Genomic DNA, 576716 nt, shown 5'->3' on the forward strand with positions numbered 1-576716 from the left:
CGCCCCCCCCTCCCCGGCAAATGACCTGGGGTGGTATGGAATAATCTCTGGGTCCTGGATATGTCCCCTCCTGGATATGGCAAAAATTAACTCTGTTCTGCCCAGAATCAAGACAGTAACATCCTTTGTTCACAGCGATTGAATAAATAAAATTTCCCTGTATCTATTCTACATAATTTTGGACAGAGACATAAATTAATAAGAAGGCTATAAATCTTTATAAATCTTTATTACTAACTGCAAAGATTATTCTTTGCTTTCATTTTGATCACATTTGTGATAATTTAGTTGGAGGATGGAACACTTTGATGGTGGTTACCTGGGAAGAACAAGAGACATTTTTACTTCAGTGCATGTGAATTGTCTCATAGCTTTATCATTTTACATAGTTCTAACTCTTAACATAATTGTATTTTCAAGATTCTTAGACCAATAATGAAAATAACTAATTTCCAAGTATTTAAATTAATATCTCAGTCCCTTCTGTGTGGAATCTTCTGAAAATTCATAATAAATTCTCATATGGTTTAATAGGACTTATTCAACAGTTGTGGATACTAATACAGTTATTATTCAGATTTAATTTTAACCATGCCAATGAAACTTTATGGAAAATAATGAGTCAAAATTGTTAACTGTTAGCATCCATGGATTCATTTTATGCCAGTTTTACAGCTTTCTTTGTTTTAAATAAATTAAACAGTATCAGAATACAAAGAACTACAGTACTTTTAACTGTTTTGAAGAAGAGATCAAAATCTGGATTTGGCTTGATTATGGCTGAGGACTGTGATTTCTGTATTCGTACTAACATCCTTTTTCTCTGGTTCCTCTGCCCATGGAGGAGGCTGCAGCAGGCAGTGGAAGTGATTCTGTAATACCATGATGGTTTCCTGTTCTTATGAGATAGAACACCCTCCCTTGCCCTCACTGGCCATCCCCAGGAAATGTTGCCTCCAAGACTGGCTTCTGCACTTGGCCCAAAGGAGAGGCAGGAGTACTATCAGCAAGGGGATTCCAAGTAGCCAGTGACCCCCTGGCGCTGCATTCCCATTGTATGGCTCCCTGAGCTCCTTGCTCTAGTCATGTTGGACCAGGTTGGGATTGCAGCACACAGGGGAGGCAAGCAGGAAAAAGGCAGTGTTGCAGTGCTAGACTGAACTAGCAGCAGGAGTGCAGAAAAACGGCCATAACTGATCAGAAAAACGGAAATACATTTATATGACAAAAGATCCTTCCCCACCTCCCTGCCCAAGTGGCCCAGAATTTGTGAGAAGGGATGTAGATGTAAGAGCCCTGTTTTTCATGTGCATCCCAAATAGCAAAAGCAAATATATATTTAAGTATGTCTTAACTAGTACATTTGAAGTTTCAGCAACATCCTTTCAGGTTTATAGATTCCTTAACAAAACAGTTTAACATTTGAAAATAAATCATGAGAGCACTGAATATACAGATATTTTTCTATGCTGTCTATAAGAAGATACTGGAAAACAAATGGGAATTAAAAAGAGCTTTCTTTGGTTTTTCAACCTTTCCTTTGAAGTGTCATTATTGATTATTTGCTACTGGAATTATTCAGGCAGTGTTTTTTATTGTGCCTCAGGTACACACATGTTTAATTGTTTCAATTACATTTACAAATTACCATTCAGATTTTTTTTCCAGGATTCACCCCTCTTTTTTCAGATGCTTGTCTTACATACCTCTGATGACATAGTTGTTTTCTTTGAACTGTTCTTGCCCCCAATAAACCAAAATTATGTTTTGTCTATTAAAAGTCAACAGTAAAAAGACTAAAATAAAAATGCTAATAAGAATTTAACTCTCAGTTGGTACACCCTTCATTTTATCCAGAATCCTTAATGCCTTAATGCACATTTATTTGAAAAATTGCTCTTCTATGAACTATCTTTGCTCAAAGCAAGTGTTTTTCACCACTGAAAAGTTGTTTTAATAGTGCTGAGACTGCCCTTTCCTAAGTAGTCAGTAAAATGACATGAGCTGGTAAAGTACCTCTCAGCAGCAGATTCCCTAAAATCTATTTAAATTAACCCCAGTGCAACTTTCAAAGTTCTTGATAATTCTATGTTTTAAGGCAAGTCTATTCTACAGTTAGGATAGTTCTGCTAATTAATGGTGTGAATTTAAAGACAATTAAATTCTTGTATGGAAGTCTCCTCCCTTCCCCCAAAAGCAGATTAACACTACCTGTCTTTTGAATGAGATAATCAAGGAGGTGTTTAGTACATTTTATATTCACATCTTTAGTTACCACAGTTTAATTTTCTTTAGAACAGAAAAAAATGTACTTGTAAATTCTAAACTTTTAATCACATTATGACTTCCATAACTAACCATTTCTCTATTACTTTTAATTAGAAAGTGTTCCTAAACTGCATTCTCTATTTCATCGGTTTCGTTGCCAAGGGATATCAGGATGCTACCAGCAATCTTACTTTATGTGAACAATGAACTATTCTATTCTGCTTTCCTGAACTCATTTACTTGTTCCTAAAATGCTTCGAATCAAAAAGAAATAAAACTCAGACAGTGATGAAATTGGAGAAATATAGATGAAGAGTGAAGTATAATGGCACAAAGAAAAATTGCAGCAGCCCAAAGGGTGAATGGAATCAGTATTACAAATAAAAGGAAAAAAAAATGAGGCAATTTTAGTTAAAGTCAAAAGTAGAGACAATGCCAAGACAAAGATTATATTCAATGTCTCTTTTATTATGTTATCGTTGTAATGTAGGATTTTAATGTAGAATAATGCATTTAACATAGGATGTATATAATGTCACTTTGGTCTAAAAACAAACTGACAGAAAATATTATAGTGATGCATTAAATTAAAAAAAAAATCTTCCTTATTTCTTTAAAAATTGTTCGGTCTCTCAGACATATTTCTCACTGGTGGCAGGAGACAAAAAGTACAACAAAAACGGTAGATGAAGATGCAAACACCTTTTGCAATGAAAATGGAAGAATGGTAGTAGGCATAGAGATAGGATAGAGAAAGGACAAAAAGAAAGCTGCAACACCAACATGATTTCTTTGATGTATCTTTTATTGGACAGAAAGTTCTAGAGATGCGTTGCCTCATATTAGCTTTGGAAATAGGTTTAGAATAAAGAATAAATTATTATGCGTTTAAACTGACACTTCTGTTTCTTCTGTTTTTAAAATTTCTTTTTTTTTCTCTCTTGTTCCTTTAATTCCTTAATCATCCATGAAAGAAATGATTTAATTTAAATGTTGCTCTCTAAAAAATAGATTATTAAATTTTGTGTATATTTTAGAAGTTAAAACACCTTTAGGAGAACATATAAAATGTGATTAAAACTGCTGTTTTAAACTTTTTCTGGTCAGGCTCCAAAGTAAATGGAATATTTGGATTAATGAATACGTTGGTAATTGTCCTCAAAGTAATCTCATAGACCCCTTTAAAAGGTGAAAGATGATAGATAGACATAGTATCAGAGTGGTTTCAGTTTCCACTGCAATGGCTTTCCTGAAAAGGTAGGACCATGTTTTATGAATTGTTCACATACTGCTGTCTCTGTAGGATTTTTGTGTTCTCACTCTCCTTGTTCTTCCTCTCTAGATGAAACCAGCATTCTTTTTCTAAATTCTCAGTAGGATTTTATGTAATTCAGAGCTGTACATTTATGCAGAGAACTGGGGAAATAATGCTTCCAAGAATCCCTAGCTTTCTCAATCTGATCAAGCATGAACAATTTAAGTTTCATTGAAATTCAAGGGGGAAGGAGAAGTAACAAGATACTACAGAATCAGTTTCCAGGAATGAGAGTAGCATTTTGCACAACTAATAATTTACGTAACCACTTTAATCTTGTGGCTATAATAATAATAATAATTACAAGCAGAAATCTTTAGTTAATTTAATTAAAGTAATACAATATTATATCTGTATAAGACCTATGTCATTTGGTAAAAATAAGTTATCCAGTACTTATAGCTTATTCATACATTGTTGCTACATTTGGAATGTGCTGATTGTGAAAGCTTTAAAGCTGAGTAGAATCAAAGAAACTAATTTTATTTCAAAACTCTTCTATAATTGTTCAGGTTAGAACACTGAGTGAAATCTCTTTCCTTCCCTGTTTATGTATTATTCATAAAGGCCTAAAACTGGCCCTCTGCGTCCATGAAGACTGTTCTTTTTAAATTCTAATGTAGTACTATTCTTATGTACTGAATTATGGAGCCATCAGATCAGCACCCATGGAGTGAGGAATTTAAGATGATTAGAATTCTTAATGATTAGCTCCACAGTGTAAGTCCTACTTTGGCTCATTTGTATGGAAAAATGCTTCTGATGCTCAGCAAATGCCCCACTGTTGTATTTTAATGAACTGAATTTTAACGTCATAAAGTTTTAAAAAGTCTGCCACGCCTCCCCTCCAGAATTTTTAATGGAAAAAAAGAAGGAATGAGGATTAAAATTTTAGCCTTCTTGTCCGAATTAAAGAAGAATCGTTTCTCTAAGGGGGCAAAATATTAAGGATACATTTCGCTGATTTACAGTTGGTAAAAAAAAGGTACATTTCCAAGTGTTTTGAACACTTCCACCAATCTAGTTTTCTATCATAAAATGCATATTGGTGACCTGCTTTATTTAAAAAGCATAGATTTTACACTATTTCATTTTTCTCTTCTTCAAAAAAAAAAAAAAAAAGCAGGGTAATGATTAATTTGAAGAGCAAAAATAGCTTTTATTTATTTATCAATTATCTTTCCATTAAAAATACCTTACATTTGTGTGTATTAAAAGTAAAAAATATAAGGGGATTAGATATATGTAACTAAGGTTTTCTATGTATAAGTGTATAAAATATACTATATATACAAGTAATAGGTATAATTTATTTGAAATTTAATGTGTGTATTATGTAATTATAGTATATAATAGAATATTCAAAGTAGACTAAATGATATAAAATTTTCTTTACTCATCCATTTCAGTTTTCCTATATTAATTATATTATTTTTTTCTCTAGGTTCAGGTTTGTACTAAAAAAAAATCAAAAATAAGTTTTAGTTTAAAGAAAGGTCACTCTCTGAATGCCTGAATCTACTTGCCCTCATTTATGTCACTGCAATCCTAGACTTAGCTGATTTGCATCAGTGAATAGAATAATTGACTAAGGCAATTGAGAACAAAATTTCTTACCCTAACCTTCCTAGAAGTCAGTTTAATTCTCCAGTGTTAGTAATTTAATGCCCCACATATACTTTAACAGTTAAAAATATTCAATTAAGTGTATTTCAGTGACAGTGATTTTACTTAGTTTCATTCAATTATCTTTCCCTTCACTGTTTCACCCCCCGCCCACTCCACTTCAAGATTTAATCTATCCAGAAAGTACTGCTTCACCTATTGACTCACAGATCATGCAGGCTGCCAAATGCTGGGTTCATAACCAAGTTAGGTGTTCAATGCTTGTAGGGGAAGCAATCATTTGCTGCTATAAATAAATGCTGAATTAGGCATTCCTTTCTGCCCATGAGCCTTATGCTTTTGTCCAGACTATACACTGTTTTCAGTGATCAGATCATGCAATAACAGCATTAGGAGTGTGTAAAAATAAATGTGATGTGTTTTGTGTAACTTGTGCTGTTTGGCACTGTGTTGCAGTTGGGAAGCTAAATATTCAATAGGAAGAAGTGAACTAGCAATGCTAACAAGTGAAATACAGGAAAATTACAACCTTCAGAAAATCAGTCAAGCCTTTGGAGTTCTTGAACTAACTAATTTTTCTATGCAGAAAGTCCAGTATCACCTCTGAAAGTAAAGAATATGGTATAAAACATTGGTTTGGTTTTGTGTGGGTGTTTTTGTATGAACAAAGGGCTGTATTCAGTTTTTTATTGTGGGGGGTTGACCAGCACCTATGCAACTACCCAGTCACTCCCCACTTGTGCCCCAGCAGGATGGAGGGGAGGATGAGAAGGCGAAAAGCTGAAAACTTGTGGGTTGCAATAAGGACAGTTTAACAGGTGAAGCAAAGCTGTGAATGCAAGCAAAACAAAACAGGAATTTCCTCCCTCCTCCCCACCAGCAGGCAGATATTTAGACATTTTCTGGAGACCATGGCCTCAGCATGGGCCAGTGTTAGTTGGGAAGAATATGCCGTGCTTACTACTGTGCACTTCATTGGGTTTTGTTGAAATACCTACTTATAAATCCACCTACTGCAGCATGAGACTAAAGAGTTGATTCACACAGAGCTAAAATCTGGACACACAGATTTTGGATTTTTAACCGAGATGTGAGTCCTCTAAAAGAAATTTAATACCTGCTTCTAGAAATTGTATCAGTGAGAAATTATATTGACCATAAAAAGAATATGACACTGCATAATTTATAGAAGAAAAGAGCAGAAATAAAAGAAGATTGTACTTGAACAAACTAAATCTCTAAAAAGTTTAAGCATGTAAACAAAAAGATTAGACATATATTTTCCTCATTTTATTTGCAAGATGTAAAATGGGTCTCATAAGAGTTATTGGGTTTTTTCCCCCATTTTCTCAAATATTTTCCAGTTACTTGACCACTTCAAACGCAGTTCAGAATCAAAAATGCCATGAATTAGTGGGATTTTTTTTTAAAACTGCCTATTTTTAGAGGAATGGGTTATGTAAGCCACACAATTGAAAATTTTAGATGTCCACATGCAGAAAAAACCCTAAAATAATAACCTCAAGTTATTACTAATCTATATTTTTTAAAAAATTATTCACTAGTGTGGATTTATTTTACCTTTTTCATAGTGTCTTCCTTTTTTAATTCACATAATATCTTTTTCCTTCTGTTTCGTAAACACCTCTCATTACAAATAGTTTGCTGTCTCTGTCCATTTATTTTTTTATTCTTTTTTTGTTTCTGTTAAGTGTATATTATTTTCCTGTATCTATTTTTTTTCACCTTTAATAAAATTGTTTCTAATACTCTTTTCCAATTTAAACAGTCTCTAGTTATTTTTTCTTTTAATCTCTTCTCCCTCCAATACCTTTAATTGTATTTCTTCATTTCTCTGTCTTTCATTCTTCTTTCCACGTACAGTTCACATACACATTTACCCAGATAATATATCTTTTTTTTCTCCCAGGTACTGTCTCTGTTTTTCCCATTCTGTTTTACTTCAGATGTGTTTTCCTGTGATTGCTCTTTTCACAAATGAATAGATCATGAGGCTGTGTGTTGAAAGTATTCAAATTCCGGTAACCTTTTTTCAGTCTTGCACACACCGAATACTAAATTGATTCAGGTCTTGCTCCCAAATTCAAGCTCCAGTGGGATTCTTCAGCTGCAAAATAAAGAACAGAACCTGATGGAACAGCTAGCTGAGATCTGAAGGAGGTAACATTTGTAGACAGTCTATTTTAATGGATATTTTGAAATATTTTTATGTGATTTTTTAAAGGAATGGCATGCTCATCACAGTTCTACAGCTTAATATCTTCTTGATGCAGTAAGAGAAAAAGAGACAGAGGATAGCCAGTTATCTATTTCTTTGTCAAAGGGAACTTTTCAAAAAGATGAAATGCCTGAACTCTGTGGAAGTCTACTTTCAGTTTTACTTTTAAAAGATAAGATCAAGCATCTGCCAAAATACATTATTCACAGTGAAACATTTCGCTGGTTCTGCACTGGAGATACCTTGAGGCCTATATCTTCTGGCAGTATTACTGCAGCAGCAGAACTGACAAGAGGGAAGGGTTATTTACAGTCATTGAGAGCAGCTCTTCCCTGACGATGGGCAAGCTTTTGAAGCTGAACTTGTATATTGGAAAATGGAGAGAATTTCCTATGTATGTTTTATCTCAAAGGACAGCAGGGAGCTGCAGTGGATATTTTTCTTTCTCTGATTTTGTTTTCTGGTGACATGACCTATTTAGTTAATTTTTCTTTCTTAAAAAAAAAAAAAAGCAAATCTCAAAAATCCTATCTAAAAACAAAGCCCAATTCCCACCAAAATTAAAAAATTAAAATAATTTAAAAAATTTAAATCTCTCTCTTCTGCATCTTATAATCTCTTCAATAAGCTTAAATATACCTTTTTGCTTTTCAGTGTAGCAAAAATTCAGTGAGATGGAATAGACCTCCAACTGTGTCTAAAATTGAATTTAACTCCTGGCTGTGGTAGATTTTCAAAATTTAAGAAACAGGTAATATCTAGACATACTATTAAAAAATAAAATTTCCTCCTGCTCTTATCACCTGTATGAGGTGTCATCCAAGACCCTAAATTTATCAGGAACTTGTAGAGAAACCTAGAGACTGAACAGAACTAACTACCCCAAATCCTTAACCATTTGGGGAAGAGTTAGTCATTGAATCCTGCCCAGGTTCTTCTTGGCAGGTCTGGCAGTTCTAGAATGGTCAGTCCTAGGCTGGTCAGAGAGCTGGGATCATGCCCCTTAAATTTTAATTCTCTGAAATTTGTTTTCTGCTACTTTGTTCTCACTTTCTATCATCAGATTTTTTTTTTTTTTTCAAGAAGCAGAGCCTCTGTGAACTTGTTATTTCAACTTGGGCTACAGAGAGGCCAGAATACTTGATGTTTCTTAGAAGCACCACTTAGAGCTCATATGAAAATGAGAGGCTCTGAATGAAAAATAAGTTCTATTTTTCCAACTAAAAATTACCCAAGGAGTTGTTTTAGATGGGGGAAGTGAAAATTTGAAAGGAATTTATATAAGATAGACAAGTTCATAAATGCCAATTGCTTCCAGCTAATTAACAAAATAATTATATTTTCAGTCATAAATACTAATTAAATTATGTAGTGCTTATTATCCTTGTTTGCATAAGTAACAAAGCTATAGAATATTTATAAGTCTTACCTGAGATAAAATATGAAATTTTGTTGTGCCAAATTTGAACTGGTCTTCCTTGTTCTCTTCATAGCCACAGGAAATAAACAAGCATGCAGTGAATTATTCCAGCCTAAAACAACAATCTAAGGAAAGAAAAGCTACTTTAAGTGATTATTTTTTAAAGGTTTATGCCTATATTATAGAGGAGTCTAAAGAGATTAGATTATGGCCAAATGAAGTCCTTACATTTTAAATAGCTGGAGTTAAGTGGGGTCTCATTATTAGAAAAAAATGAGTGATGCATTCAAAGAATGAAAATTTAAATGGATTGTTTAATATCTTTTGGTTATGATATAGTTTTATAAATGTAAAAGATGTGGCATTAAATTCTGCTGTTCAAGTGGATTTACAGAAAGCAAAAAGAAGAATTTAAAGCATCTCTCCTGCTCCTATTTTGTTACAACTAGTCATAAAGGAAGAACTGATTCCTTTCTAACAAATCACAAAAAAATTCTTGGTGTTAGCCAGCATAACAAAGGGATATCTTATTGCTACACTGATCTATCTAACAAGTCTGAGGTCACATTGCTTGTCTCATTCAATTTCTATAAATGGATGACAAAGTGATTCAGAGGAATTGACAAATTTCATCTAGCATTGAATATGCAAATTATCAAAGTTTAATTGCGAAGATTTTAAATATCTAACAAATGGAATATAAATATCTCCATTCTTATGTGATCACAAAATGTGTTTCACAAGTCTGTTACACATAAAAATTGATATTTTGGGAAATTTTCAGAATTATTGTTATTACTTAATGGTTTCTTACGCACATGACAGTTGTAGGCTCAATTTAGGCTCAATTCAAAATATTCTCTCACAGAAAGCACTACAGTCAGTATTTTATTGATCCGTTTAAAACGAAAATTAGCATTTAGTGACAAAGTGTTTTGATAGTTATATTTTTTCTTAATCATGATGGAATAGCATGATTAATAGAAAATACTGCTTGAATATTGTTGCTTTGTGTTGAATAGACATCCGCTGTAGTGTTGAATTTGGTAATAGGTAATCTCTATATGTTGATTATACTAGAGGACAAAGTCAACTTTTGTGCTGCTTTCTATGCCAAGATTCTTCAAAATACGGACAATTTCTATCCTAATTATTTTTATCTGAAATTAAATAGAAGATGAAACAAGCCTTCACACAGTGCGAGCACAGTTAGCATTCTAACGGAGACATTCTGTGGATATATTAAACTGGGTAGGATGGCAAATTCAACCAATAAATAACATTAATATTACTGAAACATATACACATCAGGTTTTTTCCACACAATGATGCACTTCTTATACTTTAAAAAAATAATCTCTTTCTTTAAGATAGTAACATTTGTCATTACTTAGAAAAATATCCCAAGCACCATGGCATAGGTTTTGGAATAAGAACTCAGTGTTAATGATGGACTTGAGTGTGTTTTCCCTAGTGACTAATGATGTGATTATTTGCATTCTTTTTCCATATTAATTAGTATTTACATTGATTTTCTTTTTTTTTGGTAAACAAATAATACTATTAGTAAGAATTGAAGTTGACAGCTTATATGTTATATAATGCAGTGTTCATTTTATAGAAGTAACGTTTAAGCTTTCAGCATTTTATAGGTATCCTAGAATCATATATTACAGTGTAAATTGTCCTCAGGAATATAATTTTCCTCACATGAAGGTTGCTAGGCAACAGCACTCGCAATATTTTTGTTGACCACAAACTTAGCTCAGTGTGGTCTCTGAAAGAAGAATGCATTTTCATTTTTCTCTGTAAGGGAAGGTAAATATTAACTTTAATCTGCCTAGAAGCAGATACAATAATAATAATAAGATAAAACTAACAGATATTTATTAAAATCTCTACACTTAAGATACACTGCCTTTACTGCATAACGATGTTACAAGACCATTATTAACGCAGGAAGGGCTTGGTATCAGGAAAATGCACCTAAAGGTTATGGTAAAAAATTTATATGTTTGGCTGTACAATTTGATGTTTCTAAAATACTTTGGTTATCTAGTGTGTTGGAAGAGAAAAAGCAATTTGGGGCTAGAGTATGGCTATCTGTTATAGAAAAACATGTTGAAAAATGTGTAGGTAAAATCACGCAGACACACACAGTGTTTACAATTACCTCCACCCAGTCCCCCTGAACTTGAAAGCTTTGTGGATCACTAAATCCAGAAATGACCCCAGACTCTACCCTGGCCCTGCATGTGATCTTTAACAAGAGCGAGATCTGGCCTCAGCCTGGAACCTTCACCTTCATCAACATCTCACTGCTCCTTGCAGATACCTTATTACAGCACATTGCAGGACAGGATATTTAGAGACTGGCTGACACTATAGATATACTTTAAGATACATCATTTAATGTACAAAATATAATCTTTTTAGGATATCAAATGATTTTGAGTAAGTAACAATAGAAGTAACTACCTATAATAGCTGCTTTTTTGGTATTTTTGGTTTGTTTTTTTTTTTTAAGTATACCTTGAAAACACTGCAGTTTAGCCATTATGAAGCACAATTTTGTTTGATACTTTCTGGATATATAGTTTCAGACTAACACGCGTGGGAGTACTATGATATTTTGTTAGTAGATGATTTACAAGTAGATATGTTAATATACTGTTCATACCATGAAATATTCATACACTGAGTTACTAAATATAAAATAAAGGAGTAAAATATACTAAAATATATTAATATTGTAGAGAACTTAAATACAACTAGTACTCCTTAGGTTATAAGAAACTACTAATTTAAGCAAATAGAGTGAATTCTTTATATATTGTTATCTAAGTACAGCATGAAAACATTTTTCACCAGTTTAGTTTTATAATAACTAAAATATTTTTAATTTTTAGGGGTTTTTGTTGGATATATGGAATATTAGATACTTGTGTATACCAAGTTTAATTGTTCTTCAATAAAGCATTTATGCTTAATGTGTATGTAATTAATAGACTGTATAATTTCAGAATGTTTACTTGCATGCCATAATACATAAGTTTTATGGCATGGGTGAAGCCATGCAAAAAACCATATGCAAAGTCCTATGAGAAGTGTAGAATGAAGCAAGCATATTCAGCTTTACTGAAATTTCCAGAAAGACAGTTATGTTTTGTAAAAAGTTCACACTCAGCATCTCATGAGTAAAGAGGTATTTCAATTTACTTTGAAAAAGATTAGCTTGAATGAGGCATAAGAATAAAGCAGGTAATTGAGGCATATTTACAATGGGTAGAATTAAGAAATTAATACAAATATTTTTGGAAATGCACAGAAATTATATTAAAGTTACTGTTTGTTATTGGAGATGAAAATAAAACAAGTATGATAAATAGCAGGCAAACTTTTGCATCTGGATAGATAAAAATAATTCTTAATGCATTAGAGCCACAGATGGCTTGCAAGAGTAAATTTTACATTTCTGTGTGGGTATTTCAAAGGTTGCATGAAATGAAGTTTCTCTTCTGATCCATATCAATTTGTAAAGGTAGGTAATTCAGCTCGCTTTATGAAAAATATTCTTATGAAGCATGACAAAATCCAATTTACCAGTAAAATCCATTTAAATTAAAATCAAAGTGTAATCTTCGTATGATTCACTACTTGTACCATAATGATGAAGTGAGATCAGATACCTATAATCATTTTTGTACCCTGATTATTTTCAGCCATATTCAGCAGAAATTATCCTCAATGCAAAAATGACAAGAAGGTCACAGTTCTTGATTTTTAACTCTGCCAAATTGTTCAAGCACAAAACTATACTAGTGGCCATATGACAGATTTGTATGAAAACTGCTGGTGTTTGTGTATCTGACCAGTGATATGACTATACCTACCTCCCTCAGAGAGGGAATTCACCTTTCTTTCTTCTCTCAAATTTCACTCTAAAATAATTTTAGAAAAAGTTCACATTACTATAAGAAGATGTTCTGGGATGCTTTAAAATAGTCTCTTCTTTTTTAAAAAAATATCATCTTATCGAATCATGGAAAGATTGGAAGGTACCTTAAAGATCATCTAGTTCTAACCCTGCGCCATGGGTAGAGATACCTTACACAGATTGCTCTGAGTCCCATTCAGCTTGGCCTTGAACACTGACATGGTTGCATCATCCACAGCTTTTCTGGAAAACCTGTTCCAGTGACTTGCTAACCTCAGTAAGGAATTTCTTCCTTATATCTAATCTAAACCTACTGTCTTTAAGTCTAAAGGCACTTACCCTTGTCCTGTCACTATGAGCCCCTGTAAAAAGTTCCTCTCCATCTCTCTTGGAGGTCCGCTTTAGGTACTGGAAGGTGTTATTATTTCCCCAGAGCCTCCACTTCTCCAGTTGGAGCAATGCCAACTCTCAGTTTTTCTTCATAGAGGAAGTGCTCCAGCCCCCTGATCATCCTCGCGGCCATTCTCTGGACTTGGTCCAGCAGGTTCATATGCTTCTTATGTTGATCCCAGAGCTGGACACAATAGTCCAGGTGGGATCTCATGAGAGTGGAGTATGGGTGGAGAATCACCTCCAAAAGCACGTGCTGGCTGCTTTTGATGCAGTGCAGGATATGATTGGCTTTCTGGGCTTCAAGAACACATGGCCATGCCACATAGAGCTTCTTGTCAGCCAACACCACCAAGTCCTTCTTGGCAAGGCTGCTCTCAATCCATTGTTTTCCCAGCCTGTATTTGTGCTTTGGGTTTCCCCAAACCACTTTCTAGACCTTACACTTGGCCTTGTTGCAACTCATGAGGTTCATACAGGTCCACATCCCAAGGCTGTGAAGGTCCCTCTGGATGGCATCCCTTCCCTCCAGTGTGTCAACTGCACCACACAGCTTGGTGTCATCAACAACTAGCTGAGGATGCACCCAATCAAGCTGTTCGTGCTGCCAGCAAAGAAGTTAAACACTGCTGGCCCCAATTTTGACCTCTGAAAAACACCTTTATATTACGTATTTGATGTAGTATCATCCAGTAGAAATAATTTCATCCTGTAGTATGACCTGATTTTTTTGAGGATTTGGGGACAGACAATTTCAAGTAAAATAGGAGGAGCTGAAAATCCTTCTGAAAACCAACACAGGTCCACCATGCATCTGGTCAGTTATTGGTTTATGATGTGATATTTTCTTCAAAGGCTCATATTATGTTAAAATTTTAACAAAAATTCAGTTCTGATTCACCAAAATGTTTAACTTAGTATTGAAATCTGTAGTCAAGGAAAACATTTAAGTTTGGTTTTATATGTGTACTCAAGTTTTTTGTAAGATATTTTAACTAGTGTTTGAAGCTATCATCATTTGCCTACTCAAAATGAAGCAAGAAAAGAACAAATTGCTTTCATTTAAGTAGGGTATTTCTTGACTACCAAGCACATATTGAAATACAAAACTATTCATGCTTAGAATGGACCTTTGAAACTTCTACCTAAATCTAGTTCAATGTTGGAGATTTCAAAAGGTTTTCAAAACCACTAATTCCCATCAGACACTCATTACTGAATTCTTATGTGCAACTTTAAAAATTTGCTCTGATCATGGTCAATCAGAAAGAGGGATTTACAGTAATTATCTACAGTAATACTTAGTTACTTAAGACATCAAAAACTTTCTGAATAAAGCTGTTAGAAACGTTAGATTTAAGTGTGTATATTTTTTTTAAAGAAGACAGAAGTGCTCATTCTGCTTTATAAGACAGTAAAAACAGTATAAAGAACTTGGTAAGGTAATGCTTGAAACTGTAAGATATTGAGGTTTGTTAGATGAAAAATGTGGGGGTGGGTGTTTCCCCACAGTAAAATGTCTTTATGAAATTTTAAAACTCCTATAGTGTTTAAGACAGGATTTAAAAAAATAAAAACAAAAAAACAGAACAAAAAAAACCAGGCAAGCAGAAGTTACCATATTTATTGTGGTGTAAGTTATAAAGAGCAATGATGCTTTCTTTTCTAAATTTCAATATTTTTAAAAAATTGCAAAGGAAAGAAAAATCATGCCAGTTGTCAAAACCATAGTATGGCACTGTAAACACATTAACATAATAGTTCCCTAATAATTCCCTTTTTTTGGAATTGCTAAGCAGTTTAAAATTTGAATCTGCATGTCAACTAAATTCAGGAGGAAAAAATACCTGAAAAAAGAAGTAAAAGAAAGGAACTCTGATTGATTTTCGTATGCCTGTCCTTTGATATAGATTTCTTGTTGGGTACATCACTAAAAAGGATCTTAATTGTTTATTGATATAATTTAGGAAGTCAATTACCTGTTTTGATAGAATCAAATTAAGGAGTTCTATCAACAACTGGTCTAGATCTAGTTATTCAGTTAGAGTGTCTCGTAAGCATTAGAGAGTTTCTGACAAGGGTTAATCCATCATGAGATAACTTTCCAGTAGTAAAAGTTCTCTTTAAACTGAAAGTTTAAAAAAAGCTCGCTTTTCATCTTGGGCTCTGCTCACTAAATAAATTCTTAAGAGATTGGACTGAATTGGTAGCTCTTCTTGTGGAAGTACTAGTTTAGCATTGTTCTTTAAATCATCTCACTGATTTCAATACTAGGAAAAATAGCAGAATTTAGATCTTGAAAAGTCACAAGAATGGAACAAAAAAAAAGAGTTTTTTGAGTCTCAAAATAGACTCACTTTGAATTTTCACTGATTTTTTACCTAAATTGTGAAAGTTTTTAGCTCTGCATTAACTAATATGCTGTTTGCAGTATAATCCCGGCTAAGTTAATCCTTTTGGTAGGTTATGTATTGGTTTGGGAGTTTGTTTTTAAACATTGTTTTAGGTGGACAAGTGGGTTGTCCATCTCCAAAAAATGTATTTCTCCTTAGGGTACATCTACTTGCACAGGGTTGAGAAATAAGTTCTTTGTATCTACAGCTATCAGATTGAGTATCATTGGAGTCATATCATAATTGAAAATAATGGGACTGGAGACATAAATTTTCTCCAACTCAGTTCATCATTAGCAAAAAAATAACTGGTTTGGTGATTTAATTATGTTTTCTCGTAGGCAGAGACTACATTTTTAATAATCATATAGTGAGCAAGCATCTGATTACCCAGCCACTACCTGAGGAAAAGCAGAGCTGGTGGGGACAGCCAAGGTCAGCCACAGCTTGGTGTGAGCCAGACAAGAGCACAGTCGCAGCAGACAGCATTCAAAGCCAGGCCAGTTCATTCGGCCAGGCCAGGGACAGGGATGGGCATGGGCATGCCTGCAGCACAGCTCCAGCCAGGGCAAAGGGAAAGTGCTTGGTACCCAAGGCAAAGGACAAAGTTCCCTAACTCAGCTTCCTCACAGGAGTTTCTTCCAGCAGTCTGATTCATGGCACCTCAGCTGCACTGTCAGCAAAGCTGGCCTTGAGCACAAGCAGCCATAGCCCAGGTTGGTAAAGGCTGCAGAGACGTGGTCTGCTCAAGGCCCTAAAAATAACAGTGTTTCAAGTACTTTTCTTCACTGCCATGACTTTCTTTTTTTGCTGATGAATCTATTACTCAAAGAAAGAGGAAAATATGTGTTTTGTTGAGTGACATGCAGTGTGTGGAATGCCTCACTGGTTGTTCCACTGATATTTTGTGTACACTGAGGTGCAGATTATGTACACTTCTCTTACAAAAAATTCTGCACTGGAGAAAATTGTATTCATTTACGTTTGAAAACTTAAGGAGAAAATCAATTTTGTTCATTGTGCTTTCTCTGAATGGGCTCACATAACTGCAATTGTTAAGTAGCCAGATATAATTTTAACAAAGAACATTTAATTACTCTTAAATGAATGCTGAATTGTATTTTGAGGATTCTAAACAAGACTAATTTAAATCACCTCTCAGCAGTTTGTGTCAGAAGAATAACAAACTATGTTTTTTCAACGAATGCTAAATCAAAGGATCTGGTAAGGTTTTTCATTTAATGCCCCATCCAATACTTGTTTCCATCAGTCAACAAAGAATAAATCCTCTTTCTCAATTTACTAGCATTTAAAATCTATTACTTGTCCTAGCAAAGAGTGGTAACCTGCAAAAAGGGAATACACAGTTTGTATTGATGCCTTTTCCTGGTCTTAAAATCAGGAGTCAAACATGTTTAGAAGGGGAAAAGGGATTTTACATTGGTATTTATTTTAAGGATCCTTAGGTGCACACATCCAGTCTTAGCTATTTTTTTGTTCTAACCTTGTTTTATTTCATGGGTGTTAAATTATTCAAAAAACATGCAAAACAAGAACATTTAACTCTACTCTGTATGATAACATAAATACAATCTCACTTGTTTTAATGGCAAGATTATTTTATTTTGAAGTTTATTTAGGAAGGGGGAAAACCCAAAAATACTTAGATTTTACAAACCAATTCTTATTGTTTCACATTGAATATGAATTTAAAGTTAAAAGTTCTGAAAGATGAGTAAATCCTATGGATGTTTATCTATCTATCTATCTATCTATCTATCTGCATTTTCTTAGCATACCTGTAGGCGGGAGTTATTTGACTAATGATTTAATCCTAGATAGGAAGAATTACAGTTTTTGTTCTCCCTCTAGAGGTAATTTTTATGTAAAATTTAATGCTGGTTCTAGAATTAATATTGTCAGACTATGTTGTATTTTGAAAAACTGATTATGAAATTTAAAGTAAATGCAAGAGAAAAACTCTTCCTCTCTTATTATGTTCACATTGGCAACCAATTTCCTTCTGCGGATTATTTAGATTAGAAATTTGTTTAATTTTGGTAAGTCCTGGTTAAAGAGCAAAAGTTGTCTTCTTGTCATCAGTATAATGCTTCAACCAGGGTGAAGGCCAAAAAAATACATATAATACAGTCAATGTAATTAAATGAATTATAAAAATGAGCATGATGACTAATTACGTGTTGTGGTTTAGCACCAGCCAGCAACCGAATCCCACACAACCTCTTACCCACTCCTCTACTAGCAAGATCAAGGAGAGAATCAGAAGGGTAAAAGATGGAAAAGTCCTGGGTTGAGATAAAGAGAGTTTATAAGGCAGAACAAAAGCTGCACATGCAAGCAAAGCAAGACAAAGAATTTCTTTACCTCTTCCCGTGTCTTACCTTCCCACAGCTCTTCAGCCATCGCCAGGAGACCAGGGCCCCACCACGTCTAACTGTTGCTTGGGAAGACAAACTTTGTCACTCCCATTTTCTGCCTTTCTTCCTTCTTCTTCCATCCACTTATATGTTGAGCATGATGTCACATGGTCTGGAATATCCCTTTGGTCAGTTGGGGCCACCTGTCCCACTTGTGCTCCCTCTCAACCCCCTGCTCAGACCCAGCCTCTTCTCTGGTGAGGAAGAATAAGGGGCAGATCATCTACAAATATATTAAAGAGAGCTGGCCCCAGTAGTGAGCTTTCAGGAATCCCATCAGTGACTGTCCACTAACTGGATGCACAACAATTCACTGCCACTCTCTGGGCCTGGTCATCCAGCCAATTTTTAAACCAGCAAGGGTTTCACCTGCCCAAGCCATGGGCTGCCAGCTTTTCCAGGATAATGCTATGGGAAACTTCATCAAAGTCTTTACTGTCCTGGTAGACAACATCCACAGACTTATCCTCATCCACCAGGTGGGTCACTTGGTCATAGACGGAGATCAGGTTTGTCAAGCAGGACCTGCCTTTCCTAAAGCCATGCTGGCTGGGCCTGATCCCCTGGTTCCCTGTACATGCCATATAATGGCTGTCAAGATGATTTTTTTCATAATGTTCCTTGGTGCTGAAGTCAGACTTGACAGGCTTGTCGTTGTACAGATCCTCCTTGTAGCCGTCCTTGTGGACAGATGTCACATTGGCCAATATCCAGTCATTTGGGACCTCCTCAGTTAACCAGGACTGATGATAAATGATAGAGAGTGTCTTGGCAAGCTATTCCTCCACCTCCTTCAGTACCCTCACTGAATCCCATCCAACTCCCTAGGTTTGTAAGCGTATATGTGGGTCAGGAGGTCACTAACTACTTTCTCCTGGATTACAGGGGAGGTCCCTGTCTACAGGCTCAGGGTCAGGTTTCCCTAAGGATAATCATTCTTTAAAGACTGAGGCGAAGAAGGCATTAAGGTATTGATACAAAAAAGGGTACATGGGTGTTTTAAAAAACTAAATTATGAGATATTTTTCCCATAGAGAATATTTTTAAAATTGTAGAGTTCTTGAAGAAGAGACTTCACATTTCTTTTCTTTTCTAGTATATTCTTGCAGCAGTCAAGCAGCCATAGTAGGTGGTTATAGCTCTTAATTAGAAGCAGTGAGAGAGATGACATACCTGAAGGTTTTATTAGAGCTTTAGGGAACATGATTCATTCAAAAGGACGAAAAAACTTGACACCTTCCTATCCTCCAAAGTCCCCACACAGGTACCCAGAGTTGTAGGCTCACTACCACCTCTTAACAATGAAAGATTGAACACCACATGATGAGATAAGCTTAAATAGCTTGAATAAAAGGGACATGAAAAACCTTAGATAACAGGCAAATGTGAAAGAAATAGGGGTGTAAATATTTTGGAAACTAAAACTTCAGTTTGTGTAGAGAATAAATGTTTCCAGGAAAAAAAGACCCTGCCACACTGCCTCAAGGGAAAAGTTCTGTAGCCAAGAGATTTTATATAAAGAAGCCTGGGAGTAGAATAGTTGTTGATGAGGTGAGATTAGAACTGTATTTACCTAGCTGTGTCTTTAAGTCATTGAACTCACATTCCTAGTCAGGCAAGCAAATCAGCATCTAAAGCATGTTGTCTGAAATGAATTAAGTTAATCTAACCAGCAGGAAATAATTCTGGAGTTAACCTAATTCTTTCATCCTTCTTACACAAACTGAATTGCTGACTTTAGAAATGTAAGAAAAGAAATGCATGCAGAGAATTTTAAAATATTTACTCATTATAGAAGCATGATAATCTACAGTCCTCTTCCAGACACGGAATTTTTCAGTTTCTAAACAGCTCTTCCCTCCAAAGGCTCACCAGGGTGACATTGGCTTTTCAGCATTTTTATTATTTCAAGTGAAAAAAACCTCTTACTGTCCTGTTTCTTTTAAACACTGCCATACATCTGTCCATCTGTGAGTTGTGTCAACTATGCTTACACAAATTTTAGCCAAAATTTCACTGATGCATTGAAAAGCAGGTGTAGTGAAATAAAATACATCAAAGCTTTGAAGGCTTTGCAGATTTGAGGAAAATAGGTCATCTTGGGGAAAGAAGAAATGTTGAAGCTATTACGCCCATTGGGATTTATTCTTTATCATATTTTAGAATGACAGAATAATATAAGTTAGACTGGACGTCTGGTGTTCTTTGACAATCAGAAGAATTCTAAATTCCTTATTCATTGTCGGAAGCCTTCTCACACCTTTCAACATTTGCATTGATGCTGTCTAGGTCTTTTTGAGTGTCATTTCTGAAATAAAGTACCTTTTTGATATAAAGGGACCAGAACCGCACACAGTGTGTAAACCATAGACTGATAACAGTTATCTTCTGTATTTATTTTATTCTTCATTCCTTTCCTGCTAATTCATTACACTTGTTTTGTTGTAAATGGTCCCCACTTAATACTAAGATGATGTAATCCCAGAGATATCTTCCCTACCAAAACTCCAGGTAGTGGTAAATTAGAGAAGACTATTAGTAGAAGACTGTAGATCTACAGAAATCAAGGGTTCATTAGTTCTGCTTGTGCACTCGATGTCTAAAGCTAGGCAGAACTTCTGCAACTCCATGAAAATAGACTATGCTGACTATTTAGACGAGAAACACATATTTTTAAAGGGCTAATGTTTTAGAGATGGTTGTTTAACACTGGATTGCTGGTTTCTTCGTACCTTTCTCTATAGAGTAGAATTCAATTGGTGAACTATAATTCATACAGAAAAAAAACCAAAAAACAGCAAAGCCTGCAGATGTTTTACTTATGTAAAGGGACAGCATGTGACAATTTTAGTCACTTTCTTTAAAACTTTCTGGAAGGAAGAAATGGATCCACTATTTTACATTTGAAATATTCTGAAAAAAATAATTTGAAATCACATTTTCTGCACAACCACAGAAGTGGAAGATCAATATTTGAAAAACATCTTTTGAAGGCTTAGGACTAAGGTAGTACTTCATAGGCAGTTCCAGCTTTTATGCACACATTTGCATCGTCGACCAAAAAAATCCCAGATGAATTATGTCAGGCAAATCCTGCTGTTCAAACTCCTTTTCATTAATCCTAACCCGCAGATAAATATACAGGGAGGCTGAGATTTGGAGACTGCATAAAAGATTACCTTTGAAAGTTGCCCTCATCTTTTGAGGTGTTTACATATGCTGTAAAGGGCTTTTCACTCTGCTCTTAAACAGACAACTTTCCTGAGAATTCATTTCTCAATCTCCTAGATTCCATCAGAAGCAAAATGTATTGAAGGGAAATAAGTGTATTCTAGAATACTTTTAAAGCAAATAGCAGAAAATGAGACAGAGGGGAACACAGAGATACTACAGCAATTTTGCAAAGAAAAAAAGACTAGTGTAAAAATCTTAAATGAAAAAAAACCCCTTTTTATTAGATTAACAACATTTTATGAATTTCAAATTTCCAACAGACATCTACATCCACAGTCTTCAGCATCTCATCTGCTCAGACTTGGGGCTGAAAATGAACTATACTGACTCATAACTTCTGCCCATCAGAACAGCAGACAAGTTTCTGTAATTTGGTTTTATACAGAGTTGCTCAGGTCAAATGAAAATGTCTTCAATAGACTCCCTAATGAAGTGAATTGCATATTTCCTGAGTAATGATAAAGAACTCCAAAGTGCAGTCCTTTCCTCCTTCAGCCAGGTACCAGCTGCAAACTGATTTTCACAAGTGTGTCTTCTTTGAGTTTGATGTTAGGTCTGATTTTTTTCCAAGCTCAAGAAATCTAAAAAAGGTAGAAAGAAAATTTTTGGATCATGAAATATGTGATTTTGAATAATTTTTCACTTGAAGAAAGCTATGAGTTGTTTTTTTTTGTACTGCATAAATAAGTTTCTTTCTTCCCCCCTGACTTTTCTGTGCTTTAGTATTACTTGCTTATAACATATTTGCAGTAATCAGGGGTTCTTTTAGTCATTAATCATTGATATTTTTATTGATGTTTCAGGTAGGTTTTCTATATTTGTTTATTTCACATATGACATTTTCACCTCTTCATAGAAGGTTATAGCTATAATTAAGGGATTAACTAAGGGATAACCTAGACTAAGCATAGGTTTAAAGATATTTTATGTCATTTCAGCTACTTATTTAAAGTCTGAGTTTAGATTTCTCTTAATTTTTTTGGAACTAACCATATGAGCTCCTGGCTATGAGTAACCAAAACTGGAAAAGTTTCATATTTCCATGAATGCAACTACTGTATACTCAGTATCTTCTCCATTACTGTGGGATAACAGAAGAGCATAAAGTGTACCACAAAAGTTATCTGTACATTTATTTTAAAATTAATCTTGTCCAACATTTCACTTAACAGAAAAAGGAAAAAATAAGTTTGACTCTTCTGGTAAAAAATAAATAAAATAAATTAATTTCTGAACAAAATATTTGTTAGTTTTCTTTTGATTTCTTCTTTCACTTAAACACATGACAATGTAAAATAATATTTTACCAATTTGAAGAAATCAACATGAAGAGCTCACAACCTTCTCATTTATTTGTATAGAACTGCATTTTTATAATGTTTAATACTTATTCAGTGAGCATTCCATTATTTTAATTGCAGATATAAAAATTAACTGATATCAGACTATAACGGTTATTTTTGATAGATTCTTGCTGAGCTCTGTGCTTGTGTGAATCTGTGTGTTTTGTACACAGGAAGCTTCTGGGCTTCCTGAAGCTGTGAGGAACACTACCTAACATTAGTGAAGCCCATGAAACAGTCGTATGGTCCTGGGGTACTGATATCTGTGCTTCATAAAAGGCCAAATTTTGAAGGCATGCTGTTTCTTTAGATCTTTTTCCTATTTGTTTCTTTGACAGGCTGATATTTCTGACATTTTTGTCTTCCAGCAAAGGCCTGGAAAACAAGAATTGTCACCAAAACCCCCCTATTTTACTTTTGGTAGTCTTACTCCATTTTTTCACATTACCACGTAATATAATATTTCGTCTTATCCGCCTAGGATGTGCACTCCAGCCCATGGTTGTGTGGGATGCTATTCTAATATGTTACAATCCAGCAGCAGGAGGAGGATGATAACTTTTGGTTACAGATCAGAATAGGATGGCAGATTTCCAGAAAGAAGATGCAGGTTTGACTGCATTTCAACTCTATGTCATGGCCTTCATCTTGGAGAGATAGAAAATCACCTCAACTGAACCAGTTTCCCATTCTGGAAGTGGAGAGCCGGAATTATTCATGTGCTAGACATCAGAGAGTTAGCTAGGCTGCCAAATGGTAATTAAATGCAAATATAATCATTCAAATCCTTTTGCCTGTTTTTATCCAGTGTCTGTGACTATGTTGGAAAGCAATTTTATTGACCCTGGTCCTTACTTAGAGAAAATAAATTAGATTTTCATTTTGACTGTGGTTGGAGGACATGAAAAGCTTTGAGCTGAAGAAACCTGGTCATGGTTTATTCTGGCATACTCAATTCTAGTGAAACAAATTTTAAACTACTTACACATAATCATGAAGCAGTTCCATTCCATCCCAAGAAAACAGAGTAGGGGAATCTTCTATAATTACATGATAAGATCAATATTGATACAGTATTAAAAAGAAGCTTATAAAATAATAATCCTTTTATATAGATTTAAAGGTGTTTGGAAGATTAAAACCAATATATTTTGCCATGCTTACTCAGGAATTTTTCTACGTTAGGCAGCCTTAAATAGATAACAGTCCCTGAGGATAAAACTGAATGATTTTTCTCTTTTGCTTTGCAGTGTCAGTACTGGGAGGAAAGCTTCCAATAAAATAAAATTTTCCAAGTGATATACATTTCTTCTAACAAAAATTTCAAATACATATGTAGTTTTCTGTATGTATCTTTGCTTGTGGTTATCTTTTAATAAGTAAATAAATATATAAATGTATAAATATAAAAATATATAAATGTATAAATATAAAAATATAAAAAATATTTATATTTATATATAAATATATAAATATATAAGCTGCAAAGTAGAAATATTAGTAATTTGGAGATTTCATAAGGAAAATCTAAAATATCATACCCCCTTCACAAAACCATTATAGGCTATTTATAGAACTCTAAGTGGCATTTTCTCAAATGCCATGATTTATGATCAGCTTCCATATGTATTTAAGCAAGGTACAAAACTTAGACTTACAGTAGGAAAAACCCGTGAGGTAACACTGGTTATATTTATAGATTTCAGAGGTGCTATGGGATTGGGATATAATTCAGAAATTCAATATGGTTTATAAATAGCTCCTAAATTCTTGTCAAGCATATTCTTTCCTCCTTTACTCAAAAAGTAGTAGAATAAAAAGAATAGTATTATATAAGCATCTTTAAAATGAAACCTACATGTACAAAGTTTGATGCTAGACTTGCATTTTGACCCTATTGACTATGAAAGATTATACAATCTCTAATAGCTCCCACATGCCTAATTCAGCTACAGTAATTTTAAAATCTTCAAAAGCATTCACCTCATTTATAGTTGACCCAGATTCTAGTCATACTACTGAGCGCGTTACTGATACAGGGCATAGAAATATTTTTATAGAAGCAAACCCCCAAAAATTATGAAACAAACAACAGTAAGGTAGTTTAAAAATAGGCCACAAAAAATCACTAGGAATATTTCATTTCAGTAAAATCAGTATTTTATCTCTGAAAAACCTGATACATTCAATAATATTTGGGTTTGTTGGTAGTCTTCTGAGAAAAGCTTAACATTAGGAAACTTGTTTGGATTTAGAATTAAATATTTCATAAATTCCAGCTCTATGTATATTATTTCTCCATGGAGTAAGCATCACCTTCTTGTCAATATTAAAGAATATTCTAAATGCTGAAATTCCTTCGACATTTGTCATATTCTTTTGTGGATGCCACTGAAGCTGTGCAGATTCATGATAGCCATAATTTCTTATTTAAAAAAGTTGCACATGTAATTAAAACACAGAAATGGTGAATAGGACATTGAATTCAAGACTAGCTGAATTTGGTTAGTAAGAATGTTGTCTCATCACTGATAGCAAGGCTATATTCGTTAACTAAAACATGAAAGTAATCCACTTCTCTTCTTTGGTCTGTACTCTTTAATTGTCCTGTGTTCTTACATCATCTGTTTGTACTTAGGGAATGCAGCCAGTTTATACATCTTTTTATACATTGGAGAAAAATGGCATGGTCAAGATGTATGAATACTGGTCACAGAACTCATGAAATTTAGTAACTTCAATTCTTTTGGGCCAATCAATTTTTTACTTCTCAATTTTTCAATGAAGTGCACATGGAAATAGAAGTAACATTGAAGTTTTCTTCAAAATTTTCCCTTTCATATCACAAGCCATTTTAAATGTTGCATATTTAAATTATTTTCCTTTAAAAATCCCTTTATGATCATGATTTAAAGTTTCTTGCAAATTTTCCAAGAAATCTGCAGCTGAAAACTGCATGCAACAGAGTAAAAGAGTTGGGGATCCATGATCAAAATAGTAACATTTAAGATGGCTGAATAAAAGTGAATTTTTACTATATTAAATTAGTTCTCTTCCATGAAGAAACACTCTCAGAGAGCAGCAGGAATTTTTCTTTAATAAGAAAGACAAATGAAGACAAATTAATATTAAATAGTATAAATTTCTATACAATTAAAAGTACAAAACTGAGCATATTTAAACAAGGAATGTGTTCTTAGGATGCTGCTGTTAGTATCCCTGAAAGGATAGAGCTCAAGTGTATCTGGGGTTTGTGCATAAGTAGTCTGCTTATATTACATGCTCAGAATTTACAGGAATGTAAATTCCTAAGGAATGTAGGAGTTTATTGGTAGAATAATTTTATTTGTGGCATCTTTCCCAGATTTAGAAATAAAGTAGAACTTTTATGATAATTTGGTTTGATCTATTGCACACTGTGACAAGGAATTCCAGTTGAAGAAAAAATTACATAAGGCTGTGTTCTCTGCAAAAAATGACCATGTTCTTTCAAACAACATTTAATTCCTCTCAGGAACTGCAGTAACAGAAAATTCATTACATTCCTTCGTAAATTATTCCACTTCTGTGATTAGTCCCACTCTTTATAAGTTGGCACATTATTGTTAACCTGAGTAAATTTTTCCAGTGTAAAGTTTAAATGTTATTTTTCTGATGCTCCTTTTCCTAGGTAAAAAACCTGCATAGTTTCATAAACAAAGATCATAAATTATCTCTACATTTTAACTTCTCTACTGTGAGGGAAGATTTTGACAATTTCATTCCATTTTCACCCTGATCAAAGAAGATTAAGAGACAGTACATTCCAGGTAATACACAAAAAGAAGAAAGTGGTATTTTTCTTTCATGTCTAAGATTTTTAGATGTGTCTAAATTTTCTCAGATTAATTCCTTAGGGGAAAAAGTAAAGAATTAAAAAAAAAACAAGCGATGTCATTTATATGCATCAATTCCATTGAGAAAAAGAGTCTAATTGCTTGTAGGCTGCTACAGAATTACACTGGCCCAGGTCTGTGATTGGTTTCATTGCCTTTTACACACCAAAATTTTGCTGTGCTATATTCTAAACACAGACCTAAAACTCCTGGTTGTTTTCAGAGGAATTGGGGAAAATTAAACAAAACCAGGCTTAGATATTTGCTGTACAATCACATGCATGATAGCAATGGCCAAAATTAGACATTTTTAGAAAAAGAAGGAAAAGATTCATAGACTTTATGTATTTATGTGTTATATATATTTGCATGGAAAGATGAAGTTAGGAAGAAAAAGGAAACAAAAAAATTGATGATTTAAGCTCAAATGTGAGAACATATTTCACCAGCAGAAAGAGGAAACATTTATGCTGGAAGTGTACCTTGTGGTGTGTACTGGGGCGGAGCAAAAACCTGTCCCGCTAACTCTTATGGCAAAATTCTTATTAACTTCAGTCTGCGTGTAAAATGGGTACAAATCTTTCCAGAATCCAAAGATCGGAGTCAAGTAACATAAATCACCTTCCCCAAGGTAACCTTACTTTGCATTAATAGCTGCAGAGTAACCTGGAAACAGGTGGTACAAAGCAGTATCTCATAGTTAATAGACGTTTTTATAGAACATATGTGCAGCCACAGCTCTGCGTAGTTGTCATGAGCCATGAATTCCACAAGAACATATCAGTGCTGGTGGAATTGCACCTTTCTTTCAAAAATTTTGTGATGCCTTCAAAATACTTTACTAGTACTAAATCTCATCTCCACATTCCAAAACAGCATTTAGTTTTCAAAATATGACAAAGATGGACTTTCTTTCCCTAGCTACACAAAGGTATGAAAATACGGATACAAATGACAATTAAGAATGACAAAGGTAAAAAAGAGAAACACAGAAAGAATAGAAAATGGAACAGGAAAAAAATTAATGTATCTCTTAATATTTTTCTTTTTGTCTGCTGATACCAAGTGGTTGTTCTTTGTTTAAGTGACGCCCTGCAACTCATAGTCTGACCCTCCTATTTCTTCAAAAGCCATTTCTTAGATAACGTGATTCTTTTCTTTTGTGAAGACAATATTTAATGAAATTGCTGGGCTTGATAGTCAATATACAACCCAAAGCTTAAGCTGAATTGAGTCCAAAAGGTGCAGAATATATGTAAAAGAGTTTGGGCCAAACTCACTAGTTCTGGGGAAGAGATAAAACACCATGCCTCCAGTAAAACCAACCAAATCAAATTTGTAGAACTATATCATCGGAACCAAGGGCGTCTGTTCATTCACAACTTTGAAATGCTGATCTTTTTTCATAATTGTTTAGTTTCCTTTTGTATTATTTTTTCTACAGTACCAGAAGCTTTGGATTATGTGATGCTGATTGTTAGCCACAGTGGCAAACCTCCCTGAATGAGTTTCACTCCTAGTCTTTTAGTTGTGACTCTCTACAGTTCAGAACTTTTTTCAGAATATATTGTGCTTGAGCTGTACTGTGTAATTGAAAGGCCTTCAAAGTTATGATAAAATATAGAAAGATTCTCAGCAATCAAATCCTGGATCTTTTTTTAGAGATAATTAAATAAAAAGAGTCACACATATCTTTAAGGTGTTAATAGTGACATCATTGTGTACAGATGAGAATTTAATGCCTGAAATTATACCCCTTTTCAAAGGAAGGATTTAGTGGATTTCAGTCTACAATATATTGTCAAAATGAAAGCCTTAGAGAGTGCTTCATTAGAATAAGTTTTGGGTTTTAATTTTTGACAGTGTGGATGAACTTAGGTTATTGCTTTTTTTGTTGTTTTAAGGTAAGAGATATATTCCAATTAAGGTCAGAGTAAAGATTTTTTGTAAAAATGTCCTTTCACTATAGCTAACCATATATGAAAGAACAGTGTTAACAGACAGCCTGCACACAAACTGGGTTCAGGCCATATCAGGCAGCTCCTTTCTGAGCCGTGACACTTCACATACCATGGGGTGGATGGGTTTGGAGGGGCAGAACTGAATTAGCTCCCTGTCTAATCTTTCAGCAGAAATGTAGTAATATAGGGACAGCTAGGAAAGTAAATTGCCCCTTACCTGATTTCATACAAGAGATTAGAAATCTTTTTCTTCTAAGTATAGCTAACTGGGCTATATAAAAATATCCAAATATGCAGTTCAGAGTCTTACCATTTGGTCAGTTAAAATGTAAAAAAAAATTTACATTTCTTACCAGTATGAGGATAACAGTACATAAAGCTAGATAATATTATTTTTATAACGTGACCTCTCTTTTGCAAAAGCAATTTATTTAGTCATCCGCAATTAAACTATGCCAACAGATGGAGAAGACAAAACCTGCTAAGTCTGTAGACTTTTATAAACTTTTATCTACTAAGAGACTAATTTCTCAGCATTGTCTTTATGTGATTGAAAAAATTGAGACTATGACTGGCAAATAAAGTTAGAAACGTGAAAATATAGACCCTACAGTTAAAAAACTAGTTAAAATAATCTAACAATCCAAGCTCACTTCCCTTTTTTTTATAATACCTCTCCCTAAAGAAAAAGATGTTAAGCAGGTGCATGGAAGGGTGTAAATATATTACCGTAAAATTTGTTTAAAATGGTTAACACAGATCTTTGAGGATGTTTTCTGCTGGTTTTTGTATTCCCCCTGACAAGCAGGTATTTTTTTCAGTTTGGATGAAATGTTCAAAGAAACCAACTAGCTGCATTAAAACACTAGCTATCAGACTTTTAGTCCCAGGGTGATCATCTGTGTCACCTGTAATGAAAAGAGTGAGGTTTATTAGATTGGAAATTATATACTTTACAGGAACTTTTTTTCCTCCTTAGCTTTTCTTTTCTCCTTTTAGAAATTCATAGTACATTAACAAATGCTCACGTTTTTTTTTCATTTATGTGGTTAAATATATTGCATGAGTACATTAGGAAAGTATTTGCCAAGAAAAGGTGTAAACCTGATGACATTAAAGGAAAAATACAGTTATTTACAATTAGTAATATTTTTTTTGTTGTTTTTGGACATATGCTTAAAATACTCCATAGAATTATCATGCAATTTGATTTTTTGCCAGTTTGTCTTTACTGATCAGGAACCAACTTCTCCATTCTTGCTCTTATCTTGATGACTCTTTTTAAGGCAATGGAGCTGTAATGTACAAAACTAGGAACCAAAAGCATGCTGGTAAACCAGTTGAGAATATATTTAAAATCAAAAAAATCTTGAAAAAACGCACTACTTAATACTTCTCTGCTCTCTGTGACTTAAGAAAATGATGAAATGATGTGAATTAGTTTTTGTATTGCTATAAAAAGTGGGAAATGTAGATATGAATTGTCAATTAAAAGAAAAAAAATTAGGCAATTTCCAGGAATCTTGTAAAGCTAACAAAAAAATATTCTCTGAGTTCTAAGAAATTTCTTTGTGTGCTATGGAAAACTTATGAAACAAATTGCCTCTCTGTACTAAAATGCTACTTTAGAAAGCTTAATTTGTTGCAAATCAGACTAAATCACAACTTAAAATGAGAACATTGCTACCTTGCACTTGACGTTACAATGCTGCATCCTAACAGCATGTAAGCCATCACAAGATTTAGAGCTCTGCTCAATCAGGGACAACAAAATTAGAAATAAATAGAGACAGATCAATACAAAGTGTTGTCTGGCATAATGAAACAGCCTCTAGGTAGAAAATCTATTTTATTTCTCTCTCAGTAGCTGTACTCTTTGACAATCTCTGACCCAGTCCAGTAAACAGTCAGGTTATTTATTTTATTGAGAAAAAACATGGAGTTACATGTCTTATATTACACAAATACTATTATGTTGATCAATAAAGTGGTTAAACAATTTAGGTTTTATTGCTAAAGATACTTGTGTTAACACTGCTTTTATTTAATACAAGATTAAGAATTACCTTGTATTTTATGCTGTTATGGCAATCAATGCTTAGTAGGTAATGTCATCCACCGTGCTTTTATGCAACATCAGACTTGGTGGCAGATGTTGTTGAATAAGGACAGAAATAAAAATATTCCTTATATGACTGAACAGTCAGCATTTAGTGTGGAATGCTCAGAGCTTTGATATTGATGTCAAGGTCTAAGGAAATACTTGTCTGTATACATTGAGATTTTTAATATAGACCATTATGCCCCTCATGCCTCCGTGTGTCTTTTTTTTTCAAAGCCTCCCTGGATGCAGAAAATTCTGCTTCTGCACATGCTCATGGGTAGTTCAGTCAATAGGGATACAGACCATGATTTCAAATTTATTTGTTGGGAATTAAGATGTTCTTAACACTTTCAGCTATTCTTAAGTGGATGATCTTGGCAGTCTTTTCAGATTGCTATTGACTGGCCCTGTTACTGCACTATCAACAACAAAAACAAAAGCAAAACCAAACAAAAAAAGGATGTGAGGTATATGTGTCCAAGTACACAAAAGCACTTTATGTTTATAATGAAGGCATAATGACACTGAGTTCAGAGTTTGAAATATGCTCCATCTCCTTTTGACAAGCTTAAGAAACTTCACAGTGTCTTCTATACCTTGTTCCAAGTGTGAACTAATTTAGATTCTGTTCAAAGCTGTCACAACTCCAGAGATTTGATTGCTCATTTATGCAGATAATACCAAGTAAATAATAATGTTTTAAATGAAATACCAAGGGCAAGATAAAAAAGGGAAAAAAATAGTATGTTGTACCACTACCACATTGATCCATTACATTTTTTCTTAGAATTACTACGTAGAACTTAAATAAATCATTAAATTCTTGATGTTTATAGCACAGAGCTGCCATAGTATCCATACTATGAAATGTGCTTGCACAGGGAAAAGGCCTTCTTTATTTTTAATTCTTTGTTCCAGTAAAGTCATGAATGTTTTGAGCCATCCACAAAAAACATTGGTCAGTCAAAATCCCCTTCCTAACACTAATATCTGAAGCAGAAGCAAGGAATTATATCTTGGTAAAATTTTGTAAGGTTTTGATAGTAAAAAAACCTTTCTCCTGATGGAGAAGTTTGAATATTTTATTTCTTCAACTGTGTCTATTTTTGTATTCAGAAGTCTGAATATGGTAAAGTTACATGTATGTGTTAGACTAGCAGCACTAAAGAGTCTATCTAGAAAATCAGAAAATGGGAACTTTCTTAAAGAGAACTGAGGGTGATTGTCTGAATGCTATAGGTGCTCATTACTTAGCATTCAACAGTGTTATTCTGAACTTCGTAAGTATGAACTTTTAGAGCTTAAACTACCAAAATAGATGATAAATTTGCATCCAAGAGTAGAAAAGGCAGTTTTCATATGCGTGTTCTAACTTTTTAACCTGTGTTTCAGTAACAGTGATTGGTTTACGTAGTTCATATCAATAACAACTAAAAAATTGAATTTTAGAAAATGTACTTGCCAAAAAAATTCACAATCATGGTCAGTTAAAGTTCTAATTTGGTCTAATAGTTGACAATGGTTTTTCGGTTTTTTTTTACTTCTCTGTAAGTTCTATATCTTTCACTGTGCAGTCTAATACAGGGAATGAGAGGCTGAAGAGCAGCATTGTGGAGAGGAACCTGGGGGTCCTGGTTGACCGAAATTTGAATGGGAGTCAGCAGTGCCCTGGCAGCCAGGAGGGCCAACCTGAGGTGTCCTGGGGTGCATCAGGCACAGCATCGCCAGCTGGGCAAGGGAGGGGATTGGCCTGCTCTGCTCTGCGGCGAGGCAACCTCACCTCGAGTGCTGGGAGCAGTTTTGGGTGCCACAATATAAAACAGATTATTATTATATAAAATAATAATATTAGATTATTAGAGAGTGTCCAAAGGAGAGCAACAAAGATGATGAAGGGTCTGGAAGGGCAACCTTATAAGGATTGGCTGAGGCCACTTGTTCTGTTCAGCCTGGAGAAGACTGAGGGGACACCTCATTGCAGTCTGCAATTTCCTCATGAGGGGAAGAGGAGGGGTAGGTACTGATCTCTTCTCTCTCATGACCAGTGACAGGATCCAAAGAAAAGGCATGAAGCTGAGTCAGGGGAGGTTTAGATTAAATATCAGGAAAAGGTTCTTCACCCAGAGAGTGTTTGGGCACTGGAACAGGCTCCCAAGGGAAGTGGTCACAGCACCAGCCTGACAGAGCTCAAGAAGGGTTTGAAAAATGCTCTCAGGCACCTGGTGTGACTCTTGGGGTGTCCTGTGCAGGGCCAGGAGTTGAACTTCAGGATCCTTATGGGTCTCTCCTGACTCAGCATGTTCTATGATTGTAACAAATACGGATGAATTTTAATACTTACTGCAAATATGAAGATTAGAAAGCAGCAATATCTGATACTTCTAGTGTCAGATATTAAGAGCAAAAAATAATATGGCCAGACACACTGAGTTTATGTTATTCTACTCTTCACAGAATCACTAAAAAAGAGTAGAGAAGGTGCATAACTGCTGTTTCAGCTATAAATTTGTGATGATGTAATACTGCTGTAATACCTCAGCCGTGGGTGAGAATGGACACCCTCTGCCTAGTTTTAATCCTCTTAAAAGAAGCCTCTTGAGATATCACCTCTTCCTCAGCTGTTTAGAAACAGGTCATTACTTTATCTGACATCTCAGCCACTATCTGCTAAGAAATTTTATCTCTTTGTGTGTCTGCTTATTTATATGTCTTTCCATAGAAATGGAAAGAGAAGAAAAAACGGCACAAAACATTTTTAGAGGTATCTCAAAAATCTCTTAACAGCAATTAGAAATCTAAATTGCTAAGACACTGCATTTTTTCTTTATAGCTCAAAAATGTGTCTCTGGATTTAATATTAATTCTGTATGATTAAAATTTATTATTGAAACAGTATATTTCTACCATATTCTATTTGATCCCCTTATTGTTCACGTTCATTGATCAAATTCATTGTTCATCTCTCCCACCTCAAAATTTGAGTTTTCTATTCTATGACAATAACAAGGTTTTTGGGTAAACTTAGAGTTCTTTTGTCTTTAATTTGAGGAGGTTTTAACACACAGTTTTAATTTTTTATTGTTGAACATTTACTCATTTTGATTTCTGTGTAAATTTTCTTTTAATGTAAGTATTTGATAGGAATGGAGCCCTGTATATTCCACTTGAATCAGAATTTACATCTATTCAGTTGGGGAGTGTTACTTAGTATTCTCTTGCTATGAAATGTCAAAGTTTTTTCCCCCAGTAAGTTTTCACATGAAAAGTTTTTCAGAAATGGAGTAACCGAAGAAGGTCAATGAAGTGTGTTCTGAATATGCAAAAACATTTGGGAGAAAAGAACCCAAAACAATCCCCAAACTAAAATCCAATAAAAGGACTGAAAAGGAATTATTTTGAAAAGCTACATAGTAAATTACTGTTCTGTCATCAAGTGCTATATTGCATTATTTTCTCTCAAGTTGAAAAGAATATCAACTAAATTGAAAGGTAGCTGACAAAAGCAAAAAATGAAAAATTAGTTGAGTAATCACCAGAACTTGCTTGTGGAAAAAACACTTTTCATTGGTAAGTACCTAAATATCTTTGAAAGCTGATTTCACAAAGAGATAGTAGTTCATGCATTCATAGACATAACCCAGAGTAGTTAAAAACAGTGTCCAACTAAGCAGACATTGAAAAAAATATATATGAAACTAACATGAATTCTGCTTGTTCTAAGTACTAGTGACCTTTAAATGAATGGAAACCTTCTTTAGACGAGACCTTTAATAAGCATTTTCTGGAATATTTTTCACATGCTCTCCTAATAAAGTTGGCACAAGCTCTTGATGGAGACTAATAACTGGACTAGACAGATGGGTAACCTAGCCCTGCATCACTAATTATACATTCCTCACCAGGACAGTTTTCTATATTAACACACATTTTTCAAAGCATTTCTTTTCCTTCTGAAATTTTTATTTACCCCTTCATTCAATACAAAATGACAATGCTTCTCGTAGACCAGTTCTCTAGCTCTGTTGTGCTATTTTTCTTTATTTTTTAACCTTTAATGATAGAAATGGCTAAGTCATCTACAGACATTATTTTGCACTTTTCTCTCTTTCTTCTTGATTTTTAATATTAACAGAAGAAAAATTTTAGTCTATAAAAAAGATAATACTAATATGTACAGATTAGTCTCTCAGATTCATCTTCCCCTGTTTGCCTCTCCATCAATTTCTATGTATTTTCCACTCTGAGTGTACATATTTTCACCACGTGAAATCTGTGGAAATCTGTGGAAATCTGTGAGAATTTGTCTTTTTATAGAGGGCAAAATGATATTTAATGTATATGTGCACACTCTGTAATAACCTGTAGTCTTAATACCTTTATGGACATTTGCGTTATCCTTCAAAATTCAAACTATCTTGGTACTTCTTTTGGGATTTTTAATTCTCAAGTGAATTATATTTGTATATCTTTTTTAGAAGAACAGGACCTTCCTGGGATAGTAATTCATAAGAAAGAAAGTTCATAGAAAGTTCATAACTTCTTTCTCCTTTGGTGACATTTGTGTTATGTCACATTCTAAATTAAATGCTTTGCTTAGTCCTGGCTCTCCCTAAGTATTTTTAAAACTCTTAGTAATTTTCTTTTTCAATACAATGGTTCAACATTATTAATTACAATATCTTTTTCTTATTTTTAAAAATAACCTTGTTGTTATTTAGAGATGTCTAGAGCTGTCTTGACCCTGCAGGTCACTTTCTTTCTGTTTTGTGCAAACTTCATCTGTCTTTCATAACAGGCAGGCAAGTATTATAAATCTTTTTTTAAATTATTATTTTTCATAGTTTTGCTTAGTTTGAAATTTCAATATGCTATATTTTCTAATTTTTTTTAACCTTCAGTGTGTCAGAACTATTGCCATAAATTAATGCTGTTTACAAAAGCTGCAATTCTATTAATTTCTTATTTTATTTTCAAGGTGAACACATACCTGCCTTAGCAAAGTTCTTGAATAAGGTATTTACGATATGCTTTCAGTGACATCACTGAGATCATCACGTTTTTTTCAGCTGGTTCACTAGAGTGAAAAAACCCTAGAGCAGAATTTTTTTCATGATAGTGTGAAGTTAATTTCATCCTCATTCTATGATAATTTTTGATTAAAATCTTCTGCCAGAAAATTCATAAGCCAGGTGTGAATATTTGTAAAGAGATAACATGTTGTTTATCACTTCCTATCTTTCCATCAAGGATAGATTATTTTCTATAGCTGATAAATGAGGCTGAAGATTCATGCATAAATTGTTATGTAAGGTTTTTGCTTTTGATACCAATCAGTATTGGTAGAAAAAGAAAGTCTTGCTGAATAGATTCTGGCTTTATAATCCATCTAATTTAATAGTGAAAGTAGGATTCTGGACAAGACAGCTAAGCCACAAGATTTTACATACCCAAAACACATGTCATCCTGTGGGAATGTAATCCAGTTGTGTAAAGGAAAGGTGGCGCTTGGTGTTTGGAAACTGAAAGTAGTTTTGAAGAGTACATGTTCTTTGATTTACAATGTTTTCATTGTTGAACTGTGCAACTTGGTTTGTACTGATGAATAAAACAAGAAATTACCATTTTGTTTACAATTTGAATGCCATATGGAGATAGGACAGCAGTAGTTGAAAATTGGGTACTGTCCACTCAGCTTTCAACATTGTCACAGTAGATTGCATTTGCAAGTTTTATAACTATAATAATGTTGTGCCTCTCTGACCACAACTTAATGCCTGCATCCATACCTTTGGATACTTGACAGTTACAAAAATACTTGTCCTTCACATTTCAAATGTACTTCATGGAAAACTACTTTATTTTTTCTTTCTGAATGAATACATTAAATTTTTGCTCATTGCTCACATTTATAGGTGTTCCAGTGAAGGACGGAACAATGGAAGTTATCAAATTAATGATGTGTTATCACCAGGTAACATAGGAAAGGTGTAACGTTTTTAATAGGAGAGACTAGATTAATGTCATTTCAGCCACCAGGAGCTGGGAATCAATTTCAATGCTAATCAGTGGTTTAAAGAATAGATTAGCAATGCAGTAACTGCCATTAACCTTTCAAGCACTGCCTCTACATTAAGCTGCCTGCAGAGGTATAAAGCAGTGTGCAGCTGTGACATAAACAGAGCAAATACAATACAAAAAGGTATTGAAGATTTTCTTGGTCTATTTTACGACAAAACTGTGCTCCAAACAAGTCTTGCTTAAGAAATAGAAAAGCCTTACCCTGTAGAAAAAAACCAAAACAAATCAAACCAAACTAAACAAAAGAAAACCCCAAAAAAACCAACCCAAGCTCCAACCAACTTTTTAAAATAAAATACTTATTTTTGAGCTGGAGCTTCCTGAAATATGAAGCACCACCTGTGTGAAGTGAATATATGCAGGTAACACCAAGACAGCCACCATCTGCAGCTAAAGTGTGAATTAAAAGATTTATTCCATTATTTCACTGGAAGAGAGGCACATAACACTGCTAAGCTAACCCAAAATGATCAGGGACAAAAAACACGTGTGACAGGCCCATTCCCTGCTTTGATATAACATTGGGTCTGGGACATGCACATTCCTTTGCAAGGCTGTGATTTTAGATTCCCTGAGCTTCTCATCTCTCTTTTCTTTTCCTCTCACACCAGGAGACCTAGGCCTATGGAGAGTGGTTTTTTAGTTGTTTTGTAGCATTCTATTATCTTCTATGGAAATTCCACTTCTCAAGACAGAAAGAAAACAATAAGAAATTTTCCAGGCTAAATATTCTTAGCAACTCCCACATGCAAAGTCATCTTGAGTGAAAACAATTCTAAAAAAAACCTCTTTCTCCTCATCGATCTTCCATTTTTAACCCTTTAATCCCAAAACCACCTGAACTAAAATTTTTGTGCAGATTATATAATATTCACTAGTATGAAGCTTGATTTCCAAAACATGATGGGTTTTTCACAACTTCATATTAAAATGGTGTACAAGAAAATGTATAAGTGGCTTTTTAAACTGCTGCACACACATGATCATTGTGAGATATTCTAATATTATTTACAAGTTTTCTCATCTGATTTAATGGAGATCATGAATTTGGCAGTGACACGCACCATGATCACAGTGTTCCCCTTAATGATCTCAGCAAGAAGGAAAACCACATTATTTAACTTTATGATGGTCAAGAAAAAATAATTTCCTCTTGCATGAGACCACAAAATCCACTGGTACTGGAAGAATTTGGTTTCTAAACTCTAAGACTGATATGAATGATATCTGAACTTGGCAGTACAATAGACAATAATTCATGAAGTATTTTTCTGTTATGCTCATTAAACATTGTTCTCTAAGTAGTTAAAATGTTATACTGGTATCAACATTTTAACTATCATCTTATTTCTAATCCCCAAGGGTTAAAATTACAAAGTATTTTGCAACAACACACATTCTATGTGTAAGAAAGTTCTGTGACCTTGTAGAATAAAATAGAAACTAATTCCCCTTGTATAAGAGTAAAGACCTTGGAAATCTAAACTTTAATATCTGCTATTCTCTTTTTCACTTTTTAATGTTCAATCAGAATGGTGAGATGATGATACATGTTCCCCAAGCTTTCTAGTACTGGTGTTCCATCATTTTGAAAGCATTGTTGATACAATCGATGAAGATAAATGATTCATCTCACTTAATTAGGCTGAAAAAAAAGTGAGATATTTCAAACAAAACTGTCTTTAAAAGATTTAGCTGTTAGAATTTCCTAGCCTCCTTCATTTTTATATATGTTAGCATTTTTTCTACCCCCATTAAGATAGACATATCAATATTTCATATTTCTTAGATTAAGACAAAATTAAATTAATTTCTCAAGTGCAGAATGTTTCCAGCCACAGTCTGTCTTTTTTTGGTTGGGTTTTTGTGTGGTTTTTTTTTTTTCTTCCTCCTGTGATGTAACTGAGAAAATGTTATTTGGTTGATCTGTTTTACTGCTCCAACCAAATCATTATCATAAATACTGACTTCAACAAGCAGTCTATATATTTGTTTGGGGAAGATTACAAGTCAGCACCATTAAACAACAAAAAAAGTTGGTTAATGATGAACTGACAACTAAAATTAGGTTTATAAAATGTAGGTAACACCTTTGGTGGACAAAGGCTACCTTGTATGATTATATTAATTATTAGTCTTTAAAAGACAGGAATAAAAATCAGTCATAAAAAACAACTCTTGTGAAAAAAGAGCCTAGAAATTGGAATGGAAAACATAGTACTCTAAGCCATTGCTAAAACCTTTCTTATCTCCATTTCCAATGCTAGAACAGGCTATGTTTAGTCAAGAAAGACTGGAAAATATTGAATTGTGAAAGAATAGTAATGAAAAGGAGAAAGAAGAATAAAAGCCAAGAGAAAAAATTTATGCACAATTTATGCTCACTGGCCACTGACAGATGCAGTGATCAGTCCCTCCTGGCCAACTCCCCACAGTTTATATACTGAGCATGCCATACTATGATATGGAATATCCCTTTGTATAGTTTGGGTCAGCTCTCCTGGCCATGCTCCCTCCCAGCTTCTTGTGCATCTCCTCAGTGACACCATGTTAGGTGATGTTATTTATATTATGTGAGGTTCTCCTAGAGAATAGTACATACTGCAAAGAGCAGTTCCATCAGTACAAGTCGAAGTCTTAATGGATGGTGTTTACCTTCTGACCCTTCATTGTTGCAATGCAAACCATTTCATTCACTTCTCATGTTTATCAACAAAAAATAATGAAGTTTAACATTAAAAATTAAATTAAGGGACACTGGTATAAAAAATACTTGAATGTTTTGAGGATGACTCAAAGAGATGACTTACGAGTTGATGCATATTAAATGAAATACATCTCCCCCAAACTCTCCCATCTTCCTATCTCCCTGTAAACTGAGTCTCTAGAAATTTAGAAATATGAGAAGGGATTTGACAAAATTAATTTAGAATCTAAGTCCCAAAGGGCATTTCTTCAAAATGTCAGTGCCTGGCAATAGAGAAAGGATGATCTTGTTTTGATGGCACTAAGCTGGACTTTGAGGGGATTGTGTTTCATTTTGTCCTTACCATAAACTTCCCTAAAGAGTAACTGTCTTCATCTGAGCTTGTGGGATCTTGGCTCACTTGAACTAAATATGTGAAGTAATCAAAAACTAACATAAATACAGTTCACAGGAAAAAGTAAAATACTCATTATTCTTTGTAAAACTCATTACTCATTTTGTAAAACTGTGTGTTTTACATCACATATTTCAATGCATATAATCACGTACAGTGAGGATTTCATTCAAAGTCTGTCTTACATCATTTAGCAGTGTTAGTGAATTTTGGATTATATTCTGGAATATTGTTTTACCAGGAGCAGCATCAAAGAGAAGCTCCTCACTGAATTCTCAGTTCTAACTTTAAATAAAACAGAAGGATATTGTAATGCTGGCAAGAAAAAAAAAAAAAAAAAAGGATTCTAAAATTCCATTGATATAAAAATATGAGGTGCAAAATATAGAGAAACACTTCATATTCCAGTGGCAAGAGTGACTGAAAGTGAAAGGCAATTTGCACCAGATGAAGCTCTGTCCCTTTTAACTTTTAAAGGTGATTACCAGACACTGAGATCTGTGTAACATTGAGCATGTACATTCTAAGTTTAGTATTAGTTTTTAATAAGAATCTTGTAATAGTTCTGCTAAACTAAGAGTAGAACATCAGAACATTTATATTCTAGTATTCTCCTATGCAGTGTTTGTAGCCTTTTCATGAGTCTGATTATTTTTACACTTTTAATGCACTCTTAATCAGGAACATTGAAATTATTCTTGTCATTTCTATTGATGAAAACAAGTTTCCCAGAAAATATTCCATGAAAAATTGTGAATGATTGATTTTAAGCAAAACCTTTTCAAACTTTTACAGTTTAACTTGATAGCTGCATGAAGGAAAAGCTTTATTAAACATGCTGTCAATGATCCTATTGTTATGTATAGTCAGTGTTGAACACTACTTATATTCTGCAAGTATAGGCTTATCACTATCATATCTTGAACTTTTCTGAACATGAAATGGGAAAAAATGTTTCATATTAAAAATTCTTTACTTCATGGTTTCCAGCTATACCTGTTACCCATTTCTTCCCTATATATTTGTACAAATGTGACAATCTGTCTGGAAAGAGAAAACAAACAAACAAAACTACCATAAGTTTAGATAATTCCTCAACTGGAGAAAGTTTTACAAAAGAGTAAAAATATTCTGTTTCAGCTTCACCTGATCTTCATACTCTTTTCTCACTATCCAGTTTGTTCCTCAAAATAAAACAACTAAAAAATAAAAAGAAATATTTTGTAATACTCTAAGTTGCCAGGGAAAAAAATAAAAAGCGAAATAGTTATTTTTATATTAATTCAACTCTGGGTAAATGATCTTTTTGTTTATGAATATTGATACCTATTTCAGTAAGAGACCTTTCCATAGAACAGACAACTTTTAACTCTTCATTTTGTCACAGTGATACTTGCTTAGGTTCTTCTAATAAAACCCAACAGAATCACACATGGAGATCTTTTTAAACAGTGACAAAAGCTTCTAATCAGTTGATACCTCCATCAAAATCATCAGCTTGATTATTGTATAAGTCTCTATGACATATCTCAAAGGATTTTTACATTTCACTCATCCTTTATGGAAGCTATTCATTATTTCTAGAAGACCTGAAAAACTTTAACAATGATAGAAGAGCCATAAAAAGAACATTTTGTTCACTTCCAAAATATCTCTTACCTCTGGTAACCTTTTCTGCTTCTGAACAGAGATTCTTTTCATGAGAGCTTATTTCAACAGTATTTTGGATCCTATTAACATTCATAGTACTAGAAAAAAGTTCTTGTATGGTTTCAGAAGAAAGGATTTAACTCCTGACACTTTGATCCCACAGAAACTATGTCATGGGCTTTCAGTGAGAGATCTCAGAAAATCAAATTCTTTCATTTTACTAGTGCAAAGTTTATAAAATAATTCTATTTTTTCCTTGCATGTTTCAAAAGGAAAGACATAGAATAAGGAAAGTATGCAGATAAGTCTTCATGTACACTGAACAATATGTAAAACTGCATTTAAATTACAGAAAGTTCACATGGCTCACAGCTTCCATTCACAAGTGTCTGGCCAAATTAGTGTTATGTCTCAGACAACTGGACCATCTTATACTCAGTAGAAATGCCTGCCGTTTCTTACTCAGGGGAGGAGGCTGATGGCTCTCCTTCACAGCTGAGGTGAGACAGGGATAGAAGGGGTTAATGTCACCGTGAGTAGTTGCAAATGGCAGTAAATCTTCCTTGACTTTTAAACCTTAGGAAAATGTAGCACACCATGGGTTTTTACAATACCTTTGACATTCAGGTCAAAGGTATTATAAGCAAACATTAAGACCACCACCACTGTATTTGTTAACACAGTAAAGGGATTCAAGATCTGTCCATGGTAGATGAACAGGTAATTTGTCTGTGGAACTGATAACAGTGGTCAGATAAGATTTAAGTAAGATAGGACCAAATAAGATAGTTCTTGTAGTTCTGTTTCAACCAACAGCCTCAGACACAACTACAAGACATCACAGTTTTATAACAACAAAAATCCAGCATTTGTTAATGTGCACAACCCCTCGGTGTCTGCCTTTTATGTCCTTGTCCACTCTCTAGTTTCTAGTCATTGGGAATCACTTTCATATTTTCAGGTTGCTAGCATATAAGGTAACTAGTGCTTATAAGTTATTTAAATTATTAAATTTCATTATGTCAAATTATCAGCACTTATCATATTATCATAATTATAGAATTGTGCTGTCTTCCTTAGTAAAGAAAATCTTTTCTTTCTGATTGTTGAGATGTCCCAACTTCAGACAAATGACTTCTGCTTTTCTTCCATAATCAATAGGAAAAAGTCCCCACAGCCTCTGATTCAGTAAAATCTATCTTATGTGTGAGGATACTTAGAAGCAATTTTCTAATGCTATGCTGAGGTATTAGACCTAATTTTTGTGTGCATTTTTTTCTAATGGTTAAACAAGAATAGAAGCATAAAAGCTTCTCACTCTTGGTTCTCATACAGATGCATATTAACATTTGCTTTCAAAATGTATTCCCAGGCCAGCTTCCATAGATAATTCTCTCAAATCAAGAAGGTGTTATAAAATTGTAACAGGAACATTATATTGACTTGGTAGAGAAACTTTATCTTTTCACAACAGAACAAGAAATGGAATGTTCTTTTTCTTAAAAGATAAAATCTGCATTATTTTTCATAAAGCTTTTTAATTTCTTGGTTTTACAGTTTATTTTATTCTGTTTTCCTAATCCATTTGTATTTTATTGTTTTAAAGAATACTAAGCAACCAAAAGTCAGGAATAATTCTGAAATGAAACAGTTGGAAATCTTAAAAAACCTCTTTTTTTTCCTCTACTTGATCATTTAGACTTTGTTCTTTCTTCCCCAGATCCTCACACAGTTAAAATATACAGGAAGAAAACTGACTATTAAGAAGTAGATTTAGTGTATAAAGAATTTATTTCACATGCTTGGTGACTATGTTCATGTCACAAAGTAGACCACAGTTTTGAATTTCTAGTAGGCTACAGAAAAGAGATTTCTCTTCTATGGTCATCACTATAATTTTCTCATAATTTCAAAACTAAAACTCCCAATTTAATAGAAGTTGATATTTTTTATTAATGTATTAAATTAAATACATATCCCCTTGAGTCTTCTTGCATTTCCTCTCTTGCTACAAGAATAAAAGCATAAATAATTTTCTAGTATTTGAGTTTCTAAATAGATTTAGAAGAAACATTTTATGAGACAGCAACTACACTGTTATGAGTTCTGACAAGAAGGTTATTCTTCCAAAGTCAGGCAACCTCTCTGGTTTATGAAAGCAGCTACTTCAGTTCCGCAAGATGGTAATTTAGTGGTCCTTGTGATAGAAACTTTTGGGTTGGGTTCTTGACTTTCATTTACAGATGATAAACCTGTTTGGAATTGCTGCACTTAATCCAGTTAGTAAATTGCACCCAATCTGACTTTGCAATGAAGTGTCCACACTTGAATATTCTAGAAATTCAAGTCCTATGTGAATGTCTATGACATTCAGGTTCCTTCTGGTAGTTCTGTTAAGAATATGTTCTTAGATTATGTATGTACTGAATTAAACACAAAGCTTTGTGTTGGAGATCACATATTCAAATATATCACCTAGATTATTATTTTCACTAAGAAGTATTGCAAGATTTTTTACTAGATCCAAATGATTTTCCTCCATTTCTGAATGATACTTGAGAGTAATGAGAATTAGTTATATGTCAGCAAATCTATGTCAGCAAAAGTTAGTTAGTATTAGTATCTCAGGATTTGGGGGTTTTTGGTTTTTTTATTCTGATGTTTTTCACTTAATAGGGATTGAGAATTTAAATATGGAGGTACAACAAAAAGAAAGGAATGATACAGTGAAACAAATTATTCTCTCTTCAACACTCTGGGCTTATAATATTCATACATATAATACATGTTGAAGACTTTCAGTTACAAACAGTCCAGTTAGTATCCCTTTTCCACAGCCTAGTTCCTAAACACAGCAGTCAGCAGTAAAACCTGCAGTGTCATGCATTTCTGAAGTAATGAAAAATCTTTTGTGGTGCACTTTGAATTCATTTTTGACATACACCTACTACAGATTTACAATAATTTATCTTGGGTGCTGAATAAGCCTCCTATTTTTCACACCTCACCACACCACTGTTGTGAGGCTTAATTACAGTGTTGTCTCTTTTCCATTTAAAAATGTCAGAATTTATATTATAACTTTCATACTTAAACCAGTTCAACTTAATCCAAAACCATGTTCCACTGAAGCTGAAAAAATTAATTTTTTTGCAGTTAAGTCCAATCTCCTACTGGTTTCCCTTTCCCCCCAGGAAGGCTATGTTCTATAACTTAACAACCAAATTATTGCTAAAACATGTAGTTCTGAAGGATTGAGATAAATGTATGTTAGTATTTTTTGCCAATTAAACTTAATAAACAGTGCCTTCAGCTTGAAAACACATTCTAAACAGTTTGGGGTGAGCTGACTGGTATCTAGGAATTTTGCAGAAAGAAATCAAACGGTTTCCTTAAAATGTGAAAATGTTTTATGATATTTTTATTAAATTGTGAATTCATACCACTTTTTCTTCACAGTAATTTTAATGTGATGCACTCAAATCAAATGGGTGCTTACTCAGAATCAAAAAGTTGTTCTATATTTACGAACTATGTATCAACCATATTAATTTCTGTACTATATGCTTTATGCCTTCAGAGAATATCAAGTTCGTGAATTCCAGCACCCACTCAGGTCCCTGAAGACACGATGGTTTAGAATGTATTTCTTCATTTTAATTAATTACAGAAAAATTCTGTGGGAAAACAGATCAAAACAACCTTCTTATCAACTCTAAAAAATCTATCCTTAGTGGAATTAACCCACACATTTTTAATGGAGAATTATATCATTTTAGGTAACATTTTTCATGGAACTTGTGATTTTGTGTTAATTTTTTCCATCATGGAATATGCAACGATTTCATTGAAATATAGTTAGTTGTAAAAAAGTTGCTTTTCTCTGATTCTTCCAAGAGAAAAGCATTCCTGTGCATGAATATTTTCTCAATAATGCTAAAGATTTTATCAGCTGAGTTATTGATACACAACACAGCCCAAGATGTTTTCCCCTGCCAATTCTGTGACAATCCTGTGCTATGTGCTGAAGCTGTTATCTCCAAGGGATCAGCAAAGGAGGTTACAGGTACTGAGATCGAAGCTCCTTGGTTTGTTTAACTACTTTAGTCGAGCCACTCAGCATCAAATATGGTGAATTTTTCATATTTATTTGGCAGTATGCATTTTCATTCTAAATAAATCTGAATTTTTCTTAGTAAATTTTGCTATAAGGAGTTCATTTTTATGAAGTAAGGAGAACATGCGCTGCAACTTGCCTGGGAGAGCCCTGGCAGACTCTGTATTTGCGTAATTTAACCTTTAAAACAGACCTTAGGGACATTGAACAAGATTTCATTTTCCAAACTCTATTTCCAGTTTGGTCAACAACCTCACATTTACAATACCTCAGTATCTTGGCAAAGGATTTCACTATGGACATAAGGTATGTTGCATCTCATATAAGGTGAACCTCCTAGTGTCCGTATGAGGATGCTCCAAGGGACAAAGGTAACAGTGATGTGAACTGTAGGTGTGGTGTACACTCTTGCCTGCCCCAGAAACCTGCCACAGACCCACTGTGCAGCCAGCACACAGCTGAAATACCTGTACTGTTCAAACACATCCAAAACACAGGATTCTTCTCTCTTCTGTTCTAACACAGTATTCACCAATGATAAGGTTTAGGTAAGGCCAGTTTGATTTGCTTTCCACCACAATGCAGATGATGTTAGAGACAATCTTTGTATTTTGAGAGACTTGTAAAAGAAAGTTTTATATAAATAAAAAGACTGAAATATTTCCTTACAATACGAAGTGAATGTTTAAAGCAGTATTAGAGAGAAACACTTCTATCTGAAGTGCTCTGACATTACAACCCTTAGAGCATCTCACTAGTCTTCTCAATTGCATCTGCCAAGTTCAACTGACTTAGTACTGAGGACTGTGTTTTAAGTCTCAGGAAATGTTTGATTGTAGATGAAGAATGTTATCAACAACAAAAATATGGAAAATGGACCAATAAACTTTTCAACACTTCAACAATTCTGAAGGTTTTAATTTTTCTGTAAAATGTGGTTTACAAATAGAAGGAAATCATGTGGGATGTTCTAATTGGTTTTATTTGTTTTTATATATATATAGCATATATATACAGAGAGAAATTTTTTAAGGTTGGTAGATCTGAAGAAGAGAATCCAGTTTGGCACTTCCAGATGCCCTGCTGTGCATCTTTGCCAATGTGCAGTTGTCTCTTTCCTTTCAAATAGATTTGAAGTTTGTAGAATAACTGGCAATGATAAATACAAATTCAGTGAAGCAGACAGAAGGTTTGTTTTATTTTCTCTTGCCTCCTGTCCTAAATATGAACACAACAACTACACAGAACACAATGTAGTACACGTCACAATATTATGATTCCAGGCGAACCCACTCATTGATGGATGTGAGAGCAGTAAAAGGTACCAATTCAGAAAAAGGAAAAATTGATTTAAAATATGCAAATGTTTCACATAGAAACATGCTGTTATTTTATACAATATCTATGTTAGATAATTATATTTGCCATCCTGAAAGCTGGAGTTGTAGTCTTTAATGTGTTAGTCTGTTTTCCTGACTATCCACAGAACTTAGTCGGCTTAGTAATTAGTTTGAAAACCTGATACATTTTGTTAAAGAAAAAGCTGTGTTTATTAAAAATTCTGAATAAGTTCTTCCTTGATTTTCTTAATTTTCTTTTTAAAATATAAATTACTAACTCAACTATAACGTGTGTTTGACAGAAATAATTTGAAAGTAATTATACAGAGCCAAGCATTTAAACTCATGGGTAATTTGAATGCAGCTTCTTTCACCCTTTGTAATTATGTACTTCTGGTGTTGTGCTATTGAGTTAACATTACCGTTTAAAAAATGCAAAGATGTAAGTGTTCAAAATTCACTCTGCAGTAGGAGGCTTCAAGATATGGTACAGTAAAATAATGTAGAACAAAGAAAGCCCTTCTGTGAAGTACAGATGTATTTCCAGCAGGGACTTAGTACTCTCAAAACAGGTATGAGACACTTTTTTCCTGTTATGAAAACAAATTCCCTACTTTGAAAAAAGAACTGTACAGACAGTGTCTACGGACAGAGAGCAGCCATCCATAAGCCTAAGATAAATAATCTTATTTTTTCTGATTTTGATTTTGCCTCTGCTTGCTCATCAGTAGGTCAAGTGAGATGGCTATCCACTTTAATGGGTTTTAAACCTACATATATTATTTAAAATGCAGTGATGTTTTCAATAGAATTGTTTTGGACCGATCTCAGTTAAATAACACAATTTTACAGTAGTGGCTCTTCTTCAGTGTGTTTAAATTCTATGATAAAGGTCATGTCTCCTCCCTGATCTTGTTAAGCAGGACAACATAAGCAGGACAACTGTTCATTTTTCAATGATCATCCATTGAAGCAACAGAAAAATCATAAATACCAACATTTCAAGAAGGACATTACTTTACTGGCCTTTAGCTCCATAACATATTGGAAGTTATTGTAACACAGGGATGTTTCCTCATTACCGGTCTGTAGTGTTGACATGGGAAGGCTACATATAGTTTTTTGTTTTATTCTGAAGAGGTTGTGACTTTTTTTCAAGGCTTGACAAGAAATTTGATATGGACAGAGGCAAGTGTTTTATAGGAATTAGGTGGTCAATGAAGAAAAGTAATATAAGTGTGGCCAACAAATGGAGAGTGCTTCATAATTTATGAAACTAAATTTTAGCAGGAGGAGCAAGGTAGAAGCATCATACTGGAATTAGGAAAATTTGGAAAACTGTCTCCTGTGGTTAGAAACAAGACGTGTGTTGATTCATGTTCTTGAGACCACTCATAACTTGCTGATAGTAGAGTTTTCCAGTACATCTTTAAACTCAGAATTTCACAAGAAGAGTTGAATTGTTTGTTCTCACTGAGTTTAAGACCAAACTTGTTTCTTTAAGAAAAGAATAACTTAATTTGTTCAGGTAAATTACAGATTAAACACTGACTTCATGTAAAAATGAAGTTAGAGATATATATTTGAAATGCAGAGGTCTGATAATTTGTTACCTTATTGCCTGTTCTGCATATTTGCTGAGGATGAATCTAACCTTTGGCAAGATACTATTGTTGGATGTCCAACTTCTTGCTGTGGCAAATGTCAATAATTTTGCCAGTTTTTTATTTTCTATTTTACAACTATTTTACTATTACCGTCAATTGACTCCAAGTGAAGTTGAAATTAAATATTTAAACTCTGTGGGTTTTCTTGTTGACTGATTTGAAAACTGTACTATATGTTCATTCCATATTAGTGACTTCCTGTGTTTTCCCATCAAAAAAAAAACTTTTAGACAATGGGGAATTACTAAAGTTTAAATTTGCTTTGGGTTTATGTTCAGTCTTTCAGAATGTAAATAATGACTCTCTCATCTTGGAGAATTTATCCTACACTTATAATTTTACATTGTTTTTCTAAATGATAATGCTTTCTTTGTCCATACTTTCGTGAATTCCATTGTGTTTGCTGCAGTGCCTGTGAGGGCCTCAGACGAGTGTGATCATAAAGTGTTTTGTAGCAAATACTTTTTGAGAAAACTCTGTTTAAAATTAGACAATGTGGGACATTTAGAGTTACTGCTAGAATCCTTATGGTTAATAATACCCTCTAATAGTGAAGGAGAAACTGGACCACTGGAAGTTCATGGGAAAACAAAAACAACTATTCAGAGATTCACAGAATCAACAGAATTCATTGGAGACTGGTATCAGGTACTAAAATATTATGTGAGCAATATATAATAAGTTGTTAAAAAATTGGATGTTGATTGCAAGGTGATTATTATTATATTAGTCCACCTTAGTAACCAAATGATACAATCTAGTAAATATATGTAATTTTGAAGTTAGAAATGGTTAACATTTCCCTCTCTTGCATGGGATATGCCACAGGTCATCCTTCTGCCCATTCAAGTCTATGTTACAATGCTGCGCTACACTGCTTGTGTTGTTCAACAAGTGTGCCATCATAGTTACTATCATAGGGAGTAGAAGGCATTTTTGGTCATACTTGCCAGCTTTCTGCAATAAAAATGGAATGGCCTAGGTATTTATATGTTCGAAAAAAAACCCAGGTCAGAGACATGTAATATATCTAAATTTTTTTCTGGAATGTCCTGGTCATACATTTATCATTCTCCTATAATATAAATTAATATCCTTATCATTACTGTTTCTGAACCTGACAGATGTTCATGGTAAAGTAAAAGTTTAAATTACACTTGTTTTTTTTTTACTGCTGTTTATTCAATTATTTGAAAGCATTCTACCAATTTAAAACGTAGAATTAATTGCCCATAAGGCACATGATGAATTGAATCAATTTTAATAATGATGCCTATGACTGTGTAGCAACCAGAAATCAAGTGGTTTGCTGATGATTCCTATGTCAGTGAAGATATGCAGAACAGATTGTCAGACTCCTACTGTCATTTTTTTCAAAGGAAAAATCCTGTTGCTTCCCAGGAGTTTGTTGTTTTTAGTGAGTACTTACAAGCTGATGGTTTCTTCTTTTCTTTCTTTTTTAGTGCTTCTATTTGAATTGTACTTAGGAGGTGGAGAAACTGCTACATTGAAGGCCTAGAAGAGGAGCATAGAACACTGATAGATCCATCATGCTTTTTGGCTCCAACTAAAAAACAAAATAGGCAAACTCCCAATTCAGTTTATTCTGTAGGTTCCCAAGTACACCAAACATTTATTTACTTCACAGTAACTTTGTCTTTGATCTCATTTAAGACAGTATTAAGGTCTTACTCAGTGATCTGTTCTGAAAATGAGTAATAGGCAAATATAAAATATTTAATTCCACTGTCAATCGCTTTTTAAAGTTGTTTTTCGAGGTTTAAAAAAAATGTTATGTTATTAACAACTATGTCCTAGTACTTGTTTAACACAGAGTTCTCAAAATTTTGGGGAATGAATGGACCAAAATTCCTTTACTGGTCTGTGGTGGCCTTGGCAGACAGTGGCATAACTGTACTGGTAAAAGCATTAAACACCAAAACATTGTCATCATAATTTAAGACAGAATCAGAGATTTATGCAGAATCATTTAGATTAGAAAAGACATTTAAGATCATGGAGTCCAATAGTAAACCTAAAATTGTCTAGTTCACCACTCAACCATGCCCCTAAGTGCCTCATCTACCTTGAGGGATGCTGATTACTCCACTTCCCTGGTCAACCTGTTCCAGTGCTTGGTAGCTCTTTTGGTGAAGATTTTTTCTTCATATCCAATTTGAACCTCCCCTCAAACAATTTGAGGCTGTTTCCTCTTGTCCTATAATTTATTATTTGGGAAAAGAGACCATCCCCACCTGACTACAATCTTCTTTCAGGCAGTTGTAGAGAGGGACAAGGTCTTCCTTCATCAACGTCTTATAAGACTTGTGTTACAGATACTTCACCGGCTTTGTTGCCCTTTGCTGGACTCTCTCCAGCAACACAATGTCTTTCTTGAAGTGAAGGGCCCAAAACTGAACACAGAATTTGAGGGTGTTGCCTCACCTGTACAGGGTGTACAGGGGGGAAATCACTTCTCTACTTCTGCTGCCCACACTATTCTGGTACAGGTCAGGATGCCATTGACTTCTGGACACACTGCTGGCTCACATTCAGTTACATTTATATATAGCAGTGAGAGTCTTTGCATATTCCTTCTTCTAGAGAAAGCTAATACATATGGATCACATAGAACCTGAAATTTCTGCCTCTCTGAAACTTTTGATTTGTGAACATGCACAACAATCAAACAGTTATTTTCTGGCTTCTTTCGTACAAGAGCATTAATGATAATTTCAGAAGTTTTCTAAGAGAATTTCTCAGCTCTGTTGGTGGTGACTGTTTCCTTCTCGTGTGAAATGATCCCTCACCCCTTCAGCAGGAGCTGTACACTGTGCTTGCAGAGACACCTTGATACTGTATGAGCAGCTTTAACTCACAACAAATCCATCTTTGTCTCAGATCCTGTGGTGTCTTTTCCCTTCACTTAGCAGGAAAATCAAACTGAACAGAACACAATGTTCCCTTGTCTCCAGCATTGTACAACATTTGGGGAGTTGCGGATTTTTTCTACTAGGAGGCAAAAGTAAGCATGGTGTTTCTTTGATGCAATCCTGTTTGCAAGGATATAGCACAAAGTGCTACTTCTACAAACACAATGGGAAGCAGAGTAGAAACAGAGGAGTGTCTTAGTGCCAAAGCGTTTCTCAGAGCATTTAGTTCACATGTTCTTTCAGATGATGCCATTCCCTGATCTAATTTTCTTGCAGTTTGTTTCACTGCTTCTCTTCTCTAAGAGTGTAGGTCTTTCATCCTTCCCCTCCGTATGAAATAGGAAATATGCACAGATCAGCACCAAATGAAATTCCCTCTAGCAGCGTTTGTGTGCTACATACATTCTGTTTGGCAAAGGGGAATAAACAATTGTCAGTCTAAGGACACTATTTATTTCAGCTCTTTGATCCCACAAAAGTTTAAATTAACTGATGTTATGTTTTTCAAAAAATAATGGAATTTAAAGGTATGGGATTTAAAATGGACAGAAAATTTAACCTGAATCCTTCAGATTTTTTTTTTTTTCTCTAATCTGTAATGAATTCTTCCCTTGTAATGAAATTTTCTTTCACCTGAAAGATGAACTTTTATGAATATGACATTTTGGAACTTTGTAAAAGAAATTACACCTTTATAAAAAATTAACTTCTATTTCATTTATTTTCAAATTACAATCTAAATAAAGTCACATAATCTTGCACTATGGACAGTTTTCATTATGTCGCTTTTCACTAGAAGCAGTATAATTTCACAGTTTCAGACTACTAATTGTACAGTAACATTTAGACTGTGGTTACAAAAGCCTTTATTCAATTGGTATGTAAATTAATTAGGAGGATTAATGTGTGACTTTATGCCACCAGACATACAATATGACCTTATGCTTTGCCATTAATGACCTTAGAATTTGCAAGTAAAAGGATGCTAATGTAATGATTGTGTTGGCAAAATAACATTGGGTAAAATGAAAGCACATTTCAGATTTCGAAATTTTTTTAAGTTTTCAGGAAAAATGCTGTTCTATAAAAGAATACTGGATGTTTTATACTAAGATTTTTATCAGAGCCTTTAAGAAAGGCTAACTTTTTTTAACTCCTTTGGACTTACTCCAACAGGCCAATTATTTCAGGCCATATTTTCTCATCTGACAAATGAGAATATTGTGGGACTCAGTGCCAGAAGACCAGGAGAGGTCAAGGTACAGACCTTTCAGCCATCTGCTTTATACATATAACCAATCTTTGTGAAAAAAATTACCAGTTCATCCAACACAATTTGCCATTGTTAAGTCTATGTTGACTATTCCTGATTACTCACTTACCTACTCATGCCTGGACATATATTCCAAAGAGACATATTCTCTCCCAAGAAGAAAGAAGAGCTTGGCCAACCCACAGTTGCCCAGGCTCTCCTTCTGGTATGTCTTACTGAAAGGCATAACATGAAGTTTTTTTTCCCAGTCATGGATCCCTCCTCCAGTTGTCACCCTTTTTCACTAAAGTTGTACAGGCACCCTGGAATCATGATCTACCAACTCTTTCAGCACTTTCAAGCTGAAATAGCTTGATGAAATGTTCCTGCTGCTCAAGCTGATGAATTTAAATATATCCAGTTTCTCCAGGTATTTCTAAGGCGTTGCTCCCAGATGTTAGCTGTCTCACTCCTTCTCAGACTGTGCTGTTACACACAGAGGTGTGAAAACAGGCAGTGTCTATGAAGATCAAGTCATAAAGGCACTGAGTTCTTTAGCTCATGCCATCTCTCACTTGTTAGTTCCCCTACTCATCAGCAAACCCACCTTTTCCCTGAACTTCTTTTTGCAATTAGTTTAACTGCAAGAGCCTTTTTTACTTATCTTTGATATTCCTTGCAAGGTTTAGCTCCAGCTGGGCTCTGTTCTTGGATTTTTCCCTAAGTATCTGAGAAATGCTATGCTACTCTTCTGTTGTCTGTCATTTCCATCTCTCGTACACTGCTTTTGCATTTTCATTCAAAAGTTATTAACATATGTGCAAAAAAAGTAGATCATACTCAGGATGAATAAGTATTAGATCAGGATAAAAAGTTACCATGTTTAGAGTTTCAGGGATGTGAATATTCTGGTGAGATAGAAATTCTGGACTACAGAAGAGATATTTTGAAAAGGAAAATGTTACAGATACATTGATGTGTTTTACAGCCCTATATTTTTGGCAGTTTCTAATTAACAGAACAACAAAAGAAATCAACCAACCAACCACACAAAAAACCCCAAACAACAGTCTACAGAAAGATGCGGTCAAAATGTAAACTCTGCATGCAGATGACTTAAATAAAACCAGATCATTAAACTAGTATATCTTCATTAACAAGTTACTTGAACATAATTTTAGGTTTTGATACCATTATTTTAACCTAATTCCTTGTAGTTGAAAAGAATGTCAGGCTCCTAGAGTAAGGTAGGAAGCAGCAGGGATCAAAGAAGATGTTGCATGTCGATTCATCCAGAGGAAATATGCCAACAGAAAAATGGAAAGATCTGTTATGAGATGTTATAGAGGATCATAACTCACTCAATATATGCATTTATTCTGTACCTGTGTCCAAGGGTACAGAATGGACACGACTTTTACTTTCTGCCTGTGATTTCTCCTACATTAATGTGCCATTCTCTGTGGGCTGTATTATATCTGTGGGCAAAACATAAAAACAATTACCACACCAGTCAACTGAAAAAACTGGCAGAGCACAAACTGCTAGAGGTGAGCAAAGCAGTAACAGCAGGTCCTGCAGAAAGAAACTTCATCTTGAGCCAGGTAGTACTTTACACTTTACCCAGTTTATCCACATTAATTTCAAATTGTTTGAACAACAAACGCATCCTTGAAGAAAAGAGTTCTTAAAAAAATTCACATTAATGGGCTATTGATGCAATAGCTGGCAGGCTGTCTGTCTTTACAGAGAAAAGGAACTGATGTAGGGAAAGGACCTGAGGATGGCTTTGGAAAGAACTTGCCATCAGGTAAAATCCAGGCCACTGAATCAAAGCAAAATAAATCATCTCACATGATCAAGAACTGTTTCAAGAATGCTTTTATTTGCCTTCTTTCTTTCTTTTATAACTCTAAATGTCCCAAAAAATAAAATGTAGGCTAGTAAAATTACACTATTAATTTTTAAGTAATGATTTATATTTCCTTTAAATTTAAAAGAAAAAAAAGTTTTGCTTTCTTTATTTTCTCTCAAATTGCCTAATTTATAGAATTAAATTTTAAAAAGAGACTACATTACTGGGGGAAAAAGAAAAAATAAATCAAAATAAAAGCAAACAAACAAAAAAAAATCCAAGAAAAATCCTTTATGGTTCTCACTTAAAGACTCGAATTAGTTTTGATTAACTTATTTTGTGTCACTAAACATCTAAAAAACCAAACCACTTTCAGATGTCTATTCTTTATCCTCTGTGGAGTGGTCTTACACTAGAAGTACTCTGCTTTTGTAAGGGTTTAACTCCCATGAATTGAAGGTATAAATTGGACATCAGTTCTTCAAACAACTACGTATTTCTATAGATAAACAATATTAATGAGCTACTTACCTGTTACAAAACAAATGCTGCACAAAATAACAATGTCCTTTATGCCCAGTTCACCCCACCACTTCAGTCTTTGTGAAATATGGAGGGTTTTGCCTGTGGTGTGGAGAATATGTTTGCTTCCTTTGGGTAAGCTGGCTGTTTCTAATTCTCTCTCTTCTGTGACCCTTGGGGGTGGAGTCTGGACAGATTGACTGATTAGTGAAAATTAGTGCCTAATGTTGAGAATGTTTTATGTATTATGCGTGTGTCTATTTTATCATTCTCTTTGAAAGTCTGCAGTCCAGATTCACCAAAAGTATTTCTGCTTTTTTTCAGTCTGATACAGATTTTGATGATGAATTCTGATTAATAAAATGACAGTTAATTAAATGTCTGTGACTTGTTACAATTTATGTAATTTCAAGGCTGCACGAGGCTCTTATTATAATATTCTTCTGTGAAAACCTGTAGAAGAATAATAAAATTTTTAGTTCTGGTCTGAGAATATCTCTGTTGGTAGAAGGAGGCATAATCTTTTTTAATTAGGGCAAAACTTGCTTAATCTGTCAGTTGATTAATCTGTCCAATGCCTAAGTGGCATTGCTATTTAATAACTGTTCTAGTTTTGCTAAGATCTACCCTGTAGAAGTTTCTAGAGGGGGAATTGGATGAACAACTGCTTTATTTCTGACTCACTAATTTAAATAAATTATAGTCTTCCTAATTAGTCATACCTCTTTTATATCTGCTATGGCCTTGCTCTTCCAGGTGGCAAAGTCTGCAGTACTTAGAAATATTAACACTGAAATTAACATAAAATACTAGCTTGTAGAATTCCACATTATGTCTTCATGCTACTAGACAAAGATTTTAGTCTCAGTTGCTGATGTCAGAAAAAGATGGGAAATCAGTAATACAAGATATTAAAAGAAATGTCTAAAAATCTGTTATGTTTATGTCACTGTGACTCTTCAAATAGGGGAGTTCATTTAAAGGTAGAATACCATGTGCTGGATCAAGTTCTATATGTAACTATCTTGTACAGCTAGCTGGAGAACTTGGAAGAAACTTTCTCATACCAAATTTTCCTATTTGGGAGTAGTGTTAATAGCTTTTTGCTCATGAAAGTATACAAATTATATTATAAACACAAATAAAAAAATTGTAGCAGCTCAGCTCACTTTTACATTACCCCAGGTACAAATTCTTGCTTGTCAGAGCAGCTCTCAGCTGCATTTCTTCAACATTATCTTAACTGCAAGAAGTTCAAAATCAAAATATGTTGAATAGCAACAGCTGGGTTTTACTGCCGAGCCAGATTTCCCCAGGGTTTTAGAAGTACAAACAAATTATTTTTAGTGGTATATTATAGACTAATTAGTTTAACACGCTCAAAGTGGGGTTTTGTGGATACCTCTGTCAGGTTTTTCTCTGTGTAAGACATCATTCAACGTAATAGTATTCCCCAAAGACTGATGTTCCCTCCCCTCAGCTGAAATCCCCAGAGCTCTGGTCAGTTTATCCTTGCAGAAAAACTGGCAGGATTATAACCTTCCCACCTACATGAAAAATAATGTCTGGTATGTGAGATGTCAGCCACTGAATGTTACAACTATTCTCTACTCCCTTTCCCCTCCCCATAAACCAATTTTAATTGTTAGTGGAGGAAGAAATAGAAGAGTTAAGTCCTTGTGAGAAACAGGTAGTGTCTGAAAACCTTGGCTAATTCCACTGATAACACACAAATACAAGCTTTTAAGGTATGTGTACTGTTCTAGCAGCTGATCTCCCAGTCTCTGATAAATGATAGCTCACTTCAGTGAAAATAAACAGAATATATGATATTGATTTTACCACGGCTCATTGAAAGGTCTGTTGTATAGGTAATATTGTGGAATTGCAGTATGATAAAGTGACTACTGGTCAGGAACATTCTTTGTCACTTCTATCTCCTCAGTTTTCTCCTACTACATCTCTGCTTCATGGGAAAATGTAATCACTGAGAAACTATACATATGTACTTCCTAATATTTTTGCAGTCAGGGAAAAAAGTTGAATCAACTTTACGCTTAATCATAAATATGTTCAGCTTATATAATTTCATGATGTTCCTAGAGCTCCTTGTATACATCAATTTAATCATCAGCCTAAATATTTCCATGTTCAAGTCTTGAAATTCCAGGACACCTGAATGTCTTATTTGGGAACGCATTTCAAACACATTGCATTTCAGAGCTGCCTTTAGTATCTTAGTATAATACAGATGTGGAGGCATACCCTGGCATGATTTCAGAGCTTTGACAAATATAAGCTTTGTCATATAGAAACAGGTATATGCCTAGCTTGGTTTAGTGCTGAGAGGAACTACAGAAAATGAAGAATGGGTAGTTACTTGCTGTTATTTTCTGTCACTGGTAGTATTTTTTTTTCTTCTTAAACTTATATTGCAAGGACAGAGCAGAATAATAAACCAGAAATGGTCAGAGCTAAGGAGCAGTGAGCTTAACTGATGGGCTTTATAGCATAAATTTTTGAATAAATCAACAAAACTTGTGCTAAACCTTCATTTGCATTTGCTCCCAATAGAATGTGTGTAGTTATAGGTGAAATTTCTAAACCAAAAATTACTTTACTAGCAGTAATTTCCTGTTGACAGCAGTAGGGAGTCTGGTTGTATATAGAGGATTTTATAATGCCAAAGTCTTGTCAAAGACTGCCTGAATCACATTATCTTCCCCAGCTCAGAACGAGTATAAAATAATTAGTGGTTTACAGTTCTTGATTAATTGGATCCAGCTTTCAGTTAGCATCAGACTTCTTATTATAGAAGATGTGATGGAGCTATGAGAAAAAATGAGAAGAGGAAATTAATATAAAATAAAAATGTCAGAGCAATGGATCAAGTGTGTTTAGAGGAAAAAGGGGAAAAAGAGGACAAATTGTTCACCATAGCGTGTGTTGCCACATGATGCTTGAGCCCTAGAATGATCTCTTGTTTTTATTCACTGTTCTGTATATATTGTTTACATTTCCAAGCAGAAGTTTGAGTGAGATCCCAATCAAAATGTATGCAAGTGCTGGTGTAAATACAGTGTTACTGGTGTTACCTTCTGAGGCACTAAAGCTTCAGTTAGAGCTACACAGGTGGGGGATTTCTTAAATAGATATAGCCATAACAATTAGTGCTCATAAGTCCTTCTGACCCTGTGTGTTTCTAGTATTGCCCTTTTCCTTCAGCCTTGCTTTTCATACAGCAACCTTTGCTGACCTTTTTGGTTGCAGCAAATTCCATGCAGGTACTTCTGGGTATCCAAGAAAAGTCTTTTCAGCCTCCTGAGAAGTCTGGCTGCGTATCTATTCACTGCTCTACTCAGGATCCCCTGATTTCTTCTTCCTACCAATATAATTTTGCACGCTTTTTGTCATCACTTTTTGTGATCAGGAAGCATCCCCAAAATGAGTAATCTTCCCTGATCGTGTGATCATCGAGTTGCACCTTTTTGTACAAACTTCCTTTTTCTTCTCCTCTTTCTTAAAACTGCTTCATAAATATATTGAATTGTTTATGTTTAATAAAAAGATCAGCTTGAAGTAATTTTATTTTGCTACTACTGTGAATTTCATTATTTTTATATTCATAAGTGGGTTTGAGGGAAATACTTTGTGTATGTGGGTTTGTAGATTTAAACCAAAATGTCAAATTTTACAAAAAATTTTGCAAAGCAGATTACTTATGGAAAAAATTTGTAGGCCTCAGAAACCTCAGCAAGAAATGGAAGTACCAAAGTTATAGGAATTCTTATGGTCATGGTATGCTCAGTTGTCATCTGCAACTTGAACGGGTGGATAGAACCTTTCTTTTCTACTTCTCCCTTTGTGGTATTGGGCTTCCAGCGGGCACAGATGTAGTAACAAAGTTAAATGATTCATTTCACTCTATGCACACATTCTTTTGGGGATAATTAATTAGAATCATTTAACTATCTAAGAAATTAGCCACAGGCAAGATCTCTATTCTGAAGTGTCAGATAGCAATGAAATACTTTTTGAATCTGGAAGTTTTGGAAGATGTTTATTTGAATGAACTTTTTTATACAAGTTGTCAGAGCTGTCATAAGTGTCCTCAGTGCATCTGACACCATAGTGGAGCAAAGGATTTAAATAAACATCTGTGTTTTACTATAGATCATTAAGGTCTGGCCGGATCCTGCACAACATAAAATAATCTTAAAATAACTCCAAACACATTAATTAACAATATTTTCAAAAGAACTTATACATTAGGTGAGAATACAATCTTTCAAAAATGCTTCGACCTTGCTTCACAGCCCCAAAACAAGCCTGATGAGATAAAAAGAATAGAATCCCACATTGATCAGTCAGGTAACTATTTTCTCATTCTAGAATTATTTTGTACTTTTAAATGAGGGACTCCTAGCATAGCAAATGCTAAGTTTAGATAATGCACTGGTAGAATTTCTGTGATGTGCAATACAAGGGAAATGTAGGGTTCCATCTTGCAATATGTTTTTTGAATATTTTTCAATAATGTATACATAACTAAAGTACTTTCAAAAAACAATGTGGGATTTTTTTGTTTATTATGCTGAAAGCCTTATACTGACTATAATCTACAGTAAATATTTCTAATTGCTGTTAATCAAATGCCATACAGTATGTATCATAGCTTAAATATGTTGTATTAATAATCTTCTTCTGAGTCATAGTAAAAGGTACCATATGGACTGACAAAAAAGAAATTGAAATTCAGTACCAGTTGAAAACTTATTTCATATTTTTCTCTTCACGAAGTCCATTTCTAAATTTAATGACCTATATGTATGTGTTGGTAATGGAATGTCAAATGTTTTGTGGAGTAAATTAAACCCAAAAATATGTGCTCCAAGGTGATTTTTACCACAAGAAATTTTTGTTGAGTAAATTACTAGGAATAAATTTTGGTAAAGTGAAATGGAAGACTAAAAAAAAATTCCTCAGTGGTCTGTAGAACCTGGTGTAAACTCTGTTGTCCACTATGTTTCCTGCTGGGATGAACCACTTAACAACTGTTAATTACCTGGAGTACTGTATTTTCACTTTCAATCTCAATACATTTTAGCTAATTTAGAAGTTAATTCTAAGGTACCACTGCACTGTAAATTTCCTTCTGCTGAAAAGTATGTGAGCAACAAGAGATGTTTTCAAATGAATATTATCTAGTTAAAAAAATCTGAATATGCAGCTGTTTTTAAGGAAGAATGTGGAATGGAGAAAGCATCTGTAGAATTTTTTTTTCTTTGTGATTACACATGATCCAGTTAGATGCATTTGCACCTAAGTAACAAAATTAATAGGTTATTCAATGTCATATAATTATTGTAGTCCTTTACTGCCCAAAGCAGTCAGTCGCAAAGCATTCAAGTGCAGGAATGCATGCTTATATCTAGCTATAAAAAATGTTTGGTGTAAAATGTTTTGCATTTATGTTTATTTTGGGGACATAATTTCACGATATTATCTGGAATGTGTTATTAAGTGAATAGATTTGGTTAAGAAATATCATGTGGGCTGGAATATGATTAGCAGCTCTAATGGCATTTGATATATCAGATGCATTAGCACTCAGGTGAAAAAAGGAGAAGGTCTCCCACACAAAGCATGCTACTTTAACTATAACTAAATGGGGGGGAAAGTTGCTTTAAAATAATAATAATCTAAGCTATTAAATACATCAAGAATAAAATTACTCCACTTGCTGTGTCTTATTGTATGAAAATGCATTGCATGAAATGTTTCAGAATAATGAAAGCTATTCATAATGAAATGAGTATAATCACATATGTAACTTCATTGAAATTTATGGTAAATACAATGTATTTGCTCTTAAATATTTAAAATACACTATTATAATAAATGTGGCATTAAAAGCTTCGGTTCTTTTGTTTTGTTTCTTTTTATAATACTGATAAGAAGGAACTCCAGAGCTGGAAAAGAAGGGCAATTCTTTTTTGTTTAAAAGGGGATGGTCAGACTTCTTCAGATAAGGTTGCTTAATATTAGTCGTTTTCATTTATACATTCTGGGCAGGTCTTCAAAATTATACTAGAAATTGTCCATGTGGAGACTTAAGGAATAAGACAGGGAAAAGGGAGGCCTGAAAGAAAGAAAGGAAGAGAAAATAGATGCCAAAGAATAGATTTCGCTGTAACGTTTGTTGCTGCCACTAGCCTACTGCCAAATAAAGCAGCTGCCTCCAGGACACAGAAGACATGTGGTGAAGGGAAAAAGCACAGCTTACACAGAACCTTTATCCAGTTTTGCTTCCTACACTGTTGATGGGTGTTAGTGTTGCATATGATTCAGAAAGGTGAAAGCTCTTTGGCTGGAAGACCTATCTATAGTTAGACCCCAGAGGAGAAGTACTTTGGAAAATATGAAAGTGAGCATATTGTTAAGCCTATGATTTGGCTGGACCTTTGTATGCTGGGGTCTGAGAATGCCATGTGGTAGAGTTTGTAAGAGACCACAGTCTCTGGCATTGCTTCTGGATCGACACCCTGGGCTTTGCAACAAAACCCTTGAAAGGGAGTATATATATCAGGAAGACTTTTGCCCAGTTCTCATCATCTCTCTGCCCCACAGACAGCAGCAAGTATGAAAATGATGCTAAAGAGAAGTTTCTGTCACAGTGCTTATAGTTGTTTGCTTGAAAACCACTTTTTTTATAAGAAAAATTGTGTAAAAAAAGTCAAGACCATGATATTAAATTAGTCCAGTAATAAACTTGTGATATTTAGGATGAGGAAGGGCAAGGCAGTGAGTGAGAAGACTTGCAGAGTATATATGGTGGGAAAGTATTTTTAAAAATCTGTGGAAGTACAAACAAAATCTATGCGTAAGGAATTAGCTCCTTAAATATGCAAATAATTTATTTGTGAAAGAACCAATATTGTTTTCACCACAGAGAAGAAAACTGCCACATTAATTTACTTCACAGTAGAAAAAGCACCAGGAGAGTAAAATAAGCTTTACTCTATGTTGGATTTAAATGAATATATGTTCATGTTTCATTGGAGTATGCATACATTTTGTTGTTATTCTCCTTCTCTCATGTTCCCCCAAATATTTCAAAGAGAGTTCCATTAAATTTAATTTGGTACATAAAAAATGTAGTTGGTGTGGAGGAAAAAGTTCTGTAGTTAAGCTGACATTTGAGAGGGAATTAAGTACAATGAAAGTTTAAAGTCAATGTTTAGGCAGAAATTTTTCATTTTACCTCCCAAAGAGGGAGGGAACTTCTCATCAATGAACCCTTTTTATACTGTGTTGTAAATTATTTAAAGTGCAATCACTGAATTCAGTATGTCAAATCTGCAGTTGGATTTACAGGAGGCTTTTTGAGGCTGAGTTCTCTAAGTACTGCCTTTTTCAGATGATGACATACTATAACAGAACAACTAAAACATGCCTGAATTAGACATCTGGGAGAATTTTTGGTGGTACTACAATGGTGAGAGGTCTGCTTTTTATGCAAAACAATCCATCAAAATGAAAAGGATATGAGTGCAACAGTAACCACACCATCAACTGTCAGGATGAGTAAAGGAAGTCTTAGCAGCTGTTTAAACAGAGACGCGCCAGTCTCAGAGGGAGACTGATCAGTAAGTAATTAATTGGTTGCTTTCTAAAATCCATAAAGTACAACTGGAATAATCAAGTTAATTTCCTGCATAAATATGGACAACAGGCCTGCCTAAATTATTACTGTTTGAAATCCTAAATACTTAGCCAAACTTAAAGGACTTGACCACCTCATTTGCTTAAAAGACATAGTCTGTCACCACAAGAAAGGACTTTGCTAGGAATTGACAACAAGAGATAAATCACCTGGATTTATTTTAGGTCTGCCCAATTTTTCAAAGACCCATTTTAGTCTGTGTGCTACAATTCTTAGGAAAAAAAAAAGGAATTAGATTATATTTAATATTTCTATTAAAGAAAATTTTATGCTCCCCCTGCATGCATCCTGTTGAATCACGTACGCTGGGAATCCCTTTTTCCATTAATATCCTGGAATACACAAACTCATTTTAAGGAATACTATTTTTGTTGTTTGTTTGGTGAGTTTGGTTTTCCTTTATCAAAAAATGTATGCCATTGCATTAAAAAAACACAGTCCAGGAGTCAAAGTCGGAGTTCCAGCTGGTTGCTGTTCCAACACAGAGATTATTTTAGGAATCTCATTTATCAGATTTCAGACTAAAATCTCGATTTTATACAATAGGAAGTCTGAGCTGTTTTTGAAGCCTAAATTGATCTCCTAGTAACCATTAATCTTGTTTGGTGTAAATTTTGAAAAGTGAGTGATGGGACCCATACAGTCAATTGCAATGGCTTTGTTTTCTTGAGGTTATCTTTTTTGCTTTTGGGTTTTTTTATATATTCCTTTGGACTGAAATTCTTGTACAGCATGCCACTTACACATATTCTATAGCTGATTATTCTCATCTATAGAATCATATAAGAGGGTTATTTGGGGGCTTTTTTTTCGTTTGATTACAAATAAATTCATTGCAGTCAACATTTATTTCATTTTCCAAATATGCATGTGTTCTTCATGCTAGGAGCATATCTATCACTGTAACTTTGTGCAACATGGTTGGTTGTGCTCACAGAGCTCTCCAATATGAGAGTGGATTAGTGCATTAAATAGAGTTTACTAAAGCACCTTCAAATTCATTACTGGAACAAATTATAACTTTTTTTTACATGACGTGCATAGAAAGCTGTGCTTTTCTCACTCTATAAAGTTGCTTTTTCTAATGAAGACAAAGGCAATGAAACTGAAATAAAGCTTGTTTTGAGGTTTTTTCATTTATTGTGAATTGTCTTAAATTATAGGTCTACTGAGAATTCACACATGTTCTGTATAAATTCAGGCTGGTACTTTGCATTTGAAATGCAAGTCTCTGTAGCATATTTCAGAATCAAATCCAGGTACACAGAACATGAAGAACTATGTTCAATGCTAATAAACATGGTTTATTTGGGAAGATTTCTTTTGAAATACAACCACTTTCATTCCATTTCCTTTTTATGATGTAATCTATTGAAAAATATGTATAATAGGAGATAATTTATATAAGAAATTAGGTTTTATATCCTGAATTCTCGTCCATGAGAGAATCATTAGACACTTCTCAGCACTGGATACATCCAAGGATATCTCATCACCTGTCCAGTATTTTCATCAGAGAGAGTTTCTTGTGTAATAGGATTGTTATTTTCTAGATAAATTTTTAGATAAATAAAAATTCACAATGAGAGCTTTTTTATCAAGATGGACTTTCCTTTTTCTTAGTTTTTAAGATTCATATCTTTCTATGTTCTACATGTGAAATGAAACATGAAGAATAATACCTTGAAATTTTGAATAAAAGCCTGAAATAGTCTCTTTTTATGTATAATATATCTTCCCTTTTTTCATTCTTCTGTTTTGATAAGAGAATTGTAAACAAGTTTTAAACCCTCCTGTGTTTTCCTTATCCTTAAATAATCTGCTTGTAAAGTATGAAGTGATAAAACAAGATAAAATGAGGGTGTTTTACTCCCAATATCTTGTTTGTAAGGTAATGTTAAGATTGAAGACAATTATTCCATTTCAATAGAATAAGTAGCAGCCAATGGTCCTTCTCATCCTTATTGTCATTATATTTATAGATTTATTTATTTATTTACTTATTGGTATTCAGGATATTCAGGGAAGGTTTATCTAGTTTAATCACAGCAAAACCACTCAAAAATACCCCAGAGCTAAGGAAAAGCTTTCTGAACAATCTAAAAGGTGTGGACATGCTTGAATGTGCTCTGAATTCTGCAGTGTACTCCCACAGGGTACATACTGTTTATATTATGGGTTTTTTCCCTCCTTATTTCTTATGATGTTATTTCTCTCATTAACTATTTAATTATATTATAGTAGCTTCTAAATGCTATAGTAGCTTCTACTCCATTTGTCTGGAATTATGTAACAGGGGTTTTGTTTTATTTTCCTCTAGTACCTTAATCTGTTGTTCTCTGAACACATAGAGCTGCTGAGACTTTGGGCTGCATTAACACAAGTTCTGTGGGTTTCAAGAGAGACACATTAAACTTGCCTTGAGTTTTAGAGATGAAAGTTGATGCACGAATTCAAAGTAAGACCCCATTCACTATAATGCAAATAGAGAACAAATGAGGGCAAATGAGAGCTGAAGGAAACAAATATGTAGCTAAAAGATTGATTGCAGGAAATTTGAAGAATCTTTCATTGAGTGTTGAAATTTTAAGAGCACATATGTCACCCTACAGTGCAGCCAGTGGTGGAGAGAGAAGAATGGAGAACAAAACAAGAAATGTTTTGTGTATCACATGAAAACTGTTGGTAGACTTCTTCATGAATAAGACACCTATAATCACACTGAAATAATATCTCTTAATCAGCAAAATTCTATTTATTTTGTAATGTATGTATTTAATTTCTTTCAAGGAAAAATCAGATTGTAGTTTTGCTGTGGTATTTTTTAACACCAAACACTAAAATATATTAATGATATACTTATTTTGTTTCTTTTTAATGTGCAATAAATTAACCGAAGAAACATAAGCAAATAAAAGAAGAAAAAAAAGGAAAAAAAACCCCAACCAAACCAAAACCCTAAAGAGCCAAACAGCTTGGAAATTTATGAAAATTGAAGTATGAAATCATAGAATTATAAAAGTCTTTGGGCTGGAACAGATTTTCCAAGACCATGTAGCCCACCCTCCCCTCCCCTGGGCAGGAATATCTTTCACTAAATCTTTCCCTATAGGAATAATGTTTTTAAATTACACGACTGACTGAAAAACTTCCAAGTAGCAAGAAACCTTAAAAAACAAAAAATAACAGTAGCAAAAGATTTGGATGAATGAGGGGAATGCTTTTTTGGTGGTCTGTTGAAGGTTTTTGGTTTAACAAAGGTAGATCTTTAACCATTTGAATTATAATGGATCACAAATCCTTTTTCTTTTCTCATCTTTATCTTTGTCAGGTGTAGTACAGTGGCATATACATTAGCATTTTGGTGCATGCATCCTATGTATTCCCAGTTTCTATTTTTCTCCAAGGAGGGGTGTCAGAGAGCATGATCTGGTTTCCCTTTGGTTGAAACAAAATAAAACATAAAAAAAGACTCACCCTAGGAGCACACATGATACACTCCAGCTGCATATTCAACAAGTGGAACAAAATTAGATACCAAGGAAATAAACCTCTGGAAAAAAATACATAGTGTGTGATGTCAGGACCCACCAGTGAACTGTTACATTTTACAGATCTTACCTTTCCAGTCCTCACATCTTGCTAATAATAGGTATAGTTGACTTCTCTTACAGTAAGTATAAGAGTGCTTATGTGCTCTTCCATTCATAAAATTGTTCAAAAACTATTTAGTCTGCACATAGGTTCATAAGAAGAACGTGCAGCCTTTAATGGGCATCATGTGGTAAGTTGTGAGCCTAACTTGGAAGTAAAGGGATTGTCTCACTTTTTGTCAGACAATGATTGCTTAACTGTGTATAAGGCATAATTAGGGAAAACACATGCAGAACTTTAAATGAAGAATTCCTGGATTATGCTGATTTTTTTGTCAGATCTTTTACTTATCTGTGGCCAGCCAAATACTTAAATGGGCTCGGAATATACTTGTTCTATTTTCTTCTGTTATTGCACAAATGTAATAAGGAAAGAGAACCAGACAATATACCTACATGCTTATTTTGAGGAGGGTAAAAAAACCCCAAAACAAACCCCTTGCTGTTTAATATATGCTTCCTCATATTATTATTAATTTCCTTTTTATTGTCTTTTTAAAATGCACAATGAAAAAGGCAAGAAAGCAGGAAGTTTACAGTAATCAAAAAGGAGAATGAACATCAGCATATTAAAGTCATAAATTTCCATCCTTCTTCCCCTCACTAAGTATCAGCTACTTTTGGGAACCACATAACATGGCAGACTGAAATTGCAAGGGAGGCTTTAGCAAATTCTCCCACAGGAGTTGATGAGTTGAACCCAAATAGCACACCTAGGTCTCAATTTCCTCTTCAAACTCACATACTTCTATCTTGAATGTCATTTCCCATGTTGTAAGTGTTTACTGTATGAAAACCACTGGCAGAAGGGCATTATGGTCCACTCATAATGGAAGCCAACACTTTCTACTATTAACTTAAGATTAGGCAAAATATTTTTATGTGTGTTTTATTTTCATCCAGACCTAATCCTCTCTGAATCTAAAAGAGGAAAACTAGCAGCAAGCTATGGCCTAAACACATACAAGTACAAACCACACGTATTCCAAGAACAAACAGTGATGAAACATATGAAGCATCTAAAATAAGGCAAGAGCTCATTTCACAATAATGAAAAAGAGACTTCAAAAAGTTAACTAAATGTTTATATGCATACACATTGCAGTTTTTTCAATCATTACGTATGTATGCAAAATACAATATACAGTAGCAAAAATGTCTCACTTTGTGTCACTGAAGTTTTCATCTTTGAATTGCATATCTCTTATCCCGCTGGAGTTCCCCATTAGAAGTTCTTCTCTGCTATGGAAACCTAATGCAAGACAGGCAGGGTAAAGCTAGGAGAATATATTCTGAATTTATTAACCAGTATTTTGTCTCTAGTGAAGAATGACAGAGAAAAAGGAAAGACAAACATTTATCTAAACTGAGATCTTTTACTTATTGAGAATTACCAGTTGCAGGAGATCAGTAGTTCTAAAGATTTAGCCAAATACAATTTTTTAGTGCATTCTATTATATAGGAGGGTTTTTAACATTCTATAGAAATCTGCCTTGTAACTGTGGTATCATGCTACTATTTAAGTTTAAAAATTAAATAGGCCCAGTGTATAACTTTGGTTTATAGAAATCAACTTTCCTAAAGTTTTGAGGTACCCAAGTCAAAGTGCTCTTAAAGCAATTACAACTTCTGTTGCCCAAGCAGGTAACATGCCACAGAGTTATAATGTGCACAACTCCATGCTCACCTTTTTCACCCTCTGCCTATTATGCTATTGCTGTCTTTTGAGGTTTTGAAAGAGGTTTTCATAACTGGATTACAGCACACCAAAAATATCTAGTATGCTATGCCAACAATGTCACCTCTGCTTCCACCTGGGACTCTCTGATTGATTGCAAAATGATATTAAACTGTGCCAGTAGATAACTTGGAAAGGAAAAACAAAGCAAACAACAGGCAAACAAACCCCACCAAAACTAAACCAAACCAGAACAAAAGCCCTATTAATTTTTTCTCCTGGCAATGTCTGAGAATTTCTTGTGAATTTATGTCTTGTTCTACTACTCTGCAAACCAAGTGACTTTGCTTTGCTGGCTGTCTTGGGCCTAATCCCTGACAATCCTCAGGGACTACTAAACCCTTTTTCTGGAAAAAAACAATTGTTGCATTCTTCCTTTCTCCATCTGATACCGAAAAAGAGGCAGCTGAGAAGAATATGTAGTCAAAGGTCAGAACTTTACTACGGCATTTTGGTTACCCAAACTCTGTTTTGGTTTCTAAACTGGTTCTCTATTTCCTTCCATGTCACGCCCCAAAATTTAGTCAGAAACCTTCCTAGAAACTGACATGTCAATGTTACTTATTCAAACCAGTGAATATGAATGAATCATACCTTCTAAAATAATGATACCACTAGAAAGAGTGAATTACAATTATTATATATTTTTAATTTGTTCAAGAGAATAGATTTTTATGAATAGAATCTGAGACACTGATGTAGCTTTTTGGACCCAAGCTGCTGAGGGATCAAGAAAAGCAGCAGCTTGTCATTTGTAGCTCTGGCTGAAGCAGTAGATGTTGAGAGGGGGGAGGTGTGAGTGATTCTTATTCTAAAATTAATAATAGCACACAAACCACACTGTCTTTGAGGCTAGCAGGTGGCTTTCAGCTCTAGAAAGACTTCCATCAAGCCTTTCCTTATTGTGAAGAAGGATAACTTTGGGGTATCCAGGGCTGGGCTGCTGCACAGTGAGGTCTTGGCAGTTTTATCAGTTTCAGCACCAGATGCTGCAATTGTGTGAGAGGAAGAAAAGAGGAATCTAATAATCCAAATTTATTTAAGGAAGATGTTTTGAAAAATAAAGGCTAACAAAATTAGGAAACATTTAAACAGAAAATCATTATGAACTCAGGATTTTGGTGGTTCCTAAACAATAGTGAAAATTGCAGAATTATTGAGGTTGGAACGGATTTCTAGAGGTCACCTAGACAAAACTCCCTGATCAAACAGGCCCACCTAGAGCTGGGGGTTTGGACTAGATGATCTTGAAGGTCTCTTCCAACCAAAACCATTCTGCAATTCTATGACTTACGATATTATGATCTGTTTACATGGAAAATATACAAATATTGATGGCAAGGACTGGCAGCACAGCCAGTGTCACCTAGAAATTTGAGTGTTACAACAGCATAAATTATCCTAGAGCAAGGCAGCATGGGATACTTTTTAATCCCTTTGGAAATACGTGTTATTTTTGGCTATGTTTATGTGTATTGTATGTACGGAACTGTTGTATCTGGTCAAGTGCTTGCATATGCTTCAAGGGGTGGTTGCTGGGGCAAAGGCCAAAGGAGCTTCTGTTTAAAAAATTAGGCTGGACATAAATCCTTCAGCACAAAATAAAGAGGCTCTGTGGAGCTATGGCTTTAGTAAGTTAAGCCCCAAGGAAATCTATTAATGTTGATCATGACTTTTCACTTCACCTGGTAGAGTTCTGCTAATGTGAGTGCATCTTTACCCCAGGGCATGGGGAAGAAAAGAGACTGCTGCAGTCATGTCCTAAAGATTTTCAGTCTCTTCATGCCTGTTTGATGAAAACAGGGTCTATATATCTTTTTTGGCAATATATTTACTTATCATTCTCAAGAGTTCTAGCACTAAGGCTATATTCATATATATTCAGCTGCATCTCTGTTTATTTACAGCATAGGTGGAGAGGCTGAATTTCCATGATATTGAGAAATTTCAATGTAAAAACTTTTTACATAACAGTAGAAATTAGTTACTTTGTCAAATAACTTTGGCACTAAAGTGATATTCAGAAAACTTAAATTCTATCTTTTTTTGTGAAATAGTGTGAGCTGTGGTTCATAATTAAAGACAACTTGTTACACAATATTTTTTAGAGGCATGGCAAAACATCAATCACATTTTTTTTGAGGATTATCTAGGATTATCTACTAAGGCTAAACATGGTGATTGTTCAGAATTTTAGCTGTCACTTCATTTTTTGCCAACAAAGGGAAAATACTGCTCTTTCGTTTCCTAGAATATTGAAAATGAAGATAATTGCAACATGATACTTATTAAAAAAAAAAACAAAACAGAAAGAACAGAGAGTGGAAAAACAAATTGAGTATAAGCAGATAAAGTTTTGGAAACAGTGATAACTCCCAACACAGATTTTTGGGCATAGTTATATTGTGAAATATGTTGCCATTTATCAACTTTAAAAAGTTTGAGTATTTTTTTTTTAATATAGAAAAATCTAGGATGATGCTTTTTTATTTGGTTTGGTTTTTTTTCTCTTGTCCTGTCTCTTTTTTAACCTGTGGCTTGAAAGAAAGCAGCAGTGAGAATGAATTTCATGCTAGTAGACACTTTTAAGACTAGATTTAGCTGCAGTCACATTAGCTTAGATAATGGGAGAATTTTTCTTCATTGAAAATGCTCCCTGTCGCTCAAGAAAAACTCACTGAGGCAGCCTGCCATCTAGCTTTTTCACAGCAAAATAGGCTTGCAGACTGCAGATGAGAGACTCGGGAGCAGAGACAATTTTAACTTAGCCATCCCTAATTTATCTCAAGCTTTTTCAATTCATCTTCACTGCTCTATGCACACTGGAACACCAGATTGTCGACCCCTGGGAAAAGAATGCAGCCAGGGATCTAGAGAGCTGTCACATCCCGAGAAATATTTAAATTGTGCTGATTTTCTTCTGGAGTGCTGAGCAGAGGGAATGAAACTCTCCATCAAGTCATAGCTTTGCGGGCAATAGATCAGAGGATACTGCCAGTTTCTCTAATGGATTATTGTTATCGGGCAGGTTCTTCCTGAAGGTATGTAGTTACTCTCTCAATTCATTACCCACACTATTTATCAGGTAATGATCTAATGAACTAGTAATCCAGATACATTAAGAAAAATGTTAACTAAGTAGTCTGTATTGATTGAATGATGGCACTTTATTGCAGCATGTTTGCAGGTAAAATACTTACTGTAGATGTGTTGTACCTACTGCCAAGTGCTTTGTCAGCAATCCCCCCAAGCAAAAGACAATCCCTAACCTTTAAACAAAAAAGCAAAAATCCATTGTGCTGCATATAACATTGCCATAAGTTGATGCTGACTGTCCAGAGGATGTTGTTTTTTGAAACAATGAATAATCAATAGCAAAATAATTCTTCTGATTTTGAATTGGTTATAGATTAATATTAATTTTACAAAATATTTTCCAAACCTGGATATATGCAGAACTCCCCTTAAAGTACTACAAATTAGTTTTGGAGTTAGATATCTGCTTGTTTACTATGATGTTCTTCCCTTTCACATGGAGAGTTACAATATTTCATTCTGAAAATCTCTGATAGATATGTAACAGAAGTCTGTTGTTGCATCTGTACTGCCACACTCCAGGAGCTGCTTAGTAAAGCATAAGGATTATATACCACAACAGGAGGTTTAAAAATAAAACCTGTAAAGAATTTCTTGCCTTTTAAACTTCTCTGTTTATATAGGAGTTAAAGCATGTTCCTTCTAATCTGAATTGCTTACTGCATGTCTGTAGCTTGTGAGGCAGCCTGACCTAAAAATGAAAGATCTCTAAAATGCAGAAGCAGCCAGACATTTTTTGAACTATTCCAAGCGCGGGAGTTGCTGCAGAGATGGAAAAAGCACTACCACATTAAAGTCCTGGCCTTGTTTCATTTCCTAGTTGGCACTCTATTTGAGTACAAACAAAATTGAGCACGAATTTTCAGGTGCAGGGCTAAGCAAGAGTTAAGCCCTGAGAAAAACAAAAATTCTTATCTGTAGCTTCTTGTTCAGCACACTGGCTAGGCTGCTGTCATGCTACCAAGAGTAAATGATGTATGAGCTTGTCTGTGGTGTACTGGATAGTGCAGTGGATATGCTGAACTGGATTTTTAGTTACAAGTGACAGGCGTTTGTCATATTTTTGGATGTACTGCTGAAAGAAAGCAACTAGATAGAAGTAGGTAACAAAGCTGGAGGAGAAGGGGATCTCAAAAGCCTATATTGGTTAAAAGCAGTAAGTCTGAGATAAGAGCATTTTCTAGTATGTTTATCTTCCTCTATTTAAGGAATACAGTATATTCAAGGCTTTAATAAAAAATTACAGTAGTACATATTGCTCCTGTATGCAACACTTGAAAGTTCCTTTCGTCTAGTGCCTTGGAAAGGCTAAAGAATAAAGAAGAGAGATTGATTCTATCCCACTTCCAGTGAACTCTCTTAAAGCAGTTCCTTTCCTATGGACCTCAGAAAGACTCAGGTAAAGAGGCTTTCATTAAGCTCTCCCTAGGGACTCCTACCATCAGCAAGATATTTTTTAAAGGAAATGTGCACATTAGCTGTGTTTTTCCCAATCTCCTAGGCTTCTCATTTAAATATATAGAGGCATCATAACATGCTTCTAGATATCCATGGATATTTCAGCATTATATGCTATCACTTATGAATGTCACAACCTGAGAGGGTAATACAGCCTTTTCTTATTATATATTGCTCATATGAAAAACTAACTATTCTAGATCACATTCCATATTGTCTCCTTTGGGCCCAATTATATGTTTCCTTTTAAATGTTTGGCTACTGTAACCACTAGCTCTTTAAATATATTTTTTTCTGATATATGGGTTTGGGGAGTAACCAAGAGCAACACAAAATTATCTCAATTTTTTCTCTAAAGTAAGATGAAACAAAACACATTAAAACTAGATTTAAATGGGAGGATGATATTAAATAATAGAAAGTAAATGAAGATTAGTAGCTTTATGTTCTATCTTTACCTTCACGTTGTGGTTTTTTTTTTCTTTTTTGTCTATCATGTTGTGCAGTAATAGCTCTGCCCCATTCTCTTGATAGAGACTTCTGATGTACCCACATATTATGCCATTTTCAGGTGGAATCTTCTGCTGCCTTCTGATATCCTCTTAGGCCACTTGTGAAAAGAACTGTATTACAAAATTTGGTATAGCATAGATAGATGAAAATATTCTGGGAAGAAAGCTGAAGCACAAATTCTTTGTTATGGTGTTAAATTTATAATCTACAGTCTTCTGCCTGTCCTGGTTCCACTACTATCCCTGTTCCACCTTTAGTTTACTTTCTTTCTTCTTTCCTACATTAACAAGTTCCTAAAAAAAAGAAAAAAAAGTTTTGCATAGGAATTTACGGCAATACAACAAATACACCCATTTTATTTACATTCTTCAACAATCCTTCTCCAACACTACTTATCTCCTGTGTCCAATTTTGCTGAAGTAAGTTTAAGTGTTGGCTGTATTCCTTTCTTGATACCTTAGGTTCTACTCCTTCCTGTTCTGCTGTGTACTAGACAAATCATAAAACCAAAAGGACAATTTTGACCTTTGTATGCAATGCCCCTGGTTTTCCCTTGTGCTTATTTATGAGCTGTTTGAGTTTAGAGTTTGCTCTTCTCCCCGAGTGAGCCTCTAGAAGGTAAAGATATTACATTGAATGGATACTAAAAAGACAGCTTTTTACTTGTATCATTCCTCTTCCTTCTTCTTTGAGATTTGTCAATGTGTTTGTGATAACACATAATTCTATGCAGTAGATAAAAATAATATCTCTAGGAATATTTTTTGAAAAAAACTAATTTGTGACTGTTTATCATCTATTCTTTGAACTCTAACAGGTAACTAGTGGGGAAAGCGCTTAGAAGAAGAAAGAGCCAGGGGCATGGATAATGAATGTTCTCAGGGAAAACCTGGATATTTCTAAGATCAGGATGTGCTATGAACTGATTTGTTTCTTCCCTCTATATGTCTTTCTAGGTTTCAGGACTGATTTGTCACTGTTTAAGCATTTATTAAATGAATAACTTTGTTTCATATGTATCGTTTACACAGGCCATTAGCTAGACAACACATATACACTAATTCTGCTAAGATTTAAGTAAGTCTAATGACCTATGTATGTTTTCACACACTTAATTTCACAATTTTGAGTGAACAAGAGTGAAAAGATGGTTTCCCCTGAGAATAATTTCTGATTATTGTAAAGAAATTCAAGAAATAGTGGTGGAAAGAACACACAAAGCTAGTTCACACTTGCAAAGCTGTCTTATTTTGGTTGAAATTCCTCAACACACTCTCAAAATGTGATCCAGCTTCTTAAATTGTGGGATACCTTGCCTAGATACAGGTACAAGTCCAAGGCCTCGCACAAGTTTTGTGTTGTATCTTTTAGCCCATTATTTTAGTAATGCAAAATATCTGAAATTTTAGTAAGCATTAATATTTAAGCAACTGAGTAGATATATTTTCATCACTTAAGAATTAAAAAAAAAAAGAAAAATAAGCACTAGAATTCACTTCTCTTTCTTTACTTTGTCTCCATCTCTTAAGAGAATTCAGGTGAAATAATAACACAATTTTGGTCACTTATATTGTCCTAATAGAAAAAGTGTAAAGCAGATGGTATTTCTGTTGAAAAGGACATACCTCACAAAAATATTGATAAGTCCATGACTAAATGAATTCATATGATCTTCAGGGTAATATCTTTCAGATTATGTATTTTTAAGTTAATTTTATAAAAGTGGATGTTATTTCTCTTGTTCTATGATTATCTTAGTTTGATATATTTTAAGTAAAGCATTTTGTTTTGAAATACTTCCAAAGTTTTGGATTTTTTCTATTTGTGCCCCAAAACCACTCCCCATCCACCAAATGCTATGAAACCACATTTGAAAATCTGTAATAACTACCCGTTACTTTTCTGGAAAGCCCAAATTTTAGAGTAGGAAAACCTGTAAGTATATGGTTCAAAGATAATTTAAAATAAAGTTTTTACTGTAAATTTGATTCTTGTTCTGCCTTGCTATGCAGTACAAAGTAAATATGCCTCAAAAAGTGAGAATATTATATACCCTTAAACTTTTCTTACATTCTTTCTTTCTTTCATATATTGCTGAGCATAGAAGTTATTCTGAAATATCCTGAGCTGGTCTCTTCTTCTTGTCAACAAATCTGCAGAATTTTCTGCAGTAGGTATTTTCAGGTGCAATTAAAAATTTGGTTTGTTCAGGGAGATTCAATATTGCTTTTCCAACTTAATGCTGTCATTACAATTACTGTATGACATAGAGAGATAAATAACATTACTGAAGAAATTACAGTAATTTATCTTGTTCTGAATGTCAATTAATATCCATTTCGCCTCATTCTCACACTGGTGGATGTCACTACATTGAAGCCAATGGAATAAATGAGAGTGGAATCAGATTCAGTATATTTAAGTATACCAGTTTGCCCCTTAACATCCATCAGCATGAAGTTTATATCTTAAATTGTGTCTGTTAATGAGGTTTTGAAAGGTACATTATTTGTTTGCACATAAAACTACTTATGCTTTGCTTTTCTAGCTGCTGCTGAAGACTGGAAACGTTTTTCAACTGTCCATATCTTCTCAAATTTTGAAAACTACTTAATCAGAATTTAAGGCAGATGAAAAAATTCTATCTCAAAAAATTTAAAATAATTCCTTGACTGCTTATTACTTCTGATGCCCCAAATTTTCATTATTTTAAGTGGGTGAAATATGTATTTTGTATGGATCTTATTAGAAAGACACTCCTGAGATGTACTGCCATTAAAAAAACTTCTATTGAAACACTTTTTGGGTTCTAATTTGACTACTTTTGGAGCAGCAATTAACTTTAAAAAACCTTGGCAAGCATGCAAATTTTTCTGTGAGCCAAGAAGCATTTCTAATTCGTGTTTTCAAATGTACCAAACATTATATGGAAGGATAGGAGAGTTCTCTGCAAAATCAAATTACAGTATTAAAAAAGGAGGAGTCCATAAATGTCTCTAGTGAAGCTTTACCTCCTTTCTGCAGTATTTCCTCTAATCCTATTTGATCAACTTTCATTTGTCAGGTTGAAATTTTCTGATATTATATGACAAAAGTTAGAGTAACTCAAATTTAAGAGGTTTTACTTTATAAGACTATTATTTTTGAAGAAATATAGTGGCCAGTAGGCTTTCCCTAGCTGTTTGTTCATATGCATTATAAGAATGAAAGAAGCTAATAAGGTATTTTACCTATCTTCCGCTTGCAAATTCATGAAGAAAACAGAATAGATAAAAGGAACAAAATAAAAACAAAACAAAAACCAAACCAAACCAACCAAACAACAAGAAAACCACAGATACGCAAAATATTTTAATACGCTAGGGAATATATTTTGTTTTATTTTCTGTGTTCTGTACTCCAAAGAGCATTAATGGATCTCTTGAAAATAATGTAGAACAGTCTCTGGAATTTAGGGATGATTTTTAGCACTTTGAAATTACTGAAATATCACTCCCATAGATGGCCTTACACACTCAGCAGTTGAATCACACTCTCCTGTGTTATAATCTATCATATAGATTAACCATCATATGGTATTCTTTACTACTATTCCTTGTAGGAAGTGAGTTTGTGCATCAGTATGATGCAACAGCATGCACTTCAGCATCTTGCCAACACCAAAAGGAATATCATGCTAGGCCTTCCCACTTCTGGAAAGGCTGTGACTGTGAAGCTTGCCGAGCCTCTCCATGAGCCAGTAAGAACAAGTCTGATGAAAAGCTAGCTTCATAGAAGAAAATGAATAGTTTTTCTATAGGTAAGTAATTTCAATCATTTATCTAAGTATCTGATGAATCTGAGACCTGAATCACATCATCAAAATACCAGGGAGACTAAGGCTGTCAGAGTAATGAGGTGGAAGGAGGAATTTTCTCCTTTTTGCAGCTATAAACTGTTAAATTACAACAGCTATGACATTTAACCTCACCTTAAAACTGCCTTGCACTTTTTGCATGTCTTTCCTACCTCCTGTCAAAAAGTGTCAGTGGAGGAAAAATGAGATCTCTGCTCACTTTCAGAAAAGAACTTATTGCTCTGGTGTGTGCCTCCTTGGGGAAAGGCAGACTGGCAGCCAGACAGGGAGGTTTAAATCACCTAGAGCTCTCAAGCTTCCCTTGCCATCAAAACACCTGCTGCAACACTAGTTAAACTGTTAAATCAATAAGGATCTTTAAGAACTATCTGTACAGTTTACCTGATCTTGTTAAACCAATCCCAGATCTGATCAATTTTTTAAAAGTATTTCACTACATACTTGATAGTGAAGTAGTTTTTGGGTTTTGTTGTTTTGGTTTTTTGGGCTTTTTTGAAGCAAGTTTTTCCAAAAACTTATTTTCTTGGTTTTTGTAATTCTGGATCTGTCAGTCCTCTGTGAGACGCAGACCCCCATCCCTCCTGATTCTGTGATTCTGCACCTGGGACAGAGTATTGCAAGGCTCTAATATAAACGGAGACAGGAGTGGCTGGAGAGCAGCCCTTCAGGAAGGGATGTGAGGGTACTCCTCAGCAGCAGGTTCTACATGGGTCAGCAGTGGTCCTTCACAGCCCAGAGGGCAAAACGCATCATAGGATACAACAAACTCTGCATGATCAGGTGGGAAAAAGAGGTTGTTATCCCACTGTACTCAGTGCAGCCTCACCTTGAGCACTGTGTGCAGTTTGGGACCCACAATTTGAGAAGGAATGAGAGTCCTTCCATGCATCTAGAGGAGGCTGATGAAAGGGCTGGAGGGAATGTCTTGTGAGGAGCAGCTGTGGACTTTGGCTTTTTCTGCTTTGCAGTAAGGGAGCTTGAGGGGTGATAATAAAGGTATTAAACAGGACTGACCTTAATTTGAGACATGTGAAACCTCACTAGTGACCATATGCCAACCTGATGTAGCATCATTCACCACTATGAACATACCAAGTGGAACTTAACCATGTACAAATCCATACCATTCTCTTAGTTGCTTTATTTAGTTTGCTATTATTAGAGGGGAAAAAACAAAACAAAACCTCAGGAATGAAAGACAAATTCTTGCTTGAAATTGAAATTACCTGGCCATGTAAAAGCAACACGGGCATATTTTCCAATACTGATTTTGAGTAAATATTGGTAGACAATTACATTAACAGAAAGAGTTCAAATTCCATACTGAAAGCATCTCCACACATATGAAATGAGTGAGTATAAAAGAAGAGATAGATAGAAACCCAGAAAAAACATGTGAGCAGAAATATTGAACACATGGCAACATTCACTATAGTGCATTGCTTCATAATGATCTTGGTAGAGAAAATTGCCCGGGTGTATGGATGGAACCATAAAGAGCAAGCAATTAAGTTTAGAGACAATAAAGATCACTTACTGGATGTGGTGCATTTATTCAAAATAAAAGTACTGCAAACAGTATCTCTAATGCTGTAAGAATGGCAGACTTCCAGATCATTTTGGAGAAATACTTAGTCTCTGTAGGCAATAGCAGTCTTGTAAGTACATGCAGATGAAACCTATTATTTTTTTTCCTAGAAATTAATGTGAAAAAAAAAATCCTGTATTGATAAAGAAGTAGACACACTCAGTGCCCAGGAAAAATTTTAAAAATGCTCAAAAATTTAATCCACAATTCCATGCAGGTAACTGACTTTTCTCCTCAACAAAACCTGCAGGTTATCTTTTCCAATCCAGTATTTTTATAAACATATAAGGGCAGACTATTTATTTCTAATAGCTTGAAACTTCCCAGCCTCAGGGATAATTTAACTGAGGGAATGAATCTTTTCTTGTGAGTATCCCTCCTATCGCCATATGAGATTTGTACAAAAAGATATTCATTAACACTAGATCTTCTTGATATTAGTTTTGTTCCATATCCAGAGACTCCTGTTGAGATTTCCTGTAGGTTGTCTTCCTGCTCTGTGATGAGGATTTAGATTGTTTGGTATTGTCAAACGCTGTAACAGAATCTCAAGAATGCACAGCCCATTCTCAGTCACAGATACAAGATCTGCAAGCAAACATACTTGGTTCAGTGCCATTACTGCATGTCAAAATTCTCATCTTCAAATAAAACCCATCTTACCCAAGTAAAACATACACAAGGGCTCATACAGAGGCTTTCAAAAGCCTTAAAAAGGATTTTAGTTTTCAGTTGTGTGGACTGTTTTGCTTGGTTTTTTGTTTTTAATTTAGATTTAATTATGTGCAATATAAAAGACTATTTCATCTTGAAGTGAAAATCTGTTTGGCGAAGAAATAGAAAAGCATTTCTGAAATTTATTGGTACATCATGCCAAATTGAAATAACTTATCATCCTGAAATTTTAGTCATTGAACTATTAATCCAAAAAAATTGTTTCACCTTTTAGAGAACTATTACAAATTTACCATAGAAGATTGTTGTGTTCAGTACTATGACTCTGACTTTATTTTACAGTGTGTTATTTCCAGTATCTACAACAAAGAATGATGCATCTTTTATAAACTGTTAGTCTGTGTTCTCTGCCTCCTTACTTCAACTAAGACTCCATTGTTATTTAAAAAGCAAACAAACAAAAAAGGGTGGCCAAAATGGACTTGCTTCTAGTGTCAGGTGGGAAGGATTTTGCTGTGTGCATTTTTGTGATAGATATATAGATATGGTGATAATGAAAAATAATATCTTGTGACTTTGAAATGTAAACAGAACATTTTAATTTCTTTTGAAACCTAGTTTCAAGATCCATAACATTCTTACATATACAATTACACAAACCTCTATTTTCTATAATCTTTGCAGATACACATTAAAGAACCTATCTGAAACATAAGAAGCTCTACTTAGCAATTAAAATACTGATTAGCTATGTTCTGATTAGTATACTTAGATTGAGACATAACTGTTTTATGCAATAGATTGTTAAAATACTATTTCTTTTACTTTTCAAAGACTTCTAGTATGCTTTACAAAAAAGTTTAAACAAGACTATTTTGTAAAATAATACTTGTTTGCCCGAATAATGATTTTTCTGAAAAGTGGAAATATATTTCAATGCACACTTTTGGGAGTCAAGAATAAGATCCAGATATAATTTACTGGATAACAATGTTTACTTTTTCCCCAGAAGCCATCTTTTGCAAAGGACAGGATGAAATAATTTCTTACATATAGAAGTATCTATATCTTTTAGTGCAAAATTACTAAAATTCTAACTGTCTGTTTCATGTAATACTTGGCCATTTTCCTTTCTCCTCCATATACCCCCATTTCTTCATTCAACCACCAACATTATGTCTAAGATGCTGGGTTAGGCAGCCTTCTGCCTCTCAAGACTTTCTCCTATTGCTTCTCTTATCAATATGGCAGAAAGGAATGTACAGATGGCTACATGGGTAACTAAACAGGAAAGTATCAAAGAATAAGTGCCTTTCTGAAATATTTTCCCTTCTCATTTAAGCCATCTAATTTGAGAAACTCGTGGGATAACAGCTTTGAAAATAGGCTGCTTTATTAGCATTCTGTCTATTCTTCACGCTTTTCCTTTCACTATGGCAGATGTTTAAAGGGGCACTGACTGAAAGCCCTGTTACCTTTGTAAGGGTCTCTCCTGTTGAGTGCAAGGGTTAGTTGACAGAAACAACTTCAGTTTTTAATGTAGTACAGTGCAACCAGGAGCAGATTCACTTTAGTAGCATGGAGGTTAGTTTGTACACTCTCCAAAAACTAGTCGTAGATTAGTTCAAATTCACATGGAGTCCCACATACCAGCTCAGACTTCTCCCTGTTACCAAAACAAGTTAAAGTACCTGTGTTTTGCATGGCAATCTCACTGTAAACATATATTGCACCTCCTTAATGATGCCATGTTGTTATCGGGCCCTTGCTGTCCAGGTGAATCCTTAGAACATGAGTGGTGAGGCCGTGTAAATGTGACTGGCATCTTGCTTAGTGTTTGCGGTGTGGAGACAGGGACTAGTATCCTGGTCACTTCTGCTGGATATGCTATACAGATTTCTACTACAATTGACTGGCATATCTTTATTGAGAAAAAATAATTTTAAGGTTTTCCTTGAAATGACTGTTCATATCACAATCTTACACAAATATTTAATGTCCAAGAGAAGATTGATTACTGAAATACCAGGTTCAATCACGATTTTAATGAAGACCAGTGCTGCTTAAAACCCAAGCTGTATGTTTCAATAGCACATAAATTTATCAGCTGAGATATGTAATGTTCCCAGACTGTTGACATGTAGAGTGTGAGTTTTAATGAAATGAGTTTGTGCAATATGGAGAGAATGCTACCACAGTACTGCTTAATCGATTAGCAGAGAAGACTACAAAAATATCCCCTTTCTGTAGATACTGGGTCCGATTGCTCCATACACTGCTGTTGAAGCAGATGATGGATATTTAATACTAAATAGGTGCCCTGGTTTGTATGCTGAAATATTTCCCATTACTTAAAGAATGTGCTTATAGAACTGATATATTGCATTACTTTGTCATATCGTGTCAAGTTGAATTGACTTGTAATGTAAACTATGTAACATGATATGACGTCCTGCAATTTGCCATAATTTGATATAACATAATTTAGCAGGTCAGAAATGTAAAACAAACAAAAATTTGTCCGTGAGGAAATTCATGCTGTTCATTTAGGCAAATGTGAAAAGTGTTTTTGCCAGAAAATAAAATAGAAACATATTCCACCTGATGGGTACTTGCCTAGAAATATTCCCTATACAACAGAGTAGAATTGTTTTACCAAAAGAAATCTTGGAGATGATGATTACTTAGTTTTACTCATCATGGGTCGAAGTAATGTCTTGAACAGTTGCCATTTTCCTCAAAAGCCATCAGAATACAACACATTAACCTAGGATCTGGCTTTCTAGTAATATTTTAGTACAGTGAATGACAACTTTTCAAGTCATTAGCATTGACATGTTAACGATCATGTTGAAGCAGAAAAAATATTTTTGCATGTAGGAGTTGATGGACTCATAGCTTTGTGATCATTGAGTCAAGAGATTTATGTTAACATGAAATCCATGTCAACCAGAACTGACAGTGTCAGGCAGGTGTCACCTGTAGCATCAAAGAGTGATTGACAGAAAATTCATTACTTGATTAGGGGCTTAATTATTTTGCTTACTCAAGGCATCTCCTTCTTATCAGCCTCAGGCACTAACCAGGGCATAAAGCTCTGAGGCTACAGAGAAAGAACAAAAACAAGGTGAATAACACGGAAAAAAAGACAAAACTATTCCATTTGTCATGCAGCAATTTATAGTTCTTAGACTGTCCATATAAATGGGAGAAAAACAATGCTTGAAATAAAGCAGAAGACAATCTTTGGCAAAATTACTTTTCTAAGCTACAGCTATGTGAAATAATCTACAATTGAAATTCATGCTGAGCTTTGAGATGCAGCAATCTCCCAGCCTTGCTGCAACACAAATCTTTATAATGGCCAATCAAAGAGTAATATATGAAAAATTCTAAATACTATCAATCCATGGCAAGATTGTTCTTTTAAAGCTGTATTGTAAAATTTATTCTTTATTTAAGATGTAGAAATGAAAAAATCTAACTTTATTTTATAAATATTTTGTATTATACATTGTTAAAAGGTACCAAGATTCTTGATACCCACTATTTTAGCTAAATATCACTGTATTTTGTATGAGAGACTTTCTGGAAGAAGCAAAATGTTTCAGAAACTTTTTTCAAATATCAAATATATTTTGCTTCTTTTATCTGTTCAGTTAAGTAGTTTCTGATATTAATTACTTAATATTAATTAATGACTTAAAAAAAACAAGATAAAGTAAACAAAATGTCTTATCTTTATTATCCCACAGACTTTTTGGAATGAGCTAAAGTGACACTGGGCAAGAACTAGCAAAACAGTTCTCTTCCTAAGAATATCTGTATCCAGGAAGCTAATAATTTTGAAACTTCATACTTGTTATTATATTTTGTATAAAACTGAATCAGTCACATAATGTCTCACAAGAACACCTTCTAATGACATGAGGGAGTACATGGAGGAAATGGGCACCTTGGTTAATTACTATATCGTCTTCCAGACCCTTTTGAAGAACTGGTGACACAATCACTTTGCTTTAGCCATTTAACATCCCTGCTCTGACTGGGGAGGCTAAGTCAAATGTCTTTTGTATATCCTTCCTCCCTAAATTAAACTATAATCCTGTGAGTCTATGTAATAAAATTATTTGAGCATGTATAGGGTTTTAAAAGAGTATATGCACAAAGAAGCAATGTTGCAGAACTACAGAATGGCTGAGGTTGGCAAGGATCTCTGTAGATCATCTGCTTCAATCCATATGCTCAAAGCACAGCCAGCTAGTACAGGTCAAGCAGGTCTGTGTCCAGTTGGGATTTGGTAATCTCTAGGGATGGGGATGCTGCAAAATAAATGGCAAATCTTCTGTGTTTGATCACCCTCATAGTGAAAATGTCTTTACTATATTTTAGAGGAATTTCTTGTATTTCAGTTTTTGCCCATTGCCTCTTGTACAGTCACTAAATAACACTGAGAAGAGCCTGGGTCTGCTTTCTGAGCAGCTCTCTCGAATATGGATGACTTCTCTTCTCCAAGCTGAACAGACCCAGACCTCAGACTCTTTTTTATATGAAAGATTCTTCAAGGCCTTAATTATCTTAGTTATCTTTGTGGTATGTTGATGAACCTGCTCCAGTAAGTCCATGTCTCTCCTGGACGGGGAATCCAGAACAGGATGCTCCAGGTGTGTCTCATCACGGCTGTGAAGGGGAAAAGGATCAGCTAACCTGATGGCAGTACTCTGCGTAATGCATTCCAGGGTCATCTTGGACTTCTTTGCTGCAAGGCCACCTTGGTGTTTCATGGTCAGCTTGTTCACCAGTACCTCCAGGACCTTCTCTGCAAAGCTGATTCTTAACCAGTTGATCACCAGCATGCATTAGTGCCTGATGTTGTTCTTTCCCAGTCACAGGACATGGGCATTTTTCTTTCTGGAAATTCATGATGTTCCAATGTACCCATTTATCCAGAATTTGAGGTCCCTCTGTAACAGAGTGCACCCATCTCATACATTCCTGACACTCTGAACAGTTTTTTAAAATCATCCATGTTATTAATGAAGAAGTAAAAAACCTTTGTCTCTATTATTGGTCAGTAATGATTGAAGGCATATATAACCAGCAAAGACAAAATGATCAAAGCATAGGATACCTCAGCCTTTCCCATGTTCTTTGTCACCAGTTCTCCTTCTCTAATCAGCAAAGATGATGGTGGGCCTTCAGCTTCCTTTTGCTGATGATACATTTGGAGGAGTCCTTCCTCTTTCCCTGCATATATCTCAGCAGGTTCACAAGTCCAGGTGGAATTTTTCTTTCCCTGCAATATCCCTTGCTTTTTAGGATAAATCTCTTTATATTCCTTCTGGTAACCAGGCCCTGGTTTCACTTCTTTTATGTTTCATTTACGTTTAAATTTTGTTAGGTTCTCCTTGTTCGCCTGTAAAGGCCTTCTGTCACCTTTTCTTGGCTGTCATTTTTGGCTTGATATATTTTTAGAGTCTGGAGGAGCTGATCTTTGAGAATCACTGACTGTGTGACTTATTGACTCATTCTCTGTGTTAGATGTTAAATAATAGACAGCTTTCTCAATTTTTTTTTTTTTTTTTCAGAACAGTGATAGTTCGCCTTGACTTAGAATATGCTTAGAATAATATTAAAGGGTCACTAAGTAGGGAAATGGACTATTTGAAAAGATGTTGACTTTCTGGCAAGAGATGAATTATAATCAGCTCACATCACATGCAGAATGGTTACTTTTTAGCTAAATAAAAAGCTTTCTCTAAGGGCTTCCTTTGTCAATGTTAAGCATGTCCTAAAAGTAATATCTTATTCTGGCAAATAGCAGATAAATTGTGTGTAACAGAATCAGAACTGTAAAAGATCCCTGATAAATTTTCTAACAATATAATATATAATTGTTCAATTTTAAGAGTGTGAAGTTACCTTTTTCTAGAAACATCTTCATATCTAATATTCTATTTAAGAAGAAAAAAAAGAGCCACAACAAAATAAAGCATTTTTCAAGCATGAATCATCATTCTATCTTATCACAAGTGTTTACATATATGTATAGAATATATTATGTGTAGTATAAAATATTTATGTAGAATTGTCAATCTTTATTACCGCTTCCCTTATCAAGCAACAAAATAATTTTTACATAGCCTAATATGTCAATATTCCATCTTCTTTGTAGTTACCTTTATCCAAATACCACCAAAATGTCCAGTGTTTTCATAGCAAGTATGAAAACAGGTACAAAATTAGGTGCCAGTGCAAAGAGAACCGCTGTGGACTCTGGCAGAGTTTTGTTCTTTAATGCCCACCTGACTTGTTGCTAGGTGCTCAGACACAGGCAGCCTTACTGAGATACTCAGGCACTTTGGGACAGAGGAGAACCAGAATCTTCTCGGTGCTAAAAATGTGCACATGTACAGTGAGGTTTTTCCTCTGACATTCCCCAAATAGCAAGGGTCGTGTCAATGAGTGTCTCTCTCCATGGCAGCAACTGACAAAGCCTACAGCTGGGGGTTTATGTGCTGATTACCCACCTTTAGCAATTTGTTCTTAGGGAGATCTCATTCTAGTCAAATTCCAGCAGTCACAGTCTTACTAGAGAGCAAATTTCCAAGTTGCTTGTTTAAATTCATTAATATACTTATGTATCAGCTCATAACGATGGGGTGGGAAGTTTTCACACTTAACAAGAAAGACCCTAGGTTTTTCGGGCTTTTTTTATCCTTAACATGATAAAATACTTCTGTGTAGTATTTCAACTTGTACTGAGGGAAAAAAAATGTTTTCCATTTAAAATGATATCCATGGCTGAGAAGCTTTTAAACTCTTTGCTAGAAATGTGCCAGATGAGTACATTTTTTCGGTCTTACTGTACTGCTATGGTGCTAATGTCTATATAAATTAAAAGAGCTTTTCTTCCCAGAATGACTTCTATTAATTTGGATACAGCTCAAAAATCTTCTGAATTTAAATTCTTATCAGCTCCTCATTTCACAATAGGTTTTTTTATTATCATTACTGAACTTTTTGAGAAAATGAGAATCCAATATTAATACTATGGCTAAATTGATGTTATTTGCACAACATTTATCCTAGTTATTTCAATAATAGGAATTTCATTATTTTAAGCAATTTCTGAGATTTTAAGGGACAGTATAGAAGTAAACCTATTGGTTTTGGTGATGGATAACTTTATAGACTCTTTCTGAGCTTTTAAGTGCTAACATGATTCACAAATTCAGTTTTCATTAATTAATTGCATGTTATGATATGAGAAAGAGTCAACGATGAATCAAGGCCTGATCAAGGTAAAAGAAAAATGATAGCATTCCTTCAGCCTGTAATAATTCTATCAGTATTACACAGATCCGTTGTATTTCTATGGTTCAGTTAAGCCTACAGCCAAGTCTACAAGATGGAACTGTACATAAGGGCTCTGTTCTTACTTAGCAGAATGACAATGATAGTAGCACTAAAGGTTTGAAGCATTTTGAATTATTTCTGCTCATTCAATATCCCAAAATGTAAATAATTAGCAAAAGCAAAATGGCCTGTAATCTATTATACTGTGATGCTAAAATATGGTCTAACTGCCTAGCTTGCTCATTCAGTTTCTTGCATCCATGCTTTTTGGTTAAAAAGATGTAGCCAAGTAGCAGAGAGGAAGGTTCCCTGGCTATGTTTTTGCCATTGATTCCACTTTAAAGAGGAGCGATTTTTTTGTAGAGGGGAAAGTTCTCCTTCCCTGAGAATTCACAACACTTAGCTCAGGAGAACTTCTGTACTATTATGTGAAACAGATAGATGTGTAAAATCCAAGAAGAAGAAATCCTGAAAAATCGAAATAGGTGGGAGACTGCTGAAAGAAGCAGAGTACATTTCAGCTAGTAAGTCACAGGCACAAGAAACTTTACTTGGACTCGCAGGAAGGACATGGAAAGTTTTTTCTCTGTAAATCAAAGAAAGTTGCTGAAATGGAATAAAAGAATCAAGAGGATGACATTTCCTCCAACAAACCATTGGGATGGTTAGAATTGCTTATCAGATATTTTATTTACTTTATTTTCTTCAATATCTTATTTTCTGTGCTTTAATAAAACCTAATTTACAAACCTTTTGCTATCTGTTGTCAAACTTACATGAAGAAAAAAGAGGTAGTAGGATGAAAATTCTCTCAAGCTTGTGGCTGACTCATAACCACCTCACAATTGTATGCAAAATTGTCATTTATAGACTATTTGTCCAGTGCTTCTCAGGAAAGATGAAACTGTGGATGCCTCTTTACATGTAATTTTAAACAGTGCGTGAATCGGAAACATTCTGCTGTTCTGTAAAGTTATCTGAAAAATGAAGTAACTGTTTGCTTCTACACTTGAATAAAACAAATATCTTGGTTATGGTAAGAAGACTTGTTCAACTGCCTTTCAGTTGATGTGTCTGTAATCCAAGCCATACAAAGAATGTTCAACCCTTGTTTGTTAGGAAATTTCTTTATTATTTCCAGGATTCACACAGTACTTTGAGAGTAAAGTGACTCTGGTTCAAAGTAAATAAAAATCCCATGTTTTTCCTAAATTTGGTTTCACTCCAAAAACCAATGAGTTTTTAAACATGATGTTGTTATATACATTTAAAAGGTCACATGGATGGATCAGGGAATGTTAAAATGATTGTGTGGCAAGTGTGTGCATATGCTTCAACAAACAACAGCGACAAAACCACTGTCAGTGAAAGAAAATGAGAGCTTTTTGGGATCAAAATGGCACCAAATCTGTATATTTTTTTTTCTTTCAAAAGAGTAATATTTTCCTTTATTTCTTCCAAACTAAAACTACCAGGAGGAGTGCATGTTTATACTGGGCTTATAAGATCCATTTATAAGAGTTGAAAGGGTCAAAGACAGCACTCATGGCCTTTTGCATAATAGAGTTTGATTTCTTCTTTAACATTTTGATTTTTAACTGTTAATGCACAGGTTCTCAATGCAGAAAAGTACCTATTTAAAGAGGGTGATTCAGGTCATGGAATATGGGTGTAGAATTTCAGAAACTTAAACGTCAGACTCGAAAATTCAGCAAAACTCCCCCCAAAACTAGCATGGTGAAGATTCAGTGGAGACAGATTATTACAAAGACTTAATATGACAAATGCAGTAAGTTGTTTGGTCTAACTTTGTAACCACTACTAGTATAAGAGATAAAATTTAAATCTGCAGAACTACTTTCATTTCAAAATATTTTGCTGTTAAGGTAAGAATAAGTTTTAATAAGTAATCTCTAAAGTGATAACTTCACCAAAGGAACTTGCTCAAAAAGAAGGTGTTAGTTTCCAGAAAGAGCTATAGTTCTTCAGTGTGGCTTTTTAAAGTGTGATTTCTTATCTGAAATCTCTTCCTATCAAGATTAGGTGCCAGCACAGTACTGAATTCTTTTAAAAAGATTTTAAACAATTTGTGGTTCACATGGATGCAGATAGCAAATGCTTCTGATATACTTCGATGATCTTGAGAAATATTATTATGACTTTAAAGAAGAATGATGAATTGGTGTGATTTCAGGACTTTTTGAGACTAACTGAATAGACAATTAGGTAAAAGCTTTTGCCCTGTACAAGAAAATGCAGGGTTAGATTTATGTCTCTTTAATCTATAGTTTGAATGATGAGTAGTTTGCATCTAGATTAAGGTCTTGGATCTAAGGTAGTCTTTCTTTCTGTTTTTCTCTTGATATTAAAAATTGAGGAAATTAACCTAAAGAATAATTTTAACAGGAAGCAATTAAAAGACTTTTTAATGTATTCATTTTCTCAGTATTCATTTCCTCAGTAAATGACCCAATTATGTGTTTTGAGATTTTTAAAGTTTTTATCTCCTTTTATTAATATCTCTTACTTTCATTGTTGTAACTAATTTAAACAAGAAATTTTGCAAATTTCTTTGATATATGTTTGTATTGAGCTCTCTCTTAAACAGATATATTTTTTTGTTTCACTGTAAGATTTTTTCCAGTGTTATTGTTTTGTAAGAATGGTACCACTTCCTGTTTGCTAAGTAAATTATTTTTTCATTCAGGTACATATTATTTAATCATTTTCACAATATGTAATTGCTTAATTCCCTTTGTGAATACAATGTAATATGATGTAGAACTGCTGAAATAAACATCTGAAAAAACCTGAGCCTTTCCCTTTCTTTTCACTAGACCTGTTCTCACATTAAATTGTGGATTTTGCACTTTACTCTGTGATGTTATCTATTTCTAATATACTCTGGCAGTAGAAAAGTGCTGAAAAGAAAATTTAAGTTTCAAGCTTTGAAGTATCTGGAATATGTTAACACGAACTCTCCAACTAAATGTGCTGAAGAGAATCCTCCAAAACTAGGATTTCATAGTTTCCCTGACACTTAAAAAGGGTTGAACATCCTATCAGAACTGAAGCTTGGCTTTCCTTACCACTGAAACGTGTGGAGTGATACAAAATTATATCTTATCCTGTCATGGAGTTCAGGCTAGAAAAAGGGATATGGCCAGACATGAGACTTGTAAAGTGCTTCCATTTCCCACACAAGCTAACCATACATCTTTGAAACTAGCACACTGCTAAAGAAACACAGTCAATAATGCTTTCCTAGTTCCTTTTCTGCTGCATTTTAACTTCTGAAGCAATAACTATCATTGATTGTTCTTCTTGGGATACTGTATAAAAGGAATGCATGAAGCAGAGTATTAATTTGGGTCAGATATTAATATCTATCATTAGAAATGCAATAGAACTATCAGTATTTGCAAGAGATGTAGGGTGTTTCTGCTACAGTTTGCTGCTTTCCCATACCTGAATATAATTCATGCAGGAAATGATTGTATAAGTTGTATATCCACCAGTTCTCCCTGGCAATAGCTGATTCTTCATTTTTTAAGAAAATGTGAGTGGGAAAGAGCTTTTCCAAAAAGGAACAGTTAGGAGCAAATGAGATTCTGGCAATAATTTTCTGCATATTTTTTGAAAATATGAAGGAAGTTGCCATGTAATATTTTATCACTACCTCATTATTAAAAAATAAAGCAATTGGTATTGATACCATAATTAATTTTGCAGGCTCCAGAGACAATTTTGAACAATTTAATATTTGCAAACAGAGCTGGAGAAGTAATCAAGATAGATATGGTACCTATGAGGGATGCTTCCTCTTATCCATGTTAAACCTTGTTTGTACTGAAATGGCAATGCCAGACGTAGGTAAAAAACAACTGGATATTTCAGAAGAGATAAACAAGCAGAGTAATGGGAATGAGTACATTGGAGAAATCTTTGAGCCACAGATTTAAATTTTTTTTTATATTCCTAAATCAGTAATACTATTAAAATTAATTCTTCTATTATTATTATAATGCTGACTAGTTAACTTATGTCAGAAAATATACTTAGTAAGTCAAAATTGCTTTTATTGTAGGAGAAAATATCTGCTTCTAGCAAGTGACTTAGAACTAGATTTTCAAGCCCTTGGGAAAAAAAAAATCATGATATATTTATATTCTTTACAGTGAGACACAGGAACGGGTTCCCCAGATAAGTCTTGGATGCTCTCTTCCTGGAAGTGCTCAAGGCCAGGATGGATGAGCAGCCAGGTCTAGTGAAAGGTTTCCCTGCCCACAGTAGAGGAGTGAGAATTACATGATTTTTAAGGTCTCTCCCAACTCAAAGCTTTCTATGTTTCTATGATTCCTGGAAAATTGATTTTCAAAAAATGCTGCTATTTTTTTGTTTGGTTATTACTAAGGATTTATGTGATGTGTAGGGTTCAGAGCAGGAATGTTCAGTTTGTGTAATTTGGTGGGCTTCTAAAGGCATTTATCAAACTCATGCCACACCTCCACTATCTTGCCTCCGTTATATTTCTTCTTGCCCATTGTAATACTGCCAAATTCCCTACTTATCATTGTGTTATTTTTGGCTTTGATAGGATAGTGACGCTCAACGTTACTTAAGAGACTAAAAGTAATTTTATTTACTGAGAAGTACTGAGGTTCCTGTTATCTAAAAATTACTCTCTGTCCATATGTCTTAGTTTTTACGCCTGTCTCTCCTTCTTCTCATAGATCTTTCTTTGAAAATTTGAATTTGAGTGGCAATTCATGAGCCTGATGGAAGGAAGATCACAGTCCCGTACCCTTTAGGATGGTAACCCTATATATATATTAAATGATACTTTTTGATCTAGGAATAGATTCAGATTTACCATTTAGGATCTAAACAGTTATTACAGTATTCAAAATGCAGACCCCCAGAACCGACTCACGCTTCCCTACATGGTCAGTATAGCAAAGAGCAATGTGTGACTGTAAGCAAAAGACAGGCTGTGACAGAGGAAGACAAGAGAAACTGATTTGGTTAGAAATGGGCATGTGGACAGCTATGTAGGGACTAAAAATGAAGCATTGTAGAAAATCTCAGTGTAAGACTTTGAAGAATGGAGAGGTGGTTTTGATTTTAAAGTAAAACTGATTTAATTTCTGTACATTTTCACAGTCAAGTGCACAAATTCACAAGCACCAAAATATGTGTGTCTGTGCAGCAGGCAGCCTGGTAAATTTTTTAACTGCTCTAGAATGCCAAAAAAGTATGAAAACTGGTAAATAAGTCCATTTTTAGATAAAATAAATAAGTCCATTTTTGAAGAATAAGAGGGGAGAAAGCTGATCATATTCAATTTGCTAAACAGTTGATACTTTTATGCTTAAACTCTAACATCATCAGTATTTCTCTTAAAAAGGAAAAAAAAAACAAAAAGAAACTATGAGATGAGCATAATTATAATCCTCAAAGAATCCAGACCCAGCTCTATTGTGAGATAAATAATTTTTTCAAGCAAAATAAGAAATCTGCCCTCATTGGCTTGTTCAATGTTATGTGTATATGCAGTAAAGTGTATCATTTAAGTAAAAATCTGTTCCTGACAAATTGACAAAGTAATTTAGAGGCTGTCTTTGTAATTATCTCAGCCGTGGCAAGCAGAAATTACGCCATATAGTAGTCAGGGGATATGAACACTGTATTAGGCCTTTAAAAATCCATATTAATAATGAGTATTACCAATTTCAATGAACGTCTACAAAAAATTGAAAATATTAGATTATCTGTCTCAAAAGATTCAGCCAAAGCATCCAGATGATCACCTGCTTTGAGAATCTTCTGAAATTGCCAGATCAGGGATCTTGTAAATAGGTGGGGGGAAGAAACTGTCTTCAGGGCAGAGCTCACAATGCTGGTGAAAAAGACACCTTGGAGATCCACTGTTTCCTCACCACGGGAGTTTTCCAGTACTTTGCCATAGATGATAGTCAGTTTTTAGAGTTAATCTTATTTGAGTGAGGTATGGTCTCCCTGCTGTGATCCATCATAGCATGTTCTTGACATGGGCTGGGCATGATCAAGGCTATTGCTTGCAATTGTAAGACACAACGTGATGCTTCTCAAATTACTGGTTCAATGAAGTAAACAAAATGCATTTTTTTAAACAGGTAGATACCAGGTTGCAGCTGTAGAGCTGGTCCTTTACTGTATTTGGTAGATGTGATTCGTGGTAAATGTTTGATAGACTCTGTACTAAAACAGAACACAAACAGCTGTCATGCAGACAGTAGGATTTTCTCTCTGTATGCTGCTAGCAGACTTTACCAAGGGCTCCTCCTGTAAAGAGGGACATGCTTTTTAATGTGTAAGGCTGCATGGTAGCAACTGCCCTGTACCACTTAGGAAAAATGCTTATTAAACAGGCCTTCAGTAAAAAGAGCCTCAGAGATAAATGCTTCATGTCTATGACTCAGTGCAGAACTGGGACTTCATCTCACATTACGCAATGTAATTCTTCTATATGCAAATGTCTAAGAGGGAATTTACTGTATGATAACATGCATGAAATGTGATTATGCTCATGCTTAGCTTGTGTTGTTGATTGTCTTTTAAATAAGCATAATGATCAGATAGTGTACAGAAAATTGCTTTATTATTCATCTAACTGATCACCTGTCCTTTAATTTTTCACATTTATAAACATAAGCTTCTGAAATAAGAATACTTAAGTTTTAGCTTTTCTCCAATTAATGAAAATTATTCTCCTCAACAGAATGTCTTCTGTGTTCTCTGTTTTCTCCTTTCTGTTCTTCCTTCACCTTTTTTCTATCAGTCCTTCGTTTTTAATTGACTCATAAAAGTAAAGAATATTTTTTAAAAAATTTTCTTTTACTGCTTCTGTTCAATATTTATAACAGAGGGAAAGAAAAAATTTTTAACAGTCACAACATCTTAGAAAACTAGATTCCAGAAGGCTAATCTTACCTTTTTCTGTAACTAGTGGTATGAAAGATACTTCTGCTTATAATTGTCATGAAGGCAGTGAATGCCTTCTCTGTTAAGTAGAGAAGTGTCTGCTAAGATCTTTAAAGTATCTGACTAAGTGTCTGGAGTTACATGATGTGCATTCATCCTTCATCTGGATCACAGATCAACCAGTATTCAAAAGTTAAAACATCCTTTGCATATTGTCCAGGTAAGGCTCTCTGGAATAATTTTCTTTGAGGCATTCAGAGGAATGTGGCCTCAAACCACCACTCGCAGGAGTCTGTTTGGAGAAGGTACCTGCATCCTGCTTGACTCTCCCCACCTTAATTCAATCTTTCTCAGCAATCTCAATCTCTCCTTGATAGCATTAAGTCACAAACTTGGACACGCAACACCTTCATTCCACGCAAATCTTATGAAGTTTGACAAGGCCAAGTGCAAGGTTCTGCACGTGGGTCAGGGCAGTTCCCAATTTCTATAAAGTCTGGGGATACAAATGGATGGAAAAATTGGATGTAAGCCAGCACTGTGCTCTTGCAGTCCTTCAAAAGAAATGTGGCCTGCAGGTCAAGGGAATTCATTCTCCTCTGCTCATGTGAGACCCCACGTGTAATCCTGCATCCAGCTCTGGGTTCCCCAGTGCAAGAAAGATATGGGCAGATTAAGGGGAATACAGATGAGTTCTCTGAAAATGGTCAGAGGGATGGAACACCATTGCTATGGAGAAAAGCTGAGGGAGTTAGGGTTGTTTAGTCTGCAGAAGAAAAGGTTCTGAGCAGACCTTATTGTGGCCTTCCAATATATAAAGATGGCTTATAAGGAAGATGGAGAAAGGCATGTAGAGATAGGAAGAGGGGAAATGGTTTTAAACTGAAAGAGGATAGATTTAGAGCGGACATAAGGATGACATTTTTTATGGTGAGAATGATGGGACACTGGAAGGAGGTTCTGCAAAGGCCAGGTTGGATGAGGCTTTGAGCAACTAAATCTAGTGGAATGTATACCTGCCCACAGAAGTGAGGTTGAGCTAGATGATGTTTAAAGGTCCAACCCAAACCACTCTGTGATTGTCCCATTCTATGATCACACTAAGCTCAGAAGAGCCCTCAGAGCAAATGCTAAACAGGGAGGATATGAACAGGCCAAGAAGCCAGGGAATGGTTTATCAGTACAAATGTGGGGGAAAGTCTTCTTTTCTTCCTTCCTCCAAAGATTTGTATTCAAATATCATTTAAGTGAGTTGGGCTTTAAGGGAATCAATTTCCACAGAAAAGTTTGGTACTATTGTGCACAAATTAGACACACTTACACAGTAACAACCTATACTGAAAGGAAATTTTCAGAGTTAACCCCCCACTTAGGTATACCTTATGCCAGAGAATCATCTTGGGCTAGCTCTGTCTTCTGCTTTCACATATACTTTGTATCTAAATTGACTAAGAATGAGCCTTCCAGTAATTGTATTTATGCATAAATAGCACTTTTTCTTTCATTGAGACAATTTTGTGGAATTCCTGATTTTCTAACAAATATTTTATTCTGTTTAAGAGGTAATGAACTTTTTTTCTAATAAGAGTAAAAATACAAGTGAAAAATTTTTTTCAACTGTCTGCAAGAAGGTTTTTTGCCTAAGTAGAAAATTCCATCATGGGAACCATTGAAATGTAGATGAATAAAAGGAACATATTAAGAGTGGAATGACACTTGGTATATGTAAAACAGAATAAAGAATGGAACCATGCTATTGTCTTATAATAAAATAGCCTGTAGACTGCTTATATTAATTTCTTACAAAAACTCCTCTATACTGGCAGAATAATAGACTCCTTAACTTGACTTTTGTGACTATAACATATTGAAATGCTACCAGAATATAATGGCTTTAGAATTAAAAACTTATCAGATGTATAGAAATTTTTATGGATATCAGAATCAGCTGAGAATATTTCATATTTGCACTAAGAGAATCTCACAGTGTAAAGATTCCAGAGAGATGCTGCTTCCAAGTTTTGACTGTAGCTGGGATTTTTTATTTTGAAGGATAACTTAATTATCATGCTATGGAAAAGTATTGCTATAGATGGTGTGTAAAATACATGATCCCTTTGAAGTGGAAAAAGACAAATATATAAAATTATTTACACAAATAAACCATTACAGTAATATTAAAGGGATGAATAAGTCTCTATATAACCTTAAAAAAATTAAATAAGGATCAGGAAAAGATAATACGTTATTTCCTTCACTCTACTTTTTCTAATGGTTAAAAGCAGCTTACCCTGGAGATTTACTGTGTCTGGATAATTTTCTTCAACTTGACACATACCTCCTACTTATTTTCACATAGACTAACAGTGTCCAGTGAGGTTTAACACCATTGCTATCATGATTTATTTCCTGCCAATCCTCTTCTGTATAAATGGTTCTGTTTAAAAACAACAACAACAAAACCAATAAAACCAGAAAACAAGTGCTAAGTTTAGTTCTCAGAAATTACCCATATCAACAATTTCATTGATTTCCTGGATTTAGGACTCTGTAGTTATTACAGGAGACTATCACCACAGAGTATTTGAAAAAGATAGGAAAGAACAATTAATGAGAAAAGGAGATAGTGATTAACCTGACATGAAAAGGTGGAAAACACGTGAAAACATCTGATGGGAAAGATTTTCGCATCATCAGCATCTCTATTTAACTAAATATAGAGACTAGATAGAGATAAGTCAAGGCTTAGGATAGGAAAAAAAGAGGAGAAACTATAGGAAGAATGAATAGTCTCTTTTCGCCTGCAAATAGTACAGGAACTTATTTTTGAGTGCAATGCATTTTGTGTGTTTGGTATTGAAGTCCTAAACAGGGTAAAAAATATAATCTTACAATTTTTATGGTCTTGGGTGGGTTTTTTATTCTACTTTTGTATTGTAATTTCTGTCTCTATGTATAGAACAGATTATAAACCAAAGAAACTAATTAATTTTTTTATGTATACTTACAAAATACCTAATTGCAAAATATTAATCCAGCCATTTCTCACAACAGTAGATCAGTAAAATTTTGTCATTACTATTTATAGAACTGGATAGGTGGCACTTAAGCAACACACAGAGTTTGTATTATGAATTCCTCAAGTTTTCTAACAACTAAATCTAGTACTTCTTCTTCACTTTCAGGGATACATGAAAATTTATCTTAGCTTAAACAGTGCATGTACTGTATCTTTGATACACAGTCGCTGAGTTTATCTTGCTGTTTTCCACTCCAGGTGTCTGTTACCGTGTGAGTGGTCGCTTCTAATTGACTCATGTGTTCCTTCTGAAGAGAGTTTCTTCCTGACAGTATTTTCTCCCTGCTGAATGTTCCACTCTGTTGCCTATTAAATGATATATATTTTTTCAATGTATCTTTGCGTGGTTATCCCTTCTTATATTTGGTTGGGGTTTTTTTGTTTGTTTGTTTTTTTCTATCATTTGTATCTGATTCTAATTTTGGGTTAGAAAGTTATATGTGTTCTAGAATTAAAAAAAGTATTTTCTTATATTGGCTTGAGCAGTGTCTTAAGAGCCCTTTATTTATCTAGGAATGGAACTTCAATTCTAAGTGTCTCTGCTTACACCAGCAGAAATTTTATCTAATATTTGCTGCCTAAAAACAAAAATACTTGAAATAGCTTCTAAATGGAATAAACTATGTTTAACTATTTTTCCTAAAAAGATTGATGAATAATATAAGGATGCCTGGGGGAAGGTCCAATTTGTTCTTTGGTAATTCTCTCATATTTTCCTGACTTTTTGAATCACAAAGTGAATTATTAAACTAAACATGAGCTTGTTCAATGTTACAGGGGGTTTTATGTTTATACCATCCACTAGTGATATGTGAAATTTGCCTGATATCCTTAAACGGCCTTTTTGGCTGATTTCCTAAAATGCGGCTTTATCATCAAAGCTCAGCAAACATTCTACAAGAGGGAACGATCTGTAGACACTTTGATACTTGATAGCATAAAACAAACACAAGTACTTTCTCTGTGCACATAAGCTTGCTTTAGGAGACTCAGAAAAACTTCCCTAGAGAATCCAAAGTTGGTTAAAACTGTAGGAGGAGATCTAGCTTGCCACTTTACTTCAGCATCCTGCATTCAGGTCACAGCAGGTGAAAACAAGTACTGTATCTGTACATCACAATCCCTTACACTAGCAGTGTAAAATTAAAATAAATCTGTAACTAGTAAAGGCATTTGTTACTTTGAAGAGTTAATGGTGTTGCAGGACAAAGGTTTGCTGATACAAAAGCCATTATTCACATTTCATTTTAATATTGCTGGAATTATATCTTTATTAAACATCCATTATCCATTTTTTTTTTTAGGATTCTGAATTTCAAAAGATATCGAATGTTTCCGCTCTGGCGCTCATGAAAGTTTTGCAATATCTGTCTAAGGATTGCCTATGCCTCTGCATAGTGTAAATAATACCACACAATCTTTCATTTGGAGCTCTGATAATATACTCTTCAGAGTGTATTGGCTCTTCCAAGCTTGTCTATCATTACAAGGAGGAAATCTCCCTAAATAAAGGATAATATTTTCCCCACATTGTAGCTGTTTTGCCTTGATGAATTCACCAGTGGACTTATTCAAAGTAAGAAAAAGTTCAAAAGGAAAGAGTACTAGATTTGGCTAGGAAATAAAATTACATTACAAATGTGGAAATGTTTATTTAATCTAACTTAGAAAAAAGAAGAAAAATAATTAGGAAAAATTTTTAAATTTGCTGACTTTAAAGATTAAAAAATAATATTTTGGGCCATAGAATTAAAGACTTCCTGAAAGAATCTTTCATGTAATTTATTCTTTACTGTTACCCTCCAGCAATTTTCTGTTCACTTTTTTCCCCCCTCCATGCTTTACAACTAGAAATTAAGCCAGAATATATGTCTGCTGGGCATTGGCTTTCTTATTTTTCTTCTTAAATCTCAATCTGATTTTCTACAAATTCTAGATTTTTAAAAAAATAATTTTTTAGATATTTTAATCTCAGATATCTTCTTTTTTTGCACTGTGGTTGATTTGCTGGATTCTAAACTTGAGAGAAAAAGGATGACTGTTACATTTGTGCTCACACACACAGATAGAGCATTTATTCAAAAAGACATGTCTGCTGAGTCAACAACACAGCTCTTAAGAACACCTCCATTTCAACTGAAATAAAGTTTCTAAACAGTATTTCCAAAAGGATTCACTTAATCTGAGAATTTTACTTAAATGATAATGTTAATATTTATTTGTAATGCTTACAAGTCACACTCAAGGTCTTTTTATAGAGTTTGGGGTTTTTTGAAGGGTTTTTTTTTAAGGAGTAATGTTTGTACCAGATTCAGGATAGTGACAACTTGTCTTGTTTCCTAACCTTTATTTTTTTGTGTGTATATCTGTCTGTATGTCTACATGTGTTATAGTTTTATAAGTTTTTATAAGTTATAGAAGCCTGAAAATTACTTTTATTTCTGTCAGATTTCTTCAAAGCTTTTAAATTTTGTTTTTATTGAAATCAGATATGCATTATGTTATATGACTTCATTCCCTCTTTCAAGTTTCATTGATAAAAAACCCAGTTTTTAAAAAAATCCCTCAAACCTTTATTAATTCAACATAGCAATATGGAGCCGTAATAACTGTTGACTCAGTACAATATGCAACAAAGGTGTCTATGTATGATTCAAGGAAGTAAAAGCCCTAAAAGTCACAAAATCTCACTGTCAGCAGTGCGATAGTACAGTGCCAGAATTAAGTTTTCAAATGCTATTGTCCAGCACCAAGATTGTCTGTCTGGCTAAGGGCTCTGCAGTTACAAAAGCAGTAAATAGCAAATCAGTCTCTTGTGTGAAGGTAGATGGAAATTTGCTGCTGATGGTTTTTGTGTATTTTGGGTTTAAATTAACTCCAGAAAGATGTCTGTTGGTGGTATCATAGACTCAGTATGCATTATTTTAATAAATAGCTAGTTGATTTCTCACAGGAATGTTAAATATATTTAGGAAATACATATGAAGATGCTTTACAACAGAACATATGTATCAATTGTTCAAGCATGTTAAGAAAGTCAACCTGATGAATGAGACTCAAGTGCTCACTTTCTCAGTTCCTATTGAAAAACAGTGTCTTTTTCCTTTGTGCCTATCATATGGTTCACAGAGAAAAATAAGAATTTCAGAAATGCTTATTACAGAAAACTGAATGTCTCCGTTTCAAAGTGTGTTTAAGAGAAAGAAAAGAGATATTTTATTCGGCAAGTTATTTCTTTATGTATTTTTCTGCGACTCATATCTGTGACCTCTGCAGGGGGAAAAAAAGAAAAATATTATTTTCCTTCCATATATTTCTTATCTTTCAACTTATAAGATAAGTTTGGATGTTGGCTGGGGTGTATGATGCTTGCTGATGACCCCATATGTTCGTTTGCTATTAACAAAATTTTCCACAAGTCTTGGCTAACCTTCTGTTGGTCTATACCCACACAGTATTTCTCTCTGGTTTTGATCCAGAAAACCCGGAGGAACATGGGATTCCTTCAGAAAAGGCAGTGCATGATTTTATGTTTGATTTAAACCTCATGTACTCTTTAACTTTCAAAATATTTCATCTGTACAGTAGAAATTTACTCAGGGTTTTCTCTCTAACTGTTACTACCCTCTGATGTTAAGGAATTACCTAAAATTCTGCAGCCTGGCACTTGAACCAGGTGACTGCACTCTTAGTCCCATATAACATACCGTGTTTGTTTTATCAATCGAAAAAGTAATAGGCAATGCAGAAGGTGAATTCATGCATGGCAGACATCCTCAGAAAGAAAAGGGTAAATTGCGTAATGTCATACAAGAATAAGATTAGTGTTCTGTCTATTTCATCTACTGTGAGTAGCAAAAATACCCACAAACAGCAAGAGGGCTTTGGTATCAACTGTATAATAAAATAATAGGCAAAGTATTGAGGAACATTTTTCTGTCTTCTGTCTTTGAACTAGAAACACACAAAAAAGCTAGGCATATCTATTATGGATGGAAAACCAAGATTTTAGTGGCTTCTTTTGAGTGTTCATCTCTTAATTTTCCAGTGTTTCTTTGATGTCTCCCAAAAGAAAGGAATGTTTAAAGGCATCACTCTTTCAGCAGGGACAAAATTAGTTTCTGCTATTGGATTCTGTAAATGGTCAGAGGTAATTATCCAGTTCAGGTCTTGTTCTGCATATGAAATTTTCCCTTTCCTCTAGTGATCAGAGCCACTTGACTTTTTTATTTTACCCATATCCCACTTAATTTAAAAAGTGCATGCTTTTCTTGAAGCACCTGATATATTAGCTATATAACACAATAGTAAATTCCTTTAAAAATTGGAATCTCTGCATAACGAAGTTAAATGAAAAAAATCCCTATGACAAGTGTAACTTCTACAGCGGTTGCTTTGGTATTTCAACTGTTCTTTAATGGTAACATCATCAAATTGTAAATCTATCTAATAATGATAGCATTATGATCTACCAAGCCCATTAGTTTATGTTTCCACTTACTTATGTCTAGAAAGGAACACGGTTTTAATGTCATGATCCCTCTCTGAGTCCTCTAACCTTGTGACCCACATCTGTGATCTCTTAAATTGAATGCATTACTCATTTATTACTAGGTCTTTTAAAATTTCCTCTCCAGCTAACTCTACAAATAAAAGACTTCTAGCTGTTTTAATTTTCTCTTCTGACAGCAAAAGACATATCTAGATGATTAAAATGCCAGATATCTTTTTAACTGTTATCTATTACCTTAATTAATAGAAAATAGCAGTAGAATTTCCATGGGGAAAAAGCATGGCTCTAAATCTTAGTTAATTCACAGTTATCTGCAAGGTGTCATTTCTCCCAAGCCCCTCTTATTTTTTGCCTTTATGTGTATTCATTGTTAATAAATACTTCCCTAACAAGTATGATGTATAGTTGCTGTTTGCATCAATATGAAGTATGCCCCCATCGTGGTTGTATTTCTCAAGTTGAGAAGAAAAGGAAATTTCTTTCGTAAAACAAAAAGGCCTTATTAAGAGCCTAAATTATATAACAGCAAACAGTCTGTATGACAATTATATATTTTTTAATTAACTGAGACTATAGACTGTAGGTTTATAGTGTAATATATTTTTTCAGTCACAGCTTTCCCTAAAATTAATTTCTATTCTATTCATAGTTCTGAGTGGAAGTTCACATCTTATATTAAATGCGCTACTCTCAAAGTGAGCTCTGTTTGTGTGAGGTGCAGAAGCAGCATGTCATGCTTTCACAGCTTGGCAGCCTGACATGAGTTGGAGTGGAGAAGCAGTTCGCAGTGATGATAAGAGAAAGTATTTCAGACCTAGTATTTGGCTGAGGTTTTTAGGGTATCCTTTAAACTTTCTGTTGTGGGCAAGTAGCCCCATTTATGTTAGTGAAGCTGCTTCCCCCCTACAAAATAGTCCTGTGAAAACATTAATGTTAGGCAAACTTCATGAGCCTTGCTGGAAACATGTTTGTTCAAAAACTGGGAAGTATGGATTCAAAAAACATCCCTGTAGGAACAGGGACTTGTTTTGCCTAAGATGGGACATAAGGATATTTTACATCAGTTCTGAGAATGTAGGTTTCTATCTATATGATTTTTATAGCCACAATCTTCCTCTGGCTCTAGAACTCAGCCGTTTTGGTTCCTCTGGACTCTTATCACAGACCTCAGCCAAATGATCTTTTGGTCTGCAGCCTGGAGGTCTCCAAGAGACCCTGGGATCTTCCTCGGTTTGTCATTTTCTCCCTATATAGAAGGATAGGCACAAATCTTGCAGAGATTTTTGAACTCTTTACTATAAAATAAATCCTCACATTTGTTTAATTCTGTACCATAAGAGCTTGAAAATGTCTGTATAAATTATGGTGGTGATATAACTTTGTAGAAACTGAACCAACCCTGCTGTTTTATTTATTTATTCCTTTGTTTCAGTTTTTTCAGGTGGGTTTCACATTTTTTTTTCTTATTTAATGGGCAGTCATGATCTATGTATATATGCATGTACTGATAGATATCTAGCTATTTTAGGTGTAGTTTAATAGGCAGCTTAGGAGGAACATAGTGATTTTTTAATTTCTTTATTAAAAATGCAGGTCTTTATAAGAATCCTCAAATAAATATTGGCATACTTTTATTTTCTAGCCTCACCTTGTCTTGTAGGAAAACTCTAAAGAAGTGCTTCAGAGAAAGGGACCTGAAGGAAAAAAAAAACCCAACCAATCTCTTTCTCCAGAGAATTCTGTATCTAGAAGCGGGGTTCTTCTCATCTTTAATACCTCTACAATTCACAGAGTAGCTGTTTGTTTCAGATCAAAGCCAAAAGTTGTCAAGGATCAGAAAGAAAACTTAGGACTCTAGCAGGACTTCTTTCTTCTTGTTTCCATACTGCTGCTGCAATAGGTTAATATAAAGATCTTTTCTTCCTTTTTCTTACAGAGGAGAGTGCATGATGCTGCTGTACTTTCCCTGTTTACCTGTACATAAGACAGAAATCAGAGCCTTTCCGACAGTACTGAAGAAGAAAAATACTATAAAGAGCTTGCCAGAGAGACAGTTTTGATTTTTAAGGAAAGTTAATACTTTTAAAGGCAATTTTGAGGTAGATAGTAACTTCTTAAATTTTAAAGATATTGAATGTCTTTTATACTTAGAATTCAAGGAAAAAAAGGTTCACAAAATTATTTCACTTTGTAAACAAAAAGCCTGGCATCTGCAGGTTAATGCATTTACACAATATTTTATGATAATTATATTTACCTTAAAGTGATAATCTGTCATTTGGAACATGCATTCTCTTTAGCAGATTTTAAATGCCAAAGAAATTGAGACCAATGGGGTCCCAGTGACCTCAGAAATATATTGATTATGATGTATTTGAAAAGTGTTTGGAATAATATATTAAAGTAATGGACAAGCAATTTAATTTCAAACTTTGTTGCTCAATGACAGTAAAAAGATGTTTAAATGCCTCTCTAAGTGTATATGTATACTATAAAATATTTTATGATGTTGTAATTTTAAATTTCAGTCGTTAAAAGTCTGGCTCAAGTGATTTTGTAATGTAGAATACCCCAACAGCTTAAAGTATTTTGAAATACTAAGGAGATATTATTTATATGTATGTGTATATATCTCAAAGAAACATAATAAATACCTGAGAGTTTTAAATGGGGTAAAGTCAGGATCCCCAGCTATGATCACACTTTCTCTTTTGTCTTCCTGTTTTATAACCAGGAGCTAATATATCATAATGTTCTTGAAGATGCACTGCAAAAGTGTTGCTATGGACTGATGCCTTAAGAGGCCTCCTAGACACAGAGACTGGACAGGAGTAAAAGACTAAAATAGGTATTTATTTGAAAAGCCTTCAAAGGCATCCCCTGGGAGCCACAAGCTATTGCCAAAATTGGGCCCCAAGATGGACGACAGGTCACGAGTTCTTCACACCTTTATAGGTTTGGTTCATTTGCACATCAGGGCCAACTCTCCAACCAAAGCTTCAGTTCAATGATGTAATTTCCCCTCCGCTGGCCCCCCTCAGAAGCCTCTTGGTTTCTACTTTTTGGGCCTAGGACGGTCTGGGTGACCTTGGAGAGCAGTCCTGGAGGGGCCCCGCCATGCCTACCTAGCACAAGTGAGCAGAAATCAGCAAGCCACAAGAAACCTCAGAGTTACACTCTAAGCAGTACAGAATCAGGAAAATATAAAAGTTAAAACCTAGGCATCAGGACTGTTTATATTGGCTTATTGTCTGAGTAGATTACAGTGCCCATTCAGCCAGGTAAGATTGCATTGTACGTTGCTTTTAAGAAGGAGGTCCAAATAGTTGTAAGTAGTTTTATGTTTCTTTCCTTATTTTCTTCCCCTAATTATGGTTAAGTACGTGTTACCTTCTCCACTATTAGCTGGTAATTTAAAAAAATTTAGAACTTCTTTTTTAAAAATACTTTAAAAATATTTTTAAGTTAAAAATGAATAAAATAATACAAAAATAGTTGCAAAACAATCTATGCCTATCAAACAATACTCTGGGCATCTTTTGAAAACAAGTCAGTCAAGAAATCAGTTCCACTCTCTGGATCATTGTTTTGGTAATGGGGTATTCTTTTCTATTTTGAAACAATGAAGGCACAACTTTGTTCATATGTGTTCAATTCCGAAATGTGAGTGATCTACCAAATACAATTTTGGTGAAATTAATTTTGTATCAAAGTTTATATGCTGGATTTTTAAATCCATGTAAAAAGTTGAAGAGGGGCTAGAAAGTCTTTGAGAGGAAGTCTTTTGCATACCAAGCAATGTTTCAATCTTTTGTGAAAGCACATGAGCAGTTTGCACACTGAAAATCAGGATATCTTGCTATTGAATTTAACTACGTTCTGATTTTAACTACGTTCTAAAATGTCTATATATGTTGTTTTTGACTCTTTATTTTGGTTTTACTCTGAAAATGTTTTCTGAGAGAAGCTTGTAATAAATATCTAAGAACAGCAAAATAGTGTGTCTTGATTTTACAATTGATAGTTTTAATTAACTTCAGTTAAGCAACCTTGATATGACTTAGAACCACCCACTCAAATGGTTTTTGGTAATATTTCAAACAGAAAGAGAAAACTCTAAAAGCATCAGCATTCTGCTTTGAGTTTTTTTCTTCTAACTAAATTTAGGGACATCTACTACACTTTTTACAAAAGTTCAAGGAGCAGCTACATCAAGAAATAGTGAATCTGAGTAGCTAGAGCAGAAACAATTCAGTTCAACCTTAAAATAATTTCTCTGGGTAACTGGGAACCTTTCTTTCACTAGGAAAAAAACATATAGTAAATAGTGTTTTATTCGATATCTATGTTGTCACAGCCAACGTTTGGGCCAATTGGACCTATTATCAAAGTTCTGAAAGGGACCAAAGAGCAGGGTTTTAAATTAATAAGTTCAGAGCTGTTAGAAACTGGAAGGAAAGTTAATTCAAAGCCAATTAAGGGTGATTATTCAATGATTAATCTGTAATGAAGAAAGCATTTTCCTTAACCTTGTGTTTGACTCATTTCATAGCAGTGCAACTAATATGTGACTTTGTAAATGGGAGAATATTTGGCAAGAATTATCAGTCTACTTCTTGGAAGACTGTAAATATAACTTTGGCTTTATTGAAGTTAATTTCAAAAATCATGGTGGAACTTACTAGGATGAATGTTTCATATGCAGCACTTAAATGATTCAGAGACATAAAAGTTGTTATAGGAAATGGATGACATACATCCTGTAAAATGCATTAGAGCCAAGAATCTTTTGAACTTCTACAACCAAATGAGCAGCTTCTTACAGACACTGCTTGACACGACTTAAAAGTCCTGACATAAACTGTGTTTATCCCTAAGTTAACGGTGAAAGAACAATTAAATAAAAATTAGCTATTTTCCTTTCTTAGGATAAGGAATGCTAGACTGATGGGATAAATGGTTGTCACTGCTGCTAGAAAAGGGAACTCTCAGGTTAAAATACATTTATGCTTCCTATTTCATCTCTAGAAGAGGAACCAAGGAATTCCAAGAATTCAAAGCAGCTCATCAGTTCTGCTAATCATCAGTTGCACAGTAAATTGCTTTGACTTTAGTAGACATTGTTGCCAGAATACCTACCATGTCCACTAATCATGTGGCTGCTATAGCTGGGAAGACAGAACAGAAAAGTACAGTTTCAGCACTTTCAGATACGGCAGCTTAGTAATTCTTTTACATACTCGTGTCTCTCGTACCAGGTACCTTTTTTCATTTGGAAACAACTTCACCATATAGCATATAGATGGGTGTAGTGATTATGTTCTGATGTATTTTTTATACGAGCATAATTCTTGACAGATTATTTATTCATTCTTATGTCCCATGTAATTTTCAGTGTAATTTTTATATCTTCCTGCTAACTTATCATTGTATCTTTAGTTTTTAAATTTTACCTACTGAAAAATCATCTTGGACTTTTCCAAGAATTTTTTCTTCCTTTGTGAAATATTTTGTAGAAGAATATTCTTTTATGTGATAAAAAAAATAAATTGCTTTCTACTGTGCAGTACCATGTCAAAACAACAGCTTTGGAGCCCTTAGATCAAGGATCTCTGTATACTGTCCCATCAAGTCTTACACAATTTTGTAGTCAATGCTGTTCAGCCAAGGTTATTCTAGAGCTTGCCGAGAATATAATGGTTCTCTGGACTGTTTCAGTCAATACACCTGACTGTCTGAATACTCTCAAATCATAGCATCAATCTGTTTATTTGATCTGCTTATAGTAGAGAAAACATCCTTCACTTTTAATGAGTTTACTTATTAAAATAATTCAATACTCTAATGTCCTTCATGAAAGTTATAAAGTTTTTTCTTTCCTCCTGAAGCTTTAAATTTTTCTTTTCTTTCATAACTGCCAACAACCATCAGTTAATCACAAACAGGCCAGCAATGATGAATTAAGCATGAAGCTTCTTTCTTTGCCTCTGGCCATCCCTCAAGTATCAACCTTTTGAGAACTAGTAGCTTCACATCCTCATGTTTCTTGAATTGAATCTTGGAACTGTATGCTTTCAGTCAGTTTGCATATGTCATATATTTCAATTTGGGACCCTCAGCATGGAAACAAAACTTATTTTTAAACTGCCATAACTTAATAAAATTATTTTCTGAAAAGATTCTTTCAAGGGCATGAAGAGGTGTTCATCAGAGAGCTCACCACTATTTCACATTGAGCTAATAAACTTCTACTTTTTAAGACTTTCCCTGGGGCATTAAAGTTTGTCTACGAGAAAGATGATGCATTTGATTATTAACAACCTCATTTACATATTGGCTAAATGACAAAGTCTCTGTTTTGGTTCCTGAAACGTAAAAAACTTGAATTTAAGGCACCACTTGCAGACTTTTTTCCTGTTGTTATTTTTCTGAGGTGAGTGTAAATATGACTGTTTAGTTCTAATTAAAATGTTATTGCTTCTTGAATATTCAAAAGTACTTATGTGGTGTACATTGCACCTTGACAATTTTTTTCTGAAGTACCTGCTGTAATTAGGTTTAGGGACTTTATAATTACTTTGATCTTTGGCTAATATGAATATAAACTAACATAAATTAATATTCACCAAACACTTTGCATATTGTCTTTTTCTTTGTAACAACTGGCCTTCTTTTAATTCCAACACTTCTTTTCCCTGACATTTAAATTGGAACAAAAAAACAATGTAGGGAAAAAAAATATGAAGTGCTGTTTATTTTTTCTCATATTTCTAGAGAAAACTCTGGATCAAATACAGCAAGGATACTGGTGGTAAATATGTGATGCATGGCATTCACCTCCTTTTTTTTGCTTGTTTGTTTTTATTTAGGTGAATTTGGTCTATTCACCTAAATCAAAACACAATGCCCTGGAATTTTTCCTAGTTAGGTAAAAAAGAGTGTAAAGTGAATGTACAGTTTTCAAGTATTGAATAACTGCAAAATGTGGGAAGAGTTGGTTTTATGTTATTTTGCATGAAGTCTAACTGGCTAACAGGAGACAGAGATGCATAAATCTACGCTTATGAACGTATAACAGTGAGTAGACTTGACTTTCATCTCAACTTTACATGCTTGCCTTTTTCTTAACCTGTCATTAAGAAATCAAATGAAAAAGTTAGCAAATTTGCTTAAGGGAAAGGTAAAAAAAGACAACTTCACATCAAAAAAAGAATTTTTCAATAGTCTTTACACTGTACTATGCGGTGACAAAATAATAATAAGATGTCTCTTTTCTGACAAGATTTGTTAATCGTACTCCACTGTAATCACACTAATGAGGCACTCCTCTCAGCTGGAATTAAATCGTCCTTTTGCATTAAAAAAGAGTTACTCTGATGTACATTAAAAAATCATTTATATGGTTATTTGAAGTATTGAATCCACATTAAGTTGCCTCAGGACCATAGTATGTTATAGTGAGGGTATAAACATTACACAGTCTACTTTCTACAAGGTTTATGTGAAATAGACCTTGTTAGGTTTTTTTATTGTTATTTCTGTCATGGGCAAACAAAAAGACAAAGGAAGTCAAGCTAATTTGCAGATTTTGTGGTGGTGTTTTTTGGGTTTACATAAAGTATAAGCCTCTTCATGATCCTTCAGCCTCTGGACAAAGTGGAGAAAAAAATCCAAAAATCTGCTCCTGTGTACTTCAGTCAAGTAAATGTTATAGATGTTATATATATATATATATATATGATGGATCAATGGGAGTTACTTCATCACTTATCAATCCTTTGGATAGACTTCCTTCAGTTACTGCTATTAAATTTTTTACTTTTGATCTCCCAAACAAATGAGCAACAAATCAATAGTAAAATTCAGCCTGTTGAAAGGATCTAGAGATTTTTGTACAGAGAAACATGATTCTATTACGTATCTTTGCTTTTGATTGTATCCTGAGATAATGTCCTTTTAAGAAGTGTGAATTAAGTTTTCAGAAACCTTGTGTGACTTAGAAATATTTTTGAAAAGCTTCCAAAGTTCAGAAGACTGTGAGCTAAAGCTGAGTCATTCCATGAGTTGTTGATTTAACATTATATTCTGTTTTGAAAATAAAAATTCTCTAGAAGTGGGAAAATTGACTGTAGATATTTTGAGCTACTGTTAATACTTGCCATTATGTTTGTTAACTGACATAACATTTGATGCATTCCCATCTGAAAATGTTGAAGAAGTGTTATAATTTTATGTCTTCTTCATATTAGAAAATACAATATGCGATGTAGGTAATTTTTTCATCTCTTATACTTTTAACACCTCTGAGACTTGATTTCCAGTTTTGCCTTTTGTTGTGATAATATACTTTTAATTCTTACTTCCTCATTGCCTGTGAAGAAGAAAACCACATATAAATGCAGTATTTATTAAGAGAAGAAAAACTAATTCAAACTGCAGTTAGGTGATGCATTCCTCATTCTTTTACAAGTTTTAAAAATATGTCAAATAACATAAATACAATCTCAAAAAAATCAGTCTAAGCATGACTTTAATACTGCACATCTATACCAGTCATATCATCTAGGATCATAAAAGTGCTGAAAGATAATACATCAAGAACAGATTCTGATATGCACCATCTTTCATTCTACTTTCATGAACTGAATGGATAATATAAAAAAATGTGGAAATAAAATTTTAAAAAGTCTGTATAATTTTGAGATAGAGCTCAGCAGACCAATAAGTCCATAAAAACCTTTTTTCTGGCAGTTGTCAAGAATCTTAAATGAAATGTATTTATTATGATTATAGGGTCTTTTATTTAAGAGTTCTAAGTGACTTGCCCAGTCTTGATAGGAGTCTTGCTATCAATTACAGTGAAAGGTGGATTCAATTCTAGATCAGTTTTGGACCTCGGTCTTAGTAGTGGCTTTCAAGCCTATTGGTGAAGGACAGACAAAACTTATCAAAGTATATTCTTTTGGTATTCCAGAGAAGAAAATATACTTTATCTAGGTTTTTTTTGACCCTTGTTTTTTCAAAGTGATGAATTTCTTTCCTAAAATACCCAATTGAAGTACATTGTACCAACTCTCAGATTATTAAGAACTATATGATAATGTTTTTTTTTGGAAGATAAGTAGTGTGTATCATAGGAGAGCTAGTAAATGCACAAAATGTAAGTTTCAATTATTTTAAAAGTGTTCTCTTCTGCTATATGAGAGAAAGGTACAGCTTTCTGTGAGGATCACACTTATACTTAAAAAATTCTCAATATTCCAAAGAACGGGCTTTGGCTAAGAGGCAGGAAGCACAAATAATGCAAATCTGTATCTCACTAACCATCTCCACCCCTAACACCAAAAACATCATCCTCCTACCCTCCCCACTTCCTTTACCACCACCCCCCCTCAAGCCCCCCTCCAAAAAAATACTTTTCATTTTCTCCTAAAGTGCTTATGGGAGCCTTAATTTCACTCTTATTTCTGTTTGGAAAGTTTTACTTGGAATATGTATTTTACTGAACACTGTACATACAGCATGGATCCATTTAATTTTCTATATCAGATGGTGCAGTTGGTTTGAGTTTTGTCCATTTCCTTCTCTGCATTTGCTCTTTTCAATGTTACTGCACTCAACACCTGCTCTCCAAATCTTTACACTGAAACATAGGCTTTCATTAATAGTAGGTCATATTCAAGGATATGTTTATTAGTTCAATTCCAAATTGTAAATGCTATCCACATGTAACTGTTCAGCTGATTTAGAGTGAAATGTTCCTCATTTGCAAATATTTTTAAAAATAGAAAATCATAAAGCAGTAAATTGGGTATTAACTACCAACTCATTTTAGTATTGTTTAATAAATATCTTTCTGAATAACTCATCCACTGGAGAACTGTTAACTCAGTTGTATTAGAAGATATTAGCACACTTTTCACATAATTTTATATCATTCCATACTGTATTTTTCTGATGTGATGGCACGAAGTTTGAGCTTACCTTATCTGAGTGGATTTTTTATGTCTGAATTTTTTTTCAAAATGATCTTCATACACACTTACATGTAGGAAACCTCAAAACATAAAGCCAAATAAAAGATTTCAAGGCAAGTCTAGGTGTGAAAAGTCAACAAGTTAATTTTCTTGCAGTGGGAAAATTAGAAATATTTGCATTTGTAATTTGATTTCCTCTGCTGCCTTACTTTCTTCCCTCCAAAAGTATTTTTTTTTGTTTTCTCCATCAGACAGGACTAAACACACACACACACACGGATATTAGAAAAAAATATTACGCTAATATGAATACTTATTATGATTTTTTTCCAAAATACCACCTTTGGCAAGAGTATATTCTTTGGTTTCTAATGTGCAAAAGAAAAAAAAATTAAAGTAGAGGCTCCTGGGCAAAGATGAAACACCGAGCTTATGATTCAGAAGGAAATTCTCAATAATTTCCATGGAAATAGGTATTTTATCCAGTTCCACACAATTTTGTGAGTTTTCCTGTGTCTTTTATGTTTTTATAATTGCAACTTAGTTGCCTATCTTGATTATATTTATAATAGCTCTATAAAAAATTATACCTAGATAACATTTCTAGCATTAAATGTAATGGAAATTATGATTTTATTTTCTTGATTTATCCTGTCTTTTTTACAAATTTTGAGTGCAGCAGTGATTTGTAACACTGTGAAGTGGCATGGGCAGATATCATTTGTATGCACGGTCAGTCAAGTGGCAAAGAACCCCGAATTTCTGCAGTGAGCAGCTTCTTTATTTACTTCCTCCTCTTTGAATTTATTTTCATAGATTCTCTCGAGAGTAATAATTTCATAAAGTAACTTTCCCACCCTTGAATCCTGGCAGGGGGCAAAATTGCTGCTAATTATTATAATTGCATGTTTCAATCCATTCTGGAGCACCAGGAATTAATCTTATATGAAATGTGATCCGCAGACAGGTCCCCTAGCTCGTTAATTTGCTGTTAACTAAATCAGTATTTTGTTTTACTCTTGATGCTTGAATAGATTCATTCCATTCTTGGCCTCAATTAGAGTTTGTTTGAACTGTGTCCTACTAATCTGTCAGATTGAAAAATCAATCATATAATTCCATTTTGCAGTGATACTAGTTGAAAAGGTATTTACATACTATCATTTATATAAGAATCGCCATTAATTTAATGCAGATACAGTTTTAACAGAACATGATTAATTGCGAAACAAATTGTATCTCCTTTAGAGACTGAATAAATCAATGCAAACATGAAAATTCTGAGGACTTTCAGAGATAATATGAATTCAAATGTCAGAGAAAGCTTTTTAAAACTGAGAATTCGTACTTGGTGTAAAAGTAGCACTACATTAAAAAGTCTATAATAAAACAGCAATTCTTGTGCTCTGAGCACCTGGATCAATACTTAGGTATTGTCAGATGTACAGTAGAATCAAAAAGATTTCAAGAATACCTTTATTAAGGGCTGTTAAACCAATGAATATGCTGTCTAAAAATGTTCCTTCCATGAATAAGAATTTGTTATTGATGGAGATGTACATTCTTGTCATAATTTTCTGATTTTAAATGTTGGAATTAACATAATAAACTTCAGTACAAAAAGAAGTCAAATTTTCAGCCTGAATTTCTTAACCAGTGATCTAATTTTTCAGTGCATTGTCAAATTGTATGCCCTAAAACACCATGCTAGACAAATCCACTCATAATCATCTAACCTTATTTTTTAATTCCTTCAGGCTCAGTAGACCAGATATTTTCAAATACCAGTCCCTCAGTTTGGAATAAGCTTCCTTAGTCAGTAAATTAATTTTCTTAATCCTAACATTTCTAATTGTAAATTGCAGATGACATGCAGATGCTGAACTTGGGTCAGTGCAGCTCTGAATATAAATTCATCTTTGGGGAAGAAAGGATGGAGAGTACTCCTACTGAGAAGGATATAAAAGCAAACCTGACCTGGCAATGTGCACTCATAGCCCAGAAAGCCAACCATATGCTGGGCTGCATCCAAAGAAGCATGATCAGGCTGAGGGAAAGGATTCTGGCCCTTTGCTCTGGCCTTGTGAGACCCCACCTGGAGCACTGCATCCAACTCTGGGGTCTCCAGTACAGGAAAGACATGGATCTGTTGGAGCAGGTCCAAAAGAGGGCCATGAGGACAATGAGAGGGATGGAGCACCTCTCCTTTGAGGAAAGGCTGAAAGATTTGGGGTTGTTCAGCTTGGAGGAGCAAAGGCCTGGGAGGACCTTACTGCAGCCTTTCAGTACTTCAAGGAGACTAATAAGAAAGAGAGCCTGTAATGATAGGAAAAGGGATAATGGTTTTAAACTAACAGAGGGTAGATTAAGACTAGATATAAGGAAGAAATATTTTAGAGAGAGGGTGATGAAACACTGGAACAGATTGCCCAGAGAGATGGTAGATATACCATCCCTGGAAACATTCAAGGTCAGGTTTGACAGGGCTCTGAGCAACCTGATCTAGTTTACGATGTCCCTATGCATTGCAGAGGGATAGGAATAGATGATCTTTAAAGGCTCCTTCCAAACCAAACTATCTTACGATTTTATGGCACGTGATCTGTGAAGACCTTGTCTTTCTTCACAACAGTTATTTTAATACTCTCATGTTTCTGTCCACGTGAATTGAACGAGTCAATTGGTCATATTTTTTAGTTTACACAGATAATACCATTTGAAGGAGGGTTGACAGAGTAAATCACTGCTATTTTTGTTAGAATTTGAAAGTAAAACATTTTTGCTCATTTAAATTACTAATTAAAAAAAAGTTTAAATACTTTTAACAACAAAACTAACATTTGTTACTATGATTAATATAATAGTTTCAGATGCAGGGCTTTGTGAATTAACATTTTAATAAACTAGCTAAATATTGCATTAGATTTTGTACATCTTTACTGTATATTATTTAATTTATAAGTATAAATAATAAATAGTTAAAAAAAACCTGTTAAGAAACCCGAAACAAATACATAAATATGTCAGCCCCCAAAATTCTAAAATCTTTGAGTATGCATATAAATCCAAAAGCTACAAGAATCATATCTGTTTTCTAACATTAATAACTAGCCATGTGGAAAAGAGACAGGAGAAACTCCATAGGATATTGCTAAAGCAGGAGTGCATATGAATTGTGTATGCATATATGGTACCTGAGTACATAGAATTATTTGCAACAAAGGCCTTGGTCAGGAATGATGTGATATGTATGTATCAGTCTTACTTTTTCACAAGTTCATTAACTCCTGTGACAAGAATACCAGGCACTCAAGCAAAATCACAGAGGTATAAAGTAAATAATTGATTTGATGCGGAAGAAGAGAACTAAACCTTCAGCTAGATAAATATTGCATTAGAGTTTGCAAATTTTTACTGTATATTACTGAAGTTGAAAGTATAAATAAGACATGGATTTGATGGATGTATACTCAGTGGATAAAGAACTGGCTGGATGGCCACACACAAAGAGTTGTGGTCAATGATTCATTGTCCACGGTGAGACCAGTGACAAGTGGAGTCCCTCAGGGGTCAGTACTGGGGACAATATTGCTGAACATCTTTCTTGGCAACATGGACAGCGGGATCAAGCACACCTTCAGCAAGTTCACTGATGACACCAAGCTGTATGGTGCAGTCAACACACTGCGGGGAAGGGATGCCACCCAGAGGGATCTTGTCTGGCTTAAGGGGTGGGCCTGTGTGAACTTCGTGAAGTTCAACAAGGCCAAGTGCCATGTCCTACACCTGGGTTGTGGCAATCCCAGGCATACTGTGGGTTGAGCAGAGAAGTGACTGAAAGCAGCCTTGCAGAGAAAGACTTGGGCGTGATAGTTGACGAAAAACTCAACATGGGCCATTAGCGTGCTCTCACATCCCAGAAAGCCAATGGAGTCCTGGGTTGTATCAAAAGGAGCGTGGCCAGCCGGTCCAAGGCGATGATTCTACCCCTCTACTCTGCTTTTGTGAGACCCCACCTGCAGTACTGCATACAGTTCTGGTGTCCCCAAGGTAAGAAGGATATTCAATTTTGGAGCAAGACCAGAGGAGGGCCATGAAGTTGAACAGAGGGCTGAAGCACCTCCCTTATGAAGACAGGCTGAGAAAGCTGGGGCTACTCAGTCTGGAGAAGAGAAGGTTGAATGGAGACCTCATTTCTTCACTAAAAGAGTTATTGAGCTCTGGAACATGCTGCCCAGGGATAGGTGGAATGTTCCCCCCTAGAAGTGTTAAAAAACTGTCTAGAAGTGTCACTTGAGAACATGGTTATCCATGAGACATGTCACTTGAGGGCAATGCTATGATAATGGTTGACTCAATGATCTTAGATGTCTTTTCTATTCTATAATTCTTAATGATTCTATGATTCTGTGCTTCTCTGATTCCTTTTAGTTAAGGCATTTAGTGTCTTAAGATGAGCTCCAAATAAAATACTGGTTTTGTCTACAGATCCTGTAGCTTCTGTTTCTGTCCTTTATAGCTGTTTTCATTTACCAATGAATTTGTTTCCAGAGAGGATGCATGAGTCAGTCATGACTCAATTCATTACACATGCTTTCAAGTGAAAAAAAGGAAATAAAAGGAAAAAGAACAATTTATTTTCTGATTACAGATTCAATGATGCTACAGGTTCCCTATTTTCAAGTGATAATCACTCTGCACTGAGAGAGCTGCAGATGTGCCCTAATAATAATTTTATCACAATTAATATTTTATAAACACAGAAGTAGGACTTGTGGCATATGCTCATAAATATGGCTGTGAAGGTGCAGAGGACTACTTGTGTGAAGAGAAAGAGTTAGCTCTATGGTTTGATTTAGCAACAGGTGGAGAATATACAAGGAAGAGTATTAGTATGACTAGTAGCCAAAGTCATAACTAGTATCTCATAAAAATATGCCTGTTATGGTATTCTACAAAATGATGGATTAAAGATTGAAAATAGAGGGAATACATGCTGTGAAAAAGAACACTCTTGGAAGCATATTAATGAGTTCTTATTATTCAAGATTTATTTTTTTACTTCATCGTTGAAAAAAACAACCTCTGAGGTAAGTAACTCATTATCTGAAAGATTTTGTTTCTTTCCACTTAACTAGCTGCTATACTCCACTGCTCTTCTGTGATAAGCATACTTTTTGCCACAGTGTTTGGAGGTTTTTATAAAAACATAGTTTTAAAATCGGTTATATCTATAGTTTCATGTCCTTTTCCAAGAGTAATTAATTTAAAAAAATAAATATGAGCAGAAAAAACAATCCAGGACATGTTAAAAAGAACTTTTCAAAGAGAAGATGATAGGAATCCTAAGTACAATCTATTTTGTCAGTAGTGTTTTACTTGTTTTGTCTATTCCTGATATAATTTCAAATAGACTAGCCTACCTGAATAATTCCTTTTTTATTTTGTTTTGGTATATGTAATATATGTTTAAGCAACTAGCAGTTAGCTTTTTACTTATGAAAAAGGAATCATTCTTTGTAAACTGTAAGACTGCTGCTTTTGGGGCTATTAAAGGTTATTTTCACACAGTATGTAAGAAGAGAAATCAATATTTTGAAGGTGACCTGGTATTAATAATTTTTTATTTGTATTTCATGTACTACATATGAATTTCTGTTTGCAACTTTTAGATGAAAATTTAGTCAAGTCATGCTATTGTGATAATAGAAATTTAGATAATGTTCTCACTGCCTTTATGCTATTTTATATATGATTTATGTAAGAGGTATAGTTGAGAATTATTAAATAAAATGGAAAAATGCCAGATTAGTGAATATACATCCTTTCATTAAAATAGAACTGTTTTAATAAAAAAAAAAAAATTGTGGAAGTTGTGGAAGCTTTCCTGAGACGTCTTTTCATATCTGTATGCAGACAATGACAAGAAATCCTTTCTTTATGGGCTCTAGACAAAAATACTGCTCTCTTCTTTCCTCCTTCCCCCTCTGATTTTTAAAGTGAGTTCACTTTGATTTCCTTTGGTCACATTCCTATGCAATAGATAAAAGATTTGTGATGTTTTCGTTTTTCTATCTCCTCTGGAATATTTGAGAACATAAGCAAAATAACATCAAAAAGAAGTAGATACCTTTACAGCATGAACATTGTTTCCTTACATGGTAGGTGACCAGTAATTGAGTCTCTCTCTTAGTAAGATGAGAGAGATCTTGAACTTTCATTCATCCAGAAGAAATCAGCCTGTTCAGTACATCATTAGAGGAATTGTTTTTATTTTCCTTTCCCACAAAAAATTATCAACTTTGTTTATTTGCACTGTAATGGTGGATAAAAACTGATGTCAAAACTTTGGAAATTTTTTGTTCCACAGCCAGTCCTAGGAAAGAGAGATTCCAAAAGATTACAACACCCCATGACACAATATAAGAGGTAAACTGTGAGTTGCCATTAACAATCTAAAATGAACAGTCTAAGCGTAAGATGGAACAGTATAGGTTGATTTACTGTAGAAATTCACTACTAAAATGCAACAAGACCTTAAGGGTAGAATGCATCTGAGAAAAGATATATTTCCAGCAGACCTGGGAGCAGATTGGAAATACTTGCATTCTCTGGGAGGTGGTTCCAAGTCTAAAGATAGGTCTATAAAAGACCATGAAGTTATATGTAATTGAAAAGATGGAAAGAAAGTGGATTAAAAATAGTGAAGGAAGACATCAAATATAGAAAATACAACCCAGTGAAGCCTTTATAAAAGAGATAAGTGTATTCAGTCAATATAAAATATATTAATATGTCCTGAGATATATTAAATAGTAATAATTAAAAAACACCTTGTTTTCCCACACAGTCATTTCAGTTGAAGTAGATTTTTCTCTTTAAAATGTTAGAGTGAAGGTTAAGAATTTCATTTTATAATAAGATTTTAAGAAAGAGATAAGATTGTTGGTTGTGATGATTATATTTCAGATGTTTGCCACAGGCATCAGATGCTTCAGGACTTAATTTACTATCAGGAGAGAGCAATTTTGATTACATGTATGGGGAGCACATGTTTCCAACACACCAATGTCCTTTTAATATCCTGGATCTATTTGTTTTTCAAACATCACTACTGGACAAACTCAATTATTTCCTTAGTAGCCAATCATGCACAAGGCATTGACCATCTCACATGAAATGAACTTCTTTTGCTATCTTTTTCCTAATTTCATTTTCTTCTTTCATCAGTTTCGCCTATAACTACCTATCTGTCACTATTAATTCACAGTTTATAGCCTACAAAGGTTCATTACTGAACTTTCCTATGCAAACATTATTTTTCTCTTATTGGTATTCCTTCTGACATTTTGCCAGGCTTTTGTTTCACTGTTCCTTATCTTTTGCTTCAAGACTTAAATTACAATGTGTCCTGTTCGATTTCCTTCCACTTTAAATGTCAATATTATTTTATCATAAATCCTTGGTTAATTAATAATTTTAATTTATGTCTCTTGATTCTATTATTTCTTTATGTTGTTGAGGTTGCTTCTCTTCAATCCTTAGCTTTGTGAGGGCTAAAATTTAAGATTAATTTTAAACATACACCCATGGCCATTACTGACAGGGTAGCTGCTTAAATTGAAAAATTGTGGATTTGCATGTTTATTTTTAATCCAAATTCTTGTCTATTTTGGCAAATGAGAAGAAAAGTTTGTCTAATCAAATGTCTTCTTCAGAACATAGAAATGTAGGCTTAAGGATTTAATAAATTATTCTTTAGATTTAGAGATAGAACTGCACTAAAAAATATATACAGGTGCATAAGAGTCACGGATGACAAGGCAGCAAATGATAGTTTGGAAATATTTATTAGGAGAATTGTAACTTCTCAAAATCTTGCAATACCAAAATATTTTAGATGTGAAGGATGCAGAAATTTCATCCAGGAAATGTGGAACACTTACAGATGACTATGTATTTTCTTGTTTATAATATTCCACTGTCTTTGTAATCAGCAAGAGACTTGTACATAGCAACATTAATTTTTGGATTGTTTTTGGTTTTCCTTTTATTTATTTTTTTCTGATTCTGATGCATGTTTGTATCACAAAGGTTTTAGAGGCAGAAGTATATTTTAAGATTCAAGCATCCTGTTGTGTACTACTCAGCTTTTCTCAGGAACAGTATCAATACTATTTATTTCAGTTGAAGAGCTGAAACCTCTTCAACATCATCTTATCTTTAAACATGTAATTTAAGGCAAGTAGCTTAACCTTAAACTAATTTGGTTTTTTTCAGTTTTAGAACAGGTCTATGGTGTTCAAACAAGTTTAAAGTCAGTGTGAGAAACTAAAATACATTCCTTGAAAGACTGGGAAAATATATTTTCCCTTTGAAATGTGATTCTAGTTTTTATGTCAAGCTATTTTTTCTTCTTTCCAGTTAATATCCTTGTTAGAAAAAATTTGTTCTGCTGGATTTTTCAGCAAATTCCAGCCTTTAATTACATCATCTAATGTGATTCAGGATTTCCCTTTTTTCCCTTACCATCTTTTTATTTTTCTTTTTGATGTTGATGATCCTGCTCTTAAACATAATTTTCTTTCTTTATATGGTGAAATTAATGAGTATTTGGAATAGATCCTACCCCAATGAGCATAAGCATTAAAGACTGCAGGAGCGTTATGTAAAATTGATTAGTAAGTTTGGATAAGACCAGTGCTCTCCTCAATCAAAACAAACAAACAAACAAACAAAAAAAATTAGAAGAAGCACCATATTTAGACCATATTTAAGTTCTTGGTTAGTATCAGCATGAGAAAGCCCATCTTGAATATCCAGATGGCATTAACAAAGGAAAATAAAATCCAATAAAACCCCAACTCCTGTCTGGTATTTTGAGCATGTCATATAATGCGTAGATAATACAAGTTATAGCCAAAATGAACTTGCCAACTTCAGAATTATTTTGTCTCCTGGCAATAGAATTGCAAGTGCTCTAAATTCTCTTATTATTCAGCAGTCTTAAAATGGTGAGGTAAAAATAAAAACAACTTTTGCATGGAAATTTTAAGCAGCTGGTTGTACATACTGCCAGGTGAGGAGACAGATGACCGAAAGCAACTCAAGTGATGGAACAACTTCACTTTTCTCATTCATTTGATGGAAGAACTGCACTGTTCTCATTCATTTGATGTTTGAAATGCAAGGTGTAAGGACAATGAAAATGTCAACGCTCAGTCAGTTTAACAGCTGCACAATGGAACTGGTTATATCAAAGTTGTTCCTGAGGAATTTAACAGATGGTGCAGAGATAGAAGAGGTATTCTATTATTTGCTGAACAGGAAACAATGTACAAACATATTTCATAAAAAAGCGAGCACTGATTTGATAAACTGATGGTTTTCAACAGGGTGACCAATTTAATTTCTACCTCTGAATTTGCATTTTCTTGAAGTTTTTTTCTGATCTAACAGTTGCCTATCAAACAGTAATGCATTTTTTTTTTTAATTTACTGAGCTTCGCCTACCTGAACCTGGCTTCATTTTTACACTTCTGAGTATTTTATTTTAGAACTAATTTATGTCATTTTGAGAATCTACTTTCAAGTCAATCAGAAACAATCAGAAAAAGTAGTTCTAGGCTGTTTGTATATATATATATATATATATATATATATATATATGTCTAAATCTCTTTAAAAAACAGATCTGGTCCTAACCTTTATTTGTGTAAAACGTGTGATTTACAAAGAATTACATTCTTGTGTAGCATATATTTCTCGTCGACACTTTTCTGAGATGTGACTCATGCAAGTGACAAATTCTGGGAATTGCTTATGCTTACCTCCTTTTTTTAGATCTAGAGATTTTTTACATGCCTACATAGTCATGTAGCTTTTACTCATTCGTAAGAAATTATTTTAATCCTTTTTCACATCTTTATTATTGTCATTCTATCTCAATAATACACTCAACTTTGTTTTCCTCCCCCTACTTTTCCACATATATGCCACTCCTCTCTTTATCTCATTGCTTCCTATGCCTGTTCCACTTCATATCTGATTTCCCATACATTCTGCCCAGTTTTCCCATATTTATCAAAATTCTTGGGTACTTTGAAAAAAAAAAACTAGCCTTTTTCTTAATTTTTTGTTTCAAATGTATTGTCTGTATACTTTTCCTAAATCTGAGTTGTTCCAGTCTGCTATTTAAATCGGTACTGTTCATCACAAATATCTATTCAAAAAAGAAATAATTCTGTGTCATTTAGCAGTATGGTCAATACAAGATCTTGTTCATTTGAGCTGGCAGTGTATGCTTTCCTTGAAACTTGTTCCTGTGAACTAGCCACAAGATTACGTGCAATTCTGTCTTCCAGTTAAAAACTAGAAGTTTAATTAACCATTTATTTTCAAGAGAGAAGACAAGCTGTTTAATTTCCCCTTTGAGATATCAGTAACAGGAGGGGTAGTTTGTTTTTTTTCAGATAAAACAGTTTGATAATTTCAGGAATGTCTTGCTTTTCTCCGTTTTACACAGAAGTTTATCTAATTAATTTTCTCTGGTTTTCTTGTGCTGCTTCAATAGAAGGATTTGCTGGACCCACAAATTTAAATGAGGAAGACACTCTGTTATTTGAGCTTAAAAAATAATAAAAATTTTATTTTTTTTTTCTGGAGCCTAAATAAATATCTGTTAAGAGTTATTGGAGTTGGGATAAAGTTCTTCCTGAGTATGAACATGACCTTATAGCTATAATTGAGATGGAGTAAACCCCTAGCCTTGAACATTCATATGTTGGTTCAAAATCATGACATAGATCCCAATAGTAAAAATTAAATATAGGCTTACAGATAATAAAGCAACATTTAAGTAGAACTCAGTATCTGCAAGTATATTAGCAAGTATAACAGCCTCAGTAACAAAATAAGAGAAAATATTTAAAACCCATGGATTCGAACTGCAGTCTCTCTCTTGTATTGTAATTTTTCTCCTCACTGTAATTTCTGGAAGTGTTTGAAACGTAATATGTAATTAATAAGTGTGTCAAAGGATGTTCTAATTAAAGACAAGATTTAGTATTCCAGTAGGGTTTCAGCTGAATATGTAAATTTTAATTATGCTTTTATAAAGCTAACTTAACCAACCACATTTCTAATACAGATTGACAAGTATATATCCATATTAACAAAACACCTTTAAGCAGAATAACACATTATCTGTGTCTGTCAGTATGTTTATCACTTTTGGAAATGGACAGATTATTTGAGATATTAAGCATTTAAGTAAATATATTAACAGCATTAAAGGTATTATCCAAACTGCCAATGAAAATTAAGGCAGAGAAACATAATTCACATGTTCCAAAAGTGCCCTGGAAAGAGTGCTAAACAAGGCTGCTCGTCCTGGCAGAAAATATATACTCACAGGTGGGTTCACTAAGTGGCTGCTTTGGCCACTAATGATATGTGTGAGTTTGGGCTCAATTCTTATATTCCTCCATAGATACAGTTTGGCACTATCCATAAGTATATATTTTAAAATAACTCATCAGAGAGAAATACTGTACACAATGTCATGACTTTACACAGCCCTGTTTCTGCATTCATTAAGATTTGCATTAATAATCAATTTTAATTTAGATTTATAACCCATCATGTTCATTTGGAATTCTTTGTGCAGGCGGTAACAGCTGTGCTAATGAATTTTGTGCGATACTTTATGAATAAATAATTTTCCTTGCTAGTCTCGCTGAAAGAATTAGCCCTATATTGCTGACGTTTGTTTAAGAGCATATCAAAGTAAAACACAGTTTTTCACAGTATTTAAAAAAAGTGCTGTACTATGTATGATTTATGAAAATGAAATCCAAAGGAAATAGTAATATATATGGGTGATATAAATGACATATAGGGCCAAGGGTACATTATAGAGCAAAGAGATAAATGTGAAACAAATCTTCTCCACATCAAAAACATAATTTTCTACAAAATAATAAAAAGGTGTTTCACAACATGATGGCATTTTGTCTTGACGTGAATTTTGAATATGAATAGGAAAAAGTTTAGCAAGACTTTTATTGCTTGTTTGGATAGAAGCTGAGCCAATTTTTGTTGCCTAAATCTAATCCAGAAGACCTTTGAGAATGTGCCTGAAGGATTTCAGCATCCTGGACAAATTGAACAGCATCTAGTAAAATCTCCATTTTCAGTGAAGGCTCTCTATTTCTATACTGTAGTGCATACTCTTTTGGAACTTCTTTGAATACGGGAAGCTTGAAAAGCTTGAAAAGTAATTTTTATACTTTTAATTGACTGGTTACCATATCCATTTTTGAGTTTTTATTTTTTTGTGTGTGAAAGAAAGACATCATTTAGAAATGGATATAATTGCTGTTGATCTGAGATAATGGTATAGGGGGTATTTCAGGTAAATAAAAATGGTCTTCTTTTCCTTTTTCCTGATAATACATTAACACATTATTATATCAAATGTAGATCAAATTCTAGAGTAACTATTTAAGCTAAAGTCTCACTGGAATACTATTTTCTGATTTACATCAATGCGAATCCGTAATAACAGTACAGCTCAAACCTTACAACGAAAGTAGTAACCAATTCACATTTCAGTATATACTGAAATAGAGTAGGAGTCATTGTGGTTAAGCAGAAAAATAAGATTAGTTATTTTATATAAATATTTATTAAATTGTGTTATTTGATACACTTAAAATTCCATATGTTTAGTGAACATTGCTTTTTAAACATTTTTGCCATGAATGTTAGCTGGATTATTTTATTAAGTATTAGTGCTTTACAAATTCTATTGAATATAACATTATATCTGATGTTAAATCCTGTTAAAGTGAAAGATCTTTTGATTCCCATGGGTAACAGACTGAAGATCTTCAATATTTGAGAAAATCATAAGGAAGATCCTAAAATGCAAAATTCTGGATTAGGAATTAAAATTTAGAGCACCCCTTTACTACTATCATCTGACAGTTTTCTTGGATTTCAGAAATGTGGTTGCATATCAGCAGGTACTGAAAATAGAGTAAAACAATTCTGAAATAATTTTGCGGATGAAGTTTGTGGTTGAAATAATGAAATTCAAAGAGTTGATGGTTTTTCACTTGTGTTATTGTTAAATACCCAAAGAATCAAATGGTAAGTACATACATTTTATTAACATTTTTTAATCAGAAACTTATCATTTCCTTGGATTTTAGCAAGATACATACATCTACTTATAAACATATGCATGCATATGCTGTCGATGTTTTTGTAGCTCTTCTGACTGGCATTTCAAAGGCTATAGACAATGTAATATAGCTATAACAACTCAGACTACAGTCAGTTTCAAGAACATAAATATACAGGTTTTATCTTGGACTTATACCTGGGAAACTGAAGGGTGTTTCTGAAGTGATTTCATAACATGATTAATGCTTCCAAATGGTAGGGAAGGCAATATAAATTCATTAAGATTTGTTTTGAATGATAATGCAGGAGGTTAGTTTTCAATGTCCTCACGCTGTAACTTCAAAAGTTGGGGTTTTTTTGTCTTAATGAACCCAAGTGGTTTGTCGGTGACTTAACATATTTTTTATTAGCTTACTAACAGCATAATGGTTAGAAAGAGGTTGTGTTTTCTAATTTACTAATTGATTTACTTCAGTTAATTGATTTACTTGTTTTACATGGTTGATAGATTTGAAGAAAAGAAAACAACTACAGTAAACAAATTATACTTCTCATCTGTGGTGCTCTTTCCTTATCTCTGTAAAGGGAGTTAATGCTAGAAAAAATTCTGGGAATAGGTGTATTGTGCTCAATCCCAAGAATACTGAAAAACCTTTGAATACGTTCAACTATTTGCAAATGAAAATGCTATTGATTTCCTTACTGCAGTACATATAATTAAAGTTTTTTTAGATCAGTCCTTTTTGCTATGTTAAAATGAATCAATGCTGTCTCTCTCTATACTTTTAGGAGACATTAGAGACTAGTTATGCAGTGTTTGACTTGCTAACAGTTTTCTCCTGAAAATGGTATCAGATATTTTAGGATACCAAAAGTGAAAACTTTTTAAAATGTGACCTGCATGCTAAGAAATTAGTGAGGGAAGTTGTTAATAATAATTTTTCTAAGTTATTAAATATTCTGTCTTCTTGATTTGATTACCTTAATACCCTGATCTGATTAAAGCATCAAAAGAAACAAAGATTTACAAAACTAGAAGAGAAAAATGTGGTGTTTCCCTTATATTCAGTAGCTCAGCAACATAAATTTCAGAAAGGGCAAAATTTTACTTTCCTTTTCCTGAGAGGAATCTTCATCTGTGCCTCTCAAGTAAAAGCTATAATGTACATTCCTGGAATAAAAAATAAAGGAAGGAAGGAGCTGCATAGAATTATGTGATAAGAGCAAGATATTTCAATTAAATGAATTGACTCAGAAAATTCCTTATATGGGTAAATGCGACAAAAGAATGAGTGTGGTTTTTTCTTCATAATTTTTTAAATTAATACACAGTCTTGGTAGGGGGTTGTCTAGGCTTTTGGCTTTTAGTGGACTTCTGGAGGTTTAGTCCATTTGTTGTTGCTCTGCTGGAAAATATCCTTTCCACCAGGTTACAGGAAAGTATGAAATGCAGTCACCTTTCTGAATGTGAGTCATGATGTGAGCAGGATAGGGAGAGAATAAAATATAAAGGCCTTGTATCTGCATTAATCTGTGAAGCTTTCCTCTGAGAATGGAAATTCTTTGATTCCTTCTTGTGTGTGTACACCTCTGTCCTCTAACTGTGGCTTGAAAAACAGTCTGTCCTTGAGTGTAAGAAGAGAAATCATGCTTTCCTTATGCAAAAGAGCTCCCCTGCCTATTAAATGTTAAGAAAAACAGAGGCCCTGTGACAAGCTTGAAAACCTGATAGCTTGAAATTCCTGCTGCTTAGATGAATGTGATAGTTAATTGTCTTAAACAAATCTAAGTCAGAAGCTCTAATTACTACAGGAAAATTTAGGAATAAATATTCTAGGTTTCCTGAAACTAAACCTGAGGTTCCTCTGAGATATACCAGATATCAGTTTCTCAATGCTCCCAAGATTCGGTGACCTAGGGGAAAAAAATCTTCCTTATTTCTGCAAGGAGCTTCACCTACTACTATTTGAAGATTTCTAAGCTTCTAACTAGGAACTCTAGCCCATAAATTTGCTTCTTCTTTTATTCGTGTCCTTCATTTACATCGTCAAAATCCGAAGGTTCAAGAGTATTTGTGCTATATATCTTCTGTTCAATAGTAATGAAGATTTCTAGGTGTGTAGTATAATTGCACTGTTTCCATTTTTCAATATGAACACTAATTAGTTAAGTAGTCAAAAATCACTGTGGTCACAGGATATACATAACTTAGAATTTTGTGTCCCAAGAAAGATGCCATGCACATCTTGAGTCTTGAAGTAATTTAGGCCTTTGCAACTCTCCTATGTCATTCATGATGGTTGGCGTGCAAACAAGTCTTACTTGGAATATAATTGGAAACATGAATAATGTTCACCTTCACATGAATTTCAATAATCATGTTCTTTGCAATGAAAATATTCTTTTTACCATGGGTTGAATTTTCAGCAATACATTTTTTCAGGATAGAACAACTAAACATGTCCTCACTGCTGACTTCTCAGAAGTGCATAACTTAATGAGAATAAGAATGAATAGAAGTAGGTGTCTTAGCACTGTGTTTATCTGCTTACTAATAGCTCATTTTTCATTAAAAGTATCTTTTAAATGGAATAAGGATACCTTTCAACGGGAAAAAAAACCCCACTCTGAATATTAATTTTTACTTTAAATATGAAATATTATTCTAATTAAAAATAGAAAATATGACTTAGTTGTCCAGAGCCTTTCATATATAATGACATCATACCCAGTAACTACAAGTACACTTTCCCCCATCCCCACCCTCCCCCTACTTGTTTTTCTAATCAAGGACATGCTTTCTCCCCTGAGGCATGTGGGAGTTTAACAATTACTTGCAGCTCTAACACCAAGCAATTTCTTCTGGGACTGCAATCTGTTAGAGTTCAATTTTCTCAGCCATAGATGAAATGATCAGAATGAATTTGTTCCTTCAGACTGAAACAGAATGAATAAACTAAATGTGATTGAAATGAACTTCTGCAGCACTTGTATGAGTGCAGGCTTCTTTTGCACGTAAGCATTCTGTCACATACAAATACAAGTGCTGGAGTTCCAAATAGCTGCTTTCCTTATTTCCTTCTCCTGCTTTTCATTTCAGATGTGACTTTTTACCTACAGAGATCATTAAGAACACAATTAGGAATGTTAGAAACAAAGTCATTGCACAAACAAGTGGGTAAAGATTGGGATGTTTTTGTGAAGAAGCAAACCAATATATTTAAGAAGAAATTGATCTACAGAAAAAAACCCCAAAACAACCAAGCAACAATTCACAACAAAGACATGCACAAACACACATCAGAATTAGATCTCTGCATTTACTTGGAAACTAACTATAGTCCCAAACACACTTTCAATAGAACTTCTTTTTATTTCATCACGATTTACAAACCATGCAGGAATCTGTTTGTTGTAGGACAATCCAGCCAGCTTTCTAAGCAGACTTGGGAGTTGAAACTGTGACTGATATTTACATTTTTGATTGAATTTGATTTTATTTAAATTATTTTAGTTGGTCTAACAAACTTCATTTGGAAATTACATGAAATAGAGGAGATATTCACCCTTCCAGTAGAACATAATGTAGGTTTCCTTCCATTCTTTCCAGAACCACATGAAGAAATAAAACTTCTTATGAAGACTTACAAACAAACCAAAGTACGTCTTTAGTTTACTACTTGCTTCTTACTCCTTTGTGCTCAAATGTCACAATTTTATTGTCTCAGATTTCCTTGTAATTCAAGTCTGTGTCTGATGTTGAAGCATTGTAAACAAATCGAAATGGTGTCACTGCAAGTGATTATTCTTTGAAGAAGCTGAAGAGTAATTAATTCAATCATTTGTATTTAACCATGTCTTGCTTTTTCTCTCAAACCAGGCGCAAATTTAGATAATGAAACCTTCAGAGACTTCCTCACAGGCAGTTGTAATACATGACATTACAAACTGCAGAAAACCCCTGAAATTATTACTCTTTTGCAATAGTTTTTGAGATTTAAGCCCTGTGAACTATTGAGTTTTCTACACTAGTTATTTTCAGGGTAAAAACTCAAATAGACAAACAATAATATAAACTTTTCTAGAGCGGGTTCCAGTGTTCCATCTGGCTGTGTGAACGTGGTGTGTATAGGGAGCCAAGGAGGCACCCATCGTCTCACTGTAGCAGCCCTTTTTTGAGGGCACCTTGGTCCTAGTTCAGGTGGTGCAAGTGAGACTGTCAGAGTGGCTCCTGGAGGATCAGACAGGAAAGTTTCCTCAACACAAGGGTGGATGATACTGTAGCAGCAGGGACCTATGCACTGAATAAATCAGTATGAATATAAATATGTGCAAATACTTCTTATTAAATAATGAGCAAATGTTCAAATTGCACCTTATTTTTAATCTTCTTTATAGTATTGTAAAACATTTTTGGTAGGTGATGAGTTACACAGTCTTTTTCTATCTAAGGACCCAAGGTGACATGCACTTAATTCAGTCTGCATGAAAATTCTAATAAAATATAGGGGTTTATGTACTATAAGAGAAGATAAAAAATAATAAATTAGCTACTTTTAATTTTGTGTCAAGTGTTATTAAATATGAATTACTTTTAAAGTGGTTGCTGTTCAGAGGCTGCCTTTTGTAACACGGCCAAGTAGAATATCCTTTGGAACACGTGAACTAGTTAGGCTAGTGCTAATAATTCTCTCTTATGTGTGAAAAATAGACTGACTGACTTTTAAAGTGGCTGTGGTAATCAGCTGTAGTAGGACTTCATAAATTCTATTCAGCACTCTTTCCTTAGGACAGGATATAAGTAATAAGTCCAAATCCCTGAAATCTTTAAAATTAAACCATCAAACATTTGGGGAATGCAGAAAACCAACATGAGTTTAAATGGTGAAAAAGACAGATCTGTCACTAACTATGTTTGTCTCTTTAAGTTGGAGCAATGCTGATGTTAATAGATATGTGAAAATATTTGTTCATAACTCATGACCCTATCTATCTTCTAGATGCTGCCAATATGCTTTCAAGGTAGCTGACCAGCTATGACACTTTCTTAAAGGAGCTATTCTTTGTGTGCTCGTATTTTGATTTCTGGTGTATAAAATGGGTTTTCCTTTAAGATGCCCATGAGGACAACACACAACAGAGCACTTCCCTGCTCTCCCTCTCCTCCTCTCTGCTCTGCTAGAACAAGGTTGTCGTCTTACAGGTCCTTAAAATGTGTCTCTGTAACCCACAACAAATCACATACTGTGGCAAGATTCAGAAGAGCTTCGAAAAGGAAAGAGGGAAAGGCTAAGGTACAAGCTCACAGTTTTTTCTTCTTTGAAAACTACACACATAGAGTAAAAAAGTATGATTTTTATACTCATTCAAATTATTAGCCAAATTCCTGGAAATTTTGCATGGTTTGGCTGATTAGAAATGATATTAAGACCTTTATGCTACAAAGTATATTTCATTTTTTTAAAAGCAAAATTGTTGCTGTCGATCCTTCCAAGTTTCATATGGCGTGCAGTGCTCAACAGTATTAACCTCAGAATTTTGGAAATTATTATAAAACTGCATGCCTTATGCATTTAAAAGAATGACTACTAGGTGCTTGATATTTATATTTTCTGTTTCCGCATTGAAAAAAAAAGTAAGACAGAACACAACTCAAGTATTTTGAAAGGTTTGCATCAACTGCAGGTCTCAAAGGGATCTCTGTAATACTTCCTAAATGTTCTTTAATTTCTAGAAGCTTGAGTGAATCATAGATACCTATGTGTAAATTTGCAGACACTTATAGACCATCTGCTCCAATGCTCACAGGGGCCTAACATGCTGACTGCTATGACAATTTAATATATTGACACAAAATACAAGGGTTAAAAAGAAAGAAGAAATGAACACAAAACTAAGCCAAAAGTCAAAGTACTGAAGTGTTGGCAGAAAGCCAGGTTATGAATAATAACAACTAGAAATACAAAGAGAAGGAATTCTTAATTGCTTATGTACATGTGCAGGGAGTCTGGAGAATATAAGAATTATAGCTGTTTATTTGTGAATCCGGAATTTAAAATTAATTGGTATTCCTAAAATTTTCTGGAAAAATTGTATGACTGGAAAGTTAAATTAATGGATTTAATTAAGGTAGCGAAAAGGTGATGAATGCAATTTAGAAGATGGGAAATGGGGTTTACTGTATATTTTTTCAATAGAGTAAAAAAGGCAAGGTGACTCCTATAAAATCTCATCTGTGTACATATGTTATTATTTCATGTTCTTTTTCATTATACACAGGAAAACCTTCTGTGTTAACAGTGGCACTGGATTTAGGCATTTTTTATAAGACTGTGAATGCAGATAAATGGTACCCAAGAATTTGAAACTCCCAAGTCTTCTTGTGTTAGTGTCCATAAACTGTAGAATAGCAGAGGAAATCAACAGAAACAGAGCAAAAAGAAACTAACTGTTTGCTCCCTGTAAAGAGGGAGAGAAATAACATGCCTGATATCGAAGCTGAGTAATATACTGATGTGAACAAGCAATCATTACCAGATTGAAGAAGAGGGAACAACGAACAGATGTTTAAAATAATTCATTCTGATTAATACAGATCTCAGAAGTATAATTTAATCAACTTTCTTTTTTTATTAATAAATACTTGCTCCAAGTTTAATTATAGAAATTTATTTAAGCTGCTTTAAAGCACAGGAATTCACATGGTAAAGCATTTAAAAAAGCAAAAACATTAAACCCACAATTTGGAGACAATCTGATACATCTTAAAATGCTTTTCTGTGTAGTAGCTGGTGGATGTGTTTCTATCTTACTTCTGCAGAAATCACTGGTATCTTTGGTAGTATTCATCTAGTTTTTATCCCTTTCTTGACAAGGGAACACAGAAGTGTCACTGATGAAATTTGAGTGTGGGATGAAGATAGGGATAGGTGTAGGCAATTAAACATGCCAGTTATCTGAATCCCTAAACAGTCAGGATTAATACAAACAGCAAGTGTATCACTGCATCCTAGTGTAAACTGACTGGTGTAGAAATTAAGAATTCTAAAGATACACACAATGCAGGCATCTTCATCGTAGGAAGCAGTGACTGGGAAGAAACTTAGACCATGGAGAATAACCAACAGACTACAAAAGAACTCCATTACACATATAACATTTGATTCCCAGTGAAGAATATGGCCAAAAATACGCTCTGCATTTGGTTTTTATATGATTTCAGCTGTATTTCTTTGTCCAGCTCTGGCACTCAGAATTCAAAAAGAGGATTAAAAGATTGAGTGTGTTCAGAAGAGCCACAGAAAAGATAAAGGTTTAGAAAGTGTACTGCAGTAAAAGATAGCCAAGCTTTTTTTTAAAGTTACATATAAACTATTACTCTTCAGAAGTTATACCAAAAAAAAGAGAGAAATTTTCTCATAAGCAATTACTGACGAAGTTGTCTTAAGCTAGTGATAGGTAATTTAGAATGAAGGACTGGGCCTAGGTTGAAAAAATAATATTTTAAAATAAAATTAATTTATGAAACTATTCACAACTAAATTCTGAATTATTTTCTGTAGATTCAGTTGCCTGGAGCTTATTCAGTTTTCATGGAAACACATTAATTTGCTGTTTAGGAAGTCCATAACCAAAGAAAATAAACTTGATGAATAGAATCTCTTTACTTTTTCCCAGGGCAGTTTTTTTTAGGGTATTCCCCCACCCAGGGTGCCATGAGGAATGTTGTATCCATAGAGGCATGAGAGGAATGAGTAATTTCATTCCTGTGGGCCTGAGTCATTACACACTTGAGGAAGGAGAGGCAATATCATTGTCAATTTCACCTATTTTGAGTCAGGCATTATTAAGATGTGAAACAGCAAATAGGCATTTCCTACAGTATAGATCAGTAAACAGTTCTTCAGTTTCTCTTAATAAAGTGATCATGGGCAAACACTTTCAGTTATTAACACCATTTGCTGACATGTAAAAGTCATGAAATATAGCTACATAAGAGTTTATGGTTTCTTGTTTTTTTCTTTCAATTTGTAAAACCTAAGTACTATTTCTCAGAATGATTTTGTTGCCAGAAATCACTATATCTTATTGGACATGTTTGGTTAGAGTAGCAGGAGTCTCTTTTAATCAGATGCCTCAATAAATTAAAATGTGTGATTTTATTTTCTCATTGAAATCTTTTGACTAGTCTGGTTTATTTTACCTAGAAAAGCAAAATGTATCCTTTAAATTTAAGAGAGTCAGACTGGAAAATTTATTATTATAATTGCTTTTACTATTGATAAAATTATTTTTAATAATACTAGTTTCATCCCTAGTTTTTGAACATGGGGTGCATTAATTTCATATTTCTTATGGGATGAAAGAATTTGAATGAACAGTTGTTCATGTCTAACATTCTGTAAGAAAAGCTAAATGAAAACTTATGAAAGCTAAAAAATTCTGGCATTATCAAATCAGTATAAATGTCATATTAATTAACTCATTTTCATAAAATAAGTATTGTAGATTTTAGTTATAGATTCTCTTTGAGTGGAGAAAAATGACAAGAATATATCTCTGCCACAGCAAAATTATTTTTATAAGCTTAAATTAAGTGTACCTTTCTTAATCAAATCCAATGACAAATCACTATTAATCCACTACTGTTATTAATATGACTTCCTGTTCTTGAATTGCAAATATCAATTCTTTTGTCAGATTTTCTAAAGAAACAAAGATAACAATTAATAATACAACATCCTCGTCACTCTCACAAGAGGCAGAACATACCTGATGTTCCTAGTAGGGACTTTGGACAGATAGAGCAATGCTTTCTGCAATTAATTCTAGTTTCTAATATTCTATGTTTCATATCCTGACAGATATTTTTTAATGAAAAAGAAGAGGTAAACAGAAGTATGTGCTTTGGCAGTAGACCAAGTGTGAAGCTAAGATTCCAAAGTACCCTGAATTTTGATGCAAATTAAGTGTTAATGTGAGTTGCCTGAAATTTTTCAGCCACTTAACCAAATAATGTAATGACCTCCTTTTCTTTTTTTTAATCTTCTCTAGACAAATCTCTAATGTATGTAAAGTATTTTGTAATTAGAACTGCTTTCAGAAAAATTAATTATTTAGAATCTTTGACAAATAAGGAGAAAAAAAGAATCCACATTTACGCTAAAATTCTTACCTGTGTTCACACAGATACAGTCTAGAAAATATTTCAGTTTTGGAGTTCATGGAATGCCAGCACTATGGAAAGATAATCTGAATTATACTTAAAATTTTAATTTAAAACAATTATAGAATTATTTTAGTTGCCATTTCAAAGAAATGAATTTTGATGTTACCAAAGTAAGCCTGTCCAGTAATCAGCTTTCTCTGTTTTGAAAAGAGCACGGCAGTGACAGTCCTGTAGCTGCTGAGGGAGGCTTCCTAGCTTCTTCAGATATTGTATTTTCTGGGATACGCATCTCTCCATTTAGAATTGAAGGTGGCCACTAAGTTCTATTAGTTGATTAAGAGGAAACTTTTTTGAAACTCCAGTTGTAGGTTCATAAAAGCTTAGAATTCAGATGTGTGATTTGTTGTTGTGATTGTTGGGTTTTGTCTGGGGATTTTTTCTTGATTTTTGGGGATTAGGTTTTGATTTGGTTTGTTGTTGTTTTTTAGGTTTTTTTTTATTTCAGACAAAGTAGTTTAATCTTCAGTGGCATTTACCTGTTTTCCTCTGAGGCAGTCATTCCCAGGAGATACGATATCACTTTTCACTCTAATTCAGGACTTTCAGAACTTCTTGGTTGGAGTCTCAATTTTATCATATAAATAATATTTCATCTGACTGAAGATCTGCCAGCATGAGATGCACAACCATTGTTTATCCAATGATTGCTTTAAAAAGCCTTTTTGATGTTTTGTCTCTCTCTACGTCACCTCTACATGAAGAAAACAGGGCTAGCAGACAGGAAAACAAAGTAGAACTTTAAATTGGGTTTGCAGTCTGGACTTGCAACTGTTGCGAAAAAAGAGAAAAAAAACCCTAGGTGTACACTGTGATTTTTCCGAGAAATCATAAACAGCAGCCAAATATTGTTTTGAATTACTCAATATGCACTTGAAATGTGTGGTTTAATTCCACATCATTTTAGTAATGAACATATGCTTGAAAATAAATTAGATGAGTGCCTTTAAGCTAAATCTGAAATTGATGTTTTAAAGAGTTGCCTGGAGGGTAAAATTATGCTAATAAAAATTATAGATATATCTATATAGTTAGATTAATGCTAATAATTATTAGCTTATGTCTACTTCTGAGATAAAGTGGGAGATGACAGTCTTTATTTCCACCAAGTGAAAATACATATTTTTAACATCAAATGGGATGAAAAATGTCTCATCTAATTTTATATTTGGGCTATAATTAAACAGCAGTAAAATCTGAATGAGATTCTATTGTTACATATTGTGCTTGTATGAAGTGATATCAAATATTGCTGGCATTTATTACGAATTCCTTTAAAAAATCCTGTAGTGTTCAGGGTCCAACAATAGCATGATATTGCTATTGTTCCAAGGTTACCTATTTTGTTTTTAGAAGTATGAGAAATGAGAAAAAATGCAACCTACATTTTCATACTCTTACTCTGCAGATGTCATTCCAATTTTTCGATAAAAAGACATCTAAAAGAAAAAATGTGTTATTAAGGGAATGCCTCAACATGATAAATTTAAATGAACTTCTCAAAGGACTAATATAAGTGAAAATAGAAACATTAAGTCTGAAGACAATTTAGAATCCAGGCAGAGACTGATTGATATATTCTCAGAGTGTGTTTATGTAAGAGATGAACAGAAGTAAAAATGGCAGAAAAGAAATTGGATGTGTAGAAATAGACATGTCAAAATCCTTCCTAAAATGAGGAGGGTTGCTCTGTTATGGGACTTGAGAGAAGGAGTGAAATGCCTACTTTAATTTTTTAAAAAAATAATAGTTAATAGCCACCAGAATTACGCTTAAATGTTGGGTTTATATCTAACAATAAGCAGTGGTGAAATTTTCTGACTGGGCAGAACACTTTTCTAAATGTAAACAAAATTTAAATAAATTTAAATGTGTAGCAACTCCTCAGTCAGTTGTTGCTTGTGAGCATTTCCAATTTTGTGGAAAAAAGTTTATTAAATTAATGTCTAAAAGTTAGCTGTAAAATGACTAGCAAAGTGCTTATAGAATATAGAACTTTTCATTCTTTTTAGAATAGCTGCAAAAATTCACCTTTTCTAAAGAGATAAGGAGTACAGGTAGCAAGCAATGCTTTCTACCACTTCCACCTTAAGGTTACAATATAAAATGCTAGCATGGCTAACGATATTTTTTTTTCTCTTTTCCCTGCTCTCCTATAACATAATTAGGGCTGAAAAGGCACTGATGAGAATAAACTAGCGTTAACGCATAGGAGGGAGAATCTTTCAGTACTGCACTGAACTGTTTCTTCAGTAGCTTTGTCATTTTAGTCATGTTTCCTACTACATATAGAATTGAATCATATGAAAGTCAAGCTTTTAGCAATTTTTTTTTCTCTAATTGGCTAGCAAAATAACTATTCTTATGGTAAAGCAGTACAGAACTAAGACCCTGAGATTAGCTAATCTGGTTAGAGCATGTTGCTAAAAACACCCGGTTTGTGGGTTTGATCGCTGTACAGGCCATTTACTTTGGTGCTGGACTTGATCCTGCAGGATCCCTTCCAACTGAGAACATTCTGTATGCACCTTGCTTAGGGTCTGATATAACAGTTCTGGTTGCATTTAGCATAATTCCTATGAAAGTGTTTTCCTGTTTTCATGTATTGGAAAGTTTGCTGTCTTCTCTGACAAGCAATGCAAGCATACATATATCTACACATTTTCTAAATAATTCTCTTTAAAAATACATAATAAAAATAAAAAAATACAATAGGTAAGGATTATGGTAAAGATGAGATATTATGAAAAAATTACTATAGAGTCTGCATTTGCTAATGCTGGGTTGATGAATCTTCATCTATTTTTGGAATTTATTATTTTTTCTCAGTGGCTTCACAGAGTCAGAAAAGTAAGTTCATGCTGATCATTTAACCTCATTTCCAGCATAATGAGACAAAGACCTTATTATTGTGACATGTTTCATAATGCTTTTGAACTATCTAACAATATCTTGGTTTAAAAGGTTCCAGTCATGAAGAGTTTAGCTCAGCCTTAGTTAATTGTTCCAATGAAAAATGGCCTTCTATTGTTAAAATTTATTTTAAAAACGCAGATCTATAAAAACTTACTTTTATTTGCAGTATATGTAGTTTTACTCCAGCTTGATGCTTTATCATAACCTTATATGCCAGACTGGGAGCTCCCTATTGGGAAATTTCTATTCCCTAGAGACATATTTAAAGACTGCATAAAATTGCTCCTATTAAACTGAGTTGACTGAGTTCCTTGAAATGGGACTTGAACGGGAAACAAATAGATATATATATACACTTTTTAATCCTTCTTATAATTGTGTTTGAACACTCCTCAGTATTTTGCTGAGTTTTTTGCAGTTTTTTTGTGGTCTGGACAGACACACTGGATGCAATAGCTGTGTCACTGGTGAAGAAAGTAATTTCATGTGGTGGATTGACCGTGGCTGGACATCAGGTGCTTACCAAATCTATCCCTCCCCTGCTCAGCTGGGGAGGGGAGAGAAAATACAACCAAAGATTCCTGGTGCACAGCTGCCTCACCAAAGTCTTCACCACAGGCTGCAGGGGAATCTCTGCTCTGGCTCCTGGAGAACATTCTGGCCCTCTGTTTTCACTGATCTTAGCGTCTGCAAGGCTGTTTCTCTCGCATGTTCTCACTCCTCTCTCTGGCTGCTAATGCCCAGGGATTTTTTAATCCCTTCTAAAATCTGTTATCCCAGAGACACTACGGCCATCACTGACGGGCTTGGACTTGGCCAGTGGTGGGTCTACAAATAGTAATACTAAAGTAATATTCATTATGTTTCATGAACTTAATACAAGCTGGACAGGATCCCTTATAGGTAAGAAACCACTGCTTTTAATTTAGCAGTTTTTCAGCTGGAATGAAGTTTAATATAAAATTTATTCTGTTGCACGCTTGAAAATACTTATTTGTTTATATTTGTATTTACTAATTCTTAACAAATTTCAGAGGGGTTTTTAGTGCTGGAGGCATCTTGTCCATCATGTCACCCTTCACTTCCTCTGAAGTCCTACAAAACATCTCACATTTTTTCTTATCCTATACAGAAGTACCTGAAGTGTGCAATCACATGTTCTCTGCTGTGCTTAGGGGGTTTGTAGCTCACAGTGCACAAAAATAATGAATAAGTTGTTTTATGTAAAAGATGTTTTTTTTCTAGCGAAGATAAACAATGTTCTTAGAATTGTATGTTCTTTGAACTGTAGCATGTATTCAATACACCAGATATAAAAGACAATTTCATTGTCATAATTAATGGCTGCTGCTGATTCTATGATATGGCACACACTTATCTTTCTTAAGTAGTGATAGAAGTCCAAGGACAAAGCTGAAACATTTGAATATATTTCTGCTTAGAGTGACACCAGGCACCATCGTAGTCCAGTAACTTGTGCTGAAAGTTAAAAGCTAAATAACACATCTAGTTGCCTCATTTTTTTACAAATTCACCCCAAACAAAAAAACATCTAACCCAATTCTGAAATAATTACATGTAGCCAACAATAACACTCATGTCTCTGCTGCAAGTAAGTTACTTCTTTCCTTTTTACCCTGCATAAATACCCATGAAAAACAATAATTTATAAGGGTTTTTTTAAAGACTAGGTTATGCTTAGTGAAAACTTTGCTTTTCATGACTTGACTCTCCAAAGGAAGCAATTACTTCAAGCAGGAATTCCATGGGCTGTGCAGGAACATTAGACGAGCTGATATCACTCTTTTCCAATAAATCACTTTTCTCTTTGCCTCATCTAGTGCTCTATAACCACAGCTTTCTTGTCTGATTGGATGTTAGCCACCTCAGCAGCTGTCTATCCTTGAACTGAGGAAAACATCCACAGTAAGCTCAAAGGAAAAACAGGTGTCTGTTCTAATGAAGATCAATTTACCTCAGGATTAAGACTGTGAGAAACAACACCAAGTTCACCTTCCTTCACTCAAGACCTTCGGAAATATAACAGACCTTTCATCTGACAGGAAGAGGCTTGAGGAAAACAAAAGATTTGCTTTGCAGACAGAAAGTGTTGTCTCTGTACAAAGCTGAAACGGACTCAGCACTATACACTACACAAGCCTTGTACATCATGATAGCTTTATTTTAAACACAAAGGTTTACGAGAAAAAATTAGGCAAGCTTTTCTTTGGGGAAAGTAATGCATTTGCTACTCCTTCTCTGGATATCAAATTAAAATCCCACAAGAAAACAAACAATAGATCTACTAATTTTTTCTTCTCTTTAATAAAAAAAGGCTTCCTAGGACAAGAGTAAAGAGGGCTTTATATAATTCAGCTTCAGAAATTTCTGATAGATTTAAATTGCTTTGGTTCTGGAGACTTTTATTGTAGATGTAAAACTTTTTATAATGGCAAGTAGATGTTGCAATATTTCCCTTTACTGGGTTTTTTAAAATACAAGCAGGTCAGGGTGTGTAATATATTAATACTGGTTGTCTTCATAGGCTTTGTATTTTCAGTGCCTTATTTAAAATTTCATTGTATTGAAGAGAGAATTACTTGCCTAAAATATAACCCTTGTCACTTTTCACTCAATATGGCCTCTAACTGAGTTTTACTTTTCTGACGCTTAAACCCACAAACTAAATGGAAAATATACCTAATCTACTTTTAGGAAAACATCAAGAGCTGATTCAGTTGCTAATATTATACTTCTAAAAGTTCCTAAATGCCCAGTGCTTCTTGTAACCCTCTTAGCAAAATGCTAGTAATCCACTGAAAATAATTTTGAGAGGTCTTCCGTAGATAGTACAAACTTACAGTGGTGTTAAATCAGCCTTGCTATTCCAAGTGTCATTAAAGTCTGCAGGCTTTGCTGGCATTTTAAGTTTTTTTGGATTCAAGTCTTACAGGGATTTTGTTTGAGCTAAAAGGAAAATCTCAGAGCAGTGTCTGGTATTAGAAATTCAGTCAGCTGCAAGTTTGTAAGGCACTATCAGCCAGGCCATAATTCCATGGAAGTGTCAATTCGTATGCGAGTGGTTCTACACAGCCTAGTAAATTTGAGTCTTGTCTTAGTGGTACTTGTAGGGTTTTTTGCTCCAGAGCTGACAAAGATTATCAATTTAAAAGTTACTTGAAATGTTGCAGAGCGTATTCATGAAAGTCCTACAAATACACTTATACTACCTTTCCTGTTCCCTTTTGCTACCGAAATGCATATTCCCTGGAATTACTAAAAAGTCAGTCTCTGTCTCTTTTTTTTCCAACTGTAAAGTGTAGTTATTTAGTATTTTCTACAGTGTTAGTTCTTGGTGTTGGGAATTCTTGCCTTTGTCATTGTTGAGAAGGTAACTTAAAAATCTGATTTTCATCATATCTATGAACAGACTTCTAAAATGCAAAACACTGGAAGCATATTTTAAAGTTTAAAGCTCAAAAGTATAGTTTAATTAAAATTTTGTCCTCAGATATTGTTCTTATCAGAGCTTGCCTTTTTCAATTTTCCAGTCTGATAACTGAGTAGCAGATGGGCAAATCTTGTGACACCAATTTAAAAATGTTTTTGGTTTTTAATAATATTTCAACAGCTTGTGTGTTTTGTTCTCTTTTAATGTCTTGGAGACCTTCCTCTATAAATTCTGATAAATCTGTGAAAGACACTGGGGTTTGATTTTTGTGACTTGAGTACTTTTACCAGCATTAAGAGTCCGAAGAATTGCTCAGCTTCTTGCAGAAACTTTTGAATAATGTTGAAGAGAGGTTGAGCAAATAATAATACACTCTTGGTTATTTATTTTTTCAGCGATGATTCTGAGTAATGCTGTGGCAATATGAACACAGATTTTCTTGGTACCCTTCAGATTTCATAATTTACACCCAATGAAGTTCTATGGAGGGTAGAAGAAAAGAAACTAAATTATTTCTTTTAGCTTCTTCATTAAGCTTTCCTTGCTACGGATATTCCATGTTATCTACATGAGAAAATACTGAGGGAGCTATGATGAAGACACCTTATAGTGGGGTTTGTTTCGTGTTGGATTTTTTCCCCCTAATTTTCAGGAAGTAGACCAATTTGCATTTCTCAAAGATTTCACTATTGTGACTGGAGTCAATCACTGAATGCAGTGGGGTTCAAAAATCTCAGTGTACATGGTGACTGACCACCACTCTGTTTTCAAGTTACTGAAAACAAACAATATAGATGAATAATCTATTTTATTTTTTTTTACTTTATTTTTTACCACATAGTCTGCAAAACCACATGTTTAAAATAATTCCAAAATCATTCCTAGGAGTGCTGTGATTTTCTTTCTAGATAATTCTGGTACCTCTGGACTGCTGTTTCAGTGGTTTCACACATCAAAAACAATGTGAAAGACATTTAAGGCCATTTAAGACTATGTCTTGGACAATTCTGTAATAAGGTGTGTGTGTTTATTTTTATTTTAAGGGAAAAGGAGCTACAGTTCTGTGAAAAACAGCTCTAGCCTTAACTCAGTCTTTAGAGTAGTCCTCCATATTGTGTTTGCACAGGTTTGGTTCAGGTCTCTGAAAGAACTGTTAAATTCCCCTGGCATTGCCCAGACCATGCTTTCTACAGAGTTGCCTTCTCAGGGCTCACACAGTGATGACTTTCTCCCTCTTTTTTCTTTAATCTTAGCAGCACCTTAAACTAGATCTTCACCATACCTGATGTGAGGTCATTGCTCTACTCTGTATTGAACATCATCATCACTACTCAGTGAATTGTCCTTCAAACACCCTGTCCGAATAGTTCACCTGGGAAATGGTCTGCAGAAGCATGAGGAGTGGGGAGGGGGGAAGATACATGACCCTTTCTTATTGTTAAAAATGGTATTTTTGAATTTCTAATGTCTTATACAGGGGAATTCACATGAACAATATTGCATCATGTTTTGAAATACCTTCAAAGAGTGTCTCTCTCTCTCTCTGCCAGATGCAGTCGATGGAGTAGCTCAGCCCTATCTGCTCTCAAACACCTTCACATGTGGGGATATACACCAAAGTCACATATAGATAACAAGAATTTGATGAAAAATCACATTTTTCACTTGTTTTCCCAATCTTTTAAAACTGGACTCTCTTTATACATTGTTTTTATATGTATATTCTTTTGCATATAAAACTTGAAGATAAATGTATATAATTACACTTAGATAAAACCTACAATCATTTTTTATTTTTTCACTTATCCTCCATGCATATTACTATGTTGAAGAACATATTTTTTTCTTTAGGTTTTTTTTTTCCTCCCTTACCCACTCTTGGAGTAGTTTAAAATGTGAAATATTTCCTGCAACAGGAAAACCTGAAAAATTCAATCCAGCTAAGTCTCGATTTTGAAAAAAACCACGTAGAATTAAGGTTATTACCTTATATATTTATGGGGATTTGACAGACAAGAATTTATCCTTGTCTAGTATGTAACTTTTTCTAAAAACATGAAGACTTGAGATATCATTCAGAGCAAGAAATTCAGTGTTTTTCCAAAGAATTTCAGATTTGTTTTGATTTCTAATAAACAGAAAATTCTGCCTCTCATATAATTTAGGACATGAAGACATGAGTAAACAAATGTGTCATGTGATGAAAACTTAGCTAGTATTGAAATAATTACTGCAGCTTATCTAAGAATTAAGATACAAAACCTCTGTTCTTTAACAACTTGATGTCCTTTTTATTTTCCCTGGAAATGTCACCAAATCTAGTTTTGTTTTGGTATCATTGTTTTTTGTTATGTCCCATTTTCTCTAATTTCACATCTCACAGGCTGCGTAGCACAGTGAATGGCATGGATTCTTTAGTCTTTCCTTGTTAGTTACTGTTTTGTTAAATAGTCTGTGATCTGTAATTGATGTTTACAAAAATAACTGCTTAAGGCTTTGTTTATTTGTTTCATTACACTGCAATATAGATTTCTAGGATAATGGAAATTTTTCAGCATGCTATTTCAGAAATGTATTTTCATTATATGCCAATGTTTATGCATAAAGCATCCTGTTTCCTTGTCGTTGGATGACAAGCAGCTTGTCAAGTATGCATGAGTGGCTTTCTTCTAAGAATATTTAAAAATATTTATATGAAGATCTTTATATGACTAGATCTCCTCAAGTAACTCAGTGAGGGGAAAAAACACTTTTCTGAATATTTATAGTTTTGATGGCCTAAGTACTTCTTTATGGAATTTTGTTTTCCTTTTTTTCTTTTTTTCTGCTCTTTAATTAGTTAGGTCCTTCTTATATAGTAATGGCTTACTGGTAACATCAACCCAATATTTAACTCCTGGAAAAGAGGATTTTGAACTTGGAGAAACAATGAATTAGAGATTAAAATACCTGAAGAATCTGAACTCAAGGTGTTTCCCAGGACTTAATATGGGGAAATTATTTTGGTGAAAAAAGTGTTGTGCTAATGCAACAATGATTGTAATTTATTCAAACTTGTTTCAGGTTATTGCAGATATTTCTCTGTTGTTTTCCTTGCCTTAGTCTGTTCTGCATTAGGGATAGGACCATGAAACACCATTACTAACTATAGAGCTTGATGAAAATATATCTGACACTCTGAATATGTAATCGTAACAAAGCTTTCTGCAGGCTTACTAAGCTCAGTTCCTCAGCAATTGTAGAGCACTAAGAAAGCCTGATTTAGCTGACTAAACTAATTCTGTTTGTGAGATGTTTTGTTTATGCTCCTCTGCTGGTGCCTTTAAGTACCTTTTTTTGTCTGGGCATATATGTCTATTTGTGTCACATGCACTGGCATTAAAGCAAAAATTAAACTGTTGATTTTGACCGTGAGTATAACAGCTATATTTTAGTAATGTCCACTGTATCAAGTGCAAATAATTAAAAGACAGAAAACTCACAATATATTGCTGGTCTTCAGGATTGTCTTTCTTCAGCATGCCCTTGGCAAGGAAGGGATTTTGGTTCTGTTTTTGTGTTACAGTGAAGAGTCATATTGTAAGAACCCTTTTGAATCTTATGCCCAGCTCTAAGAACCCTACAGAGTAATCAGAGTTGGATGTAAGATCAAATTTTGCTGGTGAGGGCCTGCTTACAAAACAGGTTAAGCTGTATTGTAAATGTCAGAATACTAACACAATGAAGGATTCTCATTTATTATCAAATTCACTCTTTTTCTGTCATGGATAATTTTTTCCTAATTAAATTAAACCCCATTTCACTATTTCTTAAATAAATTCCATCCCTTAATTACTCCCTTTCAGTAAAAGATTCTCATATGTTCTTCCTAGGTAAATTTTAAAAGTTTCAAAACACAATGTATACCAAAATAAAATTATTTTTCTATGTGCATAATTTTTGTTTCCTGTTTTGATTTGCATCTTTATATGATATTTTAACACAATGTATTTATCTATACCTATCTCTAGCTAACCAACAGTGTGGATCTAGATAAATGTTTTACTTTTGCTGACTGGCACTTAGTTTGCTGAAAGATATGTTAGCATTGGTGATGCAACATGGACAACCAATTAACAATGAGGTGACCTTTTTCTTTCATTATATGATTATCATTCAGTAGTGCATCTAATGAGCATCCAGAGTTCCTGAGAGCTTCTACTAAAAAAGTATTGTCTCTGATGAACATGCTGGTGGCTGAAGTAGCATTTTTATAAATGTATACCTTTTATCAGCCTTCCTATCTGGGATCCATTAGGAAAGGTTTCGCATTGGGAATCATTTAGGGAGCTCAAGATGTAGAAATATATTGAAATAAAAATGCCATTGAGGTCCAATCTTAAATATAGGGCCACACTTCTACATATAAAAGTAATAAGGTATAAAGATATAAAGGTCATTTAGGCATGCAAATGTATTATAACTACAGCATTTTTATACAGCATTCTTATTTTTGTGAACCATGTTAACATTTTCATACACTTGACATAGTCCATATTAAGAATAGTCAGATTGGTGTTTTGATGCACAAATATCTATCTGCAAGATTTTTTGGGCTACAGCATGATAGGAAGAGATGTAGTTTATAACAAATTCAAAGGAGAATTTTTGCCAATTTTTGTTTGTATGAAATCTGAATGTATTCTCTCAGGATCAGAGAGAAGAACTGCATTTGGGAGGACGCTGTTGCTCAAAATCTTATGAAGGCTGAAGCAACAAAAGTTACATAACTTTCACAATGAGGAATATATGGGTTGATTAGAAATATTCAACAAAAGCAAAAATATTTTGTATAAAGACTTTTTATGAAACACGAGAATTTCTCCAAGATAAGTGAAGGATAGAAGACAAAGCTGACCTGTAACAGAGTTGGGAAAGCAAGTGAATATTTATAAAGATGGTAGGGGTTAGTGGACATGTGACTGACCAATAAAGAGCTCATGCAGTCTATCACCTTTATGGAAGAGTTTTGAGGGAGGAGAGTAAGAAAGAAACTGAGAGGAGAATGATAAAAGACAAGTGATACATATCTTTCCTTAGAGGCCTGACATTAATGAGCCTGTAATGGGCTTATTAGACTAAGTTATCTTTTTGCTGAAATATGTAAAGTTAAGAAGTTATGCTAATAAGAAAAGGAGTAGCAGGACAGATTAAAAAGGGAAGAGTCAAAAGTAAAATATGGAACTGTGTATTGTCAGTCAGTTACATGCAGTTTGACCATGAAATAGATATAATTTAGGATTATAGGACCTTGATAATTTCAGCTATGTAGTTTGAAAACTAAATTATCTCCTACAAGATGATATATTTCTTACACAAACATTACCCCCCAAAATATTGGTTATATATGAACACACACATTCATATAAACTTATGTGAAATATTTCTATTTTTTGTACTGAATATAAAAGGTTAAGATGCTGTTTTCTTTTTAACAGATGTTGCCTGTTAGTTGCCTCTTAATATAGTTGAGAAACTCTTATGCTGGACATTTTTTTTGGCTCTTGAGACAAGCATGATGGCATAAATCAAACAAATCACTGATGTATAGTATAAGATACATTTTACCAAATACTAAAGTACTCTTTAATGGGTAGTGTAGGTGGTTGGAGAAAAAGGTTTTTGGGTTTTTTAAAATATTTTTGAGTTTGACCAGTTTTACACAAAGTATGGTCTAGCTTTATCCCTGCATAGTTGCTATCTGCAAAACCACGCACCACCCTCATTAGCTGAAGTTTAAACTAAAGTGCAGCAGTTTAGGATGTGGTTTAATTTGGTTAGGTTTCATCTTCGAAGAGTTTCACTCAAAATGATTTTCAGAGTACTTGAATCCAGGATAGTATTTTGACAGGCCACTCTCCCTGGACCACTGGATGCCTTGCCACAAATTGAGGACCCTCCCTGTAGGCAATGGAATCCTCATCATGGTACACTACAACTGCCTCTCAGCATAACCCCCTGGGTTACAAGGTCCACAGTTTGGATGCCATTGCATAGTCCAACCCCACTGCTCATACCAGGGTCAGCTTGAGCAGGTTCTTCATGGCTTCAAACAACAGTTTTCCAATATCTCCAAGGAGAGACACCACAGGTTCTCTCAGTAATCTGGTCATGTTTGACCACTCTCACAGTTAAGTCGCTTCTCACACTTACATGGAATTCAGTTCGTGTCCAATGGTTCTTGTCCTGCCACTGGGTGCTACTGAGGAGAGTATGACTCTGTTGTACACCCTCCCATCAAGTGTTCATACCCTACTACTTGGAATGCCTGCTTTTGGGCTGGTGCCAATTTATATAGAAGGAAGAATGATAATCCTTTTAGCGGTTCTTGCTGCAGAGCTATACTTTAACCTGGAAGACCTGTTGTTTTTGAGAAAATCTAGAAGAAATAACAACTAGAAAAACCTAGGATATTTTTTCTCCTGGGAAGTTTGAGAGGAAAATTTTTCATTTCATTTGGACCAAAATCGAATAATTAAAAACAAAGAACTTAATACCTGCAGGTGGCTCATAATCTTTACTCGTGCTCTATCTGCACTGCCTAGACCAATCATATTTATCCATCTTCCCCCCTTTGATGCATAATTCTGCCTGCAACTTTATTAGACTAGTTAACTATATAATTTAAGCACAGCTGAAAATTGTACAAGCATTTCAAATAAAATTGTTTGTTTGGGGAAATTTATTGGTAAAATGAACTCATGCACTGAATGGAAAATGTGGAATGAGATTTGTGAATGGAATAAGTACAGGAGACAACTGAGTTGGTTTTATAACTGCTAGTTCTGGGGTTTTTTCCTGATCAGTAGTACTGCAATCTCTACCATTTTGTTTCTAATACATTCATTCATTAATTTTGGTGTGTTGCTTAAGACCAAGATAAGATTTATAGCTGTATTTGCAAAGCGGCTATGCTAATTCAGAGCTTAGCCACATTCTGTATTTGAATGCTGATCAGCATGATGTTATATTTTACTGCTCTCCTTTCCATTGAATTTTATTGGATATCATTGAAAGTCATAGATATAATATGCTCAACTCCCAAAACTATTGTGAACTCCTAGCATTTAGGAGGTTTTGATTTGGCACTGAAAGCATGTGTGTTTATAGAATAGAATTTATAATAGAACACATTTATTTACATATTTAAATGAATATTTATCAGGGTTTTTTTTTCAAACTTGGAATATGTTCACTGGAATAACTTTGGGTCAGTATTAATAACTGTACCATATGTCTCTGTATTTCCGAACCAGGTGGCTGGCAATCATGTCTCCAGATGAGCAGTGGTTCAGTGACAGCAACAAAAAGCCCTCTTCCATGCACACATTGCCATGAACAATCCCTGCTTTCTTTTTTAACATTTTGTTTATTTCTGAATACTGTTTTAGTATCAAACATTCTGTTGTTTGATGATAATTCAGTACTGGATAACTAGAATTTCTTTCATATGTGATTGAAAGACAAATGTTGCTAAATGAAGAACATCAGTATTAGCATTAGCTTCTCTGGCGTGTTGGTTAAGTTACTAGTACTGTACATCTCTTGCTCGACTACTTGGCCTAGTAGGTGCTGTATCAAGCATTCTCTAAATTTATATGTTTTTTCTATAGTCAGAATAAACAAATTTCTGTAAACCCTACTATTTCCTACCTATTTTGTAGGAATAAAACTTTTTCACATCAATTGATCGGAGTCTGTACTTCACACATATGATTTTTTTTCATTCCAACTTTTCTTTTCTTAGACTCCTAGAAATTATTACAGCCATTAGATAGAGTTGGTCTAATATTTTCGAAGACTTTTCTTCAATGTAATCTCTGACTTTATATGTACTAATACTTCCCTGAAATATTCAGCTACAAAGAAGTGGTAAAGCAGTTTTCAGGGTTTTTTAGTTTGTTTATTGGCTATAACTTTCCAGTTACTTCAAGATATTACTGTGCGCAATTTTTTTTGCATATCTAATAAATATTGTGTATAATGTGAATTTTTAATGCATATGTTTTCCTATGTGTCTTAAAAAAAAAAAAAAAAAAAGCCTAAGTTCTTTCATTGGAAGATTCATACTCAAAGTATATGGAGTTGTTTATTTCCATCAAACTTTGAGAAGTCCAAGTGACACACAAACACTTTACCTAAGGTGGTCTCTTACTTTTTTTTTGTACAGAGAGAGAGAGAGATTTTTAAGAACATGGAGAGTTTTTGTTTTAATACAACTTCATCCAGAAAAAATCATAGTTTTGTTTCGCTCATAAATCTTGAACTTAAATATAATCTGTTGTTTCAGAGGGGAATTTTTTCTTTTATGGATAAACCTGAATTTGTACAGGTACAGGTATAGGCTATTTTTTTGAGAGACTCCCATACTGTTGGTGTTTTGACTTTGTCTTCACTTTGACCAGTTTCCTTTTTTTTTCTGTACTTTACCTAAAAAAGACAAAACCCCAATGCTGCAATTGGCTTACTAATACAACATTGTGTTTATCATATTACCTGGTGATCTTTGTCTGTGCTGTATACTTTGGCAAGAAATGTGTAGTGACTTATATTATTTGATCTTCTCACATAAGCCCATGTCTATTATTTCCAAGGATATTTTCTACATGAAATATGATGTTCAGAACTAACTGGTGAGTGACTGCTGGACAAATCTGACCTGTTCTGTTGAGACAAAAATAGCAAGGTGCTATTCAAAAAAATGTTAGCTGAGCAGGTCAGGAGGAATATAACTTTTATATAATATAACTTATATAACTTTTGTCACAGAAGAAATAAAAGTCTGAAGTTCTTTGTCTCTTCCACAAGTTCAGGAAGCTCTATGTCAGAGAAAGTCTCAGGGATTTTATGCATGTTTAAACATGAAACAACCAACTGAAACAAACAAACAAATTATGCACACATACTCTTAGTGTGTTGCAGTAATAAGTGCTTGCCTTTTATACATCATCTTCATAATCAGTTATTTTGCCCTGTCTTCTACGAATCTGTTCCTATATCGAGTAAGTAACTTTATATATTCCCCACAATCTGCAAAAGAGTATAAGAAAGGGCTAAGCACAGGCATACTTAGACAGTAATGGTTCTTGCTAATTCATCAAGGTATTCAGCAGTGTTTGCTATATCTCTTCTATGAGACAGAATATCAAATACACAGGCTGAGCGAGGGACATAAAGGACTGAAAGCTAACATGTCATCTATGTGTCTTTATTACATATATAGTGAGATTTCTGAGAGTGCTCCTGTCTATTATGTGCATTGTATCAATAGTTAGCTCCAACAGGGAATAAGAGCTTCAAGTTCTCCACCAAAATTCTTCCTCTTGCCTCCTAAGACAACTTGTGAGAAACCCAAATTCAGAATACCTGAGAAACTCTGAATTGATGCATTCTCTCTTACTCATCTTTTACAAGCTTTGAGACATTTTTCCTAAAGGTTTTTCTTGTTAAGCATAACAAAAATCTTAACTAGGCTTTAAATGCCAACCTAGAGCACTCTGTCACAGAGAGTAGGACAGATTGATTTTAGTATGAAGGCATTCAATACATTTTGTTATATCACTTATCTTTATTTAGTTTCTCTTTATTTTAGATTTTTTTTTATTGTTTGAACGATAAATTTTCATGTATATAAGCACAATATAAAGGAATATTTCCTCTAAAACTTCTATTTACAGAAATAGTTTTGATATACATTTAGAAGTACACTTTTAAAACTGTTAAAAATACAAGTTCATCAGCATAAAGAGTTCCCAAAAGGAAAACTAAAACTAGATGTATCCTATCACTGGGGGTAGCAGGCTCAGCTATAATATTTCAGCTAAATATTTTTTCTGAATTTTCTGATAGAAAATAAATCCTTTTCTGCCTGAATTGCCTGTCATCTTATGGAATGAATTTTTTATGCATTATCCCCCCATTTCTTAACAAATTTTTCAAATCCTGCAATTTAGAAAACATTTATTATAGAGAAAGAGGTGGTGCTTCCTGGCTTCTGTATGGCAGTATTTATAGTATGCTTGCATGACATATTTAACTTAAGTAACCTTGTTTTACTGGAAAGGCAACTACTAATAGATGAGAAGTGATTAAGGACAGCTTAGTTCATAACTTTCTGTGATTACTTTGTGATTCCATGATCCAAGTCCTTCCTGGTAATACAGCAGGAATATTTTTTGTCCACAAAACCCATCACAACTTTCATTTCTATTTTTGAAACCCAAACTAAAATTTGGCACATTGCCAAGAAAAAAACTAGAATGTTTTTGAATGTTTCCTCCAACCAACCATTCATAATTTAGAATCCTAATTTTATAATTCTAAATGGACTGTATGCAAGTGGTTTTCCACTAGACTGCTGAAACACTTCATCACACAAACAAAAACCAAAAAATAATATACAGCTATTGTTCTTCGCTATCCTAGTTTGAAAAAAGGCTCATTGAAATTTTGCCTTGCACTTTTGCATATGGAAATGTCACTGCTCCACTGAGACTATGAGACTATGTGTATGAATTCTCCCAGAACAGTCACCACACGTAAGGAATGTGAATTCTCTGGTTCTGTCCCTAGAATATCCATTTACTCTCTGAAAAGTTTTTCTCCTCATGAATTACAGTGTGTGGACCAACCCATGATAGCACCAGGTAAGATATATTATCCTGAAAAAGTTTAGCTATTTTGTACACAATAGGATGATTTTGTAATGTGAACCACTGTGTAAAAAGAAAGAGGAAGAAAAGGTATTCTGAAAGATTTACACAGATTTCTTTTTTCTCTGCAGATTCTTTCAAGTGAAGCAGCTGTAGCTTGGATTTTACTGTGTGACCTTGACACTTAGTGTCAAGCCCTTCAGATAGCTGCTAGATTTGGCAAGGTTAAAAGGTAAGTGAAATATTTAATGTTAAAGCAAATCACTAAGAAAACAGAAACCCCTGTATTTAGTAGGCATTGTTATTATGTATAAAAATGACTGACATCCATAGTGTGAAGTGCTCTTTGCAATCTGTTTCAAATTTTATTGCTTTGTTTAATTTTCTCATGGTAGTTTCTAAGATATAAGTTAAAAATTAAACACCTACATGAAGGAAATAGGAAAATGGAATTGTAAATGAATTGTCTTCTATATAACTTGGTATCATTAAAACAAGAATTCAATTTTTCAAATCTAGGCGTAACAAGAAGGCAAATGAAAAAGGGTATAAAGACCGTGATGTACACATTAGACAAATGTAATTATTTTTTGATTTTTTTTATTAGTGGATTTTAGTTGGGATTTTTTTTGTAAAGCAGAAAACAAAGAACTGGCCAACCTTAACTGAAATAATCAAATGAAAAGGAGAGAGTTTATTTAGCAGAGGGTAAACAAGTATGTCTTGTCAAAACTTGGTCCTTTACATGATGCTGACTGCCTTTTATGAAATAAGCCTCAGTAAAACCAGTGTCATCAAGTATATCTATTTTACTACTCTTCTAGACAGATTAGAGAAAGCATATCTATTTAATCAGTCCTTTATATTAAACATAATATGTAAAATGCTCACTTAAAACTTTAATTTAAATCAAGGGTAATTAAATGAATGCTATATAAATCAGCATTTCTTTTATCTCTAAGAGAGACATTTTTCATCCTTTACATATTTGTGGGTCAGATATTGCCTGAAGGAGAAAGAAAGTTATGAATAATTTAAGAATCACCATTTTTACTTCTGATGAGAGCAGTAAGAAACACTTTCAGGGCTAGTTACTTGCAGCATATTTCAGGGAGTACTGTTTATTAAAAGAAGGCTTTTCTCTTGTATTGGAGTCCCCAGTACAAGAAAGACACGGACCTTTCAGAGAGGGTGCAGAGGAGGGACTCAAAAATAATCAGAGGACAGGAACACCTGTGAAGACAGGCTAAGAGAGTTGCAGTTGTTCAATCAGGAGAAGAAAAACCTTAAGACCTCATCACAGATTTTCAATATATAAAGGGAGAGTTAGAAAACATGGAGAAAGGCTTTTAACCAATTCCTGCACTGATAGGACAAGGGGCAAGGAGTTTTCATTGAAAGAGTCGAGGTTTATGTCGGCGATTGAATCACGGACCCAGATGGGCAGGGAATCTGAATTGTTTATTCAAAGGAATGAGCTGGTTTTATACACTTTTCCAAGGCACAGCATTTCCTTATGTGGCAATCTTCATTATGTGACCTAACCCATATTGCCTCATCAGCAACACACTTCCTCAGTGTCCTTCTATGGGGTGATCACTCGCTGTTCACTGTCTGTCAGGTCCCAGCAGGCTCCTCTCCGTAGGGGTCTGTCTGCTGTGTGACACCTCCTCTCCCCAGGGCCCGGTGGAGACAAGCCCCTGTGTGCTGCCATGTGCTCCTTTGTGCTGCCATGTGCCTCTGCAGGCAGGTTTTACAGCTCACAACCCAATTCTATCTTATAATTCCCCATAGTTTAGATTGGGCACGCTGAATTTTTTATTTTATAACAAGGGTAATGGTACACTGAAGCAGGTTGCTCAGAGAAGTTGTAGATGCCCTATCCCTGGAAGTGTCCAATGTCAAGTTGGAGGAAGCTTTAAGCAATGTGGTCTAATGAAAGATTTCTCTGCCCATTGCAGGTGGGTTGACTAGAAGGTCACTTAAGGTCCCTTCCAACACAAACCATTCTATAATTCTATTGTGTGTCTGGAAATAGAGTTTATACTTGGAACTTCAGGGAATATGACTGAACAAGTTTTTGTCCAAGTCTCATAAGCAGAGTAAAAATCAACATCATGAAATACTAAAACCTAGAATAATAAGAGTACTAATTGTGCATTAATATTATTGTCAAGAAATGGATAGAAGGGAAAAGTCTCTAGAGAAAAAAATTACCCCTACTGTATGAAACTATTAGGAAATTGTAATGACAGATCTAATATGATGATGTTAGTTTTTCCATCCAGATTACTGTGAATTAATTATTGCACTATACCTTTATATCTTTTTGAAGCACATGTTAAAAACTCTGGTCAAAACTGAACGCAGAAGCTAGTAAGACTTTTACGTCATTATGTACATTTGTGGTCCAGAAAAATGGAAAAAGTTAAGATGTGAAAAATAATTTATTGAATTAAGAAAAAGTAAGGATCACTTAGGAAACAAGCATACATTTTGGGTTAATAGGTAGTGCCTGTGGCCACCAATCCAGGTAAATTTTTAATGAGGTGATGGAGACAGGTTTCTGCTCTGTATTACTTTTCCAAAACATTTCCTTTCTATTATTAGTAGCTCATTCTTCAGATAACATTGTTAGAAAATACATTCTTAATAGTGTTTAATTTTTTTTCTTCAATACTTGAATTAAATAAGTCACTTTTAGCAATCTGCTGACATGCAGTTTTTTCTAGTTCATTGAATTTCACTTACATTTGACTTATATTTTTAATGAATAAAAATAGTGTTTATAATTCAACAGAGAAAATAATTTTCTTTAAATAATTGTCAGTGTAAGAATATTTTAGCAATACCTGTTTGGTACTTATTTGTCAGGAACATAAGCCATACTTATTCAGGTGATGAATTTTGCAGTTCAGTCCTTGTGCCTGACAAAACTAATTCCAATTTATGCTCCCTCTGGTCATAAGAAGAAACATGACAAGCCTTTATTCTCTGTACCTTCAAATCATACAGTGTTCCTAGTGTCTGACTATACATGATCTGCTTTATCTAGCTGATTGCATTGCACTGCATTTTGCAGAAAATAAAGTGATGTTTCTAATGTAACCATAAATTCATCTTTTTTTGTTGAGCTCAGGAGCTAAATCCTTAACAAAGAGGATTTGACATATGAAATCACTTTCTGGTTTCTATTTTGATGGGCTTATATATAGTTGCTAATAAAATCATTAACACCTATATCCATGTAATATTGTATACACAAGAGAGGAAGATGTAGTAAAAATGTGCAACTTATTTTACTTGATTGACTATAAACTCTCTGATGCATTTCAGGTGGTGAAAACAGTGTTTCTTGATGTATTTCAGGAATAAATCTTTTATGTCTGATTAAAATGTAGATGAGCATCATAAACTATTGTAATTTGTAAGGGTTGATCTCCTGATGCAATCTTCTTCCATCTGCTTCAGGTGTAGAGTTTACAGAGAATTTGCTACAATTACTGACTGCAATTCAGGTGCAGATGAAATCCCCAACCTACAACTCCCTATACAAATGAAAACTCCTTTATAATACTATTGATAATATCTGCTATTTCAAAAAATTCTGCAACTTTATGATAAAATCATTTTTAGCGATGAGAAATTATGGAAGTGCTATGGAAAATTTGCATGAGAACACATGGAAAATCTGAATGAGTCTGAGGTCATGAGCTAATCTCATATTTCAAATCTTAAAGTACTAGTAATGCTAATTTGGTAATTTTTAGTTCTTAAGTTGTTTACTTAATACATAAGGAGACATATAACAAGCCAGAATTCAGTTTAATTGTCCTAAAGACATTTATTTCTGTGTTTTGCAGATCAACTTTAGATTTTATTGACTGTTTACTACGGTCTTTTATTATAGAATTGCATTACAAGACTAGTTTAGGGAAGGGAAATTATCCCAAAATCTCTTATCTCTGAACATGGTTCTTTGGCTGTAAGAACCTAAGAGTAATTTGTAGAGCCTTCATCACATTAAAACAACTAATAAATGTGAACTTTACCACACCTACACTTACAAATTAGTAGAGGGACACAAATTTCTTGGAGTAATGGTCACTAGACAAGAGAGACTAGGAAGTGAAGAATTATATTCGTCAAATGTGTCAAAGAGAAAGGGAAATGTTGCCCAAAAGGTAATTTTCCATTTAACAGATGTTATATAAATAGAGCACATTGTTACTTTTAAAATATTTTATTTTTTCGTATTTGGTAGGAAGAATAACAAACCTGCGCTTTCAGTAAAATATTGTACACAGCTTCTGCAAAACAAATAGTCTTCTTTGAAAGTTGGCAAGGAATGCAGGTATCAGCAATGATTTGACATTGAGAAATTAAACGGAGTTATTTAGTGGCAGGAAACTGCATTCAATGAGCAGAGAAAAATATATACAACACTTAGCTTGCAAAGAACAGTAATACTCTCTAAAAAGGTTGCCTGTCAACGGGAGCATTCTTTATAACTTTTTTTAATGGAAAAGAATAATTGAATAGTCAATTCACTCTCAGTTGATTTTTTGATAGGCTGGGTGTAATCATATGGTAATTTTTTTAAAAAGTGTTATTTTTAAAGGATATCTGTATAAGTCCAAATCTGCAAGATTTTTTTTCTATATGATACCTGGAATTTTATGACCATGCTTATGTCCTGAGCAAGAACTCTGCTTGCTAGAGTACTACACCCTTGAACACTAGAATGGCATCTCTTAGACTGATGAAACTGAAGAGAGAAGTAACATAGAAGAACCGACAGTAGATAAAGACAGTAACAGAAACATTCTTAAGGGTGAAAGAAATTAAAGAGTAAGTGATCATAAAAATTTGGGGTTTAGAGTGTATTTCTTAGTGGGTATGTGTACTTTTATTGCAGATAGTACCTAAAAGTGAATCTCTCCAAGAGCAGAGAACAGCAACTATGTAGAAGAAAAAAATAAAGATCTTGAAAGTAGATTGTGATTTATTTTTCGCCTTCAAAACTGCAGAGAATAGCATAGCTCTATTAATTTCTATGACTGTGTAGAAAGAACCTGACCTTCCTGGCCTTTAACTCTTACACGAGTGAAAATTGGCAGTGGTTGTTCAATTAGGTTGATGGCTGATACTGTGATGGAAGTTGCAAAGAAAGGGTGAAATGTAATGGGTAAATTGTAAGTGAATAATTTCTGATATATTAGAAAGGCTTTAACCTAAATCAGGCTAAGTTTACCAAATTCTGAATATAGCAAAATAACTGCCAGCATAATTGTCTAATAGCAATTTTTTCAGCTTGCTAGTCTGAGCAAGAAATAGTCTCCCTTCAGTTTGCATCTTCATAACTGTCATAAACTTGGTTTCCTGCTCTGGTTTTTAATATCTTTGTCGCTTTTTATTTTTAATATTCTGTGGCTCTTACTGTTGGCGGTATGCTCTCAGATTCTATAAAACAGACTGGAATTCTGGGGAATTTTCTGTTTCCTAATTCATTGTGTGGAACTGTAAAAAAAAGGAAGAAATGAAGAAGTTTAAGCTCCTCTTAGAAAAGAGATGACTTGTAATCATAAGGTGCTTTTTGCCTACTGAGGAGATGACAGCTTTCCTGGTGGTGCATTGGAGAGGTTTCATAATATGCAAGAATAAAACATTCTTTTTTCTTTCTTAACAAAGAAATTTTCCCTTGAAAAGGATAAAACATTTTTTAAAGTTCTTGGGTTTTTTTTCTATTCTCTTTATCAGTACCAACAGTTGCAGATTAAATACCTCTAAAAGCAACAACATACTAATTCTTTTAAAATGCTTATTTTTTCCTCCCTTGATGTCATATACAATTTCCATTAATATTAAGTATAAAATCAAGCTATGCATATATATATATACACATATATATATATATATACATAGAGAGAGGGAGAGAGAGGTGTATATATATATACATACATATATATATGAAAGACCCCAAAAAAATACCCGATTGAATAGTGGTGATATAGCTGAGCAAATCTAACTGACTGGATATACCAGTCCCTTTTCCATGCTTCCTTTTCTATTCTCAGCTGAATATTACTTCTAGCTCTACTGCTCCATAATGTGCTCATCTGATCCCTTCACAAATTAATTCTGCCTAGTAAGGCTAGATCGTACCATAGAGGGAAAAAGAAATAAAAGATTTCTTGCATATTCAGATCTCAGAGGGGTCACTCTAATGACAGAATTTAGGAGGCAACACTGTGTGGCAGCAGGGGAGGACAAGGAATGGGAAAGATAGGAGAATTGCTCCTTTTGCAACAATCATTAGTACGAAACATATTTAACACTGGAATGCACCACCAATTTGTTTTTCAGGAGAGGGTTTGTTTGGGTATTTTTGGTTGGTTCATTGGTTGGCTGGTTTTCATTTGTTTTTTGTTGGTTTTTTTGTTGATTTTTTTCTGAACTGCTTGTCAAAATTTTTTTTTTTTTAATGTTAGATTAAGCAGCCTTCAGCTTTTCTGAAATTCCAACCATTCTAATATACTACGAACAGCCTACATTTGCACGGTTTTATATCATGAATATTGTTTAAGTCAGGATTGTTTTTACAAAAAAAAAAAAAATCATTTTTTTCCTAGTCATTAGTACGCCTCTTCATGCGCTATGGAAATGTGCTACTGGTTCACAATAGCAAATAATATACTTACTAAGTCACTAGATATACATATTGCTAGAATTTCCTGCCTCAGACAATACTATACTACTGTTCTGTCATGTTGAATGCTTACTGAAAATCTAAAAAAATTGATTTTATAATCAGTTGTTACTTCTTTCAGTTGCCTTCATGATCATTTCTATTATATCAAGATATATCAGTAAAAACTGAATCTGGGAAGTGGAAGGGATATTAATTGTGAAATATACTGTGAAAGTAAATAAGAAATTCAGATGTCAACATGTCTGTAGTTGTATATTTCTCTGATCATTGAAAAAAAAGATCACCAACACACCATCATCATTATCATCCCTTGTCCAAAATTATTTCAAAGTTCTTGAAGGGTTGGCACTGGGGGAGTTCTCATTACTATTTTAATTGAAATAGAAATTACTCGTTCAATAGCAATACTTATGTAGTAAAGTGTTACTATTTCAAATTCTGTAATTTATCTGATCTTTAAAATGTATTATGTTTATATTATGCTTCTGCATTTCAATTTGCCAAAGTTCTTCCTCGGTTATTCTAATTTCTGAAAACTATTTATGCTTAGCTGTGAAAAGGACAAAAAGATTTTATGCAAAAAAGTAGACCATTAAAATCTGCATACATTTTCAATAGTTGCTAAAACTGAATCCCACTTAAGTAGTGAATTTTAATTAATAAATTATAATTTAGCAATGTTATAGCACTAGATAGAACTCCAGCAGAAAGGCAGCATTCGGTTTTTCAGTGTTTTTATATTAATATATTCATAGGATTTTCAGTCTACTTTCCTTGCTGGGAGAAATTTTCTTTTGAAGTCATTGAAATGTCATCTGGTATTTAAAACAATAAGGCGTAGCAAAGTGACATGGGTCTTCCAAGTGACCTGACATCTGAAGTTGCAAAAATTTCATTTTGATTAAAGTATGGAAAAAACCCTGCAAATCAGGAAGAAATACAAAGAAACCCAACCAACCAAGCCAAAGCAAACCAAAAACCCACCAAAACAGGGCAAAAACATGTGTGAAATGTTGGCCTCCAAAAACCCACAATACTTCTACTCTGACCAAAGTCTAAAAACTGGCTGGCCTTGGTGCATTGTGCATTGTGATTGACAAGTTGTCTTAAAGGTAAAGGTGGCAATTTTCTGATATGTTGTGCTGGTTACTAACTAGTAACTGTTGAAGAGCTGGCTAGTACCCATCAACTGTACAGGAGAACATACCTTCAATAACTAATGAATCATTCTAAGATTACAAGAAGATTTTGTCTGCCAGCTTTTGTACTTCTCTGCAGCAGTTTTAAAGAGAAGACCTACTTTGAGTGGGTTTTTTTGAAATAAGAACAACCTCACATTGTCTCACAGAAACAGTAGGTGTCTCAAAAGATAGTTTGGGTGGTAATATAACAGTTTTCCCATCTAAGGCCAGTATTAGCTGTATATCTGGCAGGAATATCCCACTTCTAATCTGTTCTAAGGAACTGACTAGTAGTATGCTTCAATATCCTTGCTCTTGGTTTTGTTTGCTTATTTTGTGGCTTTTATTCATTTTCTGAATCCTTTTTAATCCAGCACATTGGTTTTTGTGCTATTAATCTCAGTTGCAGAGAAAGCTACCTTTCCTTCCTCACTGTCCTATAACGTGCTTGAAAACTATTTTATCTCCTCACAGTTTTTCTATTAAGAGGGTAAACCAGACCAGCTTTTCATGACATATTTGTAGGTGAAGGATTGATTTTCTTCCTACTACTTTTTTCTAACCTCTTTTAATTTAGTTTGTACTCCTTCTGACAGCAATTCTCAAAAACTAGGCTTAATGACGTAATGACTGTTCTTTCCAGTGATAACCAAAGTAAAATACTGGGTTTATGTGTCTTCCTGTCCCTCCTCCCATACAGCTCTATATCATCTTCAGAAATCACTGAAGACAAGTAATTTGACAGCCTGTATTTATACAGCTGATTATTTCTGCTTCAGATATGGAAGTCTACCGACATAATTTCTGTGTAAATGCATGTATTTCTAATAAAAAAACATTCTATTGTTCTGGAACTGTTCTGCAAATTTTTGAGGTAATTGTTATTTCTGGGCTTTTCCTAGAGCATGCTAGTTGACCTCCATTGTTTTGAGTTGGCTGGAAATAAGATATTTCTTATTACATTATACAAGTATTTTATTAAAATATTAACAGAGCTAGAACCACAACAAACTCTGCTTGACCCATCATCCACTTCAGGAGGGCTCCTACCAATGTGGGTTATGCCAGCAAACTCTACCCAACAACAACACCAGTAATAAGTCCAGAGAACTTGCCCCATCCCTGGAACTGTTCAAGGCCAGGTTAAATGAGGCTTTGAGCAACCAGGTCTAGTGGGTGGCATCTCTGCCCATGGCGGGGTGATTGGAACTAGATGAAAGTTCTGGTATTGGAACCGAGACCATTCTATGATTATATAAATATCCCTATGTTTAATTTAGTTACGCTGATTTTTTCTACCTCCTTCTTAGCAACGAGTTTTTTGTGAATGAGATTTGTCTTGTAGAATTAGACACCTGGAGCCTAGGGTGGAACAGTCTTCATGTGGCTGTTCAGAGAAGCAAGGACAATTATCTTGCTTGACTCTTAGGCTAGTCATAAAGTCTTAAAAACAAATGGTTAAGTTATGGTATACATTTAAAATGTGTTCAATCAATTTAGAATATAAATAAGCATGGCATTTACTAGTTCTCTATTGCTAATTACCAATGAGGTACAGAAATTTTGGTATGGGAAACTCAAATATTTGTTTGATTTCTTTTTTTTTTTTTTACTGTTATTTTTACATACCTAATTTAATCTTGCCCCATGGAAATTGGTAGGTTAATCCAGCTAATGAAGCTATTAATTGGTAAATCAGTTAATGGTTGTTAACCCAGTTAATTAGTGGTTTCTTCTTCTGAAATAATCTGACTTCTTAGTTATAAAACATACAAAAAACCCTCAAGGTTTTCCCTTGATGAATAGGATGATTTTGTAAAGAAAATAAATCAAATATTTGATGAAGGGAGAAATTATAATGTTTTCAGATATTGAATGAGAGGGGGGAAATTACTCATTTCTCAGTATAATGCCTTCCTCTAAAACTTCTTCTAATTTTTGAAGGAAAACTTTTTATTCCATTGTTTTAAGATGAAACAGTATTTACCGTTTCTGCTTACATGTAGTTGTGTATATTTGGGAAAAGAATAATGCTAGTATCAAATATGCTGAAGAAATCTGATTTTCAAAAAGCACTATATGAGACTTGTATAAGTGAAAACTCATTTTTAAATAATTTTTAAGAGTGAATTATAAATAGTTTGTCTTTCTGAAGCTGTAGGATAATACAAAAATATGGAATTATGACGACTAATCTTTTATTATTCAGCGAGTGTTAAGTAATGAACATTTTATGCTCCATTACCTTACAATTTAGAGCGCTTTTTCTTTCTTCTCCCATTTTCACATGAAAGAAGACCATTTACTAAGGCTTCAACTGCAGCCAGCTTTAACAGAGAACACAATTTAATATTTTAACAGACCGAATACAATGCTCTAAATTGAGTGATCACTTAAAAAAATGCCAAACTTTTAAACTTGTGTGAGCTTAGAAGCCAGCAAAAGGAAAATGGTTGGATCATACATTGAAAAGGAGAAGTTTATTTCAGATTCTTACACTTTCACAAATAAGGTCAACTCTAATTCAATGGCTATATGTTCATATAAGATCTACAAATAAGAGCAGTCAGTAGGAAAGAAAGGCTAAGTTTATAATGCTTTTGTAAAAAAGAGACTATTATAATTTTTACTAAAGAACTATAACTGTGTTCTAGACACAGAAGACACAGTTTCATAAATTTTTTTTTAATGTCATGAAAAGCAGGTTTAGTGATTTGAACAATTTTAAGTCTTTAATATGTATTTGTTCTGCAATATGAATTAATATTACATGCTTATTTAGTGGTCTGCCAAATAATATAAGAAAACTTTTGATAGCTTTTCTTTCTATTTTATGTTGAATGTTTAAAATTAATGCAGTTTAGATTTTGTGTAACATGCTCCAGGTGTGGTTGCATCACTGTTTAGTGGAGGGGAAAATTTATGCACTTCAGAGAGGCACCTCAACCTGTTGATTTCCCAGGGGCAGTCTGATTGGTCCTTTTTCTATAATGGTGAGTTGTGGGCACTTCCTTGCTTACATGCAAATGCTGCAGGTGACCCCTCTTTATCTCTATTTTGTTGATTTTTTGTTCCCTTTTATTCACATCATTTCAGACCCTCTGCTCATCAACACTGTGTACCTTTCCCACACAGGGCTGTTAGCAGCTGCCTCCCTCTCCCATCATCACTAGTTTAAAGTCCTCCTTACCTTAAAACATTAAATGGTCTCTAAATACTTTATCACAATATATTGAGTTGTAAGAAAAAATGGAAAACAGCCATCAAAACCAGGTGTGGGTCTGCAGGTTACTGAAATTTGTTACTGGGACTATTGGGGTGTTCTAGAGATGTTAGGTCATAGGCTCCTGCTGTAAATTGAAAACATATTCATAAAGACTTCCATTGCTTCCATGACTATTGATTTACCTTAAAGCATCATCTGTTGTCAAAGAAGATTTTAAAACTTGATGTAAAAAAATATAAAATTAAACTCAACCAATGCAAAAAAAAAGATGTATCATCTGCACAAATTCAGGATCTGTAAAAACTTTTCCATATAACAATATTTTATTATCTGTATATAACATATATATATCTCTTTCTCTTTTTTCCCCCCCACCTTTTCCTTCCCTAAAGATCTGATTTATTTCCAGATGTTATCCAAGTAGTGTAGAATAGTTCATTTAGAACCCAAGAATTTATATAGCACCTGAAAATATCTGAAATACTCTTTTTAGCACTTAAGTACAGATTTTTCAAGCTTGACAGCAGGGAATAAGCAGGACAAAATACTCAATTTGTGCTCATTAAAACTGGATTGTGTATGAAGAACAGTCACAAATAATTAAGAGAAGTCATCTAATTGAAGAAAAAAGTGACGTACAGATCAATGCATTTGTTCTTTAGCACAACATCTCAGCCTATATAAAATCAGAGGTTTGAGAAATCCAAGGACTTTAATACAATTATCTAAAAGATAAGATTATTGATTAGAGCTTTGCCAATTCAATTGTTTATAAGACTGTATTAAAAAAACTTTATCAAATTGAAAAATTACTTCTAAGCCAAAAAAACCCCAGTGTAATAGGTTTCAATTCAGTCCTCTGCTTGAAGCTTCACATCTCCTTCAAAGCAGAAAAAGAGAGAATACTTTGACTTTTATATTAAGTACTAAAATTTCCCTTCCCAAACAATTAATTACCTTTGTTTGCTTGATATTTAAATAAAAGAAATAACTGTAAAATATTTTTGTCTTCTAGATTTTGGGTTTATCTACTATTCCTTGAAATTCTGTTTGACTGCCAAAACAGAAATACCAAAAATTTGCACAGCATGAATAAAACCTGTGAAGTTTCCAGGATTCTTTTTCCTTTACACAATCTAAATAATAGCATCACTCACTTAATAAACCCTTCTCATAGGCCACTCTCTTTTCCAATATATGTATGTAATTTTCTACAATTTAAACAAGTATATATGAAACGATAATATGCATGTTTTATATTCCTATAAAGCTTGTGTTTAATAAGACATGTTATATCAAGAGGTTTATAATTACTGTCATATTCTTTTATTCCCAACTACATATAGTTACGTATATATAATGAACATTGTATATATATAGTGAACAGCATGGGTTGCAGTTAATGGCAGGATGTGCACTTTTCACATGGGCACTGCATAATATTTTAAAATTAATTCACACAAATTTTCTCACATACTTTAGCTACACTTTAGTACATTTATTACTGTCTAAATTTTTTGTTCTGGGGCTAAGGGTTAATTTATAATAGGCTTAACACAGACATACATAATAACAATCTATTCCTATAAATGTAATTTTTTTGTACAAAATCTTTGTTTACAGTCTCTGTGAGGGTTAGTACATGACAGAAAGGGAAAATATTGTAAAAATATAGAGTTTCAACATCAAATATAATTGCCAGACTGAATGAAAGCCATTCAACCCACATTAACAACACACTTAGATATAAGAATGAGTTATTATAGTACCACAGGATGTTTACATAATTGCCAGATTTGCCAAGGATTTGCTCTACAGTTAAGACTGCAATGAGAAATCTTTCCTTGATACATTCATATTGTGTCTTTATTTCAGAGTATCTTGAAGTATAAATGCAACACCAACACAAACCCAAAAATATTGGTGCAGGCTTAGTAAAAAGGAACAGTGGTGTTATCACTGACTTCAGAATTACTTTTAAAATAAAATTAAAATGGAATTACCAACTTTTATCCATGTAACAGTAGAGGAATATAAAGTGAACACTAAAAGATCTTGCTAAAGAATAGAACAAAGACAGTTTCACAATGGAACCATGGCAAATTTTCATTCATATATATCGATGTACATGCTTAATTAGATATTTTTGATCAGAATTTGTTCAAGGATGTAATATTTGATTTTCTTTTCTTTTCTACCCACCCATATTAGAAAGAAAATATGTGCTTTTAAATTTGGATGTAGTCTAGTTAGGTAACTCATACAAATGGAATAATGAGAGCAACAAAAATATGATTCAAGATATATTTTCTTCTGTGCATCAAAACTCATTCTAGATCAATTGGAAGGCTATGACTACAGCAGATTGTACAAATTAAATGTTTAATTAAGAACTCCAAATAATACCAGAATTAGTCACAAGATACTGATATTGTTCCTATTCACTTATCAAAAGGCAGAAATGGTATGGCAAAGATGTAGACACAACACCACCCCAAGTGACACCACTGTGACTTACCTTTTCCAACTTAATGAAAATTTGAAAGAGAAAATATAATTGGTAATGTAATTTCTTAAAATAGAGGTTGTCTACCATCCAGTTGTTTTTCCAGCTTAAATCCTGCATTCAGTCATGATCAAGGTCCCTGGGCTTTCAGGAGCGCTTACTGAAGGACAGTAAAAGTCCCTACGGCTTTCCATCTGGAACGTGGAAACTGTGTATGGATATTAAATCTTTCCCCACAGAGAGAGTTTGTCAGATCACAAAGTCTAGAGCTATTTGCAAGATGAGGCACCATTTCAATGCATAAATATTAGGACTCGTTGATAAACATGGGGAATTGTATAAATTCTTAATTTTGTATACAGCATTTGAGCAAGGTAAGCCATGAACACATTTGCAAACAGTATATTTGATTATCTTCACATAATTATCTGAATTCTTGAAGAAATTATATGTCTAATATTTGCTCTTAGACGATCCTTGTTTTTCCTAACTATATTAGTAGGAAAATCCTCAGGATTAGCATGTCCTCCATGGCATAAAAATAACATTAAAATTGACACTGACTTCAGTCAGCTGAGAAAAAATGTAAAGTAGTTCAGCCTCAACCAGACAGAATTTCCAGAAGAGTGTACAGTTGTAAACTTGTCCTCAAGGTTATACATTGGAATGAAAAGGTAATGACTACATTTTGAGTGTATGCTTGCAAAAATGAAAGGAGATGAATACATTCATGCATTCAAAGAAATACTTCAATAAAATGACAATGAAAAGGAATCATGGAGCTTCTTAGAAAATTCATCCAGAGAGATTAGAAATATCTAAATTGATTAAAACCTGTAAAGTAAAATGCACATTTTCACCCAGACTTTTTTTGTACAGTATGTATACTTTTGTATAGTATGTAGACTATTGTCTATACCAATATACAGTGTTTGCTTGTGGGAAGTGCAAATTTGGAGATAAAAAGCATTAATATCCATTAATGTCTTACGCAAAACTTACATCAAAGGTCCAGAGAATCAAATGTTAAATCACTTCTCCAGTTCTGTGTGGAAAATAAAAAGTGTCTGTCTGATTAGGAGGAGTTTCTCTTTACCTTTCATATGATTACTCTTGGTTTATGCTTCAAGAAAAAGAGAACAAGTTAAAATGGTGGCAAACCCGAAGCAGAGAAGGGTAGTAGATCCGTATTTAAAGAAAAAATCCATGTCTTTACTACTCTATATTACCAGAAAACATAAGTCTGCTAAGTAATAGTGACCTAATTACAAGGTCAGCATCAAAATCAGCATCTTTTTCTCCTTCCAGAGACAATGTTAAAAATTAGGAACTTATTTTTGGAAACACCATTCCAGCATCCTAGGTTTATCAATTAGAAGATATTATTTTGCCTTTAAAATTAAATAAAATCAATGATGAAGAATAAATGACTGGTCAAACTTAAAAATATTACCCATATGATGAAACAACTAATAACATTTTCTACATCAAAATCCTTACTACATCAAACAGTGGTAATTTAAATCAGTATTAGGGCAGAGAAGAAGAGGAAAGATAAAGCATCCTATACAGAGTGCTTGAGATAGTTTCCAAGTTCTATAACAAAAACCATGAACTTGTGAAAGTAAATAATAATCTATTTTCTAAAATACCCATCATTGTCTACTTGGAAACTTACTGTTTCAGCAACTCAGTCTGTTTGCTGTCACCATTAACATTCAAATTATAGGATCACAATTTAGGGTTAGAAGGGACCTCTGGAGATCATCTAGTCAAACCCTCCTGCCAAGGCAGGGTCACCTAGAGCAGGTTAAACAGAAACATCCAGGTGGGTTTTGAACGTCTCCAGAGTGGGAGACTCCAAAACCTCCCTTGGCAATCTGTTCAGTGCTCTGCCACCCTCAATGTAAAGAAGATCTTTCACATCTCTTGAGGGGTTTCACATCTCTTGAGGTGGAACTTATTCTGTTTTAGTTTATGGCCACTGCTCCTTGTGCTGTTGCTGCACACCACTGAAAAGAGTCTGGCACCATCCTTTTGAAATCTGCCTTTGAGATATGTATATGCATTAATGAGGCTCCCTCTCAGTCTTCTCCAGACTAAACAGGTCCAGCTCCCTCAGTCTTTCTTGATAAGAGAGCTGCTTGAGACCCCTCACCATCTTTGTGACCTCTGCTGGACCCCCTCCAGTAGCTCCTTTTTAAAAATTGCAAGGCTAGGATTTAAGGGAATGAAAAAAAAAAGTAAAAATTAATTGGCTGGACTCATGACCTTCGATCTTCTTTTGTTCTAAAGATTAAATATTAATTTTGAAGTCTCAGGGAACATGCTGGAAATAAGTCTATTGACATGGTTGATGGAAAGAATAGCACAGTAATAGAAAATCATAGCTTTCAGAGTTTATAATAATGAGTGAGGATGTGCAACAACCACAGTAAAACTTTTTCTTTTTTTTTTTCCAAAGTGATAAATGTTGTGACATGTGGCCCAAATGGTAAACCATGTCTCTTATTCTGCCTAGTAGATTGAATTTCTGTTGCAATCCCCAGCAGATCATCCTTGCCAAAATGAGTCAACCCCTCTAGGTTACTTCTGATATACGAAAACAATAGATTTCGTGCTTTTTTCTTGCTCCCCAAACACAGAATTTCTCACAACAGCCCAAGATGGCTAGTTATCTCATAGATACAATAAAAACTTGAAAGATAGAGTGCCTGAATCAACCCCCACTGAGGGTAAAACTTTTCAGACTGCAGTCTTTTCTCAGCTGTGGTACCTTTATTGGGAGAATACATTTATCATTTAACCAGGTGTTAAAACAGTTTGAGAAAGAAAATACTCCAAATAAATCTGTTTATAGGCAATGAAGAAAAATATTATCTTTTGACAGAAAAAGTATGGTTAAAATAGTTTTGTACATAATCACAATGACTACTAAGTACTTTTCTACATTTACTGTGTAACACATGATTTTATCCAGCCTCATTGGCCCAAAAGACCCACAGATTTCTGGATTTCTTTCAAGAAAAAAGGGTGAAAAGGCTACTCATTACCCCAAACACAAAATTAATTAAAAAAAAAAATAGAAAAAGGAAGAAAAGAGGACAAGAACAACATAGATATTTCATCCTCTTTTTTTTTTGTTCATATTGTGAATCTCCCTCAGCCTCCTCATATAATAATCCTAATTTACTGAATTTAGAATCAGAGAAAAAGTATTTTTCCCCTTCAAATTTAAACACTTTTATTTCCACTGTTTTCTACCTCCCTTCCCCCCCAACACAGCATGGTATATTTCTTTCACAGTAGATTCTGCAAACGCTCAGATTTTATGCTTGTGGCTATGTAGTACAGAACCTGATGAGATGTCTCTTTTGCTTTTGTTCTATTTAACCCACTATTCTTAAATGCAAACATAATATATTACGAGAGATTTAACCACACCAGTACAGCTCCCTGGTTAAAAATAGTTTAATATTATTTACAAGTTTAGTGTGTTAGGAATTTAATTTTGTATGTATCACTCTCTGTAAGAGATGTGTCAGGAAGATTGGTCTCTTAATAAAAACAAAGAGAATAAATATTGACTTTAATAATTATTTGGATAATTAAATGTGTATTAACAGATATTTCATTGAGGGAATACATTATTAATACTCTACACTTAGTGTCTTTCCCTATTCTAGTCTAGCTACACTAAATGAATAATATTTACAGAAAATAACAGCTACGGTTTCCATCTAGGCAGACAGAGGTTGCGTGTTTCACAGCTGCACTTGGCTGACCACATCTTATTATATAGCAGAATCTCAGTCACCACAAGATTCTAATAGAAAACAGTGCAAAAATGGCAATACAAATCTTACATTTGATAAATAAAAAGAGGAAGTGGACCCAGAAATCCTAGTGTCACCAAATTTGTCATAACCCAGTAACATATTTTTTTCTGCAAGGGAGGCTGGCATTATCCTGGACTGCAGAATACTTTAAGAAGAAGCCCTGCCAGTACGTTGAGGGATCCTTCCACTGTACTAAGCACTGGTGAAGAGATATCTGGAGTTCTGTGGCCAGTTCTGAGTTCCCCAGTACAAGAGAGACATGCAGATACTGGACAAAGTGAAACAAAAGAGTCACAAAGATGATTAAGGAACTGGAGCATCTCTCCTATGAGACGAGGCTTAGGAAGCTGGAATAATTTAGTCTGGAGAAGAGAAGGCTCAAGAGAGATCTTGGCCTGAAGTGTCTGAATCACAAAATAAGATGAATTGGAAAGATCATTAAGTCCAACTCCCAGCCCTGCACGGCACCATCTCTGAGTCACATTGTGTGCCAGAGAGCATTGTCCAAACACTTCTTGAACTCTGTGAATAATGGGACCACTTCCCTGGGAAGCCTATTCCAGTGCCCAACCTCCCCTAGCAAAAGAATATTTTTCTAATATCCAACATAAACCTCCCCTGACACAACTTCAGGCCATTCCTTCCAGCCTGGTTACCAGAGAAAGGAGATCAGTGTCTGCCCCTCCTCTTCCTCTCATGAGGAAGTCATAGATTGCAATGAGGTCTCCTATTACAGCTGGTGTGGGGTCAGTAGCTCTGACCGAGGAAGCTGTGACCAGTCCGGAGACATGGTCCCAAAAGAAATCATCTTCCTGAGGCCCGGTGTCTTCCCTCAGCTGCTGGCTAGGAGAGCCCGTGCAGAAGCTGCAGCTCTTTAGTGATTGTCAGCTCATGATTTCAGCTTAGCTCTGCAGGGCAGCCTCCAGGCCAGACCAGGGAGAGACGAGAGGCCCGTGTAGCTGTTCCACACGGGGTAGCTTTATTGGTCCGTACTCCAGCGAAGGGGAGCCAGGGACAAACATCTCTCTGCCCTCGCAGGGGCAGGGGGCTCGCTTTATAGGGATACAGGGGGTGGGTGTCAGAGGGTAAAGGCCAATGGGCTACAAAGGATCTGCATAGGGTCTCCCAGAGGAGTGTGGGTTTGTCTTCTTCTCGCTGTAACTGAAAAGTAGTTGCCTTTCTAGGGGAGTTCTGCTGGGAGATTTGAGCAATCATCCTTATCTCAGCAGACCTCCCTCCAGGGCAGTGGCTGGGCATACCCTACAACTCTCCCTTCTATATTTAAAAGGCATTCCCAGCAGCCTTTCTGCAGCAATGTAGGAGGCATGAGAACATAAGTAACACAATAATAATTACAATGAATACCCACAAAGCTCCCTTAATCAAAGATGCAATCCATCCCGTTAGTGTCCCCTCAGTCTCCTATTTTCCTGGCCAAGTGACCTCAGCTGCCCTTCATATGGCTTCTCCTCAAGGCCCTTCACCATTTTTGTTGCCCTCGTTTGGATGCTCTAGAATACTTTAATGTCTTTTTTACACTGTTATGTCCAACACTGCCCCCAGCACTGGAGGTGAGGCTGCCCCAGTGCAGAGCAGAGCAGGACAATCCCCTCCCTTGCCCGGCTGGCGATGTTGTGCCTGACGTCTCCCAGGACAGAGTTGGCCCTCCTGGCTGCCAAGGCACTGCTGACTCATGCTCAACTTTCTGCTGAATACCTAAAAGAAGGGTGTAAAGAAGACAAAGTGACAAGACAGGAGGCAAAAGACAAATTAAAGCACTTCAGCTTCACCCTGAATATCAGGAAAATTTTACTGTGTAGGTGATGGAACACTGGCAGAGGCTGACCAGAGTGGAGTCGTCTTCTTGTCACAAGCTGCCTGGACATGGTCCTGGGCAACCGGCTCTTGATGGCTATGCTTGAGCACAGGGGCTAGACCAAATGATCTCTAGAGGTGTCTTCCAACCTCAACCAGTCCGCAATATTATGATTTTGTGATTCAATGTTTTCAGCAATTTTCACTGTTATTTTTTCTGCTACAGAATTACTTTATTTGGAGAAAAATAAGTATTCAATGTTCATATTCTCCTTTATCAGTCTTTACAAATACAAGGAAATCCTCCATGCTCTCTTCTAAGTACTTTTACTATGGTTTTGTTACAAGTCTTGCTGCAATATAATAGAATTGATCAATTTATCCATTGCGTTCTTGATGTTTTTAAGAATCTTCCCATGAATTTAATTTGGAAAAACACCAGCTCTAGCATTTCTCTTTATTTGAAAGTTATCTTGCAAATGAAGAAAAGAGTCTAAAACTGCAAGCAGTCATTGATAGGCTACTGATACAATCCATACCTGAAAAGGTGTTTACATTTTAACTTAAAATTGCATTAGTTAGAATAATCTTACAGTTTATTTTGGTAAAAAAGAAAAAACACGAACTGTTTATTATCCATACTTCTTTTATGTTAGACATAGCAAAAATCTTCCATGCTCTATTGTGATACTTAACTTTTGTTATTTTTTTGTTATTTTATGGGATTTATAGTGAAACCAAACATTCAAAGGATTTTCCACACATCTAATAGTAAGACGAAATCTGAACAGTTCTGTGTTTACAGAGTAAACATTGCTAAAACCTTCTTTACTATCTTTTATGCTTCTAGCCAGAGCTCATAATATGAACATGGAATAATTTGATGGACCTATGAAAAAAAATTCCTGAAAACACCAACAAACACCATCCTCTCATGTACTGAGACATTGATCTACTTGGTTGCCTGCACACTGAGAAACTGCTTTACAAGATTGTAACTTGAAATACTGTTTACTGGGAGGATTTTTCCATAACCTTTTGACATTTCACATTTTTTACAAGCTGCAGCATAAATTTTTGCTTACCATTCCCCTTTATTTCCAATGCATTATTAATGCCAGAATATTGCAATCTTCTCTGCAGCAGAAGTAAAAAATACCCTTGCTTCACAAGTAAATAAATTAATATCTATTCTCTGAAAATAAAATGCAATGTCTCTGAACATCTAAAATTCTTACATGATGTTGTGTATTTTTTAACTGATTCTTTCCACTATGAATGACTGTCGGTTGTTCCTTTATTAAAATAAAGACAATATTTGAGTGAATAAGAAATTATATGAAAGAAGTTAACTACAGATGGCTTTGCAAGAAAATGCACTAACCTAAAGTGGAATATTCCCAAAGGATTTGTTTATGTATGTGCTTGCATTGCTTGATGCCTTAATAGCAACTTCAGTGGAAAGCTTCCAAAGGATTAATTGCTTGGTTTTGCACAAGTTCTTTATTTATCATCATTAACAGGCTTGTTTGAAAGAGTTTTTTCATGGTGTAATGTATCATTTACTGAAATTCTCTTTCTGGCCAGCTGACAAAACGACTATATTAGATGTTATGCTGTCTAATTACATGGCTTGATTTTAGCAATCATTTCCAATTTGTTGGTCTCAAGACACAGGAAGATAGAGCAGCAGAATATTGTAGCTCAAAGCTTACAACACTCCCCATCAGAGCTATATCTTAGATAGAATAAAGCTGTTGGGAGAATGTATTTAAGATGAAACTTGTGCCAAAAATAGTTAAGTCATTGGAGAGATTTTCTAGATTGCCCAGAGTGGGTGAGGAAATAATTAAAGAAATGAACATACCACAGAATCTTCGCTTTGAGTAATGGTAGAACTATGTCATAAATTCTAATCTATTCAAAACTGGTATTGAGGGCAATTGAACTGTTCAAAAGCAGATTATTATATTTAGATTATTTTACAGAGAACATTTATTACCAATTTTTACATAAAGATTTCCCTGTAAGTAGTAAAAACATGTTAATGATAAGATAATTAGATCCGGAATTAGTATACAAAACACAATCATTACACTGAATTTTTCTTATAAATTAAGAATGCTATTACTTTCCTTTATATATGGTGAAAATACTGACTTCATACATTAATTAAACATCTGCAATTGTAATAAACTTCTCATGTTGTAATTTATCAAAGTTGCTACTCCATTTAAACCTTTTTGAGGATGTTGCAGCAGCAAAAAAAAGGTTAATTTTTCATTTAATGTGCTTTTCTGTAGAGGTAATTACTTCTCACTACCTGTTTTTTTTAGTGTGAGGAGATTAACAAATTAAATAAAAATAATTCACAAAGGCAGTTGACAAATCATTTGCACTATTGTCACTACAGGTTTTTTAAATCTAAAAAAACATATGGTTACCTATTTCCATAAAAATTTCCATAGAATGTAGTGAAGAAAGTAAGAGAGTTACTTTTTGTCAAAGAGCAGAAGATTAGGCTTCCTCTTTATCATATTTTTTTTCACTCCTCGCCCTCAGAAACAAGTACTTCAGATAAACTAATCTGAAATTAACCCAATCTTTCTCAATCTTATAAGGACTTTCATTCAGACAGATCATGCCTGCACACTTTATGTTGGCCCTACTTGTTTCCAAATCTGTTTTTGATTAATCTCTCCAATTTACACCCGAGTGGGTATATTGGAATTATTCATTTTCCTGTCTTCTCTTGAATCATAGCTACTCAGGATAAAAGAAAAAGGGTGGAATTTTGATATCTGAAAGCCAGCTTTGACAAGACAAAAGGACTATTTAAACTAAAGGACAGAAATCCTGTTATAGGAAGAAATGGCTACTCATTTAGAAGAAAATGGTAAATTCCTTAGAGAAATGGAATTCTCAAAAATCTTTCCAAAATCACTGCTGAAAGCAGCATTTTCCTTGAGGTTATCAAGGCAGTAACTGTATGATGATCTCGAAAGGATCACTATAGGAGGTTAAAACAATCTCATTCTCTCCTCCCTGCAACATTTTTGTATAGTGAGAAGATTAGAAAACATTCTAGATGTGCAGTGATACTTATGTAGACTCCATATATAGCAGCACAGAATTATTTGAGTTGAAAAGGAGCTTCAAAATTATCAAGACAACCCACCTGCCATGGGCAGGAACACTTTCCACTAGAGCACACCTCCCAGTAGACATCTTCAACAATTTTTTGTTAGGCTGTAATTCACTTTTAACTTGAGCTAAATTAAGACAAAAGGTATGTAAGACCACTTATGATATCAAAATATGCATAGCTGATATATTTATAAAATACATGGAACCATAGGAGGAAAAGCACTCCATCTATTTATATTTGATTTAAATCTTTAAGGTCATAGTCTCCTAAGCCAACTAATTAATGATAAATGCTTTTCTGACACACACCTCACCATGGATGCTGTCCTTTTTATGCATCCTGTATATCAGATGATATCAGATGCATTTTTCTTCTATAGGAGGAAGTCCGTTTTCACAGCTTACATACTTGTTGGGGTCCTCTAAAGAAACACAGAAATATATTTCACACTTTGTTGCCAACCTAGTGTACTTTCTTTCTCCCCCAAGCATATCTGCATCTATATCTTTTGGAAGAAAGAACCAAATTACGTCTTGTTTCATGCTTTTAGATATACATATAAAAAAGGTTCCTTTGTCAGATGTCAGCTTCTGATCTTGATTTTAATTCAACAATTCCTAAACTTGACAAGTGGTCCTTCATAAGCAACTGATGCTGTAACTTTCAGTATGAGTCATCTGCATTCACTGAGTGGGAACCCAGAATATAAAGAATACATCTCTGCCTGTTTCGAAGGGTTCTACCCCCCTGGACAACACTGGTTTTGACCTTTGTCCATGGAGAAGATTGCCTACCCTCTGGGAAGAATTAGAATCTACACTGGTGTGAATTAGGTGATAGAATACTATGTAAGATTGTCACAGGGTGAAAAATTTGGAGGTTTTGGGTTTATTAATATAGTAAGTAGATAAAAGCAAAAAACATCAAAATGGAGGATTGTTGTTGTTCTCCAGACCTTCTTTTTCTTCTTCTACTACTCCATACTCTGCAGTAGAAGTAGTTTGGGATGACTGGATAAAGAATTCTGCAGTTCCTGTCTGCGTGACTAGATGATTTATTAGACATTGGTAGAAAAGTGAAAATATCTTGTGTTTTAAGTTTTCATTGGGTGATTTACCTTTAAAAAGGCTGTGTAATCTTGATAATTCAGCTTTTCCTGCATTCTCTGCTTCATGCTATGTCTGGGTCATGTCAGTGGTTTGTAATTTTTTGATAAGACTTAATAAACAACTACAGAAGAAAGGGAAGGCTAAAAGCAATCTCTGACTCCTGGCAAAGACTCCAAAAAGTCTCCCCCATCAGGGGAGACACAATTAAGATGCGGATTGCATCATACTGTATTATATATCAGTTTGTACGTTAAGTGCATTTGAAAAAGTTTTCAAATGGGCTTCATACAAGTAGGTTCCTAATACACAGCACATAATAAAATCAATACTTGGGACATTGGCTATCCTGATCCATATCTCTGTATTTTTAAAAGAATTAAAGTAGAAAACTCACTAAGTTCCTGGAAAAAAGAGTTAAAGTAGGTGTTTTAAAATGTATCTAGTTGTCAATATTGTAGGTGATAGTTTTTACTTTCCGTCTCTTTCGCAGTATGACTGTTGTCTGTTAATGTCTGATTTTTACAAAATCAGAGACTAACAAAGAGAATCTAAAACAAAGGAATCTTACCCTTTGGATATTTTAGAATGTCAAAATATATACCTAGTCAAAATTTAAGGAAACAGATTCTTTTAAAAATTAAATTCGGTATTAAACTTTTAAAAATACTGCTTTAGGTAAAAAAATTGATTAGTCTTTAAGATTTTAAAGGCACAAGTATATTAAATGGACTTTAAACATATATTTCTCGAGTCTTTTGAGTACACATATTAGTTCCTGCTGGAAAAGGGAATGTTTATTCATTTTTCTTAGGTCAGTACTGATATTTCCTTTAAAGATCTTTCTACCTGAACGTATGGAAAAATAATTTGACTTTCTATTTTTATATTTTGTTATTTCTACTTTCTGGAATGGATGAATCAAGGTCTGTTGTAAAGTTACTCTATCAAAAATGACTGGGCAAAATATAATGGATATTGTCTATCTAGGCCTTGAAGACTTCTGTGGAGTATATGATATTTAAAATTTCTGTGAGAAACTGAGACCTGTTTCACACCAGTATTGTATCACTGAGGATTTTAAAATGCCACAGACTAGCCTGGATACTGCACAGATTTAAGTGTGTTATCACAGCCCAAACCACTTAAATTATATACATCTCTAAAATGCTACTACTCCTTTTGCATAACATTGCAGTGCATTCTTTTCAGGGATAATCTTATTCCAAACAGAATAGTACAGGTGAGATGGACTGTGTATAGTGAGCCCTTGGCTTTTCCTGCATTCTCTGCTTCATGCTATGTCTGGATCACGTCAGTGGCTTGTGATTTTTTGATAAGACGTAAAAAACAACTACAGAAGAAAGAGAAGGCTAAAACCAACGGCACTGTATCATGTACCCTCCAACCTTTGCATAATCTTTCATTTTCTGTCTCTGATATTTTTTAGGTAATATTTGAAATCATTCACTACAAATGGTGGCAATGCTACACACAGAATATTACATCCTTTTTTTTCAGGGAAAGATAAATAACCTTGTCAACCTTGTATGTTGAGTGGGGTAAATTACAAGATAGGCTGTCTGATTCTCTCTATTTGGAGAGAAATATCTTTGGAAATGACATATTTAATAAACATGTAAATAAAATATCATTGTACTTCTAAGATAAATCTCTGGGTGTTGTTCTCATAGATAACTCAGTGAAAGAGTGAAGGGCAATTTAACAAAGTGAAGGTATCATTTTATTTAAATCTTTACACGTACTTTCATTCCAAAAACTGTTTAAAATATCAGACTTCTTTCAGAAATTCAGATACCAACGTGTTCTGATTTATTCTTCTTTTTTTTCTGAAACACAGAGGATGTTACAATATGCAGCAATAATGTCTTTCTTAGGTAGTTGCATCATAGTAAATCTCTAGGGTAGAGATCAGACAGGCTTGAGCAGCTAGCACTGCCTCCTGTGTACCTTACTATTTCGCAAACTCATCTGTTTTTCCCAGGCCTTCAGAAACAAAATCTGGACACAGACATAAAAATCACTCAAGCTGGCAAGGAAATGAATTTGCAAGGTTTTTCTCAGGAAAATAAAAAGATTTTGCCAGGCAATGGCAATTTTTTTTCCCTTTCTTCCTCATTTATAATCTAATCCCCTTAGTCTTATTGCGACCATTGTGAAAAGAAAGAATCCACTGGTTTCTTAAATACACAGTGGGAACCCAACATGAGATGGGCTGAAAAATGGTGAGATCAAATCTCGAAAAGAAAACCAGAGATATTTGAAGTTTGATACATTTAACCTTTCTTTTACTCCTTTAGGAAGAAAAAGATATTTTCTTCACCACTACTGTATAATCAGAAATGGGCAAGCTCTAGCTCTAATTTACAGACCAATCACAAAAGAGAAAAGCTAAATATATTAGATGAATGGGGAAACAAAAGCAGCTACTTCATGGGAATCTTATGAAGTTCAACAAGTCCAATTACAAGGTGGTTCACCTGCTTCCAGGCAATCCCAGACATGCACACAGAATGGGAAAAGAACTCACTGAGAGCAGCCCTGCAGAGAAGGATTTGGGTGTTCCGGTAGATGGAAAGCTGAACATAAGCCAACAGTGTGTGCTTGCAGCCCAGGAAGCCAACCACATCCTGGGCAGCAGGTTAAGGGAAGGGATTCTGCCCCTCTACTCTGTTCTCATGAGACCCTGTTTGGGGTGCTGTGTCTTCAGCACAAGAAAGACATGCAACTGTTAATACAGGTCAAGAAAATCTGTGAAGATGTTCAGAGGGATGCAACACCTCTCCTGTGAAAACAGGATGTGAGAATTGGGGTTGTTCAACCTGGAAAACAAAAGGTTTCAAGGTCATCTAATTGGCAGCCTTCCTGAAGGAAACCTACAAGATGGAGAGAGACTTTTTACAATGGTATGTAGTGACAGGACAAGGGGGAATAGCTTCAAACTGAAAGAAAGTAGGCTTAGATTAGATATTAGGAAGAAATTCTTTACCATGAGGCTGATTAAGTACTTGAACAGGTTGCCCAGAGAAGTTGTGGATGCCCCACCCATGGAAATGTTCAGGAGCAGGTTGGATGAGGATCTGAGCAACTAGTGGGTTGTCAGGTTTTTGCATGCTAGCTCAAAGAGAGTCTGGAGGTCGAGCCACAACCCGACTGCACTATGGCAGGCACAGACACACAGAAGCACAGGCAGACGAGGGGGCCGTCCCTAAACAGGATGTGAAGGCACACAGGCAGAGGCAAAGAAGGGAGAGAGAGGGGACTCTCCGTGTAATTTCTGTGCAGAAGGTTTATTGAGGTGAGACAATAGGGGGAGAATATGGAGAGCCAAGGATCTGACAAGGGTCCAGGGATTTTATAGTGGGGATAGGAAAGGTGGGGATGAGGGATACAGCAAATGGGATACTTGACAGGAGGCAGGGTTGAGTGCAAAGGAACCAATGGAAATAACACTAAGGAGGGATTTAGGGAAGGAACCAACGGGGCATCGAGGAACAAAGAACTTTCTAGAACTGATACATATTAAACTTGGGAAATGGATATACACAACCTCATATATAAAGCAAGGAGGGAAAAACATTAACCAATCAGGGGAAAACAAGCAAACAGCAGAATAAAGGAATCACAGGTTATCACCATGACTGCAAAGTTACATGCTAAACTTGGGTTGCTAACCACCACAGCTCATTGTCTAAGTTTTCCTCAGGAGACAGAGTGGCTGGAGCCGCCTGCCCTGCCACAGTGGGTGGCGTCCGTGCCCACAGCACAGGTGTTGGAACTGGGTGATCTTTAAGTTCACTTACAACCCAAATCATTCACTGCTTCTATGATGTGAAAAAAAAAAATATTGTTCTTTCACTGCATATCTCTAAGCCTTAAAATGTTTATATTTGAGCTAGATTTCATAAAACTACCTTTGAATCTCATTCCCCAACCTTTTTTCCACCACTATTACAATTGGACTTTCAAGGATCTCTGTTCAATTTCATGCTATAAGTTGCATAAGTAACAGGAAAAAATATGTTTCAGCTAAACAATATTTTTTAAAGTATGAAGTACTAGCATATGAAGTAATGCAGAAAAAGTGAAATGTGGCTTATATAGAAGTAAATAATAACTTATATTTCATCTAGAAAAAACGCAGATCTTTCTAAGTCATGCACAAATTTCAGTTTCTACACTGTCAATAAACAATTGGCCCCAGCAGAGAAAAAAAAACCAAACAAACAAACCAGCAAACAACACTGGACATAAAACAAAAAGAATAAATTATTTTTTTATTATGATTCATACCTACAGGGTAATTACTATTCCTCTTTGTAAGAAGGAGTTTTTTCTGTATTTTAAACATGTTATTTAGACTGCCCTTGTGCATTTTAAATATATTTTAGTTCATCTGCTTGCATCACTAAATTAAAAACTATTATATAAAGCATTTTTTAAGTACTTCCTTTCAAGGCAAGATTTTTTTGGAAGTTATGCAAAGTTAGTGTTTGTGACAAATCAAACTGTGGAAAATTACATTCACTACTTGTATGCTATATAAGTTCTATCTCAACCAGTATTTCTAAGTCAAATAACTTTTAAACATTGCTTGAATATATTCCTCATCTAGCACTTTAGTTCAGGCTTTACATAAGCATCCTTGGTCTCAAAAGTGAATGAGCATCAGTTGCCACAAGTGTATAACTCAGACCAATGTTAGAGCATCTTAATTATTTGTGTGTTAGAAAGTGAACTTGCCAATATTTCATAAATTTATTTCTCCATTTAGATCTTAAAAGATCAGTTACTTCAATCAACTTCATCTGTAAAAAATGTGCCATTTGACTTTTTTCTATATTTTGCTGTATATCATTTACTTCTATGTAAATGTTTTCCTGATATGAAAATTTTTTTTAAAAAAAATTTTCTAACAGTTATTGTTCTTGGTGTCAATGCAGCCCCAGAGTAGTGTGCTTTTGTAGTGGATCCATTTTCATCTCCACCTACTGGGTTGCTCTTCATGAAGGATGAACTTTGTTCAAGTGAGCAGATTCCCTTTGACTGAAATCAGAGGGTAAGATTTAATGAGGAGTTTCTTTAACAGGAAAAAAATGGATCAATGATTTGGCACAATCTTCCAGAATGTACTAGCATGTATGTGCTAACAAAGTTTTGAAAACATCAGGCTGTCAGCCCACACTTTGGAGTACCTGTTGTTTAATATAAAGCATGTCTCATACATTTTTGAATTTGTTGTTGTACTCAATTTCCTTAGTGACGACTCTTGTTCTTTCCTCATCGATCCCGTCTTCCCCTTGTCTCAGTATTATTTTTTGTCTTTACATGCCTTATGTTCAGTTGCCCCTTCTCAAAAGGATCAGTTGTCCCTGGTCTCCTCTTTTGATGTTTTCAAAGAGACATTCCAGTGTGATGTCACTCAGGACTCCAAGGAAATGGAACAGCTCATCAATCTTTATCAAAAGAGGAACAAAATCCAAAGGCATTGATGTACTGCTACAGTCCTCTCATCCTATTTAATCTCCTGAATACAGATTATTCCTTGTTTTGAAAGCATACACAACTGAGTATTATTCTAGGTGTCCTGACTCCTTGCACATTATGTGGATATCTGACCATATAGCTCCTGAGAAAACTGGGTCCTTACACTTGTGGTCTGAAGAGAAAATTTCACCATGTCTTCACAGAGGCTGTGCAAGACACATCTGGCACCCATAATTAAGAAGACACTGAGAATGCTGGTGTCTGATCTGTTATGTGAAGCCATTTTGCGCTCAAGCAACCAAAATCATGTTTTACAGCCATGTGACATGCAAATAAATGTCACGATATGTTCTATCATCATCTGACAATAGCCAGTGTTTCTGGAGTATAATGTCTCCCATAAATACATTGATATCAGGGTTGAAAATGTTCCTGTCTTGCTGAGAAAGGTGTCAGCATCTCCTTTGATTCTGGGGCACAGTAACAGAACTCAGCTGTTATGCATCCTTTCTGGGAAACCTTTCAAACTGTGCTTTATGCTATCATGAATATCCTGGAGTAGGCACACCAGTGAAATTTGGAGCTTGTCAACACCACCCCCACACCAGGAAAGCACAGAGAAGAAAAGAGATGAGCAATGAGAAGAGATACATTTTCCATATTTGGATGGTGTCATCAATATTTCTCATATACATTATCCAGGAGAAAGCTTCTAGAGGTGTCCTATCCGACTGATCATTCATTAATTGATAGCTAGTGGGGGACTAAGAGCTCCACCTAGTCATTTTTTTCTCTACATTTAAAAGCTCCTTAAAAGCCTTCTATTTAAAATAAAGTTGTGCAAAATTGTATAAACCATCTGTAGCAACAACTACGGCTTCAGCCATGCCCTTCTACATTTGAAGATTCAAGAGCTGGCACAGGCTGTCTCTTTCCAAAGAGAAGGAAATTCAACCAATTTGTTGATGAAGTTGTTTCCAGGGTCACTCTCTGGTCATAAAAGTGCCAAATCTAACAAGGCAAAGACTAAAAAAGTTACTGTCTATTATCTTTCTCTTCACATTAAAGTACCATCAGGAAGTTCAGGCCAAATCATCCAGAGGGCCCGCGTGTAGTAACTGCTGTAACCACAATAACAAAGTCACTGTTTCATGCCCCTCACACAGAAATTCATGCACTCACCATGACTGTTTGCTTTGTCAGTGATGGGTCTCAGAGGTAGGGGTAGGTTCAGGTAGCAGGACTGGTGACATAACAAATTATGTGCCTGTTCTGGTGGTTGTTGCCTTTCCAGTTACTCATTCCAGCTTCACATTTCCATCCTTGTCCTCTCCTCTGCTCTAGTTCAGTCTCATCTGCTTCCCCGTGACTAACCGTCTGGGAAATGGGCGTGTGAGGGAGCATGTGCCTTCATGCACATGGATAAGGGAGGAAGTAGGTTGAGGTGAGACAAACTGCAGTTAGAAATATTTTTCATTGATTTACAATGTGTTTTATAAGCAGAATAGAAAGAAGGAAGCAAAAATATATACACATTTTTCTTTTAGGGTGTTTTTTTATAAAGGTAATGTAAAGGGCAGGAATAAAATTGACGTAACTGACAACCGTTTGGGAACAACTTTCTTTCTACTCAGGGTTAAGAAAACGTACAACTGTGGTGGAGAAAGAGGCAAACGTATGCTGTTAGTCTTGCCAAAATACTTTAATGTAATGATAAAATCTGAATAAGTTCTTCATGAGAGACTTCTCTGAGTATGCACAAAGACCTAATGCAGTTACAGAATGAAGAGCTAATACCTAACTCTAGCATCACTTGGGTGTTTTAGAAACAACTAAGGAGCATAATGAGGAAATGAATGAAAAAATATGCGTATCTAGAGGACATTTCTAGTGCTGTTTCTCTAATTTGTTTGGGTTTAATGCCTTAAATTGCTCTTTCTGGCTTTCACTTAAACTGTGGTCTGCTCCCATTGCCTAGCTCAATGGATTACAACCTGCATGATACAAAAAGCCTTACTGGCAACTTTTCAGGCACCATAGGGCTACAACTAATTTGTATAAGAATTTACGTGAAAATACTTGAAGTTTGCATCAGTTTGTCTTCTTCCTTATTCTGTACAGGGAATAAATAAGGTTTGAATAAATCAAAAGTACCTTAACTTCTCATGGTCAGAAAATCCATCATGACTACATTTTATCAAGTATTATTATTATTATTATTATAAGTCTTCAATTTTAACACTGTACTTCCAATATGTATTCCTCTTCTATTTCACTATAATACTGAAAGTTTTCTTTTCTCTTAGATTAAATCCAGTCCATTCAGTGAAACTAAAGTGAATAATTTAAATGCACTAAATTATTCTCCCTTAAACTAACGTCTTGTAGTCAAGGATATTTGAAAAGAAAAAATTTGGTGTTCTTATGATACCTTTTTATTACTGATGTATTTTGTACTTGAATATGAAAAGTTTGGAAATAAAAAAATCCCTTAACTTCATCTTGTGGCATTTTTGTTGGAAGTTTAAAAAAGTGATATTGCAATGGCTTCTCTTTTATTAATGAGGTAATTTTCTTTTTCTTTTAAAAAAGAAGTCAGCTTAAGGAAAGAGGAGTCAGAGATGTGAATTTTGTATTTGCTTTTTCAATAGAAATGAAAAAACCTGAACAAAAAAAGAACCACTCTTAAGTTTTGAAAATTAAGTATTAAGGGATACCAAAGCCTTCACTGGGTAGCCAAGAACATGATCTTGATTTGCAAAAATAATTTGAACATTTCTCACTCTGTGTGTGTGATAGGATTGCTGACTACTCTTCTTGTCCCACGGCTTTAAAATGGACAAAATATTTTGGCTGGTTTTGCCACTTTCTTTCTTCTGATGTGAGTGCATTTTTGTGTTAAGAAACATTCACATCACAATTGCTTCAGAATACTATACAATAGAAATAAAAATAGAATAGAATAAAAAGAACCCCTGCGAATACCAACAGAGTACTGATATAGGGGCATATGTGACCAGTTATCTTTAAACGAGATTTAACTTCAAGATGTAAACAGCTTAAAGGATAGTCTACACAATTTTAGAAATATATCTGATCTATTCACAGCTTGATAAAGAGAAATAAGCATAACATGTTCTTAGAACACACATCCATGGTACGAAAACCTCCTTAGTTCCAGTCCATTAAAGTTTTTGCTCTTTTCCATCATGTGGGTTGCAGTGGGCAGCAGAGTGCACATTGCACTTTGATGAAGTCATCTTTTGAATGAAGTTCAGCCATGGTCCTTCTATAAATGTATTTGAATAAGCTTTATGATCAGAAAAGGATTCATAGAAAAAGCTGATTTATAAATACAAGACAAAAATATCTACTCTCTTGATTAGTACATGATTAAACACATTCTAGTATATTTTTTCTGTTTATTTCATTACGTTTGGATTACCTGAAGAGACAGTAAAGTCTTGGAACATCATTTCTCTGTGAGGGAAGGTGGGGAAAGTAAGGGAGGCAGAGTAGAAATTCATACTTTTTGAATACTGTAACAGGCAGTCTGAGCCTTTCTCCTTTCATTTTTTAGGCACCCTACGCTGGTATGAATCACAGTGGTTACATTGTTAACAGAAGAGCTGTACCAGATTATGTCGATTGATGTGGGTCAATGCCATTTTATTTTATTGTTGCTGTCATGCATTCCACTATGAAATGCTAAATTTTTTAAGGCAAAGTAAAGTGCCTGAAGCAAAATAAACACCTACTTTCCTTTCAGCTCTGTTTTATACTTATTATTGTTTATTTCTACATGTTTTAGCATTGCTGATCCCTCATCTTTCCTAGACATCCACTTCTTTGACAGAGTTTCTGACTTTCTTTTTTTTCTAATTTTGACCTTTCCTTCACTGTTATCTTCCAGTACTTCACAATTTCTATTAGTAAAATTTTGCTTTTTCCTGTTTTTCAAATGCTTTAATTTCATTGAACTAGTGTCACACCAATAACTGGCTATCTGCCAGTCAGTGACAATGATTTGTGATCCCACTTTATCTCTCTCTCTCTTTCTCCTCAAAATATATCTATAACTATGTTCTGATGTCTCTACTTTAGAATTTTTCTGACCATTCAAATTGAAAGAAAAATCTGTGCTGTCTTGTTCAAAAACCAACATAATAGAAAAGGTACAATATTCTTCTTCTCTTCATTATTAAAAAAAAAAAAACAACAGGTATTTTGAGATATTTTTACCAATAAAGTCTATGATCTCACTGTAATTTTATCCTGATGAAGCTTCCTTTATTCCTGCAGTGTAAAGTTTCTAAAAATAAAATAGAATGATAGCACAGCAGCCTTTAATACTATTACTGTGGAAGGCCAAAGCAATATCTAACACAGATCAATATATTTGCTTTGAAGAGTTATTAAATTTAGGAAGACATGTTTGTGGCATTCAAAAAATTCTTATTCTTGTGCTCTGATCTGGAAACAGATAAGGCAATATATAGTATCTTTACTATATATAGATTATTATATCAAACTCTAATGCAGTATGTTTTTATGGCCTGATATGCCATGATTTACAGACCACCAAGGTCTGACTCCTCTTCCTCTTTTTGTGTAACCAGCTTGGGTTTCCACCATGTTGTACCCATGTTGTTTATGTATATTGTACATGACCATAAAGATAATGCCAGCACATTTTTAATTTTCTACAATATTTGAAAACTGAAGCCTCATTCTGCCTGTAGTACGTTTGAGAAATTGTTTTTCTCAAAGTATTTTCATTGCTGTGAATAAAAAAGGCTCACTTAATATAAGGAATAGGTTCTTCCTGAGTTGTTTTTAGACAACCTTGACTATGATATAGTACTTCTAAATCCATTCATCAAGACCTCTCTTTAAGACCCTGGCATATTTGTTATAATGAATAACTTATAGAATATCCTGAGTTAGAAGGGACCCACAGGGATAATCAAGTCCAGCTCCTGGCCCTGCACAGGACACCCCAAGAATCACACCACGTGCCTGAGAGCATTGTCCAAACACTTCTCAAAGTCTGTCGGGTTGGTGCAGTGACCACTTCCCTGGGGAGCCTGCTCCAGTGCCCGACCACCCTCCGAGTGAAAAACCTTTTTCTGATATGAAGAACCTTTTCCTGGTATCTAACCTAAGCCTCTTCTGGCACAGTTTCTTGCCATTCCCTCAGGTCTTATCACTGGAGATGTGTCAAACCTGTCATAAGGATGTTGTTGCTGCGCTGAAAGGGATAAAACAGATATTCTAAAAGGAAGTACTTATTTAGTGTAAAAGGAATAATGAGCTACATGGGTCTTGGAATCTCTTAGAATGTACATCACCTGTGTGGAAAACCTGGTTTTAGGTGATTCCTCGTTTTGAATAGATGTGGTAGTAACATAACTTATTTTTGCAGCTTTCTCTTTATTGTGTCTGGTTTTTTATCATTATTTGTAGGCCAGGTATTTTCTCTCCTGGCTCCTGATGGAAACATACTTATATTTCACCTGGGTGTCCTTTATTTGATAAAAATCATCCATAATCTCCTACAAAATAGTTAATCCTTTCTCTCTGATATCTTCCAATAAACCTTGAACACCTCTGGAGTGGCTTGAGTACCACATTACTTCAACAATATATAGACTTTTAGCCTTGATTCATGAATAAGAAGTTCCTTATCACAGACTGAAGATAAAATTATTTTATACTTCACACATTGCCCCTGTTATATATTTCCTACAAATTTTTTCTTTGCTTAGCAAATTTTCTTTCTGTAATATAAGAAATCAATTAAAACATTTTGAACATTAAGAATTTAGATTGTATTTCATACTTTTAAAATTCCTTCACTTTTCAAAATGTCATGATCTCAATTAAAAATGCTTAGTTGTAATTTTCATATACTATCTCAGTTTTGTAGGCTATGTGAAATAATTTTGGAAATATCTCAGTAGAGCCAGTTTCTATATAAGATGCATAGAAAGGATAAAAGTTACAATTTATTCCAAGATTTCTGACCTGCAGATTCCTTATGTCTAGCTCTGATTTTACTTGGTTGCAGTTTCCTACTGACAAGGGACAATTTTACTCCCTTGATATTTTACTCTAGTTTTCTCTCTTCTTAATTGTTTTTCTCCTTTTGACCTAAATATAGTCTCCAAAACTGAGCAGGCTGGAGCCTCAGCAGTTCCATGTCTTCCTTCTATTATATCTACAGTTAAAGCCAGCCTCTCCTCCATCTGTTTCTCCACAAGGTCACTTCTGTTACCTTAATGACATGGCTCTCTTGAAGAGATTGCTCTCATGTCACTTATTATATATTCATTTCCTATATAACTGGCTTTTCTTTTACCTCCATATTTCAAGCTACAGACCTTTTGTATGATGTCAGCAAATATATCACGGTTGGTCCCTTTCTGGGGACACATTCTATTGCCTTTCTCTAATTCAACCTTCATGGGCAGTTACCTGTAAGCATCACACATTTTAAATTGCTCTTCCTGCAATTTGAAAAGAATACGAAATATTTGACCTATTTAATATGCTGCCAATTGTGGTGCTCAATAAAAACAACCGCCCTATATTCTCAAGAATTGCTTGCATTTTGCAGAAGGTAGGTTTTATGTCTTTTGGACTGAGTAGCTGTTCAGATGATTGAGGTTATATCTTAGTTTGCTGCTTGTAATGGAACATCACTCCAGTGCTTTATCATTTTAGGAGCAATAGCACTACATGAGCTACTCTGTCTTGGCTGCTATGTGTTCACATATACACATCTGCTAATGTTTTCCTGCTGCTCTTTGAAAGGTTGATTTGGAATCAGGGCTGCTTACGCGTAGTTCCCAGGAGACTAGCAAACCCATTTACCTAAGACTGTTCATTGAAAACACATCGTGCTATTCAAGGTAAAGAAGTAATACTTCTGGCATAGTTGTTACAGAAGTGAAAAAAGCAAAGTACCCCATAAGAAACATATTGAGTGACCCATTGGTTTCAGATTTCTAACTGTGAATAAGAAGCGACTCAAAGATCAAGCAGTGTCCAAATCTCAGCTGAAATGCCTCATCCATCTTTACCTAATACAACACTTAAATGATGAGAGACAGTAGAATTCTGTGTGTGCTCAAGCACTAGATACAGATCAAGAACTATCCAAGATTAAATGACTATTCTGTAGTTTACCTGATGCAAAGACTTACAGCCTAATATTTTAAACCATTATCTTGTTCTAAGTGCCATTCTTAGAATTGTGTAAGAATAACTTTCCAAAATCTTTATGGAGCATTATATGTTTTCTCCTGGGTGCAAAAGTATTACGGGGTTCTTTCACAAAGTAGGATACTGTCTGTCAAAACTGCTGTTACTAAAGGATCCTACCCCTCATTTTTCATATAAGACATTTCAGTGTTCCTCTTCATCATTTGTGTCTGTGTATACCTGCATCATTAATTATATCTGTGGAGCTCTGGGAACAATTCTTGCTAATTAACTTCCTTTCCCTTTGCTGACTAGCTGCCAGTGCAAAATATAGACTACTGAAGAAATTAAGCCCTGACTGTTTTTTTGCTCATGTGCTCATCCTTGTTTTAGTTTGTAAGTGCCTTCGATTTCAGAGAAAGTAAAACTGAAAGTTATATCTACACTCTTTGACATAATTTGATAATTTATTCCACATCTTGAAACTATCTAATAGGTGAACTGAGAATTTTTGTCTCTGATCATCTTAAAATAGTAGGGTGTAAAATAATACTTTTCTTTATATTCCAATATATCATATAAATTATGAAAAGGTATTTTTAAATGAAGGGAAACACTGCTTTTGCTGAAGATCATTCCACAATGTCTCTTCAACTGGGAGAGTTTTTGAATTCAAATTCAGTTTGAAATTATTCTTTTTCCTCAAAGTACTTTCAAGGTGGTCTACTTCAGCCCACTAGAATGACTTTTCAGAAGATGGAGGTGAGATCATCACTGCATGTTGGGTGGTTTTAGTTTATATTGTATTTTGTTTACCGAGTGAGAGGTTGGAGGTCATTATCTGTGCTCTTAGAAAACATTATCTGGTTCTGCATTATCAAAACCAAACTCAAAATCCCGTCTTGATGTCCACATCTGGCATTTGAACCAAAGTGCTATAAGTGAGCATGACTACTTCAAGACCTCACTCCTGGTGTGAACTAAAACACTAATGTAGACTTCACTTGGCTGGCAGAGCAGTTATGATGATCTCTTGTCTAGATTTCTTTCTGAGTGTTTGGGAAGGGAGACAGAATATGACGATTTCAGATTGAAAGGTTTTCAGAAGGTTTTAGTATTTTGAAAGGTCTTATTTTAATGACTACATACAAAACACCCTAAAATACACACAAGTACTCATTAGCCTAGCAGAAAACAGAAGTTAGAAAGGTAAGATGAAGGATGATATAAGAAGGAGCTGGCTCAGAAATTCCTGTGATTCAAGGAACACTGCAATTCTGCCTTAGTTCTAAGGACCATTTAATCTCTTTCTGTGCCTCTTGTCAAAAAATATTCAGCCAGTTTTATATCATCTTTATTTTGCAATCAGTTTCACATTAAGGAGACAATTTGCCCTGCAGCTTGTGAAAGCTCTCAATGGAACACCAGAAAGGCAGTGGTGCAGGGCTGCCAACAAGGGAGGCAATGCAAGTCTAGATGGAGCCATATGGTGATGGATCAACAGGCTCTGATTTATAGGTCTAGATCTCTGAATAGTTCTGAATACTAAGAGAATTATGAATCTCTGAATTCATAGAACAGGGGATTACCTAGTATATGGGGAAAAACTAAATTTATAAACCAGAATATTGCATGTCTCATTTTCCATTCATTGAAGAGAATGATTAAATTATAAAACCTGAGTGCTTTTTAAGTTTAGAAAAACTACACTAGTATGTGCTTTCTATTGCAAACTAGCTGGAAGCAATTTTTTTCATACTTACTTTAATAATTTTCTCAGTAAAGAGACTCTCTGCATTATTTGGACATGAATGAGAGACAAAGTGTAATCACTGATAAATTCAGATCTCAAGCACTGACATGCTTGGTAATTATATCATTTGGAAGATGGATTACCTTTGTTTATGTTGCTGTTTTCATTGTCTCTTCATTAGAAGATCTAATTATTGTTATGTATACATTAACATGGACTTTTAGATTAAGCAGTGAGTTTTAAAAGTTTTAATCATAGTGAGGACTGAAAGTTTCCCACCTTTGGTTCATAGGCTTTTCTCTACAGTTTAGAGTATGTAATTGTCTGCGAACAGTCTAACTTGCAATTATCTAAAGCTAACCCATTTTAAATTTAATATTCTTTATCTGCTAGCCTTTCCGAATTTCCTAGTATTTTTATAAACATTTAAAAAATACTGTTAGTATAAGATTAATCTACATGTCTAAAACTATACTCCCTCTAATGGTCTGGTTTATAAAATGTATGTCACTGAGTTCAAAGAATGTGATAAGTAATTTTGCATTTTCCTTTGCAGAGAATCCATTTCTGGTCCAGGTTAAATAACTATAATAAAATGGTTACTCAGTGCTTTATATAGCACACCAAGTATTGGTTATTTTGTTGCTGTTTGGAAAAAACCAGCACGCTTTATATTCTTCTTTTACAGTAGGATCTATTCTGCATATTGGTTGCATATTGGTAATTCCACTAAAACTCATTAGTACCTTTCCTTCCCATATTTTATTGTTTTCTATATGCAAATTTAGATGTCTCAGCTGACATTCTCTGAATGTCACCAATAATTCTGTAGAAAGCAGTCTGTGCCATGTCTTTAGTATGTCCTAAAATAACTAGAAAAATTTACTTATGTCACAGAAAGAGGAGTCTTGTGAATATTTTTTTAATTAGAAGAATCATTATAAAATAAATTTTTTAAATGAAAAATACTTTGGAAATATTCTGAAAACTTTATAATGTGAAAGTAATGTCAGTATAGAACAGTCTATATGGGATAGTTCTTCAGTTAAACATTATCACTGGATCATTGTATCCTGAAATATAAGGAAAAACCTCATTGAAACTCACAGTTCTATATTTGTTTTTTTTTATCAGTACCATACCTAATAACATATTCCAAATACAGGGAAGAAGACCATTTTTACTGTTTTGAATTACAATCACTAATTTGAATGCAAACTAAATATTTAAATTAAAACTTTTAGAGGACAACTAAAATACCATAGAAGTAACAAATCATATGAAAGGCTGGTGAAAATTGAGAATTTCATGGAAAACCATATATATCTATGATAATTTAATATAATATTAAAGTGTGTCTTATTTTTTCTTTTATCTAGAAAATTTACACATAATTTTATGAATAATATGCAATTTTTCTTTAAAATTACGTATTATTCTACTAAGAATCTATTATTCATTTTTTATAACAAACCCTTTTCCTTCTTTTTCTAATTCCGTTTTAGATATCTTGAATATTTTTGCAAGTTGCCAATGCACATTATTGCATAGAGTTTTGATTGATCTGTAATTCCATTTTAATTAAATACTTTTCTTCCTTTCTCCATTTCTCAGAAGTGGTGTTTGATGCGTTATATTCCGTTTGTCTTTCCATTTGTCTTTCCACATTTATACTGACTATACTATTTCAGTAAGGACACACAAACAATAATTGCTGTCTTTCAAAACATATAGGGTCTGCAAACATAAATTCATTTGTACATTATGAACTGGAAGGTAGCCCACTTGTTGAAGTCATAGTCCCTTAGTTTTCATGATAGTGATAAGCAAATATGGGCTGTCGTGTTTCGCTGTTGCTCTTTTAGCAAAGTAAAATTCTAACGGGAAAAACTGCAAGGAAAATATTGAATTAACTATTTTACTTTGATATTATGATGTATTTGCATTACAGCTTAGGTATCATAGTCTTCCAGCAGGTCAGCTGAGGTTTTTTGCTACAAGTTGTGCAGCTTAGTGGACCAGCAAGATACAGTTTATACTCAAAACAAAGAATTTAGCATCATTAGTTTCAATGAGTTTAGCATTTTTTTCAATGAAATCTAAAAAAAAAACAAAAAACAAAAAACAAAAAAACCAACAAAAATATTATTCCAGATCAATTACGAGAGAAAAAGGAGGTAAAGAAATTATTACATTATTATATACAAAAAAATTATAATTTTTTTATACCCAGTCGACCCTTTATTTTCTGGTGTTACAGGAAATTTTTGTAGATTTTTGCTGCCCTTATTATTCCCAAGGTCAATAATTGTACAACAGCTCATTTAAAAAGATGTTCCTTTAGTTTCAAAGTTCTCTATTCTGGAAGATAGGAATGCTATTCTGCATTACAAAATTTTTATCTTACTTAAGTTCACCTGAAGTTTTTACTTGATTCTGCAGTTTGCAAGTAAGAACAGCTAACATGATAATATTTTGGCTAGTCCATGATTGTCTTTTATTAAGAATAATTTTTTGTGTCTTTAATTAAGAATAAGGGATTAGTTTGGATTTAGGTTTATAATTTTTAAGAGTGACTGACAAACAATCCATGCTGAAATGGTATGGGAAGAGGATTGTTGAATTTTGATCACTTCATAAAGGAAAGAAAGATTAGATCTAGTTTTGTTCCAAAATGAGTTTCTGTGTGTCTTTTTTTCTCCCAGTAGAAATTAGTGAAACATTTCTTTTTCTTAGCATGCCCTCTGATTTTGACTCCTATGAATATTCTTTCAAAGAATTCTTCCTTTTCCTATGTTTTCCTTTACTTGTCTCAATTCTTTACTGGTTTTTTATTAAATTTGATACTAAAGCAGAACAAATCAAAACAAGAAGCAGTATATTAATAGTCTGTCCTTTCTCTTAAATAGTAGCTTTGTGCCAGGGTAATTACAACTTTATTTCTTTTAAGACATGCAGTTGAGAAAAAATATGAAACCTACTATGACATGTGGCATAATAAAACAAGATCCATAGTTGTGTAACCACAATTTACTTGTTTCAGGACAGTGTACCCATCTATTTTCTCTTATAATTAGATTGTAAATTTCAACAGGGAAGGCTCCTTGTCATAAATCTATCAAATACCTAGCAGCATACAGTCCAATTCTGCCTGGAATGTCTTAGAATATCTACCATAAAATAAAAGAATAATAAGTATTGAGGACTTACTTATAAATATTCTGTTCCATTTGTCTCTCAGCATTTCCCTAACACAAACAAGCAAGAGACATTACAGTACATAATGATTTTCTTGCCTGTTCTTTCTCCACGAATGATATAAATTCTCAAATGATGCATGTCTACCTTCCTGTACGTGACAGAGAGAGGACACACTGTAATACACACATTTATACTAAGGATTAAGAACTATGGAATTCTGCATGCTAGTCAGAAGACTCTCTTGAACATGGGAACATGGTCCTATGAAGTAACTTTACTGTCATAATACAGTTTAAGCATTTGCATTTTTCCTAATGGTTCTTAAGTTAAGCTTTCACACATTAGCAAATGTGAGCAGCTGCAGTATTCATCCTCTGAACTAAGATAGAGAACTTTTGTCTTTCATGTCACTTGGAAATCAATTTAAATCTCCCCAGAGAAATGTCTGCGTATCTATAACTTGGATACTTAATTACTTCTATCCAAGAGGGAAATGCCTTTCTATCTCTGTCCTGTCCTGTTTACCAAAGAAACACATCTAATTATTTCAGTCTGCCCTAAAGTGAACAGTATGTGTTAGTAGCTGGCAGGGGCTTTATGAGTTCTTCAGTCAAAAGCACAATTTATAAAAGGAGGAAATAATGATCTTATTTACAGCATTAAGAAAGAAAAATGTGTTTTTCCCACCATGATTCTGTCAATCTTCCACAAGTTAATACTTATGTTTTTTATAGTTTCCTATCTCAGAAATATCCACCAATTCAAACTGAAAATACTGGTTCTTTGCTTCTTTTGTTCTTGTGTATTTCAGATCTGTCTTCCATTAATGTGACTTTTTTCTGGTAAGAAATGGTAAGATGAGACAGTGTTTAATTCTGCTGTTTCTATAAGGTAACATAAGCTATTCTGTAACTTTAATTAGTTTTATGGGGTATTAATATATATTAAAATTAAATCAAGTTAAACAGTATTTTTAAAATAGTGAACATCCCAAAAATCAATCCAGAAACTACTAAAGTCTCTTTGATGAGGATCTCAACAGGCAGGTGCAGCAGATTTTCTCTTTCAGTTAAAGCTTCGTGTTTCAGTGTTGTGGTGAAAGGCTTGGTGCCAATATCTGCTTTAGCTATACTTAGTAGAGGTACAAAATAAGATTCATGTTTGAAGATCTAGTGGGAAGATACCCTACTATTCTCAAATAAAAAGCCACCACTCCCAGAAACTATTATTTTGTTAAAATAAGGTCATTCTGAATTTACTGATACAAGATTCATTCACTTACAGACCAGTTTTTTGTTTCTATTTTTATTCATGTGATGTCTAATACAAAATGCACTAATAATCTTGGAGTTGCCCTTAGAAAGGAACACGAAATCTTATATCTCCTCCACCTCCTCTTGATCCTATCTCCACATTATAATCATAAATAAGGCTAGTATTTTTGGATAGCTTTTTTTTTTTTCATTTGCTCCCATTCAGCCTCATTATTTGCTTTCCTGGCTAGATAGGATTCTTGAGAGGTGAATAGCAAGAATCCTTGTGTGGGAACACAAGTAATTAAGAGTACTTGGGGTTCAGTTTGTCTGGTTTGGGGATTTTCTTTTCCTAGAGAAATAGGCTAGTATTATCTGTGGAATGTCACATTTCTAGGGTTTTTAAGCAAGTACACAACTGTGTTCCCTAAAATGCAGACTGAAAAAAACCTGTGTAGGCAGTGCTTCTCAGACAGGGAGCAGGGGCTCATAATAGAGACCAAGAGAGGGGCAAGAATGCATTAAGCTGGAACTTTGGCCAATCATTTCATAATGTGGAGCCATGCTTCAGGCAACAGAATGCATTAGTGCCTTTTTCTGAATCACTCCCACTAATTTAGATAGCTGAAATCCTCATAATTTTCACTTAAAGAAAAAAACGTACTGAAAATCTTATCTATTGAGAACAGAAATACCTATATCTAGCAATTAATTCAAATGTGTCATAAATTCCCTATCTAGTAAACTAAACTGCTGTTATACTGAGGTCATTTTAAAGCCAAAATAAGATTAATCTCAGCTTTTCACCGTCTGTTCTACTCATTCTGAATGCAAAGGAGCACTGTCATCCAGCAGCCTTAAGGGCTAAGGTATAAATTACATAAATACAGCTGTATGTTAGACACCTTTGGAATGCTACTAAAGAGTCTTGTGTTACATGCGTTAGTCACAGGAAAACATTGTTGCACCCAAAGACAGGAGTGTTTGAAAGACAGCTCGATGGGATCATAAAAGGCTTTTATTCACTTCCCTGACGTTTTGATTAGAAATAAAAATACCTCTCCGTCCCAAAAATATTCATTTTAACAGGGAAATATTTGAAAGTTCATTTTAAAATAAGTGTAACTGCAGTATTTTTTGTTGTATTACTCTCTGTTTGGTTATCCCTTTGGCTGACTGATTGCCATGCAACTGTATGTTTGACTCTTTCATGAATCACCAGTATCCCATCTTCAGTCTCAGACTTCTAGTCAACAGTGTTCCAACAGTGGGCTGATGACAAGATTTAAGACTGTAAACCCCTGACAGTTCACTGTGATGACATTATCAGTTCTGAAATTAAGTTAATATTGCAGCATTTGTTCATTTTCTGAGTAGAAGGGTGTTAATTAATTCATTTACTAATGTAACATTTTTCATAAAACGTACCATTTCAGATAGTAACCTTATTGAGAAAGTGTTGATGATAAAGCAATAAATGTTTTCAACTTGGAAAGGTGTTGTTTGTCTGTAATGTAAATTACACGTGAGACCCTAATTTGGCCAGTCTCAAGTCTGTAATGTCGTTTTTCATTTGCTATTTTGGCAATACTTTCCTGTAAGTTAAAATTGTGTTTTGCCTCTTGAGAAAGACACGAATATCATACACTGTCCTATTACTCCAAATGTACATAAAAATCCTTCCTAATTCCAAGCATACCTTGAAGTCATATTTTTGAAGACATACAGTTTATGCTAGTAATTTACAGTAATATCATCCAGGAAATTAATTTTCTTCAGGAAATACACCATACAACCCCATATTCACAATATTCATATTTTATCATCTTTGAAATTCCCATTCTTCCAAAGGACTATATCTGTGACAGAATGTGCAAACTTGACATTTTAATTTTATCAATTTTTCTAACTTCTCTGATTTACATATATGGATTTTTAATGAAAAGAATAGACAGATTTTGAATGTCATCACTGAAGATTTTTTTTTATATTCCTGCTATTTCCAGTAGATCAACAACAGCCATAGAATATACATGCTAGCTTTAAGGTTTTTGAAAAGCTTCCTAGATGCATTATATAAGTCTGCAAGTTCAGAATATGCTGAGGACAGTCTGCTTCTAAAACCCATATATTACAGTCAGAATCATTCATATCAAAACCATTATTTCCACAGACAACTGCTGAAGTCAAGTATATATTATTATTAATTCAAAGTGATTCCTGTGAAATTCTTAACTTTACAGTGACTTTGACAAACTGCATAATTCATGCTGTAAGTAACTTCATTTAATCCTAACTTCACCATTTATTTTAGATTAGCATTTTAATGACATGCATAACAAGGCCGTTTAAGCTTTGCAGATTTTCTTCATATGCTTATATACTTATGTTTGATTATAGAGTTTTGGTTTTCCTCTGGTGTATTTAAAAAGATGAAGGACACGGTATCTGTAATTATAGGGAATGTTAACAACCGGTTTAGGGGCACTGCAGTATAAAAGGAAGCAAATCAGAATCAGCAGTGGAAAAAAAAATAGAAAAAGGTGTTTTCATTGTTACATACACTTTTTACATGTATATATTGTAATATTACTAATGTTGATGACTTTTTACAGCCTGAGAAAGATACCAGAAAATTCATTATATTTACAGCTAAATATTGGATGCATTCTATTTTCTAAACAGCATGAGAGTAGTTGTGTGGTGTGTGCACATGCTAAACCAGTAGCTGGTTGTGCAAAATAGAGAGCTCACGCCTTTTTATTGTCAGAGGCATGACCAATGAATCAAGTTTTGGTTTTCTTTTTGTTGTTGTGATTTGGGTTTTTATGTTTTGTACTTATTCTGGATTTTGGAAGGTTTTGTTTCTTTTTTTTTCTGTTCTGCCAGTGTTATTGCAGAGCTGTGCTGCTTCCAAGACTTTCTAAATCCACTAAAAGCTAAGAAATAGCTCTAGTATTGAGTTAATTCTGTGATTAGATGTTCAGAGTCAGCTAGGTGCTGGAAAAAACTTATCTTAGATGAAAAGCAATCACTGTTGGCTTTTGTACTGTATTTTTAAAGAACTTGAAGACAGTGATTGGCAGACCTACTTTGCTATTTCCAACTTTTCAAAGCTGGATTATTTTTCCATATCCAATTTGGATTTTCTTTCAATTATTTTGGGACATAATAAATATTCAAACAAATAATTTAATACCTCTCCACAAAGAATGATGAAGTGGAAATTTGACAAAGCACCAAGCCTTTCTGCTTCCTTCGCAAAGTTTATACAGTAAAATATGTTTTGATTTTATCAGAGACATCATCATTCCTTTAGAGGTGAAGAAACTCTAGCAAGTTTTTGACAGCTTCATCACAAGGAAGAACCTCTAGAGTCTGAAACCTCCGTCCAGTATGCCTGTGATAGAATAAATTAACGTATGATTTTTTTTCTCTTTGAAGTTATGGCAGTATTTTGGCTAGATATGATTGAAAAGTACTTAAGTGTTGCAAAATAAGATGTCTATATTCTCCAGAGCATGACCTAAAAATGTAGGTGAAGCAATTAGTCTGGAAGATTTTTCTCCTTCTGTCTAGGACATTTTCAAATTCAATTTATAAAAACAGTAGACAAGTAAGATAAAACTTTTTCTTAAATAGGATTTTAGTCAAAGCAGCTATAGCATTCAACGATGATTTTTTTTATCGCTGAAGCTGTTGCAGGAACATCAGCCATAATTTTTGGGTAGTGCAGTTATCTTTGTGGAAGATTAATAAATATATTCAACAATGTGCTTTGTCTCTGGTATCATTTAGTTTCATGTCTGTTCTATACAGCTGCTAATAAGCTTCTAGGTATGTCCATGACATTTATGAATCTTAAACTAGAGCGTATTAACTGAAGACGTTCCTCTGTATTGGGCAAAGATGTGTGGAATTCTCTTGTTTCAGAGAAATATCTCAGTTCAGCTGAATCATATTTTGGAATGGGAATAGTAGTTGCTTTAAGTTATTGCCTGAAGGTCCTCTTTATGTCCTCACCTTCAGAGCTTAAGACAATCCATCCTTGGTTAGTATGTATAACTCCAAACCTCATGAATTTATGGAAATACTCCAATTCAAATATTAACTTCCAAACAATGGAGAAAGGCAGTGCTCAGAATGAACATTTCCTGATTCCAGGGATGAAAAAAACTTTCAAAGTGATGACTTAAATTTATGGTAAATTGAAACTTTTACTTTGCATCCAAGTTTGGCATTTATCAGGTTTAGTATCTTTAGTGTCAGATTTGAATTCAGTTCTTTACCTAATTTTACATATTTCTTTTCTTCAGTTTAACTTTGCAGGAAAAACACTGAATTTTGACCCTCAAAACCCCAAATTGTAATTCAAAACCAAATCCACATGTATAAAAAATATTTTAGAGGTAATATTCAGTTTTCTGTTCTTCTTTTTTACATTGAAAAGATTTAAAAGGACCCTACTCTCAGAGCAATTACAGACAAACCAGGCTTGAATTTCTCAGACAACAGAAATTCATAAAACTGAATTCTGTCCCCTAGGACTGTTTTGTATGGCTTGAAAGAAGGTATTGCTTATTCAAAGACGATTTAAAAAAACATTTTACAAATTACCTAGGAGTCTGAGTGATGAAGATACTATTTTGAATGTCCAAAAAAGTATGGGTTTTTATATTTTCTTCTCCTTTTTAGCACAATTTCATTAAGAAGAGTTTGTGCAATCACTTATCTATCTGTCATTTCCATTTACCTGCCAGTCAATTTAAACTAAGTTTGACACAGAACTACCAGAACTACTGGTTTTGGCACAGAGCTCAAAACCAGTATATGGTTCTGAGTTTTTAAAATTCGTGGGTAGCTAGAAAGAAAAGTATATACCATATTGAAAGAAAAGCTGCTTCAGGAGCTCAGGAGTTATCTATTCTTTCTGAATTCTAGGATGACTCAGGTTGACTTGAACCCTGGCAATTCCTGTTCACTCCTGCCAAGGTGATAGGTGGGAAAAGGGCATAGAAGGAACCAGAAATAAACACAAGGTAGGCGAGAAGCAAAGCTGTAAACTCAAGATGCCACAAAGCAGATGTGTCGTAGGTAGAAACAACACAAATCCCTGGGAAAATAGTTCAGCTTGTTTCATTGTTCACTAAAAAAAGCGACAAATCAAAGTTGGTTTTTAACTTTACACTCCTGTAAATGCTTTTGAGAAAATACTGAGACAAAAATAGAGTAAACTGCTTAGAACGTGATAAGGAGTAAATGCTGGTAAATTCAAGAGTGATATGATTATATAAGATGTTCAGGTACAATACACTGTGATCCAGGGGCATAATCAAACTTTTATGTATGTTATCGAGAGGTCACATGCCAGCTGAAATTAGTATCTCTATTTCAGGATTGCATTTAAAACCTTGAATCACAGTAGATTTTGTGATTTTAAGAGTTACCTTAAATACTTACATACGCACAGATTTCCTATTTGAAAGATGTTTTCAAATTTTGTACTACACTTTGCATCTCTGAGAACATGTCTGGTTCTGGAAGCAGAAATGAATGAATAGTTAATGCAGTCTTTAGGGTTCTAATTTTTACTACAAATTTTTAATAATCTAGGGACTTTGCATCCTATACCCGCATGACAGTCTTCATCTTTCTTCACCACATGAAGCGTGGTTGGAACCTTTGAAAAAAATTTGGAAATGCAAGCTGCTAAAAAAAAAACTTTGTTACATAGGAGGTACAGGTGAACTAAAGGTCAAAATCTGCTTGATGTGCACTGCATTTTGCTATGATTTGATGTAGATACAAGCAAATACATTTGAGCAGAATCCAGTGTATGATCAAAGTCAAATGCACATGAGTTTATAGGTTTTGAACCTCATATAATCTCTTTTGAAGTTCATAAAATCTTAATAAACTTTTTTCCCCCTTTTGAGAATCTGGTGTTTTCATAGTGCTTATTTTTATTTCTGAAGCCACCTTTTTGATTGCAATTTTTGTTATTCTCAAAAACAACTTCAATAAATAATTGCAGCAAGTTAATAATTTTTGCCAATCTGTCTGACTAATGCATGCATTTTGGCTTTGTTTGGATTTTTTCGGTCAGATGTAATTTGATTAAAATCAGGTTTTATGAAACAGAAAATAGCTTTAAATTTTGAACAAAAATATTACTGAAATAGGATTAACTTCAGCGTTTTAGGCCTAGAAACATAAAAATACTATGGCAGTCTGATACATCCGGCTGCTGTATTTGGGGGATCATCTAGGCCAACCTCTGGCCCAAAGTAGGGCTGAATTCAAAGCTGGAGCCAGATATCCCTTTGTCTTTTTGGGCCAAGCTTTGAGTTTCTTAAGGGCAAGATTTCACTGCATGTCTGAAGAAGCTGGTCCATGTTTAATCTCACAGTGCAAATAGCTTTTCTTTATATTTAATCATAATTTTCATATTGTCAACGTGTGCCTATTGCATCTTGTCTTGTGTATGTCATTGAGGAAACTGGCATCTAACAGTTGATTTTCAAGTTTAAACTCCTGATTCTAACTTTCTCAGGTAAGTAGCTAGAAACAGGTATTTACACATTCAGTGATGGCACTCAGTCATCTCCAGCACTGCCTCGGTGAGCTGAACCTCCTCTGACAGTGCCCATTTCTCTGACTGCCATTGAAATACAGGTTAGTTTTGTATAACTCTTTCCGGTAGCATGGCTTTAAAATAAATTGAATACTAATGCTTCATTGGGATTGGAAAGATATCTGCATTTATTTCTACCTTTATATCTTTTTACATATTTATGCCTTTTATAATTCAATCATCAATGTTATATTAGGATAATGAGTAACACTTTTTTATTTGCATACAGATTCTTTAACTTATTTTATAGATTTTCTCACTTTTGACAGTGAATGTTCTGATTCTATTCAAATATGGTCTGTCAGTGTCTGGTCTTTTGTGTGTGAGAGGTCAAATTAACGACTAAAAATTCTGAAGCTTAGAGGGGAAGTTTTGTCATAAGGCTTATAAAACGTTTAACAAGGCTACTAAATAAATAGCGATATGTCAGTTTTTCCATTTTTGGGTATTAGAAGACTTGAAAGTTTTAATAAAGGACCTTCATGGTTAAGAGGCATGAAAAATTTTGGAATGGATTTGCTTTAGTTGGGAGAACCTAAAAAGACCTGTTTTGATGACGAAGAAGTAGCCATCCAATTCTCATGTCTTCAGTTAGAAAACTGGATTGCCACAGTCACTGTGCCATAGATAAATTATCTGTGATGCACTGACAGTCAGTGAGTGCATTTATGGGATGACAGGTGACTGTACTAATTTAAGCACAATAAGTATCTCTTATTAGCTATAATAAGAAAAAGTGTTAGTTTATATTAACTTGTTTTTTTTCTATTCTCCTATATGTTTTCTTTAAAACTTCTTCTGAAAGTGAAAAGTGTTGGAGAATGGTTAGAGGATCAGGGACATGGATCATTGATAAAACCAGATCAATAAAAGAACTGTACAAGCAAAAGCCTGCAAGCAAAGGCCTGCATGAGAAAAAGCCTCCATGAGAAAATGCCTGCATGAGAAACAGGCCTGAGAACCAAAAGGGAGTTTTAAGGAGGTACAGTCCTGTGCTGATAAGATATACTGACCATGAGAAGGGAGGAAGATCTTTGATCTCTCAAGTCAAAACATGAATAATAGAAGCTTGTCTTTTATCTAACCCAATTATGTAGAAGTAAGAATGCACTTTTGTAAGCTTAAACCAATCAAGAACTGACAAGCATATACACTGATACTATATAAGTGCCTCTGTATTGCTAATAAACGAAGCTTGCTTTATCAATCACATTGATTGTCTGCATGTCTTCCCCCGCCGAAAGTCAGCAGAAAAGTATATTAAAAAGCAGGAAGTACAAAATGTCTGAACTAAATGAAGGTGATTAAAAGAAAAAAGTTACTTTTGATGGTTCTTGTCAGACTATAGGTTCAATTTTCAAATACTTTTATTCAGTATGTCCTAAATATGGCAGATCCAGACAGTTTACTTAAATTTTGTTTTTTCATCTGCTGTTTTCTAGTCTTCCTGGTATATTGGCCAAGATGAACCTAAAATAGGTTATAGGAAACATCTAAAATATGTTATAGGAAAACATCTTCAATATCACTGTGGTTATCACAGGAAATGAAGTGATGGAGGATTCTTTGTCACAGTAAACTAATTGGTCTCTCAACACATAGTGTATTTCTAGGAAACACCAGTAATTTATTTACTTTATTCATCTGCTTTCCCTTGAAGTCATAATTATTTTTTGAAAAAACTCTGCATTGCCATACATCCATGAAAGGTGATGCCTCTGTTGATAGCCTCTGTAAAGATGTTTCATGGTCACAATGCATAATATATATGCCTTCTCCTGAGAAAGGAATTTTACGATTTTTTTTTTTGAGTGAAAGGAATGTGGCATGAGACATAATACTTTAAGTGCACTAGCAATAGCGTTTATGTATCCCAAGAACACTGTGTCTTAGTAAATCACTCATTCTAGGTAAATGATGGGAAACCAAACTTAACATTTTTATAGGGTTTACAGACAGAGGTGTGATGGAAAAGATATACGATTCTTTACAGAATCTGAATTTAAGACAGGATGAAAGTATCTATATGCACTCAGATTATAAATTTGTAATTTTATGTGTGTAAGGGTGGAATAATTTGTGTTTAAAGAATACAAGAAGTATGTTTCAGTATTTAGTTTTAGTTGAACTTTTACATTTTTTATATATTTTTTTAACTCCTTTCCTGAGTTTACCTTATAAAAGAGAATGGAAAAGCTTGATTTTGATTAAAAGAGTAAAATAAATATATCTAGTTCTATTTTCCCTGTCTTCTTATAGGTTTAGTGAAATATCCAAGGTACAACAATATAGGAAATGAGAAATAGAAGAATGGCTAGGAGTGCAATCATTGCTGGTAAAGCCTTTGTCGTCTTCCTTAAAAATTAGTCATCTACATGGGGAAAAACCTGGCTTCAGTTTTCTCTTCCATTGTAGGAAATATGAGTCTTGCACATCTTAAAGACACATTCTCTTTTCTGATGTCACATTTTCCTCCTGGTCTTTCAGTTCAATAATTGTTACTCTTGTAGCCCCTCGGAACAAATGAAATTGATTCCAAGAAGACTATCTGGAGAAAATGATCTGAAGTTGTTAGTAATTTTGATGATACCTAAGCTGCAATGTTACAGAGATAGATTTTCTTCAAAATTTATTTCAAGCTGGTATGTTGGAGTCCTTGAGAAACAATCAAGTAAAAAAAAAAAAATCCCAGCAATGCAACAAAGTTCAGGGAACTTACAAGTGATGAATTTTCCAGATTGTGCTGTCCATATATTCTTCTTCAAAATTCTGTCTGTGCATTGCATTCAGGTTTGGTAACTGATATAAGGAGCAGGGGGAAAACTACACTAAATATCAAATTTTGGCTGTGGTTTCATATTTTCTTTTTCTGTGTTTGCTTTCAGATTTATTCAAAATATAATGGCTAGAAAGAAGCGTTAACAATGCAGAAAACAAATTAATATAGGCTAGAATCTCAGACTGCAGAAGAACATCAGACTAGAGAACAATATCTGATTAGAGAAGCAGTTAATTCTACTAAAGTAATTGAGGCAGAGTTTTTGTTTCTGTTTTTAATCTGACTTTGGATGACATTTCGTAATTTCCAAGAACAGGTTTACCGAAAGTAGTCTCAATCATTCTGATTGACAGGAATGGCATTGATGGGAATAGGTAGATTCATCAGGTCAATGCTTCCTGGAGCTTGGCGGCTCCAAGGCTGCTATCATCAGAAAAATTTTGGGATTTTGACCACGGGATGATCTATTGACATCTGACAGAATGTGCCTTTCTTATAGGGGGAAAAAGTTCTAGCACAGGAGCTAGTGAGGGTCATTGATAGAGCTTTAAACTATCTTGGAAGGGGGAAAGAGACAAAACTGGTTCTGGTAGACAGAAAGTTGAACATGAGCCAACAGTGCCCTGGCAGCCAGGAGGGCCAACCTGGGATGTCCTGGAGTTCATCAGGACCAGCATCACCAGCTGGGCAAGGGAGGAGATTGTCCCACTCTGCTCTGCACTGGGGTGGCCTCACCTTGAGTGCTGTGTCCAGGTTTAGGTGCCACAATATAGGAAAGAAAGTATTCTAGAGCATCCAAAGGAGGACAACAAAAGGGGAAGGTGAAGGGCCTTGAGGCAAAGCCGTATGAGGAGTGTCTGAGGTCACTTGGTCTCAAGCCTTGAGAAGAGGATAGTGAGGGGAGACCTCATTGCAGTCTATAACTTCCTCATGAGGGGAAGAAGAGGGGCAGGCACTCTGGTGACCAGATTGGAAGGAATGGCCTGAAGTTGTGTCAGAGGAAGTTTAGGCTGGATATTAGAAAAAGGCTTTTCACTCAGAGGGTGGCTGGACACTGGAACAGCTCCCTAGAGAAGTGATCGCAGCACCAAGCCTGACAGAGTTCAAGAAGTGTTTGAACAATGCTCTTGGGCACATGGTGTGACTCTTACAGATATCCTGTGCAGGGCCAAGAGTTGGACTTTGATGATCCTTGTGGGTCCCTTCCAACTCAGCATATCCAGTGATCCTGTCTTAGAATTTTTTTGTTGTGCTACAGCTGTCCAAGTAAATCTAACATATCTGGATGCATTTCTTAATAATGGAATTAACATGGCTGTGATTGTGTTTAATATTTTATACAACATTAAAGTGGAAACTCCTACTTCAGAATAAAAGCCTTAAATTGGGATAATTTACGCTCTTTACTGATTAAATTGCAAAGAAATGAAATAAAAAATAAATTCAAATTCATTTGAACACTGATTCTATAATTCTGTGAAAGGCAATTCTTAGATTCTACACCACACAAACCTTTTGAAATGCACAGAAAATCAGCTTTCAGTGTTCAGTTACCCTATTAATTTTGTATACTGGGCAAGTGCAAACAATGGTATTGTCTAGTTCTATTGATACTTTTGTGGGGTTGGTGGGAGAAGTTTTTGTAAATATTTCTAAAATGCCCTGTTATCAATGATCAATGTTCTAAATATAGATTTTGAAACTTCTTAAATGTATTGTTAGTTAGGTCTGCAAATAATTTCTTTAGTACAGAATGGGTTTAAGTTAGCATAAGCAATAAAAAGTTGCAAATAAGAGATTGGAAAGCAATCAGAAATTTAGGTGAATATGTGATTATATTTCTTCTGAAGTTAGTTTATAGATTCCTTTTCCAAAAAAAGCACATGTAAACAGAGCTCTGGATGGAGTTGTTGCAGTAGATATATTACAGTGAATTCTTTAGCAAATTTTTAATCGACATGATTTGTGAAAGTCATCACCTCTGCTAATCTTTCTATACAACGTCAAAACCCAGAATGAAAACCTCTACTACTTAGTGAAGTGAACGGAAAAAAATGTGGCTTCATGCATTAGCAGTTAGTTCCGTGAATAATTCCTTTAGTACAGAGTGAGTTTTAGTTAGCAAAAGCACTAAAAACTTGCAAATAAGAGATTGTTCAGGAATTCTAAAATACTGAGACGCTGCAACTGGATTCTTAGCAGATGACATTATTGCCTTGAACAATTAACAGTCATGCATTATTAATATCTTCCTTTCCTTTGAATAAAATAATTAGGAAAACAACAGAAAGAGCAATATATGCAGTTGTGTATTTTTGGTCTGTCAATAAGGATATTCTTTGAACACATTAACTAAATTAAATGCTGTTTATGTTGATAAGATAACTCTGCTTTCACATATCTAATAAATTTTATACTGTCCACCATCCTTATATTGTCCACCATCGACAAAAACTATGGAAATACAAATCATAATTTTTTTGAAGAACAAGTGACAATTTAAAAGAAAGCTATCTAACAAATTTTGTTAGTACTCATTTGCTATAAGTTATCAGACACACATCTCTGCAGTGTTTTTATGCCACGTATACCTGCTGTTGCTTTTGCTGCGGTGGTGGGTCTTCATTATTAAAACATTTTGTAAGAGTTGTAGTTACTCCTCAAAATCACCTTTAGCTTCCATACCATTTTCCACTACTTGAATGCAGAAATTTGTCAGAATGTTTTTTTTTTTTTCATCATTGAGAACAGCTTGATTCCATGGAAACTGTTAGAGTTTTTATATATTTGTGAAAACTATTTCATATGCCTCCTCTTGCCAGCCATTCAGGTGAGCAGGGGGTTGTCAGAGGGCCGTTTGGAGGCTATTTAAAAGAGCTGATTGAGCAGCTCCCACCCTCTTTCGAGCCATTCAGGTGAGCAAGGGTGGGGGGGGGGGGGGGGAAAAAGGCCATTTGCAGGAGATTTAAAGTGCTCTGGGGAGTGCAAGAGACCTGGAGTGCAGCATGGCTGTTCATGAAGGCAGGGAGAGCAGGAGGGGTGCCGCCACCTTCCTGGAGGTGGGCTGTGTGTCAGATGGGTATTCTGGCTGATTTACCTTCCCCGCACCCCCATCCCGACTTGGCTAGATCCAGCAATGGTCTATGAACCCTCAAAAGTCATTTCTGCTGCTGCAAGTAGGGGTGTGCTACCCCAAAGAGAACCTCCCCCCCAACAAAGGATGCTGCTGTCCAGGTCGCTGGCTGCAGGGAGTGTCTGAGCCTCCTGTGAGTACCAGAGTGCAAAAGATGCCTGTGTGCAGTGTGAGCAAGTGAATTATCTGCTCTGTCTAGTGGCAGAGCTTAAGGAATAAATAAAAAGGCTAGGGAATATTAAGGAGATCAAAAGAGAAACAAGCTGGTGGAGTTGTACCCTTCCAACCCTGAGAGAATCTCAGCAGGAGTCAGAGGAGTCCTGCCCCTCTTGCCATCAGGCAGAGGAAGACTTAGTAGATGGGGGGAACGGAAATGGGCTCCTGCTCAGGGAGGTAAAAGTATCCCCTCGCAACCCCCATTGCCTTCCCAGGTGCCCTTACAGAATAGATACAAGGCCCTGATTCTAGAGGGTCAGGCAGATGACACTACAGAAAAAAATCTGTCTGGAGGGTCTCCCAGTTGCCCATCGTCTGTCATATGGGTTACAGCCCCAAGTATTAAGAAGAAAGGCACTTGTAGTGGGTGACTCCCTTCTGAAGGGAACTGATGTCCCTGTACGTTGACCAGACTCATCCTACAGGGAAGTCTGTTGGCTCCCTGGGGAATGGGTATGGGATCTTACCAGGATGCTCCCTGAGTTAGTTCATCCCTCTGATTATTACTCACTTCTTGTTGTCCAGGTTGGCAGTGATGAGATTTACGAGAAGGGTACCATGGTAATTAAAAAGGACTTCATGGCTTTGTGTTGATTGGCTGATGGGGCAGGAGCACAGGTGGTGCTCTGCTCAGTTCCTTTAGTAGCAGGGATGAATGATGAAAGGAATATCAAAACCCACATTATCAAAAAGTGACCTAAGGGCTGGCACCATTAGCAGAATTTTGGTTTCTCTGATCATGGGGCAATTTTCACAGTGTCAGGACTGCTAGAGTCAAATGGGTTTCATCTGTCTAGTGAGGACAAAAGGATTGAGCCCATGTGTTTGCAGGGCTGATTGAGAAGTCTTAAAACTAGGTTTGAAGGGGGAAAGGGATGAAACCAGGCTCTCCAGAGATGAGCTGAAAAACAAGTTTTATATGGCCATGTGATGTAAATTACATATTTCTCAAAAGTCTGTATGTGATCTAAACTGGTAACACACTAGGCAAGCCCATAAAAATTGGTTTAAAGACAACTAAAATTTTTACTTCTAATGCAATTACCAGCATTTTATTTTCTTTTAACTTGTTTTGGTATACTGTATTTACAAAATATGACAGAATTGAATATATCCAAGTTAAAATGAATAAATGAAAGATCAGACAATAGTGCAAAGAAATGATATTTGGAATGCTACAAATATGCTATATATATTTGTAAACAGACATAAAATGTAATAGAAAAAATGTGATTTATAAACCAAGCAGAATCTTACAGAATTCTTAAGGTGATATTTTGAACAATAGCTGTAAGAGTAATTTTTGTGGTTGATTCAATTAGTTACTGGTGGCACAACCTTTTTCTATTTCACTCCAGTATCACAGCAAAGAATAGGCCTTTGCATGTCTTACAAAGCCATCAGTTGAGCATCCATTACACTGGTGAGCCATAGAGTAGTTTTGGAATTGTTAACGTCTAATGAAATTTCAATATGATGAATTGTCTTTTGAAAGATGTAGCAATGTCAACTTTAGACAGACAAAAAGTTGTACTGTATATTGCACAATTGTATTTGCATAATGTTCTGCCATCAAACAGTACTTTAAATTCAAGCATTAAAAACATGGAGCACAACAAATTTAAGGTTTATTAAAGCTGGAATATATTCTGTGTGAACATCTGAAGTATTGTAATTAGTTTTACATAGTTGTTGCAATCATATAAACTATATGTTTCAGATTATTCTTGACTTGGCAATATCTCCTATGCCTGAAAGTTTCAGTATTAATTACCAGCCAGTTCATTAATTTTATAGATATGATTTCTCAGTGACAGACAAAATTCATTCTCATTATTCTTTAACTGGGAATGAGCCTGCAGTGAAAAAGTTTGGAGTCTCAGCAGCAGAAATCATGCCTAGTCCAGCCAATTGCATCAGGAAGACATTATATGTTCAGTGGCTACAATGGAGGAAAAGGAAATTCCTCGGTTTTTCCATGCTCAAGAATCTGTGATTACTGGGCAGCTGGAAGAGTTCTAATGTGTCTAAGCCTGCTTACTGGCAGTCTGTCTGACAACACAGATTTCCACACCCTCAACAAAGCAGGAAACCTTAACCCTGGAACAGTTCAAAGGAAAATGGGGACAATTACATGGTGGGGTTCAACAACAGATGCCAAAAGTTGTTTTACATTATACAGATATAAACTGTAGAGTTTACCTGTAAAGCATGTTTCAGTGAAGGATTTCTGCCATGTAAGCCTTGATAAGGGGAAAATGAATTCTACTGACATAGGCAGGGGAAATATCGAGTAAACTAAAAGAATATTTAGCTTGCTTATCTTAGTCTATGATCATCAAGTTCCAAACATCCCCTTGGCAATACAGATTTTCCCACAAAGAATCCAGCTGAAGCTCCTCCATATGTTTTATTCCCTAGTAATTGTTGAAGACCAGGTCTTGTGCTCAAAGTGATGTCTTTGAATCCTCCCACTATGCAGTTCATATAATATTAAGGATATGTAGCCCCACCAGCAAACCAGTTGAGAAGAAAGATTGCATCTTTTTCAAGTAGAAGTTTTATCAATAATTTGAGATTAAGCCTTCTCTTCCAATTAAAATAAACAAACATGCAAGCAAGCAAAACCTAATAAAAGGAAGGTAGTTTCAAATATTTGAACTTAGTGTATGGGGTGTCAGACCAATGCTTTCTCCCCAGCCTCAAAATCTTTCTTCAAACTTGCTAAATAACTTAAGAGACACCGTATACTGCAGTGTTAATGACACTGGCATCTGCATGTCTTTGGTCATAACTGAATAGCAAGTTATGTTCTTAGTTGCTGATCTCAATTCCCTTTTTGCTAAAATTCATGGAATGGCTTAACTGCTTTTTTATCCTAATTGGTTCATGTGTCTGCCTCTAAAATTAAATTTTTGTCAATAATTAGGCAATTATAATTGCAACTGTGAAACTGTTACAAAGCTTTTTATTTTCTTGTAGTTCCACTTCGACTGTTTTGGAGCATAAAAGTGGCATTTTTAGGAGGCATGTCTTCCTTTGTCAGGAACACTAATCCTTCTTAAAGTACCATCTAAGAGTTTTTTTCACTTTTCTTTTTCCTTCCAGAAATAGTTCTTGGAAGACTTGAAGAGAAAATGTGTGATTTAATTGCATGGGGGCAAGGAGATATGTTTACAGAAAGGGGAAAGAGTAAAGGGTATAAAATAAACTTCCCATTTCAACTTTCTATAAGAAAAAAAACCTTAAATTTCCTCTAGAAATTGCAAATTATGTTAAAAGTTTCAGTGGCTGAACATCTGTTAAGACCTTACAGATGTACTAAAACCTATTTTATTAAAAATTATTATAACATTATTTATATGCGTAACCATCCAACACTCTTTATAATACCAACAATATTACTTTCTTGGCAATCTCTGATAAACACCTGATACTTTAAATCAAAAAATTAAAGAATTTAATTAATAGTGCAATGGTTATGATAAAATTATGATACTGATGATAGATTTTGTATTTTGGAATATTTATAGCTACTATAATGAGTTAACTTTTAGCAAATTACATGTTAGGCAGAAGGACGAAAAACATTTTTAAAAAATACACAATTATGGATTACATTGCTCCAATACCAATACAATAAATTAAGCATAGTCTTTATGAAAATATTTTATATGGGAAATATTTTTTAAAGTTGCTCTTTTGACTATATATCTACCTTGTTATGGATTTATATGTGCCAGATCTTCTGTTACCCGCAAGGCTGTAGCCTCCAGAGGGCTGTTACCACAAGTGGTAACAGAAATGAAGTGTTTCTTTCACTAAGTCTTTCTCCACAGTACTATTACATTGTTTAACATAACTCTGTCGCCTACTTGCCTCAGCAACGAAAGTGTTAAAAATACCTACTTTTGTATAATTCCTGATGCTATTTTTTACTACAGAAAGAATAAACTTTTTCTGAAGGTACGACTGAAGTCCATCTAAAACCACAAAGCCTTGTTCTAAATTTAAAGATACAGAAGTCTCAGGTTTTCTGCATTTTTTTTCTATGTCATGCTTCAGTGCTTAAATTCTAATGTTATGATGTGCTATAATTCTTGTCAATATTGAAAGCATATGTGAATAGTCCTCTAATATCTGAACTGTATTGAAATATTTAATTAAGCATGAAAACTGTATTTAAAGGACTCTCTAATCACTTCACTTCCAAGTATCTCTTCTTAATTCCTGTTTTACTGGTAAGTTATCCAGGAAAAGAAAGCAGATAGAGCTATTGGTAGATTCTTAAATGATTTGTAATCATTTAAGAATAATTCAAAACCCCTGGCGTTTCATCTTAGTGGTACTCAGTTAAGTTCCAGTAATAATATTGTGAATTTTAACTTTTAATATCTCATTGATTATAAAGGCATATTATAAATAAAAGATTATCATATGATGAAGCCTGCACCCCACTGTGTGAATTTTTTAACAAATTGCATCAGCATACATTATAAGGATAAAGTCAAATGGCTAAGGACAGCTTGAACAAATGAGTATGACCAAGTATGTCTGAGAAAAATGCATTCCTTGTAGGATTTTTTCATTGTATTTTATCCAGTGACCACTTATTACAAAATTTGGACTAAGTTCAGGGTGAGGGGACTTTTGTTTACAGCTGAAAGTAATCTTCACTGGATAAAAGTGTGTGAACCTCTTTGCTATTCAGCTTTGCCCATTTCATATTTTTGCTACATTGAGACGTATTCTCAGGTATGAAAACTGAGATATCGGAAAAGCACTAAATATTCCTTATATCGTCCTCAGCAAAAGGCAACAGAGAATCCTGTCAAAATGTACTTCTTTCCAGTGTGTATAACGGAGTCAAACAAAAGAACTAACCACTTCAGAAGACCCTGTCCCACCAAAGCAAAGAAGCATAAATTTCCTGCATTCACTAGCATGTGGGGAACCAACTCCACATCCATTGCCTTATGTCTCTGAAATACACTTACCAAGCTAAAGATTGACCCCCTGAATATTATTTTTGTCAGGTACTGTATACCTGACACAATCTAAATTTAGTCTCCAAAGCTGATACATATTTTACAGAAAATTGGAATCAGACAACTAAAAAAGATAACATTTGCATTTTAAGCCCTGGGTAACTCCTAAGCAGGGCAGTAAGAATTCTGTTTAAAGGCAGCAGAGGAAGGAAAGAAATACATGCAGCTTGCAGCTTGGGGGAGTCAATACAAGATGCCATGTTTTCCCAGTATTTTCCTTCAGTTCTGATGCTGAATCTGAGCCTGTAGTGGATAAACTTTTCATGGAGTTTCAATGCAATATGTGTGTTATTTGAATAGTTCCAGGTGGAAGGAACCTACAATGTTATTTAGTCTGCCCACCTGACCACTACAAGGCTGACCAAAACTTAAAGCATGTTATAAGGGTGCTGTTCAGCATCACATTGGAGTAAAATGTAGCATAGGAAGTTATAGTTACACTACTAAACAACATTTCAAGCCAGCTGCAATAGAGAAAGAAAAATCACAGAAAAACATAGTGAACCCTATATTTTTCATATTAAAAATGGAAAAAACTTAGCTATTTTAGAGAGCCATATTACCATGTATAGCCTTGGGACTTATGTTACAGGAGGTTCTACATATTCTCCTATCCAGTGTTGGATACAGCATTAAACCAACCTTTGTATAGCGTTTTATTTTGAAAGTGATTATAAACTTTTTAATTGTTCAGTGGCCTAAATGATGACAAGCAATGAATGTAAAAATGAATCAAAAAATAATAATTCTTTGAATGCTTGATCTCAATTTTAGTTTTAATGTTCTTGAAAACAGAACTGCATGTGGTATCATTGCTTGATCTGGAGGCTACTAAATTAGGATCTTCCCAATTATCTATCTCAGCATTAGCTGTGAGGAAAACTGAAAGTCTGACTCTAGGTTGTGTAAAATTAAGAAACGTACCTCATGCATCTTAAGCATGTTGAATATGTATTAAGACTGGCATAGAAGACTGTCTAGAAGACAGTCAGGGCCAGTATCAAAGAACCTGCACTTCTGTATCAAGTACACTGCTGAACTAATTTTAAATTCACTGCATTTGTTATACTATAGTAAGTGTGTTGATGTCTTTCTACAGCTTTATTCTTGTCACCAAGTAGCTATGTGAGAATGCAGGAACAAAGTATATTAAAGTAGTTTCTAAAACAAAGAATCAAAGTGGAATGGAACGCAAAATGACATTTGCTTTTACTGTAAACACTTCATTCTACTTGGAGTGTGCATTAATTGGCGATGTTGTAGCACAACCAAGGAAAAATAAGAGAGCAGGTTCTTAGAGAAATGATTGTTATGGGATGGGTTTCTGAGCTTTACTAAAATATCATTAAGCTCTATACACTTCTCTTAATGGTAATTCAATTTTACCTTGTTAGAAATTAATCTCAATTATGAAGCTTGTACAATACTTATAAATCACCTAGAAAACTTCTATGTAACAAAAACAATCAAAGGCCTACTCTATAATAAGAGAAAGAGGATAAATCAGGAAACAGAAATCTGTCATAAATTGGCTGCATACAGAATAAATGGTGATAGTGCTGAAACCTTTAGTCTTACTGTTTGAACTGAAACAAAATGTGATTTCATCCGCTTACAGAATATCATTGTCACTGTATCAAGAAAAATGCTACCAACAGAAATCCCTAAAGAGAGCATCATTATTCAATTAAAAATTTACAATATAACTTTTTAAAACTGACCAGCAGTGACTGTGCTTTCTTACCTTGTTTTATATCCAAAAGCCATAAAAAAGAGAATATCTTACATTAAAAACGTAGTAAAATTAATTAGTGAATACAGATTTCTTTTTTTTTCTGATACATTACTATGCAGCAGTAATTCAGTGAAAGAGGATACTAGTGTGTGACCCCTCGCCTCTGCATCCCCATCATTTTCTGGCTACATATATAGCAAAATCATCAGAAATGTATGTTTTACATAGGGAGAGAAGTTGATGAGTTGCCTGGCAAAAACATCTGTGTCATTTTCCCTTCGGTATGTACTATGTATCCATGTCTAGAATGCTATTTATCTGCATTAGACCTAAGCAATTTAGGTTGTCTGGTGACCATTAGCTATCTGATAACCATATATTTTGGGGTCGACCAGATGCACTTACAAGCAAAATAGAAACAGCATAAATCCTCTGTCGTCTATTTCCAAATTATGGCATTATTAACATTGGAGTATTGCCTCCCACTCCTTTGGTCCTTATTCTTATTGGTATCCATTAATCTGTGACAAAAGAAAGTGAAGATCAGCCTTTATTATCAATTTTCCTTATGGCAGTGACATTGTTCTAACTATGACTGTCTTATCATAGCTGCATCTCTTGCATTTCAGAAAAAAAATTCTTGATCCTTTTATCAGTGTATCACCCAGTAAGTCTGACAAACTCATTAAAGTCACTAAACACATCTCTGGATCACTATGTACACAATTTCACCTTATTTAAAAAAGAAAATAAATAAATTAACAACGTCAAAAAAACTGACACCAAAAAAAACCACACCCAAAAACATAGACCAAAAAACCCAAAGACTTCAAAACCCATAAAACAACAACAGTAAAACCCTATATATGTCTCTATATGTCTATATTGAAACATGCATATGTATACAAATATATCTACAGATATGTGTACATGCACATATGTATCTGCATATTGACATAAACCCCATTGACATTTCTGCCTCAAAATTGTGCTGCAGTTGCAGTACAGAAATTAGCAACTATGCTACAGTCATCTTACAATGATTATTCCTTTTCAGAAGGAAAACTCCAAACCATTGATTCTGAGGAGATGTAGAGAACAGCAACTCTCATATCCTTAAGATTTAAAAAAATCCTTTCATAAAAGTTTGTATTTTGAGGTGCTTCTTATGCTCTGCTACTTATATCTAGCTTACAAAACCTTGGTGCGTCAGATTCTTAAAAGCAATGCTTTTAACTAGGATGTATGTCAAAGGATATAGAGAAATATTAAGAGAATTACAGCTTCTTGGATGGGGAGGGAAAAAATGTTTTTTTCTAGTTTAACCTGACCCTTTTATCCAAGTTGAACATAATTCTGACAAAAGAGAAAATTTGAAAAAAACATCAATGCTAACCATTTAAATTCTGCTAACACGTGTGAAAATGAGTTATTTTTCTTTATCTCTTCAAAGTGTTATGTGAAGTGTCACAGCAGGTGAAATGGAAACTAGAAGTTCTGTTCTTTCAAATAACCTCATTTTATTTGTACATACTACGCTTATTGAACTCACTGAACAGCATAGTTGTGTGTTTAGATTAAATATATATGTACATATATATATATTTAAATTAATCTCCTGTTTAGACAGGATATTTAATGTATGGATTTCCTTTCTTCTAGTGATTCATCTTCTCTTTCATGACTAGCGAGAATCATTATGCTGATCTGGTAATACAGCACCGTCACCAAATACTGAACTTCTTTTATTATTATTACCCAGTTGTTATCTTAGACAAGCAACTGATGGCTTTTATTAACAATGTCAGGATTGTGGAAGGATTAGCCAAATAGATTTTTACTGCACCTTTCATTGCTGTGATTTCTTTTGTTCATAGATTATTTGTAAATAAAGATCAGAGTATTCTTCCAAATCCTTAAATTGAAAACTTAAAAAATCCCCCAACAACCCAACAAACAACAGTTAATCAGATTACACAGTAACTATTGTTCCTTACAAGATTATGATTCAAATTCCTGATTGAATATGGAAATAGAATATGCAATTTTGGTTCTATAACTTAATATTGTCCTGAATACTAGGGGACCATTTCTCGACATTACAATGGATAGTCTTTAGAAGTACCTTGGTATTGACCTGTGACAGGTCAAGAAAGGGCTTCAACAATTACACACTATTTGTCATATGAAAATCTCTATCCTGAGTTTTGCATTACTATGACTTCTGACTTTGATTTAAAAATATATTCAAGTTACAAAGCAATAAAGAGAGAGATTTACAGTTTTCATTTGGAAATGTGCTTATAGGAAATTGAAGATTTATATTAAAAGTCCATACTATTTATCTTGAACATTGTGCAACACTTAATATAATTTAGAAAACTAGAGTAGTTGATCATGTAATTGCTGCCATAATTTTAGTAGGGAAATAATGATTAGTAACAAAATTGCACATTAATTTTGTCTTCATGTCTCTTTAGTTCACAATTTTGTCAAAATCTTAGACAATACCTGCCAATCAGGTATATGATCATTGACTGAAGTACTGCTGAATATACTCTTTTCAGTGACCTGAGTAACATGTTTCATTGATAAGAATATTTAATTGTGTATGCTGAATAATATTTGTGCACATAAGAATTAGAATATGGAATAAAAAATTATATGTGATCAGAAGGTTCTCTTAGTTTTACTCCTTAACCTCAAAAATTAATATATGTGCAGATCAATTTTTTTTTCCTTAAAGTCCATTTTCAGTTTTTTCTTAAACTCCAATTTTACAGGAACACTCGTGTTCTCACCCATCTGTGACTATGATCTCTGATCCATGAGACACTGAGTGCAATATCCGTGACTGAATGTAGATATCTAGCAACATCTTAAACGCCTTGCCTGGTCTGAACTCCATTAGTTATTGCTGAAGAAAAAAATCTTCTCTGGTTGTCATATGTCCAGCCCAATGTGAATATCTTTGATATTTTAAGATCCTTAAAACAGTATCTTAAAAATACATTTGACTCCCTCAATCTTTTGTCAACAAATATTTTATAACTTTTTGTATTCATAAAAAATTAATGTTAAGGAGAAAAATTTATGAAATTCTATAACATTATTCAGCTAAGGAATTAGAGAATAAAACCCCCAAAACTACCGTCAGCTGCAGGATTTATGATTATTTCTGACTTTCAATAAGTAAATATATGTTGGCTCCCATGCCCACTCCACAACAAGTAAGCTGTAACCATGGTATCCTACTTTTTATACTTGGGATTCCATAGGGAGAGAATTTCGGTATGCTATCCAGATGGGTGTTGGTTTTGATTAACAGAGGGTCTGATGGGATGAATAAGACCAATATTGTAGGAAATAACAGAAAGGATGCAGATGTATAAACATTCTTTCCTTCTCCCAGACCTAGCAATGAGTTAATGTGGCTGTTCCACTGAGCTATCATTTTTATGGTAACTGTTGATGTTAAAAAGAAATAAAACAAGCCCTGGATGTCTCCCTAAGAAAAGATATGAAATTTGGGCATGTCAACAAGAGAAATCATTGTATAGTAACTTAAGATATGAATTTCAAAATGCCTTACTGAGGGACATTTTACAATTACTAATACTAAATGACTTTCATGTTAGCTGTACAGTTACCTCCTTATATTCACACTGTTTCAGTGGTTTTGCTTTTCTTTTACTATTGTTCATTGTGCTGCTTCTACAATGTTATAGCATAAAGAAACTTTTTTCTATTAAACAGAGTAATTAAAAGCATATTTTCAAGACTGATTTGTCAAATCACTGAGGGAAATGGCTTTCCTGTAAAATCAGGGCTGTGTACAGTGTAAAAGACACGATTAACAAAATAAAAAATAGTCTACTGAAAAATAAATCAAGATATCTCTTCTGCAAAGTGTATTTTGTTGCATTAATTCATGGATTGTATATGCTATCCTCTGAAGTTCTTTCTGTTGGAAAGAAAAAAATGAAGGGTAAGATTATTTGAGAGAGTATTGGATAAAAACAATGCAAAGAGTGAAGGACATTTGAAACAGAAGTCTTGGATTCAGAAAGGTGATACAAAGTCTGGGTGAGATAAGGTAAAGAAGAGTTTCATTAAGTGAGCCTATGGTTGATACATATGAAGGGAAAAAGGCACAAAGGAACTGCAGGTGAAATTGTTCTGTCTGACCCTTTGGCATCCAGAAGGTATTAGCTTTTTAATGGGATATGAGAAAATACCTATAGAAATACAGAAAAATGGTGCTGCCTTTGTTTTTTCAAGTTACTTAGCCAATGATAAATGTCAGTGTTTGCATAACAGATTTAAATACTAACAGACTATATGTCTGTATGCTATGAGCATTGAGAAAGCAGTAATAAAATGCGGAGAGGTTATAAACCAGGAACAATAACGGGGTGGATGGTGATAAGGATGCTACCTAGTTATTCATAAAGAGACAGGTGCAACTGTCTCCTCTGCTGAACAAAAATTTATTTTCCTTTGGTGGCTTTGTATTGAGAATTATTGTCAGAGGTGGAAGTCAAAACAGCAGATGGGTAATCTGGAATTCAGTAAATAGAGCAGTAAAATTATGTTAAAGGTGAAAGCATCTGCTTCATCGAGGTTGTCTGATAATCATGGGCTGTTTCAATGCAAAAGGGAGTAATAAGTAAATGGGGCAGTGTTAAATAAGAACACAGGGAGATATAAACGTATTAGACAACAAGGGGTAACAGAAACAATGGCAGAGTGCAAAAATCCATGGTTAACTATTGGTAGACCTTTATGAAATCCCATGTAGAGCTCTAGAGAAGGCCATGTAGTCTTTGCAACTGATAAAAAAGGGAAAATAAGATGAATTTGAGGATTTTGGAATTTTTAGGGGATTTGTGAAGCTCTGCAAAGTGTTTTAGGGCATATTTAGGGAAAGAGAATCAGGGATATAAAAAGTGCCCATTCCATGTAAAATACTGCATGTCAGTACACCTGTGTGACCAAGTCCTGCATCTGATCATCTCTCTAATCTTCTGAAATCCTTTCTTAACTCTGTTTTCGTGTAATCTCATCTGTTTTGTGCAATTGAGTACTGTAAAAGACTAGTGCCAGCTACTGGTGAGGTGGGTGTCACTGTGAGTTGAATTGGTGTCATCAACGAGGGTTCGTCACGGGCGTAGGAGCCCCAGGGGTGTCAACTGCCAGAGGTAGGAGGGGTCTCAGCGGCAACCACTGAGTTGGATGAGGGTTTTGACAATCTATCAGAGGGGAGACAACAATGCATGTCCCATAAAACCAGCCACTGGGAGAGACTGGCCTGACTGGGATGAGTGAGGGCCTGAGCACTGATGATAGAAGTGCAACTGTGGCTCACAGCTCACGTGCCTGGTGCTGGCTGTTGAGGGGCCAAAGTATCTTGCTTTCTCTAAACCTGCATATTGTGCGGTTTGCTAGCAAAGCTCAGGCAGGACAAGCTGGCAGTAGTTCCAAGGTCCAGGCAAGGGTATCAGGCAGGCAGTGGACCTGTCTGTGTAAACCTGCATTTAGGGGAGTCCTGAGAGTGGATTTACATGTTAAGGAAACTTCCCTGACCAGCTGACCTGGAGCCACTCTGGCAGTCACACTGGCACCACCTGAGCTGGGACCAAGGCCCTTTCACAGCTGCACACCACACTCAGACAGTCACACAAGGTTTCCTCACCAGCTCAGCACCAAGTTTCCATAACAGAGTCTCAGACATCTTGATCCTTAAAATACTTTAATCTTGGTGCAATACCTAAATAAGAGAATAAGAGCCTGAGCTGGTGTTTCTGAGAGGGACCCTGAACAAAGGAGTCCCTGTGGTTTTTTTACCCTCACAGCCTAAGCATGGTAAAGCCTTGGGGGCTGCTAGCTCCTTGTCGCTGTTTGGTCACCTGATTTTTCTACCACTTGTCACCTTCCTCCCTGAGAATTGTTTTCAATAATTGGAAGATTTTCCAAAGTTGTTGTTATGTATTATTTCTCTAAGCCATAAGCAATAATTCTATGCCATATTGTAATAATGACCTACACTGAGTTTTTTAGAAGCGATTTATTAATAAATTTCTCGGGAGGCTGGAAGTATGCAAACTTTAGCCTTATGCTCGACAGTACACTTGATGCAGTTGTTAATGAATCAATAAGGCACAGTCTCATGTGTCTTAATTCCAATTAAAATGTTGGAACTATGTGAGATGGAGCTGATGTCTAGATAGATAATTATATTTAATAATCTGTGTCTATATGCATAAATAAATCCACATCATTCTAGCTGGTTGCGAGAGATATGCTATCTTCTCTGCATGTCCAGTAGGATTTGAGATTTAAGAATTTCTTCCCTTCCATCTGGGATTTGAATACAGAATTCAAAAAGCTTATTGTACAGAATTAAAACTAACAAAATTTGCCTTTAAGTAATTTAGAACATTCACAGTTTTAAAGAAAATGCACCAATGATGTACAGAAATACACTCATCATCTCTGAATTACCTGCACATATTTTCTCTTAATAGCTGTAATTCTTGCTTAAATAATTTTTGAGGATTTTGAAAAATTATTTAAAATGTAGATAAGTCTGTATATTCCATCAGTTTGGCTGAAATCCTACAAGCAAATTTGACTGGGATTGAATGTCCATACATCTTTTCTGTATACACTACTTTTGCGGAATAAATTTGATGACTGCGAAAAGATTTTTGATGTTTCTGAAAAGTACCGTCAATTCAATATGAAAATGTTACATTTTCTCAATTTCAAAGATTATAAAGCAAGCTATATTCTATTTCAGGCTTCAAGAGTTGGACATTGGGGAACGATATACTCTCTTAGCAAGCAGATGTTCTTTGTAGGCAGGCAATAACCTTGCTCTGTGAAGAGAAGTAGCCTCCTTTGCAAAACAGTTTGAAGACCAAATACTCTACCCTCACTCTGTTGACTAATGAGAGTCTAGGTACCTAATATTCCCACAGGGTATGCCTGGAGCTAATTAATGAGAAACATTAAGCACAAGAATCTATCTAAAGCATTGGCTAACCTCAGGCTGAAAAGCAGGCATTTCCTTACTTGGAAAGCAGAAGTCATTCTCAAAAAGTGAATATCCCATAAAATTGTTTCAAAGCACCGGCTCTGTAGGTATTTTTCTTGAATTTTTGAGGCTAGTTCTCCTTCTATCTATCAATTTGCTGACAGTTTTGGGGAAGAACAGAAAAAAAGTATATATTTTTTATTTATTTGTGATCTAAATATAACTAACACATTTTGAGTATTACAATTAAATTACAAATGAAAAAAAAATAATTCCAAATATAAGAAAAGGACAGATGTCTAGTTTACTAATGGACAAAGTAAAATACTTAACATCAGAATGTTTGTAGTGTCTCTAAATATATATGTACATATATCTATATAAAGCTGAACATTTTTTACTTGAATTGCAAGTTTTCTTGGTATCTGTACAAGTATTAATATTATTGACTTTTTTGATTCCCCTCCCGCCCCATACAACTGGCTAAGATAATTTGCTCCGTAGTATTTCTAAAATTACCTCCTTCTTGGGCCATTGGAATTCTGAACAGAAAAAATGTATTACTTTAAATAAAAAGGTAACACATAAAGCTGAATATAATCCCCATGTTATAAAAATTCCCTGCATTTTACAGCTAAGCAATAAAGAAAATATTCTTTACATTCAGAAAAATCATATTTTGTTTCAAATTTTACCATGATATGAACAACTCTTTTCCTCAACGTTACATTTTTAAATTACATTCAGTTTTTGTTAGACTTCACAACTAATAAACGAGAGGATCATTAGAAATAATAAGGGATAATGGAGACAGTGATAAAAAAACATGTTCTGCTTTCTTTTTCCTATTGGGAAATACCGTATCTGATTTTCTTGTCTTCCAAAACTCATTTTAGACAATCAGTTGTGTATTATTTCACATGTCCAAAACACTTTTAATTACAAAATATTTTTCAAATGTACATAAAGTGGAATGTTGGTTATTGTTTAATTGAATTCTAAAATGCAGCCATCTCTGGAACATTATATAAAATATACTGTGTGAACTGAATATCTGCAGGTAACCACAATGGCCAAAATCCACACCTGAAGTGCAAAGAGTAGATTTATTCCATCACTACACTGGCAGAATGGGGACACATGCACTGCTAAGTTAACCCCAACTTAGCAGGGGCAAAAAGTGCAAGAACCCTGCCTGGCCTCACATTAAAAAAAAAAGGTCTTGATGCAGGCACAGTCCTTCACAAGGCTGTTTTACAATCTCCAAACTTCTTATCTCCCTTCCTCCCTTACAAGGAGGGCCAAGCCTATAGGAAAAATGCTTATGTCTCTAACAGCATCCTGTTAGCTGATTTGAGAGACTTCCATTTCTTTTCAGCAGACAGAAAACAACCTGAAACAAACACATGTATGTGAATTTCCCACGCTGAGTATTTTTAGCATCTCCCAGATGCAAGGTTGGTATTTCAGCAAAGAAAATTCTAAAACCAGCTTACTTTTCTTTCTTTTCACCAGTCTTCCATTTTCAACCCCTTTCTCCCCACATACTCTTAACTGCTGGGCAGAGGAACAAAATAGAAGGTTTTCAGAGAGGAACTGAAGTAAAGCAACCTCAAAAAATTATATAATCAGTGCATGAATTTTCTACATATAATTTCGCTGAAAGAACTACAGGAATGACATTCAAAAAGCCACAGTATATTATTTATGAGATTTCTCCTAATTTTGCATAAGAATGTATCTATCTGCTTTGGGTCTTGTTTTTTTGAGATCAGAAAATTTAATTTACTGTGAAGGAGTGATATGTGTCTACTTCCTTAGATAGCTGCCTAATTTTTTTCAGGGAAAGAAAAGTGTCTCACATTCAGCTAACTACACATTTTTTCTGAAATAATGTAAAGCATACAGAAGTGCTTTTTTTCATACTGAGTCATTTAAAAAATCATCTGTAGTTCTGTAAGTGCTAGGTTTATAGCTTTGTGGTTCTGGTTTTGCTGATTGATATTTTAAAAAATTACTATCCTGGTAGAAGTCTTGCTTTTTTAACAGAAAGTTGAAAGAAAAGGTAGGGAAAGAGAAACAGTAATTTTTCTTCATTATTTTATTATCTGGCAGTAGAGCTGTGTATGCTGCTTATAATGGCATATTCATAAGTAATACACTGCTGACATTAAACTGAATAGTAGCAAAAGTGGAGAGTAGAAAGAGTAGGAAATATATCTCATTAGGTGGATAGTTTAGCTTAGCTTATTTTAAAATTACTGTGTTTGTTGTGTCAATTTTGCAGCTTTTCTATCTGGTTAATCAATTATTTCTTCTTTAATGTATTTGAGATAATTGATGTCCCTTTGCATTCATCTCATTCTGAACTTAAATGATCTAGTTTTATGGTATGTGATAAGACATTAAGTAGTGCTGATTTTGAATATGCTTTGTTTTATTATGCCCTCCAAAATTCATGACCTTGAGCCAGTATGTGTTCCCAATATTTGAATACAGTGAGGAAATTCCATGCTCTTAGAAGATGAACTGAGTCCATAGTTTCTCTAGGGACTGCCCTACAACAGAAATGCAGGGAAAAGTTATGTTAATGAGAACGTTTGTCTAGTACTAGTTCTGGTTTCCCCCACATTTATATCCGACAGAAGATCAATCTTCATTAGCATTTTAGTTTGGAATAGTAATGTAACAACCCTCCTGAACCTTCTCATTTATTGTGTTTGGTTTTGACTGCCAAGTCAAAGCAAGATTACTTTCAGATTAAAATTAACTGAAAAACCCACTCCAGCAGAGCACCCTGTTTTCCCACATAGTGCAGACAGGAGCATCCAAAATACTGGGGTTGTGCAGCTTACTTCAGTGGTTACCAAGCACTCATGCAAAAACAAAGCTTTCAAACCACAGAACTCTCATCATATTTGAAATGCTCTATATGCAGAAAAAACTAATTTGTCAGTCACCACCCCTCTGGTTTTACAGCTCATTCCTTTGCCTTCCACAGAGGTTCTTTTCTTGTCTTGGTATAATTTCCAGTCCTTGCCTTTTCTTTGGCTACTCTATCTTGTTACTGAACCCCTTTAATTTTAATTTTTTTTATTTTTTTCCTTGCTTCTTTCTTTTCCAGCCTATCTCAGTTGGGCTTACCAAAAGTTCAAGTGTAATTTTATCTGTAGTTGTGAAAAAAGTGTTTCATTTCAGTCCAACCTGTGGGCTGATGTCCTGACCCAGCTTCACCCTGAGTCCATCCCCACAGACCTGTACAGTTACTCCAGGGTTTTATGAGACACTGGTTCCCCTCACCAGGTCAGATCCTTACCCTTGTATTTTAAACCTCTAGGGAGAGACTATCTAGTCTCTATTGTGCAAATTATTAAATAAGATCACTGCATAATCATGAATATTTGAGTGGGTACATACGAGTTATGACTTCCTTTGAGGTCACTGATATTAGTGAAACATTGGGGAGTTCTCTGATGATTTTAATAAATTCTTATTATTTAAAATCGTCAATATTTTAGTTATTCTATTGTTAGAGCATTGCATCAAAGAAAAGAATGCCTTTTTTTACACATAGTTCAAAAAAGAACTGTGCTAACTATCGTGAGCCTGATCACCCACTTTGGAATCTTCAGCCAGAAGTAATCTCTCTCATCTTTTTAAGACTACCAGGTTTCTTGCCATTTGCTTAGACTGTTTTTGAACTATGATTTTTGCAAAAATGACAGTCCATTGTTCTGCTCTATGTCTTTCAAATTCTAACAATGAAATCAGGGGAGGAAGGCCTATATTTCGTCCACTTTCCTGTGTGAGAAATGTTATTCTTCAGTCATTCTTCCCAATCTTATATTCAGATGTGTAAGAATAAAAAAGCAATGTGACAATAAGCTGACCATACAACTTTACCTGAAGATGAAATATCTTTCTTATAATGTAACAGCAGAATACATTACCTGAGAGAGAGTCAAAGTTATGCAGTTTACCTCTTTACTACTTTTTGTTTTGATTTCTTGAAATTGTCTCCTCTATTCTTTGAACCTTGAAGTTGAGATGCTTTAAATTCATTTTAGAATTCATGTGAATGAGAATGCTAGTTATGCTTCTTCATACCTTCAAGACCTCTTTCTGACCTCTTTTAGCACTTTTGACATTTTACAACATAGTTACAAGAGGACATGAAAGAGGACAGTAACCTTTCTTAATGTATACACATGCACAAATTTTTGTTGTTTTTGTTCCCTGAGACACATCATCATAAAATTTGAATAATATCATCATAAAGCTTAAATTTCATCTGTTATCACAACCTTCTAGTATGCTTGTCCGTAAGGTTCAGACCTTTGAAACTGAAATATGAGCGGCTGTTTAGCTGATATTAAGAACAGTTTTGTGAGTTAACTCCCTCTTGCAGGTGGATTCTGAATGTATCATAAAAAAAGTGTTCAGAACATGCATGGTTTATTAGATAATAAACATGGTTTATTAGATAATGAAGCTTACTCAACATGATGTTCTTGGTATCTCCCATATTTTTCCATGAAGAAAGATTAATCCATCCCACTGGCTTTTTTTCCCACAGATAAAGTACTTTTTACTACAGTATTTTTCAAAAACAGAATCTATTCAGTTTCCCTTAACCCTAGAATTGTATTTTCAGGGATATTTTTGTTTCAGTTTTAGTTTTTATTTATGTTTTTCAAAAATAAAATTATGTTTTTATTTTTAAAAAAAAAAGCGAGAAAGATCTTATTCCTAGTTATGGAATGAAGTCCTGTTAGGCAGACTGTTATGTGACTTCCTGGAATACCTTGAATTCATCAAAGTTAGATTTCATCTTGGTTTATATATTGTTATACACATTTCATACAACCTTATCTGAAATTAATTTTTAGCAGCTAGCAGAAAATGGAAAATAACTGTGATAACAGGTACTATTCATTTGTAAATATACCAAACTGAATCTTTATGATTGATGATATTGCCACAAATATAGTTAAAGATTTGACAATTATAAAAATTGTGGTTCCTCTAACAAATTGCCAGAACTTATGTATTTTATGATTCTGTCATCTTTAATTTATTCCAAAAATTGTAGTAAAACTTCTTCAAATAGGGTCAAAGTTTCACCACGAATAGTAGTTCTTCTGATAATTGAGGCTTATTTTTTATTGCACTGTATCAGACATGTTAAAATCACTGGAGAATTACCTCACTATATCTTATTACTTGTTGTCACTTTAATGATGATTTATTCTTTAAGTTTTAATTTTGATCCAAATGATATTTCCTAACTGAATTATAAGTTTGAATTAATCCTTTTCTTCAGTATGTATTACAGTTAGTCATGCTTTTGGTATTAATCGCAAAAGCATAATATTGTAAATACTTCTGACTAGGTTTATTTTTTTTTTTTATAAAAGAAACACCTTTTGTCCTTGAAATCATACTGCTCTACAAACTGTAAATGCTTCTCTATGGCATAGTAATGCTCAAATAGAAATTAAGTAATAAATTCTTAGTTTTACAGTTTTAGGTATGTTTTCCCTTCACTGGGACTGATGAGGTTTGCAGGAATTTTGTTTGTCATTTTTATAATTTTACTTCTGATGGATCTATTGAGAAGGATAATTCATTGTATCACTAATATAAGATATCAGAAATGGTTATCTTCAAGATGTGGAGTCCAGTTCTTCTTGCATTTGCGATGGAGGTAGTCATGAAAAAATTAACTGAAGTTGAGACAAAGCAGGCTGGCAGTATGGAAAACTGCATTGAATATGGAGTTTGGGGAAATATGAAGGAAGAATTCTTTGCAAATTCAGTGAAAAATGGAAAAGATGCTTTTGAAATTAAAATTGCCTTTCTACTGACTTCAACACTTTTGTTGGAAAATGTTTTCCTAGTATGGAAGTAATTGTAGACAAGATACTTGAGGAAGCCTCAGATGAGAGACACTATCCGTGTTACTAATGCCTGAACTCAATTAGTGCTTTTTTACTCAGTTTTATCCTGTATACTGCTGTTTCAGCTCCTCAAATATGTGAAATCAGAAAATCAGCTGTAAAGGAACAATGGGAAATTTGGTATATGAAGTGTGAAAGAAATTATAAAAGTAGAGAGAAGTTAATTGTGCAGCAAGGTGAGAAGCAAAGGTTCCACACTTTTTGACATATTAAAGTTCTTTAGACAGGAAAAATACTTACATTTACTTTATGCAGCACAAGGATGCAACTTTTTTGAAATCTGGTTGCAATTCCCACCTCACTCTGCAGTTTCCAGTGTGTAAGATCTATCTTTGGTGACATGAGCTAAACAAGAAAGATAATATTTTAGGGCATGACCATGACTGACCATGACTGGTGCTGGCAGTGGGGTCTGCAGTGGCCCTCGTGAAGAGAGGCAGGGGCTGCCCCAGGCCGGACACAGACGGATCCAGCCAGCTCCAATGCAGCCCCACAGGGCACAGTGTGCCTGCCCCAGAGGTGGAGGCACCTTTGAGAAAACAGATTTAAGAAAGGGCAAAATGCCACATGGACAGTGGAAAGCATCAAAAATACATGAGAAACTATCCTGCAAACACCAAGGTCAGTGAAGGAGGGACAGGAATTGCTTCAGGTGGCAGAGCAGAGATTCCCAGCAGCCTGAAGAAGAGGGACATGATGGAACAGATATACATGCTGCAGCCTAAGGACGACCCCCTGCCAGAGCAGAGAAAAAGTATAAGGAGGATGGAGAGGAAGAGGGGAGCTGTTGTGGACTGATTGCTCGTTTGCCTTCCCCTTGCACTGCTTGGGGACATGGAGCGGGCAGAGGAGTTGGGAATGACAGAGTGAAGTTGAGCCTGTGGAAAAGCAGAATGGAGGACTGAAGGTATTTTAGCCTTTTGCCCTTGTTTGTCACCATCATATTGTAATTGACAATACATCAAATCAATTTTCCCCAAATCCAGTCTGTTTTTCCCATGATGGTAATGGATAAGTGAGCTGTCAATCTTTTCATCGACTTATGAGCTTTTCCATCTTAATTTTTCCCCATGCCCTGTTGAGAAAGGAGAGTAAGAGACCAGCTGGGTGATCACCTGGCAGCAATATGAGGTCAACCCATCAGGTAAATATTGGACCATATGACTGCTTTGGATATAATTTATATAAATCTTGTAACAATTCTCTAAGTGCCTATAACACACAATTTAAGTATTTTTACTGAACTGGTGATATACATAGAAATTCTAGATTATGCTTATGTTTTGCACCTCCAGTTTTCTAAAGGCATTTTTTTCAAACACTAGGCCTAATTGTTCAATGTTAGGCTACGGTATGCATTGAAAGAGGCTGAATAATTCTGTAGTATTGAGTAGATGAAGCAAAATGGGACAGGTATGGGTGTGGCTTCTGGTCTCAAGCAAATCTGTCACAACAGTCGGTGTGGGTAAGGGTGACTTACATCCCTATTATCAGATTATACTTCTATTGTTAAAAGGCTAGCTGCAAATCAGTTGTGCACTGGTTCTTGAACCAGATAACTGAGAAGTTGATTTTTTAGCCATTGATCACAGTTGCATATCTCTTTTCTTTGTGTTGCAACCTAGGAAAATGTTTTTCAAGAGTCTTGGCAATAACCATGCATTACCTATCTGAAGACATGAATTGATCTGTATGGGGCAAAAAAAGGTTATGATTGAAATATTTATAAGCACATTTAAAATTTTTCAACTATTTTTATATCTGGTTTAATATGAACAACATGAGCAGGTTACCTTGTGTAGGATTTTGTGCCTTTTTTTCCAGTGTTTTTACAGTTTATCAACAAGTTAAGTGTTTTAAGAAATTCCGTGTGTGAAATCTTCTTTGGCAAAAAATGGAACTTCTTTACTTCCTTGATTTTGAATAATGCAAATTATTCTAGAGATAGAAATACTTTCTATTTAATATGTTATGTCTTTTATTTTTACCTCTGGTTATATTTGGTTACTCTGAACATTGTTATTACAGCTTTAGATAATTATCCAACACTTTTTTCTTCAATCTGTAACACTTTAGGTACAACTTATCAAAACTTTCTTTAAAACAGTTTTTGTAAACCTTTACTTTTCTGCCAGTGCTGTATTTCCTTTTTCTTCTGAAGGCTGCTCAGTACACCAGTCTCACTGCTTTCTCTGTGTAAATCTTTTGTTTCTCTTTTCCTCTGTACCTCCATTGAGGGGATCAGGTTCCAGACAGCTCTTCTCCTTGCTGCCTTTTCCAGCACATTCTTTTCCCGAGAGAACCTTCCTTGCTTCTTAGTATTTTGCTTGGCATTGTTTCCATCTTGCTGACTACCTTTGAAAATAATTGTCTTGTCCATTGTTTTCTTGTCTTCTGGTAACCCAAGATTTAAGGGGAAATATTCAAATTCTTGTGTCAGTGATACTGCATGCTACCTATTCCCCACTGATCACATAAAAGAATGACTAGGGCATATTATCTTAATCTAAATAAGTAAGTAGCAGGGTCCAAAGAGATCAGCTTCAGACATTTCCAAAGTGTGTAAAAGTACTTTCAGTGAGTGGGGTAAGTGTGCGTTTACTGCAGACGAGGAAACAGTGTGCCAGACAAAGCCATGTTAATGATGACAGGAAAAGGAGAGGGATAGTACTCCCTTGCTTCTTCCACATCCTGTTGAAGTTAGTTATATGCATACCTATGTTTTCACATATACAAAGATAGATAGAAAAATAAAGGTAGAGCTATTCATAGATACAGAAATGTGTGTAATATATGATATCTGCAGGAGAATTTCCTGCTTTTATTAGTGTGGAATATTCCCAAAATATTTCTTGGCATAGAAGTAAGGATCTTGCCTATATAATATAAGAAGGTGTGTTATGTGACATATTTGGTGAAGTAAAATCTTTTTAAGGAATATATGAATATCTGAATGTATATGTGCAAACACTAAAAAATATAAACATAATCTGTCTAATCTGTCCTTTTTTTAAACACATTTTAGTCTACTCAGCATAAAATGTGCACTGTGAAAATAGATTAATGATACTCAAGGATAAACAAGGCACATGAACAATTTTTAAATTTTAGAATATTGAAATACCTGAAATACATTTCCAGGAATTTCTGAGCATGTGCTATAAATGTGCTTTTTTCAAGTATACTTCTTAGAAAGGATCAGCTCTACAAAAGAAGTAAAGAGGTGAAAAAATTCTCTTAAGGTATTGCAGATAAGATAAAGGCACTGAAAGCAACATGCATTTGTAAGAAGTTTTACAACTGAATAGGACTAATCAATCTGCATATTGCTATCAGTAATTGTAGATTCCAGGGCACCTAATTTGTTGATAAACATTTTTTCAGCAAATTCTAACAGTAATGGTCACTCTGGTTAAATTATTTTTAACTTTTCCAAAAGTTCCATTTAGATTGTACAGATACTGAAGTGTATACATATAAAATTAAGATAACAATTTTGCCAGGCAATGCAGTAGAAATCAATTCTTGCTAATAAAGTTCAAGATAAATTAATTAAATTTCTCTCTGCAAAATCAGCTATTTTTCCTGAAACCGCTTATGACAATATTTCAAATTTAAATTAATTATTAATACTTTACAATTATTATTATTTTTTTCTGAATGCACAATAAATAAAGATAGAATAATGGAATATACTTCCTTAGATGGTCTCCTTAACTAGCAGTCATAACAATACAGAACAATACAGATATATGTTTAAGAGAACATACATAATTTTTCATCCAAGCTTTCCAATGTAGACATCTCACCCAGCTTTGAATAGATGTATGAAATCTAAAACTGAAAATCAGAATAATCACAGGTCTCTAAATATGATGTTACTTGTCTCATCCAGCAATATATTTAGTAGGTATCTATATGGCTGGGGACCAGTTGAAAAAGTTATTCCTATAAAACCAGTTTAAAAAGAAAAACTATTTATCCGTCTGAGCTGAGTCCACTCTTGCTTGAATCATATGTTTTAATATACAATCTGAAGAATGCAAAATGTTGATATAACTACACATATATCTAAAATCATTGGTGTTTGAGCCTAACAATTTTTAATGGATGACTTGCTTTTGAGTATGATTTTATGTGATGTGTGCATTATAATAGGAGCCAGGTATTGACAATAGACACTTTGATCTATTGCCAAACTCATATTTGAATAAATGTGCATGCACAAACTATTTCATACTTGTTAAATTCTTTTATTCCTTGCACACACAGAATATGTGTATGTGTAAAAATTAATATTTGAAGGAATAGGAAGCTAAGATACTGTCTTTGTCTTCTTTGTTTAACAGGAATTTGCCTTGTGACTTTTTCAGTCAGACACCCAACCTGTTCCTTAACCTGATAAGAGTACTACTGGATATTGTGACAGGTAATTCAAATTCACCTTATTACTACCACTGATTGCAAATAATTAAAGACATAGCAAATTTCTTAGCTTTAAACTCAACCACTGTAACATTGTAAACATTGTCTTTATTAAAGGAAGAACATATTTTCAGGTTCTTTTTTAATTAAGCATCATGCTGAAGTAAATGGGTTTTTAATAAAGCACACATTTGTATATGAATTAAGTGATCTAGGTATAAGTAATAAATATTTTATTAATATTTTAAATTAATAGTTTGGAACAGACTACTTATTATTTATGCATGTTTACAATTGTTCCCAACATAAATGATGCTTTCCAATATTTATGTTATAACAGGTATTTTAATATTCCTTAGTTTTACTAGACTTCAGAGAATACGTAAAAGTTCTAAATAATTTTTATGGTTCTTTATGTATTTTTAGAAGTAATGGTAACTACTTAGGTACATTTGTTGAGATGTGAGTTCTCATCTCATTGTCTTGTGCTCAGTAAACTTGTTTGTGTTTGGCAGCTTCTCCCCCTGAAAGAATCTCTTTTTATAGTCCTGCTGTTATGTTCTTGACCTTTGCCACGACCACAACCCTGAGGCGTTTGAGCTGTCAGATAAAAGAGTGGAAAGAGGCTGGTGAAAGTTGTAGAATGCAAAAAGCTTCGTAATGCACTGGTGACTTTCCTGCCAAAACTTCACCTCCATTGCTGTCACATTTCCTTAAATAATAGGGAGACTTTTCCTCTAATGGGCAATGGAGGCTTTGGGTTTGACTAATGAGAACTTGCAGAGGCAGCCTGCCATGTGTCTCTATCGTTTAACTGAGTTGAAACAATCTTGCCTGGCTACAGACAAGGGCTAGAAGCAGTCATATTCAAATGTACCTGTCAGTAATTAATCTGTTTGGGCTTTTTTTTTTCCCCCAAGTATTCATATATACTGTTCTATGTGCAGTAAAGCATTAAATTGCTTTGCACTGGGAGTAAGTCACATTCAGGGGTCGTCAGAACTATGCTACTGGATGGAACATGCTTGATTCAGACAGGTTGTTTATAGCAAGAGCTTGGCATCTGAAATCTCCAACTACTCAGGAGATTTTATACGAGATTATCTTTTCTAATATTTCTAATATTATTTTGGAAAAGCTGATTTTTATTTAGTATCATGTAGATAGAAAAAAGCCATTCATGGATAGTTTATGCCTACCTCTGATGTAGCCACTGAATAGCCACTACTTGTTGTGTCAAGATTCTTAATGAATTTTTCAGTATCTGCTAGCAAAGCTTTTTGTTGAAATTACTATACATTAAAGATAGATGCAATTTTTTCCTTTGTCACTAGATCATCTTTTTTGTTGCAAATTACTTTTTTTCTCCTAGAATGGGTATGAGAAAAATGCTTTATTTTACTGCCATTTCCCAACATGTGATATGAAATTAACGCAATAAAGCACAAATAAAATACAATATAAGACCAATATGGAATTAGCTTCTTTCCATTTTACAAGAACAGTATATTGTAGACCAAATGCAAAACTTTGTACTGCATGGATTAAGAATTATTCCTTCCCCACCACTTCCACTGTAAAATATTTTTTAATATCAGTACTTATAAATGCCTAATGAAAGACAGATTATTAAATCAGTATTTTAAAAATCAAAGTATTTAAATGAAAAAATCTCTAAATTAAACTTGGAAATTTAACTTTGTGTATCTATCTAATAAGCAGTGATGACAAATACAGAATTTAAAAGCATTTATAGAGACATAATTATTTTTAAATTGTTAAATTCATAATTCATTTTCAAGAACAAAAAACTGAATCTCGTGTCTAGTTAAACATTTGCAAGTCAAACATGAGTTTCAAATACTGAACAGGAAATCACATCACATGAAAAACCAACATTTTTTCCCCCTAGAGACATAATATATTCTGTCTTAGTTGACTTTTGAGCATGTAGTGCTAAACTTAATGAATACTAAAAAAACTATACACAGTAATCCATACAGAGTTTTTCCTTTTTAGATGAAAATATTTTTGCCTAACATTTTTATTTGCATTTTTAATCTGGGAAATGTCACCTAAATATCACAGATACTATTTCAATGTTTCTGTCTTTCACTGATGAATTTGGGTTTTTTAATTTTCTTATCCTAGTTGTGTTCATTTCCACGTAATGCATGAAAAATAAAGGAAACTAGTCACAAGGAAAAGGGAGTTATTCTGCTCTAACTACCTTACTACTTAAGGAAAAACGTGTACATGGTTTCCTTAGTTCTCTGGAACATCAGCAGTAGTTTAGGAAATTACTATTTCAGTCCTAGTTGTAGAAATTAATGTTTCACTGACTGATTTCCATTTTCTTCTTGTGCTCCACAAGCCATAAGAAAGATGGGCTGTCTGGTAATTTCACAGCAATGTTTCCATTTTTTTTTTTTTTTTTTTATTTCTTTAAGCCTGATATTTTCATTTTTGTTTAAAGAAAATAATAAATGAAGGTATAAACCTCCTGCTGAATGAAATACAATTCCTCCTCTATAATTCTATATTTGAAAACTGTTTTAATTTTATTTCATTTTTTCAACTTATTTTGTTGGTCTCTGTTGAAAAGAACATATACATCCTGCTGTAAGACTTCTTTAATATTCATTAATATACCTGGCTGTCCTTTCTGAATACATAAAACATTACTGGTTTTTTTTAAATTTGAAACTGAAATGGTCAGCCAATTAAAACAGTATCAAATATTTAAAACGTGGGAAATTGTCCCTGCTCTATCATAGCAGAATATGATTAGAAATTGTCATGTAAATATGTTATTTCAGTGAAAGTCTAAAGTAAGTTCCTTGTCATGATAAGAGAGAGACAATATGAATATCCAAATGAGGTTTATCTACAGATTTTGACTGAAAATGTCCTCCACACTGACTAGAAAGAGAGGAGCTAGTAGTCAGGTGAAATATTTTTTCCATTCATACTTGCAGATACTGAGATTGCTTAGAGAGATGCAGCACTATGAAGACCTTTAAAACTTCCTAGAAAAGTCATGTAGTCACAGGACAAAGATTTGCCATGTGACAGTTTCCTACACATTTTATTTAGTTTTATAATTTTTGAAACTCACTTGCCATTGTAAAAATGTAACTGAATATTATAACTTCATTTTTAGTAGATCTTGCAAGAATTGGTGGTTTTCTGAGAATCTAGTGGCATCCTTATTCATTGTTTTGAATAATAGATGTGCTTTACAAACATTCATCACTCCTCTGCAAAAATATATCCAGATCTTAGCTACCTGGAAATCTACAATAATCTGATAAAATAAGTTTTCTGGGAATCAGAACTTTTAGCAAAATTTAAGGCAGTAAATTCACCTACCTTCAAATCTTTCATCACTCTTTCAGTCTTCTTCCTTTCCCATTTTCCTTCCCTTTTCTGTGATACTCCTGAATGAGAGAGATGTCTTTCAAACAAAAAGACAAAAAGGAAAAAAAACCACCCCCCCCAAAAAAAACCCCACAAAACAAACAAATGAACAAACAAGAAAACCCCCACAAAGCAAACAAACAAAAAACAACAACAAAAACCAAACCAACCAACCAACAACAACAAAAAAAGCCAAGAAACCACAAAACCCCCCAGGTCATGCTAACAAGCATTCATGGATATGAAGAACCTTCCTGCTACCCTCAGTGCATTGCTGCCTTAATTCAACTGCCTGAAAAAACTATTGTGTTCTCTCATTTATTGCATTCTATTTACCTTAATGGATGAATTATCTGAGGGACTTACGTTGCAAAGATTTTAATCTTTAATCTTAATAGTTTTTATTCAGTTTTGGTTTTTCTAGAACTGTGGCCATTTTTTTTTCAACTGTAAGAAAAATGTTATTTGTGAAACAGTAGCTACACCATCCTATATTAATCATATAGAGTCTTAGTGCCTTATGAGATTTATTTCTTAGCACTCCAAAAGAGTAACCCATCAAATGTAAGACTATTGTCGCAGTAATACACAGGTCATTATAAATATTAGAAAGTCAGAGGCATTTTGCGAGATCCTTTTTTTTCTCTAAGTATACCCTGACATTATTATACTGGCTAATTGGTTTGTGCAGCATTATTCCAGCATGAAATAACAGACATAAAACTTCTGTGAACTGTGACTTTTGTGTCATCCTGTTAGTTGAAAATAAGATTGCTGACTATAAAATGCCTTTTCTGTAACGAGTATCACTGCTGTATCCTATAAGATTTAATTACAAATTGACTAGTTCAGCTTTATACAAGTCCTTGGAGGTTAAGGTTTTGGCATGGCAATAAAGGCAGCTTAAAAAAAATGTTCTCCCTTCTGTTTGATCTGAAAATCAGGATTTGTATAGACAAAGATATGCTGTGCAAGCTATATAGCATTTTAAGAATTCTCTGAAGAATTCTTCATGCTCAGTGTTTGTATATTGCATTGTCAGGTGTGTATAAGTAAAGACTCCAATAAGTAAAAGGTAGATTTTTTTACAGGACATTGTTGAACATATTTATTCCATATGTCTCTCTAAATAAGGATTACTGTATTCAGCATCTGAGACCATATTGATTTTTTTGTGTGTACGAGCCTTCTGAAAATTGGCAGAAAACTGGACAGTCTGGGCATAAGGTGAAAACTGCAGAAAATGTCTGTGCCTGAACCCACTAATTATTAACTCTTGCAGACACTCTTAATGTGAACAGCACAGTGCAATGTACATCTCTAGGTGACTGGCTATGGATGTGTTGAAGAGAGAGAATAAAGAAAAAGCACAAAAGTTACACTGTCTGTCTCTTAACAGGGAATTTAGATCCAGAAAAAAATGTATCCAGATCTAATGGGCTACCGTGAATGCCAGAATTAACATTTAATACTCATATAATCTCTAGATTGGAAAAGACCTCCAAGATCATTGAATCCAACCATTATGTAGATGTATCTCGATTCACTGCTGTCTTTTGCGTGACTTACAACCATGCGGTTGTCTTCAAATTATATCCTTTAGTGACTACTTATTCTGTGACTGCCTTTGATCTTTCAATGGCAGTGTAGTTAAGAGCATTTCATTTTATTAGATCAAAGTTACTTTATAAAAATATTCTGAATTGTTATATGTAAAAATATTCTATAATATATTGGTAAATAACTGTTCTATAAATATATGCCACTGTAAAAAGTGCCTTGTTCTATTGCTGCTCTATGCAAACTGAAACACAGAAATCTTCTTATAGAAAACTCTTAAGGTTTTTTGAAAAGTACTTTTCTTGTCTGAGGCACTGGCTACATCTCAAAATCCAGATGTATCAAAGGAAATCTGCAGTAAAATGTATTAAACCAAAATGAAGTTTAACATATTTCTATTGAAGAAAATTTTCATATTCTTGTTACAAAGGAAGATGGGAATAGAATTAATAATTTGAACATGTACAAAGTTCTTTAACCTACAACCTTTCATAAAATTTAACTTTACAGATATGATGTCAACCCTAGAAATCATATGAAAGGCCTGTTTACTGAACACACCACTGCTATTTTACCTTGTAAAGGGACCATTACTATCATTCTCTTATGTGCTGCTGGAGGAAATACTGGTTTATTGATTTGTCTCAGCTAGATCAGGTCCTTGGGAATCAGGAGCTTATATTATCCTGGATGAATTATTTATTTTTATTATATTTTGTCTTGGACTGTTAATAGGAAAAGAGACCCACACAGGACAGACTTCATAATACATGAAACCTACTTTCTCTTGGCAGATAGCACATGAAGAAGAGCAAGGTGCAATAGGCTAGAACCAGTTAGTGTTCTTCAATCTGGGGAAGATATATCAATATGATTGGCATGTATAGATGTAGCAACATAGGCGTCATTTTTTGTTCTTTAGTGCTTTAAAAAACAAAACAAAACATTATCCTTCTGCATCTCTTCAACCAGATTTAATAACAGTAAGATAAATACTGTGGGATCTTAACATAAAATTCAATCTCAGAATCCCTTATGCACAAGGAGTAAAAACAAATATAACATGTTAAAACTCATGCTAAAAGTCTAAGAGTTCAGAAGTATATAAAGACAAAGCATTTTAATTTATTAAAAAAAAAAATCTGTTGCTATTATTTTCCTCCAGAATAGCAATCTGCATGGTTTTGATGAACATGCAAGGAGGGATTTCCAAGAAAAATGTAACTGAAATAATACTTTTAATTCGGGTAATGCTTTTAATATATAGATTAATTTTAAACCATAAAATAGTATTCGCTGTAATACATAGTACATCAACTTATTGCTCAGTCTTTCAAGGCAAAGTAGTCCAATGCCTGAAATACACATCAGGGAACAACCCTGAACTGATGGAATAAATGCCATAGCAAACCTTTAGGTCTTTTACTTCTCTCTTTTCTTACAGAATACCTGAGTCAATACTAGTTTATATTTCTCAGCTACACAGGCTAAAACATTTCAAACATGCAGAAATACTTTGAATGGAATCACAGGAAACTCTGAAGCGGTACTTTGTGTCTCTTCTGCAGGTTTTGGGGAGAAAAAAAATCTGCCACTTCTACAAACTTGAATTTCTCTTAGCTCATGTGTTCAGCTTTTTGACAATCTTAAAATGTAACTCAGAATGCAGTACTTACCATGGCAATGTATACATCTTTTGGATGGCATATATTAAGAAAATCAAGTTTTTTTACTCAGATTGTAACTTTATGTCAAAGGGAAGAATTTTGCTAATTGTTTATGTGGGCCTTGTCTTTCACTCTTGTCTCTATCACTCTCTGTAGCACTATGACTCTTCAGGATTGTCATCCAATTAACAATAGCTAAAAACAAGATACAAGTACTTTGCAGGTCTGCAGATAGAGCCATCCAAATTTCATGGTTTTCAGTTCATTAATTTTACTCATGCACAGGCCCATATCAAAAATGCACAAGTCAAATGCTTAACTTCAAGAAAGGATCAGACTGTGAAATGATCATAAAAGCAACGATAATGGGCAAGATAAAAGACTTCTACTTCAAGATCTTAGACAGTGGTCAATTGTGGATGTGAGAATAAATTAATGCTTCACTCAGTTTAACCTCACAGCTTCTGACATTCTGTAGTTTAGTGCCTTCTGAACTGGAATTTGTCTCTACATCCTTCTGTTTGATATCACTTAATAACTGCAAAAGCAGTTATATTGGCACAGCATGCTGCCAAGAAGTTTCACAATTCATTTGCACATGAGTGAAAAAAATTCCAAATTTCAGTTCAGTTCAAGAAAAGTTCTCGAATATTTCTTTGGATTATTTCGGGTTTCATATTGTGGGAAATAATGAATAACTCTTATCTCTCTCTATTGCAATCATATATTCTTCTCCATTAATTTACTTTTCCAGGTAAAGAATCCCAGTTAATTTAACATCTCTTTATACCTAAGTCTTTTCATACTTCTTTTTTACTTATACCTTTTTCTTTTAGTTGGGGAGACCTGAAAGATCTTCAGCATTCAAAATACATTGAAATTACAAAATTATGAAACATTGCAGTAATGCTTTATGATTTTCTTGTATAGTTTTTTCCTCTTCTCTAATATCTCACAATTTCAATTGCTGCTAGGAACTGTTTTCATAACATTAACCACAATGACTCTAATTCTTTTTGTAGGATATTAGTTTAGAACTCATTTCCATATATATGCACAAATTAACTTTTTCCCATCATTTTTCTTTACACTGTTTATGCTGAATTTCTTCTGCCATTTTATGTTTCGGTTACTTAGTATCATAAGGCAATTCTGCAACTCTTTGCTGTCAACTTTAACCTTTCTAAATAGTTTTGATATAATTATATTTTTGTCATTGCTTAATACCTTTTCCAGATTATACACCTAGGAATGTACTAAAAAGCACAGGTTCCCTAAAAGCTAACCAAGAAATATTTGTTAAAACAACTATTTATTCCTGGTTTTGGTTTGCTGTTCTTTAGCCAGCTGCTAACTCTTCATGGTGGTAGCACATACTTATTGTCTGATTTAGAAGATCTCTATACTGACTGGGCAATTGTACAGCTTACTAGAAGACCACCTCATAGATTAGGTCAGAATGTACTTCCAAAAATACACCTTAACTTGCAAAGATATTAACACCTTTGTTTATCAACATAACTACATCACTATATTTAGATATTTAAATATTTTTGGAAAGCTATAATGAGATAAATTTTAGCTGTCTGGAGTGGCAAAACAGTGAGCTAATGAAGGTGCCGTTGACTTCAAATTTCAGGCTCATTCAGAAAGGGCTTCTTGTATGGATGAATATGCCCCAAAATGTATTGATTGTAAAGTACTCTAATCTCCAAACATATTTTAAGAGTTAAAGTTTGCAAGTGACTAGAAATCAATGTGAAATAGAAATTAATCTGTTTTTTAAATTACTTTTTAAATTATCAGAATGAAGGATTTTACTTTCTACCTACCTGATATAAGAAATTTACAGTCAGTAGACACCCTCATATGAAACCAGTAAGTATAGATTCAACCTAGAAGGTTTTTTTTATTCTAATTTAAGTTGCAATATTTTCAAATATATTTTGGGGGGAATTGTGAAATTAAAAAAAAAAAATAATAATATACATATGTCAGTTTTATACATGGGGAAACCTCATTGTTTTCTATTGTATGGATACATTGACTTAGTGACTCATACTTACAGGTCACTAAGTTACACATATATATATGTATAGTTCATAGAGGTGATGATAAAGATGCTATATGAAAAAGTTAATATAAAGTTGTTGAAACTCTAGAAGAAAATTTAGGAAAAAAATTCAAAAGCATATATTAATTTGATAATACAAAAAAGATACGTTTATCTGCATGAAAGATAAGTAAATATTGCAAATCATTGGTATGCAAATTCTATACTATGCTTATTGCCAAACCAGTGAAATATATAGTGTTGTCCCATCTTTCATCATCACTGATAAACACTATCTTCTCCAGGGAGTCATTTTCAGTACAGGCACTGCAGATATCCATGTAGATTACTAAAATTAGCAACAGTGTTTTGGGCATAGAAAACACTGCTTGACAAAATGCAAAATGCCACAAGGAGTAATCCAAATAATACAGGGAGGAAGCATTACATTAATGCATGGATGATGTGAACTACTAACACATTTTAATGTGTTTGTTAATTCTTTTTGTGATGAACATTTTTTATAATGTGCTAATTCTGCGTTATTTTGCCGTTCCATCCAGTATGACGGTCAGCTGCTGATAGAGGTTAATAAGCAAATATACTGAAGAGAGGAATTGCACTTCTAGTGATTTGGATAACACTTGTTAGAGTTCTGTACCATTCTACTATGTAGAATAACTAGTATGATGTGACTATGTATCTGGTCAGTAAAAATCAGTAATCCATTGTCCTGCTGCTCTGATTATGGATACCAACATGGATTTCTGTGCAACTTCTTCCCAGGCTGCTGCAGGTCTTGTCTAAAAGTGACTATGTTTGGTTGCTATGTGTGAGCAAAGCAATCACACTTCAGCATCAAGCCCAAAGTACCTGAAGTCTCACTGGCTGTGGACTGAGTGTTTAAATGAATATTATAATGGAAAACATGCAAGTTTGCTGTGGTTGTTTTGATTTTGTGTCAAAACCCTTCTTAGTTAATAAGTAGCTTCCCTAAGTAGTTGTTCCTCCCTGCGAATCCTCTGTTGTATATTTACAATTTCCTGATTCTCACTACTGATACCAATCAAATTTCTTATCCATCTCCAGGTTATTGTAATATTGATATGCCTCTAACACACAGTACTGTTGACTATAATTCTTTAAAATAATGTTTCCTGGAAGTTTTTTTCCAAGATATCGGCTTCTTACTAGGAAATAAATTACAGTAATGCTGGCAGGACTTGAAGAAGTGTAGATTGCAATAAAAATGTCTGATTCTTCTACCTAAAACATTCATGAAACTACTCACTAAGCATTGATCTCCTAAGAGTTTATTCCTTTTTAAAATGAATAGGTGACACAATTTTTTGTGTTGCATGCCCTCATCCATCTAAGTTATATGGCAGATTGCTAAAGAATTTAGAAAAAAAAAATGTTGTAAGGGATTAATGCCCATTCTAAAAATTTATTTTATGGGTCTTTTGCTTATCATGAGACTTGCAGAAATTTTACAAAGCTAAAATGAGATAGAAAAGAAAAGGAACATTTGTGGCTAAAGCTACTAAGAGTAATGGATATGTATGAGGGTATAAGTAAATAATAAAGAAATAACCCCATCCTTTCAATTGTTATCTAGCCATCTAAAGGTTTCACTTGATGTTCTCGTAATAAAATTCTCTTTTCTCCTTATAGTTGTAGAAACCATTGTCCTCTACCAAACAGTCACTCTCAGCAATGCACCCATAAAACAAGACATCTTAATCTAAAAAATGCCATAACTCAGCCTGGTTCACATCTTTGCTGACACTAGTATCCATTTATTCTTTCTCTCTCCTTCCTTGTTGCACCACATACATACTGAAGAACAATTCAAAGGAGAATCACAGAGCAAAGGTCTCTGGTTGTAGATGAGCAATTGCCTAAATCTACACTCTGTAATCTAATGGAAAGGGGAACATGGAACAATTTCAGCTATGCACTTTTACCCAACTCATTGGCAGTTTAACGAAAAAGAGACCCAAAGCAGTCTGTTTATGCAGCCCTACAATCAGGGCTATTACATTGAGTTCCATATTTAGTGGAATTATGGTCATCAGCTGAAAGAGACTAAATAAAAAACTTTGGACTCCTTGGTATTCCCACCAGTTACTTTTTAAGTGTCTCAAGAAAATGAAGAAAGCTGGTAAGACAAGCAATGATAATGTCTTGAAGAAAATCCCAGTTGCTCTTTGCTTGGTAGAAACCATGCACGTACATTTCAGTATTGAGCCACATATGCTATATTTTAATGGCCCTTGATGGATTTTGGTTCAACTCAGATCACAGCTGAAATTCAGTGAGTGGAAGAAAAGAGGCTGTTGTGAGTATTTTTAGCTTCTTCCCTAACAGTATCCACTTAAACCATCTAATGTAACATTTAGCATATCTAAACAGTTCTTCATAATTTTTTGGATACCTGTTCATGGAAAAGGTTAATAGAAATGACAGATAGTAGTACTATCACAAAGATTTTGATCAAATACTACCCAATTCTGTAAAATGCTTTTGCTCTTGAAGTCCTGAAGTTTACGAATTATCATAAACAAGATGATCATAAGCACTAGAAGACCTAGGGTCTAATTTACAAATGAGAAACCAAACTTTTCTCATTAATCTCTTGCACTGAAATTTATAGTGTGCGTGTAACTTACAGCTGACAGTACTGCAGAGTGACCCTGGTCAAAGCTATTAAATTTGACAATAATTTTGATTAATGGAGATGTTTGAGTTTACACCTCCTGACAGGGAGGTAAGGTTACACATGTTGTCCAATGGAATGAAGGAAAATTATCTGTATGTTATGATTACATAATTTGTGGCAAATATGACATTGTTGGGAGGAATGTGAATTGAAGAGGGAGTGTGCAAGTGTGCTTTTGATTTTCTTTCAGCTATTTTTGAGCAAATTCATATTATTCCATAGCTGGTTTGAAGTTGTAGAAATAAATGGGATTCTATGTGCATCTATTATTCATTATTGAGATGTATTCATGTCGGAAGTTACACTTAGCAAAGTTATTTGTGCCACCCCTCTTAGTATTTGTTTTCTTATGACATATGAATTTTTTCAAACAGGGGTAATTCTAACCTTACTTAAGTCCATAGTGTTTTTGTTTGGTATAAAGGAGTATATTTTTGTAGTATTCTAAGTTTGATCATGCCTCTCTCTAACTAATAAAAGTAGCCTTCATCTCCTATTTTCTTTACAAAAACATACAGCAAAAGAAAAACGTAGTCTAGAGAAAAAAAAGTAAATAAATATTTTATAGTAAGGCATTAGGAAATACAAATGAAAATGGAATCCTAAACATTAAAATTTCCTGGTTAACTGACCATTAAATTTAACTGCAACAAAAATTCAGGGCATATCAACACTAATTTCATTAAAGAAAACTGTCAAAATAAACAAATCCTTAGAATGGTAGAGCTACTAAAACTGTCTTTTATGATAATTTCTCAGTTCTTTCTGCGGACTCCTAAATACTTTCTGTATGCATGTCAACATATACATGTATATTCAGCCCATGATTCAGAACCGTGACTCTGATTACCTTTACCTTGGGATTTATAAGTCTCTGTGTAAAACGTCTTGTTTCCCTTGGTTATGCCCTCTCACTTTAAACTTTTTTTTTAACCATGTTATAATTGTAAATAAATGAGAGAGTAAGGTTTGTCTTTTTCTCTAGGTTAAGTTCCTTGGCAGACAAGAAGACGCTGGGGAGCCAGAGTTTGTCTCTGTTAGTTAAATCAAGGATCTCGATCATGACCTGAACATAAATTTCATGACTTTTCCCTGGTGATAACTTCCAAGTAGGATTAATGTTCTTTAGACCTAGCTCACAAGAGATTAATAACTATTCTTTTTGGCAACTGTAACTTTTAAGTGAGTTGCCAGATGTAATCCATGGATACCATACAGAAAATCTTACCAGTTTGACTTAAGGGAATAGAATAATCTTTATTGTAACTGTACTTTATCAAAATAATGCACTCAAATTCTGTAGCTATACAGTACATAGTGTATTTTCAAATATGAAATTAACATTTCACAATATATTAGCAAGTAAAAAAGGATATTTAATTTACTCTTAAATTTTTGCTTCTCTTTTAGTGTGATTTAAAAATTTTCTATCAGTCTGACCTTCATAACCTTCATAACCACCTGAGTACGTTATACTGTGCCAGATAATCCATATGTTCATTTAGATTACTCATTCCTTTTCAACTTATTAAGTAGCCCTGGACAGTCAGTTTGGCATTCTGATAGTACATTGCAAAAAGACACGCCCATGTCCTTTCAGCCCTTATTACCATTACCAGCTCTCCCAGTGATGCTATTGCCCTAGTCCAGGAAGATTAAATTGAAATTCTTTTTCAGAAACACTAACAATCCTTTTTCTTCACACTCACAGTGATTCTTATTTCTATGAGATCCTTCGACTTTACATATTTCAAGTTATATAACTTATCATCTGTGAGAAAAACTGGTTTTGTTTTCTTTCTTTTGTGTCATTATAGCTTTATTTTGCTACTTTGTACATACAGAATCAAAATTACTAATATTTTAATCTTCTTTTATCTCCCTAAATTCTCAAACTTTATTTGCAATAACCTCTCCCTGTTCAAGGTACTAGATTCTGTTGTCCAAGTTCTTTTACATGTTATCAATATACAGGTTTACATGGTACTGAATTAAAACCATGGATAATCATGTGCTTTAATGTTGTTTGTATTTTTAACCCAGCTCATACGAACCATAGTAAAACACTGAATTAGATGACTATTGAAAGGCTTCTCCATGCATTTTTCCATGTTTCTATGTATTGTCTGGAACCTTGAAACAATCAGCTGCTCTCATACATAATGTAGTGTTTGATAAATGACTGAGTATGGCAGGTATGACAATCCTTGCTCTATCAATAACTGCGGGTGTTAAAAGTTTCTTGTTTTCAGTAGTAAATCCAACCCTGAAGCAAACATTTCTATTTTTCAAAACTACATGAAAACACTTTAAGACTTCTAGTCTTCAGATCAGTTACCTCCTTATTAAATAACATATCACAGCACCACTGATTTGACTTTAATCCAAAATCACGTGGGTTTCAAATGGCCTGTAACTTTTGTTCAGGTTCCCATAATCAAATTTATCTATGCATAATCTAGAATACTAAAAATGCTTGATTTGTTTTCCACATACATTTTTACTGCATTTTATACTATCAAGATGTTGAAAAATCTTTCAACTATAGACCCAGATTTGCACTTTTCTCCATTCAGTTTGTTTATCTTCATTTCAGATACAGTGGTGATATTTCATGTATTATATTACATGAAATATTAAATGCAAAATCCTATTAGATTACCAATCATTTCCTCTTGTGCACATCATATAATAAACCAAATGCAATACCATATATGACAAAACCAAGTAAGCAGTATTTTGCATTGTTGCTGATTGTTATTCTCCTTTCATTAATTTGCACTGTTAGTTTTCAGATGGATTTCTTCTAAGACTCACAAAATCAACAGGAAATTACTTTATAATTAACTACATTATTTTATTCTTTACATTAGAAAACAATTCTTAAAATATAAGTAATATTTTGTGAGTATAATCACCAAACAATAAAGCCTATCTTTTTTATATTTCTGCATGAACTCATTGAAAATAATAAAAAGTAAGCTTCTACTTTAAACAATTATTTAATCAGAATACAGTTGGTATATGAAAATATAAGAAAATATGGCATTTAGTTTTGTGTATTACACCATTGTGCACATTGCCATGTTTGACTGGGTAGCGGATTGTTAGAGAAAAATGTAGGCGTTGTTTTTCTAAGCTGCTCATTGAAGTGATGTCTAACTTTCTTGACTTTTGAGCATAATATTGAGCAAGTAAATGCTGAAACATGCTTGAGCTATGTATCAAGTGTTCTCAAGTCATAATTAGAAACAGGGTTTTTTTCAAAAGAAACATCTCCCCTATTTTTTCATGAGAATAAATTTTATTTTCTTCATTCATGTTTGAAGGAATTTATGGATAAATAAAACAAATTATTTTTCCATTCTGAGATTTTTGTAAATTCTAAGGAACCCTTTGGGTAGAAATGCAAATCTGCAGATTATGAAAAGTGGTTCCAAGTTTTGAGAGTAGAATGTCTCTATGGAAAAGGCCAATTCTGTAAGCTTCAAAAGAGAAGTAAGATGCACAGAATATTGCATTCATTCCATTTTCAGGAGTGGATGAGAAAAATTGTGATCTGCAGAGACTAGAACTCAAACTACACTGATTTTCCTGACTAAGCAAATAACTTGAATAGCAGTTTCCTCTATTTGATTCATCCCCTTCTTAAGTGCAGCAAACTCTATACTGAACTGACAGTGTATGATGATGAAATGTGACTGTTCGTCCCTGTTAACATTTTTTCTCAATACTTTCTCTCTTTGAAATTATAATACTTTATTTTATAATACAGGCTGACTCTCACAGTTTCTTTCACTCTTGTTTAGAATATAATAGTCTTGAAAACTGCCTCTGTACTCCTCCCAATTATATTAGATCTATAATCACTGGATCAGTTAGACTGCTTTTCTGCGAAACTTCTGATGTAGATTATGTATGTATACATGTGTATTATCCAGTTCTACATAATTTTGTGAAAAAACTTGTCAGGGCTTTATAATTGTTATGATGGGGCTATGTCAGTCATTGCTGCATTCTCTCACCTTTGGAAAGCACTAGTGATACCTATGTGTCAGTGTCTTCTCAGTGAACTGCATAATTTCCTTATTTTATGGAGGCTTTTTTTTTTTTTTTTTGGTATGTGTGTGTATGTACCTACACACCAGTATTATTTAATATCTTTATTGATGACATGGATGAAGGGATTGGGTGCATCATCAGCAAGTTTGCAGATGATACCAAACTGAGTGATGTTGACACACCTGAAGGACTGGATGCCATCCAGAAACTTGAACAGGCTTGAAAAATATGCCCATGGGAATTTCTTGGGGTTTAATAAGAGCAAGTGTAATGTGCTATACCTGGGTCAGGGCAACCATCCATATCAATAAAGGCTGGGGGATGAACAGATGGAGAACAGCCCTGCCTAGAGGTTGGTGGAAGGCTGGACATGACCCAGCCATGTGCACTCACAGCCCAGAAAGCCAAACGTGTCCTGGGCTGCATTCAAAGCAGCGTGGGCAGCAGGGCCAGGGAGGGGATTCTGCCCCTCTGCTCTGCTCCGGTGAGACCCCACCTGCAGTGCTGCATCCAGCTCCGGGGTCCCAGCACAGGCAGAACATGGACCTGTTAGAATGAGTCCAGGTGAGGACACCAAGGTGATCAGAGGGATGGAGCACCTCTCCTACAACGAAAGGCTGAGAGAAATGGGTTGTTCAGCCTGGGAAAGAGAAGGATTCTGGGTGACCTAATGGTTACCTTCCCAGTAGCTGAAGGGAATGTACTGACAGGAAAAGGGGGAATGGCTTCAAACTGAAAGAGAGTAGTTTTAGATTGGATATTGGGAAGAAATTCTTTACTGTGAGGGTGGTGAGGCACTAGAGCAGGTTGCCCAGAGAAGCTGTAGATGCCCCATCCCTGGAAGTTTTCAAGGTTAGGCTGGATGGAATTCTGAGCAACCTGGTGTAGGTACACCTGTGTCTGCCAGGGGGCTAGAACTAGATGGTTTTTGTTGTCTCTACAAACTCAAACCATTCTATGATTCTATGAGATATATATTTAAATAAATTATAGTATTATATATAAAGGTAATATATATCACACAGTTATATGGATGCAGGTAATATATATAAGGTATACTTCAGCATATCAAGATATATATATAAATGCATACATTGGGAACACCAACTATTAGAGTATATATTACATTTAGGTTATGTAAGATGATATACCATTGAATTGTACACACTTTAAACTACAATTGTACATGGTAAATATTACACAAAAAGGAGGTTTTAAAAGTATACAGTTATGTAAGATGATATACCATTGAATTGTACACACTTTAAACTACAATTGTACATGGTAAATATTACACAAAAAGGAGGTTTTAAAAGTATACAGTTATTGTTACTCAAATAAATCCACCTTATCTTCATGTATCCATTAGATTTATAACTTTAAATAATGAATATATTTGCCTAGGTGAGTGTACATGTATAGAGGGTGAAGTGGTGAACAAATTTTGCATCAGAGGAATACATCATCACCACAGAAGTGCAGATTTACCTGAGACACTGTTATTTTTTCCCCTTTTGCTTTCTTTTATTCATAATTCCGTTTGGAGCATATAAAAGTGAGCTCCATGCTTTTATTTTAATATAATCAAAGTCAAATTAGTTGTTTTGTAGAGGGACAACCAGAATTCAATCCCACTTTAGTACTAATTCTGGTAGATATTTTGCTCTGACACCCCATCCAAAAAGAATATTTTTAAATTATATTTTGCAGCTTCAACTTCATAGTATAGTCATTTTTCATGAAATTTAGAAATGATGCTGTTCCCTTGCATTCCTTTGAAGTTAAAAAAGAAAACAATAAAACAGACATCAAAAGTGAAAACCTCTTGACAGAAGTCTGGTGTGATTTGATGAGCAACACTCAATTAGATAACCACCAATTAAACCCAATTCCAGAATTTTCTTCATTAAACTACTGCTCATTTATTGCTGCAATTCCTTATGTGATGGTGCCTCCTTTCCTTGCCGCAACTCTTCAGATTTAGACCAAGACTCTTGGACAGTGGAAAGTCCAGTCCTTATTAGATCATTACTGTACTTAGGCCCATAATAAAAGTCATAGCTCTACTGTTATGAACCAATTATTAAAATTATTAGAAATGCCTCTGCCCAAATTAAGGTGCAAATGGGACCATACACCAGTCAATATTACAGATTTTATCTAACATTAACTTTATTAAATGAAAGAGAAAGGGAGAGAGAGTGGGAGAAAAAGAGAAAGAAATAGAAAAGAGATAGGGGGACAGAAAGATAGTGACAGGACAAATTAAGGAAAATGTCGTCATTCAGCGGATCCCAATGATGTCCTGTTGATCGTCTCCATCTGATCTTCTTGGCAAGGAGGGTGCCCCAAAAAAACCTAGAGTCCAATGGATTAATATATGTTTAATCCAAGTGGGAATGTCCAGAGGGGGGACAAGTTTGACACAGTGCCCTGCAGCAGACTCTGGATCTGTTGCTTCACTTCACATCATGTGCAGTCCTGTGGTGCAAAGCCTCAGGAATGAGTCTGGGGGCACTTTGGGGGTCTTTGATGGATTGTGACACCTCCTCAGCTGCCTCTCACATGAAGTCCCATGGATGTGGCCTTCCCGGGGTGGGGAGGGCTTTACAGATGAGTTTGACAGTTTGTGTGAAGGAGGATGGGTGTTCACTCCCTCTGACCAGAGGTTATGCCACACACCCAAAACTCTCCTCCTCCCCCCTTGGCTTCGGGGGAAGTCTGTGCAAACCTGGCCTGAGCAGATGGGCCTGTGGGCTGTGGTCTCCCCCACACTGAACCCAGCCAGGGATGATTTTCAGTACAGCTGCTGGGTTTGGCTTTCTTGTCCCCCTTTCTCCTCCCTCAGCCTTGTCTGCTTTTTCTTAGACCTGAGATGATGGAACAATAGTGTCACCCTTATCTTATCTTAGGTGTCTTAATTCACAGTCCAAAGTTTCCCTCAGAAGGCATCTTCAGGGACAGGTGGGTTTCGGTGATCACAGCTTCTTTACAAAGATTACAAAAGTCCTTCATAGCAATGTTTAAGCCATGAAACCATAACATTTCAGTCTCTGACATCTACTCAGTGGATATTCTCTACAGGCATTCACTACAAAAATATTCTGACTGTGAATCTTGAACATTATGGAGAAGCAGAAGATTTAAATTTCCAGCGCATACTTATATTTTCTGAAGCATTCCTCCAATTTTGGGCTACCAACATGCAAACACAAAATACTTATATTTCAGGGAATAGTAGGAGTCTTTCTGACTTGGTTTAACTTGTTTTAAAATTTCCAAAGAACTCTTTATGTACAAAAAGTCATTCCAGTTAAAGCTAAAATTAGATATGAAGTTCATTATTTCTTAATTATTTTCTGCACATTAATTCAACTAATTCTAGAATCAAGTTTTGTCTTTTCCAACACTGAATTATGCATAATGCAAATTAATTTAAGAATACTTTGAGCAAGGACTAGTAGAGCTGTCAGTTCAGATGCCATTGTTTTTGTTAAATGGAATTGAGATCAGTAGTCTAAAAGATGTGTAGAGTAGGATCTGTATCACGGAGCAATTTTTCCAGTTGTTTTAAGAACTGACAGGACTTGGTTCCTGGATAAAATGTTTAGCAATGTCCCAAGACACCCATAGTCAAAGCAATTCAATCTGCATTCTTGTTGTGCTGTGAGGGGTCATTTCCCAGTGCTATCAGGCAAGTGTCAGCGGTGACAGCTTTACGAACCGTGAACTCCAGTGGAAAAGTGCAGTTACTTATCTGGTTTCATCACTATACAGAAAACTTACAAAAAAAGTAACTCAGGCATTTCCAAACTCTCTATGTTTATATCAAACTATTCATGGAAAACCTTAGTAGCTTTTTTCCCTCTCTTGCACTCTAAATATCTGTTGTACTGTTCACTATATCAATTAGTGCTCTGCTGTAATTACTAGATCTGAAATATCCAGTAATCCTGGTTTAAGATGCTCCCACTTTTCTTTCCATTCCATACCACGACTGTTCCATCCGTACTGTTTGTGCCTCCTTAACCAGCCACATTTTTTTTGGCAGCAGCTACTGGTGGAGTCATTTGGTGAGTGGGAACAGCAAACTGATTCAAGTTTTAAAATGAGTAATCCCACCTTCTGTCCCCATTGCAAGAAGGACATGGAATATTTTAAGTTGGTATTTCCACCAAACTCTTATTTTGAAATCACCTCTTGACACTCCCAGGTTTTTGTTCTATTCAATAGTCACATTTATTTGGAGAACATGAAGAGGCAATTTTTATTTATTTTTAGCAAAGAAGCTGAAGAAACTAAAAGAAATGCTTAATTGTATAAAATTGTTTCAAATACCTTGAGTGTTGTAAATGAGCAAGTAAAGAAACAAGTCAGATGGAAAGGTGCAGAAATAAGGATGCAGTGACATTTCTGAGTCACATACACTAAAGCTGCTCTCTTCTACACACGACATCTTTTGTTAAGCTCTACTGTAGTTTGCGTAAATTGCTGAATTTGCAGCTAATTATTTGATTGCATACAAAGTGTGAATAATGGGTGGTACTATAAACACACAATGTTTTGATTTTTCCTCCCAGGAGTAAGTGCAGCTAACAATGGAAATAAAATAGTTGTAAAAAGAAAAAAACATGTAGGGCAGATAAAAATATATTTGTGAGTATGATCATGTTTCTATGTTGTATGACATACACATCTTTGGTTTTGTTTACTAGTTGTAAAAATAACTATACTGAACAAAAAATTCCAACAACACATCACTTTCATCACAGATTAAATCCTTTCCAAATAGAAAAGGAAGTAATTATATATAAGTATTCCCATTCTATGAGATGTTTCTCGTTTCACCCATGACAAACAAGCTCGAAGAAATTTCTCTGTGTAGCAATAATTATATTATAAAGTAGCTACCTTTAAAGACAAGATATCTACAAATAGCTCCAATAGCATTGTAAATACAAGAGGAATTTACACACATGCTGCTAATGGAAACCAAATGTAGTATCTCAGAGTGTTTGGATATTAAAATGAAAAAAATTCCCAGTAATCTTCACAAAATCAAAACATTAAAGAATGAAATATGTTTTATAAATTACCTTTATGGCTCACTATAAATGGAGGGTTAATGTTGACTATCACAGTGCTTTTGGAATCAATTTTAGTTTCAGATACAATTCCATTCGATTACAAATATATATAATTTTTTTTTTTTTAAACTTTCCCCCCATTTTACTAAACTAAGTAGCTTAGTAATGTTACTTAATAAGTTATTGCAAAGAGCAGGAGACTATCTTCTGGTACTTAAAAAGCATAAGAGATTCCATCCAAATGAAGGAATAAATCTGAATCTTTAGGTCAATATATTAAATAAGGTATAAATGAAAAAGAAGCTAAATAAGAACAATTGAAAGTCAGTACTGAGGAGCTCAACCCTGGAAATTGTTCTGAAATTGGAACAATTTACTTTTCAATAGCAAAATCATTTACTTCCAGAAACTGAACAAAGTCATAACTTTTGCTCCAAGGAATTTGTGAAGATCAAATCATACCATGAATCACTTACTGGAATTACAAAGTAATTAATAATATGACTCAGACTTCATTTTAATATCTGTTCCCTTGAGGGAATTGTTAGAGTGCTGGACATCTCATCTGTTTGTTCTGTTGGGGGTTTGTTCCCCAGCAATTTTAAAGACATAATTTTTCATGAAAAATTCATGAATTCACTGATATTCATGAATATGGTTTGTCTTGAAAAGTAATTGAAATCTTGCCTTTCATCTTGTTTGACAACTTTTTTTTGTACTTCTATCTGCATATCATGAAAGCAATTTTCACCTGGAATGTGTCTGCAATGTCTACCAATGATTTTTAATCAAAAATCTGATACTACTTGAAATTGTCATTCAGGTGTAAGACACTGCTTTTTTTCCTCATATCCATTTTATGAAGCATAGATTACTGGAAAAATTTAATAGAAGTTAATTATGGTATTTTATACTAGCTAAAGAAAATATTATGAAGCGAAGAGCAATGCAGTGAAAGGACTTTAGACCATAAATATGGATATATGTTGCTTACTTTGCTGGTCCCCTAATATGGAATATGTTCATAAGCTGCATGGTTATTTAGTCTTTGCAGTGACTGGAAATAGTTGCCAATGTGTGCAGTTGTCAAACAGTGCATGATTTTTAGACTAATATGTGATAGGAAAGGGTAGGAAAAGGTAGAGGGAGTTCAGCTGGGCTCTTTGAAACCTTCCAGTTATTTGTGCTTCACAAAGTTACTATAAAAAGAACCAATGACCGCTCCAAGACTACTGTTAGACTTGAGGACTTCTGGATATAATGCAGCTGTCTGGTTACTCTTGGTTCATTTTTGGTGGATACAGTACACATACCATGCTCCTATTAGAGTAAAGGTAACAACCTTTTGCATCTTCAGCACTGCCCTGCTCATCTGCTGGTGTACCACTATGTGTGTGTAGCTATTTATTTCTTAATACATTCTATTCAATACATGGGTATAAAAGATACATTCAAGACATGTGAGATTATTTCTATTTGCAATAAAAGCCATTTTAAATCATTTCATATCATATTTTAAATGCGATCATGTCATTTGTAGTTAAACACATATATAAAGAAGTTTGTTTACTTATTCCTTTAATCTATACCAAATAACTAACATAATATCTAAGTGGTCTATGTTCTGCTTCAAAAGGAGGCAATGTTTATTCAAAAGAGAATATATCGCTCTCAACTCTATAGAACTTAAACTTACATTTATGGTTTTTTACCTTTGTTATTCATAAAGGAAGCTGAAATCTTGAAAGTTTTATATCCCTAATATTCTATATACTTTATAGTCTACACAGCTTTGTGATTGGAGGAAGAAATAGTAATATAAAATATACAACTAAGGTAGACGACCTTTAGATGTATTGGAGAAAAAATCTGTAAAGAATTGTAGAATGGAAATGTATGTCTCCGAAAATGCACCATTTACTGAAAATATCTATTGTAAAAGTTTTATATCACCCTATTTCTGTATATTTCTGTACATTTCTGTATATTTCTATAGTTGTGTTCAGATGGGTTATTTTCAATAGGCTGGGCTAGCATTGGCAGACTCATCTATCAGTTTTGTTTCTTTGCTTGGCCATAAGTGTAGCCCAAGGCTAGTTGTTTTCCATATAGGCGCATGATGATGTCTTAATTACTTTATTTGTCAGAAGTTAAAATAAAGCCTTAATCTATATATGGAAAACTTCATAGCATTTAAATAGAAATCTTGTTAAAATATCTACATGTGAAGTTAAGCAAGCAGTTCTAATTTTATCTTTTGTTGTTTTTCTCTCTTTTCTTGTCTTTTCAAATATTACTCTCTAAAACAGATAACTGTAGAAGAGTTTCTGGAATTGTGGCATGTTGATGGTATTTCAAAAGTAATACAGGTCATCTCCAGGCTGCCTTTATGCAGGCAAACTGTCAGTGCTGACTAACAATCAGTTAATGGTTGGTGCACGTACAGGTTCTCAATGACAATTTTTACCTGCCGAGAAAGACAGATTTGATTTACAGTTCTAACAAACATAGTTCTTTTCTTTTAGCATTTCGCTGTGAATGACTGAATGCAGCTAATATAGAAATATTTTTTTCTTTAAAAATATTACCCTGAATCTACAGCCTAACATTGATAGGATGGCCTGTATGGGGATATTGTCCAAATAGTTTAAGAGCAAACACATTTGTTTGGATGTGACCCACAGAGGTTCTGCAGGCCCAAAAAGGCTCCCATAGCAGGAGGAAAATACATAATTTTCAGAAGCTCAGTACATCAGATTTGTCTGTAAGTAGCAGAAATGTCTGTCTAGGGGAGAAGTCTACCTGCAATCACTCAGAGAAGAACGATTAGATTACATCTGCTCAGTTGTAACTGACAAAATTTATCCTCTTTTATGAGCTGAAAAACAAAGAATCGAGACTTGAACTTTGTAGTGCAACTGATGCAATATAGGCTGTATTTTTCAGCAGCTCCCAGTGGCTAGATCATTCAGATATGCACTGGAAAACCACAGGAGGACTGGTGAACAGTGAAAGACTTCCTTTTAGCACCTTTGGGGCAGGAGGCTAGAAGGTGATATTCAATCAGAAAACAGTGGCTCACTGACTGTATACATGAGGAAAGTTAAAGAGATTAGCCTGGTCATTCCTGATGAGACAAGCTTGCAAAGCAGGCGGAGGAAATGCATGCAATAGTGAGGGACAGTTTTCTTCACAATAGAAAGGATGGATTCCAATTTGTTCCTTGTTGTGTGCTTCTACAGGTGTAAAAGTCTGTTAATCACTATTAAAATAGTGTCTGAAATACCAGTGAAATACAATAGTGGCATCACTGATGTTGCAAAAGATTTCATGTGTTTCTAAAGGTAGATGTTTAGGCATGACAGCAGAAATTTCAGATCTGTGAGTCTTAAAATAGAGAGGCATGCATTTGTTCATTAAGAAGATTCAGAGGACCTAAATCTATAGTTATATCCCAATATAAATACCATGAGAAAATTTAAACTAAACTAAAGAGAATGAGAAAATTTTGTCTTGTGGTTCATAGCTTGTGTACAAAAGCCATCTTTTTCTACAGGCACCTAAATGCTGTTTTATAGACACTCCAGCAGCTGTTTAATGCTGTCTCATAGTATGAAATAATCTAATTTACATATAGATTAAGAATCTATTTATGGCATCTGTGATACTACAAACAAATGTGGGGGTCACAAAATCTTTATTGTATTTGTTCAGTGCTGTTTGATTTCTGTTTTCTTTATAGTCCCATTAATGTTACCACTTTAACATACAGCATATGTCAAACATTTCTTACCAAAATGGGCTGACTTCATGAAAAACTTATCAGTAGTCAAGTGTTAGGTTTAATTACTTAATCTAAATATACTTCAAGACTTAAACAAATTGGGGCATCACATATTGCAATTCTACTGCCTACTGGAGAAAAATCAGACATATGTTCTCTATTATAAAAGCAGTCACAGTGTCACAATATTAAAGCTAATATATAAGCATAGTTATCTGTAAACCAGGAATCCATTTAAATTGTAGGATTTTTTTTTTTTTTTAATGGAGGAAAATACAAGAAGGCTTCAGCTTTGAGATTGCTACATTTTTAAGGCTTATGATCGACACTAAAAACTAAAGTTTTCAGCTGTTAGGATAATTACCTTTGTATCCTGGAGCCATTCTTTTTTAGTAAAATGTTTCTGAAGAGTCCATAAGAATGATGTATATGTGGTCACATATTTCCGTTGCTAGAGAATGAAAAGAAATTACTTGCAGGATTTGTTGGTAATAATAATTTGATTTGACTTGATTTTTTGTTTCTTTTTTAATTTCAATGGTTTAGTACATTTTTAAAATTTTATTTTATTGTTTCTGAAATATAATTGCTTTTCATATAGTTACTTTTTAATTTGATTTCTAGCTTTTATTCCATGTGTTCTATATATTCTCTGTTGGAGATTCCATTCTGCATGCTTCATTTTTATTCCATTTTCTACTAAATATATATTTTATACTGTTTTCAGGAATTGCTGTTAATGTGTGAAACTCTTAACCTTCGAATTGGCTGACTTTGAGATTTAATGGTGCATACTTAATATAGAATTAACATAGGTTTTTGAATTTAATATAGAATTTATAGATAATCCATCAGTTGTGTTATCTCTTCTTGTTTCAACTGTGTGTATGGAAATATTTGTCCTCCTTTTTAATGTTTTTTTTTTGTTTGGTTTGTTTTTTGGGTTTTTTTTGTTGTTCTTGTTTTATTTTTTTTTGTTTTTTATAGGAGCCTGATTTTGCTATGTCTCTAAATTAAGAAAATAAATTAGTACTTAAAAAGTGAACATAAGTTTCTGCAGTTTAGGAGAGTTTTCTCAACAGGGAGAATGAAGCTGACTTATATGGTCAGCCTACATGAGGGACATGGGCAAGATTGCAACAGTAGCTAGGACAGAGGCAGGTCCAGGAGCTAAACTGAATGAAAAACTTCAGCTGAGAAGGCTATGACTTAGACATTGAGTCTGAAGATGGCAAAGGTATACAAGACTGCAATCATGTAGCCCAGGGTCATATTACAATGCGTATATAAAAGACTACTGAAGTAATACTGTGCAATAATACTGTCTTCAAATTGTCTGAACTTCAAACAGGTGAAATGTGTGTTTCTATGATGGTTTATTTATTTATTCAGTAAACAGCATACTTAATAACAGTAAATTCTAATTTTATACAAGTTTTTTTCTTTTTTATAAATTCTAGAAATTTATAGTGTTTTCCAAATTCTTTTGCTTAGAAGATACCATTTGCCCATCTTTCTTCAATTTATTAGGAAATGCAATTGCTTTGTGATGTTTTCTGCCTGCTTGCTCCCAAAAGTAAAATCTGTGTCATGAATTCCACAGACCACTTAATTCACTCTCTACTAACACGTAGCCAAAAGCAAGCATGGAGGATCTGACAAATGATGCCAGCTTTCCAATTCCATGAGGGAGGACCAAGTGGGTTCAAACTGAAGAAAAGTTAGAGAAAAGCATCCATCTATCCTTAACATATTTAGACAGCTAGATCTAGAGCATGAAGAATATGTAGGTTCCTTAGAGTGATGACTAGCTGTCATCATAGTGATGTGAAAAGAAAGAAAAGAGTGCTTTAGAATATTTATGTGGCAATTTAGTTTAAACTCTGATAATCTGGATTGAGCAGACTTCATTTCCTGAGAGAAACTAGAAGTGGATAGAAGAGAGAAAAACATAAAGGAAGTAAAAGAAGGGGGAAAAAAAAAAACCCTAAAACCCAGGAAAACCCCATGCCCAAAACACATCCCCCTTGTAAAACCACCAGCAGGACTTTTTTCATAGAAAGGGAGGCAAAGGTACTTTTTATCTTTCAAAGAACTCTGATTATGATACTTACTAGGATGTACTGCTGTGAATACTAAAAAGCTAGGGGCAGAGGAATTTTCCAGCTGCTGCAGCATCCTTTGAAGTTTTCCTTTCTCATGCAAGCTAGGTGAGAAACAGTTTGAGGTTTTTGTAAACCAAGGCTCTACCTCATACCTGCAACCTTGTTATGCATGGTTGTTATGGTACACTGGAAAAAATATTTTGAATGGGTGTTGTAAAGCTTCTACCAATCACTCGGAGAGGTGGATGGTCAAGTGGCCAATGGAGTCATGCCACCCTTGTGAACAAAGCTATATAAACTGATTTATATAACTAAATATAGCCATTTATTCTGGACTTGAACTGTGTCACTCTTTACACTGTCCCTGGTGCAACAGCGACATACTGCTACCCACAAAAGTTCTTAAGAGTAGTCACTGTAAGTCTCTGTAATCAAAGAGGTACCTTGTTTGATGCTTATGCCTATGATGTACTTCAAAACAAAGCTGTTACACACACAAAATCTAATAGCACCATACTCTGGTCACCAGGAGAAATGCTCTCCCCAATGCACATGCACATACCATGTCTTTTTCAGGAGATGTGCCCTACCACATTCCCTCCAGAAATAAGCTTACTAGAGAATAAAGAGAGGAATGCTTAATGATTAACAATTAAGATCAGAGGAAATCAGAAATGGAATTTTGATGTTTTGCAAAAAAAGTGTTCTTTGAGAAGGGGAAGACTGGATTGCTCTATGAAAGGGTTAAAAGAAACAGCTCCACAAAATGCAGACAGTGCTGAGAAGTGGATCATTTCTTACCACCATCAATAACAATGCAGCAGTCTGGACCTGGCTTGTTTAATATTTCACATGAAGTATCCTCGGAGACTGACTTGACAGACACAGCATTTTTGGAGTAAACCAACAACTTCAAAATAGAGAGTCACTGCTCCAGATGGCATATACACAGAAGTCTAAAAAAGCTTAACTGTGCAGTGGCTGAGCAGACAACAGAAAGATACAGTCTCTTATTCTAAGCAGCCGAATGGCTCAGATGTTTGTTAAGCAGAAATTTTAACTGTGCACTGATTTCACTGAATCACACAGAATTGTTGTGGTTGGAAGGGACCTCTGGAGGCCACCTGGTCCCACCCCAGTGCTCAAGCAGGGCCACATAAGGTCAGTTGCCCAGGACCATGTCCAGATGGTTTGTGAAGATCTCCAAGGATAAAGATTCCACAACTGCTCTGGGCAGCGTGTGTCAGTGTTCAGTCACCCTCAGAGTAAAACAAGAGGGTTTTCCATCTGATTCCATCCATGTTAAGATGGAATCTCCTGTGTTTCAGTTTGTGTCCATTTGCCTCTTGCTCTCTTTTAATTATGAGTTTAGCTACATATTTTATCTGTAAATGTTATAAATGTTCCCTGGGAAACTTTCACTTACATCAGTACATGATAACTTGCTGTTCACAAATAATTAAAAAATGAATCTTGGAATACCATGAAATAATGAAACATGCCCAGTAGGGCGTCTACAAAAAAAAAAAAAAAATCTTTCACTCAGTTCTTCATTTGAATTTTAGATGTCAAAAATGCAATGAATAAAAGAAATTTCGGAACATGCTATATTCAGACTTGCAAAACTGTGTTCATTTGGTTTCGTATGGAATAGCCTATAAAGAAAGCAAAATATTGATGGAAGAGAGGCCATGAAGATATAGATATAACTATATCTATAGAAAGTACATATAAAAGTATGTAAAAATACACATTTTAATCTCTGCTGCTAACTACGTCTCTTAACATGTGCAGGTCTAAATGTAGAATCTTTCTATAACAACCAGGATGAAGAGGTTTTCAGCAACAGTGAGTTTCTATAACTCCTTCTGTGGATTGTTCAGTTTAAAGAGATTATGAGAGGATTTTTAAAAGTGTTGAATCATTCAGTGGACACAAATCTCTGATTCTGAGAAAATGTGTTATTCATATGGCTAATATTGTTTATACCAGATAAAATAATTGGGGGTGGCTTTTTTTTATTTTTGAAGGTAATACTTTTATACTTGGCCAAGCAGCAGCAACTCTTAATTTCTGGTTAACTGGTGTCATAACTTTTATCATAAAAATGTCACCTACAGACTGAAATGTTCTGCTTCCCCTTTTGTTTTAGTAGAAGAAACTGGATTTTCCTTTGGCCAAATACAATCATTATTTTTAGACTCCTAGTGTGAAGCAGTTGTCAATTTCTTATCCTCAATAATAAAGTTAATGATGGTATATATAAAGTTAGCAATTTTTTACATGCAAGATGGAAAAAATGTCATTTCTTGATTGGGTGCCATGTAAATATGAGATATTTTTACAAATCATTTACCATTTGCTAGAGATGGAATCAGGCCAGAAAGAAAAAAAGAAAGATGTCCAAACATAGAAAATTTGTTCAGTAAATTGAAGATTGAAAATGGAAAACTTTGATTTGAATCTATGTCAAAGGGTATCTTTTAGCTTTTTTTTTTCTTTTGATTTTTTTTTTAATAAAAGGCAAGTTTTATGAAATGTTTATCTTTGAAATGGATTATTTGCATACTCCGCTTCTTGTTCACCTTAATCTTCTGATGTAATTACTGCTTAAGAAGGCTGGTTTGAAAATGCAGTATTACACATTTGAGAGCCTTTATCCTCAAATATTACACTCAGGCAAGGTTGAAATACATTTTCAGCAATAGCCACTTAATGTGCTGTGCAAACAACTACTTCATGTGACCTTTCAGAGAAAATATATTCTGTGATTTCTATAGTCATCCAATAAAAAGAAAAGCATATTAAATTCTTTACATACCTTTCAAAACATTTCTCAATGACAAGCTAAAATCCTGTTCATGTTGCCCTGTAGGATGATAAGTCAGTCTCAGACATCTCCAGCTTGCAACTGAATGGTGTATGAGGTGCTATAAAAACAATACCACTGTTGTTATAAAAGACCTCATATATGAAACCTGAAATATGAATCAACCTATTTTATACTTGCAAGCTAAAAATCAGCCTGTATTTCTAAGATTTAATTAATTCAATCATCAAGATGTTCTAAAACCCTAAAGGAGCTTAAGCCCAGGATTTACATGTCTAAAGGGGTTCATGCATATTCCATGATAAAATAGTAAATACCCTGCCACAATCATTTTTGAAAGTCCCTATAAGGTAATTCCATCCTTAACCAGAAGGAGAAAGTAGAGTAATTTGGGGAGTTCGCAGGTGAGTTTACAAACCTGTTCATGCTGAGCAGATTTTGTTGCACAGTTTGATTTATGATTCAGTACACAAAATAGTCAAGAACATAACACATAACTCTATGAATAAACTCACACTATGTCTCATTCAGCAAAACAAAACAGTCTTTCTCCCAAAGAAAGCTACACTATCGTATAAAGCATGGTGTTAACCAAGAGTGTAAAATTAAGAAAATGTGAGGAGAGAAACAAAAAACACCTTTGAAATAAGAGAAATTTCAAACAAGCTATAAAATTAATGCAAATCCTCTTGGGTCTGCTGTTAAAACTAGGCATTTGCAATGAAATCTCCTTATTCAACCTGATGTATCTGAGACAAGTCTTAAAAAGTCGTGTTTAGACAACAAATCCCATTTGTTTGTTATTGTCTGTGGGGGTTTTTTTTCAGCAAATTGTGAATGTGTAAACATTTACAGGTGATGGTTAGGTGTTATACAGATATAAATGCTTGGGGATTTGGGGTGTTGTTGGTTTTATTGATTGGAGGACGATTCCACAATTTCCCCAGTAAATTAAATCATGTAGACTAAAACGAGGCTTTGAAACAAAAAAAGGGTTTTCTATTTTTTTCAGAGAGTGAATGCTGTGCTTTTCACGGATTAATAAGTTGAGTTGAATATCTACAAGAAACTCAGAAAATAAGTTTCAGGTAAATCTCTGAAGTTTGAATTTGTACCTGGACTGAGTGAGTGTACTTGGACTCTTTTTGACAGAGATCAAAAATGCTAATTGTTTTTCATTAATTATATAATTAATTATATAATTGTGAAGGGAAAACCATAATGAAATCTGGGTGCTGTGCCTCATCAGAGTTGCGAACTGGTTTCAAATATCTCCTCTGGGTTCTGCTGTACATTGCCCTCTTATTGAAAGATTTAACTTTCTGAAGTTCATGGCTACATCTAAAGGAATCTTGAGTTAAGCCAGTGGAGAAGAAGATATAGAAAGCAAATAATGTTTGTATGTTTAGTAATTAAGTAAGTAGTGAAAGACTAAATATGTGAACTTAAAATTTTTGGAAAATTTAATATTGCACCAATTTTATATAGCTATATAAAAAAAGCAATTCTTGAACATATTTTTTCATATCAGAGGTAGAATCCTGTGTCTAACCTTGGCTTCATTGTTTTCCTGGATTTTACTGACCCTTATGTATTGACTCCAATATTAAAATATGTCATAACAAAATACACAGAAAAAGAAAGTGTGTCCTTTTTTGCATTGATTGACCTAAAAATAGAACAGTGTCCATCATGTAGCCACAATATACTCTTAATTGGAACAGCAACAGATTTGACAACTATTACAGCATGGAGGTTTTTCCCTTTTCCTAGGTAGTGAAAATTTTAATATCCCTATTATCAAAGTTCATTTTGTTGTGTAAGAATGCAGGAGAGCAGAAACACAAGGAAAAAAGAAAATTAGACTGACAATCATTCTTCAAGACTAGAAAAAAACTGGATGAGAATTTGTTTTAAAAATCTTTAGAAATACTTTTCTTTCTTATCATCTGACTGCTCACGTCTGTAAGACAGTTACATACTCTTGAGTGTGTTTGAATGTAAATGCCATGTAGACTGAAACTTCAAAAATATTTTATGAATAACGTAGTCAGTACCTCGCTTCAGAGGTTTTTGCATTATCTTTGAAATAGGTATGATTCTGCTGAAGTTATAAGAACTATGTTATGTTATTATTTTAATGACCAAGCTGGTCTTCCTTAAGTCGACTAAGTTCTTCGCTACTTACATGTACAGTTAAAAACTAATATATGTCCCCAGATTCTTTCACTTTCCATTCAGCCATCCTTTGCCATATTTTTTTATTAAACTCTGTGTTCATGTTCCCCTTTTCATTTTAAAGAAATTAAAGTTATTCTTAGGTACAAAGTAGAGTAAGTATCTGTAAATGAATTCATCATATACTGTAACTTTTACAAAAGTACGGTGCTAAACTGTAGTGCCAGAGAGGAGCTTAGTGGAATATAGATTTCAATATAATTGGCAGTTAGCTTGACAAGCTTGTTTCTCCCAGTATAGTAGGCCCTAAGTACCACTGGTAGAGGGTTATTTTGTTGTACGCTTTTTTTAACCATATCTGTGAGAAAGAGACAGTAGAAAAAGTTTTCTTTCCTTGTAAAGCCTTCCAGCTTCAGAAACTGAGTGTCGTTAACAGAAATAGGAGAAGCCTTCAAGAAAAAAATTGCCACTTGAAGCTAATGAATGCATCTACTCATTTAGGATGTTTTGCTCATGACTTAGAAACTATCACTTATTGCCTTTTTTTTCATTATACCCTGGTCTTGATTCAAATCCATTCCAAATAATCACATCCCAAAGAAATTTCTGATTTTCCTGTCGTTCTCACTCTAACCTTGTGACCTGCTGTAGCACTGCATGCTTTCCTAGGAAACTTTAAAGCACTCTCTCTGTCACAGTCTGAGCCCATAGTACACAGGCCCAGGTAATCCCATTCATACATGCATGCAGACACATGGTGTGTATTCTCAAGCTTTGACATTTTTACTGGTCTATCTGTATGCCTTTGTAGCCATGTGAATTCCTAATGATATAAAATTTCTAACTCATATTGATCCTACCTCCTACTGCCCTTCATTACATCCTTGGAGATCAGTGTGCTCCTCTTAGAATACATTAGTCATTCATTACTAACGCCATAAAAGCCCCGGAGTCCTAGAAAAGAAGAGCCTTTCCTTTTACCTTTCTATTCTCTCGCTATTAATAGATAACTCCCAACTGCTATTTCATTTTTCTTCTGTCATGAAAGCTGTAACTACATGATTAAAATGGCATGCAGCTCTAAAACTACTATCAATTACACTAATTAAGGTCAAATAGAATGGAACAGCACTCTTTGTGGAAAACAATGAAAGCAATGTAAACCTCTATTAATTTAAGGATATATGTACATATGACAGTTTCTACACATCTTATTATTCATTCTTAGGTAGTCTCTTATAGTGACTTCTCTAGGATGTATTTGTTCTTTTCCTTCTGAGAACAAGAAAACCAGATGGGGAATTTTTTTTTAACCATGTAGGTAGAAATGACCTTTTTTTATTAGAAAAATTATTTTCTTGGGTTTTGTTTGTGCCTAAAGAAAGCTCATTATGAATTTTCAACATTTGCCTTCCCTGCAGCTACAAGGAGGATAACAAGTCAAGGAGGACTTGACATAACTGTAAGAAATATGTTCTAACTAGGTCTAAAATCTAGTTTTACAATGGAAAATGAATGTTTCCTCTCAGTGTCTGTCCCTCAGTACTGTCTATCTGAAAGACACACTGTAGGAAATTACATTTAGTGGAAAATACTATATATATCCTAAGAGAATTTTTGAATAAAATGGATGTTTTGATTTCTATTTTCAATCATGTAAATTCTTTTCATTCTGAATGAGAAAGAAGAGGCTGAAATTTGGCTAAAGGAATTAAAAAAATAAAACAAACCACCAAACCATCTGACCTTAAATATTTCAAATTATTTACTAAAAAAATGATGGCATTTTCATCTCTTTAGTGAGAGATCCTATCTAAACAATAACATCTCTCCTCATGTGCAGTCGTCTTTGAATAAACAGTCATTCTACTTAACCAGTAGGCAACTTCAAGGAAGATATTTTTCATTTTAAAGGATACTCAGAACTGGAACATGTTTCCTCTTTTGGTATCAGCAGTGTCCAGTCCTGACCATCACAGTGAATAGCTGTTTTCCTACATGTATGAGAGTAGGGTTCTTGAAGGCAGCTGAAAGAAATTATTCATCATGGAAAGTTACTATTCACAAAGGATATCATCCTTGAACATAATAATCTTGATGAACAGTTATTTAAATACAAACCATGGCTAGTTCCAAGTACAAAACAGTGTTTCACAATGGAATATAAGATATACCAAGTAGGAATCCCTTCTTGTTAAGCTTTTGAAGCACAATCATTGCCTCTTTATGAGTGTTTCTAGCTAGTGCTTCAAGGTGTTGAATAATGCATACAGAAATAGAAGGTGGGTGAGGGATTTAAAAGAGCTGCTTGAGAGAATAAAGGATCATAGGCAGCAGCAATGACTCATTGTAACACAAAATGCTCTGTAGTTAAATTATTTAGACTAGATGGGTGTTGTAATTAAAAGTAGTTACCATTCCTCCCTGATTACATCCCAAAGAATGTTTTTTAATGAACAGGATCATTTCATTAAAATATTTTTAGTGATCAAAAATTTAGAAATATCTACTTTTAAATTTCTTCTAAATGACCTCAAATTAACCTACAGAGACATTTCACTCATAAGAGATGTTTTGATACATAGTGAAGGCTTCAAATGAAACTTTGACACAGTCTTCTTTAATTTACAAAGACACAACTGAATTTAAACAAATAAAAGCTGCACAAGTTTAAATCTGCTGGGGATTCAGCCTCACCTAACTTGAAGGCAATAACTAACAATTTGTTATTGATTACATGTTCCCTATCAGCTTGAGGCAAAGCTAAATAAAAAGGTTGTGAATTTTTACACTAGTTCTGTAGATTTAGGAGCAGGCCTTCATTCGGTAGACCTTCTTTCTAACTTCTTTTTCACCAACATGCCATTCTGCTTCACACTGGCTTCACCTGGAGTCCTGTGTGTAGTTTTGGGTAACATAGTGAGTAAAAGATATAAAGGTATTAGACAGCATCTAAAGGAGAGCTATGAAGATGATGAAGGGTCTGGAAGGAAAGCCACATGAGGAGTGTCTGAGGTCACTTGGGCTGTTCAGCCTGGAGAAGTCTGAGGGGAGACTTCATCACAGTCTAAACTTCATTGTGAGGGGTAGAGGAAGTCCAGACACTGATCTCTTCTCTGTGGTGACAGTGACAGGACCCGAGGGAATGGCCTGAAGCTGAGTCAAGGGAGGTTTAGGTTGGATATTAGAAAAAGGTTCTTTACCCAGAGGGTGGCTGGGCATTGGAGCAGGCTCCCCAGGGAAATGGTCACAGCACCAGCCTGACAGAGTTCAAGCATTTGGACAATGCTCTCGGGGGCATGGTGTGATTCTTGTGGCTATTCTGTAAAGGGACAGGAATTGGACTTTGATGATCCTTGTGGGTCCCTTCAAGCTCAGGATATTATATGATTCTATGATGCTCACGTAGTATTTTCTATTTTTGAGGCTGGACTAGATGACCCACTGTGGTCCCTACCAACCTTAGCCATTTGTGATCCTTTTAGTCTGTGATTTCTGATTCTTGTCTAGTCAGGAGCCATCTAGGTAATGTAGTCATAGTGTGATTTCTATGAAAAAATATGATTCTTAAATGCAAATTTCAATCGCAGCTTAGTGATCACATGGAAACAAAAATAATGACTGACAAAGAGATCTTAAGCATAGAGGTTGACCAAAGGTCTGAAATGGCATCTTGGAGTTCTGAAATAGGAAGTAAACAAACATTTCAACCAGCTCACAAAACAGACTTAGAACTTACCTTCAGTTTTTGGTGAATCCACAAAGGCCATTTTATTTCAAGAGTCAAGTTCAGTTCATGTTAATAATTTCAAGCCAATTGAACACATAAAGGGAAAAAACCCTCAAACATCCTTCTTGTCAATAAGAATACTGACAAGTAATGTGAAGAGTAATTTTTGATTTTTGTTTTATAAGAGACACAATTTATAGCAACTTTGAAAGTTCATAAAAGTCAGATGGTTTTGATTAGTTTATGTCAGGGTTGGTTTTCTGGTTTATTTTTCCCCAGGGGGCTTTTTTTGGGTTGTACATATCTAACAGTTGCAAACAAATAGACAGGGGAAACTCTATTGACAACTCTCATTTGTATGCAGAGTGATAATATACAGTCTATTTAAAGGCTCCTGTTGGACTTAGACGATTCACAGACTTTCTTCTTACCTTTTGCCACAGGGATGAATTACAGCCACACTGCAAATTTGATTGTGCACAGAGAGCATGTGGGAGGAAAGCTGTGTAGCTAGAGGCTCAGCATGCACTTTACTGAGACAAAAGAGAAACAAAATGACAAAAATACAAATAAAACATAAAATTGTTAAAAACTGAAAACATGTCTGGGATGGGAAGGGAACACAGAGGTGAAAGAAACTCTGTACTAAAGCAATAGATTAATTGTTTAAAATAGTGTTTCTTAATGTGTTATTGTTTCAGACCTTTCATGGAAATGAAGAAATGACGGCAAGAAATTTGTTATAAGGAATTCTCTCATCTAAACAAAAGTTAAGATAAACTGATTGAAGAAAACTGTTAATTTTATTTAATGAGACAAAGCTGGGTTCATCAATTCAAGACACATAAAGCAAAAATAGGTTCGAAGATTAATTTTAAGTCAAAGAAAGGTAGCAAAGGTCATACAGATAATTAATTTCAGAAAAGAAAAGATAAAATAGTATTTGAACTTTATTAATTTCATCCAAAGCAGATGAATTGGAATATATGAGTCATTAACTTCAATAAGGAAACTCAGAATAGATAATATTTATATAATTTTTTAACTTAAAGTAAGGCAGAAAACAATCAAAAAAGGGACTAATTATTAACTGAATCCAAAGCAGGGTTATATCATAAGGTATACTTTAGAATCCATTTTAGGACTTTATTTAGATTAAAACAAGGTTAATTTGGAAAACATGAGTCTATGTTTTGGTTTAGCAGTGGTGGGGGGGAAGGCCTCTACAAATGAAGTCAGCAGAGTCAAACAGTGGTCTGTTTTGACATCATTTCAAGCAGCTCCTCAGTTGTGTAGTTTAAATAGGAAGAAAACACGTCACTGTAGCATAGTTATTATCTCCTCAAAAAACAGAACATTCACTGACCCAGCAATATATTCAGAGGACTGTAGAAAATTTTTATGTGTAGGAAAGATATGTTTTACAGAGTGTATTGGGTTTACACGGCCAAGTTTGGGTAGCGGTGGAGGGGAGCTACAGAGGATGGCTTTCTGTAAGAAGCTGCCAGAAGCTTCCTCCATGTCCCACAGAGCCAATCCCAGCTGGCTCCAAGATGGACCTGCTGCTGGCCAAGGCTGAGCCAATCAGCAATGATGGTAATGACACTGTGATGACATTTTTAAGTTATTGTTCAGACATAATGGTGGCCAGAGGGAAGCGGGGTGCGAACATGTGAGAGGAGCAGCTGCAGACACCAATGTCGGTGGAGAAGGAGGGGCAGGAGGTGCTCCACGCACCAGACCCATGATGCAGACCATGGTGAAACAGCTGTGCCCCTGCAGCCTGCAGAGGTCAATGGAGGGCAGAGATCTCCCTGTAGCACACGGAGGAGACCCATGCTGGAGGAGGTGGATGCATAAATGGAGGCTCTGAAAGCCATGCTGGAACAGGCTCCTGTAAGGAACCTGCAGACCCAGGGAGAGAGGAGCCCACACTGGAGAAGTTTTCCTGGTAGGACTTGTGACCCCATGGGGGACACACATTGCAGTGCCTGAAGAGCTGCACCCTGTACCCAGATTGCAACAGTTTGTGAAGAATTGTTGCCCATGGGATGAATTTATGCTGGGGAAGTTAATGAGGAACTGTCTCCCATGGAAGGGATCTCACACTGGAGCAGGGGAAGGTCTCCTCTGCCTCAGCAGTGGCAGAAACAACTTGTGATGAACTGACCATAACCTCCATTCCCTATGTTCCCATGCCACTGGGGGAGGAAGGCAGAGCCCAAGAAGGAAGAACGGGTGGGGGAAAGGTGTTTTTAAGATTTATTTTACTTCTCATTATTCTGCTCTGATTTTTTTAGTGATGAATTAATTTAATATCCTCAAGTTGAGTCTGTTTTGCCCATGACAGCAACTGGTGAGTGATCTCTCCCTGTCCTTACGCTGACTCATGAACCATTTGTTACATTTTTTCTCCCCTGTCTAGTTGTGGAGGGGAGTGATAGAATGGCTTTGTTGGGTACCGGCATCCAGACAGGGTCAACCCACTACACCCAAGCAAACAAAAAATCTACTTCCTGAAATTAATTACAAGCAAGAGAAACACAATAGAATTAATATAGAAATAGTGGATTACATAATTTCATGTAACCAAAGTGTTACAAATTTGCAAATGCAGCGAGGTATTGTGCTAACAGGTGTTAGTGCACACAAATAATTCCTCAATGTGGCTTTCAGAAGCAAGCAACAAGAGAGAAAATCTTGCAGCAAAGGTCTAACATAGGATGCAAGTCCCACATTTTCATGTTCGTATTTCTCACAGATTTCTCTTCTGAGAACATTGAATTTCAGTTTTATGCAAAAAGAATCAACAAACACTCTGTCCTAGATATCCTAATGTCTACTTCAGCAAATAAAAATATATAATAATATTTGTTTCACAAAATTAAATCTATTAAAATCTCAGCCTCACAATTGAAAAACAAACATCTTATGGAGAAGTCCCACCTCAGAGATCACATGTACTCTCAAAATCCTGCTGATGGAAATAGATATATACTTTTGGTTTTCCTTCCTTGGTGTACTTTAGGTAATACTGAGATAATAAAACATTATATTGATTATCATTCTTCCTATGCTTCACCTTCAAGTGCAAGATCTATATGCAATTTATGCTCACACTCTGTAGAATTACAATAACTGGGTTTACTTTACCTCACAGTTTAGTTTTTAAGTACACATCAAAAGGGAAAAGAGGTACAACATGAATTCTTTGCAAAGTTGGTTTCTGGGTTTTTGTAAATTGCTGTTTGGTTGCCTGGCCTGAAGACCTTAGATGAGGAGGGTGCAGGTCTCCTCTAACTCCAGTGTTCACCTGTCACTTCTCAGAAAGGAGAGTTCAGCTACACTGACAGGTTGATGCTTCAGATACCCTTGGCCATCTCAAATAATATTAAAGATATTATTTAGAACAACTCTTGTATTTAGGTGACTATATCTGTCCAAAGATACCTAGTTTAAAGCAAACTGAACTTATTTCTAGGCTCCAATGATTGCACTGATTAGCTCTGCCTTGATTATAAAGTGAGTTAAGATACCTAACCCACATGCAGATACCTGGACTTGTTGAGTGTTAATTTAAAACTGAACCCCATATATGGCAGAGATTTACCATTTTAAATCATACAGACATATTTAAACCAAGACAGATTTAATCTAGCAGGCTAATAGAAAATTCCCCCGCAAAATTCAACTGACTATCTTGTACAGAAAGGTTTGACCAGCTTTAATTACTAAAACTGTTTTAAAACCTAAGATGTTATCATTTTAATAGATTGTGCTTAATAAAGTAGTAGTTAGTATTGTATCTTGTATATGTGTGCTTTACTGAATAATAATTCCAATTGCATCTCAATGTTGAAACATTCAAAACATTGTCTGTGATGGCAGATGACCCATGCTAACCCATGACACAGATAATTATGATTTTGTCATAAAGTCATAGAATCATAGAATGTTTGGGATTGGAAGGGACTTCAAAGATCACCTAGCCATGGGCAGGGACAACTTTCAACAGATCACATTGATCCAACTATCCAAGTCGACTTTGAATACTTCCAATGATTGGGCATCCACAGCATCTCAGTGTGTGTTGCAGTGTCTCACCACACTCATAGTAAAGAATTTCTTTCTTATACACAATCTAAATCCACCATTTTTTAGTTTAAAATTATTTTTCCTCTCCTGTCACTACTACCATTCCCTGGAGTTTTTACTGAGCCATATTGAATACTTGCATTAATAATATTTTTTGTTATTTTCTTTTACTACCTTCAGAAACTCTACTTTAAAATATGCCTAAATGCACTTTATGACATGCCTCATACACCATATTAAACTTCATATATTAATATGAATATAACAGCAATTCACTATCATTTTTGAATCCATCTCTCCAGTCACTAGCAGAGACCTCTGACAGCAAGCTTTTTCCACTTCTCTTTCTCAAAGCAATGTCAGGATGAAGATAATGTCTTCAAGACTAAATCACTTCATATGTTATCATCCTCAAGGTCTTCATCTTGTATTTATTATTCCCTTAACAATCAACACAGAAGATGAATATCTTGCTTAGTATCTTCCTTAAAAAGTATTTTCTTCCCCGTATTTTCAGTATGCTTTTTTTAATAATGCAATAACTGTATTAGATATTGCTATAGATGTTTTTGGAAGTAACCTTTTTTGTGTACAGACAACAAAAATGTAGTTATTTGTCAGTTCAAATTTAGCTTAACATTTAACACATCAGAAAGGTTGTTTGGTCAGTCAGCACAGAACTGTACCTCAATCAGCCACCTCTGCCTTTTTAGTGTGACATGGTTTTGTACACTGTCATGCTAGCTGCAGAAACAAGCTCTTCATTTCATACTGGCTCAAAACTTCCTAGTAAAACACCAAACACTGACATATTTATTCTGAATAATTTCCTCTTTGATAAAATTTCAACAAAACAGCTGAAAAAGTTGTCATGTAAGGATGACATTCAGGAACAAGTTTAATCCCTGTGTGAATGAGGAAAGGTTGTACACCTTCTACATTATTATATCATATGATGCATTAATGACAATGTATGTCTTTTGTAGATGGTCATTAATATCCAGTACTTTTACTTTCCCTTGCAAATTGGCATTTGGTATGCCCAACACTGGAAAACTTCAAGAGATGAATGCCTGTATCATATTTTGCAGTGATCATGAGAAGTGTTCTCAAAGACCAATATTTCAGACTTGGACCTACAAAAATTGCCTTTGTCTGCTGATTTAAATGTTAACAGAGTTCCCCTCACTACAGTAGTGTCTGAAAATTCTGCTCCAAAATGGTCAACTATCTTACAGGTCAAGATGACGAAATGAACATTAGTATTCAAAACACTGTTTTCAGGAAGTTCTACTCATTCTTTTACCCCCGTGATACTTACTTTGGGTAAACTATGTAACACAGCAATCACAGCTTCCAGCAGTGCCTTTGATCTTTCTGTTTGGGGTTACACTCACAGATAGTGTTATCAAAACAGAAATTTAAATTAAAAAAAAAAATCTGTGAAGTTTATATAATTCAGGTTATGTTCTGATTCCCATGTATGAAGTAATTAAGAGTTTTTTCTTATATTTGTCCTTACCAACTATTATCTCAACTTTGAAATTTTTAATGCCTTATCTAGGCATCAATAATGAAATAATTTAGTATCAAAGTATAATTGATTAATAAAGGCAAGATTTACAAAGCAATTATGGAAAATAGGTGTTAAAGGGATGGTTTGCAAAATTATCCTATTTTATGTAGAACATTTGTGCAACTATGTTCTTACCAGTTTTGTCTCAGAATTTCTTACCCTGAGATCCAATAACTCTGAGATCTAAAAATTCTTCAGAGTTTTTGTATGAATATCATCCAGCTCTGGAATCAGATTGGTAAAATGTTTTTCTGAAAGTTCTAGTTTTGGAAAAATTACAGCCATTTAACAAGCTTGTGACCACCTTGTGACCAGTATTGTGGTGATATGATCATGATCATCAAGGCAGTAGAAAATATTTCCACATTTCAGTAGCTTTCATCCTCTCTTTCACTCTATCCAGATGATGTCTGCGTCATGCTCTAATGAAGGTCAGTCAGCTGACACTGTTCCTGGTTTGCAACAGCAAGCAGTTCAAACAGGCTCTGTTTTGAACAAACATGGTATTGCTCTTAACTGAGCCTACGACAGGCACTTGCTCTCTGTAGCACATCTGAGGCCCAGTGAGTACATCTTCATGGTTGTGCCCTTTCCTGTGAGAAGATTCTGGTGCATTCACAGCCACCTCAGCAATCTCTCAACTTATGCAGTAAGAAAGCTGAGTCTCAGATATGTGCAACTTAGAGCTTAAGTCACTTTTTCAAAAGTGATTTAGCCTCCTATGTAGACACTTTTATCTTAAACTTTTTTTCTGAAAAGTTTTGTATTCAGTGTAAAATTCAATCTTCTCATTCATACTTTCTTATTAAGAATGTTGCAAATTCTTGGCCCAGGTAGCTTTAGTCTATCATTCTAATCCATATAAAATTGCCTGTTTTTTTCTTTAAAAAATGTATTAAAATAGACCCTCACACAGTAGACCCAAAATAACAGCCAACTTATGCTGACACAGAACATCGCCCCCACATATACATGCACAGAAAAGTTGAAAGTCTTTTCTCCTGACACTTTTCACAGTTAGTTTATGGAATGAACATGTAACTTGGTGACATAAATGTATTTTGACACACTCTGATGAAAGACCAGCACTTCTGTTATGACAATACTCTGATGAGTAGTGTGCTGGTGCAGTTGGCTATATGAACTACTCACTCTGGGATTATAATTTGCAACGAATCATCTGCTCTGAGATAACTGAGTTCAGGCTCATGTCATGCATTGGGCAGCTTGCCCAATCTTCATACAAGCCTAAACCATCTTAGACTGCCTTTACCCTTCTATCATATCACCTTTTCTCTTTAGACCCTTTTAATCTACTTTTCTTCTGCTGCACACCTCAACCTAGGCAATGCTGATGTGACCTAGGTTGCCAAACATGATCTTGTCCTCTGGAATTTCACGTCTCAGAGTTGTGCTTTTTCCATTGTGTAAGATGCTGAGAGAGCAGGTATGTGCCTCTAAGCCGTGAATCATGGCCTTGCTGCCTTGTTAACAAGTTACTGCCCATTAGCTGATCCATGATAACCATTCATACAGGTACTGCTGCCCCACATTACTTAAAAACAGTTTATCTCTTTTTCATTAAGATGCAAATCACATTAATCAGTTCTGCATTTGCTACAGTCTATAAGCTCCTGTCCACTGATTTATAATGATATGTGCAAAGGGTGTTGATAAAGGGTGTCAATGATAAATTTTAGGTAACTCAGAATTCCTTTCTCCTCTTAAAGGGATCAGCGATTCCACTCCATAAGTGCACGCAGACAGGTAGCTAGGCCAGATAATTTCCTTTGAAATGGCTGTCCCATGGGCAAACTTTTTCCATGTTGAATTATGCATTGTTTTAGTAAAGCTTCATTTTAATTTACTGGGTTTCATTGACAAGGAAAATGCTTTCACATCTATTTTTGCTAATCATTTCAGCTGTGAGTGAACCCCTTGAAAAGAGCTAGAACCTGCTGTTTATATTTTTCTGAATTTTATTAATTTCACAAGGCACAAATGGTTATTAATTGCCTGTGGTTGATCCATACATATAAACAACTCAGCATTTTTTAACTTAGAAATAAAGATATCTATTATATTTTAGTAATATAAATGAGCATTCTTGATGAGTTTAGGTATAAAGTAAAATAAAATCAATCATTACCTAGAGAGGTAACCTATTAACCTAAGTTTCCTTTAGGCAAATAAGCATTTCCTTTTCTATCAGTAAAACCTTTTGTACTCTTTAAATTGAATCTGTTAAAGGTTATGCTGTGTTTGATGTCTAGAAATTGAAGCATGAAAAACATGGATCTTGATGGAGACTCTTTCAAAACTCAAACCAAAGATTTTGCTGTTAAATATTCTTCCTATAGTTTACTCAACACTTGGCAAATTTTACTTCAATATTGGGGTTAATTAATGGTTATCTCTTGGGATTGTCTGGGCATTTTTTTTTTAATTCCTCAGGAGATAGAAAAACATATCTGCTATAAAATGAAAAAAAAAAAAAAATTACTCTGTTATGATTTTCAAGTTGAACATTACAAAAAGGAGTGACCATGCAAACAGAGCTGCCATCTTGTGGATAAAAATCTCCTAAGAGCAGGTAGCTCATATTGCCTGAATGCAGGAAGAAAAAATATTTATAATAGTCATCAGGTCTACCTGACTTGGCATTCATCTCATATACAGGATTATGAGAGCTGTAATTTTGAGTTTACACAATCAATCTCTAAAAACTCATCACCTGACTGAGTTCTAATTTCCCCAAAAATCTTTAAACCTAGCCCTTCCAATATTAATAATGTATAGGTTAAGCAACACTGAAGAACCGCTTGTGTTTTTCAATTAGTGTTTGGTGCAGAACTATGTTTGTAATATAAATAATTGGTTTAACCGTTAAACTGATGTGACAGAAATAATTGTCAAGCAATTAAATGCAATAATGATTTTGGCTCATGGGAAATATATACTAATAAACCTGAGTTTCACTTTGCTCGAGGACTAAAATATCCCCTCTAGTTAAATTCTTCAACATTATTCATACATTGATTTCTATTAGGTTATAGAAAGAAAACCAGATAGTTATTAAAAATCATTAGTCACTTCTCTTTCATTTTCTTGTTCTTTCCTTCTTTCTTTTTCCGTGTGATTTGAACTTGAAACTAAAACATGCCAAAAAATATCACTGCCAACAGCGCCTTTATTTTCTGTGGTAGGCATGAGAGTTGACAAGCCAATCTCTTCATATATGGAACCCATGGCACAACGATAGGAGCGTATGAATTCTGTGTCCCTGGATTTCACACACAGTCATGCTTTGAGCTCTTGTAACCTATTCAATATGTTTATTTCACTGAAGAGATTTTTCATTTAAAGAAATGGCCTTACAACTTTTTCTTTTTTCTGAAGTGACTTGCTGCTACTGCATATTTAAAAGCTATAATTTAAATATTATCATATATTTTCATTATTTATATTTCAAACTGGTTATAACACATGGGCAACATCATATGGAAGTGTGAAAAATGCTGTGTGACTTGATTACAATCATGGAGTTGTTCTGTTTTTTACAAGTTACTTTGTTTAGCCTAGATCTCCAATTTCTTCCATGTTTTTAAAAGTACTAGTGATAGATAATTTTTGAAATGAGCATGGAAAACCTGATAGTTTATCAGTAAATTCATAAATAGCTCAATTTCAAAGCATTCATTAATCACATATTACTGCAGAAAAATGACTTTTTTTATAAAGAAAATGTCAAATTTTACAGGCCATTTACTAAGAAATATTCTGCACTAATATTCCAAATTAGCATTGGTACTACACTTTCTAAGTAAATTTTCTAATTTACTGCTTGGTTCATAAAGCATAGGTTCTCTATTATCACTGGAGAATAACACTTTATGAACGCTGAGAACTTTTTAAGGATATGGCACTCTACCATTAAAGATGGTCGAGCAGATAATCTGTGAGTGATATGCTCCTTAAAGGTGTAAAGCATACTCTACATAAGAATAAAAAATGCATAGAACTTTAATTCATCATTGTAAGATTAACTGGATATGGGAAATCCAGGTATTTTTCATGCTGAATCAACCAACGTAATAAAATTTTAGCAACATTGTGTCGGTTTGGTCCAGACTATATATAGCATTAAATATTCAGGAGAATATAACTTCTACATATGATATATCTAATCATACTTTACCTCATCAATAGTTCTTTTCCTTATGACTCATGTTACGATGTCTTACCTTTATCATTTCGTAATCATACAAAAGCAAAAGTGACATTCCCATTGTCCAAATTAATCTTTTCTGACCTGAAATTCAGTTTTGTCACTTTGCATAGCAATGAATCTTTTTTTATATACATTTTCATCTGGACTACCATGTTTTCTGAGCAGGAATAAATGAACAATGGCATTCATTTTGACCTAAAGTAGGTTTTGGCTAGTAGGTTAGCCTCCAGATCCCCACACAAAACTGGTGTTTATTAAGTCCCCAGAATTTTATCTTCTGAGTCTCTAAAACTTTGTGAAAGAACCACAAGAAAATGACACAGCTCTTTATCAAGTTTATTCTAGAAATCTTGTCTTAAATGTCTTTTAGATTAAGTTAAACCATGTTTGATTAGATTTCATTTTTCCTGGGTTTTTTCGGCTTGGTGTAGTTGGTTCTTTGGTCTTGTTTTTTCCCCAGAGAACAAACTGAGCAACTTTTTTTTTTTTTTTTTTGAGGGATAACAGACCATAAACAAACTCATGTGTTATATTATTTACTGTAAATACATTTTGGATCAGGTTCCTACCCATTTAAAGAAAGTATTGGTTTCCCAAGATTAAAAAAAAAATTGACACAGAACAAAAGATACAAATACAACATGTGCTAGATCAGATTTTTTGCTTTTTTCTGTCGAATAATAGGATTTTTTTGCCACTTAAAGATGAGAGATCAGACTATTCCTTTATAGAAAAAGCAATTATTTAAGCACTGATTTGGATTCATTTTAAAGTTATCATGATTTATGATGTTGCCTGTAACATAGCTAAATACTTAGTGCCACTATATTTAGGACATCATACATTTGGCAATGTGTTTCATGCCTCATTTACTACAGAATATCTGGGCTACTACTTAGTATTCAAAGAATAACTCTGCATGTACATTTGTGCATCCCTATATTTTTGCTGTTAGTTTTAAATACTTAAAAAGACACAATAATCAACCTAACATTGCAATAGTGCAACATTCTTGAATTTACATCCTTTTCCCAACGTGTGCCTTTATTAATCTCATGCCTCAAGAGGAGGCAATGCAAAATCATTAAAAATGTGAGTTCTCCAGGTGCTGCATGCATTAACCTTTCCTTTAATATCTCTTTTGTACAATATTTTGATCATTACTATCATTTAGTAAACAGATGATGAAAATGCAGTTACCTGAGGGTCTTGTTTAATAATTTAGGCAAATTAGTTTGTAGAATTTATTTAATTGCTACATTCAATAGCTAAGCCACAACAAGCACCTGGTCCCCAAAGCAGGAGCTTCTTGTACGATCTCATTTGCTACAAGGAAAAAAAAATAAAAACAGAAAAAAAGAAAAGGGAAAAAAAAGGTTAAAAAAAAAAAAAAAAGGAAATAAATGAAAGGTGAAAAAAAAATTGGGAGAGAAAAAAAGAAAGAGGAAAAAATAGAAAGCCCCCACCTGTGTGTATGTATATAAGGATTAAAGAGGCACCTTTCAGTGGGCGGCCGGCAGTTTAGGGTTAAGGGCCGGTCCAGGTGAGGGAAGCCAATGAGCGCCCGCCCGGGGCCGTGCCTGACATCATCCCGCCGGGGAGCGCCCAGCCCGGCCGGGGCAGCGCCCGCCGCCGCCCAGCACCGCCGTGATGGATGTTTACAGCTCCTCCGTCAAAGCCAATTATCTCGCTTTTGTGTGAGGCCCAGGGATCGCTCAGGCTGCCTGCTCGCACACGACACTGCTGGATCCAGCTGAAGCAATTGTTTTCCCTGTGTCTGGTAAGAGTCTGGTCTGGTTTGCCTTCTCTTTCAGAATAAAGGTGATGCGCCTAACCTGGGAGGGGAATTGCTTTCGTAGTTCAGAGGCTTATATGCCTATAATATGTAAAAAACAGATTTTTACTGGCAAAAAGGAGATCCTTTAGAAAGGGAATGGTTTTAAAGGAAAAATAAGTCTGTGTCTGGCAAACTCTACTTTGTAATACAGAAATAAATAGCCTGCATGTTTGAGCTGCTCTTCAGGTGCTCTAAAGAGTTATTAGGCTGACAAGACCATCACAGAGACCAGTCATTTAATAGCAGTATTTTTCCTTTCTTTTCCTTTAACACCTGTGTTTTTCCTTTGAAATCCAGCTTTTTTTTTGATGAACAAAGAAATGGGAAGATTTAAGAAGAGGGAATTTAATGTTGAAACAACTTTAAAAATGTTCTGGAATACTTTTGCAAATATCAATCAAAAGAATAATACCATGATTTTAAAGTTTCCAGTTCTGGAATTAGTTATAGTTACTGTGTTCTGCTAATTTCTTTAATCTAAAGTGCTAAGAAACTAAGTCAAAGATAAAAGTGTTCAATATACAATATGCTGGTAGCAAAACACCCAACAGAGTTTTTTGTTTATATGTTTTTCCAATTTACATTCTGTAGCTCGTCTTAAAAAACATCTCATTCTGTAGCTCTAAAAGTGTACATATAGAGGATGAAGAACCAGTGCTTATATCTTTTGCATTGTTGGCAGCTTTGTAGCTTGCACAGAGAGAGGAGGGAGAGGGGAAGGATTCTGTCCATGTAACTTCTTAGTTTTGCAACAGATTTAGTACATTTTAAAGCTTCTGAACCTATGTGGATTTAAGAGATTAGAAGTGACAGTGACACTGACAAATCAGATTCAATAAAGAATTTAATTGACTGAAGGAGTTCAGGGGCTACTGTATGAAGAATCCAATAACCAGTTTAACTAGTCAAGTAGTGTACCTAATAGGAAATTAAATAGCAGGTTCCAGTTAATTTAAAAGCTTGATGACATTTACTTTATAGTGATTAGAATTCACTAGGTCACTTAAGAACTCTCTGTCTTTATTTCAGTAATCCATGATTCTACAATCCATGATTCTACAATACAAAGTTTTAAATAATGACATATGTAGTGAGTATTACAAGTGCCTGCAAAATCGAGATATACATTCAATTTAGCTATGATCATCTCTGCTCCAGACACTGTCAGAAGAATAATAGTTATTTTCATCTCAAACACCACTTAAGACAGTAGGGCTTCTCAGCTGTGTTACACTTTTGTGCTCTTTACTAGTTCAGTCCTGTCTATGCTGTTCCTGGTACTTACCATTGTGAATTCAGCTCTGGATAATAATGTGCCAAACAATCCCAGACTTTTCTTAAATGACATATCTATAATATGGGTGGCATTAGAAGAACATATTTGTTAAGGTGAAACCTTTATTACTCTTTCCTGTCTTTTTACTAGCAAATTTTGCTAGGTGAGATGACCATGGCCTATAAAGGAGAGTAGTATTTAACATTTTACTACGTTACCCTTCTTGCTTAGATCATTATTAAAGTTGAATTTATCATATGCTAGTGTTGCAACTATGCCTTTAATACTTATTAATTTAAAAAAGAAAGTGTTTTCACCTCTCCCTCAGGGTTACATACCTACACATTGCATAGGTCCATGTCATTTATCAATGCATCGTTATTAGGCTTCATGTTAGATCTCCGAATATTTCTGTTCCTACTCAGTTTAGCCAAAATTCAGATATAAACAAATTATCTGTTATTTCTGTTAAAATACAGGATGATGCATATGACATGGATGCAAGGCTGATTTGTTACATGCTCAGTGTTCTGATCCAAAGCATTCAAAGACTGTTTTTAATAAATGTGCCCTTTTATGTAACAATAAATGTTGCTTTATTAGATAGTAATCATGGACTTAAGAAAGCAAAGGAAATTTAATGATATGATAATCCAAACAGATAGCAATCAGCTTCTTGTAGGAAATGAGACTTTCTTCTTTAGTTTAACCTTTCAAAAGGAAGAGAAATAATTTCTAGTACACCATTTTATGGAAAAAAAAATATGGAGGTTTTTTTCTTATTTTCAATCAGAAACTAAGTTTAACAGAAAAAAAAAAGCAGAAAGAAGAAAACCACATTTTTTGGATAAAAAGTGTTGTGGTTTTTTTTTTTTTTTTCTTTGAAATAATAAAGGTAACTGTGGTAATGCTAGCCCAAGAACTGCCTAGCAGATTGACCATTGCTTTGGAAAGGAGTCCCTCTAGTCTTCTACTTTGTTATACTTGGTAAAGTCCATATTACATCAATGGCCTGCTGTATTAAAGGAAGAATTAGCATGAGGTTGCTTGATTGTATGCCTAGGTCATTTTGTTCTTCTGATTCTCTGTGAATGAGTCAATTTGAACATTTTGACAATGACATCAGGTAATAGCCCTTTCAGTGCAGATTTGAGTCATTCCTCCTACACAAGATACTCTCTTCTCTTGTCAGGTAATTTTGAGAAAAGTGACAAAAGGAGTTTTTATTTTTTATTTGCAAAAATTCAATGCATTTAGCATTTCTTAAAGAAAATAAAGGTGCCAGCTAAGCAGAAATATGATAATAACATCAATTTCTCAAAAAGTATCCATACCTCTAGTACTAAAAACACAAATTGAATAGAATCCTTCTTCCTCTATAACTGGCAAAGGAAAATTAGCCCTAGAAAAATACATATTAAAGTCGTTTTGCAATAGCACATTATTTTTGTATCTGATTTCAACAAGTACAGGAGACAGAGGAGTTTTTTCATACTCCAAGCTTTGGTCCATGATTCAGATTTTTGGTTTATCTAAAACAGATTAAAAGGACACTCTTCTAGGATTTTCCAAATTATAAAAACAGTCTTAAATCCCTGTGCTGCAACCATCCTCCTCGTTCATCAGTGAGGTCCTTTATGTATAAGGGTGCCAGATGAGACCTGAGAGTCTATTTTGTTCCCTCTGCTTTTTTATTCTTCTATTCTGTTACTAAAGTTTAAAAAAAAAAAAAAAAAAAAGTCCTTTTCATCTATGTAGTGATGAGGAGATTTTTTTTCTTCTAAATTTTTCTCTTACTAAATTCAAAGGCAACAGAGATTACAGAGAGTATTTCTAAACCAGGAGAAGTGAGATGCAGATCTACATCTGTCCCTCCAAGTCATCATTTTCCTTTGGAAAGAGATCCAGATGTACAGACGTGGAGAACACATCTTGGATGTTCTCCAATAGGACACCTGTCTGGATGATGAAAGGAACAGTGATGTAGATCACAAGTTTGTCACACAATACAGACACAACCTTTTCTTCTTCTGTTTTGAATCTTCAATGAAGTCCAGTGGATGCCCTGATACCTAATAAATATTGTGCTAAAAGGTGATTATGGTCAAGGACTTACAACTCAGATTTTAAAGTGGTTTTGTAATTTTAGTCTAGACCTTTTGCCTATATACAGTATGGTGCTTTTTGTTTCCATAATTTGGGTATTACCACACAGAAGTGTGACATTGTGAATGCATTAAGTCAATCCTACATGGTTAATGGTGTCGGTTTTGGCTCATTTTAGCCAGGAAGTTTCCTCTTCTAATCTGTGGAGAGAAAGGCATCTCCAAAAAAGAATTCATCTCATTATTAAGATATTTATTTCAGATAGATGAGCTGAATCACTCTCTGGAGGGGAAAAGTCACCCCATACAGGCAATCTACTTAAATACTTTCAATTATGTGTCAAATTTCCTGACTTTTAAATATTGTCTAATTAAGATCTCTTAGATTTGAGTAGCATTGAATCCCACAAGTAACATAAATAATAAACAAACAAACAGATAATTATACTCGTTATTTGCTGCACATAGGAATCACAGTTACTGATTTCTGCAATAGATGGACTCTGGACTTCATGTCTGCAGTGGCAGGGGTGTTGAACAGAGCACTTGGTGCAAGACTTTGTGGTTCCACAGGTATTTGCTGGCAGTCTTGTCCACTGGTATTTGCAAGAAATGTAAAGGTTTGAGAAATGCAGATCTACAGCTGGCAGTAGGGGGAAGCATGCTCCATCTCTTACATTCGTTCAAGCATTGTCTCCCATGCTTAAAACTTGTAATTCTTCTCCCTGATGATTTGTTAACCTGCTGTCAGAATCATTGGAGAATCTAGCTATTGCTCACATACACTGTATATTTTCAAAGTATTGCGATTTGGCTAATTTTTTTTCCCCTCTTTCTTCCTAAAAGACAGAACACAATTTTTTTTTTCTGCTGAAGGTCTTCAATTCCCTGCACTAACTCAGGGGACTCCCCAGACATTCACAGTATTGAGCATGGACAAAGAAATATCACTTGTCTAGCCTCATTCTTTGACAACAACATCAGGTGTCTAGAATCTATAATTTCAGGACAAATGGTCACGAGTTTATCCTTTCAGTTGTCAGTCCATCCCATTTGGTTCAGCCTCTATGCAGGGGTTCTTAAGAATCTTCTGAACAGTGTAACAGTTTACTCTGCCCTGATGCAAAAAAAAAAAAAACAAAAAAAAAAAAAAAAAACAGCCCAGAGTATTTAATAAATCCTTCATTGGGGCCATGATTTTGGTTGAAATAGTTTGTTGCAGTTTAAAAATACAGGTATGTAAAATAATAAGATTTCAAACAAACATGTGCCATGCCTTTTAAATCCAGACACGTAGCTGGGAATTTCTGGATACAACTTTGAAATTTTGTTCATTGACTATCACAATCAATCTCTTAGTAAAGTTTGGATTTTAGGATCTTGACTTTCCTAGAATCGTAACTGACTGAGAAGTAAAGGATTATAATGGATAAACAGAAGGTGAAGGGTACTTTCAAGAAAGGAAGAGAGAAGATTTTTACATTGTTTTCTATTCTTTATAAATTTAAAAATTAAACAAAATAATGTGGTCAAAATTTCAAAGAGTTGGAAGAGTGTTTCCTGAATGAAACATAATCTCTTACAATCTATCATCACAGAATAATATTACATTATCACTTTCAAATGAGAAGTACAGCTTTCATAGTTGCCAAGCTGTACTTATCCACGTCTGATGGTCTCCATTAATTTTTAACAATTGTCCTGTCACCAGTCCAGTGAGCTGTAGAAAATTCTGTGGAGATGTCACATTCCTTGATGATTGCAGTTAATGCTGCTGCCCGTCTGAATCAGCATGAAATGTAGACACTTTTATGACTGAATCTGCAATTTGGGATTTGATCATGCTATCTATAGTAATGCTAATGGTCTGTAGCACTGACAAGGGGTGTGTTGAAGTCATTCTCTCAGTTACCCTTGTTTTCAGTTATAAAGGCAGAACAGACATCTGGATTTTATATTTCAGTAACTAGACAGAAAATAACAGCACGAAGCAGTCATGACTTCCACTGGTGGAAGATTTTAATAGGCTTGTTTTGTTGGATTTTTTTTTTAAATATCTGTGGATGCTTTCTAACCAATATTTTGATCTAGGAAAAAGGAGCATATTATTTTGATCTAGTTTCTAGAAAGTCGATTTCAGTCACATAGTAAAATAAAGGAGGATTAGTGACATCGCAGGAAAGTAAAGTTGAACTAAACAAATACAGCTGGACGTGGGTTTTAAACTTACCATGTGTTACTATACTAGCAAAATGCAATTTTCTATTTTTTTAAAAAATACCTTAGAAACACTGCCTCACTTCTGAAAAAGAATGGTTTACTTCCAAGTCCTCATTGTGTTTACAAATCCAATTCCTAAAATGTGTTGTATCTAGTTTGTTTTAATTTTGAACCTAAAAAACCCCGTTATTTGCTCTAGAAAACAATATCTGGGAAAAATCTTTCTCAAGTTAATAACATTAGAATATTTAGGAGATTGCCAGATTTTTATCTCTCTCTGAAAGTCTGAATATTATCATGCCCAATAGCTACAAAATTATCAAGAATCGTATTTAATGCTATAGTTCTCATAACTGCTGCTGTAACCAATGGATAAAGAATAGTAGGAATTATGGCATCTTGCTTCATTATTTCATCTTTTAATTCTCACAGAACCACGGGGAGGAAAATAACAACAGGAACAGCTAAGTACATTAATGATCCCTGGAAACAGTGCTTGATTTCTTATGGGTTTGTGTCCCTTAATTAATTAACTACTTAAGTGATTTATACTAAGATTTCTTTTTATCTCTCCATACGCTTGTAAAAATTAAGCCATTCTTCTCCCTGCAGGACGAACAAGTACTGGCTTGTGCCAACTTGTTAGAATCAAGCACCATCACCAGCTTACCACCAGAGCTGTTTTCTCACTGCCTCTTGGTTTCCCCCAACACAGAGCACAGGGAGTAAGAGATGGGTTAATCTGAACTGCTTTAATTGGCACTAGATAATTGGCCCCCAGATGTCTAACCTTAGTGTCCTCTACTACATTCAAAAGTTGTTCTGTGGGGAAGAGTAGTCCTATTTTTCTCAAGAAAACAATAGGTTTTTTAAATGTATGGACACTAGAACTCTATTACCAAAGCTCTGAGAACTTGCATCAGTTGAGGATATCACTGGAAAATGGATCTGCCCTCTTCCATAGGGGTGCTGGGAAGCAGCTGGAAATTTCAAGGTTTTAGAATAGCCCTATAGGATGAACTATAGAAGTATTACAATTCATGGACATTGTGTTATGAGGACAGAGCCTGTAAAATATGTCCAGAAACATGCTAAACATTTCATCTGTACTCTAGTATATCTTTTGAATTTTTACAGTTAATCTTTCCTATGTACTAATTTAGCTTGCAGGACTATGATATAGTAAGACATTGAAGTAGGCTCTCCATCAAATCCTTTTCTACAGGTTCTCAGAAGTACCAGTAATTCATTGAAATCATTGCAGAACAAGTAAAACTTCTGAAGGCTGTGGTTATCTAAAAAGATATATTTCTTTTTTTGGTTTAGCCAAAAATTTCTAAAATTAAGTGTTTCATTCCCAGTTGGGTAATTATTTCTCCCTGATATCTGATAGAGACCTTTAATTTGCTTCTAAGTTAGAAGCAGAGAAGAGAATAAGCAGACCAAAATCCTCATAAGGCTTGTTAACTTCCTTCCTGTGACAGACAAAGAGAGGAGGGATCTGTTTCTTGCACACCTGCAGTGAGTTCCCTTCTGAGCCTTGCAGTGTTTCACCCTGGCACTGCACTAGGCTCTCTGAGCTCCAGGAGAGCCACACTAAAAGAAATAGCTGCAGTGACTTTGCTAAGAGTTTCAGAAATTCAAGTCACAAAGGATTGTGACAGACAACTGTATTATCATCTATATGGACAACCATACTTAATCATACAGACAAAAGGAACTAATTGACTAGGTTCCACCTGCTCCTGTCTCCAGATGCATTCAGTGACTAAAAATCCGTGCATTTGTACTGGAATCAATCTTCCTCTTGGGACAGCCTTACTCACTTTCAGTTATTTGGTTGCATTAGAAAGCTTACTTTTAATGTGGTTTTTTTTTTTTTTTTTTTTTAATTAAGCATTCCATGAATGAATACATATTTTTCTTTTTTTTTTTTTTTTTTTAAGTCACATAATATGCTCTCTAGTACATCCCAGGGACTATATGCATTTGAAGTAAAAGCTTTTAAGCAGCTCTGTTCTTTTATTTAAACAAGATGACAGGAATCTTGAAATTAAATCACATGTTAAACACCTGAGTTCTTGGCAAACTTCAGTCTGAAGGAGCTGAAACCTATATAGATGTATTTATGGGATCATATCACAAATACTCACCAGCAGACAAAAACCTCTTGTCACCCAGCTAGTTGAATCTGGGATATTGTGCAACCATAGGAATACATGAGTATAGGCATGCTGGTTATGTAGGAAGTCAAGTAGCTTTACAGTTGTAGTACTCTGATTAATGACAAATGCTGCATTATTTTTGAATTTTATCCAGGGACTACTTAGTACAAAACATACAGACAACTCAGAGTTGCCTGCAGAACCAGGACAATTATGTTCCAAAGAACATACAGCGTAACAGATGCCTTCCCTGGTGCACGTCATAGGCTTTGTGTGCACACCATGACTAGGTCCTCTTTCCACTTTGGGATGAGAGATGCCTGCATCCCTTACTCCCCACTGAAGGAAAGTCTGTGTACCACTGTGTACTAATATAGTCATTTGGATCTGGATAACTGGGAACTAGGACAGTGATGCAAAGCACAGACTACCCACAGGTAAGCATGGTACTCTTTGTAGACAGCCTGGTGTGGGTCTGTGGTTAGCATAAAAACTTCCTTAATAATCACTCAAAGACATTTAACTGATACAGATTGGGCATCTAAGATAAGCAATCATTATGGCTCACTAACCACCTGTGTTTTATGTGGTCTAATACTTAAATTTTCTGACTAAAATAAACAGCCTGATTTTGACCTTAAGCACTGCAAGAAGTGCTACTCAGAGAATACATTACTCTTCCTCCTTCTTTCAATATTTCGATATTACTTTTAAAATATTTGCTTAAATCACGAGAAGATAATTTTGGTAGTTTATTTGGTGTAAGTTCTCCTACACTGGTCTGTCTTCCTTAGCTATAGGTCTACTTTACTACTCTTGAAATCTTAAAATTAATGAATAAAATTATTATATGAAGGACAGAATAAATTAAGACAGTTCGAAGATATCTGATGTGGTGTCTTTCCCTTAGTAAAGACTTGTGATTTCACTAGTCATCTGTAGACTGGGACAGGGAAGAGCCTTTGGCACACATTAGGAAAGACTATTAGTTCTCATACATTTCCTTAAGTGACTATTGTCAGAGAAAAACCTGTAAGTTCTAGCTAAATGTAAAATATATTGGTCTTGTCAGAAAGAAATTGGCTGGGGATATACTAATGGGAATGCTTGCTAAAGTGGTCATATTTCTCTGTAGTCAGGTTTTTGGGTACAAACAAATTGGTGCTAGGTTATGAGGGGAAAAATTTTTTTGCACTTTTTGCTTCACCTGATTTCACCTTTTTTAAAGTTATAGACCACAAAAAGCAACATCCTCTTTCTGCAATATGAAACCACTTTTGCCCTCTGACTAATGCTTCTCTGGCCAATGTCAATGTACACATTTCCTTAATGTCTGTATCCTCGCACTGCTGTGGCCAAAATTTGTCAGTATAGAATCTCAGATTCTTGAGAATTATAGAGCTCAAACTGACGTTTTTAATTCCCTGTTGATTTCCTATACAGGTTTTGTATTGACTAAAAGTTTATTTCCAGCCTAGAAAGCCAACTGTTTCCTGCATAAAAAGAAGTGTGGCCAGTGGGTTAAGGGATGTTATTCTCCCCCTCTACTTTGCTCTTGCACCTGGAGTGCTGCATCCAGCCCTGGCCTCCCTAGAAGAAGGAAAGATATGGACCTGTTAGAATGGGTCCAGAAAAAGGGCCACGAAGATGATCAAAGGGCTGGAGCACCACTTCTATGAAGAGAGGCTAGGAGCGCTGGGGTTGCTCAGCTTGAAGAAAAGAAGGCTCTGGGGCAAACTCATTGCAGCCTTCCAGTACATAAAGGGGGCTTGTGAGAAGGATAGCAAGAATTTTACCAGGGTCTGTAGTGATAAAACATGGGGCAACAGAGAAATTTTGGATGCTCCACAGTCCTGAGAGCATTCAAGGTCAAATTGGATGGAGCTTTGATCATCCTGATCTATTGAATGATGTCTCTTCCCATGGCAGCAGGTTTGGACTAAGAGACCTTTAAAGCAGCCTTTCAACCCAAACCATTGTGTGTTTTTTGTAATCTACTGAGTGTTTCTATCTCCATCAGTGAAAGCCCATTGGATTAAGGTCATAAAGTCTGAAATTAATAGCTTTAAAATTACATTTTTTTGTGAGCTAATACACGTGGGTTTTTTGGTTTTTTTCAGGCATTTTTAAAGTAATTTTCTGTTCCACTCATTCCTCAGTATTAACAAAATGTTGCTAGTATTTCTGTAAAATATTAAATTGATTACAAATTTATGGTTAGGATCTTTACCCATCTGCATAGCTATGAGGAGATCCTCAGCCACTGGTAAGGCCATGCCTGAAGTACTGTGTCCAGTTCTGGGCTATCGAATATGAGAGGCATTAACATATTGGAAAGAGGCCAGTGAGGGGCCACAAGAGTGATTAATGGAAAGGGGCATGTCTCCTGTGAAGAAAGACTGAAGAGCTGGAACTGTTCAGCCTGGGAAAGAGAAGGCTTGGGGGGATCTCATCAATATATATAGGTACCAGAAGGGAAGGTGTAAAGAGGACAGAGAAAAAGTCTGCTTTTCAGTAGTGCCCAGTGACAGGACCAGAGGCAATGGGCACAAATCAAAACATGGAAGGTTCCCTCTGAACATCAGGAGACACTTTTGTACTGTGAGGGTGACTGAGCACTGGCACACATTGCCCAGAGCATTTGTGAATCTCCTGTCTTGGATATATTCAAACGCCACCTGGACGTGGTCCTGAGCAACCAGCTTCAAATAGTTTGCATAAACAGGGTGGTTGGGCTTCCAGGTGTCCCTTCCAACCTGAATTCTTATGTGATTTTGTGATCCTTAATCTTTTGAGGACCCTTCAGTAACCCTGTTGCTTTTTGCTTAGGCCAAACAAATTAGAAATATAATGAAAATTATTGAGCATGAAGAATTGAAGTGGAACCAGATCACCCAGTGTGGTGGGTCCAATCTTACCTATTCTGTAATACTTTAGACTGGTAGAATTTCAGGCCAGTGTCTCAAAGCTACACTGCTCCAAGCTCTATGGTTTGCCTCCTGCAGCTGTACAAAGCCCATTGATTTTGTGGGTGTAAAGATTAGGATCTAATAATGGCTAATGTGGATCAGTGGCAACAACACACCAGAAGTGATCTCCTTTCCCTCATCATTTGGAGTAGGGATGTGACCAACACACCCAGTGTGTTTCATGGCCTGGGTTTCCCTCTGTCTAGGTTTCATCACGGAATGTATCCATACGCAGCCTGGAAGTGCTATGTATTACTTACAGTGACTAAATTAGTCAATATAATTTTAGATTCGCTGATACAGAACTGAACATTCTTCTCATGATTAATCACTCAGAGCCAAAAAACTTGACAGACATTTGCTTCATTTAGTACTTGGGCTCTGAGCAGCACTGTGTGACCCAAACCTTTGTCTTGCAAATGACTGACTACAAATCACTCATACCAACTCTTCTTAAATTTATGGTTCACCTACCCTTTTCTCATTTTCTTCACGTTTGCTAAAAACTTGTGGGGTTTGTTTTGATAAAAAGAATCCATTAACATGCAGAAAATAATAAAAAAGAAAAGGACAATGACTGGTAAATATAGTCTAGTTTCTTTACAGAAGTTCAATGTAAGTATTAATGAGACTCTAACAGAAAATAGAATATTGTACATTTTATAATATAGAAATATTATGAATATGAGACCTTGAAAAAAATTGCTTGAAAGAACTTGTTAAAAGAAAAATGAGGATGATGTTGTCATTGTGACTTTTTTTTCATTTTGATTTGGTAAAGATTAATGAGGTAATTCAGGCAGTCTTGAAAGAATTTTGTTGATGTTGCATTACAGTTCAGTACCAGATTGCAGATGTGACAGCTCTCTGGTGGCCCAGTAAGGACCAGCTTCAGTAATACAGATATCTATTTCGGTAGCACTGCACTGTCTACTTTTGCAGCAGCAAGATTTGATAGGATTTATAAGATATTCCAATTTCATCACAAGTATCATTGCAATATAGCTTCAGGTTTACAAAAATAATTTGGTCATTGGAAAATACTGCCTATGTAATGCCAATTTTTGTGCTAATGTGAATTTCCAACTGTGTAAAATAGAAGTGTAGGTAAATTCAATTTAACATGCCCAGAGGCACAGAGTTGCATACTCCTTTCTGAAACTAATCAGGTATTCATTCATGAATCTCATTTTTCTCAGTCATATCTACATAGTTTACACTTCAACCTTACATTGTCTTAATTTCCAAAATTCAGGATTCATCTATGAAAAGTGAAAAACGTTTAATTGATTTCTAAGATACTCCAAATAAGCTATTTGTAGTTCATCTCCTTCCTCAGAGAGAACAAGTATTACTTGGCTTCTTTTTATAGCAAATGCTCACTCTCTTCCCTACCTCCTCACAATTTTAAACTTTTTATCTAGTTTAATATACAAAGCCAAAGTTTAGATAAGAACACTTCAGGTTCTGTTAAAACAAATTGCAGAATGCAGAGATTCTGAAAGAAAGGCAGAAAAACCTCATTGTGCATTGACTGGCAGAAGCCAGATGCACTACTGGGACATGCAAATTGGCTGGTGAGGTGGTGTTCCTAAAACTTCCATCTGCCTCTTGGCTAGTAATGATGTCACAAGTGTCTACTTCATGTGGAGCTGACTTAGGAAAAAAAAGATACACATCTAGAAGAAAGCTTTTCATCAGTTCTGTTCTGAGAACAAGTTTTTCCTGCTAAATATTCCTGCTAGTCTGTGATTATTCTTAGCTTATTTTTCTTCATTTGCATTTCTTGACCAATATCCTCCCTTCTCTTTACTCTCTCTCTCTATTAACTTTGCACTTTACCATTTTATTTCCTACTTAGTCATATTTGTTCCTATTCCTTCTCTTCTGTCTGGTGATCATGTCTTCAAATTATTCTAGTGTTTGTCATCTTGCAGCATGTGTACTACAGGTAGTTCACAGATACCAGAAAATGATATATGAGGTGCTGAGTTGTTTTTTAATTCACACATTTACACACAGATTTAAATAAAGCAGCAAATCAGAGAAGGTCATAAAGGGGGTTGCCAGTATGTAATTTGTTATTATTTTTTTTATTCTTGTAGAATTTTCATTGGGGACCCCATTTGACCTGTAGTTACAGACACTATTTTTTTAATCTCATGTGTTAGCACAGTTTTCCAGTGTGCTAAATAAACAGTCTGCACTCATACTGTTACAAGAGATACGTGTTCTGGATGAGTTTCTAATAGTCTCTCTATGTTCCATCTACCAAAGAATATGTAATATAAAATGGAATCATCTGTGGATCCTCTTCCTGTGTATTAAATTATTAGGGCTCAAGTTTTAATATTTAGATTGAAATTTTTAATGAGATCTGCTCCATCTGTTTTTTTCATTATTATTTTTTATTATTTTAATACTTCAGTTGCATTATGGTTTTTGCAGGCTAGGAGAAATCAGACATGTCTCTGCGAGACTCTTTATATTATGCTACAAGCTAAACAAAAGCCATGTGGCTTTCCTGGTGCTGGGTAATAATTTCTGTCATAAAGTAGTTACAACAGGCAAGATATAGCCATCCCAACATGGTGATTTGGCTTTGCAGTTCAGCTGGTCTTCATCCTGCTCTCTTGTAATGCTGCAAGCAGATCGAACTTGCGTCTTCTTGCAGTGCAACGTGTTAGAGTTGAAAGTAAAAAGCAGTAGACAAGACTAATATCTTCAAGATTATGTGTTTTTCAGATTGTTACATAACCTTTCCTTTTATTCTCAATTAATCTGTTTTGTCGGTGCTGTGGTTTAAGCCCATCTGGAAACTAAGCAACACACAGCCACTTGCTCAACACTTCTCTCTCTCTGCTCCCCGCCACAGTGGAATGGGGAGGGGAGTCAAAGTAAACTTTTACATTAATATAAGAAAAATTTAATAATTTAAAATATAGTAAATACAGTACTAGTGGTGAATGATGATACTACTACTATATAATAAAAGGGAAAAACAAGTGATGCACAATGTAATTGCTCACCACCTGCTGACCAATGTCAGACCCTGCTTTCCAAACCCAGATCAGCACTTCTTCCAGGTAACTCCCCCAGTTTATATCTTGGGCATGATGGCATTTATATACTAGGATGATGACACTTCTCAATAGCCCATCACCTTCCCTGTTTATCTGTTTTGATAAACAATCATACAGATATCATTCCCTCAGTCTATGGAACACTTCTGTCAAATGTTCATAAAATGTCCCCAAAAAATTTTGTTGGATTCATTTAGTCCATGACTTTGGCCTTCATCCTGAGTAACAGTCTTTCAAGCAAGAAAGATAGTGTGAGGTGTTGGATTGTTGCATGCTGCACATTTGAGTCAGTTCCGACCCCAGTACTGCTGCACTTCTTCAGTTTCATCAAAGTTCATTCTTCACTGGTGAGTGTGCTGATCAGAAGAAAGTCAGGCTTGGATCCCCAGAACATCTGTGGTTAAGATCCATCCTGCGAGGTGATGCACATAGAGCCTAGAGCCATCACAGAAGCAGTGTTGAATAGTTATTAACGATAGCTATTAACTACTATTAACTATTAACTATTCACTGGCTATTTTCACCCAAAATCAAATCATCTTGAGGCACACATTGGACTTCCTCATCTTCCTGCATTACCCACAAAGCGCACCCAAGTCCTTGAGCAAAAGTAATCCTATGGATGGTTTTACCTTTGCCTGAGGCAGTAATAACCCATAACTTTTCTCCAGCATGTTTTTAATGTGCACTACAGGAACTTTATCCCTTTCTATGGTATGTAGTATTCTGATTAGGAAGGACCAGCCTTACTGGCAGATCCTCTCGTGTTGACCAGCCAGGTGGCTTTTGCTAAATATGCATCCCAATGTTTGAAGGTCCCACCACCCATTGCTCTCTGTGTAGTCTCCAATAGCCTTACAGAAGTGAGGCTGCTGGTGCTCCATGTGCTATGTCTCAGTTTAGTAAAAATTTTCTCTGTAAAATTAAACTAAGTTTATTCAGCTGTACTGCACTAAATGAATCCTTGAATTTCATATAGCTGAGCCTTTGGGAAGTGAATTTCAGATTTTCACTTGATATAAGGCCAGATGGATACAATAATACTTACAAAATAAGCAATTATTAAATTAAAAATTAATTCCTAATTAATAAATTTAGTTTTGTAGTAGATAAAAAGGTGATGAGGAATAGTGGAAATGTAGCAGCACCATAAAATCAGTGCAGAAAACCAGATTCCCAGCAGCAAACCTAAGGTCCTGATCAAAAGAGTGAACTTAATGCTCAGCATGTGGCATGACAATGCACTGCTCAGAGACAAGCACATGTTCAGCTAAGGACAGGGTTACTTTTTAAAATTTTCTAAAGAAGGATATATTCATATAACTGCTGCTCAAGGGATCAGAAAATTTCTATGGCATGGTTTTGAGCCCACAAAAGTACTCTAGGTTGCCTTTTAGCCACGTACCAAATATTATTTATTTTTCTATATAATGAAGACCAATAACTATAAACAACAAGAAAGAGAGAATATCCAGGGCTGAAGGGTTTGCGGTCTTTTTCCTGTAGTGATTGCAAAGTTTGAAGTCTAGAACACAAGTTCAAAACTTTTTGCCAGTTTTAAATATAGTAATATTACTTATTGAAAATGCGACTACAAACTGAAAAGTAAAAAGCTTAATGTAGAATGCGTGGACATTTTAAGCATATGGTAGACATTGGTAGTTAAGTTAGCATATTGTACCCAAGTTCAGGATGAGAAGATTAATTGTGTATGTGTGAAAAAAGAATATTTTGGAAGATGGGGAATGCCAAATAGATTCAAGGGAAAAAAATCATCCCTCTACCTCAATATATATTTTTATTCTAACATTTTACTAGTAATCAGTTACTCTTCAACCTACAGCAAATTCTTTGAATCTGAAAAGGTAAATCTAATTTCTTTTTTGTTCTAGAATATATACAATATTATAACAATATTATATACCTATATTTTTATTTTAATGTTATTTATATTACTACTAACTGTAAACAGGTTCTGACCAGTTTACTCTTCTAGTCCTGCACAATGTTCTATCCTAAGTAGTGATAAAGCAAAATATTTTTAAAACAAGTGTCAAATTTTGTCTTTATTAAATAACCAGAAATAATTTCACAGGACAGTGACAAATTTTAAGATTGCATTAGCATATCTTGAGGCAGTGGTTAAATCAAGTATTTTTTACTAATTTTATACATTTTTGTGCATTTTATACAATTAATAATAAATTCACATTCTGTACTAAGGAAGGCTTTTTTCCCATTCATTAGGTAAGATGGAAATGCTTGCTTTCTTAAACCTTAACTTTTGTATCGTAACTAGTAGTATACAGCTGCACTGATTTGACAACAGAATTTTAAACTAATCTCTAATTCACTAGAGATTGAAAAACCTGTTTCAGGAAAGCTCAAGCCTTTCAAAATACATTGCTATCACACTTCACAGCTGGGCTGAACTTTAAGACATTTGCAACACGCTGTAAATAGTGAAGGGAAGTCTGATCTTCTGCATTCCAGAGTGAATCTTAAAATTATATGAAGCTGAAAATTTTGTGAGCAAGAGTATACATTTTCCAAGTGTCCCAATGAATGTGAACATTTTTATTTTGAAGGTTTAAGAACTGAGACGTGACTAAACTTTGTGCTAAGAAAGAAACTAAACATATTTCCGTATTTTAAAATTAATACAAAACTCAGTTCTTTTCTGACTCCTGAGTATTAGATTCATTACGTCATCCAAATGAAAGAAGAATACGCATTCAATCAATGTTGCAATATAAATAAGAGGCTATAAACTCTCTTTATTTGAATGGGAAGATTTCATCTCCTTATCAGCACAAGGTGAAAATAAAACAGAATTCTGCTTCCATTGGAAATGAGCTTCAGCACAGGATTTTTTTTTTTTTTTTCTGTAGAAGGCACTTTTCTATATACCAGAGTAGTTCAAGAACATCTTTCTCTGACCTTTTTCACAGATTAAATGCAGTGAAACAAATTGTGGTATACAGGATATTGACTGCAAGCTGAAATTCTTGCATCAATGAATTTTCCATTTAGTAGTATAGTCTACTTTCTTACTGGAGTTGTAACTAGTGTACTTTTGTTATATTTCTGACTCTGAGTGCTGCAAATGTTTTTTTGAGATTAATAATTAAATGTTTAGGGGCTGTAGGATATCCTAATACAAATATTACAGTTTATGTGGATATACGGAGATTTTTCTAAAGAACTTTTAATTTAGACTGTCATTTTGCAAAAAAACCTAATTTCAGGTACATCAGTTAGAGGTTTTCATTGAACGAGGAATATAGAAATGGGCTTCATGTTGCTAGTGTCTCATTAGGTAACATATTTCCATTGACTTAACCTCAATTTAGGAGTTGGGTTGTTGAGTTTCACATTACCAATGAAGCCATTTAATCTAGAATTGAGTTTGAGTGTAGGAATTTTTTATGTTCTTCTTTTCATCTGCTGAGTGTGGATCACTTCGTTATCTGCTTTTGTTTTCACATACTCTTACTGTCACACACAGCATACAAGAAAAAAGAATGCCTCAGAAATGCTTAATGAGGTTTTATGCTCTTTCGCCATCTACACATACATGTAGAGGAACAGTTTCTTTCAGTCTAACTCAATACAAATATCTTAAAATAAATTTGTTCGGCTACTAAGTAACAAAAATAGACATTAGCTGTTTTGAAGACGTGGACATATTCATCTAATATCTGACAAAGAGCAGAGATGGGATTTCTGCCATGGAGGCTTGATCCCATGCAGAACTGACATTTCAAATGGTAATGGCTTCTGTAACATCACCTTTTTTCCTTTCAAAACATAAATATATAGCTGAAGAATAAAACTAACACAGTAATTATTACTTAAAAGAACTTTACACAATGGGAAATTATTTTTAATAATTTGAAACCCAAATGCTATGTCTTAATGAAATTCATTAAATCTAAAATGAACATCAAAAAGTCTTTGTTCTTCTCAAAAAGAAAAATCATTCAAGGCATGAACATGTGTGTGACCTGCTGTAGTAAAAGCACAACTGATATTGTTGGAAGAGATAGATGATTGGCTTTTGCCTTAAAATTTTCTGCTGGTATGTTTCTAAATTTTTTCACATAATAGAGGAAAACAATTGATTGAATGGATCAGTTTTCCTACCTCACTATTCTGTGTAGTATCTACATTAATGAAGACTTTGGTGGGGGTAATACAGGAATCTTCATTCTGTCTTTTGAGACAGAAAAATATCATAATTATTTGTCGCAAGAATTTTGGAGACTGGTTTTCTGAGTTTCATATTTACAGAACCATCTTGGTAATAAAATGTTATAGGAATGCACTTTTTTTTATGAGGTAAAGCAATTATGTCTTCCATGGGTCCCAACACCAGTTCCACTGGACCTTATTCAGGAGAGTTTGAGTTTTCATTCTAATCCTCAGCAGTCCAATAATCAATTACATCACTTGATAGTTTAGTAAACTTGGTGTGTGTCCTACCCAGGACTGAGGTTTTTTTGTATAAAGAGGAGATAATCTTCTTGATATATGTGGCTGTTTCAAGGACTAAATAAATGTCTGAAAAATTTTCTGAGAGACGTAAGAAAAAGTTCTGTGTAATAAATAATGGTATTATTCTTCCGCCATATTACATCACAAAATAGGGGAGTAAGAATTAGTCTGTCTCCAAAATTCTAGCTAAATTACTTTTGGTTGCTTGCTTTTCTGAATGTCCAGCATGTTGGCAATTTTCTATGGAATACACCAAGCCCAGATTTTCAAACTTTTACTTCAGCTGTATGACATTTGTGAATTTAAGATTTACTTTTGCCTAATGCTTTTCAGCAAATGGATTATGAGGTTAAAGATTCTCTTTATAAAACACAAACAAACAAAAACACCCTACAAAAATCAACGGTGGAAAGAAAAGGTCTGAATGACCAACTTAGCGGAAAACCTTTAATAAACCATGTTTAACCATTTTGGAAGTATTCATTTTAAACACCAGAGAGATTATATTTGTTTTGAACTAATCTGGTTTGTTGCTTGAACTTGTGTGAGGGGAATGCACCAGTGTATATGCTACCAAAGTTCTCAGTTGCAAATGAGTTCTGGTGAAAGCCTTATGCAACTAATGTGGTGGTGATGAAGTGAGACTTCCCCTTTATTCTAAATAGGTCTCCCAGATACATCAGAGGGAGATCTGGTTCTTCAGGAAAAAGTAGAAATGAAACCTTTTAGTCCTTGTTTTCATTGCAATTTCTTTGTCTTTTGTGACTGAAGGTCATGTATGACCTCTGAGTTTTAACCTGAATCCTCTAGAGACCACAGAGTGAACAACAACTTGCATTTTGATAATATTAAGACAGCAGAGCTCCACTTCACTGTGATTTCTGCCTTGACTAGCAGACCATGTTGTTATTTTATTATTACCAGAAAACCTCAGTCATTCAGACTGATGATTGAGAAACCTATTGGAAGTTACTGAAATACTGCAATGCTCTTCCTCTCTACCCCCCACCAAACACAACTGATTCATTGATGTGTATCAATGGTTTTAAACTGATTTTCCAAACTTCAGAAAATGGAATGGGTTTGCAGAAAACCGATAACCATTTTTTTAAAATATCACAGGAGTGAAAGAAACATTATAAACAGGATGAGTACATGTGCATAAGACTGTGTGAGAATATTTGTTATGAGCAGTGCAGCAGGCTCACAAACATCATTAAAAATTACAGCACAGACTTGTAGGTGTAGAATTTGCATTCCTCTACTGTTATAATTTGTTTCTTGTGTTTTGATAGAGCCCAGGAGTCCAGTGATAGACTCCAAATGAACTTCGTTTTCTGTATTGCAGAACAAAAAGTGACTCTCTGTCCTCATTTATCTCACTATGAATCGATTAACAGGTTTCTATGTATTTATACAATTTTAAAATGTAAAAGTATTTTTAATTATTTCTGATTATTAAAGTATGATGATAATCTAGGGCTGAAATGTTTTGTTAGAATTAATGACAACTGTCATTGTATTGCAAAACCTCATGGGAACTGGAAACTAGCAGATGTTTTCCAATACTAATTAAAAATCAATCTTCCTTTCCAATTTTAGAATAAACCACAATTTTTTTGTCAATAGCTCATTTAGAACAGAATTCAAAAGAGAGATTTGTCAGTGCTCTCATTATGGCATGACTGTTCATCCTATACTCCAGTATCTGGAAAAAACAATAAAACCAGGCAGAGCTGCAGAGAATGTAGCAAACTACATCCAACATTTTTGTTTAACGTGCATTTTATTCCACAGAGCTGAAATAGGTGAACATCTTCCCAGCTACAGAAAAAATCTAATGTCTCCAACTACCTTGAGGTCTTTCCATCATTCGTGTTGCATGCAAACAGTATGTTATTCATAACCCTCAAAACAATCTCTTATTGAAAGCTGTGGTATTTTGGCTTTTTCCTAACCATTTTTCCATGCTCTATTTCATCTTTTGCTAAATGAAGAAATTAGCCTATGTAAAAGACACTTAAAAGGGAGTAATTATACAAGATTTCCAACCTGAAAATATATGCATTAACCTTGAACAAAGTTTTCATCTCCTGGATATTCATCAAAATGAAATTAACTCTTTTTTTCTCTACAGATTCTTCCTTTAACGTGTGCAGTTATACATACATAACAACAAATAGGCACATGTAACACTATGAGGAAGAATCATGTATTCCTAAAGCAACTCTTTTACTTCAGTAAATATGCATGTATACATACATAAATTATATGTAAAGTTTCTCTTTGTTCAACAAAAAAATCTCCTGCAGTATTCAAGAAAATACTAGTTCATCACAAGGAGTCAGTGAAATTTTCCCACTTTTTAAAGCACATTAGAAATTCAGAGAAATGGGTTATATATTTTTAAAAATTTGTTTCATCCTTAATTACTAAGCTTTGTACTTAATTTCCTTTGTTGTTTGAATACTGTCTTATTAATCCATTATGTCAGAAGCATAATTCCTTCCTGGTTCCTGAACAAATTATTCACAAAGAGAATAAATTAAAATGCTTCTGGGAGAACTATCTGCTTTATAAGCAACCCAGATACCTAATGTATTAGACCTAATTAATACGGCTATCTGAAGCACTAAAAACTTTAAGTTGCATTATTAGATATGCTTTTGTTTCTTCAGAGGTATTCAGTGTAACAGTTGTGCTGGTGTTCTTTAACCATAATGTCTGTGTAAACACATTCAAGAGAGAAAATAATCTCTTCCATAGTCTTATATATTCTCCCCACTTCACACACAAACTAAGGAAAGAAAATCAAAGTAGAGAGGCTGGGGAAGCAATTGTTTGATTGTTTGATAATTGTCTAATTTCCAGTGATGTCTTTTACTACAAGTGTAGCAAGAGTGATGACCATGTTCCTTTTTTTCTTCATCTCTCAAGCTGCCAGGAATGTGTCTGCTTGGTCTAAGTTCTGCCAGTGGAGATTCTAAGGCTCTAAGGTGTCAAAGAGAAATAAAGTGTTATGGTGATTTATGCTTAGTATTTACATTATGGGTTAAAAAGAAATCTGATCAAGTAAGGAAGATTATTTTCATAAGAACCATTTTCCTGACACCATAAGGAATTTATTGATTTTACTTTAAAGATATTAAGTTCTGCTTTCAAGAGAATTCTAAGACAGCTGTACATATTTATCACTTCATATAGGATTGATTTAGCTTTCTGACCTCCCATTTCCAAAATGGAAGAGTTCTCTCCCAAATCTTAAGGTAAAAATATTCCACCTGGTAGTGCTTTGTATAACTTTTTCTTTAATACATGCCTCTGGTTGGTAGCATAACTTCTGGGAGATTCTGAAATTCACATTAACTTCAAATCTAAACAATGTCAAATGTTTGAAATCTTATAATGCAACTCTACGAAATATTAGAATCCAGCTGTATCTTGATAATACTGAAACTAATGATTTTTAACTTTCCTGTTTAGTATATAAATCAAAAAATCTAATCCAATACTATATAATAAAAATTGTTTTACTTTACTGGAATATTTTAGTTTGATAGGTCATACTTTATTTACAAATTTTAGTACAAAAATGTGGAATACTTTGCTTGAGGAAAATAAACTATTCAGTCATACCCAATTCAACTGACAGGAAATCAATTCAATCTTAAGAAGAAAAAATTATTTTAGTTTATCAGCATTACATGAAGAACAAGAAACAATGATCTATCAGAATGTTTTCAAGAAGCCTTTGCAAAATGCAATTGTTGAAAACAGGACTATATCCTTTTTCTACGAGGCTCCCCAAATGTTACTGGTCCAAGTCAACAACTACCTTGTGATGCCCATGTTTCTGGATTTTACTTGACAAATGACAAAGGAGAAGATAATTGTTGCTTTTTATAATACTTAAAAATCGAATTCAATTGTATTTTAATTCTTTATCAAAAATATATTGCTTGGTTCTGAAAGAATAGTAGTAAACCTTGACTTTGGTTAGTGTACATAAAAACATGAAACACAAACTTCAATCTTGTGATCTACCATTGTGCATGTGCATAACATCAAAAAATATTTCAGCAACAATTTTGCTTTTTGTGTGGTTACAATGAACATTTTTTTGGTCCTTATGGGAAGAACTGAGAGCAGTCATGGTGTACAAGATGGAGAATTCTACAGTGATGCTGTTGCGATTCCATCATCTTGTGTTGAACACAGCTTTTAAGGGGAATAATTACACTATGGGAATAATTGAGTCCTCAGAATCTCTCCAAAATTAAGAGTTTTATATTGTTTTGTTTTGGTTGTTGTTGTTTTTTTTTTTCAAACTAAGCTCTCAGTGTAACTGAGGTGTGTGTTTAGCTTGTGCTAAAAGAATCTGCCCTTCTCCATTTTCCCATCTGCATAGGTCTGCAAACACAAGCCCTAACCATTTGTATGCCCTCATAACAAGACATTATACTGCCAAAAACCAAAGAATAAGAGGTTAGATAGTCATCCTCTTTAAAGATATTAAGGCATCAGCACTTGGAGTGAAGTAATAAAAGTGAATTAGCAGAACAGTACAAGGATTTACATGCACTGTTGTAAGAAATGTTTGTTTTCATAAGTAGCACAGAGAGCAAATTTAGAAAGACCTTCTCAATGTTAGTCTGGGGAAAAGGCTGAACAAACCACTTATTAAAAAAAAATCTTGAAAAATGTGTTGAACATCATAAGTTTCTTAGCATGGAGCAGGGTTTGGTGAGCCAAAGGGCCCATTCAAATCTTACATCACATGAAAACAATTAATTTCGATTCCTTTTCTGTTCATAATTGTATATTCAGTCAATACTGGAATACATGATTCTTCTGAAGCACATTTTATGGGAAGCCTTTGACATATTTCCCAGATTGTATGATTTTAAGTGATGCACATCAGCATTCCGTTGCTAAAAGACCAGGAAGGTCATAGGGATTATACAGAGAGTTTATTCTTCCATGTCAGTGTTTTTCTATGAATTACTTAATTTTACTTTTTTTAAAACTGATGATCAGACAACCATTTGTCCCACTAATATTGGAAGAAAGCATATAAACTTACAAAACACACTATTGCTTATGTTTTCAAGAAAGAAAAATTATTTCTTAACTGTAAAAAATGAAAATCAAGATTTTCCTCACCATGAAGTGTATTTATTTTCTAAAGTTTCTTCTGTTAAAAACACAGGTATCTTTCATTTTACACTTTACTGTTAAATTATACTTTTTAAAGGTAACAATAGTGGATATGAAATTTTATTCAAATTTTCCTGAGTAGTACTGCAGCAATGTAGCACAATTGATATTTTCTGCCCAATTATTTCCATAAATGTAAAATACTAATACTTTGAATATTATTTTAAAATGCATTAATCCATGATTTAAAAAGTTCATAGTCATTTATTTCTCCATCATATCCAAATGCATCTCATGATCACTCCAGACATAAGAAGCCACAGTTCATATTTTCTTGAGAACATCTTTGATAATTGCTCATAGTGTTTTCATGCTGACTGGAGAGAGTTCCTTGGGGACTTGGTCCACAGAATCTGTTTGTTTAGCTTGACTTTGCTGATCCTAACAAGAATGAATTCCCCTAACACTGGTGAATCTAAAAATACTGAGGCCTGTCTAATCTGATCTTGTATACAAACATGAAGTAGGATAATTTTTGTACAGAACAATTATGCGCCTTAAAAAGAGATCATATTCTGTTACATAGCTCTTTCGGTGAAGTCTCATGAGTAAATTCTTCATTCTTTTCATCACAGCAGTCTTAACATGGAAAAAATGATCTCGTTACTCAGGTGTGTCTGATAAAATCTGCAGTTGAATTTTTTAAGAATGTAAGTTTCAGTGGTCCACTAGAACAGTAAAGAGTTTCAGCAAAAAATTTAAGGTATTTGTTTTCTGTTGCTAAGTGACTGTGAGTCATAGTTACAAATCATAGAATCACAAAATCATAGAATGGTTAAGGTATTAAAAGAAATCTAAGATCAGCAAATCCAACCATTAACCCAGAATCACTGTGTTCACCACAAACCCATATCCCCAAGTGCCACATCCGCACACCTTTTGAACTCTTCCAGGGGTAGTGATTCTACCACTTCCCTGGGCAGAAGGTGCAAGTTTTTTTCTGTCTTGAGCAGGTGATGGTGTTTATAAAAATGTAATTGCAGACACTTTGTGAATATTGCTGATCTTCATGTATTGCAGATTTGTATCTGAGTATGGGCTGATAAGGTATTAAGGACCTATTAGGATTGTCACTGAAAATCAATGACTTAAAGGGTTTGCATTTGACAGCTACATATATATCAATACTTTTTTTGTCTCAAACCTTTTTGTGTAGTCAGGGGACAAGAAAGTCTGCTGATTCTGAAATAAATATAACTAATAAACAATGAGATGTACTGCCATTTTCTGAGAGACAAGCAAGAACAGTAAATATCACTGCACAATGGAAAGCTATTTCCATTTTAGATATTATTGTGGTATCTTCTTAGAACTGGAGTTAGCTGAATCAAATCAATGGTGAATATTCACTGCTACTGTTTGATGGCCAACAAGATACAGAGACAAAAGAGATATTAGATTAGATAAAGAGGAAATAAGAGGAAATAAAGATTTTTTTTTTAATATATATATAACTACATCTGTTTCTTGTGTATTATGTCATTTGTAAATAATATTTTAAATATTTCTGCTCTATGTAGAGTATTTCTTATTATTTTTTTCTACTTTGGATGGAGAAACTTGAACTTATTTTTTATGATTTGCTCCATCACCTCCACTCATTCCAGAGGGAGCCTCTGCAAATTGAGAATCACATTAGGAATTAAGAAGTGCCAATTTACTGCAGTGAATCTCAAAATATATTTAACATAAACCCAAAACATTAATGTGCACAGGGTTCTAAAATCAGCTAGAGTAGAATTACAATGAAAGAAAAGCTGGGAGCAGTCTGCTCTGGACTGTCCACAAATATTGAAAATTAATTAAACTGAAATGCATAATTAATATATAACTTAGATCAGAAAACACTTCAGAATATTTGAGGAAACTATTTAGATTATTTATTTGTAATTCAGAGAATTAAGTAAAATTTTAGACATAAATAACCTGATAACATCAGCCATTCCATTTACCATTTCACTTTTAATATCTTTGGATGAAAGAGAACATATATACCATATATATCATATGTATACATATATTCATATATATATATGGTATCTTGCATCACCATACCATCTGTACTTCTTCTTTACTGAGACTGTCCAAAATAACTGTTCATAGAATCATAGACTCATTGGATAACAGGCTGGAAGGTACTTCAAGGATCACATGGTTCAAACTTTCTTGGCAAAACCATCATCTATACAAGATGGCCCAGCACCCTCTACAGTTTAAAAGTGTCCAATGTTGAGAAATGTCCACTACTTACCTGGGAGATTATTTCAAAAACTGACTGTCCTCATTGTGAAAAATCGCAATCTCCTTGTACCCATCTTTCCTATGTGAAAGACTCCTTTTAAAAAGGGAGTCTCTGTCTTCTTCGTAGACACCCTTTAAATACTGGGGTATAGTGATCAGGTCTCCTCTCAGCCTTCTTTTCTCCAGGTTTAACAAACCCTGTTCTCTCAGCCTTTCCTCGCATGGCAGGCTTCCCAGACTGTTGATCTTCTTTGTGGCCTTTATCTGGACCCTCTCTGGCATGACCACAGTTATTTTGAATAGCAGGGACAAAACTTGAGCACATTATTCCAGGTGAGGCCTGACAAGCACAGGACAGAGTGGGATAGTCTGATCTGATGGGGAACTGATCTCTGCTGGTGATGCCCTTGTTGTTGCAGCCCAGCACCCTTTTGGCTTTCTGTGCTGCAGCAGCACTGCTCGCTCACAATGAGCTGGTCCACCAGCATCCCTAAGTCCCTCTCCACAGAGCTGGGCAGAAGCCAGCCTGTGCTCTGTTTCTGGATTATGTTTTTCATGTGCAAGACCTTAGACTTCTCCTCTTTGAACTTTGTAAGGTCTTGTTAGCCCACTTTTCCAGCATAATCAGGTCTTAATGCAAAGTGACTCTCTCTTTCCAAGTGTTCACCGCCCCACTCAGTTTACTAACATTAGTAAACTTCATCAGGGTACATAAATGACGTGCTGGGAGGGGGGATGGAAAGAGCGGCCACTCACACACACAGAGCCGGACAGCTCCTGCAGCGTCGCTCGGGATAAAGAGGCGGGAGGGGTCCTTTGCATGGAGTTCCGAGGGGTTTATTGAGGTCCCCACTCGAAGGGACCCAGGGACAAAGAACCCAGAACACCGAGGGGTCCGGGGTTTATCCGAATCGGCACCAGGGGAGGGCAGAACATCAGAGCCTATGCTTTGGGGGTCCAGGGGGTGGAGAGGGAGTGGGGTAACAGTACAGAGACCAGTGGAAAGGCTGTGGAGGGGTGGAACAAGGGACTTGGGAAAAAGTGGGGTATCAAGGAACGGAGAACTATCTAGAACATGATCTTAAAAGGGGTAAAAGGGGGTGGTCTTGGACCTCTGAGCCTGCTCACCAGCAGATCTCCACTGTTTTGGGGCTCTGTGGCTCCTTGGTCATTTCTGCAGTAAATTCAACCACTGAAACTCATTAAATCCCATTCCAGATAATTTATTAAGATATTGAACAGCACTGGGCCCTATATTGATCCCTGAGGGTCTCCACTTGTGGCACAATGTCATTTTGAAAAGGAGTTATTTACAACTACCCCTCTGGATGCCACTGGACAGACAGATCCCCACCTGCCTGGACCCTAAAACATAGGTTTCTCTGGGAGGAGTCTGTGGGAAACTGAATTTAAAACCTTGGAGAAACTCAGGTAGAAAGTGTCTACCCAAAAGGCAAGAACTTCTGAGCCTCATCTGCAGACCCAGCCAGGCATCCCACCTCAGTGGAGGGGGCAGCAGGCAGGTTACACAGAGGTGGTGCATGGCCTCAGCTCACAGAGGGCCGGAGCAATGCGACCACACACTTCTGTAACCTGACTGATTTGTCAGTTTAGATCAGTAATTTGGATACCAAAAGAGCAAGACCATCAGAAAATCTCAAGCAAATACTAAAATTCATCTTTTTATCTAGTGCAAAGGACTAATAGTCTGGTGGCCTAGCAGTTGAGAGAGAAAACAGATGCCCTATCATCCTGATAGACATCCCTGTCTACAGACATTAATTTCTAACCCATTCAGAAATTAAACAGACTGTCCCTGTTTTTCCAAAAAGACATATTCATCTTCAAATAGGAGGCTGAATGGGGAGTTCTGCCTTTTCCAAGCGACAAGCTTTAGCAATATTAACAGAACAAATTTTTTCCTAATATCTGAAGATGAAGGGCTGGTCTTTTGACTTGTGCACTTTCAAATCTGTGCAACATTGACAGCAAAAGACGTTCAAGGCTCTTATGCCTTGCAGCCCTTCTGAATATTTTACCAATTGAGTATTGTTCTAGTTTTATTTTAGTTTTGTATGGTGAATATTTTACTTTTTAAAAAAATAAAAATCAGGCCATCAAGAAATATTTGCAAAGCAGTATTTTGTAGCTAACAATGCTTTTTGTTTCTTCCAAAAGTAATCTGATATTTAAACAGTTCACTTGAAGATTGAATTATATTAATTGTTTTGTTTTACCTTAATTAAACAGGGAATTCATTAAATGCAGATAATTTCAAAAGTTATCTATTTACTTATCATCTTGAATTAGGTGCCTAGTTCCATCCAGATCTCAGAATAGCTAAGGGAACACATATTTATTTAACCTTCTCACTACACTGGGGATACATGCTTTTTATAAATGTATCACAGCTTGGAAGTCTTAGCTCTGGTTCTCATGCTACTTTCCAACAGATACAGTAGCTATTTACTTACCAAACAGGGGTAAATGCTGAAAACTACTAATTTATGACTGATGTCAAGATACTCTGTGCTGTTGTTTTAGACAGGTGGCATACTGTTAGACGGTGTATTCACATACACAAAAACTTCATAAAACATCCTTCCCTTTAAGCTCTATTCTGTAGCCCTATTTTCTGCTGCTTTTTCATTTAAAGATACCATTAAAATAATTACTATCCTATATTTAGGAGATTTATAACAGAGACATTTTATCTAATCTCAGTCTATCAGTGATTGTTAATTGATCACACTCACCTAACTCCTATAGGATCCCAATCTGTTAATTGTGCTTGAGTTACATTAGTCATGTTTAAGCCTTAAACATATTCCATTACAGTTCTTAAACCTATTCTGTCTCAGATGGGCTCAAGATGTGCACCGAGCTTGTTTTTAAATAGGAGGAGTATGCCTTATGGATCGAGTGCACCCAGGTGTATAGGCAGAATTTAAGAAAACATTTGCAATTTGCAACAGGCTCCTTAATCTGAGGCAGCTCAGAGTATAGGTATCCGAGGAGATTTGTGATCAAAATTTGTGATGTGAAGTAATTTTATGAGTGTATGCTTCTTACAAGGTGATGGTCAGAGCAGCTATAATTCTTTGCTGCCTCATATAAACTGGGAATTAAGCTCTCTGAACACAACGGCATATTTATTTTCTGAAATATTACAGGATCTGTAATTGCTCCTTAAAAACCTGTCAGGTTCTCTCTCATTTTCTTGCAAGTCTAAACAAAAGTTCATTTTCTTGCAAGTCTAAATAAAAACTGTGCAACCTTAAGTTTTGATTACATCAAAATTGTTGCTGTTTCTGTTAATTTCATAGAACTGGGAATTTTGCCATGCTTAGACTATTATCCCGCCCTACCAGTCCCTGCTATGAATGTATTCATTTGGTTTGCTATCTCAGTAACTTATTCAGAAATAATATGAGTTTAGTATATGTAGTGGCATATGCATAAGGATTAGAATTTTCTCTTGTGTGTGTTCTTAGATAACTTTTTTTTTTGCTGCTTTTTTTCTGAGATATGTGAGATACATAATGTATGAGCTCCTTTAGAAACTAATGTATGAGCTCCATATTTACTCTTCCTTCCTGTGAATGCAGACGTCTGCTTTATGGTCTCTTTTGCCACTAACAATGCATATGAATTGCTACTTGTTATAAAGCTATTTGTATTTCTCATTTTGTACACCTTGCAGTAAGTACTGATGGTCATGTTGATTGAACATAATGATAATATTCATAATTATAATTTAGGTAAGATACTACTGCTGCTGTAATCAGACAGCCATCTTAATCCTTAAGTATAGAAAACTATATAATTTTTCCTTCAAATTAAAGCACTTTATATCAAACAAGGCTATTTTTTAATAGAAAGATTGAATATTTCATACAGTAAGTAATTCTTCATGGAAAGCTAACAATATTTTTCTTAAGTAACTAATATGATGGACTTCTGTGTTTGTACTGTACCTAGCAGTTAACACAACAGGACCTCAATCTTGATAGGGATATAGGCTGTGACAGCAGTATAAATATTTAACCAAGTTAATTAAGTGTAAAAGGAGGGTGTCGGGAGTAAACTCAATGTTTAAGGAGTCTGTTAGATTGACTGAAACAGTACTCAGCTGAAAATATATCAAAGACCCATAAAATTTGAAGTTAAGAAATAAAAATAGAAATAGCTATTTGAGGCTACTGTTATACTTTCACATACTTAAATTTAAGTAATGTCCCCACAGTATAGTGGGGTATTAAACAGTTACAGCTGTTTAATATGGTAGGTACCTCATTAAAACAGTCCTAATTCTGCAATATGTCACAGTGGGGAAGAATGCTGGCAAAATGTGGCATCTAAAAGGACTTTTGAGAGACTGAAGGAGAGAGGAAAGGGAATATAACAGGGATTGAAAAGTAGGCTATTGACAAGCATATGCAGTCAATTATTTTACAGACAAATAAGAGTATGACTTGAAAATAAAAGTAAAATTTCTTAAAAATGTTCAATAGTAAAATTAGTATTAGAGAAAGAATAATAAAGTAGATTAAATTAATGGCATAGAATTGTTAAGAGACTTTTATAATGACTTTTACCTTAACATTTCAGAAAAGAAGTTTGAATATCTCACAAAAATAAAATCTTTATGTTGAGGTTTTTTGAAGGGTGGTAGTGAATTAGAATATTATGTGTACCCTTGGATAAGAAATACTAGGTCATCTCAAATGTCAGTATAGAGTCATGTTTAGACAAAATTATAAGCCCTTATTCAATTAAGCTTGGGAAGTTATTCGGGTGAGAAGACACAAGGCGTCTACCACATTTTGAGCAGATTCTCTTCAAGGATGCATTGCTTTTCCTAAGTACAAATCAGTTGGGTCCCCAAGGATTCCTAAGACATCCTGAGCTATCTCTGGGCAGCTGGCCTTTACCTGCTAATCCAGGGGAACATACAAGAAGAATTTATCCTATCTTCCGGCCCTTTGCAGAGCTCTCAGATACCTTAGAATATCTCAGGATACTTAGAATATTCTCAGTATAGCAGAGCACTAGCTGCCTCTGTGGGAGTCATATGAAGCCATACATCACCTCTGACAATGATGGGTGCCTACAAAGAGTTCACATACACACAGTAAATCTACACTGAAAGATGCTAATCTTGAACTGCATCCCACTCCAGGTACCTGTACATGGACCTTTGAGCTACTTTGTTGGATCACAGGCCCTTTGAAATCGTGACAGAACAAAAGCACATGAGTTGCCCTAAGCTATCTGGGACAGGCCTGAAATATTGGATGTGGAACCTGTGGTCTTCTGGAGGGGAATGAGGTGGGATACTTGACAGTACCTCCATGGCATTGGTCACCTGTGTGCTGAACAGAGTACTGAGCTAAAGTGGGAGAAATAGGCACTCTTTAAAGAGTGATTTATGTGCCATCTTCGCCAATAACACTTAAGCAAGACTGGAGCAACAGGGCCAATGGAGATATCTCCTCTGAGAAGTGTTTGGCGAAATGATTCTCAATTTTTTTTTTTTAATAGAAGACTTATTTTCAGAAAACTCATTTCACTTCCACTCCCATGAAGTGAAAACTGGCTGTGGGACAGCACACAAAAGGAAAAACATTGCAATGTATTAAAATGACAGAAAGCATTTCATATACTACAAAAACAAATTACTTGTTGGGCTGTTCTTTTAAACCTTCAGTATGGTTTAGCAGAAATGCATAACAGAGTAATGAACCCTGAAAATGTTACTTCATTAGGAGGAACAACCAATTTCAGGATTGATTTGAAACCTTCCATCTTTGACACACAAGTGATATGAAATAATTATCCCTCAAGAGGCAAGCTAAAGATAATTCAGAGTGACTTCCTGTTGTGAAAGCTTAGCTTGTTAAAGTTACAAAAGATAAAGTGACAGAACACCAGAATTGTGACTGAAAAGATTTTATTTGGTTTTCATACTCACTTCTGATTCAAACAGCGGTTTTCTCTGACATGGTTTCTCAATTTGCAATGAACAGTCAGTATTTTAAATTGCATATTGAATCATTTTTCAAAGCACTGTAATAGGATGTAATGATTTCACTTTCATATAAGATGACATAGAACAGAATAATAAAATTTCAGTCACTTGAAAGAAGCTTTATTGAAAGTTTTCAGACAAATAAAGAACTAGGTTAAACTACTACATCACATATTAATTATCAAAAATATGCTGTTCAAGGAAAAGGATAGAGATATTTCTTTCTTGAGAAATGTGTGAGCATAAAGAATATCTACATGGGCATCTGTTCTTAGGTTATGGATTAAAACAAATGTTCTAAATATCAGAACAAAAGAAATATCTGGAAAAAGCTATGTCTTTAGCTGAAGATTATCCCCAAAAATAAGAGTTTTTTCCTAAGTCTTGAAGAGTTTATGTATGCTTACATATATCTGTATATACACTCATAGCAAAATATGGTGGAGAATCATACTTCTACTTAAGAAGGAGATTGAAGAACTTGTATGCATTCCCAATGAAAATAATTTCATGTATTGATGTCAGGTTTGGGGCAATAACGATTTAAACATTGGTATTTGGGATATTTAAAACATAATATTAATTATGTATTAATAATATCAGAATAGTAATAATTATGTATTAATAATATCAGAAGCACTGAAAGGGGGATTTTAGGTTATGAATTTATGCAAGTCATTTTTTTTTCATTTTTATATAATAAATCATAGAATCATAGTGTAGTTTGGGTTGGAAAACGTTTTTAAAGATGATCTAGTTCCAACCCCTCTGCCATGGCCAGGGACATTTCCACTACACTAGGTTGTTCAAAGCTCCATCCAATATGGGCTTGAACACTTCCAGAGACAGGACATACATAACTCCTCTAGGCAACAAATCCCAGTGCCTCACCAAACTCACAATGAAGAATTTCTCCTAATATCTGGTCTAAACCTACTCTTTCAGTTTGAAGCCATTCCCTCTTGTCCTCACTACATGCTCTTGTAAATAGTTTCTCTCCATTTTCCTGCAGGGTCCCTTCAGGTATTGGAAGGCTACAATCCGGTCACACCAAAGCCTTCTCTTTTCCAGGCTAAACAATCCTAATTCTCTCAGCCTTTCCTCATAGGAGAGGAGTTCCATCCCTCTAATGATCTTGGTGTCTTTGTCTGGGTCCACTCTAACAGGTCAATGTCTTACCTTGTTCTAGGTACCCCAGAGCTGGATGCAGCACTGCAGGTGGGGTCTCACCAGAGCAGAGCAGAGAGGCAGAATCCCCTCCCTCCCCTGCTGCCCACACTGCTTTGGATGCAGCCCAGGATATGTTTGGTTTCTAGGCTGTGTGTGCACATGGCTGGGTCATGTCCAGCCTCTCATCCATCAGCACCCCCAAGCCCTTCTGGGCAGGGCTGCTCTCCATCTGTTCATCCCTCAGCCTGCGTTGATAACAGGGGTTGCCCTGACTCATGTACAGGACTTCTACTTGGTCTTGTTAAACTGCATGACATCCTCATTCGCCCTCTTCTTGACCTTTTCCAGGTTTGTCTGGATGGCATCCCATCCTTCAGTTGTGTCAACAGCACCACACAGCTTGGTGCTCTCAAATCTGAAAATCTGGGGAGGGTGCTCTCAATTCCTTTGTCTGTGTCATTAACGAAGATTAGTATCCCAACACAGACTCTGGAGGGACACCACCTGTTACTACCACCCACTGGGACTCTGAGCTGTTCACCACTACTCTGGATTGCCTATCCCATCAGTTCCTGCTTCACCTAACAGTCCACCATTCGAATCCATCTCTCTTTGATTTAGAGTGAAGGATGATGTGGGGGACCATGTCAAAGAGTTCACAGAAGTCACAGGTAAATCACATCTGTAGCCCTTCCCTTGTCCACTGATGTACTTAGTGACTCCATATTAGAATGCACCTAAGTTGGTCAGGCAGGACCAATAAATGTCTATTTTATTTGCAAAAAGTATTTTTCAATTAAATTAATAATCTCATTCTTAATCTTCTAAATGTTTGTTTTATTTCTTTTTATTTCTCGTTTCCTGGATTAACAATATTCCCCAGAAATATTTTGCATAATCTCAGACTGGATCAAAAGTGCATATTAGTACTGGTGTATAAATGTTTTGACACTTTTTACAGAATCAGCGCAACTCTGCATTTGCTACGTCCACTCATGCTCAAAGTATTAATAAAAAACCCCCTTATTTTATGAGAGTCAATATTGCTTATATCCAGGCTTCACATAAAGATTCCCACAAAACAATTATTCCATTCAAACAGATAGAAATAAGCCATGTTCAATGACCTTTACAATTTCTAATTACAAAACTGCCCATACTTGCAGTGTTTTCATTTAATTATTTTATTCTTTTTTTTCTGTTCATTTGTCAATCAATTAAAACTGCTGCTGTTTCAGGCAATAAACTAATGTTCACTATCCTCTTGGAACATATTATTTTGCTGAATAGAGGCTAAACATTTAAACTGACAAAGTCAAGCTCCTCCAGGACTATATCCTAGATGCTGTTAACAATTTAACTCCTTGATCTTGTTTCTTTTCAAATAAATCAAACCCAGCTATATTTACAATTGTTTAAAACTCTGCATGATCTGTAATCCATGACCAAAGACACTTTAATCAGCTCTGAATTCTTCCCTAAAAGAGTGGCTATCCCAAAACTATCCCAAACTATATAACTTTTATATATTAAATGCTTGAGCCTTATTTGAAGGGAATGAAATGATAATTAATTATCAATTTTTGCAGAGTACCCACAGTACTTGTCTGATTTTTCTGCCCTGTTGTAAAGTGTACTTCAGTGTTTCTATCACTGATTTCAGGTTCATACAAAGGATCAAAGGTTTGACTAATTTTTTTTTGCAATAACCTAAAAGCAATGTATTAAAAGATCATACTTCACAACAGGAAGCAATTTACAGTTAAATTTAGGAAGGAGTGGGTGCCCCAGCTGGTTAATTGACAAAGGTTATTATTTAGCTCACTAACTGAGTGATCAGGATAGAATCAGCAGAAGAGGGCAATGGGTAACTCTGCCTGTATTGCCACATTATTTTGTCATTCAAGAACAGATCTTCAGCCATTATTTTAACTACATTCTCTCTAGTGGGAATATGAGACCTTGTAATTCTTAAAGATTAAATCAACTTAGTTTTCTGATTATTTGATCTATCAAACTCTTTGATTTTGCATACATCTATTTCAAGAAAGTATTTCTAAATATTTCATGTGGAAGAAGACAATTGTTTCTCTTCACTTATAGATATTCTCTGGCTTGAGTGTTTTAGTCCATCCAACAGAATTTAAATAATAGTGCATTTTCCTTTATAATATAAGGTTTATGCCTTTTTGTTTATTGGATCATGTAGGTTTTACATAGATCTGAAAATTGTGACTCCAACCATCTGAAATGTAATAACTCAAGCACGGGAAGTCTACAGAAAGAACATTAATTCATTGGGGTTTTTCTCAGTGCCTCTTTCTTAGTTTTACTTTTTAATCCTTCATTGCTCTCTTTGAATGTTCTTTGTCTTGAAACTGCCTTTCACATAAGTTATTTTGTTTTGCTCATTCTGACAATTGTTTTCCTAGTGTATAGCCACTGTAAATGCATTATTGTTGTTGTGTAGAGTTTCTCTGTTTCTAGAAGGAATTTAATTCCTTGAAAATTGTAGTCATGCTGCTGATTACTTTTTTTTTTCCCTGAGGGAATTCAAGGTTCACTAAGACAACGAAATAATTTTCCTTTCTATCTGCCCCCATTCCTGCCCTCACTCTTTCTTTTTCCCTCCCTTCCTCTTTCCACTGTCACAATAGCTGTTTATTCTTACAATGTGGCAACAAGTTGGCATCATGCTGTGGACTTTTTTACATAGCCAAAATGAATCTACAGCAAAACCGAACCTGGAATATATGTCTATGGGCATTTTCTGTATATTAATTCACATATACAGCTTACTTAGGTAGTTTATTTTCACTAAAATGGTGTCCCTATTTTATATGTTTGTGAATAAACTCATGTTTTGAAAGGTCAGCTATATGGTAGAGTGTTTAGAGTAATTTCCAAATTACTTACATAGCAAGGATTTCCCAAATGTTTTGCCTTTCTCTCCAAAGGCAGTGAAGAAGTAGCACAAGGTTTTCCAACCTCAGAAGATTTAAAATCTGTGGTTAACAATTTTTATTTTATTTTGCTCTTATGACATCACAACATATCCAATTTTTACTCCTGCTTTTCTCCCTCCAGAGAGTTATTGCTGTGCTTGAATGTATAGCATATACTCCAATCACTTCATATCATCATTTTAATGGATTTAATCTGGATGATGTGTATTTCTCTCCAGGAAGTTCTCTCCTCCTTCATCTTTTGATGCAACAAAAAACCAAAACCATGTGGCTGGTGTATTAGGAAACCTATAAATGTTTTAGAAGTGTGTGTATACAGAGATGCTTCAGATGACAAAAAATCAGAAATGTGTAGTCAGGTGTGACAGGTGTCTCTTACTCTGTTATCACAGTGTGCCAGGAAATTATTTCTGGATCAGAGAGCCTCACTTTTGATCAAATTTCTACCAGTCAGATTTCCTCTCTATTCTATATTAAGCAAACTTTAGTATATTTACAATGCTGCAAAGTGATATGACTTGTATAACAAGATTATTCCGGGGTCTTTCACTCTTTATACTGTTTTTTTCTGAAACACCTATATTTTCTGTCTTAAACTCACTGAAATTGGAGAGAACTGTGCATTACCTTTGATGCATCGATATTTAAAACCAAGGAGACCACTTAATTCCAGAGGTTTGTGGTACACAAATATTTTAAGCACCCTAAGCAATATGGCTGCTCACAGGATCCCAAAAAATTGTAGATGAAGGATAATATTCTTTATTTCCAATACTGTTTTATCATTAATTGGAAAAAATCAAACAATCTTTTCTTCAGTGGTCAGCTCACCTTGTGACAGAAGTCTTATATCCCCCATGCCACACAGTACTGGCCTGGTAGTGAGATTTAGGGACCAAAATCTATCAATATCACCTTGTGATAATTCTGTAGCTTTTATTCCTGATTTTTTATAAAAGGACACTCAGTTATTCACACAGCAATCTGGGCATGTTTACTTTTTTTTCCCTAGCAATGTGATTGAACAGGAACATCCAAATATATGTATCTACTGGGATTAACATTAGTGAAATAGATTTCCTGACATTAAATTTATTTTAGAGCTAGAGAAGAGTAAAGAAATTTAGGTGAGAGTCTCTGGAGGAAAATTTGAGAAATAAATTGGAAAACAAATTCATTGTTTGCAGCAAAATTGCATCTTCACCTTAGCTGCTGGCATTTTACTTGCTCCTCAACTTGGAAGTGAAATACTTTACAATGGCATTTTTCCCTCTGATTCCTTTCGGGAAGACAACTTTCAGGTTGACAAGGAAAATGGGCTTTGGGAATGTGAGTATTATGCTGATAATAATTCCTAAAAAAAAAAAAAAAAGGATAGAAAGTAGAAAGTCAGGGGAAAGTAAACCCAAAAAATATGGAACTTATTCCATTTAACTCCTGTCAATGTTCCTATTTTTCATTTTTAAGTTACAAAACAAACAAGGAAATTGCCAATAAAACTCAGGACTGCCACAGCATAGAAACAGATGCCTAAGATCTAAATTTTTCTTGATGACCCCATATTCCTGACTCTGCATGAAACCCAGCTTCTTAAGAGTTTTCAGAATGTACCTCTGGGAGGACTTTCCATTTACTTCTATTTTGAATTATTATAATAATAACAAAACCCTTCTATTCAACTTAAATACAAAACAAAGCAAACCCAACCAAACTAAACAACTCATTCCTGACCACAAAAGGTTTCTAGTGCTTACCTAATTCTGATATTTGGGCTATGGGTTTCAGGGAGCATTTGTATTTTGGTTTTGCCCTGTTGCACAGGCATATCAAAATCTGATCAACTGAGGAAAAAAGAAAAAAATTACAGACCTGCAAATATTGGAACAAGTCAGAATTACTGAAAATTAATCCAGTGTTCAGATGAAAAATTGAAATCTGCCAGTGAGAAGCTTTTGTACCTGCTCAAACTTTTATACCACAAAAGGCCAAGAATACTTTTTCAAGGATCTCACTAATTTTCTCTTTGTTTCCAGTTATTTTGTAGGCAGTCTTATCTTTCAAGCTTATAGTTGTGTTCAAAGCTTCACATCAATTCAAATCAGAAACAAGAACCACTACTTTTACCAGACAGCATGATTCCAAAGACTGGTACATGGTTTAGATTAGAGAAGTCATGAGCTCCTCTGAATAGCTGCACTCTCTAATCATGTCCCAGTTATATACAGAAGCATATGCAAACTCCCCGCTTTTCCCAAGGAGTGTCTTGTACAGAAAGTATGTGTAGCCACCCCTGGCAGAAGGTCTGCTTTGTTCCTGACAGGGTGAACTTTGGATGGTAGGTATAAACACTGTATTTTTGAGCATTGGTACTCTCTGAGCCAAAATCACCTTACTGATTGTAGCAGGACTTCTTCGGCTGATTCAGAACATACCATTGCATCTCACCCACTAAATTGCTTGTCCTATTATTTCTTAGCCTTAATTATTAATTTGCAGTTTTCAATTCTTACTAACTCAGAAGTATTTTTAATTTTTCTGTTTTGTAGACAATCCTTGGATTGTTATCTAGTATGAAACATTTTCACATGTATCATGCTTATTGTAGTCTGGTCTATGGTGTGTGGGATGCACAAGGTGACAGCGAAAGTAAGCATATCTCATTTCTGGAGTATATGATAGCTAATTCATCCCTCCTCCCCCCATCAGATTCATGATTTCTTCACAGTGTTACATTCTATAAACTTACAGTAAAAATTAAATATCTGAAGGAAAAGGGGGAAATTGGTGCATTTCACAAGCAGCTACCAGCCCTGCTGTAAAATATTGGTAACATGTACTTTAATATGGTTGATATATGAAGAAATATATAATAAATATATAATAATGAAATAATTTTTAGAAAATAAGCCAGCAGCACTTCTTATTTTTTACCCAATGCAAGTATAGCATATATTCTTTTCAGGTGAGTTTTCCTGAAACTTTTATGCTGTGCCACTCCTTTTGTTAAGTCTGAAGAGAAAGCTGTATAGGAAGAACAAATTCTTTTGGAAATTTGGGTTGAAAATAAAATAAAATTGATGCATTTAATACTTAGGTAGTTAAAAAGAAATTGATGTTATAAGTCATATAGGGAAAGAACCATTTTGCTTATCTCTGTTGATTGAAAGAAGCAAGGGAATACTATTTTTTCAGAAAGAGATATAAAGCTCTTTATGTACATTTAATGGTAAATTCTACATACAAGGCTGAATAGAAAGTGTCTTTTCACTCTGGGTGAGCTTCAGCAATCTACACAAACTTATCCATCTTGTAGATTTTTGTTAGGCCTTTCCTTGTCTACTTTTGATCCAGTTTTGACTGGTTTATATATCTCTGCTTAAGGCTACCCTCTCTATCGCATTTCATGTACCAATCTGATGCTTTTATTCATAATAAATAAGAAAAACAGTACACAAATTATAAGATAAGATATAAATACACAGTGTTTCTTTTGTTATTAGCATACTCTGGAAATATAATAAAGGAAGAACTGTTTAGAACAGCGTGAATTTCTTTCATAAAATACAAATTATAAATATCCATCCAATGGGCTAATCACAATGCATTAAGCATCTTTTCTGATAAGCAGGAAAATTGCAGAGAGAGATTCAGATAGATACAATTAACAGAATGTAGAAAACTGGAGGAAAAAGGTATTTCTAAAGAGGCTCTAATCACAGGGTTCAGAAAGAAATCCTTTTTACAACAATTAATTACACTGCAAAGTACACTTTCCTGATCATCAAAATAATAGTTTATGTATGGTCTTTTATTATCCTAAATAGCAGAGCTGGGAACCTCTCAGGATAGAGATGGTATATTTTATTATGCTTCTGGATATAAGTAATATATAAAGAACATTTTGTGAATGAAGTCTTAATAAAAAAAAAAATATTTTGCAAAATAATTATAGATTGTGTTAAATTTGCCTTAGAGTTTGGTCCTCCGAAAGTTTGTTCAGCCTCATATTTTCTAAAGTATATTATCCTTTGTGTCTATGCTGTTTGATTTTTTTCCCAATTAATATAATGCAACTTACCACTTGATTATTGAAAACACTGTTCAGCTTTTTCACTAATAACACAAATTACACCAATAAAATTATAATATGAAATATTTCTAACAAAGAGACTGAGGAACCCTTTTCATGTAACAATTTTAGAACGCAGGGGAGGAGTGGCCCAGCAGCACCTGTGTTGATATATCTAAATCCTCAGAAGCTCATAAAATGAATGTTTATGGATCTTTCTGCAAGCAGAAATCATTTTCTTCTCTAAGCTGTTAGAAGATATCATGGTATAGTTCTCATTGAGACTTCCCCCATCAAAATTTGTTGACATGTAAGTAAGTATGACTCCTGAGGACAGTACAGTATTCCTTTCTTGAAGACTGTAATATCCACTAATGTTGAGAGGCAGCTGTAAAACCAGTAACTCATACTCAAAAGGAGGTTTTCTTGGAAGAAAAGGTATACATTTTCTGTTGAGTCATGAAAAACCTTTGAATAATGGATTACTATGAAAATTTACAAAGTATCCAAGACATATAATTTTTTACTCTTAATGATCTCTAGAAATTGGGGAAGAAGTATGGAAGCATAGCCTGATTATGGTGTTACCTGTTCAATATAGAAGTTTTTACATACTTTATATCAGGTAATTAATGAATAAAATGCATAAGCAGGTACTGAAATTCAGGAACTCCTCTCCAAGTTCAGTCTCTAATATACTTTGTTCTTTGCTGCCTAGTGGACACGTCTATGTCAGTATTTTAGTATAGCTCTGGGGTGAGCTTTTGTAATGAATTGTATTATTTTCTCCATTTCCTAGCAATTACCAGTGGCACAGCTATTGCATGAAAAATGGAATACTGTGTATTGCATACTTTTCAGACTTTTCTCTGTAAAAGCAAAAGATGGATGTGGATTTGAGGCCTAAACTTAGGCCTCCTGCTTCCCAAGTACTCCTTTACCGGGAGACCAATTTTACATTAATACGGTACCTTTTGAAGGGACACAAAAGAGACAGAGAAAGCAGACGGGGAAGTTCATGTGCAGTGAGCACCCTAAACACCCCAGAAGTGCTGTGGACCTTTGAAATTTGGTTCTATCAGACTACAAGTTAAGATATTTTTTGTACAAAGCTCAGAATGAATCAGAGGAGACATAGAGTTGAAAGCCAGCCTTTTTTATTCTGCTATAATCAGCCTACTGTGCCTTTGAAAAGAACATCTTTTAACCCAGATTTCTTCCTAGGACCAGAATCATTTCAGTGGCTGTCTAAATCATGATAAGTTGGACATGATCCTTTCCAGATGCCTACAAGCAGTTTTTCAAACTTACAGGACACGTAGATCTCTATATATGGCCCTTGAGCTTCTCAGGACCCCTCAGTCCCTGCAGTGGTATGGTTTCCCAGGTCACCACCACCACACCCAGTCATATCTGCCTGCACTCTGCCTCTGTGGCCCAGGAAAACCTACATATCAAGTGGCAGGAAAAGACAAAAACATCATCTTTCCCTCTGCAATATCCTAGTAAATAAAAACGTCATACAATAACATGTGCAAAAGCAGGCCTATCTGTCACAATTCATCCCACATCTCCACAGCACTTTCAAGAACGAGGCATCCTAAAATACAACCACAGTTATGGCATTTTGACTTTGGCTTTTGTACAAGGACTGGTCTCTTCTAAGAGACACATTCTCTTCTTTCCCGTTTTTCACACTTCTCTAAATTTAGGGAAATAACACTCATTAATGAACAAATAAAGTTTACTTGAACCTATTATACCTCTTCATCTGAATATTTTAGATAACTACATATGTTTTAGATACCTAAGTTCTTTGACTGCCATCCTTCATGTAATCAGATATCATATACTAATAGCTTCCCCAAAGGGCCAGACTTAAGCAGTCCAAGGCAAGTTGCTTCAATTCTGAATTAACAGTGACCACTAGATATCAAAATAAATACAAAGAACAACGGTTAAGAAAAGACCCTTTTAAAAAATTATGTTGAATACTGTGCACTATTTGATCTGTTACAAGTCTGTTTATGCTGCTTCATATTCCATAATTTGCTGTTTTAGTTTACAATCCAAAACTGATTAAGACTCATTTATTTTGGCATAGAGGTATTAGTTCCAGGAGTAGAAAATAATGATACTACTGATCAAATACTGAAATCGCAGACTTGTCAGATGATGATGAGAAGTACAACCATTAAGGGGAGTAATATGTAGTCAACTTAGTATTAAGTTTTTCAGCAGTATCATTGATCCAACTTGTGCTGAGTATCAGAGTCAAATTCTGATTGCCATGCTGAATGAGAGGGTGAGAAAATTGAAACATGTTTTCCTTTCCCTCAGTTTCTGTCTTTATAACATCAACTATTTTTTTGCCTTTAAATATATTGTGTCCATAGTCTGAATATGCCATGTAGAAATATAATGGCACTGGAGGACTACATTTACAGAACAAGATTTCAAGAAAAGATGTAGGAAAAATATGTACACTAAATCCTGTGGAGAAATGTATATTACCAATATCTCTTTTGACTATATTTCTCAGTGTAATTTCTATGTCATTCTGTGGTAAAAAGTAGAACTACTCTTCATAAAAAAAAAAAAAAAAAGCCTTATCTTTCATGAATATTCAATCTGGAGTTCAGTAGTCCATGGGGAAGTTACATCTCTTTTTCATGCAAAGAATTTAATTACATAAATCTTGTTTATGCAAAAAAATAACTCAGAATATGCAGAATAACTCCCATGTAAACTTTTAGCATTATGGTTCTCTCCACCTTTCTTTCCTTCTACAATCAAATATATTAGGGGTTTTTTTTAACTCCCCTCTGAAATAGGTTTTTTTTTTAGTTTCTCATTTTGGAATTTATTCCTCCCTTCAGGATTAGCATTTCTATTCTGGAATGGTGCAATAAAGAAAGTAGTTTTCATGACTTTAAATGTCAGAAAAATCAGGATATTTTTAATTTTTTTTTTTTTTAAATAATGCCTAAACATGCTTCGGAGTCTGAACTGTATGGAAGGTTTCAGTATCTTCAGCACCAAAGTCAGAGCTTCATACTGTCATGTATTGCTCTACCTTCTGAATAGCCTATGCTACATATACTGTAAGAGACGTGGTACAAGTGATCTATTTTTAAAGTTATTGTTATAATATAATCCCTTGAAATCGATTGCCTGAAGAGAGTGTAATTAGAACTAAACTGGAAGAAAGGCTTAGTGATCCATCAGCTGAATAACTCTAGACCTGCCAAGTTTGTGGTTTGATAAAGATACATCTAAGTTGAGTTTTTTCCAATATTTAAATTCTAGTTTCCAAGTGCAACCGAGTTCAGAGAGGAGTTCTTCTACTAGGGTTATTCGTATTATTTTTACGGAGAGCATTAAGTGAGATTTCCAGACATATATTGAGACATAAAACTCAAACATGACAGGTTTTGACTAGGCAGAAGAATTCTTCAAATGTGTGAACAGAATCAAGGTTGAACATTGTACGTTTTAACTGCTGCTGATTTTTTCTTCTGCCGTAAGAAGATGACAATGATACCTTGTGTCTTAAAAATCAAAGCTTTTGAATCATGAGTAGAATATTGAAAGCAAGAATGTGTTACACTTTCCCAGGGGAGAGATGTTTCATTACAATACATTACTTTGTAGTTGTCTGATTTCTGACCCTGTGATTTCAAACCACAAGTAAAATTATTACCTTGTTTTTAAGCTGTTCTTTGAGAACTACCCTTGATGTTTTGAGCAGTTCAACAAGAATTTTCTGGGAACACATTTCTGAAAGTGGGAAATGACTTTGAACAGAGTAAGTTAAAAATTTAAATAACTAGATACCAGCAATATGTGGATGGACTTGCTAAACCATGGGCTATAATCCACTGAGCACATGTAAAATACATATCCATTACCTGGATCACTGATTTCACACCACTTAGTCTTCTGTTGAGCTTGTTAGCATCTACTCGCATTACTGTTTGGATAATCAAATTCATTTTACATAATGTTGAAAGACTATCATGAAACTGTGGCTAATTTATACCAGAGCAACCCATTCTTGCAGTGCTGAGACTCAGGATTTGGTCATCTTGTATATAAACATAATTACAGAAACTGTGCATACAAAATATTTAATGTCTATGTGAATTAACAGAGTAATTGATCTTTGATTTTCCATACTAAGAAGATTTATGTACTGGGAACTTTTATTTATGATGAAATTTTATCAGAATGACAACATTGTCCTCCATTACCTGTCTTTTCTGTGACAAGGCAAGATTGAAACATTTTCCACTGCAGTTTTGTTATTTTTTTGAAAGTAGGCAGTTGATCGAGTGCTCTACGTGCCTGGAATAAGAAACACACATTCTGAAGATAACCAGAGCCTCTAAAATTATATTTTTATATACATGTGAAAGCCTAAAAAAACCAAACAATCTTTTAAAAAGGATCACTGGATAGACATCTAAAGAAAAATGCAGGTAAATCTCGTTCATCCATTTACCTGTGGGACTTAAATTCACATGGAACCCTCTCAACCAATTAAAAAGAAAGGTGATTTACTGTAGCTGCTTTTGTTGGCATGAGAAATAGTTTGAGTAACTGAAAAAAATAACCAAACAAAACAATCAACCCCTAAAACCCTCACAAAAATATCCCATCCAAAGTAATTTAAATATTGAAATCAGAATGAAACTCTAATTCCTAATAATTTTTACTATACCTGCAAGTTTTTTTGTCTCTTAAAAATGAAAAGCAGCACTTGCAGACTGACATAATAAATTGTATTAATAAGAGAGTCATATTTGAGTATATAATGTATTCTTCCCCCTTTTTCTGCATACCTCTGGGAGTAAGCAGCATCTGTTCTTCCCAGATTCGATGAGTAGTTGAAGAATGTGCTCAATTATCTTTATGCAAATCTTATCATGTTTACATGTTTGTAGAATACAACAATATTCTTAAAATATTACCTCTTTTACCTCTAAAAAGAAATGAATAACATTGTTTTTGTAAGAAAATTCTTGTATTTATATTGGCAATAGAAATAATTTTGGAAGCAGGTATTGTATTTTATGATAATTTACTTTAGTCATAATAATATAGAATATAGAAAATAGATAATAATATATATTTTAATATAGAAAATTCTTTATGGTGTTAGCTCTGTTAACATCTATATGTTATAACACTAATAACTTTGTAAACAATATATAAAAGGGTTTTAAGTGTATTAATTTCAATAACGGGAAATAGAATTGCATTATGTATGGAAGAGACTAGATTTTGTGAGCTTTGTTCTGTCTCTAGAAGACATGGATCACTTGAGGCCATTGTGGTAAAGGAAAGATGGTGATGGAACATCTACCACTAAGAAAAAAGTAGTTTCTTAATTGTAGGGCATCTGACTACATGGTATCAAATATTTTGGACCAAGAATTACAGCATACTGTCAGCACAGATGTTCCTAGATTTAGTCTACACCTTGGACCTTAGGTAGTGTCTAAAAAGAGCTCTTATCTTGGCAATTCTATAGCACTTTATTACTTTGTACTTTTTACATTTCCAGGCCAAATTATATGATGTTGGGCAAAAAGCACAATATCACAAAAATTGTCAAATTCTTTCTTGGTTTATGCATTTTTGTTGCTAAATGTGATGTTATTCACTTGGTTTAAGTTTCCTTTAAGCTAATTCACAGGAGAGGATTTTCCAGGACTCACTGCTGAAAACCCACCAGAGATTTCAAGGGAAATCTGTGCTGGAAGGACAGGTAGATCTAGAGTTTCTTAAGGAAGAGTCACAGAATTGAGTTTTTATAGAGAAAAAAGGCACTGATTCAACTTGTCTGTTCAGCAACATGGAGAGTAATGAGCCTAAGTGGCCTGATATAAGAGCGTCTCTTCCACACACATGCTGTTAGACACTACCCCACTGATTAGCACTTACTGCATTGAAACATGCCTGGTAGCCAAGTTGATCCATTGTATAAATGTAATATTCTGCATTAAGACCGATTTCTGTGAACAGCATGGACTATCCATGTATGTCTTTCATTTTCAGGTACTAAAATACATCTGAACTAGCTTTTTTTTCTTCAACAAAAACTAAAATCTAGTGATCTTTATCACATTTTTCTTCTTTCTTATCTATTAAATTAAGTTACTAAGAGCAAATGTTGTAGAAAGAAATCATAAGGTAACGAAGATAATCAGAGCATGCCAGTTTATCATAAACTTTTCTTCTCACAAATTTTTATGAGAGGAATAATGTGATATATTCCTCCAAACTTATGCTGAGTTTTGGTGGGATTTTTTTGTTTTTGTTGGGTGGGTGGGGTTTTTTGTTTAGGTTTTTATTTGCTTTGTTTTTTTCTTTACTTTTTTCTAGTGGGGCATCAGAAGAAAAGAGGTTGTAAACACCTGAGCGGTGAAATCACAAAATCTCAAAACATTATTGTAGAACAACTTTTCATACTTCTTGTACCTTGATTTGTTCAGTCTTCATGACTGTATCATAAGACCTAGCACAAGTCTACATTTTCCAGGGTGCCGAGAACAGAAATGGCCCCACAGATCTTTAAGGGTTACCCACACCATGTTTCCAAATGATACTCAAGAAACAGGAGCTTCAGTTTGACTTCTGCAAAACTGAGTAACTCAAAATCAGGTCAGTCCTCAAAACTTTGCCTTAAATTTGTCAGTCAGCCAACATGACAATATTGTTGCAGGTACTTTTTTGCTTCTTTATTTTGCCTTATAATATCCCATTAAGACCAATTTTTTCCAATTTTCTGATGTCTTTCAGCACTACGCAACTTAAGGAATCTCAAAGTAGATTTCTACCACCTTCCTGGAGATTATTACTGCTTAGCCCTACTCTATAGAACCTGACATAGATTCCACATCTTTTTCTCCATCTACTAATAGAATTCCAAATTCTATTGCAAAAGCAGAAAAGTGAACATAAAAGCTGAAATGCAAATATACAACTAACTGTATGTACTACTAAAAACCAAAATAGGCAACTTCCTTTAAGTGTTCCAAAAGCCAGCTCTAATTTTTTCTTTCTATGAGATGTTTCCTACACATTTCATTTACATACTACTTCAACAAGTTAAAAAGATAGAAAAGATTTTAAAAGTTTGCTTTGTTCCACATATATGCTACTACAGAAGGTGTTTGGCCCTGATCTTATGATTAATTTACTAGAATTAACATAAATTTTTTTTCTTTTTGCATATTTGTAAGTGGATGACACAAGAAAATAAACACCTTCATTTTGTTGATGTTTTGTGTAAGCCAATGACACTTAGCTTTGGAAATGAAAACCACAATTCATTGACACTTACTATAGGTCAGAAAATGCAAAAACATAACTTCTCATACAGAAAGCATCACAAATCCTTCATCACACCCGTGCAAGCAAGAAGGCAAGGAAATAATCTCAGCTTTCAGGACACAATGGTGAAGTAGCACCTTGCTGAACCATTGATTAGAGTTTAGATTTCTGGTTTGACTTTTTGGATATTTAGAGTTGAGATGATTCTGCCTTACACTTCCAAGTTGTCCTATGTAATAGAACTCCCACTCATGGTTGGCTAGTAACAAGTGAAGATGATGGGGTTTTTCATTAACATTTCCTATTTTCTATTTATTATATATTAATTATATATATAATATACATATTTAATTTCTCTTCCTATCTTAACTATCATCTTAAGATGGTAGAACAGTCAAATCATCAGTGTCTTCTCCTCTACATTTTTTTCTTTTTGGACATGGTCCTTTAAGGACTGTAATTAATGCACAGTTTTATGCTTTTTCTTTTCTTCTCGAAGTTTAAATGAAAGCTACCTCACAACTTGTAAATTATTGACTTTCTAATTTCCTTTCCTCCTTATAACTTTTCTTCTTGGTCTCTGAAAATGCTTTTAATTTCCTATAATAATTCCACCAAGGTTATTTCCTTTTTTCCAAAATTTTTTAAGCTAATTTATGAGTTTGCCATATTATGCTTAGGTAGGAAATCTGGAGGTACTAGAATGTCAGTTGAATGTCTTCTTGACCTTACTACTTACATTTCACAGTACTGTTGTTATCTACTGCAGAAAGAATACCTTACCAGACCCTGCTGCTATGGCACCACACAGACAACAGTCTTAATGGATAGCCCTAGTTTTCTCTGGTATTTAGAGGCTGTACAACACCTGGCCCTTATTCCTTCAAGTATGGGAGAAAGTGTGGGAAAAATTTTCACTAACGTCCTAGTCTTCTCTGGAGTGCTCCAATCATAAGGATAGTTCTTCAAGGTACCAGGAATTGATCCTGTTGGTAGCTTCTCTTAACAATGGAAGAAAAAAAAAAGAGAGAAGAGCTGGGTTTGGTTCATTTGCTGATATTTAACAGAGGAGGAGGGAAACAATCAAATTGAATTGCATGAAACTGTGCACTTAAATAAAACCTTTTGTGTCTGAAACATTAAGGAGACAGAAGCACAACATTTACTAAGTCAACAGTAACAGCAGGAATTAGCGTTACATTAGGAATTAGTGTGACATCCATATTTGAAGCTTGTGTTGGATTCGGTTTTCTGCAATTCTGTAGTTATTTACCCTCGCTTGTCAAAAAATCTTTATATTCATAATTTAAAGAAATACAACCTGTTAATGTGTTTAAAATGAAGAATGCTTTTAAATGTTTTGCTAGGCTGAGGTCAAAATATTGAGCACATATTACTGGAAAGGTGTTCTCTGTCAGACCGACATCTGATGGAACAAAGAAAATGCTTTTCCTGTGTTTTTATAGTGGGTCTAAGAAAAAATTGCATGGAAAGCAAATACCTTAAATACTCTTCAGCTCTTCTGAAGTATCCTTTGCAGAAATAATAGACTAAATGTTTAGAAATCAAATGTAGATGAAGTCAGACGTGACTCCAGGTTCTTTATTTCTTTGATTATGGAATGCATAAAGCTTAGTAAAATGCAAAGAGGTTTTCTTAATATGAAAAAAAAAATTAAAGTTACTAATGTCTGGTCCATCTGAATGAGGTCTACCATCTCACTATCTTTTTGACATTACTACATTTGAAATCAAACATACACTTAAAAATTTTAAACTGCATTGAAATTGCTAATAAGACAAATAATTTCAGACATGTCTTTGATGGACTTTAGCATAAGTTTTCACTTAGAAACAAGCATTTATAAGCTGATGTGACGACAGAGTACAAGATACCCTTTACCCTTTTAATTGGCAGGTTTTTTTCTTATTTCTAAGAAAATTCAAGAAAGTAAGGATAGAACAATAGGAATGTCAGTGCTTTCAGAATAGCATTGAAATGCAAACATTAATTTCATTCAGATTAGGTCATTTGCATGCAAACAGTTCAGACTTTAAGCTTATCTCATTACTCTCTCAAGCTTGTGATTTCTCTCCCTTTTACAGGTGCGTTTACATTTAATAAGATAACTCCCTTCATTGTATATAAAATGTGTGACCACTACATGGTTTCGGCATGATAGTAAATTGTTAATAACCATTTTTCTTGTTGTGTTCCAACACAGCCTTCTTAATTTGCCCCACTTGAAATAGGATATGTGGCAACTAGTCACATACCAGGATTTTGTTTCAGTTTCTTCTGAATATTTTCCTCCATTCCTCATCAGTGTTTTTTTTTCCAAATTGGATACTTTATTAGTGATCACCTGTAGTCCTTTTTGTCAGCAATATTTAATTGAATTAATTATTTTAAATAAAGACATTCTTTCATTCACATAGATTATATGGAGTTTTTATAGTCTGTCATCTGGTCTTCAAAATATGAGATGCAGAATTTTTTTACACTTCCCCGTATCAAAACCTTCACACCTTGCACAAATTTCTAGTCTTATAACTAGATGTAAATACCTTGTAGATGACCCCTAAGCTTTGGACTTTGGAATCACTCAGAGGCCAAGATATGCTGAAGTAGAGACTTTGTGGTGGCTGTGAGATGACAGAAAAACTGGACCCAAAGAGGAAATTCTAGCCTCAACAATTTTCCCACAGAGTCATATCATGGATAGTGAAAGAAAATATCATCTAGGAAGAGGGAGACAAACAGTCCTGATATACAAGTTTTTCAGTCTCAGAACTCTCTCAAGCCCTGTCCAGTCTGCCACAAACAGAAGGGAGAGAGGGAAGGTCATCAGCAAAAAGTGAAAATATCTTGAAAGTTTGTGATTTCTTCAGACTGTCGATAGCATAAGAATTTCCCTGTGGAATGGTACACAGCTGTTAAGGCAGAGTGGGAAGAGTGTGCACATGCCCTCAGCATGTGTCCTCAAGCCCTAAGTAGTGCTGAGTTTTGTTTGATTGCTGGCAGTTGATGGGGAGTAAAATGGAAGAAAATGGGTAGAGAACATTTCAGTTGTGGAAATTATCTACGCAGAGCTCTGGATGAATGGGGAAGAAAAGGACAGATCTTCCCTTGTCTCTGTGTTTATAGTGGCAGGTGCCTCTTTGTGTTAACTTTCTTTTGATGACTGGTAGGGCTCTTTGTCTGGGCTGCTACAGTGCAAGGTAATTGTTTATTGAATCTGCCCTTCATGATGAGGACAACAATGCTTAAATAACTAGAGGCATTTAATCTTTCAAATAAAATAAGGCCACAGTTACAAGGAACATCCAAGAAAAGTAGGTAATTTTTTTGGTATTCCTAGAAGATGTTTGAGATAATTTATCAAATATAAGAGATTCATTTAGCTGTTGGGTTGTATCTATTAATGCTTTATATCCTGCCATTGATCATATTTAAAAAGTTTTAGAGATCAAAAGTAGGTCAAGCTAATTTTTTAAACTTATTTCTACAGGAGTCAAAATATGAATGACAGTAAGGAAAGCAAAACAGCAATAGAGGTCACAGTCACCATTCATCCAAGTAAGCATATGAATTGGAACCAGATACAGAATAACAGATCTAAGGACAGAATTTCTGATTCACACATACATATAGAACAAAAGATAACAATTTATGTCAAGAGCATTAGCTAGTCACTTTTTCATTATCACTGAAATAATTTTCTGCTAAGAGTTTTCCCTGGGAGGATGTCCTGTCTATGTTCTGAGTTAGCAAGAAACGAAGGATGCTTCTATGGTTTGAGTCATTTTCTAGGACTTGGCCTATATGCCTTCAACTATCCATTTTCTTACAATTTTTTGATGTGAATTTGTATAGCTTCCATGCCCATCAAGACCCATCTTTAAAAAGAAATAGTTAGACTTATAAGAGTACTATGAGGCTAATAATATGAAATATATTTATATATTTACAGAAATAGATATTCAAGTATTCATGTAAACAAGAAGGACTTTATATTTGCATGCACATACACAATATATTCATATTTATATTTGCATAGATATTATGATTGTGTATTTATAAAGATATGTATTTATATATTACCTATTTAATAATATTTTTCACTGTGAATATAACACCTTATTTATATAAAATAATAAATATATGAAACAACATGTACTAAAAAGCATATGTTCCTAATCTGATTGTCCATAAGTAATAACTTGCCTGTGGGAGTTTAAAATAGGATTACAAAGAAGAACAGTTAATATTAATTTCTGATTTTCTTATGAAGATTCTTTTCTGCTTTGCAGTTTACAATGGGAATGGTTTCAAATATATTGTCAATTTTGCTAATGAAGTCATCTTAATAAGGTACTGTGTGAAACTTTATTATTAACCCAAGTATATTCTTCTGTTAGATTTTCATTCATTATGCCCTGCTCTAATAGACCTGTTAATAACATAAGAAAATCCATTTCTAAAGGCTAGAATGCAATGTTATTTTTTTATCTTAATGAGTTAAATTCATATTAAGTCAGACAAAAAATATAAGTGAAAATTATTTGTTAATGCCATTAATTTCTGATTGGACACACCATGATAGATTGCAATGTAATGTATACCTGAAATATTAAAAATCACTAAAAACATGAAATGCAACAATCTAACAATTTTAAGAACTTCCCCTGAAGCTTATAATTATCTGTGATTGTATCATCAAATGGCACTCTATATCAGCTCTTAATGAATATTTTTACTAAAAATATAATCAGTATTTTAGCTGGTTTCTTCTTTGTTCTGTTAGATACCTGTCCTAAATTCCCCCTGGATAGCAAATTCAAAGACTTCCTTAATTTCCCCTGCATAAAGAGAAATGTTCCCTTAGGTTTATTGAATTAAAAATAATCTATTAATTTGAAATCACCTATTTTCCACAGTGATTATAATGTGATACTTTTACTATTATAAAATTATCTTGAAATTCTGAATCTGATTTTTTAATTCCTGATGCATGCTTTTTCTAATTCTTATTGAATTGGTTGCATTTTGTCTCAGTTTTGGAGACAAAACTTCAGGAGGAAACACTCCGCAATGAGTGTCTCCGCCAAAGGGAAAAGGGCCTCCCCTTTTCCTCCACCAATAAGACAAGTGGGTCACAGCAAGTGAGAGCGGAAAAAAGCCAAACTGTTTATTAACAACAAACAAAAACAGGGATAAACAGGGAAAAAAACCCCTCAAAATACAACAAGTTCCCGGAGAGGGAATAGAGACGTGGGCTCGGACCAGCTGCGGCCACCCACAGCCTCCCCAGACTGGAGAGGAGGGAAGGGAGGCAGTGAGGCAAGGGGAGAAGGAAAGGGAAAAAGAACAAGATAAACCAACAGAACCTTTTTCCCGCTAGCTGGAACACAAAAGAACCCCAAAGAGCAGCACAGCGCTCCTGGCTCACTCCCTCCCAAGCCCGGCCGAGTCCCCGAGCCGCTGGGCCCAGCCGTTCAACTGCCCCACACTTGGGTCCATCCTAAAGAAACAGCATCCTTGGGCATTGAGCGGACGGTTAAAGAATAAAGCAGCTTCATAACATCACCCCAGGACAGATTATAAACTGATACTGTTACTATTATTAGAAATAATTTGAATTTCTGAATCTGATTTTTTAATTCCTGATGCATGCTTTTTCTATCTCTTTTTGAATTGGTTGCATTTACTTTGCAAACCATATTTATGTGAAACCCCTCCCATGGAGTAATGCTGGTATCTCTTCCCAAAACTGCAGAAAAAAAAAATCTTTCTTTCACTCATTACAGAATTATATATACACATTTATTTCTGCCATACGAGAGAGAGTGTTTTCTTCATGTGCTCCCTTTCCCAGATTCTATTAAGTGTTCCTGGACATCCTTTAATACTTCTGTGTAAAATGATGACTTAGAATTTACTAATTCAAAGTATAAACTTGTAAGAAGCCAAGAGATAAGGCTTTGATTTAGAAGCATAGAAAAAATGTGTAGTTGGAAGGGATCCACAAGGATCATTGAGTCCTACTCCTGCCCCTACACAGGACACACCAAGAGTCACACCATGTGCCTGAGAGCATTGTCCAAATGCTTCTTGAAATCTGTCAGGATGGTGCTGTAACCACTTCCCTTGGGGAGCCTGTTCCAGTGCCCGACCACCCTCTGGGTGAGAAACCTTTTTCTAATATCCAACCTAAACCTCCCCTGAAGGAACTTCATGGCTCTCCTTTGAGTCCTGTCACAAGTCACACGAGTGAAGACATTTGTACCCACTTTGTGAGGATGTTGAAGACCACAGTGAGCCCTCAGTCTCCTCCAGGCTGAACAAAACAAGTGTCCTCAGCTGCTCCCCATACACCTTCCCCTTCAAACCCTTCACCATCCTCATGGCACTCCTTTGGATGCCCTCTCAGAGCTTAATGTCTTTTTTACATTGTGGAACCCAAAACTGCCCCCAGCACTTGAGGTGAGGCCGCCCCAGTGCAGAGCAGAGCAGGACAATCCCCTCCCTTGCCTGGCTGGCGATGCTGTGCCTGATGCGCCCCAGGACATGGTTGGCCCTCTTGGCTGCCAGGGCACTGCTGGCTCATGTTCAGCTTCCGCTGACCAGGACCCGCAAGTCTCTTTCAACAGTGTTGCTCTCCAGCCTCTCATTCCCGAGTTTATACACACAACCAGAACTGCCCCATTCCAGGTGACACAACCAGGATTGTCCCATTCCAGGTGCAGTATCTGGCACTTGCTCTCATTAAATGACATATGGCGGGTGACTTCCTGTCTCTCTACTTTATTGAAGTCTCTCTGCAGGGCCTCTCTGCCCTTAAGGGAATTGACAGCCTCTCCCAGTTTAGTGTTGTTGACAAATTTAGTTCATATTACTTTGAGTCCCACATCCAGGTTGTTAATGAAGATGTTGAATTGCACAGAGCTGAGGATGGACCCCTCTGTAACCCCTCTAGTGACCAGATGCTAGCCTGATGTCACCTCATTCACCACAAGTCTTTGTGCATGATCTGTGAATCAGTTGCTCACTCATCACATAACCTGGTTATCCAGCTATGTGCTGGACTTTTTGTCCAGAAGGACACTGTGAGAGACACTATCAAAAGCTTTGCTGAAGTCCAAAAGGATTACATCTACTGACTTTCCTAGATCAGCTAGGTGGGATGTCCTGTCACAGGAAGAAACCAGGTTGCACAGGCAGGACTTTCCCCTCATGAAGCCATGCTGGCTGTGACCGATGACTGCTTTGTCCTCAAGGTGTTTTTTAACACCTCCCAGAATAATGTTTAGCATAATTTTACTGGGCACTGAAGTGAGACTCACAAGCCTGTAGTTTCTGATGTCCTTCTTCTTGCCTTTTAAAAGGAGGACAATGTTCACCAACTTCCAGTCAGCTGGGACCTCTTCAGCTTCCCAAGACCACTCAAAAATAATTGAGAGAAGTTCTGTGACGATATCAGGTAGATTTTTGAGGATTCTTGGATGAATCCCAGCAGGCCCCATAAATTTGTAGGGATCCAGCTGTTATATCTTCTTTGAAATATTATTTCACAGACAACAAACAAAAGGTTTGCTTTTTGATTTGGTTTGGATTTTTTTGTATACTCAACATACTTATTTTCATCCTATTACTCTGGTAACGTATTCAGACATTTGTTCCCTGCTGAACTAAATGATGCATATTTTTGACTTTATTATTTCCTTATTATCAGAAATAAATTTACCTATCATTTAAAGATAATGTTCTAAATCTTCGAGGCAAATGCATATTCAGCCTAGAGATGTTTCGCCTTCAAAATCCGGAAATATCAAGGATTGCCTCCTTTATCATTTTCGGGTATTGCAGTACCATTACCCAAAAATATCTTTTCCTGACATTTCAGTCTATCTTACAGGTTATAGTCTTCAAGAAACCTGCACACTCAGACTAAAGTGACTGCGATTCTGCAGTGGCCAAGTGGCTTGACAATTAAACTTGTCATTTACTAACGACAGAATGTCTCACGTGTTTGTTGACCTGCATCAATAGCCTGTCTTGTGGCCTGTGACTATGAATTAGCTCTCTGTGCTGAGCATTTTCTCAAATTTTATTTCAGGAAATAAAAAATTCTTTACATCCAGCAATAATCATTCCCACGTAGAAAGCCAAATATCTATGGCAGAACAACGGTCAGATATCAAGTAGCTGTTCTGGTGCAAATCACTTACTTCAGAGCAACAAGTTTATTTCTTTCCTTAAATAGCCCAAGTCCTGCCAACCCTCTAAAAAGTTCGACTTTGAACTCAAAAGTAAACTGGTGGGTAGGATTAGAAGACACAGGAAAAGGACGGGGGCTGGAACACGGAATATTTAGAGCATAAATAGAACTGTTACCCTGCTGTGTGCTTTTGAAGCACTGCATACACATCACACCCTCACAAAATACCTGGGACGTGGATCTTTTAAGTTAGTGAATGCACATTGTTTTATAAGAGAGAAAGGACTGTGAGGCATGAAATAAGGACTAAGCTTCATGATGAATGATACTCTGTTATCAGCAGTTATTGATTTTGACACTATCAGTGAAGAAATTCTTTATCAAAGGATAAGAAAAAAATGATAAAATAGTGACCTTAAATGCTCCTTCTGGAAAAACAGAAAATGAAACGTAAGGTATTTTGTGAAAAGAAGTTGAAATACAAAGTATTTTATGAAGAACATTAACAAATAAGAGGTTGTATGCCTCACTGAAACATTCAACTGACTGCTGGTGCCTGCAATGTGGAAGCATTAAAAACACTTCCATATAAAGCCAATTATAATTAATGAGTGTTGTTGTAATAGGAAGAATAAGGAGAATAATTAAACATATACAAAGTTATGGCTTTAAAGAGAAATGTGTTTCATAAACTTAGAGCTTATCAGCAATCCCAAATGAGGTAGGCTATTTGTTGCTATCAAGCATTTTAATCGTGCATTTACTGGTTTCTGACATTACAGTAATATCAAGAACAAGATGAACCTCAGGGGAAGTTTATGCTCAGACCACTGACTTAGAAAAGTGTTTTAAAAAAACTTGCTGTGATAGGGAGGCAAGGGAAACGAGCTACAGGTAAAATTCAGAACCTTTGTGAAAGCTAAAATACAGAAAGGAATATTAAGATGAAAGTAAGGGTTTAGAAGACTACAGTGGAGATTTCAGATGCTGCTGATATCTTATGTGACATGTTCAGGCATATACTGAAAAGAGACACCAGTAACCATGAAAATGAAGAGGGGGATTTTTTGAGGATACAGTTCTACAGCTTCCTGTCCATAAAATGAATTGCATGCTGCATGTTTACAGAATCAGTCATGTCCTGAGGAATGTGAAAAAAAAAAAAAGAGGCCAAAAATGAGAGACTGGTAAGATATCTCAAAAAAATATATTTTATGGTTTGGTATAGAAAAAGAAGATAGAATGAGATACTAATGATTTGGGAGGGGTTTGTAGGAGTCTCAATATAAAGAAGAGTGACTATCAAATATGAGTGAATTTCCCAAACACAAAAATTACAAACTTTTAAGTCACAAAAATTGTAATTCCAGAAACATAGGACATATACAAATAGAAGCTTTGAGCTAACATTTTCAGATGCTGATCTGATTTGTGAGTAGGGAGTAAAAAAAATTGAAGAAACTTAAAAGTTAATGAGAACAAAAGCTTAATATTTTACAGCATTCATGATAAATTATTTAAGGCAGGAAGGAATAACCAAACAATGTTTTGCCCTTTAGTTCTGTATTTTGAAATCCTGAAAGTAAATATAAAAAACTTGAAGTTTTGCAAAAATATGATGTAAAACCACTGCAAAGCATCTTACCTCAGTGCAGTCAATAGAATGATATTTATATATCTATATTATAAAAAGGGATTATAGGACAGAATATTATTTGCAACACCCAGTAATCTGTTCTATTCACTCTACAGTAATTATCTACAGTAGATGGCACCAATTTGGAAAGTTTAAATATCTTTGAGTACTATTTATTACTAACAACTTAATAAGAAAGCATGACTATAGTAGAAATTTACTTTATTATCCTGCAGACAATTTTTAGGTTAAAAAAGACTATACACTATAACACTACAATGCTACAATGTCATTATCTATAAGAAAAGAGAACTTATCACTTAATAAATAGAAAGACAACTATAAACTACTTAAAAATATTAAGAATACAGAGGCAATTTTTTAAAACAGAGAAAAATGATAAATGAAAATGATCTAAAGAATTCAGAGCTCTTTGAAAAACTAAATAGAGCAAAGCAGTGAAATGCCTACAATATGATTTGTCAGGGCCTGCAGTTAACAGTGACAAAAGCCAGACTAGCTAATTATTTAATTGAAGAGCATTCCTCTTTTTCTCCCTCAGGGGCAGGGAGGGCAGGACTTTTAACAGGAGTAGAAAACTCTTGACATGGATTAGCAGAAGGGAGGGCACAATTATGACAGAACCTGAGATCCTCCAGAGCTTAATGGCATCTAATATAAAGACGCTTTCAGAAAGAAGGAGCAGTTTGGATGCATGGAGCTCCTTTGTAGGACAGGTGACAAACTGCTTGACAGCTTGTGTGGTAGAGTAAGAGAAGAGGGGAATGGCAAATACTCTGCCTGGGAAGGAATAACAGCTTCCTTTCTTTCTATCTGGAAAGAATAACATTCTTGCCAGATAATAGGACTGGCTGGGGAGAAGCTCTGCTGAAAAGTCCCTGATGCATGTGGCAGAGAGAAAGCTCAATATGAGCTAGCTGTGCTCCCTGATAGCAGAAAAGACCAATGGCATCCTAGACTGCCTTAATTATCTTCTTTTAATAGATATTCTTTGACATAATAGTAATAATAATAATAATAATAATATAAAATGCCCACATTTCAGGCCTCCTCACTACAAAAAATAAATTGACAGACTGAGTGAGTTCAGTGAAGCCACCAAAACCATCAAGCAGTTGGGACATCTGACCTGAAAGGATAAAGTTGAGGGTCTGACATTGGTGTTGTCTGGAGTGAAAGGTTTTGAAAGGATGTAAAAGTGGCTCTCCATGAAAGTGGATGAGGAAACAGAGCCTCCACAGTGCATGATGGGAGGACAAGAGACAATGGGTATAAAAGAATCGAGGGAGGCTCCTACTGGATGTGAAGAGAAACTCTTTTCCTGTCAAGCAATGAAACAGATTCCACAGAGAGGTGAGCAGTCAACACCCAATTGGATACAGCCCTAAGCAGCCTGGTCTGACCTCAGAGCTGACCCTTCTTTGAGCAATAGATGGGATTAGGGACTATGTGAGGACACCTGATGCCTGAATTATCCTAGAAATAGTCTCTACATATGAACTTTATTCTGCTTCCATTTTGCTTCCATACTTTTTGAGGAAGAATCCTAGGGAGAAAGTAGTAACATTTCCAAAAAATCACTTAGGGTGATGCTTAAAGATTTTTAGTTTTTTATATATTTTTCATATATTTGTAACTTCGTAGATTGTTAATATGTAGTTATTACTTCTAGTACTTTTCCTGCCCTCTCCCATAGTGTAACCAACCATTCCTAATACTTTCTTGAAATTTTGTTTAGTCTTGCCTTTAAGTCTAGCAAGGACATTTTGTTTTGCACCACACATCATACACAAAATAAAGTGTAGGGCTAAAAGATCAGGGGGGTAGGGGGGCAATGGGGAAAAACCTGGGGGGAAATTACCTAACCAACTGCTTTTCTAGTTGGACAATATTTGTTAGATATACTAATTAACTAACCTTATAAAATTGTAGAAATACTGTATCACTGCATACCACCATATTGTGCACCTGAAAACTTTCAGTTAAAGATTTGCTTCTATACTATCATTTCAGTACTGTTTGGAAAGGGTTTGTGTTTTATTTCAGGCAACAAATGGGGAGTGAGTTGGGTTTATTGCTGCACTTCTTGTTGTCAGGCCATGACTCCTGACCTAGGGAAATAAAAGTGTGGATTACGACAGTGTTTCAGCTCCTTTCTTCTGGCTTTGGTTGTTCAGTTATGGAGGATTTTTTTACATTGTTTTAGTTTGGGTGTGGGGTTTTTTAGCGATTTTTGGCACTTACTCATTTTCATTTGGGTTGAAACCACAAGTTACTTAGCAGGTCATTGAATATTGTTAAATACTAGGAACAGGTCTGAAGAGTGAAACTCAGTTTTGACACGTGGGGTTGAAAAGAGCTAAAGAGCAATTGGAAATACAAAAGGGAAGATAAGTGAAATAATTAAGAGAGGGCAACTGATGAAGTGCAACACTGATAATTGATAACCCATGGTATAGGAGTGAGACTCCAGACATGGAAAACTGGTTTTCCAAAGTCATAGAGACATATGATCAATAAAATTCAGAGTAAGAATGTGGTAAGAGATTTTGTCTATGTTAAAGGTATTAACCTTAAGAGAACCTGGCATCAAGCTTTTAATAAATAAGAACAATGTGCATATCCTGAAAACAGAAAACTATCTGATTACAGTAGTGCATGCTTATGTACACATACACTCTTGCACATATAGAGTAAATAATTCTCTAGAACATTTCAGAATGATTGGTCTGTGCATGTATATTATATTTACAACCATGCTGTTGAAGTATTTTAGCACAAATTCTGTCGCTATGATGAAATATTTAGCTGGAGTGATGGCATTTGGTATACATCATTGGAGTAGCAGCTATTAGTGTTATGTAGTACATCATCAATGTGACAATTTTGAGAGGGCGTGTAATATATAACCAGAAAAGTCCCATTTGGACATCAATATGTGGCATTTACTGGTATTAATAATGCAGTGGTTTTAGTTTCACACAGCAAATAGACATAATTCTGATTCTAAACATCAGTGAAGTTCCTGTAAATAGTGCCACAGCAGCTTCTACCATGCGGTGACCTTCGTGATAAGAAATGATTCTCAGCCTACAGTCTATATATACTGATTACCACCACCCACACTGCTACGTGGGTGAAAAACCCACCATCAACACAAGAAAAAAAAAAAAAGTCAAAACCAAATAAGGCAAAATATTATAAAATGAAATCAAATACAAACAAAACTGGTCAGCCATTCCATCGGCAGAACAGTGTGGTATATGGTATGAATTATTCTGCGAGTAAAAAGGATCAGTGAGAGAAAAATGAACAGCCTTGAAAAATAAAAAAACCCCTTGATGGTTGTGGAAATCAACATACAACATAGATGATATACCTTCATTATTTAAACACCAAGTCATGAAAATAGGAGATTCCAAAATAAACTCAAAGTATTAAGGAAACTTCTCAGTCTGAGCATTCATGAGACTGTCAGTCACCTTCCCAGCACCAGAGACTTTCACTGCTGAGACCGAAGCCCCTTCGGCGGGGGCAGCTCCAGTGAGCCCACGGGTGCCCTTCTTGGCTCCCTGCACACCCCACTCACACAGTCAGACCAGGTTTCCTGACTGGTTTAACCCCAGGTTTTCCATAGCAAAGTCTGAAATGTCTCATTCCACAAAGCCATTTATTCACAGTGCAGCAACACAGAAACAGCCTGAGCTGGTGCCTCCGAGGAGAGACCCCCAACAAAGGAACCCTGGGCTTTTACACCCTCACAGTCTACCCAGGCTCAACTCTCACTTTTCCTCCTGAGGCCTCCCTTCCTGCTGTGTCTCCCAGTCTCCACCCACCTGGCTGGCACCACCTACTTTGTGCCATTTGTCGACCAAAAGGTTGGCACTTCATGGCCTCTTGTCTCGGGATCCCACCCAGAGCTTAACCTGCATCTCAGTCTGCAGTTTGCTAATAGAGGCTAACTGCACCAGATGTATCCCTCAACAAAAGGAGTGGTGAATGTATCAGGATGGAGGGGTTTTCAGCCACTGGGAGCTGGCAGAAGCGGGTTTTACCCCTCGTGTGCCGACACAAAGAAGCCCGGAGTTCAACGCTGAAACCCCTCTGGAAGGCGGCACTCAGTGCCCAGCACACAATGAAAAAGGAGTAGAGCTCCTCACCCAAAGGGGCTGTATCTTCCTGTCGCCGTTATGCAGGCACGCAGGGAAAGGGAAAGAAGTAAAGAGAGGGGACTCTCCGTATGTGTTCCACACAGGACTATTCCCGTAAAAAGACAGGGATGAAGTAGCCGATTGGTGGGGGGGTCCAGGGATCTTATACTGGGTATGGAGTAGGTGGGGAAAGGGATCTCAGCCAATGGGATAGGGACAAGCAGGTGGGGTTGACAGCAAGGGAATCAACGGGAACAACGCATAGGAGGGACTCAGGGAAGGATCCAATGGGGCGTCGACGAACGGAGAACTTTCTAGAAGTAATACAAATTAAAGAAGGAAAACGAGTATACATGACTTCATACATAACACAGGGAGACAAAATATTAACCAATCGGGGAAAACATGCAAAAGAAAGAACAAGGGAATCATGGGTTCTCACCATGACTGAAGTTACATGCTAAACTTGGGTTACCGACCACCACAGCTGGTTGTCTGAGCTCTTTTCAGGAGAAGGAGTGGCTGGAGCCACCTGCACTGCCACATTAGGATATAATTTTTGTTCCTTAAAACTGCATATATTTTGTGGTATCGATTAAAACTGATATTCTTTTTCTTTAACCATAAAAACTTATGTTTGCTTATCTCAGTTATTTCTGAAATTTAAACTTTAAAAATGGTCTGAGTATTGAGTTTAATATTACAAATATATTGTCAAATCAGCACTGCATCTGAGAATCTTTACTACTCAGTCTTACCTCTGAAAAAGAGCATCAGGCTTACAAAATCATGGAATAACTCTAGTGGGAAGGGACCCACAAAGATCATCAAGATCCCTGTTATTCACAGGACTATCTACAAATAAATTTTCCAGAAAGATTAAGGAAACAGCTAACATAGAAGTCTAGTCAGTCCAAAGAAAATGTAAGGCTTCTAGATACAAAGAAAATAGTCTTTGAGTCTTTGACCACAAATATATCCCAAAATACTTCCTGTGTTAATATTATTTTCCTCCTTAAAGCAATATAAATTTTTCTTATGTTACTGTGTACATTGTTTTTTACTCTTGATTTAAAACATGGTACCATAGCTGTAACTGTAGAAATTAACGTATTATAGAACTATAAACCAGCAACATTTAAATGAGCAATGGCTGAGGTGGAATCTAATAGCAAGTGAAGACAATGCACAACAGCCTTGCACTTGTTCAGCACATCTCCTAAGCATCTAGTCCACAGATCTTCCATAAGTCCTATGCCTCAAATACCTCTTCCACCTTAATACTGTTTGTACCTCCATCATCTGTACCAAACAATAGCAGCAACAAAACCCAACAACAAAACAAATGTATTTTTTACCACTGTATTTTGAGTTATATCTGATGGTAAAATTCAGTTCTAATAGCCTTACTTGAAGGATTTCAGTGATTTTTAGTAGATTTGTGTCGTGCTCTAAAGACCTATCATTTCTTGGTTGGAGCTTAAATTTTTAAAACCAAGGTTTTTCAGCATTGAATCTAAATTTCCTTCTTCCTGTTAAAAAAGTTTCCTACTGAAGATGGCTTCAGCATTTGTTCCTTACATTTGGGCATTCTTGAACGAAACAGGACAGGCAGCCATTTAGCTGAATATATGAACCCAGTACTGAATGTTCTGCAGTGTAATTCTTTCCTTGACTAATAAACTGGTGACTTCATTAAGCAACACGTTACACAATGCATATGTTGCACTCTGTACTGACAATAAAGTTTTCTGATGGCTAGCAATGTTCCATATCTAATTTTACCCTTAGAGACTACCTACAGATTGCTCGTTTACATATTTGTACCTCCAACTGTAAAGCTTACTTTCTGATAAATTATCAGTTAAATGTGTTGGAGTAAGCAGGCATAAAAAATATGTGAAAGATGAGTGAAGAAAATACATCGAAAGTTCACATGAATAACATTAAAAGGTTTTGCATAATGTTTATTAAAATATTCTCACATCTTTCATATAATTTTTTAACCTTCAGTATTATCTAGCTGGAATGTGTCCCATTTGGAAGACATGCAAGAACATTGTATGAATACGAATTTAAGAAATGTGCAAATTTTAGCATTATGCATATTTGTAATTTCTTGTCCTTTGCCATTATGCTAAAGGAAAATATGCATTTTAATGTTTTTAACAAAATAACAAAGATAATTCTTACTAATCAGAAGAAGGCGTTCACTCTAAACTGATATTTACGTATTCTTCATGTTATCAGTTTGACTTGATAACAACCATAATGATACAAATAAATAGATTCCAGGTATCTAAATGCACAGATCACTTTAAATGAGTTTCGGTTAAGAACTAAATTTAAAAAAATGGTTATTTCATGTAATTACATGTGACTTTTAATCCTAGGTATTTTTAAGAAATGAAGGTTGAAAGCAAATGTGTTATTTTTTGCTCTATTTCAATTTGAAGGTTTTTTTGATTGGTTTTGTTTTTACTCTTTAACCTAAAATTATTTATAATAAAAACTATGTCCCATCCGATAGCACAACAAGGAAAATGACCAAACACTGACACACAATTAGGTGCTTATTTCAATGTCATTTACCAGCTATTTCACATCAGTGAACGGAGACTGTGATTTTTGGAAAATAAATGGTGATTTATAGTGTAATTAAATAAATACAGTTCAACAATTGTCTAGCTAATAAATCATGAAGAACCCTTTTTTAACTATTTCTTTTATTCTTTAATTATTGATGGTCATGTCTTCTGTTGTAATATCCTTCTAAAACGCTGTTAAATATGATGTAAAATAATGTCATATTATTGAGACAATAAATAGTAAGTGCCATCAAAATAGCTCAGAATATATTAATGCCTTTATGTTTCTTTGTTTGTTACCAAATGCCAGTCTGCTCTGCCCTTGTCTGGTCTATTTCTACTTTTCTTTCCTGTTCCGATCTCCCACCCTCAAATATTTCAACTACTGTACAGGTTTGACCTATCTCTTTTCAAATGATGTGCTACTCCTAATATTAATGAAAAATAATTAATTTTAACTTCTGTACAACTCACGTATTGCAGCTCTGGTATTTGAGTCTGATGAAAAACTCCTTTCCTTGCGCCCTTTTTTTCCTGCTGCTCATCATTGCTTCCTTAGATATCAGAGCTACTCTCCTCTGAATGCATTAGTCACTCATGAATAATGGCATAAAAGCTTGTCAATGCTGTAGAAGAAGAGACCTTTATTACACTTTTCTAACAACTATTAATATTTCTAATACTCAGCAGTGTCTGCAACTATTACTGCTTTAATTAATGTAGCTGAAATGCAAAGAAGCAGAAAAATATATTTCCTCTGTGTCTGATGGGAAATTTCTAGGTTTTCAACACCTCTTATCTGCTTTCATTGAGTTCATAAACCCTAATTAGAGCAAAAGTCTAGTGTGATGGTCACATCATTTTTCCTGATCCCTGTGTCTGAAGGACAGCAAGACTGCACAAATATCAAATTATATCCTTCTTCATGGGAAATATCATCAGAATTATTTTTCACATAGTAACAAAAAAGAAAATTTAAAAAAAATTACTGCCCTAGTTCTTCTTCATAAGGCTGTATAAGGGGTTATACTTAAAAGGCGTGGTCCATAGATGCTGAAATTCATGGTGGAAGGCAGCGAGGGTGGGGAGGAGGAAAGAAAAGTAGCAAAGCTAGTGTTTCCTTGTAATCTAATGACTCATTCAGAATACAAATGTATACTCCCAAAGTGACTTGCGGATTTTTCTCTAAGGATACATAGCACAAATAGGAAGAGATGACAGTGATCCAAATGTATTGTCTTAAGAAAAACCTTGATACGCTTTATGTACTACATGTACTCATTGACCGCACTCTGATTAATTCATTGAAAACTTGTATTTAGTGTTTTCTCATTAAATATTAAGGCAATCTTAAAGTCTTACTATACTTGGAAGGCAGTCAGTCAGATTTTCTACCATGAAGGATCAATTCAGTCTTGTTGAGGAGAACTCTGAAGCTACATGCAAGGAAATGTAATTTGACTCTAAAAAAGCTTCTCAGAGAAATTAATACAGAGGTACTTTGCAGACAACTTAAGCCTTCAGGCGCATGACCAGAACAGCTTGTCCATGAATGATATAAAAGTTTCTACTTTACCTTTCCCAGCAGCAGTAGTCAATATGACTGCCTCCCAGGCAAAAGATTGTACTAACGTGCCTGAAGGCAGGTCAATACAGACAGACATATGTCTATAAAAATCTAAACTCAAAGTGTTCATGTTCTAGCAAGAAACTATTTCAGAATACATCAAGAGAGAGAATATATCTAAAGCAAATTTGTTAGCATATAACTTCTCTGAGGCTTAATAGATCAATAGACAGTTTTCTACTGTCACTTATAATGTGTATAACAACGTCAGAAGTGTACATCCGTAAAATTTTTAGTAATTTAAAACTAAATTTAAATTCCTTTTTAAGCCTCAAGAAATTTGAAAAGTAGAAAAAATAGATCAATAACAAAAACTGACACCTTCGCTTTATAAAGTGTTGTCAGGTATGGTATAAGCTCTACAAAACAAGAGTTTAAAAAAAAGTGTAAGAAATGATCAAGCTTATTGATACCATTATTCTTGCAGTTATCCCTTCTCCCTTTCTCCACCATGCTCTGGGTAGGGTGGGGGGAAAGAAAAAGGAAGTAAATAAGCACTTCCTAAGAGCTCTTGTATTCCACTTCCACTGCCCATAAAGACAATTGTTGTCATTTAAGGTAATGCACCTTGTAACCCCATATTTCTACAAGCCATTATGTAAAAGATAGATAAATATTTTTAATAGAGAAGACAAATATCCAAGTATATTTCAAGTATACTTTTCATTTATAGCTGGTAGTAACTGAACTGGGTTTTAAAATCATTATTTTTCAAACAGCAATCCTTCATTTTGTAAATATTTTTTTTTCTATAGAAATAAATGCTATATATTTATATCCCATCAGGCATCTTGTCTTGAAAAATATAATGTAAATTAAGGTATGTCACTTCAGGAGAAGCCTCATGGGAGACACACAAAAAAACAACAAGCAGTAAAAATAGAGAGATTTTTTAGTATTTCAGTTTCCCATAGCAACACACCTTTTGGCCCACTTTAAAATATTTTTTCCATTTTTACCTGATTTTTGATTTTCAAAACTAAGCAAGAAAAGGAAATAGTCATTACTGAGACCTATCTGAAACTTGATTCCTAAAAGGATTGACTGAACACAAAGGTGCACGGAGCGGGGTTGTGTAAAGCCTAGAGCAAGTTTTGTGTATGTATAAAAATGTAATGGCAGTATCTATGTCTACTTTGTTTTGGCGTTTTTTAAAAATTATCATACATGCCTTATATAATCATATATAACTTTATCAATACTAAAAAAAACCCACAGAAAGTAAAGATAGATCAGGTAGATCTAAATATACTGTAACTATGTCACTAAATGTTAAAATGTACAACAATGAAAAAAAGTTTGTTTGGTCCCCTAGACTAGTTTCATTGTAATAGACAATTGAGTCAACATAGAGTTGCTCAATTTTTTCTCCAATGAAATTAACTGGGATCTAACACATCAGTTGAAAATGTATTTCTGGGAAACTGGAAGAAATTTTCAACTGTCACTGAACTGAAAATTGAAGAAAAAATTACCACAAGAAATGTTTTGTAATGGTATTGTCCCTTTCTGACTTCCCTTGTGAGCCTGTCTTCAGAGAGAATTGCAACACAGAGCTGAGCTCTGACTCTAGCCTGTTCCTACTCTCAGCTGCGAAACACAGGGCACTTGATGTACATTTGTAAGACAGGCTGGACCTTGGTGACCAGTGCTGTTCTCTCCTTCAACCACATCCTGGAGGCTCTGCAAGAAATAGCTTTTTTTTTTTTGTCTGGTATTTGTGGTCTCAGTGATCCCTGACGGCAACAGATGGTGATAAAAAGTGAACCAAACTTTTACAGAACTTAGTACTTTTCTGTAGGGTGCTTGGTGTCTCTCAGGATGTTCACCTAGCTTGACTAGTTATAGCTGCATATTATGTTGGCAGAAAGAGGTAATATCAACCTTAGAGATATTTGAATGAAAATACTGAATAACAGAATTCAGTGACCAAAGAATTCATGCTGTGACATCTGATATTGAAGCGCTCCCCATTTTCCCATAGTCTACTTATAGTCTGCAGATGCTGATAAATATTAATAGTAGTTGAGCAATCCCCATTTTTCTATTTTATCTTAAACAACCTCCGTCCTTGATATTTTTCCTGCTTTTCTACTGTTTAATGACAATTTATATACTTAGTTTACATTCTGTGCTCCTCACTGATATTTATCCAAATAAGCAATTGCAGCGGTTTCGGTTAAATTTTGATTGTATTTGTCAAACAGTACTTTAACTTCTACGTCATTTAGATTGCTGAAGAAGCATACCTATTTTCAAATTATTTAGACAATAATGGCACAAATGGATACCCCAGAAAATATCCGGGGTGGTAATTTAAAAATTTTAATGAATTTCTGTCTACAAAACTGTCTTTCAAAAGTTAACCTTCAGGCTCTTATGTTATTAAGTAGCCAGAGACGCTAAGTATTTTTTTAAAGTCTTATAAATCTACTAATAGATTATAAAGTTATTTTTGCTCTGCAGTTGTGCAGCAGACATGGCCATAAGTGTAATGGAAATACACATTTGCATACCTAATCCACACTGCTTTATATTGGATTAAAGATTTTTCCATCAATATAGCATTCAAACTAAAATGAAAAGTTTAATTTGCCGTTCATTAAAGAGCTATGTACCCATTCGGTTTATCATAGTGTTTGGGGTTTTTCCCTAAAATATTCATTGATTTTTTTTTTTTTCATTACAACTGCAGTTTGATTTTTCAAACATATATTTACTCACTAGAACTAAACTTTATGTCTAGGAAATTAATCCCTTGATAGTTAAATTGTAAGTAGACTTGATGGTGCCATGATAGCTCTTGAAGAGGCACATTACAGATGTCAAAAGCAACTGTTTCTTACAAATAAAAAGCTAATCTTCAGTGCAAGTCTAAGAAATATTCTTCTCCCTTTATAAATCTGCAACAAAAACTCAGTCATTGCACTTGCAGCACACTTTCCCCAAATGGACCTCTATTCTTTACACTGGAACTGGTTCATTTTTAACTGTCTTATTAAAAATTGTACTGTCAGGTATTGTCTCTGTTGATTATCAAATAACTTTGGGGCCACAAAGGCTCTGGTAGTCAGGAAACTGGTAAGGAATTTACAGTACTGTAACACCACAGTGTTTAAATGTGGCTCGGTAAAGATGTAGTTTATAAAAATGTGATGGATTATGGAAGAAAAGTTGATGAAAACACTAAGGAGGAAAGGAAACTATTTTTAAAAGAAATCCTATATCTGCAAAAGAATTTTAAGATGCATTTTTCTGTTTTTCTATAATATTCTTTAAAGCTAACTTTAGTAAGCATGATGTATAATATCAGTGACTAAACTTTATACTGCAAAAATAATACTGAAACACTTCAGTAGCTTCTGCGTGTCACACGCAAATTACTACTTTCCAATCAATAGAGATTTTAAACTAAAATTGATATTCTGGAGCTGTATTACACAATTTGTGCTACAGATATTATATATTCAAATCATAGATATGAGCTCTAGAGAAACAATTACAATACATGCTGCAAATGCATATTAAAACACAAGTCCCATTAACAACCATGCTTTAAAAGGAGACATAACCCAGGCTTCAATTTTGCACCTGCAGTCATTTCCAGAATCAACAGGATGGTCACATAATTGCAAAACAGATGATTGTGTTTGTGTTGCAATAGTTAATTTTCAGGTTCAGTCATCCAGTTGCATATTTAAATGCTGTAATTTGTGTCAACAATTCTGAATGAATATAAGATTTCCAATACAAAATTTATTTTGCTTTTGCCAACAGGGCCTTGATATCTATGCACTATATTGTCTTCAGGTTCATTGTTGGTTGAAGGAAAGGGGGAGACTTGCAGTGATATATAAAAGGACATTTGGTGTTTTATTCATTGGGGTTTTTAAGCCAAGTATGCATTTCTGGTGAAATTTCAAATTATTTTTTATTGCATTTAGATAAGCTGACAAATATGGGGTTTCAAATATGTATAAAAAATATTTGGGGATACAGAGGGTCCAAAGCAGGTTAAAGATACTTACAAGTTTTTTTCTTCCAAATTTCCAATGTTAGAATTTTCTTAGACCGTTTTGACTACCTTCATTACACCTCAGAAGCTGGCTTACTGCTATTAGCCATTTGACTGTGAGCATGTTTTTTCTGCAGACCAGCTGTGGTGTGTTGGAGGTGCTCACTTCTGTGCTGGATACAAAAAAACCCTGTGCTATCAACAGATCCTCCAGTATCCCTTACTTTAAGATAGTTCTGTACATAGCATACACAAAATCTCAAAATACTGCCTTAAATTTAGAAGAAGGGTTAGACGAAATGTTCTGGAGCTTAATGGAACACTATTTGTTAGTGAAACTTGGCTTTGTCAGAAAAGTTCCAGTCAAATTTCTCACTTCATGTTATTTGACCTTTGAGTTGCCTCTTGGAATGTTTCTTGTAAAGATTGTAACTATGAAGATGAAAGACTACCCAGCCATTCCCTACACTCATGTTTTTAGCAATCAATGAATGGATTAACTACATTTGCGAACAGATGGGTTATTCTGAATACAGTTTTGTGTTGGTCTTCCACATGACCAAACCACAGACTACTTACTTCAATGAAACACATTAACGAGAATATTTGACTTTGTGTTTGCTAGTTATTCACAGCTACCAAGCCATAGCTCAGCTATAGAAAGACGAACATGACCTCTTTAGGAGAAGCACTAAATGCAGTGATTCTGCAGTGCAGAGGGATGGTTGCTTGCCACGCCTCAAAGGTGCACTTTCTAAAACAGATCTAAGATGTCTTTATGCCCTAAATACCTTTTTACACAGATTTTTTGAGCCATGGAAATAGCTGATTTTCTGGGTATTCAAAATATTTTGTTACTGTCAAATGAAAAAGATCACGTGAACTGCCTAATCAGGTATCCCTGCCCTTCAGTTTAGGATTAAAACCTGGGGCTGAGAATACACAAAGTACTGCCGGCACAGATTAGCTGACGTCCCATACATGTTTAGAGATCATGTATATCAGAAAAAAGGTGCAATAATCAGAGAACTGTGAATGGCCTTGGAGTTTGCCTATTATCCAGAATAAAAATATTTTACAGCGGTCGAAATGTGTTCAGAAAAATGATGGCTAAATTACTGTAATCACTCAGGGTAGGATTTAGCACACAGATAGGACACAAATGGGTATCTAGGTATCTAGTCAATATTGTCAATGTTGCAGACAGGATCTCAAAAGCCACCCAAACACAGGACTGAATTTCCTGGAGACATCCGTTGTCATTGTAAGCACCATGAGACATGCTCTTGGGCTTCAATTAACTCTTTGTTTCAAAAAGATGAGAGTCTGTGAGTTTAATGTTATATCTTTTAGCCACATAAGCATGATTCACATGTACCAAAGGGTCAAAAATGGCACCAAATTGTAATAGTCTGGAATTTCACCTTAAATTGCTATTTTACTGAACTGCTGAACTGTTACCGGCTGAACTGCTCCTTAACCTTCACTGACTATGTTGAATATCATGGGGGTAACTTCCCTTCAAGAAGGCATCTTGTGTCATTTTAGGTGCTCTGAGTTATCTGCAATGTCTTCCTGGATGCAAATACAGTGCAGAACCTACAGAAGAGCAAAAAGCCAATGGCACGGCAGATGGAAAGATCCTTGAGTGAATTTCAGTTGACAATAGATGACTAATGTGCAGATGAACAGATCTGTAGTTCACATGTGAATATATACGTACAGACACCTTCATCTGTAAGCACAATCTCAGTGTCATGAGCTTTTTGTAGTACACTTTTTATTTTGAATACATGAATTTGTATGGAATTTACCTAAGGTGAAAGCAGATGTGCTTAAAAAATGGGAGGGACATCCTGGTAAATATAAAGATCTGATCTTTAGCTGGTGTAGGTAGATACACGTAGCTTTAGTCTTTTTGATATTGCTTTGCACTGTATGGGAGCTGACTGAGCTGTGACACAAGCACTCAGTGTTTTCTGAGGTCTGTATTCTGTGATGCTAAGAAATGTAATCTGTCATATGGCAGAATCAATTGTCCTTAAAACCCCAGAGAGAAAAATAATAATTTAAATTGTCCTTCACTTAACCGTTTTAACAGCATTTGCATACAAAGACATAGTTCTTCAATCTTTCATAAGTGCAAAATCAGGTATTTCTTGGAAAGACACTCCTCAGAATTATTTGAAACTAGCTAATTCTTCGAAGTATAGGAAACCAAAAGGCAGTAATTTCAATTATGAAATAACATTTTTTAGAAAGAAAGATGTTTATGTTTTGCTATGTAAGAGAGAAAGAAATAGCTAATTTTGCAATTAGGTGTTGTTGATTTTCTAACAGCTATAAGAAATACCTTGATAACTCTCCAGTCATAATAATATTAGCATTTAATCTTAATATCATAGCTCTATTTGTTCAGCTGTAGAACCTCAGTAAAAATTAATTCATAAAAGATCTGAAGCAAATCCTTTTTCTTTTTTGTGATGTCTTCTTCATATGCCCCTGAGTGCATTATTTTCTTGGTTTTTTTTATGGAACATTTATGAGTACAAATAAACAAAGCCGTATTGAATTGATTATTGTAGGTTTACTTTGTTTTCATATAGGCTTGTGCAGGTATGAAAAATAAGTACGTGAGATGGAGTCGCATTTTCCTTCAAAAGAAAAGCCCACATTTTTGTACTCTTTTTGAAGCAATGTTTTGAGTACTTGATAAAGTTACTGAGTATGGTTCAAACTAATGACCTGAATCATTAAATGCTGTCAAAAAGGAGCAATATTTTTCTAGCAACATCAATCAAATGATAATGCCCACTGACATTATTCCTAAAGGACTTTGGAAACTATAGTGGACAGCTATGGGAGGTTTTATTATTGTACATGAAATGCTGAGCAGAATTTCTGAGTGGGCAGAGGGATTACGTGCTACACCATAAACACAAATCTTATTTTAATAACATCATTCATATATATATATATATATATATATATGAGATATATATATATATATATATATAGGATCATGTAGCAAGATCTTACAATTTTGGTCCAGTCTCTGGGATCAGAAAACACCAAACAATTAGACTGCAGTTTAACCCTCGCAATAAAGGTTGGTGCTTCATATCATTAATAATTTCTAACCCAAAGTGCTATGGCCAGATAGAAATATTTTTAACTTATTAATTAATAAAAATAATTAACAACCTCTGAAGACATGCCCCTATTTTTGCTCGGGGCTAAAGACATTCGTGGTGCCACTCAAATAAGCAAATAAAATAAATAAAGTCAGAGACAGCAGTAAAGACAACTTTCAACTTTTCTGACTTTTCCAGCTCTTTATCTTGATCCAGTGCTGAGATGGTTTCTCATTTATACCAGCTGAAGGGCTACTGAGATCTCACCTTTCTTCACCTCTGGCATTTTTTCCAGAAACAACTAGAAGTAACATGTCATGAAAAATTTTCAATATCATCTTTACAGCCCCAGAGAGATCCCTCTGCATTCTAGGAAGCCCAAGCACTCCCTAAGGGCATTTTCCTGGACTTAATTTAAGCAAGTGGATTAGGAGCTAAACCGGGTACATTTTTTATACCAGAAAAACTTCAAGTTATGAAGAAGTTTCATCAATACTGTAATAAATATTTTAGCCCTCCAAATATAATTTTTGCCTATGATTAGCCATCTTTTTTTTCTGTTAGATGGAACATAACTTACATTTATGACACCCATCTATATTTGTAATTGGAAACCTGGCTGCCACAGGAAATGATGTGTCATGAGACATTTAATTTTATATTTTATTTTAAGTGGAGTAAAAATTCACTTTCCGTTATGTGGTCAGATAATGTCCAAAAGTACTCTGTTTTTCCAATACTGGCATTTTATTCTTAGTGGAATAGTGAAAAGAGGCTGACACCTGAATGCTGCTGGGAACAAGAAACACATAGGCTGGGATCACAAAATGGTGATGAAAGCATGTAACGTCAACATTTGAATTAATTTTACCCCTACCTTGATTAAATCTATTAACTGATGATTAATTCTACTAAGTTTGTCAGGTTGAGGGGTTTTAGGAATGATTTAGATTACCAGGATTTGACTAAAAAGAACAAAACTTAATGCTGAGCAGTGTATTAGAATTAAGCAGGAATAGATTTTAGTAAAATTTTATAACAAATTTGCAGCAAATTCCATAAATGTAAACAGATATAATAATAATTTTTTTTTAAAGTGGTCTCAAATATCTGTATATAAATTTTGTCCAAAATTGGAGACGGTTACCATTCAAATAGCAACTACTTTTAAACAAGACATTTCTTCATGATCAAAATATCTACCTACAGACTTTCCAGAAAATCCTTTTTATTTCACTACACGTGGAGCCATCAAACACTGCTATAAAATGAGGGGAAATGCAACTACCTGTGAAAGTTAACAAAAAAACAAAAAGCATTTTTGTTTATAACAAATGGTCTTTTATTCAAAGAGTAATGTGTATTCTGAGACATGACTAAAAATCTCAACAGGAAATTACAGCTTTTTTGTGTTTGAAATTTTTATGTAAATGAATATTTAAAAAAATTTATAACAGCACAAAAAAATGGATGACAAAATGTACAGTTAGCTCCACATACCTAGCATTCAGTGACAATTATGTGATAGATATATGTTTTTTCATTTGTCTGTGCTTTTTTTTTTTTTTTTTGTGCTGGTAGATTATTAGTGTGAGTGTGGTATCTCTGGGAAGGTTCAAACAGAGTCATCTTTAAAAAGAGGTTGTAAGAGTCAAGTCTTTTTTGTGTACTTCCATAAAAGGCTAAAATGCTTTAGGGAATATTCTTCTTGGTATGAACATGAATAATTCCCATTAGCCATTCTGGTAGTGCAGTGTATGCACAGAAAGGGGAAAGGACCTTTTATGACGACTTTAGAAAAAAAAAAGAAATCAAGCTGGTCACTGTTTGCCTGCTCCTTGGAAAATTTACTACTTAAAGTGTATCAATTCTGACACAGATTGATAAAGTAGAATTGGTAAATACATCAAAAACAGGAAGAATTTTGAATTTTTTTTTTACGAGATTGAATAAGCTCATTTTTCTTTGAGTCTATAAAAGAAATATACAGTTGCATACTATTCTGATTATAAATAAGTTACTGAGAAATCATTTACTATATTTATATATATATGAGACTATATTGCAAGTAAAATTGAATAAATATTTTACTGAATGTTGTAAGAGTGTGTTAAAATTGAGAGGAGAGGATTCAAGTTTGTTGAATGGGAGGGCCGTTTTTCCACTCTCACGCCAAGTTTGTCCATTGCCTGAAATACACTTTGTGTATTCTTTGGTAAAATACTTCTTTGAAGCAATGTAAAGAATGTCATCTTTTCATTTTTGCTGTCTTGAAGTTTACTATTTGAAAATAATAACTTTATCCTATTTTATTTGCATATATAGCTAAAATTTTTCATTGTTATCAAATGGTTCGATTAAAAGCAATATCGTCTGCTTTCACGTGAAATTTGCATTAAATCAAAACCACTACCTTTTCTAACTTGATTATGGTTTCCAGTTCAATTGAAATGAGTCAAATCTCTCACTTCAATTCACATGCTTGATTTGCTTTTTAGTCCCATCTGGGCTTTCTTGATACTAAGTTTGTATGTGCAGGAATAAATATGTTTTTTGTTCCTAAAGTCACCCTGGATCTGCTATACAATGAAATGGTTGAAAAGCACAAACAGTCATAACCTGCTACAACTCTGCCTGTTTGTCTCAGAGGACAGATTGTTTTTCTGGTGGTAGTACAGCATTAACAATCCAGGCAATGTTATAAAAGAAAGAATGTGCCTTACAGGTGTGTTTCAAAATAAGTATCAATCAGATTCTTCTGCGACTGTTGCAATTTTCTGTTCAATCATTTTAAGATAGTCATTGAAAAAAAAACGTAACCTTTATTGAAGTATAATATTTGCAAGAAAGAACCCTGTTACAAATTCACTTGTATAATCTTAGTATAACAATATTAATAAAAACTGTGCTTGAAACAAGCACATAGACTTACTCAGTTTATTTCTTTTCTTGATATCTAAAAGGATACAGATTACTTTTTTTTTATTTTTCTGTCTGTGCCCTGGGGGGTTCCTAATAAAACATAAGGGAAGTCTATTTAATCATGAGTTGTATCCAAAAGACTGTGGAGAGGTAGCTGTAATCCACTTCCAGGAATGTCATGAAACGTTGCCACTGGTTGTGTAATGAACTTCCAGTTGTCATTGATGGTAATGATAATCTGACAAGGCCTCTTTTGTTTCTCTGATTTCATTTTTATATGAAGAAAGAAAAAGGAAGAGAAGGATATGTAATGATCAAGGAAAAGAAACAATGAAATATATTTTTTAATGCAGATGTGGAACTGTGTTTGCTTAAATACTTCATTTTTAGTGTTGCCATAGGGCAATGCGCAATTGTACTGGAATTATGAAGAAAAGTTAAAATGAGTAATGGGAAGAAACAATTAAAGATAACTAGGAATAGGTCAAGATTAGCATATTTTGTATCTAGGGAAAGTGAGGTTAACAGCATGGCATTTCAGAAGCAGTCAAAATTTGACAGGTAGTAAACCACAGAATAAACTCTGAAAGAAAAGAAAATCCTATTTAGAACTGTATGCTTTACAATGAAAATTTATTATAGATCACCTATTAAGCTTCATCATTTGAAAACATGTATAAAAAAAATTCTTTTAAGAATATAATCCCATTCACCTTTTTCAGATAAAAATTCTCTTGACCTCAACATCTGGGAATATATTAAATTAAAATTTCCACTGTCTGACCTATTTATGTTGCTGTATGCTAGCAAAGCATGCAATTGAACTGGACTTTACAACTTTCTCCCAGTTAGGATCACAGAAAATTTCGTTCAAATACATTAGCAAATAGTGGTTGCAAAACAAACTGTAGAAAATTATTACTTATACCTATGGACTTGTGAATGTCAATGTGAAATAACTATGTATTTAGATGCTGGTTCCAAACAGACCCTGCGATGGTATAGTGTTATTTCTACATAAAATCATTTGTCACATTTGTTAAACGTGCTCTTGAATCTCAGTGAAGACTTAAAGAAACCGCTTATACCAGAACAACATTAAAATGTTTGTGTAATGTAGGAAAGTTTTATGATCTGTTATCTGAGTAGATGTTATCCAGGTATCTTGCTTTTGCTTTGATAAATAAAATAGTGTGCAAGAAGTTTCCCAGACAAGGTATTCTGAAAAATGCAGATCAGAAAATTCAGGATTTGGGACTGAAACAGACTTCCTATAGATCACAAAGATGGTCCAGGGGCTATACCAACATCTGTGTACAGAAATGTGATGTAATAAAAAAATCTTCATTTTATCGTGTCTAAAGTTGACAGTTCATTTCAATTCAACAGAATAATTTCCTTAGTAATTCCATGTATTTCAGGCAGACTGCTTTTGGACATGGTTACTATGCAGGTATGTTTCTGTTACCACCTTTTTTATATGAACCCCTTTCTGTACATTTACTGATGGATTTGGATTAGATCGATCACAAGATGACCGACACTCATAAGGAAGGATCTCGAAAAAATTTTTATCAGTTCAAGCAAAAACTGCAGCAACAGATTCCTGTAGAGCTGAAAACAAACCACAAATATCCAGTTATTATCTGTATAAATAAATGCAATATCCAAAGTAGAATAAACATTACGGATAGACTGAGAAAGGTAGACAAGGGAGAGCGTAAGAAGAATTTTAGGAAAGAGGTAAATATGTGTGGTGGGTTAACCCTGGCTAACAGCCAAATGCCCATCCAGTCACATGCTCTTTTCCTGTGGCACAGGGGGACAAAATGCCATGAGAAAGTTGATGGACCCAGATAAAGACAGGAAGACAGCTTACCAAGTACTTTCATGACAACTAACTCAAGTTGGGGAAAATAATTTAAGATTAATTAAAAAAGGTTAGGGTAGTGAGAAACAAGAACAAAACCACCAAATGTCACTTTCCTCCGTCTTTCATAAGCTCTGTTCTGAATTCCACTCCTTCATTTCCAACTCCAACACATCCTACCTCAAAAGCTGCAGGGTATGTGGAATGGGGGTTGTGGTCAGTCCTTAACAGGTCCCCTCTGCTGCTCCTGCCTGGTCACAATTTTCCTCTGCTCCAATACCCAGAGTATCTCATTCCCTGACCAAAGAACAAGTTTCTTCTTGTTCCATTTCCTGTTTCCCAGGGTTTTTTCTTCACTGTGATCACCGGTGTTTTTCCTCATCTTAAATACATTTCCCTGAGGAGCCACCACCTCAGCTCTCTCCTCACAGAGGCCCCCACAGCTTCCACTGCCAGTGCCAGGGCACCTGCACCCAGGACATGTAGTAAAAGTTGAACAGCTATAGATATGATGAGACTGAGAAAGACGTAGTGATGAAGCTTACAGGCAGACTTGGAAAAAAAACCAAGCCCTCTTAACAAGTCCTCTTGGAACAAAAAACAAATCCTCTTTTTATGATTAATGTAGTAAAAGGGAAAACAGCAATAAAAGTTTTACTTAAGAGGCAACCAAAGTAATTGAAGGCTAGTAAGTGCTGGTGACTGTTTCTAAATCACTTAAAAATGCATCTGTATGTGCTATGAAATGAATGTGTTTCTTCATGAGCCTAGATGGAAGAAAAGGTCTCAAACACAATGAAGACAAAATAAAGGAGCAAGAAAACATACAAAAATTCTGGCCAAGAAGATCTATACACCTTTTTTTGTTCTTCCAAAACTCTCTTGGTTTCCACACTGACTTGCTCTTTACTTCTGTGTTCTTTAATAGAACTATATTTTATTAATGGCAAATAAATAGCTAGGACATATTGCCTGGTATACTTTGTAATTACAATATCTGTGAGGATGAGAGAAATAGAAAGCAGCCCTTTTATTTTTGGAAAACTAATGGGAATAGTTAGTTTTCATGCTTATTGAAAAAAAAAATTAAAGCCAGGAATATTAGGATAAATAATATGATATGTAAAAAAAGTAAGCTAAGACTTGAAATGTTTTTATCTTTCCTGCAGAAAATAATTCTCTATGGGCTTGTCAGAACTTTGCCTGTCTGGCAACTGTCAGAGAGCAAAGTCTGGTCAGGCTGTGTCCATGGTCAGACATGTTGTGACAGCTACCTCCTTACGTTTAGACGAGATAATTTGTTTAGATTCATCCATCCCTTTGTTATTAATCAGACACAACTCTATTCTAATTTTATATGTTTATCTAAATATCAATATTATTGATTGTTCTGAATCCTTAATTTTTTATCAAATTACATTTCATAAAATTATCTGTAGTTTCTGAATTAAATACATAAAGACAGATTATCTAACATATGGCAAGTTCCCCCTTTTTCCACCAAAATTTTGGGAATAAATTGTTTCATTTAATAAGTTTTCCAAATAGCTAAATATAAAGACTATTCTATTTTATTCTTTCTAGATAATAGGTAATCACTGTCCAAGTCTGAATCAGCCATTTCAGATTTAACATTTTTCTTGAGCTATGGTTTGCCATAAAGTGTGTATTAGGAATGATGAAATATAACAATAACAACAACAACAAAAGCCCAAATTTCCTTTTGCTGTTTCTATACTATGAAATCAATGTAAATTGTATTTTAAGGTCTACCATAGGATAGGATGTATAGAGACATCCAATGGTATCTCTGGAGGAAAAAGCTTCAGGAAAGTAGTAGACTGAGGTTTAGTGTGAATTTTCCATCTAAACAAGCTCAGAAAAAGACTCTGTTCTTATTGTAAATCTGACTTGATCGGAATCACACAATGTAACTTTGGGGTTTACATGCCTTTGCTTAGGCAATTTCCATCCAGAAAGCCTATGTTTTCGTAGGCAGGTTGTCCACAGGAATAGATTTTTGTTTTGATCAGCAGTGATTCATCCTCGAGGCATGGCTTCTCTCCCACCTCTAATGTCCCTCAGGTTTCTGTCAGAATCAAGTAATTTCAAATCCCACAGCAGATAATGATTAAGAGTTGGTGCAAGCAGAATGGTTTCTCTCTATGTATCCTCAAACTTTATATTGTTGGCTGTGATTTCTGGTTTTGCATTTAACTTATTTTATGTATTTAAAATGTCAAAAAAATATGGCATAAAACTAACAAGGTATTCTAAGAATATTGATGTTTATAATTACAGTGTTTAGTTGTCATCATCTTGATATGCTTGGGAGATCATCAAAGCCTGGCTTTAGGTCAAATTCAGCTCATCATTATTTTTACCTCTCTCTCTGCCTTTTTCCCTTGTGTAAGGGGAAATAGCTGCCCAAGTGATGCTTTCTTTTGCTTTGTTTTAAAGCCTGGCAGAAAATCAAGCTGCCAATGGGCAAATAGGGTTCTGCCAAGGGGTTAGCAAGCAGTTACTGAGAAAAACATGGACAGCAGCCATCACCAGGAGGGCATTTCTCCGCCCTCATGAGAGAATGACAATCAACCAAAGAGTCCTGAATCAAAACTGAGGACATAGATTAACTATTTAAAGGTAAGATTCCTATGTGAAGACTATGCAGACTATAGGCTATTATTTAAATACTGAGGGGTTTTGCATACTTTATTCTAGGAGCTTACATTTTCTACCTGGACACAAATTTTAATGTTTCCCTACTATTCCAATTTACTTAAATTGATAGCTAAATGTGTATGTCTTTTAATTGTGCCATTCTGTTTCTTAGATAGTGTTTAGATAATCTAAGGTCTATAACTACTTCTGTGATGTACCAGGTGTGCTTTACCTAATTAAATTTTACAATATTTAGGTATCATTGTGCATGTAGACTGATTGTATGTATAGAGAAGACACATGGATAAAACAAATTGTGACTAATATTCTATTCAAAGCTCATAACTTTCATTCTACAACGTGTTAACATCCATCAAACTAAATTGATTAGCAAAATTTTTGTGGAATACTAGGCAAATATATGTGTCACTGGAAATAATATGATCTCTGTCAGAAGCTGGGTTTGTGTGAAAACAGGAGAGAGCTTTAATAAATGGAAGGCTTATCCAGCAGTAATCATAGAGTAAGATAAGAAGGACATTCATTCTACTGCAAATATTTTTCAAAGCTGTCTGATTCATTCTCCATGGACAACAAATGCTTTTGAGAATTCCCTGTGATCCATGTATAAACTACCAGCTTCCCACTTCCCATTGCTATCAGTCAGATTCTTCTACATCTCAGAACAAAGCTCAATGGCAGTAGCTTCAGACCTTTTATTCTGTCAAAAAAAAAAAGAAAAATATATGTTTAGCTAATTTAGAATACACTTCCATTATATGAACCCAATTAACCTGTCTGTAATACATTTCATATTAAATTGCAAGATTTTTCAGTGAAGCCTGTTGCTAGTTTAAAATTCTATATTAATTTGGGAAGTATTAAAAAGTGCTTAGGTTTGCTTCATAATAAGTCCTAACTTCACATTAAATTGCTGTTTTAAGTCTCCTTCAGCTACTTCTTACATTAAAATAATTCTGAATTAAGTGTATGAGAAAAGATTGTATTTTTTTCTTAATCATTTTCTGTTCTTCATTATCCATGGACATTAATGGAGTTTTAATTTGTGGTAACACCAAAGTTTTACACTTCATTAAATCTATGTGCCGATAATTACGGGCCTTATTGATTTCCTGTCTTTTTAGGTATTCAAGAGCTCTTCAGGGTTTGTCTCCTCCTGAATTGTGTTTCTCACATTGAGATGTGATTGCTAATCTTTCAAAAGAGAGGTTGAAAGCATTTAAGCTTTCTGTAATACATTCTCATCTTCTTAACCATGTTACAATTAATTAGATGAACTCACAAGACTTTTTCCCATACATAGAATAATTCAGAATTTTCTGTGATAATTCTTCTATAGCAAAAGATTAAAAAAACCTCCCAGTGGTCTCACAATATGCAACAGGGTACATTGTCATCACAACGATTTAGTTTTTCTATTAATTCAGAGCAAAATAACCCAGTTAGACAGATAAGGATTGCACAGATAAGGATTAATATTCAAAACTGAGGAAAGGATTTAAACTGCTAAAACATAATGCAGGCAGATAACAGTTGCCTAAGTACAAAGCACTGATCTCTTTCAGTTTATTGATGACCTAATTGTGTAAGTATCTAAACTCTCTGGGACTGCCTGATTTGACCTACAGGCTCCATAGAAATGCAATTCCATCTGCATCTAGGTCTGGAGCAAACCAAACTCAAGCATGCTAGAAAATAAACTAGTCAGCAATATATGAGATGCAAAAACTTGACAGAATAGAGGCATTTCTTTTGGAGGACTTAGAACTTCTTAGAGCGTATTGACAAAAGAAGAAATGTAACAGAACTGTAGCAATATTTTGCCCCTCAAAGTTCTTGGAAATTTTATATTTTCAGATTATTGTTTAAGCTGTATGGAATAATTTTCCATTTTTCCTACTCAGTCGGGAAAGCTGTGTAATAAACAACACAACATATATAGGCTAGACGAAATAATAAGTTAAATAACAAAACAAACAAACCATTAAAATCAGCAAATAGCAAGGAGACTCATCTCTGGACAGACAGTTAGGAATGTCAACTGTGACAAAGGAGTCAAGAATTTGGATATGGATTCCTTTTGAAGTGATTTTATTACCTCATTTCTGTTACTGTGTGTCCTAGCTCTGGCCAGAGGTTGTCGTTGATTTTTTTGGCAGCCAGGAGGGGGCACGACTAGGACCTGGAGGTTATCCTGTACCACCTCACATAATTTTATGGGGTAGCAGGAAGTCACGCCATAGTGACTGTGTTTTGATATGTAACACAACCTTTGATTTCTTATGAGATTAAATCACATAAAAGCAGTATTAGATATGCCAGTATTCAGGATGCATTTGCCTTTAGTTCTATAGAAAACATTATTTAATATTGTAACACATGCAACATTATGGAATCAGTTGATTATCAAGTATGGAATAATTGATAATAATGGCATTGTATTTCTCAGGACTGTGACAGTTATGTCTGATTTCAGTTGTCCAGGGCTGCCCATCAAAGTTCAGGAGTGTTAGAATATCAGCAGTTTACAAACAGTCCCATGCAGCCCAATATTCAATTCCTTGTCATTCACAGTTGCCTCCCTCATGGACAGATATACAGACCATAACTGGCAATTTTACTGCCAAGGATGAAGGGGCTGAAGACTGAGCATTCTAAAGAAATTCTCATTCTAGAGCAATTACAAATTATATGACTAAGAATACAAATATTTCTGAATGTTAGTAGTAAGAACTAACCAAGACCAAATCATTATTTGATCTTCAAGCCAAGTGGATGTTGAGTCCTACATAATATAGTACTAGAAGTGATAAGAATGTTTTTTCATGCAACAAAATTATTGCTCTATTTTTTGTCTACAAATCATAGGAAAAATTAAGAGATTTATTTTTTTCCAAATGAGACAAAAATATTTATTTTACAAATAAAATATGTGCTTAACTTGCTGCCAAGAATAGTCTACTAGATGTCATGTTCCCTCAATTATCAGAAACTAAAGCACACAAAAAACTTCTGCCAGGGAATCCAGGTAGGCAAACAAGACTCCAGTGATGCCATATTTATAATTAAGCTAGAAACACTGACAGGTGCTCTTCAAGCAAATTTTTTTTTTTAAAAGGATCTCTTTTAAGGGGATTATTATCAACCTATTATTTCTACACTGTTTGCTTATAAAAATCTTTTAAAGACAATATTATGAGATTATGTAAATTCAATGGATTGCCACACCTGCTATTCCTTTTCTATCTATGAAAATAATTATCATCACAAAGTTTGGAATTAAATTGCTCCAGTATCTACATTTATAAAGAAATACATATTGTATATTCAGTGTTTTATTATCCTAGAAGTAAATATATAAATAATGTCTAAATCCTTTTCCTAGTATATTCTCAAACGTCAGAACTAGACTGTTTTAGCTATGGTTCCCCAGGTACTGCCTTTCCTCCCTTTTAGTAATGAGAGATACTACATCTTTCTTTACCTTATCTCAGTGTTTTATTTCTTTCAAGGATCTTTCTAATCTCCATAAAATCATAGAATAAAAAGTCAAAGATAGTTTGGGTCTTATTTTTTCTCCAGGATTTATGGGTAAAATCAGATCCTTATCTTTAAATAATTGATTAGAATTGGGTTTAATGTGTTCTATCTTTCTTTTGGTATTTATATCTATCCTTCCAATCACATTTCTTCTGTTTTTTTTTTTTTTTTTTTTTTTTTTGCAATTCATGCATGTGTGTTGAGGACTATCTGGTCATAATATTTTCTGATGAAAACAAAGGGAAAAAGGTTCCTGTAATTTTTTCACTTTTCAAAGTAGTCTGCTTGAATGCTCTCCCTCCCTGGTAGGTAATAGAACTACACTTCCTTTTTCTTTTCTTCTTAGCATGTACTCTATTATCACCTCTACCCTCTATGGTTTTAATGTTCTCAGACAACTGTAGCTCTTTTGTCTCCTTAACCTTTCTGACTTTATCCTTACATGATTGCTTGCCCTATGTCTTCATACTCATCTTTAGTAATACATGATTGCTTCTACTTTGTGAATGACCTTTTTGATTTCAGTGCCATCAAATTACTACTGAAGCAGTCAAATATACCTCTTCTTATGGTTTACTCTTGTCTGTGGGCTGAATTCATTAGCTTTTGTATTCATAAAACTTTTTACTGAGTGTCAGCTTACTGTATTCCCTTTTGGCTGCATAATTTTTTTTCTATGAGAAATTAAATATTTGACTTATTGAGGTCAGCTTTTCAAGGTGTATTATTTTCTTTTTCAACACTTTTTTCTTACTAAGTAATTTCGTAAAAATTACTTTCAGTGTTCAGGTTCTTATGTTCCTCCATTTTCAAATCAGAAAAAAAAAAATCAATTTAGCTGATATTACCTCTTTATAATTGCCTTCACTCACTGAACTGAAATGTTAAAGTACAAAGAATTTCCCATGTTAGTGAATTCAGTATATTGCACTTGAGAAGCCTTAGAACTGCTGATCTAAACTGGTCCATCTCAATCTTAAACAGCTTTGTATGAGAAGAAAGTTGTTATAAACCTTACCTTTATTTAAGTTACTACCCAGCTGTGCTTATTGTATGCATTAAGTTCTTGTGCCAGTTTCATTCTTCATTCTCTTTATTTTTGTCCTTCATTTTGTCTCCTTTTTCCCTTAAAAAATATCAACACATTTTAAGAATATACTGAGCTTTTTATTCTATTGTATTTTTCAAAAAGAACATTTAAACATTGGCTCCAGCTAGACTTTCAAGATTTGTATTAGTATCATACTGTATCTCTAGAAGTAGAGTTGAATCAGCAAGAAGATTGGATTTGAGTCTCAAGTTACATTCTCATTATTATGGAAGTTTAAGATCTGGGGTTTGGTAGTACTCAAATCTTTTGCTACAGTCAAAGTCATCTTCTTGTCATTAAAGCCATTGAATCCACTTGCATTTGTTCCCCATTTACATCAGTGTTGCTGTAATCAAATATCTAATAGAATTCATCTACTAACAAGTGGAGAGACTTTTAGGGTCATTTCAGATAAAGATTTTCATACTCTTCAAAAATCATGATGGAAAATGTTAGTACGTTAATTTCTACAGTGTTTAATATATATGAATGGGATGAATACAGAATAAAATTTAACGCATTTGTTTACATAACTGCAGTCACTACAGGGATAAACATCCCTGTATAACATTAAGTACTAAATGAAACAGAGGAAACAAGTATTTAGCATTAATTTAAAAAAACGAATAGCGATGTTCTTACTTACATTTTAGTTCAACTGTCTTAGTTTGCACTAAATTTGCATCTGTAGGAAGACTTCATTAGCATCTCTTTCACACTAGCTAAAAAAAATAATCCACAACTAAGTTATTTTTTCCATCAAGCAGCCCAGCACAAAACAAAAAAATACATAAATATTGGACAATATTCCATTATTTTATCTCCTACAATCTGAAAATGACTCTACACTGCTCAAGCCTAAGCACTTAATATGCATCTTTAGTTTTGAACTTTAAAATGTCATTTAATATTCTGTATTTTAGAAAACCATCATTACTGGAGTCAGAATCAAACATAAGATATTTTCCAGACAAAACTTGCACCTTTAGTAATGGTTTATAATTATTGTCTTCTCCTAAGTGTTTTCTAGAAAATGGTAGGTTGTCTAAAATGTATATGATTTGCTCACAAGATAGTGTTCCTGGGAAATCCAGTGAAAAAATAGTGAAGAAAATTTAGGCTGGTTTTTTCAGCCCATGTGACTTCAACTTTCCTAGTTGAGACAAAATGACTGCACAAGAATACTTTTTCTTTATCAGTTGAGTGTTGGTCCACACTGGCTCATATTCTGAGCTCCAGACCACTTCAGAGTGAGGAAAAACTGTCAGGACCTTAATACCAGCTCCAGTCTGCACTGCCTGCAACAGGCCTAAATAAATCCAAGTGCATAGCAGAGCCTTTTACTTTTGAAGTCTTGTACTGGGCACAAGTGGCTGGGTCAATGGAGGTTGAAGGGACTGAGCACAATGTGAAGGGGAGTTTAGACAGTTCACATCTTTGTTTCTCAATACATGAGTCAGTAATTAAAAGCTAATGTTAATTGGTTACAAATGAAATTAAGCAAAATTTCCCAAATCAAGACCTGTCTTACCAGCAACAAAACTCTGGGTTCACACTATTTTTAAGCCAAATCAAAAAGGCAGATAGGAAAAAGTATGGTCATGAGACTCAGCATGCTTGAGCCTGGCTGTATTGTCCTCCGGCAGTGTAGTTGGAAGTTTAGTGTTCTAAAGCTGTGCCACGCAAGTAATCAGAGATAACCATTATTAACCATTAATGAGCAGTCATGCTAATAATCACTGGTGCTTGTTTTCCAAAGTGGCTACCAAAGAGAAAATGATATTTTAACTTTTAGAAGAATTGCAGTTTACTGTAGCATTTGGGGAAAGCACAGCATGAAGTTTCATACTAAGCCACACAGCGGTGATGAATGCTTTTTCTGTCCTGCTTCCATGAGTAGCTACAGTGCTGTTCATTAGCTCTAATATGGCATTAATACCAGCTAGTGACAGTAATGCTAACATTGGTAGGTTCAGAGATGCTGAGATGGGAACATAGATGTTAAACCAAATAATTTCTTTCCTCACTCTGGATACTCAGTATTTCTTGAAGTAACATTGAAACACCCATCTCCAATGGATTTTAGTGGTTCATTACATGGGCCCATACAGATGAAAAATGTGGTTATTATTTCAGTTGAATTTGTAGCACGTTCCAAGTACCTTTGGAATGATAAAAATAAGTTGAGCACAGTTTTCAAGACTGAGATATCTCTAAACCACTTACTACATCACTTGAAAAATTGCCTAATATTTTTTTTCATTTTAACGTTAAGATGTATGAAAGCTAAGAAAAAATGTGAAGAGAACCCAACCATTTGCATCAACTATCAGCAATTTCTTGTGCTCAGCACCAAAAATTAAATGAAGGCTGTTGGTTGTCTTCATACAGCTTGTTTTTAACAAGTGTAGAGTTAAAACTAAACCCTGCTATGTTTAGCGTTACAGGAAGTGAGTGGTCTAGGTTAAAGTCCTAGACACTCTTTTGGGGTTTTTTGTTGCTAGGTCTACTTCAAGTTATATGGCTAAACAGCATTGCTAACTAATAAATGTTTGTACAAAATTAAATGCAATGCTGGTCCTACCCTAACTTTTGGTAAGACATACTCAAATGGGGCACAATCAAAACAAAAGCAAGGACTGAGCAGATGGAGCAGCCATACCACTTCACTAATCCTATAGTTTGCTCGTTTCATGACTGAAACTAATGTGCAATATACTTTAGGAGAACATGTTCATTTTTCCTCATGGGAAATACTTAGCCTTCCTATCTGCAGCAGAACATTCAGGCATCTTGTTCAACAGTTATGGAATTAAAGAGCAATTCTCTGCTTCCTCAGGATAAGTGAAAACAAAATAACTTGTGCCTTTATTGCTATTATATCCCAGGGGCCAAGCTGAGAGTGAACACAGAGTTGTGAAGAGAGTGAAGAGACAGTTGAAGTATTTCCTAATTTTTGACTACTTGGCTTTCAGCACCGATACTGACCTTTTAATCCAATTTTGTTTATAATATTAAGAAATTGGACTATTTAACTTGCCTATGTTAGCTCTCTTTTAGAAGCTGAGAATCAAACCAAAACTGAACTCCTTTTATTTGTTTTTCCTCTTTTGTCTCTAGAATGCTGTAACATTCCTGTGTCTATGTCAATTATTCTCTTCAATGTTTTTTAACTTGCTTCTGGCATCTGAATTCTAATGGCTTAAAATTTAAGAGGCTTTTTTCTTATCATCATTTGTCCAGTACTTCTTAGCTTTAAGTATAGGTAATTATTACATGGTATGTGATCTTTCTTTTGTTTCCCTGAATAGCAAGTGTTGAGTTGAGGTCATCGATCATACCAGAATTGTTGCACATGTCAAGGTTGCATTCCACTTCTAATTTCAAGTATTCTTTTCATTTACAGCAAGTGTTTTAGTGAAATGTGTTTGTGTCACTTTTTTAGTTTTCTAGGACTAAATTTCCCTAATTCTTTTACAGCTATTGCTAGATAGAATGGGTAATGTTGAAAAAGATGGAAGAAAATGCTACAACATAAATATTTAATATAGGTTTATGTGGAGAAAGTATCATATGTTTCTGAAACTGAACAGCTATAATACATATGTACATACAGATACATTTATGGCCCACTGCTAAGCTGAATGTATTAATCTTGTGATTCAAAGTTAGCTAAAGCTTCTTTTCATAACTGTATGGTATCATATTTTAAAAACCCCACACCGATATTTAGCATGTCTGATGTTTTCTGTTACACATTATTATCAAAAACTTTTCTTTGTACAATTGGAAAAATGTTATGACTGGACAAGTGATTTTCTCTCTGGAAGCAGTGATTTCATTGTCTCTTGTGAGAGTCTGCTCAGATTTAGTGAAGTTTATATAGTATTAAAAATATTTTTTCCCCTTTTTCACCCATATTCCTTCAAGACTTCCTGCTGAAATCACTGAATGTTCCCAAGTGGAGCTAGAGTCTTGCCGTACACTAGAGACACAGTGAGGGTTCACTGAGAAGAAATGTTTGTTGTCACAAGGCCTTTGTGTGAAGAGGAGGTAGAAACAAACCCTTCTTCTTCAAGAGAGCTCTGTGGAGCTGAATTCCTCCCAGCCCATAAGATGCTGACAGAGAAAAGCATTTTTGATTTCTTTCTTTCAAAACAACTTTCATGCAGGAAAGAGGCTATCAGACTTTAATGATGGGAATGAAGAGAAAAAGGACAGCTTCATCAGGAAAGACTAGGTCAGTACATAACTCCAAAACTGCTTGGCATGTAGAAATTAGATAGACAACACAGACTATGTATAAGGAAAACACAACAAAAGTATTACCTGGAGGGGAAAAAAGAAAAATCTTTACAATAAGAAAACTTTGTTTGCAATTCTATGCCTTGATTCAGTAGGCTAGCTAGAATATCCCAGGGAGACGATACCAGCACAGATTACAACACAGTCCCTATATATATCCTAGCAGAATTCAGTTTTTTAGTCTCCTGTCATAAAATACAGTAAATGTTTCTGTGAGCAATACTCATATTTTTTTATAAACTAGATTATTAAGGGCAATGCTCCAATATCTTAATTAGAGATGGTGGCAGTTGAATTATGTAAAATTCTTCTGCTGTATTGGTAAGTTCTCACTAAGATTTTACAAAACTTTTTATTTGGATGCTTTTTGTTGAATCACATTAGTATTTCATAAGAAAGATGAAATGTACAGAGGAGTCTGATCGTACTGCTAGCCTCTAACATTACTCAAAAGATCACAGTTCGTTTCAACATTCTTTGTAAGAAATTTGGACAATTATGTACTGTGGCTTTGAATTATGGATCATTTACTCAATTCTTCTGATATGGTAGTTATAACAGACTGTATTCTGATATCCTTTCACTAAAAATTTGCAAAACATCCAACACAGAATATTTCTAATCAAACATTAACTTTGACAGCACTGAAAAACAAGGGCTTTTTAACTTGCATTCAGTCTTCTATTTTTTAATGTGTATATGCATACACGTAATGCCTATATGATGCATATGTGTATGCATAACAATGCATATGTACATATTTAACTGCACCAGAATTAAATTTAAAAATAAACTAAAAACTAAAACTTTCTTTAAACAAAGTAAAAGTTAGAAAGAAAACCTCTTGCATTTGCTTTACAAAAACCCACCTAACCATCCTATTGTATGTTAGTTTGACCATGATCTATTAATTCCCCTTGCAACTCTAAGGGATAGTGATTCTTTCCTTTTTTATAGGCAGAAGTTTCTATAAACTTGAAAACTCAATATTTTGTGCTGCTTCGTATGCCTGGAAGGGATCTTAAGGGTTTCATTTCCCAAAATGTTGCCACCCAACTACTTTTTAGGGCTGTGTTATGCACAGAAATGGTGTTGAAGGCCTGAGGGTTACAATAAGAGCCTGCATACTCTCTGTCATAACCTGTCAAATTCCACAAATATTTCCCCTGTGAAGTTTCGAGCTTCTGATTGCTTGCAGAGCTCTGACCCCTGGTTTACAGCAGATCAACATAACTTTCCAACAAAAGGTTTTAACAAAGACAAAATCTCAAGATTTGAAGGTGGAGAAGGTGAAGAAGGATTTTTTTCCTTACAGTTATATCTGTAAGAATTATTGGTAGCTTTATTTGTTTATGTTGGTTTCATCTGTAATTTGTGGTGCAGCTGGTAACATCTGAGAACTTTCTCTTAATAAATCCATCCAGAGTTGTAGCATGATGACCAGTGCCTTTGATCTCCCCCACTTCCTTTTAAGGAAGTTTATATTCCCATTCTGTGAGCTTCTGCCCTGTAAATCTAAATTTTCTTAGATGGGAGAAGTGCTTTCTGATCCACAGAGAATGTGCAGCTGTTTGTGGATTCTTTGGGATGTCATGCCTGCTGTATAGCTGTAAAACATTAGGTCAACAACCCAGAGGATAACCTTGGTTACCCTGAACTAGGGAGCAGAGCAAAGTGTCTTGACCTGGCTGACGCGGATTATCTGTAAGCAATACCTGCTGAACTCACTTTTCCCAAGACAGGTATCAGCTCTGATATTTTGCTGTTTTGTTATTAAAAGAATGTCTATCTAATAAAAATACTCAGGTTTAAGAGGAAAATATATGTTCCTTAATGGAAACACATGAGCGATTTTCAGGTTATATATAAAGATGACATCTCCTTTTTTCTTACAGAAACTGATCAATAAGACTTCAAATTTTTACTGTTAACGCTGCCAAATTTTTGATCATATTAACATCTTTTTCCATCAATTACTTAGCTCGTCTTTAAATATTCAACTAAAATGCATAATAGTCCACTGTAGACTCCTAAAATGAAGCTCTGTGATGCATGTAAAGACTTATATAAAAATATATCTATTTCAGTGATCTTTACCTAACAATGAAATAAGTTTTGACTTAAAATCCCCATCAATCACAGCATTGCTTTCATTATTTTTCTGAATTTAATAATGCAATTGTAAAGCTATCTCACAATGGTAGTGAGATATATCTATAATCAGTAAACATTTAACATTTTGACTTTCTAAATATATAAATATACATACGTAGGAATTAGTGGAAAGCTGTTCATTATGCTGTTCACTGAGAGTTATTTGGGAACTGCAAGACTCTACATGATTCTCATTAAGTGAAATATCTGCAATGATAATATATTATTGTGCCATCTGCTTAAGAAATTGGTATAAATTAGCACTTTAATATTTGACCTAATATTAATCAGTACAATATAAACTATGTGCAAATCATGTATATCAGGATTAATGGATTTTCCAGGCTTGTCTGAAATTAAATTTGAATATACTCCAAAAGAATATTTTAGTGAAAAGTCTTCATCACACAGGTCTGCATTGTGGTACCCAGTCCTAGCCACAGCATCCAGCTGGATGTTGACATACAGGGATACCATCTCTCTGTGCCTCTGAGACCTATAGGGGTAATACATGTTTGTAGGTCAGAAATACAAGCATGGCACAGTCTACTGGCCCCCACATCTGGAGAAGAAAGGCAATGTGGCAGTGGGTTGCACTGTGGCTCACTTGCCTGCTCTCTACACAAATTGAGCAAATTACTGACTATTGCGACCAAGGATGTTCCCAAACTTGAGAAATCATTTCAGTCCTATTTGTGTCTCAAAGTAAGAAAGTAAATAAAGGTAATAAAAATAGGAAAAATAATTATATCTGGAGTATTAACACATTTGCCATTTAGAAATTTCTATGTTAACTATTGGATTATTAACTAAACTGTTGATTCCTTTGTTAAATGTGTATTCAGAAATTCGAAACGCTCCAAAAATTTTATTGTTGAGATACTTCATCCTGGATACCACAATAATTATTTTTTCTAGCTCCAGTATGAAGCACATATTTACATTGAAAAGACAGTTTTGCATGAGTAGCCTGTGAACTGCAGGATGAATCAGAATATGAAACATGGAGCAACCCTTGCCAACTCTTGTGCATGTTAATAGCAGTTTTTCAGGAGTTTTGCTGACTTTAATGAAATTCATGATGCACTTATGTATTAGTCATGTCAGAAGGACTAATCTGAAGGCATTTCTAGAGCAGCAGATAGCTCTGCTGCTTGTCCTAGTGACAGTGTTTCTGATGAGCCTGCAGGCTTGGAATCCTTTTCCGCTCTAATTGTAGTCTTGTTTTTCTTGACGTAGACACAGAAGTGGCAATGGATTGAGGGCCTTTGTATTGGTCTGCAGCAATGACCTCAGTAATCTTATCCACTAAGGTGGTGACAGGAGTCTTGAAAATAAAGACTTCCCTACCACTGTCCTCTCTGGAGCAATAAGAGAGGCTTCCCTATGTGAAGGTGAGGATTTGGTACCCATTATGCAGAAGCTGAGAGAGTTCAGAAGTTGTGTTTGCTCCTCTGCCCCAGGCAGGAGACTTACCTGCCCTATGCCTGTTTTGCTGCACGTACCTCTCTAACCTCCAGGTTCAGGGCTGTGCACAGCAGGACCTGGCTGGTGTTTACCTGTTCCTTCACATGCCAGCAGCTCTTATCCTGCCTGATGCTCAGACACTGTTCCTGAAGGACAGAGGTAACCTGCCCGTCCCAAATGGGATCCTATCATAACTCCTTCCATAACTCCAGGTCCTGCCATCTATCCACTGAGCACCACAGAGGATACTACCCAGAGAGAAGGAAGGGCCACGCTGCCTAACATCTGGAGATTTAAAATTCACTACATCTGTAGAATCTGTAGATACCAGACACCTATTTCTTGTTTGTGTCTTTTTGGACATGAGGGAGAAATACAAATTACTGGATTGCCTTTTTTGGTTCAGCTGCCAGGCCCACTAAAAGACAGTATATCAGTGGACCTGCTACTGTGTGAACTCTGTTCCCTCTCAGAGCTGCTGGGTTCACAAAGGACTAAAGGTGACTCAGGATGATGACTGGACTGCCAGGGTTCTCTGCTTCAAGAAGTTTAGATTAGACAGAGACATTTAAGTCTGTTTTCCTGGGCTGAGAGAGAGAAAGAAGGTTAATGAAGATAGTAAACATTTTAATTTTGCTAGAATGCTTGAAGGTAGATGCCCCAGTGTACTTTCTTCTTGCTGTCTGCTGGTGTAGGGCAGTGTGAGGCGTTGGATGTGCAAGGTTCTGAAGGCAAGAAAAGACCAGAAGTGACTTACTGAACTTTCTATAAGGGAAATGTGGAATTTGTGCTCATGGCCTGCTAGTGTGTATGTATGCATGTTAATTAGAGTCTGTAGGTATAGTTTCTTTCATTAACATATCTTTTGGAAAAGAGAAAGGTAAGAGATACAGGGCTGCCAAGTACCTTTCCCAGAGAAAAGGATAACACTTTCGGTGAAGAAATGTTTCTTAATACCCATTCAAAATCTCTCCTGGAGCAACCTGATACTCTTTCTTCTGGTTCTATTTCTTGTTACTTGCAAGAGAATGGCACCCACCTGGCTACAATCTCCTTTCAGGTTGTCATAGAGAGAGATAAGGTCTCTCCTGAGCCTCTTTTTTTCCTGAGACTCTTTTTGTCCAGGATAAACAACCTCAGTTCCATCAGCACCTCCTCATCAGACTTGTGCTCCAGACCCTTTGCCAGCACCATTGTCTTTTGCTGGACATGCTCCTCCACCTCAGTGTGTTTGTTGTAGTGAGAAGCCCAGACTGGAGGTGAAAGAAGAGCCCCAACCTTAGACTGCAAATCTAAGAAAAAGGGACTGCCCTCTGTGGACACATGCTGTGCAACTTCCACAGCCCATCCAGTGTGTGTGGTGTTTGCCAGCTCCTCATCTTCCCTGCATTTCTCCTTCTTTTGTATTCTGCACAGTATACACTGTGCTTTGTCCTCAGAGTCCTTCCACCTTTGCTGTACTGGGAGAGCAGCTTTGCAGTGTGAGGACAGGAATGAACAGCTCACCATGTAACATGGGCTGAGAGCCAGTCTCGCAGAGCAAGCTGGCAGAGTGGGATGTGCTGGGTGCAGAGCCTTCCACTGAGCCAGTCCTCCCAATAAAGTGGGGTTTTGCAGAGAACTATCCTTCAGCAGGTCTCTTTGCTGGGGACAGAGATGCCCCTCCACATTCTCTTTCATATGAAGTGCCTGAGAGGGAAAATTCACTGTGAGAATGTCAATGCTGTTCTAAGGGTCTGATATTCCATGGGGATCTAACTAACAAGCAAAGATCAGTTTTCCAAAGTTTTTCTGGAGAGGGAATAGTCCAGGTTGTGAGGAAGGGAGTATGGTGGAAAGATGCATGTCAGGTGATGGGAGGAAAGGTTTTGGTGCAAATGTCTCAAAGAGGGTGTCCCGTATAAGAGTTCCAATCATAACTGCCTTTGAGCTAAATCGCTGGGCTATATGGGGACGGCAGAGTGGGGAGAAGTCTTTAAAGCAAAATGAACTGCCTACAAATAGTGAGATTCAGAAAAATGCTGAGAATTTTATTTGAATTCTAATTAACCATTCAAAAGTGGCTCATCAGTAGCCAGTAAAAATTTATATTTTGCACAATATACTCTTTTGTCAAGGGATGCATTAAATGTCCAGGTGGTTCAGGCAACAAAAAATTACTTCGTTTTGAATGTAGTCATACCTCAAGAGTTTAACAGAAAGCAGTATAGGAGAACACAAAAAAAAAAAATTTCTTACCAAGGTGCTTCACTTTCCTTCTGAATTGATAATGTAAAAATATTGCATTGGTCATTTTCTCGAGCACCTGGTGTTTATACATGAAAGAATTTTAGTCAAATATTAAAGCAAAAGATTATAAGAAACAATTTCTTTTATGAGTTTCTGAAAACCAAAATTGCTTTAAAACTATTACAAACTGGTTTTGGCTCTCTTTCAACCAAAACTACAACCTGTAAGCTTTCAAAATATTTTCTAGAGGTTGATAAAATATCAAAAAGGAAGTAATTAACCTTTTATATGAGTTGTACTTTATTCTTAGTATGTTCTCACATGGCTATAGATTTCTTACAATCTACTAAAGTCAATTTAAGAGCACTTTCAGTTTCTAGAAGCTCAGTTCAAAAGACTTTATGCATTATTACTGAAAAGCTTTTGGTCTGTTTAAACTGTATATCATAATTATGCCACAAATACGTCACTAAGTAAAGCATCAAATTAGATAATTTTTATAATTCCACAATTTAGCCATTCAATATCTCTCAAATTCTAACATACAGGAAAATTCTCCTATTCTGTCAATGGTACTTCTAAATTTAATTTGCCCGTCTTTATTCTGAAAAAATAATTTTATTTTTATAAGGACTATGAAAAATAAAACATAAGAGTAACTTATAAATGAAGGAAGCTGAACTTTAAGTGCCATCATTCAGTAAAAGAATTTTCAGTTATATTTTGTCAATGTAAATATGTTTACTACTTCAATTGATATGACTGAGACCTTTTCTTTGACAACCAAACTGAAAATACTACAATACATTTACAGTCACACAGTAAAGTGCATAAGTGTGAAAAAACATTTCAGATGTTCATTTGGGGAAAACATTACATTCATAAGGTGACTGAGAAGAAAAAAATCACTTGTGAGACCAACCTGTTTTTCCATGATTTTGCTGGCCATGTAGACCTTTTCCCATCACAATATGTCATGGTGTGAGTTGCTCACATGTGTGTGTAGATGTATGGCACTGCAGAACACTAGAGCTGTTCACTTGGCTCCAAGTATTGACTTTGGAAAAAAAAGAATAAGTTTATGAAACGTTTGTCCTTTGGAGAAGTTTAGGGGTTCAGATTGGGTTTGTAGTGGTTTCTGATTTTCAGCATCCCCTTCACCCGCACCCCACTTCCCAGGAAGGTACTTCTGACATTTACACAAGATTAACACTGGAATAATTTTGCCAGTCTGCAGAAAGCAATCATTTCTCCTGCCCAGTAAATAAGAAAGAGCATTTTGTTCTATAAACCTAGCTACTCAAAGATAGATAGATAGATAGATAGATAGATAGTCTTGTTTGTATTTCTGCTGAAATGGAGAAAGAAAACCAGTGGTTTGATTTGAACACATATATGAAAATCTTCTTACTATTTGAATGCAGTATGCAAAAACAATTACTAGAAATTCATCTTACTAAATGAGTAGCATAAATGATTGAAAAGATTAAATGTCTTTTGACAGACACTGACTGTTTAGGAAGAAAGGTGCAATTCTTTTGCAGTTTAAAACCATACAGTGGCTTTGTAAAACTTTATAATACCAAAAAATAAAATTAAACAGGAAAAAAAGAGTCAATGCAGACACCTATTAAAAAACATATTTAAGTCAAAATGGAAGCTAAAAGTAAAGGTTTTAAGAACCCCAAGTGTAACTTTTAATATCTTATTAAATTCTACTGGTAAGTCTTTCACATATGTGTGTTAGCAAGCATTTATTTATTCACAGATGCAAAAGGAATAGTACTTAAAATTATGATATGGGCCAATTTTAAGTTCAGGAGAATTGGAGGTCATGTTAAATTATTTCTTAAAACCACTCAGATAAGGCTTTAAATACTCCAGCCCATCTTGCAGACATGAAAACTTCTCTATTGCTGTGAAAAACAATCAAAGCTGATATCAGCTGTTAAATTTAAAGAAAAAAATATGTATGAAATAATTTTATTTATTTGTTTTATTTTTCTGGACTTAGATTCATAGATTTCACTAGGCAAATTGAATTTAACATCTTCAGAAAAGATTTTATAAATTCCTGTAAGTTATACTTGATCTCTCTGGAAAATGTCCCCCTATTTACACTTCAGAAACAGCCTTTGCTGAAAGAGATGAAACCATGTAAAAACAGCCCCTTTGCATCCCCTGCTTTCCTTCCTGAAATCCTTAGGCAGCCCTAGAGGTAGGTTCACACCGGGCAACAAGAGCCGGGACTGCCCGGTACAAATACCGGCTGACTTGGCACAGTACTCCTCACATCTAGCAGAGCTTTGCTCTAGAAACAGAGCAGGTTCAATGAACGGGCTTCAGAGCAGCTGCCAGCATTCATTCCTGGCAGATGACAAAAGGAGATGTGTGCCATGCAAAAGCCTCTTGCTAGGTTTCGAGGTATTAAAGAAAAAGTAATGGAAGAATGTGGCACAGGGACAGGCTTGCCTATCATCCATGAGGACTACTAGAAAGAGAAAAATCTTTATGATTATTTGATAGATTAGAAAAAATATTGGTGTGAATTATAAGACATTGCCCTTAGCAAAAATAAATATGGGAACAATATATTATGGATATGCAACATATGAAAATCAAAGCCATTTAAAAAATTATTTAAGAATAATTTCCAGGCATGATTCTGAGTCTATTTTCAGTAGCTTATACACATTAAAAAAAGAATCAGCTTTTGATCTGTAACTGGAGAGAAATTAAGAAACAGCATTCATTGTTTACCTTCCTTTTCTTTGTCTGTTGATATAAAAAATTAATCTGGGGGAGGCAAACTTAAATTGAAGAACAATTTCTGAGATGGCAGAAAAAGCTGATTTCAGTATATGTGTGGCAATTTGCATAAACCAAGGATCTTTCTTTCAGCCTTCTCCAAAAACAAAAAAGGGGGGGCCTGGGGGGCAGTATAATTTTGGCCTATTTACTATTTGATCAGTTTGGTTTCTGTCGTTCCTACTCCTCTATCACAAGCAGAAACTCCTCAATGAGAAGACACTGCTTTCTGAGACATGAGCCAGGAGCTAGAATTGTTATTATCTGTGGAGAATATTATTGTCATATAGTGGAAGCACTGCACTATATAAATGTCAGACATTAGAGCTAAATTATATATTAATTATTTTTCAGTGACTAGGGTTACACTTCTGCAGATTTGGATTTTTCAGCTTTTTTCCCTTTTTTTTCCTTGTATGCATGCGCACAGCCTCATGATGAACGGCCAGAGATAAGGCTATAACTAGCTGACACTCTAAGAATCTTTGCTCCCCACAATGCTTAGTGCTGAGATAATTTTCATTGCTGAGAGCCTGAGGATGCATGCAATTTAGACATGAGTTCTGCTTTTCCAAATTATGCTCTGATTTTTTTTTTCTTTTGGTGGTTTGACATGCTCTCTGCAGCATTATTATTATTATTATTATCATCATCATCTACGATTTAACACCTCTCTTTTTATAGCTGCTTTAAAGTCCCCACAGTCTAAACAAATACACCACTGACCATCATTTATGTCTACAGTAATAAAAGAATTTATCATTTCAGCAATTTTCTCAGCTATTAGTAAAGAGAGTTTTATGCTCTCTACTCAGGCTTCATTTTGTTCTGAAGACCAAGGGGTGCTTTAGTATGTGGAGGAATAACAGAAGCAATCTATCTGTCTACTCAAATTTTGTGTTTAACAGGTAACATCACTAAGGATTTAATGGCAAAGGACAGGCTGAATCATTTATCTTAGTACAGCATCCCTATGCTGTTTTCATTCCAACAGAGGGAACTTATAAAACTATAATTTTAAGTGAGACTGTAATTTCTCATTTCAGCACAGGATAAAAAATTCTCTTCATTTTATCAGCAGAATTATTCCCTTCCCTTCCCTTCCCTTCCCTTCCCTTCCCTTCCCTTCCCTTCCCTTCCCTTCCCTTCCCTTCCCTTCCCTTCCCTTCCCTTCCCATTATTCTCCACTCTTCAGGTATCCTTTTTAAAGCATTTTCTTCTGCAGTTTGTAGAACAGCTTCTGGGAAAATAAGAAATACGTTCTCATATTCCTAATGCGCCACTTATTGTAGCACTCTCCCCTTTTTATAGCTGTTCAATAATGCTTTTGGAATTAGTGTAATCTGATTTACTTTTGATGAAAACATTACTGGTTTATTGGAGATTCACAGGCAGATTTTCAGCTGGCTATACTCATTCGAATAAGGTGTCTTAAGAGACAGCACACTTCAAGCTGTGATTTTCCTTCCTTCTATTTTCTCCTTTTCACTTCTTATTTCTTCCCAGATACGAATTTTGAACTACTGTTGAGGGTGTGATATGAGGATATGGGTTACCTGAACATTGGTAGCACTGACTATTAACTATCAGATTCTAAAATACAGATGACCGAATATCATTTACATTTAATTGTATTATGGATAATAGAATAACTTTCCCATTGATCTAAACTGGTAGTAATTACCATAGTCGTTCCTAATAAAGTTGATGAGATTTGAAAAGTGTATTTTCATTTCTTGTCTTTCAGTTTCTGACTTGGATCTCCAAATGGTAAGGCATTCTACTAGGAGAGTTTTCATGTCTTTGTTATGAGCTGTTGCATGATGACTTTACACTGAAGTTTTCAATTCCTGCATCGGGTGGCACAAATGAAATGTTGTAAGTGTTTTTATGACTTTTTTCATATTTAATTTTCATATTTAATACTAGGTAATTCAATTGTAGCTTTAGTTCTCTACTAATGTCAGAGATTACAGCCTGAGAGTTCCAGATTAGACACCTGGGCAAGAAAAATCTACCCGAAGGGCAGGGCAGCATTGGAACAGGGTATCCAAGAAGGTTGTGGAATGTCCTTGCAGATTTTTCAAGTGTTGGCTAGACCATCACAGCTCACCTTTTCTAGTCTTGGTTATAGTCCCATTCCATGCAGGAATTGACCTTTATGAACTCCATTGACAGCCCTCTCAACCAGCACTTCTATCTTGGAAATGGGAATGCTGTGACTCAGTAAAACAGAAAAGGTGAAAAGAGTCAGCCGCCATCACAAGGGCTGAATATCAGGATAACCATCCTGGAGAATTAATGTCTTGGGACTTGTCAGTTTTCAGGAACTGCTCAATATCACACCGACATCCTGTAATATAAAGGGATGATGATGAAGGTGATCACTTCTCTTACCTAGTTGACACAGTGCAGAGAAGTGTATCACAAACCAGAGTCTCATTTCCAAGGCTTTTTTTAGTCTGGTAAGGAGTTGCACCATTGTTTGCTCTGGACTGTCTGCAAATTACATAGTTGTGTCCTTGTGACCTGAGTCACACAGTCTTGGCAGGACAAACAAGGAACTTAACCTAGGGATTGTTCAGCCAGTCTTTAAACCTCATATATCACTACATTATCATCAAAGGATAATTCATAGCCAGCCTTTTGTAACTGTCATGTATTAATGGAATTATAACTAATATTTTTTTCTATGTAAATTCATTGTTTCCTCTTTGCCATAAGCAAATGTGTCATTCCTGCTACACCTCAGCATAAATAAAGTTATTACAGAGCACAGTACAGTCCTTCTGTTCTTATATTTTCACATTTCACTAACGCAAGCAGACTCACTAACAAAACTATTTGAAATGTATGGTCTCCCCAAGTGCCTTTACTATAGTAAATGGTCCTTGATGCATTACTGAGGTTCATCAGTGAATGTATAAAAAGAATAATTTCCTTTTTATATTTTTTCTAATGCTAAAAAATCAAAAATGCTGATAGGTTAAACTTGAAATTCTTCTTACAGAAATCTGCAGCAAAGGGAATTGTTGTTACCTTATAGAGTGACTGCATAAAATGAAGCACTTAGGTAGAGTTAAAAAACCCCACACCTTCCCACAAATAGCGTTCATCATATTTTTCTATTAATGGGTATGCCATTATACTCGTGTGTGCTAATGTTGTTTCTGCTGCTCAAATGAAGCACTCCATGCAGTGTTTCAGCTAACAGTGAGCAAAAACAATACTTTACTATGAAATCTGTATTGTAGTTTGCATTTTACCTCCTGTTTGATACAGATAAATTCTTTAGCTGTGCCACATTTTTCCTCAAGATTGGGCAGATCAGTGAGGACCATAAAATATTAATATGAAAGCTTAGAGAATTAGATATGTCTGTGACTGTAGGTTTGTCTTGTTGGTAAATCTTTCTCAGTCTAACCTATTTCTACTTTTTAACTCCATCAGAAAAGATGCACTGTAAAAAATATTATGTCTGTTTAGATTAAAATATATGTGATTTTTCAGACAAGAGAAAGGGTATTTTTTTTTTATTTAATGCTCCAAGTTTATTTAAGAATTTTATACATTTTTTACTAGTTTTGTTGTCAAAAGCAGACCTGATTGCCAGTATGCCATTTTCTTTTATTTCTCCAATCATCACACTATCCTGCAGATCACGTGGAGCTAGGTGAAAGGGTAGAAGTAGGGAGAAAGAAAATTATAGCTTAATTTGTAATCTTGTGCCACCACAGGGAAAAGATACTTAACCAGCTAGTTGCCTTGGTGGGTGTGTGTCACAGGAGAAGCTGTTGAGAGACCTCTAGTTTTTGACTAGGCCCTGTGATTTGGGGATTGAAGAGGAATGGGAAGTGATCACGCCATCTTCCTTTCCAACACCTTTTTTAGCTTATGCATTTAGGGCTTGCTTATATTAAACTAGATGGTATCAAAACTTCTGTCCCAAAGGTGGAGGATTGAGTGGACCTTTTCTTTGGTTGAGAGATAGTTTCTTTTATCTTCCTTGTTGCACTATCTTGTATTTCTTGGTATTTCTTTTAGTTAGCTGCTATTAACATGGTTTAGTTAAATAGAAACAACTCTTAGGCTGAGGAGGCAGCCATTTTTTTCAAATTAATGTTAGCCTGTGCTGGGCAGATTTTAATGAATTATCCATGTAGCAGCATAAATGGGAATGGGTATCCTGACTCTGCAATGAAAAGTAAAAGTAATTACACAAGAACAGGTCATGCTAAATGTCCTTGAACAACAATAAGCTGTCTCTAATTACTAGTCTGTGACAATGTGGATTTTTACATCCTTGGAAAATTAATTGTATAGCACTAGGAAGATTTTGCATTTTTCCTCCTACTTGACTCATGCTGCTTGCCATGCATTTGTTATTTACATTTTCCTTTGCTTACTACTGTGATGGGATTCTATCAACCTGCTTAAAATAAAATTTGGAGAAAATGGCTCTACTTGTCTAGACTTCTCAAAATCTAAAGCAGTATCTAAAGACAGGAGTCACCTTACCTAACTTTACTCTTGAAAAAGTGGAGTAAATGGAAAGGGACAATTTGCCTACTCAGAACACCTTTCTGAAACAGCTATCTTAGCATTCATTTAATTACTTTATAATGAGTATCTGTGTAAGCAGCATGGATTATGACTAATGCTTAGGTGACTAAAACCAGAGGATGAATTCTTTCCTAATGCTTGGAATTGTTGCTGTTTCTGCTCACAGTACTATCAACCAGCTTCAAGGTACTGCCTTCATAGCTCAAAGTGTGGTAGACAGTGACATAACAACTAATTCTTGGTTTTATGCCTTGTCTAGGCCTGGTACTACATTGGTAATTCCAGTCTGTCTTTTTGATTATCCTATAAAAAAACATTTTCCATCAAAATTCCTTGTTAAATGTATACATCCACCAACAATGGGGACCCAAATCTCACGATCTGCATCCCAGACTCCCTCAAATTCACTATCTAATATTGTGTCCTTTCTGTCCATTTCTATAGCTCCTTTTAAGTCAGGAATTTGACAGTCCTTCAGTTCCTGAAGTACACCCAGAAGATTCCAAATTTGGTGAGGTTTCTGGGCTCCACACATATTTTGCTCATTGCCAGTAGCTTCCTATGTGCACTGCTAATGGTTTGCTTAGAGGATTTCCAAAAGTCATAAGGGGTGAGGACTTTCTGGTGAGGCATAAGCAGGACAATGAAACACTTTTGACATTATACTTTCCATTCTTACGAGAACAACACTTTTCTCAAAATGTTAGAAAAGAAAGTTTCAAGGAGAGTTGCTACCTTCTAGAAGACACCATAATATTCCTCTTGAGGTGACCAGAAACCCTATTGTACAAAACAGTTTTGTCCTGTGCCCAATGTGCCTAACAGATCAGAGCTAAGCTGACAGTGGTGGGTGAGAACACTAATCCATGGAATCTAACTGGTCTCATCCCTACCAAACTTTCACTTTTTAACCTTGTCTTTCGTCTATTAAAAATAAAGAAAAAAGGAAAAGCAGCTTTCTTTTAGTCCAGAGTAGAATGAAACACCAAGTCATCTGTTTCACAAGAGGAACCAAGCAGTTTACTATTTCATGTTGGCCTTTTGCATAGTGTTAAATGAAATCACACATTGCTCAGACTTTCTAATTAACAGTATGCTGTGTGGAGGAAGTCTTTCAGTAATTAACCTTTCACTTAATCAAAGTACACTTTCTACTTTTCTCCATCTTCAATCTATTTCATGTTTTTTCTCCCTTTATTTCTTATTATTTACTTTGCAGTCTAGATCTTGCCTTTGAAATACTAAGATCAAGTCCCAGATTCACAGCTATCAAAATTTTGAGCTGCACTGTAAGATAACAGGGAAGGGTAAAGCTTATTTTAATTCTAATAATTCTGAATAAAATATCAGTTTTAGTATGATAGAAAAATAACTCTCATGAGCCATTTTTCTTGGCTGAAATCATATACACTAATAAAGGTGTTCTGATTTTCATTCAAAATCAAAGGCTATTCACTTTAGGAATGTAGAACTCTTTTTGTAAAGCGAGACATAATTGATCCTTATGTATACAATAGAACTTCATCAAACTGAAAACTGAGCTCATGTATCGCCTGCAGATTTTCTCTTAATTTTCCACAATGTTCCAGATTCTTAAGCATTTCTTAGGTAGTAATATTTTTCATTTTATTCTATAAAAATATGGAGTCATTTATAAATAAAATGTAGTACAAAGAGGAGGCTTACAAGCCAATGTATACAGATTTGAAAGTATAGAGAGGTCAGGTAAAAATCCTGAAATAATTGTCTGTTTTATAAAGTAATAAAAAGAGTGGAAACTGTTTAATAAATGTAGTTTCTCCAGCAAAGAATAATATTTCTTTTTCTCTCTTGTATCCACTTAAGGAAGTAGAATAATGTATTGACTATGTGGAAGAGACTAGTTGCCAAATAGTCAGCCTAAATGATCTCCTAGTTGATGTTTTATCAATATTTTTGCTGAATTAATTAATCATTACTTCATACATGTGTGTTTGCATATTTTTATCTTACATAAACTTAGAAAAGCCTAAAAATAATCTTCTAAATAGAGAGCATGTAGGGACAGGACAAGGGGAAATAGATTCAAACTGAAATAGGGCAGGTTTAGATTAGATATTAGGAAGAAATTCTTTACTGTGAAGGTGGTGAGGCACTGGAACAGGTGGGCCAGAGAAGCTGTGGCTGCTCCGTCCCTGGAAATGATCGAGGCCAGGTTGGACAGAGCTCTGAGTAGCCTGGTCTAGTGAAAGGTGTGCCTTCCCATGGCACACCCCCATGGGGGCTTGGGACTAGATGATCTTTAAGGACCCTTCCAATCCAAGCCATTCTATGATTCTATGATCTAATTATTGAAATATTTTATATTTTTGCACTAAGTCATTGCACACTCTAAGCCAGTATAAAAACACAAACTTCACTGTCATGTAGTTTAACAGAAACAACAAGCAATGAAAAATCACTGTGTACTTACTGAGCTACAGGACATGAAATATTCATGCAAAATAAACACAAAAATTTAGGTAAGGTATAATGTCTAATTTATTTCTGATCATCTTTGTTTCTGTAGACACACTAATAAAAAATAACTAGGATGTTTACTGTACACAAACTTGCTGAAATATACTTCCTTTAGGACACTAACTTTTCAAGCATCATATTAAAATAATGTATTGACATAGCTCAGTGGAATCACAGAAAGGTATTATTTCACCTACTGATGTTACAAGGTTATATCATGTTGATGTTATAGGATTTGTACAATCAGAGGTCAAAAGAACACTAAAAGCCTAGGCTGATATCTACAGTCCAGATGTATTAGAAAGTGACACAGAAAATGATAGGTTTATATTAGAATCTCAATGGCCATTAGAGCTCAAGCATTCAGTGGTATAAAAATTTCAATAATATTGAAATTCTTCTACTTCTCCTCCTAAGCCCAAATTTAAAAAGTACTTCATACATCCTGAGCAACTATTAGATACTATGTCATACTGAGAGCTGATGGAACCTAAAAACATAGCTGCATTCTGGCTTTTGGTTTCATGCTCTCTCATGAAGTCACCAGGAAGAGTGTGAAGCAATCACATTATTTTCCATGTAACTTCACAGGTCTTCTTGAAGTGCCTACTCCCAAAATTCATGGTGAAACATTAAAAATACCCCAAGCATGTAGAAATTTTGCCAGCAAAGAATTCTAAAAATGTTCTAGTACATAATATAAGCCACTCTTACTACCATATTTACTTCAATCAAAGACTGACAATTAAGAAAACCAGAATTTTTGTCTTTTCCCCTTCATTATTCTTCCTGTGCTTATTATCTTCATTAAAGATTCATATAAAATTAATAACTGTAAACTTAAAACAACAGAAGCCAAGTATCTGTCTGATTTTCCACTTGCAGGCAATTCAGCCATTTTCCTCTAATTTACTACAGTTATATGTCTGAGTCACATATTTCCAAGATACAAATCAGCAAGTCACAGTGTGCTTGCTTGGCTGCATTTGCAGATATGTTTAGTCCCACTTCCCTAATCCACACACAGAAGAGCCTGTCATAAAACTTAGTTGCTAAATATTTACAGTTGAAAACTATTGATCATCAGCAATACTGTGAATAATTTCTTTCCCAAGGACATTGTGCCCGCAGTTGATGAAGATACATCCGTGGTCTCTGCAGCTTCCATTAAAAAGCATATTCTCACACAGCTTGCAGCAAGAAAGCAGGGCTTCAGCTTGCATGGCTGTTGTTCCAGAAGGCAAATATTGTAAATAATGAATGTTCCCCTTCCTCCTCCTTTCCTTACCTTTTATATCTGAGCTGACATTATATGGTACAGAATATCCCTTTGATCAATTTGGGTCAGCTGGCCTAGTTGTGTCTCTTCCCAGGATTCTGCCAACCCCCAGCCTACTGAATGTGGACAGACAGCCTTGGTGCTGTGCCAGTGCTGCTCAGCAGCAGCCAAAAAACACCAGTGTGTTATCAGCACCTTTCCAGCTACCAATGCAAAGAACAGAACTGTGAGGGCTGCTGTGGGAAAGTGAACTCCATCTCATCCAGACCCAATACATGGGCTGAGTACCCCGTACTGCATTGAAATGAAACAGCTCTCTGACTTACTGTCCTGCCATACAGAAAATTTATTCCACCTGAAATTTGTTCCCCCATTAACACAACTTAATGGCATGAGTCCACTATGGCTGTTAAGCTCTTCAATGGGTATCTCTTGCAACTTTCATATATCCTGCAGTAAAGCTATTAATTACTTACTGTGTGGCATACAGGTAATAGTCTGTCTGCTTTGTGCTGTACTGTGATGAATCTATTAAATAGAAACTCTAGAAGCAGCAAAATCATGTTCTGGCTAAAGCCAGGGGGAAGCAGCAGAGTCTGATACCTGGACAACTGGTTTGTGAAATGCACAGAGGGACCTATCTTGGGACAGACAAGCACACTCAAGATTTTTAACGGAAGCAAACTTGTAGCTGTCTACTGCAGACAAGATGTGCCAGCCATAGTGCCATAGATGGGGATGATAGAGGATGTGACCTTGTGTTATTGTAGAATTAAGACATTTCTGTGCTGAGGATATGTGCAGGTCTGTGCTGTAGTTCCATGTTTTGGAGATAGAGACAGCAGCTTATTGTTTATGTGCTGTCCTTAAAAAGGAAGCGAAAGGAAATTACTAAGGGAATGTGAAAGGAATTCGTTCCTTTGGGTACCTATAACTGAGTATGACATCTCAGGCTATTTTTGTAGCCAGTGAAGAGAAATGAGCATTTTTGAGGCACAATTCATCTGATATATTTTAGAAAATTGTCCTTTAGTGAGACGAATGACAGTTTAGAAATACTTACTTTTCTTCATTGGCTATAAATGGAGACCAAGTGGGACTAGCTCAGGCACTCACATCACCAGTGTCCGTGTTTGGCCAAGCAAATACCATTTTAAGACAACGAAGCACAACTCCAATGAGTTCTCAAACAATGGGGCATACATCCAATGGGCATAACACCCAACAATCAGTAGTGGAGGAGTGGCCTGAAAGTATCGCCTCAGGAACTTTGTGCATCTATCAATAAAGTTATTATGTGTTCTTCTGCTGTAGTCATTCCTGAAAGCCCTATTTGAAAAGGTGCCATGTCTCTTGTCCTTAAGGTTCACTAAATCTATTTACGTTGTAATTCATTAGAAAAACAGAGGGTACTGAGATTTTATGAGTGTTTACAACAGTGTTTCTTGCCAATGCTGAGTTAGACTGTTATTTTCCCTGAGCTCTCTGTAATATCACTGGTGGTGAGAACCCTCTACAGAAGGTGATTCAAAAGGATATTGCAAGGTTGGTGCTCTAAAGGAACCGGTTTGAGCAAAGTGGAACGCACATCATTACATAAGACTCACCATTAAACTTATTTCTGCATTTTAGGAGCTATTTAAAAAGCTAGTGTACCTACAAAGGACAAATTTGGGAAGTGATGTAAAATAGAGAATAAAAAGGAAATTATTTTTTCCTTGCCATGGAGATTTTGTTTCTGTTCTTTTTATTTTACTCTATTTAAGATACCGTGGATATTCTGGTTGTTTTTCTTCTCAGTAAAAATGCTACACTTTGCTCCTAGTACATAGGTCCAACTAAAATTTTAACTTGTCAGTTGGTCTAATTTGAACTGTACTTGCAAAGGAATGCAGTTTTTCTAGTGAGAAACTCTTTTATAGCATTTCTTTTTCCCCAAACTCTAAAATTCTCTTTTCTTCCCAAACTACACTGTAGCTGCTGGCATTGTAAAAATGAGAAAAACAGATATTGAAAGTGCACATTTAGATTTATTGAGCTTATTCTTGACCATAAAGTGAGAAATTCCTTCCTGTCCATGTATTGAATTTAATTGAAATATCTGGTTTATTTAGTAACCATATTTTTATATATTGATATAATTTAAGACACATAAAAGAGTTTTCTGTCACTAATGTGAAGCTATATTTAATAGCTTCTTCAGAGGAAAAGTGGATTGGAAGTTTATCTTAAAACACTCAAGAAAAAAACATCAAATACATTTATTAAAGATTTATTCACCTTCTGCTACTAAACTTTGATTATTTAACAATTTATTTGGAAAAATAAGGAATTCAAAAATATTTTTTGTATTAGAAACCTTGATAACCAATAGTATTATTATTGCCATGACTTGAGTTTATTTATAATAACTGAAATATAGAATAGTAGAAAAAGTAATTTAAGCCTTTATTGATCATCAAGTTTTCTGTGTGGCAAGGATAAAAAAGCCTATTTGGCACACATGACAGGTTGAGTATATCATCCAGATACTTTGTTGATGTTTTTTTGTTTTGGTTTGTTTTGTCTTGTTTTCAAGAAAGGCAAGGGGGAAAGTTTTTTGCTTAGGTTACAAAATTATCCAAGGCACAACCTAACAGATCCCACCAAACGTAATGCTAATAAAACATAAATTGAAGCTAAAAGTAAAATGAATTAAACATCTCCTAGAAAAATGGGAAACTAATCTTCTACAAGACAGAAGTAGTAACACCTTCTCCTTCACCACTATCCCTTTGAATAATGGTGCATCAGTTCAATGAAATCAGGCTTCAGCTGAATAGCAGAGATTTCCACAGGCACAGGCTTTGGAGAGATGTTCCCTTCTCAAATGGAACTAGTTTTACTTGACAGGTCACAGAGATAAAGGGCAGCATGGCCCTGCTCACTGAACTCAGCTTTAGATAAGTCAGTGTGCTTGCAGAAATCCCATGCTCCTCAGTTTCATGGATCTGAAATGCCTGTTAGCTCGGCATGTAGCTATTCATCCAAGGCCTCTTCACTCTGCCTAGACTCACTTTTATGAAGTCTGTGGGAAATCTGATGATTAAAGTTGAATTCATCATCATGGCAATTGAAAGCTGCTAGTGCACCTGGTCTGTTTCCTTTCTATGAAGGATTTATTCACAAGGTCTCTAAACTAATATTAACTCAGAAGGCAAAAGCAGTGCTGATTCTGGCAACAGCAGCTATTTACTCCTCCCACTGCACATCCTGCTTAGCTTGCATGATCATATTGCATTAGAGTACAAGATAATGTTGCAGATTTTAGGTACCTCTAAGACCATCTTCCTTCCTTGCACAGTCAACATCAATTAATGTAATAGATCAAGGCCAGACTGTTCCATAAATAACACAGTCCACTCAACAGCAAAAATTATTTTAGTTCTTTCTTGCTAAAAACCAAACTAATGCAAGCAAGACTACTGGTTTTTGAACACCTGAACAGCTTTGGAGATATAAGTTGTGTTTCTGCTAGTTAGCTTGACTGCAGAGTCAAAGCAGAAGATGACTAATTTTGGATGTGTTTTGTCCACACACTGGATTGCTCCTATTGGAAAAAAATTATCAAAATTATATTTTTTATGTGACTATAGATGAAGACACAAAATGTTAAAAGAAAAATTAAAAGTGACAAATAACAGCATTTTATAAAGAATTTGTTTCATTTTATATATGGTTATTCATCAAAATTTACTGAAGTGTGTTTTGTTCTTTTTTTCTTTTTTAAATAATAAGCCAATTGTTGGTCACACACCCCCATCCATAGTTTTCTAAGCCTTCTCTGTAGAATGAGTTATTTTATTGATCAGGAAGCTGGTGCCTGGGTGCTCATTGGAAAGCCTTAATGAAACTCTTATCTTAGAAAGAGATTAGTAGTATGGCCAGTGAAAACAAATTTTCTGGCATTTAATTTTCTAATTATTTTACGTTATTTCCCAGGGGTACCATGACCTCCACAGATACATGGCTTTGTGCAAATATCCAATTATATGGTAGAATCTCATGAGTTTGAGAGTTGCCCCTTAGAAGTTAGCCAACTTTCTAAAAGGACTTTTTTACTCTTCTGAAAAAGTTAAACCTAGTCTAAGTAGATGGTAAAGGACCCAACCATGCCATTAATAAAAAATAAAAAATAAAAATTAATAAAAAAAATGTAATAAAAATATTTGGAAGTCACCCAGTAAAAAAAGTATTTACTTTTTGATCTTGTCAGTATCCCCCAAATTCAAATAATTATGTAATCTCTGTGAAACAATATGTAAGGATGCCAGGTAAAACATTGTTCAATACTTGACATAGGTCCATTATTTTCAACACCAAGAGTATCTCCTCAGAAGTGATTACTTATCACAAACACTATCACTTGTTCCTGATCAGATAAAATCCCTCAACATTGTGCATCTCTGGTAATGCTGCCTTCTGACGAGCCACAAACACTGTGAAGCAAGAAGAGGATGGAGAATTTTTGTCACAACTCAGTCCCTAGAACCCTCTTTAGGGTTAAGGTTATGTCAAATGATAGGTTGATACCAGTCACACATATATACAACTGCATGGAGGCTCTTTGGTTTGTTTAGTTGAGGGTTTTTTTGTCCACATCAGGTTTACAAATAACTAAATGATTGTAGATGACACAAACCTGAGAGGAGTGGCTGATATGCCACAGAGTTGTGCTGCAATTCAAAGGGACCTTGACAGGCTGGAGAAATGGGCTGAGAGAAACCTTAAGTGTCAACAAGGAGAAGTTCAAAATCCTGCACTGATAGCAACCCCATACACCAGTATATGCTGGGGACCACCCAACTGGAAAGCAGCTTAGCAGAAAAGGACCTGGCAGCGACAGTAAACATGAATTTGAAGAAGAGCCAGTAATTTGCCCTTGCAGCAAAGACTGTGGGGAAATAACAGAAGATTGGCAAGGAGTATTGTAAACACACACTCAAGTGACTTACAGCTGGGGTGTCAAAAACCACATATATTATATTAATTGCTGTTTAGCCTTGTGTGTTTGACAAGCAGAACATCTGTGTTTAGATAATATAGGCCTGTGATAGGCTTAGAGGCACCCTATCAAACATTCTGGAGATTTATTCTCTGATGCAAGAAAGATCAAGCACAGTGGTAAACTGTGCCTCTGCAAATCCCTGATACACAGGCAAAACCAGTAGGTTCAGTGACCCCCTAGTGTGGACCAAGCTCTGCAGTGCCTGCATCTCTGCTTGTGTACCTGGGTGCTGTTTTGAGGATCCCCAGCTGGTGGAGTAACAAAAATAAACATACTCTGTCTATTTTGTTGATATTTTTATGTTTGTTCCTGCATCCTGCCTGTGCTGACTCACACAAAGGTAAATGGTATCTTGGGCTCCGTAGACAAAGCACTGCCAGCAGGTCAAGGGCTGTGCTGTACTCAGCACTGGTGACACCAGTCCTAGAGCGTTGTACCCAGTTCCAGGTTCCCCAGTAAAGGAGAGACATGGACATACCAGAGAGAGTCTAAGCAAGAGCCACGAGGATGTTTAAGGGACTGGAGCATCTTTGCTATAGGAAAAGATTGAGACAGCTGGGACTGTTAAGTCTGGAGAAGATGAGGTGCAGATGGAATCTTACACTGTATATGAATACCTGAATAAACGACACAGAAAGAAAACAGAGACAGCAGTGCCCAGTGACAGGACCAGAGGAAATGGGCACACACTGAAACACAGGAGGTTCCCTCTGAACATCAGAAAACAGTATTTTACTGTAGGGTGACTGAGCACTGGAACATGCTGCCCAGAGAATGTGTGGCTCTCACTCCTTGCATATATTCAAAAGCTGTCTGGACACAACCGAGAGCACCTGGTTCCAGGCAGCATTACACAGATGTGGAGAGTGGGACAGAGGACTTCTGAAAGTCCCTTTCAGCCTCAAACTTTCTGTGATTTTGCAGTTCTCTGAAACAGCCACTCACCTTTCTATTATGTGAGGCTACAGAGTGTGCTGTAGAGAAAACCATGAACTGATTTCATCAGAATCAGATGAAACTCTTTTCATCAAGATTAGCTGGCTTTGGACAAACACCTCTAGTCATTTTTTTTTCATACCAAAAAAATGTTTCTCTCTCTCTCAGTGCAATTCTATTAAAACAGGGTTGTCCATGGCACTTGACAAGCTCTTAGCTCTAAACCTTAAAGGCTGTGGAACATTGAGGTGTAAGTTAACACAGAGTAAGTGTTGCTGAGACATTAGCTCATATAGTCTGTGCTTTGGGTGAAGGGACTGAGAGCTGAGGTATCTTCATACCAGGATGTCACTCTAGTTTATTCGGGCTGGTCCCTAATAGACTCAAGGAATTTAGTTTATCTGATAGCCTGTAGCTTCTGATAATCCCAGTACTCTCATACTGCGTAAATGTACCGTGTGACAACAGTTTACTAAAGTTTTATTTTCTGTTGAATCTATCAGCACTTGTGTCCATGCATTCCTTTCATTATTGATAAATCAATGGCTAAAATCTAATGGATATATATGTAACTCGATGTCTATCCTCATCTTTCTAAAAATTCTTTCCTCAGAATGGTGCCCAGTGCTATCTTCCACACACAAGGGTTTCTCCTTGTATTTCTGATGCAGATTTATACCCCACTCCTGTATCTCTAAAAGCTTCTAATCTCACTCTCCCCAATGTCACAGTTATCTGTTTCTTCCCTCTTCATGGCCATGTTGTTTTATTTGGCTCTCTGCTTTGTCTCTGTGGAACAGAAATTCAGCGTTATTTCAGGTTTCTTTGGGTTTCTTTTTTTTTTTTTTTCTTATCTTCCAGGCTTTTTCCACATGACATTAACTCACTGTCTATATCATTTTTCTAAACCCCATATTTTACACTACAATTTACTTGATAAAATATATCCAGTGGTATACAACCATCTAATCCAGTGATGGATTAGATCGTGCTTTACCATCTAAGTCAATGCAACTTCACACTTCTTAGTCATCTCTTCCCCTTGATTATACTTGACTCCTCCATGCCAGAAAAAATGCTCAGAGCATTACAGCCAGAGTTTTGTGACTCCGTTTTCTATCACTCTGAAGCTGTCAGACAGGAAAGACACTTCATCCACCAACACCTGCTTTGAATTTAAGCTCTTTGCTTTTCTGTACTGTTCAGTAACTTGCCTTAGCTGAATCATCTCTTTCCTCCCAAACTTTCATCCCTTTTCTAAAATTGTTGGGGTCTGTCTATATCTGTATGCTATTTAGTGTTTGAAGTAATCTCCCACTTTCTGTGGATCAAGGATCAATATGCCTTTCAAATTCTTTTTAAAACCTACTTCTTTTGCCCATCCTTTTATCAGTGTCAATTTTGAGTAATCTGCCTACTAATACATCTCTATTATTTAACATCCTGTATCTAGAATCTAGATTTCAGACCATATGATAATCTTTAAACCATTTATTTTAAGCATGTGTAGCCACACAATCTACTTATGGCTAGTTTAAAACCTGAGCTCTACCCTCTGAATTTGTTAGCCTCATTCTGAGTTAAACTTTCCTTTCCTTCAGACCAGTTTTTATTTCCCTGCTGCCAGTGACAGCGAACATCCTGTCTGTCAGCCTTAAATGTTTTATATGTATATTCAGGCTTTCACCAAGGCAGACAGTGAGTCTGGTTGGGAGTCTGTCTGAGCCCTATGGAATAGCCTATCCATTATGATTCTCTAGTAAACTACCCTCTATAGCTCAAATCTACATCACAATTCAGGATTTGGTTTTTTAATCTTGTATAAGAAAACCATGGCCCATGCAAAATGTAATTATAACCATGTAAAAACCATGTAAAAAAATCTGCTTTGTTTGGGGCTTTTTCCTTTTTTTTTTTTTTTTTTCTGAAAGTGTTTCCTTTGCAACTCTATAAAGATAACTGAATGCAACCCTTGAGGTATTGTGTGCAGCCTTCCAAAAAGAAAAAAACTGAAAACCACATTGGACGAGCATTAAGAACTGCAAGTAAAGCAGTTCACTAGCAGACTGGTGGAATGGTGTGTCAGAAAACTGAGGAATGAAGTGGCTGCTTCTGAGTGTCTCGGTCAAATCATGGATTACAATAAAGTTCACAGGGGTTTTAATAATCCAATCATGTTATTTTTGTATGTTATCTCATATAATAATGTGGCAGTGGATTAGCTCTACCTCTTGGAATATGGACTCTACAGTGGCAGGTAAAGCTACATGTCTTATTTGGAAATGTTAAAATATAAAAATAATTCAGTCGCCGTTTCTGACAGCCATCAGTGCCTCTGCAAATAAGCAACTTTTTTTTGAGCTGCTGCAGCACAGCACTCAAGCAGACCAGAATATAATACAAAGATTACTTTGTTGGTCCATCCCTGTACAGCTGTAGATAGAAGCAGATTCACTGTACTTGTCAGGTAAGGCTAAGTCCTTAACTCGTGTTGGCATCCTTAAGGGTAAAGTAACATCACAGGGCCTTTTTCTGTATCTGTTTCTGGAGGAAATATGTCAGGAAAGCAAATGATAATCCCTGAAAGCAGGACAAAGCACAAATCCCTAGTATTATCAGAAAGTGATGAAGAATTAGAATGGATCAAATATGAAATGGTTTACCACAGTGAGTGTGCAAGAATGAGGCCTAGAGAAATTATTCTACAGATGGCAAAAAATCTTTTACTCTGAAAAGAGGAAAATAAGGAAAAAAATCTTGCTTTATGTAATTTTTTTCCTCTTGGGAATAGCCATATTGAAATCCAAATTGAAATTTGTTTTAAAATTTAAATAGACATAAATTTAAATAATTTAATTCTTTGGCTTCTAGGACTTAGTTTATTAACAACAGACTCTTTCTGAATGGTCATTTGGGACTTACTTTTATAAAAAATGTTAAAATTCTTCTGAGTGCTACAAATTCTGCAAGAGAAAACCTCACACGGTGTAAAAATCAATTTTTAACCTTTTACACAGCTTTCATACCTTTGTAGATCCTATAAAGAACAGCCTCTACACACTGTAAAGGTATGCCATTGCATTTTTCAGCTCACCACCTCTTCACTGTGTATCATTTTAGTAAGTCAAAGGAATTATAATTTCACATGACCATTTAAAACTGCACATGTATGTCTGATAGGAACACATACATCTAGAGACTGAGGAAAGCAATACATCTCATTTAGAAAGGAAAAGATTTATAATTCATACATGTCAATTAATTATTTTGTTTAACTGCTTAATGCCAGATTTATGAAACAAATTGCATTTATACCATCCTGATAGCTACTTAATTGTGCATGAATAATGAAGGCATAAAGTCTTCAAGCAAAGCTGTGCCTTCAGAATTGAATTATGAATTGAAAGCCTTTTCTTCAATATGAAAGTCAAACATTTTTAGTAATGGTGAATATTCTGCTCAAATGTCTTAAAGAACACCAGGGGTCTCACTGCAGGAAGTTCTGAGACTATTTTTCAAAAGGTGACAGACATTACTTGCAAAAAAAAGGCAAGATTTACCCTTTTTTCTGCGCAAATTTCACTGGTGCAGCGTTCCACAAATCAATCCAAAGATTGGATACAGAGATGCAAGAGGCAGCAGCTCTGGGAAGAAGTAAGGAATTCTGCATGTACGTATGTGTGATTCTGGGTGTGTTCTGAGCTAAATGCTTACAGCACGAGGATGTCAAGCAGCACCTTCAGACAAACTGGCTGGGGGGACTGTGTCGGGAGGACTGTGCTGAGGAACGAGCTGGGGGCTGGCAGGGGCGAGCCCGCGCTGCCACCTGGTGTCGCAGCGGTGTCAGAGCCTCCTCCGTGACGGGCTGTACCGGGGCGCGCCCCCCTTGGGGCGTCCTTCCCTGCCGTGTCTTTAGTTGGTACGGACCTACCAATAGATCTGATGAACAAAAAACCCTCTCTGGCACAATGTTTAGCTTTCAGCTGTTTCCACGTATAAAACAGTGATGTAATGGCTTTGTGAGAAACTAGCCTGAGGAATGCAGATGTCCTCTGAGTGATGACTTACTGTGCTCTCCTCTTTCTGTACGTCAGTTTTAGTCATGACAGTCTTATGTTCCTCTAGCCTCACCTATGTAATTCCCTCTATTTTTATTCCTAATCCAACATGGGAATTATCTACTACAGTATGACCAGCAAATATAGTTCTAAGCCTCTTCCTCACCCTTGGGGACTTCAGACAGGCAGCTCAGAGGAAAGATGAGGGACCTGTGTAACACCACAGTCCAGCCAGCAAATATGACATATGCATTCATCCTGTGACTGAAAAAAACACATTTATTTATTTCCAAGTTTTTCAAAAAAAACCCCAATCGATAAGGTTTAGAGCTAAGTCACTGACAGTGACTGCAAGCACTCTAACCCAGATTACCTCCATTTTCAATAGTCAGGATAGTTAATGCCTCTGTCTGAGAAGTGTCAGTATTTAATTCATCCAATGATCCTCTGATTGTTTTTTAAAAGAGTGTAGTGGTTTGAAAATCAGTAATTGTACTGTGAGAAGAAGAAGGGAGAGGGCAGGGGAGAAGAGAGGGGGTGGGAGGTGGCAGGGAAATAAACAAAAATGAAACCCAAATTGTAGTTGTAACACAGTCTTTTCTAAAACAGGGGCAACCTTTCATTTCCACAACACCCTGCTGGAATCCACGGACAACTAGCAATCACAGTGTTGTCACAAGGAGTTGCAGGGGTATAGGGAGGCCTAGTGTTTGGAAATTCATGTCCTTAAAAGCTCCTTCCTGAGGTTTATTTTCAATGTCCTTAGATACTAAGAAAAAGGAAATCCTCTATGTGACTTAAAATAATATCTAAACTGGGGTTTTCATCTTCAGAATAATCTGGCTTCTGTAATTCAGCCCATCCCAAATAAAGACAGACAAAAATCTATATTGTTACTGATTCCTTTTTCTTTCTTCATGCAACCTGTAAATCGGTTTTATTCTCAACATAGTGAATACAAAAACATTCTGTGTACAACCAGCCTCCATTTACTGCAGTTCATATAGATTCCTAGCAGTTAAACATTTGTATTACTAATATTTGATATATTTACCTCCTGGTTTTCCAAAGTCTAATGGACTCATATTTTATACTGTTAAATATGTTTATTCAGTTTGGCAAAACAAATATATATTGAATTTTTTGCTTGTTATTTGCTCTGTTATTAGGACAGAAAATTTTCTATATGACATGACAAATCATTTATGAAACTCCTAATATGGCCGATTTTGTATCAGTGTAGATGTTCAACACTTCAAAAATGAAGGTATTTAAATGCGGGGTTTAACCATTGCATGTGTAGTGCTTTTAACTATTTCACACAGGCTGGCTTTAAAGTCTCCATTTGTATATAACTTCTGTATATTAAATCTGATTGAAGAATCATGAATTGCTATGGAAAATTGTCAAAATATGAGTAAGAATATAAACAATAATCTTATAATGCATTATTTTGCTAATAATCCCTCAGAGTTTGAGCAGTGAGATATTTAGTTTGTGGCCAAATCTTGTTCAAACACATGCAGTCCTACATGTTAGTGCTAAGGTTAGTGCTTACAATTTGGTAGACAAGACAGCATTCATTTTGTTTTAAAGTGACTAAAATGAATATGCAACATTGTGATATGACTAGATAGTCCTCTGTCTTGATCTTGAACAGAAGTGCTGAATGGCTTCTCTATGCCACCCTTCTCTATGCCACCCTTATTTGATTTATCTAATAGGGTTGGTAAGGATTTCCCAATACTCTGCTTAGACGTGTCTGGTCTAAGGCAGACACCCACCTTTCCTCTGAAGATGGAAATGATACCTCCACTGAGAGTTTTTCCATCCTAGTACAGAGGCCCAAGGCTAAGGGATGTTGAACAGTCTTGCTACTGCTTTTTCACTTCAAGGAAAGTACGTGTGCCTGGAAGCTCTGGTATACAGAATTCTTCTATAGGTAACAACACTTAGTCATGCAATAACTTTGTCCTTGCCGGTTCGCCTGACCTGTCTTTGGGAGGATACACAGGTACATAGGGAAACAATGCACAGCATCATCTCTAGCCACCAAGTTGGGATCTGACAGTTAAGCATAGCAAACTAAACTGTTGATGCACTCCTGCCACAGTGACATCATAAGCCCACCCTAAAATGGGTGCAACAGAGGGTATGTGCTTTTTCCTTTCTGACACACAAAAAAAGTTTATAGTTAAGATTGTATATTGAACCTGAGGATGACAACAATTACATGAAATTAATTCTGCCTGAAAGTGTAGTCTATGTATGTTTGAAGGGATTTGATACATCTGAAGGCAAGTTTAGTTGTTATCATGATTATCAGGTGGAACACTCTTGTAATACTGTGATTTTTTTCCTAGGTGACAGTATGCAGTTCTTCACGAGACACAACTTGAAATATTTTGATAAAATGAGATGCTTGCGGAAACGATCAGCAGTGTCATTCTTAGGAATCCTTGTTGTTTGCTTGCTGTTCATGAACTTATACATTGAAGATGGTTATGTTTTGGTAAGTTGTTAAGTGATCCTGGAAAAACAAACAGGATACACCCTAGTGAAACAGTAAATTTCATAATTCTTTCAATTTCCCCTGTTGGGGTACCATTAGCAGTGAAGTATCCTCCAAGTGTGTCCTTTATGATGAAACCATCTTCTTAATATATACTGCAGACAGTGTGCATCAGTTAGACCCTAACAGTCCTTTTCACAGAAGTAAATATCTCACTGTTTGTTGGAAGTATGGGAGATAATGAATGTAGTAAAACATGAAGATATCTCCATGAGGTGTCCTTTGAGGCAAAATATCCTCTGTATTCTCCATACTTCTGGATTTCCCTTAATTTTAATGTTGGAGATAAACTACAGCTGAACTATTTGTGTGAGCTGAGAGCTCGTTTTTCAGTATATACTGCAAATCTCGCCGCTGAATACTGCATTAAAAGCTATTATAGAAATAAAATTATAAAAGAAAATGTACACCCATTCCATCTACTTTAAGCTCCTTGCATAAATAATTTCATTTTAGTGGGTTTAGTTTGTGTTTTTCTTACATTTTGTAATTTAGATATAAATAAAAAAATTACTTAGATTTGAGTCTGACAGGTTCAGTGCTACAGCATTAACAATTAGACATAAATGAAACCTAATGTAAGTTTATGATTTTGAAAAAAAAATGCAAATATTGATGTTAGGAATTTCAACAAATAAGCTACCAACAACAGAACATAACTCTACCGTTTATATGTAACCTAGGGGTGTTTCAGTGCTGAATGCCAAGTAAGCCCTGGAGACTTGATTAATGGATTGAATTTCCAGTTCTTTGGAGATTGGACTGGGCCCAGTAAAGAACGTGGTGGCTGAAAAACTAGACCTTGCAAATAGTAAAATGACTAAACTGAATTTGTTATGTTGTGATATGATTAGATAGTTCTGTCTTTGTCTTGAATTGAACAGGGACAGCATGGGTTTTCCAATATTCTGAACGGTGAATTGTGATCTCGTTTGCATCTGAAAAGAAACATAATAGTATGTCAAGAAGTGTAATACACAAGCAGTAAAATACTTACATTATTTATCAGAACCATATATACATTCGTAATTATTTTAGTTTAAAATATTTTAATTATAAAATTAAACAGTAACTATAAAATTATTGTAAATATTTACAATATCAATACTATGTTAGTACTTTTTTTAGCCATTGAAGAGATAATCCATGCTTGTAGCATGTAACTCCATTACAGACATATTTCTTTGTCTAACACTAAGGTTTTGCACTCTTTTATTTATTTAGCATTTCTTGGTTATGATTAAATTTGACCTGGCTTATCACATTTTTTTTCCTAGTGGCATTTTCCCTAATGTTTCTTCTCTGTTCACTAATTGCTTCAAAGTCCCCCAGATGTTTCTGAAAGTGCTTTTATTATCACTGCTAATGGTGTTCCTCTTGGCTTGTTTTTGAAATCTTTTCCCGTCCTATTTGCCAGCTCCCCAGATGGCTCCATGTCTAATTCTTAATTTGCTCTTCCCCCCACCCCCCCCCCTTTTATAAATTCTCTTTCATTGCTTCTCTCATCACAGTTCTGGCATGTTTACATTCATGTAGCTCTCAGCCAAGTCTCTTGCCAAGTCTCCTGAGAGTTCTTCCAGGTCTCTTGATACCTTTATGGTCCATCAAGTGTTTTTCAAGTGTGTTAGGATGTTGACTTTTTAGCTTATTTATTTAGTTTTATTTTCAAATTTCCTGACCCTCCTGACAGCTCCAAACACACCATGTCTGGAGTGTTTTCTCTGCTGAGGTAAAAGATGAGCAATTTCAGCATTTGTGGTGAGGAGAAATATACTTGGGGAAAGCTTTTGAGGACAGCAGGCTAACAAGTTTCCCTCAGGGAATGAGAATCTGAAAGTCCTCAGAGCCCCAAGAGCTCTTTGAATTGCAGCCAATCTCCTGCTGGACTATCTTCTAAAGGCAACTGGTAGAAGGAAGACAGCTGACCCAGAGTTCTTCCCAGTCTCAGGCAGCAGGCTGTGCAAGGGGTTGTGGGACTGGTGTCTCTGGCACCAGATGTAAGACAAGTGGTCTTTTTCAAAATGTTAGAGTATTAAAATGAGATTCATTTTGGCAAATCTTAAGAAGGGAGAAGAGAAACTTTCTGGTTTTGCTCAAAGAGTCTCACACGTCCAGAGAATCCCTTCACTGTTTTTTGCAGGGCATTTGTAGCAGAGATGGAAAGTAAGGGCCCATGTGGCAAAATAGCTGAAGTATGTTGGGTAGAGGTTATGCAGTTATGCAGTGCTGATATGTGTGTATTAGAAAAGCAGTTTAAGGTGCTTCATCTGCAGCTATGAACTACATTTGATCAAGTATCTTGAAGAGGTACTAAGCTAATATATACCAGATATCACAATATGCACAAGGGGAGTTTCATACCTATTCAGAGCTCTAAGTGAATGGTAAGTGAAGCTTGTGTTCTGCACTCTTCTGTGAATACTAATCGCTATTTTGGGCACTGTGCAAAGAATAGCACCATCGTAGTGGACACAGCATCCTTAGCAGAGCAGAGTATCTTCAATAAAGTGTGGAGAACCCTGGCACATTATCCTATGGCACCCACATGAAACTCCCAGCCAACACTGGAATGTAAGTTAGAGGTTAGTTAAGAGATGAAAGCCAAAACCGTTACAGAAGAAGCTTGATAATAAAACCAAGAAGAGTTAATCAAACTCTTCATCTTCACTGACCTCTACATAGTAGTCAGAGATAGAAGAAACAGATTTTAATCGTTGGAAAAAATCCATATTTCAGTTTTGCCTGTCATTCAACAAAGGAATGAAACAACAACTATTAAAAAGAAATGTTAGTCACAAAAGGCATTTATTAAAGAGGGGAAAAAAAAGGGAAAATTTTTGTGGTCAGTTTAAATATCTTGCTTGTTAAAATCAAAACATTTTCTTCTGACATTGTCTATTTCTAAACATTTTGTGTAGCAAAACCTCAGCAGAATAAGTTTCCATTTCAGAAACTTATGAAACAAGGAATTTTGCTACTCCATTCTGGAACCCATTCTGGACACAATGGTTTGATATTAAGGAAAGGGTTTTGAAAAAAGGAAAGTTTTGGACCAGCCCTTTGCCTATTCCATCTGACATTTTTCATGGAAAATCTCCTTGAATTTTGGTGTATTTTCTTCCTAGATCATTGAGTTACATTTTAATCTTGAACCTGATCATCAAACTTCGTCTCGTAATTTATGAGCAAATGCAAAGTGGCACATAAGCACTAGAAAGAAATTACTCAAGAGACGCAGATCAGAATAGCATAACAGTGCAGGTAGATGTCCCTGGATGGCTGCCAAAGATCTTTACTAAGCTCAGAAGCGGATTATTTACTACTTTTATGCAAGAAAAACAATGAACTTAAAATGAATGTAAGATTAGTTTACAGAAACATTTCTTTGTGCTATAAAATATACTTTTGACACATTTTTTAATATTTATGCCATTAAATATGAGTGCTGTTTACTGTGTCTATGGTTGTTCTTGTTAGCAGTAGTACTATTACCACACAATGCTCCCATTTAATGACAGATCAGGAAGTTTTAGTGCATTAACATACTGCATATATCAGAAGAAATACATGTGCCTGTCATCAGACTAAAATCAAACCAGGGAAATTAAATAAACATTCCTACTTTTAAATTCAGTCTACATCACCTGTTAGATATTTTCCCTTTTCTTAAGGACTAAGGAAGAGATTTTCCCTGAGACCCAAGTGACCTTATAGATAGGGCACTACTGATGAAGCCATTCTTTCCCTTCTGTGCCTTTACTCTGACTAGGGGAGCCTCTTGGAAGAAAAAAACTGAAGAAGGAGGCAGGAAGAGGAGGCATGGGTGATAAATGTACCTTTTGACTATACCATCAAAAAGTGTTCACCAAATTCGGAGAAAATTTTGCTGTCTGCCTGATCACATGCATTTCTTCTTATCACAAACCTGAGTCAAAGCTACTCAGAAAAATGACAAAATGAGCCAGTGCCAGGATCTGGATTTGTCTTTCATTTGCAGCAGTTTTGGTGGATTTTTTAATCACTGAAAACATTTTTTTTTAAATCTCCCCTGCTTCTATATCTGGGAAAATTATCCATTTCTGACTGATGTTTTCTTATCCCTCTTTTGAATACCACAGTATTTGTTAACCAATAATTTAAAGTTTTCTACCTTTCCAGAGTTTTATGCAAAGTATTTTTTTTTCTTTTCCTGTTACTGTAATCTGAAGGCTTATGGTAGATTTTCTGTAGCCAAAAATGTATGATATTCAGTAATTCTTGTTGGTTTGGGGGTTTTTTGTTTGGTTGGTTTTTTATAAATGAGGTGACATCTACATGCTTTCACGAAAGCTGACAGTGAAAAATGTTATTCTTGGAAACCTGCCTGTCCATGTTTCCTCTCTAGCTGGCATTCACAAATGTGTTTCTCTCTGTCTCTCTCCCTTTTCTGTTCCTTTTGTTTTTCTGCTAATAGGAAGGGGACAAGCAAATAATCAGAGAAACAGCCACGCACCAGCTCAACCCAGAGCGTTATGTTCACAGTTTTAAAGATTTGTCTAATTTCTCAGGATCTATAAACATTTCCTATCGCTACCTAGCTGGCACACCTTTGCCAAGGAAAAGTAAGTAACTTCAATTTGAATGTTACAAAATGAGGTAATTTAAAAAGGGGTGAAATCCATATAGTCCCTGTGGTATTTCTAGGCAAGAGGGGCTGAGTTAAGCGGTGACAATCTCAAGACAGTTAGTGGCACAGCTATCATAGGCTGGTCTAGAGTGGCTGCTAGTCTGGACCTAGCAGAGATAGCCCCACAGTGTGATTACCTTCTGACCAACTACCTGACTTGTAGATATTCTGCAGGCATCCCCTGGGTGGTCTGTGTGAGCATACTTCTGCGGATCTCCTCCCAGGCAAGAGGAAGATGCTTTAGAAAGCAGAAGCAAGGCACATGCTGGTGGTGTTCTGCAACCACCCTCTGAGACCATACTGTCAATCTCTATATAAGTGGTAAATCCAATTTTATGTACGCTTGACATCGCATAGATACACCCTTCAGGTCCACTGTCCTGCTGGCCCAGCAGCTGCAAATGGACCTCCTTGTTCCTTTAGCTGTGCTAACAAGGGAGCTGAATTGTGCTATTATCGGGACAGTAAACGAGGATTCTTCTCACAGCCATCTGCAGATGGACTATTTACTTATTCCTATTTCAGACATGGTTCAACATTTTTCTCTAAAAGTGAAATATGGCCTTACCTAGACTGTAGACAGGTGTCCTTTGGGTTCCAAATCAATCATTTCACATATATAAACAAGGCTCTGAAGTCCAAGACCAAAAAGTAAAATAAAATAATGTGTGAGTTATAGAAAGCTATAAAGTTTGCTCAAATTAGATTTGAAAATTTTGTGGCTCTGTAGGCAGTGTAAACGACTTCTGGGGGTTGTACTTCACTGTACAACTGCATTTTGAGCAGATTTAAACCTCAAGGGAAACCCTGAATCACTATCAGAGCAGTCTTTTACAAACAACTATATTTTAAGAAAGTTGGGGAAGGTTCAACTTAAGTACACCCTGTCAATTACGAAGCCTTAACATTTTTTTACATCAGAAGTTACAAAAATAGCGATATATTAGCAAATATTGAAAAAAAACCTCCTGATTTGGAATGCTGGTAAAAATGCAATGACAGTGACTACAAAACAGCAGAGATGAAATTTCTTCCCTTATAAGATATATCTCTGTCTAGAAAGAATGAACAGCATTAAAAACTATTTGTACAAGCAAGGAGAGAAGTTCTCTTCTACTTTAAAATAGTATCTAAATTGCATCTTGCAAGAGGGTGTTCCCAGTAAAATGCTCAATGAGTCCTGAAAGAGGATTGGAAGAAAAACTGCTAGTAAGGAAAAACTAGACAAATTCACCTGAAAATGAACACACTGAGAAAAAAATTATCCATGCAAAATTCATAAAACTGTGAAGTTATGCATAGATGTAACTAGACATTTAGAGGGCTTAAAAAGATAAAAGTGCTGCATTTAGTAGTTCCTTGCTTTCAAAATATGGTGTGAATAAGCCCCTCATAATCCCCCCATAATCCCCCTTCTTTTAGCAGATTTACAGCCTTATCATTGTATATGTGGTTTCGTCTACTAAGCATATATGTACACATCGCTTTGGCATTTGTCCACAATGTGCTACTACTGGCAGTAAACAAGCAAATGTTTAACACAATAGTCTCCATATGTCTATTTGCTTGCAATATTATACTTCTTAATGAAAAGGCAATAAAGGTCCTTTATTGCATGCAACTTAATTAGTTCACATACCAAATTTCTCAGTCTTCACCATTTACGAGGTTTATTTAATATAAACACAGCTCTGGAGAATATCTTTGTGATGAAATCTTTTCCAATATCAGATACTCAGTTTTTGTTTGATTTGTCTTTCGTACAGGGTATCTTACAATTGGACTATCCTCTGTAAAACGGAAAAAGGGAAATTACTTACTTGAGACCATCAAGTCCATATTTGAGCAGTCAAGCTATGAGGAACTCAAAGAAATTGCAGTGGTAGTACAGCTGGCAGATTTTGACTCAGCCTGGTGTGAAGGGATGGTCCAGGATATTTCACAGAAGTTTGCACATCATATAATTGCGGGCAGATTAATCGTTATTCATGTCCCTGAGGATTACTATCCTGTACTGGATGGCCTTAAGAGGAATTACAATGACCCAGAGGACCGTGTGAAGTTTCGATCAAAACAAAATGTAGATTATGCTTTCCTTCTAAACTTTTGTGCTAATCTTTCTGACTATTATGTGATGCTAGAAGACGACGTTCGCTGCTCAAAGAATTTTTTGACTGCTGTTAAGAAAGTAGTTACCTCACGAGAAGGATCCTACTGGGTGACTTTGGAATTTTCCAAGCTGGGGTACATTGGAAAACTTTACCATTCTCATGACCTACCACGCCTGGCCCATTTTCTGTTGATGTTTTACCAAGAAATGCCTTGTGATTGGCTGCTCATCCACTTTCGTGGGCTGTTAGCTCAAAAGGAAGTGATACGTTTTAAGCCATCTCTGTTCCAGCACATGGGGTACTACTCATCTTACAAAGGAGCTGAAAACAAGTTAAAGGATGATGATTTTGAAGAGGAATCGTTTGATATTCCTGACAACCCACCTGCAAACTTGCACACCAATATGAATGTATTTGAAAACTATGAGGCAAGCAAGGCTTACAGCAGCATTGATGAGTACTTCTGGGGCAAAGCTCCTTCTACTGGAGACTTCTATGGGATTGTATTTGAAAAGCCCATTAAAATCAGTAAAATTAAAGTTGTCACTGGAACTGAAGATCGGCAAAATGACATTTTACATCATGGGGCCCTGGAAGTAGGTGAAAAGATTGTAGGCAGTAAAAAAGGGAGACAATGTACTACTTACTTGAGACTAGGGGAGTTCAAAAATGGGAATTTTGAAATAACAGATGTAGAGCACAAAGTTCTGTTTGATATTAACTGCATGAGAATACTTGTTACTAAAAGTCAAAAAGAATGGCTGATCATTAGGAGCATTAGTGTCTGGACTTCTCAAACACCAAATCCATAAAGCAAGGACACATGGGAAGGTAAAGGGTGCATACAACCAGCTGGGTCACAACTGGTGCCATTCCCCAGAAATACAGACATTTCCAGCTCTTCACTAGAGACACAGAAAATGTGGGGAAATAACAAGTAAAGCAATTTATTTTTTACCAGTTTGGTCAGGCAATATGCAAACATTTATTTGTTGAAAATTTTGAATTTTATAGAATACAAAAAATTCTCAAACCTCTCTTGAGATCTTTAAACCCTTTTTTATTATTATTTCTCTGTAAGAGAGATCCTGTGGACAATACAGAACAAAAAAAACCCCATCTTATAATTGCCAAAAACTTTAAATCTATGACCAGTATGTTGTGAAAAGAAATTGGATTGCACTTTATGCACATAAAAATTTAAAATCTTATGGTAGTATGCGTTTGTACTGTAGTTGGTAATGTGTTTCTTTTCCAGGCAATTGTGACAAGGAAATCTGTCCTGAAACTGGCAGTTTACTTCTGAGCACTGTAAGAAAATAATGTGGCTAGTCACTGCAACTTCTTGTCAAAAGGGAATGTATAAAATTATAAATCTGACATGACAATTATGTAAAAAATAGATAATTGCATCTGTTATTCTGTCTCAACAAATATCCTTTGTTCTTTTTCCTGGGTCTTTTCGCTGAAACGAGCACTGCTTGGATTCTATATTACTTAAGGGACCAATTTACTCTCCTTACTTTTTCAACTCACACTAAGCAAGCCTTCTGCTTGAGTACCAACGTCACTATCAAACCCAGGTACTTCAAGGGCAGCACTGCTCTCTTAGACAGGCCTCTAAACAGATCTCAGCTTCAACAGTTTCTGTTCCTTCATGATATGGAGAGCTTCTCCTGAGAGATTTGCACATAGATGAATACTACAGCATGGTTTCTAAGGATTGTCATGCCTTCCATATCTACATGTCCAGTTCATGTATGATACAAATGCAAAGTGTACCGGGTTAATCAATTCGGTCTGAATGTAATCTCCATTCTGTCCTGGGTGATCCATAGTCAATAGAAGACACACAAAGTGAAGAATCCTCATTCAATGAGAAATTAACATGTTTCTGAATTGGGGATTTTTGGAGTGTTTTGGTTTTGGGATTTTTTAAGTTTTCTAATTCTGATTGTGTTAGTCTTGTAGACATCTTCCCACTGCCTCTGATTATTTACTATAAACATATTTTTCCTGACGTTAGACAATAAGCAGAAAAGTTCCCCCAGTCCGTATGACTTCAGTGTTAGCTCTGGGCTTCTAGTGCATCACACAGGGAGGCTGTATAGCATATGATTAGTACTATATGTATACATTTATATTAACAGAATCTGTGGAGGTTTTTCCTCTAAGAAATTCCCTAGATTGTCTGAGTAGACACACTAAGAAATACATGAGTAGCAAGTGTGACAGAGATGAACATTGTACCGTCAATCTCATGAATATTATGGTTATCATCTGATTGCATCTAGGGGATTTGGTTAAACCCGGAAGGCAAGAATTAAATTTCAAGAACGCTTGCGCTGACAAAGAGTGAACTAGCTACTGGATGAATACATACAAACCTAACAAGTATATTTCAGAAGGATAAATTATGTTTAAAATCTACAAAAAACATCAATGCAATTGATTTTCCTGGTTCATAAATCTGGATAAAATCAGATCCAGGTTTGGCAAATCACCCAATACAGAGGTGAGGTACATTGTCAAATATATGCTTCTACATAATTCAGAAAAACATCTTTTTCTCAAAGAAAGTGTTTGTTTCTTTTTCCTTAATATACACCTAAATCTCTGCTTTTTATATATGTATCTTCAATAAAATAGATTAAAAGTGCCATACATGTTTGACTTGAAAAGGAAAATAAAACCCTTTTTTAAAAAAAAAATCCAATACATGCTAATCTTAAATTATTATAAATACTTATGAAGGACTTGCTTTTTAATATTGATATTCTATGTTTCAAAAATAATTAGTTGGTAATTAGTTATTTATCAATCCCTTTTTTTTTAATAAGCTGTCATTCTTCTATTTTTCCTTTTATAAAATCAGAATGGTTTGGGTTTAAAAAGACCCAACAGATCATCTAGTTCCAACACCCTGCTATGGAGAGGGATGTCTTCCACTAGACCAGGTTGCACAGAACCCCATCCAGACCAGTACTGAACACCTCCAGGGATGGAGCATCCACAACTCCTTCGGGCAACTTGTTCCAGTGCCTCTTTGTCATCACAGTAAAGAATTTCTTCCCAAGAACTATTCTAAACCTACTCTCCTTCAGCTTCAAGCCATTCCCCCTTGTCCTGCCACTACATGTCCTGGTAAAAAAGTCCCTCTCCATCTCTCTTGTAGGCTCCCTTTAATACTATAATGTGTTATAAAGTCTCTACAGAGCCTTCTCTTCTGCAGCTGAACAACCCCAACTCTCTGAGCCTTTGCTCACAGCAGAGGTGCTCCAGCCCTCTGATCATCTTTGTGGCTCTCCTCTGAATTCACTTGATCATTTGACTGTTAATTTTTAATTCATTAACTTTCCTTGATCCTTAACTCTTAAGGCCAAAACAAATATCACTAGGTTACTTTTATTCAGAAATGCAGTATGTCTGAAGCAATCTTCTAAATTAGAATTGAAAATGCACTCAGTCTCAAGATTTCAAATACTCTTGTAATCAAAACCATAGATAATGTGAATGGTTAGTACAAATTAAATGGTCTCAACAAAAGCCAAAGTAATTTAAATGGTATTTTTGAATTACAAGCTGAACAAAACTGCTTTCCTTTTCAAAATAACATTAGTAATGAGTCTCATCTTTAGCATAATGGCTTAGCAGCAAGATCTCTCATCTGGTTGTTACCAGTCTTAGGAGATCAAACCCACAAATGCTCTCAGAGAGAGCTTTCCTTGGCTGTGGATACTGGTAAGTGCTAAGAATGAGAGGCATGCACCATTCTTACTGTTGAATTTGAGTTGACTTGGAAAAAATTGTTAACAATATACTTATTCCAGGAGAGTCTAGAATTCAGTTGTGAAATCTAATGTTTTGAGCACTCACTGTAGGGCATCCATCTTCTCCTTCATTGAATGCATATTTTATCCACCTCATTCACATGAAAAAGGTTACTAGATTTTGGAAGAAAAAAATTAAAAAAAGAAGCCATAAAATCAGTGGTAACTGGTTTTCAGGCATATTTCAAAAAGATATAATTGAAGACATGGCTTTTTCATGTGCTAGGAAAAGTGATTGTCTTCCGCAAGGAAAATATTTAATCAGACATTTTTACAGCTGGTGACCATATGACTGAGTTGTCTTTCAGGTGTTTTTCACCTGAATAATCATCACATCATAACATTACCAGGCACTGAAGTGAGACTGAGACACCAGTAGTTTCCACAAATACTGGAAATATTGCTCTGTGGTCTGGACAGTGATGGATCTCTTCTGAACTTACCTACATATACTGTTCCCATTATCATTCTTTAGGATTCCTCACTGTATAAAATAGGGAATTCTCGGGAAGTAAAATACTATTCACTGCAAATTAAAAGAAAGGAGCCCTTACTGAAGAATAAACAAACCCAGGACATGACAATTTTCAGGAAAACCAGTTTTAGAATATTTAAGATAACTACTATGATAAGGGTAATTCACTAAGGTTCTATACAAACATATTTTTAGATCAATCTTCTAACATGGTGCTCTGTTTTACTCTCTGCTCAGTATTCCCTTGTGTTAGACACTAATGTTTTCGCTTTTATAAAAGGACTTTGGGAACTTGTTCATTGTTGAATTATTAAAAGTTAAATAAAGAGCAAACTGTGACACCTTAGAGAAGATTTCATTCTGGAAACTTATTGAAGTAACAAACCCCATAGTTAACTGTCTTAAAAACTGCAGATTACATCAGCTTTCATTGTGAAGCATTTCAGAGAACCTGATGGAAATGACAGTTCTTACTGCTCTCTGGTTAAATTTGCAGATCTGTTAGGCTACATTTAAGTAAGTATTAAATTATGAGTAGTAATGTAGATCATGTGTCATGATCTCTAGCAGCATCACATCTTCAAATGGTAAAGTGTAATGTTTTATAAAAAGAAGTGGAAAATACAGATGTATTATAATGAAAACAAATTCAATGATTTTTATGTCATATGCTATATACAAAGACAAATTAATTCGAGCATCTCCACCACTCCATCAGCTTTTCAGATAAAGCAAAACAAGGGGCTTAATCTTTGTTTTTCAATCCTTATTCCTTGGAGACAAAAATTATGAATTTTCTACTCTCTTTAATCAAAGCTGTATTGACCTATATATCAGAGAAAACTGAAAGGGTGATTTTGCAAAATAATAATATATATATATGCATATAGAAATATTTGTCTTTTCTTTTTATTTTAGTTTTAGACATCCTGAAAGACGGAAATTAAGATATTATCCAAATAGGTGTATTTTGGTATTTTCAGATGGCATTTTCCCATACCTTGCCTCTTTTACTAGTTTTGCCACAGCAAATACATTCTGTGTCACCTAGGTATTCATGCCCTTCTGCAGAACAATCAGTCATGTAAACCAAGGCTCTGTTGCTGCTTTTGCTGTAAAAGAAGAGAAAGAGGAGCATGTCCAAAGTCATCCCACTTGTACAACCCTTGTCTAAGATCTGATTCCTTCTACTGATGATGATGGGAGGCCATGCAATAGGTTTGTCCTGTGCATTCATCTCCTAAATAATTAGAGATACAGGAGATTTATTTTTGTATGATTACATATAATACATACAAATCTTGATAAAATCACATGATACACAGTAACCTTTACAGATAATTTCCTATCAGCAATACAATTTTTCCCAGAAGGGATGTTCACTATCTTCCTCACAAATACTATCTTGCAATGAGAATAATTTGTTGAGCTTTAAAAAAATGAATATGAATCTCCACCTCGATCCAAAGAATTATTTATTACATGTTGGTTTAACAATGAAATTAAGTACAGAGAAAGATTAATTTCAATAACATTTCCATAATAGTAGTTTGTTGTTAAATTGGCATGAAATTGAATTGGCAACTGGGCAGATATTAGACTATTTTTCAGCCACATTTCTAGATATTTTCCAACTGTCATGCTACCTACTACTAGTTCTCAAATAAAATTCCACTTTGCTCTGATAGTTGTAAAAAGGCTCTTAAAATTCCATGTAGAACTTGAAAGTCCTTTAAGTAGTATTATATTGCTAATTAAACCCTTTGCCAGGCCTTTTCTGGGCTTATGTAAGAGTTTCACATTTAACAAGTGAAGCTGAACATCAAAAGCTAATGTTCATTTCCTCTGTTCAGGCAGTTAAATAGCTGCCTTCCTTCTTTCTTGCTATTTACCCATTAATGTCTGGAGCAACAGTTTAAAATATTCTGGCTTTTTTTTCTTCAGTATACCTGGCACCACTAAGAGCAGAGATCTAAAGGTGTAAGTTAAACCTTTACACCAGCCTTTGCTGCTACTTAAAGTCCCTTGCTGTGCGCTGATGCCACCTGGGATTTTTCAGTTCATTTTCAACTTTAGAGTCTATTCTACTTTCATGTTACACTTTCACCAGCACACACACCCGGTCCCTTCTTTTCTCTTTAATTTTGATACTGCATAAATGAACATCTTCTTGGGTGAATATTGCCAAACCACTTTTACCTCCATTCAGGAAACTGGGATGGTTACTGGCATTTATTTCTCAGAATTACTTCCTGCATTTGGCCATAGCTCACTACATTTAAATGCCACATCTGCTGAGAAGACAATAAGCATGCTCTAATGAGACACCCTTTTAAAAGAGAAGGACTATTTATTTTCCTTTTTTTTTTTGCCATATAACTCTAACAGTGCACTATCTGATTGTGTCAAAATTATATGCATACCATTTTACCTCCATGAAAATCTCCTAAAGCAAACAGGTCTTGTTAATCACTCCTGCAAATGATTCCTGGCAGCAGCCTGGTTTCGCATTTGCAAAATGAGCCAGGTTTCTCTCTTCCAGAAAGTTGAAAAGCAACGTTCAAGGAAGGGGGAAAAAATATCCCAAACAGGTCTTCTCTCTAGTGGTTTTCTGCTAACTTTCAAAGATGCAATTTCTTCCCTATGCTTCCTCTCTTCTCTGCCTCAAAATTGTACATTAAAATCAACATGAGGGGCTTCTTCTTTCCAATATGTCAACTCACTCCCATCTGCGCACTCATAGTTTTCTTTTGGGAAGGGATAGTTTTAATTATGCAGAAATTTTTAACTTTTAGGGCATAAATGACACAACGCAGACAACAAATTTTTTCAAAGGTCCATATTTATTTTTTTAAACATTCGAAGTGTGATATGCAATATGTTCATGCAAAGTAGAAAATATGTTTACTCAAGCATATTTGTGTTAACTGCTCCTCACACAAAAACAAACAAAGAAAAAATCAGGTAGTACATAAGTGCATTAATAAAAATGTTTTGGACCCCCACATTCACAGCTGTCTTTTGTACCAAAGAAGTTAAACTTTCTGGCTAAGGAGAGAAACCAGTGTGCCAGAAATAATTTGGACATTAACTTTTGTACAGTTAATCACTCTTTCTTCTGATACTAAGCCAATTCCATAAAATATAATCTCTTGAGTTATATGACTTGCTGAGTTGTTTTGTGAACAGATGTTACTTTTCTTGAATATTGATTATAAATATTGTACTTACCTTGTCCGCAAACTATTGGTAACATTTTTTCTTGATTTGTTCTATTTGAAAGCTCATTTTTTTTTGTTTTAAACTGGAGAAATATATTTTTTCTTTTCAATAGCTTTAGCATAAAGGTTACAGAACAAGGCAATAGGAGTCATATGTGTAATCTGGTATGAAACTGAAATCAATGGTTTTCATAATATCATATTTGATAAAAGGTATGTAAGTCATAAAGGTATATTTAAGCATTTATCTGTTCTAAAGAAACATAGAATATCTTTGTTTCAGGACTCTGTGATTAAAAAAATGCCCATCTAAGACCATATTATTGGAAAAATTCCATTTCCCACACTTCCATTTCTTCTGCCAGCAGTAAGAAATCATATTTCTTCAGCTCTGCTTCATGGTCAGATCCCCACCAGGTTTGTATGCATTTAGTTAGTCAACATTTACCTTTTTATGCTTATTAAAGATTGAACATGTATCTTGCTGCCTGTCCTAAAGAAAAAGTATTGTAAAATTCTGGTTAATGTTTCTCATTTTTTTGCTAATTTTGGCTAATATTTGTTTTTATTTATTTGCCTTCACAGACATAGCTTTCCTGAGTAGTGAAAGGGGAGAAAAACTGATTGCATTTCTGCATCACCTATGTCTGTCATCACTTTCTTCATATCCAGATTTTTCACTTGCTTACTGCAGGCACATGCTCACACAGTGAAAACACAAACAGAAAGGCAATAGGTTTCAGGTAGAGAGGGGATCATGAGAGAGACTTAGAAGCTGTCTTAGCTATTTAAAGTTCAATACAAGGAAAGCTAAAGAACATTTTCTTCTACTGCCCTGCCTTTTGACTGTGACATTTCTTCTGTTTCATGTGCCTCTGTGGATACGTGATCTGAAGCTCACCACACTTAGTTGGAAATTTTCTACTAATTTTGCACTTCTTCACTACTCCAGCTATAAATCTTTTGTCATGTAAGCCAGCTTGCTTTCTGGTTGAGCTACACTGTGCGGTGTCAATGTACCCTCTAGCTGTCTATGTGGTTTTAAATCTGGGAAAAATTACTAACCCAGCAAACATATTTGCAGATGTTTAAGTTGGAGAGGTGTCTGCTCCTGCTGAAATTGGGTACTGGAGCCAAAACTGGCATGCTACATCACCTAGAGGACTGCTTGGGCATGCATTATAGCACCTTAGGTCTGCGACTCGCACCCAGCCAGCCGACAGCTGGAGTGGTTTAAACCTTACCACCAGCCAGCTTTTGTGGTATTCCCCTCTCCTCACTTTGCTTAAAGTTACAAACCCAGCAGTGCAGTCAGAAGAAAAGTGATCAGCAAATCCATTGCTCAATGCAGTGTCTTTGCTAAATGTGCATCCATCAGTATTTTAACTATTCTGAGAGGATGAGGACCTTGCATGCCAGAGGCATTGCCCCACGCTGCCCTCTGCTCCTGCCCAGCAGGCAAGAATGGTGGCAAGGAGTTGGTTGTACGAAAACTTCAGCTGGCCCTTAAAACTGACTTTTTTCAGGGTTTTTTTCCACATTTCCTTCCCTGTAAAAACTATTTTGCTTGACATTTTTAGTGGAGCTAACACATTTCAGAGCAGAAAAGTTTTTTTTGAATAGCAAAGCAATAAAGATGTTAAGGAAATAAAAGAAAAAAAAATAAACTGAAAGATTTCAACTCTAAAGTTTCTGAAATTAGTCATGAAAGAGATGTCATATCCAGTAAAAGATACAAGACATTTATCTTTTTTCCCACTCAAATTAGCTTTGTTTTGTGGTTTGGGCTTTTTTTTCTTCTTCTTGCATTTATGAGTTGCAGAGGCAGCTAAAATTGAAAAACAACAGAAAACCTTTCCCACCCTTACTTCACAGTTTGCATAGCTTTAAAACTTTTTAAATATTTACCCACATGGAAACATCTACCATCTGGTGAGCATACTTTGGTCAGACGTTCTGCTCCCAGTAGTCAGGACATCTTGGAAAAATTCCTAGTCTTTAAAAAAGGAAACAAACCTTTGTCTGTGCCAGCATAGTCTGTGGGCCAGATGCTTATCTGAATTACACTGCTGTGAACAAGCACTTTTGATACTAATGAAAAATCAAAAGTTTGGTTGGGTTTTTTTCCTTTTTTATTTTATCTTCTTCAATTTATTACAGTAATTAAATAGACCAAGATTATTAAGAGAGCCTCAAAAGTTTTTTAAAGGTAAAAGGATCTTTATTTTAACTTGGAGTAAGAAGTCAGCAGCTTAAGGTTCCTTCTCTCTCACAAAAGGGAATGTTACAGCAGATATCCCAAGAATTTGAACTTTTGAATCTCAGGAACTTGGAAGAGATAGATTCTTTCCTCTTTCCCTATCTCAGTATGAGCTATAGAAAACACCTTTCTTCACAAATAGTCTTTATTCCAAAGGATAAATGGGGTGTACATGTACTAGAACTCTTATGGGAGCTTCTTGTGCCTGTGCCACTGTTCTAAAATACTGCATTCGGTAGCTTAAGAGTCTTCACTGCACTTGGATTAGTAGACCCAGTTTTCAGGTTTCAGTCTCTAATGACATAAAATTTAAAAACCAGGAATTATTTCTGCTCTTACTCTTTGCTTCAGTTCACTGCAATTTTCAGACAAAAATGTGGGAGACACAAAGAAAAAGTTAGGAAAAATGTTTATAGTCTTCAGGAGAACTGTTAATTTTTAATCCTTTTGTTGGATAACAGATATTTTATCCCATATGGCACCTCAGAACAGAGCTAATATGCATTCCGAAATGCTAATGCACGTTTTTTTTTTTCCTTCAGCTGCTTTTTTTAGTTTTCTCTAGTGTCTAAGCAATCATCTTCTGTTATGAACCCAAGGTGTTATTTTGTGGTTTTGTTTGTTTGTTTGTTTGTTTTCCTTTTTCAGCTGTACTGGAATTCAGATGAGGACATCCTAAGTGTTTCTTTTTGGATTTTTTTAATCATTATTGTTTCATTTTAAAATAGAATGGGTACTATTTGTAAGAAACCGTTCATCTGATCCATTTAGTTTGTTTTTGGTTTGTTTTTTTTTTTTTTACTACTACAAAAGAAAGGATACAGAAAGAAGTGGGGCTAAATTTCTAGAGCACTGTTACACTTCACTTTTGAATGCCCTGCCATGCTGTGGCAGTGAGCATGCAGGGTGGCACACTGGATACCATCTAATCAGAAAAAGCAGGGAAATTGCTTTAGCTGAAACTATTCCTTGAGGCTGAAGATAGCAATTCTGTAGTTACTGAAAAGGAATCAGATGCAAGAAGGGGACAGTTGATAACAAAACAAAGGATGACTCAGGTGTTTCTAGTGCTCCCAAAATATGCCATAATTAAAAATATTCCAAACAATCCAAAGACCACTGAAATCAAAAGGAGTGAATGCCTTCATTTTAACAGGTTTGATCACATTCTAATTCAGAAATTATTTTTAATCATTAAACTAGTCTTAGTGATGGCACTTTGAGACAATTGCCGTGAAAACAAAGTACTGTTGGTATTGAAGCTTTTTTAAAAATTGTGTTTAGAGTTACACAGAATTTAATTAAAATTTATTCACTGTTATTTCCCCTGGACTGAAAATAGGGTTTTAGTGTTGTTGCTCCATTTCTGTCCTGTGTTTCCACCCACTGCATGAACTATGATGGTACAAGTACCCAGTGAATCAGATAGTGAATCAAATAAAGAAATATAATATGGATTATAATCAAGCAAGAAATAAAAACTGTGGTGTTAATTCAGTCACCATTTGGCCATATTTGCATTTTTACTGACATAGCTGAGGGACTGGAGCTAACATGATTCAGTTAGATGAAAAGAAGACACTGTGTAGTTAATGACTAAGCAGTTGTGTGCAGACCCAGAGATATTTCTAAACCTTAGTGTCTCTATTAGCACATATAATAATCTTCTTAATGTCTCAGATCTGAAGACTTAGAAACAATAAATGAAGAGAGAGAAAGAAAGATTAATTAATCCAAGAAGATGAAATAAAGCAGAGAAATACTAAGAGTTACCAAGACCATAAAATAAAACTATTTCAGAGCCACAAGCTGGGCCCAGATCTCCATGTGTTCTCATTGTTCAACTGCAGATATGTTGTTCTGATTTTAATTCTTTGGCCTCTTATAATTTTGCATAAATATAGCCTCATGGCCATAGGAAAAGCCCTCTCAAAATAATAATTTCCTATTACCTTATCTAATTTGAAAATCAATCCCTGTAAATAAGTTATCTTTAATTCATAACTCCCATTACATTTTTGCTAAGTATGGTTATATATATATAAAGATTGTCAACACTCTGAAGTCATACTGATTTAACTTCAGCTTAAAATCCATAAATAAGACTTATTTGAATAACAGATATGTGTTTAAGTCTTCATACACAAATAGGTGAATGCTGTTGCTAGCAGACTTGTAAAGACCACTGAGTATAAACCGGGAGCTTAATGGATAATAAAGAAATTATAAAAAAGCTAAAACCAGAAAACCTAGGAATAATCTTCCAGTTGCATTAAAAATCTCTTCAAATTAGAGCTGGTATGTCTATAAATTCTTTTCCAAAATTCATTCTTAATACATTATGACAGCACAATGTTAATAAATGTGCATGGCATGTCATTAATAATTGTCAGTAGAATGCATGAGGTTGCAGGGAATAAGCACTGTTACTACTGCAGGACCTCAGAGTTATCTTGTTTTCTGTGTTTAGATTTCTCCCTTCAGCACATCCCACAGTTCCCACTACTGTGTGAAGGTTCCTACTTCACCCAAGACATCCAAGAGTGCAATCAGAAGACAACTGTGGAGGCAGACTTCATTGCCAGTAAACAAGTTTCATAGCAAGAGCATGCAAATTCAGGGCACTGTGGAAGGAATGTTGTAGGAATAAAAAAAGAGTGTTTTTTTGGCATAGTTTTAAACCTAGGGATAGAAAACAGAAGTCTAATTGAATTGTCTTGTATAATTTTCTAATGTAATTTCCACAATCACTTTCTTTAAGATTGAAAAGGTCATTTGGAGTTGCATGGTTCTGTAAAAACACATTTTTTGTTTGGAAGATGAAAAGAAGCTTTCAGCTTTTGAAATAATGATATTGAAATTTTTTTTTATAGTATGAGAGAGGAATTCCAAGGCTGGAAAGGATAAATTTACATCAATCCCTTCCATTTCATACAGGGCTGGATACATAACTTAAATTGTTCCTTCTTTAATTAAGATTTTTAATATATCTGTTTCAGATTAGTGTAAAAATTTCAGCGATTTTTGTACTCACAATATCTAATATATGCAGTGCTTCTTAGTTTAAATTAAAAGTTAAAAAAATTAAAGTAGTGGAAAAAAAGGAAAGAAAAATAAGGTAACATTTCATAATTTTCAAGTTAATTTAACTTGATTTTAGTTATATAACTGGGAATAAGAGATAGGAAAGGTTGTAATTGTTTGCAATTTTTGCCTTCAGGAGTATTGATGTTCAGATGTTCAGTACCATTTTAGGCATTATTAGATATTATTTTGTATTGGAGACATCTGAAATCCAGAGTTAATCAATAGGGTAAGGGATCTTAGGTAATAAACTTCCTAAGTGACAGCTGGTGGCCAAATATTACTCAAAATAAAAATCAAAGACAAAGGTATCTGGTTTCAGATAACCAGTGTAGGTGCATCTATAGTCAGGACAGAGATAGGGGCTCTCCAGAGGGCCATTCATTGCATGCTAAGTGCCAAAAAGTGAGGTGGTACTCCTCAGGGTACTCCTCTTGCAAGAGGATGTAATGGGAAGAGGATGACAGGCTCAGACAAGACTTTCAGTGTTAAGTGCACTGATTGAATGGCATGTATCCTATGGTTTTGTCTGTTAGTTCAGCTTCCTCCGACGCCTCCACCCCAAAGAGAATTCAGACCGATATTTTAAACTGAAGATCATTGTGTGTACACCTTAACAAAAAAGAGTGATTCTTGCAAACAGCTTGTTATACTAATTTCAATTAACAGTACAAAAACTTCAGGACCAGTTTGAAAGGATTTCCATTCTACTGTAACATCTTGTGACTGGCTTTTATTTCCCAGGCACTGACATTTTGCTGTAATCATTTCAAAGTGTATATCTTCAAGGAACAGTACATTGACCAATTAATGTTAGAAACATAGAAGCATTCAGGTTGAAAAAGGCCCCTAAGACCATCCAGTCCAACCATTAACCCACCACTGAAGCGTGTTCTGCACCTACACATCTTAAATATCTGCACAGGTGGTGACTTTACTACTTCCCTGGGCAACTTGTCCCAGCTTGACAGCCCTTTAAGTAAAGAAATATTTCCTGTGTTGTTTAGGTCAATTTTGTTCATAATATCTTTCCCTAGTCTAAGAATTGCCTAAACTAGTAAACAAGCTTGTTTACAAAAAAAAAAAAAAAAAAAAAAAAAAAAAAAAATTGCAGTGTTCTCACAAATTAAGCATTAAGTTTAAAGCATCTTTTATCATTATTGAGTTAATTATATTCATTAGTGGTACAACCTACGGGTCAGAGGTTTATGTACTTACTGTGACATCAAGTTCTTAAATGCATAAAAGCTTGATTACAAGGTGGTAAAAGCATCCTACGTGGAAAGCTACGGTGTCTAATTCCAGCAATACAAGACTTTTGATAACAGAATCTGACTTTTTCACAGTTCACAGCCTTGCCTAAACTCTCATTCAACTTGCCCAGTAATCTTTAGAGTGGGTACTGGAGTCTGAATTGGCTAATAGGGGAGGAAAATATTCACAATATTGAGCTACATATCAGCTATTTGGTTTTATTTCTCCCCCCCCTCCCCCACCCCCCCCCGTTCTATCTCTGGAATAAGGGTGCCACCTACTGGCCATCAGTTATTTTGTGAAATTGCCAGAAAATCTCTTTGTCTTCTGCTCAGGGGCACTTATTCCTTCTCTATTGATTAAAACAATCTAATTTCCCATCATTTTGTACCATTCTGGGCATGTGGACTTGAAAAAATATTCTTTTTTCTTTTATACATGTATCAATAAAGGTCAAAAAATTGAGACAGATATGCAGGAGGCCAACTGTTGGCTTAGTGTATAGTTTCATGAATGCAGGCAAATAGTCATATAAACGAGCAGCTTGATTTCTTTAGTATGAGACAGCAACAGACTCCAGAATCACATGCTTTCCCACAAAGAAATGTAAAAGAGTATGCTCATACCTCTCTCTCTATTTTAAGGACATAGGAGATAATAAAATCTTCTTACTCGTGATTTTCAGCCCAGGGACCTGACCCCTTTAGGCACATTTTCTGCCTCTTCAGACTTCATTTCCTGCCAGCATGTGAAGCAGAGAAGAGAGGAGAAAGAGGTGGAGCTCCATTTGGGAGCAGCAAGGGTCCACAGATAGACTATGAACTCCTGAACATGTCAAGATCAGCATGATGTAGGTTGGGTCAGGAGAAGCTCTGCAGTCATTCTTCTCACTCAGCACACTCACATTACTCATGAAACACCACTGATCCTTTCCAGTCTCATCTCTGAAGCCAAATTTCTGAAAGGTCCCTTTTACATGCCTTAGTCTGTCCCACCCAGAATTTGGGGCACTGTGCTGGTGTTTGTAGGGTTTTATTTTCGATAAAACTGGTGGACTGCTAGGTATGTTTACTAATTTTGTGACCTTAAGCAGGGGAAAACTAAAATTTTGCTTAAAACTAAAACAAATAAAATCAGCTTCCAAAGAGTGACAAAGGAGACTGCAGACTAATCCTGCACTCACTTCAGGCAAAGAACAGAACGGAGGGTTTCATGTCTTTTCTCAAATAAATTTTTATTGTGGTGAAGGCTGTGTACAAAAATGTTTTTGATGCTGTATGTAGTACAGAACTTTTGGGGAGCATCAGTCATATCCAACAGTAATGGACTGGGATAGAGTTAACTTTACTCATAGCAGCTCAATCAGTGCTACAGTTTATATTTGTGATCAAAACAATACCGATGACACCCTTATGTCGTAGCTATTGATGAACAATGTCTGCACAGCACCAAGGCCACCTCTGCTTCTCACTCTACCATGACTCTGATTAGGTTGGGGGTGCAAAATAATTAGAGAGGGAAAAGGGAGATAGATAACCCAAACTAACCAAAGAGATATTCCATGCCATATAGCATTGTGGTCAGCAAAAAAAAAGGGAAAAGATTAATTGGTTGGACATTGGTCTTCCCGAGGGAAGTGGATGATTGCCTTTGCATCATCTGTTTTGTTTTCTTTCTCTTTTCTTCCATTTATCCTTCATTTATTACTTTTTAAATTAATGATTAGACACCCGTATTTTTTTGGTTTTAATGTTCCTTTCTTGATCCCCCATCCCACTTCAGTGGGGAAGGAGTGAGGGCTGTGTGGTCCTTAGCTGCCTACCAATGTTAACACAACACATGGGGAGAACTGAAAGAGCCAGGCAATAATTTTAAAAGTAGTTTGGGCCCCAAGAATCTCTTAGAGAATGAAAGCATTTCTCTGGTGCATCTGAGCTTAAGGTAATAGAGCAATGCAATACATCCATGTCACATTAGTTTTAAAAAGGAAAGAGAAAGACTTGCAAAATATAGAATATTTGTAAAAAAAGTGGCTCACTTAAACAATGATGCTGTTTTTCACTCCCTAAAAGTTAACATAAGTTGAAAATAAAAATTAAATCCACCCTGCTTAAAAATACCTAGAATGGATTCATGTTACAAGACACAACTAATTGGTGAAACTCATCATCAAGTGATTGAAAAAGAATGAACATCTCCTTAAAAAACTGGCAATATCAATTATAGCAAAGCCATTCAAAATTACTGTAAATATGACAGATCTCATCTTGTGTTCATAAATACAAATGTGGCATTAAAATGGTACAGTCTTCTGAGTCATTTTAGCTGTACTTTCCTCTGGATCTAGGTTTCCCATTTTCCCTTCAAGAGCATGGCTTAAACATGAACCTCTGTTCCCAGTAAATTGGAGTCCTTGTCCCACATGCTTAATTGCAATACCTGCTTTATATAGTGCAATTAAATTATTCTAGTCATGTGTTTCAAAATTAAATTGAAATTACAATAAATATATTTTTTAAAATCCCCACTTATAATCTATACAAGATAATGATTTTAAAAAACAAAGTCCTAATTTTTTTAAACCTACATCTGACTCCATCCAGATTGTTCCAGGTAGGACAAGAGTCATGGATATTGAACCAAATTTAACAGGTAGCCCCTATTCATGCAAAGGGCAGCAGTCAGGTGTCTGAACATACTGGGTGCAGTTACACATTGTGTTGTCCTGAACACAGCCTCACTGGAAATAGCAGGAAAGGCAAACAGATCCTCTCCCACCACATATGTGTTGCAACCACTGTGAACATATGCCATGTTCAACATTTTCCTGATACCACTGTTGAGGTCTCTTTCTCCCTGGCACACTGGAATGGCTCAGCAGCTCTGCTCCTTCAAAGATCCTCCCCTGCCAGCTGCATTCCCTCTGGCTTTCTAGAGTCCAAAGAAAATCCTTCTATCAAGTACATGAAAGGCATTTGTTACAAAGCCAATGCCACAGTTATATCCACAGTGTGCTGTTAGGGCTGGTTAAAATGTTACAGAAAAACATTTTCCCATTTAAAAAAATGGCACTTTTCTGGCCTTGGCACATTCTTGTGGACTGGCTGATCTTGCCAAAACCCCAGCAGAAACTGGCAGACAGGCTGACCCTTGGCTGTGATCATGTCACTGAGCTCAGCAAGGCTCTTAATTCCCTGGAAAGCTTTTGCTGACTTGCTGGTGGCCAAGACTGCATAAGATACCTGTCTGTAAATCTGCTTATGTCCTTCTGCTGCAAATTCCCCAACATCTGGTGGTATCATACCTCTATTCCCCAAATAATTGTCTGCTGGACATTTGAGATGCCTGACTTTTTAACTTGTGAGCCCAGCAGGTGACAAAAAAAAAGGTGAGACAACACCTCCAGTAAATATCTGGTAAACATCTCCAGAGCACAGTATTTAGTTCTACAGTAAAACAAATATCAACATAATTTTTGGTGCTTTTTTACCCCTATATTTTTCTAGAAAGATTTTTTTAATAGATATATATTTTTATTTTCAATCTTATTGTGCCCACAATATTTAACAACATTTGTTGGTGACAGCACAGAAAAAACACGGTGACCACAGAGAGGACAGATACTACCAACATATATTGTGAACTCTGGTAACCCATGAATTTTCAGTGCCGTGCAAAATGAAACTTAGCTCCTAAAGTGCATAGTCAATAAGAGTAGAACTTTTTCGCTAAGATTTTAAGAAAAAATTTGTGGGGCAAAAAAGACGTTAATAGCACAAAGAAGGTAATCTTGCTAACAATTTTTTTGAGAGGGATCAAAATCAAGTTCTACCAGTACCTGAAACATACAGCAGTAGTGTACAGTTTATATGATAAATCATATTTAGCAAAATATTTTGAAGCATTTAATATCAACTTATGGAAAACTCTGTTGTTCCTTACAGATCAGACATATTAAGAAATACTGAAGTGTGTATTTAGTTTTAAGAACATCCTTAGGTCCTTTAAAAGTAAATCCCTTAAAAGAAAATAATTGAAGCAAATAAATTAAATAGAGAAATTCGAAAATTACGTGGTTTAAAGTGATTTGGTGCTCTAAATCCTCAAGAGCCCATTGAAAACAATTAGTACTGGGAAATGAAAACTTCTCAATTATCAAGACAGGTCAACCTTCAAAATCTTTGTCTTTCTCTTTAGTTCCACCAGATGGTGGTATATTGCAAAAAACGACTCCTGAAGATCATTTTTCCTCTCAAAGCCTGAAAAGAAAGAGGAAATCTTCATCAGTTAAAAAGAATACGTTGAATCTCTACGAGGCAGTAAGGATTTTAGAGAAACAAAGCCTTAATTTTTTTAAAGTTGTATCTGACCCCATCCAGATTTTTTTGTACGTAGGAGGAGTATGACTTTTCTTCTAGTCTCTTCTTTATTGTTTAAGATGTCAGATAGATTTTCAACAGATGGAGTAGGAGAGATAGGTATTCACAGTTATTATATTTTAATCAAATCTTTTAATATTTTTCTATTCTACTTCAGCAGTGATTCCTGACCCCACTCTTTTAATCTCTTTTCCTTAGAAGAGTTTAGTAGTTGCATTTTGCTCTCTGTCTCGCCTGCAATACCAGTGCACTTTTCTGGTGGATTAAGTGCAAGGTCCTGGGCACTTCAAAGTAAATACTTAAATCTTAATTAGATATCATTATATAACTCCAGAATGTTCTGAATGCTTTGACATCATGTCAAGGAAGATTTAACTTTGGCTTAAAGATTGTCCTTGGCTTCAATGCAAGAAGATTCCCACTGATACTGAAACCATTGCTTCAGCTAACAGATGAGCATGTGCATAAAGTCAGATCAGCATTGCTACTCCTCCTAGAACTGAGTAACTCATTAGAAACACTGGATTTTAAGTCATTACAGGGTATGAGTGTTTTTACAGGTGCTATGGATGTTTTTGGCAGGGAGTGATGTGACCTTTCAAGCTAGGTAGTTAATACCTTTTATTCTAGGTAGTTAATACTCTTACACTTCATCTCCAAGTATTGTGGTATTACAATCTGTATATGTAGGCATTTAAGCACTTACAAGCAAAAAAAACTTGCTAAAGGTCTCCTCATTAAAAACTTTTTATTTGCATCTGAGAATAGAGAAATGTTTTCTTCTACTGAGAAACTGTTTTTTCAGCATCTGAACTGAATGGAAGCTCTGTGTTACTGGTTTTAACAAAGGAAAAACTTAAAAGGCAAAATATAGTGCTGTTGTCTAGGCTTTATTCACTGTGTCTCTCCAGGCAATGCCTTGATATGCATTCATGAGCAAAAGGGTTCAACTTGCTAATCCTTAAGTTCCAGAGGCTGAGCTTGGGGCCTCTGGGAATATGATGTTTAGCACAAGTCCTGACACTCCACCGTAAGCTGTGTGGATCTGAAAAGCAGGCTTCAAGCCTGGAGCAGGACTGTTTTCTAATTATCCTCTGTTCGTGTGAAAGCCAGAGTCTCAGAAGCTAAATGTAATTAAAACAGTTATTCTACCCCTTGGTACCAAACAGGAAGCAGCCCAAATTCCCAGCCCTGTCATCCATACTCTGCCAAATTGTTCTCTGCTCGTTGACTGCTGCCTCCTCATCTCTGTGCTCACCAATAATGCAGATCCTCATAAGACCACTGATCATGAACAGCAGCTATTCATTCGGTCTCCTTACTTTGGATTACAAATTGTCTGCTATGCCATGGTACGCCTGAACTTGTGGCATTCTCTACAAAACTTCTTGTACTGCCACTCCTCTCCTAAAGTCCACTGTAGGAACTAATCTATCCCACCCAAAAAAAGAAGATGAAGGGAAAATACATGTCTTTTTCTTTTAAAATCAAGTGTTTCTTGCAGCTTGGTTCAGGGACATTTTTTAATTAACTCATAGTTTTATTTACATCTGCAAATGGGCCTGAAACCTTGCTAAAGCAGGGAATTTGATCAAAAAACTATGAATAATGTTCAAGTGGGAATTTACAGTTTATGCACTGCCTTGGTTTGAAACTGGTCCATTTGAAATAGTTTGAGTAAATAGCAGCATGGAGAAAGCACATTTTCTAAAAGGCAGTCCTAAATGAAAGGGTACAAATCAGGCATGCAGACATATTAGCAACTATAGAAAAATTGATTCCCTACTTTACAACAGGTCAAGCAATGTCTTGCAACAATAAGGTCTAAGACCCTGTGCTGCTTCATGAGTTGCCGTAAAAGAAGAAAAAGGGCACTACCCAGTCTGTCACTCTTGCTTGCTTTCCTTGTCTTCTCCTTCTTTCCAGGCTATTCACCAACTCACCACTTTCCCCTTTTTTTTTTTTTTTTTTTGTTAGACATTTAAAGGAAGCGTTCATATCTGATAAACAGTATATTACAAAATTTTCAGTCCCCAGTTCCAGAATTAAATCAAATCCTGAATTTTCTATTGATAGTGTATAAAATCTGACCAATAAATCAACAGTAATCATAAACTCTGTTGGAAGGAAACTTGTGATCGACAGCCCAAATGTTATGTGGGGAGCAACATGGAATCTTCCTCTCTGTACCTGTTTTCTTAGCTTTAATAGTGACCATTTACCCTACTTTTTGAGTTCCTTATGCTACTTTACCCAGTCATCATTTCCAGCTTAGAGAAGGCTTCCCTCCTATCACTTCTGCAATATCTGATGGTTTTTATATGTCTACTGCTGCCTTAGAAGACTGAAGCTTCTCCATTACCAAATCTTTTCCTCTTCTCTCACTCCAAATTGTGTGTTTAGTTCAGGTCCAGTATGACTGTACAGGACACAGAATTGATTTTCTGGATGTTGGAAGGTGCCCATCAGGCATACAGTTGTGCAGTTCATACTCAAGATGAGTTATGGGTCATTGTTTTGTCTGGATCTGATAACACACAGCATGAATTATGAAGTATTAACTTTTTTTAGTTTTGTTGTTATATGAAACAAGCAGAAACATTCATTTTTCTGGCCCGGAAAATGAAGTAACATCCCTGCAAAGCTCTTCTTGTGATGAGATACATCCTACAAGAGAGAAGGCAAGAGAACATTATATACAGTGTTCTTCATATACTAGTGTGCTTGTGTGTATCATATGAATGTGTGTCATAGAATGGTTTGGGTTGGAAGGGCCCATAAAGATCATCTAGCTGCCGCTGCCCCTGCCATGGACAGGGACACCTTCCACTAACCACAGCGCTCAGAGCCCCACCCAACCTGGTCTTGGACACTTCCAAGGATGGGGCATCTTCAGCTTCTCTGGGCAACCTGTTCCAGTGTCTCACAACCCTCACAGTAAAGAATTTATTCCTATGTGTATGTGTACCTATATATTAGAAAAATAAATACTGTCCATTTATTTGACTTTTCCCCTCTTTCCCCAAAACCTTTCAACTGATTGTACAAACTGTTTATTTTGTACAATTGTACAAATTGTACAAACTGTACATACTGTTTTAATAAGCTTTTATCTCTTTATATTATCAATCTCAAGGACTATCTGTAATGGTGAATTTGAGCAAACCTTCTTTTTTCGCACCTGTTCCCAAAGGGGCAGATGCACTCCTAGCAGAAAAGCACTGAAGTGTTTAAATGAACAGAAATCAGGTTTCTAAGCACCATGCTACAGATATTTTAACACTCTCTCTGTCTAAATAAAGACTTTTCCCAGTAAATGTCAGTTCCTTTCACATCAAGATATGCCTTGGAAAGTGTTGCAAATAATACATTATGTTTCTTCACACACTACTGAAAGCTGCTAATAAGCCAACAAAAATCTTTTAGCACAGCATTACTTCTTATGCCTTCTGCCTTTTTGAATGTTCAGAAGAGATTTACATCCATCCATTACACAGAAACACGGATTTCAGGTCCAGGTCAGTGTACCATGCACTGAAGTAAAATGTCTGATTTGCCACAACTATGCTACATACATGAAGAAAATCTAATTTTTTCAAAGACCAGTTCCAGTTTACTTTCTTTCCGAGAATATAAATTTCTGGAGTTTTTCTCTGAACTTTTATCTGCGAAAGCAGTCTGAGAAAAGCTACCTACAAATATAGGTTTCTTGTTACCTTTCAAGAATGAAACGAGCTTCTGCTTTATAATTCGGCCTTCACCTGGGAGCTAAGCTTTCCTCTGTTCTTTTTCATCTCCCCTAAGAGGTGATCCTCCTGTATGGACACCAGGATGTCTTCTAATTCTGAGACCAGTGCAACAAAATAATATTTACTTGCTTGAGACATGGATTCAAACCACAAGCTTTCTCAGACCTGGGCAGATTGGTGTTGATTATCCCAAGATATCAACAGCAATCTATATTTCCATCTTACTCAGTACTTACAGTTCAGGCTTACTGAATGATCCAACTGACTCTGACTTGAATATTTCTTGACCCTTTACCATGCACTCTCTCCTTTTCCTGATCAGCTTTCTTTAGTTGTTCCAGTTTCAGCTTAAAAGCTTTCAATTTGAAACATCTCAGTTCAAATCTGTTTTTCTAGATTCAAGGGAAGTGCTGGGAATGCTGGTCAGATGATTGCCCTTCGCAAACACTGATGGGAACCCACCCATTTTTTTCAAAATATCTTGTATCTTCTAGATTATACCAGCCTATTAGTTCTTAACTAACACTTTGATAGCAATACTTAATTCATTATTATATTATCTTTCCTCTTTTTCCCTGACTTTTTCCTCCCTTTTCTTCCTACCTCCAAACACATACAAGCCATGTCTCAGCCAGCTCTGACACACTTTGGCTGGAGCCAGACAGAAGGAATAGCCAGTGAACATTCATTAAGTCCCTTATCTATCCACATTTTGTTTCCCATTTGTCTGTTCCCTTACAGCTCCTTTCAGTTCAACACTGTAACACAGGAGTCTGTAAAACCAAAGAGGTAAAGTGGGAGTGCATGTGATATTTATAAAAAAACCCCAAATTGTAATGTTCTCAACTCCCTTGTTCTCTGTAGGCCAGGTCTTGTAATAGTTACTCTTAACTCCACTATCATGAAAAATCAGCCTTCAGTAAATGGACTTTTGAGGAGAATGGAAGCTATTTGCCAAGGATTTCTTCTTCAAAAGCAGCTGCAGTCTTAGCACTTCAGCGCCTTTGCATACTAAAGACAATCATCAGAAATTTGTGTCGTTGTTGCCTATTTCTGCAGCAATCAGCTGCAGAATAATATAATACCATGGTACTACAGTATTCTGCAGTTACATTCTAAGTTATACTTTATATGCTGCAAAATTCAGAATAATTTGAATAAACCCTTCATTTGTGGGTACATACACATATACCTTTGCTCTGTGTGGTGTTATTTTTTTTGAACCCTTCTTTTAAACAGAACAAAAGGCAAGTTGTCTTTTCCAAACAGCTCTTTATTTAAAAGATCATTATATAATATACCAAAACACAACTACTTCTACAGTATATGTGTTATATATATGGTTATACAACTATCTTAAGGATTTGGTTGTACACAAAAATAACCAAGAGATTTCACTCATGCAAGAGCTATTGAATAAACTATTTCTACAATCTTCTCTACATCTGCTAAAAAGTAAGAAGTATTTAATTTTTTTTTTTTTTTAGGACAAGAATGATTGGGTTTTAAGCATAGAGATTATTCATTCAAAAATTTTGTCTTTTTGCATCCTAATAAAAGGCTTTAAGATATTAGATTCTAGGAACAGTAGTTTTTAAGTACATATAAACAATAGACTTGGAAAAAAAAAGTGGAGGAATCATGTTATTCATTCCAGATAAAATGATTTCCAAGTTGTATTGCTCTGTAAAAACTTTAAGAAAATAATCCACAGTATAGCACATACTAGTTCTTTTTTCTCTTTTCTTCCTTTCTTTCTTTCTTTTCTTTCTTTCTTTCTTTCTTGAGCTGGGAGATCAAACAGAAAAATGCTATTCCTTGGTAATTCAAGTCCAGTTTTGTATAGTCCCTCTTTTCCTTCTGTACAATGGAATGTGAGGCAACTCCTGAAACATCAGCCATACACTCTCATCTACTTGGAAAAATCAAGTCTTAGTTGGGCAACTAAGAGTTCCTGAAGGCTTCGTTTCCCAATAGCTGACACTCTCCAAACATTACTGGGTAGCTCCCATGTCATTTTCCCATATTGCTACTTCAGAGCAGTCATTCAGTCAGACAAAGCTTGCCTGTTAATGAGGAATCACAAAGCTCTTTCTATTCTGCTGTCTGATTGGTTGGTCTGACTGACCCATTCAAGTATCCTGTATCTGGATGATTTTTGAAATCTGGTCATGAACATTATGCTCCTGTGTGTGTTGTAACATGACACTTGCTGGATGACAAGGTCAAGTATCAGTAGAAATGAATATTAACAAACAAATATGTTTGAGTTCTTGTTGTTGACAAAGCTTAGATAGGTGATTCTAATGCTCCCTGGCAGTCCGGTAAATGGAAGGAAACAAAAAATAATTTGACATATATTTATTAATTTATTTAGGTGTCAGGGATATTTACTTCTTTATCTATCTATTCATCTATCCATCTATCCATCTATACTTTCAGGGTTTTTCAGCCTCACTCATGAGTTCTGACTGCTTGCATATGGCAGCAATTAAAATCTCATTCTCCAAGTTCCTTGCAGAAGTCAGCCCCTCTTCCACTTTTTTTGGTTCCTGTAGAGGGAAAGGAAAGGAAAGGAAAGGAAAGGAAAGGAAAGGAAAGGAAAGGAAAGGAAAGGAAAGGAAAGGAAAGGAAAGGAAAGGAAAGGAAAGGAAAGGAAAGGAAAGGAAAGGAAAGGAAAGGAAAGGAAAGGAAAGGAAAGGAAAGGAAAGGAAAGGAAAGGAAAGGAAAGGAAAGGAAAGGAAAGGAAAGGAAAGGAAAGGAAAGGAAAGGAAAGGAAAGGAAAGGTCTGTCTAAATTTCTGAATTAATAAGTCTTTACATATGATAGCCTCCTCTGACTTGAACTTCATCCAGCACTCATTGCTGCTGCAAATATAGTGGCATGGATATTGCAGGCAATGCAGTTATTGATAAGGCAGGTACCCTGAGGATCTCACTGAAAGAATGTGCGAAATAGAGACAAATGTGCATACACCTATTATTTTTCTGCCATCATCCAAAAATGAAGGCTAAAGAAAGGCTGCAATTTCGCAACAGTGAGGCTATCAGGAGGTAGCAACAGCTAGAAGAGAGAAGAGATTTCAAGCAAGGAAGTCTCCCAGACTTCAAAATTTTCTTTAACGACTCTGAGCACCTGGCTTAATTCTATGGTGTGTGTTTTCTAGTACTTTAATACTGCAATGCTTCCTTTTCTTGAATGACCAATAAATTGAAAAGCCAGCACTGACTTTTTTAGCTTAACTGACCATATTATAATTGCGGTTTTTTGTTTCCTCATCTAGTTCAGACTATCACTCTGAATGACATGTCTCTGACACCTCATTCAGAGACTGGGGACAATTGACAAGCTGTACTTTCCTGCCATGCTTTAAGCTCTGTCTCCACCAGTGACACGCAGTAGCTGGCTGTGTGTGGATTCACAGTCTGCTGAAAGGAAATGGGTTATTTAAAGTCATTTCCAGCCAGTCTGAGTAATCTGTTAGCTCTGCACTGCAAAGAACAAGTACATGGTCACAAGGTCATGTGGAACAATAGATGGGGGTGGAATAGTTAGTATCATCATTTTAGGTTATATGCCATTAACCTGAATGTCTCACGTACTTCCAAAATGAAACATGGAAGGGTGCTTGTTTCTGAAAAATTTACATTCTCTATCAGATGACAACCACATTGCCTTACCCTACTTTTATTTTTTTTTTTTAGCTGTTGTACTCTTAAACTTAGCATGAGAGAAAAATATAAAGGCAACTTATTTCTTTTTGTCTTATTCTGTGAAAAAGTGATCTGAAGTTTCTTTTTATTTTTTCCTCAGGTACTACTAGCAGCAAATTTTGGAACAAACTGTCTTTTGTTCTTTGTTATTTCACACCAAAAGGTATTTTAGAATGAAAAATATCCATAATAGGACTAGGAATCTTACAGGTTTGTCGGAAAGAAGGTGTTTCTTAATGACTTGAGACCATGATGGGTCTCCAGTCTAATTCAATGAGTTTTGCAAAAAAAGTAAAGGGTATGAGTTTACTTATTTAAGCAAAGCCCTTAAGCACATTAAGCATTTAAAACATTGAGACTGAACATACTTAATTGCTTTGCTGTATTTGAGTCATAACGATTATTGCAATAATTAGTGTATGCTCATTTATTTCTTGTCAGTGCATGCATTTAATGGTTATTGAATTAATAAACTGATTAATAATATTTGCAGTGAGAAAAGGAAATATAATCAGCTTTAATATAGTGAAAATACATTTTACTTTAAAAACCTCATCCCTCCCCATGCAACAAATTGTAACAAATTTGTGAGAGGATCTGAAAATTCTCCAAGTGTTTGGGTTTTTTGTTGAGTTATTGGTTGTTTGGGGCTTTTTTTTGTGTGTGGAGGGTGGGGGGGGGGTTGTTTCTTTGTTTGGTTTGTTTTTCGGTTTTTTCAGGGGTTGGGGGCAGGGGTGTTGTGTCTATTTGTTGGCGGAGAATTGCTTTGAGGAAATATCTCAAACAGGGAACAGGCAAGTTTTCAAAAACAATGCCTGTCCCATTTTTGCCTCCTGGTCTGAGCATCCAGGCTTCACAGGCCTTGGACTACCCCTCAATTTTGATGGTTGCTGTGGCCCCCAGTCCTTTCAGACTGTTTTCTTCCTGATCAGAACCCTGAATCATTGAGATCCCAAATCTCATGCACACATCACAAACAGGGAACTGGAAAATGTGTAACTTTCAGGCAGCAATTGATTCCTCGTGGCTTGAAAACAATTTTTCCCATTCTGTGAACCTCCCTCTCTATTAGCTTCCAAGACTTTCAACTTTGAAACTTCCTGTTTTCTGCAAATTTGTGGCGGGAGGGAAAGGAAATGCCTTTCAATAGTAACTTTAAGATATTCTAATTTCAATTCATCTTTCAAATACTTCACCAACTTTCTCGTGTAACCAGATTACTATTTTGACTTTTAAGAGTGATAGCACTGGGATACGAATCAGCTTTTAGTTGTTTGGCTTTTTTCTGAGCATTCATAGATTAGAGGTCAAAAACTCAAAATTTACTTAAAAGCAAGCAATTTAAAACATTCATTTTGAAACTGCCATTTAATAGTTGATTGATATCATTCCCTTTCTTCCTTAGACCCATTCCCTAATAAATTAAACTGGCCAAAACATAAAATACTCTGGCAGTTCTTACTCCTATGTTATTCAAAAAATTTGCAAACATTTACATGTTCGAGGTGTCCCATTAAGAAATTATAAGATTCTCAGTAGGATTTATGGACAGTATCAATATACTTGGTGTTATGTCAGTGTGCTTTATAAAATTCAAAAAGACTACAAGATTGTTTGAAAGCATGTTGAAATCCCAGTTTTGTACAATACATCATGCTTAAAAACTAGTTTTATTCGCAAATGTATTGGTCCAATTAATCTCAAGTAGGAAAAATTCACAATCAAGAAACAGCAATTGCAAAAAAGACACAGCTATGTTATCATCTTGATTTTCCATAGTATATTTTCACACAAGTATGATTTTAGATTTAGATAAGATAACCATAATGCACAGTTACCTATAAACTAAATATACATTGTTTTCTTCTGCTGCATCAGTAATATGAACTTCTCTTGAGTATGTATGGTCTTCTAGCCTTGTTGACATGTAGCTGCCGTTTCAGAATATAGGGATTTTTTCTCTTCATGATTTCCTTTTCTTGGCTTGTATTCTCTAGATCAAAAGCGTCTTGCTGAAGTAACTGTAGGATGCAAGAAGAGACACACTGTTATCAACTTTTTTTTGTAATGAAGATTAAAAACTCCTCAAAATGGTTATAAAATATTATTTTAATATCTGCCACCAAGAAAAATCTTTACTATATTAGCTGCAGAATCAATAAAAAACAAAAAAAACAAACTCAAGACACAAACCTAAAATCAGGCTAAAGATGAGCTGAGGCCTACAGAAGTGATATTTAAATTCCACTGAAACAAATTAGATAATTGGTTTTGATCAGAGAGGAAAATTGGTATATCCTCTTTGGACTAAAACTCAAATTGGCTGAAAGCTTCCTAATGACTATCACTCTGCTATCACACATTTAGGTTAAACACCTACATGCACTGCTTGCTGGTTTCATCTTTTGAGAAATATTTTAATCTACAACTTCCTGCAAAGCAGGGAACTGTGATTAAGACATGTGGGTTATTGCATATTTGGTTCTATGGTAGCTCCTTTACAGTAAAAAATGCACAGATTAAGAGAATCTTCAGAAAACTGTGGTTCTCAAAGACATTGCAGTCCTTTGCATGGACCATCCCAGCTAATATGAGGATTGTGAATAAGACCATATATACAGTGTTATGACTCAGCAAATAAAACCCCCACCAAACTAGAAAGAGGATCTGGATTCAGCCAAACTGTGCAGGAACCTGAGACAGATGAAGAAATTTGGTTTACTGGATAGTGGGTAGTGACACTGAGACATCTTTTTTCACCACACAAAGCAGCTTTTAGTGTAATATCTAACAATGCAAGTGGATTGTGCCTAGTATGCTTCTCTGTAATCACTGTAATTGCTGTAGTAAAATAAACATCACAAATGGCCTATAAACAATTTAAGAGCAGCAATCTTCATAAAATCACAATGTCAACTACCAGGGCCCTCTTTAGGTATATGGGAAAAAAAAGCAGGAGTTACCTTGCTGTCAGTTTCCTAGCAATGGTAAGAGAACCAGAGTGCCTAGTAAAATGATATGTACACATGGGCATGTATCCCTGCATTTTGAATCCAGTTTGCCTTAGGGTCTTAAAACAGAAACACTGACTACATTTATTTATGCTTCAATAGATCTGTAGTAACTTCATGGCTGTTAAGCAGATATTAATTATGTGTTCTGGCATAGTGATGACTTTCATGTGTTTGTTTTGTTACCTGGAATGGCTACAAAAAGTGGAGAAAGTAAGTAGTTAAGAAAAATTCTCATTTATCCATGGGTCATTGTAAGAAACTTACACTCAGGTCATCATAACCTTCACTAATTCACAACTCTTAGGTAGTGGCATATTAGAGGTATTACAGAATATAAAAAAGGGAAGGGAAGCTCCAACAATGTGATGGGGGTTACATGGATATGGATTTTTACAACATCATTACAGACCCTCAGACTTTAATAGTAGTAAAAACATGCATTTGTGACTGTTTTACCTCCCAATGCTGAAAGGCTCTGCTGTGGCAAACTTTTTGGAGTTGATACACTGTCAGCATTGCTTCCAAACTGAAGCCATCCAGAGCAGCAGGGAACTGTCTTCCTGGAACCAGATCCTCCTCATCTACCTCTACTGTTTCCTCCATTTGGTTGTTTATGTTGTTGACAAGATTGCAGACATTTAGCAGGGTCATTTTCCAGTAAGGAAGTTTTGCTCTGTTAATCTGAAAATAAAAACACCCACAATTTAAAGTGGTTCGGGTTTTTTGTAATCATGTGCTACATTCAAACATTTTGTTAGAAACAAGTTTATGTTTCTGAAGTGCTTTTCATCTGGTCAACTTTTAGACAATAATTAGAGTGCTGAACTTAGGACAACTCATTTATTACATACGCCAAGTCTGCTTCCTTGCAGCCTTGCCCCCCAGGTAGATATACATGATGAAAAGACTAAACTTCTACCAAACCAGAATGGCAGCATTTCATAGTCATTCTGCACAGGTGTAAACAAAAAACACAGATGAGAATGAATATAATATAAATTACAGGTGTAAATAAGGATAATGATTCAAACCCACTGGATAAATTCCCAGTTCAGGAATCCAAGCTGGATGCCTGTGGTTAACTAGACGCTCCTCCCTAGTTCAGAACAAATACCAGTCATTTAAAAATTCCCTGAAAAAAGGAATGGAGTCCCTACTTCAGGACAAGCTGTCTGACGAGTCTGGGTCTGAAGTTACAGAATCTATAAGCCCCAGGAATTTTGGATGCTGGTGAGTGAAGAGCCTGGGAGATGTTAATTGAAGGTCTACAGGCTTAGGAAGATGGAGCAGAGATAAAACATAGCTGTGAAAACAAAGTATTCCTAATTTGGTAACTGGACTGAAAAACTGAGACCAACTGTATTTAGGTGGTCCATAATGAACCTGTCCAGAGATGTTACAGAAAGAAATAAGAAAATTTTACCATGTCTCAAATTTTGCTCATTCCAGTATCTTGCATTATGTATGAGCTTTTAAACCATTTTAAAGAAATGCTGATAACCATGACTTTTACTTTTCTACTGGTATTGTTTTTCCAAGCAGTGGTGGCAGTAGTCTTCTTCCATTTTGATTATCAATAGGAAAAAAGTAAGTTTAAAACTTAATTCCTCCGCCATTTACTGCTTTTCATGATTTTGCCATTTTCTTCATTCTCCACTATTAATTATTTCTTCTGCACTGTATTTCCTTTTAGTGCTGAGTACAGAAATTAGTTTCCTTAAACTAGAACTGGTGACATAGAAATCTCCAATCAAGAACCAAAAAGCAAATTCCTATTTATTCCTGGGAAGGATTTCCTTGCTGTGCACACTAGGATTAGACCTTACCTATGAACTGAAGTGTAGTTGCTTCTTTTCCTGGGTGTAGGAAGTTAAATATAGGTATTACACTAACACAGACATTGCCTTTCACACATACTTGAGAGCATTTATTGAGAGTGTGGATGCAACATCACATAATCTGTTTCTTTAGAGCACCTTCCTAACAAAGGTGCAAAGATTTGCAAGATTTTTGTATATTCATCACACTTTACTAATTTTTAAGGGAAAAGAAAGAAAATTGAGAGAAATGAGGCAGAAACAAGAAAAGTTGGCATCACTCAGCATTAGTTACAAAACATTTCCTTCTAGCCACGATCATTACTCCAATATACATCTGATACATGCATGCCTTTCAAAATCAGAATGATTTAGTCCTTTAATGAAACTGCTGTGCATTCTCAGATTCCTGACAGCATGTGGAAAAAATAAGATTACTTTGTTTTGAGTCTAAGAAAAACAAATCTGAAACCTTATTTGGAAGCTTGTAATTGGTTCTGCATCATTTACTTTGAGCTCATCTGTTGTCCCAACTAAGTGCCCTAGTTAGTCTATGAAATTATTTGAAAAGATGTGACAGTTTCAAAATATAATTAATCTCCGTGCAGAATATCTGATTTTACTAACAGAAGTTAAACTAGGAAAAAGACCAAATGTCCAACGCAATTTCAAAATGTTCTTTGGTCTGTTTTAATGTATTTTTGAAATATAAAAATATGGAGCTTTCCATGACAAATGAGGAGGCTTCCCCAGTTCACTTTCCTCTCCTGGGTATACAAAAGAAATGTGAGCTATCACTGCAACAGCTAAATTGCAATGGAGCATAAAATCCAGAGGCAGTGCTACATGAGTGAGTGAGACTTCTAAGTTAAGTAAGAACAAAAAATATTGCAGTGGATGGAAACAGAAGAGAAGAGTAAAAGATAGGGAAATTTGTCATGCCTTGTGTAATTTATAGAATCTTTTTGATCTAAAGTTACTACTTATGTCAACCTGATGCACATCTATGCATAAAGGAACTTTCCTCTGTGCATTAGTAAAATACTTAAATAGCAGACTTCCTTAGGTGAAAATTGTCTTAGCTCCTACTTATGAAGTTAGGAGAAAACAATTTTGCAGTGCTGTCTGCAAGCTTCTAACAAACTTTTTTTGTTACAGGAGTCTCATTCCTATTAATACCACGCATATATCCCCTCAAAGTATTTTTACTTCAGTACACCTGCTTCTGACTTACACTGCTCCCATCAACAATTCAGTCCAGAGTGAATTTTGAGGTTTTCTAACTGAACATGGAGTTTTCCAGGTCGTGTCCAGTCACTGAACAGAGCAGTCATGTTATTTTTCTGCTCCACTATTACAGCAAGCATTAAAATCAGATTGCTTTGCTTTTTAGGTTATGAAAAATATCTGAGGCCGTTATCCTAAAGGTCTGTAAAAAAACAGTTTAAGATTATGATAATCCAAATGTTCAGGTCAATTTAAAATATTTAATATATTTTATACTATATATGATATATTTTTGTATTTTATATATTTATATATTTTCCATACAGGTCTAAGCAATGTCAACTAGAGTAGCTCAACACATATTTTGGAAAACACCTATACAATAGAACAAGGAATGCTTATCTGCCAAGATGGAACTAATTTTTTTAAGAGTGACTTGAAAAATATCTGGGAATGATCTGAAGGAACAAAAGACACTGCAGTATGAACTAGAATTTAAAAGGTACTAATGCTGAAGTTAATATGATGTTTGTATTTCCACTGTTGAACTTCTTTGTGAAATAAGAATCGGATATATAATTTCTCACACTTTATGTATCTTGAAAGAGAAATTAAGATCATCTAAGAAACTGAAATAAGCTTATTTCCTTCTTTGACAACAGGCTTGTTCTATGCAAGACAAAAGAGATTCCCAAGTTATAATTTATATTATATTTTTGTGTCTAGTTGAATGATATCCCTGATAGTTTGCTTAAGATACTTCTTTTGTTATAGTTCATACATCCCAAATGCTATTTTTCTTCAGGAAAAAAGTTATCTGTTTTTTATATTTTTGTCTTTATTTAGTAAAAGCAGATAAAAAGCAAAGTTGTAACAAAGTAAAAATCCCAAGCTATGGAACTTTTAGTGTAGGATCTCTACAATTCCTTCCCATAATAGTAGTTGAATTTTGTTCCGATTGTAACCATAGAAATAATAAAAATACTCTCTGTCTTTAATCAGATATAGCATTGAGTTTTGTTAAAGCAAAACTACTTCCATGGTGTATATTAATGCCTGTAAATTTAATTAATTTTTATGTAATGACTGAGTCAGGAAGTCAGTAACTCCTAGGTAGCTGTAGGTACCTCCTTGTCCTAGGCAGCTCCTCTGACAATGAGGCTAAACTCTCTGGGCAAATACAGTCATAAATAGGCACCCTACAGCAATGAAAAGCTCAGGGGGTCCATGACTTCAGAAAATTAATGTCGGGTGGGATCCAAAGGTGGAGTCTGGGGATGATATATTCTCCAAGGAATACTTTCGTTTTACTTTCTCTTTTCCTCTAACTAACATAGTCTCGATCTTTTTTGAGTTCAAAACATTCTTCATGAAACTAGTGATTTCAGGCAAACATTTAGGAAGCTGGAAACAGAGTTATCTCTCTGACATGAATAGATTTTTCTATTCAAAACAAAAGAGAGACAGGAGATAACTGTCCATGTATTTTTGACAAGTCAGGTTTTGTTGTTTTACCAGATCTTCCAAATGGCTTTTCGGATTTTATCTTAGAAAAAAAGACAGGTAAAGCATTTTAAGGGTTGTTTGATCCTTGTATCCTCATTGAGATGCAACAGCAGGGAAGGGTGACAAACTGTATTAAGTGTTGAAGACAGGTTGCAATAAGCATGAACATACTTCTTTAAGGATGGAGAGTGATCCAGCATAGAGGTGACTTTAAAGAGCAACTTGAAAAGGGCCAGAAGGCACTGGACAGCTGTCTGTGAAGTTAAAGGCATACAGCAATTCTTCCCATAATACTGGATAGACTACTGAATGTTGCAAAAGATGTGTGCTTAAACCCTAGCTGTAGTCTTGATACTATAGTTCACAAGTGCCTACTTAGGTAGATTTTTTTCTATCAAATACTTAAACCTACAAGTGATAATCCATTTTGCTGCACTTTAAGATCTCAGGTTTCGTAAACAGTACTTTTTTTCCCTTCTTAATGCTGTGTAAATTATTTGGATTTCCTTTGCTGATTACCAAGTCAGTGTCAAATACAATTAATGCAATTTAACAGTAATTGCCCTCAAATGGAACCAGATCTCAGGCACAACACAGGTATTACACATACCATCTTCAAATTTGTCTATCACACCAGAACCATAATTTGTTGTAATGAGGGTTAAAATCTAGCAGAGGACAACAGAAAAAAAATAATTTCAGTAATGAATGGAATAGTGATATGACTCTTGCAGAAGAGTTGATGCACAGTTTTGTGTTTCCACTGTGTCTTACTTTGATGTCAAGAGACAACATATACTCAACTAATGAACTCTAGATGGTGATTTAAGACAGTATAGTGCAGAATTAAAGCAGTGTCTATAACATGAATCTACTGCTTCTGTCAGCTTCAAGTGTCAGTTGACTCGTGGTAAATACCATAAGGATGCCGAATAGCAAGCTACATGACACAAAACAACATAAGAGCATTATGGCAAACATCATGACATTATTAACTGGTGCAATATATTTGTGAATTTGGAGTTACCTGAGCTTGTGTTCTGTGGTGAGAGGGAGGAAAAGATGGAAGTTATGTTCACAGATCCAATAAAGTCAGTAGCAGAAATACCAATAGCTGCAGGGTTTTCTTCCAGGGCATACTATGCTTTGCCACACAGAAAAAAACCCTATTTTTTTCAGCCTCCTACATTTAAATATGTCTTGGAGAAAGAGTAGTTACTAAATCTTTCTGTACCTTACAGAAGTGAGCAGAAAACAGGTTTATTTGTAATCTAAAGTTAACTATCGTGCCAGCAAAGAACACTGAAATCTAAGGACTGCCAGACAGATAAAGAAAATGCATTTTCTGGCCTCATACTTCTTCTAGTCTATCCAATAATCCCGTGGAAAAGGTCACATACATGTAAATACAGTATATGCAGAAGTCTTCCTGGCAGATTTTGTCCTTAACCTTCAACTAGTCATTGGTTTATGAAAATTTGTATTTTGGGGGAGAAATTTTTTTATTTCTGATTTTATTTTCCATTACATTTAAGTACCACTTAAACTTTTTTTGAATAATGAATTAAAATATTCATTCTTAAACCCATAGTACTGGTTTCAGAATTTGTTCTTTAATATATTGCTGAAGATATATCAGACATATATATTTCTTAGATAATTTATGGAAGATAATAGTGTTGAGAAAGTGTCTATCAGCCTGTCCAACACATATGTGCAATACTTGCTGCTTCGCTTTGTCAATATGAGGTTCTAACTGAATTTTTATCTATTCATATTAAATAACATAACCATTATTCACAGTCTGGAAACTTGTCAAGGAAATGCCATTTACCAAGTCAGTATTTTCACAGTCATGTCCCCATGTTCCTGTACTAGCACTATGATTAAAAGCCTAAACCAAAATAGGCATATGTATTAGCAATTTTTGCTTTATGACTGTCTTAATTTTATATGCACATAGGAAGAGTTCTGCATAAAAATAGCACTTATAGATTTGACTCAAGGTTAGCATAGCTTTCATCGGGCATAATCTTATTGGAAACACGTTTCCTCATATAAATTTACATCTCTGTACGTAACATAGTTTTGACAGTTTAATGAAAGTACCAGTGTTAAAACTGAGGAACACGTTTAGTGTGCCACATCAACACCTTTAAATTTCCTTTGAACTGGAGAAAATCTTGCACCAAAGTAAAACCTAACACTGAACTTCTCTGTCTAGACCATAGGTTATTACTTTGTGCAAAGACTTTTGGGTTTGTAATGAGAATTCATTTGCTCCCTCCCTGTCAGGTAAAGGAAGAAAAATAATTACCTTTGATGTGTACATATTGGTCAATAAATCTGCTTCTAATGCTTTCATTTCCTCTTCTGAATCTGGGAATAAACCAGAAACATATGTTTATTATTTGATCATAAATCATGGACATTTCAATTCAGTACAAAGAACTTAGATATTTAAATGAATTTTAAAAAATAAACACACAAACACAACCAGCAGTGACCTAGAGGGACTGTGAGGATTCTTCAGTTAGCAGCAATATTATGTTAAAAGAAATACTCAGTACCTTTTTGAAGCATGATCAAGCTTATTGAAGTGAATGAAACTGTTCATTTATCTTAGTTTCATAGCAGAAAGGCTCATTAACTACAATTCTTTCAGAATAAAAAAACTACTTTAATATTCTTCATTATTTTCATAATAAATATTTGTCATGCTTGCTTACTTTGGAAGAAAAATTTGAATATTTATTTTCAAATATTTATTTGGGTAGTAATTATTTAGGTAAATGACAGTTATGATTACTTGATTAATAATCAATAGTATTGATTATTCTTAAATTAAGGGTAATTTTACTGATATGAGGGAATTGACCTTTATCAGTTTATGATACAAGCTCTTGACAATGTATATAGAAAAAGAAAGTATTCTGACTGGAAGTTTAGGGATTTTCTTTACTGACTTAATTGACCTTTGCCAGCTCAGTAGACTTGCAAGACCTGTGATTTGGTAAATAGGGTAAAAATTGCTGTAGAAAGAGAAAACACACATTTCTACACACAGCATCACAAGATGAAGATGAGAATCACAATGAAGATCTGGTGCCGTGATAGCAGCAATCACAGCTCAAAGGAAAAAAAGTAAGGAATCAGATAAGTCTTTAGGTGAAATAGAGTTCCACATAGCTTTTACCTTTCCTGGAATACCAACAGTCTGAAACCAAACAACATACTAGTATTTCAAACCATAATAAACCAAAATATATTCCATATTCATATAGGTCATATCTCACTTTCTTTAAAATAATCAGTGCTGTGGGCATGTAAGACCCTACCACTGAATCTGTGGATAGGTTCTGCCTGTGCCTTCATTTCAGGGATCATCACCATGTTATGTCCCTACCTTTCACAGAACATGAGACTGTAAGGGACCAAAAGCATGTGCCAATGTGTCACAGGTTTCTGTCAGCACAGAAGCCACCCATTACAAAACCAATCATGTTCAATCTTTATAAATCTCACCACTACTGTCACTTTGACTCTTCTTTAGGAAATTCTTCTAACCTATCAATGCTTACTCGCTTCTGATTTCAAGTCTAATTTATTTCCAATTACAAATGTATCCATGGTTTGCAAATAAATTCCTACACTGTAAATGACACCTTTCTATTTGTGATATTTACCTATCATGTATTTACTGTGAGGGATCACCTCTCTTCCCAGCTTAGTGTTTTTGTGTGTTTTTGTGCAACAGGATTAGCAAACATGTGCAAGATCACTGTGTCTTTTTGGTCAAAAACCATTGTCCTGGAAATCCCATAAATGCTTAATTGAAAGGCTATGCCCAGATTTATTGGACTGTCATCTATTCTCCTTCCTTGTAATAGTCTTGTATTCCCCAACTCATCAGAGCAGCCCTTCTCTGTCCTTGATGTGTTCCCAAGAGAGAACAGCATAGTACAGTTTGGTTCAGAAGCCTCAGTACTTAATCACCTTAATGCTTACCATTAGCTACAGTGAGTAGCTCTCTTACATGGTTTTTTTGGTTTTGTTTGTCTTTTGTGCCTGAAAAACCACAAAAATCAGGTTAGATAACAAGATAAAGTCTTTTATTCCTCAGATTTCCAACAGCTGTGCTTTGGTTAAAAAGCAGCTTTTAACAGGAATTTCTATTATTTCCTAAGCCACTGCATTTTGTATTATTGCACTGGTTCTCATGCCTATTATTTAGGTCATGAAAAACTTGTGTGTGTTACACATATCCCCTTCCTCTGTAGGGATGCTCCTGTTCAGCTCTGCATTACCAGCACAGTACATTCATTCATTATTTTTATCATTGGAGCTATTGCATTTGACTTGCTGTAATGCTGATCTACATCCAGTCCTATTTAAGTTTACAAATTTCACATTAAATAGGACTAGTTGTAGACCAGTCAGCAAGTCCCTAGCAACTAATTTCCAACCTGAAGCTTTTCAGCCCTTTCAGCAGTAATGGCTGTCAGTTTTATCAGCTTTACCATTAGCCAAAGTCCTGCTGGCAGCACAAGATCACCTCAGCTGAATTTCTACCAATGACAGCATCTCCTGTGAGCAGGTGACCACACACACAATGACAGCATCATAATTTGAGTTGTCCTGGATCACACCAGCTGAGAAAAATAAAAGGACTTGTGCCTGGTTAGCATCTGGATTTAATTTCTATAAAGGATAGAAGATAGCTTCCACACATTGAGGCTGGAAGATAGCTGCAGACATGAAAGGTAGAAAGGAAGGCATTAAGAAGCATTTGAATTGAAAGCATAAATCTAGAGGACATTATTTAAGAGTCAAGATTCCTTGAGTGAAGAATAAAGCAAGGCTTGGAGGGAGAGAAGGAAGCATGTTCAGGTAATTCAGGAGTGAAAAGAGATGGAAGAGGAGCAAAAGCATAAAAAGAACAGACTCTCAGAGAGCAATGTATAAAAAGCCTAGTTACACATTACTGCTAAAATCAGGGAGAAATTCACATAGTTTGAGGTATTCTTGATTCTATGGACAAGAAAAATAGTTTCTATTCATATATTCACATTTTACGGAACAATTACATTCTACAGGTATACACTTTTGCCTGAGGGCAAATATTTTCAAAAGAAAATTTAACAATCATTTTCTTTATGACATAACTGTCCATAGTAGTTACAAATTATTTGGGCCCCTTCACACAAGCTTCTCTGTGGCATTTCTCATTTAAAAATAATTTCAAATTTTCAAGCAAATAAACCATCATGTTAGTTCCACCTACAATTTGGCTTCTGGGATTTTTTTTTTAAAAACCTATTTTAATTCCTGCTTAAATGTTTTACTTTAATGGGCTTTCATTCAGGCTCTGTGAAGAGTTGAATTTGAAACTGCTTCACTGAAAATACTAGTCAGGAATTTGTTTGAAAAGCTTAAAAATTACACGGAGAGAAAAAAAAATGTTAAGCTTTTTCACTAAGATCATGAGTTCTCTATAATATAGAGAACAATTACATTTAAACTGTAATAAAATGCAGGTATTATGTGGTTTACATTTTTTCTCCTGCAGGGGAATACAAATTGGAAACATTCATCTAAAGTGAGAATTAGGAATTCTGAGTCCTCTTGAATGTTAAAGTTGAAAAATGAAGCTGCTTGTAAATTTACCCATTAAATTTAGTGGAGTTAAAAATCAAAGTAGTTTTCAAGTTAGTTAAGACTGGATTTTGCAGACTATTCTGCTTCATGTCTGTGTGGGTACACCTGTTTAACCATCACCATAACTCTCTTTTGTCATAAACTTAGAGCATAAATAGCAGATGCTTAAGATGTGTCATCTTCCAAAGAAGCAGGCAATGCATTTTAATATATGGTCCTCCTTTTGAACTTTCTAAAGCAGCTGCTCTTGGAGAATAAATGCATTTACATTACCCTTCTTACTGTGTGATCTACCTGTGCTTCAGTATTTTTTGGTCATAATTTTAGACTGGTTGTTAGCAACTTTTTCTCCAGATAATAAGTTATATTTCTCTCTCTAAACAGTGACCAAAGGTCATGCATATTCATGTTGATTTGTATTGCAGCAGCTATTCATATGAGTTGCAGAAATTACAATTTGTATCATAATTTGGAAATACATCATATTCAATGAACCATAGCACAACCGAGCAGATGGTCTGCACTGATTTGTATTTCCAATGACTAGTCTACACTAATTGCCGTGGTATGGATGCTGTGAGGAGGAAGGGCTTCTACGAAGGGAGAAAGTTAGGGAAGTGATATAAAAATATGATGCTGGCCAGAGCCCGTTATTAGAGCCAGCTCCCGGGCACCTAATGGACACAGCCGGCAGAGCCCGAAGCGACTTCACTTCCTTCCTTTAGGTCCCGGCTCCGGGAGCGACTCAGCGCCGAGCGGTCCGAGGGGCTCCGGGCCGGGCGGTGCGGGGCGCGCCCGGCGCAGGCGGCGGCGGGGACTTACCTGAGCAGAGGCTGCAGGAGGCCAGGGCCAGCAGCACCACGCACACCAGCTGGACTCTCATCCTTGCCGCGCCGCCCTCTAGAAAGTAAAGTCCATAAATCCTAGGGAGAGACGGAGAGAGAGACGGAGAGAGAGACAGAGACAGAGAGACAGAGACAGACAGACCCCCGCCGCTCCTCGCCCTCCGCACGCGTGCTGACGGGCGGCTGCAGGCACCAGACGGGGGACCCAGACCCTTGCCCAACTATATAAGCCGCGGGGTGATGTCACGGCGGTGTCGACATCGCCTCCTGAAGAAGCTCCCTCCCTCTTCCCCCCTCCCCCGCTGCCCCCTCCCGCTGCCCCCTCCCCGCGCTCCGCGCCCGCCGCCGCTGACGCCACTCTCCGCCTGACGCACGCGGAGCCCCGCGGGGCGCGCAGCGAACCCCCGCACCCACGGCCGCGAGGCGCGCCCGGCACGGCTCTTCCCGAAGGGGAACTATCCTGGGATTTTATTATTATTATTATTATTATTATTATTATTTTTAAAAAAAGTTTCCGCAGGTGCTCGTCCCCCGGCGCGGGGCTAGGGGTGGGAAGCGACCGCGCCGCCGTCCTCGTGCGGTTGACGCCCTTTGTCTTTCATCTGTAGAGCCTTTCCTTACAGCAAGGGAAAGAACCGCACACTGGTGACGGGCAGGGATGTTAAACCGGGGATGGGCAGGGAATGCGTGACATGGGGCACGGCGGGGATATAACCCTGGCCATGGGTAGGAATATTGCATCGGGCACGGGTAGCAGGAAAAAGAGGGGAAGAAACAAAAAGGGAAGTCTGTGTGCGTGAGAGATGGAGGAAGATAACGGGAAAGCCACTTGACAGAGTCTTTCATAGATGCGCAAAAAAATGATACCCGACCAGGCGAGACTCCCTATTACTTCTGAAGAGCGCTCGCTACAAGCCACCCGCTGCGGTTTCAAGAGAGCGAGCGTTCCTAAGAGACATTTCTCTTACGATGCACTTTTCCCTGTTGATTTTTCCACTAGGTATCCTTCCTCAACGCCTAGCACAGAACAGGCTCCGTTTACAGCACCCAGAGGTCGGGACTCGGCAGGACACGCCGGGACCCCAGGCGGAGGTAGGGCGGCGGCGGGACGGGCGCGCTCTGCCCCGGGGGGGCGCGGGGTGCGGAGGGGCCGCGGGCGGGGGCGCGGGGTCCCCGTCTCTCCACCGCATGCCCTGCCCTCCGTCTGTGCCCGGGAGCCCGTATCTGCTCCGGCTCGCTTTCTGCCTCCCAGCTCTCAGCTCCTGAGCCGTAAAGCCCAGAGAAATGACCCGAAGGTGAGGGCAGGGTAACCTCTAACGTGTGTGAGAATAAAAACGTAAAGCTGAAGACTGGCGTCAGCCTCCATCGCTCTACTGCTTTTGCTGTGTGGATTTTTTTTTTTGTTTTTTTCTTCTCAGATACAGACGAATGCTCCATATGTTGAATACAGAGACAGATACAATGCAGAACATTTCTGTCTCTCTGAATACATTTAAGGACAAATACACGTGTCACACGTAGCAGAAACACACGCTGCAAGTAGATTCTTCTGTCGTGGATGTTCCCTTCATCGCAGAAATGTTCCTTTAAATTGCAAAAAGCAGAGATGGGTGTTGTTTTCCTCCCGTACCCTCTGCGACTGAATAGGTGTCACAGAAACACACAGAATTTTCCAAATCCTGCCACAAGGAACACCTGGTGAAAAAAGTTATTTAACTGAATTCTTTATGCCCTGAAACAACTTTTGCAGCACAACGGAATTTAAATTCTAATGTTGTTTTGGCTTATGGTGACATAAATACACACAGAAACGAAACTGAGTGCACTGCTGTGGTATTAGATGTTATAAGAACACAGATTTTTGCATACAGTTAGAAACACACCCTTCTGTACTACTGCGAGAGAAAATAAAAAACAAAAACCCCAAGTCCCCAAAACACATTTATCACATTTTATGGGCTGTGCTAGTCTACCAGAAAGTTTCAGATATCATTCATCTGTCTGAGCACTGAGGTTAGATGAGGTAGACACTCGCACTTCGCTCTAGTCCTATTTTCTATTATTTCCATTATACAGAAAGACCAATCTGCAGCTAATTTTGCTCTGTGGGTGTTCAGTAGTTCAGAAAGTTCTATGAATGAGAATCATATTTCATAGATATTTTCTAGTGCCCACTTTCTACAGAGTCACAGAGTTCTTCAATAATCTAATTACCCATATTCTTATGTAACTGGAATTTAAAGAAATGAATTTTTTTCTTCAGGAAGAGAGTAATTGTCATTTTTCCTGCCATTAAAATCTGTGATCACCTAATTGTTGCCTTTTTGGTTTTCATTTTTATTTTTTTCCTAAGTTAATAAGTGCTAGGGATTTGAGGGGGACAAATGTATGGTATGTTTTTAACCATTACGGGTTTTTTGCCATTGGTCTGTTTCCATTTTCTTTTTCTTGGAAACTGAAAAGGCAGAAACTTCAGTGTTGAAAATCTTTGCTTTCTTACCATGTTTTATGTTCCTGACATACTATCTTTGAGTCCCCTGGATCAGGCTCAATTGAGCTTGGACAATTTTTTTTTTTTTTCAATAGAACTCAGCTGTCATCTATTCCTCCGATGCTCCTTTACTTACTTTTTCTACCTCTTTCCTACATCTGCACCTTGTACTACTTCACAAAGAATTGTATAATGGGAATTTTAACTCTTTCAACAGTTAATTTCCTAAATAACTTAAACTTCTTCAAGTCATCTTCATATCACATTTCTCCCAATGAAGAAGAGAAGCTTTTATAAGGAAAAAAAACAACCTCTTTGCAGATCTGTCTCTCTCTCTCTCCTCTTTATTTTTAAACACTCTTAGCTAAAAAAAAATATTATAACTATTCATTAGTGTCAGTCAGTTTGGGAAACTCGGTTTATCTTTACTTGCCCTCAGCATGTGATTTAGACAGCCTGTCCAGGCCTATAAATCAGGTCAATTCACAACTGTGAGGCATCTGAAGATAACAAAATAAACAGGTAAATGGCAGATTCATGGAAGAACAGATACATAAACCTCTATTTACTTTGTCATAAAACTACCATCATAGCATATGGATAACACGAAACAGAAAAGCTGTAATCACCAAACAGAAGGAGAGTACCATTCTGCTAATGTTCCTGCTGTAGAAGGTATTGGAGATTATAATAAGGAACTCTCAATGTTCCAGTTACCAGTTTTATGCCTTTGGAATAGCAATAAACACAGTGAGAATGAATGGAAGAAAATCAAGATGTTCAATCTTGCCATTAAGTATATTTACATCTGAGAATTCTTTAATGTTTTTTTAATAGTTATACATATATATAGCAGTAGTTATACAAGTATGAAAACTCCAAGAGGGATCATTCTGGAGGTGGTCATCCAGAAAACGTTTCATACAGCAGCTAAAGATACTCACTCAAAATCTTAAAAGTTGATTTTAGTTGCGGTGGTTAAGCTGCTTTGCCCCTACAACAGTTTGGCTACCAGCAGTTTAGGTTAACATGCTGGGCAGAAAATTGACAACTCAATTTCTATCATGTCTGGTCAAGGGACAAGCTCAAGCAAAGAAACAGGATGGACAGGCAAGGGTATTCAAAGCACATTTAAATCATGAATTTAGTCAGACACTGCAGCAGAATTTTCCAGTCATCGTGAATTCTCAGCATTTCTTTCCCTGAGCTTAAAAATAGGTCTAGGGCATTTATTCTGTTTGGTCAGCACAGTGATGCTCAAAACTCGATGGTGTATTCAACTGCTGAAAGTCCTGGAGACCACCTCTGCTGCAAAGGATATCAGAAAAACATTCAGAAATAAAAGGCAGATGGTGCTTAACACACTGGATCATTTTTAAGTAAAACATTAAGCATCCTCTTACTTCAAAGCCAATCTCCTTTAGTCATTCTGTGACTCAATTTTTTACTTTTGTGAGGTTGTGCACTTTAAGGAATCCTTGAGAAGTTGACTGAGCAGTATTAAAGAACTTACTGATATATATTAAAAAAACCCAAACAAACACATAAGCAGCCACATTATTGTCTGAATCAGAAGAATTCTTAATATACAACAAATTTCTGCTACATTTTTAAGGAGCCACAAATCAGTAGAAACTTCGTGGATGTCTAATGAGCTCACCCTTTGTGTTTTAAAGTCGTGGGGTCTAAAACTGTGAAAGAGGCATTCTGTGTATCTTCTGCATATGAGGTACACATGCATGACAGAGCTTTTTTTTTTTATGCTTTGGGGTTTCAAACAGCAACACCATTTCAGTACCCCAGGGGATCATGATCCTCAAATAGCAGAAAATTTAAAAATATCATTTCAGCAGAATAATCTGAAGTATCATTTCTTCTTTTAAATTTTTTCCCATTAAAGCACAGCCATTACATTTCCAGAACTTAGAGATTCTCTAACCCTTCTCACGAAAAAATAGATTCTATATTTACATTAGTATAAAGTAAACACAGCATATATGCATCTACACACCAACTGGTAAAACAACTGAAAATCAAAAATTTTAGGACAAATATATATATATTAAAAACTACTTGGAAATTGTTTAATAAAAGTCAATTTGGATAAAAAAGGCCATAAGAAAACAAGCTTCACTCCTACTCCTAATTTCCATTTCCTTTTAATTTTTTTTTTCCTTTTACTAAAATCCTTCTATATGAGAAAGCAAACAGTGCAGTTAGAAGTGTCACCACAGTGTGTCATGGGAGTTATGCTTCGGGCACCTCCTCCTTACTCTCACCTCTCAGCAATTCATTCCCAGGCCAGACTGCATCTTTCTCATTTCTTTGGTTACACGTTTTCCCCAAATACCTAAGTTAATCAATTTTTCATTTCTCTCCAGTGAGCTATGAATATTTTAATTTAGGTTCCAGGGTATAATATATACAAGAGACATGGGTGAAAAGCCTGATATAACTTTGTTGAGTACTGCATATTCATGTAATCCACTGTTCATCAGACTGATCATGCTTTGAAATTTTGCATTAATTTGATGAAATAGTTAAGATGTGCAAAATACTGTTTTAATACTGTTATTGTTGGACTGATAACAATGATTATCGACACTTCCTGAAAGAGCAAAATGAAATTGATGTGGATTCAGAGGGTTGACTCTCTTTTTCCCCTGATATTCAGTTTTTGTCTGAAATTATTCTTCAGCATTCCATGGAACATGGTAACCGAAGACATAAGTATGCACTGTTAAATTACACTGGTTCAGTTATGCCATATAAGTAGGAATTGAACTCCATACTGAAACTTTTGAAATCATCTCTCCTGCTTCCTTCACAAATTTCTCAAAGAAACGTGATTTTTCCTTGTACCCAAAAGAGAATTTACTTTAACTAGTTATTTAAAATCGTACAGCCATGAAGAGATTTTGAATTAAAAATACCGAGGAATATTTCCTGTGTGCTCAGTAAAGAGGCAATATGCTATTATTACCATAAATCACTGAGATTATGCTGAGACCTTCATCTTGATGAGATACAAGTTCTTCCCCAGGAGTCCTTAAGAGATTTCCAAACAAACAGAAGCCTTTTCTTTCTCTTTTTTTATTCTTTTTCTTTTCTTTTTTTAAATAAAGGTAACCTCAAAGAGTCCTGAACAGCCTTCCACTGTTGTTCCACTGCAACATAAGAAAAGACTAAGAATCACTTAGAAGTGTTTCCTTTTTCAGTTTATTAGTTATTTTTCTTCTTCAGGAAATTTCATTAAGCAAGGCAAAAGCACCAGTTTTAAATTTATTCTTAATATACAAGATTTTTGGCTTGAGGATTTATGAGCAGATCATTTAAAAATCATTGTTAAAGCTAATTGTTTTGGATGTAGGAGTGATACTCAGAAACAAAATATGGATTCACAGAACTGTGTTTTCAGTACTGTGCCAGCATGCACATACCAAGTATACACCACCTCTGCAACTTCCAGCTTTTTTACCTATGAGGGATGGAAAGCGTCTATGTAATTTGCACATCTGTGAACTGAAATTTGCATGCATAGTATTTAAGAAATTCCTTGGAGATTGAAAAGCAGACATCCCAATAAAGACAAACAAAGTGGTAATAAGAATACATGTTACGACAGCAAACACAGGCAACCAATCATTTACAACATAAGCAAGAACATCACCGACAAAGAAAGAAAGAACCCTTTCTGAAAAATATAAAGAGCGTTTGCATCTGAAGAATATTTTGCATTTGCATAACACCTTTCAATTTCAGTGCTTTATAAACATGAATTAACTATAGCCATGTCTAAACTAGAATACAGCTTGTAAATATACACTGCTCTAGAAAAATTTTGTCATCTTTAGCAGCCTATAGCAGCTTAGATTTTACTGTTAAGGTTTAACACAGGCAATGCTCAAGAGCGGTAGTGTTTATCCCTTATCAAAGCCATCCAGAGCAGTGCATCGTCCTGGGTATATGCTGACAGCAGTTCCACATCTGTGATCACCATCCATATCATAATGGCATCGAGCCTTGGTGTACTGACTCCTCTCTCCCTCTCTCCCCCCATCTCCCCTCCCAAGAGAAATATGTTAGACTGGCAAGAGAACAGTTGCTCTGTTATAACTGCAGGTAAACGAAGAGATTCAGCGAGCACAAAGTGCTCACACCCCAGATTAACACACTGATGTCAGCCATGCCTTGTGCTGTAGACATGATCTCAGCTTCAAATCACTATCCCAGTACATTGATTTCTGCTACTGGAGCCATGTTTAATTGAGACCCAGAGGGGACTGTTTTCTAATCACTTGATGATGTAGCCCCAATCCTGAAAACACCTCCATACATGCCTAATTTTAAGATGAGCAGCATGACTCAAATGCTAAAACTTAAGCTTGTCTGTATCTGTAAATTTCATGTACCCACACTGAGAGGAACATGGATTTTTGATTTAAACAGTGAGGCCTGAATTCCAACTCTTGATTTTAGTTATAGTTTAGGAATAAATACTTAGTGCAGACACAAACTTCCAGCTTTTCTCCTCATTGTCACCAGTCTCCCTTGGATGAACAAGTGCTCCAACTGTATTCATTGGAAACTAATGAGACAGATGGACATTCACTGTTAGGTCTAACGAGTAAATGTTACCTTTGTATACTTGTAGCTACAATGGTCTCTCTCCATAGGGCCGTATCTTTAGGAGTAAGGTAAAGCATGGGAAGTGAATATCTCTGACTCTATTTCAATGAATATCACTAAAAGGAATAGGTTTATTTTCACAGATGAGATCCCTTTGCTGTGTGAATAGCCAGCTGTGAGCCTGCCAGAGGTAACACTCTCACTCCCCCACCATGGGGACTGGGGACAAGAATCAGAAGGGAAAATGCTAGGAAATTAATGAGTTGAGATGAAGACAGCTTAATAGGGAAAGCAAAAGCTACACATGCAAGCAAAGCAAAACAAGGAGTTAATTCACTGCTTCCCATGGGCAGGCAGGTGTTCAGCCATCTCCAGGAGAGCAGGGCCCCATCACATGTAATGGGGACTAAAGAAGGCAAAGGCCATCACTCCAAATGTCCCCCTCTTCTTCCTTCTTCCCCCCACCTTATGTACCTTTATACATGGTCTGGAATAACCCTTTGCTTGATTGTGGTCAATTGTCCTGGCTGTGTCTCCTCCCAACCTCCCATGTACCCCCAACTTCGCTGCCAGTGTGGCAGTACGAAAAGCAGAAAAGGCCCTGGCTCTGTTAAGTCCTGCTCAGCCATAACAACATCTCTGTACTATCAACCCTATGTTCAACACAAATCCAACCCACAGCCCAATACCAGCCACTGTGAAAAAAATGAACTCTATCCCAGCCAACACCAGCATATCTAGAGATAAGAAGTTCGCTATTATTTACACAATTGTTTATAACATGTAGTTCTGATATAATGTTGACTTCACCAGATAGCTTGTGCTGGGTGATTCTGTACATTAGCTTTTCATACAATAGGACACCTGTGTTTTGAAATTCTTACAGTGTGCAGACACCAGCATCATCAAAACACAGCCTACAGCCCTTGTACCAGGGTGAGACTCTGTGTGAGTTTCTAACAGTAGTTGAGGCAAGAAGCGAACAGTACATTTCTCTGCCATCCATAGCAACCATTCCATTTCCCCCTTCCACAACACATTACTGCTAGCTGTCATCCGTATTTGTAATGTCCTTTTGCATATAAAATTCAATGGCAGCAGTTTCTTGCCAGATCATACTGTTTGTGTTTATATAGATGATTTTACAGCAGTCCGGGTCATAGGTTTATGCTCCCAATCAAATAAATCCTTTTGGAGTAAGGCTTTGAAGCCATCACACAGGCCTGCACAGTAAGCCACAGTCATAGTCAGGGACTGCCTGTCTTCCATCTAGTGCTCCATCTTTTAACACAGGGGAGCTAGGCTTAAATAGTGAAAGTATCCATACAGTCGGCATTAATTATCTAAACCACTTTGTGAGTTTGGACTGAGTCAATACTAAGTCAAAAGTCTCTATATCTTTTTACTAAATCAATCTTTTTCCTTTACGCTGCTTCAGGAATTAGGACACCAGCAGCCAGCAGAATAGAGAAGAAACCAGTGGAGTACATTCCTATTATTCTCTAGAGTTTAGGTGTCTGGGCCTCAGGGAATACTCTTGCTGAAATAATAATTAACAATTTAGCTGTGAAAAAATATGTACTTGACCAAGAGGCACAAAAGAAATTTTCACAGGAGCAATCGTGTAAAAGGAGCCATGTATCCTTCCCTGCAAGGCATTACAGCCCAGCGCAATATACGAGAATATCTTCAGGAGAAGATAAATGTCTTGGCATATGTACTTCTGCTGTATAAACTGTCTCATCCTGCTGCTTTGTGTTGGTCTATTGGATGCAAACATGCAGCCCACATGGTTTTCTGCCCTTTCAAAATATTTCTGATGATAGCTGGTCTGAAATGCCATCTCTGGCATCTGTGTCAGAAACATTCAGGCGTGAGAAATCCACCAAAACTTTCATTAGAGACCTACGTTCCTTATTGGAACTGATGTTAAATCTGTGAAAGAGCATATTTCTGAATGACTCAGATAGTTTTGATTGTATTATTGTACTTGAAATAGACAAAGATGCTAGAAAATGCTATATAAAATATTCTGCCCCATCTAGAGAGTAAGCTCAATATAGTTTTTGGTTGGTTTTTTTCATTTCTGTGTCTTAAATTGTTTTTATTTTAATTGCTTCATTCTCAAGTTAACACCAGGCTTATTATTAATTTAATGGTTTGTGCAATAAATCTTCTTTCCAGAGGACAAAAGTAAGAAATTCTTTTGGATAGGAATTAATGAACCGTCTCAAGAAATTTTGGTTGGGTTTTTCTTTTATTTACTTCTAAGTGAGACAAACCACTTGTGATTCACTGCCCCGGATATCAGTCCTTCCTAACACATTTGCAGTTGTTCATTTGTGCAAGAAGACCTTGATCAGGCAAAACTCCCACTGGTTTCAATGAAAAAGCTTCTACAAAAGCATATAGAAATGTGAATTTGATTGTCTCCAGGTATTACATCATATGCAGATTCCTACCCTGCTGGTTTTAGGATTTTTATTATTAGAAATGGAGTGAGAGATACATTTAGAAGCTGCTCCAACCTAGAATTTTCATACGTTGTGTATTAGAAGATTCCGTGTTGTTCTTGATGCCCTAATTACTTTTAAAAGGAATTAATGAACTGTTATATTGCCAGTATAAGGTTATGAAACAGCAGCTTTTTGCCACTGTGCAATTTTCAGTGGTGTTTCCATGCTTTCCTAGATGAGAAAACATGAGTGAAGGCGAGTACGAAAATTTGTTTCTGTTCCTCTGAAAAACAGGCTGCAGTGATGGATTTATTCTACCATTTAAGTAGGGTTTGAGTATTTTCCATGCATGGCTGGAATCTAGCAAAGGAAGAGGGCTTGTATTTTAATGTGTGTCTGGCCCATTTGAGAGACGACATGTGAAGATCTCTGTCTCTCTGTGCAGGAGGACGAGAACAGGCATGCTGGAAGCTTACGCAGGAAAACAATATCAAGGATTTTGGTGTAAAGTTGCAAAGCGATAGGCTTAATGGGTGCAGGTCCTGACAGGAACCCAGGGACCGGCACTGAAAAAGAACATGAGTACTCCCTCTGTAATGACTGGAATAGGGTACACCTCCAGGGGACATCTGTTTCAGATGTTTGTCTCTAAAAGGTGTTTTCATTCAACAGGCAAGAGCACCTCAGAGGCTTGTTTACTTCTGAAAATCATTTTCAATTGAAAAGGTCAGTTTCCCAAAACACAGTAAAATCTACTTAAATTACCGAAAAATGAGTTCCTTTTGTAAAATATTAAATAATGACCTGAAGTTAGATAATGAACCAATTGATCCAGCCCAACTGAGCAAAAAACTTCTGCAATAGAGCCACAAGAAAAATAAAATATTTCCTCTTTATATGTGTATTTCAGGAATCATATCTGACCATGAGTGTATCAACAGTTTATCTTTAATTCCAGTGACAATGCTAAGAAGCAATTTAAAAACATCTTTCAGGAAGAGAAGTAAACTCTATACACAGGGCATGAAGGCTCCTTACCTTGGAGGCTGTCTGGTGGATAGGTGGTGCTTGTCCTTCCTAAATGTTGCTTATCTACAAATCCTATGATCATATTTCCTCTAGTGCTGCAAGCCCTGCCATTGATTATCCTTGGATGTAGGCAGCATAAGTGGCTTTTTTCAGCAGGTTATAGCACATTATGCAAATTTAGCATATAACTTTTGAAAGAAAAATATTGTTATATAGAAAAAATTCTATGAAAGATATTCAGAACCCTATATTATATTTGTATCAGGAAAGCATTTTTGTCACAATTTTGAAAAAAATGAAAAATATTTTCTTTGTCTTTTCAGCTTCTAAAACCTTCCAGTCACAGACAATTTCTTTGGCATACCTGGTATGTTTCCAATGTGTCTTTCTCAATGGATGCAGTTTGAGCTAAGGCTGCTGGAAGTGTACTCAGATTAGTTTTAGGTTTGGTGATAAATCCTCTATACCAAGCATTGTTAACCCAGGTATGGCAGCTCGGGACTCAGCAGTTCATCTAAACTGCTCTCTTTGGCTTAGATGTCACAAGTCAGGCACTCAACACCGAAGAATTTAGCCAAAAATACTATTGCAACATGCTGTAAAAACTGTTATGAAAAGTAATAATATAATTTATTTCACAGGAGGATTAAAAAAAAAAAAAAAGTAAAATAGGGTATTAGGTAAATCATTTAACCCTGTCTGCTCTTTTCAAGACAAACGTGCAAATCCGTAGGAGCTGAGAATTTAGTTCATGTCTCTTAATGCATTTTTATCAAATTTACAATGAAGGAAAACGATCTGCTGGAGAGCTGGAGAAAAGACACAAGGAAAAGGTTAATTTTCATGTTATACCCATCTTTAAGAGACAATCATTAACAGAAAAACTGCTCTAGGAGAGCATCTCAAGTACTTCGCTGGCATCGTACCCTGTCTCTGATAGGTGGGCACTAGCACATGTTTAGGGAAGAGTGCAAAAGCAAGGCAAATATCAGATAGGGTTTTTTACTCCCAGCATCAGGTATTCAGCAATTCAAAGATTTTGAGAGCTAGCTGAAAGCTTATTTGGACCATGATATTTAATAAACCCCACTACAGACAGAAGGATGTTCTGCCCACTTAGTCTTCTTCAACCTTTTACTGCAGACTCTCCAAGCACCTAACTGACAAAAATTTAAACCATTACAGAAAGAGTAGGAATACATAAGGGAGGAGAGTGTTGGAAATGGAAAAATGGTAAATCCAGTCACAGGATATTTTCCCAGCAGCTAATGAAAACAAGGAGAGAAAGAGATTTGGGGCTGGATGAAGAATGAGCTGACTGTGATTGTGCAGACAAAGAACTTGACTCCATATCTGGGGGTGTTCTCCTTGCCTATGCTTAGGAGTACTTGGGGCTTGTAGAATATAAAAAACTAGTTCTGTATCTACAACACTGAATAAAAACCTGCTTTCAGGGGATCAAGCTGACTGTTTTCTTCACTGTTGTAGTAAAGCACAGGAAAATCCTTACATGGAAGTCCTCTACAAGAGGGCACAGCAGCCAAGGTGATGCTTCATGTGGACCCAATCTGCAAGTCAAAAGTAACCTGTGAGGTTTGCTATACTTTAGGCTATGCGAGTAGCTAGTGAGCTGTAGGGAAAGGAAAGGAAAAGAAAAAGAGGTTTGAGAAACAGCTGGACTGAGGAGATAAAGATACAGAATAGAGTGATTTTTCTGACTTGGCCATAAGATCCATGGTTTTGCCTAATCTCTCTTTTTAAATATTCCTACCTTTTTCCTTCCCAAAATTTGCAGTCAGATGGCAGATTTTTCATTATTTGCAGTCAGATAGCACTTCTATCTTTAAGTAAAAGTCATTTACTTACAAGTACAATCTTTTTATGTATATTTAACTTTGCTTTATGATTGTTTCTTTCAGCAGGGTCTTATATTTACACAGTGAGAAAGAATTGTTTCATGTTTATTTTCTCCATGATGTAGATTATCATAGGGCTGTTATAAATTAATCAGATATTCACCTTTCTTCAGAGCCAAGAGTCTTATCTCTCTACTTAATTTTTCCTCACACATGAAACTATTCTGTATGTTAAAACTCTCTTGCTGCCATGTACTCCATACCCTCCTTCAGATGGGCCACCTGGGTCATTCAAAATGTAGACTCAGAATGAAAGTTTACAGTGGCATAACAACCTTTTCCAATTCATTCTGCATTCCTTTCTCATTAATTGTTAACTCTCTCTTTTTGTTTGTTTTGGTTTAGCTCTGGTTTTGACAGTATGGAACATTAACCTAAGGTATTTCGTGAACTGTTCCAAATAAATTACATTTCCAAGATGTGACAGTTAATTTAAAGGTTTGTTTAGATTTTCTTCTGAGTATATTACTCCACACTCATCAAAATGACCCTCACCTGCCATTTTATTATCAGCCACTAGTGCTCTTGAGTTCCTTACACAAATCTTCTCATGTTGAGCAGACAAATCCGTAACCTCTCTGAATATTGATCACCAACTTTTATGCCTTTCAGTGGGTTATAATTCCAATGTTGACCTTTCCCTCTTACACTACTGGACCATGTGGTCTAGTGTCTTTCATTCATATATTTGGCTGACTCAAGCAGACATAATATTGATGAGGTTTAAAATGAGGAAGCCAAGGTACCAAAACCAGCCTATGCACAGAGCAAGGAATGGGCAATTTTCCTTTTCCTAAGATACCTTTTGCTGTCTCCATTGTGCTGCTCACTGCTGCAGCCAGAATGAAGTTACACAATGCGGCTGAGCCAATCCAGCCGCTCAGGGATGCTCAGACAAGACATCTTCCTCCCACATCTCTCTTCCCACATTCTTGGCCTTATCGTCCTGTTTCTCTCCTCACATACCAGGTCTGCCAAAAGCCTGATACCTCAATAAGCCAATTTAACTACCTAGCCCACAAAAACCTGTTATTTTGCTCTCCTGTGTCAAGTCAGTTTTCTATCCATTTAAAAAGCTGAATGGTGTGAGCACAAAGCCTGTTAGAAAACTAGATTTGGCACAAGAAAAGGGTCGGAAGTCTGTGGCTGGCGGAAGTAGTAAGACCTCCCCACTTTTAAGGACAGCAAGCCATTAGATGAGATGAAGTCCTTTCTTGTAAACCTACTCTTAGAATACATTAAGATGCCAAGCTACCCTACCACTCAGCCAAAGGAGGTCTTGCTCCCTCCCCCTATTTCCAAGTTCTCCTTTGTTTCCCCTCTTTTTTCTCTTAGTATTCTTACCTTGCATCAGCTCTGGAAATCACACTCTGACTGAACTTTTCTGATCCCGAGGTAAGCCGACTCATCTCAGCGATCAGCCGAAATAGAATAAACAAACTTTTTTGCTGGGTTAGAATTTGAATAGATTACATCATCTTACAAGGAGATCAGCTGAGATCCTGGAGGCTGTTTAAGATAAGCACTGGAGCTGAGTGGTGGGTAAGAGAGGTGAGAAAGGGCAGGAGGGAGCACTAGCACACCCATTCCTTATCGCATTTAAGAAGTTAATTTGAAACTACACCCATAGACTGAAATGATTAAAGCTGGATTCTAAACCTGAGTTAAAGGTGGAGTTTAAAGCATTTATATGCTGCAGTATTTTTGCAGACAGGAATAGAACACTCAGAATGAGCTGCTTTGGAAGATGACAGGTGATACTCTAGTGCTTACAATTCTCTTCTCCTTTAAATATGAGTGAATTGTTGACGTCTTTCTGAAGAACTCAAGATCCATACATATGTTTTTTTTTTTTTTTTTCAAAAAATGAGTCCTGCAAAACAGACTGCCTGCAATTCATTCATTACTCCTCCTAGAGGGAACATAATGTGACAGAGAACAATTAGGTGAGCTTGTGGGTGAAAAACGTGATGTTACCAGCTAGTCACCTTTTCGGTTTTTGCATGCAGAAAGTATGATTAGAAGGTGATCATACTCAAAACTTGAGTGGTTGTTGCTTTTTATGTCCACGTGGCATGCTGGGAAGTGCCAGGGACTTGGTCTGGAATGTTAGTACAATATTCCTGGAAGATCAGAGCTGCAGTTTAAAGAAAACTAAAGACATGTACATACAGATACAGATAATTTGAGGCACTTTGGAAGTTTAAGGACAAGCTAACTGAACTGTTGTGTCAACACTGCCTACAAAATTAACCTGTCTCTCTGCATAGTTTTGCTATTTCTATTCCATTCAGAGACTAGCTTATATGCTGGGGAAAGGAAATTCAAGTCCCTTCTTTTACTAAGAGCAATATCCACGTATTTTTATGTGGTTTTGTATGTTTTTCTGTGAACTAAGTAAGTCTTTTTTCCCCCTATGCTACTTTTCTTTGGGTTCTACAGATTAATTGAATATTGGAGGAAACTGCATCTATTCACTCCTTTATGGTATACCAAATATCCTTTAAGATCCTCTTCTTCATTATTCTGTAAGACTTTATCATACACTCATGTACTCTCTTCCTGGTTTTGGCTAGCCTAATTATGAAAGTACATAGACTCTCTTTTCCTTCAGTTGAGGGGAAAATGTCTGCTTATTACACTGGAGTCTTTTCTACAACTCTTTGCATAGCTACATGAATGTAACAAATATTTTGATTCACTTGTGTAGAGGGACCCACATTACATATATTTGATTGAACTTTATTTTGCATTTGCTAGAGGAAGAGGAACAATTTCCATGGTATTTTAATTTTTGAATAAATTAAAATTGTGAGATGACTATTCAGAAGTAATAAAAACAGGTACAAATATCTCTGAGTTCCCATTTATTTTCATAATTAAAATTGAATATTATTTTGTAGATAAAGCTATTTCATTTTAGCTTGCCAATATAAATAGTTATTTGAATATTAATTATTCTCTTGGAAGTTCTACACTGATTTGATTTTTATGCCAAATATGCCTTGAACACCTCTTAGGGACCGAGAAATTTTCCCAGTCATTTAGATATAAGAAAATCCCATCTTTGTGCCATATATAGTCTGATTCAAAGCAAAAGGAAAGACTCCTATGGACTTAATGTGTGCTTATGTTCATAATACCGAAATCAGACTATTTCAAACCTACCCTGGCAGCAGGATAAGAAATCTGAAAGTTGTTTCATTTCAGCTTCCCTATTTTTTGTGTTATTTGAATGAATACACAAACAAGGCTTTCAAGAGGCTCCGGTCCCTCTCTTTGTAGTTACAGTTCAGAGAATTCAGAGGCGTGGGACTGAACTGAAAATATGTGGGGTATTCCTAGAGCTGCCAGTAATAGGTAAACCATGGAATGAGCCTTTGGGGTTTTTTTCTTCAGGAAAATTAAATTCTTGAACAAGGGAGGAAAGGGGAAATTTAGAAAAAGCCTTTTTTTCAGATAAGCCCTTACTCTGGTAGGCTCCTATTTAATCATCATCCCTGGTTGATAAAACAATTCCCTATTGTGCTGCACCTTTGGGCAGCCACATAAAGAATCTGCCCTGTGAGGGGAAAAAAAAAAAAAAAGGAATTATTTACATCCAATATGTAAATATGTACCTGTTAAATTACTGCAAAATGTAAAGGGCTGGGGTGTGCTAGGGCTGTGCAAGGGACTTCCTACCTGCCCTGGGACCTTCACCTGCTGGTATCAGCCTTTTGGACACAATGGGTTCTCTTTCGCTTCTGCTCTAAACTGGAGGAGGGAAAAAAAAGTTTTTTTTCTTCTGAAGCTTTACTCCAAATCTCTTATTCCCAGGGGGTTCCAGTGAACAGGAACCATGGTGTGTGTTCATTTCCCTTCTGGCAAAGCCAGATTAAAATAACAAAAAAGGTCCTGGAACAGCATAGTATGAATCCAGTCTTTCGTGTTGCACATTTTGGAAGGTGCATTTAGTCTGTGAAGGCTTTCATGCAAATAGCTCGTTTACTTAAAAATCCAGGGAGAGCAGAGGGGCCACAGCGGTCTTTTTTCCTTCATCTTCCTCGTTCAACACCTTGTAAAGAAGTACCGAGGTACTGAAAAGGCAGATTATTATGCATTGAAAACTGGTGTGGCAACTGTAGCTTGCTCCTCATTAACGCGTGTGTTTAAGCTGAGCGACTTGACCTGAAGTGGCTGGAGTCTCCCGGGGAAAGTTTTCAGTGCTTGTGTGTGTGTGTGTCTTTACAGAGTTCCGCACGGGAGCAAAACCCCCTCTTTCCCATTTGCTGCCTGCTGCCCTGAGGGTGACAAGGCTGAAAGTTTAGCAAGTTCTGTGCATAACTTCACATCACAGGAGCAAGTGCGTATTCCACCCCCCCATCCCCCCTTTCTTTTTCCTGCTTCTAAACACCTCCTTCAAGTTCGCAGTTGGGCAGGACTCCAAAGGTGCAGCAGCAGCAACAAGCTGGAGTTCAAAGTTAGCAGTAAATTGCACAACTTCCAGCTCATCGCTACGCTCGGTGACTATTAACAAGCTGGAAGGCGCTCAGGCAAAAAAATAGGGGAGAAGGGAACACCCTCGAATTGTTTGGGGATCGCTGATGTTATGCCGCTGGGATCATGGCTCCTTTTGGAAGGAATTTATTAAAAACCCGGCATAAAAACAGGTAAAGTGCGTGGGTATGTGGAGGAAAAGGCAGGGCGATATGGGATGCATTCTTTTTCATACTTTTTGTTTGGTTCTGGGGGCAGGATGTGTTATCCGGACCGTGCCGTTCCCGGCAGCTGCACTCCGGGGCTCACCTGCGAGCGGGAGCCGGGCCGGGGGAACGGAGGGGAGCGGGCCGGTGTGTGCCGAGGGAAGGAGCTTTTCCCCTGCCCCCTTCCCAGGACCTGTCGTGCCCCTCTTCGCTCTGGCTTTTTTGATTCCTGGGCAATATTTTCCGTGAGCGGGAGGTAGCTCTTCCGGACTTCGAACCTTCCCCGGCTGAACCGAGGCGAGCAGTGGCGGTGCCCCGCGCTGGGAAGGTGAGGCTGGCCGGGCCCGGGAGAACCGGCTGCAGCCCCGACGTGCGCGTCCCGTCGGCGGCCGGGCAACCCGGAGCCCTTCCCCCGCCCCGGGACAAAACTGCCCGAGTTTCTCGTGGGAAGGCCGGGCTCCGGGCCCCTCGCCGCCCGCCTTAGCCCCGTTGCTCTGGGAGGTTGAGCGGCAGCCTGCAACCCCTTCGGAGCAAACCCGTCCCTTATCTTGTCTGCTGGCTGCCAGCCTGGGAGGTAGGAGAGCATCGAGCTCTCAGCATGGGGAGGAGGGGATGCTTCTTTTGTTTAGCCTTTAGTTCGGGATGGACTTGTACTGGATATACTTTTTTTTTTTTTTTTTTGCTTAGAAAATGCTTCAGAGGGACAGCTGTGGTCCTTGGGTTGACTACCACGAAGTTTCTTTATGGGGACTTTGCACCTTATGCTGTACATGCTTCCACATGCCCCACACACGGGCTGCAAAAAGGAGAAAAAGGGTTATGTGATCATGCTAGGTGCTAGGGTGGCTCTAGATTTTTTAAGAGTAAATTTGCTTGGACCCTATGGAATGTACAGCGGCTGAGCCCATCCAGGTAAAGCTGAACAGAAACAGATGACGGAAATTTTGCCTCAGTGAGAAACTCTAAAATCACTTGTAATCTCATCCCCATTTCACCTAGTGCTCTCCACTGAAATTTAGTTTGTATTTAAAAGAATACAAAGGATGATCTTTCCCATGGGGAATATATTTGAACTCTAAATAGTCTTGTAAATACGTCCCATTTCTTGTCCATGTTTGGGTTTTGGTTTTCACATTTGATATACTGAAAATTATGTAGGGGGGTTTGTATTTGTCGGGATTTTGTAAAAATACTAAGTTAGCGTATTATATGGAATATAAGTTAGAAAGATTATAACATTGTAAGTCAATGTTTAAAAATCAGATACTATTTTAGAATTATTAATGTTGCAGGTTACTGATTAAACAGTGTATTTTGCTAATGTGTCTGAAAACAGTAAAACTTTGATATAATTCTCATGTGGCCATTTTATGTTTAGAAGATCTAGAAAAGTAGATATGAACTTTTATACAAAATTGCTTTTACATAGATCTGTAAATTTATTACTCTTAAAGTAGAAGTTTTGTTCCTGCCATCACTTACCTGAATAAGGATTAAATCACAAAGCACAATTCCACTGTGTTCAGCGGTGGAACTGTTTCTCTTTTGGGTATTTACAATATCTCACACTAATTGCGTCAATCTCACTATGTTTGCTGATGTGACATTTTATTCCTCAGGAAAAGAAAGTCATAATCCAAAGCTTTAAATAGGCAATAAAAATTAAAATACCAAAGGAACCATTACTGTGAACATCTAGGACTTTCTTTTCATTTTATCCTCCCATCCCCAAAAATAAATGAATGCCTCTAATGGAAGAGAGTTTATGTGGCAATAAGAAGGGGCTGTATGACCACAGAAATGTAGGGGGAGGGGGTCAAGAACAAAGAAAACTACATAGTTCTTAAGATGTGTTATAATCTACTCAGATATTTAAATTTCTGCATACTTAATGTTAGCTTTGATACTGAATTTTGAGAATTAAACTTGCTTATGCAGTTAGTAAAATGGTTTTGCAGTATGATTGAAGAGCTACATAATAATTCTTTCTCATTTTAATTGTATCTTGGTGAACTCATTTGAAACCTTAAGAAGTGAACTTAAAATCCTTCACTGTGTTTAGGCTGGTAGTTGGAAAGTCAGAACTTGAGGCTCACTGCCTTGTCTAACTACGTGTAAAGAAGGACACAAAAGGGCTATACACAAATGTATATCTTTAACCTGCTGCTGCTATTTTTAAATAGGACTAATGGTCATTCACCTTTCTGGGAAACTCAGCTTTTTTGTTTTTTCTCTGGAAGTTTTTAACGACCATTTGCTATATGCAAATAAAACTCCTGAAAGGTTTAAGATAAGAAAATGAGGAATAAAATCTATGTTTACATGAGGACATAAAGCTAAGTTGAGGCAACAAAGGTAGGTGGAAGAAGAGCCAGAAGGAAAATGAAGGCGTTACAGTCATTTGCTCAGATAACAAGATGACACCACTGTAATTAGTGCTTGTCTTGCAGCATCGCCCAGAGGTTCCAGATCAGGGCCCTGTTTAATAGTAGGCTCTTCACATCCAGATTGTAAATTGTCAGTCTCTACCCCTTAGACCTCAGAGTTTAAACAAAGAGGTTACTCTTAGTCTGCGTCTCGGCAAGAGGCAAGGGATGTTGTCCATTATGGCGCGAGTTTTTAGAGAAAGAAACTGAGGTTAAACCTCAGGAAGACAAAACCTTTGCTGAACTACTGTTAGTATTTGAAAGATTTTCAGTCAGTATTACTCTCCTGGGCTGCTGAAATGTCACTCATACAGAGACAGCACAAGGCCTATGTAGCCAGTAGATCACTGTAAACCCTGGTTTGATTTCAGGGGAGTGGCCTCTAGGATTGTGAGTCCAACATATGTTTCTTGGCAAGAAAGACAATAGTGATATTTTGATATCTTTTTCAAGAACTGTAAGTAGTTTTTACACTATTTTTTGTCCTTCTATGACAACCAGAAGTAATCACAGTCCCCAGAATGTGTATGTGCTTGTCAGTGTGTCCCCAGGAGAACAATACTTCCAAGACGCCCCACCCACTTACAAACCCAAATGTGCACAACAGGGACAGGCTGTACCCTCTATGGCAACAAAGGAAAGTGGAAAGTTTCCTGCAGGAGTAAGGCTCTGCAACATGAATAAACTCAAGAGGATTTATTTTTATGCAAATCTCTTAAAGGTGCTTACTTTGAGAGTGAGAGGAATGCTCAGCTCACATCACACTTCAGAAGTGTAGTGAGGGCAGAAAATGCTTAGCTGAAGGTGGAGGAAGAGAAAAGGCACTGAATTCTTTGCACATAAGGTTAGTACTGATCTAACACATTGCTCTGCCCAGAGACAAAACAGCTCTCTATCCAGATATGAGAAATACAGAACATACATACTTGCAATGTTTAGGTACCAGGGTTTCACATTGTATTCGATTTCCTGGTTGCCAAGCAGAACAGGAATTTATGCTGCATTGATTTTTGGTAAGATTAAAACTTCTCTGCTCTTGGGTGCTAGATTTGATCACTTCAAAAAATGGGCCTTTAGGTTTATTTAAATTCTTCAAGGATATCTGGATCTATGTCACAGTGAGAAAACTGATCTTGTTGCTGTTTCTTTCATTGAGACCCCTTCCTTGGGTTTTGCACATAAGCCTTAGCCAAACTTGTTGAAGCTCTACTGTTTCATTCATGTTGTAGCTGGGAAACTGAAAGGAACAGGGTACAGATAATCCGTCTTGATGCTGTAGGTCTGTCCTGTTGTGCACTGAGAAACACACCTTGAGAAATATATTTTGCCAGTGTACATCATGATGGCCCTATGTTTACTACAAATGTTTGTACACTCTGTTTGCATGCAACAATTCTGAACCCAGAGTAATGTTTCATGATTAAACAGGTTTGTTACAAATCTATTAATGTTTAAATGTGTTTACTGGTTTTGCTTTTCCTTCCTGTATTTTTTCCACCTTTTACTGCTTACTGTTTTCCACTGTTTTCCATTTTTTCCTCACTGCCAGAGGAGTTAGCATAGTGTTTCTCTGTAGGAGTCAAGGACTTACTTTGCCTACTTTTTAAATCTGCCTTTCTTTAATCGCCTCATCTCTGGTTCAGATGTAGAAAGAAAGACCATATATCTCCATTCAGTGTTCCTGATACAGAGGGAATTCTTCCTGTCCTGACAGAGGCCCCTCCCCAGTGAGACACACACTCAATTATTCTCTCAGTTTTTGTATTACAGTGCAGGGTAGTGAATTAGATTAGAGACTTCATCTATCTGATACTGACCTAGCATTTCCATGATCCCTCCCTTTTTCCCCTCCCTCCAGTAGTTTCTCATTGCATATAGTTAACACAGTGATTTGTGTATTACTCTGAACATCTCTTCTGCTCTTCCTACGGTTGAGTGCACTGCGGTACATTTTAAACCTTGATTAAGCAAAACTGAAAATGCTCAGCATTGAGGTTTGGACTGGTAAAGATTTTGGAGATCAGCTGCTTGTCTGAATGAACTGTGTATGACCCACACTGTAAGTCTCATGGGACCATGTGAGATGTCTAATACTTCTCTTGGATGAGCACACCCGGATAAAAGTCTGTATGAAGCTATAAAGGTGCTTTTTGATACAAGACTACGAGGTATTTGGTATGTATGTTGAAGGGGATAGATAAAAGTTTTAGAATCAGTGGTGCTACCTGTGTTAAATTTTAGATTGAAAAGATGGTGCTTGTTTGGTAGAATGGTAGAATGCATTCTTTTTATATTTTTTTTTTACTTTTCCCTGAGTGTGAGATGTATTAGTGAACTATCAAAGAAGTTGTTCCTTTTTGAGCCAGACTTCATACATTATAATTTATTTTCTGGTCTGGCTTTGGAAGATTTGTCTCGGGTCAAAATGGTTGCATACATTTTCTAATAGTCTTTGTACATATTTGTTCACTTCACTTTCAGGAAGAGCTTTTGTCTAGCAAAACACTAACCTTATTTCTAAAGAGTTAATTATCTACTATTCTGGGAGGGCAGGCAGCAATTTCATTCTGAAGGAGTAAATAAAATGAGTAATAGAAGTGTAATACTACACCATCTAAGAGCATGACAGGTTATGTTGAAGCTAATTTGAAACACTAGTATAGTGCAGTCAGGCTGAGAGATACATTTCAGACAAAACCCCCATTTTTTTAGTAAAAGCTTAATAAGAGGAAAAATCTTGCTGGCCAGTGGTCATTTCGTATTTTACTGTTGAAAAACTAGTATTATGCATGAAGAAAGACTCTGACACATTGCTAAATGTGTAATTAATTCAGTAGACATAAGTAAGTTTTCAAAGATGGGGACTTTTAAAAATTCTATTAACTTTAATAAAAGTCAGTGATAATAACAGAGTAGTACCTCTTGATTTACCTATGCTCAGAAAAAAGTCTTCTGTTTGCTCTGGTCTGAAACATTATTATTTGAAAACATTAACATCACATATGCTGTACAAGCCTTAATTAGTTCATCCAGCTTCTATATTTAGTATGTTGATAAATACTTGTTAATAGTGACAGAAAGGATGATGCAATATAAAAATTCTAAGACCACACTTTAAGTGAAGCCTAGAACTGAGTGTTGGACATGCTGGTACCCAGTCATGTGCATAGGTAACTGGGCTATTATTGTCACTTCTGTTGTTTCTCTAATGTATTTTGATACTCTGAAGATGATGACTTTCTGTCTTTTTCTGTATAGTGTTTCCATGCTAGCAATTCCTTGGGTATCACACAAAACAGATAAGAGACAAAGAGTTTCAGGAAGCTTTGTCCAAAAGAATACTTTTTCGAGCACATTTCTGGAACTTGACTCAAATAGGCTCCAGGATTAACCACATTGCCTTTTCCTGGTTTGACCTAGCCAGAAATACACTTAGGGTGCAGGTGTTGCAATAGTGATAATGATACTGACTTGTTTGTGACCTCAAAAAACTGATAAGCTTACTTAGTTTTCCTTAGCCGTAATTTGGGTGTTAATATTTACACGCCTCAGGAAAATAAGTAGGACATGACTAGACAGTGTAAAATGTGTAGAAGTACAGAGTGTGAAAGTGAGTTAGTGGGAGAAGTATGAATTAAATCTGTGAGTTATTTTTTTCTAGTTCTTGTACAGTCCATTAGACCTAGCTGCCATGCAGGGAAGTGAGAATACACTATGGATTGTTTAGGTTTGATTTTATGTGATTTTCTGAGGAATTTTTCAATGGTCTAAAATTTTCCATAATGTTAAAAATGTCTTGTGAGGAGGGTTTTTAATGTCTCAGAAAGAGAACTAAATAAAGAAATGCCATGTGCATCTTAATATATTTTGAGGTGGTTTTGTGAAGTGAACAAAAGAAAAGAAAATTACCTGTAGAAACTACAAAAAAGAAAGGAAGGTTCTTGATGGTAATGATAATAGAGTTGCCATGTAATTATATTTTTAATGCTATGAAACTCAAATCCTGATGCCATGTGGAAGTGAGGAAAAGACACCAAACTTGAAAGAAAAAATTCCAGTGCATGTTTGTCACATCTCTCATGCACTTTCTTTATACCCTTTACTTAAAGATGTATTTCTCTTTCACCTACTTTCTTGTTTCATTCTCACTCCTGTCTACCTGAGTACATTTTTGCCTCTGTCGGTTTGAACCATTTAAATTGTAGTTTAGATGGTTCATAGATATGCTTTTTTGAGTGTTAGCACTGGAAGAAGCCAGGCTACCAACTTATTTCTTATGTTGTAATCTTGGAGGTGGTGTAAGCCTTTGATTTTCTAGGTTGTGGTTGTTTTTTTATGATTTTTTTCCACATTAATTAGTAAGTTGCAGAATAATCATAGGAGGAAAATATATTTATAGAGAGGGCGTTTCCTGTGAATATAATACATAATTTGTTTATATTGAGGGTCAAAATCATTAATTTGATTAAGTTGCTCTCTTTATTCTTCACCCCTATTTGTTCTCTTCCATTGATTTAAAGAGTTCTGAGTTACAAATTTCCGATCATAATGGTAAATATAATCACCTCTATTGAAAAGCAGATTTTATTTTTTTCTTCCTTTTAATAACAGAAAAATACCAAAGCTTAAAATAAACATTTGAAAGCATAATATTCTCGTGTTCAAGGACTAAATCAGGTTTACAAACATTTAATAATCTATTAGACCTTTGTTTTGGTCAGGTATAAATACATTTACCTTACTTCAGCTTGTAAGGGTGTATGACCTCACTGGGATAATGCAGTTAAGTGAAGACTACTAATTTTTAAGAGAGTCTGCCCTTGGGTCTTGAACATGCAATTTGCTTTGTGTTAATAGATTCCATCATCCATATAGAACATCTTACTTTGCTTTCCCCAACCTCCTTCAATTCAAAGGATTTATTTCTACAGAAAGCGCTTTTAAGCTACAATGTTTTTCAGAGCAACAGTTAGGACACTGTTTTGATAACCTAAAATATACCTTGTTTGGCACAGGAAGGTATCACATTTTGCTCACTGATCAAAGAGTGGTTTAGTGATATTTTAAAATGTGGGATCTTGTGCTGATGTTCAGCTGCTGATGTTTTGTTTGGCTTCGTAATTGGTAAACTGGTGTTCTGACCTGCTGTTTTGTTTGGACATTAGCTGTTGACAGACTTCCTCTGTACCGGTTGCTAAGGCACTGTGTATACTTTTTAAACTTGATTATTGCCTGTATCTCTCAGGACCACTTTGTTGTTGATATCCTGTTTTACTGAAAAGCTCTGCAAAAATTCAGTTTTCTAACAACAGTTTGGGGTTCGTATTGACTTTACTGCACTTTCCCAGACTCCTGGTATTTTAAGGATTAGGTAGATAACTAATAATGTTTGTTTATCCATGAAAGTCACTGCAAGTTTCAGACAAAGATCTAAGTTATCTTTGGAACTGCAGTTGTGGATGGTCACAGTACTTTTGCTGACACTCACATCGCTCCTGAGATTCAAGTGCACAGTAAAACACAAATGTCAAGCTTCATCTTACTCTACTTGAGCCACTGAAAATTTAGGTATCTAGTCATCAAGGTACTCTTTGTAGTTAATGGATACATCTAAACACTTCTGGAGGGCAATTCATTCAGTCTTAGACAGGCTGTCAGTATGGGATTAGTCACCCTTTTGGAGGTGCCTATTTTATGCCACTGATTACAGAGGAAGGTCAGAAAATTATCTTTGACTGCACATCTACATTTTTAAATAGCTTAAGGTAGATGATATGAGCTCCGCCCAATCACTTTTCATGGAGCATGCTCAGATTTGTAGAGCAGGTTATTAACCATCTTCTGCACCACTCATTTTAGAAATTAGAAAGGGAAACATGAACGGAGAGGTGAATTACAGGTAGATAATGTATGATTAAGGGAGAATCTTCCTAATAGCATGGATGTTTTCCCTGACCCTGCCACAAAATTCCTGCCTGATTTAGGGCAAGTCATATAAACCACAGTTTACAGAAATGGTTACTCACTGTGTGTTCCTCATTTGCTAATTCAGAGTCCTGTAAATTCTTTCATATAAGGGCTGAGCAAAGGAAGTTTACAGATGTCTTGCTTTGCACATATCTGTGGATATCAATTCAGTTAGACAGAGTGGGAATTTAAATGAGTGGATCTCTTTGGCTTCAAACTTTTGAGCTTTTGTTTGTCAAAGGGAGTTCTTTCACTACAAAAGTATGTGGAGATAAATTCAGTAATGTCAGCCTGAAAAGCAGTTGAGTATCTGATGGTAAAGGGCATATATCAAAAGTTTAAATTTTGAAGTGTCCTCTAAAAGGGTTGTACCATACCTTGGAGAAAAGATACCAATAAAAATGCACACATATTGAACAAACAAAAGTAATAAGGGCTGGTTTTATGGAGGATACTTTGATGCTAAATGTAATTGTAGTAACCTAAGACAATGTTTAAGAACTTCTGGTGTTTCAATTCTGACTAGTAGCACTCCCCAGCCACCTGTACTCCTATCGTGTCTTACACTGGTCCTGAACACTGTGCAGTTTGTGCCTCCTTCATTGTGCATTTTCCAGGAAAGTCTTGTGAGGTTGTTCTAAACTGAAATTCCTTCAGTATTTAATGTTGAAGCTGCACCATTTTGTGCTGGCTTGAATTACAGTAAGGCAGACAAGAACAAGGATTAGTCTTGAAAGCTTCAGTGAGAGAAGGGAATCAGGGTTTTGATTGCTGTTCTAATTATTATTGGGTTTTTTTAAATGCAGTGAATATTTGAACATGATCTAACAGCATCTAAGTCCTGCCCTTTTGTTCATGTTTGTAGCTGCTTTAGGTCAGTTCCTGCTGAACTTGCTGGTGTCAGCAAACCCCATTGTTAGGAGTTGAATCTTCTGTAGTACTTTCTGTGGAAGTTGAGATGTCCAAGTGAGTATTATGAATTTCAGCAGCAAGGAAGATACTTAAAAGTTATAAAATTCAATGTCTTCAATGCCTCAGTACCTTCCGTGTCTCTTACAAAACTGATTATATTTATTTAAGGGAAGCAGGTGACCAGTGTAGCAGAGAATGAATCTTGCTGTGCATACACTGAATCAAATTAATTTTTGTTGAACTAAGTAGCATGGAAAACTTCAACAACAATGTCAGAAATTTTTCAGTACTTGGCTGCATCTTAAACATATTCCTTTGTGCTAAAGCGCTTGTGCCTGGTAGGCATATATTCAGTATAAAAATGCATACATGACAGCTTGTGCTGTATGTGATCATGGAATGCATATGTATAGCTCATAAGATATACTGTCACATATGTACAATAAAATACGTTACAACCCCAAAATCTTTGTATATATAAACAATACATGCAAAAGTAGCCACTTCTGTAGATTGCATATTTATGCATCTACGTACTACAAACCTGAGTACACACCAGACTTTTCTAGAAGTCAGAAGTGACAAACAGAATGTGCACATGTCATGGAAGAAAGCTAAATATGTGTATTTCTTCCAACATGACAGAATTGTTCACATGGCAGAGGGAAGCATGCCTTCACCCAGCTGTCACTGTGGTAACCACTCAGCTTATGAAGTACCTTGTTAGAAGGCCTTTTTATCCTCCCGGAGCTATGAAGCCATCTGACTTGTCATATGTTGAAAGGATCCCCACCTGCAAAGACATTTGGATATGTGAAATAAACACAGGATTAATTTGAATGTTGACTCAGTCTGACTTTCTGTGAGCTAATGACAACAAGTAGTTCGCAGTGTCTTTCTGGTGTCACAGCCTCCTTGGGATAATCACTATCCTGCCATAGATGTGTCTCACAAAACTAGCACCATTATTTTTTGGGCCTGCCTTGGTCTTTGGTCACAGTCACGTAGCCGTGCTTAGCTTCAGCTCTGCCCACTGCAGATTTTGGCCTATACATGCTCTCCCTGTTCCTCACCAATCTTTTGCCAGGAGTTACCACCTTTTCAGCTGCATTAAATTTTTGAATGGTTTCCTGCTAAACTTCCTAAATCACTTTTAGATGGCTATCTTAGATGGTTTAACAAGGCTTTTATCTTTATGGCTTAATTCAGCATAAGTCATTGGAGGTCAGAGAAGAAGCTCAGCTCTAGTGGGAGGGTTCTGATGGACAACCGACATGGTTATGAGCCTCTTCAGATGGACCCAGCTGGAAACACATTATCTGAACTCATTATGTCTGTCATAGAACAGGTTTTGAGCTTAAGTCACAGTCATTCAAATATTTTAGGATTCACATGGCTTTTTACCTGAATCACATGGAATGTCTCTCCTCTGCAGTCAGCTTCCTTCATCTTCTTACTGCTAAAAATTTGAGGGGGGGCGGGGGGCAGGGGCTACTGGACACCATTCTCTGTATCTCTCTCTTGTCTACACCTTTCTTCTTTGCGTTAATCTCATGAATTTCCCATTACTCTTGGTAATCTTTATGATCAAGCATTAAACTTGCTTCCAGACAGCAATTCATCCCTTTTTGCCTTTCCTATCTATATTGCTCAGCTGGCTAGAGATAGTTTTGCAATCTCCTATGCCCTCTTTAGCATATCCATTGCTTGGGAAGAGCACAGTTGGTGAGGTTAATAATTTATTTCATTTGTTCAGTAGCTTCTTCAGAGAAGATGTGGTTATATTTCAGAGACCCTATCAGCCTGTGGCTGACTAACTACATATTGAAGCATTCATTGATAGGCAATTTTAGAAAATTACTTGAAAGCATAAGCTGCACAAATCTCTCAGACTGACAGTGGACACTAAAATGCTTCAGGTTTCTTTTAAAAAAAATTATGTCCACTCTTCTCGTTAGCATAATTATGTATCTAGTACTCAATTTAGCTCTTTAGACTGAACATTTATATAAGAGTCCACTTCATTATCTTGTCCTTTCTTCCTTTCAGCTCTTCAGATACTGTAAGTAATGGAACACATTTGTCACTGAATTGTCTTCCAGAAAGTTTGAGGGAGAAATTTAAAAGAAAAAAGAAAGAAAACAATTGATTGTAAATGACATCTTGATAGAACATCCTTTGAGGTGATATTTTTCAAAATGATTTAATGAAAGAAAATGAAATGGGAAAGATCATACAATATAGTTTCGAGGTGGGGTGGTTCATTCTGTGAAAGTTATTGCAATACATGGAGAAGAATATTAAAGCCCATCCTGTCTTTCTTATTCCTGGAAAACTGTAGAGAGATACTCAGACTAGATTTTATGATATACAAAAAAGCTGTGCTGACAAATCATTAGATTTAAAAAAGTTAGGAAAGGGTGATGATTGGTGAGGTTGTAGAACAGCTCTAAAGACTTTCTCTTGCACAAAGGGCAGTCCTAAACCCCCTTTCCAGGCTTCTGGACATTCTCTACCATTGCGTTTGCATAGCTACTATTCTCGCCTGTCACCATAGAACACAAATGAATATTCTTCTTATTTTGTTTTCTGAGCCTGAGTTCAGCCTTAGGATTGGCAAAATGAAACCCGGTCCATCTGGACTTTCCGTTCATTAGGAATGAGAAGAGCACTTGTCTCACATGGTGCCGCCAGGAGCAGAGAAGTGCAAAACATGCACAGCATGTAAGGGTTTGTAAGAAGGTAACCATCCCAGCCTCCTTCAGATCAGGGAGTATTGGAAAAGTAGCATGAAGTCTTATTACTTCCTTGTCTGTATCTCATTCCATTATTTAACTTTCCGTATTATCATCTGTCTACATACAGTGAGCTTTGTTCATGTTTTGGCAGCTCAGACCCAACCTCAGAATGCTTTGTGTTTGTTTCTTCACTGGGCAAAATGTCAACAAAGGCAGGGGAGGGAAGCAGTGTACTTCTGCCTTTCAACAAAAGCTGAACTGAATTTCATGGAACCACAAAAAAAAAAAAAAAGAAAAAACCCAAACCAAAACAAGCAAAATAACCCCTCGTACTCTCAATGCTTGGAATTCCCCTCACTTCTTTGATCTCAAAAGCTCATAAACAATTAGGGTGCTTCTAAAAGGCAGTTATGAGAATTCTAGTGGGAGAAGTTAGATAACACAAATTTCTATTAACTGTAACAGCAACTCTGTCGTTTAGGAGCCTGTGTTCCAAAAGAGCTACAAATTATTCTGCTTCCTATATACTACTGACAGTGATGGAGTTTTAGACACATTCTCTACATTATTAATACATTATTCTCTACATTATTTTATAGGATCTCCATAAAGCTTGTATAGTGTAACCAGTGCTTAAATATGCATAGGAAGTTAAATTAGATGCGGGAGCAATATAAAAAATTGTATTTTTGCAATATAGTAAAATTCTCATGGTAGATGAAAGGTACCAGTGGCATTTTCATTTGTTCACTAGTGAGAACTACCTGCTGCTCAAAATCAAGACGTAGCATTTACTGTATTGATATTCCTAAACTTCTCAGGTTGCTTTTTAACACCGAGGAATTTGAAAATGCCCATCTTCCCATCCCCCCGTCATGATCTAAAGAATCACTATCACTGAATATGTCAGTGTTTGTTTTGGCTCTGGAGCTTTTCCTGGATCTTCCATTCCCCTATAACAGCTGCTTCCTCAGTAGCAGTTGCAATATACACATCAAAGCATGTTTTGCCAGTAAAGTAAATTGTTGATATTAATGTTACTCATCTTGGAAAATATTTCGTGGACAGCTAGTTCTCCTCTTCTTTTCTCAGACCTCCACCTCCACTGTGTCAGGCTACTTCAAATGCAGTCCTGCTAGGATAAATGTGTTACCTGTCATGCCATTTTGTGTGCACACCACGCTTGCTGGAATTCCAAACATTTTTTTGACTAATATCCACTTACCAACCTTACGACTTTGACTATACAATGGAGAAATGATGATTAGTCTGACAGGAAGGTAGATTTAAAGCAGATGTAATTTATAGAGAATGTGTACCCTTAGGGGCAGAGGAAAATTTCAGAGGTAAGACAGGAGGAAAGGGCAGGGGCAAATGCAGTCTCCACTGCAGCCTTTGCACTTGCCTGCAGGTTAAGTGATTGGAAGTGTAAACATGGTATAGGGCAGAGCTAATAAGTGGAGGACCTAGTAAACTTTTGGTCAGCTTCACTGAAAATCTGCACTCGGACCTGGCAAATGAGGTTTTGCAAAAAAATTGGCCACTGTAGCAATGACACAGTGTCCTGTCATTATTACTTAGAGCAGAAAAGGAGTGTTCAGGTTAACCCATCATAACTATCACTCTTTTCTAGTGACCCAGGTGTATAATTCCTCTTGCAGTATCTCTTCTGTCTTTCTGTTAGTGCAATATCCTGAGTTAGTGCAATTTCTTGGCTTGTTTTCTATGTAGTACAAAGTCTGCTGTCTATCCACTTAAGAGATGAGAGAATTATTACTCTCAGCCCCTGTTGGTCCTTCTTGTTGGCTGCTTTAGTTTCCTTTTTTATCTATTTTAAGTACTGCCAGGGCTTTTTTCCTTCTTTTATTTTTCTTGACAATTGGTCCCTGTTCAGACACCTGTTTCCAAGAAGTACAGTTATTAGAATGAAGCACATGATTTCCTGTGGGATTTTTACCAAAGTCTGACATTTCAAGTCAGAAGCAATCTGGTGTGAATGAGTTATTTGCAATAAAATAATTACCACAATTATTTTGTTCAAACTGTCATACTTTTTATTCTGTTAAAAAAAAAATACTATCCCATTGCAATTCAATGTTATTTCACTGAAATTTGTCATAGTGCACCAATATGGTAAAAAGTGTTTAGGTGAACAGAAATTTCAACCATAGATCATTGCTGAATTATAATTTATGCAATTTTGTACAGTAGCTAAGGTGATGGCATTTCTCTTCAGAAGAGATGAAGGAACTACTTACAGTTTTAAGTACATAAATTTTAATTCATATAGAACATAATTTGCAACAGCTGTTGCTAATTAAAATGCTTCATAGAGCCTTCCTGACAGTATGGGTATCTTGTTGAATTAAAAATTTATGCCTTTAAAAAAGAACAGAAAAATGAACATAAATTTATACCAGGAAAAAATGTGTTGTAACTAGCTAGTTATAAAAATAGACTTTCTTTAAATTGTTTTCTTTTTTCAAATATCTGAAATATTTCAGTTAGAGCATCCAAACTACTGTGTATATATGTATGTTTGAAAAATATCACATGGCTCACAAGATGCCTAATTTTATTTTATTTTTAGTAAATGCCTATGTACATTTCTGTAAAAGAGGAAGTTTTATGATAGAGCAACATTAAATGGATACAGAAACAGATGGTAGAGAGAAATTTATTTCTCTCTATAATAATAATTATTTTGTTTTCAGAAGTTCTGTGGTGTTCTTTCCAAGTCTTCCTGCAGTATTAGGACTACACTGATTACCTGTATCAAAAGGTTTTATTCTTACAGTTAAAGTACTAGTTCTACCTTGTCATGATACCTTTCAGGTGGCCATTTCTCTGACTTTCATGTGATGCAGAAGGGAAGAAGAACCAAGTTTCTGACATGTCATGTGTGGAATTTCTGTGTCCTCTATGACATGGACATTAACTGTGGACATTAACATGTTATTAACATGGATACTAATGTGTCCATTAATATTGGCTTTAGGTACTCATGAAGGGGAATGGGAATGCAGTTAGTTAATAGGCTCACTTGAATCCCTAAGGCTTTGGAGTAATTCCAGCTTCATTGGGTAGTGAGAGAGTAGCTGCTTCCTCACTGCTGCCCGTAGGAAACTCAGAAGTGTGTAATCTAGTTAGTCAGGAGACATACCAAGTATAAGATGTGGCTTTTTTTGCTTTTCAAATAACTTTACAGAAGGGGACAGAAAGTTGAGAGAAAGGGTGATTTAAATGTGGATAGTCTGAATAAACTTAATATGAACTTTCAATATGAGCCATTTATTCCTGGAAGGTTGAAATACTTCTGACCCTAGCTTTCATATGGACTGTGTATTCTCTATACTTTTAATGTTTAAACTCACTTTCAAAAATCTTTTTGGATCAAATGAAGTTAGAGTTTCTTCCAAGCAAGAGCTGCAATACATGGCACCAATAGCTTTACTTTTTTGCAAATTTCACAGATAAAAATCACACAAAGCCAAAGTATGTTTTGATCTTTTCTTTCATGATGATCATCTATTGTCTCATACATGCATACACACACACACACACACACACACACATGTATATGGTAACATTCTGAGATTTTGAAAAAGAAACAATAAAAGCAATACAATAAAAGCAATAATACAATAAAAACAATAAATCAATGTTATCTTATCTAAATTGTATGTGATGATGTAAGTATTTTCTATGCTTTGACTTCATATTAGGTTGTTGACTTCATATTAGGTCAGACATCTGGTAGAAGCAGCATTCCCACACCCTTTCCATAAATCATTGGACATTAGGAAAAGGCTCTTCACTGAAGGTGGGGTTGGGTATGAGAACAGTCTCTCCAGAGAGGTGGTCATGGCCCCAAGCCTGTCAGAGGTCAAGGAGCTTCTGGATGATGCTGTTAGTCATATGGTTTAATCTTAGGTAGTTCTGTGAGGAGCAGGGTGTTGGAGTCGATCCCTACAGGTCCCTTTCAATTTGAGATATTCTGTGATTCTGTGTCTGATAAATTAGTTAGCCCCTCTATACCCTGACATGTAAGAGTTACTGGTAACAGAAGCTCTCAAATTACAGGCAGCATGTGCCCTATGCTACAAATGTGGGTGATTTGTGTCAAGTAGGTATCCCTGTAATATTGGCTTATTATTTCCAGCAAGTAAATATAATTAAAAAGCATCACAATTTGATAGATAGTCAGACGTATCTTTGATGATAGTTATAGCTCAGCTCTAAGAGATAACAGAGATTAATAATCTTGGCACTGAGATAACAAGGTTTTTAGAAAGTGCATGAAAACAAGGCAAGTGCTCTCTGGGCCCTTGCACGTGGAAGAAACATCTGTGGGTGTTGAACAAAGAGAGGACCATAGCACAAATGCATACTTCCCAAAAGGCCCAGCAGCATGCTCAAGGACCAGCCCCTTGAAAACACTAGATTATTAAATGTTTAGTGTCTCTTGCTCTCCCAGGATTATATATGCCATTGTGTCACCACATTTTCAAAGGAGAGCAAGTGTCTCAGCCACTGAGCAGGCCTGGCTGGGAGATTGCTCCTCACTGTGCAATGTGGCAGGTGAGAGACGTGGCACAGAACCTCTTACTGAGGAGCTGGGAGAGTACAGCTTAAGAAAGAACAAGGGGACTGCTGAGCAACACGGGGAGCACAGCCCTGCCTGGGTCTGCCTGAAAGTTTTATGTTTCTTAGTGCACTCTAGGAAAGCACTGAGATGGCAAACCCTGAATCTCTAGGCAAGGACTTCACTGCAGTAGACAGCAGCAGGATCATCTTTTAAAGCCTTTTTGGCTTCTCCATTGAAGAAAGTGAATTGTTCTGGGTGGTATCTTGACATAATGTAGGGGTTTGCTTAGAAGTTTAGAAGCACTTTGATCTTACTTTGAGGAGGTCAGGAAAGCAGCATACCTACATACCTACATACTCTTATCAGCTGAGGACCCCATCACAGCACTCTGTCAATCATAAAACACAATTATCATCTGATTTGTTGCAGATTAGACTGTATGTGCTATTGAGAGGGCTTAGGCTGTCATAGAATAAAACATGATTTTCCCAATAAATTGGTGAAAAAATGACTAAGGTATTTTACACAAATGGCTTTCCAGCATGAACTCCTTGATGGAAAATTTATTTAGAGCTGTAATTCATTTTCAAGGAAAAAAGTTAATGTATTTCTTGGTGTGAGATCTATTTTCACCAACTGATACTAATTCCATATAAATTATTTCAATAACTGAGAGGAGGCAACTAGTAAAATTTTTTGGTCATAAATATAATCTCAGGTTTGAGTTCCTTTCCTAAGTATTTTTTTAGTTAATCAGTTCAATTTTTCTTTGCAGAGGGTATGTCAAGAAATAAGGTAATATTGAAAAATGAGTTAATTTTTGGGGGGGGGAAGAGGGGAAGTCTAGAAAGAATTTGTTGCAGTGAAGGGAGACAAGATTTTTATGCTTTTTTTTCAACAAAGGCAAAATACTTTTAGTGTCCATTATATTTCAGAAACACTGCATTAAGTTGCTAACAATATCATATGGAAGTGATCTAGTCCCAACAGAATGTTTGCAGAAATTAGTAAAGAAAAAGAAACATTTGTACACATGAAGGTGAAATTCTAAAAAGTAGGGGGATCCCTTTATTTAGTTGGCATGATTGGTTGTAAAACTATATATTGCATATTTAGGGAGATTGTTTTAGGAAGGCAAAGAATTATGTGTGTGATACGTATATTTTTGGGCCAGACATACCTTAAAGTCAGTGAATATCAAAGGTGCCCCTTCCAGCATATAAGATATCTCATCTTTTGATTTTGTGTGACATAAGTACATGTTTTTGTTTTGTCTATATGTTGCTGGAATGTATTACCTTCCCCTAGGCCTGAAGAATAAATAAACTAATTGTATATCTGACATACAGTAATCAGTTCGTGCTGACATAATTAAGACTGTGTGAGGTCTAGAGCATGATTAGGATGGGGTTTTGGGTCACCTTGAAGAGAAGCAGGCAACAGAAAGCATGAAAATAGCAATCAAACCAAGCAAACAAAAAGATTGGAAATGTGCTTTTGAACATTACTAAATGGTCAGATTTTAAATTCCCATCTGTTCCTCAGTAATCAGTGGCTTTGTAAAAAAGGAAAAGATAGACTTGCATGTAGTTGTTATCATCAAGACTTTATAATCTTAGATGTATAAGTAGAACATTTTGGTGATCAATTCAAAGAAACAGAATTCAAGCCAGAACTGAAAGCTTCAGAGCCTGCTTACAGCAGCAATGCATTTTAAAAAAAATATAAGTTGCTTAGCTAGTTTTGAAGAAATTTTTACTGTGGTCTTGAGGAAAGCCAAACATTTAAACTGGGAAAACACTTTGGCTGTTATACTCCTATTAACTGCTAGGTTATTAGAAATGCCAGTTCTTTTGTGTCCTTTACAAAACCGCAGGACATGAAAGTCAAGGAACTTGTAAATATGAGAAGGTTGCCTCTCTGTTAAAATGACTGTTTAAAAGCAGATCTTGTTCCTGAAGATTATAAATTTTAGTATTGCGTCTCAGGAAAAAAAAAAAAAAATTCCTGTTAATCACCAATATTCATTCAAGACCTCTTCCTTAGTATTGTAATGAATTGATGGATTTTCTTGTAAATTACTGGCTAAATTGAATAGTCAAGGTCTAAACTAAGCTGTGAAGTTATGATGTGTAGATACCACATTTAGTTGTCTTTACTAAATCAACTGCTGCTGTAACCTTTCTTGTTACATTTCTATCAGATAAACCAGAATCTGATTGGATTAATGTCATCTGAATCAATCTGATTGGATTAATCTCACCTGAATTTACCTACCTGAAAATGAACTATTTGATTGAAGGTGGCCATATAGGTCTCTTGTAGTTAATGAAAGAGAGAAATAGCTTCATCTGATGGTTATTCCCAATGATCAAAGATGGGTTAGGCAGTGGGGATTTCTTCTTTGAGGTCTCCTCTCTTCTCTTGACAAAGAGGAACTTTGATGGTGAATTTACACTGAAATCATAACTCTCATATAAATTCCACTTCATATATGTAGAATAGAATCTTCACTTTCTATGAGGAAAGCACAGTTTAACAAAAAACATTAACATTTCCTAGTACTGGCATCTTGGTGCATCCTGAAAGTAAGTTTTAATAATTGTTAATCTGTGACTGGCACAATCATGTTTCATTTTTGTTTGGAACTACCTGAATTAACTATGATGAAAGAATTATACAATAAATTTTACTTAAAAGGTCCATGGTAAGGTGCCAGTTTACAATTTTTTAGTGGAGGATAATAAGGAACCACTTTTCCTATTTTAGAAGATATTGGAATTCCATGGAAATGTAAGATTATAAATGTCTTGCTAATTTCTTTTTGGTTAGAAATAAAGATCAAAAATTGAGTGAAGTGACTGAATAAAAATTAAGATAATATATGTTGGGACAAACACATAGAAAAATTAAGGAAAGAATTTGTACTTTAGCATTCAGTTTTAATCCAAGAATTACAGACATGTGCAGAATTTCTTTTGATTTCTTCTCTCCTTTTCTGTAAAATGTGACAATATAATTAAAGATGTAGGTTACATACATTAGATACATATGTATGTGTAAGTACATATTTTTATGTACAAGCTACTTGAGTTCTTTGGGTACCTGCATGTGCATACATTATGCAATTCTGCAGTGTTACTACTAGTTATATGCTATAGACAAAGTAAAAAACCATCCTTCCCTAAAAAAGCTTAATGTAAAGTCTGGGCAGACAGGTGCATCATAACTGAAAAAGTCACAGGGGGTAATAAACAGCTAAAAAAGGGTTGGAAAAGTAATTCAAAGACGTTATTTTTACACCCATATTGTTTTCAGGGATCCTGTAGAGGTTGCTTTACAATTATACGGTGTGTTTCCATCAGAAGTTTGCTTAACTCCTGCTGAACTCTGTGGGAATTCTTTATGAAAGTATAGTAAAAGTATTTATCAGTACAATAATGATGGGATGTCTACGGGTTTGCAGATTTATCTGTAGATTTACTAATAACACAGAGAGAAACTGACTTCATAAGAAAACTTTAAAGGAGCCAGGAGGAGAAGAGACAGCTTCTGCTTAATCCACATAATTGGTTACATACTGAAAATATCAACTACATGAAAGTATGCCAATCAACCAAAAACAAGAATTAAAAAAAAAAAAAAAAAAACAAAAAATGGAGGAGTTTTGATTTGAAAACAAATTGCATAAGACACTCAGAAGAATGCTAGAAGAGACGGCTTTCACTTCCTGAAATGTATTTCTTGATTGCAAAAGAAACCAGGAAAGATACAGTCTGAATTTACTGCCTCAGATTTCCCAGTATGGTATTTCATATACTTTTATGCCTTTGTTTTTCTTTATTGTCATTACTTTTATAAATCTAAATTCAATGACTGGTAATGCACTTATATTTGTAAATCAGTTATTTATGTATCAGTAGTGAACATGGTTTGAGACACTGTATTTTTGATAATTCATTTTTCCTTATTTTTATAAATAATAAATAATGTAGCTCAGTAGTTTATTTGTTGCTTTTTTTCTTTTCATATCTGTAGTGTAAAGCAAATACGGAGTTATTTTAGTCACAGTGGACTTATGTTGCAACTGGCTATTTACCTGAATTTCACTTAACTGGCAATCTGTCTACAGAAAAAAAAATTATAACATCCTGTATACCATAAATCTCACAGGACTTACAGATACTGATTTTTTAGCACGTGATGTACTTCACAGTAATGCCATTTAATCTCATATGATCCTTCATTCCTTCCCCCCTGGTTAAACTTGAATATTACTCTTTCTTTGTGCCACTCTGCCATTTTCTGTGTCTGTAATATATGCTTTCTTATTTTGAGAAGTAGTCTATGAAAACATTATTAATCTTTCGAGCACCAGTTTCAAAAAATAATTACTGTAAAATGCTGGTCTGTGAGGAGGAGCTACTGGAGAAGGAAAATGATGTTATTACTCAGAGTCATCTACCAAAACACACATTTTACAGAGAATGTTCCAAGACCTGAAGCAATGTAGTTGGACAGAGCTCTCCTGTGAGAGAATAGTAATAAACTTACACTTGTCAGTTTTATTAGTATTCATTTGCAGTTTCCTCTCTTTTAAGGATTTTTGCCTCCTGGTCAGAGTGGCACCTAGAGCTGAGTCAATCATAGTTCAATTTATTGGATTGCAGTGTGTCTGTCATGTTGTGTAATAACTAAGAAAAAAGAACAAGTTGGATTGCTTTACTAATAATAGGGTATAACCATAATTAAGCCAAATAAAACTCCATTCCTAGTACAACTCAGAAGTCTAGAAAAGTTCTATGAATATGTAGTCCTAGATAGAAACAAATGCTGTATTGAGTCCTTTGAACATTACCTGAGTAGTTATTTTCCTTTTCAAGCTTTTGAAGCTACTCCATCAGACTAGGTTAAACCTCATTCATTCAAATTAACTGCAAGGGATACCAGAAAATCCAAAGAAAGGCATTTTTCCTCAGGGAATTTACTGTTTTATCATTTTATGCAAGAGGTCAAATCATCATGTCTGGGCAAGAAGCAAATTATTCATGTGGAGTCTTGAGAACACAAATATCCAGGCAACTCTGCCAACATAGGCCCACAGCAGTCCAGGACCAGATGGGGGCAAAATGAAGAATTAGTTGTAAAGTGAACTTCTACCTTTGGTCAACTGAATTGTTGTCTGGGCACTACTGATTGTACTGATTAGACAGTTACAGGAGCCGTAGTGGGATCTCAGACACCTGGAGTTAGGTATCTCAGTGTATAAGGAAGTACCAGGTTAATAGCACATTCACTGTAATTCATAAACAAACAAGTAAATAAACAAGGTAAATAAAATAACTTTTTTGCTTTTCTTGCATTTCTGTATCATTTCAAATGTGATAAAATACAGACCCATGTATGTATTCTTTTGCAGCTGGTATTCTCTCACAACTCACTGGAATTCAGGCTATTTGGTGCTTCAGGAAGAGCAACAAATTTATTGACACTTACTAGTGAAAAAAAAAAATTGGAACACAAATATTTTTATGCTTGTGTGGGTGCAGGTGTGGCAGAAGAGCTGTAGATTTATCCTATTGTCAGATTCATCTTTCCTCAGTCCATCTATGTTCAGTGCACTCTTCCATTCAGAAGCCATTTCTAAGAGCTTAGAAATGTTTCTGCAGTCTCTGTAATGAGAACAAATATGAAGATCCGAAAGCCATGTTATCCTAGGACAGTCTGAAAGTGTAAGGCAGATTGCCAAACTTTATCACAGATTGTTAATACACACTTACTATGTGTACAAAACCAATATTTGATAAAAGACATTTTGTGTGAGATTCTCATTCAGCTGGACTAGTAATAATATTAAAGCACTAGCCAATTAAAGCTGTTACTTAATCCAAAGACATTTCTTCATGCAATTTAAGCAAGCCTATTGTCTTGTACAATGATACAGGAGTTTTTCAATGTGTTAGTCATATCAGAATTATAGTAATTATTCATACTGTCTCTGCCATTGATATGAAATTTATACATGGTCTCTTGCTTTCCAGATCTCCCAGCAAGGACATGGCTTCAAATGAAAGAGAGATTGTGGTTTGGGTTTGCCAGGAGGAGAAGATTGTATGTGGCCTGACAAAGCGCACAACTTGCTCAGAAGTGATTCAAGCACTGCTTGAGGAACATCAGACAACATTTGGAGAGAAAAAGGTCCTTTTTGGAAAACCTAGTGATTACTGCATTGTAGAAAAATGGAGAGGCTCAGAGCGAGTACTGCCTCCCTTGACAAAGATTCTGAGACTTTGGAAGGCATGGGGGGAAGAGCAGTCTAATTTGCATTTTGTGTTGGTAAAGTCAGATGCTTTCCTCTCATTTCCATTGTGGAAGACAGCTGAAGCCAAGGTAGTACAAAATGTAGAAAAGCAGTGGGACCTCAGTCCAGCAAACTACATGAAGATGTTGCCAATAGACAAGCAAAAGAAAATTGTGAGGAAGACTTTCCGGAAACTGGCCAAGCTTAAGCAGGACAGCGTTCAGCAAGAGAGAGATAATATGGAGACACTGATTCATCTGATCATTTCTCAAGATCATACCATTCATCAACAGGTCCTTAGAATGAAAGAACTAGATATGGAAATTGAAAAATGTGAAGCGAAATTCCATCTAGATCGTGTGGCAAATGATGGAGAAAATTATGTGCAGGACTCCTATTTAATGATCAATACAAGTGAGGCTGAGCAGCAAGGGAATAGGCCATCTGATCAAAAAGAGATGCATGACTATTTGAGCAAAAGTGAGGGAATTTTACAGGTTGAAGAGAGACTGAAACATCACAGACAATTAATAGAGAACCTGTGTGCTGAAATTGAAAGAGAGGTACACGGTTTATGCACGGAAAAAAATGGAGAGGATTTTCACACAGAAGGAGCAGCTGATGCTGAACTGGAAACCTCAGATTTGGAAAGTGTAAAACATGAGCTGGAAAAAAGTATGAAAGATGGTCTGAGAATCAACTCATACCTGAGCTGCATCCAGAAAGAACTTACATACAGGGACTCACTGCTTCAAAAGAAGGAAAAAGAATATGAACTTCTTACAGAAGAATTTAATTCACTTCATGTTAAAGACAACATTGAAACTAGGCTTCAGTCAAATGAAGAGCCATCCAAGGGCAGTGGCATCTCCAGTAACAGCATTGCTGTTCCTGACTTTGTTCATAGAGTGACTAATCTGGACATAAATGATACAGACTCTGACACTGGAATCAGCTCTACACACAGTCAGGACTCTGAAATAACTGCAGGGGACATGGTACTGTTGTCAACATAGTTGAAAACAGTTATGCATTTTTGAAAATTTTGCTTTGGAGGATATTTATAAGAGTTAGTAAACCTGTTGTCTTGAAAGTTAGCTCTTCAAGATATTAAAGCTGTGGCACTGCTTTAGCAAAGTAAACAGTGTCTATTTATGTCCTGAATAGTATACTTGTGCTAGAATGCATTGGTTAACTGGTAATAGGTGCAAAGTTTTTGACTTTGCTAGGTCAAGACAGATAGTTTAGACTTTGTAATATTGTTACTCTGTGAAACAGGAGCATTCTGATTGGCTTGGACCAAAATTTTGGAGATTTCTTGTCCTTTCATCTTTGGATCCACTCCTGCTTCTCTTAATGTTTTAGGAACATGAAAGAGACTAGGGAAAACTAGGGCAGGAGCTTGATCTTCTGCTCTGTTACATTAGCTTTATGCAGATGGAGTTTCCTTGCTATGAAGCTGCTGTAAAGGAATATATAACTGAGCATTTAATCTGTTAAAAAATAGTTTTCATGATAATGTAGAACAAAAGAAATATAATTACATTTATGCTGATTTTTTAAATCTATTTTATATATAATATCAGGATGATATTTTTAAAAACTCCCAAGTCTCATTTTAAAAATTACCTTGCACACATGGGTTTTTAATTTTAATTCTCTTTCAGCAGCTTTTATGTGCTTTTAAGATCCTTAAACTCCCTACTTATCTGCTGTTACCCTGTAGTTGCCCCAGTGATGTTTAAGTCCACGTAGTTCCTGCCAGCAGGCATGTCAGAACTGCTTACGTCCTGCTTGTGCGAGACACTCAAATCCCAGGCTCACACCTAGCCCTAGAGGCATTTTCAGCAAGACTTTCTCCTGCCTATCTCACCGGTTGGATCCAGTGTCTTAAGCCTCCTCAAAACATGACTACCAAAAAAAGTGTAACAGAAGCAACAGGCAGGAACCAGACATTTTAGTCTCTGACTAGACACTGTTTCACAATAGCTAGCTAGCAACTATTTTCACGTAGCAAGTAGGTTTTCAAATCCCATCTCATACTGTTTTGGAGCAGGAACCCATAAATCCTACTTCCTCAGTGAGGACTTTGGGTTAAAGATAAAACTGGTCCACTTTATATAGCTAATAAAGTATTGGGCTCCAGGTAAAATAAAAAAATTAAAAAAAAAAAAAAAGAAATGCAAAACAAAAGAATTTTACAACTATGTGGTTAAGTCAACTTTTTTCATTTAGGATGTAGTAGTTTATCTCAAACCCTTCTCCAGCACATTGCTGTAAATTCAAAGCAAAGCTGTAGAATTGAATTGTCTCCTCAATTACCAAACAAGATTTCTAACTCTCTGCTAGAGGCTCTGCTAATACAGAACACATGCATAATTTTTGGGGTGCCATGTTTATATTTTATAGATCAATCTGTTTAATACCTCTGATTAAAGGAATTGAATTGAGAAATAATTACAATATTTCTGAAAAAAGTTCAGCCATGCAAAATTCAAAGAGATCCTGGAATTAACAGCCTACAAAGTAAGCAAATTGACAGTACCTAGAAGGTATAAATGTAAAATTCTTTCAGATACACGGTTTTATTTTTCTATCATTTACTTCTCCTAAATGTCTTGTGTTTTCTAAAATGGCCAAAGTGCTAGGACTAGTGATTAGCACATATTTAATGCAGAAAAACAAAAAAGGAAAAGAAAACAAAACAAAGCCTTTTCTAAAAGGAAAATTTTTGTGGTTTGTTTGTTGTGGGGTTTTTTTCCTAATCCTGGATATTATAAATAGTTTCTGTTTCAGCAAAGTGTGCTAGTTGCCTTAATATATTTTGTGTTGTATTTTTTCATACAGTGTTATTTGAATGCTTCAATAATAATGTGTAATATTTAGACTCATCAGCTCCTGATGGAAACACATGTATGAAATATCTTATCTTTGTAATAATTTATTAACGCAGCTCTGCATCTTTTGACCTCTGTGGTATCACTCTGACAAGTAGTTAAGCCCAGAGCTCTGAATGCTGAGAGTAGACTAATGTATTCTATGAGTTCTTATGAGTTTAGTTAACAATAGTTACAATTTGTATTGAGTCCTTTTTTTTATATATAAATACATAGAGGATAGAGAATTGAAACAATAATATACACAGCTGTGCAGGCTAGTACAAGACGCGTGGGGGGAAAAATTAATTTCCACTCATACACTACCAGATTTATTTTGCTCATAGGCACTTGTGCCGGTTCTCTCAACTGATCTTTATCCACACTAGGTGGTTGATTGTACCTCCCCTGCAACTTGTAGGTCCTAATAGTATTACTGTTTTAAGAAGAAAGTAGGAAAAATAGGTTGAGAGAGAATATTTCTTAAAAAATAAAACAATATTAAAAATCCAGTGTTTTGGAGCATTTATTTGAAGTTTGTACTTTGATATCTCAGATAAACTTTTTTCTTTCAGAATTTAGAATGTACAAGATGATTAAAGACTGTGTGCACTCTTTGCTATTTATCTGCCTCTACACTTTCCACGTACTTGTTAGACCTGGTTTTAGCATGCTAAAAATATTGTTTATGAACCTTTATGGTCCTTACTTCCTCCTTTGTCTTGGCTATCTATATTTTATTTTAGTTTCAAATCCCCATAAGGAAATACACAATAAAAAACTTTGGATAGCCTCCTGTCATTCCATTAAGCCAGTTGACGTATCATCTTGAAATTTGGTTTTATTTTATAAAATTTTACATGGACTATGTTATACTTGCTGACAAAAAGGAAGATCAAGTAAGTCCTGTATAAGAGGAGAGACAAATTCTACCCAGGGGGTGGAAATGTGAAATTTCAAAGTAAAAGGAAAGGAAAATTGGAAGGGCAGTTATTTCATTGAAACATAAAATTATTTGGGTTGGAAGGGACCTTAAAGATCATCTTGTTCAATCCCCTGCCATAGGTAGGACACCTTTCATTACACCAGGTTGCATAAAAGTTGCATCCAACTTGGCCTTGAATGCTTCAAGGGGTGGGATATCCACAGATTCTCTGGGCAACCTATTCCAGAGTCTCACCATGGTCACAGTAAAGAACTTCTTCCTAATATCTAATCAAAACCTACCTTCTTACAGTTTGAATGTCCTTATTCTGTCACTGCCCCTGTAAAAAGTCCCTCTCCAGTTCTCTTGTAGGTTTGCATTAGGCACTGGAAGGTGCTATAAGGTCTCCCCAGAGCCTTCTCTTCCTCAGTTTGAACAACTCTCAGCCTGTCTTCAGCAGAGAGGTGCTCCAGCCCAAAGCATGCACACCAGATGAGGTCTCACAAGAGCAGAGGAGAAAAATCCCCTCCCTCGACCTGCTGGTCACATCTTTTTTGAAGCAGCCCAGGATGTGGTTGGCTTTCTGGGCTATGATTGCAAATTGCCAAGTCGAGCTTCTCATCCACCATCTCCCCCAAGTCCTTTCCTCAGCTAGTCTTGATCCATTCTCTGCCCAGCCTGTATTTGTGTTTTGGATTGACCCGGCTTGGATGCAGGACCTTGCGCTTGGCCTTGTTCAACTTGATGAGATTCACACGGGCCCACCTCTCCTGTCTGTCAAGGCCCCTCTGGATGGCATCCCTTCCCTCCAGCATGTGCACTGCATCACACGCTTGGTGTCTCTTGGTCAACTTCTCATCTGTCCCCAGGCATTCAGAGCTCCATGCACTCCAGCTGGTCACTGGCACAGAGCATGGCATCCCCTCCTTGTCTCCCTTGCCAGACCCTCCTAAAGAGCCTGTATCATTCCATTTTTATAGTCCAGTCATAGCAGCCATCCCACCACATCTTTGTGATGCCAATAAGATCATAGCACACCTCTCTAACTCCTCTTGTTTATTTCCCATGCTACATGCACTTGCATACAGGCATTTGAGATCTAGATGAAGATTATTTGCTGACTGAAGAGGCAGGAATTCCTTTGTGCTGCTCTTCAAGTACTCGAATGCTCATCTTTCAAAGAAAGGTCCTTCCACGCACACCACTATGCTACCAGCTGTTTGTTTGGTCACAGTGTTACTACTTTTCTTCAGCACTGGGGGAATATTGTGGTGAAAGGTGCCAGACTGAGCCTGTACTATGACTGTTTTGGGGTGGGATAGGCTAGTCCCTCATATGAACCTAGGCAGAGACCTTCAATGACTGTCACCTGGGCTAACATTGCTGAAATTAGTGGCCTTGCCTAATATAAAGCTCTTTGGATTCTACATATGCAAATAGTCTCACATATTTATTTATAAACAATGTAATTTCAGCAATTTCCAGGGAAGAGTGTATACCCCAAATTCATGTTTCTGACTGACTTTATTATGTAGTTTTACAAATTTGATGAAAGTAGATGAGTCAATTTAATTACCTGCTTCAATTTCTTGATGACTATTTCAAATATAAAACATAATTATCATTTGGTCATATAGAAATTTTCAGTTATTTACCATCCATTTATGTTCATAAAAATTACCATATAGTTAGAAAATTATTGACTTTTTTCCTGCAAAAGTGAGCACTCCCTTAGAGCTTTTATCTCTTCAAACATATAGACTATATATTTGTCTTCAGATTGTGCATTCAGCAGTTGTTCTACTGGTTGACTTCTGTTCTATACATACATACATATGTATGTATTACTAACAGGGGTTCAATTGTACTATACTGACATTGAAATTCACAGTTTAGGGCTTCAGCTCGCAACTTCAGACTGCTTTACATTTCTCCATGTGCTCAGAATCATTATTTTCTGCGTATTTCCAACAGTGTAAGAATATAAATAAATATAATTTAACAAACCAGTATTTCAAAACCATGTAATTGCTATTTCTGATTGCCTAATCTTTACTTTGGAGAAAGATTCATATCCATGCACCTAATCCAGCAAAATACTGCTATATCTAAAGTTAAGCAAACAGTAATTTGAATGATTTTGTGTGATTGCATTAAGTTTGTATGGAAAACTTTTGCAATGGCAGGACTACAAGGGTGGTTTCCATGACAAACTTCCCCCCTGTTCAACAAAGCCTATTCCAGCTGTTTCCAAGACTGCTACAAGGCCGGGTCTGGCCAAGGCCTCTGGGATAACATTTAAGAAAGGGTGAAAAACTGCTAGGCAGCAGTGGCTGGAGAGAGGAATGAGAATATATGAGAGAAACAGCCCTGCAGACACCAAGGTCAGGGAAGAAGGAGAGGGAGGAGGTGCTCCAGGTGCTGGAGCAGAGATTCCCCTGCAGCCCATGGTGCAGACCATGGTGAGGGAGCTGTGCCCCAGCAGCCCATGGAGGGTCCATGGTGGAGTAGATACTCCCCTGCAGCCCATTGAGGACCCTGCTAGAGAGTAAGTGGATACATCCAAAGATGGAAGTGTCTCCTTGGGGTATCTGGATCGGGTATCTGGCAGGATGTGTCCCAGTGAAGAGAGGAGCCTGTGCTGGAGCAGGTTGGCTTGGAAGGACTTGGGACCCCATGGTGGACCTATGCTGGAGCAGGCTGTTTCTGAATGACCGCAACCTATGGAAAGTTGCAATCAAACTGGAGAAGTTTGTGGAGGAGTCTCCCATGGGAGAGACCCCATGCTGAAGCAGGGGAAGAATGAGAGAAGGAAGGAAAAGCAGAAACAACGTGTGATAAACCGCCTGCAACCCCCATTCCTTAACCCCTTGCACTGCTGGGAGAGGAAGTAAAGCCAAATCAGGAGTGATGTTGGGCCTGGGAAGAAGGGAGCGATGGGAGGAATCTTTTAAGGTTTAGGTTTTACTTCACATTACCCTACTAGGATTTGATTAATACATTAACATTTTGCTTAATAAACTAAATTATATTCCATGAGTTGAGTCTGTTTTCTCTGGGATGGAAAGTCCTTCTTGTCCTTCTCCCAACCCAAGAGCCTTTGGTTGTATTTTCTCTCCCCAGCTCAGCTGAGGAGAGGAGGGCTAGAGTAATTTTGGGCAACTAGTGTCCAGCCAAAATCAACATAACACAGTGTGGCATATATTTCCTTTAATCTTATCTGAGCATCCCTTGTTAAATTTTTAGTATTCTTGTGGCTGTTCATTCTGTTAAAAAAAAAAAAAAGAGAAAGAAAACAAAACAAAACAAAACCCTAAAAACCTATTAATTCCATTTTAATCCCATGAAACTCTGGTTTTGTAATAAAAGATCTTTTGTAATGATAAGCATCTTCATTTACAGTACAAGTGAAACATGCATTTTAGAATAGAAATCTCCAATCCAAAGGACTTTTTCTCTAAACTTACCTTGGACCATCTCTTCCTGTCTCACCAGTTTAATTACCTTGAACATAAATTACTGTATTTTTCCAAGAGTGGCATGTTCAAAATTGTTACACACAGAGAGTCTTTTTTTTTCCTAGAGCTGTGGTGTGTATTCTTCTGGGTATTTTACTGTGGCCTTTAAAAGATATCTACGCTATTTTGCCTTTTATAACTTCCAAAAATAAATTGCTACTTGCTCTCTTTCTTAGGGCTCTAGATGACAACATAAACACAGTTCAAAACAAATATGACTAAATTTTCAGTGTCTATGATAGAATGATTTTTCCATATATTAAACCCATTAATTTTTCCTGAAAGGCTATGAAATTAGTATGGGGGGGTGTTAATATTATACTGCCTTTGCGATACAGTATTTTGTAAAATGTAATAATCTCACTCTGAAGTTCACTGTTGTTGTTTGCTTTTTTATTTTTAATTTAATAAGCAACTCAGAATATATTATACTATGTTAAAATCTCAAACAAAACTACCCGTGACTGAAATTATTATCTTCCAAAGAGAGGACTGACAGTGTATAAAGTACAAACATCAAGATTTTCTTCCTAATACTTAACAGATTCTAATATTTAGTTAATATGCCTTACATCAAATATAGTGTTTCAGACAGATGATTGCAGACTGATTTTCTGAATTAGATTTGTAGCTGCCTTGCATTGCTGGCAGATCAAGTCCAACTGGAATCCAGTCACTAATTTCAATGGGAGCTGTGCATATGTTTTATAAACCTCCAGGTTTAGTTCAAGAAACCTTCACAAGAACCTATAGCTACTTATGCCCGGGTGGTGTATTGTTTTTTTTCAATTATGAATTAAATGCTTTCATGTATTTTTCAGGTTAAGAAAATCTGACTAGTATTCTAGTCAGTTTTCTATTATTCATCTGGAATTTAAGGGGATTCGCATCCATTATTTGTTAAAAAAGCATATGATCATTACATTTCCAAAAATATTTACAGCAAGAATTTTTAATTTGCTGTTCTTGTCAGCTGAATCTCGCATAAGGGTGGGAAAATGTAATCTTGGTGCATGCAAATGCAGGTTTTTGCTTATGCAATGACTATATGCAAATTTTGCTTAACTAGTTTGTTGGTTGAAATTTTAAAGTATCTGAAAACTTGTGGTGTTCACTCCATTCCCTGACATCCACTTTTCAGGAGATAATAATTCTGGGTAGAGGGGGCTTAGTTTGTTAAGAACAATATATTGATTGTCTTGCTAGGATGCAGTTAAAATAAAATAAAAAGCTTAGCTGGCAAAGAAGTTTAGTTTAATCTATGAATTCAGTGTAATCCTAAGAAGTATTGAGGAGGGATAAATCATGTAATATTAACTATGGAGAAAGTCATGCAGTCACCTGCTATGATAAAAAAAAAAAATTGTGTTGTTCCACAATGCAAAAAAGTAGAGTATATGAGATCCAAAAGTATCTGAGCCCTTTACCAGTGCATTCCTGAGAGTAATACCTGACAGCAACTCTGTTACAGGTTATAGAGGGAGAGAATTATTTAGGAATTTGTTTGCTATGAGGAAGTAGTTGTTAATAGCTTTCTATCTGTATTCACAAGTTTTTCTGGGCACAGAGAGGGACCTTCTGATTTAGAGAGCTTTTGTCATTCATGACCTAGAAGCAGTGTGGACTCCTTTTGTATGAGACTGTAGTGACAGAAAAATACACATATTATTTTAATTCTTTTAAAAATTGCCACTGACTGTGTGAATGTAAACCTTATTTGCCCATTTTTTCCCATTCTGCTTTGACTTTTCTCCATAATTTACCTTAAATAATTACCTATCCTATGTATTTTCAGCTCCACACAACATTTCATTGTGTTCATGTCTGCAATTTTTTGGGTAGTTAGATCAGATTTTATTAATAATGTCTTCCAACATCAAGTATCATGCTCTTTTTTGTTATGTCCATTCTTATTTTGCTTCAGAACATCTGTATTTCAAGTTCTTGTTTCTGAGTCCATGCATTTGTTTTAAACTGTAGATTAAGTAGCTTCATATTTTATTTTGCTTAAATATTCACAAAATACATATACATACTTTCTTGGAGAAGGAAATTACTACTTAAATCTCAGTTCACTAAAGTGATTAGCCTTTTAATCGTTTGTATGTAGTAAATTGCCCTAATAATTTGCTCTTCTTTATGTATGAAAAAAATAATGTGGATCAGAAGATGAATTTATGTAACATACGAATGTCTTCATTAAAATATTTCCTACATTATCTATATTTATGTAATAATGAATTCTGAAAGCAGAGGAGTTCTATGAAAAAAAAAAAAAAAACAACAAGTTAACTGCTATTTCTTTTCTGGTATTTTCATGTCAAACAGGGCCAGGTCAATCATAAACCCAGGACTGTATTGCAGTCACACATTTCTAGAATAATAGATTAGCAATACACAGTTTGGCTAAAGTTCACTAAACTGTTCTGGTATCCTTAAGGCTGAAAGTTTTAAGAGTTGTTATGAAACTGTTACTGATGATGACCTCAAGAAACAGAGTCTTCATCTTAACATTTACTATTTTCAGGGTGGGTTGTTTTTGCCATCTGGATGATTATTTTACTATGCAAAAAATTTGATTCCCCCTTTCTTTGGGAAGGACTTAATATTAACAAGCAGATCTTGAGTTGTTTTTCATTTCTTTTTTTTGAAAAAGCAAAATTATATAAATGAATTTTAGCTCAAGTGTTCTTGAAAAATAGTATTATTCCTTTCTGTACAGAATAGTCACTTATGTACTACTGCTGCTTTCAGTGTTCTTTTCCAAGACATATTTCATATATTTGTTCTTGATGTCTAAAATTACAGGCTGAGGGTGTTTGTAGTTAAGTCAATATTTGAGCTATGCAACACAGGCATTTAGAGAAAGGCCAAGTCTTGTGCTTGTGTAAGTGTTTCATCACTGTAAATTCCCCAGTAAGTATTGCACTCCTTCATATTTTGAAAGAGTAATACAGTAGTTCACATATGTGCTGTAAGCAAATTCAGTGGACTAAAAGAAGGAAAGAATATTTTCATCTGTTTTGTAAGAGTAGATTAATATTCCAGTATTTTTGCATAAAAGCACAACAGTTAGTTGTGATCCTCTTAATTTTCCAGAATTTTATAGCATTAGCTACCTTACTTCCATTTCCTTTTTTTAAACATTAAAAAAAAGGGGTTTTATACACTATATATTAACTAATATTTATGTTGCTAATTAATAATCTTACTGTTTGTTTCAATATGTACTTTGTTAATTAACATTTGGTTTTTCTTCTGTTTAGACTCTGACTCTCCCAAAATAGCATTTTGACCCTCATCAGTGCACACAGATTTAGACCCCTTGGTTTGTTAATGCAGCTACTGCACTATTGAGATAGACTTTGTAGCAATACTTTAAAACATCTATTTCTAAGGCAAAAACATGATTTTGCTGATCACAGATTAACAATGAGAATGGAAAATCAACAGCTCATAAAGAGAATAAAGAAACTCCATCCGTGGGATTTCATCGTGGGAGAGGTTAGGGGATTTGTTCCTTTCTTTTTTAAAAGTCAAAAGAGTATGGAAATACATTGGGAATGGACTTGTTATGACTGTTGCATTTGTATGTATCTTTCTTCAATTTGAAGTTTCCCTGTAACAACACTAATATTTCTGGAATCCACTGTGTTGACACAGTGCTGCTCCATGATCCTCTGTGTCTGATGCAATCAGGCAGGCTTAGAGACCAGTGGTGTCTGGTAGTTGAAGTCCAAGTGTGATTTATGCAGAAGCCAGTAAGTTTATGTTTGGCAGATGCTTGGCTCACAATGCAGATAGCTCTGAGTTTCACAACTGAATTGTGCTACCATAGTTCTTCTCCTAACACATAATCTTACATGAGTAAAAAGCATGATCATCACACAGTGCACTGTCTGTTACAGCCCATGACATACCAGATAATTCCTGCCTTCTCTTTTCTGTGGTCTGGGACTGCTTTTGTGAGGCCTGAGAAAGAGTGAATTTAAATGTGGTTTAGCATTAAACAGGATGAAAGTAAAGTAAGGGTTGAACTGGAGCCAACCATAGCATAAAACCCTTAAAACATAGTTATAAAAGGCCAGCAAAGGACATATGCAAAGATAGAAAGCAGAATATTTTGTTCCTTGTTGTGGGTGTGACAAACTCCCAGGCCATACTCACCAGTATCACATGGTAGCCCAGTATTTGGTTTTGGTTCAGAGCAGTAATTAGAAACAAGTGGTTTGCCGTGACAGTAACCATCCATTGCCAAGGAAGAAGGAAATTCATCATCCCCAGGATTCCTTAAATTGAGACAGGATGTTTTTATGCTCTAGTAAACCACAAGTTATTGGGCTTGACAGTATTCACTTACAATTTAAGGGAAGATGATATGTTCCACTACAGGAATTATTGGTGAAATTTTGTGGCCTGTGTTAGGCAAAGATCAAACTAGATGATCCTTATGTCTTAAAATCTGTCCTTAAAATTTACGGCTGCTCAAAAAAATCCTTGTAAGCAAAATAATGAAAGGAAAGAGGAGGACTGAAACATCAATCTGAAATGTTTTCCTTATTGTTTCCAAGCACCATTGTTTCCAAGAACATAGGGAATTTCTGTCTGTTTGGTACTATTACATCCCCAGACTTGTTCATAGTCAGGTCTTAACCAAAAATTTCATAAACACAAAAAAAGCAATCTGTGAGTTCTCTACTACTTTTTTCTTCTGGCAGTTGAAAGAAATATTGCCTACACCTCCACAGTGTGCATCACTCATGTCAAGCCATGTAGAGATTTACCTGCCTGTGCAATGACTGTCTATGCAGACAAAGAAATAGTGTCTTCTTACATGTGAGAAACTAAGTTCAGGATGACTGAGTCACTCAAAGTTGTGAAGTTTCTGTCAGAGCCAGGGAATAAATAGAACTAGGCATGAATCTATCATGCTACTAGTGTTAAGGCATTCCCTCCTATCTAGTTTTTGCCATTCTGTCTCATCATGGAGCACTCTAAGAGAGAAAGAGAAGAAAAAAGGTCCTAGGGAACTAGACTGACAAAGTCCTGGCACACATTAAATCGTTACTGCTTCCTCTTGCTGAAACTGTGATACTACACAGGGCTCAGAGAGTGGGAGAACTCTGTGTGCAACACTTTAAAACAGACGAAAAGAAGATGGGGAGAATGGATGAATGCAAAAAGAAAATAATTCACCATATAAAATAAGAGAAGGGAAAAAATTTCTGCCTCTTTTCTTCACTCGTGCAAAAGATGGAGAAGGCAAATACCAAAGCCAAAAGCTATTAATTCTATCTTCTGCTTTAGCTTTTAGCTGCATGCCTTATCCATTTTAGAACGAGTTGTAAATTTTCAAACTAATGTAATTTTAATTCTTAATTCTCCATTCACTGTTTCCGTTTAGGTTTGGGACAGTTCTGCTGCATAAGAGTGTAGTACATAAAATTCTAAAAGTAAATCTTGGCCTTATTTTATTAGGGTTAAAATCTGACCTGATTTAGTCTATTTAAATTTTCTTTCATGTAATCACAGTCAAGTTTCCTTAACTTATAAAACTAGCTGCAAAGATGACTTTGCATTTTACCTTTTATACATTCATTTTAAATCATGAAGCACACAAACGGAAATGCTGCAGTTATGTTTGACTTGCACTTCTAGTTACATAGCTTACTGAATTCTCAGAAGTTGTTTGTAAGATTATGGAATAAGAAGTACATTACATGTGCTTGGTGCAAATGTCAAAAACATGAGAACACTCTGTCATAGTATTGACATACACCCTTTTATATTACGAAGTATTGATCTGCTCTCTCAAGCTTGCACAGAAAAAAAGAAACCTTGTGTCAGCAAGGGAAAATGAGCTTTTCATCTTTTTCGGAATGTTTCCAGAAATTTATACACAATGGCTCCTTCAGATGACCCCACCCCAGAAAACTGTAGGAAAAACTTCTTTCTGTCCCTTCTTGTTTTCAGCTCTCTCTACGTCACACATTGGTCATGGCTGGAAAAGGATCTAAAGATATTTCTCAGAAGAGCAGCATCTGAAAACTTATCCCTCAATAAGAAAAGTGGCAGATCAGAGCACTTAAAATATTATTTATGAAAATTATTTCACCAGCAGTTACTTAGCTGAAACTCATTTAGCATCAATACCTGATCTCACTTTCTTTGTCTTGTCTACTGATACTTCTAGTATCTGTATTGGAAGCAAGGAGCATTTGGTTAAAAGAGTCAAAGTGAAGCAAAAGAAAGCAAAAGCTTTTCCATAAAAGTATCACTTTTTTGAGCTCAAAAACCAGGTGTTACCAGAACCTATCCATCTTTAAATTACCTACAGAACTTCATTGGGACTGCAGGTTCAGGTGCACTGAACTGCAATTCATCATGCATTGTTCAGGTTTAAACACATGGAAGACTCAGTACAATGACAGTTGAGTCTCAGAAAATTCAGTATAATTGCATTTACTCTGATTGAAAAAAGTAAGATGAAGGATCTCATTTAAAGTGTGAGATCACAGTAAGTAGGAATGCTCCTGTGAATTTTTCAGCTTTAGTTTCAGCAAAGACATCAGCTAATAAAATTCATATCGTCTCATATGAAATCCTCTAATTGCTGCACTCCATCAGTTGTAATGGAAATTGGATAATTTACTACACAAAAAAATTGATAGATATTGGTGCTAATGTGCTTTTTTGATAGTACCCTCTGGTAAGTAATTTTTCAAATAGCCTTTATTAAGTAAACTTATTTGAAAACAGTCTGCTTTTCTGCAGAACTGTGGATCTCTGGATGCACACACCCATGCTGAGAAGCAAATTACATGTGAAAGCACAAGAACATCTGCAATTTAAGCTCAATTTATTACTAACAGAACAACTATTTCATACAGAGTTGCATGACTTTTCTCACCATTTAAATACACCTTTCCTTGCCTAACTTGGCAAATGATACAATATTCTTGGGAAAAGAGAAGTAAAGACCAAAAGAAGAGCTGGGATTGCTGCTTTGATAGTCTCTCAAAGCCTAGATGCAGTACTTGGAAACTGTACTATGAAGCCTGCAAAAGTCATGAGACACTGGAAAAAAGAAAAGTTTGCTCAAGGGTTGCCAGTGTGGAAACAGTGATGTAACTTTGTGTAACTGGCAAGGAACTTGGTACACTTAATTCTCAAATAGGCAGGACTAAAATGTCGGTAAGGATTATGTTGAATTTTTAAGCAATGTCAAGGCTGATACAGCAAATATAGTAATGATTAAATGCTATATAATGCTACAAGCACCAAGAAGCAATTTCTCTTCTATTCTGTGTGAAAGTATCGTGTGTTCACACAGGATGCAGCATAATGCTCTCCCAGTTTAGGATGCAAGTAGTCCAGAGCAAGTAATTTATGAAATGGTATAATTTGCAGGTCTATGCTATGGACCTTTTGCAAAAAATGGAAAATTCTTCTAGCTTCCCCCCTACACCCCTTTTTTTTTTTTTTTTTTAATAATGAGCTCCTTCTCTTTGCATAGACTGTTGGGGTTTTTTTAATAAATCACAGAAAATTTGCATGTGACTTAGAAGTGTAAAATTTTGCAGGAACATTGACAGTGAAGTAATTTGTAGCAAACTATTTCTGTCGGGGAAAGAATTAAGGAGCATAAGGTATTTTATAAATACATCAAAGGAAGAAAGTGCTAGAGAGAAAAGTGATCTGGGAATAACTATTCAAAACTAGTTATGGCAATGCAGATTTCTAAGAAAAAAACATTTCACAAGGGCGAGAAGTAAAAATGGTAAGATACTGAAAAATACTCAGTCTTAAAGTCTACCTAACCTCCTCAGTTGCTACTCACTTTAGACATACTGATCTCAACCCTCAGAAGGAGATTTTTTAATAAGAAGGTACTGTGCAAAGCTTTACACTTCAAAATCTGGGTCAGTTGCAATCCAGACATCCAACAGCGCAGGCCTCCTTCGGACCTTTTGAGAATGGATTTTGTAGCACAAAGAAGAAATGAGTAGAGGTAAAGGAAGATACACCAGTACTGAAATTCTCTCCATGCTTTCTTGCTAGCACTAGGGTGTGGGAGAGGAAGGGAGAAAAGGGCTCTCTCATCTCTCAAGAGGGTGAAAAACTGTGTAATGTGGCTGGCAGTGCCAATGCCCAGGAAGAAGAATCTCTCTTGGTCTGGTTTCCTTCTAGAGCTCAAGCTGGCACTTCTCCATGTGTGGTGTCTTGTACCTGCTCCATGGCTGATCACGGACCCCAGGTAAGCTGAGCCTTGAGTATTGATTTCATACAGAATAAAATAACCCTCAGATTTACAGCCAATTGTTGCTTGCTCATGCGGAAATCTCTATTGCACAAAAATTCTCAATGTTTACCCACGGTCATTTTCAAAAAACAATAGCAGAGGTTTTGCCAAGAGCACAGGGGTTATGCAACAGCCTCTCTACTGTAGTTGTAGTACTGTTGAGTTTTGTACTGCCAAGGAGCTGTGGGTATGAGGTAGGAAGACCATGTAGGATTTGCTTTAAATTTTCTGCTTTGTGATGCATCATCTGGGGCATGGTTAGGAGTTTCCTGCTGTCGAAAAACGTCACAGAGAATCTGCTATTTCTTCCAAATATAATAGGTTCTCCTGGCATTTCTTATCAACATAGAATCACGTCTTGAAACATTTTCAAATCAAAAGCAAGAGGGAAATGTACTAATGTCAGAGTCATTGACACTTGTGGCTGTGACTTGGGTCTATTAAGCAGTGACTAGGGATATGTTCTGAAAGCTTCCCCTGTGATATACTAGCTGAACCGAAAATCCATTTTCAAGGGTCTTCTGAGAGAGCTGAGATCTTTTGCAGGTACATACTGGGGAGGCCATTGGACCCACAGGACCAATTGAACCCACTGGACACAGGAGTGTGGGATAGATTCATAAACGTGGTTTTAGACACACAAAAATTATGTGTAGGTGTGTATTGGGGAGGATGAACAAGGAAAGAAAAGAAGGTAAAAACGAGAATGCTTAAATTTCATAACACGTAGAAGCATTTTAATTACATCTGACCATTTCAGTGACAGCTTTTAGGGAAGCATAGCTCTTCTAATGCTTTTCATCTTGAGACCCTACAACACTGCATGGAACACGTTAGTTTTACTATTTCCTAGGTAAATCTAGGCCAAAGAAGAAAATGGAGCTGGCCGTGATCACTCAGCCATTCAGTCAGTTGTAGAATTGTATTTTTAATGAGAACATTTTGTTCTAGAAGAGTCTTCTACTCATTATTTTCTACCCATTCCCACTTAAGTGAATGAAAAGATCCTCAGGAATAATTATTGCTGATACCAGAGGTTTTTAACCCTGCCTTCTTTCTGGAAGATTTTCTTCCTTCCAATCCAGAGGACACTGTAAAAGGCAAATAGAAAAACAGCTTTTTGGAGATTTCTGGGATTGTACAAAATAGCAAACCATTACTTGTAAAGAAACCCAGCATTTCAAAGATAAAACTTCCTTTCTTTTAAATAGTAAAATTATTTTGTGCATTTTTAGCAACAGACTTATGTTAAATGATACTTTATAACATTTATATGGAAAGAAATACAGTCCTGTCTTTTCTCTTTGTCAATGTGCACGTACTGTGTATGAAAGAAGATTTGTAAATTTTCAAGTAAGATAATGAAAATAGTTCTTCAATGATTAATATTTGGTTGATTTAAATAGTTTGCTCTTTTTTTATATTTGTGTTATATCTGCATGGAGATTATGGAGGCATAATTCTTATTCTAAAATATATTATTCAAGAAAAGCACTTCAAACCATGTAATTTTACTGAAATATTAAGCGTGCCAGGGCTAGTTTCAGAAAATGAATTCACTTCCTTTGACTTCATTCTTTATAATATACAGGCACCAATCACATTAACATACTATTTTTCAGCAGGACCTTCCTTTATGCAGTGCAGGTAAAGCCCTTATCACATAATGTACCACTGTTTCAGGTATTGTTCTCTACTCTTCCCTGTGTAGCCTCCTGCTCTATGCGTTGCACACTGTGCAGGCAATTACAAAACTTATTCATTCCCTTTCCTTTAATTCTGGGAAGCATCCATGAAATCAAAGACACATAAGACTCACAAAAACTTACAAATATCTTCTTAAAAATCGCTCTTGAAAGAAGGGAAGCTGAAGCAGAAGGAGCTTAAAGTCAAACATTTCCATTAGTATGGCATGTAAAACAAGAGTTCAGCACTTGGCTCATAGCGGTAACTTACAGCCCTCAGTGATACAAGGTAGAAGTTCAAAATCCTGACCTCCAATTTACATTACACTTTACATTTACATTACATTACACTAATTTACATTTCACTGAGTCTCAGACATTAGATTGTCAGGTAGAAAAAGTTGTCCAGCTGGAGGGAGAGAAAAGCAATTCAGCTTCAGCACCGCAACCGCATGTGGTGCACAGCACGGGGACAATGTAGGATGTTACTCTTTGTCAGAAAGCGAGAAGACGTATCAAGCTTCCTCCTCTGGAATCTCTGTCTGTTTAGGAGCCAAGGAATGAAAGATCACTAATTTCCCTTGAAACATCTCTTTCATCATCATGTCAGAATCCCAGATTTGCTTATCTTTCAGCCAACTGCTCAGATCCTTTGCTTATGGTGAGCAACCTAAGGTTTTTAAAGTAAAAAATAAAAAATTCTAACCAAATCAAATCTATCAAAGCAACCCTATCAAATCTCTAGTTATTTTTGGATTAGCTATTACAATGCAGTTAAGAGAATTAGAATAAGAATAGCAAGGAAAAAAGTCACACTTGCTTGTTCACTGTGTCCCTAAAGACAGGTCCTGGCTGTCTGCCAGTCAATCATGCAGTAAGTGACACAGTCCCTGCTGGTCCCTGGGTATTTTCTCTTTCCATTGTCCTAGTGACATCCATTCTCTGATCTTTAATAGTGGTTTGATTTGTGCTCCCATCTCCTTGTTGTTGTTCCTCTTTCTTATTCTGTTTTTCTCTGCAGTCTCCCTCACCCTCTATGATATGGAAGAAGGCATGCAAGTTAGAAGCAAATAAATAATACACGCTTTTCTTCAAAGTCAGGTCAGAACTTCTAGGAATAATTTGGGCGACTATCGAAAATTTCAGTTCTCTATTCTTTTCCTGAGTTGTCCTGCTTGGTTTGCAAAAAGTCTCTTGCATTTTTTTTTTTATTGTTGGTCTCATTAATATATGATTCCTATTCCTCAGCAGAAAAAGTTTAGGTGGCAGCAGGAATCACATGGTCGAAAGGGCACAGTTTCCCAGATCTGCCCCTAAATCTCAAATTTCACAGGTGAAATAATGTTCTTTTCACTAAGGAAGTCAGGAGGGTGGTAAATTTTTTTTGAAGAAGAAATTGGGGTAAATGAAGTTCTGTGATGTGGTTTCCTGTTGACACATGTATGAGTCACTCAAATTGAAATATTTATATCCGCTATTTATACCAGTGCAATAAAAACAGGTTTTAAGCTTATCAAAGCTAATGAAATCTCTGCATGAGCAAGTCATAGAAGAGAATGAGAAATTTTGCTAGTGGCTTTTATGGTCATTTGCTCACAAGAGGAATGAACAATGAGTTTATGGAGCTCAGGGCTCCAGCTCTCTGGAGCTCCAAGCTCCAGAGAAGATGGTGCTCTAAAAGCACAGGCTGTTCCAGCATTATAGTCCATCCTCATGTTCCAGCTTCTCTAAGCTAATGCTTCTTTCCCAGTTCTGCATCTTTCCTACTCATGGTTTCTTGTACCAGTCATATTGTCCTATCCATAACATTTGCTCTGCAGCTCCTCAGTCTTGTCCTTTTTTAAGGACATACATTTCTTGATTCTCTCAGCTTTTCCTTGTAGTCCAAGACTGCTTTGGCCACTGCCAGTCTGAGTTTTCTCTTCAAGACATTCTCAGTTCCACTCACATTCCCCGGTTTACCTGTCTCAGTCTTCTTGCCAAGTCAGTCCTCGCTCTTGAAAAGAGCTAAATAGTTTTGTTTGGAATTTTCCAGAAGAATTCAGCCTGAGGCATCTATGAAGCATATGGAATTTCAGCCTAAATGGTTAAAGTCTGGCAAAGTTTCATGCAACATGAAAGAAGGTTTTTAATAACAAGCAGCACTACTAGCCAAATCTGTATAAATCCTAATCTGGTTCCCTTTGAAGTCAATGGTAAAAACCCCAGTGGGACCATTCATTTTAAATCTTTAATACAGTAATCAAGTAAGCACATGCTTAAGGAGCTTTTGTGGATTGGACAGCAATTAAAAATGAGAATGTACCTCTAGTTACTATGAACATGAATATATTATTTGAATTTACTACTTTCACTTCCGTTTTATGAATGTATCCAATGAAATCTGTAAACCTTCTCCTTGAAATTACTCGTTGAACAATGTGGTCATAAGGGCTGGACTTCCAAGCTCATGGAAAAGGAAGAAAATTGATAAACTGATGTTTCTGCATCATTTCTGTAAATGTTCCACTACAGCTCTTTGTTGTGGCTGCTTTGGGTAGCAGTATTTCAGTTTGTAAGCATTTTGAGCATGTGTTCAAAGTAGCATGGGAGAGAGGAACATGATCTTTTCCTTTGTTTTTGTTTATTATTCCAAAGAACATGAAGGACTCTTTCATGTTTTCCTATGGAGTGCAATGCTTTTGAAATTCTTATGCAGGGCATGTTACAGTCTAGTAGCCTTTGGCAATATGGCCAGGATACAAGACCTCACAGAAAAAAACAAATGTGAAGAAAATAATTGATGAGGCTGGGGGAAAAAAAAGACATTGGCAATATGTGAAAAAACTGTGACACCCAGACTTTTTCAGTGTTCAAAACAATGAAGGTAGAGCTGTGTGGGTCTCATGTATTATGAAGATGCAGTCTCCTTTTGATGATAAATCCCTCAAACCCTACAATCCCCTGTATACATCATATTTCCCAAACTAAATCAGAGGCCATGGATAATAACAGTCAAAATTTCCCCCTTTTTAATACAGTTATGAGATCTCTAGCTGTGCTATCTCTGGAGTTTGGCTATATTACCTAGAAAATCATCCTAAGCCACATCACTTCAGGCTGTTTTGGAACTTTCCAATCAAAAAAAAAAAAAAACCAACAACAAACAAACAGCAAACAAAAAACACCATCTTAATTTTGATTCTATCACATTTACCTCAGATATAATTTTTTTATTTATGTAAGTTAACATGTCATAATCAAGGTAATCATGAGAAATATATTATGTGAGCATGGAAACAGTGTAAGTAGTATCTAAACTCTTTCCTTATTTTTCCCTGGTAGGAAATTCAGTTTCTCTGATGGCCTTTGGGAATAATGAACTGCCTTTATTCTTTATTCTAAATTCCATAGTGATTCTCCTAAGTAGTATAATTTGTAAGTGTAAGTAATTTTCTTTACTATTCAGTGCTGACCTCTTCCAGGTAGATCTTGAAGGTTGAATGACTTGTTTGTGATGTGACTTTCTCACTGGAAAACATATTAGAAAGATTAATCTTATTCATGTTGGTGTAATTAAAATAATAACTAGGTCCAAAGCCTTTGCTGCTTGTTGAGTGTCTCAGTTTCTCATTAATCAGAACACAATCCTCTCCAGAGCTCTCAATAAAATATTGGTTCATTCTTTCCTGCCGAAAGAAATTGTTTCCAGGTTAAATTGACCTACATATAATAGACAAATTGTTAATTAATTTTCTCATTCAGGTTTCTCAAATACCACGGTACAAATTGAATTACTACCTACCTTCTCTAAACTGACTAGCTGATTTCTGACATTTACCCATATTTTTTTAATATATGTAAATTTCCTTCTTGCTTTTTTAAAAGACTATTTTCTCTGTTCTATTTTGAGGGGATTTTTTTGTTATTGCCAGTACTTTCATATTCCCACAAACAATTGCTCTCTTGTTCTGTAATAGGTTTCAAATTATTTTCCTAGCCATGTAGTAGCTCCCCTCATAGGTATCTGGTCCAAAGTTACACAATGTATAGGGCTGTTATTTTCTTCTTTGGAAGGGCCCTATTGGAATTCAAAAGTGTTCACTTTCAGCATTTTTCCCAACAGTGTTTAGACAGCAGTAGATTTTCAGGAAGATTTTCAGTCATCGTTTGCTTCTGTGGTAGAATTAAATGAAATACTTAAAAAAAAACCCCATACCAAAACACTAGAACCATTCCAGTTCATTTCTTTGCTCCCTCCTCTCTCCAACCATTTTTTTTTTGCCCTGAAGCTTTTTCCCAGGCATCATGATCTTCTCATATTGCTGTGATTCTTGCATGTGTCTTACCCTGAATAGGAAGAGGCCTGCCTTCCTTCTGCTTTTATATTGCAGGGATAACGCTGTCTTCTGATTAAGTGATTCATCATGGAAACAGACAGCATATGGGGGAAAACATAAATGCTTCTTACACCTTTTAAGGAAAGTTTGTCCAAGTAACAGATAATGACAATCCATTAATTCTCATGGCAATTTTAATCTTTAATCATATCATATTATACAATATTATACAATAACGCAATAAGGAAACATCATTAAAATGTAGTAACACAAATGCAGGCAAACATATAGAAATTTATTTCATATGCTAGTGTCCCATTATTTTGCAGGACATTTATTGCAGTGCCATTAGGCACAGAATACATGCTCTGTAATAGATGTGGTGGCGCCATCCATCCCTTGGCCTGCTATACATACACATTATTATAGAACAGTTCTAGCATCTAATGAAGCCAAGCAGGGTTCTTAAATTCACTTCTCCACAAGCAAAAGAAGACCCAACATGGCACATATAGATGGGTTAAAGACTGCATTTAATATTAGAATTTTAGAAAGGTAAAAACTAATGTAAATCCTTTAGTAAATTACTCTATTAAAAATATTTATTGCTTGCAAGGACAGGAAACTTGATCTCACAGTAGTACACAATTGAGATTTTTAAGAAAGTAAGGGAAAAAAACAAATTTGAAGTCTTTAAAGCCCACTTCCTGAAAGACATTTAGAGAGTTAAACTGATGGAAGCTGGGCCCTGAAATAGTTAGTTTAGGCTAACTACTAGGTGCTTACATACCCAGCTGCCCCCAGTTCAATACATGTACAAGTACCTCTAAGAAGCGAGGACTATGTTTGTAATACACATGTCCTACATTTCCAAACAGTTTTCTAATTGGCAGCAGATACATGCAGACTTGTCAGACAGGCAGAACTAGGAAACACAGGCTGAGAGAGAGCATGTACTTTGGAAGCTCCCAGTTTTAGCAGCATAACACTGGTGTACGCAAAGACGAATGCTGAAAACATCAAAGTGATTTTCATTCAGGTGAAATCAGAATTTTTCTTTTTCTCTCAATGGGAAGCTGAAATACATTCAGATTTTAATATGTGTTTGGGCACGTTCCCTATCAGAGATATTTTCCGGTGAAGAAAAAGAAAACACCCCAGGAAAAACAAAGAAGGAAAGAAATAAAAAAATAACCCCACACTGTTTCTATTAGTTATCTGAGCTTTAAAAATATTTTTTCACTTTAAATTTGTAAATCAGGAAGACACTTTAATGATATAATGAAAATTTACTATATAGGGAGGATGCAAAATTGGGTCTGGACCTTGTTTAATCTTGGTTATCTCTCAAGAATAAAAAGGAATACAGACTGAAAAATAAATATATAACTAACCTAGAAACATTGTATGAGTTGAAAATGTACCATGGGCAGAAAAGCAAGGCAAGAAAAATAGAAGAAAGTTTAAAATTCTTCAGTGAGAAAAGGTGATGAGTTTATATGTGTATTCTGTCCTCAGAGACTGAACCTTTTTCTATATGTAGAGCCCCTGTACTTCTGTCTATTGCAGCCTTTATTCAGCTCATTTACCTGGCAAGGCTGGGGTTTTTTTTTCAATGTTCTATAAGGCAGTCATTGGAATTTCAGATAAAAAAATATATATATGCTTCTGAGCCTTTTGTTAAATTAAAAGAAGATGTTGGCAATAATGCTCTCTTAGTTTGAATGAAGTTATTTATTGTATGCCCAGATACACAGCATATCACCAGTCCTTGGTGTTATATTCTGTTGTTATATTGCATTGTCTGAAGTTGAAACAGTTGAAAGAGAGAGAAATATATTCAATGAAAGTGTCATGAATGTGAATATATTAACAGAAAAGAGAAAACTGCAAAAAAAGTAGAAAGAGCTGAAGTAGTAAGAAATTTATATAAAGAGAAAAATGGGCTACTGAATAAAAACAATTTTAGCAAGTTATTTAAAACAGGAATTGGCATTATGCATTTAAATGGTTCAATAACTATTTCAATTATTGGTCAAATGAATCCATAGTCTAACAGTTATTTTTCTTCATATATACTGAAAATCACCCTTCTAGTTCATTATTTAACAGTAAGGTTAAAGTGATGTTAAACATCATCCTAACTTTACAGTTTGAAATGAATAATTCTCCTGTTTGTATGCAATATTTCTTATATATGAAAGTAGGAGTTTTGTGGTTTCCTAAAGTATGCAGTCTCAACTTAAAAACAGTGTCCTGTGATTCTATTTTTCTTGAGTTATCATTATCACAAATATAAGTTCTGATTGCAATAACTAAAATAAAAAGAAAAAATCCTGTGTTTTCAGCTGTGTTACAGCTGAAGTATTCCTGGAAAATCAGTAGATTAAATTCAGACCACTCTGTCAGTGTTTTGCCCTTCCTGTGACATTCATGTATAAAAGAGTGAGAAGCAGCACAAGCAGTTTCCTAATGCAAGATGCCTAAAGTCTGTACAAATATGGAGAAAAACAGTCAATACTTCCTCTTCTAAAAAGTTAGTGTAAATATATATACAATATATTACGTAATACATACTATGCATTATATATATTAAATCTATACATTTCTTAATATATAAATATATTATGGTTTTTATTAGTATTATTACTACTGATGAGGAGCCTGTATATGTGGCCTTTTCCAAGGCATAAAGCAGTCCCTTTGGTGCTCTCTGGCTTTCCCATGTGAGCTGTGAGTTGATGGGCTCAGCAAAGCTAAATGGAGCTGGGGAGCTGCAGCACCCTGAGTGAGCTGGGAGCTCTCCAGCCTTTGCAAACTGTTCTCCTTGAAGATTAATATTTTCAGGAGCCCTCGAGGAAATCTGCCAAAAATGATTGTCATTAAAACTCTGTCCAACCTTAGTAACTCTCTGGAATATTTTGATCAGATCTCAATTCAGATATCAGGGAAAGTAGCTTCCTTTGATTAACAATGGTTGGACTTAACATAATATGCAGCAGGAAACTCCATCCTTTATTTCAATGCAAAAGTAAACAGAGCAGCAGTTGCTGTTATCAGCAGCTAATGGGGCTAACTTTTCAACAGTCTTTTAATCCAAAATTTTCCAAACAAATCTTAAGTCAAGCAGTAATAATAAGGAAAATTGTACTGTGAGAAAAAGTTTAATGTCGCCAAAAAGAGAACCAATAAGATTAGTGATTTCTGCTCTGCTTTACGATTATTTCCACCCCTACTAACATGGAGGATTAGAAGTCATACTCTGTGGACTAGCTTGTGTTCATTGATTTCGTTTTGAGAAGTATGTATGTTTTAGGATATTTTCTGATTGCAAATTCTGACTGTTCTAAACAGCCTGATTCTTGGGTAAGGTTCTCCAAATCATGGGGCTCTAACTGCAATGTATTTCCATCTCACCAATAAGTTTTATTGTCCTTACAAGTTCTTTTTCAAGTTTCAATGCAAAAATTTTCTTCTCTTAGTTCTACACTTTTAGTAACTGTTCTCTCAAGAGATATTTTATTAGTAATGAGCTCTATCAAAAATATCTCCAAGTCAAATAACCAGATTAAAGGATGAGAATACTTTGTGAGTTTGTTACATTTTACTATTGCAAAGTCCATTTAGTTTTAGGTCTAACATGCAGTATTTATTCTTAATAGTTAATAATGAAGCACTTCTGAATTCCCCACCAATGGGAAATGGTACTGATGAGCTGAAAACACAGTCAGAGATGAAAACCAGTAGGAACTGAATGCTAAAGCTAGTTGAAATGGAATACTAGTTAAAATGTGTTAGGGAGAAGTGGTTTAGAGTGACTGAACAAGAAAATGCATATGTAACACTGTGAAATAACTCTCAGGTGAAGAGCAATTGGCAGTGTAAATTACCATTTTCTACACTTAGTAAGCAAAATGTACAAGTTTTGTTCTGCAATCTTTTGATTACCAAAACAACAAAGAGAGGAAAAAGAAGTACCATGGCTTTCCACCTCTAAATTCAAAATTTAATATAGGCTCGATATAGATGGAAATATTCAAATCACAGAGCACTGGAGAACAACCACATGAAAAATGCCTACCATTAGAAAAAGGTTTCAGTTTGGGTTCCAACTGCAAACTGTTTTCATGGAAAAATGTCCACATGCATTTGAAGAAGCAGCCATGTGGCAACTTCAAATCCTTTGTAGGTCCTACTAATTATTTTAAAGGGAAAGGCCTTGCTAATTCCCTAACAGAAACACAGAAAAGCTACCTTACTGTCTAAGAATAGAGGAATTCTTCAGTTAGTTCTGAGGAGAACAGGATTAATGAGACATTATGGGATTAATGGTCCATGGACAGATGCTAATTTCTTGCTGCCAGAAGCTAAACTGGCTTCAGCTGTAGCTTTCCTTCACTGGGTAATCCTGGCCCAAAGCCCAGCAAGCAGCCAGAGACCAGCTCCACCAGCCTCTCATGCCAACAAGAGCCTTCAGATCAAATCCTCTCTGCTATGGCCCGGGGGTGTGCTAGAGAAAGCTAGGAGTTGTTAATATTTTACAGCTTGGTCTTAGTGAGCTCTGGAAGATAAATGGATTATGGACAGTCAGTCAGTTTGACTTTGGACCTGACAGTGAAGACACAGTGACTTCATCCTACTCCCAGTCATTCCTGAATAGTTTTCATGTGTCCTTACTCACAGTTCAGGTGCAGGAATGAAATATCACAAGAGTCCCGAGGCTCTCCTATGAAACTTTTCCAGGAGAGAATTTTCTCTGGTATCTCAGAATTTGTTCCTGTCACAGAGGAGAGACTGATTTAGGATTTAAATGAAGCCTGCAAGATGTCAGCAGTGGCTTTGCTCTTTGGCTTCTCTGTTCAAGAAAAAATTCACAAGCTGTACAAAGTCTGGCACAATGCTGAAAACTTTCTGCCTGTTGTTCCTTTCTATTTCATTTTCATTTTCTAAAAATAGCCTAATACAGAAAAAAAAGCACAGAAATAATATTTTAAAATGTCACTTACAATTGTGTGTTAAAAAGAATACAGTAGCTGTTACGTCACAAATTAGCAATGATTGCTCTTTTTACAATGGGTTCTGAACAAAATTATTCTTAATATTCTACATTTTCACTTTTTTTCTCCATTTATCATAATTCAGATATAGCAGACATTATTTTTTCAAGGCATAATATTCCAAATTACCTAAAATTAATGACTACTTTTATTCTAGTAAATCTGCTGGGTTTATGGTTTAGGTGCATTTCGTGACCCTACCTGTCTAGTCCTCTTTGGATGATGAGTTGCTCACCTGTCAGTTTTCCTGAAGACAGGACATGCTCAACCTGCTATTATACAGCATTAATGATCTGTCTGTCTGTTCCAGGCAGAATGTAGAGAAATGCTGCTTTTTTTCTGAGGTGGCAATCTACCTTCTGTGTGACAGCAAAATAGTAATGGAAGAACAGAAAAAAAACCCCAACCCTCTTGGAAGCCCATGGGGATTAACTAGGAGGATACAGGTTTTTTTGGTTTTTTTTTAAATTAGCTATTTTATTGGATCTCCCAGGAGTTGTAACACTATTCATCTTTGAGGCTAATGAAGTTCCCTTGTGAATCATGCTGTTTAATCTATGTGGGGCATATCTTGATTAGCATATGTTTCTTCTAAAAATACATTTTGAAACCCCTGGAACTTGCCATTTGTTTGAAAGTCATACTAGACTTTCAACCTTGCATCACTGATAATAGGACAAAAACTTTACTTTTAATCCTTATGGAAGGACGTCTGGCTTTGTCTGCAATTCCTCTCCCCAGTGGAAGCTTAGCCCATTAATTCCCTTCAGAACACAGTAAAAACAACAAGCTTGCTAAATGTGAAAGTGAAATAGAAAACTCTGAGCTAACCTTTAATATAGTCTAATTTGGGAACTCCCAGGGAGCTGAAATTTTAACCAGAATTCTCAGTTTAATTTTTTTGTTTTATTTTTATTCTATTCAAGTCTCTTTCTTGGAGTGTCTGTGGTCCTGGCTTTAAGGACACAGGGGTTACAATGTCAGCTCTGAGCCTAAAAACAGCATAATGAGGGAACACTGCCAGATTTTGTTCTTACAGATTTACTGTGTGTCTTGTCTATACCCCATCCCTGTTTGAACACCAGACTCAAATGGACAGCTAGGCACGTGTTGTGCCTAACACAGACTCTCACTTTAGGATTTCAGAGTGTAAAGAACAGACCTGAACTGTGAACTCCATCCCTAATTGTCATGAAATCTGTAGAGCCAGTGAAAGTGTGGCTACCTGCACTTCTCCCCAGAAAGATCTTCAGCGTGATTTCCACTTGTCCAGAACAACCATGTTCTGGTCATTGGTCACCCCTGGCAGAGGGGCCATTCCCAGGAAAGCACAGAGTGGTTACTTAGAGGTGGCTCAGTGGAGGCAGCTCGCAGGGTTGCTGCCAGAGAAGTCTATGTCACAACTGAACACGTTGTACCTCCCTTTAGCAACCTGACCTGCCCTTGTTCATCAGCCAAGTGACTGTGAGGCAAGAATGTAAACACAGAAGACATTGCCTCTTGACATGACTCATCTTCCTTTTGTCCTAATCTAAACAGCTTTTCGCCCTACCTGATGCATCTTTTTCATGCCCTGAAAAATGAAAAATTTTCTTGTCTTACACTCCATGTAGATTAGCACTTCGGGAACTGACTTGACTAAAATGATACTGAAACAATATCTAACAATATTCGTAGATGGTTTTGTTGCAATTGTGTTTTTGAACAGATTTTTTTTAATATATATATATAAAAATAAAATATGTTGTGAAACATACTTCTCTTTGACCAGTATGTACTAGCAAATTTGAATTTAAAATGATACGCAGGAGAGTATTATGCAAGATAATTGATATATTAAACCATGGCCTTGGTCTTGTAGCAAAAGAAGAGATGAGTCTTTTTTTTCCTTAATAAGATATAAAGCACATGCTGTAGTTTCATCATCTCTGTCTTTCAAGGAGGTGAACTGTAATGGAAGATGAAAGTCTAGCTTGCTAATACTGTTTCTAAGCATTATATAATGATCAGCCTTCACTGATTTGGTTAATGTATGATACTTCTCATACTTTCTATTGTTTCTTTTAATTAAAAAATTCTCCCATTTTTTAAATTAAATCACCTTCTAAGGTAATCATAGACACAGAAAATCACTCTCCACTCCCCGGTGTCTGATTTTATTCCAGCATTTTCTGATTATATGGACTAGGGTTGCAGTCAGCAGTTTCTTGACACCAGTCATTGTGAAATGGCCATATTTAGCTGTCTAGGGCATGTTAAGTAATGTTTATACACCTCGCTTTGCTTCAAAGTATTTAGATTTCCTTCACATGTGTAGAGCACATCAGCACTGTCTTATGATTGTTAATGCAACTGGAGCCTGCCAGATGCTTAAAGATGATGGTTTCATTTCCTTGCTGAGGCATGAGGGAGATTGGTTATGTCTCAAAACTGCATTTAAAATGATGTTACAGCATTTTCTTGCTTAACGGTTACAAAAAGATTCTTTTTGTCAGACTGCTGTTATGCAATCCTCTGTAGCAAATTTTGAAAATTTTCAAAATAGGTCTTTCATGTGAAGCTTTTGCAAAAATTAAAAACTGAAACTTAACATAGAATTATGTGGGCAAACAGAGGATTACTGGTAGTTGTTGTGCTGCTGGTGACCCTCCTTCAGATCAGAAAACCTCTTCTCCATGAGCTGACTTCTGTTTCAAAGGTAGTTACTCCTAACTTCTGCTGGTAAATTCCATTTGCCATTGCCGCATAAATCTCCAGTTCGAAGTAACATTTCTGTGTTTTCTGCCTGTCGGTGTTGCTCTAGCTCTTAGTTTTCATGGAGATTAACCTTTAATCAATTAACACACTAATTCCATATACAAATCAGACTCAAAGAGCTATTTCCCAGAGGATGCAACTTTTAATCTACATATTCAGAGCTGAGAGTGCCTGAGATATAAGCAGCAATGATCCAAATCCATTTATTAGTCTGGGAAGAACAGACCTGCTACCACTCAATGTCTTTGTGCACCAGCTCATGAATGCTTTGTTTAGTGAGGCATTAAAATTTTTGAGATATTCTCTCCAAAGACTAAGTGTCAAATCCAGGAAGCCTTGCACACCACAGTGGACTTGTATGTCTGTGCAAAGGGACTAATACAATGCTATAATGTTGCAAATGGAAGTGACTAGATAACCTAAGATTCCTATATCCTGCACAAGATAAATGCAGTAGTAAATGTATACCCTGAAAACCACTATGGTTTCCTTCTTCAAGGAAGACAAGAGAATGGAACCTTTCAGCTGACTGACATAATTTTCTACCATCACACAAAGAAAATCAGAAAGCCTCACGTGACAAAAGAGTTGGTCGTGTTTCTAAGTAATCATCATTCTAACTTTCATTATGAATCCTTTCTTCTTCCATGTCATAAGACATAAGTGTAAATACATGTGTTTCAAAAAATGCTTTCAGAAATGAAAAGTAACTTGATACAAAGAATGTTAACTGATGTCAGTATGCCACATAAAAAGCCACAAAAATAATGGTGGCTTCATTGCATGTTTACAGTTTTTGCTAGAACTTTGTTTATTTCTAGCATATGGACGTAGTAGATAGAGATTTTACTGTTTGTGGAAAACTTTAACTAGAAAAAATGCTGTGTTCAAGGTAGTGGAAGTTCCATGGGCTGAGCTTGTGCTCTCTTACTGAGCCTTTTGTCTTCTGGATGACTGAACTAGCCTGGATGAAGTTAAAAGCAATATGATCTAAAGTTTTATTGATCTCTGTATGTGATAATAATTAAAGTGATTGTTTTAAAAAGCAGTCTTCTGACCATTTTCTGGTTCAGGTTACGGTTTCCTCTGAGAAACATTACATTCTACACTTGCAATTAAAATTGTACAAGCAAACAGGCATTAGCAAAAAAATCTAGCAGAAAGCAATATATCCTTAAAAATTTTTGAAACCTTTTATGTTCCTTGAATAATTAATTTCCATTTTCTTTTGTAATTGAACGGAACACTTTTCATTATCAGTACATTATTCCTAAAACAAAGAAGATATAATAGTCTTAAAGAATTATTAAATATTTTTGCTAGTTTCAGTGACAATAAAAGTCACTTTTATCTAAAAGCCTGATTTTCAGGCTTAGTCAATTAGCTAAATCGGAGTTAAATTGTGACACTGGGAAGAGATAAAAATAATTTCAAATTCGAATTTAATTGACAAAAAGTAGAAGATCATTGAAGCATTTCAGATAGTAAACTTTTCTTAGAAGATAGGACAGAGCTTCCTGGTAATGCATGATGAATTATAAGTAACGAATATTAAAAAAGGACTTTAACTAAGCACCAATTATTAGAAGAAATTAATGTATCTGAAATTAATATCCAAAATACTGAAAAATGTGATGATATCTACTTTTGCATCATATTCCTCTTCTAAAACTCTCACGAGGCCCCATTTTCAAACTGCAATTATGCAAATGCAACCATTTATCTAGGCAAGAGAGCATTCCTGTGGCATTATATACAAGAGGAAAAATAATGGATTATTATATTGCAGTTGATGAAGTGAAACACATAATCTGAAAAATGTTTTTCAAAATTAATTGCTTAATTTTATCCAGTGCTATGTAGCTCGTTGAGATAGATTAAATAAAGGAACACAGACTAGGCCCACGAAGGTGTGGAAATGACCAGTGTCTGGAATCTTGTCAGGAGTAATAGTCAATCTTCTGGAGTATGAAAATGAGTTTTATTCCCCAAATTGCAACAATTAAAAAATTTTAATCTGTGCAGTGGTCCTGAGGTGATGTAGATGAATACTGCGATAGGTGGTTCTCCTCCTACCTTGCTCAAGGAAGTCATCCTAACCTCTCCCACCCAACCAAGCCCCAGAATAACCTCACCCTTCACTGGAACAGTCCCCAGTCTCACATTTTCTGAAGTGCCTCTTTCATAATTCCTCTGAGTTTTGCCATTCCTATCTATCATGAAGAGAAAGAAGTTGTAAATACAGATGGATTACCTTGCAAGCAGAAGATCCCATATTTCCAAACAGGATACACTAGGAGAGAAAACAGTGTTTTGCTGCTTGGAGGGTTTCACACCACTGGGTCAGGACTTTGGTGAGCAGAATGCCACTACCAGGTAAAATGGGACCTGAGGAAATCTGAGTTTGAAATAAAGGCTGTCTGTACAAACCAGTCAGTTTACCCAGTGTGTTGTCACAACATTTAGATGAATTACTATTTCTGCCAGAATACCATGGTCTAGATATTCTGTTAATATTAAGTATGTATCTGTTAATATCATGTAAATATGTGCTTATATTCTAACATGGGAATCCTGGCAGGAAAAGAGGAAAGTTATGACTCTTGTTCCAGCATAGTTTTTTGAAGCTGAGATTGATAAAATATTTGACAGATCATTCTTCCATACTTCTTCCTGGCCACAGCTTCCAGTGTCTGTCACCCAATGGGAGTTCTGGTGAGGGTCTTGCTGTGATGACTCCTTCACAACAAAGGACAGATTTTCAGGACGGGACAAGGATAAGAATAAGGCTGTGTGAGTCAGCACCCTTTGGCATCCCCTGCTCTGGCAGATGTCCTACCCTGCTTCTCCCTGCCAGTGTTATCCGCAGTCAGCATGAAGAAAAGGCTCTTTAATTGGCAGGTCTCCAAGCTTTATTCCCTGAAAGCTCAGCTCCAGCCAGGCAACACTCCCACACAGCAACAACTATATCACTTCTTGACTTCCTTCCAGCCAAGGCCAGTAGTCACAGTCATGGCGCACTCTTGCCGCAGCCATCACTGCCAAGGAAAACTGGGCCTAGCAAACCCCTGCCATTATTCCTGCAGGAAACAAATTACATGTGAAAGCAAGGCTGTAAATGCTCAACCCAAAATGTCTTTCTATTGTCCAGAACAGCTGCAATTTGCTATTTGTCTGGCACTATATTGGTTAAAAATAAATAAATCCCCCAACTCCCCTTCTGTGTGTCTCACACATCAAAGCATTTATATTTACATGCAAGATCAAGTCAATTCTCCTCACCAAGTCAAGAGGAACAGTAGAATAAAGTACAGCAGCTCTCACACATCTCATTTACAAAAGCACTATAAGCACAGTAACACCCTTAATTACCTCTTCGAGGTGGTTACAAAGGCAGAGGAAAGATGACCCTGTCTGTCTTTTACCTCTTTATCTGTACTTGTCAAACAGCATCTGCTGAATCTCAAGTGCTGATTGTTGTAAAGCTGCAGGTAAGATCCCATCTTTTCTTGAAGGTTTAGATAGACTTCCAGGTTACAGATGGGACAATTTCCCCAAAGTAGTTTTACTAGAAATCCTACTTTGACATCATCTACAAAGGAGTTTTTCTAGCCTAGGGATGCTGTAGGTCCACATCATCTAAGATGAGCAGGCAGGAGGAGTAAGGAGGAAAGAGGGAAAGATGACACTCACAGGTTTCTCTCCATTAGATGTTTTTGGTCCAAACCTGTCAATCCAAACCAGGTAGAACAATTTCAAGGGGTGGGATATGAGAAAGATGACAGTTACATACCGAAGTTTTACTGATATATATTTATACTGATAGTTATACTGAAGCTTTTACTTCATATACTACATTTTTTATTACATAGATTTTATATATTTGTTACAGTAGTATGTAATGTAGTCTTTTTACTATCTTGTTGAGGTTGTACTGCAAAATTAATTGTTCCTCTATTCCTCTTCTATCACACTCATTTTCAGATACTCTTTCACCATGGCCCCTATGCAGAGCACAGTCTATTTCCTCCCCAAACTTCATCTTCCTTCGGCCTTTCTCTAGGCAACTGTTCTGAAGATTTTCCTATCTTCTTTTCCTTCCAATAATTACAATACACCCTATATCTGCATTAAAAACTGTTAAATGGGGGGTGTGATTGGGTGTGTGTGATGAGGGTATTTTCTAACACGTCTCCCTTAGTCTATAAAAATGTCAAGGAAGCTACTCTATTCCTCTGATTTTCAAAATGATTTGCCCGTTTTCTGAGCTAAGTCAGTAATTTGTGATAATGCACTAACGAGGAGATCCACGACTCATTTTCCATTTGTCTACCTGTCAGTATTACATGTTTTATCTAGCTGGTAAGTTTGCCGCTGACTCACTATCATGTTAAACTAGATCCCTGCCAAGCTTTTCCCACCCTGATGCTATCTTCGTGGTCTTTTAGATTAACTGGAATTTTGGATTAAGTGAAAGCCTGAGGCATTTGACTAAGAAAATGAGATTAACAAAGATTAAGTATGTTACTGAGGACTGCTAAACTAAAACCTCAGGTATGTAGATTACTCATTATTTTTTTAGCATATATATGTGCTGACTATTTAAAAATAATTAACTTTACCTGCTACCATATCTGGCAGAACTTCATCACTCCCTGATCCCTTTTGCTGCTGGATATCTCATTTGTACATGCCGTTTCCTCATAAATTCTCTCTGTCTTCCATAAATTATGTGTTTGTTCCACTAATTATGTGTTCTCTTTTCCATCTCATCCAATCACAAAACTGTTTCGAAGCATTCCTGTTGGACTAAACCTTGCATTCAAAGCAGACACAGACTAAACATCTTTTTTGATTCTTTTCCAAATACTTACAATACTCAGTCTAGGAGTGAAACCCCCATCCAGAAGTCCATATTGCTTAATTTATGCAATCTCTTCAGCAATCTGTAGTGGGCATAACTCCATCTCTCACCTTTAGTTATAATTTTGTTACAAATATTTAATTATTTGGTGTTCCAGAAAAAAAAAGAAAAAAATTTGTTGCACAATGATCATAGATGTTGCACAATGATTATAACTTGCTCTCTGATTGGGGAAAGAAAAAGGAGAACAACTATTTAACAAAGATTGCTGTCAGATGCAAATACATTTTCAGTCTTCACATAGATTTTTCAGGTTTAGGTTAGTAAATATAATGACTGCTGTAGAATTTTGAGGAAGAAGTCGCAATTCTGTTCCAGCTGTCATACATTTCTTCCCTTTAAACCAGAGAAACCATTAAAAAAAAGATTTGTTTTTTTTTTTTTTGGAAGGAGGGAGGCTTGTTTATATGTCTATTTGCTACACTGAAGACAAGAAGGTGTCTGATGTGCTGGCAAATTATAGTGGTAGACAATATAGTAGACAGAAATATAGTAGACGAGAAAGTTTAATGCAAAGAAAGATTGATATAAAATCAGTGTCTTGAGGCAAATAAAGTAGAATATACTGCTTGCTATCAAAATCTTATTTCACCCTGAAGTTGCAGTTGACATTTACCCTAAATTATCTCATTGCAGGCAGAATGAGTTTGGGATTCATTCGTTTACACCCTGTATTAGAGAATTAGAGAAGTATACTGGCTAGGTATCTGATTACTTCAAATGTGGATTTTAGACCTAACAAAAGGCAAGATTCAATATTTAGATTACCAGATTACATTTTTGAATTATGGTGAATATCCATATTAAGAGTATTGACACCAATATGTTTCATGTATTATTTTCCCATCAAAATATAATACCAGAATAGTTGTATTTTGTTGGTTTTTGGTTATTTGGGTTTTTTTCTCAAAAAATTGCTAACTGCTAGGAAATGCGTTGCAGATAAAATGAGAGGAAGGCACGAGCTGTTATAGTTTAAGAGTGCAGCACTTCCTCAGGTGCCTTATCCAAAGGCTTTCATATTCATATTACCTATATAAACACCTAACTCCAACTGTTTGCAGAGCCGTGGTATTTAGGAGTGCAAACTCCAGAAAGGGCTTTGTCATCTTCAAAGGCCCTATGTTATTCTTTTGGCACTGTAACAACCTTAAAGCCCCAAGTTCTTACTTTAACAATCCTATTATGTCAGCATGCTTTCCCTGTGCATACCTCACAGTCTGGATATTTATTATCTCAATCCTTTATATGTCTGTCAAACTATTAGATGCTGTGGCACCCGTTATCATAGTGTCCACACACCAATGGGCATAAACACAGGCCTTCATCTGGGCCTATATGTATTACTGAAAAGAAAAGGGGTGTAAAATCATACTTGAAAATAATACTCTTAATATTCGTGTTGTTCCTCAGCCTCGCCAAAATGTAGTGTGATAGAAGTCTGAATTCCAGAATCCTATAAACACGTCCCAGGGCAAATGATATAGAAGAGTATAATTTTTCTTTCATCATTTTCATTTGCAAGTATATTTTGCTTTGTGGCTGTTGATGATACGTATCAATGCTCTACAAAAATATTTTTTGTGGGCATGTCATATTTCTGAGGAAATTAAAAAGATGAAGACTAGGGCAAGCACCATATAAAAAGCCCAGGCCCTGCTTAAGGTGTCTTGTAAGCACATACTTAATTTTCAGATCTGCCTGTGTTGAAATGTGTTTGAAGCTGTTTTTCTTTGAGTTAAACCATGTCATCATCTCCAGACTAAAACTTTCTCATCAATGTCTAGGACATGCATCTTTAACTAGCTACAGTAGCAAGATAGTGCTATAGTAATGTAGTAACTACACATATTCCTTCACCTTAGGCATACTTGTACTACTGATAGCTAAAATAATTTTAACTAAACTTTGCAAAGTTTGTGGAATTTTATTAAAAAACCTTTTGTACTTTTTTGGCTTCTCATTAAAAAGAAAAAAAATTTGCAAAGGAAAATACAGTGAAGCAGGAATTATTAGTTTCCACCTTTTTTTCCAGGGAAAAACTATTTTGTCAGCCTTATCCTATTATAAATTTAAAATTTGTAAATTCTTACTGAAGCATCACAAATCCAAAAGCTGTCTTTTCTGCCCTAGCTGTAGTAATAATTAAAAGAAGCTTAATTCAGAGTTACCCCCAGTAACATTTTGGTTGCTTTTAGTAAAACTAAAATCATGCACTTGTATTCATAAGAAGCTGTAAGAAATCCACTTTTGCCTATAGATTTTAGCCTTAACACTCATGACTAGATATTGGCATATGAGTTTTAGTTAAGCCTGAAAGTTTAATTTAGATAGAAGTGTTTATACTAGTCCTTTTCTTAAGCAATTTTCTATTCAAAACATTAAACACAAATAAAAACACAAATTTCAGGATAGGAACAACAATTGATGATATAAACAAGCAATTCTGCAGAATCGCACCTTAGGTTTTTGAACAGTATTTATAAAAACTATTTGAGAAACATTTTCTTACAATTTAATTAATAAATTGAATTACAATTAATTACCAAATGATTAAATGAGAGAAGATAGTTATAATAACTATGATTCATAATAAATTATTGGCCTTTTTTTGGTCAATACTCATATTCTTATTTCTTGGAACAAAACCAAATCTGAAAATTCTATAAATGTATTTAAAAGGAGGATGGAGGAAGGCAAGAGAAGAAGCAGGAATTTTCAGAATGCTATGAAGGAAAGTATTTCTCAACCTGTCCAAGGTTGCTGGACAATTTAAAATAGCTCATAAGCCCAAACTGAGGTCAGGTTTAGACTTTGGGTTGTGGTAAATAATGCAGAAGGGCACTGCACTGTGTCCTCTGTCACTTTTCAGATGTTTAAAGTATCCTCAGAGAACACATTTTGTGACATTATAAATTTTCAGCCAAGTCTGCATGTTCATATGCTGACACAAATTCAATAGCCCATGCTTGAGCTTCAAAAAAATCCAAGCCCCTTTTATCTCAGAACCTCTTATTTACAGACTGTTTTATAGAGTTGGTTATTAGAAATGGGTAATTCTATAGAATGAGAAGCAGAGGTGAGTATTAGCATTTCTGTATTCTCACTAAGATCCTAATTTTCAAATTTGGGCCACAATCCCAGTCTAATTTCTTTAGTTTTTTTCTTCATATTTTGTTTAATACCTCCACCCTTGCCCTCATCAGAGACAAGAGATCTTAATCTCAGGATGTATCAAAACCACAATTCTTAAAAAATTTGTTTCTTTTATTTTGAAGCCTTCTCACTATCCATTTGAATCTTTTATTTCTATTAAGAATCTCTTCTCCATTTTCTCAACATGCATTTCTATGATTATGTGTATTTGTGGGTGGTGTTTACAAGTCCTTTAAATGCGGCTGAGTAGCTGTGGCACTGCAATCCCTTGGATAAAAGACTGAGCCTGTGATGTTTCTGCAGCTGGGTACATGTTTCTAATGCTGCTATTCCCTGTTTTAAAGAAGACAGCATATTCTTGCAAGTAGCTTGAATTCCTGAAGATGTTGGAATATACACTAATTATTCTTAGATTGTAGCTGAAGGTCTTGTTAGATGGATTTCTGGCATTCGGTTCTTGGTATGGTTTCTTCTGTACAGAAAATCAGTCAAAACTGTTCAGATGTGTCTCTGCCTCACAAATGAAAGCAAAAGGTTTGGCCTTGCCTTGGAGAGTTCTGTGCAGGGCTGTTCTCAGCTGTGTTCATTACAATGTCACTATGCCTCGGTGGAGCTATGGTTACATTTGCACTTCAGAGAGGAGGCATACTGAGGAGACAGTGCAAGGTCACACTCTCAGAACACAGCACTGCAGCTGCCCCTTGGTGCAGAGATTTAGACCTGACAAGGAATGGTAGTCCAGTGCTGGTTTAAGAATACATATATACTGAAATGCAGAGTAGCATGCTTCCACCAGAAACCTAGTTTAAGGGACATGAAAGCATTTATTTAGCACAAGAGATAAAATATCATTTGATCTATGCCATCAAACATAGGTACTATGGAAATATTTATTGAAGACATACGAGCTAGGGATATTTTAGCATGAAAAACATTGTGTGTGGAGGAAAGACTTATTGTGGTCATCCTGCAAATAACCATGTCTAAAGATTCTTGAATTGTGTTTTGAAAATTCTGTATATTATGGGTGTGTATATAGGAGTCAGAACAATTATTCCTCAATGCCCTTCCAGTTTCATTGTGAATTCTCTGATGCTCCTTTGATTTTGTTTGATTTACTCCTATTCAAATTCCTATTTGCATCCCAGGACTATCCTTTCAATTAATTTAAATTCTTTTGGGTTTTATAGCTTAACTCCCTTCTTACTCAAATTTAAATGTATTTCTTTAACTGTTACCTTACATTAAAATGAGATATGTAACTTCTGTTTCTGACTATGCAGCAATCTTTTTAGAACATCAAACCTTTCTAGGCATTAAAAGGATATATGAGCTTAAAACATAGAATCATAGACTTGTGAAGCTTGAAGAAGACCTCTAAGATCACTGAGGTGTCCAATCATTACCCGGCACCACCATGTTCACTGCTAAACTATTTTCCTAAGTGCCACATCCACTTGCCTTTCGAACACTTACTGGGATAATGATTCCACTACTTCCCAGTGCAGCCTATTTCAATGCCTGACCACTGTTTCAGTGAAAAAATGCTTCCTAATATCCAATCTAATCTTTCCCTCACACACCTTGAGCCCATTTCCTCTTGTCCTGTCTCTGGTTACCTGGGAGAATAGATCAATGCCACTCAGTTGCAGCCTTCCTTCAGGGAGTTGTAGAGAGCAATAAAGTCTCCCCTGAGCCTCTTTTTCTCCACGCTAAACAACCCCAGTTCCTTCAGCTGCTCCTCATAAGACTTGTGCTCCAGACAGTTCACCAGCATCATTGCCCTTCTTTGGTAATGCTACATGAATCTTTTGCAAGAATATGTGGGGCTAAAATATAAAAAATACTGTCAAAAAAGAAGTTAAAGGTGACACAGAGTTTTCACCCGTTGCTTTAGTGAGTGAAATACTTCAGTTGAGCAAATTTTTTTGACAGTCCGTGCATATCCAAGCAGCAATGCCATACCCGTGGTTTAGGTTATTTTTCGCTACATTAACCGAATGATAATTAACATTATCATTAGACCTTAAACTGGGGCAGAAGGAAGGATTGCATTAAGTTGTTACTGACCTCCAGATGAAAACAAACTGAGGATACAGAAGAGATGGAAACCATTATAATGTTCCAAACTACTGCAATTCTCTATACCACTGCAAGGGAAGTTCGTTTTTCTGTGGCATTTTTGAAAGTAGAAAATTTCCTCAAGGTGTCTATGATCTTCTTTGTCCTTATTTTCAGCTATCCTACTGTTTGCACAGATGCTCCTGAAACCAATTTTATTCTCGTCTATAAGTCTTTACCTTGTGTTAAACTGAACTGCGTTGAGTCCTATTCCTTTCGGACTTTCATTGCAATGCTCCAGTTTTTTCAATTTTTTTTGTTAAGATCATATTTAATGATAACTCACAAGTGAGGAGTTCTATTCATAGAGGTAACGTACATCCTGTCCTAGAGGAAAAATTTCCTGAGTAAAAAACTAATCCAGGAACAAAGTCAGTTTGATCTTCTCTGTTAAAAATAATAAGTGTGATGTGGAAAAATGTTCACTCGGAACAGGTGGACTAAGAAAAGCAAATTTATTTCAAGCTTCAGATTGTAATGATTTTTTTTTTTTGCTCGTAATTTGAAACAGAGATCCGGAGGTGAAAAGTCTGCTAAAATTACCTAATATATTCATCTCTTTTACTTGAAGTCTTCCCTTTAAACTCTCGTTTTGAGACAGAAATCTCAATACATTTTAATTTCTAACACTGACCAAATTATATTTTTAAATATTTGTTTTCATCAATGAGTGTCACAGGACTCTACCCCAGCCATAATATAAAAAATGCATTTTCTTGTTGTGCTCTAAATTATCCTGTATTTTTGTTGCTTACACTAATCCTCTAATGAAATAATATTTTAGGTTGCTACTTCATTTGTTTCCTTTGCTAATGCCTTTACAAGGATATTCTTCTCACATTTATCTTTTTCTTCATAGTTACCATGTCTATTTTACCTCGTCTTCAAGCACTGTGGAAATTAACCCCTCCAAAATCTCCACAGTATATCATTCATTGTATAGTTAATATATAATCAAGGACTAGTCTCTGGTCTTTTTACTGAAGTTATTCAATTTATGAAGTTATTCAATTTATTCTTTAGTTTGTGTTTGTTTTGTCAAAGAAAAGTGATGGGAAGTGTCTTTGCTGTAGAGAGAGTGAGATTATGATTGATGTAAAATGTAAAATTTATTCCTATCTCCTATTAGAAAGCTTTTTAAATAAATCAGTAACCCACTGATGGTTTATTCAGTTTCAGACTCGCTGTGCTGTGTAGACTGCCCACAGGGGTACAGGTGCTTACAGACAGCATTGCACAAGTGTGAGTACAATATTTTGATGACTGCTTGGGCTCTGAAGAAATACAGATGCTCACCTGCCATGTGGATCTCTAGCTAACAAGTCAATACAAGCCAGTTCAGGCCTTTTCACGTAGTATTTCAGTTACTGTGGCTCCTGGAAGCACAATACAGAGACAACGGAATCAGACTCTGTGTAACCATCTCTGGTGTGACACGGCTGGATGTGAGCCCCAACCAGCAAGCCCAGAAGACCCAGGCTGACTCTCGTCAGTCATGCAAGTGATCTGTTGCAGTTTCAGTGGCAAAGAGGTTCCCTAAATAGAAGATACTTCAGGCACTGAGAATATATCCTACCATACTCTGTTAAATTGTCCACTATGTTCACTGCAAACCTAACAGAGACTTTTAGTCTGAAATACACCACTTTGTGTCCAATAGTTACATTATATCAGTGGTGCACATTGTGTTTAGTACAGGTGTGTGGTTATGAGCCATTCTTGAGTGAAACGGATTTTTTGTGATTTAATACATCATGTGCTGCTGTATTAAAGTTTGTCAACAATTCTCAGCAGCATACAGGCAGACATTCTGAACTAATATTTTACACCTGGCACAAAACAAACATGTTCTGTGATTTTGCAGGAGATTTAACTTTCATCTCTCTCTTGTCTAAAACTATCATTTTAGATTGAGAGGATGTGGTTAAACAGAAAAACAACTTTTTAGAAAACATTTTTTCTTTAATTTATTTGAGACATGAAGGACAAAACTTATACTTTTAATTTGTTTATAAATATCCAGGATATAATGGGGAAAAAAAAGTTGCCAAGCACAAAAATCTAACAATTACACCATTCTAAGGATGCCGTAGTCTTGATAGTTTCTGATGGCAGAAGGAGTGACAACATCTGTACTCTGACTAAAATAAAACTGAACAATTAGAAAGTGAATTCTGATGTGGTAAATGAGGCTTCAGCTATTGCAGGCACACATTCCCTTATTTTCTTTATCAGCAGATGCTGATGTTACAAAACCATAACTAGCAATTGAGCACAGATGGTTATCTCCGTTCATCACAAAAGCTCAGAAGGGAATAGGCCCTTAAATAGCAAGACCTCAGTCACCCCCCTCAGTAAGTTTACTGTTCTGACTTTCAAACAGTATGTCTCTTAACAGTTTTCCAATCACATGCAATCTGCATATCCAGAGGGGTAACCTCAGTTGGGCCCCACACAGACCAGGCAGTAAATGAAAGATGACCTCACCTGGCTGAAACACAGATTTAGGTTCTCCCACAAGTGGATCTGCCTTGGGCTTGAGTTATAATGACCCCCTAGCACTCTTGGCACAGCTTGCTTCCTCCTGTCTAAAAATCAGACCACAGACAGACAACTACGGTAGATGTTCAATCACTGCAATATATATATTTTTTTTTTTCACACTGTTCTCACTAACTTCCCAGGTGCATACTGCAGTGTGGGCTGGCTGAAATAAAGAAATATTTCTAATGAAATTTAAAATTCCTCAGCTTGAGATAAATTAAAAATATTTTGTCGTTCTGTGATTGAATTTGCTGAACATGAAGCAAGGAACACAGTGGCTGGGTGAAGTTATCTTTCTGGTATTCCAGGAAAAACAATGAGATGAGGAGTGAATGTTGCTCAAATTAAACATGGATTAACTCCATATACATTTAATTATACCACTGAACAGGTTCCCTCTGATCGTCTCTTTTAATGATGAAATAAAAGTAGTTGAAGAAGAAAGTTCAAAGAAGTTGTAAGATTCCCAAAAAGCTTTTGTGACCCTATGGCTTCTCTTTGCAGAGCCATATGCTGTAACTTTAGTGGTCACAAGTAGCTGGAATCAGAGCACGGCCAGTCCCTTGTCGTGTTGTACAGAGCAACTCCTGTCATACAGGTCTTTCCAAGTCATAGCACAACTCCTGCTCCAAAGAAGGGTGTCTATAACTGGTGAATGCAATTTCTATATTGTGGTGGTGCTTAATAACAGAGAATGTGTTCTGATGAGCTTCATGAAGGCTGAGTGCTTATTCAGTTTATCAAAAAAAAATATATATCTAAATATATCATACATATATATTTATATAACCTACATAACATATGAGATATTATGTATTATGTAGCATATTATTAAAATTACACGTGAAAATTCCAGTTTATCCTAAACTAGATGGAACAGAATATATTGTTTTATGGTACATAAGTTGATGGCTCTTAAAATTGGTACAGTCAGCAGCTTCACAACTGTGTGAACATGAAAAGTGTCTCCACCTTTTTTGAATTAATGTTTGAATAGCTCTGAACAAAAGTAATTTGGACTCAGTACATTCGCTTGATGGTATTTTGTCCCGCTTCTTTGGTTTTTTTTACTGTCAGTCATTTTCCCTCCATGCTGTCTCTTCAGAATTCTTGGTTACAATGACTTAAGAAAAATCCCTGCATGTGAACAGATTGTTAAGTGTAAAGTACATATTATGCAAAAAGATAGTGGGCGTGTTGTTGGTGTGGCTGTCTCTCTCTCTCTCTCTCTGCTCGCTTGAGATCATTAGTCATGCAGAAAAACTGGTACAGTTCTATATGATTGCTATGCATGCAGTCAAAATAATACCAGAAACTGGAATAGACTGATATGCTGTGAAAGATATTTGAATTGAGAACCAAAGGGGAATTTTCTCCAACATAATGGTTTCTATTGTCCATGATAGTGTTGGCAGAATTATCTAAGTATGAAAGAAGACCATATGCTAACATTGCTTGATTGATATTTAAACCAGGAAGAGTTGCTTGTTTCTGGAACAAGATGCTTGTAAACTAGTCAGGAGGTAGGTAGTGCAGGGTGATGACATATATTAATGACAGGCCTTTGTAGTATCTTTTAGGATTAGCATATTAAATACACTATTGCCCTAATGTTCTTTTCTTCTTATTTAAGTAGGTCACTGTTTGGTGGAAACTAGAGCAGAGAACTATGCAAATCGAAAGGAGCTTTGTGATCCACATCTGAGTGTCCAATTACTGGCCTCAAGCTGCTTGCGTCTTACCTACTCACCGATACAGTTATGCCTTATTCAGGATGGTTTTGGACTGCATAAGGGAAGAAAAGGCCTAGTTAGATTATCCACGTTAGCCAGAGGATATTATGTTATATGTAATGACACTGTAGTGTCTGTACAGTACTGGAGGATAAAGACTGGTGCTGACGGTATCCAGCAGATAAATTCAACATCTTCCTCAGGCTGAGGTATTTCAAATATCTCTCCCTTTTTCAAGAAGTTTAACCATGAGGATGTATGTTTTTTCTGCTGGGGATATTCTCCTGGGAAGTCTGTGATCATTCTATGTAGCATTATTTTCTTTCTGCCACAAACATTCGTAAGACAAATACCTGCTAAATCACTACCTCAGCATATCATGCCCTGAAACAGTGTGCTGAGGTTCCTTGAAATAAAGAAGGAATGGTCAGCATCATTTTTCAAAGAGAGTAATAAAGGACTATGTTCTGAAAGACAAATTTTCGACCTGAGGTATCTGAGAACAGAGATATCTCAAATACCTTTACCACTTTTGTACAGTGCTGGATTGAAGGCATCTTTAGTGATTTAGTGATCCCAACTGAAATGTGGTAACCTATATTACCATGCTTTGTGTTCCTATTTCTTCAAAATTTATTCTAAAACTCTTGATTTTCCACTTACTGTATGCAAATTTGAAAATTCACACTTTTTCTTCAGCTTTTGAGTGCTTAAAGTAAAAAAGTAGAAAAGAGCTCAACTGGTATTCAAAGCAAATTCTTTAAATGGAGTCTAAGTACTTAGGAGTACCTACAGAGTTTTCAGACCCATCAACTGAAATTTTGTTTTTAATTCAGTGAGAGTAATGTACAAGTTCTTATATGTCAACTGAGCCACAGTATCTGACTGTGGGTATCCTTTTAGCCTGTGGCAAGCAAAGGATAACACAAATTGGTTGAGCTTTCTTTTTTTTTTATGCCGTAAGAACATGTATGCAGACAAGTAGAACATGTCAGCCAATACATGATTATAAATCTGAGTCTAGGGAAGTTTGTAGTGAAGCTCTGGCCAACGCAAACTTAAGAGAAAGGCAGCCATAATAGTTCCAAAAGATAAGAAATGTGAAGTCTTGTTTTATGAAAAAAAAAACAACCAAACAAAAGAACCAACCAATTTGAGTTCTGTTTGATAGAAATTAAATGGTGAAAAAGCCTTTATTTTCAATCTAATAGCTGCCACTGATTGTTTATATCTTAGATTTGTATTTTATTTTCTTTATATCCCCTCCTCATATGTAGGATTTATCTTATTAGTAGATACTTTTCCCTTTTGTTGCCTCCAGACCTTAACAGATTGAACTTTTCGACAGCATTTGGACCTGACTTTATCCTACCATGCAGTTGCTACTGATCTAGTTTTGCTTTTTCTTTCAGAATTTCATTAAGTGGAATTATGATTAAAAATACTTGGTGGGAATACCTGAAACACCTGATTCAGGTAAAGAAAGCAATTTTAAGCAAGTTCATTGGTAAAAATAAAAAAAAATACCTAGTACTCTATAAGGTCCCTTTGCTGGATGTAGCTAGAGAAGGTTTTCATTATTTGCAGATAAACAGAAACAGATGTCTGCAATAAGCTGTGGCCAATTTAAAAACTTTTTTTTCTCAAAGGAAAAAAAAATATTAAATTAGGAGTTGACAAAATGATGCAAAACCTTTTTTCTGGTGTTGACTTTATTAATCACCATAAATAGCAATGCTGCTGTGCAACTTTAAAGAATACTGCTGACCTCAGCTCCTCAGACACGTAATGAAAGGTTTCAGTAGTGTCTAAAGGATATTAAATGAACTCTCTAAATTACAAGGTGAGCTAAAATATGCTAGAGAAGACTAACATTGCATCACTGTCTTAGAGAATGCAACGTGGTCTAGTCTGGAAAGATTTACTCGTGTATAGCAAGAAGAATCAAGCAGACAATGTTTAGTTTTCACTGGATAAAATGGCTGAGAGTACCTTGTAGGGAAGGGAAGGCATAGGGAAGGGCTGTACGTCTTTTAAAATTAGTGGAGTAGTGTTGCTTTGATAATCTAAAAACCTCAATACACCGAAATGCGAACTATGTGATAATGTTATTTCGGAACAGATAGCATAAAAGGCACCATAAAGACAAAACCTTGAGATATTTTTTTTAATAAATGGAAATGATAAGTATAGAATCATAGAATCAAAGACCTTTGAGATTATTGAGTCCATCTGTTAAAGCAACACAAGTTGCTAGGATCTTCAGCCTGGGAGGCACAGGCTTGGTTTCCTTCTTTCTTGAAAGCTCTTGGTAAGGTGTTGGGGTTTTAGTTTAGTCTGTTTTTTTTCTCTGTTAAAGGAATTTTCTCCCATATGCATGTTGCTAGGGGACAAATAGCTGTACTTAAGAAAGACAAAAGGGGAGTGGGGCGGACCTGGCTACTCCTTTGTCTACACCTGGGTGTGGGGTCAGTTCGCTCTGAGCGTCCGGAGAGAGAAGCTGCAGAGAAAGGAGCTGCTGCTTCTTTCTTTTTGGCCGTTCTTTCTTCCTGCTGGAAACAACGCCGGGACCCCAAAAGCCGCTTTCCCTGCCCTGCTGGAGACCGAGCTGTGGCTGCCCTGCTCCGCTGCTGCTTCGAGCTTTCGCTACGCTGTAGCCCTGCTCGCCCTGCCTGCCTGGGCCTCCGTGGGGTTCTCCCATCTGGATACATCTCGTCTGCCACCCGGGATTTGCGTCCGTCCCTGCCGTTCCAGCCTGCTGTTCCTGAGAGCCCGGGATCAGCTGCCCAGGGGTTTGTGAAGCCTTTGTTCCATCCCTTCCCGGGATCCCGGGGCACCGGTGCCGCGTGTGTCCCGAGCTCGCTCCGGAGCGCCCCCTGCAGCCGCGGGGGAACCATCGCACCTGCCCTGCTCACCGGGAGCCGCCAGCGCCCCTGCCGGCTGCGAGCGGAACTGCACCCGAGGGAAAATAGCCTGACAGCCGAGAAGGCTGGCACTGGGTTTGTGATTGATTGCTGTTACTGCCATAGTTGTTGTTGTTTTGTTTGACTGGTTATATACATATATATATATAGTAAAGAACTGTTATTCCTATTTCCCACATCTTTGCCTAAAGGCCCTTGATTTCAAAATATAATAACTTGGAGGGAAAAGGGGTTATATCTGCCACTTCAAGGGGGGCCTCTGCCTTCCTTAGCAGACACCTGTCTTTCAAAACCGAGACATAAGGTTGTTTTTCCCAGTCTTCTTCCTCTTATATAAAACAGTTGCAAAGTCAAGTACAGTAATGAAGACAAGCAGAATATGTGTGGAAAAAAAAAAGTATCATTACTTAAACTATAAACATGTAAAAATATAGAACGCATGCTGTTAACTGTAGTCTGACGTCAACAGCTACTACTTTTATACATTTTTTGAGAAATGAAAGCACCTCTCCTAAATAGAAGTCACCTCAATCATTACTTTCCTGATTTGATTATGATGAAGGGAACAAAGAGTACATTGAAAAAGCAATGGTTACGATAACAGAGTGCTCAAGAAGGAACAGAAAGAACAAAAGACAGAATTTTGGGCAATTGCAAAGAACTGACTCATTTTACAAAAGTGCATGCTATGTGATAAAACCCAATAGACGCATCACCAAATAGAGTGAGTGTAAACAAAGCACTACTTCATATGTAGAATTTTTTTGATAACTGAAATCAGATGTTCATGTGTATTGGTCCATCACAAGTTAAATACAACAATTTATTACTAGACTGATGGCCTGCCATACTTTATAAGTAACTAAAAGAAAATAACAGTGTAGCAAAAAAACAGTGAGTACAGCACTGAGATTTTTGTTTTGTTTTGCACCCATCTCCCTTTCTCCTTTTATACTTCATTGTCTGCAATCTCACCAGGACAACTGCACTCCATTTCTCCATTACTGAATTTATACTTTGAACTTATAGTGCTGCAGATGACAGTACTATTGATCAAAGGACTGCTCAAGCTTGAAATGATATCTAGGGGAAAAAAATAAGGTTTGCTTTAAGTGTAGACATGAAAGCACAGAGAACAGCAATGAACATTCATATCAAGCAGTATCATCCAAGCTTAAGAATACGTTTCTTGCTCAACACTGGAGGCCTATCAGTGAATCATTTGGGGAGAATTAAGAAACCAAGGAAAGAAATTCCATAACTTAAATACTTGAGATATTATGACTTGAGGTTACCAATGTACTGGCAAGAACTCACAAACCTGAAAACTCTGGTTTATGAATATTAGAACCAGGTTCCTCTCATGATGTTTCCTTAATAAAGTTTTGAAACTCATTTCCAGCAATTAAGATGAAAAAAAGATTTTTCTTGGTTTATATAGTGGTGGCGCTTAACTGTATCTTTAAATCTTATGCGTTATATTCTTTTTGGTTCTTATTTTAATGTTTTTAGCTTATGAGATGTTAATTAAGCACTAAAAATTAAAAGACACTTTTGATAGATGTATTAAGAAATATTCTTGTATCATGTTTGACCAACCTGATTAATTCCTATAATGAAATTACTCTCTTAATAGATGAAGGGAGAGCAAAAGATATTATCTACCATGACTTCAGTAAGGTTTTCAACACTGTCTTTCAAAAGATCCTCATAGAGGGGTTGATGAAGTATGGGCTGGATGCACAGACAGTGAGGTGTACTGAAAACTGGCTGAATGACCACGTCCAGAGGGTAGTGATGAATAGTATAAAGTCTAGCTAGAGGCCAGTAGCTAGCAGTGTACACCAAAGAACAATGCAGGATCTGGTCCTGTTCAGTTCTTCTTTAATGATCTGGATGGTGGGACTGACAGTACTGTTAGCGAGTGTGCAAATGACACAAAACTGAGCAGAGTAGCTGATAACACCAGAAGACCACTACCATTGAAAGGCACCTTGACAAGCTGGAGAAATGCATTGAAAGGAGCCTCCTGATGTTCAACAAGGTGCAAAGCCCTTCACCTGGGGAGGAAAAACACTGTGCAGCAGCAGATGCTGGGGCCACCCCACTGGAAAGAAAGACCTGGGAGTAGGAAAGGACTTGGAAGTTACAGTAGAGCCAAGAATGTACTGTTGCAACAAAGACGACTAGTGGTATTCCAGGCTGAATTAGGCAAAGCATTGTCACCAAGTCTGAGGAGGTGATCCTTCTGCTTTTTTCAGTACTGATGGGGCCATACCTATGTCCTGTTCTGTGCTCCCCAGTAGAAGAGACATGGATATACTAGAAATAGTATATCCATTTAGTGAAAAGCCACTAAAAGTATTAGGGAAGTGGAGCATCCTTCCTATGTGGAAAGGTTGAGAGATCTGGGACTGTTCAGCCTGGAGAAGAGAAGGCTTTGAGAGATCTCATCTACCTATACAAATTCCTGAGGGGAGGGTGTAAAGGAGACCAAGCCAGGCTCTTTTCAGTGGTGCCCACTAAGAGGACCAGAGGCAATGGGCACAAACTGAAACACAGGGTGTAGTGTCTGAAGGTCACAAAACATTTTTACTGTGAGGTTGATGGTGCACTGGCACAGGCTGCCCAGAGTTCTTGTGGAATCTCGCTCCTTGGAGATACTCAAATGCCTGAGCAGCTGGCTATAAGTAGCACTGCTTGAGCAGGGAGGTTGACCAGGTGACCTCCAGAGATTGCTTCCAATCTCAACCATTCTGTGCTTGATTGTCATCTGATAGATATAGGATTTTGAACTGGCTTTCAAAAGTACCCTCTTTTTTATTAGGTCTTTATTAGATTTTTTTAATGAGATCTTCAACTAGCACTCTCAAGAATGCTACTAGAATATCCATGTTTCTTTTCCAACTTCTTTTCTCTAATAGGTTTTTAAACCAACACTGCCTGTTTGTGAACTACCCCAGTTGATGTCTAATCAATATTTTTACTACTTATTATAAGTAACATGGTTAGAAAAAATTAGTGACTAAAATCCAGAGTGGAAAATTGAGTAGCAGAGATTGCCTGTCCTGTCTCACAGTTCTTTGTGCCACAGAACTGGTCAGCCTATGATTTATTTTTCTTACAAGAAAAGTGACACAAATGGAAATAATAAATCACTCTAATAATCAGAGTGTAATAAAACTGTGAGATGGAAAAACTATTACCTGCTGGTGGGTATAATACCGTGCACTGAGTCAGAGTACCAAGTGTCTTTCTTTCATGAAGAGTCAATTTAAAAATACATGATAGAAAAATAGATAGGACAGATAGATCTTAAAATCTCCTTATTTTTCAGCAGAAGTGCACAGTTTTCTGCTTTTCTTATTTTCTGCTGTTATGTGAACACAGTCTCACAACTCTCTTAAAGCCAGTTATCCATACTGTCAAGTCACGTCTCACTTATGCTCCATTCCTGGAGTGTGTTTGAATTCTTTTCTCTTTCAACAACTTGTATGAGCCTGCTCATGTTAGCACAATGCAAATATATTGAAGGACAATACACAGAAATCTGATATTAGGTTATCTTGATCAAAACATACAAAGGGAAATGGTTGCTGGTGTCATATGTTTATTACATTTATAAGTTTCAACTTAGCATAGGTTAAGACTGTCTTTTATCAAGAATATCCTGATGGATTTTGTTAAATATGTCATGGTTTAGGAATGGTATTCTCCAATTTAGTAGTCCCGCTAAAATCATGCCACTGCTTGCTCCCTCTCCACCTTCAATTGAAAACACAAAAGGCAAAGATCCAGGTTGAGATAAGAACAATTTACTGGAAATAGCAATGAAATAAGAAAACAAACAGTAACAGCTACAGTATTAATAACAAGAGGTATAAGACAAAGAAATTATATACACAGAAAGTCTGTGAAAATGTGGCTGGCTCTTCCCCACCAGGTTTTCTCCCCACCAGAAGGAACTCCCTTCTCCTCCGAAGGGAGAGCCCCTCACTCCCATCCCTGGCAATGACTTGTGGTGGTGCAGAATAACTGGACTCATTTGGTACTAGCACACTATTTCTATGTATCTGGATGTTTTCTCTCAGAATATGAGACTGCTGGTTTTGATCTCTAATTTGTTCTTTTCTCTACCTTGAGTCCTCTGAAGGACCTGGTCTTGTAGCTATTTCTTCTGTGCTCTGCTCCTCTGTGTCATAAACTGGTTTATTCATATCCCAGACATCAGGATGGGGATTCTTCAGGTATTTGATCATATTCCCTTTCCAAAAGAATATCTATGAATTCCAGGCAAGCATGCTTCCTCATCTGAGAAGGGGAAATGCAAATATGCTTAGGTCACCTTTCCTTAAATATTCTGCATGAATCTGGGCAATATTAGAATTGGTAATATCCTTCATAGAAAGGAAGAGACAGCCAGACATGGAACATGTTCATGTTCTAGTAATTGCATTCATTTTCATGCGTGGGAAATATAATTATATTTATGAAAACATGCTTTCTGATTCATAAATTAAATATTGCAGTCATCTTTCAGACCACATGTATATTCATTGGTAACTTTACTAGCTTGTCACCTGTCAGATTTCATTACAAATTACAAAGATGGCTTGTATGACTGAGGTGACACACTGAACACAGTGGGTCCCAAACTCACACTGAAATTTAAAAGACCCAAAATTAATTCAGTCCTGAAATTTATGAAAAGGGCAGAAGTTGTGACCACTTAAAGTAAGTGTCATGTAACTGTGATAAGAGTTTGAAGTCCTCTACAGACAATCCTGAGAGTGTGCAAAACATATTCATTCCCTTGTCTCTTCACAGAGCAGTCGTAATACACATCAGCCAATTCTTCCAAAATATTCAGGCTGGGCAGAAACTGAAAACACTTTTATTGGTGCCATTCAGCTTCATCACCAAGAGTTTTTTTGTTTCATTTTGGTTTTTTTGTTTGGTTGGTTTTTTTGGGTTTTTTGGGGTTTTTTTTTCTTGTGCTCAGGAGCCTGACACTTAAAAAAGACATAAGCAATTTTTTTTTTAACTTGCAATATCTTCTGCAGAAACATTTGTTTGGGTGATGTTAGTCACATTTTGCTATTAACTGTAGCATTTAGCATAATTAAATGAAAGACACCTAATGTGGGTAATTATCTATTCTTTTATGCTAGCAAACTTCTCAGACATGGTGGTGACAGTGAAGAGAAGGAGACTCTAGAATGGATAGCAAAATGTCAAATTGTACATAATTTTACAGTTTCTGTTATCCCACTTGGCAAGCATAAACATATAACATGGAAATAAACAATATATTACTTTGTTTAGGAAATTGAACATTTCTGCTTTTTAAATTAGAAAACACATATGCTAAACAAAAATACCAGACTGACCAAACTTGTCCAAAGTGTACTTTTTAATGAAAATTTAATTGTGAAGCTTCCTTAATTGTATATATGAGAATCTCATTTATTTTAACTATTTAGCATTAGTAATTAAACCAGCCCTAAAATAACAAATCAGACATACAAACTCAAACCCATTGACAAAATAGGTTGTCACTTTTAAATGTAATGTGTCCAAGTTTTCTTTTGATTCTTTATTTCTTCCTTTGGACTGGAGGTTTTTTCATTTCCATCTTGCAAAAGTTCCTCAGATTTTGCCTGCCAGTAAGCATTTTATTTTAATATTTTAGTAGTGCTCAGTAATTCACTTGATAGCTAAACTAGAGAATTGTGAAAAGCAAAATAGATACAAAAAATCAGCTACAGTTCCTTCCTGTGATAGTTTCCAAGACAACTAGACAAGATGGGAAAGTTGAATACAATTTTAAATGCTTCAGATGTGCCAAACTGCAGAAAGAAATTGAATTATTTGCTCACAGTGAAAGGAATGGAATATAACAGAAACAATACTTAATCTCCAGAATCTCCAGTGTTTCCAAGAAAGTTAAAGCAGTAAAATTATTCCACTCTGTTCAGCTCAAGCCATAAGAACATTGCTTTCCATAAAGGCACTAGTTTTGGAACAAGCTCCTTCTTCCAGTATAATTAAAAAATACCTGGTAGTGTGCTTAACCTAAACTGAAAATAAGAAAGAAGCCTTTCAACTACATATCACATGAATTTATGCATTTAATTTCAGACATTAACTGAATATTAATGGAAGGTCCCAAGGCACACAAATTGAAACTGAAGAAGGCAAAATGGTTTTTTATTATGGAAACGTAAAAACATGTTTAGATATAATTGAACTCTAAATATTGATGTAATAAAAACATTTTAAAACTATGATGTATTTTTTTTGTGTAATTTCAGTTACTGATCTGCAGCATAGAAAGATTAGCCCATCCATACAAAAATGCTCTGCAATAACTAATGATTTCGTTTGTGAACAGTTTTCAAAGTTTAATTTTGTTTTTTTCAATGCCATTCTATAGTGGCAAAAACGTTGTTTGCTTGCTTATTTTTCTTACCTATATAAACCTGTTGATGGGTCGGAATTTGCTTTATATGTAGAAACACTCTGAGATCATGCATCACTTCTTTTCTTTCTGGATGAGTTTCAAACCTAGACTTTTCTTACTAGGAACCTGGGTGGAACAGATGTATGACTGTAGGTTTTTTTCAGCTTTGATATAATCCTGTGTGTCACCAAAGTTTTCTTCCAGAAAGTGTTCCAAATAGTTTTAACCATGTATTACATTTGGTGTCCTGTAGAAAATCCCCCTTTTTTTTTTTTTTTCCTGTGGGGCAATTTAATTGACCTGAAAATGTCAGTTCAACAATATGATATCACCTGCAGGTAACAAATGTAACAAGTGTTAGCAGGTGCCAAAAATCTATTATAATCAGAAGCAAGTAGGTATCTCTTGCATTTGGGAAAGTGCCCATTTTTTATTTAAATATTCTTAGCTTTTGAAATATGATCTTAAAAACCTCCAAAGCAAAGTCTGAAGCAAAACAACCAGCCTCACAAACTATCTTCAAAAGTTTTGGAGAGCAGTCAAGTATTATTGAGTATAATTTTATTTACTTTTCAGTTGGAATGAAGTGATAAGATTCAGCAGACAAAAATACATCTTTTAAACGTTTTTTTTAAAGGGGTAAATATTGATCTACTTTCCTTGGCGTAGACTTAGAAACAATAAGAGATAAACTGCAGTGGCTGAAACTTTATAAACTATTAATTGTACTCTAGTAATCCAATCAGTCATGCTATAATTTGCTTAAATCTGTTACTTAAATCCGTATGTGGATAGGAAACAAGAAACAGGACATCTTCCAATTTCATGTTATTTATTTCATGTTCTTTAAAATACACCCCATATTGGCACAAACCCAGATCCAGCAATTAAGGTAAATGGAGGGTGTGAATTATGTGAAAGACTGTAGAAATTTTAAATCTGTTTGTTCTTGGTCAATTGTGTATGTGTCGTTTCCTGTATGCTTTGTTTAAGAAGGTGTGGCTGGGCAGTAGGAAGAAGGGCTGCCAGGTTGTGTGTGCCTGCTGTGGGTGGGCATGGCAGAGTCTCTTGGAGACAGGGAAAAAATACTCTGAGAACAAGTGAGTATGCTCAGCTAGGAAAAATTTCTGCAGTGCAGACAAAAAACTAAGAGACATAGCAAGGAAGGATTCTCTAACGTGAAAGAAGTCTTCAAAAAAGGAGGTGGAACAAACATCAGAAGTAATTAAAATATTAACTGCAAAAGAGACAAAGACACAGTAGCTGTAGAGGGATGGGAAGAAAGAAAGAAGGAAGATGGGGGTGAATTCTTTCAAGGCTTTAATCTTGTCCCACGCAGATGGGACAAGATTTATTTTTTTTTTCTATTTATGTGATGTGACTTAATTTGTGTATTTTCTACAGAAAAGTAGTCATACAGGTAGGAAATCTTTTGACTGGCCACATCACGGAAACCGAGGAGAAAAGAGAATTTCATCTCAAAGCAATGGCTGGCTCTGGAACTAACACAGACGATTTGTTGGTAGGCCACGCACTGTATAATTAAACCCTCATATTGTGCTTATCTCCACAAATCAACAGCAGCAGGTCAAGCAAGGCCTAGAATTCAAGCTCACTTCCTAAAAGAACATCTGATCTCTTCTTGATTTGCAGCTTTCAGAAAGTATCAATAAAGTTCTGGAAAGTACAGAGCAATCAATGCAGTCTGAAGGACAAATATGAAGGCTTATGCAAAGTTTCCTGAAGTGATCCCTGGTGGGGTTTTTTTTGCTTCCCACTGGTCTCACTGGCAATGTGAATGCTTTCTCCACCTTGGAATGAGGAATAAGTGTTCTGAGAAAAATGTCATTATTCTTTACCTGATCAGTTTGAGAGCATTTCAGAGAATCTCACTGTGAAAGCATTCACATGGCAGGGAGACATTTTTCTCCTGGAATACGCCTCTAATAAAAAATCCCAGAAATTGCGGTAAGTCTGAAATAGGTAATTTATTCTTGTCTTGATGTTCTCACCCTTCAATGCCAAAGACTCAACAAGGAAATAGGTTACCAACATGCAAAATATATTTCAAGGAGGTATAGGAGGCTAATTGATGCTCTGAAGCATTGAAACTGTAGCTAATACACACTTTCTGCAATATAAGAACATTTAGGAACTACATTAGTAAAGAGTTACAAATCTGGTTACACACCACTGAATCTAATTCTTTGCTTCCTGTTCAGTATTGCATTATTTATCTGATGAATAGTTCAAAGGGACAATCATTCATTTTAATTGCCATTCATCAAAAGATGAATGAGTTTAGAAAAACTGTTAGATTTTTAACATTGTTTACTCAAATATTGCATTATTGAAATAAAATTAATAAAGAGATAGTATGACTACTACTGTTACCTTTTATTACTAACCTATTTTCATTTGTTCAGATTTCTCCTGTTGATATCTTATGAAAGAACTGTGTTAATGAACAGTTAAGTGAAAAAATGAATTCTGTGTCATCAGTCCAAACTGATTTCACTAAATCTAAAAATGAATGTATGCATGTACATTTCAGGTATTTTCATGCTTTGCAAAATCCAGGTGTAGTCTGATCCTGGAAAATTGCTGTACATGTATCAATATCCATATCATAAGGATTAATCAGTAAAGCTAAAAATAACTGGAGAATAATATCTGAGAAATTAAAGTAATATGAAAGAGATCAGCCAGAGATGAAAAACTGTAACTAAACCATTAGTAATCCTCTAATTCAGGAGATGTTCTGAGAAAGATGAGTCAAGGGCTTTAAAATTAAGGTAAATAAGGCTTAGCTTTTAAAGCAACTATTTCTTCATCAGTGTTAAGTAATGCTATCAAGCCATAGCATGAAAGACTGTGGAAAAACATATCAAAATCTAGAAATCTATTGATTCTGAATTTTAAATTCCACAGAAGTATGCAAATGAGAATGTACTTTATTTCACTCCAACATACCAAGCATCTGTTCCTGGTACTTGAAGAAATGACTTATCAAATCTATTTTAACTGAGAGAACATTTGGTATTTCTGATTGTTAGTGAGTCCAAAAGCTTTCAAAGTCATATTCATGACCCTGAGAGTAACTCAGTTGATTAGAGCCTGGTGCTAATGATGCCAGGGTTGTGGGTTTGGTCCCTGTATAGGCTATTTAAAGAGCTGGACTTGATGATCCTTGTGAGTCCATTCCAACTCAGAATATTCTGTGATTCTGTGATGTTTTTCCCATCCTTGTTTTTGTCCTGTGAAGAGAATAGTTTTAGAAAATAACTTCTCTGTTTCTGTCAGTTTTTCTTTACAAAGTTCTAGATACACCAGATGTATGTTTGCATAAACTTTGACTGTTCAGGTTCTGAAGATATAATTTTTCTCCGCTGTTGGATAATACTTTTTAGAAAGTAATGTAATTCAGACTGATTATAAAAAATAAAATTTTTCAGCAAGATGCTAAAAAAAATGAAAAAAAAATATTAATTATTTCTGTGATTGTCAATCTGAAAGTTTCTTGGAGAAGAAAACAATATTTGAATATTACAACATATCTACAAGCCAGTACACATGCTTTTCATCTTCCATTTGAAGGTCTTTTTTTTGGGTTTGTTTGAATTGTTTATAATTTGGAAAGGCAGCTGTATGATACCACGGCTTATTTCTCAGTTACATGGATTTACCTGGCAGTTTCCATTGGCTAAACATTCAAGTGCTGGTACACAAAGAGAGAGGGAAACATGGAGGTCTTACTCAAGGGTTGCAAGTGGTTATGTAGACCCTTGAGACCTAACTGGGGAAAGTGGAGTTCCTGAGATGAAATCCAATGCAGAAAACTCGTGACAGAGTCCTGTCTCTTGAACATCAGCTTTCTGTAGTAATATCCCAGCTACTCTGGAAAAGAAAATGCTTCACAATGAATTTTCAGTTCATCTTTTGATCTGTGTACCATTTTTTGACAAATAAAAGACTATTTATGAAATATGCAGACAAAGTATGCACGCATTTGTTATCCTCCAGAACATAACCAAAGCAGAATCTTAGAAGCTCTGAGCAGTTTCGAGGTATTGGATCCTCGGTGTGAGGTCAAAATGTCTTAATAATAAAAAAAAAAAAAATCCGAATTTTTGCTGATTTGTGTGTAGATATTTGGGATACTAAGTTTCATTAAAGGCTATTTTAATAAAAATAATCCATATTTAATATCACCATTTAAAAATGAAAAGTAGAGAATTTTTGAAATGCAACTTTAATTTAAATAGTGTTCTTATTTATTACAGTGATATTGTTCAGTATAAATATTCTCTGATACATAATATCAAGACATTATCAAAACCCATATAAATAATTAACAGATTTCTTACCGTTTGATCAATGCTCACATTAGGTTTCTCTTCAGCTAGGATTATAGCTCTATTAAAAACTGTCTGCCTGAGTGGTTCTAAAACTGCTGCAGAGATGAATCTGTAACATTATATGATATCAACTACATTATCATAAAGAAGCAGTAAGAAGTAAATAGATAGAATGATAGTCTATCATGTGAAGCACACAATCAGCTTAGAAAGGATTCAAAGAAACCAATACTCATCTGGGTCATTCTTTTCCAAGTGCTGGATTTTTCACAGAAATGAATTTCCAAGTTCTAAATCACTCAAATGAAAGTGCTTTATCCTCTCCAACTGGGACTTCTAGTTATTTCCTCACCATTCATTTGTTGTGATGCCCAGCCTAAATTTACTTTTTCTTAGTTTCATACTATTATTCTCAGTTATTCTGACAGTTTATAACAGAGAACTTTATGAAACAGTTCCAAGATTTGTTTAAAAGAAAGAATGAACTTTTGTTATATGCCTGGGCTAAAAGTGCCAATCTACAGAACTTCACACTATTGCCATACCATACAGAAGATCTCTGAAATTCTCTTCTTAAATACATTAAATTGCTTGATAATAAGATATCTGCCTGCAGCCTCACACACACACATGCATACGTTTACACACCTCTGTATAATTTAAAAAGTCCAAATATCCTTATTACCTCATACTTCATACTACCAATTTTAAGGTAAATACTTTCTTCAAAGAACTTATGAAACTACATGTCTATCAATAGAAAAGAATGAACCAAAGTAATTATATTTTTCTCTTCAAAGGAACAAAATATATGAAATCCTAGTCCTCTCTCGTTCATATCTAAGCTCATTTGGTGAAACTGGATGTGAATGTTGTTTACTGTCTCTTTGCAATGCTTTAGCAGTATATACAGAAGTCAGGGAGACTAATAAAGAATATGCCAGGAAGACCACTGGCATAAAAAAACATGGACAGTTATTGAATGTTTGCTCTGTTCAGAACATACTTGGGACTGTTTTGTCATGCTGTGACTAGAAATAAAGGCAAAGCCAGTTTACTGCTGTTATTTGATGCCTGGTCTTAAAAAAACATGGAATGTGAATTGCATCTCCTTTGGCCTAATGTGCTTTATTTTTCCATTTAAGTATCTGTTTACTATAACAAGTTCTTGATATTTATGTTATGCAGAGTGATTTATTTCTCTTGCACTCTTTCTTGTTGTACATATGATTTCAGTTTGGGTGGAATTCTTTGGTGGAATCCCAAACTTTATATAAGCTAAGCCAAACTTCACATTAATTTGCACAGACCCAAAGTTTGTTGCATAAAAACACATTTCATCAATTATACAATTCTATGTGGTTAATACAATACATTATACTTGTATAACTAAACTTTGGACAATGAAAGCATTACATATTTGAAGAGGGAATTTTGATGTCAAAGTTTAAGATAGAAGAATATATTTTGAATCCAAGAGAGCCAAATGTACTTTGTGAGTGACATATACACTGCTTGAAAAGAGGCAATGTAGACTAAAGTATTTTGCATAATTGCCTTTTATTTTTGTAGTAATCCTCTAAGACGAAGACAGTCGTGCTTTCTCAAAACTATGTTGAAGTTAATAAATAACAAATAATAAATTAGATTTCTTATTTGGAATGAAACAAAAACTGAAGCTTGCAAGGAATTGATCTCTAAAATAATGAATTAATTAAGAGAATGTGTCAACATAATACCAGCTTAACTATAAATTTCAGCATAAATTTGTAATTTTGTAGGGGCTTAACTTTCAATCTCCACTGTGTCTAGATTCATTTTAAATTGCCATCAAGAGTGACGCAAAGATGATATTACTCCCCAGTAGCTTCTCTCTTTTGATATAGTGCAATATCTTACAAGGCATTTAAGCTTCTACACAAATGTGCATAACCTTGGAAAATAATTAAAAGCCATGAAAAATCAGATTAGAATATAGGTATAAACATGTTAATATGCCAAACATGCACATCCAAACTTTCACTCCTTGAATAATGCTGAAGAAAAATTTAGAAAGCAGCAAGTGTTTAGAAGAACACAACAACACAAAACCACAAACAAAGACCACACACAGCTTCCCGGACCCTCCCCTTACCCCCCCAAAGAAAACCCAACAAATAGCAGCCATCTCTAGTTTCCCCCTAGTAGGCTTGTAGTTTAGAAACAGAAAATGTTGACTGCTCATCTTGTGTAATATTCAGTGTGTTAGAATCAATATAGCTTGCAGAATTCCTTGCTGAAAAAATAGTTCAGATCAGCTGTTGGTGTCTCCGGAGCATTCGGTTGATCAGGCTACTTCTGTCTTGATACACCTTTCTTCTAGATTAACCATTCAGGTCCTGGACTCAAGAATGGGTCAGTTTGATCTTCCATCAGAAGAAAAATTTGCAAATTCTGTTAACTGCTTTTGCTCCTATTTCTTGCAGAATACTTCTTCTCATTAAAAGAATGACAACAATTACCATAAAAGGTAGAGTTTTTCCCTCACTCATCTTTAATACATCAGCTGTGTTAGATGATTCTGCATTTCTGAGGGTTTTTTTGATCACAGGCATGATCGTTTCTTACAACGTCTGAATTTCTGTAAGAACACAGATCTTTTAGGGCACAAAAAGATTTAAAGAGAAAGCTATTTTCACTTCAGTTGAGCAAAAAATATTTTTGCCCTCAGCAGCAAAGGTGAATCATCAAGCTATCTATTAGATGTTAACATATATGCCTCTACAGGTAAAGTAAATTAAAATTAATGCATGCCACAACTCACTCAAAGGGCTCTTTTCACTTATGACTTTGCTCTGAAAAAATAGGTGAGGGCTGAAACAAAAGCAGGTTGATTAAATTCCACCCCAACAGTGGTGGTTTGCTCAGTGTTTAGGGAAGCATGGGGCTGTGCAGGTTAACAAAGGACAGCTGTGTTTGTTCTGGAGCTAGAGTACATTTCAATCCACAGACCTCTGGTGGCTCTCGCAACACACAAGTTAGGCACTGAGACTTTTTCTTCTTCTGCACCTTCTTTAGGAAAGACAAATATTTCTACATTATGCTGTTTCTGCTTCAATGGTGTCAAAAGCTCAGAGCCCTACTTGAGAAATGGCTCATGTAGCCAGAGATGAGGACAGCATGCTAAGACAGTCATAGAATCAATTTTGTATGTCAAATCATATGAGCAAGAGAGAAGAGCTTTCAAAAATATTAACAGAACAGGTATATTATGACCTATGTGTGCCTGTACGTGGGCGCACACTTATGTTTTAGTGGCCAATTGGCTTAATTTTCTTTTATGTTGAATATAAGCTTAATAGCCAGTAGGACAAAAGAATTTAGTGTTGTTCTGAATGAATCTTTAATATTATAACCACAGAACTCAAGGCTGGAAGAGATTTATGGATGTGACACAGTCCCATAGCAACTAGACCAGATCATTCTGGATATTGTCTACTTTAACCCTATTAGCATTACTATCTCAGCGGACATGGAGAAAAAGTCAAATAAACTTTATACAATCCTCTGTTTAAAGAATTCTTCTGCCTATAAATTACCCTTGCCTTAGAAGCAGAATCTGCTAACAGCAAGTGGGTGTACTAAAATACAACAAAACTAATGTTACTGCTTCTGATGTTGGTATTTATGTAGGTGCAATGCAGATGGTGTAGGCAATGGGATTGTTTTTCAGCTACCTTCATATTACATACTAAGATTTTTATCCTGCTAAAAATATTTGTTTACTTAAAATGTGCCACATTCAAAATTCACAGGAAGTGATTCTACTGCTTTAAATATACCCTTTTAGTGACATTTTAGATACCCTAGGCATGGGTATCTAAACCTAGATACAAGGTTATTCTCCCTGTCTTCTGCTACAGGTCATATTCTGCTCTGGACTTCTGAAATATTCTACAGTCTCTAGGATAGCCCTGAGTCCTTCTGCACAGGAAGCTGAAAGCCTCCATTCTTTTTAAGGATTAACCCCCAGCAGGCAGTCAAGCCCCATACAGCTGCTCACTTACTCTCCACAAGTAGAATGGGAGAAAGAATTGGAAGGGGAAAAGTATGAAAACATCTTGTTTGAGATAAAAGCAGCTTAATATGGAAAGCAAAAGCTGTGTGCAGAAGCAAAACAAAGGAATTAATTTATTGTTTTCCATGGTCACGTGGGTGTTCAGCCATCTCTGGGAAAGCAGGGTTCCATCACACATAACCATTACTCGGGAAGGCAAACACCACTGACCCTGTGTCCCCTCCATATTTCCCCCAGCTTTTGTTTTTGAGCACAGCATCACATGGTATGGACTATCCCTTTGGTCAGCTGAGGTCAGCTGTCCCAGCTGTGTCCTCTTCCAGTTCCTTGTGCAGCCCCAGCCCCCTCTCTGGTGGGGCGGTCTGAGGAGCAGAAAAGGCCCTGACTCTGTGTGTGCACTGCTCAGCAATAGCTAAAACATCCCAGTGACATCAACACTGCCTTGGTCACAAATCCAAAACAAGCACCATACAAGCTACTATGAAGAAAATTAACTCTATCCCAGCCCAACCCAGCACACTTAGTAAAAGTTATTACTTATGGCTGAGTAGCCAACTTATACATAATTTACATCAGAGTTAAGAGATTCAGAATGGGATTCTTGAGAGTCAACAGAGCAGAGTTGTCCTAAATACTATTTTTCCCTCTTTTCTTTGCTATTGTGTACGTAGTGGAATCCTCCTGGGTTGTCAGAAGTGCATAGTACACTCAATATTATTTCCAAGGAGGTAAAACTGATACCAAAATCTTTACGCAGACACCTATTTTCTGTGTGAATTTTCAAAGAATTGTGTGGTTTTCTTTTTTGTGCCATGCCTTGTGTTTTCAGAGAAAAGGGCAAGCACAATCTTTGCTGCATGTATTTAGTGAAATCTGCAAGATCCAAATGTTTTCGGGGTTTTTTGCCTATATGGAAAGCATTAGTTGAGTTGGAAAAGTTTTTTTTTATATGAAGTTTTTTCTTATCAATCACAAACTAGGTGGAGTTTTATTTTTTGATCTTGGCTTCATTTATTTTATTGCTTGAAATTTGAGCTGTCGAAAACAGACTATTACCTAAGAAACCCCAGCCTTCATTTATAATCACAAAGGTTTTTAGCCTTCCAGACTGAGTATTAATTACAAGATAAGCATTCCCAGTTAGGCACAAAACCAAACGAACTCACTAACCTTGACATGTGCTCTGTTCCAAATCTCATCTTTTGGGTGGGGTGGGCACAAGGTGTGGTGCTAAAATAACTTGAGTGCCTGTGGCTGACAGTACTGAATTGAAACCTCACAAGAAGAGTTTACCCACATCACGCATTAAACCTTATTTGTGAACAAAAAATATTTTATATTAGCATATATACTTTACGGTAATTATCCCTACTAAGCTGCAGCATGCTCTTTAAATTTGTTAGTCATCTTTTTAGACAGGTCTCTACCTTCTTTTTTTCTATCTGGCTCATATAGCAAATTCTGAATTTTACTAATAGGATCATCAGGGACCTCACTCCCACCTTACACTTCACTAATATGACAAGCACTTCTGTTCGTACTAGAATGAATGAATAAGCGAAAATGTCCAAGCCATTCACAACATTTGTATAACTTTGAATAATTATTCTGCTTTCTGAAAACTTAGTCCCAACTCTTGGAAATTCAAATCAGGCTTCTGGGATGTTGGACTGTTTCATTATGCATTGCCTTTTCTGAGGTAACTTCCTTCCTGTGGGATAGCTATCAGCACTGTGCATATTGTTCCTGATGGGACATTGTCATCATTTTAGTACTGTGATACTACTGTTGTTTGCTTTAAAGAGCTACTCCCCTATATTGCAGTCTTTAATACCGTGCTTGATTACTTATTTGCTGTTAAGATTAGAAACTAGAAGGTAATGTCAGCTTTATCATACAATTAATTGACTGAAATACTTGAAATTATCAATATAGGATGAGAAGAGAAAATGAAACCCTAATGAAAAGTTGAAACTGAAGAAAAGTAGATATACATAGCATGCTGAATACAATAATATATGCTTCTCTAATTTTTTTCAATTTTAAAGTACCCTCAGAATTAGCCACTTAAATTGTAATGTCATCTTCTGAGGATTGTCCAGGCATTCTTGAACTTCAGACCACATATTGAACATACAGATTTTTGTCTTCTTCACTCTGGGAAATTAACTACAACATATCACACAAATGATGAAATAAATAGTAATAATCTCTGTCAGAATTAAGATATGCAGCTAGTTTTCTTTTGCATTTTCTCAATTGCTAACCACTTTTTCTTTAGATCCAAAGAAAAAATTCAAGAAAATTTGTAAAAAGGATTTGTTACTTTGAATGAATCTGCATTCAGGTTTCATTCAGAAATCTGTTAGCAGTCTTTGGTTTTCAGTTAAGATCACTGAATTGCTAAAGATTTTTTTAGTCTCCAACTCAGAATACTTGATTTTCAAAACAGACCTTAATTAAGTCCAATAAAGCTTCATAAAACCTTTGTGAAAGTTTCTACTTGACAAATAATATTTAAATACAAGAAGAAGATAGGAGTTTAATATGAGATCAATTTACAAATGAAAAGCTGAATTGCAAGTTTCTCGTGTCTCAAACAGTGAGGACAAATATAAAAGAATAATGCAAACAGGAGGAAAATTTGAGTAAGGAGGTAAAGGGGAGTGGATAATGCTGAGGAGGTCAAAAAAGTTTTATGCATCAGACTAATGCAATTAAGGATAAATCAAAAGGATAAAATTCCCACACAGAATTCTGTTTCCTAGAAGAGGGAAAAAAAAGGCTAGAAAATGTTTTATAGACTAGAACCTATATAAAATTAATCTCAGAACTATGTCTGAAACAATCTCAGAGAGAAGAATTATCTTTTTTGAGGAACAAAGTGGTGAATGGCATTTTTTGGAGGCTAGAAAATTGAAATACATTCCCTCCCTTTAAAAAGCGGGAAAAGGGAGGAGAAGAATACTGTAAGCTGAGTATGGAAAAATACTGGAAAATTGTCAAACTGTTTGTAAGTTCCTAGACAAATATAAGCAAAATAATAGCCAGCACTGGTTTGGCCCCACTTGTTGCTGTACAGATGTTGCATGACATCTTCAGGAGGCAGTGAACAAGGAATAGCAGAACTGTATCTAAATTCTTAGAAAGATATTGACATATTAAAAGAAAAAAATCCAACAAAACAACTGATACCTGATAAGGCTTCTAATGGTAATAGTCTAAATGAAATTATTTAGTGGCGGGTCCATTATTAGCTGGATGGTCACATCTGAAAGTATTATTAGTGTTTCAAGCTAGAATAATACTTTCAGTGTATCAACCTTAAACAGTCATTAGTCCAGGAGGTATACTAGCTAATATTTTAATTAATGAAAACTACTTTCATTCTTCAGATATAGAATTGAGAGCAAATTTAACATATAAAGACACAGGGACCAAGCTATACTTAGTAAAGACAGGTGGTCTGCATTTAGGTGGAAATTCAGAGCAAAAGTAGTTTGGGGAGGATGCTAATAGCCTGTTGTTTAAATTTACGTGTTACACATGAATGATCTATTTCATGCTGTTGTAAAAAAAGAAATTATACTTAAGGTATTCAAATAATATGTTTTCACTGTCATATGTAATATATAATTTGTAATCTCTGTGTTGCAATCTTTGTACTTCAAGCTTAATGTGGACCAATTGGAAAAAGTGGGAAAAATAGTCAAGAATGGTTGAGGGTTTAAAAACTATGATTTTTTAGAAAAGACTGGACTACTTGTGTTCTTTAGAGTCTACAAACAAAGACAAAAGAGAAACACGTTAATGGAATTCAAGTACATGAAAACTGCTTCAAAGAGGAAGGGAAGAATCCCTTTCTTATGTTCATGATCAATAGAAAAAACTGAAGAGCTTAAATTGCAGCAGGAGAGATTTACATTACTCCTTGAAAATTTTAATGTCAGACAAGCATCTTTCAAGTTAGCCCCAGACATAATTGCTTGAGAGAGGAAAGTAAAAATACCTAAGCAATTTCTTGAAGTCCCTTTCAGCATTCTTAGTAAGGTTATATGTTCCTTCTCTGAGGAGCAGAAGTTCTGGGGCTCAAAAGGCATTTCTCTTGTGAGTTCTTTTATGCTATCCCTGGGTGTTATGCACAAAATGGAGCTGTGATGAAGTAATGCAATACCAGCTTAGAGAAACAATATATTGCAAGTTATATTCTCCATAACAATTCAAAGAGTCAGTAGTTGTATAGAAAGTTTGATTTGTATAATAAAGAAACCGCAGAATCTTTCAAAACTGGCAAAATTTTGTGATGTATTTTATTACCTTTCTCATGAAAAATAATTTTACAAGTCACAGGTTTAATCAAAATGTGAGCAGATGCTCACATTTTTACAGCTACTAGTAATGAAAACAGCATAGCTTTTAGCAAATTTAGGAATAAATCCTGTAGAAAACCAATAATTACCATCTTCAAATGGAATTTGATAGCATTTATCAGCTTTATCAGATATCCCCAACAAACAGACATGACGACTATGAGGCAGACAATATTAATAATTTTATGTAAAAAAAAATTAACCATGAAGGCAGTGTGAACAGGCATTAAGTACCATTTTGTGTGTGCCCACAATGTATACAGTGCAATTTTGATGAAGTACTGACATCTGACTTATTAGTACCTGCAAATGCAGATGTAGATTTATAATTCAGAAGGTCTCATTTAGAAGAAAGACACAGGGCTTTTTTGCATTAAATGATTCTAGTACACAAAACCCTACAAAAACAAAGACTAAAAAGAGAAAAAAGAGGTTAGTGGTTAAAATGATTGGAATATCTTGATAAAGTTTTCCATGATAACATTTAATAATAATGAGTTTAAATACTCAGCTATGATTTAAATTAATTAATAGTTTCTTCTCTCTCTCTGAAGTTAGTGTTTTACAAATGGTGAAGAAATGCAATTTATCAAATATTTCTGGACAGTAGTGGTTGTTTTGGGAGTTTCAGGAGTTTCGGCACTCTTAAGAAGGATCATTTTTGTAAGATGCTTTCTGACAATCTAGATCCCTTGATGGAATTGGAACACCTGAGAACTGATAAATCCAAACTCACAATTGCTTTCCAAAATTCTGAATTAATGAGCTATGTCCTAGAGACCTCGCTAACGTGATGAAATGATGACATGCTAAGTGATCAATAGAGCATGGAAAGATGAATTTTAAATGATGAGACAGATAGGAGGAACAGTTAACACATTTAAGTAATGTGTCTGAGAAACATATCCTATTTCCTTCTCCCACAGATGGCCATGAAAAGTTATTGATAAATACAGTTTTGTATACCTCATGCAAAATTGCTAAATACTTAATGCACATTAGTTATGCAATTGTAAACACTTAATTATAAAAAATGGATATGAGACGTGTTCCTAAAACAACAGATCTTACAGCACTTTTTAAAACAACCCATATCGAGTTACTTTATCCACAGAAATGAAGGTATTGCAAATGGTAAATCTAAAGCATGAACAAAATGTAGGATTATATTTACACTTGAAAAAGATATAGGACTAGATAGCTGTCGTGTCCTCAGATGGATAGTCCTACATTTAGCACTGGCCTAGCCTCCAACAGAATCCTCACTAAATTGAGGGTGGTTGGTCTGCAATAGGAAAATGAAGAACCACTACATTCATCTATATAGAGCTGCCCATCATTTAAAGGGAAATTTCATTTGCATAGTATCTGTTTGCGCTTGCCCCAAAAGGCTTTTTGAATACTTCTATATGTTTTAAGAACAGATAAATTCCTCATTTTCCTCACAAAGAATTAATTGACTGAAACTAAATGACCATACTGAAATAAATCTTTGCAAATAATTGAAAAATTCAGATTTAATACCACATAGAATGATGAAAGATAAAAAACAGAATAACCAAAAATTACTCAGAATAATTAAATGTTGCTCTAGGAATGAAAATCTGTACCGTGGAGGCAGTAGTTTCTACAGGGATCAGTTAGGAACTATTCCGTTAAACACAGAATAGAAACCAGCCTGATACAAATTAACACATTTAAGGGGGTTGTTGAAGATAGAGAACAACCCCTGTGGGGGGTCCTTAGTCTGGGTTTTAATGATGTGGTATTTTTTGTCTGAGTGTATATTTTTCAATATATTCCTTTTTCCTTTGCTTCTGAAGATAAATATTTCCGAAGTAGGAGCTGGTTTCTTGTGTGGTTTGACTCCACAATTGTTTGCTCTCTCAAGCAGAAGTTATTTATAAATAAATGGCTGAGAACTTACTTATGGTTAAGGAATATTTAAACAGCTATAGAGAAGGAGGAAAGCTCACCTTTTCAAGTGTTCTGCTCTCAAAACTGTCTCTGAGTTGTTCAGGCCTGTTTAAGAAAATACTGGTCTAATTTATTCAAGCTGCATATGTCCTCCTGAGCTGAAAGACAAGGGTTGGCCAGTGTTCTCTGTATTTGCATTGGTCATTCCTTTCACCTTGGCAGCAATAAGTGTAATATGAAGATTAGCTCAGTCGTTAGAGAATTTATTCATTCTGGCTGCCCAGTCAGGTTGTGGTCTGGAAGGCAACAGTATATGCACAACCCATCTGCAGCCTCTGCAGTCAGTGGGATGATTTCTACTTCTGTGATGCACTGTTGTGTTGATTCCCTGCACAGTATCTTCTTACAGGAAAGTTTTTCAAAATAAATTGTCAGTATTTCTCAAAAGGGAAGAATTATTGTTGTCAAGTAACTGTCTAAAAAGACAAGACCATAAGGAGTGAATAATGAAAGCTCATTATTGGCATATGTGAATTTCAAGTTCATGCTGGAAACTATTCCTGCATTACTAATCAACTAATAACTTAATGTCTTCCAAGTATGTGTGTTAATAAAGACCCTGGGGAGGTAAACAAAAGAATTATGCCTTTTCTTTTGCCCAAGAGAGCAAGGCTTACAGCAGAACATATGCAATTCTGATGCGCTACAGTGGAAGAGGGAAACGATCCTGAGTAACTGTGGTTTGTATCTTCAGTCTATCTGCTCTTACGCTTGGCAACTGCAGTCTTCAGCAACACAAGAATCTCAGGCATTTAAATAGAGGGCAATGGAGGCTGCTCATCACTGCATTTCAGTTGATAGCTCTCTGGCATATGCTCAACAAGAGGTCGAGCAGTAGGATTCATAAGGGTCCTTTATAGTCTTCTTAATTTAAGAGTTTATGAAATCACACATTATTACTTATCCTAGAACTGGGGTCATTCAGTATTCTTAGTACTAAACAGAATAAATCACCCTAGAAGAATCTTTAGTCAAGTTTTGGTTGAAACATGTCTAGCAAGAGAGCAGGTTTGACTTCTAAAATGCAAAGCTGAGACCATATTCTGTAGAATAAATTCCCTCTGCTAGAACTTCAATAGCAGTTAATCGTAGTCTCCTGAATCAATAAAACCATCCTGGGTTATATCAGCTGAGATCCTCTTGCATGTTTATTTAGAATCTGTTTATGTATCCTTGCCTCAGGCAGAACTTCTGTTTTAAAGGGTTATTTATTTTTTCCAGCTTGGTTTATCTAATAGGTATTAAAAACAGAACTCCAGTAAGGGGTGCTAGAAGGCTTAAAATAATTTTTATTAGGGAAATTTTTTATTCTCTTTGACTCTGTTGATTTTACAGTTTGTCTTTAATTACATAGATATTTAATGAAATGGCTTTCTACAACTTTTTATCCCATATTCTCATTCAGTTGTGCTGAACACTTTCTCTGGGGTAGATACTCAGCAGAGATGTAACCTGCTAACGCCAATCGTTGTAATGAATCTATTCCATTCTCTAGAGTTTTCCTATCTCTAGAAATATTGCACTTTGTTTAAATTGTGCCCATTGAAAACACGTATTTCAGCTCAAGGACCCAGAGGTATTATTTTTCACCCTCAAATGTGGATCATTCCAGTCCTTAAGATACAAACAACCCTCCATCCCTAGAATTTCAGCAGCATTATTTTTGCAGAGTTTCAATTTCAAGTTGTCTGGAGCAGTGCTGTCCAAGATGTGCCTAGAATATTTCAATGACTGTTGAAAGAAATGGATCAATCGAAATGGACCAAGTCCATAATGAGTTAAATTATTTATGGATTTTCTAGTGTTAAAATTCATCAACTTTCAATAGTACCTATAACTGTGTATCTCAGTTTTTGAGTCAGAAAATCATGGACTCAACTTCATTTTAGGGGAAAGTGTTATGAAAAGTAAAAAATATCTTAGTGTTTTTTTGCATTAAAATCTTTCAGGGCAAGTAACAGAAGCACTTGGATACACTAGGATTTGATTTTCCTTTATCAGGATGATATTGGAAATAGGCTATTGCAGATAGCTGTCTGAAATACTTGATATTCTGTGGGAAATCCAATGAAAAGTGGGAAGTTAGGAAAGATTAGGGAAGAAATGGAGTTCAAATCAAATTACTTTTTATAGTATATAAATCCATAATTCCTGCCCTTTGAATCATGTATGCAGGAATAGCAATCACATCCAAACTTTATGTAAAAAAATGGGAAAAGATGACAGAAAAATGAATCCAATGGGTTACATATCATGTAGTATATATCTGCAGGTCATGCAGTCAACACCAATGTAATTTGGTGTATCCAATTATATATATGTAAGGTGTGTAATTAATTTATTTGTGACTAATTGCAAATCTAAAGGCATTGTTATTTTAGTTATTATTTAATTCATTATGCTTTGCTCAAAACTCTATAAATATAGTTTCTTAATATGATATTTTGCCTACTTTTGAGGGAGAAGGGGGAGAAACAGCAACAAAAATTTAGAGTGAGGTGTATACCACTGCTAAGATTTTATGAAGTCAGCATCTGTCATGCGTTAAATGTATAACAATGTGTTTAAAATATAGTCCAGTAATACATTCCTTGTGAATGTAATGATAGTAAATTTTCAGAGGAATAGGCATAGTTTGTTTATTCTGTCTAATTGTTTTATTTTAAAAATTACAACAAAAAGAATCAAGGCAGTTTGGATAACAGGTCAAGATGTGTGACATATCACTTGCATAAATGTGGACATTTGATTTGTGCCTCATATCCTGTCCTGATATTAAGTTAAGCACACTTAACTGTGTATGAATGGTGCTTTTCCTTTTCAATTAGATCCAAAAAGTCTCAATCCCTGTAGAAATCGATCCATCATGTACCAAAATGCCCACTTCCGGATGTCTGTCCCTGAAGGTGAGCCTGAAACCTTACACCAAGGCTTTATACGGTACTCAGGGAAAGTTAAGCACACAGAAATGGTGTCCAAAGTCTTCTGCTGAGCTAGTTAGTATGGAATACTGGGTGTAAAAATGTGCCTGCAGCCTTGGAAGGCATTCAGTCAAAAAGTGGGATTCTGTAGCGCAGTGTTTGACTATATGAGATCAGTTTCTGATTCTGGCTTTGACTTGCCTTACACTGAAATGTCACTGAAATTAGGTTTCTACCAGAATTGTAAGTTATCATTTTCTCATCTATACGAGAAAGCTTCTATCTCTAGTTCCCTTTCTTTGTTTCTGGCTTAATGTTTCTTCCATGTTTCCTTATGGTGGCTAGGTTTCAGCAGGAGCAGAGCTCAGAAGGTAAGGAACAGTTCATATTGGGATGCCAGGTTTTGATGTGAAATTTGCAGTCTCTTGAACTCTACAAAACCAGGGCATTTCTGAGCATGTAAAAAAGCAAAATTTCAGGAGCCTAAGGAATTTGCAGATAAAAATCTGCATCTTCTAAAGAGATGAATTTCCTCCAGGGCTCAGTGCCAGAATAACAGGGATTTTCAGGATGTTAGTTTCAGTTGTGAGGATTTAAACAGTGTCCAAACCATACATTTTAATTGATTTAATAAAAATAAGTTGAATCACATCTTCCAAAGAGCAGAAGACCCATTCACAGAGGTTTTCTTCTTTATAGAAGAATAATAGAAGGCATTAGTTCTTTCCTTCCTCTAAGGTAGAAAAGTAAAATATCTCTATAGGACAATTTACTATATCAATGTCTTTCTCATCTGAAGGATAGCTCTAGAATAATTTGTATAATAATTACTGCTTTGATGTACTCATCCTCATACAGAACAGTTTATTCCATCATCTCTGACACCAGTATGGTCCAGAATAACAGTAATAATACAGTCAGTATGAATATCAGAGTGTTAAATAAGCTGATGTATGATTGCCAGTAGTCTGAAACTGAGTCCGTTCTGTGGACATTTCATCATTCTTACTTCTGAGTAAAAGATGTCTTTTCTTACTCTAAAGAGTCTTTTGTTAATGCAGGTGTGGAAGAAATAGTAATTCAAAATCATATATAAGTCTTCATCTATGGTCTTTTATATGTTTGCTTATAAATTTACACATGTATGTATTATGTATGGACATAATATTTGTCAATATATAGCTCAAGTGATCTTGCCTCTGTCTATATGTGCGTGTGATTTTTTGTAGCACATGTGTACATTTTTCTGTCTATGTAGCTACTAGTTTTGTAGTTGAGCCTTTTTTCATAAGAATTGATCTTTATAGTGTGATATACTGGGGGACAAAACCTCCAAGCAGATACTAGATTTTCTTCTTTCCCTTCAGGGCAACTGCCCAAAATGACTGAATGCTACTAATCACACAATGAACTCTACCCACAATACCCTTCCCTCCTCACCCTATTCAAATTAGAGCTATGTCATGCTCTGCATTTTAAATGATAAATTATAATGGCATATTATAATGAAGTGAGCCGCCCAAAGCCTTGTGAATGGAAGCAGACTTGCCTGTTTGTGTTTGATATCATCCACCTATTGTTCACCAAAGCAAGCACCACCTTTAAATTTGGATCCAGAGACCCAACACTTGGTAATGCAGGGGTTCACTACTGTGAAGGTCAGTCAGTGCAGCAAGCAGTACTTCTGAAGCATATTCTTATAAAGTTCTGAGTTTGTTAAAGGAAGCAAGCCTCTGCACTGTTATAAGTGCGGGGCTTCCGAATCTGTGATTGATGCTATAGATGTTACTTTTTCAAAATATTGTTACACTGTTATTGGGGTTTTGTGCTTATGAATAAAAATCTTGGCATTCATTTAAAATAAAGTTCTTTCCACAGCACTCTCACTTAAAATCTTGCTGATAAAGTTTTCTTCATATGTTGATCTTTGGTTTCACTTATATAAGTCTTGGGCAGCAATCCAAGTATGGTGAAGGCTTACTGTTTAATTTGTTTTATCAACTCAAGTTTTCTTTCAATTGCTGTTAAGAAGTGAAATATTAATCAATCAGCAAATATAGTAAAAATAGTTCTGAAAACAACCTTCAGTAAAAGCTGATATAGAAGCACTGAAGCGTGAATAACCATTTGCACATTAACTTAAGCAGGCAGCTTAGAGACCGGGTTGCTCAGAAACCAGAAACCATAGCACCTCAAATTAGTTCAAGGAAGAATTAAGCTGACATTATGGCTTGTTCTGTGCTTTTCTATTATACTTCTAGAAGTATTTTTAATTGATTCTATTAAGCTCTCCTCATTTTTTGTTGGTTTGGGCTTTTTTTAATACCACTGACATATAGGATGCATCTTTTGCTCATATGGTCTTTTTGCGTGGTATTAATAAGTGAAAAATAGGACTAATTCTGAATCCAACTAAAAATATGCTGAAAATTTCAAACTTTATCATCATGTTACTTTTCAAGCAACAGATTTAGGTAAGCAAATGTCAATCTGGATATCTGAGAAAACTATAAAGAGTTATCACAGACACAATAATCACAGAATGGTTGAGGCTGGCAGGGACTTCTTAAGATTGTCTCGTCCAACCCTTTTGCTGAAGAAGGGCCCCTTAGAATAGGCTGCCCACGACCATGTTCAAATAGCTTTTGAATATCTCCAAGAAGGGAAATTCTACAACATCTCTGGGCAACCTGTGCCAATTTTGATCAACCCCACAGTAAAAAAGTCTCTTGTGTTTCAGGAAGAATTTTATATTTATTTGGTGTTGTTTTGTTAAGGGGGTTTTATTTTGTTGTGTTTTATTTTGATTTGCTTTTTGTTTCGATTTGATTTGTTTTTGTTTTTATTTGATTTTTTTGTTGGTGGGGTTTTTTATTTACCTTATGTCCATTACTTCTTTTCTATTTAAATGAAAGAAATCTTACCTTTCTTCCCTACCAAAAAGTCCTGAAACACAGTCTACAGAATTTACCTTAATTGCAAATAGTGGAACAGATAATTTTTTAATTCTTAGAAATTTCTGAAGGAAGAATACTAATTTTTTGTTGTTGTTTTTAAGAAAAAGTTGGGGTTTTTTTTGAGCTCCTCACCTTTTTTTAATTTTTAAAAACTGACACAACAAACTTTCCAAGGGTAGGAGAGTACAATTCCTACAGCATTTGCTCTGTAAATAGTGCTGCCCTGACAAAATTTCCTTAGATGCTTATTTATATATTTCACTTCCCAAAACTGTCTTCATAAGCAATACTCTAATCAAGTGAACATAGTCACATATGTAATTCATTCACGGATTTGATAGAATTAGTATGCTCTATTTTTCACCAATTAAAATAGCATTTACTCTTGGGAAGAAACTTCAGGGACCGGGGTTTTTTTCAGTTCTCTCTAATGCCAGACAGTGATGCTACCTTCAGCTGAGGACATGACCTTACTTGAGCCAAATTGTCTTCAAGATGACCAGAACAAATAAGTCTTATATGGGACTACCATTGTCCTTTGCTATGTTTTCTCTGCAAATAATGCATATGGCAGGTACTTAGGATTTTAAAAATGCCTATTTTGTATATAAATATTATATTAATATTATGCTGTAGAATTAGCATATACAGAGGCTTTTACTGTATATTAAGACCTTTATATTCTACTTTCATTATTACTTCCTTTCAACGGTTTTGCTGAGTTATGTATGTTAAATGGGTGGTATTCAGACAAAATGTGTTTACTGAATCTTGAGGCTATGTCTGGCAATGAACCATTCAAATTCGAAGTGGTCATGAATCATAAACATGCAAAGATATGTTGCTTAGCAGCATTAGGAGGTCAACATCTCAGAGAGCTACAAATATAGTAGAGGTCATTGTGCCTAGCACTCTGTCATGTCAGGGAACCGTGTCATATGGTCATGTCATAAACACACCAAGCTTCATCTTAAAAGTCAGTTCTTTTCTCCCTGCCTCTCATTCTGCTACAGAATGTTATAAGACAACTTTCCAAAATTGGATACCCTCTTTTAATCATTTTGAGATTAATCTTGGGTTTTTCTCATAGAATTTTTTTTTTTTTTTGGTGGCCTTACTTTTTGCTTATTTAAGCATGTCTTTCATATTTATATATGGAACATATGTACTTACATGTTTATATTGCATATATGTTGCATATTTTTATATACATTATACATATATATTATACATTCTAGTCACTTCAGTACTGATAAATTTAGCAAAACAATCTACCTTGGTTGTCTCCTATAAGTATATCCTTTGCTCTGAGGACTTTGCTGGTTCTTTCCTCATCTGGTTTTATTTGGTCTTCATATTTCCTGAAGTGTGCATCATTGATCAACTTTCATCCATTTATTTTGCCACACACACTTCTCTGTTTCTACCCTCTATCTAACTAATGGAGAGATTTCACCTCTTCTTTCTTTGGTCTCTTTCAACTGTTGTTCAACCTAGTTTTAAAATGTCTTATTAGTCTGTTCTTAAATTACTTGATGTATTACTTTGATGTAGTTCATCCAATTTTTCTTAAGACGTGAGACTATTAATTACACATGAATTAATCTCCTGTCCAGTTATAATTTCTCTTGGTTTTTTCTTCATAGCAATATTCTATATTTTGCTAATATTAGAAAAAACTTATTTCAAAAAGAAGTATAGAGTATATTTTAATATAACCACTCTGCAAGTCAAAAACTCTCTGGTATAGAATAAGAGCATGTGGGCCTAAGAAAATAAGCAAAGAGCTGTATCAGACAACCTGCATCAAAATTAGTTTTGAATGCATAAATGTTTAATCGCACACACACGCCTAAATTTATATATGTATATATAACCAAATTTTTTAATTTTTAATTTTATCTTTGCCATTGTAGACAAAGTGTCATGACAACAGATGTTTATTAATATTAGAGGTCTATTGGGATGTTCCCTAATCTGTGGGGAACAACAAGATAAAATTCATCTCAAAACTGCAACAACACAGATAAAACTCAGCATGAATATAAACTTTTTATAACCTTCAGGAAGAGGGACGGTTGTTTGAAGCACTTATATTTCTGCCAGCACTTGGAAGAAAGGATGAAAAGGTAAGAACGGATTTAAAAGCTTTTGTATACTATGAATACACATCAACTCTTTCATTTCCTAATTCCTTTTTCTTTCAGGAGCTGCTCTGAATCAAACCTTGGTCCAAACACATTTTCAAAAAACATTTATGAAAGCACTAAGACATTTATGAAAGCACTATTAGAGCTGAATTAAAGAAGAAACAAATATTTCTTCTTCATTCATGGTAGATGGCAGATTAGAAGTTCAGTGGACAGGCCAGAGTCACAGTAATTGCCCAATACCACCTACTGAAGTGTTTTTAAAGCTAAGAGCAAACATTCTAGTCTACACCTGCCTGGGTCTATGGGTGAGGCCACAAAACCTCAAGGTCATTGTTGACTGATGATGGGAATTGTGTTGGCTCATCTAAGCTTGATGATAGAAATTACAAATAAACAAAAATTGTATCGCATCCCTTAGTCCTTGGGATCAAACAACAAAGTGAAAAGGAAACAATCATCTAAAATGCTGGTTTTAATTCTGTAGTTGCTGAAAATAAAGAGCTTTGTTTTGCATTACGTTACCTTATCCCCTTCTAAATAATTGTTAATGTTGACTCACGTCTGATTCAGATATACAACAATATTCTCAGTGGGTGGTGCACTAACTTAGGAAATTTTTGCATTGTTCTGGCTTGTCCAGCTTGTATTTTCATGCAAATCTTGATTAAGTTCACTAGAAGAAAAAATATGGTTTCATAATTACACCTTGAAGTAGCCAACACAGCCCAAATTTAAGAAAACAGAAGATGCACTTCTTTATAGGAAGTAGTCAGTGTAAAAGTGGCTGGTTTTATGTCTTAGCTTTCTCTAGAATACCTAGCCTTCTGGCCATGGATTCAAAAATCAAGGTTTACCTTTTGAGTACTTGGAGTCATTTAAACAGTGTGATGAGGCAGAACACATGTACAGAGGTATCCTTCTCCTCAGCTGGACTGTTCTTGGAAATTTTTATATATTTTTAAAGCAATTCATGTAACACCAGTGACTGCAGTACACCTTCATACTCAGTATATATATGTGTCAATATTAACATTTAAACATGTCACTGCTACCACCGAAAAATAATTCAATGTTTGTACTTCATTGAACTCAGTACTTCATATTCTGAGTTCTGGGTTTCCTCCCCACACTCCTATTTCTCTTCCCAGTCTATGTTCAAACATCAAAGTTCAAAAATCAAAATAGTCTACAAACTTTTGAATTGAAAGCTACAACTCTCAAGACGCATGCATAGCAATATTTTCTTCCTTGTAAAATCACCTTGATGAGACTCATACAAAAATCAATAAGCATTCTATATTACAAATGTCTTGTTGCCTTATTTTTAAAAGACTTGTACTGAAAACAAATGGAATTTTTTGTCTTCTTCTCGTGGTAGGTAGTCATCAAAGTAACTCTTCACAATATATTACTTATCTGTACTGATGACTCTGGATCTTAAATATCAGTGATCCAAAATGAAAAGATAAAGGCTTTAAGAAAAACAGTTATCAAGAAAGTCTGCTCAAATTAAAAGAAAACAAAACTGAAGAATTTATCTTTTTGTAAATGAACAAAAAATTTAAAGCATTGTCAGAAAGAACATTTTCTTGCAATGATTTGGTATTTGGTGGGACATAAAGGTGTAGAAAAAGAATAACGTTATTTTTGATCCAGATGCATAATATTTTCCAGAGATAGGACCGTTAATGCCAAAAGTTTCTGTACACAGTACTGCCTCCAGTAAGATAACATAGTTTAAAATGAATAATCTTCTTTTAAGTAAAAGTTTCAGATAATAAAAGCATTTTGTAGAAAAGAGGAAGAAATTTTCATTCATTGGTAAGTAGAATGCTTTGATCTGTTGATTAAGCTCCTGTTAGGAATGTGCATTCCTTGTAGTCTCTATGGGGATCCAGATAGTTGCATTATGTACAGTGCCTAACCACAGAATTAACCTAATTCTAGTGTATTTTCTGCACTTTGGAAGTTATTAAAACAGGTTGCTATGGCAATAGCTGTTGAACTCCAGAATAATCAAGACAGTTATAGACTAAATTTGTTCTAACAGTCAGAGCTAGGAACAATCACTCCCTCTTTATTTGTGCACTGTGACAGAGTTGCAATTGTCAGAAAGTCAGCCAGCCTTATAATTTTAACAGGACTCCTGGGAGGAATGGAAAGTACGGCTTTGCAGGTGTGGAACAGAAACAGCGAGAGCCAAGTGATTCGGTCTCACAGAAGGTCTGATGGACTGGGGAGTTATTATAAACCTTCTAAGCCCAAACATAAGCATCCAATGTAATGAATTATCCTTTCTCTCATTTGATCTTTGTGTGTGTAAGTACATCATCTTCTGTTTAAGGCCTGGTTGAAATGTTCTAGAATTTGCTGCTCTGCTGGTGCCTAAAAGCAAAACATACAAACAAGCAAGCAACTAAACAAACACCAAAATCTGTCTCTGTCGATTATAGGTGCCCTAGAAAGCTAATCAGGGCCAGAAAACAGACTTGAACACTTGCACACAAATAGCTGTATGCCTTAGTAGCGCTGACTTACATCAAACCGTTAGCATAGTGCAAATAACCCACTGTTGTTTGACTGCACAGCTCCTGCAAATGCTTGGCCCAGGGCCACAAATACTCTTCCAGTCAATGCCAGAGCATGATACTGAGCCCATCAATGAGCAGCAAAGACACTCCCTCCCAGAAGGCAGCACAAGGTTCCTGCTAGAACATGGACCAAAAGATTAGTTTTTCACTCTCTTTCTTATCCTGAAAAAGAAGAAAAAACAAAGTAAATGAGAAGCTTTGGACAATACAGTAAATTTTATGCACTACATTAATACTGGTTACAGGTGTAAGTAGACAGGAAAATCTGGATTTTATAAGTTATTGTGATAAAAATCAGTTCAGGGGTAATTTCAGGGTGTTTCAATAGGCTGTCTTACACAAATACCTTATGTAAATGATGGCTTCTTCTTCATTTAAATTCTTTTCAATCCCCCCAATTTTCCACAGTAACTGCATACCACAGAAATATGTTTTGAGGATTGTTTTAATTTAGTCTAGATACAGTATACAAAGCAAACAAATTCTGCTTTCAGTGTATAAGCTTGTTGTGGTGAAGGATGACAAGTCAGAGAATGAAATTCTCTGAGATACTTCTTAGCACAGTAGTTAGGAGCGATGTTTCCTAAGACCATGAAGCCTTTCAGAATTTTTAGCCTATTGGGGATCAGTGTCCTGATCAATGCCTCTCACTCCTATTCAGCTGGAAGTATAGCAAAGGACCATTTTATTGTATGTATTTTCTACCCAGAGAAAGAAGTTTCTAGATTCAGGGAAGAACATTATGTGAACCCTCTTTTTCTCTGAAATTGCGTAAACTGGGTCATCCCTTTGTTCCCCTGAACTATGCATCCATAAAAGTGTACTATCATATGATTAACCTAATAAACCTGACTCAATTTCTTGGTATTTTATGAAATACCTATTTAAGTTTAAAGGTAATCCAGGTAATGCAAACAATTTTGGGAAGAAGCCATGCTTTTGGAGTGCTTATAGGCAGACAATTTACTAATGAGTCATTGTAGTTGCCAGGAAATAGATTAAATGGGCAAGTTTTGATTACTTTGCCTAAATTGAACTAAACACTAGATACCAATTTATGTACACATGGCTGTCTGAGCACACCAAATGGTAGGTAATGCTTTTTGAAATAGTAATCTAATGTTCTATGTCTGTGGGAACATTAACCTAGTGGTTCAGTGCTCTTTAGTGCTTGTAAAATTCAATAATGTGTGCTGTAAGGACATAGAGTTGCATGTTGAATTCAAGTACATGGAAAAGTAAGCCATCTTAAGTCAAAATATTTTTAATTATTCTTGTCTAAGGAACCCTTCTAAGTTAATATACTAAAAAATAAAGGAAGGAAAAAGATAAGAAAAGAAAAAAAACAGTCAAGGAAGGACATTCTTCAGCTATTCTATGAAAAAAGAAAAACTTGAATGGTGGAAGAAGTGAGATCTTTGCCGAATCACCTGATTTGTGCCAGGGAAATTGTGCTGAGTGAAGTTATGAAATGTCTATAAACCCTTTAGCAATTCTTAAATTACCACTGGCCATACGTAACAAGTAAAAGTACTAGTGATATGATTTGTAACTCCTTCATTCCTCTAAGTGCACACAAATTTCTCCATGTTCATGGTTCCTAGGGTTCCCAGTCCTCCCCTATTTATTATTGCCCTTAGTCAGATAAGAAAAAGTAATTAGATTGCCTTAGTTGACTATCTGAAAATTAAATTCCAGTTTCTTAAAATTGAATGGACCTCCCTGAAAGATTTTTTAGTTCTGTGCTTCTGTCAAGGTACCATTATGATTAAATGTTTTCTCCATACTTGTATTCTTAGATACATGAAGCCAGGATAAATATATGCAATATAAAAATTCATAAATAGAAACAAATTAAAAGCATGTCTTAAAAACCAAACAAACCACAAAATCAATCAAACAAACAAAAAAAACCCCAAACCAAACCAACCAAACACAAAAACCCCAACATATGTTTAAATTTGTTATTGATATGCTACTTCACATGACATGGCTATCTCATCATTACACTCTTTTATATGAACCAGTATCTCCAGAGATATTAAATCTGTCTCAGTATTCAGTACAGTCTAACCAGGAGAGGAACTGGGGGAAAAGCAGTGTGCGTTGAAACACTGAGTTCCTGACACAAGGTTGCCTTTAAAATATTTCTCTTGTACCAATTATTTACGCAGGGGTATTTCCTCTTCTTTTATTTATTTTCTAATTTGGCCTTGTGAATTATTATGAAAAATGGCACTTTTTGCAAAATAAAATAAAGGTCTTTCTATCTAGTTCTTACAATGTATGAAGGATTATTTATCATATGACATTATCTGGAGGACCACATGAAAACATGCTCAATCTATCTCAAGACTGCTAAAGGAAGCTCAAGGAATGTTCCTAACTATGAAAGAATAGCAGGTATCAGTGAAGACAGATGTGAAAGAAATTTCTAGGAAGTACCCAAATGAAGTGTCACAAGAGCAATTGGAGATAATGATAGAGAAGGTCGACCAGGAGACCTTACTATGCATAACAATGCTCTTGACAAAGGTCACTGAGGCAAATTCAAAGATCATAAATCCTTTGTTCCTCAGTACATACTTAACACATGGATATGCTTTGAGATCAAATGTTTAAAAAGAGGAAGAATAAAAAAAGTATTTTGATATATCCAAGAACTGTAAGTATGAGTTAGAGCATATTATTTTGCAAAGCAGCAAAATAATTGGAAACAGAACATAATTTTTGGAAAGATTTAAATGACAGACTTTCAGAATTTTTATTAATTTTTAATTTTTTTAAGGCCAGCATTAAGCTGCTATGGGGGAAGACAGAATTTTTTTCATGACACTGATAAGAATTTGCTTTTTGCATTCTGTCTGATACTGTCCCCAGTCAGCATCACCAGACTTGACTAAATGGACATAGGATATACTTTAGCAATATCATTCCTGAGACCCAAAGAAACACAAAAAATTGACTAAAAATATAAGACACACCATTTCTCCAAGCCATGAAGACAGTTCAAGGTGCAAAACTCATAAACAGTGGCCTCTAGGAGGTAATAGGAAATTAAAAAATTAGTATGCAATACATAGGTCACAGGTATAGAGTTTAGGCATATATACTACAATACATTTATTAATTGACAAAGTACATGAAAGTAGTAGAAATAAAAATAGCTTGAGGACAAGCTAGGGAGCTTAGATATATTTTCCATAAAAGGATTAAGTGATCAACTGCCTTCATTACTTTAGTAGTGCAAATGTCTTTCTTTGAAAACAATGTGAATCAGGTATTCTTCATCAAGTATGACCATTAAATATTTAAAATCTGAGGTATTTTAATTATTCTGTGCCATTCTTATTCTTCTCCTTGACCAGATAGATAAGATATTATTAATAGTTGAGGACATACATGCTGTAAATTTCTTGAACAGAATGAGTAATTAAATAGAACATACACATAAAATCATAAAGATTAAATTGTTTAATCTTTATTTCCTTTGCTATGTAGTCAAAAGACTGTGCTTAATTCTTCTTTCAGCACAGCCAAAATAATTTTATATGGGTGTGCTGTTCTCACTGAGAAGGGTGTGGTCTGACATTTTTTGTCTTAACTACCTCTATACCAGGGCTCTGGCAACAAACTTTGGGAACCCAGCTTCTCCTTATGTCCCATCACATATGAAATATACAGAGTTCATTGCAATTACCTCTCTTTAATTGTCTGTCATCACTTCAGCCTATGCTGAAAACTAATGAGTTGCACAGCCCTAAACATGAGGACAAGATCAATCTGTGGTTCATTTAAGTGTCTATCTAACAATATGCTAAGTGCTCTGAACTCTTTCCAGCAGAGCAACTACTTTTGGACTCAGAGTGAAACATTGGAACTGTCCAGCTGAATCCAAGGAGACATCTCTCTCATCCTTGAGGCTAAACAGTTGTTGTAATTGCTGGGCCTAATTATTTTCTTGGATCAGTGACAGCATGCTCAGCATTTCATAAGATCAAGATTAGGTCCAGAAAATTTTAGAGCTCAATCCTGTAGTTTGTTTTCTTTTCCAGTTTTCCAGTACAATTCTAGGAAGTAGTCCAACCTTCATGTGAGCAAATAGATATACTCAAATTTTCCTCAGCATGACTGAAACTGGGAACATGGACATTTCTAAAGCAAATTAATTTCTAAATTTTAACAAGCATTTACATGAAACATTGATTTTTATATCTTTATCTATGGATGTACACATCATATACATGCAAGTACAGTGCCACGTGTGATAATTTTACCCTTGAGTCTAAATGGAAAATACATCAAAAGTAGCAATGTGATGTCAAAGTGAATCCAATTTTGAACCTAATATGTCTTGTCTTGCTTGACAACTTTATAAATACAAACAATGAAGGATTCAGAACTAAAGCCTTAGCTCAAAGCAAATCACATAATAGTGAACATGAGAAAATGTTTCAAGCAACCATGGGAAGCATCTGGTCTTTGTGAACTTAAAAGTGCATGGAAAACACATCTGTCCAAAAATCAGAACACTGGCAGCTGTTGTAGCCAGCTGTTACTTTGTCCATTAAAAAAAAAAAAAAGGGTATTACTTCTAATTAACTGTTTCCTACTCCCACTTCACTTTCTCATTTCAGAAGTGTCACTATACTAATTCAATCTTGTTTAGAAAACTGTGCTGTAAATAAATACTAGCATGAAGTATATATTGTATCCAACCTAGGTCAACCCTGCACTGGATATTAGTTTGATGGAAAATGATTAGTTTCTCACCGATAGCATTCACTGTAAATGCAATTGTAAGGTCTACAGAGATTAGGTCTCATATTCTTTCTGAGGGCTGTTCACAGGTTTCCTCATTTGAACCATAGGCAACACTTCCTGTGACCCCCTAAGGAACCTAAATAACACAATTTTGAGAGGATTTTTTTTTTTTTTCCATGTGATCTGGCAACTGCATGGTAAACATCACAACATCATACAAAAATAATAATATTTCCTTTTTACTAGGATGACAATAGTTTTGGCACCATTTTCTATAGGTTGATCAATATTAAACTGTAATTAGAGAACACTTCATGATCCTGTTGCCATGTAAAATTTTTAATTAGTGTTTTTTTCAGGTTACTTTATAATTTCTTTGTATACTTAAATAGACTAAAAATATGTTTTCTTTGGTATGTATGTTTTATATTTTCTTGGATATATATTTTTAAAATTAACATTATTTCTTGTAAGGAAAAGTTTCCTTTCAGAGCCTTGGTTGTCGGCAACGTCAGTTTACTCGTGATCTAAGCTGTTATGAATCTCAAAACCAGAAGACTGAAAGAAAATTTTTGTGGAAGTGGTCTTTACCAAAAGACAAGCGTGAGTCAAAATGCCAAAGTTTTGCATTCTCATCGAATCTTTATTGCTTTCCTCAAGGTAAAATCGATTAACCTGCTGCAGGAGCTTGGTTTCACCTTGTAAAAAAAAAAATGTGTTGCACATTTGTGTCTATCTAAAATTAAATATAGACAGGAAAGGCTTAAACACTTTATCTTCGCCTAAGACATACCTCAGTTTTCTACAGCTTTTATTTGGTCCTGCTCAGCACACTATACAATTTCTGCTTAGGATGAAGTTCTGTAACTTAGGTCGCAAAATATTTATTTAATGCCTAAATACTTAGATGCTAGAATGTAGACATTGCCCTTCTCAAGAAAAAAAATTCTTATGATTTTGAATTGAATGTATTGCAGTGGAGTTACAGAAATAAAAACTACTTGTCTAATCTTACCAGAAGCAATTATTTCATGTAATACACCATGAGTATTTTACCAATAAAGCATTTTTATTGTCTCACTTTTGATATTTTATCTTAAAAAATTCTTTTTTTAAACCAACATAATTTAAAATATTTTTAATAAGATTAAAAAAAGAGTAGTATACTTCATATGCTTTTTATGTTCCAGACATGGCCTTGTGATTTAGAGAGATACATTTAGGGAGCACTTCAGACTTTACAATATCTATATTTTGTTTACAAAATTCTGGAACAATGTTAATTCTTCCTACTTTATTATAATAGATCTCAATTCTTTTCATTATTTTCCTTCTGTAAAATTTTTCATCTATGTATAATGAATTCTCTCAAGGTCCACACTGCTAGAGCTGATGCTATTTTTTCAATCATGCATGGTATAAAAAGAATGATTTATTTCTTTATTTGAAGCATCATTTACTAAAATTGAGTAGTCAATGAAAGCAAAAAATGCTGGAAAAAATTTTCATGAGATAATAACAACTCATTAAAAAAACAAAATGGAAACAAAGCAGTATGCATACTCTACCAAAACTGTTTGGAAAACTTGTTCCTTTTGCATGTAGTTTTGTGATAGTAATTTTAGCAAAAAAGTTAATTTTATAAAATTGAAATCTCTAATTTTCCCTAGGAGGCAGCTTTTTGAAGTTGTAAAGACCTTCTTCCCTGCAAATACTTTGTTCTGTGTGTCTTAATATGTAGTAAAACTGATTAACCTCTTCTAATTACATGGACAGCATGTGCTGAGTAAACTCCACATATTTTTCTCAGTAGTATTGATTAAATTACTTTGGTTGCTGAAAACCTGAGAAATTTCATCGATATTAGGATTATTTTAATGGTCCTGCTTTTATTTTTGGAACTCCTAATGAAGGTTGAATCGTTTTCTTTCTAGTTCTGAGTTTTCACCTTCCCACTTATGACCTCTTTATTTTTTAAATTGTGCTTATAAAAGAATGGGGTATTTTTACTCATAATTGCAGAAACTGCAGCCCTGTAGAACTATATACATTTTTCCATTTTATTTTCTCCCATACTAAAATTTTTTAGGAAAAAAAAGGTGACATTAAACTAGACAATACTTTGAAAATATCTTCTGGAAAAGTACAGTAATTTTTATCTACTTTCTCACACTAAAACCAGTTGAACTCCTCATATCCTTTTTGATTTTTTGACTTGATTACATAATCTGGTCTGTACAGTGATCATACTTGTGAATTTATCATAGAAGGGATCCTTTCAGAGAAGACTCATTTTATCAATGACACTCTTACATCTCTTCCACTTCCTTCCTTGTACTTGAGTAGTTTAACTACTAAAATGGAGATGATGGTGCTTTCTAAAAGACCCTATGTGTTACAGTTGGCAACAATAATATGAAGTACTATTGAAAACATTTTCACCTCAGCAGCCTTACACACAGACAGAATTTTTCCCTCAAGTGCTTGATTAGCAAAATCGCTGTATTTTCTGCATCTATAGGTATGGTGTACATTTGTGTCTTCCTGTCTAAAGGAATTAATTAGAAAACAGTCTACTGAGATATGCTATGATGGAGTCTGCAGATCAGACCTTGCTTTGAATGGTAGTGCTTTTCTTTTAGCTGAGGCAGCAATGGACTGATACACATATTTGACAGAAGTGAATCAATGGAAACAGTGATTAGTGATCATATAAGGATCTTGTGCTCTCAACAGTACTGTGCTAACTCAGGTCTACAAATTTTCCACTGATGAACTATTTGCTGTTAAAAATGAGAGATTAACTGTCTGAAAGCTGAAGTTTTTTTGTTAATCTGCCTCATTGTTTTCTCTGGATTAACCAAACATGGATCCATACTTACTCATTTTCATTAGGAGGTAGCTTCCAATAGAATGGCAAAAGAAAGGTCATGGCAAATCTGTCAGTGAGGTGGCTTTTGAAATGTTCAGTATCAAGCTGATATAGGTAAAGAATGTCATCATTAGATTATTAGTTTGTTCTTTCATAATTCATGCTAGCTTCTTGCATTACCTCTGATCTATTAGATCATAAGCATGACACTAATTATCTTAATTACTTGTGTATGAGGTAAAATGTTTATGTATTCATCAGCAGAGGAAAACTGATTTCAACTAAAAGACTCAATATTTATGAGGTCAGACCTAGAGTATTCCTTTGAGTAGCTCTCGCTTACTCAACAAAATCCTACATTTTCTGAGGAAACTTTTTTGAGATTGATAAATATTGATAAAATTAAGATTACCATTTTCAGATTATATCTCTTAAATACCATTCTTCTTTTATTTGTGTTTCACATGAAAGAAAATAAATAATTATCTATTTTATTGAGTGTACTCTAGAATATTTTGCCCTCTTTTTTAGTAATATTAAGTATATTCTTAGAATATGTTGACATTTTAATCTGGATATGTAGGAGGGCTACTGTATTGATATGAGGATTTAGGTGTCCTCTATGATGGCATAATAGCAAGGAAAGAGAAACACTATCCTGTATCTGAAATGTCCTAAATCTGTTTGTACTTTAAAAAAAATTCCAATTCCCTGAATTGGGTTTAAAGGCAGCAAATTAGTTTTTCCGGTTGTAGATTTCCTTTAGCTAAGAGAAGAGAAATAATTTATTTACTTTTGCAATACCAAAGGTCTGATCCAGCTGTAGAAGACTTGGAATTAAACTTGAAAATAGTCACAATTACTTTTAGACTTATATTAATAAAAATAAATAAATTAAGGTTCTAATGCAATTAAGTTGCTTATAATTGAATAAACTCTTTTGACTGTGAGATCATTCTAAATAGATAAACAGCAGGATATACGATAAAACAGGCAACATGCTAATTCAATCTACCAGCCTTAGCTAGATTTTTTTTCTTTGTAACAAATATAGTAATACATTTGCCCAAACAATGGAGAAATATATTGACTTCAAATATCACTGATGATGGGTATGAACGGAAAGTGTGCAAGTAGACATGGACACTTCCTTCCTGAGTCCAGTGTATTGTTTTCTCCTACATTTTTTTCCGAAGCTAAGATGATCTATTGGTTTGGATTGTCTTTTTTTCATTGAGGCTACCTAGCACATGTAGAAATATCTGAAAATTCTGCTTATAAGACTGTTCCACCAAGATAAGATTTGGGCCAAAACCACCAGTATCAGACCCCTAGGAGCCTGAGAAGGTAGCCTTATCTGGCTATAAAAGCACAATTTAGGTTGTTCAGAAATAAAATGATTTTACAGCTCTGTCTTAATAACTGGAAAATAATTTTCACAGCAGGAAAGTATGTACTTCTCTAGATAGATGTAACTGCAGAAAGTATGGATACAAGCTTACTTCAGCATGCGTTTCCCTAACGTTTGTGGGTTTGAAGCATAATGTCTGCATGCATTTTCCATTTTGGAAATGACATTTACAATGGAAAATGGTCACATTTTTCTTATAAAATTGTTCAGCTGTCATCTACTCGGCCCTAATCAGTTAACTTTTTCCCAAATGAATGAACTGTTAACTAGGACAAGACCATGACCTTTTGCAAGGCAAGTAAATTGAAATGTATGAGTGTGGGTGAAAGTATTCAAGGTGACCTCAGTGTCAGAGGACAATCCTAAAGGATTTAGTTGTACTGAAACAGATGTAGCCTCTACAGGGAACAATATCTTTCATGTCTACTCCTAGCTTTGGAGTTATTGCATTTTGAGCTCAGATTCTGCACTCTGTGTTATGCTGCATAATTTTCTATATAAAAAATACAGCCTTAAGTATAACAAATGCAATGTTTTGTCACTGCATCAAAAAATCTTGGCAGTAGCAGTTATTTTATTAATTTTCTTCAAATTCTGACACACTGCTACATACATCTTGCCTTCATAGCTTCTAAAGGTGCCACAGGGCTGACTCAAGCAGTCACTCTGTGGGAAATCATTGTGTAAATAGAATGCATATATTTGCTGCACCACCAATTCACACTCTTTTGACAGAACTACTCTAATACCCTCTCTCTCTCACCTCCCACCTTCTCACCAAGACATGGAAAATGGAACAATATGATGATTTTCTTCTACAATAGCTACTAGGTCCAATTACGCCTGGCAACCAGTCACTTCAGGTTGGTTTCATCCCTATTGTAATTTGTAATGACTTTGGCAGACCAATGTGGTCTTAGTGAAGCATGCATGATTCCTTCATTAGGTCAAGCATGTGTTTATTTGGTTATTTGGCTATTTAGCATAAATCTGATCATATGCCTGGTAGGGAACCTTTTTGAGGTTATCTAGCCCATTTATTAATGACTACTTTTCCAGCTAATGTTAGTTTCAGGCTCATCTTCAAACAACATCTAAAAGAAATTTAAGAAACCCACAGAAACTATTTCAGTTCTTGTTCCTTATTTAGATGATTGCTTTGTCATAAAGCGGAGAGAATAAATAAAAAATTTGCATATTGCAAAATTTTTGTCTTCAAGCTTGTAACTTAGAAATTAAAATATTGTGAAGCCTTATTAACTAAATAGTAGGACAATCAAAGCTGTCTCATTCATCAGGAATATTTAATATAACACTGAACCTTATCTTTCTTTATGTGGCAGGGGATGTTAATGCTAAAAGCACTTGTATGTTTATCTTATGTGCACAGGATTATAGTAAGCCCCAGTCGATCAAAAGCCTCTCTTCTGAGAAGCAGGATAAAGATCTCAAAACTTACTAGATGCTGACAGCTTCTCTGGACTGCTTCCGACAAGAAGCTGTGAGAATTTTTGGAAATAGGTACATAAGTGCCTCCTTTCCTTGTTAGACTTGGTAGCATGTCTTGGTTCTTTCGTCACATTTCATTCTTGGAGGTCATCAGTGATGCCTGTATTTTGAAGAACATGTTTTGACTTCTCAAGGGCTTTAACAATATTTTGCAGACATGAAATTGCAGGTTGTCAACCTCTAAGTGTGATGAGTGATGATGAGGCTTTACAGGTCAGTTTATGGATGTATTGGGACTGGTTGAGATGGAGCAAATTTTCCTCATTAACAGCCCTCACAGTGCTGTGCTGTGTGTTGGTGCTGGAAAGGTGTTGATAACACACCAGTGTTTTGGCTACTGCTGAGCAGTGCTGGCACAGCACCAAGGCTGTTGTTACCATCCAGTTTAAACTCAGAAAAGCAAAGCAAGCTAAGTCTCTGTGCATAAACTGGAAAGAACTTAGAAGGTTCAAAATATTCCCAGAAATGAGATTAAAACCAAATGAGGTTAGATGTTGATTCCAAAAAATGGATGTATTTTATTTAATAGTAGAGAGGCAAAGGGAAGGGAAGATAAAAGAAAGAGAGAAAGAAATAGAAAAAAAGTGGGGGGTGGGGAGGAGGGACAGGGAGAGGTGACAGGGGTTAGGTGGAAGCACATCACCCATCCGAGGGTACCAGCCACGTCTCGTTGCTCCCCTCCATCTGGTCTGCTGGGGGTGAGGGTCCCCCATTGCTGCCGCGGCCACGCCGCCACACGCCAAAGAGTGCAGAATCCCGTGGATTAATATACACTGCGGGCCAGGTGGGAACGCCCACATCTCTCTTGCAGAGGCTGGCTTGACACTGTCCCTTGCAACTCTGAGGGTCTGCTGCATCATCTCTGGTGCTCTGGTGCAGGGTCTGAGGATCCCTTTGAGAGGGGGCCCTTTTGATGGGCCATGTCACCCCCTTCTGCTGTGGATAAGCTCGCCCCCAAGTGAGGGCCCCTCAGCTGGGCTTCTCTGCACAGTGGAGGATGGGCAGTCACTGACCCTCTGACCACAGGCTTTTCCCAGATACCCAAAGCCTCTCCTCCCACAGCCCTTTGGTGGAGGATCTGTTCGAGCCTGGCAGCTGATAGCCCTGGGGCTGTGGTCTCCACCTTGGAGGTGTTAAGCCTGTGCTCAGTGAATGTCCCCAGCCCTGAGCTGTTACTTTATCTTGTCTTCATCAGTGAGCAGTGTAAGGTCTCAGTCAGGGCCCCATTCAGGGTGCAGTAGTCTTCTCTGCAGCTTTTGTAGTACAGTTTTAAAAGTCCTTTAAGAAAATATTTAAGTCATAAACTATAATATTTCAGTCTCTGACAGCTGTCTCTCCAATATTCCCTCCTCACCGTTAGACTGAGGATGGGCAAGACCTAGGGAGGCAGCACAGCCAGGACAGCTGACCCAAACTGACCAAATGGATATTCCATAACATGTGGCATCTGCTTAGTAATGAGAGCTGAGAGAAGGAGGGGATGTGGGCTTGTGTGCATTCATTATTATGATGCCTTCTGAAGCAACAGCTATGTGTGCTGAAGCCCTGCTTCCCAGGAGCTGGCTAGATATCACCTGCTGCTGGGAAGTAGAGAATATTTTTCTTCCTCTGTTTCTACACAAGGTCTTTGCTTTTGATTTATTAAACTGTCCTCATCTTGAACCATGAAGGTTTTTTCCATCTCATTTTGTCCTCATCCTGTCCTGCTGAGTATGGGAATGATAGAGTGTCTTGGTGGGCACCTGGTGGCCAGACAAGGTCAACCCACCACAGTGGAGCAGTTTCAAAATTAGGTAATGTTTGCTATTTTAAAGCTCTCTTTGGAGCAGACAAGGGAAGAGAAGAGTTGTCAAAAAACTCGAGGTTGGACTAGACAAACAAAAACAGATTCCTGGAAAAAGGAAGGTTGCTTCATTAATAATGTTGGATGAGGTAAATATTGCAGTTTCCTGAATAGATGCTATGATATAGCTTTGGATCACATGGTTTTCATGCAAAGAAGGAAAGACTGCAGAGCAGTACTGAGGTGAACAGGTATGGATGTAAACCAGACTGAACCACCTGGTCTTTAGACTAAGAAACATTATTCTTCTCTTTTTTAAAAACTGGGGGTGCAAGCAAAAACTTTGCATCAAGTTTGCAGTTTGTAGTAGTAGTGAAGTGCATAAGGTTTATCTCAACCATCAGTGGTCTTAGTGAATAATAATATGGCAAGTAAAATAACAAAAAACCTCAAATGGAAATGTCAGTTGATATTTTCTACCAGATTATTATTGGTGGCATTTTATTGTCATTTTTGTTTCTGGACACTTTCCACATGTTTTGAAGGTAAATGATCAAATATTTCTGATGGAGAAATGATTAATGAACAAGTATAAGCATTTAATTTTATTTGTTTTAACAGTAAAAAAATGCAGAAAACCCAAAAAGGGTTGTCTGTTAACATATTTCTCTACCTATTTTCAGTCATTGATGGAAAATCTTCCAAATCAATTTGAATTCCTTGTGGTATACAGAAACTAGAGGATGAAATATGTTACTATTTCATGTATATAATGCTTTGCTGAAGTTGAAATTCTGGGTTTTTTTGAAAGTCCAATTTTTTTTATATAAATATTATTTCACTGGGGCAATGTTTTCTTCTATGACAGCTTCCAAATAAAGATGAAAAACTGTCTTCTCATCTTGATGTAAAATATTGATGAACCTGGTTTCAAAAAGAACTCTAGGAAAACAATTTTTCTGCTTTAAATTCTGATGATGATATTTCTTCAATATTGTGGGGAAAAAAATTTGAAAATACTCCTGAGTAGTCTTAAGATGTCAGATATATGTTCATTGACTCTCTTTGGCGTAAGCAATACAAATGCCACTGTTTTTATCAACCTAGGAGTACTTTGAATATTGTATCTGAATGTTCATTTGACTTTGAAAAAACCCAAAAAAACCCAAAAAACCCCAGAAAACAAACCTTCTTTCCTACTACTTGAGCTCTTTCCTGTTACTTACTAATGGGTTGTATAATTTTTTTTTCTTGATGCTAGCATTAAATTTCATATACATTTCAAACTTATTGTCCAAAACCTGACTATGGAATTACAGATTCACACACACTTTCTGAAGCATGGATATTCTGTTTTTTCAGCAGACAAGGGTTGTGCTTGATGAAAAAATATACCAGACAAAAGTAAGCAACTTGTTCCAAAAAAACCAACCCTTTGTCAATTACAGAAGTGATGATTCTCATCACATATATGGTAATAATTTCTTATCAGTGATTTGTGCCTGACACCAAAGCTGTCAAATTAGATGGGAAACTTTCCAATGGTTAGCTTGCATTCAGTCTTGATCAGCAAGTCAGGCAATAAAGGTAATTGTACCTGCTCTAAACTCCAAACTCTTTTAGAGATAGCATGCCTATCCCTTATTTACCTCTACAGGCACAGAGGAAACCAGGAATGGAGGATTGGATAAGTATTCTGAACACTTTGTTGCTAGATGTCATAGTGACCTTGAGAACAATGTGCAGCTTTCAAAGGCAGTTGACTCTTTTGTCCTAATATTTGATGATTTGGTGGCAGGGTTCCTTAAACCAATATTAAGCTGTCCAAGAAAGAAAATACCTCTGGGGCAGAAAACTGGTAATGAAAATATAGCAATGTACTATTATATACAAATCAAATCACAGAGCAAGTGACAAAAATAAGGAAGGATATGATTTAGTTTACTGATTTGTCCTGGTCTTTAAAAGATTTTCAGTGATCACATAGTCTGTATAATCGAGATCTTATTTCGGTTTGGGCTTTAGGCACTTTGAATATTAAAGTATAATTTTGGCCCTGCAAACACTCTCATGTGACTATTGCTAACTATCTTCAAAATCATATTGAAATTTCTCAGTGGCATATCTGAATGAACTGCATTATCATCTTTCTTCCTATAATATCTCTAAATAACACTGAGTACGATTAGAGTCTTTTACTAAACTAAAAGCCCATATCAGCCTGAACTAATGTTCTTGTGGCAAACTGGTTTACTCAATTACAAGGCTCTGAGTCTTTATAGCTTTTCCAAAGTGTTTCCTCTGATTGCTTTCTCACTTTTCTAAACTGCAGATAGAAATAGTTCACACAAAGTTTGCTTTCAGCTTTCATGGTACTTAAAACGTCAGAACTTTTAGACTGTGTCTAGATTCACTTTGCTATAAAGTATATATGCAACAAAGAAAATTAACTCTAGTCATTCCTCACTGACTGTCTTGGGTGGAATCAAAGGTAAGCAGATCATGATGATAAGCTGAATTGTAAAAACAGTATGGGGAAAATAATCTCAATGTAAGCTTTAAGAGAAAAGAAAACACCATCTTATATGAAGCACTGTAAAAGAGAGAGCCAAATGAGTAAAGTAATGTTTGCATGATGTACTAGAGGCACACCTGTAATGTTCTTGGAGGTTAAACAAAGGTTGGATTAGATATGAGGTTCTCTTCAGTTACCAGACTGTTCTGTCAAAAACATCTCTGCTGAAATGAGTATTGGACTGGAAATTAAGCAAGTTGCTACTTCACCTAAGGCAAGCTATCTAAATTAGAAAAGATTTAACCAAAATAACATAGACTCTAGGGATATTTTTAATTCATATTTCATCTTACTTGATAAAATAGAAGTCTTATA

At 35.4% G+C, this 576716-nt stretch overlaps 3 protein-coding genes and 1 long non-coding RNA gene across 19 annotated transcripts; 3 read left to right on the forward strand and 1 right to left on the reverse strand.

The window, feature by feature from the left end:
• Nucleotides 1-70837: 70837 nt before the first annotated feature.
• On the forward strand, nucleotides 70838-410094 carry MGAT4C (MGAT4 family member C). Of its 9 annotated transcripts, XM_032107341.1 has the most exons (9): nucleotides 70839-71217; nucleotides 150860-150960; nucleotides 230076-230155; nucleotides 328752-328812; nucleotides 376646-376776; nucleotides 394450-394547; nucleotides 395644-395792; nucleotides 400306-400453; nucleotides 402285-410094. In XM_032107341.1, the coding sequence occupies exons 7-9, from the start codon at nucleotides 395652-395654 to the stop codon at nucleotides 403439-403441; spliced, it is 1446 nt and encodes a 481-aa protein (XP_031963232.1). In that variant the 5' UTR covers nucleotides 70839-71217; nucleotides 150860-150960; nucleotides 230076-230155; nucleotides 328752-328812; nucleotides 376646-376776; nucleotides 394450-394547; nucleotides 395644-395651; the 3' UTR covers nucleotides 403442-410094. The 9 variants fall into 9 exon arrangements, with proteins under 9 accessions (XP_031963228.1, XP_031963234.1, XP_031963229.1 ...); XM_032107337.1 differs by lacking the exon at nucleotides 394450-394547 and having other exon boundaries at nucleotides 70838-71217; XM_032107343.1 differs by lacking the exon at nucleotides 394450-394547 and having other exon boundaries at nucleotides 70838-71217; nucleotides 376646-376668.
• A 20109-nt stretch (nucleotides 410095-430203) lies between these two features.
• NTS (neurotensin) lies at nucleotides 430204-442953 on the reverse strand. Its single transcript, XM_032106801.1, has 4 exons — nucleotides 442639-442953; nucleotides 438476-438537; nucleotides 432065-432289; nucleotides 430204-430615 (listed from the first exon to the last, which is right to left on the reverse strand). The coding sequence occupies exons 1-4, from the start codon at nucleotides 442697-442699 to the stop codon at nucleotides 430469-430471; spliced, it is 495 nt and encodes a 164-aa protein (XP_031962692.1). The 5' UTR covers nucleotides 442700-442953; the 3' UTR covers nucleotides 430204-430468.
• LOC116443020 lies at nucleotides 432757-444974 on the forward strand. The gene is made up of 2 exons (XR_004239722.1): nucleotides 432757-432838; nucleotides 443662-444974. It is a non-coding gene; the product is annotated as an uncharacterized LOC116443020 (long non-coding RNA).
• Nucleotides 444975-459440: 14466 nt separating this feature from the next.
• On the forward strand, nucleotides 459441-486187 carry RASSF9 (Ras association domain family member 9). 8 transcript variants are annotated; one of them, XM_032106854.1, is made up of 3 exons: nucleotides 459570-459834; nucleotides 459920-460195; nucleotides 482540-486187. In XM_032106854.1, the coding sequence occupies exon 3, from the start codon at nucleotides 482556-482558 to the stop codon at nucleotides 483813-483815; it is 1260 nt and encodes a 419-aa protein (XP_031962745.1). In that variant the 5' UTR covers nucleotides 459570-459834; nucleotides 459920-460195; nucleotides 482540-482555; the 3' UTR covers nucleotides 483816-486187. The 8 variants fall into 8 exon arrangements, with proteins under 8 accessions (XP_031962750.1, XP_031962745.1, XP_031962743.1 ...); XM_032106856.1 differs by lacking the exons at nucleotides 459570-459834; nucleotides 459920-460195 and adding exons at nucleotides 464411-464416; nucleotides 479713-479716; XM_032106859.1 differs by lacking the exons at nucleotides 459570-459834; nucleotides 459920-460195 and adding an exon at nucleotides 459441-459527.
• Nucleotides 486188-576716: the final 90529 nt, after the last annotated feature.

The sequence above is a fragment of the Corvus moneduloides genome, chromosome 4 (genome assembly GCF_009650955.1).
Source record: "Corvus moneduloides isolate bCorMon1 chromosome 4, bCorMon1.pri, whole genome shotgun sequence".
NCBI lineage: Eukaryota > Metazoa > Chordata > Aves > Passeriformes > Corvidae > Corvus > Corvus moneduloides.

What these genes read in the sequence shown, in the direction of transcription:
- MGAT4C (XM_032107337.1), top strand. An exon ending in TTGAAGATGGTTATGTTTTG is followed by an intron (nt 395,793 to 400,305) that starts GTAAGTTGTTAA and finishes TTCTGCTAATAG; the next exon opens with GAAGGGGACAAGCAAATAAT. An exon ending in CACACCTTTGCCAAGGAAAA is followed by an intron (nt 400,454 to 402,284) that starts GTAAGTAACTTC and finishes TCTTTCGTACAG; the next exon opens with GGTATCTTACAATTGGACTA.
- NTS (XM_032106801.1), bottom strand. Translation starts at nt 442,699, where the DNA reads ATGAGAGTCCAGCTGGTGTGCGTGGTGCTGCTGGCCCTGGCCTCCTGC. An exon ending in CTCCTGCAGCCTCTGCTCAG is followed by an intron (nt 438,538 to 442,638) that starts GTAAGTCCCCGC and finishes GTTTATTCCCAG; the next exon opens with ATTCAGAAGAGGAAATGAAA. An exon ending in GAGCCTTTCAGCATTGGGAG is followed by an intron (nt 430,616 to 432,064) that starts GTAAAACAGTCA and finishes TGCATCCTACAG; the next exon opens with TTACTTCAGCAAGACGCTTT.
- RASSF9 (XM_032106852.1), top strand. Translation starts at nt 459,788, where the DNA reads ATGGCTCCTTTTGGAAGGAATTTATTAAAAACCCGGCATAAAAACAG. An exon ending in AAAACCCGGCATAAAAACAG is followed by an intron (nt 459,835 to 482,539) that starts GTAAAGTGCGTG and finishes CTTGCTTTCCAG; the next exon opens with ATCTCCCAGCAAGGACATGG.